Raw genomic sequence first — 530,067 nt, forward strand, 5'->3', positions numbered from 1 at the left:
TAGTGATGCCAAATTCTCTGTGATCGACCTTCCTGTACTTCTGATCAACAACCAGAACTCAGATTCATAGACAGCTGCTTCTCTACCAGAATCAGTGAGCAGATCAGGTGAGGTTTCCCACCCTATTCTTTTCTGTCCCTTCAGTCTCCTAAGAGATAATCAAACCAAGTTGTGAAGACAAATGTAACAATTCCATAAGGGAAGTACAATATAAAAATGAAATATTAGTCTCTCATAATTGTGGACTGAACTCTAGATCTCCAAGGGAAAGAGACCTTTGGAAGTTTTTCCGGATGTCTGCTTCTCCCATCTCTACCAAGGTTCCACTTACTCAGCTTTACTTTTTCTTTCCGAAGGCAATCTTATTTTCAGGTCTCTTCATTCATATCTCCAGTAACATTCCTGGAAACATAACTTCTCCTATGGACAGGTGGAAATCTTGTTCCTTAAGTCTCTCTATTCCCTGATACCCTCTCCTTCTTTGCCAGTTCTGAGTTGTTGGAACCCCTGAACTTCATCAGTGTTATCTTTTGCTTCCCCAGTTTGAAGATGAGCCAGGAACTCTACAACCCCTTTTCCAAGAACAAGATGTATCACCCGGTCAGGATCTCTTTTTTAAAAAATTTTCTCACCCATTTGAGGTATAGATACGCCAGTTCACTTTAGTAAAGATCCTGTTCAGTTAAGCCTATGCATGTTTCTAAGTACATATATTAACTATCATAGAATTTATCAATTAGTGAAGCAGCTGACCCATTTTCTAAAGTCGTTAGGTTCATGTAATTCAACATTAACTTCAAAAGTTTCTGATTCTGCCGGTAATGTTGCCCTGGTGAGGTGAGGTTGCAGTCGGGAGGCGGGTGGCCAGTTTTCCCTTTACAATGCCATATGTGTTGATGGGATGTAGAAATAGGAGTAACGAGTCCCACATATAAAATCAGAAAGTTGTAGGGAGTGCAGGGAAGCAGTCAATAATTTGCCTGGGCAAATACTAGTTGTGTGGAATTACCTCAAAGACTAGGAAACAGGTAAAATGATAGAAAACTTTCGTAGAAAGGACAAGATTCTAATCAGTCTTTAGAAAACCAAATGGTGCAACATGCATGGAAAGGTATAGAAAGGGTTAAAGTGGAGTGAAAAACTGAGCACAGTGAGACTATTAAAATAATCCCGGTGAGATAGCACTAAAATAACTTTCATTCATATTGCCTCCAAGACTACAAATGTCTCTGCTGCATAGAATAATATGAAAATGAATGAATTTTGTAACCAGATTCTGAAAAAAATGACCTAGTAAATGAAATAAAACAGAGTGAGAGATAGGAATTTTGCAAACTGTTAACTTTCTCAAAACATCAAGATACAATATTTTATTCTGTTATATTAAAAAAACCCTGAAATATTTATCTTCATGTTTAGACACCACTTTGGTCTTGAGAGAATATGGTAGGAACATGCTAATCATTTTGCATAAATTTGGTAAATATGTTTTGATTCCTCTCATTTTTCTAATATTAGTGCTATATGAGACTGTAGTACCTGATACACAAGTCTACTACAGTGATGTATTATTGAGCTATAAATTTTAATTTCCATACCTCCATAAATATGATCATTTTATAAAATACCTAATCTTCTGATGCAATCTGAGATAATAAAATTATAATCGAAGTAGCTAATATGTGATATGCATAATCATTTAACTTTAAAGCAAGGAGTTACTCTTGTTCAATTTTACAGATAAGGAGAATGAGGCTTGCAGAAGCTTTGTAAATTTTTTAGTAAGTTGTAGAGCTGATATTTCAAACTGGTTCTGTCTCCAAACATATTGCTAAAGTGTATAAGAAAAAATACATACCAAAATTGTCACTGAAGAAATGTTAATTCTAAGACTCATTCAAAATGTCAGCTTAGTTGTTCTCCAAAGCCAGGACCAACTGTTATTAAAACCATCCATGAGGGGGAGGGAGGCAGAGGTTGCCGTGAGCCGAGATCGCATCACTGCACTCCACCTTGGGCGACAGAGCAGGATGCTGTCTCAGAAAAACAAACAGACGGGAGTGGTGCCTCATGCCTATAATCCAGGCACTTTGGGAGGCCCAGGCGGGCGGATCACCTGAGGTCATGAGTTCGAGACCAGCCTGGCCAACATGGTGAAACCCTGTCTCTACTATAAATAAAAAAATTAGCTAGACATGGTGGCACATGCCTGTAATCCCAGCTACTAGTAGGCTGAGGTAGGAGAATAGCTTGAACCCGAGAGGCGGAGATTGCAGTAAGCCAAAATCGTGCCACTGCACTCCAGCCTGGGCGACAGAGTGAGACTCTGTCAAAAAAAAAAAAAAAAAAAAAAATCCATGAAGCTCTTTTAAAGAATTATGAACAAGAATAGACTTTCTTTAGAGTATATTTGATTTGGTTCTGAAAGATATTTTAGCCAATCGAGAAAGGAACTTGTGTTACACGGTCTCCTGCTGGCAAATGTGTAGCATTGTTGCTTCTTCTTCTTCCAAACTTGCCTTGCGTTTAAATCTGGTGCTCAATAAAACAATAAATTCTTTTGGTAGGATAAGTCAGGAAACTAAGAATTAGAGTTTTCTCTTTAAACTACTCTTTTTTTCAGGTTAATTACTCAACAGCATCAGAAGGTTTTTCTCATTTTTCTCTCCCTTCCTAAGAGCCATTTGTTCTAATTTCTCAAGAGCTGAAGTAACATTGCCTTTCTTTAATGGGAGCTCTAGGAAACACTGAAACGTCAGCAGGCATTTTCCATAATCAACATCCAACTCATAGCTTATGATACCAGGGTCTTCTCATGTACCCCCTCATCCTTACTTGTCAACATCAAAACTTGATTTCAATGGAGTACCTAATTAGCACAAATTCATTAAGGTATAAAGAATATATTATTTGCATTTTAATAGAGGATAAAAGCCTTAGGCCACAAAAAAAGAATCTCAATGATAGAATTTAGGCCTTGAAAAGATGGGGGAACTCTTTGGGAAAGTAAACTCATGATCTCCTCTCATTCCATCTAAAATCACCAACCTATGCAGCCAATTATATATCTCTTAAAAGCAAATGAAATGAGTTTGATTCCAAGGTGCTGACATAGACCATTCTTGCTAAAACGAACTTTGATGACACATAGAACACTAAGCTGTGATAATTATACTTTTAACACCTTAATCCATGTATTCATTAGCCATCCCGATAATTAGAAAAACACTAGAAAATGAGCTTTAGGAGACAGCTGTCTCACTGAATGCTGATAACAGAAACAGAATTTTAATTTCACAAATGAAGAAAAGCATACAAGTTAACTAGCTCAATGATGTACCTTGAATTAGCTTTCCCTCCTTCCCTGTTTCATTCTTTCTAGTACTTCCTTTCTTATTCCTTGCCAGGAAGATAGTTGCATGCGAGGCCGCATCTCTACATCTGAGACAGCTGGTTCCAAGAGTGGTCCTAATAGCAGCAAAAGAACTGGCTACCTGGCCAGGGGCCTGAAACTATGGGTGGAAGTGTGAGAGAGGGCAAAAGTATGATCATCTTGAATCACATATATGAGTTTCAGAGAACATCTACACTGAAAGAGACAATAAATTCACAACATATAATATAAATATATGAATATCAGAAATATTGAACAAACATTCCCACAGAGAGGATCATCCTTTTCCAACTTACCTTAGAGCATCGTTTAGTGGATATACGAAAACATAGCTATCAGCACACCTGACATTTAAACATCTGCAAGTGTTCCCAAAGGGAAATAAATTCCGTTATGAAAATTATGACTGCTCTCTTGTTCTGCTTTGGGCTTTAGTTGTTGTTATGCTTGATGCCAATCATCCAAAAGTTTTAGAGGCATGAAATATGCCTTTCTACACTCACCCATGCACATTCACAATGTTAAAGTACCTTGAATGAGAAAAATACATAAGCAACATAGAATCACATGTGAGAAAATCTGTGCAGGTTACACACATTTAAGATTTTCATAGAAAGAAAATAACTTTATTGGGGTAAGATTAGAAATGAATTTAAAATTGACTTTTTACAAAAAGGAAGAATTTGATATGGCAAGGAGCAAGAGCAAAGTTAATGTTACACAAGAATGGAAATAACATGTGTGGTGGAAAAGAACTGTTGATAATTATTTCATCATTTCTAAGAGACAGGCTGTGTCTGGGTACTTTGCATGTGTTAACTGTCATCCCCAGATTATGCATACCCCTCCTCATTAAATGTCCTACTCTTTGCCCTGATCTCTTACATCTTACTAAATGTCAAGTCTATTCGTATAGGTACTCAGGTAAAAATTCTCGGGACCATCTTTAAAAAAATCGTATGAGCTCTGTTTCAACATATATTCAGAATCCAGCACTTATCACCTCTACTTCCAGCAGCTTAGTCTAAGCTACAATTATAACCCTCCTGGGCCATTCCTATTGTTTCCTACTTGATCCTGCTGCACCTAACCTTGGTCTCCTATTGTTCTTTCCACAAGCAACCAAAGGAACAATTCCTTAAAATCTCAAGGCAAACCATGTTACCTTTCTACAGTAAAATTCTTAAAGACTTCTCTTCCTGATTCAGATTAAAATGAAAAATCCATATTATGGCTTTACAAGGCTTGGCACTTTTCCCTACTACCTTTCTTATGTAATCTCCAACCACTCTCTCTTTGCCAACTCTGATCCAGCCACTTTTGCCTCCTTGCTAATCTTTAAATATTTTTTGTTTGTTTGTTTTTTGAGACAGAGTCTCGCTCTGTCACCCAGGCTGGAGTGCAGTGGCGCGATCTCGGCTCACTGCAAGCTCCGCCTTCCGGGTTCACGCCATTCTCCTGCCTCAGCCTCCCAAGTAGCTGGGACTTACAGGCGCCTGCCACCATAGCCGGCTAATTTTTTTTTTTGGTATTTTTAGTAGAGACGGGGTTTCGTCCTTTTAGCCAGGGTGGTCTCGATCTCCTGACCTTGTGATCCACCAGCCTCGGCCTACCAAAGTGCTGGGATTACAGGCGTGAGCCACCGCACCTGGCCGCCTCCTTGCTAATCTTTAAATATGTTAAGCACACTCCTGCATCAAGACATTTGCACTTACTTTCTGGTCTCTTTTTAAAGACATAACCCTTTTCATATGATAATCATTTGGCTGGTTTCACTTGTTTGGGGTCTCTGTTTAAATATCACCTCCTCAGGAAAATGTTCCATGATAGCCGCATCTAATCTAGCAGACCTGTTTAGTTGCAGTCCCTTTACCTTGCTTATTCTTTTTTACAGCTTGTATCAGTAGCTTGGATGCTACATATGTATTTATCATTTATCTATTTTCATTATTGTTTCAACTCTGTAAGAGTAGGTATTATCTATTTTCTTTATGGGTATATATCTAGGATCTAAAATAGGGCTTGACATATAGTAAGCAGGTTATAATTGTGTAGTGACTATGTGAATTTATCTTTGAAAACCCTGTAAGATATGTTTTAATCCTAATTGTAATAAAATAAAATTGCTGACAGAAATCTTAAATAGCTCTTCCTCCATCAGTAACTAATAAGAATTACAATTCAGGGCTGGGTGCGGTGGCTCAGGCCTGTAATCCCAGCACTTTGGGAGGCCGAGGCAGGTGGATCACAAGGTCAGGAGTTCGAGACCAGCATGGCAAATATGGTGAAACTCTGTCTTTACTTAAAAAAATACAAAAAATAGCCTGGTGTAGTGGCGCACATCTATAATCCAGCTACTCTGGAGGCTGAGGCATGAGAATCGCTTGAACCCAGGAGGCCGAGGCTGCAGTGAGCCGAGATAGAGCTACTGAACTTCAGCCTGGGTGACAGAGTGACACTCTGTCTCAAAAAAAAAAAAAAAAAAAACAATTACAATTCAGATTTATACCTGGGCTCAAAGCCTACATTTCAAATAAGCATTCCATACCCCCTTTCCATGATAGGACTGTAAGAAGCAGAGGTAAAAATGAGCAGAAGATGCATAATAGGAAATAATAAGAGGTAGGTTTGATAGGTTGTATTTTTATACTAAGATGTAACATAAAATCCACTACATTTAAACTCTTCATTTATCTATACTTGACTCAGATATTACAGGAAGCTTATTCTAGCTCATAAATATAAATTTAAAAGGAAATTGAAGATAATTCTTGCTGAGATCTTAAGTGTTATATATTATTATTTTATTACAATAATATAAAATACATTAATATCTTGAACATGTCTTCCATTAAATAACTCCACATATTCAAGTGCTATTTGAAAATTTTTCAGTTTCTGAGAGGAAAAAATGTAGCAATAATAGACTGAGTTATTGCAAAAAAAATTTTTTTTAAATGTTATTTAGGAACTACTATTTGCTAATGGCTATAGCTTAGAAGAGCATGAGTAATAAAATGTGTTAGTTTCCAGAATTATCATGAAACACTTTCAATCAACCTGATGAAGACTGGGGTTATAATCTCAACCTCAGTGTGACACATCACTAGGGATACTGAGTAAAGTCATCTCTAAATATTTAATACTGTATGATACTCCTAAATTGTCCTCCTATAGCTGAGATATGCCATCTGAAAATGCTAGCATGCATGTAAGTGTTAAATCAACAACAAATTATTTATTTTAAATTCTAAATCATGTGTTAGGCAAAGTAATAACTATTAGAAAACTAGAAGCTTGCTTCAGCTACACCAATAACTATTTGCAAAGTATTTGCTGTCAGTTTTTGGATTTGTAAAATAATTTAATTAAATGCCTTCAACTTTTGTTCTGGTCTCATGTGCTACATGCTTACCTAGACTCCAGTGGATATTATTTATTTCCTTGACCTGGCTTTAAAAGCCATTTTTCAATCTCTGAATTTGATCAAAAAGTTTTTTTTTTTCTATTTGTTTCAAGATTAGCTTTGTTTCTCCAAGTACATGATAAGCTTCACTGGGGCTTAAATGTTGTTTTACCCTTCTTTGTAACTTCAAGAACACCAAGTTTAGTAGTTTGTGATCCATTAAAAAATTAAAGATGTAAATATTAGCTTTTCTTAAGTACCACTCTATGAAAAATGTAGTCAAATGGGATTTAATTTAATTAACACCCATGGAAAGAGGCAAAATGTATCCTGATTAGAATACAATAAAGTGATACTGCATATCTTAAAAATGGATATACCAATTGAAAGACAAGGCTTTTAGGGCAAAAAACTATATAATGTGACCATGATTATCCAGAGTAATTACAAATGGTATTATACAGGTTATCTTTTCTGACAAGTAGTTTGGAAGTCATCATTCTCATCTTCATAACAATAAAAAGACTAAACACACTGGAAAACAATAACTTTTCTTAGATCTACCAGAGAACTGAGGTCATAGGACAGCCATCCAAATCTCGAGAGACAAGATAGTCAGATGTTAGCAGCTGGGATCTGCTTACCTAGAACAGAAACTTCTAGAACAATAAACGAATTGAAGCATTTAAATGGTAATTTTCAAAAACTGCTGAAGACTGACTGCAGACTAGCATTAGAATGAGAAACTCCTGCAGATCACTATTTAAGGGGGATGCCCAACACTTTGGTTAGTTTTATCTCCAAGAACCCTAACAGGTTCCTTATTGTGAAGAACCAAGAATACTCTCTTTATCGCACTGGAAGGGGGAAAGGAAGAATAGTCATTGTGAAATATACCCACAGCTTTTTCCACAACAAAATTTTATCTGGGAAAGACGGCTAGGGAGATTTTATCAGAGCCTCATCCCACCTGAGATAAGGGCATTTCTTAGTCTTCAGAACCCTCTAATCTTCCTGCATCATCTTTAGGAGTGGGAAAGCTAAGAAATAGTTGGAAAGGCCAGAGTCCAGAGAAACAGACTCACATAAACACTGAGATATAATTATAAGTTTACAACGTGGTCTCTGTTCCCCATATCTTACCGCATCCACCATGGGAATCAATTATTAACAATGGATTATAACTGAAAGAGCTGTAAGACACAGACTCTATCTAAGAAGGAGTACTTAGGGAAGCATAAAGACATCAGAGAGGACAAAAACAAATACACTTAGGTGTTTTCAATGACTTTGCTATTGTAAGTCGTGCTGTGATAAACATAAAAATGCAGGTATCTTTTTAAAATGATTTATTTTCCTTTGAATAGACACCCAGCAGTGGAATTGCTGGGTCAAACTGTAGTTCAGTTTTTAGTTCTTTGAGGAATCTCCATACTGTTTTCCATGGAGGTGGTAATAATTTACATTCCCACCAATAGTGTATGAGCATTCTCTTTTCCTCACATATATGCCAACATCTGTTGTTTTACTGGCTTTTTAATAAAAGCCATTCTGACTGATGTATTCATAAGATGATATCTCAGTGTGGTTTTCATCTGCATTTCACTGATGATGAGTTATGTTGATAATTTTAAATGCGTTTGTTGGCTGCTTTTGAGAAATGTCTGTTCATAACCTTTGTCCAGTTTTTAATGGGGTTGTTTGATTTTTTCTTCTTGAGTTGAGTTCCCTGTATATTCTAGATATTATTCATTTGTCAGAGTCATAATTTGTAAATATTTTCTCCCATTCTGATGAGTACAATATAAACCCAACCCTCACCACCACACAAGTAATATCCATGTAACAAAGAAATACATATATCCTCAAATCTATAAAAGAAATGCAAAAAAAAAAAAACCCCAAGAAGATTCTTAAAACCTCTGGAATCTACAACTACATCAAATGTTGTATAGCAATTTGGCAATTTCTCAAAGAACTTAAAGCAGAATTACCATTTAGCACAGTAATCCCAATATTGAGTATATACTGTAAGAAATATAAATTGTTCTACCATAAAAACATATGCACACGTGTTCATTGCAGCACTATTCACAATAGCAAAGACATGGAATCAACCTAAATGCCCATCAACAGTAGACTGGATATAAAAATTATGGTAAACATAAAACATGGAATACTATGCAGCCATAAAAAAGAATAAAATCATGTTATTTGCAGCAGCATGGATGGAGCTGGAGGCCATTATCCTAATTCATGAACAGAAAACCAAATATTACATGTTCTCACTTATATGGGGGAGCTAAACATTGAGTACACATGGACCCAAAGAAGGGAGCAATATACACTGGGGCCTACTTTAGGGTGGAGGATGAGAGGAAGATGAGGATAAAAAAACTACCTATCTGGTACTATGCTTATTACCTGAGTGGATAAATAATCTGAATAACAAAACCCCCATATTCTAGACCAGCTCGGTCCAATAAAACATAATGTGAGCCACATGTGAAATTGTTAATTTCCAAGAAGTCACATTTTAAAAAAGTAAAAGTCATAGGTAAAATTAATTTTATTATTATATGTTACCTAATATAATCATTTACATATATTTAACCATAAATTTTATTAATGAAATATTTACATTATTTTTCTCTTAGTAAGTCTTAACATTTAGTGTGCATTTTATACTTAATGCACATTTCAATTCAGATGCTAAATTTTCCTTGGAAACACTTGATCTGTATAAAGATTTCAAGAAATTAGAGTTGAAAAAGTATATTTTTCTAAACAATATATTTATGCTGTTATTCTAAATAGAAGTTTTTCAGTAACTACATTAAATATTGGTTTTTAATTTTATTTAAGTTAAAGTACCTTAAAATTTTAATTTAAGATTAGAAATCTAAAATTAAAATTAAAAATTTTTGTTCCTTAGTTGCTAGACACATTTCAATTGCTTGATATTTAATATATGGCTAGAGGCTGTCATATTGAACAGTTAAATTCTAGAGCTTTCTAGAATATAGAATGAAAACCACTGGGTTAGTCAAAATGCTTCTCAAGACTATCATTCAGGAGGCTACTGCCATGATCGCCAAGAAGCATCCAGCTTAGTATTTGGCATCTGAGTATACTGATAAAATCCTGCTCCTAGACCTACAAGGTGGAATTTCAGACTACAGACCTACTTAATTCAGTGATACAATAACATTCTGAAGGATCTGGGAAGCCAGCTTGCTAGGCAGAATTTCCCTGGCAGCCCTCTCTTTCAACGTGTACTTTGCTTTCAAAATGTCAACATAACGTCACTCTGAGATTTGCTCATCTCACAGATAGCAAAGTCAGCTTTTTAAATTAAGCAGCCTAACCTGGAAGCCATAATAAGTATGAAATAGATTAGGCAGGAGTTATTCCCCAAAGTCTTGTCAATCCACCAGCTTAAAGCAATGCTGATCACTGCTCTAATACTTGCAGGTAGTTGCTGAGGATAGTCAAATAACTCCCAGATGGACTGTTGAAAGGAGGAAGAACTACATCAGTGAAAGCATAATCACAAAGTGAATTATAATTTCAAGCAATGTGGCTTAATTGTGGGTAATAGAGGGTATAGTAATATGAGGTGAAGCAATCAAACAAAATTAATGCAGTCTTAACTTAGGCTACTTGAGTTTCAGAACTGTGAAAAGTAACTCTTCAAGGAGTACTAATTATTGAAAATGGTAGAAGTCTTTGTCAAGGATGGCCTTCAACTGGAATTTCATCTGTCAAAATTCTGAATACTAGACATGGACCCCTGAGGAAAGGAATAGATGGAATTCATTATGTAACACTTCTCTCGCTTTGCTGTTCTTTCCTTTCTTTGTCCTTTCATAACCCTAGAGGGTACAAATGAACACAGCCATGGTGCCTTACCTTAAATTTGTTGTACTTGAGTCCACTCTACCCAGCAGTCTTCCCATAAAGGAAATTTGGTTTGACTGTGTTTTACATAAGTTTATTCCTAATGTGAACAGAAGCTCTATTCAGTAGAATTAGGAACAGTACAGACCAAACACACAAAGAACCAGAATGGATTTCAAAAAATCACGCTGGACGGTTTCTATTTGATTCAACTGCTCTGCTTTACTTATAATTTTCTCCTAGCCAAATTGGACACATATAAAATATCAAGTTCATATACCACCTTACCACGTGAGTTATTTTTTAAATTACAGCATTTAATCATTTCACCCACTTCTCATAAAAAAAAAAAACATATTAAAGCCTCTCAGAATCTTGAGCATCATAGCCAAGGTTCTTCACAGTATGTTCCAAATCTTTCTTTTCATTTATATTTTCCACTGTATTCTTTGTACCTAGGGGATTAAATTCAAAATACATCAGAGCCATTATGTTAAGTTCACTGACTGATAAATATTAACACTAGAAAACTTGGTCTGAAGAGGGTTCCTTGAGGTGCTTGCTGTACCAGGCAGGTTTTTGTTTTCACTGTTAGATATTCCCAATCCTGGAGAGATAGTGAAACCTGAGGAAGCTTCCAGGGTGGACACAGCAAAGGGGCATATTTGAAGGACTAAGGGCTATGATTATTTACCAAGGATAGTCACAGCATTTCAATATTTTAATGCCCAGAATGGCTATATCAGTGTGTACAAACTGAATGTCAGTCCAAATGCACACTGCATTATAAATTTCAGGCTTCTAACTATTCCTCATGCACAGGATCAAGCAAGTAAATATATTTTGAGTCGAATAAAATTAAAATATTCTATGAATTTTTATACCTTTGAATGTTTGCTCATAAGATTTCTTTTATATTCCTCTAGTTTTTCATTATATACCCTCAATTCATTTTTTGTGAATTGGCTGCAACACTAGCTCTGCTCTTCCGCCTTCTCAGAACCTTAACGGTCAGAATTAATGGCTGCCTTCTCCTCAGGAAAATAACAATCAATATATATTCCTAACAGTGGCCACTATAGGAGGACTTTAATTATGGTTGCTTCTAAACTTGTTTAGAATAGGAATTCAAATTTCATCACTTTGTAAATCTGTAATGAAAGCCAAAGGGAGTGCCTTTCCCTATATTGCTCAGTAAATGCCAAATAAAGAAATTTAAGAAGGAGCCATGAATGCTGGATGAGTAGTCATATGGAAAAGGGATACTCATTTGAGTGCTGTAAACACTCTTTTATGTATATGAAGCCCAAAGAGTTTATTCTCTTGGAAGAAGATAAGCAGTTGTGAGCACAAAGGAGGCAAACAAGAACTAGAGCTGCTATTTTAAGGCGAGTGCTATATGCTAGTACAAAACCCCATTTTTACACTTTAATGTTTCAATCTCATATTACTTTAATAAATCACAGTGCTTCACTTTACTTTTAATAGTGGAATAAATATTATAATGACCTTTTTACTGGACAGGAAAAAATATAATTTTTCCACATTGCAACACTGAGTATATTTTTCTCAACTTTCTGCTGAATAGGTCATCCAAGGGCAAGATAAAATAACTTCTTGATACCAAACTTTATTAGTACAATGATGTCAGCTTGCAAGAAAAGTGTCAAGTCTCATTATTCTTTCTTTCTTTCTTTTTTTTTCTGACACAGTCTCGCTCTACTGCCACGCTGGAATGCAGTGGGGTAATCTCGGCTCACTGCAACCACCTCCTCCTTGATTCAAGCGATTCTCCTGCCTCACCCTCCAGAGTAGCTGGGACTAAAGGCCAGCATGCCACCAGGCTCAGCTAACTTTTGAATTTTTAGTAGAGATGGGGTTTCACCATGTTGGCCAGGTTGGTCTCGATCTCTTGACCTCGTGATCCGCCCACCTCGGTTTCCCAGAGTGTTGGGATTACAGGTGTGAGCCACCACACCCGGCCTATTCTTTCTTTTTAAGATGACCTTCCTGTAACTCCCATTTTCCTTTTATATTTTCTCATATATTATGTATAAAGATTCACTGAATACCATAAAAATTATTCCAAAGTTAGAGCAAAATTGCTCTTTTAGCTGTATAAACAGAACATAGCATGCTCACATCCATTACCGGCTTACTTTCCGACTCTCCTTCAAGATATTCACTGCATTAAAAATTAGAACTAACTTTTGAATAAAGTCCATAACAGGCAGTACAGTTTCTGTTCTATCTTGTATATCCTCAGCTTATTTATTTGCCTCTGAGACAGAATAGGGTAATTTGTTAAAAAGTGCTCCATCTTTTCTTTTTCATCGGCTTTTCATTTGTTTCCAAACTTGAGTTTCCTGACTCTGTGCTATAAATGTCTAAAGGAACTGTGAATAATGAATCTCCTATTGCTTTTTTCCATTTTGTAATTTTGACCTTTCATTTCCAAGTAAACCCTTCTAATAAGGACTATTTTAAACTGCATGTGGTTTCCATCAGCACAGGTATTAGAAATGACTTACAGTGTTAGTTCTATTATATAAACCACTGACTTTCCCTTAGGCTTGTGGTAAGTAGATGACTAAGAAATTTATTTTCTTTATCTTTGTCTCTCATTTTCACCTCTGATGTCTACCTACACCAAATGAGAGAAGAAATAATGATCCCTCAAAAAGTTTTCCAACATCTCATTCTATTTTGTCAATCCTTTTATTTCAGTGCAGAGTTTTGTTAATCAAATCATTGTGGAGACTTTTCTAAAGTTGGTACATATATTTGCTTTCGTTTTTAATTCTTATTTTCACCAAGAGTCAGTGAATTCATGACTTGTTTGGTACATTTTTGTAGCTCATTTCACGTATACTTTATATTTTCAATGATATAAATCATTTTTTTTTCCTCTGGGGTGTATACAAAAAAAGTGAGAATGGTTGTGGGAGGGAGTATCTTATAATAATGGGTTTATATTTAGGGAGCAGTGGAGGAAATAAAAGGCTTTTTTATGTTTGACGCAAACTTTTTTCTGCAAGTTAAGCCTTTCTCCTTTTGTTTGTTAAGATAAAAATAATTTACATTATTCTCTAAAGGCATGTGCCAATGTGGAACACATTAAAAGTCTTACTGAAACACATATATTTTCTTACATATTCCATCTCCTATACTTCCCAGGTACTTTATCCTGAAATGTGACACGAAAGTAATATAAAACAGATTTAAAAATTATTTGTAACCAGTTAGTGCACTAAAACAAATAATTACTTTCTAAATCTTGGTCTTGAGATTTATGAACCAGTATAAAATTAATTGATATAGATATGGCTATAATTGCAGATTACAAATCTCAAAAATTTACTATTCCTGACTCTTCCTTATAACCAAATGTAATGCATTATAATCTTTGTTTTTAACCAAAAACCAGAAATTTCAAAAATTATTCTTGCTTAATTTTTTCAGTGGTTTATAATTCAAGTAAGGAAAAAATAATTGTTATGACTAACACAAATTCATTCTGTTGCCGTTTAAGCTTTTGGTTTTTTGCTTGTTATTGAGACACAGAAAATCATCATCCTCTTGTAAGATTCTATTAGATGCTTAGAGAAAATAAAACTACTATCTAAGCCTTTTGTTTGTTTTATTGTTATGGACATGTTCATATTTTGACAGCAATCCCCTGGACACGCTCTCACTCATTTTCTGATTTCAAACTTCCTGAATGCATACTGACTCAGGAATAAAGTCAGATTTTCTTTTCAGAAGATTCGTGAGTGTTTTCTTTTGTTTCTTTCTTGTGTATATGTTTTTGTTTGTTTGTTTTTGTTTTTTTTTTTGGTTTTTATTTTTTTGAGGTTTTACTAGCTGAAGACATCTCATCTCACTGAATTGGTTTATCAGTAAACATATTTTAGTTGTTTTTTCCCCTTTGTTCTCACCCATCTTAACCCTTATACCCTCTCCCCTTACAGCAAATTAAGAAGACATTTAGAGAAATACCTTTTCTTTATGTGAGCGAAGAAAAGGGAACAAATTACAGATAATGTCATATCCTAAAAGCAGTTTTGGTCCAATCAAGATTTTTAGCTGCCAGGTAACATTTAAGGCTCTCTACTTTCAGTATTTAAAAACAAGGTATATCTGATCAGGATCCAGCCCATGGAACATAAACTAATACTGAAATTCAATCTAAAATAGACCTCGGTGTCTTAAATCTCTGTACTATTTTTAAATTTGCCCATGTTACTTAATTTGTCTCAGAGACAAAAAAACTTTCTATGATTTGTCTTTGCACTAAAACTAAAAAATATATAATTTATTCATAATATTCAATTTATAGTGCAAGAATACAAAAACACAGACTATGCCTTTCATTTATGTGACACCAAACAGTTGCATTTTTCAAGTTGACAAGGGAAATTAACATTTTTACCTGCTATGTAAAATGGAAGTGATAAAGTCAAAAAGATAACTTCCATCACTAAATAATTTTGTTTAAAATATAAATTGTCATTAGTCTTTCAACAAATTGGGAAAAACAATATGGAATCCATATTGAGCCCTATCTTTTGTTTTGGTAACATCTATAATCTTTCAAGTATTTCTTGCTGTTTTTTTACACACTAGTTCTTTTCTCATTTGGCAGAGGACAAGTGTTATAGAGCAAGGCACCTTTATTCTGTCACTATAGAGAATGTGTTAGTAAGTGAATGACTGCAATGTAATATAATTCTTCTCCTCAATGAATAAAACAAATAATGTATATAAATATCTGTCAACTGCAAAGTTTATTTAACCAACAAATATTTATTAAGGGTTCGTTATCTAGCAAGCCGTGTGTGTTGCTGCAAGTACAATCTACAAGAAACACTTAGGTTAGAAATATGACTATTGCATGGGATATTTTGGCATGAGAGAATATTTTAATACCTTTTAAATATATTATAATTGTTAATGCTTCATTATGCAAAATCGATGTAAAACACAAATCTGTATAATTTGTAACTAAAAGAAAAGTTTTTTCTTATTATATCGCAACTAAGTATCACAGAATTTTAGGCTAAAAGAGGCCTAGATGCTACTAGCTCTTATGACCTAACACAGTAAAATACCGTATAGAAAAGGTAAACACTACACAACTAATTATTAAAAGAATTGGAGCACAATCTCAGATCTCTTGATTCTCAACCCAATTCTCTTTCAAAAATAAGAAACACAATGCTTTTTTGTAAGCTATTTTATGATACTACATATTATTTCCTGACAACAATTTAAATTATTTACTGAGAATTTCTTTTACATAACTCTCAAAAGTGTAAAATTATTTTATCACCATTACCTTGGGGACAACAAACATCAAAATTTGTGCTAAAATGAAACTTTGAGTTGAGTTCAATGAATATATTGTGTGTTTTTAAGACATACTATCTTTACTAATTTCAATAAATTCAAATTTTACACAAACCTGAAGTGTAAATATACACTTCTGATATTAATGTAGAAGTTTTCAATATGATTTACAAGATAAAGAATACATGAGATGCCCTTTTCATCACTCACTTATTTCTCAACTATGTTGATAAAAGGTTTAGGTGTTATTCTATTTTATAAGCTAAGAGACAATTAGTCATATTTCCTATTTAGTACAAAAGGAAGAGCACTGACCTTACCTCTGCCATGTTCACATTGTATGGTCCAGTTGAGAATCCTGCCTGAGAGTTGGCTGTGTAAACACAGAGCAGCAGAGAAGAGTCACCACACTCCATCATATGAGAAGGCACGTGTCTGCTGGCTGCCTCCCATTTTTCCCTATTTGGGAACAGTCCTCTGTGCTGAGTGGTCTTCCTGCCATATGGGTCAATAAAGTATTTTCAACCAAAGAAATCACTCGGACTCTTCAATAACCATAAAGTAAGTTTCATCTGCTATCAAAATTAAACCATACATATATTTGTTATTTAAAATTAATTTCTACTGGAATTATAAAAAACATTGTTGATAGCATTGTGTATCCAGCAGTCTTTACCTTTTAAGGCCACCTAAGCAAGGAAAAATATCTAAGAATTATATTCTTCATGTAATGAAAAATTAAGTTCCCAATTTCACAAAATTAATTTGTCTCAATACTGAAAGTCTAGATTTGGACGTAAAAATCTGAAATTATTAAAATTATTATACACAAGAAAAGAGCTAATACTAATATTCTGGGACATTTAGGTAAAGCAAAATGTGACTAAAATTTAGGTTAATAAAAGTTAAATTCAAAATAGGATCAGAAGAGCTTGAAACATAATGGCATAATTGAGTGAATTACAAAAAACAAAATGTATCTATTTTCTCAGATACCATTACAGTAATAAAAATGAAACATTACTCCACTGGCAATCACATCTTGATTACTATGTAATGCTAGAAGTTTGATTTGCTCAATTAATCTCATTAAAATTTATGACATAAGTTTCTAAGTACTATCAAGAGATTTAAAATAATTTTTATAAAATATTCACCAAGATGTACATAATATTAACATGTGAAATGTATTAGCTTAATTTAAAAATATACATGTTGTTAAAAGGAAGATAGCCCAGACATGGTGGCTCACGCCTGTAATCCCAGCACTTTGGGAGGCCAGGGAGGGTGGATTGTGAGGTCAGCAGTTCAAGACCAACCTGGCCAATATGGTGAAACCCCATCTCTACTAAAAAATACAAAAATTAGGCAGGTGTGGTGGCGCATACCTGTAATCCCAGCTACTCAGGAGGCTGAGGCAGGAGAATCGCTTGAACCCAGGAAGGAGAGGTTGCAGTGAGCCAAAATCACACCTCTGCACTCCAGCCTGGATGACAGAGTGAGACTGTCTCAAAGGAAAAAAAAGGAAAATAAATATTTTCATTGATGTTATATAATATTCATAAGAAAAGTTTATTATAATAAAGGGAAAATATTAGCTATTAGGATTAATATTATTTAATATTAGGATTTAATTTAATATTATTAAATATTAGGATTTAATTTAATATTATTTAATATTAGGATTAAGATTATTTTATTAACAAGTAATATTAGCTATTATTACTTGTTATTATATTTATTATGATATTATATTATATTACTTGTTATTATATTTATTGTTAATAAATATAAACTAGCAAATTAAGAGAAACATGTATAAGTCAGCAGAACATTTTTTTAGATATATGAAAATAAGGAGCACAGCTCCGCTATAAACATGGACAATGAAGGATCCATCTTGGACCCTGGCTTTAGAGTATCCAGTTCTTACCTTTTCTGACCCTGCCACTCCCTCCTAGGTAAGGAGTCAATGGAGACAATGAGATGTGCCCTTATTAAGCCTTTCACTAACTCTAGGCCATGCTGTGGATTCCAAGACACTAAAATAGCTGCTCAAATTGGCTGAGCTCACGTTAGAGTCTGTGTAAATCTCTTCCTGATTCTGTCTTCTTGAAGGATAATGAAGGTATTTGTATGCCTACCTATATAGGTTGTACCTGACTTTTTTGGAATACACAGGTTCTATCAGATGCAATGGTAGATTGGTAGACAAAAAGAGGAAGGTATAAAATGAATATGGATGGCACAGATATTTTACAATGTATGGCTCTTATCTTCTCTACAAGAAGACAAAATAAGAATCCCTCTCTTTCCCTTGATGGCATTTGCTATCATAATCTGATGAATAGTTTATTAATTGCCTTAATGTATGTATGACCTGCTACTCTTTTCTAAGAACATACTTTCATTTTAACAAAAGTTTCCAAGGTCTAACTCAGAATTGTGTTTATTATGAGAAATAATCTGTAAGGTCAGGTATGTTTCAATAGCCACTCACATGAGACTAAATAATGTTGTCTTTGTAGACACCCAGAAAGCTCTAGGACTACTATCTGCTAGGCTGCAGTGCTTTAACAGTGCAATAGTCTGTGCTCTCTTTCTGCATGCCAGATTCTTTAAAAGACTTAATCTTTTGAGTATCAACGCCCATACGAATTGTTGGGTTTTCATATTAGGTTTTGTCCACAAAATTAAATCCACCTGTATTAGATGTCACCCTTAAAAGTCCTCATATTTTTTGAGTTGATCAAAGAATCATATTAACGAATATTTCCCACTGTTCTAAGTTCTACTGCCTGATGATTGACCACAGTGGGAGTTACATACAATGGCTATCAATTCAAGAGCAATTAATGAGCAGTGAAGCTTATAGAGAAAGCAACATGATCAATAATACCTTTAAAATCTTCTAAATTTTAGGGGAGAAAAAGAATCACTGATGAACAGAGAATGCTTATCCACTTATAAACATTCTCATCACAATAATATGAACGTTTCATGATGCTGGCACAGGAAAAAGTTCTGATTTTATTTTGGAAAGGTTATGTTTATAATCATGTACAATATTTTAGATGATATTTGTTTTATAAGACAAGAGAACATAATAGTCGACCTGTAATGACCAAAAGTAGTTTATATAGTCAAAGTTATCTTCCTTTGGGCCTATTCAGAAGAGTTCCAAGTTCAAGGAGTATTCAATGGCAGAACTTCGATCTTGTCTCATCAACTGAATTTCTATTACAGCTTAACCTGGAAACAAAAAAGGAGAAATGGGAGCTGAAGGTGTAAGTATAGATTGAATTCAATCAAGTTAAAACATTTTAAAAGTGTAAGTATGATGTTTTCCATAAAAATGACTGTAATTTTTGTATATTAATTTAAAGATAATTATCCAGACATATAAATCAGCAATGTCTAAGGCATAAATACTTCAAAATAAAAGATTATTCCAGTGTAGACATATTTCAATACACACTAAGATTCTGTTTATTGATGATAATTTTCAGTAAATCATTAGTATTTTTAAATAAAATCGACTATAATAAAATAAATTCTCTTGACTGTATTTTTATTTCCTATAATATTGAATAAAATAATCTTAAATTCAGGAAAAATATTATTTGAGAGTATTAGAGACTTTTGTATTATGCAATCTAAACCACAAGTGGGGCACAAGTACTCCTTGACTGATATGGCAAACTGTTACAATAATATAAAAGTCCAAATGATGAGAAAACCTTTTAAGATTATCATTCTTCACATCATGAACATGTTCAAGTGTATCCACATTTGGGTCTCTTTTTCAAAGCACCAATTTGGAATTAGGTCAAGTATCTGAAGAATGCTTCTATAGATTATATTAAAATTACCTTAGAAGGAGAATGGTCACAAAAGTCTCCTTTGAGTTATGCAAAGATAAGAAAATATTCATAACCACTGTATTATTTAATAATTACAGAGGATATTATAGCTTCTACAGTGCTTTCATGCTGGTTAAAATACAGCTGAAAAATTACAAATTAAGATAACATAAACAGGATATTATTTTCTCCCTCTTAAATTATTTGCAAACTGTAGTCACAGAGTGTGGTAGGCAGGATTATAAAATGGCCCTGATATTTTTAGCTCCTGATATCCACACCTGTCTGTAATCCCTCCCTCCTGAGTATGGGCAGGACTAACAACTTGTTTTTAACCAATAGAATAGAAAAGAGGAAATGAATTTTGAAGATGTAATTAAGGTCTCTAATCAGTCAAATTTATGTTAAACAAAAAGGAAATTAACTAGCTGGGCCTGACCTAATGAGGTGAGCCTATTAGAGTAGAGATGAAAGAGATACTCCTGCTGTGCATATGTTCATTGCAGCACCATTTACAACAGCAAAGACATGGAATCCATCTAAATGCCCATTAACAGTAGACTGGATAAAGAAAATGTGGAAGTACACACTATAAGATACTACACAGCCATAACAATGAATGAGACCATATTCTTGGCAGCAACATGGATAGAGCTGGAGGCCATGTTCCTAAGTGAACTAGTGCAGGAACAGAAATCCCAATACCACATGTTCTCACTTATAAGTGGGTACTAAACCTTGAGTACACATGGACACAAGGATAGGAACAACAGACACTGGGACCTATGGGAAGGTGGAGGGTGCAAGGAGGATGAGGCTCAAAAAGTTACCTATTGAGTATTATGCTTATTACCTGGATGATGAAATAATCTGCACATCAAATCCCTGTGGTATGCTATTTATGAATACAACAAACCTGCACATGTACCCATGAAAGTAAATGTTAAAAAATTAAAATTTTAAAAAGCCACACAAAGAAAACATGACTGGCAAAAGATCAGACTCTATAGGATTAAAAAATAAAAATAACATATAGTAAGTCAATGCAAAGATATCCACATAAGCAAAATCACACACTCTTTCTCTTTTCTCTCTCTCCCACCCACATGCACATATTTAATGTGCCATGAAAGTCCTCTATGACCACAAATGTTTCTCACATTTGTGATCCTCTTCAGGTTATATGACACATAGGAATTTCAAAGGAAATTCAATTGAGCTCCCAAAGCAATGCTGATATAAAATGCTAACCTACTACAAAGACACACCAGAAAATTAAAGAGTTTTTTGCTTTCAAATGAAAAATACTTTAACATATATTTATATACAGCACATAATATGTATATACCTATATACACATTATGATATGTATTTTAGATTTATATATATAGTAAAGATGCTCAGTTTTGTTTACCTTCATAAGTGGAAAAGAGTAACATTAAGAGCAATTTCAAAACATTTTCCCCATAGCTATTGAAGATTGTGTTTTCCTGATATCATATTTTATGTGAATTACTGAAATTTAGAAGGTTTGCATGCTGCTACAAAAACAAACAAAAATAAGCGCCTCTAAAGAAACCTTGGATCTATTAAATGAAAACTCTTGCTGTTTTTAATTTTTTCAAATTCATAAGAGCAACAATCAAGGGTCAAGAAATAAAAATCTTCTGTGTACAGGCAATGTCTACTTCTGACCACACTTAAAACCTTCCCCAAATTGCTTTAAAAATAGCAGTATTTAATAATTTAAAGATAATCCTTCAATTCAAATTGTTTTATTCTGAGGCAAAAAAATAATTTGTAGAAATGCATTGCAGGTTTCAATCAAATATACTACTTCTAGTGATTTACAAGTGATGGTTAAATATATGTAAATAAAAAAGGGCTAAAATATTTCTACTTTAAATAGCGGGGAGGAAAGCATTCATTCATGTAAGAAATATTTACTGTGTCTGTATGCACTGAAGGGTTACAAACTATGGTGTAATAACTCTGTCCTAATATTTCCCAGTTTGGGAGAGAATAGATACACAAACCAATTATCATAGGCAAGTGTGGAAATCTAAATTAAAATGAATAATAGAGTCATTAGTTTGGACAATTGCAGAATAGTTATAATAAATAATTAATACACATATATATCCACCCCATACACAAATACTCCTATAAATTTATTTTATTTACATATATATACATTTTTGTGTGTGAGTATATATATATACACACACATATACATACATGTAGGAACTCTATATAAAAGGTATAATATATAAGATAAGTATATAAAATAAATCTTGAATAATTGGGGGGTTTGTACCCCATTCTGAATTGGGAAAACAATATAATAAAGTGTGAATTGTCCTTCAGTGAATCTATTTCAAGTAAATTAAAAACAGAATTTTAATGGAAACTGTTTTACATCTTGACAAATATTTCTAAGGGTAGTAATAACTTAAAAAACCCATAAAACTCAAGAATAACCAAAGTTTTTTTATTAAGAAAGTAATAGAAGGTGAAATATTAATTTTAAAAATGAAAACATTTAAAAATACAATAGTTTTGGTGATTGTTTAATAGTAAAAGAGAAAACTAAATAGAAATTCAAGGAGCAAAATTTGTACTACATACAGATTGAGTATGTGCTCAGAGAAACATTTTTTATCAAGGTGCAAAAATAAATTATTCAAAAATACTCTTGGTACTGTAAGTCTTCCAAATTAAAAAAAACTTAAATAACCTACTCATGACATATATCATTAATCAAAAAGAGTACAACAATTAAAAATTAAGAAATAAAATCATGTAATAAATAGGAGAAAATACAAGCAGTTCATCATACTCGTTAAGCATATGGAATATGGAGTTGGACTGCTTGTATTGAAATTGTGGCTCTGCAATTTACATACTACTGTGACTTTGGTGAAATAATTTACTATTTCCATTTCTAGGTTTAGTCATCTGTAAAACATGAACAAAAATAGGGGCTTCATACAGATATTTTGTGAGGTATAGGGGAGTCAACATATTATAAAGAACAGTGTCTGACACATAAGAAGCTTCATATAAATCACACAGAGGTGGTAAACAAATTCTAAGTATTAAATCAGCGGAAAGAAACAAGCGTGAGTAACAAATTTATTTTTTAAAACATGAAGCAGTACTTCAAAAGAGACTATAGATAGAACTCAAAGAGGAATAACAAACAGAAAAATGACTATAACATAAATGTAAAGAATAGCATCCTTGATGTAAATTTGTAAATAGAAAAGAATGGAGCCACAGGGAAAATTAGGCAAAAACAGGTACTTCACCAAATAGTAATATAAATGACTCATCAATTTACAAAGTGTGCTTAAACTAGCCATTTAGAAAATGACAACCACATAAATAACTGTTAGATAAAAATGAAACTTAAAATAGCAACAATAAGAGATTTTTAAAAGTCAAGGCATTTTTACCTCACCCAAGGTACTAGTAAGAATGTTGGCACAATCTCTCTGCATGGCAATTTGACACTTTAAGTAAAGATCTTTAAGTATATTCAAGTTCTTTGACCCAGAAGTTACGTATCTAATATTCTCCATATCACAAATATAAGGACGTATACAAAGATTCACGCAAAAAGACATTTATCAAAGTATTTTATATACAATAGTAAAAATGTTAAAGCAATATGAACGTCAAAAAATAGAAAAATACTCAGTTACGGCATGATATATTCAAACTAAAATTATGTTACAAAAAATATTTTGGGATTTGAGAAAATATCTACAATATCGTATTTTGAGGAAAAATGTTATAATACTACTTAAGTAGTACTACCCTAATATTGTATAAAATAGAAAAGCAGAAAGAGAATATATTCAAATATTGTCAATAGTAGTATCAGTATCATTAGCTTTTACTAATTTAACTTTTTCACTTGTATTTTCTGTTTTTCTATGTTTATTTTGAATGTGTTTAATAATTATACAAATTAAAACACAATTTATGTTTTTAATATGATCTCACTCTCTACTGAGACAAAAAAAAATAAGAATCCCTAAGTGGGCATTTTCAAATTTAATTTTTTCATAGTGATTTCTTTCAAAAAATTAAGGCACTTTCAGTTTGAGTTTTTCTTTGTATGATAACTTGGATTCAGTAACAGACATAAGACATAATTTTAATGTTAAGTTTGAAACTTATCACTTTTACAATTGACTATTGAAATTGGACTTACGATGTACTCACCACCAGTATTACTTATCTTTCACGCAGGCAGCTGGCTCAGTGTCCCTTGTGGTGAAGGCAAGGCTTCAGCACATCTTACATATGCCTCCATGGCAGGATTCACAGCAGCTCTGTTGCACACATTCAACCCTCCACCTCCAAACCAATGGGAGGCAGTGGTTCTTCCCACTGTGCTGTAAGGCATGAGATCTGGCTTCCTTAATACTTCTTGAAAGGTCTGGGAATACAATTGACATAATACATCTTTTCAAGTAGCAGTTTTTACAAGATGAACATTTCTCAAGAAGTTATATAAATTAAAATATTTCAATCACTTTTGAAAGTATTTTTGCACACCTTTCCAGCCAATTTCAAGGCATGTATTAAAAGTCTGTTGAATGTAGTATCTAATTTTCACATGAATTCTTCTAAATACTTACTATAACATGATCAACAAATAAAACTAAGTTCCTACTCTCTCTTAGCCTATAATTCGGGTTCACAGAGGGAGAAAGGCAATTAGAAAAGTAGTAAAAATGCATGTAGCATAATTCTCATTATAAGAGGAACCAACCCAAATGCCCATCAATGATAGACTGGATAAAGAAATGTGACACATATACACCATGGAATACTATGCAGCCATAAAAAAGGATGAGTTCATGTCCTTTGCAGGAACATGGATGAAGCTGGAAACCATCATTCTCAGCCAACTAACACAGGAACAGAAAACCAAACACCACATGTTCTCACTCATAAGTGGGAGTCGAACAATGAGAACACATGGGCACAGGGAAGGGAACACCATACACTGGGGCCTGTTGGGGGTTGGGGGATGGGGGAGGGACAACATTAGGAGAAATACATAATGTAGATGATGGGTTGATGGGTGCAGCAAACCACCATGGCACATGTATACCTATGTGACAAGCCTGCACATTCTGCACATGTACCCCAGTACTTAAAGTATAATTAAAAAAAAAGTTTTAAAAAAGAAAAGCACATCACAATGAAACCTGGTCATGCAAAGTTAGGTAAGACTTGCTGGAAAAAGTGACAAATATACTGAATGCTAAAGGGAAATTAAGATTTTCAGCTGCCTTGGGTTCTGCTTCACACATTTTATTTGGGTCCCATCTTTTCACTAAATGCACATTTTCAAAGTTAACAGTTATCTTCACATTGCCAAATTCAATGGTCAATCTTCATTATCAAATCACATGGTCCTCTTAGTAGGATTTCTCAAAATCGCCATTTCTTCTTGTTGAAACCCATTCTTGTTGACAGAAGTGTTCTACTCATCAGTTGACAGAAGCAAAGTGACAGAAACGTTCCATTTATTCATTGTTTTACCCAACAAGTATTTATACCCATGATTTACCATGTATTTTTCTAAGCACTGGAGATGCATCAGCAAACAAAAGAAGAAGAAAAGAATCCTTTGTCTTATACCATTTGCATTCTATTGGGTGGACATAGAAATTAAAAATAAGTAAGTAAAATGCATCAGTTTTTACTAACATTAAAACAGTTAGGTTTTAAATGTTATGAAGAAAAATAAACCAGGACAGGTATACTGTTAAATGCCAACATGAAAGTGAGGAGCCAATTTTAAATAGATTAGTTAGAACACATCTTACTGGGAAAGTAATATTTGAACAAGCATTTGAGGAAGGTGAGGGACAAAACCATTAAGATCTCTGTGGGAGAGACATTCTAGGCAGAAGAAATCACAAATGTCAAGTTCCAAAGTTAGGAGTATTCCTAACAAACCTCCAGCACAAGCAAAAAATCTAGTAGAGAGAAACAGAGAGGATAAGAAAGAGAATACTAGGAAATAAGGCAAGGGAAGAAACAAGGGGATAAGCCATCTGGGGCAAGTGAAAACAAAAATTTCAATCTGTGAGAGTAAGATCACCAAGAGTTTGAATATAGAAAGAGAAAAAGAGAGGAACAAGGATTGTGACTGAATTAATTCCTTTGTCACTCCCTCCAGAAAGATGGGAGACTGATGGACTGGGGAGATGGGAGGAAAACTGAGAAAGTCCATGTTTCTATTAGCCAATCAAGAATGTAATTCGACAAGAAGAAATGGCAATTTTGAGAAATCATACTAAAAGACACATGTGATTTGATGTGAGGATTGACTGTTGAATTTAGCAACATGAAGATCACTGGTAACTGAAAATACTGCATTTAATGAAAAGGTGGGAACCAACTAAAATGTGTGAAAAAGAACTAGAGATGGCTTTGTGGAGAGGTTTGATATAAGGGGGAACAGGTAACTGGGAAGTAGCTGAAGAGGTAAATGTGTTCAAGTTTGATGGCTAATAACAAAGATTTAGTAAAAAGTAAAAAATGGTGATTAATTAGATCGTGATGATATTTGCTAAAGGAAAGTCCTAAAATAAAGGAAAAGTGATGAGCCCTAATAAACAAGTAGTGTTTTTGACTCAGTATTGAAAAAAATGAATGAGTTATGACCAGGAGATCTAAGTTTCTCTTGGTGGCTAACATGCACAAAAGTTATCTGTACAATAAGGGTAGTAGTGATGGTCCAGAGCAGATAGTAACAGCAAGGAAATAAATGTTGGAAGGTATAAGAGTATATGCAAATCCCTGACTTCCCATTACTGAGAACAGGAAAGGCAGATTCATATGTTCTCTTTAAAGATGTTAACAGTAAGTCCTATTAAATATTTAATGTGTGTACATTCCCAGTGTTCTTCTTTTGTTGTTGAAAGACAAAGACAAATTAGTGATTTCTTTTAAAACACATATCTTAACTGACATGACACTAGCACTTTGTCAGCTGAAGATTTTGGTCCAAAACGTGTTCCTAACTAGTGTGTGTGTGTGTGTGTGTGTGTGTGTGTGTGTGTGTGTATGTAGGAGAGAGAGAGAGAGACAGAGAAAGAGTGAGAGAGAGAGAGGGAGACATATACCTCCTCTGAGGCCTTTAATCTATCATAAAAGAGTTGGTCAGACAGTTGTCTTTTAAGGTTAAGGTTGAACGAACAATGGCAATGACAAAAAAAAAAATCTTAGCTTTTAACCTTTTAGTCCTCTGGAGTCTTATCTCAGGTCAAGGTAACGTCCTTTTTTTTTTTGACAGTGTTTTGTTCTGGAGTGCAGTGGCACAATCTCAGCTCACTGCAGCCTCCGCCTCCCAGGTTCAAGTGATTCTCCTGCCTCAGCCTCCCAAGTAGCTAGTATTACAGACATGTGCCACCATGTCCAGCTAATTTTGTATCTTTAGTAGAGATGGAGTTTCACTATGTTGATCAGGGTGGTCTCCAAATCCTGGCCTCAAATGATCCACCCACCTCAGCCTCTCAAAGTGCTGGGATTGCAGGCATGAGCCACCGCACCCAGCCAGATCAAAGTAAGTTCTATTAAAAGCTTCGAAAATCACTCTTCGTTGGCATAGCTCATTTTCAATAATCTGAATATAGATTCTTATCTTTTACCCTAAAGTATCTTCTTTATATTTTGTTAGCCAGTAAATTACCAGATTGGATTCTCCTCCCAAAAATATTTTAATTAAAAAAACATAACTTAAAAATACTTGTAAGTCCATGAAAGAATATTATTGCTTCTAAAACAGTAAAGGATTGCTTCTGCATCAAGGAAAAGTGCTGTAACAGAGATACAAGGGTATGGTTCACCCTCTTGCCTGAAACAAACAAACAAAAATGAATGAAATAGATGAATGAGTGGTTTTTAAGATATTGGACATCAGGCACCAAGGAACAGGAGCACCTAAAAAAAACAGAAACAAACAAGTGGCCCTATGATTGTCACAGCTTACTACCTTACAAGAGTTTCCAGGGTATGGAATAGAAAGGGAGTACCCGTGTGAAACCAGCGGACCTCTTGAGTTGACAGTCCAGGAAGACCAAGGTGAAGAACCACAGAGAGAAGAACTTACTAGAAAGAAAACTTCAAAGGTCTGCCGTGGGTCCCCCTTAGGTATTCAACAAAATACTTGTCAACAAAGCACTGAATAAACTATGCAAGATCAGGTAAAGAACCATCCAAAAAGGAGTAGAGGAAATGAGAGTTGATGTTACCACAGGGCCAGCCAAACTGAAAAACATCGTAATTCATAGGTCTTTGAATAAAATGTCTTGATTCATTATTAGCACAAAATCAGCTTTAGCCTAAAGGCTGCTCTTTTCCTAACAGATTTTAAAACCCAAGATCTGGGTGATCAAACTGTTGCCAAGTAATTTAGCTGCATCTTAGAAAAACATTTAAATATATTTGTAGCAATATAAAAATGTTCAACCACAAAAAGATAAAATTCAAAATGTATGGCATTGAATCAAAATTAACCAGTTAGCAAAGAAGTAGAGAACAATAAACCAAAATAAGGAGAAAGATTCAATTAATCAAAATAAACCAGAACTGACACAGCTGTTAGAATTATCAGGAAAAGACCTTGTAATAGCTATTAAAATATAATCCATATGTTCAAAAACTAGTAGAAATATTGAACAAATTAAGTAGAGACAAGAAAGTTAGAAAAGAGACTCAAATAGAACCCTGTAAAGATGACAACTACAGCTACTAAAATGAAAAATATACTGAATGGGATTAACCACAGATTAGACATCACAGAAAAAAAATGTAATAAACATGAAGACGGAAAAAAAATCTAAAATTAATATGTGTAAAAATTTTAAACTATAGAGAATATTAAACTGTTGGAAAATTTCAAGATGTGTAAAATACACATGAAAAGAGAAAAGAAACAAAAAGGCATATGAAAAGTTGCTCAGCATCATTGGTCATTAGAGAAATGCAAATCAAAACTACAATGAAATATCATAGCACCCCAATTAAAATGACTTTTATCCAAAAGTCAGACAATAACAATTTCTGGTGAGGATGTGGAGAAAAGGGACCCCTTGTACACTGCTGGTAGGAACCTAGTACAACCACTATGGAGAACAGTTTGGAAGCTACTGAAAAAAACTAAAAATAGAGTTACCATACAATCCAGCAATCCCATTGCTGGTTATATTCCCAAAAGAAAGGAACTCAGTATATCAAAGAGATATCTGCACTCCCATGGTTTTTGCAGCACTGTTCACAATAGCCAAGATTTGGAAGCAACCTGAGTGCCCATCAACAAATGAATGGATAAGGAAAATGTGATATATATACACAACAGAGTACTATTCAGCCATAAAAAAAGAATGAGAGCCTGTCGTTTGCAACAACATGGATAAAACAGAAAGTCATTATGTTAAGCGAAATAAGCTAGGCACAGGAAGACTAACATTGCATGTTCTCACTCATTTGTGGGATCTAAGAATCAAAACAATTGAACTCATGGAGGTAAAGAATAGAAGGTTGGTTGCCAGAGGCTGGGAACGGTAGTGGGAGAGAGGTGGGAATGGGTAATGGATACAAAGAAAATAGTCATAAAGAATGAATAATACCTAGCATTTGGTAGCACAATGGGGGGACTATAGTCAATAATAATTTAATTGAATATTTTATAATAACCAAAATAGAATAATTGGATTATTTGTAACACAAAGGATAAATGCTTCAGAAGATGGATGCCAAATTTTCCCTGTGATTACCATGCATTATATACCTGTACCAAAATATTTTATGTACCCCATAAATATGTACACCTACTATGTGCTCACAAAAATTAAAAATTTTAAAAATTAAAAATCTGATTTATAAAATAAATAAAAATTGTGAAAAGGCCAGGCATGGTGTCTCATGCCTGTAATCCCAGCACTTTGGGAGGCCCAGGAAGACAGATCGCTTGAAGTCAGGAGTTCGAGACCAGCCTTGCCCACATGGCAAAACACCATCTCTACTAAAAATACAAAAATTAGCCCAGTGTGGTGGTTTGTGCCTGTAGTCCCAGCTACTCAGCAGGCTGAGGCAGGAGAGTACCTTGAACCCAGGAGGCAGATGTTGCAGTGAGGAGATATCAGGCCACCACACTCCAGCCTGAGCAACAGAGTGAGACTCCTTCTCAAAAATTAAATTAAATTAAATTAAATTAAAAAATAAGGGAATTAATTGTACCTTTATACACAAAGCATGCAAGTACTTGTATAAACTTCTCCTTGCCTGGTGGTATAAGGTAAACCTCTGAGTGATTTTACACACCAGTTGGAGGATGGGTGGTGTTGGATGAGAGCCACAGATAGGTTCTTTATATCATTCTTTAGGATGTACCACGCATTTTGATGTACATTTCATTTGCCCCTATCAAATACAAATAAGCCCTGTGTATATTCTTCCTTTATTGCTGACGAAGAAATGACTTGGAAATCTTAAATGACTATGTAAGACAGCTACTGAACAGAATTAAGATTTTAAGTCCTCAGATTGACATGGAAGTGGTAGTTTATCCCAAACTCTGTTCTTAAAAAACTTTAAACACTCCATAATGCATCTTATATTTTACCCATAAAGTAGACCTATATCTTGCAACTTACTTACATCTTGATTATTTCCATTCAAAGTTTATTTTACACAACTTAGAGACAACATTTACTTCTCAATTTTTTTTTCCTTTAAATAAATGGAGTCTTATTATGTTGCACAGGCTGGCCTCTAACTCCTGGCTCAAGCAATTTCTGTGCCTCAGCCTCTGAAGTAGCTGGGATTACAAGCATGTGCTCTCTCTACTGGCTCCATCTTCTGTCTATAGATTTATTTCAATGGCTAAGGATTAAAACAGAGGTAATGAAATGGCCTAAATGTAACAAATAAACAGGTTAATAAATCTTAAAGAGTTTTTTCTGGTAAGTGTGAATTGAAGCCAAAAATACCGTAGATAGGAGAAGCTGGTAACAGGGCAGGAAAGTACCACACATTAAGCATGGAATGATGATAAGAAGTGGTAAATCAGAAAAGTTGAAAAAATAGACTTTGTGAGCACAGAATTTGCATTTTATGTTTATTTGCGTGACAGTTGAATTTTTATTGCAATTTGCCTCTTTAATTTTTATGGCATTCAATACTTTGATAATAGAAAACACAAAAAAAAGAGAAGAAAGAGGATAAAGATAGAAGAAATAACTATGAAATCAGACTTTAGTAGTATATGATTATTTTACTTTAAAATAAAATTTGACCATTTTAGGTCACTTGAATTTTGGCACAAATTTTTTTAATTTGCTTGTCTGGAAATTCTGCTAGGAAATTCTGCAAGGATTGTGGTTGAGATTGCATTGAATCTATTGACCTAATTTGGGGGGAATTAACATTCTTCCCTCTATTCTATTTGCTAATCAATGAAGGAGTGTAATTTTATCTTGATTTAGGTCTTTTTAACAACATTTTGTGGTTTTCAAAGTGTTCAAGTCATACACATCATTTGTCATATTTTGACCTATGTATTTCAGATTTTTTAAGTTGTCATAAAGGGTAGTGATTGTTTAATTTAGATTTCCAATTATTTGTTGCTTGTATACATAAATATTATTGATTTTTGCATATTGATCATATAGTCTCCAACCTTCCTATATATACTTGCTATCTCTTGTAGCATTTTTGTAGATTTTGTTTAATTGTCAACGTACGTTATTATGTTATCATAGGATAAAGACGGTTTTTGCTCCTTTTCAATCTGGATGCCTGTTATGTATTTTTCTTGCCTTTTTGTATGACTAAAATAACCATACCATGCTAAATAGAGGAAGTCAGAATGGACATCCTTGCCTTTTTCCTGAAGTCAGGGGAAAAGCATTGTCTCTCATCATTAAATTCCATGTTAGCTGTGCATTTGCATAGGTGCCGAGTGGGGGTTGTGTCCCCCACAAAAGTTGCTGAAGTCTTATCCTAACTGTGAATGTGACCTTATTTGAAAATAGGGCCTTTGCCACTTTTCAAATGAAGACATACGTGTGGCCAAAAATCATGTGAAAAAAAAAGCTCATTATCACTGATCATTAGATAAATGCAAATCAAAACCACAAAGAGATATCATCTCATACTAGCTAGGATGACTATTACTAAAATGTCAAAAAACAACATATGCTGGCGAGGTTATAAAGAAAAAGGAGCACTTTTACATTATTGGTTGGGAGTATAAATTAGTTGAACCATTGTGGAAGACAGTGTGGTGATTATTCAAAGGCCTAGAGGCAGAAATACCATTCAACAGAGCAATCCCATTACTGCATTTACACACAAAGGAATATAAATTGTTCACATGCAAGCATATGTTCATTGCAGCACACTATTCACAAGAGCAAAGATATGGAATCAAGTTAAATGTCCATCAATGATAGACTGGATAAAGAAAATGTGGGACATATACACCATGGAATATTATGCAACCATAAAGAAAGAATGAGATCATGTCCTTTGCAGGTACATAGATGGAGCTGGAGGTCATTATTCTTAGCAAACTAATGCAGAAACAGAAAACCAAATACCACATGTTCTCGCTTTTAAGTGGGAGCTAAATGATGAGACATCGACACAGAGAGGGTAACGACACACACAGGGGCCTATTGGAGGGTGGAGGGACGGAGGAAGGAGAAGATCAGGAAAAATAACTAATGGGTATTAATGGCTTAATACCTGGGTGATGAAATAATCTGTACGACAAACCCCCATGACACAAGTTTATCTGTCTTACAAACTTGCACATGTATCCCTGAACTTAAAAGTTAAAAAAAAAAAAAAAAAGAAAATAGCATCTTTGCAGATGGTCAAGTAGAGATGAGGTTATTAGAGTGGGCCCTAATCCAATATGACTGTGTCCTTATAGGAAGGGGAAATTTAGACACAATGATAGACATGCATAGAGGAAAAACAATCTGAAGACACAGGGAAAACACCATCTATAAGCCAAGGAATGCCTGAGACTATGAGAAGCTAGGAGAGAAGCATAGAACAGACTCTCCCTCACAGCCTTAAGAAGGATCTAACCCTGCTGACAACTTGATTTTTGGAACTGTAGTCTCCAGAACCATCAGACAGTAAGCTATTGTTGTTTTAAGTCACTTAGTTTATGGTACTTGTTATGGCAGATCCAGGAAATTAATGGCATTCATCATCTTGAGGAAGTTCTTTTGTATCTCCAATTTGCTGAGAGATTTATTAAGAATGGATGTTGAAATATGTTGGCGAGGTTGTGGAGAAAAGGGAACATATCCAAAGGAAAATAAATCATTCTACCAAAAACACACATGCACTCATGTTTATCACAGCACTATTCACAATAGCAAAGACCTGGAATCAACCTAGATGCCCATCAACAGTGGATTGGAAATATGGTATGGGCTGGGTGCAATGGCTCACACCTGTAATCCCACCACTTTGGGAGGCTAAGGTGGGTGGATCTCTTGAGCCCAGGAGCTCAAGACGAGACTGGACAAAATGGTGAAGTCTTGTCCCTACTAAAAATACACAAAATTAGCTTGGGCAGTGGCTCCCACCTATAGTTCCAGCTACCTGGGAGGGTGAGGTGGAAGAATCACCTGAGCCTTGGAAATCAAGGCTGCAGTGAGCCTAGCTTGCACCACTGCCCTGCAGCCTGGGCAACAGGAGTGAAACCCTGTCTCAAAAAAAAGAGGAGGAGAAGAAAAGAAGAAAGAAGAAAGAAGAAAGAAGAAGGAGAAGGAGAAGGAGAAGAAGAAGAAGAAGAAGAAGAAGAAGAGGAGGAGGAGGAGGAGGAGGAGGAGGAGAAGAAGAAGAAGAAGAAGAAGAAGAAGAAGAAGAAGAAGAAGAAGAAGAAGAAGAAGAAGAAGAAGAAGAAGAAGAAAGTGATCCCTGTACATCATGGAATACTAGTCAGCCATAAAAAAGGAATGAAATCTGGCCTTTGCAGCAACATGAATGCAGCTGGAGGCCGTTATCCTAAGTGAATGAATACAGGGGTGGAAAACTAAATACTGCATGTTCTCATACACATGTAACAAACCTGTACATACACCCCCAAACCTAAAATGAAAGTAAAACAAAACTTAAAAGAAAAAAATAATAGATTTTGGATTTTGACAAATACCTATTCTCCATCTATTAAATTGAGAATATGGTTTTCTTGGTATTTTGTAAATCCGTTTAATTGCATTGACTGATTTTTAAATGTTAACACAACATTGCAATCCTGAGATCAATGCTACTTGGTCGCGATGTATTTTCCTATTTATATGTTAAATTAAGTTTTCAAAAATTGTGTTGTTAGGTATTTGGCATGTTCTATATTTCTTAATTAGCTCAGTAATGTTGTCAGAACTGCCTGAGAAAATTTGTTCTATCAGATACTCTTTGTTTCTTTTTTTAATATTTGAACTTTTATTTTGGATATGGGGATACATATGCAGATTTGTTACATGATAATATTGCTTGATGCTGAGGCTCAGAGTATGAATCCCATCACCCTGGTAATGAGCATAGTACCTCACAGGGAGTTTTTTAAATCCACCACTCCAACCCTCTAGTAGTCTACAGTGTTTATTGTTCCCATATTTATGTCCATGTGTGTACAATGCTTAGCTCCCACTCATTAGTGAGAATATCTGGTATTTGGTTTTCTGTTTCTTCATTAATTTGCTTAGGATTAAGGCCTCCAGCTCCATCCATGTTGCTGAAAAAGACATTATTTCATTCTTTTATATGGCTGCATAGTATTCTATAGTGTATATATATACCACATTTTCTTTATCCACTCTACCATTGATGGGCACCTGTGTTGATTCCATGCCTTTGCTATTGCAAACAGTGCAGTGTTGAACATGCAAATAAGGATATGTGTCTTTTTGGTAGAATGATTTATTTGGGGGCTTGGTATATACTCAGTAATGGGATTTCCAGGACACACGATAACTCTGTTTTAAGTTTTTTGAGAAATCTCCAAACTGCTTTCTACAGTAGCTAAACTAATTACATTCTCATAAACAGTGTATAAGCATTCCCTTTTCTCCCCAGTCTTGCCCAGCATCTGTTGTTCTTTGACTTTTTAATAATAGCCATTGTGATTGGTGTGAGATGGTATCTCACGGATGTTTTGATTTGCATATCTCCAATGATTAGAGATGCTGAGCATTTTTTTCATGTTTGTTGGCCAATTGCATGTCTTCTTTTGAGAAGTGTCTTTTCCTGTCCTTTGTCCATTTTATAATGGGGTTATTTCTTTTTTGCTTGTTGATTTAAGTTCCCTATAGATTCTGGATATTAGTCCTTTGCCAGATGCATAGTTTGTGAATATTTTTCACATTCTGTAGGTTGTTGGTTTGCTCTGTTGGTAGTTTATTTTGCTCTGCAGAAGTTTTTTTGTTGTTGTTTAATTAGATCCCACTTATCTATTTTCGTTTTTGTTGCAATTACTCTTGGAGACCTAGTCAAATATCCTTGCCAAGGCCAATGTCGAGAAGAGTGGTTCCTAGGTTATCTTGCAGGAATTTTATAGTTTGAGGTCTTACATTGAAATGTTTAATAGATTTTCAATTAATTGTTTATATAGTGAAAGGTAGGGGTTCATTTTCAATTTTCTGCCTATGGCTAGCTAGTTATCCCAGCACCATTTATTGACTAGGGAGTTATTTCTTCATTGTTCGTTTTTGTCAGCCTTGTCAAAGATCAGATTGTTGTAGATGTGTGGCTTCGTTTCTGATTTTTCCATTCCATTCTATTGGTCTATGCATGGGTTTTTGTATCAGTACCAAGCTGTTTTGGTTACTGTGTTTTTATAGTATGGTTTGAAGTTGGGTAGTGGGATGCCTCCAGGTTTGTTCTTTTTGCTTAGTATTGTTTTATCTATTCGGGGGCTCTTTTTTGCTTACATATGAATTTTGGAATAGCTTTTTATTTCTAATTCTGTGAAGAATGACATTGGTAGTTTGATAGGAATAACATTGAATCTGTAAATGCTTTGGGAAGTATGACCATTTTTATTATATTAATTATTCCAATCCATGAGCCTGGAATGATTTTCCATTTATTTGTGTCATCTATGATTTCTTTCATTAGTGTTTTATAGTTCTCTTTATAGAGATCTTTAACCTCATTGGTTATCTGTATTCACGGGTATTTCATTTTATTTGTGGCTATTGTAAGTGGAATTGTGTTTCGATTTCACTCAGCCTTGATATTGTTGGCGTGAAGAAATGCTACTGATTTTTATATAGTTGAAATGTTATTAATGTCTATATACAAGTCAGATATTGCACATTTACAGAATGGATTGTAAGGTTTGTAGATCTGACAGTGCCATCATGGTCCATTCACATGCTGTGATCCTCAATAGAATCATTTAACAAATTCTGATGAAATAACTATGTATTTTACTCTGGCAAAGAATTTTAGTCTCCTTCTGTTTTAAAATGTGTTACTATAATAAATTAACTACATCTATGCAGTCTCATCTACAGATTATTTGAGCTTCCCCGAAGGCTCACAGGCTAGCTCTAATGTCTCTAAGAAAGGCAACCTCAAAACACTGTAGAAAAAGATAACCAGGTACTATTAATGATTGATATTTCAAATAATAGTCCAAGCTTGAAACCTGAGAGCCGACTTAGTCATTTGTCAGACTCTGTCGTGGTCTATTGAGGTTGCCAGGACTCTTTTTAATCCAAAGCATGACTTCATGAAAAGAGAGGCATATCCAAAACCTACCCTTAAAAGAATTAAATACATAGAACTGAATGGACTAGGGAGTAAAAAGTGGTTGTGGTCATTTGTTTCAGTATATTGTTATTACTTTTTAATAGTCTGTTTCTTAATAGGCATAAGAAAAAGCCTCTTTTCTTACTTTAATCTATTTCCAATCCTCAATTTAATAGATGATGCTTTTGCCAACTGAAATTAAATATGTTTAGAATCTGATTCTCATTGATCCATCTGAATTTAGAAACAAATAATTTGCTGAGGACTGTTTATTAAGATTTTACCCCAAAATTTTTCTGTGTAGACTTTTTGAAGTTGAGGTAAAATTCACATAACATAAAATTAACCATTTTAAGTGTACAATTTAATAGAATTATACATTCACATTATTTCTGCAACCACTACTTCTATTCAGTTCCAAAATATTTTATCATTCCCAAAGAAAACTTGTTATACTTTAAGTAGTCATTCACTCTTTCGTCTCCCCCTGCCCAGCCTCTGGCAACCGCAAATCTTTCTGTCTCCATGCATTTACCTATTCTAGAGAGTTCAAATAAATGGAATAATGCAATATATGACTTCTTGTGTGTAGCTTCTTTCACTAAGCATAATAATTTTGAGATTAGTCTATGTTGTAGCATATATTAGTACTTCATTTTTATTACTGAAAATATTCAACTGTATGGCTGTACAATATTTTGTTTATTCATCTATCCATTGATGGAAATTTGAGGTCTTTCCATCTTTTGGTTACTGTGAATAGTGCTGCTATAAGACATTTAATTTTGTATAAACATTACTATTGTTTGCATGACAAAATTTTATATAAAGTAAAAAAGCAGGACAATATGCATATAACCCTTTTAATAGAAATTAATAACATTATTTTTCCCTTACAGAAAGTTCTAAATAAAATAAAATTACATTGCCAAATAATTGCATAAATAAGGCCATGAGAGACTATTATCTGTAGTTGTGCTAAAAGGACACTTTATCTGAAGAGGTATTTAAGTCTATCCCAAGTACTGGGACTGAATATAAAAATGTATGTTACATAGGGGATTTATAGGAGAGAGAAAAAGAATATAGTTTGTGAATGCAATTCTGAACTTGATTGAATGCATGATTGAATAAAGAAATGAATGGAAAAGATATAGTTAGTCTTGATTTGGTGACCTTTAGCTTTACGTGCATGAAGTATATCTGCTATGTTGTATCTGGTAACAGAATATAAAACTGCAAAATAAAAAATAAAAATAAAAGCACTTCAACAAAATTTGTATCAAATAAAAAAAGTATATCCTCACTTCTACTATCCAGCATTTCATTTAGATTAATTTCCAAATAGCTTCACTTCTGATGCCATTTTATTTTTTATAGTGCTTGAAACATCATAGGTGCTAAAGTATTTTTCGCATGACTATTTCATTAAGACTTAGGCTTACATCACTGTTGTATTTAGTGTCCTGTAGTATTTTTTAAATGTTAAAATATATGCTTATGTTTATGAAGACAGTTTAAAAGCTAGCTATAACACTTTAATTTGTGACTGTTCATTTAATCATAACCTGAATGTCGAATGATAACATGTCAATTACTTAGAATAAGATACACAGTGCAAAGACATATTTACTCATGAGAGTCATCATATGATGAAATACTTGTTGCTGTGTACTCTGCAAAACTAAGTTAAAGCAGAAGTTTAAAATGATAAATACAGCTAAAATATAGCACAATTTTATTTTGTTCTTATTATGTCTGTATGTATAACCTATGCAAACTAAAATGCATAGGATATATATGAAAATATTAGTTGCTATCTTGGGGAATTGAATTTGGAGTATTTTTCATTTTGCTTTGCTTATATGATTATATTTTTCTCTAAAAATTCACAAGTATCATCTGCACTTTAAATAAAATATATTTTTATCCTGAGTTATTTTTCCAGACTGCTTTAGTGAAGGACAGACTGGATTGATCATGTATGTAAATAATCAGAGACAACATTCATTGACTTTGTTTTTTACAGACTGTACACAGTGCAGGAAGTTTCCAGTTACTTTTAGTGTATATTGCTCAATCTGTCTTCCAACAATACCCACGAAAGCGGGTTCCACTTTAAATGAAATGTACATGATTTATTTTGGAAAAATTTCAAATAGCTATTACTTTTTATTAGGTTTCTTTTCCCTCTCCACCAAGTATTCGTTTGAGAGGTTTCATTGTACCATATTGCTATATTTTGTCAGAAAGGGAACAAAAGGATTTATCCTTTTAAAAGTTTTTTTGCCCTTTTTAGGTGTTCTTTTGAGAGCAGACTAACAAAGGGAGATTTTTTTCTCCAATGAAGTTCTACAGTAGGAAAAAAAAAAAAAGTGAAACAAAAGACTAGGGGAAAAAACAGAAAACCTATTATCCTGAAAAACATATTTCTGGTTGAAATATTATTGTTTTAATGTCCCTCACATATAAAGAAGTTAGTTGAAGACTCAAAGTCAACTTTTTCTCATAAATTCTTCAGTGAAAGAAAATGGCAAAGTCTCTGTTTGCAGATATTTAGTCAATAATGTACTCTCCCAGTTCTAACAAAAATCATTCAGGTCCAAATTTCAATTGTGTCACTAGCAGGCTGTGCTACTTGGGAAAGTTTAAAAATCCCTCTGTACTTCACCCTCCTCATTTGTAAAATATAGAGATGATAAAAGTATCATGTTAGAGGATCACTGTGGGAATTAAGTCAGATAATAGTGATCCATTATTAATACTCAATACATATTAGCTATCAACACATTATCAATATTATATAACAAAGAATATTACTCTCAATGTTATCGCTGTTCTTATAGGTAGATTAAGGGTTTTTAATTCACTATAATTATTTGACATAAAACTGAGATGGCCTAGATGGTTCTATTATAAAAAGACAGTATCTGTATCAAATTACTTATTGACATGGGTTAGGTTTTCTTTTCCTCCACGACCCCAGACTGCACAGCTTTTATCTACAATCATAGTTAGAAGAGTCATAAAAAAGTTTACTGGGAGAGATGCACTAGAAATAGGGACAAATAAATCTTCAGTATTGGAAATGAGACTTCAAATATTATTCAGCATTTACATAAATAATGTGCACTTAGCAACAGGCATTAAAAGATATTTGACACCTTGTTTGACCATTACTAGTTTATAAGTAACAATTCAAATCTTTATAGATATTGCTTCAGGAGACAAGCTCAATTCAAAAATATTCACTCATTACTATTAAATGTTGTTTTGTAGAGAGACAAGGTCTTGCTCTGCCACCCAGGCTGGAGTGCAAGTGTTATGATCATAGTCCACTCTAACCTATAACTCCTGGATTCAAGTGATCCTCCCATCACAGCCTTCCAAGTAGCTGGGACTACAGGCACACACCACCACGTCAAACTAATTTTTTAATTTTTACTTTTTGTAGAGACAGTGTGTAGACTATTAGATATTCTTAAGCAACTTACTGACAGCCACAAAATTCAGTGCATCCTCTCACTCCTTTGAGACATATATACATCCATCAAATTGTTACACACACACACCTACAAACACATGAAGGTTTTACATATATAGATTGTTCATTTAGGATAAAAAAGAAAAAAAATCATTGAATGGAAGCAGATTTTAAAAATCCCTGGCTTCTAAATTTATAATCTACTTTTCAAAGGGTTATGTTAACTTATTGTCCTAACAACAACTTTGGAGTACAAAAACTTTGTGAAAACTTATATATTCTCATTTGGGAGAAATTTGTTATTTAAAAATTTAAATAGGGCCTGGTGTGGTGGCTCATGCCTATAATCCCAGCACTTTGGGAGGCCAAGGTGGGCAAATCACCTAAGGTTTGGAGTTTGAGACCAGCCTGGTCAACATGGCCAAACCCCATCTCTACTAAAAAATACAAAAATTAGCCAGGCATCATGACAGGCACCTATAGTCCCAACTACTCGGAAGGCTGAGGCAGGGAGAATTGCTTGAACCCGGGAGGCCGAGGTTGCAGTGAGCTGAGATTGCACCACTGCACTCCAGCCTGGGCAACAGAATGAAACTCCATCTCAATCAATCAATCAATCAATAAAATGACATTGCAGTCAATATATAATTGTAATTTGAAGTAATACTGATCATTTTTCTATGGGCATTCAAGTGCCTTTTCTTCTGTTGTTTATCTCGTTTTTATGTCCTGGAGTCAGGGATTTTCTTAGGGATAGTTCTATTCAGCATAAACTGGAATTCTTTGATGCTGACTTTCCTTCCTGAATCTTTTCATGGAAGGTAAACAAAGGATACATGTCTCATAATTTTCTGTTCAATAATAGACTTTGATACTCTAAGCTGTTTGTTTTTTTATTTAAAGCAAAAATGTATGTCAAATATGCATAAACTATAATTCAAGTTAAGTGAGATTTCAATAATCTTATGACTTAACTTATAAATGATTGATATTTTGGTAATCAGACACTAACATTTGAAGCTCCCTGCATACAACTGAAATATTTTCTTTCCTTCTACAGGGGCACATTATACTCTGATTTTAGTGTTTATCATTTATATGCATTCTTTTAGATGTTTCTGTAAACAATTTACAATTCATTTTTCATTTGTAATGTTTATGCATTTATATAAACTATCATCCTATATATATTTTTCTGAAACTTACTTTTTTCACTTAATGTATAGGAGGTGTATCCATATTGCTGCAGTTCTCAGAGTTCTATCATTTTTATTAATGTTTACATTTTCCTTGATTGTATGCAACATTATTTATCCTTTCTCACCTTAATATTTAAGCTGTGTTAGCCAGATGCCGTGGCTCACACCTGTAATCCCAGGACTTTGGGAGGACAAGGAGGGTGAATCACTTCAGGTTGGGAGTTTGAGACCAGCGTGGACAACATGGTGAAACCCTGTCTCTATTAAAAATACAAAAATTATCTGGGCATGGTGGCACGCACTTGTAATCCAAGCTACTCAGGAGGCTGAGGCAGGAGAATTGCTTGAACCTGGGAGGCGAAGGCTGCAGTGAGGCGAGATCATGCCAATGCATTCCAGCACGGGCGACCAAGGGAGACACCATCTCAAAAATGAATAAATAATAAAAATAAGCTGTGTATTTGTCTTCCTTTTTTTCTGCTATTACAGATAATGATTCTGTGGATATTGCTATATACAGTCTCTGAAACATGACTGAATCTTTCTTTAAATATTATATATATATATATATATATATATATATATACACCTATAGAGACAGAATGAGTGCTTCATTGGGCATGCTTTCTTTAACTTCAAAATACCCTCTAAACATCTTTTTACAAGTTTTATTCCCACCAGCTGTATATGATAGTTTTATTATTCTGCATTTTCTTCAACATGTAGTATTTTCAGACTTTTAAAATATTGTTTCTACTACCATATGTGAAATGGTATGTTGAATAAGGTTTATTTGTCAATTCTTTGATTACTCATAAATTTGAGTGTCTTTTCTCAGCCATATTGGCTATTTAGGTTTCCACTTTATTATTTATCCAGGAGCGTATTTAACATCTTTTTAAATTTTCACTGAAGCACTAAGTTACAGAGAAAGGAAACATCAAAAGGAGGTGCCAGTGACAATGATGGCCTTAAACATTCCCATCAACTTGACTAAATTTTAGAGATGTTTCTTCCCGACTGCCCTTTTCATAGAGTATTGACAACTTCTTATTGTAAATTAGTTCTCTATCTCTTTGAAATACTATACAAGTCTTTCTCCCAGCCTGTTGCTAGTTTTAGAACCCAAGAATGTCTTTCTCAAGGACATGGAAGCCATCCCTTTGAAATGTAATCATCAAGAATATGAGTGTCCAGGCCAATGTCATGAAGCTTTTCCTCTATGTTTTCTTCTAGCAGTTTTATAGTTTTAAGTCTTAAATTTAATCCATTTGAGTTGATTTTTGTATATGGTATGAGATAAAGGTCTAATTTCAGAGCTTTAAGGTTTAACTGACCCATTGGATTTTGGACTTGCATGAGGCCTGTAGCCCCTTTGTTTTGGCCAATTTCTCCCATTTGTAATGAGTGTCTTTACCCAATGCCTGCACCCCTATTGTATCCAGGAAGTAATCAACTTGCTTTTGATTTTGCAGGTTTATAGGTGGAAGGGACTTGCCTTTCTCTGATGAGACTTTGGATTGTGGACTTTTGAGTTAATGCTGAAATGAGTTAGGACTTCGGGGGTCTGTTGGGAAGGAATGATTGGTTTTGAAATGTGAGGACATGAGATTTGGGAGGAGCCAGGCTGAAATGGTACGGTTTGGCTCTATCCCTGCCCAAATCTCATCTTGAATTATAGGAATTCCCATGTGTCAAGGGTAGGGTCAGGTGGTGATAATTGAATAATGGGGGTGGTTTCCTTCATACTGGTCTTGTGGCAGTAAATAAGTCTCACAAGATCTGATTATTTGACAAATGGGAGTTCTCTGCAGAGGCTGTCTTGCCTGCCACCATGCAAGACATGGCTTTGCTTCTCATTCACCTTCTGCTATGAATGTGAGGTCTCCCCAGCCATATGGAACTGTGAGTCAATTAAACCTCTTTCCTTTATAAATTACCTAATCTTGGGTATGTCTTTATTAGCAGAATGAGAACAGACTAATATATCAAGTAAAAAGGTTAATAAGAAGAAAGAGAAAGAGAGAGAGAGAAGAGAGATAAGAAGACAGAAAGAGAGAAAGAAAGAAAAAGAAAGAAGAAGAAAGAAAGAAGAAAGAAAAAAGAAAGAAAGAGAAAGAAAAAGAAAAGGGAAGGGGAGGGAAGGGGAAGGGAATGGGGAAAGGGAAGAGAGAAATAAAAGAAAAGAGAGAAAGAAAGAAAGCAAAAGAAGAAAGAAAAAGAAAGAATGAAAGAAAAAGAAAAGAAAGAAGAAAGAAAGAAGGAAAGAGGAAAGAAAGAAAGAGAGAGAGAAAGAAAGAAAGAAAAAGAAAAGAAAGAAAGAAACAGAAAGAAAGGAAAGAGGAAAGAAAGAAGAAAGAGAAGGGAGGGAGGGAGGGAGGAAGGAAGGAAGGAAGGATGGAAGGAAGGAAAGGGCAAGCCCCTGTTTCCCAGTCTCTGTGGGAGGGTGGGAGGCTAACTTTCATAAGCACAATAAACAAACGTAGATAACCTAATCATACTGAGCAACCTCTTGTCTCCCCATATTCTCAAGTACTCTCCCACTAGTTCACTCCAGCACTTAGAAATTCTCCTGCCTTTTGTTTCAGCAGATTTGAGTTCAATCTCTCCACTCTAGTAGTCTTGATCTATATTGCAATAGTCTTGCCTATTTAACTCCATTTAGTGCAGTTTTTCTTTGACACAGATTAAGATACACATTTTCCAAAAGAAATCTGAGAAAGCATACTATAGCTGAAAAATCCCTCATCTACAAGAATAAATGGATGCTATGGGTTGTATAAAATTAATTATAAAATGATTTGAAGATAGCTGCACCATGACTCTTGTTAAGCCTCACTTATAATGTCTGAAACTAGACCAGACTGGAGAGAGTGGCAACAGGCATTGTGGAGAGAGAGGAGGGCTGGAATACAAAGGTGTTTGTGCAAATTTTAGAGGGTGATACACACTATCTTGACCATGGTGATGATTTCACAATTGTAGACATATGTCACACTTCATCAAATTGTACACTTTAAATAAGAGCAATTTATTGTACATTGAGAACATAAAATTAAAAAAATAGAATGAGAAAGAAAATAAGAAAGTGCATAGCTTCAAAGAGACAGAATCACCATGTCAGCTAATCTGGCACTAACATAAGCAGGAAAATAACTAATTGGTTTATGTGTTTGTTTACTTTTGTTCTCCTCATTGTTGCTTTTAGAACTACATAGCTGAAGAAAGTAGAAAGAATAGTTTAGAGAGTGAGGAAAATAGGGTTGCATTGGGTCAAAGAAGATGATGACATTTTAGAACTAAGGGAGGGAAGAGAGAAGTGTGAAAAGGAATTTTGATGAAAGTTTACTAAATTTGGAAACTACAGAATTAATGCAAATGGTGAGGGAGAAATCTGAGCTCTAAGTGTTAGGAAAGCCATTCTTGAAATCAGAAAAACCTTGAATGTGCATTCTTATTGATTTAATAGACATGTAATCTTCAGTCCATTTTTCCTTCTAATCTTCAGTTTCCTACATTATAAAATGATAACTAGCTTTCCAAATTCATAAGACATGTAGAAGAAAAAAATTATGTTTATATGTATATATGTACTGTTATTTTATACAAGACACTGTTATAGAGAGTTTATACATATAGAGTTTATATAGTTTATATATCTATAAACCCTTTAACTGTTATATAAAAACAGTTTTTATATGTAACAGTATAAATATGTTTAGAGCTTACATAGATAAACTCTATAACTGTGTCTTATATAAAATAAGTGTGCAAATGTAGGATTAGTTTTATTATAATCCTCTGTTTTCCCCACTTCTTAAAATCAATCAGAGTATTTTCACCATTGTTTTTATTTATGGCTTTGTAACTGGTTGTTTATGTTCATAAACTGCTTTTATAATGATATAAATACAAATAAAAATATGACTATGAATACATAAAAGGAATGACTTTAAATTATGAAAAACAATTGACATTTAAAGCTTATAAAAGTCCTTTTGTATATTTTAGGAGAAAATATTTTGGATTAAAATATGCTTTAATCTCTCTTTTTTCATAACTCACAGCAAAAGCATATTTTCAGGCAATAGCATCTTGTAAAGTAATTTTATTTTTCTTAGAGATATTTAATGTTTTCATTAATGTCTTCTGAACAAAAATAAGTTTTGAAGTGGTAAAATTATAAATGTATCTTTTTGCACATATTTGGCACCTCAGACAATTGTTTCAGTGCTGCCAACAAAGTCACCTAGTATTTTGAAAGGAAGGTGACTTCTTTGTATGGCATTTTTTATTTTCAGTCATTGTACCACAGTTTTGCCATTACAAAAGTCACTTTCATCTTGACTCGTATAAAGATCCTAACTGTGCACAAGTTTCGTATTCATCAGTATTATTTCCTTACTATTTCATCTTTTAAATAATAAAAATTCAGAATCACAATCAGTAACTTAAAGTTATATTTATTAATTCAGGAATAAATATTTTTGTTTGTATCAATTTATATGTTCAAGAGAGGGGCCTCACATTCAGGAAACACCCATTGTATAAAGGAAAATAGTCTTTTTTGCATATGAAAGGAATAAATATTCAGTTCAGATGTAATTACACACAGATCTATAAGGATAAATAATTGTTGTTTTAAGCTACTTATAAATTATCTTTTCCCTATTCACAATGTTTCTTGACAGCTTTAAATTAAATTTGTGATCCATCTCTAGTACATAAATAGAACTTTATGATATGACTTTATGATATGCATTGACTAAACTCATTTTTGTTGTCATCTTGCTTTCCTATATTGCCTCTCACTTTGTTTTTATCACTGAATTTTGTTCACTGAACTTTATCACTGATCATTTTGGGGTTTTTTAAATAATATTTTTGTGGCAATGGCTAACTGATACATACTCTAGAATGTAAGCTTGCTTGAGTCTCCAAAGCTAAACATACTTCTTTTAAATGTCAGTATTCATGTTTGTAGTTACAGGGAGGAACTTAGGAGTTGGCTTGCCCGAGACTGGATTCTAGATCTACTCTTTACTCTGTGGGCTTTGAATAAGTTAAATAAAATATATGTTTCAATTGTTTCATCCATAAAATTGTACTAATAGAATGGTATTCATAGAACTTCTGTGATGATTAAATTGAAAAATAGACAAAATATTTGTATATCTGGCACCTGTGTTACCTGTCATTATCATTTATTCAATCTTTATTACACATCACTATAATTTTGCCTATTTATGTAACATTATTAAACATTATGTAAAATATACTTACGTAACACAACAAAATTCAGTGATGAAAACGAAGTGAGAGGCAATATAGGAAAGCAAGATGACGACAAAAATGAGTTTAGTAAATTCATATCATAAAGTCATATCATAAAGTCCTATTTGCGAACTAGAGATTGATCACAAATTTAATTTTAAGCTGTCAAGAAACATTGCGAATAAGGAAAAGATAATCTATAAGATCACATACCAATCAGGTAAAAGAAACATGTTACTTAGAATGACAATTATCTTAATAATAAAACTAGTGACATTTCTCTCAAAGATTTTCATAGGAAAGTGTGGTTTCTGAATCCTGGCATATGGTCCTTGACTTCGAAGATACCACAGAACAAAATTTAAAATACCATGAATCCAAAATATTTTATTTATTAAGTGTTACACTTGAACACAGATCAAACAAATCCATCATGACAAACAGATACACCGTCTCAATACTATTTGCAATATATTTTGAAATTATAGTCTTATTAAAAACAAAATTTTAAAATAATAAATTTTATTCACCATATTAAGTATCTATTTTTCATGAATTGTTTATAAATATTATTGAAGACTAGGCTTTAATCATATGGAACCACATGAAAATAATTTAACTTGCATCAACTCTTATCAAATAATTCTATAACAGGAAGAGATTTTAGAACCCATAATTTAGTTAGGGCTTCAGATCAACTCTAAACACACATAGAAAAAAGTCTCTACTTTGAGGACTTTTAAAAAAGTAATGAACTTTACATAATATGAAGCATTCTTCATTTTAAGAACAAATTTTATAGATATATGGGATTGATGTAAACATGTGCTAGCGTGTTTATGAAAGGGAAGTTGTAAATGTTTTGTATGTTTTTAATGAACGTAATTTACTCAAATAAATATCACTGACAACTTTTTTTAAATTTCCAATTTTCTTATATCTATTTAATCTGGAAGTAACGGATTGTCTATAAAACTGTTAAAAGTTATTTTAATTAAGAACTTTCTGAAATAAGAAAAATAAAACATTTAAAGCTCTTATTAGAATAAATAAAATAATGTTTTCTCCGCATGTTAAAAAAGAAAAGAATTTGTCTTGTTGCTGTGTAAAATTCTGATTTTATTCTGCCTCTTCATGAAGCTATTAGATAGTGTGAAAAAGGGTTCTTTATTAGCAGTGTCATGTTTGAGGAAGACAGTATTGTGGCCAGAAAGTGACCACTTGGGTAATTCAAATGGATTCTATAGCTTCCATATATTTTAATTCATTATGATTAAACATACCACAAAATGTCTCAATTTGATAAATTATACAGAAATAACATTTATATATATCATTACAGTTAATCTTTGGTTTTACCCCTCACAATATTCATTTTTTGATTCTTAAATGAATAGCTTTACTTTCTTATTTTACTGGTAAGCCTACAAAATAAGGTTTTTGTAATTAATCATTTTATTTCAATATTGTATATGTGTTATAAAATGCAATTAAGTATTTTTTATACAAGTAAATTAGTAATATCCTGAAAATTAGCATGAGTTCTATTGAGTTATTCTTAGTAATAACCTAGTTATAAAGTTGCTTCATAATATACAAAGCACTACACAAATAAAAATATTATAATGGAAATTTTTGCAGGGTAATTAATAATAAAGTATTATTACAACCCATTTGCAAATAATTAAAAATACCTTCATTATACCTGTAATAAAAACTCATTCTAATGAAGTGAACTAAATAATACATGATTTAAATATAAAATAGTGTTTATTGGGATAAATTTCTTCACTGTTTTATTTACTTTACGGGAACTTCACTTTTCTTAAATAATTTGAGCTTATGTGTAAGTTAAACATAATTAATTATAGTATATTATGTATAATTAATTATAGTGTAATTAATAATACAAATAACAGAGCTGCTGGATATTTTCCATTTTCCATAGTGCCTTTATACCTACTATCTGTCCTTCATTCTGCTCTCTGTAGGCAGACTTGCATAGGCTTTTTCAAAGCATTCACTCCTCCTTGTGTTTTGATTGGGTGTGGGGAACAAAGGATTGGAGTATCAGAGATGGAAGGAGAATCTGGTTAGGTAGTGAACCTAGGAAAAGTACATGCTTCCCACTTGTTGGTTTCCCTAAATTCTGTCCACACCTTGGTAAGCAACTTTTAACATTATCTTCAGTTAAGCAGTTTGAGCATGCTTCTTTCTCCTGCTGGGACCTCAATGGCTACAGAGATCATCAACATTATCAAAGGAAATAGATACTAGTAAGTCTCACTGAGTTAATTACTATACTTTACAAACATAAATGCCTGTAAATCAATTAACTGAACAGATAAAATGGGATATGTGATATAATTTGCTTTATTTCTAATTATTATTATACTTTAAGCTCTGGGATACATGTGCAAAACATGCAGGTTTGTTACATAGGTATACACGTGCCATGGTGGTTTGCTGCACCCATCAACCCGTCATCTACATTAGGTATTTCTTCTAATGCTATCCTTCCCCTTACCCCCTACCCCCCCGACAGGCCCTGGTGTGTGATGTGTCCCTCCCTGTGTCCATGTGTTCTCATTGTTCAGCTCCCACTTATGAGTGAGAATGTGCAGTATTTGGTTTTCTGTTCCTGTGTTAGTTTGCTGAGAATGATGGTTTCTAGCTTCATCCAAGTGCCTGCAAAGGACATGACCTCATCCTTTTTTTGGCTGCATAGTATTCCATGGTGTATATGTGCCACATTTTATTTATCCAGTCTATCATTGATGGGCGTTTGGGTTTGTTCCAAGTCTTTGCTATTGTGAACAGTGCTGCCATAGACATACATTTGCATGTGCCTTTATAGGAGAATGTTTTATATTTCTCTGGGTATTATACCCAGTAATGGGATTGCTGGGTCAAATAGTATTTCTGGTTCTAGATCCTTGAGAAATCGCCACAATGTCTTCCACAATGGTTGAATTAACATACACTCCCACCAACAGTGTAACAGCGTTCCTATTTCTCCACATCCTCTCCACCATCTGTTGTTTCCTGACATTTTAATGATCACCATTCTAACTGGCATGAGATGGTATCTCATTGTGGTTTTGATTTGCAGTTTTCTAATGACCAGTGATGATGAGCTTTTTTTCATATGTTTGTTAACTGCATAAATGTCTTCTTTTGAAAAGTGTCTGTTCATATCCTTCACCACTTTTTGATGCAGTTGTTTGGTTTTTTTCTTGTAGATTTGTTTAAGTTCCTTGTAGATTCTGGATATTAGCCATTTGTCAGATGGATAGATTGCAAAAATTTTCTACCATTCTGTAAGTTGCCTGTTCACTCTCACGATAGTTTCTTTTGCTGTGCAGAAGCTCTTTAGTTTAATTAGATCCCATTTGTCAATTTTGGCTTTTGTTGACCTTGCTTTTGGTGTTTCAGTCATGAGATTTTTGCCCATGTCTTTGTCCTGAATGGTATTGCCTAGGTTTTTTTCTAGGGTTTTTATAGTTTTAGGTCTTACATTTAAGTGTTTAATCCATCTTGAGTTAATTTTTGTGTAAGGTCTAAGGAAGGGGTCCAGTTTCAGTTTTCTGCATATGGATAGCCAGTTTTCCCAACACCATTTATTAAATAGGGAATTTTTTCCCCATTTCTTGCTTTTGTCAGATTTGTCAAAGATCAGATGGCTGTAGATGTGTGGTGTTATTTTTGAGGCCTCTGTTCTGTTCCATTGGTCTATTCTCTTTTGGTATCAGTACCATGCTGTTTTGGTTACTATAGCCTTGTAGTATAGTTTGAAGTCAGGTAGCATGATGTCTCCAGCTTTGTTCTTTTTGCTAGGACTGTCTGGGATATATGGGCTCTTTTTTGGTTCCATATGAAATTTAAAGTAGATTTTTCTAATTCTGTGAAGAAAGTTAATGGTAGCTTAATGGGGATAGCATTGAATCTATAAATTACATTGGGCAGTATGACCATTTTCATGATATTGATTCTTCCAACCCATGAGCATGGAATGTTTTTCCATTTGTTTATGTCCTCTCTTATTTCCTTGAGCAGTGGTTTTAGTTCTCCTTGAAGAGGTCCTTCACATCCCTTGTAAGTTTTATTTCTAGGTATTTTATTCTATTTGTAGCAATTGTGAATGGGAATTCACTCATGATTCGGCTCTCTGTTTGTCTGTTATTGCTATATAGGAATGCTTGTGATTTTTGCCCGTTGATTTTGTATCCTGAGACTTTGCTGAAGTTGATTATCAGCTTAAGGAGATTTGGGGCTGAGATGATGGGGTTTTCTAAATATACAATCGTGTCATCTGCAAACAGGGACAATTTGACTTCCTCTCTTCCTATTTGAATACCCTTTATTTCTTTCTCTTGCCTGATTGCCCTGGCCAGAACTTCCAATACTATCTCGAATAGGAGTCATGAGAGAAGGAATCCTTGTCTATTGTGCCGGTTTTCAAAGGGAATGCTCCCTGCTTTTGCCCATACGGTATGATATTGGCTGTGGGTTTGTCATGAATAGCTCTTATTATTTTGAGATATGTTCCATCAATACCTGGTTTATTGACAGTTTTTAGCATGAAGGGGTGTTGAATTTTATTGAAGGCCTTTTCTGCATCTATTGACATAACCATGTGGCTTTTGTCATTGGTTCTGTTTACGTGATGGATTGCATTTATTGATTTGTTTATGTTGAACCAGCCTTGCATCAGGGATGAAGCTGACTTGATTGTGCTGGAGAAGCTTTGTGATGTGCTTCTGGTATTGGATTGCCTGTATTTTATTGAGGATTTTCACATCTATGTTAATCTGACAGAAGTAGGCTTCAGAAGGTGGGTAATAACAAACTCCTCCAAGCTATAGGAGCAAGTTCTAACCCAATGCAAGGAAACTAAGAACTTTGAAAAAAGGTTAGACAAATTGCTAACTAGAATAACCAGTTTAGAGAAGAACATAAATTACCTGATGGAGCGGAAAAACACAGCACGAGAGCTTCATAAAGCATACACGAGTATCAATAGCCAAATCAATCAAGCAGAAGAAAGAATATCAGAGATTGAAGATCAACTTAATGAAATAAAGTGTGGAAAAAAGATTAGAGAAAAAAGAATGAAAAGGACTATCAATTTTGTTGATCTTTTCAAAAAACCAGCTCCTGGATTCATTGATTTTTTGAAGGGTTTTTTGTGTGTCTATTTCCTTCAGTTCTGCTCTGATCTTAGTTATTTCTTGCCTTCTGCTAGCTTTTGAATGTGTTTGCTCTTGCTTCTCTAGTTCTTTTAATTGTGATGTTAGGGTGTTGATTTTAGGTCTTTCCTGCTTTCTCTTGTGGGCATTTAGTGCTATAAATTTCCCTCTATACACTGCTTTGAATGTGTCCCAGAGATTCTGGTATGTTGTGTCTTTGTTCTCGTTGGTTTCAAAGAACATCTTTATATCTGCCTTCATTTCTTTATGTACCCAGTAGTCATTCAGGAGCAGGTTGTTCAGTTTCCATGTAGTTGAGTGGTGTTGAGTGAGTTTCTTAATCCTTAATTCTAGTTTGATTGCACTGTGTTCTGAGAAACAGTTTGTTATAATTTCTGTTCTTTTACATTTGCTGAGGACTACTTTACTTCTAACTATGTGGTTAATTTTGGAATAAGTGCGGTGTGGTGCTGAGAAGAATGTATATTCTTTTGGTTTGGGGTGGAGAGTTCTGTAGATGTCTATTAGGTTTGCTTGGTGCAGAGCTGAGTTCAATTCCTGGATATCCTTGTTAACTTTCTGCCTCATTGATCTGTCTAATGTTGACAGTGGGGTGTTAAAGTCTCCCATTATTGTTGTGTGGAGTCTAAGTCTCTTTGTAGGTCACTAAGGACTTGCTTTATGAATCTGGATGCTTCTGTATTGGGTGCATATATATTTAGGGTACTTAGCTCTTCTTGTTGAATTGATCCCTTTACCATTATGTAATGGCCTTCTTTGTCTCTTTTGATTTTTGTTGGTTTAAAGTCTGTTTTATCAGAGACTAGGATTGTAACCCCTGCTTTTTGTTTTGTTTTTTTTTGCATTTGCTTGGTAGATCTTGCTCCATCCGCTTATTTTGAGCCTATGTGTGTCTCTGCACGTGAGATGGGTTTCCTGAATACTGCACACTGATGGGTCTTGACTCTTTATCCAATTTGCCAGTCTGTGTCTTTCAGTTGGAGCATTTAGCTTATTTACATTTAAGGTTAATATTGTTATGTGCGAATTTGATCCTGTCATTATGATGTTAGCTGGTTATTTTGCTCATTAGTTGATGCAGTTTCTTCCTCGCCTCGATGGTCTTTACAATTTGGCATGTTTTCGCAATACCCTCCAAAGACTAAACGAGGAAGAAGTTGAATCTCTGAATAGACCAATAACAGGTTCTGAAATTGAGGCAAGAATTAATAGCTTACCAACCAAAAAAAGCCCAGGACCAGATGGATTCACAGCCGAATTCTACCAGAGGTACAAGGAAGAGCTGGTACCATTCCTTCTGAAACTATTCCAATCAATAGAAAAAGAGGGAATCCTCCCTAACTCATTTTATGAGGCCAGCATCATCCTGATACCAATGCCTGGCAGAGACACAACAAAAAAAGAGAATTTTAGACCAATATCCCTGATGAACATCAATGCAAAAATCCTCAATAAAATACTGGCAAACCAAATCCAGCAGCAAATCAAAAAGCTTATCCACCATGATCAAGGGGGCTTCATCCCTGGGATGCAAGGCTGGTTCCACATATGCAAATCAATAAATGTAATCCACCATATAAACAGAACCAATGACAAAAACCATATGATTATCTCAATAGATGCAGAAAAGGCCTTTGACAAAATTCAACAACGCTTCATGCTAAAAACTCTCAATCAGTTAGTTATTGATGGCACGTGTCTCAAAATAATAAGAGCTATCTGTGACAAACCCTCAGCCAATATCATACTGAATGGGCAAAAACTGGAAGCATTCCCTTTGAAAACTGGCACAAGATAGGGATGCCCTCTCTCACCACTCCTATTCAACATAGTGTTGGAAGTTCTGGCCAGGGCAATCAGGCAGGAAAAGGAAATAAAGGGTATTCAATTAGGAAAAGAGGAAGTCAAATTGTCCCTGTTTGCAGATGACATGATTGTATATCCAGAAAACCCCATCATCTCAGCCCAAAATCTCCTTAAGCTGATAAGCAACTTCAGCAAAGTCTCAGGATACAAAATCAATGTGCAAAAATCACAAACATTCTTATACACCAATAACAGAGAAACAGAGAGCCAAATCATGAGTTAACTCCCATTCACAATTGCTTCAAAGAGAATAAAATACCTAGGAATCCAACTTACAAGGGACGTGAAGGACCTCTTCAAGGAGAACTACAAACCACTGCTCAATGAAATAAAAGAGGATACAAACAAATGGAAGAACATTCCATGCTCATGGGTAGGAAGAATCAATATTGTGAAAATGGCCATACTGCCCAAGGTAATTTACAGATTCAATGCCATCCCCATCAAGCTACCAATGACTTTCTTCACAGAATTGGAAAAAACTACTTTAAAGTTCATATGGAACCAAAAAAGAGCCCACATTGCCAAATCAATCCTAAGCCAACAGAACAAAGCTGCAGGCATCATGCTACCTGACTTCAAACTATACTACAAGGCTACAGTAACCAAAACAGCATGGTACTGGTACCAAAACAGAGATATAGATCAATGGAACAGAACAGAGCCCTCAGAAATCATACCACATATCTACAACCATCTGATCTTTGACAAACCTGACAAAAACAAGCAATGGGGATAGGATTCCCTGTTTAATAAATGATGCTGGGAAAACTGGTTAGCCATATGTAGAAAGCTGAAACTGGATCCCTTCCTTACACCTTATACAAAAATTAATTCAAGATGCATTAAAGACTTACATGTTAGGCCTAAAACCATAAAAACCCTAGAAGAAAACCTAGGCAATACCATTCAGGACATAGGCATGGGCAAGGACTTCACGTCTAAAACACCAAAAGCAATGGCAACAAAAGCCAAAATTGACAAATGGGATCTAATTAAACTAAAGAGCTTCTGCACAGCAAAAGAAACTACCATCAGAGTGAACAGGCAGCCTAGAGAATGGGAGAAAATTTTTGCAATCTACTCATCTTACAAAGGGCTAATATCCAGAATCTACAATGAACTCAAACAAATTTACAAGAAAAAACAAACAACCCCATCAAAAAGTGGGCGAAGGATATGAACAGACACTTCTCAAAAGAAGACATTTATGCAGCCAACAGACACATGAAAAAATGCTCATCATCGCTGGCCATCAGAGAAATGCAAATCAAAACCACAATGAGATACCATCTCACGCCATTTAGAATGGCGATCATTAAAAAGTCAGGAAACAACAGGTGCTGGAGAGGATGTGGAGAAATAGCATCACTTTTACACTGTTGGTGGGACTGTAAACTAGTTCAACCATTGTGGAAGTCAGTGTGGCGATTCCTCAGGGATCTAGAACTAGAAATACCATTTGACCCAGCCATCCCATTACTGGGTATATACCCAAAGGATTATAAATCATGCTGCTATAAAGACACATGCACAAGTATGTTTATTGTGGCACTATTCACAATAGCAAAGACTTGGAACCAACCCAAATGTCCAACAATGATAGACTGGATTAAGAAAATGTGGCACATATACACCATGGAATATTATGCAGCCATAAAAAAGGATGAGTTCATGTCCTTTGTAGGGACATGGATGAAGCTGGAAACCATCATTCTCAGCAAACTGTCACAAGGACAAGAAACCAAACACCACATGTTCTCACTCATAGGTGGGAATTGAACAATGAGAACACATGGACACAGGAAGGGGAAAATCACACAATGGGGCCTGTTGTGGGGTGGAGGGAGGGTGGAGGGATAGCAGTAGGAGATATACCTAATGTTAAATGAAGAGTTACTGGGTGCAGCACACAAACAGGGCACATGTATACATATGTAACAAACCTGCACATTGTGCAGATGTACCCTAAAACTTAAAGTATAATAAAAAATTAATTAAAAATAAATAAATAAATAAATAAAAATCAAATTATAAAAAAAAAAGTATTAGAGTGCTCCAAAACACAGGCCTGGCTTGATGACAGAGATTGCTGGTCCATTCTACTTTTAAAATATTCTAATTGTAATAAAGTTTTTTTTGCCATATTTGCCATATTGCCAACATAATATGTTTTATTAGTCCACTTAGTTTGCCATAACAAAATACCATATATTGGGTGTCTTAACCAACAGACATTTATTTTCTCAGAATTCTGGAGGCTAAAAGTTCATGATCGAGGTTAAGGTAAATTCAGATTCTGCTGAAGGCTCTCTTCCTGGCTTTCAAACATCTGCTTACTCATTTTGTCCTCACGTGGCCTTTCCTCAGTGCATAGTCAGTGAAAGAGCACTCTGGTGTCTCTTCCTCTTCTTACACAGACAACAGTCCTACTGGTTACGAATCCCATGCTTATAACCTTATTTAAACTTAATGATTGCCCTAAAAGCCCTATATCTAATATAATTCCATTGGAAGTTAGGAAATCAATATGTAAATGTTGGGAAAACAAAATGCAGTCTCTAACATCTGTCTTCTATATTTCCTAAACATAGTTCCTGGAACCACACAAAGTAAGTTAAATGTCTTATTTAATAACAATCTTTTAAAAATAGATGTCATGATATTCTCCAATCCACCCATCACCAGTCTAGTTCTTGCTGAAATATCTCTAGTTACTTCAATTGTGCCTTTTATTAAAATATCGGATTAAAATAATATACATATTTATTTTAAAAAATTTAGATTAAGGTAAGCTTTTGCCAAAACTAGTTAAGTTATTCTTAATGAGAAAAAGCAACCCACAAACTGTTTTCCTCCACTCTCCTGTGATTTGAGACACCAAAACAAATGCCCCTTTATTAACTAAGAAACACCCTAAGGTTAAGGAAACAAAATTACCTATGGGTCTAAGGTTCAGGTCCTGGCTGGCATGGCACATTTCCAAATTTCTGTGGCTAAACTTTCCAACAACAGGAGCTATCAGCTCTCATTTACAACCCAGACCATTAGAACTCTGATTGAACAACTGACCTACCTTACAAGGATGCCCTTCTGATAAGCCATTGCAGCCAGTTTTAGCCAAATTACAGAGACTGCACAAAAACCTTCTTTGTGTCCTTTAGTCCACCTTCTGACATAGTAAATGTTGCCTCATTTTAATTATAAAACCCCACCTGAAAGTGAACATGAGATGTATGTTACACATATGTTTATCTATTATTGTATGGGCTCAGCTTCCCTCATAAATATGTATAGCTTTTTCCCTAAATATGTTGAATATGTATGACATAGGCCTTGTGAGGCATAAAACCCAACCTATCCCTCCTGTCTTCGAAGAGAGAACACCTCCCCTCTGGTCCATACAGCGAAACCATCTCTCCCCAGTTTGCAAACCTTTATTTCCAATAAAGATCTGCTTTCTATTCGGCCAGTCTGTTTGTCTTTTGGATGACACACAATTAACACAGAAGATTGGCCACGTCTGGTGGCTCATGTCTGTAATCCCAATGCTTTGGGAGGTCAAGGCAGGAGGATTGCTTGAGGCTAGGAGTTTGAGACCAGCCTTGGCAACATAGCAAGACCCTGTCTACACACACACACACACACACACACACACACACAACTTGTCTTGGTGGCATGTGCCTGTAGTACCAGCTTATTCAGGAGGCTGAGGCAAAAGGATCACTTGAGCCAGGAGTTCAAGGCTGCACTGACCATAATTGTATCACTGTACTCCAGCCTGGGCGACAGAGAGAGACCCCATCTCAAAAAAATCCCAGGGGATTTGTGAACAAATGTGTGAATGTTTTCCCACATACACTAAGAAATCAGTTCTGCAGTGGATAGCAGCTGAATATCCTTCACTTCAATTCTGGCACTATCTATCTAGAGATAGTGTCAGATCCCACAGGTTAAAGGCTCAGTCCTACAATACTATTCCCACTTCCAATGCCAATCACAATCCCCATGTTATTGTACCTGTTCTTCTGACCAACCAGCTATTAATTGGGCTTCCCATAACACCCTCCTTGAGTTTGTTTAATTTGCTAAAGTGGCTCACAGAATCTACAAGAAACATTTAAATTTACTGGTTTATTGTGAAAGATACTACAAAGGATACAGATGAAGAGATACATAGGGCAAGAGATACATGTCACCCTCCAGGAAGCTCCACATGTTCAGCTATATGGAAGCTCTCTGAGCTCTGTCCCTTTGGGTTTTTATGGAGGCTTTATTACATAGGCATGAAACTATTGGCGATTGATAATAAACTTAACCCGTAACCCCTCTCCCCTCCACAAAGGTTGGGGATGGGCTGAAAGTTCCAACCTTTGATAATGCTTTGGTCTTTCCTGTGACCAGCCCACATCCAGAAGCTACCTTGGGGAGACCAGCCACCAGTCAACTCATTAATATACAGAAAAACACTTATTACTTTAGATTTTCCAAGGATTTTAGGAGTTGTATACCAGGAGACAGGGAAGAAGATCAAATGTGTATTTCACAATATCACAGTTACCAATTGAAATAGATTGTCAGAAAAGAAAAAAATATGTTAATAAGTAATTTTAATGAAGCTGGAATGTGAGAAGTCATCACCTGAGAATTGTATATTTGCTCATATACCCATAATTTCTGTATCTGAATTTTAATTACATTAATAAAATAAGTAAGCAATGTTTAGTTGTCTGAAGTAGTTGAGAATGTAACATCTCTCATATTCAAAATCACAGTACAAGTATTTGGTATGTATGATAGATTGTGTAATTGTTCACAGTATTCACTGTTCCAACCCCTTCCCTCCAGTAAATCTTAGTTCCTCAGCTGGTTGATGTTAGGCTTGGCCAGGACTTGAGTTGTGCAATGAGATTTGAAGTCCTTTGAGTCAGCAGCTTGAAATCATGGGTCTGGTCTTAACTGGTATTCTCTGTGTCATGAAGGAATTGTTTTTATCTCATTCCTCAATTTGGAAACTATAGAAAGCATTAATTGTTTCACAGCCACCACACTTCACAGGGAGAAAAAAAATCTTTTTATGTGACTTGAAATTTTTGTCACATAATTTTTATTTTACACTTATTAAGATAGTTTTTTTGAATGGACTTAGATATACATTTCTAATCATATATTTCTCTTGAGAGCTACTGCTTTCTGCTCATCTTTACAGCTTCTTATTTGCTTCCACTTACAAACACTGCAAGGAGAAAGGCAGCTCAGGGTACTGAACTCACCTGACTACACATCTCTTCTCCCTGAAATCTTGGCCCCTTAAGCTCCTAGACTGCCTTGGTGGCTCATTGTCACCTTCCGCAAAATTAGGGGAGGGAGCATTTATAGAATTTCTAGCAACTAGTGGTGAGAGAGTTAGTTTAATGTCAGCTAAAACAGTGACCACTCTGACCACATAATTTATTCTTTTAACAAGAAAATTTCTGAGAGTGAAAGGGGACACTATTTATAACACTGGACCACTGGACACTATTTATAACACTTACAACAATAAGCATGAATTGTAACTGTCCCAGACAACCTGGGATATATGGTCACCCTAATCATAGCTCCCTTTTGTACTACTATAAATGCATAAAACGTAGCGAGGGGAAAATCCTCCTTAAACTTACTGATTTTCTGCACCAAATATACCCTTCTTTGCCCTCTTTTGTGATCCTGGAGCTGGATTCTGAAAACCTTTGTCCTCTGTCAGCTGACACCACTGTTAGGTCTTGTCAGTAGAAAGTGCTGGAAACACTGAAGGAAATTCTCTTCTTAGTTTCAGTACTTTCTACTGGCTCCTCAGCTGCCAGTGAGTGGCTTCCCAGTGAGATTTTGCTAGAATTCAGCAGGCAGTTTCCTGCTTGCCATTATTAGCCTGCTGCACCTCAGCAAACTTCCTTGTCATCCGGTGGTCTATGACCAGACCCACACCAATGGGTTCTTAATCTCAGCCTCGGTGGAGAGGGAGAGTTTATTCCTTCTTTGGTTCTCTATGACAGCCCTAGAGTTAGTGGCTGCTCCCTTTATATGTTACTGCTGAATTCTTCAGAGTTCCATTCATGCTTCTTAGCAATTTATCCTTGTTTACCAGTTAATTACCAGTTAACAATTCTTTACATTGGATTTTCCCTGCTCAAATTACTGGTCTGGTTTCTGTTTCCTGACTGGATCCTGGCTGATACATAATAAAAGAAATGTTTTGATCACTACTTACTTCCTTATGAAGTCACACTAAAAAAAATGCACTTACTGTCCATCATTTGATCAAATTCATTTAAAAAAATCTTTTTGCTATGCCCTTCGCAATGATACTGTGATTGAGACTAGGAAGTCTTTTTGTGGCCACCAACTATTCTTTGTGTAGATTGGCATGAATTTAAGCATACTTTTGTTGATTTAAATAGCAATGCCTGTCTTTGCTTCACACACAGCTGGAGCCCATCACAATTACTCCTAACACATCCACTATTCATAAAATTATATTAATTAAATAAGAAATTTATTCTGTAAGAGAGCAAAAAGTGACCAAGCCCATCTTCCTTATGTATGTGGCACACACATAGCAAGTGAAGACCTATCTTCTTCTCAGTAAATTTATGCAATTGGACATGCAAATTTCTGCAAGCATATACACATGGTAGTTATTTTTTTTCATGTGATTGCCATTGATATTAAGGGCATCCAAAGGCATCGTGTGACAAAGGAATTGCATATGGATGCATATGTGTGTTGGATAATTTCATCCTACATATTTAAGGGCGTGTGTGTGTGTGTGTGTGTGTGACTATCTTTGCTACTTCCATTTTGTTCAGTTTGATTTTTCCAAAGTAACTGTCTTTCCCATCACATACATTCTATAAATGTTTCTAATATGGCTTTAATTTTTTTAAATGTTTTTATTTTCTACTCCTGTTAGTTCCCTGAGATTTTCCAAATCACTTTACATTTTGTTATGCTGTCTTAAAAGAAAAAAAACACTGTGTACTTTTAAAACTTTGATAATTATTTAAATTCCTGCTGCTTTTAAAATTGTGTTTCTGGTATTTTACTGTATTACTGTACAGGAGTCATATAGGAGTTCTTTTCAGATTATTATTCATCTTTAAATGGGGCTAAATATTTATTAAAGAATGGTTTAAAAGAGGTAGGGAGAGTAACCTGAAGTAGCTTTCTGTCCTATTGACAGATGATTTCTGCCTAATAAAACTGTTTATTTCCTTACAACTTAGAGTGTCTCTTCTAATTCAAATTATTTCTGCCTAACAAAACTGTTTATTTCCTTATAACTTAGCGTGTATCTCCTAATTCAAGTCCCCATGGCTCGAGAGCCAGTTTAGATGGCATATCAGCATGATTTCTTCTTCAGCTCTACCTTCCCTACTAATCTATGTTATTGACCTAAGACTACATAGAGAACCTGTTCTTTAATCCTATAGCCCACCCACAACTTTTGAAATATGGTCCTAATCAAAGTATCTTCAAATCATGAGCCTTACTTTTGGAGAAATACATTTTTTGTGTTACATACTATGAGGCATGTGTAATTTTCAAACAAATTTTATAGTAGTGTCAAGTATATACCTATTTTTCTCAATGGCATTTCTCTTTCCATTGAATATGGAAGGTCTATGCATTTTCAATATTTTATTCTTCGTAGATTATTATGCAACTTAGAGGGAAGTAGATTTAAGTGTCTTTATTCCACCTTGTTTTAACTGCAGACTTCCATATCATTTGGGATGGAAGGAGTTGGAGGAACAAATTATGCCTTCAAAACATTTCACATAATCCTTCTTAATCAGTATTTTGAAGTGAAAGCTCTTTATTTATGCATTCATTTATTTAAACACTTAATGATGAATTATGATATGTCAGGCTCAGTATTAGGCCCTATAAATAAACACAAATGAGTAAGACAGTTGTCAGTTCCTCAGGATACTCACAGACTAGTGAGGAAGCCAGGCTGCAGAACCGTAAATGTGATTTAAATAGACATATGCACAGATGCTCTACAATCTCAGTGGATTGACTAATTTTGTCTGGGTTGGTATGGAAAGGTTGATTAATGAGGTGCCATTTGGGTTGAATTCTTGAAGGATGAGAAATCATTCACAGGTGGAGGGTGGTAGAGAAGAACTGAAGATGGAGTAAACAGTTCGCAGGCATGATGTTGCAAAAGACCAAGTAATTTTGTAGAACTGCCAATGTTCAGTATGACTAGAGTATAAAGTGCCTGTTAATGAGTAGTGGGACTGGATCCCCTTCCCTCTCCTCGACTCAAGGACTTTGCTGCAGTAACTGGCACCTCTCTGTGTTGCAGCGATTTTTCTTTTGTACTGGATTACTTTCATTAGTTTACAAACAAAGTAAACAAGCCATCAAAATGCTGGCCTAAATAAAAGCCGCAGTATGAACAAACATAGAAAACCCTCTTTTTGGCCACATAAGCCCCTCCCTCTACCACCTATATCTCTTCCTTTAAAAAGAAAAACTATTTGAAAGTGCTGAATATATTTATTTTCACTAATTATCTCTCATTTTTGTTCTTTAAAACTGTGTTAAATGCAAATTGCTTAGAAACAAAAAAATGTGTAACTGATGTATATGATATATATAATAAAAGTAAAAGAACACCTGCATGTATCCATGCCATAGATAAAAATATAGAATCTTAACAATGTCCTTGAAGTCCTGTGTGTTCTCTCCCTAATCCCATCTCTTTCTCCCTAGGAGAGATTCCAGAATTTTCAGCTTATTGCTTCCTTGCTTTTACCTATATCTTTAGCAAAAATTTAACTATAATCAACATACTGCTTACCTTTGAATAAATATAAGCTTCATAAATATTTAATTATATCACATTGGGTTCTATGACATTTTTCTCAGTTTTTTATCCTGGGTGATTCCTATAGCTCTATAATTCATAAACTTTAACTGCTACATACTATCCTACTCTATGTATAATCCACAAATTATTTAACTTCTCACCTACCAATAGAAATTGGAATTATTTCTAGCTTTTTCCTATTATAGGCAATGGCACTAGGGTCATTCTTGCCCATCTCTTTCCAAACACATGTGTTAATTTCTATATGGTGCATGTGCACTTGTTCACCCCTGCCAAAAAATGATAAATGGTTTCAAAAGCATTGTACTCATCTTTACTCCTCTAGTAGTGTGTAAATTGCATTGCTGTATTATATCATTCTGAATATTTAGTATTATCAGAAATGTTTTACAATCTTGTAGCTTAAAAACGTTTCATTATAGATATAATTTCCACTTCTCTATTGTTGAGTTTGACCATATGTCTTATATTTATTGGTTTAATGTGTTTCCTCTTCTGTGATGTGTCAGTTCAAGTGTTTGCCAATTTATCTGTTTGCTAATTTATCTGCATTTGTGTTAATTTCATTAGGTTTTCTAATTTTTCCATTCATGGAACCCTCTCTTGGAAACACTATCTCTACAGGTAACTGTACGGGTCTCCCCTTCTCTCTTAAGTCTCTTAAGTAGAGAGTCAGGAGTCTCTACCTGACTATCTGGCATTCCCTAAAATCAACAGTGCCACACAATCTCCCTTCTCCCAAACACACATTATTTTCTATCGAATTATCATTTGTTTTTTTTTCCTCAAGGCACCTATTGCATAACAGTAGAAAATATATCTGTTATTTATACATTTCTCTAATTGAATGTAAGCTCTACCGTGCCAATGATTTCATTTTTAGTACCGGATCATAATTGCCTAGGAAAAAAACCGGAATATGTTATGTGCTAAGTACTATTCACTGCTGAACGAATAAATGTATTGAACCTAATCATGTGCCTCTATACTTTAACACATCGCATATTCAGCAAATGAACAGGACAAACTTTTAAGAAATATAGTAGTACTCAAAGTAATAGTTTAATGGTGAAAATAGCTGATTTGTCATTTATTACCACAGAATCTTAATTTGCTTCTCCATTGTAGAGGTTACCTATCCACATTGAAACTTGTTCTCTTATATAAAAATAAGGCTAATAATAATATTTCCAAGCTGGCTGAGAATCTTAAATAAGATTCTGTTTGCAGGTGAACCTCTGTAAACTTGCAAGTTTTTGCCTAATGTTGCATTTAATTTAACAAAACTTTTATCAAAAACTCTTAGAAGGTATTTGTTGAAATTACATTAAAGAAGAATTATAATCAGTGTCTTTAGTCTTTTTAAAATATCAAGTAGAATCAAAGACACAGATAAATAAACAATAAGTCTTTAAAAAATTTATCTGCAAATTAGTAGTCATAACATCAAAAAAGGGAGAAAATTTAATCATGATTTGAAAGACAAGGCTACATAAAATGTAATAAAATAAGACAGAACTGTGTTTAATGCTGTATTAATTTGGGAATTGTCTTACAAGAACGTTTAGGACCATTGGCTGGACTGCAGTATTATCAAGGATTTATTTTATAAATCAGAACTCTCTGTCTAATCACACCAAAGTCAACTGTTGAACTACGTAAAGAAATATTTACCAGACTTCTAATAAATGCTAGTGAAAATACTTCAATATTGCAAACCTTTTTCTGTTAGAACAGTAGAACAGTTGTTTCTGTGAACTGGATTGTGCTATTAGTCATTTTGTTTAAGAAAATGGTCTAAAGGAGAACAATGTTTACATGAATTTACGGAATGTTATATAGGCTTATAAAGACTATGTTTAAAATATATACTAAAGATTCTATTAAAGTGCAACCAATTTATATAAATATGTAGGATTTTTCTATTACAATTATTTCCTTAAAAGTAGCTTTTCCAAAAAATATGATTAATTAAACCAAACAAGTATTTCAACTTTAAGGTTTTATTTAAAAATAAAAATGTATACAGTATAACACACTAGATTTTTTTAGTATTTCAGTGTTCATTTTTATGGGTTTTTATTTTTTCAGAACTTTTTTCACCTTAATAGTAAGGTAAAGAATTTTCAAAACGATTTAGAGTTGTTTAATATGTTTCATAAATCACAGGCTTTTATGTTTTTTTTTCTATTCACTATACAGCAAGTGGTTTTAAAACTACAGAAATCTGTTTTAGAGATTATAAATCAGACTGGTAAGCAATGCATTGCTGGTTTATTGTCATTAACTCATATGCTCAGTGTCATTCACCATCTCATCTCATGTTCCTTGGAGAGCTTGAAATCACCTATCATAATAAATCAGAACAACAAACAGAAATTGTGAAGGATTGCACATAGCAGTTCTGCATTACAAATGTCCCACTCTTGCATTTTTTTCCAGCCCATCAAACTAAAAATAGTCAAAACTAAGTTTATCATTTATCCCCCTACTTCCATAAATTTATTTTCCTGACTTCCCTATTTCTGCTGATGGCATTGCTATTCTTCTAATTGTCCATGCTAAAATATATATGGGTATATTATAACTCTTCCTTCTCTTTAGATTTCACATATCGTTGAACATCATCTCTTGTGGACTGAACCTCTATAGAGTAACTCCACTATTATTTTATAACTTCCATCAGCTTCTTATTTAAGTCCCTCCTTACCTATCATTTTGTCTTTTACAAGAGGATTCTGAAAAAGAGCTACAGCATCCACTTGCTGGCCCCATTGATTAATCTTTCCTGGCAGATAACATTCCCAAGGTACAGCCTGATTGTATTATTATACTGCTCACAGAATGCAGGTAAAGCTTTCCCTTACCTCCTAAAAAGTGCACATTATCAACATTTGCTCCTAGTACAGAGACAGAGAGAGAGAGATGGTGAAGTTCTTGTGGGTACTGCTATAGTGTGTTCTAAGATCTAAGAGGGACCCAACGTGGGGCAGAGCCATTTGTCAGCTACCCAACAGGACACAAGAAAACTAGAGAAGACCCACTACCAAGTTTTCTGTGAACATTTTTCTTTTTTGGACTTCTTATCATAAAAACCCCATATTTTACAAGAAATTCTTCACAATGTGAGTCTCTGAGGGAAGCAGGGAATCTGCCCCCTGTGACAGCCTGAGACAGATATTTTTCTCTTTCTACATCCTTCAAGCCAAGGTGAGGGCAAATTGTCCAGGCTCAGACAATTACATGCTACTAGCTAGAAATTTTATTCATGAAGAAAGGTCACAAAGAAGAATGGAAGGAGAGTTTGAATCTATGGTTGCAACAGCAATGTATAGCTGTGTAAAGTAGCAAGCTCACTCTGTAGGTCATCACTATCTGCAGCAGTGGCCTACCCTTCATGGTGGGGGGATTAGCTCAAAGTTCCAGCACAGATTTTACATATTTATTGCAGTCTATTTTAGGCATTAGAAGCACAATGAGGAAATTCATCCATAGGAATGAAGCCTGGATATCATTTTGTAAATACAGTTGGTGATGGCAGACATGCTAGAGTCTGGTTCATTCCAGACATTTTATCTGAAATAAGAAGGCAGAAGCCAGAAGTGAGGTTAGTAACATCAAAATGGGATGCCATGAACAAGGAAATTATCTTAGAATTTTCTTTTTTTCCTCATATAGTTTGCTCGTTAGTTTCCTAGACAGGAAAAAAGTAATCCTGTCTTTAAAGTCACAATAAAAGTAAGTCACATAGGTGAGTGGGCTGGCTGCTCCAAGAGAGTAGTTAGAGGTCGGTGGACAGCAAGAAATGTGTGATGTAGAGATTGACGATTCCAAGGTGAGACTTGGAAATGGTGTTTCTAAAACTTTCTAGCCTCAGGAAAGAGGTTCTTGATATGTCGTTCTTTGTTTTTAGCAGAGAGATTATGCTAGCAGTAAATGGCTGAGTATTAATTTTGAAGAGCTGGAAAGGGGTCTGATATAGGGTACTCTGTAATCTGGCACTTATTCTCCTGCATTTTTTCTTCAGTTTTCTACCTATGCCCTATTCTCCAATAAAATAAGACTTTTTTACACACTGAATACTCTGTACACTTTCTAGATGCTGGCTTTTATTTTATTTTTTAAAATTGATGCTGTACTTTGTTTAGAAATAATTCTTTCTCTGGCTTTGTATACCAAAATTCATCAAAGCCAAGTTGAATGGTAAGTTCTTTCATGAGCTCTGAGATGATCTACCTATCTGTAATTTCTTCCATTACAAAACCTTCTCAGGACTTTGTACTACACTGAATACCACAGCCCTGGTTAAGTGGCAGGCTGAAATCCATTGAGTAGCAAAAATCAGTCAAGCCAGGAAAGAATCCTGGGGTACAGGTTAACACAAGGACTGGCCTCTCCCTGGTAGCAAAAATTCAGAACTACATTCCTTAGCACTGGGCCTGTTAGCCAGATCATTGCACACAGGCTGGGGGAAAGATGGAGCTATAGTTTGGATGTTTACCCCCAAACTTCATATTGAAATCTGATCCCCAATGTTGGAGGCAAGGCCTAGTGGGAGGTGTTTGGGTCATGGATGTGGATTACTTATTAACAGCTTCATGCTGTCCTCATGGTAATGAATGAGTTCTCACCCTATTACTTCCTGAAAGAGTTAACCTGAGAGCTGGTGGTTTAAAAGAGCACCTACCCTCTGTCTCTTGTCTCAACATGTAATTTACACACACTAGTTTCCCTTCACCTTCTGCAATGAGAAGAAGCAGCATTAAAACCTTAGCAGAAGCAGATGCTGGTGTTGTCATGCTTGTACAGCCTGCAGAACCATGAGCCAAATAATGAGCCTTAGCAGCCTTCACCTAGATTTCAGAGGATGAAATCTCTGAAAATGTCTAGAGGTCAAGGCAGAAGTCTGGTCCAGGGGTGGAGCCCTTATGGAAAACTTCTACTTGGGCAATACAGAGGGAAAATGTGGGATTGGAGCCTCCACACTGAGTCCCCACTGAGGAACTGCCTAGTGGAGCTGTGAGAAGAGGTCCACCATCCTCTAGACCCCAAAATGGTGATCCACCAAGAGCTTGCACTGTGCTCCAGGAAAAGATGCAGGCACTCAACACCAGACCATGAAAGCAACCACAGGGGCTGTACCCTGCAGAGCCACAGGTACAGAGCTGCCCAGAGACATGGGAGCCCAGCTCTCACCTCAGTGTGCCCTAGATGTGAGACATGGAGTCAAAGAAGATTATTTTGGAACTTTAAGATTTAACAAATGCCCTGCTGGGTTTCAGAATTGAATGGGGACTATGGCCCATTTGTTTTGGCCAATTTCTCCAATTTTGAGTGAGAACATTTACCCAATATCTGTACCTCCATTGTATCTTGGAAGTCACTAACTTGATTTTGATTTTACAGGGTCATAGGCAGAGGGACTTGCCTTGTCTCTGATGAGACTTTGGACTTGGACTTTTTAGTCAGTGCTGGAATGAATTAAGACTTTGGGGGACTGTTGGGAAGGCATGATTGATTTTGCAATGTGAGAAGGACATGAGATTTGGGAGGGGCCAGGGGCAGAATGATATGGCTTGATTCTGTGTCTCCACCCAAATCTCATCTGGAATTGTAATCCCCATGTGTTGAGGGAGGGACCTGTTGGAAGGTGATTCGATGATAGGGGCAGTTTCCCCCATGCTGTTCTCATAATAGTGAGGAAATTATCATGAGATCTGATGGTTTAAAAGTGGCACTTTCCTGTGCCCACTCTTTGTGAAGGCACCTGCTTCCATGGCACCTTCTGCCATGATTGTAAGTTTCCTGAGGCCTCCCCAGTCATGTGGAAATGTGACTCAATTAAACTTCTTTCCTTTTTAAATTACCCAGTTTCAAGTATTTCTTTAGAGCAGTGTGAGAATGGACTAATACAGAGGTGTTATTACAAAGATACCTGAAAATGTAGAAGTGGCTTTGGAACTGGATAATGGGCAGAAGTTGGAAAAGTGTGGAGGAGCAAGCTAGAAAAGGACTGTATTGCCATGAGTGAAACATTCTGGCAAGGGCACCAAAGAAGACAAAAAGACAAGAGAAATTTTGAAACTTCTTAGAAATTGGTTAAGTGGTTGTGAACAAAATGCTGATGGAATATGTTAGTAAAGACCATCCTGAAGAGGTCTCAGATGGAAATGGGGAACTTACTGGAAATTGAAGCAAATGTCACCCTTGTTATGCTGCAGCAAAGAACTTGGCTACATCGTGTCCATCTGTAGGGCTTTGTGGAAGGCCAAACTTAAGAGTGATGACCTGGGGTATCTGGCAGGAGAAATTACTAATCAGAAAAGTGCTCAAGAAGTGGTGTGGCTGCATTTAATAGCTGAAGATTAGACAAGGGAGAAAAGGGATGATCAAAAGTTAGAAGTAATAATTAAATGGGAAACAGAGCATAAAAATTTGAAAATTTATAGCCTGTCCATGTGGCAGAGAAGGAAAGAGCATTTTCAGGCAAGAAACCTAAGGGTGCTGGGCAGCAGCCACTTACTAGAAAGATAAGCCCAGATAAAAGCATCTAGGTGCTAACAGTCAAGACAATGGGAAAAAGGCCCTGCAGGCATTTCAGAAATCTTTTGAATTGGCTTCTCTTATCACAGACCTGGGATGACAGATGGTTTTGGGGTCAGGTCCAGGGTGCCACTGCCTTGAAACACTTTGAGATGCTGCTTCCTGCATCCAGACCCCTCTGGCTGAAGCATCCAATGCTCAAATGGTCCCAGGTACAGCTCAGGACCTAGCTCGAGAGAGTCCAAGCCATAAGCCTTGGCAGCTTCCACATGGTCATTAAGAGTGCAGATATGCAGATTGCAGGAATAGAGGAGGCTTGGAAACTTCCACCTAGATTTCAAAGGGTATGCTGGAATTCCTGGGTGCACAGGAAGAAGCCTGTCATAGGGGTGGAACCCACACAGAGATTCTACTAAGGCAATGCTGAAATGGGGGTTTGGAACCCGCATGGAAAGTCCCCACTCTGGGCACTGCCTAGTGGATCTATAGGAGCAAGGCAACTGCCCTCCAGACCCTAGAATTATAGAGCCACCAGTAGGTTGCAACTTCAGCCAAAAAAAGCTGCAGGCATTTGACTCTAACCTGTGAGAGCAGCCATGTGAGCTATACCCAACAAATCCACAGAGTGGGGCTGCATGAGGCTTTAGGGGTTCACCCCTTGAACCATATGCCCCAGATGCAAGACATGGAGACAAGGGAGGTCATTTTGGAGCTTTAAGATTTACTGTCTGTCCTACTAGGTTTTGGACTTACATAGGACCTGTTACCCCCTTTTCTTTTGACCTATTTCTCCCTTTTAGAATGGGAATGTATACCCTTTTCCTGTTCCACCCTTGTATCTTGAAAGTAAACAACTTGGTTTTGACTCAGAACTGTGAGGAACTTTCCTTGAGTCTCAGATGAGATTTTGAATTTTTAAACTGATTCTGAAACAAGTTAAGACTTTTAGGGGTTATTGGGATGTAATAGTTGTACTTTGCATGTGAGAAGAACATGAGCCTCGGGGGGGCCAGGTTTTGAGTGCTATAGTGTGGAGGATTGTCCCCAAATCTCATGTTGAAATTGGATACCAGTGTTGAAGGTGGGGCCAAATGGGACATGTTTTGGTCATGAGCGTGGATCCCTCATGAATGGCTTAGTGCTCACTCAAGGTAATGAGTGAGTTTTTTTCTCTATTAGTTCCCAGGAGAGTTACCCAAAGAGCTGGTTGTTAAAAAGTGCCTGGGACTTTCCCTTTCTCTCTTGCTTCCTCTTCCACCACGCTATCTGCACATGTGGGTTCCCTTTCCCCTTTTCTCAGGAGTGGAAGCAGCCTGAAGCCCTCACCAGAAATGGATACTATTAGTTCTGTGCTTCTTGCACAGACTGCAGAATCATAAGCCAAATAAACATATTTTCTTTATAAATTACCCAGCCTCAGGTATTCTTTTATAGCAACACAAACAAACTGAGGCAGAAGGCTTTCGCGCAGTGCAAATGAAGAACCAAGGGGCATCCCAAACTATAAGCAGAACTTCTTTCTTTCTTCATCTCACTAGTAAATGGAAAGTCTTGCCATTCTTCTAGGCCAGGGTCTCTAGTTGAGGAGTCAGAGCTTCAAACACACACACACACACACACACAAAGTTATTGCTTGCACTTCAGTGAAACAAGGTAGACAGGGACTGAGGATACTCTTCTTTTATGGTGTGTTTACTATCTCTTTTTTCTTATAAGTTATAGCTGCAAAAAAGCTTTCTCGTTCCTTTGAGTTTCCTACTATACACAATTCTATAGAGAGTCTCAATAAAATTTTATTGAAAAAATAAACAATTACCACTGTATCAATAAAAAGTTAAAAATGTTATCTAGGTTAGTGTTATCAATGTATATTCAATTCCTCTTTAGCATCAAATAACATAATCTGCAGATAGAAATTATTTCTTCACGTGCATTTAACATTCAGAAAAATATCAACCCCAGTCCTTCTCACCCATGCTATTTTTATCACTTGATGAGTATTTTGATGCACTTTTGTGAGTATATTTAGTAACAGAGTTAGGCTCTTTTCTTAGGTATACACTGATTACGTCAACCCAAAAATCAATGGCATTTGAGTGACTTCCACTGTGTTTCTGTAAAAGACTAAGGATTGGTAATTGTAACACATTTCATACCTTTATGTAATAGAATCCAAAACAATAAAATCATATACTGTGAAAAATGTAGTTAACTCTTCATGAAAAATAATCTTAATGTCTTCAATCAAAATCGCATCTTCATTTTCTTTATGCTTGCATTTGTGGAAAATAAATGAGCCAGTGAATTGCTGTATTCCTAAACTGTATACCTTTAAAAGAGTAACACATTATTATCTGATTGATTTTGTTCCAGGTAATTATGTGGAAATGGTTATCATGAGATATAAAAAGCAAATGGTTTTCTTTTTTGAATCATGTCTGTATCAAAAATGTTTTAAAATTTATAGAAAAGATGCCACAACTATATTATCAATTTATGAAAACTAAAGAAACATTAAAAAGTGAGAATTCTCATGTGATGTTATGATTATTTACAACTGAAATAGTAATTCAACTTTAAAATTAACTATACAGAAAATATTCTGAAATCAAAATTTTCAAAAGATGCTTAATAATATATCAAGAGGGTGACCATATGCTATAATTATTCCATTTATATTTTGGTGCTTACTATAAATAGACTTTAGATGCTTATTGCAGATTATATTTCAAATAATCTACCTTAAAATACTGTCGATTATGAAACTCGTATGCAGCCAAATGCAATTTTTTTTTGAGAGAGAGTCTCACTCTGTTGCCCAGGCTGGAGTACAGTGGCATGATCTCGGCTCACTGCAGCCTCTGCCTCCAGGGTTCCAGCGATTCTCCTGCCTCAGCCTCCAGAGCAACTGGGACCACAGGTGTGTACCACCATGCTCGTCTAATTTTTTGTACCAAATGCAATTTTCTAATTTACATATGCACTCAGCTCTATTTGGGTATATGTAATGGCATTTAAAAAGACTTAATATGACATTCTCTATGTGCTAGGTAATGTGGTAATTGAAAGGATCAATGTTATTTCATTTAATTCTTGCAATAGGCCTGTAAATGAAAAACCTTAATTGCAAAGCAGTTTAATAACTTTCCTAAAGTCAAATAATTTGTACATAATTTGAAATTGTTTTCTGACTAAAAATCACACAATTTTTAAGATACTTCATATTTATACGTACATTATATATACAAAACACATACAAGGAACAATTTAATTTATCCAGCATCAAAGATATTTCCTATAAAATTATTTTGTAGAAATACAATCTAAACTTTTAAGCTTGGAGTGTTATTGAGTTTTACAACTTTTGTGGAAAAGCTTTAACAAATACATTGATTGCTCTTTTACATCTCTATAAATTGTGGATAATAAAATATATGTTTATTTAAATTTTTTATCCTCAGGGTCATCAGTTTTTGTAGACAGCAGTAACTTAAGTCATGTATTTAGAGATATTGACTGTCTGTTTGGCCTTACTCTAGGGGGACTTGGACTATTATGCCTTTTTATTTTAACTTGAATTATTAGATGGCTCAATGGCTATGGCTTTTTGTTGTCAGTGTACCTGCTTGCTGGGATGCTTCATTGTCATGTGTATAACTGATGGCTTGGATTTTTTTATTACACAGAAACATGATTTCACCTGGTATCTTAAAATTGCACATAATATTTATATTAACTAGCTCTGCATTGAGTGTCTAAACTTCTCTTAAATGAAACTATTCTAGTTCAAGGTATGCAAGGCCATTTTCACATTCATTTTAAGTGCTCATTCAATTATTCATTCAAAAATATTTAATGGGCAATTACTATGTGAAAGAAACATTCTCAGGGACTGAGGAGTCAGCAGTGGATAAAAAGAGCAGTGGTCCATGCCCCTAGAAGTTCAAATTCTATTGGGAGAAAGAGACGAAGAAAATATTTTATTAAAAAATAAAACATATTGTGTTTAATACTGACAAATACTATAAAGAAAATTGCATAATAAGGAAGAATAGGAAATTCCAGGGGGACCTGGGATATGCAATTTTAGATGAAGTGATTAGAGAAGGCCAGACTGAAGGATATCTGAATAAAGAGCTGAATAAAGGTATGCTGGAATGAGTGTGTCTTTCCTTAGTTACACTTCTCAGCCCTCTTTTGCTCTGCTGTATATGCAAGGCATTCTGATCTAGACCAGCAGCATCTAGCTAGGTTTGGCTAAAGGAGAGCATTGAAAACTAAGGGGAAGAAAGAAGCCAGAGTGTTCCCTTTTGCCCACCTATGTTTTGGGCAGTGCCTCTAGCATTGTTTTGCCTCTGGCTCTTTTACTGAATGGGGTAACTGTGGTTCCAACATTTTCTTCTTGACCCCAGATCTTACAGTCTGATAATATTGTCTCTTTCTTTTGGCAATGAAAGAAAGAGGTAGATAGCTCCCTACTGTTTTAAATTCATGTGTATTTAGTATTCCCAGCAGGAGATAGCAAATACCATGTGTTAAATCTGCTATTTCCAAATATTTAAAATGCCTGTTTTAAATACTTAAAAATTGTGAATCAATATTTGGAACTTGACTAGTACAGAAGGTGAAAGAGCAAAACTCACATTCATCTAGGTAAAGATCATCATGGACCATGGAAACATCAAGTCTGACAGTCTGGGGGAAACTGCCTGGAGTATTCAGGACACAGTGAAAGGACAGTGTGGCTGCCATCGAGAAGGAAAAATTGAGTCCAGAGATGGTAGTAGATGGGTCAGAGAAATCAGCTAAATCTGACTTCAGCTTTTACTCTAAAAAAGAAGGGAAGTTATTGAAGACTTCTTAACTGAGAAGTGAGTGATCTAACTTTTGTTTTATTGTAACCATTCTTCCTGAAAAGGACAATGAAAGAAGAAATAAGACAGGTTTAGAAGGTATTAAACTTTGATTTTGTATCCAGAGATTTTGCTGAAGTTGCTCATCAGCTTAAGGAGATTTGGGGCTGAGATGATGGGTTTTCGAAGTATCATGTCATGTGCAAACAGGACAATTTGACTTTCTCTCTTCCTATTTGAATACACTTTATTTATTTCTCTTGCCTGATTGCCCTGGACAGAATTTCCGATACTATGTTGAATGGAACTGGTGAGAGAGGCCATTCTTGTCTTGTGCCAGTTTACAAAGGGAATGCTTCCAGTTTTTTCCCATTCAGTATGATATTGGCTGTGGGTTTGTCATATAGCCTTATTATTTTGAGATACATTCCACTGATACCTAGTTTATTGAGAGTTTTTAGCATGAAGGGGTGTTAAATTTTGTCGAAGGCCTTTTCTGCATATATTGAGATAATCTTGTGGTTTTTGTCATTGGTTCTGTTTATGTCATGGATTACATTTATGGATTTGCACATGTTGAACCAGCCTTGCATCCCAGGGATGAAGCCAACTTGATTGAGGTGGATAAGCTTTTTGATGTGCTGCTGGATTCGGTTTGCCAGTATTTTTATTGAGGATTTTCGCATCGATGTTTATCAGGGATATTGGCTTCAAATTTTCTTCTTTTGTTGTGTCTATGCCAGGTTTTGGTATCAGGATGATGCTGACCTCATAAAGTGAGTTAGGGAGGATTCTCTCTTTTTCTATTGTTTGGAAGAGTTTCAGAAGTATTGGTACCAGCTCCTCTTTGCCCCTCTGGTAGGATTCAGCTGTGAATCCATCGGGTCCTGGAATTTTTATGGTTGGTAGGCTATTAAATACTGCCTCAATTTCAGAACTTGTTATTGCTCTATTCAGGGATTCGACGTCTTCCTGGTTTAGACTTGGAAGGGTGTATGTGTCCAGGAATTTATCCATTTCTTGTAGATTTTCTAGTTTATTTGTGTAGAGGTGTTTATAGTATTCTCTGATGGTAGTTTGTATTTCTGTGGGATCGGTGGTGGTATCCCCTTTATCATTTTTTATTGTGTCTATTTGATTATTCTCTCTTTTCTTCTTTATTAGTCTTGCTAGCGGTCTATGAAGTTTGTTGATCTTTTCAAAAAACCAGCTACTGGATTCGTTGATTTTTTGAAGGGTTTTTTGTATCTCTATCTCCTTCAGTTCTGCTCTGATCTTAGTTATTTCTTGCCTTCTGCTAGCTTTTGAAAAATCACAAGCATTCCTACACATCAATAATAGATCAACAGAGAGCCAAATCATGATTGAACTCCCATTCACAATTGCTACAAATAGAATAAAATACCTAGGAATACAACTTACAAGGGATGTGAAGGACCTCTTCAAGGAGAACTACAAACCACTGCTCAAGGAATTAAGAGAGGATACAAACAAATGGAAAAACATTCCATGTTCATGGATAGGAATAATCAATATTGTGAAAATGGCCATACTGCCCAAAGGAATTTATAGATTCAATGCTGGCCCCATTAAGCTATCATTGACTTTCTTCACAGAATTAGAAAAAAGCTACTTTAAATTTCATTTGTAACCAAAAAAGAGCCCACATAGCCAAGACGATCCTAAGCCAAAAGAACAAAGCTGGAGGCATCATGCTACCTGAGTTCAAACTATACTACAAGGCTACAGTAACCAAAACAGCATTGTACTGGTACCAAAACAGATACATAGAGCAAAGAAACAGAACAGAAGCCTCAGAAATAACACCACACATCTACAACCTGATCTTTGACAAACCTGACAAAAACAAGCAATGGGGAAAGGATTCCCTATTTAATAAATAGTGTTGGGAAAACTGTCTAGCCATATACAGAAAACTGAAACTGGACCCCTTCCTTACACCTTATACAAAAATTAACTCAAGTTGGATTAAAGATTTTAACATAAGACCTAAAGCCATAAAAACTCTAGAAGAAAACCTAGGCAATACCATTCAGGACATAGGCATGGGCAAAGATTTCATGACCAAAATACCAAAAGCAATGGCAACAAAAGCCAAAATTGACAAATGGGATCTAATTAAACTAAAGAGCTTCTACACAGCAAAAGAAACTATCATCAGAGTGAACAGTCAACCTAGAGAATGGGAGAAAATGTTTGCAATTTATCCATCTGACAAACAGCTAATATCCAAAATCTACAAAGAACTCAAACAAATTTACAAGAAAAAGACAAAGAACCCCATTAAAAACTGGGCAAAGGATATAAATGAACACTTCTCAAAAGAAGGCATGTATGCGGCCAACAAACATATGAAAAAAATGCTCATCATCACTGGTCATTAGAGAAATGCAAATCAAAACCACAATGAGATGTCGTCTCACACCAGTTAGAATGGTGATCATTAAAATGTTAGGAAACAACAGATGCTGGAGAGGATGTAGAGAAATAGGAAGGCTTTTACATTGTTGGTGGGAGTGTAAATTAGTTCAACCATTGTGGAAGACAGTGTGGCAATTCCTCAAGGATCTAGAACCAGAAATACTATTTGACCCAGCAATCCCATTACTGGGTGTATACCCAAAGGAATATAAATCATTCTAGTATAAAGACACATTCACACGTATGTTTATTGCGGCACTCTTCACAATAGCAAAGACCTGGAACCAACACAAACGCCCATCAATGATAGACTGGATAAAGAAAATGTGGCACATATGCACCACAGAATACTATGCAGCCACAAAAAGGATGAGTTCAAGTCATTTGCAGGGACATGGATGAAGCTGGAAACTATAATTCTCAGCAAACTAACACAAACACAGAAAACTAAACACTGCACAATCTCACTCATACGTGTGAGCTAAACAATGACAACACATGGACACAGGGAGGGGAACATCACACACCGGCACCTATTGGGGGTGGGTGTCTGCGGGAGGGATAGCATTAGGAAAAATACTTAATATAGATGACAGGTTGATAGGTGAAGCAAACCACCATGGCACATGTATACCTATGCAACAAACCTGCATGTTCTGCACATGTACCCCAAAACTTAAAGTATAATAAAAAAATTATGTGATAAAAATGGAAAAAAGGAAGGTTTTAAACTATTTTGGTAAAAAATGATTGTGTCAGGGAAATAATGGTGGTAGTGAGGAGTGCTCAAATCATGGGCAGACTGAGGGCCAAGCCAATGGGATGTGAAGAAGGATTGCATATGTTAAATGAGAATGGGTATGTTAAGTTGCAAAAGCATATTACACATTTATGTTGGGATGTAAGGTATATGAGAATATGAGTTATATGAGCATGAACTCAAGTGAAAAGATCTGCCCTACAGACATAAATTTGGAAATCACATAGAAATAGTATTACGTTGCTGCAAATGTAATTGTGGTTTTCGCCATTACATTTGCACCAACCTAATCTTTTTTAAAGTCATGGAACTTAATGACATCACTGGTGATGACTCTCATTTGTACAGTTTTGAGGTAGCTGAGTTTCTCAATAAATAAAGATTATATCATCTATAGTTTAATAATATAAAAATACATTAATTCCTTTTAAACAAAATTATAGAACCTTACATTTTAAATGTGCTCGTTAAATATTCACAATGAGGAGTCATGCATTTATTCCAAGTATTCTGAACATGTCTTTTAAGCAGTTGTTTGTATTATTTAAGTCTCTGTTATCAATCCAGCTCACATTAAGCAAGGACTTTACAAGATAGGCATGGTGCCAAACAGAGCCCCAGGAAAGCACTATTGGGGCTTGAACACTGCCAGGGCTCACCTTTGTTTCTTGCCTCAGAGTCTCCATGTGTGTCTGCTGTATTTCTCCCTTTCACTGCAGGCCAGCTTTTTCCACATGGCAGAAAGTGTATTTGCCGACACTCTTCACCTTTACATCTATGGTTTCTGTGATTCAGAGAAAAAAACATGTCTCACAAAAGCAAGGAAGAGGCAAAGTGCCAGGGAAAAAAAAAATCTGTATATTCAGCATAGTGTTCAAAAACAATTTAACAGTCTTAAGAAAATATATCTTTTTCAGGTTCTTCATACATTGTTTATACTGAAAATGAAATTATTAGTTTATCATTTAAAACCTGTAATGATAAAAATAATGGAAGCATTAGAAATTTTCTTTTTATCCAATGTTTTAATAATTCTTTGGACTTTTCCCCAGATCTAATAAAGAGTATTAAGATTGGTGTAACAATTCATCTGCTGGGTATTTGATAAATATACAACAATAAGGGTTAGCATTGATGATGTTTAGAAGATAGGGTGATATTCACTTTTCAAGAAAATAGTATTTATTTTGAAGCCCAATGCTCCATGTCACATTTTAAGATTACTTAGACAAGTATAGACAAAAGATGACCTTGAAGCTATGGAATATGATGAATTTACCACAGTACATTGAGATAATACATTATTCAATACTGCATGTGAAAATAGATCTGCAAAATAAGAAAGAGATACATTTCTGTCATTCATTTACTCAATAGGCATTTATTGAGCTGTCTCTTCTGTTCAAAGTATAGCAGTATACCTGTTCTAGAGAAAGAAAAAAAAACTGAAACAATGGCATATTTGTGTAACTCTAAATATTGCAAGGAAAAGGAGGCCAGTGCAATTCATTAATCAATCAGATCTATCCAGAATTACTCCCACCACCACCTCAAATAGTCTAACCCCCAGCATTTCTCATGACAACGAATGCAGAAAACAGACACAGCCTTGTTCCTGGTCTTTCCATAATGGCGATCGATCACACAGAACTCAAAGCCACCTTTATAAAATACAAATCTGATCCAGCCACTCTCCGGGTCTCAACTCTCTAATTATTTCCACTCACCCTTAGAATAAAATACAGAATTCTTACCTTGGTGTACACTATCTGATCTCATGCTCACTCTCAGAATCATCTCATTTTCCTACTACTCTTTCTCCCTCTTCCTATGATCCATTCTTTGGTCATTTTGCTTTTCATTACTATTCCAAGCTTGGGGCAACCTAAAGCGTAGAGACTTGCTCTTCTTTCTCCCTGTAATTCTCTTCCTCCACATATCTGCATGGGTCATTCCTATACAGTATTCAGGTCTCTGTTCAGAGGCCACCTTCTCAAAGCTCATTCTAAACCTTCAAATCCCTATCACTTGGTGTACTTTAATTTTCTTCATACCATACACCTCTAATTGGCAATACAGTGTATACTTATTTAGTTGTTTAATATTTTTATCTAAAACCTATGTATGAATTTCTGGGAAGAAGAGATTTTGACTGTTTGCTCTATTTCAGGGCATAGAAACGCTTGGCACATAGGTGATATACAATAAATTATTCTTTAATTCACTACTTTATTAAATGTACCTATGCATACTTCATGTAAATAGACATGAATCCCACTGACACCACTTTCTAGCTCTGAGACCTTGATCAAATAAGATAACATTCAGTAGCAAAATGATGATAATAATGACATTTATTTTACTTCATATGTAAAGTCCTTATAATATTGCCTAGAACATTTGAATATTTATTGAAGGATATCACGATAATTTTAATTATTATATGTCATTGTTTACATTATAAAAATGTGTTGTTGCATTAATGTAAGGTGAAATGCATGTATATAAAATATGTATAAATATAATGTCCTCATTACCCTATCAGTATTACATTCCAGACAGAAATGATGTTTTATGGGAAGGCAAAAGTCTGTATTACACAAAAGTTTTACATATAATGACCACAGAGCAATTTTTAAAAATACTACTAGATTTATTCTTTTTTTACAAACTGTAGTTCAAATTCCCACCTAAATCTTAGTACATATCAAAAGATAGTTTCATATTTAATTTTAATTTTAACTTTAATTTAATTTTAATTTTAATTCATATTGACTTTCTCTAGTAACAATTATTCTTAAATTGCATAACTCTTCTTTCATCTTTTGCTTATCTTCAACATCCAGAGAAATAAATAAAAATGGACAATATTTAAAATAAAATAAAATAAAGTTAAATGTCAATAAGTTTTCTTTTTAAGTTATCTATGGCAGAATAAATCTAAATGGGATTGACCTATTTTGTGCTTGTTGCCCTTAAGGGAAAAAAGATAAAAGACATTAGAGTGTGTCATGTCAGTGTGTGTCTTCAAATCAGTGCACATCAGTCTAACCTCCCACACCTTTCTATGTACAGTTCTCTAAATGGTAACTTATCTTCCAGTGATGGCTTTTTGCACTGTGTTTGAAGTTCTTTTGACGTGTTACTGTATTATTTCATATGGATCCATCTATGGCATCACATCTATGGAACCACATTAAGAAAAGGTTCTTTTTTCTTCTGCAACAACAACAAAAAAACAGAGTTCAAACATTTATTCACAAGGTTTTGCACTGACCTGGCAATAATACTCAAAGGACTGACTTATTTTGCTTAGACCAATTTTTTCTGGCACACAGACAAATGTTAAAGTGAAACGCTAAAAAATAGTATGAGTATACTGTGAAAAGGCAGCACAAACAACATCCATATCATTGGTCAATAAAATCTTTGCTGCTTTGCTGATGGGAAAATATTTTTAATACTTAAATTTTTTCAAGATTAACAAACATAGCTCATGTCCCAGTATTTCCAGTGTGCAGATTACCAGGCACAGTTATAGTGGTATCAGATATGGATTTCCTTCTCATGAATTTTAGTGAGATATGGACAAGATCTTACAAAAGTTGACACCATCAGGGGAATAATTCATCTTAAAGGATGGAGAAGGATATTACCTATGCCCTGTAATACCTACTAGAGAGCCACCAAGAATGTTGGAAGGATTTCTTATCACTAAACACATCACTAGCTATTTAAACTGAAATAACTATTGCTTTTAAAAAATAGTTATCTTTTTATTTTACCATTTTACTATGTGCCAGATAAGTGACTATCTTCAGTTTGATTTACACATTATATTTAATTGCCTTAACAACAATGTTCAATACTTCCATTTACAATTGTCGAAACTGAAGTTCATGGAGCTTATTTATGTTGCTTATGTGGTGAATAGAATTTATGGTAAGGTGCATCTAGTTCCAAGGCCATGATTTTTATGACTTAAGTGTACTATCTATTGAAATAGCCTAAAATTTAAACTAATTTCTTTGTTGTGTTAATAATTTAAAATAATAATATTTTAAATAAATTAGAATTATTTTCTGAGCATTATATCATCTGCTACTAGTGGGGGATGATTTATAGCAAAAGAGTTAATATTTGGAAGAATAAATATAATAAAACTAAGAATGATTTCATTGTTTTATTGAAACAATTGGAGCCTGTTTCATAAGAAGTCCAAATAGAGTGGGACAGTACAGCATGAACAGACTGACAGCGGCAAAGGTATTATGTGTTCAGGTGGATGAGACAGAACCAGAATTATTAAATGCTCCACACTAGAACCACCTGCTATGAATTGTTAAACTGTACCACTGAAGATTCAACAGAATTGTGAGAATTTCTTAAGTAAGATAGAATATGCAGGAGTCAAATGAAAAATATATAGTCATGCAACCACATAAAACATGTTGATTTATGTTTAATAAAAAAGAAAAATCTACATAAAGATAAATGTCAGAGACAATATTTACAACAATATGAAAAGAAAAACAACGGTTCTCTAACAAAGAGATTCTAAAAATTGCAAAAGAATGAAAAATGACCTAGTAGAAAGACGAGCAAGTTATATTAATAGGCAATTCATCTCACCATTACTCAGAAAAGTGTAAATTAAAATAAGAATGAGATACTATCTGTATCCATCGGATTGGGAAATATGAAATGAGTTGTTAACATTCAACAGAGGAAAGGGTTGAGGAAACAACTGCTGTCACGTGTTACTAGAAGAAATATAAATAGCTTCAACCTCTGGGGAAAATAATCTGGAAGTAGCTATCAAAATTGTATACGCATATAACCTTTAACCCAGGAGTCCTAGTCATCTCTTTTCTTTGTTTCTTTTTACTGTATCATCTTCTGCCACCTAGAGTTCCCAATTTTATCCAAGTTTTCCTACATTTGATCTTTCAACACTGTAGACAACAGGAGAACAACAAGTTGGCTACAGTAATGTATTCAGAAAAATTGATTGTTTGGGGGCTCAGAGGCTGTAGATGATTTTGATTACACAGGCGGTATCATCAGCATGCCTAGGAGATTGTTTTCTACATGGTTTAGTTGTTTCAATGCAGGTGTAGAGAAGGCAGAGAGTTTGCTCACACATGGTATTTGTTTTGGTTTGGGTTGGTTTGATTTGGTTTAGCTTGGTTTCCCCAAGCAGAAATGAAAGGAGAGAAAGGTAAATGTTAATAGTAATGGTAAGAAAAAAATACAAAACAAATTATAGTATGTTAGCTAGAATCAGAGGAAACTAAAGGGAAAAAGATCCCATGAATAGGGAGAGAGTAGTTGGGATTGTGGGCTAAAAGTGCTCCTGAGGTTAAAGGACAAATTGTTGCAATTGTTGACCATGTACAATATAAGAATAAGAGATCATCATGTGTTAATTATTCCATAACTTCATGTTTTCAATGAAACATTATGAAAGGTCTGGGATTGTCATTGACAATCTCTGACCTGGTAATATGCCCTACAGATCTTACTAGCTCACCAGAATGGGGTTTGGAGCACAAAACACCTTCTGTTTCCTGTGTAAAGTTTTCCAATGAGATTTATATAAAGAAGAAAAATAAAGAAAGAAAAATCGAGTTCTGGAGTATGATTATGAAAGTGAGTAGGGCAAGGTGGGCAAAACAATCATTAGAGGAGGGGTGATCAAGAAACCAAATTACCATGCTATTGAAAAGATTATTCACAAAAACATCAAAGTCCCTCAGAACTACAAAATTAGAGCGGGCAAGAAGATTGTGAAGCAAAAGTAAAAGACATCAAGGAATACATGAGTTTATCGAAGAGATCATTAGGCGTCAACAACCAGTAGTAGATGTAAAGCCAAGTAATATAAGCCTTATTAAACAAAGTGTTTTATTCTCAATGAGATGGCGATATCTATCATACATTTGATATTACCTTGGTGGACCAGAGAATATGAGGTCATAAAGTTTTAAGCGCTATTATAGAGAAAAGTGAATGAGTACAGAAATTAAAATATAATCAGCACATAGAATTAAATGATGACTTAGTTAGTGCTTGTTGAGCCTCAACTGATTTTCACTCTGTTCAGATAGCCTCATTGAAATAAGAAGTTACTACAAAATTGCTAGAAACCAAGGGAAAGAATGTGTAATATTTCTCAGAGGATCAGTTTATTTAAAATCTCCAGATACAGGAGATTTTACTTTATCAAGTAAAATCTTGATACAGATTTTGATTAATCCAGATACAGATTTTGATTTGGATATGAACAATGAAGAGTTTCTAGAGAAGTTCCTGCACAGTGCTGGATTGTGGTTGTGGAAAGCTGAAGTAGTCATATTAAGGCCGCTTTGGATAAAAGAATTGTGTTCTTCATTGTGAATATCACAGTGGCAACAAACAAACAAAACAACTATCTTATACTTTCCTATCATTGTACAATAATTACTCCCATCACACCTTGACAAATGAAATTTTAAAAGGGGATTTAGACACCATGTAGTTTAACTTTCTCACAATCCAGAGATTTTCCTAAAATATACCTATAAGTTTCATGTGACCAGTAACAGATTCTTCCTTGTTCGCTGCTATATTCTGATACATGTCAAAGTTCTTAGCACATTGTAGGCACTTAGTACTTATTTGTTGAATGAACACATTTCTAATGATGTTGCCTGTTTCAAGCAAGTCAGCTGCACAAGTGAACACTACCATTCTCCATAACTTGAAAGTGTATTTAGGCATGTTACTCCTATTTTGACTTCCAGAGTAGCTGGGAGTGCACACGGTTGAGGACACATTCATTGATCCTTGCAAAGAAACCTCAGGTAGCTATGTTCTAACTTTCAACCTGGTCCCCTCTCTCATTTGATGCCGAAGAGTGAGTAACTATACAGATAGGGAACTCATTCCCTCTTGATTCAGCCACTTCCACTAGCCTTTATATGAAGGCTAAATCTATTGCCCTTACCCACCTTCAAAATACTGCCAATATTTTTATGTAATAACATATAAAATTCCATTAATATTTTAATTTCCTAGTCAATGATAACCATAATGTCAGCTCCTAAAATTTTGATTCCACATTCTTTTCTTTTCATTCTTGAGATGTTAATATGTTGTATTCCTTTTTTGTTCTTCTGTTTCACCTTAAGCACACAAATTTGTATTCTGTGAGCATTTATTTCAGACTTGTTCCCATGTGTGTTTTAACATTTCATGTTGAAAGCTAAAAGTAAGATGTTCTCAAATTCATAATCCCCTAGAGATCTTTTGTTCTTGCCTGTACTTGATAAAGTAAAACTATGCTATTCAATCTAATTTCTTTCTCTAAAAGTTTTTCTAAGTGGCTATAATATTAATTTAAAGTTTCTTCAATAGATTTGGTCCTAAATAAATCACTGAAAACTCCATGAGTTTTTACTACAAACGACTTCCTCCAGAGAAAAAAGAGTACCATGACTACATTCTCTGTATATATAGCAACAGGCTGAGAACGATTCATGTTTAAAATTCAAGGAGTATGATTGAATTAGAAATATCTATGTTAAAATTTTTTTCAGATGTGGATGTATTGGTTTCCTTTAATCTAATGCTTTTGTTTGTGTTTTTCACCATATATTTCTGTTTTAGAAAAAAAGTCCTTAAAATTAATCTCCAAAAGAAGTTTTTTGTCCACGGTTTATTTCATTTATTAAATGTGGAAAATGCCAACAAACCTCAATAAACTGATATACAAACTGGACCAATATCTAAAACATTTTCTTCTATGTCTACAATTTTAATAACATGTTAGAAAGCAGATAAAAGAATTGAGAAATAATTTGATAACTTAAATGCAAGATTAATGATGATACTAAACAACTAAATATAAATATAGGAACTTGAAGACTATTATCATTCTTGGCTAGTTATTTATTTATGTTATTCACAAATATTTTTTCTTTACTACATGATTCATCATTCAATGAAATACAGTAGAAAGTAAATATGAGTATATACCTATTTGAGTTTCATTTTCATTATGTCCATGAAAATTTAAATGTTTCCTAATATAATTAGTCCTATAACTTATTAATCTAAACATTCTACTTCTATTTTTTCCTATTATATTTCATACTCAAAATACCAACAGTCAGTATGGAAAGGAAGGATTTCCCATACTACAGAGGCAAAAATAAAGATACAGCAGATGAAAAGTTTAACTTCATGCTTTTATCTCCTCTAAGACTAATATTGAACTAATATAATGCAAGATGAAAAGACATATCTTGATGTCTAAATTAATTCAGTATTGCCTAGCAGTTCTTTTCATAAGACTGGTGAAAAATGTTCCCTCTGGTAACTTTAAGTCAGTTTTTTGTAATTAGCATTTACTTGTGTTCTTAAAAATGAAATTGGCTTCTTTTTGTCTGCCAACACCAATTTTCAGCTCAGCAGCTAAAGAATAGGTCTTTTGTGTTAAAGCCAGCAGGTTTGATGTCATGTTGTAATAACTTATGGAAGTTATGTCATTATATTACCCGTGGTAATTAATTTAATTTTGTCTAAATTTAATATTTGTTTATCCATGCATTCAAAATTATATTTGTACTGACTTATGACAAAGATATAAATGTTATGCTGAAAGGCCAAGGATTACTTATTAGAAATAATATTTTCTTTGAAATAAAAAAGCAATCTTTTCTCAATCATTTTTCTAATATACTGTATATCTACGTACAAACTTCCTTCAAAAAATGATAAAAATAAGTTACATGTTAATTTTAAATTTCTATACTATTTATTGACAACATAGCCATCATAAAAAATGCAACTGCATTTATTTCATCTCATTTTACTTCCGTATTTTTAAGATAGGTAAGATAAATACCTATCTTATCTTACATAATAAGATAAACTTGATTTAAATATTCATTCTTTATCTATTTTATTATTAAATCCAGAATATCTGGTTAAGAATACTTATCTTTAACATATTGAGATATTTATCAAGTCATTTACCTTAAAGTTTCACTCAGAAATAAAAAAGAAACTGCAAAATTTTCCAGCTAAATTGTCATCTTTAGAGCATTCAGAATCCCTAAGGAATCAAATTACAAGAACTATCAAGTGTTGTATTTTTGTAGTCACCTCTCTGATAGGCATACAAAACTAACATGAGATGATAACTGCCCTCAGTGTCTAAAATTTAGTTGAGGAGAAAAATCAAAGAAAGTATGAATTAAAACTACACAATTATGACAAAAATAGTTTCATAAAGGACAGTAAATAGGCACAAATTGTCTTGTTTTATTGAATGTTGGGCTTAGTATCTACCTTAGTCTACTAGAGCGGCCATAACAAAATGCCTAACTATGGGTGGTTTAAATAACAGAAATTTATTTCTCACAGTTTTAGAGGCTTGAAAGTACAAGATCAAGTTGCCAGCAAGGTAGCTTTCACTGAGGCCTCTTCTCTTGGCTTGTAGGCAGCTACCATCATGCCACATGACCTCTTCTTTGTGTGCATGTGAATTGCGGGAGACACCTGGGATCTGTTTCTCTTCTTAAAACGACACCAATTCTATGGGATGAAGGCTTTGCCCTTATGACCTCACTTAATCTTAATTACTTCTTTAAATACCTCTCTCCAAACATAGTCAAATTCGGAATTAGGGCTTCAAAATATGAATTGGAAGATGTGGCATAATTCAGCCTATAACAATATCTGAACTTTGACTAATGGAAAAAATCTAAATAAGTCAAAAGAAGAAAAGAAGTATCATCAATAAGGATTAAGAACCATGAAAAGAGTCACATAGGGTAATTATATATTTCCTGAAACCAGATAAATGGCCAGATCTAAAGTATAGAGATGAAAATAAATACTGTAAAATGTTTTCTGAAAGAGTACTGAATATTAAATTGTCTTAAAAATCCAGAAAAAAATATTTCAGAATCTCTCTTCTCTTCCTTTCACACACATATACACATGCACTATCTTCCTTCACCTCTTTATGTGTTACTAATTACAAAACTGTGGGCCTTATATAATAGTCTTTGGAGGCCGGGCGCCATGTCTCACACCTGTAATCCCTGCACTTTGGGAGGCCAAGGTGGGTGGATCACCTGAGGTCCGGAGTTCGAGACCAGCCTGACCAACATGGAGAAATCCCCTCTCTACTAAAAACACAAAATTAGCCGGGCGTGGTGGCGCATGCCTGTAATCCCAGCTACTCCAGAGGCTGAGGCAGGAGAACGGCTTGAACCTGGGAGGTGGAGGTTGCTGTGAGCCGAGATCACGCCACTGCACTCCAGCCTGGGTAACAAGAGCAAAACTCCTTCTCAAAAAAAAAAATAGCCTTTGGAGAATACTAAAATTACATATTGAAATCAGCTGCACAAAGTACTCAGCTAAAGAACGTGACTAAATAAATATTTCAATGTCAGTACTAAATATTCAATAGTTATTAAATGTAGTTGAAAATGGTAATAAGTAGAACTCTGGCTTCTACACAGGCTACTTTAACATGTCATCTCATTATTTGCTGCTATATTAGAAAAGTAGTTCCTATAGAATACTGTTGTACATAGGAATCTTAGGACTTAAAGAACGCCTTGAAAAATTAGATTATTTAGATTTTATCAGATATTAACATCGACACCTAATCAATGTATCTATATTCCTTCTATTATCCATTTGAGGATAAACACTAAAGCTTTGAATTTTATTTCTGAAAAAAAGGAAACATGATCATGATTTAGACAAATATTAAGAACTTAAAATTTCCTATTAATTTATCAACAATGAGTTTCATGTAATTTATATACGTCTACTACAGCTGCTATAACAAAATGGCACAGACTGGGTGAATTAAACAACAGATTTTTAAAAAACAGTTATGGAGACTAGAAGCTTGACATCAAGGTGCTATCAGAGTCAGTTTCTGGTCTCTCTTCCTAGCTTAGAGACAGCCACCTTTTTGTTGTGTCTTTGTGGCAGGCCAGGTCTCCATTAGGAACCAGAGCTCTCGGTCTTTACCAACACTTGCTGTAATTCTGATTAATGTATAAGTTTAACATTAAAGAACTGGAGAAACTAGTGCCTTAGTGCAAAGGGCTGGAAAGTAAAACAAGTCCATTATGACCTCACCTGGGCTTTCTTAGATCCTAAGGTTTTTAAAATAATGAAGACATTCTTGCACATGTTGTACCAGGATTCACTTTAGATGATATTTTAAGTAATTTTTCCAAGCCTCTGAAGTAATTGTCTAAACCCGGGACCCTAGTCAAAGAATAGAGTAAAACACTTTGGCTTTCAGCTTGTAGGTGTACTGAGTATATATAAGCACTGGAAAAAATTTGTAACTTTTAGTTCGTCTGGTGAGTTACTACAAACTTTTCCCTGCAACCAGTTACAGAAATAAACTCCCTTCTTTCCCAGTCTGTCTGCATCTCGTTATTGAACTGAGAGAACAAGCAGCTGGACCACTGTTTGGTCTGTGAACATCTTCACATGTTCTTTCCTCTGTGTGTGTGTGAAGAGATATCTCTGGTGTCTCTGCCTCTTTGTATAAAGATCTCAATACTATCAAATTATAGCCCTGCCCTTATTACCGCATTTGGCCATAGTTACCTTTCTAAAGACTCTATCACCAAATACATTTACATTGGGGGTTACGGCTTCAACAAATAAATTTTTGAGGGGCACAATTCAATCCATAACAATCTATACTTAGTTTCAAAGACAGAAAGGTAAGGTCAGTAAGATAATAGAATTATAGCTTTTTAATGTCATCTTCCTCCCCACAAAAATCATCCATTTTGACAACTACCCTTGGATAAGAGTACCTATGAAGTAGTCTAGGAGTTCAGCAGAGAAGTTCTAGGAGATCATGCAAGCAAACAATCCAAAAACAGATGAATTGAAGGAGTAATAAGAATAGTTTTCCTTTACCCATGTCACAGTTTTACCAAGGTACAGCTCAATGCAAAGAGAGAAACACTTGACTATCAATTTATCCCATGAGGGAAAAAGAGTATAGTGAGGAAGTGTCCAGCTCCCTCAGCCATGCAGATGGTACACAAGCAGGCAAGAGAGATGCTGTCCCTTTCTTTCTTGCCTCAACCAGAAAACTGTGGTGATCAGCACAGCTGAGTGATTTGGAGAGGGTGGAGATAGGGATGAGAGGCTGTGTGCCCTACTGCTTGCTCTGCAAACTCTATCAGGAAGGCTGCCTATGACATACTTAGTTTGCCTCATCTATAGAACCCCTTGAAACTGGCCTATGGGAACCACAAATGCTCCACATGCCTCACCTCCATTCCGCTCCTATGCCGGCCCTCTGAGCTTACCCCTGGATACAGTGAGTGCAAGCATCTCATGCAAACAACCAGCTAAACTCTGCAGGGTTGGGAGAAGGTGTACAAATGAGACTTTCAGAACACAACCGTAGGGAAAATAAACAAGAGGATCTCAGCACCTGGCTTATTTTGCAGGACACAGAGAAAGCCTATAGTCTTAAGAATCTCTCACCTGAATGAAAACAAGAGCTGTGGAGAAGGGATATTCATTAAGAAAAAGTCTGAGAGAACCTCAGAATTCCTAGTCAATTTAATTGATAAGGCTGTTTATCTCCTAAAACTAGGCAATAAAGACTGGAGGAGAAGACTGCATGTTAAATGTAAAATCAGAAAGGCAAAACTTCAAGAAATGAAAAAAAAAAATCAGGAAAACATGATACCACCAAAGAAATACAATGATATTCCACTAACCAACCTTAAATAAAGGCAGATACATGAATTGACAAAGAATTTAAAATAATTGTTTTAAGTAAGCTCAGTGAACTATGAGAGAACATAGACAACTCACTGAAATTTTTAAAAAATGAACAAAACAACTAGTTTAATAAAAAGATAAAATCATGTTAAAAATAAATTATGGAGATGAAAAATACAATGAATGAAATAAAAATGTAATAGAGAGCATAAACAACAAACTTGATCAATCTGAATAGAGAATCTGTGAACTTCAAGATAGGTCATTGGAAACTATCCAGTTGAGGATAAAATTTAAAAAGAGGAATTAAAAGGAATGAGCAAAGGCTGTGGGATTTATAGAACACTGTCAAAAGAGGTACATTCATATTATGAGAGTAACAGAAAGAGAAAAAGGGCAGAAAGATTATTTAAATAAGTAATGGCTGTAAACTTTCCAGATTTGGGGAGAAATACGGACTTCAGGTACATGAAGCTCAAAAGTTGCCAAACAAGTTAAACCCAAAAAATACTTCACTAAGACAAATTAAAATCAAAGTGTCCAAAATAAAAGACAAGGAATGAAGTTTGAAAGTAGCATGAGAAAAGAGGCTTCAAACACCAGTAATTAAGACTATCAGCAGAATTCTCAGCAGAAACATTGTAGGCCAGGAGAAAATGGGATGATACATTCAAATTTCTGAAAGAAAAAACACTGCCAACTGAGAATATTTTATTTGGCAAGGGTATCCTCCACAAATGAAGGGGAGATAAAACTTTTCTATAAAAACAAAAGTTGAGAATGTTCATCACCATTAGACCTGCTATGCCAATAACTGCTGAAAAAAAGAGGTCTCTGAGCTGAAATAAAATGATGCTAACGAGAAGCATGACAAAAAATGAAACTATAAAACTCACTGGTAAAGTTAACAGAGAATTCAGAATATTCTAATTCTGTAGTAGGGATAGTAAGTCAATTATAACTTGGTGTAAAGATTAAAAAAACAAAAATAGTTAAAAATTAATACAACTGTAATAATTTATTAACTGGGATGCTATGTACAAAAATGTAAATTATGACATCAAACAAATGTGGGAGGGGAAAAATGTAGTTTTTTATGCAATAAAAGTAATGTTGTTATCAGGTTAAAATAGACCGCTATAAATGTAAGATGTTTTATGTAAGCCTCATTGTTACCAAAACCTATAGCAGTTACACAAAAATAAAGAGAAAGGAAACAAAGGATACCACTACAAAATATTTTCCAATTATAAAGAAAAAAAGAGAAGAACAAATCTACAAAAAAGCCAAAACACACCTAAAAAATAGCAATAGTAGGTCCTTGCCTGTCCACAATTACTTTAAATGTAATTAGATTACTTTCTACAATCAAAGATATAAAACATGCAAAGCCTATTTGCTGAGCCACTTTAGCCTACTGCATCTTGAGATGCAATTTCGGTTACTTGTTCAAGTCCAATTAAACAAAAAAAATACTCACACAACAAATTACATGATGCAGATTTATTACTAATAGATAGAAAGGAAAGGGGCTGTAGAAGCCTAGGATTCATGGTGAACTAGTCCCCCCTGCTTAGGAAAGCTGCCCAGGATAAATGAAATTTCACCTGCACATGCCCCATCTATACTGCAACTGAGAGACCTGAAAAGTGGCCTACTCTAGGATTTATACCCCAGAGAAATTTGATATGCTGAGTGAAATTGTTGTAGGACATCCTTTACTATGAGGAAAAGGAACAAAACCCAACCTCTTCTGGCCAGTTCTTCCTTATCCCAGGATATTGTATTCTCAGCATATTCTGCAGTTTTTGAGAACTTAAAGCAAGAAAAGGGGAGGGAAGAACTGGATTGGTGCAGGGCTACCAGGAGAACTGAACTGCAGAGTCCTGAATGGATAAATAAAACAAAAACTTACAATATGGTACCTACAAGAGAAATACTTAGAACTTAGGGAAATACATAAACTAATACTGAAGGGATGGAAAAAGACATTCTATGCAAATAAAAACCAAAGAGAGTAGGGATACCTATACTTATACCAGACAGAAGAGACTTTAAGTCTAAAATTGTAAAAAGAGACAAAGAAGATCATTACATAATGATAAAGAAGTCAATTCATCATGAGGCTATAACAATTGTAAATGTATATGCACCTGATATCAGAGTATCTTAATATACGATGCAAATATTAACTGATCAGAAGGCAGCAATAGACAAGAATACCATAACAGTAGAGGATTTCAATTCCTCATTTTCAGCCATGCACAGATTATTGAGACAGAAAATTAATAAGGAAACAGTGGACTTGAGCTACACTTTAGACCAAATGGATTTAACAGATATATACACAACATTCTATACAACAGCAGTAGAATACAGATTATTCTTAATTATACATGGAACATTATCCAAGATAGATAACACAAAATCTTAAATTTAGGACAAATGAAAGTATATCAAGCCTCTTTACTGATTACAATGTTAGTAAGACAGAAAATGTGCAGTTTTCTGGAAACCAATAACAGGTGGAAATGGAAAATTCACATTTGTGAAAATTAAAAGCATACTACTAAATAACAAATGGACCAATAAATAAAGTAAAACAAAATTTAAAAATATCTTGTGACAAAGGAAAATGAAAACAAAACATTCCATAACTTATGGGATGCAGCATAATCCACAATAATAAGGAAAATTATGGTGATAATACCTATGTGAAGAAAGAATAAAGATCTCAAAGACACAAACTAACTTTATGTTTCAAAACACTAAAAAAACCAAACTAAGTAAAAAGGAAGAAAACCACAAAGATCAGATCGGAAATAAATGCGGAAGAGACCAGAAAAAAAATGAGATAAATGCAACAAAGAGTTCTGTTTTCATAATAAATAAATAAAATTGACAAACTTTTACCCAGACTAAGAAAACAAGAGAGAGCATTCAAATAAATAAAATTAGAAATAAGAGAGGGGACATTACAACTGATACCACAGAAATACAAAGGATCATAAAACACTACTCTGAATAATTATAGTCCAACAAATTGAAAAACCTAGAAGAAAGGAACAAATTCCTAGAAATATACAACCTACCAAGACTGAAAAATGAAGAAATAGACAATCTGAACAGACCAATAACAAATAAGGCGATTGAATCTGTAAACAAATTCTCCCATTAAAGCCCAAGACCTGATGGCTTCATCTATGAATTTTACCAAATATTTAAGGAATAATTAATGCCAACACTTCTCAAACTTTTTGAAAAATTGAAGAGGAGAGAATACTCTCCAAACTCATTTTAGGAAACCAGCATTATCCTGATTTAAAAAAAAAGAAAAAGAAAAAAGAGAAAAAGGATAAGAATATCACAAGAAAAGAGAATTACAGGTCAGTATCCCTGAACATATATGCAAAAATCCTCAATGAAATACTAGCAAACCAAATTCAATAGTACATAAAAAGAATTATTCACCATGATCAAGTAGAATTTATCCCTGTGGTACAAGGATGATTCAACTCACCCTTACCACATCTTTTCAACATAGTGTCAGAAGTCATAGTAAGAGAAAGAGATTAAAGGCATCCAAATCAGAAAGAAAGAAGTAAAATTGTCTGTGTTTGCAGATGAGACGACATGATCAGAAACCCTAAGATTTCACAAAAAATACCCTGTTATAACTAATTAAAAAACTCAGTAAATCTGCAGGATACAAAAATCAACATACAAAAATCAATAACATTTCTATACACAAAGAACTATCCAAAAGTTAATGGAGAAAATAGTCCCATGTATAACAACATTTTAAAAACTACTTAGGCATAAATTTAAACAATGAAATGAAAAATCTGTACACTGAAAACTATAAAATATTGATGAAGGAAATTTTTAAAGACAAATAAATGGAAAGCTATTCAGTATTCATGGATCAGAAGACTTCATATTGTCAAAATGTCTGTACTATCCAAAGAGGTCACAGATTCCATGCAATTCCTATCAAATTCCAATGACATATTTTACAGAAATAGAAAAGACAATTCTCAATTTTGTATGGACCCACAAATGACAGAAAGAGCTAAAGTAATCTTGACCAAAATAGACAAAGCTGGAGACATCATACTTCCTGATTTCAAAGTATACTACAAAGCTATAGGAATTAAAGCAGCATGGTACTTCCATAAAAACAGACACATAGATAAATGGAACAGAGTAGAAAGCCCAGAAGTAAGCCCATGCATATATAGTCAATTGGTCTTTGACAAGGGTACCAAGAATATACAATGAGGAAAGGATAATCTCTTCAATAAATATTGTTGGAGAAATTGAATATCTACATGCAAAAAAGTAAAATTGTATCTTTATTTTACATCATTCACAAAAGTCAACATGAAATGGAGTAAACACTTACACATAAGCCTTGGAGCTATGAAACCCTCAGATAAAAACATAAGGAAAACTTAACATTGGTCTTGGCAATAATTTTTCGGATATGACACCAAAAGCACAGGAAAAAATAAACAAGTGGGACTATATCAAACTAAAATGTTTCTGTACAACAAAAGAAAGAATCAGCAAAATCAAAAGCCAACCTATGGAATGGGAGAATGTATTTGCAGATCATATATCTATTATAGGTTAATACTATAATATATGAGAAACAACACAAGTTAATAGCAAGAAACCCTAAAATAACCCAATTTAAAAATGAGGAAAGAACATGAAAAGACATTTTTCTAAAGATGTCATATAAATTGTCAATAGATATGTGAAAATTTTTCAACATTGTTAATCATCAAGGGAGTGCAAATCAAAACCACAATGAGATATTACCTTATACCTGTTTGGATGGCTATTATGAAAAGACTTATTTTGGAAATAATGTGGAGAAAATGGAAACCCTATACATTGTTCATGGGCATGTAAATTGGTGCAGACATTGAGGAAGAAAGACAGTATGAAGGTTTTTCAAATATTTAAAATAGAACTACCATATGGTCCAGCAATCCCATTTCTGGATATATATTAAAAGGAAATTAAATCAATATGTAAAAGAGACATCTGCACTCCCAAGTTCACTGCAGTATTATTCACAATATCCAAGATATGGAACCAACCTAAGTGTCCATCACTGGATGGATGAATAAAGAAAAGTTGGTATATATAGACAATGAAATCCTATTCAGCCTTTTAAAACAAGGAAATCCTATCATTTGTAACACAATGAATGAACCTGGAGGACATTATGTTAAGTGAAATAAGTCAGGTACAGAAAGGCAAATACCACATAATTGCATACGCAGAATCTGAGAAAGGCAAATTCATAGAAGCAGAGGATAGAGTGGTTGTTGCTACAGGAATAGGATAAATTAGGAGATTTTGGTCAAAGGCTAAAAAGTTTCAGTTAGACAGAATCAATATGTTCTGGGAAAAAAAATATTTCAGAGAGAAGATACTCTAATTCTTCATTCTTAAAACTACACCCAAAAGCAAGGCAGAAGAAAATACATAGAAACGCAGAACTCATTTCTTCTGAAATTCAAAAATATCTGTAACGCCTACACAGAAAAATTAGGAAGAGCTATCAGTTGCGATGAACATTGATCAGTCAGTGGAATCCCATCGAGAGTGTCCATCTTCGTTCAATTGCAGTTCTCAGAGTATGCAGCTCTCCCCAAAATAGAGTACATGCCAAGAGGTGAACAACAGACTGTCCTGGCTTGTGAATAACAAGATATGAGCCAAATACCTTACTATATTTTTTATTCAAGGAGAAGATTGTTAAACATCCTACTTTCTAAAAAGCAATTCTACTAGGCACAAACGCATTCACAGAGGAATTCTAAAATACTCCTTTAAGAAACTCATGGCTTTAATCCTATATAAACTGTTCCAAACATTGGGGAAGAAAAAAGAAAGCTTTTATTAATAATGCTAATATGCACTGCTCCAAAAAATAGCCATGGGTAAAAATCACAGCAAAAATACTATTCATGGTACGAATATGAGAACCTTCCAAATATTAGCCCATAGAATCCAGCAGCCAAATCACAAATGAAATTAGAACTTTTTTCAGAAATCTCAGGATGGCTCACTATTTGAAATAGTTTAATATATGTCACTATATTCCCAAGTCATAGGTTGTACATATAATAAAAGCCTATATTGCAAACTTATGGCAATTAAAAATGAAAATGCATTAAATATCTACAAAAATGGAAATGCATTAGAGGTCCATAAGTAGAGTTGTTGTAGCTAAACTATAGCACCTTCATACAATGAAATACTGAGCAGTTAATATAATAAAAATGAAATCTTGAGTGCACTATTACAAGGTATATTGTTGAGTGAAAAAATGCAGAACAGTACATATGTGTGGGTACCCACACATGCATATTATATGCATTTGTGAACAAAATTTAAAAATTAATGAGTATATATGACTGAAATGTATATACTACTTGCAAAAGAATACACAGAAAATTTACAATGTTGGGAAACAGAAAATGAGAAAACTATACTTTTCATTTCCTTTTAACATTTATAGCAATTGCATATATTACCTATTCAAAAATAAATGCAAATTTTGTAAGAAATACAGGTTTTCTTAAAGTGGCATGTAAAAGGGTAAGGCATTTTGGATTCCCAGCCGCTAAGAAACATTAAAAAATTAATAAAAGGACTAGTAAGCATGACCATTTTAAAATCACTCACTCTTTACTACACACAGCCCAAATAAGGCTGCTTCCAAAGAGCCTGTCTTAAATGCCTTACTTTGAAATAATGTACATTTCTTCTATTAGCCATAGCATTTTCTATAATGTACATTTCTTCTATTAGCCATAGTATTTTCTATAATGTACATTTCTTCTATTAGCCATAGCATTTTCTATAAAGTACATTTATTCTATAAGCCATGGCACTTTCTATACTTATACTGTACTTTGTGCCTTATATTATAGTAATTTATCTGCACACTCATTCTCTCACACCTTAGTACCTTTCTCATGCTATCAACTTTTCATAAATTTTTCTTGGGCAGTTATGACAATGAGGATTTTTCAGGAAGTCTTGGGTCAAGCATTATTTCCTCTAGAGACTTCTATTCTAAGTTTTTAGTTTTTTGAGAATTTCTTCTCCATTCTTCTATGAACATCTTTATCTTACTACATATCATAACCCAAATTACTATTTGCAAGTTTATTATCCCCTCTAGGCCATTAACTCTCAGGAAGCATGTTACATGTATAAGATCATTCAATCATGACCACAACCCTCTGATATAGGTACTTTACCCATATCCTGCTGATGAGAAATCTGAAGCCCAAAGATACTAAATAATTTGCCCAATTAAAAATTAATCAAGACTGGATTAGACTCAAAGTTGTCTGATTCTATTGTTGTACTTCACTTCTATGCTATGCTATTACTCAGAAGTTAATATTGATATTAACATCTAGAGTTTTGGTGCTAAGAAATAGCATATAACTTCTGCTTTCAAATAGGAAATCATTGAATGCATTTTCCCTCATGGTGATGATATTCCCTATCTAGTTCTAATTAGACCCACTGGTCACCTTGAGAATGATGATTAGTGTTTCTAATACTAGCCTAAGTTATACGCATATAAGAAGTTGCTTTAAGCTGGTATATTTAGCTTCAAATTAAATAGTTACTGGAAAAAAAGATATAGGGAAACTGTATTTCTTAAATTTTCTGCTATAATTTCCTGAAAGGATAAGAATATAATGGTACAATAAAGTATGATGACTCAGTGTCTCCTTCATTATGCCAATGAAAACACAGTCTAGTATCTTCGTCTTGTCTATTTTAAGGTGAATGTTAAGTTTATACTGAAATGAACTCAAAAGAGATTACATAATCTTCACTTTTTTATGTCACTCATTATATTCTGCAAGTTATATCAGAAGTTAATTCTTTAAAATATTCCAAAACTAGTATTGGTTTTTTCCTATAATCTTAATAACTCATTGTTGGGAACAACCATTTCACTTGTTCAAGAAAATTTAAAAAACATGTAATGTGGTTATGTTTACCTCAAAAGGGGAAGATAAATTAAAAAAGAAAAAGATTCAAAAAGAGGCACAACTTGTTAAATTATTTCCTCTTTGATGACAAGAACCAAGTTTAGGAACTATAATCTCAGAACTTAAACTCTTGTCATCATTTTGAGAAAGGAAAAATAATAATAATATAAACCAGAATTGAAAGTAGTCATTTCTCCTCAAGGAAGCAATTTTTATTCTTTTAATTTGTCAATCAGGTGACAATATGTAGCTTATTAATATAAGAACCAGGGGTTTTATTTCTAGATTTTGATCAGAAGTGTTGATACCACGAAGCTTCTGAATAAAACTAAGTATTTTGCTTCCTTCCTTTGGTTAAATTTGGAGTAAAAAGGTAAGTGGGTATATCAATACATTAATTTTGTGCCACTCTTGGCAATAAAATTAATAAATGACCAAAAACTTCAGTGTGATCATTTTATTCTAAACCTGTAACTTATGTTAAAAACATATTCTGGCTATAAAATAAATTTTCATGTGCCAAGCACCAACAGGAGTTTACCATTTATTGGTGTGCCACCAGGGCATCATTCCAAAAAAGGATTTTCAATCTGTTCTCGCATCACGTAACATGCACAAGTAGCTAAGCTCAAGGCAAAAATGTTGTATGAATGCATGTTTCTGAAAGAGCAGCTGGCTTGGAGTCTTAAAATTCAGCTCAGTATCAAAGGAATAAGTTTAATGCAAGCCCAAGTGGGACTGCTAGCTTATGTCGATTACCAGCTGTCATGGAACCAAACTTCAGGATTGCATACTGCTTCCTGTCCTTAAAAAGATTCACTAGTTTGAAGCAGAACACATGCTTTTGTTTTGCCTTATTTTATTTTGGTACCAAAATTTACTATAATTGGATACTTTATTCAATATGAATACTTCTTGAGTTTTCAGGGAAATAAAACTTTGAAATAGAGTAATAGGATTCTACATTATCACAACTTTGGTGGATCCTTTCAGGGGTACCTTATTTGGGTGACCTATGTGCTATCCTCCCTTGAGTTAAATTTCTAGCTGCACAAGATTTTAAATTTTTCATATTATTAAGCATCTAAAACCGTGCATTTTGAAAACTGAGGTTAATGGGTATCCTCCAAATAATTTATTTGCTTCCAAACTCCAAAGTCAATACATTTACTGCAAGGATCATTATTTTTTACAATATTATATTTTAGATGGTTAGTACAGAATGTAACTAATTTTCATAACATGATGAATACAACCATTACATTCTAGTTTGATATTTTATAAGGGAGTACACTTGGCCTTCTTAATGCTTCTAGGAGTTTAATCCTTAGTACCATCACAGATTAGCATTTACTAAATGTTAAATAAAATATAACCAATGGTTATGTGCTATATATTTCTAAATATGAAAAATGCTTATTATATCATAGAAGGCATCATTTCAAAGTAAAATGTATCATAACTTACCTAATAATCTTGACTCAGAATTTTTTTAATGTCTAGGCAAATCTACATATCAGTACAGAGGAAACAACATGGTTGACATTCTATTGGAGTCACTTAAATTAATTTTACATTTCTGAGGCTATGTTATTAGAACACAATGCCTAAGGTCACAGGGAAAGACCTAATACCATTGTATTTCATGAAGGAATCACTGAATATATTCTCCGAGGAGTACATATGGAACTGCCTCCCTACCCCTCCCCTGTTCCTTGTCTATATACTGGGAGGTCTTTTCTTTGGTAACATCTATGCTCTTTAAAGTTGCTCCCTTGCAGCTGATGACTGACTTTCACAGTCAGTAAGTTCTAACTGGCTTGTTTTATTACTCATTGAGAATAGAGCTCAAGGTTCTATCCTTTCAGATCAATATTTTTGTTTTATGTTTGCTATGTTATTCACAAGTTTCTATAAAAGCTTCTACAAACTACCTGGAATCATTTGCCAGAGAAACATGATAGACTTTGCTTCATATTGTGTGTTTCTTTTTTTAGTTTATACAGGAAAACACACAGGGACTAGAGTAAACCACGGTGATTATAAAATTAGATTCCAAAAGGAGGTCATATATTATCATACACACACACATACACACACGTGTGTATCTAATATATATTATATGTAATAAGTAATTAATGAAGCACACATGGACTGTTTCTACTGGAAATATTTGGTCTATTTAAAAATTCTCACCTTTGTTTATAAAAAATCCTAATGTCTAAAAGCAGATTTTCATTGTATTCATAGCTCCTTAAAGTGTGAATAAATTCATAATGGAGTAGGAGGTCTTTTTTATTAACTTTAAGAATTATTATTCATAATAAAAATCACATGTAAAGATATGCTGCAAACAATTAAGCTAGAGAACATATCTTGACCCTTGATTTTACAACTTTTACTCATAGGCTACAACAAAACTCTGAGAGAGTAATAAAGTTTACAAAAACATTTAATTCAAGAAACTATGCAATACAAATAAGCAAACTCTACAAATTTAGTTAACATAAGAGGTAGAAGCAAAGGTATGTTGCCTTAAAAATTATTAAGAAGCTTAAAAAAGAACCCTAATGATGTCTTAATTCTTAGTTCTATATTTACTCATGATTTGCATGAACCAATATACATGAACACTAATTAATATAAAATATATTTAAAGTACTTTAGATTTTTATTGAATATGTTGCAATCATCTTTATCCATTATTCTTGAAGAAGCTTTGATTTTTTCCTTCATGAAACCATTTATGTAAGAATGCCACACATCTTATACTCATTTAGATAATTGTAATTAGACTATAACCAGTTCTGTAAACACCATTTTCCAAATAAATTGCTTCTACTGAAGCTACCCAATAAATTTTAAATATATCAGAGAAAAAAGTGCTCTGATGTCATTATAGCCAGTTTAAATCCTAGAACTACATAAAGACTTTGTTTAGGCCTTATTTTAATGGATTAGTCCCCAACTTTCTCTTGCTCTAGTCTCCAGGCATCCAATTCATATGTTAATTAGCCATCACTTCTTTAAATGCCTCAAAATTGATCTTTTGGTCATGTGCAAAAGAATAAGTAAATAAAAATTTTTATTTGCTTAGTTTAAATGGAACTAATAAAATTACATTTTAAAATATTTTATGTTTGAATCTATCACCTCAATTCAATTGGAATGTATTTTACTAAACTTCTCTTCTTCCAATAAGCTCAGTCATGCATGGTTAGAAAATCAGCCTCAAAAGTAGATTATACATATCTTACTTTAATAATCTTCAGTATACAGCTTAACATGTGGAATCAGGCTGACATCTCTAAAGTGATAAATCTATAATCTTAGCAACAACTGGAAATCATCAAGGTAGATAACATCCTTTGCAGCTAATTTTGTCATAGATGTCAAATTTTGCAATTGAATTTCCACATTGGGCATAATTATACACCTTGGATGTAAAAACATCAGGAAAATAATACTTAATAATTATTTATTCATGGTTAATATTACTCTAAGTACTGTCAATAAGTCCCAAATTAATGAATTTTAAACACATACAATTGTTCAAAATTTTGTGCTAGTTATAGAAAAATTAAATTAGTAAAGCACTTGATATCGCAAATTAGTCTAAAGAGTTGGGTGCTTATGGTGGACAACAAATAGGTGTCTCTTTTTAATTATGTAAGAGAAATGAAAGTATCTGGAAAAATATGTAATGCAATGGAAAATAAACAAGCACAATGCAAATTAATAGAAGTTAAATTTGTAGCTGTCTATTTAATTTATGCATAAAAGAGTCAGAAAGTAGGCTTCCACTTTCTAGAGATATGATACACCAACAGAATCTTTGATAAATCTTATAAATGTTAATTTTCCCCACAGTGGAACTAGTGTTTCTGATTAGCTAAAGTAAATAGTTATGTGCAAGTACGAGTGGTTCTCAGTGGTAGTACTTTTTCTTTTTCAAACATTATAAAGATTTAAAACACAAACATTGCTCTATACCCTTAGGAAAAAAATTGAAATGAGATTCCAGAATTCAGGTTGTGTTTTAATTTTGCTAATAATTAGCCTTGTGCTATATATCTTAACATTGATTCTATATCAATAAAATGCATAAAATATTAGGGACTTTAAAGGGTATCTTAGAATTTACAACAAGCTGTATTTTTAAGTGAACTTTTTGCACCCAGCTCTCATTAATGTAGAAATCCTTCATCTTGGAAAATCACAGTATAAAAGAAAATCTCCTTTTTTCTTTTTTTTAGTATAATGATGATACTCACATGTTCACAATTACAGAGAAAGAGAGAAAGAGATTACATAAGATGTGGTCCAGTGGGGCAGGGGAAGAATATGTTTTTGTGATTATGTAATGATACTAATATGGCCCAAAGTTATTTTATTTTAAAAATGACTACACTTTTAAAAGTATAAGACATTTTCAAGTCTATTATTTAATATCAGAGATATAACAATCCTGTAAGTGACATAGGTACATTCAATATTATCATAATCTCAATGATCAAGAAATTACATTTGGTTTCTTATGAAAATGCCACACACATAGTAATGTCAGCTAGTGCACCAGATAGGAAACTCTCTGATTCCCACCGTATTGCTAAATTTCCTCCACCATTACAACTGGCACACAGCTTTGGTGGAAAACCTGCCACACACATTTACTGCAGCAAAGAAAAATCTGAATGGGTAGATCATAGTTAGACACCAGTTCACCCTGCCTTAGAGAAAGAGTGTGCTGTCTTAGTTTGAATTACCTCCTCACCCTTTACCTTGTCAAGTTCCATTTTTTTCTTATCATGTCTACCACTAACTTTCAAAAATGAAAAGGATTGCATCTTCTGAACTTCTGCAGTCTACTGGACAAAGTATTCAGCTTACATTTACTATATGGAGACTTACATTGTTATTTAACTTTCTTGTGTTTATTTCTCATTTCACCAACTAAATCTCAAAAACTGGAGGGTTCTATGTTTATAAAATCTGTCACTCTGCCAGTGACCTGACATCTTCTCTGATGAACATCTTTCATAGTATTTCTCATAAAGGTTGTTTCCGCATATTCTGATTCCAAAAGTTTGGAATTTCTGGAGGATCATGATGACTTTCACCCAGATACCCCAGAAGCTAGACAATAAAAAACACTAGTGAGTACTCAGTAAATGTTCAATAAAGGAATGCATATATGTTCAACAAATGTCTATTCTGCATTTTATAATTGAATCAGCCAAGCATTTATTTAATCTAAAAAAATGAAAAACAACTCTTTTAACTGATGTTCTAAAATAAGGTAAGATTAAAATTAGGGACATAAAAAATTAGAAGTTTGTTTTTATTAATTTTGGTGGATTCTATTGAACTTTTGTTGGAAGAGAATACTAATGAATCACTGAGCATAGTTCATTTAGAAAAAATATATATAGAAAGTTGAATTATCAAGCTAAATAAAAATGTTGCATTCGTGATGTTTGTGGATAATCGACAGACCCAACGAAGAATTTGTTTAAAATGTGTTTTAGAGTTAGAGATTAATGATTTTGTGGTCAATTATGACCAACTCTTCTAAGGTCATACAGCACTTTTTCCCAACTCACATGCGAAGAAGAGAAAGAAAAGTCAAACTTATTTATTTATTTTTATATTTTATGTTTTATTTTTATTATACATTAAGTTCTGGGGTACATGTGCAGAATGTGTAGTTTCCTCATACAGTTATACACATGCCGTAGTGGTTTGCTGCACCAATCAACCCGTCACCTACTATCCATCCCCTAGCCCCCTAACCCCAAACAAGCCCTGGTGTGTGATGTTCCCCTCCCTGTGTCTATGTGTTCTCATTGTTCAGCTCCCACTTATGAGTGAGAATATGTGGTGTTTGGTTTTCTGTGTTTGTATTAGTTTGCTGAGAATGATGGTTTCCAGCTTCATCCATGTCCCTGCAGAGGACATGAACGCATCCTTTTTATGGCTGCATAGTATTCCATGGTGTATATGTGCCACATTTTCTTTATCCAGTCTATCATTGATGGGCATTTGGGTTGGTTCCAAGTCTTTGCTATTGTGAACAGTGCTGCAAGAAACTTATGTGTGCATGTGTCTTTACAGTAGAATGATTTATAATCCTTTGGGTATATACCTAGTAATGGGATTGCTGGGTCAAATGGTATTTCTGGTTCTAGATCTTTGAGGAATCGCCACACTGTCTTCCACAATGGTTGAACTAATTTACGCTCCCACCAACAGTGTAAAAGCGTTCCTATTTCTCCACATCCTTTCCAGCATCTGTTGTTTCCTGACTTTTTAATGGTTGCCATTCTAACTGGCCTGAGATGATATCTCACTGTGGTTTTGATTTGCATTTCTCTAATTACCAGTGATGATGAGCATTTTTCATATGTTTCTTGGCCACATAAATGTCTTCTTTTGAGAAGTGTCTGTTCATATCCTTCTCCCACTTTTTGATGGGGTTGTTTTTTTCTTGTAAATTTGTTTAAGTTATTTGTAGATTCTGGATATTAGCCCTTTTGTCAAATGGATAGATTGCAAAAAATTTCTCCCATTCTGTAGGTTGCCAGTTCACTTATTTAAAAATGACTACGTAAATAGTTCTCTCCATTACTATTTATTCTCTCAAGGGAAGCTTAAAGAATAAAGAAGAAGAAAAAACAACACATTGGTCTAGCCACCTCATCAATCCAACAAGCATTGTTGTGGCATTTTAGTGGAGAAGGAAACTTGGGGGAAAAGTAACCCATCAAGGCTATAAGAACGGCTCCCAATTTAACCATCCCTGTCCCTATTTATCCACCTTTATTCACCACCCAAGACCATCCATTATTCTGGAGCACTCACCTATAAAAGTGGTCAAAGCATCAGAAGCAGGCAAGGAGTGAGAACGAAAAGGCATCAAGAAACCGATTTGCTTGAGAAAAGCAGAGATTCTTCCTTTCACAGTTCTCCATGGCTGAGAGGGAAAATGACCAAGAGATCATCTATGTGACTTAGAGACTCCTTCTGGGGAGGTTAAGAGTAGCATGAAGAATTTAAGATGACAACAAGAGTCTAAATTTTTAAAGTTTCAAGTCTAAATTTTTAAAGTTTCAAGGTTTCAACAGAATGTGGATATATTTGAACCTTCAAAGGACAATGTTTAGAAAGGGTAAAACCAGGACACACAAAACATTGGGAATTACCATGACCCCCAAGTGCTTCTGGCTCCAGGTAATAACCATTCATGTGTTTGCTGGATGTTACACAATTTTCCCCTATTACCTGGTACAAAATGACTCATCACCATCACCTCCCAAAAGCTTATTTTCAAACCACGATTTTCCCATTTATTTTGGTCCAATGTAGTCCTATTCTTTATGTCCTACAGACTCACTCCCAACTACCCCTCCGGGTGTTAAAAAAAATGAAGGAATTCCCCTTAGCCTGGACCCCAAAACTCAGAATTAAATAAGAGGAGGGGCTGGAAGCCTCCTGGAGACTAAAACGACTTGAGGCTAAATCTATCTTTCCAGGAGTGGAAAATTTATTCAGATAATGTTTGAGAATTCATATATGCCACAATAGGATAAAAACTGAAAGGTAGAAATCTCACACTTTTCCTTGTACCTCCCTCCCCTACTGCCCAACCAGATTCCAGACTTTATATCAATGTCATTACCATTTCTGTTAAATGGAGGCCTCTTAGGCACTAACCACACTGGCAACTTCATGGTGACATAAGGCACCACAACTTTTCCACTAAAAAGCTGTAGCCTCTTTCTCTCTGGCTGTATTGGCGATCTCCAGTTACTTCAATACTGTAAAGCCTGTGGAAGCATACAAAATAATTTCTTTTTTTTTTTTAAAGAAGGGGTAAGAAAGGTCTCCAGGAGATGGTGAGTTTTATTTTGTCTTGTCTGGATAGAGATTTGATTTGCTCTTAAATGTTCCAGGATGAAGAGAAACTAGGAGAAAGCACAGGATGTAGAGGTCTATTCAACGTAATCTTCTCCCTCGTTTTTATCTTCACCATCAATGGAGAGAGCAGCATACTTGCTTGCAGAACTGAACTTGGAAGCTGCATTTTCCTCAGGTTTCTTTGGCTTAGGTGCAGATCTGGAGTCTTGATCCTTTTTGCCATTTTCCTATCTGACTCCTTCCAGTGGTCTTTATTCCCTCCGTCTCCTGGACCACAGCTAGAGTTCCCAGTTTGGTCTTTTGGGACCTTGATCCCATCTGCTTTATTTTCATCTTTCCTTGCTGGTCCTTCCTCAGATGGTTGACCTGGAGCTACTTTTCCCCCACCACTTGTCAGAGATTGCTGCTCTGTGTCTTAGCTCTTGCAACACAGTAACTAAACTTTCCTGCTTTTATGTGCATTGTTGTAGGGATCAGCTTGGTAGACAGTATTAGCAAAGAAATGACCCCGTGAGCTTGGTTTGCAAGCCCTTCTCCCATCAGTCCTAGATTAGGCCCTGGTCAGCTATGCAGGGGTTTTGGTTTATGCATGCTGCAGCAGTGAGCATAATGAATATAATTTACTGAGTGGACAAAGGTGTGTACCAAGTGAATTTAAATAATTGGTGTGGATTGGCTAGTAGCTAAGAAGTGGGCTTTTAAAGAGATACTGCAGATTAAAAGGTTTATTTTAAAGAAAAACAAAACCATTGATTGTAGATAATGAAAAGCTAGGGTTTGCCCTCTTCGTGTCTACTTTCCTTCCAAATAGTTGTATCCAAAACTGTTTTTCCCTCTCCCCTAACTTGCCCCCTGTTAAAGCAGAAATGGGGATTGATTAATGTCCCGTTCCTGAATACATGTAAAATTTGTACAAAAATATCTTCTATGAAAATGATTTGTCATCTGTAGACTTATTACCTGGGAGATGTCTTGAGATGTAAAAGCTCATCCTTTGGGTTGTGTGTTTTTTGTTTTCTCCAAATAAATCTGATCTTTAAAGTTCAAAAAAAAATGACTATGTATATAAAACTTTAAATTTTAAAAGCCCCAAAATATTTGCAAATCTGCTAGCCCCTTAGTGGTTTCGGTACTTGAATTTCACGTTCTTTCTATAGTAGCCTATAACCCAACATGAATAGAAAAGTTGACTACACATGTTCTCTATCGCTAACAAATGGAAGTTGATTTGCATTTTACTAAAGTAATCCATATAAGTGAGGGGTTTTGTTTTCATTTTAAAATGTCAGACTATGTATTACTTAATGCTTTTCAAAACAAGCATATTATGTTTATCATCTTAAGATATTTAAGAGCTGCAGCCCTGTATTTTATATGATAAAGCCCCTACATAAAAGATAATACTAGACACATTAAAAATATTCATTTTTAGGGATATGTTAATTCAATTGTTGACATTAGACTGATAAAATGAGGTGATGCTGCAAAATTACTTAAAATTCTAACAGGAAAAAATGTTCTCACATAGGCATGCCTAGATATAAAAAAAATTAAGATCAATGAAAATTTCTGCTTGATTTTATATGACATGATAATATTAATAGCTCACATTTAATAAGCACTAACTAATTTCATCACTAAGTTCTTTAAGGTTTATTTAACCCTGGCCTTAACACTTTTAAAAATTGTGATGGTATTTTGATGCTGTTATTTCAAAATAATGTTTATTTGCTCTTTTTTGGCAATGAGCTTTTCCTTTGTCTCTTTCTAGTTTCACTATGATATACCTCCATTTACTGCTTAATACTGTTTCTTTCGCCAGTTCATACTATTCTGTGGGATAACATATTTTCATGGTGTCAAAGTATAAATTTGCATTTTCTTCAACACCGTTGTTTGTTCATCTCCACTTCTTATATGTATCTCAGATGAGCAGTGCTTAGCAGAGATACATATACTTAAGTATATGTAGTATGTATACATATACTTAAGTATATGTAGTAAGTATATCTACATATATTTAGTAGAGATACATAGAGAGTGTAGGAGAGAGGGAAAAAAGGGAGAGAAAACAACTAAATTGAACTTGAATCAAAAGAGCCGCCAAACTGACAGCTCCATTACTGTACAAATTGCACAGATTAATCTTATGGTTAGATTTAAGTTATTCATACTGGAGCAAAATTTCCAGTCAAAGCACTCACAGTTCTGTGAAGCCAGTGTGGCAAAAGTGGCCAAAATGATTAGTGACTTTGTTGTTGATATATTCTCATCCATCTATAAAACAAATATTAAACTTCTTAATTTTTTCATCTATTTTTCTCTGCCACTTTCTTGAATAATGACTAGTAATACCACCACCACATCCTAACACAGACCTTCCACCTACCTGGTATGAGCCCAGCAGACCAATCTATCAAGATGCCTTGTGTATATAAAAGCACAATCAAAAAACATATGCTCAAGGCTGTTGAAATGCTACCATGCACACCTCTCAAGATAATTACAGACATCAGATATTGTTCTACAGTAGTAACTTTCACAATTTATTGCCTTTGAGATTGAATTGTTCATGTTAAAACTCTAACTAATATTTAACTTTGTATACAAAGGACAATAACAACATCCTTTCTTCAAAGTCTCTCAATGACATGACACATTTACATTTAGAATAATATGCAAGCTATTTTGCACAACACTAGAAATACTACTGGTGTTCAAGAGAAATCTAGTAATTTTTTAATATATGGATTTTTGTGAAATTATGAGGATTTAAGATTTTAAGGTTAGATTAACTTTTTTCTTGTGAGTCTCTTTCCCTACTTTTTTTTAAGTATACAATGGATAAATTCCATTTATCCTTCTTATTACAGAGAAACTTGTTGCCTGTGTTACCTAGTTGTGATGGTAAAAATAATAAATACTATATAGCAGTAGATACTGTTTAGTCATATTAAATCATTTAATGAAATATGGCATTAACTTCATGATTGTGGCAGATAAATAACTTATAAGGAAATGCTTAAAGTAGGTAACAGACACTGGTGTGCTTTCAGAAATACTGAACAAGTTAGGACTGATAAACATATCAACATTTGCACAATTATAGAACAGTTACAGAACGAACTTTTTCATATACACACATCTACCTACCACTATATTGGACTGCAGACTACAGAACTTACCACACAACAATGCAGCTAATGCAAAATACAATTTTTAGATATCAGATATCTGAACCAGATGGTTCACCATATTAAGACATAGGTTTAGAGCACAGATGTCCTTGTGCTAGAATCAAAACAGCACAGCTCTCCTCTATGCCTCTAGAAAATGGTGTTAGCCTTCCAGTCAGACAAGATGCTGTGACAAGAGGCTATTTCTGTTGCTAATGGAATGAGGACAGAAGTACTAACTGGAAATCATGTTTCTATTTTTCCTCACCATTCTATTTTGCTTCTCTCTCTTCATCTCCTTCCACTTATACTCTCTTCTTTTTCTCTCCTCCCCAGTACTGTTCATCTAAAAATAATTCTCATATCCCAGAGTTTTATAAGTCTCCGTTTTTTAAAGAAATGTTCTACAGTTTACTGTACTTGGGCAAGAAAAACCTCAAGAGTAGGATTTGAGTAGATTCTTATATAATATTATGATTATCTGATTATATTGATACATGAGGTTAAAAAGCAAAATAACAAAACCACTCAAAGATATCTGGATAAATTCCTCAAAAATGCAGTGAAACATTTGGACAGTCGAAAAATAGCTGCTATCAACAAAAGTCATCCATATACCAGTATAATCCTGTTCAGGACAGTGTAGTCTTGATTCAGCAGAAATAGTATGCAACCTGTGGGTCAAAACAGTCATGCTAAAAATAACAACAGAATGCCCAGGGACAATATAAACCAATGCCAAGAAATACAAGGCTTGCAAAATCATCCAGAAGAGTCTAAAACATGACTATCCTTAACTGCACTGAAGTCCAACATCGAATAATGTCATGATTCCTACATTTGTCTGTTGAGCTTTCCCCAAAGTCATTATTGATCAATTTTAAAAGTTGCCTGTTTATCAAAATAATACCTGCTCATTGTATTTTATGAGCAAAATAATACATGCACATAAAAAAATTGAAATATACAGAGTGTAAAAATCCTTCACTCAGTTTGAATCCAAATCACAGAACCAAAAAGATTTTTAAGAAAAGCCTTCATTAAAAAAAGAAAAAAACTAAAATCAAAAAATTATTATTGTTAACACTTTGACATGTCTTACATATGTACTTAGTTATTTGATACGGGTCTTACTCTGTTGCCGGGACTGGAGTGCAGTAGAGCGATGTCAGCTTACTGCAACTTTGACAACCTGGTCTAAACGATCCTCCCACCTCAGCATCCAGAGTAGCTGGGACCACAGGCATGCCCCACCACACCCAACAAGTTTTACATGTTTTTAAAAATTGTATTAGTTTTTGAAAAAGTGATATTCCTATTGTATTTAACATATGAATCTTGCCTTATATTTGATTGATGGAGTAATTTACTTTTATATTCACCTGTTTGGGGAAATTTAAATGGTTTCTTCTATTTTACCAAAATATTGTTCAAAACATTAAATGGGCATCACTTTTAAATACTGGTTAGTTGATAAATGCTCGTTAGATTTTTATAATTATTACAAAAGTATAGTAAAGGCCTGAACATCACCAAAATATATTGGGTTATCATCCATTAGTAGTAAATGCTAGAGTGTGCTTCCTATATTCCTCACCCCGTTAGATAAGGCACTTATTCCCTGAGTTGCTGGGAGTATCACCTACTATTTGATGATATCAAGACTGTCTTGTGGTTTTGTTTGTTTGTTTGTGTGTTTGTTTCATAAGACAGAGTCTCGGTTTGTCACTCATGCTGGAGTGCAGTGGTGCAATCTCAGCTCACTGCAACCTCCACCTCCCAGGTTCAAGCAATTCTCCCACCTCAGCCTCCCAAGTAGCTGGGACTACAGGTGTGTGCCACCATGCGAGTTAAGTTTTGTACTTTTAGTAGAGACAGGGTTTCGCCATGTTGCCCAGGCTGGTCTTGAACTCCTGACCTCAAGTGATCCACCTGCCTCAGCCTCCCAAAGTGCTGGGATTACACGTGTGAGCCACCATGCCCGGCCTCCCAAGACTTTTTAATTTAATTTACAACTCTGAGGGACATTCTAGCTGTAGAACTTCACATGGAATTGCAGTACAACCTCTGCTGTGCCTGTTCTTTCTTCCTTCCTTCATTCCCTCCATCACAGGTCTTGGTACTGAGAGTACCATCCAATAAATTTCGGGCAAGTCAACCTTATTTCAGAGACAATTTATTGCAATTTTTGCAAAACCCCAAAAACTGCAGGAAATAGTGTCTGTATTATTATTTAGTTGGAATTTGTAAGTTGTTTTGATTTTTTTCTGTTTCAGATTCTTTCTAATTTGATGGTGAGGTCTGTCTTTTGACAGTGGCCATCGCCAAGATAGTCACTTTCTAGGAGAGCCCTTACAGGAGAAAGTTAGGTTTTAGTGGGTCAACCAGGTAAGACACAATAAGGAAGTAAAAACCAAAATGCACGAAACTGAAGAAATTTATTACCCTAGGTTCTCTAGAGGTTAGGGGTGTGGATAAGAAGTTTGGAGACAACAGGGAGCTCAAGCAGCAAATTGGGAGTGGGGACAGAACCTGTGGAACTATGCCTTTATTAAGTTCTGTGGGTATTAGCTCTTAGGCTTTCCCATGGGAGTTGCAGATTGGCTAACTTAAAGAAAACACACTCCATTCAGGACATAGGCATGGGCAAAGACTTCATGTCTAAAACACCAAAAGCAATGGCAACAAAAGCCAAAATTGACAAATGGGATCTAATTAAACTAAAGAGCTTCTGCATAGCAAAAGAAACTATCATCAGAGTGAACAGGCAACCTACAGAATGGGAGAAAATTTTTGCAATCTACTCATCTGACAAAGGGCTAATATCCAGAATCTACAATGAACTCAAACAAATTTACAAGAAAAAAACAAACAACCCCATCAAAAAGTGGGTGAAGGATATGAACAGACACTTCTCAAAAGAAGACATTTATGCAGCCAACAGACACATGAAAAAAATGCTCATCATCACTGGCTGTCAGAGAAATGCAAATCAAAATTACAGTGAGATACCATCTCACACCAGTTAGAATGGCAATCATTAAAAAGTCAGGAAACAACAGGTGCTGGAGAGGATGTGGAGAAATAGCAACACTTTTACACTGTTGGTGTGACTGTAAACTAGTTCAACCATTGTGGAAGACAGTGTGGGAACTCCTCATGGATCTAGAACTAGAAATACCATTTGACCCAGCCATCCCATTACTGGGTATATACCCAAAGGATTATAAATCATGCTGCTATAAAGACACATGCACACATATGTTTATTGCGACACTATTCACAGTAGCAAAGACTTGGAACCAACCCAAACGTCCAACAATGATAGACTGGATTAGGAAAATATGGCACATATACACCATGGAATACTATGCAGTCATAAAAAAGGATGAGTTCATGTCCTTTGTAGGGACATGGATGAAGCTGGAAACCATCATTCTCAGCAAACTATCGCAAGGACAAAAAACCAAACAGCACATGTTCTCACTCATAGGTTGGAACTGAACAATGAGAACACTTGGACATCAGAAGGGGAACATCACACACTGGGGCCTGTTGTCGGGTAGGCAGAGCGGAGAGGGATAGCATTAGGAGATATATCTAATGTAAATGACGAGTTAATGGGTGCAGTACACCAACATGGCACATGTATACATATGTAACAAACCTGCAGGTTGTGCACATGTACCCTAGAACTTAAACTATAATTAAAAAATTTAAAAAAAAATGGAAAAAAAAGAAAAAAAGAAAAAGAAAACACACATAAAGGAGGGAACTTATTTACATGGCTCTAGTGTTGACCACCGGGTTTTATCCTGTTTAACACCTGTGGAGTCTGTTGTGTTTTGAGCCAGTGTGATTAGGATCATTCAGGGCTATATCACAAAAAAAACACTCAGGAAAGAGAACATTTAACTAGGCCCAAAGTGACAGGGTACAACTGGGTTTCAAACAACTTAGGCTTAAAAATGAATGCCAAGGCAGCAATTATATTAAACAAATATATAAAATAAATAATTTATTAATTTATGACCTGTGATTCAACTAGTGATTGTCTATTGCATATCCAAAATTCATTGGAAAAACTATGAATTTCTTAGTTTGTGACATTGTAAATAAAGAAAATATACAGTCTATTCATGACTTTGCATCATATGAATTTTTGTGTTTACCTATTTAATATTCTTTGCCTTTTGACAATAATACAATCATTAGTGTTTCCTGTACATGTTATACAGCTGATTCATAATCACGGTAAAAAGCATCATACATTTCAGTTTTTTATAGCTGTATGTTCAATTATGTTTAAAGTATTTAAAAGTGGAAAAAGACAAATCCTACTTTTAAAAAATGTTAAGAAAAAAATGTTGAATTCTTTGAAGACGCTGAGATGCAGATCTATTTTTCTGTATGAAGGAGTGTGTCTAAAGAAATTAGCAGAATAAGCAGGATGCATATAGCAATTTCATTAACCTAATCACACAATAATCAAAACCTGATATGAGTCAAGGATGACAATGCAAATAAAGTATCACGTATCTTCTTAATAATTTTGACATGAGATGGAATGAAAGGATGAATTAAAAGAAACCCAGTTATCTAAGAAATGTCATTTTTGTTCTAAATGTGAAAGAAATATAATCCACTCAGGAAATTTGTTTTGAATTAACATAATTACTAAGTGAAATCTGATGCATTATCGCACTAGAACAAAAGTTTGGAAAATGTTCACTAGAAAAGCTTTTATTTTATTTATTTTTGTTTAAACAATAGAAATGTATTTTCTCGCCACTCAGGATGCTAGAAAATCCAGATCAAGGTCTTGCAGGATCAGGTTCTGAAGAAGGCTCTCTTCCTGGCTTCATACAGCCACCTTCTCACTGTGTCCTCACATGCCAGAAATCTCTATCTCTCCCTTTCCCCTTTTTTGCTTTTATAATTTCAACTTTTATTTTAGATTCAGGGGGTGCATGTACAGATTTGCTACATGGCAATACTGAGTGATGCTGAGGTTGAGGATATGAAGGATCCCATCACCCAATTAGTAAGCATAGTACCCAACAGTTAGTTTTTCAACCCTTCCTCCCTCTCATCCCTCCCCCTCTAGCAGCCCACTCTTAGAACTGCTATTTAAGACAGTACTGGCAGTCCTAGCCAGAACATTTAGTCAAGATAAAGCAATAAAAGGTGTCCAAATAGGAAAAAAAGAAGTCAAACTATTTCTCTTCACTGATGACATGATTCTACACCTAGAAAGCCCCAAAGACTCTGTCAAAAGCTCCTGGAACTGATAAGCAACTTCAGTAATACCAAAGTCAGTGTACAAAATTCAGTAGCATTTCTATTTACCAATAATGTTCAAGCTGAGACCCAAATCAATAATGCAATCTCCATTAAAATAGCCACAAAAAATAAAATTCCTAGAAATACACCAATCCAAGGAGGTAAAAGATCTTCATAAGAAGAACTACAAAATACTGCTGAAAGAAATCAAAGATGACATAAGCAAATGGAAAAGCATTCTGTGCTCATGGATTGGAAGAATATATGTTGTTAAAATGACCATACTGCCCAAAGTTATCTACAGATTCGATTCTTATTAAACTACCAATTGCATTTTTCGCAGAATTAGAAAGAAAATTATAAAAATCATATGGAACCAAAAAAGAGTCCGAATAACCAAGGCAATCCTAAGCAAAAAGAACAAAGCCAGAGGCATCACATTACCTGACTTCACACTACACTATAAGGCTACAGAACCAAAACCGCATGGTATTGGCACAAAAAGAGAAACATAGACCAGTGGAACAGAATAAAGAACCCAGAAATAAAGCCACACACAAAGCCATCCGATCTATGACAAACTCAATACAAAGAAGAAGTGGCAAAAGTACTCCCTGTTAAATTGATTGTGCTAGTACAGCTGACTAGCCATATGTAGAAGAATGAAACTAGACTCCTACCTTTCACCATAAACAAAAATTAACTCAAGATGGATTAAAGATTTAAATGTATGACCTCAAACTATGAAAATCCTAGAAGAACACCTAGGAAACACCATTCTGGACACTGACCTTGGAAAAGAATTTATGCCTAAGTCCTCAAAAGGAATTGCAACAAAAACAAAAATTGATAAGTGGGACCTAATAAAACTGAAGAATTTCTTCACAGCAAAAGAAACTATCAATAGAGCAAACAGACAACCTACAGAATGGGAGAAAATATTCACAAACTATGCATCCAACAAACTAATTTTATTTTGTTTGGGTATTTACCTAGTAGTGGGATTCCTGGATCATATGATAGTTCTATTTTTAAATTCTTGAGGAACTTTCAAACTGTTTACCATTATGACTGTACTAATTTACATTAACAGTAACAGTGCACAAGAATTCCCTTTCCTCCTTATTCTCACCAACACCTGTTATCTATTTAATAATACTCTAATAGGTGTGAGGTGATATCTCACTGTGATTTTAATTCCCATTATCTTGATGATTAATAATGTTGAGCACCCTTTCATATACCTGTTGGCCACTTGTCTATCTTCTTTTGAGAAATGTCTACTCAGATACTTTGCCTATTTTTTTTTCTTTTTTGAGATGGAGTTTCACTCTCGTTGCCCAGGCTGGAGTGCAATGGCATGATCTTGGCTCACTGCAACCTCCTCCTCCCAGGTTCAAGCGATTCTCGGGCCTCAGCCTCTCGAGTAGCTGGGATTACAGGCATGCACCACCATGCCCAGCTAATTTTGTATTTTTAGTGGAGACAAGCTTTCTCCATGTTAGTCAGGCTGGTCTCGAACTCCCAACTTCAGGTGATCCACCCGCCTTGGCCTCCCAAAGTGCTGGGATTACAGGCGTGAGCCACCACACCTTGCCCCATTTTTATTTATTAATAATTTCAACTTTTATTTTAGATTCAGTGGGTACATGTGCAGATCTGTTACACAGGTATATTTTGTGATGCTGTGGTTTGGAATATGGGTGATCCCATCACCCAGGTAGTGAGCAGAATATCCCATCGATAGTTTTTCAGCCTACACCCTCCCTTCCCTCTCCCTTCTGCTAGTCCCCAGTGTCTATTGTTGTCCTCTTTCTGTCCATGTGTACTTGGTGTTTAGCTCCCACTTATAAATGAGAATGTGTGGTATTTGGTTTTCTGTTCCTGTGTTAATTTGCTTAGAATAATGATCTCTAAGGGCTGCATCCATGTTGCTGCAGGGGACATAACTTTGTTCTTTTTGTGGCTGCATAGTTTTCCATGGGGTGTATGCACCAAATTTTCTTTATTCAGTTCACTGTTGACAGGAACCTAGATTTATTCCATGTCTTTGCTATTGTGAATAGTGCTGCAATGAACATACAAGTGCATGTGTCCTTTTGGTAGAATGATTTATTTTCCTTTGGGTATATATCCAGTAATAGGAGTGCTGGGTCAAATAGTAGCTCTGCTTTAAGTTCTTTTAGAAATTTCCAAACTGCTTTCCACAATGGCTGAACTAATTTACATTCCCACAAACAGTATATAAGTGTTCCCTTTTCTCCATGGCCTTGACAGCATCTGTTGTTTGACTTTTTAATAATCGCCATTCTGACTGGTGTGAGATGTTATCTCATTGTGGTCTTGAAGTGCATTTCTCTGATAATTAGTAATGATGAGCTTTTTTTATGTTTATTGGTTGCTTGTATGTCTTCTTTTCAGATGTGTGTCCATGTCATTTACCCATTTTTAATGGGGTTGCTTTTTTTCTTGTTGATTTGTTTAGGCTTCTTATAGATTCTGGATATTAGACCTTTGTCAGATGCATAGTTTGATGTTTTCTCACATTCTATAGGTTGTCTGTTTACTCTGTTGATTGTTTCTTTTGCTGTGCAGAAGCTCTTAAGTTTAATTAGGTCTCACTTGTTTTTGTGATGTTTCTCAGATGGATAGTTTGAAAATATTGTCTCCCATTTTGTAGGTTTTCTCGTCACTTTGTTGTTTTCTTTGCTGTGAAGAAGATTTTTAATTTCTCTTAATCCCATTTGTCTAATTTTGCTCCTGTTGCGTGTGCTTTTGGGTTCATATTCAAGAAAATCATTGCCCAGATAAATATCATGGAGGTTTTTTCCTATGTTTTCTAGTAAGTTTCACTGTTATGGGTCTTACATTTAAGACATTAAGCCATTTTGAATTTTTTTGTAGATTATGTAAGCGATGCGTATCATTTCATTATTTTACATGTGAATAACTAGTTTTCACAGCATCTTTTATTGAAGAAAATGTCATTTCCCTGTTGCATGTTATTGGCACCTTTGTCAAAAAAAAAATCAGTTGGCTGTATTTATTTTTGAGGTCTCTACTCTGTACCATTGGTCTATGTTCTGTTTTTATACCAGTAACATGCTGTTTTGAGTACTGTAGTTTTGTAATATGTTTTGAAGTCAGGTAATGATGTTTTAGTTTTTTGCTCAATATTACTTTGACTATTCAGGGTATTTTATGGTTCTATACAAATTATAGGACTTTTTATTTCTGTGAAAAAATCAATGGAATTTTGATAGGGATTGCATTGACTCTGTGTATCACTTTGGTTAGCATACACGTTTTAACAATATTAATCCTTCAAATCCATGGATGTACAATTTCTCAATTTTTGTGTGTTTCTTCTTTGATTTTTCATCATTTCAGTGTACAGATCCTTTACCTCTTGGTTTAATTTATTTCCAAGTATTTTATTCTTTCTGGTGCTATTGGAAATGAGGTTATCTTTATTTCTTTATTCTTTTTCAGATAGTTCATTGTTAGTGTATAAAAATGCTACAAATTTCATACGTTGATTTTGTATCCTATAACTTCACTGACCGTTTATTAATTGTAATAGGTTTTGGTGGAGTCTTTAGACTTTCCCACATATAAGACCATGTCTGGTAACGGAGACAATTTAATTTCTTTCTTATCAATTTGAATGCTTTTTATTTATTTCCTTTCTGGCCAAGACTTCCAGTGCTATGTTTAATAAAACTGGTGAGAGTGGACCTCTTTGTCTTGTGCTTGCTTTCAGAGGAGAAGCTTTGAGTATAATGTTACCTTTGTAACAGGTATAATGTGACCTTTATTGTGTTGGGGTATATTCTTTCTATACTTACATTGTTGCAAGTTTTTATCATTAAAGGATGTTGAATTTTGTCAAGTGATTTTTCTGCAACTATTGAGATGATCATACAGTTTTTGTCTTTCATTCTGTTCAGTGGTATACCACATTTATTGATTTACATATGTTGAACCATCCTTGGATGCCAGGGATAAATCTTTCTTTATCATGGTGAATGATTCTCTTAATATGCTATTAAATTCAGTTTGCTAGTCTTTTGATTGAGAATTTCTATAGCTATATTCATAAGGATATTGCCCCTAAATTTTCTTTTCTTTGAGGTTCCTTGTCTGGCTTTGGTATCAGGATAATGCTGGCCTCATAAGATGAGTTTGGAATTATTGCCTCTTTTTTAACTTTTTAAGAGAGTTTGAGAAAGACTGATATGAATTATTTAAATGTTTGATAGAATTCAGCAGTGAAGCCACCAGGTCTTGGGCTTTTCATTGAAGGAAGACATTTTCTTATTCTGATAATTTCATAGATTATGCAAATTGCTTTTCTATCAGATAAGACAACAAAAAATGGTTTGCTTAATTGTTTTGTTTTTGGTTTGTTTGGTTTATATATTTAATATATTACATTATATCATTTAGGAAAACACTTCTTGCTTATTGAAAAACAGGATAGCTTTAGAGATATGGATGTAAGATAGTCCTGCTTTCAATCTTATTTTGACCTATTGCTGACATTGAAAAACTGGAAAAGCATTTACTCCTTACTGAGTAACTGTAAAATATTTTGAGTTTCACTAGAAATAATAATGGGAAATAAATACAGGAACATATGCAAAGTAATGAAATATGTTTTCGTTTTTCAGGGAAAATAGTAGTTTTGTTCTAAGGAAAAAGTATCAGGTTGCTTAAGAATATAAAAGATCACTATGAAAATGAAACTTGAGTTCATATAGGTAGTTGTAGAATGTTTGAGGAAAGAGAATTTTATATGCCTTGGTTTCTTAGTCAGTTTTAGCTGCTGTAACAGAATACCATAGGCTAGGGTGGGGGCTTAAGCAACAAACATTTATTTTCATAGTCTGGAGCCTGGTAAGTCCAAGATCAAGGTGCCTGCAGATTTGTTGTCTGGTGGGGACACTCTTACTGCCTTCTTGCTACATCCTCACATACAGAAGAAAGAGATCGTCTTCCTTTTGTTGCTTCTTGTAAGCATTCAACCCACCATTTCCTCTGGTATTTGTCTGAAGGTGCTGTTCTAAACTTGAGGCCAGAAACTGAATTTTCAATTAAGGATATTCTCAGAGCCATGTATAAAGGATACAACAACAGAGCGTTGACATTTTAAGTAACAGACTCATGAGTACAAGTTTCAGAGCTTAAACCTATAATTGCTTAGACAACTGTCAGGCAATATCACAGGATTCTGAAATTAAACTATCACAAGATCTAGAAGATGAATAATTTCCTCAAGTTCTAATTAATTATAAAAGACTGACTAGGTGGACCAGGTGCTGCGGCTCCCAGCACTTTGGGAGGCCAAGACAAGCATATCACTTGAGGCCAGGACTTCGAGACCAACCTGGCTAACATGGCAAAACCCTGTCTCTATTGAAAATACAAAAATTAGCCAGACATGTTGCTACGCACCTATAACCTCAGCTACTTGTGGGGGTGGGAGGACAGTGGGGACTGAGGCATGAAAATTGCTTGAACCCAGGAGGCGGAGGTTGCAGTGAGCCAAGATTGTGCCACTGCACTCCAGCCTAGGCAACAGAATGAGACTCTGTTTCAAATAAAATAAAAAAGAAATAAATAAAGATTGACTATGTGGATGAAGGAAATTATTTGTAGTTATTTGTTTGTGATAGTGTTGAGGTTGTCCTAATATTCTATTTTTTATTAACATATGTGGAATCATTTTTAATCTGACTCTAATACTCAAGTTGGTAGAATACATTTTCATGAATTAAATGGATCATTTTTAAAATTAGTGTAACTTTCACTGACTCCATTAAACTTGGTAACAATTACTTTATTAATTCTCCTTATTTTTCATGATAATATTATTATTCACATAAGTACAATAAAGATTAATCCTCCTCTGTAGTATGATATAATTTTAAAAAGTGATTATGCAATAATCAAGGCCAACCCTGGAGTGTCATATTTGGTAATACATTAATCTAATAATAATAAGCTCATCATCAATGAAAAAGAATTGCACTTTATACTTGGAGTCAATGCCCATAAATATTTTCAAGACGGTGTGGAACAAAGTTTACAGGTTTCAGTCTCTCAGGTGGTGAGGAAGGTGACTTCCTGACAGGCCAGGAACTTTAGAAAATCTAGTGTAACCTGAGGAGAGAGAAAGCAGCTCAGATCTGGAAAGTGTGGTGGAGAGAATTTCTTTCACTTGACTTTCCAGTCTTGGGGCAGAAAAATATACTGTAGAACTTTTTAAAGTTCATAGTGTGATTTTTAAATGAAATGTCTTGAAATAAGTTAATTATTCTAGCCTCAAAGCTGCTTGACACTTTGTGCTGAAGGAAACATATATAGTCAATTTACACCTCTTGCTATATCTACGTTAATAAACAGACCTAGGCATGAAAAGAATGGCCTTTTTGGCCTCAAGAGTACTCCTTAGAAATTATATATTATCAAAATGAATGTACTGTATAAAAAGTTATTTTAATATGATTTAATTATCAGGGAGATACGAACCTTTTTTTTTAACGATATAAATTAGGCTTTGCAAGCCATACAATCTCACAACTACTCAGTTCTGCTATTGCGACTCTAGATCCACCATCAACAATGTTTAAACTAATGGGTATGGCTGTGTTTAAAAAAAAAAACAAACTTTATTTATGAAAGTAGGCAATTGGCCAGCAGGCATAGTTTGTTGCCCTCTGATATAGGAAAATATGCTTATGTTTATTTCTGATATTTCCTGTTAAGTAACGCCATAAATTCTGTCAATTTACATTTTAACATATATTTTTGTTCAGTATAAAAGTTATAGTTGCCCTGCCTGATAAGACATTAACCATATGTGTATCTGACCTAGCAATCTTATTTTATTGGTTTTTTAATGCATTTTTTGAAAGATGATATAATCCCTGTTCCTCTTATTCACATTTAGACTGCATTTACTGTTTTTTGGTCCTTTCAATAATAAATTGAGTATTTTTGACACAAATTCATTCTAAATCTGTAAAAGAATCATGTTTTTACTTTTGAAAGTTATATCTCAATAATAAAAATTTTATGTGTATATCTTTTGAATCCTAATTCTATTAGATATTTTAGATTCTAAAATTTCAACTTTTCTGTTAGATTTTGGTCATCTTTAATGGCAAAATTTGAGGATTTCTAAACTAGGGCAGCCTCTCACCTCTGAAGAAGACAAAAATTAGAATATTTAAATTATTGAGACCAAAATTTTTCAATACATCAATAGTCAGAGAGCAGTTAAATTGTTTCACAATTCCTTCATCCCTTGTAAAACATACTACTAAATATGTATATTTTATCTGCATTTAAGCTTTTGATTTAAGATGTGATTTTTTTTTCAACTATGAGTAATTCCAAGTCCTAAATTGCTGCGGGCAGCGGAGCGGGGGTTAGCACATCGAGTATAGTAGACAGAGTTTATGCTTAGAGAAGAATCTTTGCAGGCATGGAGGACCACAATTACAAAGAGAGGGATGCTCTAACTTCTTTAATGACTTTTTCTTGTGACAGAGCATTTGAGCCTTTGGCATATCCAGTCAAAACTCTCAAGTCATTCATGACACTGAGAGGCAAAGTTCACTCAGAGTTAAACTTGCGTTTAACTCTGTACAGAATTTCTAAGTGACAAGCATGTCTCTGTCTTTGCCAGATGTGCGGTATTCTTTATGGTCTAGAAACCTATACTTGGATGAAATTTAACCACTCCAACACATGCAATATGTATTAGTGAACTAAAACTTTATGGACTAGTAAGAAAAATCAGAGATTTAGTGAAGTCAAAATCCTGAATCTAATTCATTGATTGGGAATGTAATTCATTGATTGGGAATGTCTTCCTTTTTACAACAGGCTTTTTGTTCTGCCATCTTCCCAGCACTCAGTATAATGGCTTCTATCTTGGTAATTCTTCTGCAACAGTAGAAATTATAGAGACCTTGCTCTATAGTTGTATCCCAGTGGATTGTACTTCACAGTCAAATAATTTTTATATTTGTCAGTCAGAAATTTTAAAAATTAGGTTCATAGGGGAGAAAAGTGGCCTTTCTCAGGTCTTATAGTATCATCTCTATTTTCTTTCTTACCTCCTTCACTGCTTTTTCTACTATAAACTTTATTTAGGGCAGCATATTAAGATTTATGGTGCTGTCAAATGAGGATTTTAAAATTCTCAGCCACACTGTGGCACTAGCTGAAGGCACAAAGAGTTTATCTTCATTAGGTTGTATTTATTCCTTCTCTGCTTGCGGATAGGCTACTTAGAAGAAGCTGGTCTCTTTCTTAGAAGAACTTTTTGAAAGCCACACAAAAAAACAGTCAACACATTTCAAAGTACTGAAATTTCTCTACAGAATTTTCTAAAGCTCTAGCTACAGAGAACTAAAAGTCTGAATACCAAGTGAATTTGCATGAATATGGCAGTATAAATATTTTTCCACTGTATAATACCTATCAGTATCTTCTCAACCAGGGTAATGGAGAATCTTCATACTGTATTTTTTGGCAAATCAACTTAATCCACGGTTTAAGTGTTCACACTTCCAGAAACCAGTTTCAGAATTAGAACTCTTTTTGGCTTCCAGGAAACAAAGTGACATTAGCAAAATGCTATATGGTAGCTTATTTATCTGAAAACTCCAAATAATCAAATCATTTTGCTGTATTTCCCTGTCTTCATTTCTCAGCTCAGAAGTTCTGTTTTGTTGGCTGTACTCTCAGTTAATTTCCCACTCAACAGAAAATGACCACTGAAAATCACAAACTCACATCCCTCTAACAGTGCCAGAGGACAGACTTCTCTTCTTTCCAAATGTTTCCGGGAAGTCCCAGATTTCTGCTTATGATCTGATCCAATCAGCTGGATTTGACATTAAATTCTCTGATTGGCAAATCTTGTACCATGCTCTATCAAAGTAAAAAACCAAGAGTGGAGTAGGGATGATTCCACCAAAGAAAAATCAAGGTTGTTTTACAAGGTGCAAAGAAAAAAAAAGAGAAAAGTGAAGGAGGCGGAGAGAGAGAGAGAAGGAAGGGAGGGAGGGAGGGAGGGAGGCAAGGAAGGAAGGAAGGAGAGAAAGAGAAAGAAAGAAAGAGAATGAAAGAGAACAAAAGAAGAGAAAAGAGGAAGGAAGGAAGGAAGGAAGGAAGGAAGGAAGGAAGGAAGGAAATGTACAAAGAAAAGATGTCAAAGACGTCTATAACTTGTTAAAGCATGTTGAAAAATAGAATAAATTTGACTTGTAGGGAACTTTTGTTGGTAGGCCATGGTGATTTAAGTATGCATAATTTCATTTTTAATATTTGTAACCCATCTATTTAAGAAACCTGTCAGAGTACTGTTAGGCTTATTATTTATATCTTATAGAATATTATTTTTTGTTTCTGAAATAAAGTAAAATTATTTTTGTAATTGTCTTCCTTCATAGATTTTGATAATGAAAACTGTTGTACAAATACCTCCTAAAGTTATTTTAATAATTGAATAAATGACTGAACTCAATTCAAACAGCTGTGTTGTCTCTTCCTATACCCTAGATGCCATTCCTTCTTAAACATATTCTTCCTGAGCACTTTGAGATTGGAGATTAAGCTTCTGTTTAATGTTGTTATTTTATTTATTGTTTTGTTAATATTAGATCTTCAAGAGATAAGTCTCCTTTGTCTTTGTCTTATTGCTTATAATATGATCAAACACACATCATTCTTTTAAAAAATCATCTTATCAAGATTTTAACATAATTTGTTATTTTGTATTCCTGACACTATAAATGTAACTTTTACATGTATATTCTACCTAAGCCATTTTTTCCAGCATTCATGCAAACCTTTTCAAACCTGTGCTCATGTAATATCCCCACATACTTGATTTCTGTTGATCTTCTATATTTTCCTTCTCTTAATTTATCATAAACATTTTTATTTCAATTTTTCAAATCCTTGTTCTCTAAAAGAATTATTTTCAGCTATCTAAAACCATGCTATATTAAATATTTTGCCTTTGTACTAAATTGTGGCACTTATGTCTACCTATGCCTAACAGTCCTTCCTCCAGCTATTGCAAACTCACATAATTTCATGATGTTTGTTGGCTCTCAGCAGTATTCTAGGGAGGCATGATAATGCAATATAAAGTATACTAGTTTAAGACCTTTCTGTCCTTCTTACAGGAATTATTAATAACCTGCATGTTAACTTATTTCAGCCTTAAAGTTTTTATCTATAAAATGGTTATATTGTATCCCCAATAGGGATGTCATGAAGATTAAATGTAATAACCTTCATAGTACTTAGTACAGTACCTGACATTTGGTGGTGCTTAATAGGTGATTGTCTTTTATTACTATTGTTATAATTTATTAGATTTTACTCTTTAATGCCTCCAAAATGGATGGTTTTGGACATTCAGGACCATTTTTCTGATATTAAGCCATTCCTGAGTTTATAAACCATAGATACCATCTCATGCACAGAGAAATGATGCTTATTATGTCTTTCTTCCAGGTTCCTTGAATCTGTTCATGCCTGCAAGTGCTTTCCTTGTTCTATATGACAAAATGTGCCATTTTATAAAATAAATAGAATTTTCTTCTATCTCTCCCTTATTTAAAAAATATAGCTGATATAAAATCTTATAATTACACTTTTATTCTTTTTTCTTATTTTTCTACTCACCAATTTCTGGATTCTAGTTTACCTCTTTCTCTGTTTCCTCATTTCTGTTCTTGTTTTTCATTCCTTTTGGATCATTTATCCCCACAATAAGAAAATATTCCATTCTTGACAAAATTTAAAAAATGGAAAGACATTCTGTGAACACTTTGAATTTATCATCAATGTCAGGAATTGTCACCTCCTATTTTGAGTTTAGTTACTCCTCATTTCTTACCTGGATTACCACAAATGTCCCCTTTTCATTTCCCTGTGTCTTGACCTTTTTCCCTTCTTATTTATTCATCACATGTTCGAGTGTTATTTCTAAAGAACTGGCATGATTATGATACTCTGAAGCTTTAAAATACAACAGTCTCCCAATTGCTATAGATCAAAAATCTATGTCAGTTAATTACATGGGAGGCCCTCTATCATCCTGCTTTATCAACTGCCAAGTAGCAAATATATACCTCCCACAATGAGCCAATCACTATCTCTTATTATCCAGGAGACATTAGTTTATGAATGTTTGTTTATAGAGCTCAAGAATAGAATGACAATGCCTAATTCTCCTGATTGTAGCTGAATGGACCATTGATAACTTGTGATCTCTGGCATACAAAAGATAAATGAGGCCAATGAGATTTCCCCACTGAGAACATAAAATTTGTACATTGAGGAATACATACAGTATATATAGATATAGTAATCCACGGATAATTCAGCCAGGAAGTCGTGTAGGTTCTGCGGCTGGAAAGCCATCAGCTCAGTGTTTACAGATAAAATAAGAGAGGAGGAAGTTAAACAAAAGAGAGAAACAGAAAGATACACAGGCTTGGAAGAAGAAATTTAGCCATCATCGAGGACACTGAGAAAGACAGAAACAGAATGAGACAGAGACCGAGAGAGACAGAGATTAAATGCCTTGATTCCTGACAACTTCTGGATTCCATCTTCATTGAGATTTATGTGCATTTTAAAAATAAGCCTGCGCTTTTTTTTTTTTAAGTTAACTTTAGTTGGTTTTTGCTCTTTTCCATGGTAAAAGCCTTGACATGAACAGATAAGCTATTTTTGGTCATCTGGCAACTTTTTCTCCGCTTAAAAAATTCCTACTTTAATGTAAAAGCCTAACTCAACATTGCCAACTCTATGAATTCATTTTCTACCTTCTTAGGTCAAATTGATTTCTATCCCCAGTATTATCAAAGAGTAGTATTTATTTACCTATCCTATAGGTAATACACAATATCACATTTTACTTATTTATCTTTCAACTCTCCTGGCTTCAGCTTCAGCTTCAGCTTCTACATTTGTAAAAAGTGAATACTAATGGCGTTTCCTCATAGAACTGTGGCTGGGATTAAATAATTTGACATGTCAACCATGATTTAAATAACAAGCACTATAAACTTAAGAGAATTTTAAAGTTGATTTTACTCTGAGCCATGTTTGTAGACAATAGCTCAGGCACACAAGTTCAGAGCAAACCAAGAATGTGCCCCAGAGTGGGCTACATGAAGTATAGTACTTACAGATTTTCACAAAGAAAATGGGGGAAGGAGACAATGAAGCAAAGGTGACATTTCTTACAATTCTGAGTGGAGCTTAGTGACATCACACATAAGATAAAGCAAATAGAGTAAAATCTTAGCAAGTATATAGACATCTTAGTGTATGGAGAGGGATGATTGATTCTATCCTGCTTTTGTGTTTCATCTGATGCGCAAGGTTACAATTGTGTGTCAGTCAAATGTTTAACAGACCACAGCCTTCCACACAAGAGTTCAGATTAGTATAGGCCTAGTTTCTATTATCTTTGTGTTCAACCCACAGTCATCTTGGGCCACTTTTAAAAATGTTTCTTTCAGATTTTCCTTTTCTGATAGACTTACGTAAAACACTTAGAGAGTAGCTTTTGTTATGATTGTGACTCTCCCATCTAGACAATATTAATTCTGGTAGAATTCAGTCACCAGTATATGTTTTCTTGATAAGTAAAGGATAATAAATAAATAATAAATTAACTTTTTGAAACAAGAGTTATTTAAATAGTTCATAATTAAGAAACCCATTTCTATACTAATGGGCTGATAAACAGACATGTAGAAAATAAGCAATATGTACGGTAAAATAAAAAGTTGTAACTAAAATTGATTCGGTTGGAAAAGAATGGCTTCCATAAGTTTTGTCATCAGTAAATTTTTATCCTAAAATGACTAGAAAGAACTCCTTGGTTAAAGCCTTGTTTTACAAATCACATAGCTTATTTTTCATATAGCAAACCCAAGGACAAAATGGGATAGGAAATCTATTTTGAGATGTAAATGTAGAAGCACTTTGAGATATTTAACATGGAACAGTGCTTCAGACATTTATTCAAAAATTCAGCTGTTATTAAATGCCAAGCCAGTTTGTCATAAACCCAAGTGTGACAACCCAAGTGTATGATAAATAAGAAAAAAACAAAGAATGCTATTAGTTGACAAGTGAGTGTATTCTTACTGTGCCTTAAACTTTTGTTTGTATTATTAATGAACTCTGCTATTTCTTCTGTTGCAAATTTGAAAATAAATATGTTGCATTTCAATAGAAAGGAAGTTTAAAGGAAATAAAGCAAACTGATTAACCTGCTACTTTGACTTTAATCAGTTGGGCTAGTCTCATTCAAATCAGAAATTTCCTGGAATAGCAAAATAAACTGAGCTCCTCAAATGTTCTGTAGCTTGCAGAAACTAGATAGAAACTACTTTATTTAAGGTTTAAACTGCATTAATGTCAAAAAATTGTAGATATCAAAGTCAGAGAAGTTCTTTTCCACATCTTATATGCCACAAGCCAGTAGCTATGCTATGTGTTAATTGCCATGTTCGTTAGGAATAGTTTGACTCTTGAGTAGATAAGGCTACAATCTAATTAAAAGAAATACATCTCATTGCAAGTGGCTTTCTAAAGGACTTTTACATAAATATACCTCAGAAAATAAACAGAAATCAGCCAGTATGCATCACGAGATTAAGAAAATGGCCCAGAAAAAAATAGTGCTGTGTTAAGAATGAGAGTAAAAAGAGAATGCTAGATAAAATATTTATCCTTCAGTGAAAACTCATATTTATTTATAACTTAAAATACCAATTTTGTTGTTTAAATTAAAAGATTGTAACAAAATATTACAGAGTGGCTTAAACACCAAAATTGTATTTATTGTCTTATGGTTTTGGAGGTTAGAAGTCCAAAATCAAATGTCTGCCAAGTTTGCTTCCTCTGAAGACTGTGAGAGAAAAATAAGCCTTTCTCCTTGGCTTGTTAGTTGACCATATTTCCCCTGTGTCTCTTTACATCATCTTTCTTCCTTGCATATCTATCTCTGGCTCCAAATTTCCCCTTTTCATAGAGACAACAGTCATATTAGATGAAGGGTTGAATCTATTCCATTATATTCTTATCTTAACTAATTACATCTGCTAATGACCCCAATTTCCAAATAAGGTTATGTTCTGAGGTGTTGAGTGTTAAGACTTCCAACATAGGAATTCTGGGGGAGACACATTTTTGAAAATGGAAATCTAAAAAATATATTTGAATCTCTTATATGTGAAGAGCACACATAACCAAATAAAGAATGGCAGTTGCCAAAGAGATGACAGTTAGAGGCAAAATTAAGAATTTGATTTTGCAATTGCTTAAAGGTGAAGAAACTTGACACATAGTTGGCTACCCACCAGTGACATTTCTAAAATGGAAAAAAGTCTGCTTTTACTTTCTTGGCACCATCTTACTTCAGTGCTTTTCTATTGTGGATTGCAAAAAGAAACGCCATTAACTGGCATTAACCCCATAGCATTACCTGGCCCCCTAACAAATATTTTCTTAGGTCCTGATCTTACCAATAAGGATCAAGGATCATGCAAATCCAGATTTTACTTCCTACCCACATGAAACCCAACCTTTAGATTTTTTAGCTTTATTTTCAATCCCTTATCCATACTTTTTTCTAGCTTCCTTTTTTCCAAATTCTTTAAAATACTGTTTTTTTTTTTTTTTTAAGGAACACAAATTGCTAACTTCTAACTTATACTTTTAAGGGCTTATGATTATACCTCTATTCTCTTTTAAAACTTTTCAAGAAGTCAGATTTTTTCTTTTATTTATTAGTCCCTAAAGTACCCTTAAAGTGTCATAGGTTTTACAACCAAAATAAGGTTATATTGCAAAGGAAGAGCCACTGAAGGGAAATTAATGCCTTTAAATGGCTGCCATAAGTAATTCAAGTAGCTCCTCTCTAGACAGCACAGGAAAACATGTTGCAGTTATAAATTTCAGAAATCAGCCCTTGATTATCTTTCAAAGAAAGAAAAATAAATCCTTTTTTCTTTCTGTGACACATGTGGTTCATCGTATGACACACTCTCATAGGTATATACAGAATATATGGTTACACATACACATACACATTTCCATTCTAACTACTTAGCTCCTAATCACTGCTCTTTAATAAGAAATCTTTCCTAGTTATTTTTCATCTGGAAGACCCCAAAATAAAAGACTATTACAAAAGAACTTCACTGGCCTTCCAACTTTAATCCAATCTCTATGCCATTAATTGTGTTACTCTTTTAAAGTTCTGATCTAGAAAACATATATTCATTCATTCATGTATTCATTCAACAAATAATCTTAGAAATTTATGCCAAGTACTATTCTAGATACAGAAGACAAAACAGTGGGGGAAAAAAATTTCTGTGCTCATGACATTTAGATCTAATTTAGAGGGAAAATGGAATAAATGTAATAATAAATTAACTGTATATTAGAACACAATATCCTCTCTGAAGATAAGTCAGAAATGAATCCTTTATAACTCTCAAGTAGTGGGAGATATTTTAAAAGATGATTGAATTATCAAAAGCCATTAAAAATTTGAGAAATTCAAGTTAAAAAAAAAAAAAGGAAAACTTCCAAATAAGGAAAAAACATTATATAAGATCAAAATACAAATAACTGTGGGTAAAATGTTTACAGTATATATGACTATATGACCTCCCTTTACAAAGTGAAATTGGAACAAAAGCTACAAAACAGAGTATATTAGTCTGTTTTAACACTGCTATTAAAGACATACCTGAGACTGGGCAATTTACAAAACGAAGAGGTTTATTGGACTTACAGTTCCACATGGCTGGGGAGACCTCACAATCATGGCAGAAGGCAAGGGGGAGCACGTCACATCTTACTACATAGATAGCAGCAGGCAAAAGGAGGGCTTGTGTAGGGAAAGTCCCATTTTTAAAGCCATTGGATCTTGTGAGACCCATTCACTCTCAGGAGGACATGGGAAAGATCTGCCCCATGATTCAATCATCTTCCACCAGCTACCTCCCACAACACGTGGGAATTATGAGAGCTACAAAATGAGATTTGGGTGGGGACACAGAGCCAAATGATATCATTCTGCCCCTGGCCACTCCCAAATCTCATATCTTCACATTTCAAAACCAATCATGCCTTCCCAACAGTCTCCCAAAGGCTCAGTTCATTTCAGCATTAACTCAAATCCACAGTCCAGCAGCTCATCTGAGACAAGTCAAGTCACTTGCGTCTATGAGCCTGTAAAATCAAAAGCAAGTTAGTAGCCTCCTAGATACAATGGGGGTACAGGCATTGGGTAAATATAACCATTCCAAATGGGAGAAATTGGCCAAAACAAAGGGGCTACAGGCTCCATGAAAGTCCAAAATCCAGCAGGGCAGTCAAATCTTAAAGCTCGAAATGATCTCCTTTGACTGCATGTTTCACATCCAGGTCATGCTGATGCAAGAGGTGGGTTCCCAAGGTCTTGGATAGCACTGCCCCTATGGCTTTGCAGGGTACAGCCTCCCTCCTAGCTGTTTTCACATGCTGGTGATGAGTGTCTGCAGCTTTTTCAGGCACATGGTGGAAGCTGTCAGTGGATCTGCCATTCTGGGGTCTGGAGTATGGTGGCCCTTTTCTCACGGCTCCACTAGGTGATACCCTAGTAGGGACTTTGTTTGGGGGCTCCAACACCACACTTCCCTTTTGCATTGCCCTAGCAGAGGTTCTCCATGAGTGCCTCGCCCCTGGAGCAAGCTTCTGCCTGGACATCCAGGCGTTTGCATACAGCTTCTGTTTCTAAAAGTGTTAGAAAAACTTCATAGTATTCTAAGATGTTCTAAGGATGAAAATTTGAAAAGAATAAAAGCAAATATATGGGTAATAAAGTTTTCTTCTCCTTTCAAGTTTGTAATACTTAGGGTCTAACATTGATGTGGAGTTCCATATAAATATCTACATAAAGAAAATGTATGCATGTGTGTAGAGAATATGTTTAAGACAACTATATTACAAACAAGAGAAGATAAGGAAACTTAAAAGATGTGAGGTTTCTTGGACTATAAAAAGTTGACACCAGTTGATTTTTGTGTTGATGGAAGTTTTTTATCTTGATGTTGGTGATGGTTATAGAAATTTATATATGTGATTAAATGGCATAAAATTATACACACACAGTACCAATGCCTATTTCCTGCTTTTGATATTGTACTTTTTATACAAGATAAAACCACTGGGGGAAACTAGGTGAAGAACACCTGACACATTCCAACAGGGCAATTTCCTGTAAATCAATAATATTTGAAAATTATTTTTTAAATTAATTAAAATACAAATGTAAAAATTTGCTTAAGAAGATGACTGTGTTTTCACTATGCTAATGCACATAAAAACTTGGCTGTGTTTGAGATAATAGTGCCATTTAGATTTTATGTTTTAATGTATTATGTACAAATGGACATCTGCCTCCTATAAAATATATTAAGCAATAATGAAGTATGTGGTTTCAGACTACCATAAGTAATCAATGGGGAAACTGGGCAAAAGGTAGATGAGCCTGCTCTGTGCTATCTTTACAATTTTCTGTAAGTCAAAATTATATCCAAATAAATTTTATAAATTATGATGCAAATATAAAAATTTGTTTAAAAAGGTGACAGGGTTTTCATTCCCTAAGGCATACATAATTTGTTCCATATTGGAGATAATATTCTTCAGGTTGTGTCATATTTTTTTACACTGTTAACAAGTGAAAAACTGCTTCCTGATTTTTACATTATGCAGAATTGAAGTAGGTGTTTTTAGATTGCAATGGGCAATTCAATATGTGCTTAGTGTTAAAAATTCTGCTTTTGATCCTTATCAATATTGAGTAATTTTGAAAATTTAAAATATTAACAGAGTATATTATTCTTATTAACATTATTCAAAAGAATATTATATTATACCTGATTTATTCTTAACTATTTTCAAATAAACTATGGAATAGTGACATCAACAAGATAGCCAACCTAGAGCCCCCTGGCACTTGTCCCACTGACAAAGACAAAGCAGCAAATACACAACTACATTTTGAAGAAAATAACTAAAAGCAAGTGCTGGAATATATCAATAGAGTGCAGAAACCGCAAATAACACAGAAAGTTAGAATGATCACATAGAGAATAAGAGGAAACACCTTGCCTTTGCCACCTCATCTCCCAGCGGGGATCAGCTTGGAACCAGGAGAGACTTCTCCCTACAGGAATAAAGTAACAAGGGGACCTCAGCAGCCCCCATCTCCACCTTGGACACCTACAGTCCTCACCACTGAAAGTAACTCCTACTGTACTCAGTTACTAAGCTCAGGTGAGGGAGCTACTTGGACTCCACACAGCTGTGATCGCCACAGAGAAGGAGCCAATGCTGCTTGCCCTCCTATGGCCCACACTGCTACTGCACAGTGTCATCTTGGAATCACAATGATTGTTGTACTGTGCCCTGCTCTGGGGGCATGCAGCCAGAATACCCTTCCATTGGTGAGGCTTTGTCACTGTGGCTCTACCCACTCTTGGTGGACTACCCTCCTCTACCCAAGCTACTGCTACATCCTATCCAGAGGGACCCAGTTGCTGGGTAGCTGCTTCATTTGCTCCTTCCAATTGCTGCTGCACTCAGCACTTTGGGGTCTGAGCTGACTCAGCACGCTGCCTTCTGAGAAAATGTTTTCTTGGCCACCCAAGGCAGTCATATGTTCACCCACAGTGCTTAAGCTGAAGTGGTGTTCTGTCTCCCAGGGAATCAATGTTTCGGCCTAGCCAAGCAGAAGCACCTCCCAAGGCTGAGCTAATGGGGCATTCCACATAGCAAGGAAACAGAGAATCAGCTAAGCTTGGATACCTGACCCTCCAGACCAAACTACTGTAGCATCCTGCTTCCCTATAACTGAACTAATTTTTCAGAGTCTGAACTGCTGAAGTGTACTGTCTTCCCAGGTAGTGAAATCATCCCTTCACTGCCCCTGCCCCACAGGGCCATTCTGCCACTCCTGGGTCGTCCATGATTGCATTCTGCTATTCCTGGGTCCATGCTACCACTGTACCCATCTCAGAGAGCTTAGGATACTGCCATGTCATACCATCCTAGGGTCCAGAATCACCACTATGTAGTGTCTTACCCTTTGAAGCATAAGGGGACATTATGCCTTATTGGCTGTGGTACAAAGCGAGGGTGCCCACTAACACCACTTCTATTCAACGTAGTATTAGAAGTACTAGCAAAGTAATCAGACAAGAAAAAGAAAGAAAAGATATGCAAATTGTAAAGGAAGAAGCAAAATTATCTTTATTTGCTAATGACATGATCTTATATGTAGAAAACCCCAAATACTTCACCAAAAACTATTAGAATAAATGAATTCAGTAACACTGCAGAATACAAAATTAACATGCCATAATATGTGCCATTACTATACAAAATAATGACCTAGCAAAAGCATCAATAAGACAATCCCATTTATGATAGAATCGCAAAATAAAATAAAATATTTGAAAATAAATGTAACCAAGGACTTGAAAGACCTGTACACTGAAAACTATAAAATATTGATAAAAGATATTGAAGAAGACACAAATAACTGAAAAGATATTCCATGCTCATAGGTTTGAAGAATTAATACTGTTTAAATGTCCATGCCACTCCAACCAATATTCAGATTCAGGGCAATCCCTATAAAATCTCAATGACATAATTCACAGAAATAAAAAAGTCTTTGTGTGTAAAACCACAAAGAATTTTAAATAGCCAAAGAAATTCTGAGAATTGAAAAAAATTGTTGGAGGTATCACACTTCCTGATTTAAACTTAAATATTACAAAACTACAGTAATCAAAACAGTATGGTATTGGCATAAAAGCAAACACATAGATAAATGTAACACAATAGAGGTCCCAGAAATAAATCTAAACATACGTGGTCAACTAATTTTCAACAAGGGCCCAGAGAGCTTTCAACCAATAAGACACAATGGAGATAGTCTCTTTAATAGCTGGTACTGGGGAAACAATTTCCACATGCAAAAGAATGAAAGTGAACCCTTATCACACACCATTTTGCTTTTATGGTTTCAGCTATTATGTTTAGAATTAAGTGTAATAATTTGGGTCTAAAAGACTTAAATGTAATACCTAAAACCATAAAACTCCTAGGAGAAAACATAGGGAAAAAATTCTTGAAATTGGTTTTGGTGATGATTTTTTATATAACACACCAAAAACTGAGACTACAAAAGCACAGATAAGTAACTGGTACTACATCAAATTAAAAAGCTTCAGCATAGCAAAGGAAAAAAAAAGGCAACCTATGAGTTAGAAAAAAAATTACAAATCACAAATTTGGTAAAGGATTAATCCTCAAAATTTATAAAGAATGCATACAGTGAAACAAAAAGAAAACATATAACCTAATTTAAAAATGGGCAAATAACTTCAATAGATAAATATATTTATCCAAAGGAATAAGAATAGCCAAAAGCTATATCAAAAGGTGCTCAGCATCATCAATCATTAAGGAAATACAAATAAAAGGTATTAGGAAATATTACTTTATACCCATTAGGTTAACTATTATGAAAAAGACAACAGATAGCAAGTGTTGGTGAAGGTGTGGACAAAAGGGAACCTTTGTACGTTGTTGGCAGGAGCATGGATTGGTGCAGTCATTATGGAAAACAGTATGGAGGCTCTCAGATAAACTAAAAAGAGAATTACCATATAACTCAGCAATCCCTCTTCTGGGTATATATTCAAAGGAAATAAAATTACCACCTACTAAAAATATCTGTACTCTAATGTTTATTCACAACATCCAAGATATGGAACAACCTAGGTGTCTGTCAACAGATGACTGGATATTAAAAAAAAAACAACAACTGTGGTACAGTAGGCCCCCTTAGTAATGGGGGATACATTCCAAGACCCTCAGTAGATGCCAAACCAGAACCAGATTGTTTTTAACCAGAAAATGTTTCTTTTCATGTCTTATATGCACAAATTCAATGCCTTTCCCATCTTAACAAAGCCCTGAGGCTATAACCTTTTTGGTTTAAGGTGTGACAATAAAACTAGCACCTTTTTTTCCTTCTTCCCAATTTTATGCATAGACATTTTCTTCTTAAAATACATCTTATAACCTCAGCATATAATTTTTTCTTTCTTATTGATAACTTTTACCTTTTCCCTTAAAGAAAGGACTTTATGGCTTCTCTTTGGCATATTCAAATTGCCAGTATTAGTATTCTTGCACTTTGGGGCTATTACTAAGTAAAATAAAGATTACTTGAACACAAGCACTATGATATAGCAACCTCTATCTGATAACAGAGGTGGCTGCTAAGTGACTAATGAGTGGTAGTGAATACAGTCTGGATACACTGGACAAAAGACTGATTCATGTCCCATGTGAAAAGAAGATAGGCAGTATGAAATTTCATCATGCTACCAAGAAAGGCATGCAATTTAAAATTAAGAATTTTTTATTTGGAGAAGTTTCTATTTATCATTTTCAGACCATGGTTGACCACACGTAACTGAAACTGTGGAAAAACTATTAATAAGTAAGGACTGCTGCAATGGAATATTATTGAACACAATGGAATATTATTCAGCCTTAAGAAAGGAGGAGATCCTGCCATTTGTCACATGTATGTAGTTGGAGGACATTATACTAAGTAAAACAAGCCAGATACAAAAAGTATCGCATGGCTTCACTCACATGTTGAATCAAAAAAAAGGGGGGAAGGGCATACAGAGAGAATAACACAGTATTTACCAGAGGCAGGTCATCAGGGAGAAAATGGGAGATGTAAGTCAAATTATGCAATGTAGCAGATATGTAGTATCAATATGTCTAAAGATCTAATATACAACATGAGGACTATAGTTAATAATAGTGTATTATATCCAGAATTGTCACTAAATGAGTAGATTATATCTGCTTTTGTCATGGGGTGGAAAAAAGAGTAACTATATGAGATGAAGGATGCAATAATTTATTTCACTGTAATAACTATTTTAACTATTTTGATATATAGATAGATAGATAGATATACATATAGATAGATAGACAGACAGACAGATAGATAGAGAAGTTTGGATATTTGTCCCCACTCAAATCTCATGTAGAATTGTAAGTCCTAATGCTGGATCTGAAGCCTGATGGGAGATGTTTAGGTCATGCGGCAGATCTCCCATGGCTTGGTCCTGACTTCATGAGAGTGAGTTGTGCAAGATCTGGTAATTTAAAAGTGGGTAGCATTTCCCCTCCCCATTTGTCTCTCTCTCTCTGTCACTCCTGTTTTTTGCCATGTGAAGTACCTGCTCCTCCTTAACCTTCTGTCATGACTTTAAGCTTCCTGAGGCCTCCCTAGAAACTGAGCAGACGCCAGCACTATGCTTCCTGCAAAGACTGCAGAACCATGAGTCAATTAAACCCTTTTTCTTTATAAATTACCTAGACTCAGGGACTTGTTTATAGCAATCCAAGAATGGCTTACTACCGAAAATTGGTACTGAGGAGTGGGGCATTGCTATAATGATACCTGAAAATATGGAAGCAAATTAGGAACTGTGTAATGGGGAGAGTTTGGAGGAGTTTAGAGGGCCCTAAAGAAGACACAAAGATGTGGGAAAGTTTGGAACTGATAGAAGCAGAAGACAACCACATGCCTAAGCAGATAGGGAAGAATCCCCAGAAAAACTCCAACCTGCCCAGGTCATTGTGCACAGCGGGCTTGCCTAAACATGCCCATGATGAAAAATCTCATCCTTTAACACATGTGCAGCAAGGGAAATACATCAGTGTGGAGTGACTCAGACTAAAGAATCAACTGTGCACTGGGAGAACTGGGTGGAGCCACCAGGAATTTGTGCCTTCTGCTGGCAATGAGTCTGGCCTCTTCAGCTCATGTGTGGGAACCCTGGTATACAATTGTGAGGTGGGAGCCTGTTTTCAGGACCCCTATCTTTTCTGAGAGCTTTCCTTTAGCTTAATAAATTCTACCCTCCTCACCTTCAATGTGTCCACATGCATAATTTTTTTCCTGGTCATGAGACAAGAACCCAGATTTAGCTGAACTAAGAAGCAAAAAATTCTGCATCAGAACTTCTTAAGAGACTGGTTAAATGGTTGTACCAAAATGCTGATAGTGATGCAGACAGTGAGGTCCAAGCTGATGAGGTATGAGATGGAATGAGGAACTCATTGGCAACTGGAACAAAGGTTATGCATGTTATGCCAACAGAGCTTGGCTTCATTCTGTTCATGCCCTAGGGATCTGTGTAGGTTTGAACTTGAGAGTAATACTTGAGGATATCTGGCAGAAGAAATTTCTAAGTGGCAAAACATTCAAGATGTGACCTGGCTGCTTCAAAAAGCCTACACTGAGATCAAAGAAGGATCAAAGAAATGACGTAAAGTTGGAAATTACATTTAAAGAGGAAGCAGAGCCTAAAAATTGGGAAATCTGCAGCCTGGCCATGTAGCAGAGAAAGAAAAAGCTTTTCTGAGAGAGGAATTTAAGCAGGCTGTGGAGCAACAACTTACTAGAGATATACACATAAGTAAAAGGGAGTCAAGTACTAATATCCAAGACAATTGAAGGCATTTCAGAGACCTTTGAGGAAGCCCCTCCCATCACAGGCCCTGAGGCCTAGGAGGACTGAATGGGTTCATTAGCCAGGCCAAAGTCCCTGCTGCCCTATACAGCCTAGGGACACTGCTCCTCACATCCAGGCTATTCCAGCTTCATCTAGGGCTCAAACACGCCCAGGTACAGTTTGGGCTGCCACTTTGGAGAATGCAAGCCATAAACCTTGGTGGCTTCCACATAGCCTTAAGCCTGTAGGTATGCAGAATGCAAGAATGAAGAACACTCGGCAGCCTGCACCTAGATTTCAGAGGATGTATGAGAAAGTCTGGGTGTCTAGTCAGAAGCCTGCTCCAGAGGCATAGCCCTCACAGAGAACCTCTACTTGGGCAGTGCCAAGGGACAATGTAGAATTGAGGCCCCCAGATAGTATCCCCAGTGGGGCACTGCCTAGTAGAGCTATGAGAAATGGGCCACTATCTTCCAGATCCCAGAAGGGTAGAAGCACCAGCAGTTTGCACCCTGTGCATGGAAAAGCCTCAGGCACTCAATAGCCTATGAGAGCTGCTATGGGGAATGAATCCACAAAGCCACAGGGGCAGAATTGCCCAAGGCCTTAGGAGCCCACCCCTGCACCAGTGTGCCCTGAATGTGGGATATAACATCAACGGAGCTTTAAGATTTAATGACTGCCCTGATCTGTTTCAAACTTGCATGAGACCTGTAGCCCCTTTCTTTTGACCACTTTCTCTTTTGGAATAGAAATGTTTACTTAATGCCGATATGCTTATACCTCCATTGTATTTTGGAAGTAACTAATTTGTTTTTAATTTTACAGGCTCATAAGTGGAAGGGACTTGTCTCAGATGACACTTTGGACTTTGGAATTTTGAGTTAATGAGAGAATGAGTTAAGACTTTGGGGGACTCTTGGTAGGGCACGATTGTATTTTGCAATGTGAGAAGCGCATGAGATTTGGGAGAGGCCAGGGGCAGAATGATATAATTTGGATATTTGTAACTGTGCAAATCTCATGTTGAATTGTAATCCCCAAGGCTGGAAGTGGGGCCTTGCTGGAGATGTTTGGGTCATGTGGGCATATCCCTTACAGCTTGGTGCTGACTTCATGACAGTCGGTGAGTTTGCACAAGATCTGGTTGTTAAAATTGTATAGCACCTTTCCACCAATTCTCTCTCTCTTTTTTTTTCTGTCTCACTTGCTCCTTCTTTTACCACATGAAGTGCCTCCTGCCACTTGCTTGCTCCTTTTACCACATCAAGTGCCTGCTGCCCCTTTGCCTTCTACCATGATTGGGACTTTGTAACTTGCTGAGGCCCCTCTAGAAGCTGAGCAGATGCCAGCACCATGCTTCCTGCAAAGCCTGTAAAACCTTGAGCCAATTAAACATCTTTTCTTTATAAATTACCCAGTCTCAGGTATTTCTTTAGTAAAGCAAAAATGGCCCTGACATTATACTGTATACCTTTAATACACACAATAAAAATGCATTTTTTAAAAAAAGAAAATGTTTGTTTGTGTTAGAAATGTAACAGTCTTTTATTGTCCCATGTCTGCTTATGTGTCACTTTCTTTTTTTTTTTTTTTGTGGTTTTCTTTTTTTGTTTTTTTTTTGTTTTTTTTCCCCCCCAACAAGGTCACCTAGGCTGGAGTGCATTGGACCAATCACGGCTCATTGCTACCTCTGCCTCCCAGACTCAAGTGATCCTTCCACCTTATCCTCTTGAGGAGCTGGTACTATAGGCGTGCACCACCATGCCTGGACAGTTTTTGTATTTTTTGTAGTGATGGGGTTTCGCCATGTTGCCCATATTGGTTTCAAACACTTGAGCTAACACGATATGCCACGTAGGCCTCCCAAGATGCTGAGATTACAGGCGTGAGCCACCATGCCCAGCCATCATTTTCTTTATGTGGAAGATTAAGTGATAAAGAGCACTGCAGTTAAAGTATCCTATGAAATCGTTGTCTTAACATCTATCTCATAATTAATTACACTTTGTTTTTTCCACATAGTCAAGGATAATGCCTTTGATCTAATTATCACACTTGTTTTAATAATAGATATAATGCAGTTCTTAATTTATTAAGTTTCTATACTTAATATAGAAAATAGATTGTTATTTTAAATTTTCTATACTTGAAACACACACAAACAGAATAGTGAAAAAAATCAGAAGGGACTTGTGAAATCCACCTCTCAGAGTATTTAGCTGTTATAGCAATTTTTAATCATGTAGCTACAATCTTGCTTCATCTTTTTGCAAACATTTGATAAAAAAAGTGAAGTAACATAAGAATTCCAATGATAATATACATATATTATGAAAATAAGTTTATGATTACTTTCATGATAAAAATTAATGGGTTGTTTGTTTAGTTTCAGATCTTAATGCCAGATATAGTTTAAAGAAAATCTTTCTGGGATATATCCACATGTAGAAGGGGCAAGCCTCTATCGGAAGAAAATTGCCTATAAAATTAAAGAATTCCTCATTCAATCTTGCTCCTCTATGCATCCTGGCATGCTTATTAATATTTCAGCCAAACTCAGAATCCAGGACAGAAAGGAAATAAAATCTGTTGATTAGATATTAGATATCTATTTTAAGGTGATGCTAAAGATTACTTTATCAACTGTCATTTAACTATCTTTAGTTCATCTTATAAAATAATTTAATCAGAGTAATCCTTCACCAAATAAGTTTACATCCAAGATTATATATTTACAGGGAGAAGGATTTTTTATGGTGCTAGAATTCAGACTTCCTGAGATAATATGTTATTGTATTAGAGATACTATAAAAATGAGAAAGACTACTGACTAGACATCTGACAAATGTGCATATGTCTTAACAAAAGGAATGTAAGTGCTAAAATATAATTTTTCTGTTATTGTGGACCCACAAAGAGGTGATGTCTAATTTGCCAGGCATGCCATAATATACCTGCTCACATAATAATAATTAGCAAGTTTAGTAAATCCCTATTTCTAGCAGAAAGTTGTATGTCTCAACAACAAGGATAGCACACATTGTTTTTAATGTTACTTTCAGGAAAAATAAGATTTAGGAGAACCAGAAGGTCAGGATCTTTGCATTTAGATCCACTTCACAACATGCTTCATCGGGAGAGGATCATCTATCTTGAAAGACACATCCCATAAAGGCCATGGTGTGAGGGAAAATGAAGCCATTAGATTTTTGGAATTTAAGTTTTATAGCTGCAGTTTCAATAACACTACCAGAGTTGAATAGGACCCAAGTGTCATATTGAAGAGTCAGCATGAATGACTAATTCCATGTGGTGAGAAAGCTGATGGGCTTCTTACACTGAGCTATCTGAGGAGAGAGGAACCAGTCAACTATGGAGGATTGCTTCATTGTACAACTAGGGAAGTTGAGCTTCTAAAGGACTAAGCACACAGCAACATTTTAAAAGAAATAATACTGTGTGTGAAATTCAGCAGTATTAACTATTGATATTAGTGTCAACTGGAATGAGTCCATGAATGAGACAAGATTTGCAATTAGAAAGGTCCTAAGGATACAGTTGGGTAATGCAAATAATGTCAGATTGGGTAAGTTAAACTTGAAATCATTGCCATGCCCATCTGAGTCACTGCAATGACTCTGTTCATCACAGTCTCCAACCATCTCCTCAGAAGTATACAACAGTCATAGGGAAATCTAGTGATAGGCTAAGCAAGAGAAATACAAATTTAACTTTTTATCACTGTAGGGTACTAGATAATTTCTGATGACTCATGCTGTTTCTATTTTTCTAGATAATCATGGTCAAACAGAGATATAACCACCTCTGTATTTGGAAATGAAAAACAACCACCAACACAAAGAACAAAAATCTCTTTTGAGGGAAATCCCTTTTTCTATAGCTTTCATTAAGGGAAGGATGTTGAGAAGACCTAGTACACTTAAGAGAATAAATCTCAACTTGTAGCTTGACAAAGACAAATGTTCCCTACTTGTTCTGGAACAGGTAAAAGAAATTCCAATGTTATGTTTACTGATTCTTCGCTTTGCTTCCTTTAGAAAAAAAAGAAAAGAAAACCTTAGTGGGAAGTTAAGAGCTGTTTGATTAACTGCTGAGCTAAACCGGAGCGAGCATACTCAGGAGTCTCTCTCTGGGAGGCTCCTCTAACTTGCTGTTCTCCTACTATGCTTGCGCATATTGGCTAATGTCAATTAATCACATAAAGTAGAGACCATGGATTTTGTATAATTTCCCCCCTTTCTCATAAAGGGAACGAATTGTTCCAGACAGAAGGAGACAACATTGCACAGGCAATTCAGCTGAATTGTAACCTGGGGTGGACTTAGTGCTGTCAAGGGGGAAGTTTGGGTTGATGGTTCTTCTGAGCTGCACAGCTCAGTGGTTTTTCTGTTTATAATGTCAGCCTTTTCTTACGCACTGCATTGTGTTAGGGACTTCAGTACAGAAGGAATATGGGGATCTATTTAATAGAAACTCTGTTGGGAAACAGAAAAATGTTCAACCTCCCTAACTTTCTGCATTAACTTTTTGCATAATTCTCCTCTTTTAGTTTGCCATTTGTAAGACTGAAATTAAAAGAGGAAGTATAATATTAGCAAAACAGTCAGTTAAAACATACAAAGACAGTTCTACTAACCTGGTTTTAAAAACCCACTAGCTACTTTTAAAAGCATAAATTCTAATGATCAACTATCACAGAGTAGCAGTCAGGGTTTTAGAGTTCAGCAGTTGCAAATGAACATGAGACAATATTTGTGGTCAAATAAACATGATATAAAGCCAAGGACATACAACTCTAGGCTTTCAGAAAAGACAATTCTCAAGTAACTTAATAGCAATATAAGAACATATTCTAAATAGAGTTCTTTTTAACAGTGTCAAGCGTACGTGCTGAAAGCCGCAGCAACCAGCCTCAATATGATACTCTTTCTCACTACCCACTGGTGTTTTGGAAACTGCTTGAAAATCAAATCTTTAAATATGTAAACCAAACCACATCTAAAATTATTGCCAGACACATGTTTAAAATAAGCTGAACATTTTCCCCCCAAAAGCAAGTTAATTGTATTTTTCTATGTCGGATAGATATTTTGGATCAAATAAGAAATAAAAGCAATACTTCGACAAAATGTTATAAGTGCTATTTTACGTAATTAAACCCAGAATCAAAGTGCAAAATCTATCATGACTGAAATTAAAGTCTTAATGTTCTAAATGATAGCAATGACTGCTATCCCTAGCAGACAATACAGAAATGTCATACAAAAGGAGAAAGAACAGGTCCCAGCATCAGAATCCAAATTGAAAGCAATTTTCTTGCTATAAAATTGAATGGTTTATATTTACATTATTAATGACAAGAAAAAGTAAATCAAAATATAGAAAATATGCTTGCCTCAATATTGCTGCCAATGCTAGTGACTTATATTGTATTTATTTATGTAAATGGTTAAAATATATTTGAAAATTTGTTTTTATAAATTGGCAATTTATGATTACGTTTATTTATGGAGTACAATGTCATGTTACGTTTTATGAATATTATATAGAATAATTAAATGAAGTTAGTTAACATATTTATCACTTCAAATATTAACTTTTTTGTGGTGAGAACATGTGAAATTTACTCAGCATTATTAGAATGTACAATACTCTGTTCTTAACTATATTCACCATACTATGCAATAGAAAATCTGAAAAAAATTTTTCACTTATCTAATTGAGATTTTGTACCCATTGATCATCATCTTTTCATTCCCCTCATACTCACAATCTCTCTAATAACCACTCTACTCCATGCTTCTGTGAGTTTGATGTTTTCATGTTTCATAAATAAATGAGAAAATGTGGTACTGTATTTGTCTTCCTTTGCCTGGTTTATTTTACTTACAATAATATTCTACAGTTATTTTCATATTGTAGCAAATGACAAAATGTCTTTCTTCTTTAAGGCTGAAGAGTATTCCATTGTGGAAATATACTATATTTTCTTTTTTTAATATAATTTTGTGTTTATTTTTAATTTTTTTTAATTTCAGATTCAGGGGGTAGATGTGCAGGTTTGTTACATAGATATATAGCAAAATGGTGAGATTTGGGCTTTTAGTACACAAATCATCCAAATAGTAAATATTGTACCTAATATGTATTTCTTTAACCCTCTCTTGCTTCCCAACCAACGCCTACTGGAGTCTCCATTGTCTATTATTTTCATCTTTGTGTCCATGTGTACATATTGTTTAGCTCTCACTTATAAGAAAGAACACGCAGTATTTGATTTTCCATTTTTCAGTTATTTCACATGGAATAATAGCCTCCAGCTTCATCCATGTTGCTGCAAAGGACATGATTTCCTGTTTTCTTTTATGGCTGGATAGTATTCCATCGTGTATATATACCACATTTTCTTTATCCAGTCATCCAAAGATGAACACTTGGGATAATTTCATGACTTTGCTATCGTTAATAGTGCTGTGATAAACATACAAATGCAGGTGTCTTTTTAAATTATTTCTTTTCCTTTGGGTAGATGCCCAGTAGTGGGATTGCTGGATCAAATGGTGATTCTATTTTTAGTTCTTTGAGAAATCTCCAGGCTGTTTTCTATAGGGGTTGTACTAATTTACATTCCCATCAACAGTGAATAAGCATACCCTTTTCTCTGCACCCTTGTCAACATCTGTGGCTTTTGACTATTTCATAATAGCTGTTCTGACTGGTATAAGGTACTTCGTTGTAGTTTTGATTTGCATTTCTCTAATGATTAGTGATGTTGTATATTTTTTCATGTTTTTTGGCCATTTGCATATCTTCTTTTGAGAAACGTCCGTTCACGTTCTTTGCTCACTTTTGAATGGAATTATTTGGTTTTGTCTTGTTGAATCATTTGAGTTCACTGTAGATTCTGGAGATTAGTGCTCTGCCAAAGGCACAATTTACAAATATTTTCTCCCATTCTGTAGGCTGCCTGTTTACTCTGTTGATTACTTCCTTTACTCTGCAGAAATTTTTGGTTTAATTAAAACCCATTTGTCTATTTTTGCTTTTGTTGCATTTGCTTTAGGGGTCTTAGTCACAAACTCCTTCCCTAGGCCAATGTCCAGAAGAGTTTTCCCCAAGTTTTCTTCTGGGCTTTATATCAGGGCTTACACTGAAGTCTTTAATTCATCTTGAGTTAACTTTTATATATGGCAAGGGATAGGGCTCTAGTCTCATTCAGAGGTGTATGGCTAGCCAATTTTCCTTGCACCATTTATTGAGTAATGCGTTCTTTATCCATTGTTTATTTTTGTCAACTTTGTCAAAGATCAGTTGGTTGTAGGTATGTGACTTTATTTCTGGGTTCTCTATTCTATTTCATTGACCTATATGTCTAGTTTTCTACCAGTGCCACACTTTTTGAGTTGCTATAGTCTTGGGAGTACAGTCTAAAGCTAGGTAATGTGATACCTCTGGCTTTCTTCTTTTGGCTTATGATTGCTTTGTGTTTTGAGTATCTTTTGTGGTTCCATATGAACTTTAACATTTTTTTAATTCTGTGAAGAATTACCTTGGTAACTTGATAGGGATTGTGTTGAGTCTGTAGATTGCTTTGGGCAGTATGTTCATTTTAATAATATTGATTCTTCCAATCCATGAGCATAGGATGCTTTTCCATTTGTTTATGTCATCTGTGATTTTTTTCATCAGTCTTCTGTAGTTCTAGTTAGTTGGCTCACAATTCTGCCAGCTGTTACAGAAAGCATAGCACCAGCATCTGATTGCCTTCGGGTGAGGTCTCAGGGAGCTTTTACTCATGGTGGAAGGCAAAGAAGGAGCAGGCATGTTACATGATGAGAGAGGTAACAAGAGAGTGAAAGAGAAAGAGACAGAAGGGGAAGTGCCACACTCTTTTAAACAATCAGATTTCACATGAACTACAGAGAAAGAACTCATTCATTACCAGGAGGATGGTGCTAAGCCATCCATGAGGAATCCATCCCCATTATCCAAATACTTCCCACCAGGACCCACCACCAGCATTGCAAATCAGATTTCAACATGATATTTGGAGTAGAAAACATCCAAACCATATCAATTGTCTTCCTGATATGCTTTTGGATACACGTTGCAAGTATTGCGTTGAAGTTTTTTTGTCTATGCTAATCAGGGATATTGGCCTATAGTTTTGCTTTTTGGTTGTATGTTTTCCTGATTCTGGATCATGATGATACTAGTTTCATAAACTGAGTTAGGGAGGAATCCCTCCTCATCTTTATTTTTTGGAACAGTATCAGTAAGATTGTGATATTGTTTGGCTGTGTGTCCCCAACCAAATCTCATGTTAAATTTTAATTCCCAGTGTTGGGGGAGGGACCTAATGGGAGGTGACTGCATCATGGGGTAGATTTTCCTTTGCTGTTTTCATGATAATGAGTGAGTTTTCATGAGATCTGAGTTTAAAAGTGTGTGGCACTTCCCCCCCACCTGCTCTCTCATCAAAATGTGAAGATGTTCTTGCTTCCCCTTTGTCCCATTTCTGATTGTGCTTATTTGAATCATTTATCCTTTTTCCTTAATCTCACTACCAACCTATAGATTTTGTTTATCCTTTCAGAGAACCAACTTTTCATTTTGTTGCTCTTTGTATCATTTTTGTGTTTTCAATCTCATTTAGTTCTGTTCTTATCTTTGTTATTTCTTCTGCCACCCTTGGGGTTTTTTTTTCTTGTTTTTCTAGTTCTTTGATTTAAAATGTTAGAATGTTAGTATGAGATAAATTTGTCTCCTTAATGTAGGCACTTATTGTTATACACTTTCCTCTTAGAACTGCTAAAGGTTTTAATATATTGTGTCTATTTTCACTAATTTCAAATTTTTTGTTATTTTTGTCTTAATTTTGTTGTTTACACAAAAATCATCCAGGAGCAAGGTATTTTGTTTCATGCATTTGTGTTTTGACAGTTACTTTTCTAATTTTATTCTACTGTGGTCTAAGAAGATACCTGATACAATTTTTATTTTTTTGAATTTAATAAGACTCAATTTATGGCCAACAATGTGGTCTATTTTGGAGAATGTTCTATGTACAGATAAGAACATTGTATATTATGTGTTTGTTGGGTAGAATGTTCTGTAAATGTCTATTAGGTGCCTGTGGCCTAGAATCCAGTTTAAAGTTTTCTTTGCTGATTTTCGGCCTCAATATTCTGTCTAGTGCTGTAAGTGGTATATTGAAGTTCTCAACCATTACTCTATTGCTATCTCTTTCCTTAGGACCAGTAGTATTTGTTTTATGAATCTGGGTGCTACAATGTTGGGTTCATATATATTTGAAACAGTTATATCTTCTTGTTAAATTGAAACATCATTATTTTATGACCTTGTCTTTTTTTTAGGTTTGTTGGTTTAAAGTACATTTTATCTGATATACACATAGCTACTCCTGTTCATTTTTGCTTTCCATTTGTGTTAAATATCTTTTCTCGCTTTTTTTTTTTTTTTTTTTTTTTGAGTCTGTGGGCATCTTTCCCCATTACGTGGGTCTTTTGTAGGGAGCTAATTGTTGGAACTTGCTTTGTTATCCAATTTGCCAGTTCTTATCTTTTCCATGGAGCATTTAGGCCTTTTACATTCAAGGTGAGTATTGACATGTGAGGTTCCATTCCTGTCATAATGGTGTTAACTTGTTGCTTTGCAGTCTCAATTGCGGAATTGCTTTATAGATTTGTGAGCATTGTGAGCATGCTTTTATGATGGCAAGTATCATTCTTTATTTCCATGTTTAGAAATCCTTTGAGCATTTCTTTTTTTTTTTTTATGGGAAACTGCTCTTTATTTAGACCTTTGGGACAAAATTAACTTTGGTCACATATTAGTTAAAAAAAAAATCCAGTTTTACATATTTCTAAATAGATACAACTAAATGATCAGAGAAATAATTTCTTCTGTAAAAATTGGCCAAATTTTATCAAAAATCTAACATACGATATAATCCAAATTATAAAAAGACTACTTGGGATCATAATATTCCAAATGTATGACAGTTATAACTCCATCTTAACAAGTGTGAAAAGTACTTGCTCTCATGTTGCTTTGGTCCAAAAGAATAGAGCTAACTCAGTAACAGGAAACTAAGTACCCAATCTTTTGCCAAAATTAATTTAGATTGTGACTGGCAGCAGAAATATCCATGATGAACAGCTCTATTATAACAAAGAATAATTAAAGAATACTTTTCATGAACATATCACAGTATCGAATACATTTTTATAAGAGAAAAATATGAAGGAAATGATAAAATAGCTATCACAAACAAAAAGAAGCATTTCCCCCATAAGGTGAATTAGAGGGTTGATGATGCTAATATGAAAGGAAGTGGAGTACTGTATTTATTTTTATCTTATACAACTCTTACTCTTTACAAAAATGGTTATAGTCATGCCCATAAAAGTGTAACCCATGGCATTTGAAAGCAAACACTCTTTGTAATTATTTAAAAGGGCCTTTTTAAAAATTATAATACAAAGGTCTGTGCTCTATAGGCAGTCCTCCACTGTGCATTATAACAATAAGGCTTACTTTTAATACAAAGACTAAGCGTTTGGGAGTTATGAACCACTGGATTTAACAAACAACATTTTATAATTGTTTTTTGCATCTTTTTTGTTTTTGGGATCCTCCACTTCATCAGGGTGCTCAGCAGCTTGGAGTTCTTCAGCAGATTCTTCTTTCTATGGCTCTGAATCACTTTCAGAATCATCTAGACTTTCAGGATCAGGTGAATCATCATCGTCATCATCATCATCTCCAGCCACATCACCTTCTCCATCATAATCTTCTACCTCACTGAAGCCAAGTCCACAATGTCGCCGATATCTTCCTGATAATTTACTGTCCATACTTTGCTGATATTGGGTCTCCAGTTCTACATTAATTTTCTTGTCTTCTTCCCCTGTTTGGAAGTGAGACGTTGATTTGCAATCTCCTATAACAAGATGACCAGTATGTTCTTTCTTTCCTGCACCCATAAGTCTCAAGAACTTTTGTTTTTTCTCTTCATTACCCAAGTCTGCTGCCTCCCAATTGCTAGATCCCAGATCATCATCTGGGGAGGCTGAACACTTCACCCCATGCAGGTGAGACTCTCTGGCAGCACTCATCCTTGTGGGGATCCCGACAAAAAATGCCAAACCCTCTCGCCGCTCTCCCCAGCCACAACACCAGCAGCTTGCAATCCTCCACCGGCCCAAGCAGCACCACTCCAGAACACCTGAGCATTTCTTGTAAGACCAGTCTAGTGTTGATGAATTTCCTTAGAGTTTGTTTATCTGAGAAAGGCTTTATGTCTCCATTTATGATGCTTAGTTTGCTCACTTTTGCTTACCAAGCTTAATTTGGTCATTTTACAAAATCCTATGTTTCTTGAAGGCTTTGTTCATTTTTTGAAATTCTTCTTTATTTTTCTGTAACTGGATAAATTAAAAAACCAATCTTCAAGCTCTGAAATTTTTTCTTCTCCTTGATGGGCTATATTATTAAAACTTTCAACTATATTTTGAACTTCCTTCAGTAAATTTTTCAGTTCCAGAATCCATTTATATATATATTCTTTTTTATATCCTGGATTTTCTAATTTCTTTGTGTTGGTTTTCAATTTTTCTTGGTTCTCACTGAGTTTTTTTACAATCCATATTTTGAATCTTTCTTACAATCCATATATTGAATCTTTGTCATGTTATAATTTTCATGTTGGTTAGGAATAATTGCTAAAAAGCTAGTGTTATCCTTTGAGGGTGTTGGAACACCTGCTTCTTTGCACAGCCAGAGTTTTCATGCTGATTTTTTTTATGTAAAACACCCATCTTATGGCTGCTGCTCAAACGATTGCAAAGCAGAATCTCTTTCCCCAACCCAAAATAGACAACTCTGTGGCTGGTTTGAGCTCCCCTGCAGGAATGTTGCCACTCTGCCCAGAGGGGAGAAAATGAGCTCCACCCTTCATGCAAGCCCAGGCCAGTCGACACACTTTCAGTGGGGAAACAGCTGCTCCAATAGTGCTGAAAAGGCTGTCTCCAAGTACACTTGCACCAACTTTCAGGGGGAGAAGCCGTGGCTGCATCTCCAGTAGTGAATTGGGGGTAGCAGAAGCTCCACATCCATTCCCAGCCACTGTTTCCTCCTGTCTGTTGAGGTGGAACAGCACTTCCCCTCTTCACAGACGAGCACCATGCCCACCTCTCCACTGGAAGGTACACAGCCACTTTCTGGTCACAAGCAAGAGGCTGCCGAGCAGTAGAGAGTGTGTGATCTGGTTTCCTTTGCTTGCAGAGGCTCTTTGGTGGACTTCAATTATCCTTCCCCTAGAGGCAATCTGTGCTGAGGGCTAGAACTCTGAGGATCCCACAGTTCCACAGAGTCCCACTGGTCCCTGTGGTTGCCACATTTCAGAGCAGATTCTATGGAATGTTTGCAGGGGATCTAGTGATGTGGAGAAACAGTGATAAGGTTCTCTGGGCAGGATAGTGGCTCACAATGGGTGCACAACCAGTATGGTGCTCATTGCTTCAGCTTGGGTTTGAGTGGAAAGCCAGCAAACCCACATGAGCTGGTTTCCAGGCGCTCTGCTCTCCAGAAGGTCCCAAATATCTGCCAACAGCAGTGCCTGGGCTTGCAAAGGTAGAGTAGTGCTCCAAAAATTCATTAGTTAACAGCCTGACACAGGGATGAGGGAGAAAATAATCACTCTTGCCTACCTTTTCCATGGAGTTCCAAAGTTCCTTGGGGGTCAGTCTCTAACAAGCTCTTTGCTGCCTTCTTTTTCTGTACCCCCAGCTTCTTCCCATGACTTTTTCAGTAGGTTTTGGCACCCTTCCCTCAGTATTCCACTCAGGCCATGATCATTCACCTGTAAAGTTAGATCTTTTTTTCTGAGTACTCATATCTGACATCTCTAGTTAGCCATCTTGCTTCTGTATTTAAACAGTTTCTGACAATAAGAAAAAGTCCAAGGAATAATAATGTATTTACTTACACATGTTCCTTTTTATTAAGAATTAAATAAGCAGGTTCTTTATTTGACTATAATTTCAGTGGTTGTGTCAATTTATACTTTAATACTTTTTTTACTAATACTTCCAAAAAGTGAATACTCAAAAAACTTAAATGTGGTATAGATGATGGTTGTGATGATGATAATAATATCTTGGATTTTTTAGATAATACTGATAATATTTTCCAGGTTGTAGTCTGATCCAGATATTTCCCCCAAATATCCCAACGTTGGTATTAAGAAATCAATATTTCAAGGAGTTAAATCAATAGTTAAAACTACTGTGAAAATACCACATAATAAAAGGGAGAGATAACGTTTTCTTTTAAATTATCTTGAATTTGTTTATGACAATGTATATTAAAAACCTCAAATTAGTTGGACTTATTTGACCAACCTAACTTCAAAAACACAAAAAGTGTATGTATTGATAATTCCCTAAATTTCAAGGATTTCCAAATATTATTTTTCTTTCTCATTCAGATTTATAACTTTTTAAATGCCATTTTTAAGGCACTGGGTGTTGAAAGCAAAAACCAATTCTAGAATATTTCATTTCAGAAAGCTTTGAAATAAACAGAAAATGTTTTGACTGGCATGGCACAAAGGATGAAATAGAAATTAAACACCTTTATTTGTTCTGCATGCTTCTTTCTCAAAAATCAGCAAGTACCACTGAATAACTCATATGATACCTTATGCTTTATATTTGCTGAATTTTTTGTGCTTCAAATTCACACAAAAACTATAGAAGCTTCAAAATGAGAAGATTCACCACTGTCACCTCTGTCTTCACTGTCTTATTAGGCTGAAAATTATTATTTTAACATAATTTAAAATATTGCATGTTTTACTAATTTAATTGATCTAAAGAAAATAAAATGAATCCACTCTCAAATTCAAATGGCTACTTTGTGTCTCAGGATGTCATTAACATCACAAGAGTGGATCAACATGCGATTATCTTCTAATTTTCAACATTTCACCCTTATAAATAGGAGTACTTACTTACTTTATAGAATTATTTTTAGTTCCAAATTAATATACTATATGTTAGATATACCAGTCTAAGACATTAGAACATTAATATTGGGAGTTCAGGGTAGAGTTTGTGACCTATTGTACTTTCATTTGTTAGAGAAGGTGGCTTATTCTGGAATAAGTATATAATTCCTGTAACTGTGAGAGCTACTTTGAATTCCAGCAATGCCCCTTATTACTACTATGAGTTCAGGTAAATTGATATCACTGAATCCTAGATTCTCCTTTGTATATAGTAATATTAAGAAATAGTTCATGTTTGATGTAAAGATTAAATGCTATACAAACATTTTATCAAAGTTAAGATGCTTTACATTGTAAAAGGCTCTCATGTCACCATTATCACTATAAATGCTGCCAATTAAGTTAGAACAATGTTTTCTAATTGTTTTATTTTATACTTATAAAAATAGTTCTTTTTAAAAATCTTTCTGCCATGGATTTATATTGTATATATTATTATGTTGTATATAAAAGTAATAAAAACAAAACAAATTGGTCCCATTATTCTTAAATCTCCCTAGTGTACCACTCTTCTGAATCATTTTTTACTTGAAAGTGCATTTTCCCCACACTTTCTCTGTGTCATTAAGCAAATCAGAAAAGCAGCATTTCTTATACTGCTCAGGATTTTTTCCCACAAAATCCTGACTCCTATTCCATATTGTTTTCTTTTTATTTTAAAATAAATTCAGACTTAAAATAGAGTTGCAAAAGCAATAAAGAGCATTTCCGTGTAACTTCAACCAGCTTCTCCCAATGCTATTATCTTACATAACCACATATAATTCTCAAAACTGATAAATTAGCAATGGTTCATATTATCAAACTGCAGACTTTATGGAATTATACCAGCTTGCCCATACTCCTCTCTCTCCTGTCTTAGAATCCAATCCAGGAACTCATAATGCATTTACTTACCCTTGTCACTTTAGTGCCCGTCATTTTGTTACAGTCCCTCAGTCTTTCCTTGTCTTTTATGCCCTTGACTCTTTTGAAGAGCAGAGGTAAGGTATTTCACATATTATCTTTTCTCATAGTAGACTGAGGTTATGAGTTATTAGGAAGGATGTGGCATTCATTTTCTATTGCTCCTATGACAAATTACTATGAACTTAATGGTCTAAAACAACAAAAATGTATTAACTCACTGCCCTGTAAGTTAGAAATTTGAATAGACTCAGCTGGTTTCTCTGCCCTGGGTATAACAGACTGAAATTAATGTATTGGCAAGGCTGCCTTCCTTACGTGAAGTTCTGAGAGTCTACTTTCAACTTCATTCAGGTTACTGTCTGAATTCATATCCGGTTTCCTTGCTGACTGTCAGCCATGGTCAATTTCCACTTTTAAGGCAGACTACATTCCTTGGCTGGTACCCTCCTTCCTCCATTTTCAAAGCCACCAAATTGGGAGATCGAGTGCTTTCCATACTTCAAATATCTCTGAAGAGACAGTTAGAAGCTAGCTTTAAAAAATAACATTTTATCTGCAAGGCAAGAGACAAAATGTACTGTATACCAACACTGTACTCTAGCTGGTAAATTGCTTCTCACAGGAGTATGTGTTAGCAATTCTGAAACCATTTTATGTTAACTTAGGACTGAACAGATAAATATATTATAGATAATGGGAGTCAGGTTTTTCCACTGCTGGATAAAGAAAATAGAAATAACCAAGGGGGTAGGGGCTCAAACAAATCCTATGATGCTGGTTTAGAGTCACAGGTATTCTTATGAACTCATATTTATATTAATGCCTATATAGAGATAGATTGGTATAGAAATACATATTAATATGTACGTATATACATGGTAATTATACATATTTTTCAGGTCTGTCTACTAAAAGGACCTAGAAGCAGTGACACACCCATAGCAATAGGTAACACTTAGCACCAGATCTCAGTTTCTAAATACTATTTTTAAGTCTCCACATTTAACAATTTTTTGATCTTGCTATAAATTATCAGTGGAAGGCTTCAAGGTAACAACTGTGACTCATTTCTTTCTCAAATGATCATTGAATGATCTGACACTAAAATGTCAATTGAATTCAACTTTTGTAGCAGTTCAGGGTATATACACTATTGGTGTGGGGACAAAATATCTAAGACTCACTCCATATATATGCAATAATAAAAACTATATCACAATTTCTTCCTGGTCAATTATTGTAAAACACCATCAATTGTATGGTGCACCTATTTTTCAGAGGAGAAAAATGTAAATTAAAAATGTGTAACTTAGAATGGATAAAATATTATGAATACAAAATGCCTGAGATCAATTAGTTAAGTCTGCGTGGATCACAACTTTATCCTTAGTTTCCTCCACTTCCTCAAAGACTGAAAAATCTGACTTCACTGCATATTTAAATGACGCTCCTACTGCAACTTCTTTACCTCACTTCAAATCACTGACAGAAAACCATTATTATAAACAAATTGACACCTGCATAAGTGTGTATGGAAATAAATTCTCCTTTTCCCATCATTTAAAACATTGAAAATGAACATAGAAATGAAGACATATAAATAAACATAAAGAGATAAATTTCAAGATAGAAAAAGTATAATTTTATGAATTGGTAATTCACTATGCTGATATTTTACACACACACACACACACGCAATGCACATACATGACAGTTAAATGAGTGGCTAGATAGATAATGAGAAGTGGGGAGAGAGAGAGAGAGATGTCATTAGAACATACACCACAAATGCATTTAAGCCTTAAATCTATTTTAAACCAAATTATAATTGTTCCCATTCACTTAAGATATCTTTGCTTAAAATCACTATCATTAAATTTCATCTCCATAAAATGGTTTTATTAAAATCTAAATGTTTTTATTTTTATTAGTGAATTTTGAATTTTAACATGTTTTCAGCTTTCAAAACAATGTTGACTTTAGTCCATAATGTTCTCACATTGGATGAAGAGTTAATAGCAGTTTGTGCCACATTTCCTCCACAAATAAATCAAAAGAATGGTTCAGAATGGTAAATCATAACCTAATACAAAAGCACACAGTAATGTCAACTAGAATTAAATGTCACCATGTATGGTTCCTTTCCATTATCAACAAGTGACTACTGAATGAACAAATAATTATGTGGCAATAATTCAGATTCTAGGTAAAAGGACTTTTTGAAAACATTTTTTTAAATTATACTTTTAAGTTTTAGGGTACATGTGCACATTGTGCAGGTTAGTTACATATGTATACATGTGCCATGCTGGTGCGCTGCACCCACTAACTCGTCATCTAGCATTAGGTATATCTCCCAATGCTATCCCTCCCCCCTCCCCCCACCCCACAACAGTCCCCAGAGAGTGATATTCCCCTTCCTGTGTCCATGTGATCTCATTGTTCAGTTCCCACCTATGAGTGAGAATATGCGGTGTTTGGTTTTTTGTTCTTGTGATAGTTTACTGAGAATGATGGTTTCCAATTTCATCCATGTCCCTACAAAGGACATGAACTCATCATTTTTTATGGCTGCATAGTATTCCATGGTGTATATGTGCCACATTTTCTTAATCCAGTCTATCACTGTTGGACATTTGGGTTGGTTCCAAGTCTTTGCTATTGTGAATAATGCCGCAATAAACATATGGGTGCATGTGTCTTTATAGCAGCATGATTTATAGTCCTTTGGGTATATACCCAGTAATGGGATGGCTGGGTCAAATGGTATTTCCAGTTCTAGATCCCTGAGGAATCGCCACACTGACTTCCACAATGGTTGAACTAGTTTACAGTCCCACCAACAGTGTAAAAGTGTTCCTATTTCTCCACATCCTCTCCAGCACCTGTTGTTTCCTGACTTTTTAATGATCGTCATTCTAACTGGTGTGAGATGGTATCTCATTGTGGTTTTGATTTGCATTTCTCTGATGGCCAGTGATGATGAGCATTTTTTCATGTGTTTTCTGGCTACATAAATGTCTTCTTTTGAGAAGTGTCTGTTCATATCCTTTGCCCACTTTTTTATGGGGTTGTTTGTTTTTTTCTTGTAAATTTGTTTGAGTTCATTGTAGATTCTGGATATTAGCCCTTTGTCAGATGAGTAGGTTGCGAAAATGTTCTCCCATTTTGTAGGTTGCCTGTTCACTCTGATGGTAGTTTCTTTTGCTGTGCAGAAGCTCTTTAGTTTAATTAGATCCCATTTGTCAATTTTGGCTTTTGTTGCCATTGCTTTTGGTGTTTTAGACATGAAGTCCTTGCCCATGCCTATGTCCTGAATGGTAATGCCTAGGTTTTCTTCTAGGGTTTTTATGGTTTTAGGTCTAACGTTTAAGTCTTTAATCCATCTTGAATTGATTTTTGTATAAGGTGTAAGGAAGGGATCCACTTTCAGCTTTCTACATATGGCTAGCCAGTTTTCCCAGCACCATTTATTAAATAGGGAATCCTTTCCCCATTGCTTGTTTTTCTCAGGTTTCTCAAAGATCAGATAGTTGTAGATATGCAGCGTTATTTCTGAGGGCTCTGTTCTGTTCCATTGATCTGTATCTCTGTTTTGGTACCAGTACCATGTTGTTTTGGTTACTGTGTAGCCTTGTAGTATAGTTTGAAGTCAGGTAGTGTGATGCCTCCAGCTTTGTTCTTTTGGCTTAGGATTGACTTGGCGATGCGGGCTCTTTTTTGGTTCCATATGAACTTTAAAGTAGTTTTTTCCAATTCTGTGAAGAAAGTCATTGGTAGCTTGATGGGGATGAATAACTATAGAATGAATGTAAAAAGTGATGGCTTATGCTTATATACATACTTTTGAAATTTCATAACTCAACTATTGATCTGCTTATACCACTGTTCCTCTTTCATGTCTACATTACTTGCTTAAAGTCATCTGGAATGCCCATATTGTGGTCCTAGGTATTTTCACTAGAAGAAGTTACTTCTAAATCAAGTAATTTGTCTCTGAGTAGCAAATACCCTTCAGAGTGTTCATAACTGGTAACACATTGGTGGCATATTTATAAGTGTATAAAATATAAGACAAATATTAACAAAAATTATACAATTCTTATCCATACAGAAGCAGTAGAGCACAGAGGAAAGATCATGTATTTTGGCACTAAAAAGCCCCTAGTTATATTTTCACTTTTCACTTTCTAGTCATATGACCTTCATTATGTTATTTAACTTCTCTCTTTCTTAGTTTCCTGATCTATAAAATAAGAAAAATAGTGATATATCATACCATTGTTATGATCATTTATTAAGTTCAGGTATAAAGTTTCTGATACAATAGGTGTCAAGCGGTTGGCACTTTTTTCATTCAAATGATTCAAAATCCATAAAGGAAGAAAGGTTTGTTTACACATTTATATATAATGCATTATAATAAAAGATTAAAATAGTATTAACTTATTCATAGATTACATATATATGTACGTTTTTCATCAAATTCTATGTTATTCTAGTATTTAACTTCTTATGAACTTCTTATGAATAATGCATATTCTAAGTGAATGTTAAAGCTCCCAAAAGACAATTCTTCTACCCCTCTTAACATACTTTCCCTCCGTGGCACCACAGTTTTTCTTATAAAAGTCTTAGAGTCTGGACATACACAGGCAAAAAAAAAAAAAAAAAGAATCTAGAAACAGACTTCATACTCTTTACAAAACTTAATTCAAAATGGATCACAGATCTAAATGTAAAAAAATATATACATAAAAGTCCTAGAAGATAACACAGTTCAAAATTAGATGACCTTGGTTTTGACATTGATTTTTTAAAATATATAACACAATAAGCATAATTCATAAAATAAAGACTATGTATGCTGGACCTCCCTAAAATTAAAAATGTCTTCTACATAAAACACTAACAAGGGAATAAAAAGACAAGTCACAGATTCTAAGAAAATATTTGCAAGAAGATTTATCTAATAAAGGACTATTATCCTAAATATACAAAACTCTCAAACTCAACAATAAGAAAATAAACAACCTGATTTTTAAAATAAGCCAAAGAGTTTAGCAGACACCTCACTGGAAAAGATATATAGAGGCCAAATAAGCATGTAAGAAAGTGCTCCACATCATCTTCTTGATATGTCATCAAAAACTGCAGATTAAAGAACTGAGCTACCACTAGATACCTATTAGAATGATCAAAATCTAGGACACTGAGAACATCAAATGCTGGCAAGGACATAGAGCAACAGAAATTTTCATTCATTGCTGGTGGGAATGCAAGATGACACCACAACTTTAGAAGAAAGTTGGTAGTTTGTTACAAAATTAAACATACTCTTACCATATGAGCCAGAAATTGTGCTCCTTAACATTGACCCAAAGCAATTCAAAATATACGTCCATAAAAAAACCCTACACATAAGTGTTTATAGCAGATTTATTCATAACACCCCAAACTTGGAAGCAACCAAGACGTCCTTCAGTAGGTGCATGGATAAAATACTGTGGCACATTTATACAATGAAATATTATTCAGAGCTAAAAAGAAATGAGCTATCAGGCAATGAAGAGACATGGAGAAACCTGAAATTCATACTGCTATGTGATTGCTATGTGATGGAAGCCAATCTAAAAATGTTACCTATTGTATGATTACAACTATATGACATTCTGGAAAAGCCAAAACTATGTCAAGAATGAAAGGATTATTGGTTACAGGGTTGAGGAGAAGGAGAGGAATCAGTGAAGAACAGATGACTTTCAGGGCAGTGAAACTACTCTGTATGATATCATAATCATGCATATATGTCATCATAAATATGTTAAAACCTACAGACTGTACAACATCAAGAGTGAACCCTTATGTAAATTATGTATGTTAGTTGATAATGATGAGTAAATGGACGTTCATCAATTGTAACTAATGTACAATTCCGGTGGGTGGTGTTGATAATGCAGTAGGCTGTGCATGTCTAGAGGAGGGAGGGATATGGGAAATCTCTGTATTTTCTTCTTAATTGTGTGGCAAATGTAAAAATTCTCTAAGAAGTAGTCTTCATAAACAGTCCTAAAGAGTTTTAAAATTAGAACAAAAACAAAATAACAACAAAAATACTCAATATGTTGCAATTGAAAGAAATGTCTAAGATTAAAATATAAAGATTGTGTAACACCATTTTTCTTTTCTTTTTCTTTTTTTTTTTTTTTTTGCAATCAGGTGACTGATTTTGGCTTAGACAATGTGAAAAATATCCCTTCCTGCCAAACCAGATTGTAATGGCTTTGCTCCACTGCCAATATCATTATATTTCAGGAGAAGCATAACAGGTACAGTTATAATAGATACATAAATGTAGAGAGCCCTCAGATCTCAGACACAGTCATCTTGAACTCAGAAGAACCAACTGGTGAACAACCAAGTGTGGGGTATATTTGAAGTAGATTTTTTTGTCAAGTCTAAACTATGGACAATTTCCTACTAAGAAGCCAATATTTATTTGCAATTTGAAATAAGTCATGGCATGTGGAAGCAACTATTTTAGTGCCAAATTCAGAAGACAGAAGAGATCAGTGAACATAGCAAAACTTTGGCAAGGGATGAAAAAGAAAAAAAAATAAAATAAGTCCTTTAACTATAACTGTCAAATAATTTCACCCATATATACTAAGTCTGAAAAATAAAATAACATTTGCATTTACTCTTATCTATACATACTAAATTGTGTATTGTTTTCATTTTTTCTAAGTTCAGTCATTCTCAAGTTTATTTGTTGCTTTACTTATAAAGTTTGAGATTAAAGTTTACTTAATGCAATTTTTAAATCTACTCTCTGTATGCTAAGCAAAGTGAATCCCAAATGATGTTTAGAGCCAGGATATAAGTTTTTTGGAATGGACAGATCACATAAGTGATAGCTATACACATAAACTCAACTGGTCACATAAAAATCATTTCCATTTTCTTTCATTTTACACCATTCTATTCCATTTACATTTTCTAACCATGTGCATATATTATTTCTATTCTTTTTCTTCAAGTTCGACAGAGGTGCAATCATGGATCATTTTTGTACACACATCTGTAAATCTTATTAAATACTTTGAAAATAGAACACTGTCTCTTACGAGTAATATTTAGAAATAAAAAATTTTAATGTATTTTAATAGTGTATATATTTTCATCATTATATAAATACATATATTAGTTAATATGTCAAAGAAATTGTAATTTATTTCAAAACAGATGCCAAATTTAACCCTATTTATTTAAAATGTTTTGAACTGTTGAAAAGACAAGTTTTATTCAAGAAACAGGTCAGGTAAAAAATCAGTTGCTGTCAGCTGAAAGCCAGTTGAGTGAACTGTTAGTAAACCCTTAAAAGGCACATGAGAAAACTACTTTAGTTATGTATGTGAAAGAGTCCAAGAAGCTAAACTTCAGAGCTAGGAGCAAAGGCCACAAGGCTTACACTAGGAGAAAAACATCTATTTTGCAATGCAGCAGAAAGATACCAAAACCTTTTTGCTTTAGAAATGCTCCTGAGAACCGAGAGGTACACAGCCAACAAATTCTCACATTTTAGTCTGTGATTTCATTTGACACTTTAAATCATTGAGTGTTAGAACTGGAAAGACCTTAGAAAGTATGTCATTCAACCCTCTCATTTTATGTAAAAAGTGCCATGGGGTTTGTAACCAAAACACCTGAGCTAATTTTTCAATCAGTATTTAATGGCGGACTTTCTTTAAGCATGTCATTTTTTACTCTGGACCTCATTTGCACATCTACAATACCGTGATAATTGTATCTACCATGCAGATTTGTAATGATACTTGTATTAGCTCCCCAGTCCCATTACAACAAATTACTGCAAACTTGGTGAATTAAAACAATAAAAATTCATTTTCTTACAATTGTGGAGGTAGAGTTTCAGAAGTCTAAAACGGGTCACACTGGAGGAAAATCAAGGCGCTGGCAGGCCTAAATTCCTTCTGAAGACACGAGGGAGAAATGTGTTTCCTGGCCATCGTCAGCTTCCAGAGACTGCTTGCATTTCTCGGCTTCTAGCACTCTCCTTTCCACTTTCACATTGACTCTCCTACCTCCTCTCCCTTATAGAAATCCCTGTGATTACATTAGTCTCACCTGGATAAACCAGAGTATTCTTATTATCCCAAGATCCCCATCTCAACTAATTAGCAACCTTAATACCACCAGCAGCCTTAATTTCCCCTTTCCACTTAACACAACATATTCACCATTTCTGGGGACTAGTAGGTTGCCATCCTTGGTGATGCGCGGAAGGAGGACAGAGGGGATAATTTTTCTGCCTACCATAACAATTACCCAAGTAATATACGCAAATGCACCCTGTAGATCACAAAGTATTATACGTATGTAAATAATTTCTATTAGAAAGAACAAGAAAATAATGGTTATGGTTTCACGGTTAATTAGCAGCAGAGCTCATCTCAGCCTCAGTTCTCATAATTACCTGACCAGAACCTTATACACCTCAACATGGAGGATCTGATCAGAAGCACATATAAGGAAAACCATAAACTTGGCTTGAATTCACTAACAAGCATCTTGAAGACCTAACTGTTCATTTCAAAATGAACTTTTGACATCTGCCTAGATTTGATGCATAGTTCCACAATTCTTTAATTCTGAGAATTTTAGCAACTTTCATAATTTCTCTGAGTCTCATTTTCCACATATGTAAAATAGCAATAATAGCATAACTTCAGTGGTTTGTTGAAAAAGTAAAATGAGAAAATTCATATGAAGTACTTAGCAAACTGACACACAGCAAATGTGCAAGAGGTGTTAATTGTCTTTTATTTCCTAGATAAATACAACCACCTGCCAGTCACAAAATACCTATGCTAGACACCATGGCACTCTGGGAAATTTGAATTAGACTCATTTTATGGCCTTAAGAAGTTTATAATTCAAGAATAAAATAAGTTAAATGTATTTGTTCAGCTAATTGAAGTATCTTTATATGTAAAGTAGCCTTCTTTGCACTGTCTTCTAACCATTCAAAATCTACAAAGGAGTAAAAGCTGCCAGGACACAGGGAAAGTCTATTAAAGGAAACTCATTGCTGAGCATGACAAATTCCAAAATATTCTCAGGGACATAGAGTGACAATTACATTACCAAATCAAAGGAAACTTCAACTGCTAAAAATTCAATCTTTGTGAATTATATAAGATCACATTTCAAAATATAAAATATATATACATATCCAGAATATAAACTGGATTATGAGTTTATGTTGAAACCCTTCAGGAAAAATCTTGTAGAAGATTCTGAAGGACAAGGGCACAGCAGGATCCTAGAGTGAGTCAGTGACCTACTGGGCAGGCTAAAAATATGACATTTTATGCAGTTATAGGAACTTGATTCTTGAAAGTAAAATCAAGATACTTTGGACTGTAATGTCAGACATCTATTCATTAAGTGAGTTATGCTACTCTGTAACTAACAAAAGTGATTATTAAGTTTTCACCATGGTGTATGAACAAGTGAAGATACATACACTTTTTCATGCAAAAACTTGTATTTTAGTTGTTATCTTTTCTCAAATTCAATACAATTACAAACAAATTCAGAATAAGGAGTTTTAAGAATTTTAACAAGTTGATTCTCAAATTAAACTAGAAAAAAACCTGCTTAAAAATACAAAATAATTTTCTAAATAAAATAAAATTAGGAGTCTTGACTGACAAAATTTGCTATAAAATACAGTAACTAATACATTGTGGCATTGGTACAGGGTTAATATAGAAATTAATCACTAAAATAAAATTCATAAATAGTATTATAATATGCAGTTGATATCCATTGGTATGTTTCTACAGTTTGTAAAATATCTGTATAATTTGGTAAATACCTGTTTCTCAGGTTACCCAAGTGTCTCCTCCAATCCCAGCTCTTCCCAGGGATCCCAAAATAATTCTCCACAATCTTGGATCTAGTAGCCTGTCAAAGAAGAGGCTTATGGAACTTCTTCAGTCCCAAAGTCAGTATCAATTCGGATTGGTCAGTGCATCTACCAATCTGATTGTTAAATATACTGAATATTATATTAATATGTTTATATGCATATATACCTGTACTTGTATGTTTTTAAGTGTCTGTCCATGTAGGCCATTCAAGAATATTACTGAAATAGCTGGATGTGGTGGCTCGTTCCTGTAATCCCAGCTACTCAAAAGGCTGAGGCAGGAGGATAGCTTTACGCCAGGAGTTTGAGACCAGCCTGAGCAACATAGTAAGACCCCCGTCTCTAAAAAAATCTGACAAGTTTTTATAGAAAGAATACTATTAAAGTATAAGAACTCTTTATATATTCTGCTTCAACATTCTTTGTGAGATGTATGCATCGCAAAAACTTCTCCCACTATGTTGCTTGTCTTTTTATTTTTTATGATGTCTTTTGAAGAGCAAAGTTTCCCATTTTGATAAAGTTTAATTTACCATTTTCTATTTTCTAATTCATGCTTTTTCTGATTCAGTTAATCTTTGCATACTCTAATGTCTCAATAATTTTCTCCTCTTTTTGTACTTAAAAATGTTATAGATATAGCTATGACACTTAAGTCTATGGCTATTTTATATCAATTTTTATGTATATTGCTTGCAGTTCTTTTTTTATTTCTTTTGGTTTTTCCAGAAACATAATATGTCATCTACATATAGAGAAAGTAATATCACTTTCTTTACAATTCTGAGTGGTTCTAGTAGTCAAACATTTTAATTATTGCAGCTAATATAAGTTGTCTTATTCCATACACATTCCAATCCCTTCCTCTTTTTCTTACCTACTGTCCAATGGCTAGAAAATGAAAATACTAGATACCTGTGCTGCTAGGTGGGGCAGTGTGAGAGCATTTTCCAGTAAGCCATAAGTAGATGTACATGAGTGTCATGTCTTCTTTTTCCTTCCTTCTTACTGCATGAAATATGTTGTACCTGCAGCAGAGCATTTGTCACTAAGAACAGTGGAACATAAAGACAGAAAGCACTTGGTTCCTTCAGGGAAGTATTAGGTTGTGAGATGGTTTGGCTCTGTCTCCCTATCCAAATCTCATCTTGAATTGTAATCCCCATGTGTCCAGGGAGGGACCTGTAATCCCCACATGTTCTAGGAAGGAAGTGATTGGATTATGTGGGCAGTTTACCCCATGATGTTCTTGTGATAGTGAGTGAATCAAATGAGATATGATGGTTGTAAACATGGCAATTTTTCTGGTGCTCGCACCTCACTTCTCTCACCTGCCACTGTGTAAGACATGCCTGCTTCCCCTTCTGCCATTATTGTAAGTTTCCCGAGGCCTTTCCAGTCATGCAAAACTATGAGTTAATTAAATATCTTTCCTTCAAAATTACCCAGTCTCGAGGGGTATCCTTTGTAGCAGTGTGAGAATGGACTAATACAGGTTGTTATATTGGCCCTGGAATACTCACTTGCAGACTACTGTCATGTAAAACGAAAATGAAACCTCCTATTTGTTTAAGTCCCTATTTAGAGGTTTCTGCAACCCACAGAAGTCTACCCTAATTGATGTGTAGAGGTAGAGAAAAGTATACTTCTACTCCATCCCTTTCTCCACGTGCATTTATGGATTCCTCTATGTGATTACAGTATGGCTACCTTTCTTCGTTTGTATTTTGTAACTCTAGAATAAAAATAATTTCGTTTGGCTTTGTGCTTCACTTACCTGCATAGTCTCTCACAAAACTGTGTGCCTATGGAGGACAAAAATAGAGTGTCTTCACAAAATTTACATTCCCCATGGCCTTTGGGTGAATACTTTTATTTTAGTAGATGCACAAACGTATTTTAATTGAATTAAAGAATAAAGGAAGAAAACATAGTGAAGGAAAAGAGCAGATATGAAAAAGAACGCTTTAGAAAAAGTTTATTTTTGCTCATAATTACAAAAAATCTACTTTTTCTAGGCAACTAAAATAAGAAATAAAAATATCTGGACTATAGCATTTGCTTTTCATCTTATATCAGGAATGTAATAGCTATTTAAAATTCTGTGTATTACTAAGGGATTAGTAACGTTTGCCTCAGCCTAAGGCATCAGCATATTCTAGCATAATATTATTTCTTAGGTAATGTCTTATGTCACAATCACCATTGCCTAATTCAAATAGAATGGTAGTTTAACTTTGTTTTCAGAACAAACGTGATGGAAATACCAAGATTCTTTTCAGCTTGGAATATTTTCTTTTTTTTAGTAGGAAAAATACTGAATTGGGATAAAAAGAGGGACTAGGTAAATCTAACTTTGTAATTTACCGCTTTAGTGCAGGAGATACTAAGGAGGTATCATACTGAACGTAACTTTTTAAATGAACCTCCCTTCTTTCATTTAGTTTTCTGTATAAAATGTAGGTCATGGAGAATTTTGCATGAATCAAGCAACTCTCTCAATAATTCATTAACTTTTTATAACATCCCCATCATTTATTTAAAAACTGTTGCCAAAATTCATTGGGAAAGTTAATTGGATTCATGTCTCCAATTTCTACCTATTTTCAGTTGGTTATCAGTGCTAGAAAGGAAAATTGAGAGGTGACTCCTAAGAGTCTATAAATGACATGAATATTTACGGTTACCTTCCTGTAACTCACCAAAGTATAGACTGACACAGTTACATTTGTCTCCGGAGTAAAAAGGACCCAACATTTAAAGCTCCATCTCCTACAAATTCTCCTTCAAAGATGCATGGCTCATGTGATTATGATGGCTAAAGAGTCCCAAGATCTGCAGTTGGTAAAATGGAGACCTTACAGAGCTGCTAATATAGCTTCAGTAAGAGTCTGAAGGCCTGAGAACTAGGAGAGTTGATGGTATAAGTTTCGGTTGGAGCAAACAGGCTCAAGATCCAAAAAAAGACAGTGTTACAGTTAAAGTCTGAAGGCTGGAGAAGACTAATGCAAGTTGAAGTACTTAGGCAGAAAGAGTTCCCTCTTACTCAGCCCTCTGCTCTCCTCAGATCTTCAATGGATTGCACAAGGCCCACCCACATTAGGGATAGCAATCTGCTTTACTTAGTCTATCCATTCAAATGTTAATCTCATCAAGAAGCACCCTCACATACACACCCAGAATAATGTTTGATGAAATGTCTGGGCAACTTAAGTTAACACATAAATTAACCAGCACAGGGGCCCACTGCCCAACCCCTAAAAAAGAAAAGAAAATCTGAAGACTAGGCTAAATAACTATAGCAACCAAAATTGTATCAACTCTATTAAATAAAAAGTCATCAGTTGTGAGGACGATTAATATAAATAAACCTGTTATTAGTTGTGAGGATGATTAATACAAATAAACTTGTTATTTATAACATTTATGTAAATTCTATACTGTCAAAGAGAAATCTGACCAGATATTTTTGTTAAAAATTCTAGAAAGACTCAACCAATATCAGGGTAGACACTATAATGTGCTTTGACTATACATGAGATATTACTAATTAGCTGAAGCAAGTGATACCAGATTACTAGGTAATAAGAGACAGCTTACTAGCATCCAGGGGACTTTTACAGCCATAAGCAGATGGAGGTGTTTTTAATGTACATTGAATGAAATTGACAGATAAAATGTTTACCTATTCCCTCTTGTTCTTGTTTCTTCTTTACTACTGCACTTGCTTTCCTAAATATTTTCTCCAGTAAACCCTACATACTCTTTGTTAATGTTTCCCTTTATATTTTTAAAATTAAAAACAGCAACTAAATTAAATGAAATTTACTTTAAGCAGAAGACAATATAATGTATGCTGTAGTTTTTTTCAAACTCTAATATAGGCAATATTTCTGAGAAGCAAATCTAGAAACTAAATATTTTATAATTATATAACACTAAAATTATTTATAACAATATATTGTATTTGTTTCTTAAAACGTTAAATATATATGTGAAATATGTGGTATCACTCATCTCCTTTGCATTAAGTCCAGAAATGTCCTAGTTGATGTCTCCAGTTAGTAATACTTTAGTCCATATCCATTGATCAACTTTCATCATATTTCTATTCCCATTCATTCACTAAATAATTCATCCATTTATTCAACAAACATTTACTGAACACCAAGTACAATTTATTAGGCAAAGTGATAATTCCTGAAAATAAACACAGAAATTGAAGACTGTCTATACTCAATGAGTACTCACTACAGTTTTCAAGTAATTGTAACACAGTATATCAATCACTCTGTTATATTCTAATTAATTGAATTATTTGTATAAATTTAAGGGGTACAAGTGTAATTTGTTAAATAGATATATTGTATGGTGGTGAAGTCTGGGCTTTTAGTATAACCATCTGAGAGATATTTTTTAAATTCAATGTAATCACAGATAGGAGATTACATTGAATTTTTCAATGTAATCTTCTTCAAGAGCCTGGAGAAGATTATACAGTTTTCACAGAGATAGTGATAATTGATTTAACTATTTAAGGAGTTCGGAGCATCCCTGTTGTCTTCTAGCATCTATTGAAAAAGAAAAAAATACATCATACATGCATAGTGGTGAAGAGTAAGGCTTGTTCAGACTATAAGAGATATTTATCCAGGAGGATACATAACTGAGGGACTGTGGAAGTTAAACTGCACTAATTAGATTGGTTATTGCAGTGAGTGTTCAGCCGATAGCATATGTAAAAAACAGTTGTGGTGGTGGTAAATATGTATTATACCATTATTATTAGTATTACCATTACTGCTGGATAATAATTATAGCAATGGTAATAGCTATAAATATCACTTTAATAGACACCTCCTTGTTATATACTGTACTACTTTATATTATTATTGATAGCAATAAAATTGTTAGTTTTATATATTAATAAAATACAGCTACTTCTAGATTTATAATGGGATTATATCCCAATAAACCCACAGTTAATTGAAAATATCACTAATTCAAACCATGGTCAGCTGAGACTCTCAAGAATGCCCTAGAGCAGCTAATAAGTAACCCCAAATAGAAGCCTTAAATCCATCAAGTTATGACCACCACATCCTACCACATCCTTCCTGAGAAAGACATCCAATGGTAAGAAATACTTTCCTAGGACTGAGGGCAGAAGAAAAGAAGAATTAAATTGGTACAATTTTTCTCTTTTCTCTTTTGATCCATAATGTCTAAATTAATAGGTCTATTTTCCTTTTTAGATTTTGATATATAAAGAATGGACAATTTTGTCAAGACATCTAAATAGGTTGGGGAAATGCATAGTTGTCTTAAAATAATTAAAATGGTCTTGAATCTATTCTGCAATAGCATTTATAAGCGAACTAATATTTCTAAGTCTCAGTTTCCTCATGTGAGAAATGGGAATGAAACTGTATATACTTCATGGAGTCATTGTGAAGATTAAATGCTATAAACAATTTTTTTTTTGGAAAAAGGTCAACTAGTTAATATTTTCTACTATGTGAGCTGTATAGCCTCAGCCACAGTGACTCAATGCTGCTGTTGTAGCATGAAAGCAGCTACAGACAACATGCAAAGAAATGGAGGTGGCCATGTTTTACTTACAGAAACAAATGACAGAGCAGATGTACACTGCAAGCCATAGTTTGCCGATCCCTGCTAACATGCATGAAAGATGATTACTATAGGGCTTCAAACATGGTACAACACCATGTTGTATTCATGTTATTACTATTGTTGGATCTTAACTTTATAAATTTCTTTAGTTTCAATAATAATAATTAGGAATAATTTAAAGTTCATTCTTTCTTCAACAAATATTTAAAGAGCACCTCTCCTATTTCAGTCACTATGCTAGGCTATTTACATAATACTGTATGTCCTCTGGAGTGGTATATTGAGTGTAGTCCACAAAAGTGGGACTCCCAGATGAGAGAGGAGAGTGGAGAAGGATAGGAAATAAATTTGAAGGGACAGAAGGATGACAATGGCAGACATACATTATTAATTAAAATTAAGATTAATATTTAACATTTTATTTGAATAATAGGATGCTCATTTTCTAAAGCAGAAACTGAGGCCAAAAGAAGTTAAGTGCTGTACAGAAAGTCACACAACTAGCAAGTACAAAAACTATTATTTAAACCAAGGGCTATCAGAAAATAGAGTGCATATCCTTTTTCTTCCGCCATTAGGCCAAGATCTCAGAAATGAACTCAAGAATCTCGGTACTGCATATAATTCTGACTAAGAGGATTAAACTAGAGAAATCACTAGAATTATCTGAGAACCATTGAGGAGGCAGAAAAAGATAGAACCAGTTAACTAAACGTCTCAGAAAGTCTGAGTCTGTACGTCCACTTCCTAAAATGATCCCAAATTACTTGAACTGCCAGAAATTTTATTTTTTTAATTAATTGTTAAAAATTTTCAACAACCTGGGAAACTAAGTATAAAAATAGTTTTAAAATGTACAAATAGTATGATAAATTTTAAAATACTTTTTCAAAACATGGATGAGAGAAACAATTGAAAGAGAGAGGGAATGAAGCAGCAAGATTACAAAACAAGTAGAGAACATCCAAGCAGACAGTTTCACTGAGGGGAATCTTCCCAATCTGGCTTAGCACCTGAGACTCAATTGGCCCCAAGAGCATCAAAACCAGGAGATAAAGCTTGGAGCTACTGTAACTACAAAAAGCATATAAATAAAGTCTATAACTTCAAAATTAGTAAAGGTAAAAAACGTATTAAGGTAAATAAAATCAAAACACCATTAAAATAGAAGAAATTAAGAAAGTAACAAAAAAGAAAAAAATGTATTGTAGACCACACAGAACAAATAAACACAAATTAAGACAATGGTACCTATTCTTTTCATGTACTCATGGAACATTTATTAAATTGGCCACAATCAGGACACTGACGTGCAATGAAATACTTTAAAAGTTAATAATAACAATATGACTAAAAATACTCAATGCATTTATAAATACATATTTTTTAAAACTCACAATTCTAAGTAATCTATAGGTTAAATAAGAAATTATAATTTAAATTAGAAAATACAGAGAATAAAATCTAATGAAATTATACCTAATAAAACCTGAGATACAACAGTAGTGGAGCTTAGAAGTAAAAGTATATAAATTGTAATTGGAATTATAAACACATATATTCAAACTATCAATACATCTGGGTCTCTTTTTTCCCCAAAAAAAGAATGTTCTAAACTTATATTAGGGAAGTATAAGGCTGACTGCCCAATTACCAGTGTTTTGGGGACAAAAGGGAAAAGGCAGGTAGAAATTTGTTCACTCTATTTGACTTCCACTTAACTCCGTGTTTTGAGTTGGGTATCCCCACCCCTACCCCCCAGCCAGCCAATCACATACACACATGCATCTGTTTTTACTGTCCACATTCTGGTCTGTTATCTAGGTTCATTTATAATACACACATAAATAAATTCATCCATATATATCTCCTCATGTATATGTCTATGTGTATTGCTAGGCCTATGAGAAGAATTTCTGGATCGTAGAACATTGTCATATTCACACTTTAGTAGGTAATGCCAACTTATTTTCCCAAGTGGTTAGACAAATTTATACTTCAACTGGCACTATGTGAATGTTACTAGCAATTTGCATCTTCACCAATACTTAGTAGCAACAGAAGACACATGCATATACACACACATTTAATTTTTGCCAATTGGAAGGATATGAGATTGAATTTCATTGTAGTTTCAATTTGCATTTCTCTAAATTCTAATAGCATTATGAATATTTTCATATGTTTACTGACCTTTTGTTTTTCCTCTTCTATTAAATATTTATTGCAGTCTTCTTTTTGGTTTATTATTTATTGGTTCATAGGAGTTCTTTATACATTTGAGATGCTAGTCTTTTATCTGCTACATGTGTTGCAACAGTTTTTCCTAGCTGTGGCTTATCTTTCTTCTTATGAAATGTGTATCTTTTGATAAACAGATGTTCATAAATTTAATTTCATTGATTTTGCCAATTTATCTCCCTTAATGATTTATGACTTTTAATCATACTTTAAAAATCACGCTGTGCCTTAAGATCATTGAAGCCAGTCTATATTTTATTTAAAGGTTTTATAATTTTACGGTGTTAATGTCTAGATGTAAGACCGTAATCTATCCAGAATTTATGATTTTGTACAAGTCAACCATATCATATTTCAGGTTTCTATTTGTATGAAACTGAGTTCTCTATTCTTTTCCTTCTATGTATTTGTTTCTCTCTGTGCCATATCACACTATTATTGGTATATTTATATTGTCTCAATATCTTATAAAGCAAATCCTCTGCTGGATTTTTCTTCAGTGCTGATTTGGGGATTCTTAAGTTGTCCTTTTGAAAAAAAAAAAGGTTCTGCTTGTTCACATAAAGAAATGTGCAGAAATCCTAAGTGTAGAACTGTATGCAAAATAAATATGCTAGTATAACTGGCACCCAAATCAAGAAATAGAACACTCCTAGCATCCCAGAATTCCCAGTCATCATGCCAATATGCAGCTGCTTTCCTGGCTTTTTTTGCTTCAGTTTACTCTTGCCTGTTTTTAAACTTTACATACTTTTACTTCTAAGCTCTACTATTGCTGTATCTCAGGTTTTATGAGGTAGAATTTCATTACTTATGTTGTTCGCCGTGTTTTCAGAGTTCTCCTTTAAAATAGAAATTTAACCAAGCCACTGCTCTTTCAAACTCCCTTGATGGGCTCTTGCTTTACCTACAGTAAAACCCAAAGGGTTTTACAGAAGTCTACATGGGCCCCTAATATGCCTGGGCCCTGTCAGCCTCTCCTATGTCACCTTCTGCCATCATTGCCTTTGCTCTCTTTGCTTTCTTGGTGTTTCTCAAACACACCATTCAGACTTCACTCTGGAGATGAGGATCTTGCTATTCCTGCTGCCTAAGAACGTTCTTCCACCGGGTACCCACACAGCTTGTGGCTTCGTTTTATTGTGCTCTCTGCTCTCACTTTATCTCTTCTGGGAAGTCTTCCCTACCTGTATGTAGTTCATAGTTAGCATCCATTTTCACCTGCTGTCTCTCTCATTCATTCTTCATTATTTAAAAAATTAAAACAAAAGTTAAATAGCCATGGTGAGACAAACTTTGTTTAGGCATTGAGAATATAACATATACAATCAGACCTAAAGGTGAAGGACATGTCAGATGTCAGTTCTGGGATTCAATAGTGACAACAGGAAAACTCCTCCTATAGGTTTATATCTAATGGAAAAGCAACATAAAAGAGATACATACAAGAGGAAAAAGGGCATGAGAATATGTAAAAAGCAAAGTCACCAGAATGTCTCTGCCGTGGCTTGAATCACACTATGCCTGTAATACTTGACCAGTGAGTGATTTAAGGAAGTTCATGCTTACTCCCACAACCCATAAAATGTGTTTGATTAGGTGGCTATCATTGTTGTTTTAATTCTAAACCTGACAAGTAAGATCCCATTTCACTTTTCACAATTGCCAAATTGCTCTCCTAAGATATCTTTTGCAACTATTAAATTAAGCAGTCTTCCATTAGTAAAACTGATTCTCAAGCATAGTTACTCAACAGGGAAGAGGACAGGAAACAGGAAGAAACTTAGCATCATTTTCATTTCCAAGGACAGGTGATCAAAAGTCAATACAACTGAGCTTTTTTTCCCTGCAAACCCTTAAGAAAAAATTAAAAAAGCAAAACAACCTAAGGTTAAATTAAATGCTTCTCTTTTTTGTCTTTTAGAAGTGTATCTTGCATCTACCAGAAAAAAATACCTCAGAACTAAATAATATAATTTAACTAATATGTTTATTTATTTTGTAGAGCAAAAACATATATGAACTATCTAAAAATAAATTCCAAAATAAAGCAAAAGGTAAAAATTGAAAAATCAAAGAAATGTTATATACACACAGTAAAATCAACACAAATTTCATCTGTTATTGCACAGAAATATAAAAGGATTCATGATTTTTCTCATAATCTGTCTTTTAAAAATATTTATGTATTTGTCTAATCTTTGTTAAGCATGTACAATGCAATTACTCCATCACATGTAGATATAATTATTAAGCAGCTTTAAATTAATGCTTATATTTCAAGGTTTCTATTTTCCTCAAAATATGTGTTCATTTTTGGTATTTCTTAACAAATGAATTTGAGGGTGGGTAAGTCTAACAAGACTGGGAGTGGTGTGATATGGTTTGGATTTGTGTCCCTATGCAAATCTCATGTGAAATTGGAGGAGGGGCCTGGTGGGAGGTGATTAGATCATGGGGGCAGATTTCCTCTTTCCTGTTCTCGTGATAGTGAGTGAGTTCTCATGAGATTTGATGGTTTAAAAGTGTGTGGCACGTGCTCCTTCGCGCTCTGTCTCCTGCTGCCATGTAAACAAGGTGACTACTTCCCTTTCGCCTTCCACCAAGATTATAAGTTTCCTGAGGCCTTCCAGTCATGTTTGCTGTTAAGCCTGAAGAACAGTGAGTCATCAATTAAATCTCTTTTCTTCATAAATTACCCAATCTCAGATAGTTCTTTATAGCAGTGTGAAAATGGTCTAATACAAGATGGTTCTCTTACAATGCACAGAAACCAACAGAGAGTCAAGGAAAATGAAGAAACAAGGGGATATGTTCCAAATAAAAGAACAAAATAAATATCCACAAGCCAGCTGTAATGAAATCTAGATAACAAGCAAAAGTGTGCTTTTTTGGTTTTGTTTGTTTGAGTTTTACATAACTTATTTAAATTTGGTTAATCAGGTTAGCTCTTGCTTTTTTTAGTAAAATATTTTATCATATACGAAAATTGTGACTTACACAATTATTTATTTGACAGAGATAAATTTAGCCTAAGAAGTATATATACACATCTCCAAAGCAGTCTTCCACATTAACATGCAAACCAGACAATGCCACATTTCTACTCACTATTCCTCCTTCTAGATTTGTGCAAAGAGCTTGTTCTCGTAAGAACCATGTTATATGGAGATGTTATTAGGAACTAAAGCCACTTAGCATTTCTACGTGAATGATACACCAAACCCTCCAAGGTGTTATTCTCAGTCTTCTAAGGAAGGGTGAATGTTAAAGAAGATAAATGATGGTATATAGACAATAAAATCGTGTCCATTGTCTTCTACCTTTATGATATGTGAAAAAGTTCCAGCAGTTTTTCAGCTTCCTAGACTCAACTTCTCATATGCGTCCATTCAGAGATAAATATATGGGTGTCATGATGATGAAGTATGGAGTGGAACAAAAACCAAAGATGTTAATTGCCTAACTAGATTTTGATTATCCTTTCTGTTCAAGAGAGAGCACTTCATTTCATTATACTTCAGGCAAAGTGCAATGATTTAAAAGCTTTTGCTTTTCATTAATTGACAGATATTAGAAAAGAGAGTGTGCATTTAATAGTATCATTATATTCTCTCTGTTGTATATCTAAGATGTAATCATGGAAAATTTGAAACTAATAACACACTCAAAGTCTTAAAATAACTTGTAATGACAGACAATACTTTCCATTCCTGAATGAGTATAAATGAGGAATACATGCATACACGATGTGCTTTATAATCTCATGCTGTTTCCCTAATCTATCATTAACTCCAATAGCCTTAAGTAAAAGTAAGTCATGATGCTTTTTATGTTGGCATAAAAAGCTTCTCATCCAAATGAAGCATCCCTCCCTCAGATTTAACTATCAGACGAGGGTGCGGTAACTTCTAAATGATGAAAACTGTTAGTGTTTACAACAGTTAAGAACCAAAATCAATAGACACATATTAAGTTGCAACAAATGACTAAGGTAAATTACAATTGTTGCCATATGCTGTGGACTTGGCTTATGCTTAGAGTAAGTACTTAATTGGATCAATAAGAAAAGCTAAAGAATTACAGGTAAATTTGATACATAATTAGTTTTTATCTCGCTTTAATACTCTATAGTAAAAAAAGCAAACTAATTATTTAAAATAGTAAGCAAACCAAAAGTTGGGAGGAAATATCTCTTGTATAGATGTTTGATAAATGTTTTTAAATTTCCATGCCAGAATAAGTTATTAGCATGCTCTACTCATGACCAAGTGATTGAGTTCTGATCTATACATAAAAGCTTAATTGAAAGGTAGGGAGAAAGGCATTGGTGTACAATTCTAGAATCTCCTAGCAAGGCAATTTACATACAAATCATTTGCAGTAAAAGAGATAGTGTTTTGTAGTAAATGAATTCATTTCTTCAACAAAATTAGATCTTAGACTGCACAAAGCCATTTTAACATAATAATATTTAACTTTTCAGTCTTCTATACCGATTAACATTACTCTTTTGATACTTCATGGTTATATAAATCAAAGAATTAAAGAGAAAGGAGAAAAAAAAATCTCCAGTATTTTACCTGCTTTCCTAGAGCCAGGAGTATTCTCTGGCATTCATCATTCCCTACAGTGAGATTCATTAACATAGAAACATGTAATTACTCACAAATGATTGTTAACATATTTTAACCACATATGTGCTGGCATGATGCTAAACGCTACAAAAATATCTCATTTATCACATTAGTCTTTTGAGACAAATAAAATTATCATTCCCACTTTCTAAGTGAGAAAAGTGAGGATTACAGCAATAAAGTAACTTGCCTAAGGTAAAACAGTGTATCAATTGTACTGCAACACTCAAGCTCATCTGATTCAAAAGCATGCCCTTAACTGCTAAGCAAGGGTGATCATATCACATTGGATTTCTGGTGTTCCACTTTGGAAACTAGAAATCAGGTATTTTCAAAATTTGTTTTAATCAATGCATATCACATAGTTCTCATAGTCATTGACATGTATTTTTGGCTTATATTTGTCTCATATATTAGAATAAAAACTGCTTCTGCTCAGGAAGCATATTACTTGTATTTTTACTGACCTCCTTCTTCTACTACCCCTTGTGTTTAGTACATGAAACATAAACTATGTCCAGTGGAAGTTTGCATATAAATTTCCAAACTTTTCAATGATGTATTGATAAGCAATAGTATCAGATGCAGCAATGATTAATGTTAGCCTAAATTAATAACAATATCTCATTTTCCAGAACAGACCATGTACACATGTTTTAATTCTGGACTTCTCAATAGTCTTAAAAACATTCCCTACTTTGGGATGAACATTAATTAATTAATTTTTCTTCCCTGATAATGTGACACTCAAACAAGAAAGCAGTAAGTAGTTATATTATAGTAAATAATGAATTGATCTTCTAAAGTTAAAAACAAAGTGTTCTCAAAATTGGGGATTGCTCATTATATACACAGGATTGAACCTTTTCTCTCCCTTTACAGTCAGAGAATTTAAGAATGAAAACATATTGAAATCTTTGAAATTGTCTAGTCAACTCTAGCTTATAAATGTGAAGAAATTATGACACAGAGAGGTGAATAGCTTTCACAATGCCATATGTTATTAAATTAAGACAGTACTACATATTGTTAAATTAGGTTAAAATTGGATCCAGGACTTCAAACTAGGGTCAACTTTTCAAAGAAATCATACCTTCTACTTGAGAAGAAATATTATAGCAGAAAATGAACAATTACTTCACAAATGCTCATTTGGATGCTTAACCTGCAAAAAATCTTAGCATTTTTTTACTATTCTAGGAGTAGAAATGTTTCCTTTTTGGCCTTAATTAATAGCAAAGGGCTCTGGAATGAGGATATTTGGTATACAATTCCACATTCTTAGGTACACACTTGTAGATGGATCGATAGAAGAATGAGGACGTGGAGCAATAGGAAATCTCATTCATTGCTGTTAAGCATTAAAAAAGGTATAGCAAACTTGGATGATAATTTGGCAATTTCTTCCAAAACTGATCCAGCAGTTGCACTCTTTGGTATTTACCCAAAGAACTTGAAATTTTATGTCCTTATAAAAACCTGCACATAAATATCAGCTTTATTTATAATTGCCAAAACATGGAAGCACCAAGATATCCTTCAGTAGCTGAATGGATAAATAAACTGTGGCACATCCAGACAATGGGGTATTATTCAGTGCTAAAAAGAAATAAGCTAAAAAATCATGGAAAGTCATGGAAGAAACTTAAATGTATATTACTAAACGATAGATGATAGAAGTCAATTTAAAAAGGCTACATACTATATGATTCCAACTATATGACAGTCTAGAAAAGGTAAAACTATGGAGATAGTAAAAGGATTCATGATTTCCAGAGGATAAGTGGAGAGAAGGAAAAATTAGCAGAGCACAGAGGATTTTTAAGGTGATGAATCTATTTTGTGTGACTTTAACAGTAAATACATGTCACTATGCAGTTGCTAAAACTTATAGAATATACAACCCCAAAAATGAACCCTAAGTAAACTGCAGACTTTGGATAATAATGATGTCTCAATGTAGGTTTGTTGATTCTAACAAACGTTCCACTCTGAAGTGGGATGTTGATAGCGGAAATCCAAGCACGTGCAGAAACATGGGATTAATTGGAAATCTCTAACTTCCTCTCAATGTGGCTGTAAACATAAAACTACTCTAAAAATAGTCTATTTTTTTTTAAATTATACTTTTTGGTCTTTTTTCTTGCTTTTTCTTTTTTCTTAGGGTAGTAATTTCTTTTGTTTCCTAACTTTTATTTTTCTTTCCTATTCATGCTTCTTGCCCAAAACTCCTCATGCTAATCTTATCACTTCCCTGCTCTGGCTCCAAGACAGATGACTACTTTTCTGTTAAACACTTTCTCCTAAAGAACTTACTTTAAAATATATGGTTACTTGGCAAACTAGCAAAAGTTATAGGTTCACAACATTTCAAAATATAACAGTATCTCAGTCATAAAATTGCATTTCAAGCTTAAAAACTTAGCTTGTATACAAAATAGTAAAGATGAAAGCACTTTTGTTTTCTTCTTAACAGAGATGTCTTCAGCAAGGATAACCATGCACGTTCTCCCCCTATTTTGTTATCAACTCATTTTAGAGCCATTAACCTTCCCTAAAATACTGAAGAGGCTCCTGCCTGTTTCTCCAGGGCCTCCTGCATGAGGGGACAGGTGGGTTTTTCTGGCTGGTGGGAAGGGGAAAGGCTGCCATCTATTGGTCAGTGTTTTCGGACTGAACAAGACCTAAGGTACTGAGTTAGTTTACACATGTTCTTCCCTGTGCTCTCTGCTCCTTCCCAGTGGCTGGTAAGGGAGGTCCTAGTCCTTCATACCTCTCCTCAAGCTCTCGCCAAGTGTGGATCCCAAAGTTCATGAGGAAAAAAAGTAAGGAGCTCTGTTCCAAGTTGTGTTCTAGAAATTAGGGTTAGTAGTTGTGAAGCCTATATATATAATAATATAGAGAGAGAGATAGTATTATATATATATAAATATATGTTTATATATATTACATATATTTATATTTATATAATGTTTTTTCTTTTTTTTTTTTTTTGTTTTTGTTTTTGAGATAGAGTTTCACTCTTGTTGCCCAGGCTGGAGTGCAATGGCACGATCTCGGCTCACCGCAATCTCTGCCTCCCGGGTTCAAGTGATTCTCCTGCCCCAGCTTCCTGAGTAGCTGGGATTACAGGCATGCGCCACCATGCCCAGCTAATTTTGTATTTTTAGTAGAGACGGGGTTTCTCCATGTTGGTCAGGCTGGAATCGGACTCCCGACCTCAGGTGATCCGCCTGCCTCAGCCTCCCAAAGTGTTGGGATTACAAGTGAGAGCCACCGCACCCAGCCGTGAAGCCTATATTTTTACTCCTGTTCCCTATGTCTAGTTCTCAGTTGGTTCACAGCACAGAAAAAAGAATATGCATCATTAGCATGCACTCAAGCCCCAAAAACATCAAGGGCATTTTCTATTGCTTTTTAAAAGTCAATACAAAATTTTACAGGGTATCTACATGTGCCACCCATACCAAATTTTACACATCTTACCTAAGTGGAAAGAGCAAGGAAAAGTCTGATTTTCAAATTTATAAAACTCTCATTGCTTTCAACATTCCTACACTGTTGCTAGGACTGGCTTCATCTCCAAAGCCATTATTGCATTCCAAAATGTTAACATCGCATATTTAATTGGAAGGAAGAGCAAGCTGACTTAATGCAAGCTTGGCTGGAAGTGACAATCTTAGGTGAGGAGGATCTAGAGAAGAAGCACAGAATAAAAAGGGGACCCTAGAGGAGCTGCTTACTGCATATGCAGTAACTTTTTCCCTGAACTGCTTACTAAAACTAAGTAATATAAAAGTATAAAAATGTCATAGAGGTAACTTATCCCTTCTGTCATCTTCAAATACATGACAAAAAAAAAGCTCAATGTCAAGAGTACAACAGTTGAATCTGTATAAAATTAGAAAGTAAAATAATATATATATTTTGACACAATTGTTCATAGTCCCTTATGTAAGCATGAGGCTTATGAATGAAAATATCACAAGCGCTCTTTAGAACAAGGTGTGATCACAACAAGTGGTCATCTAACTTGAGGGATAAAGTGTTGTTAATGTCTGGCCTTCCTGGATACTTAATTGAACCAAAATAATTTGTGGAGGGAGGCTTATCATTATAGTAAATGAGATGGAGGGGAGCAAGTGAAGCAGAGTTCAAGACAGCAGGAAATAAAAGACATAGAGAACTATCGGACCAGAAAGGGGAATTGAAACAGACCTGATGTAGCACTAATCATTAGTGAGTGAAGTAATGAACTAGGAAGAGATGGGTTTTAGTTATGGCCCACCAAATGGAAATGAGAAATTTCCAGATGTTCCATATGGTCTGTAATTTAAATGCTTTGTGCCTTCAGGTCAGAATTTTCAAGCAGATAACAGATGTAGAAAAGACTCAGGATTTCATGCACACACCATGATGGTTAGCTTTCAAAAATCTCAGGGCTTGCATGTAAACTCCTCAAGTAAGAAGTTGGGGCTTAAAATAAAGCCTGTCAGACCCTAGGCAGAATTCCATCTGAGAAAAAGAGTTGCAGGTTAATAATAGCTTTCTTTTTACATCCCAATTCAAATGGTACAAAACAGTGTTAGGGATTTTAACACGATGGCACCAATTCAAGAGCTATAGGGTTCAAAAGAACATTTCTTGCCAAATGGCCTTTTTGCTAAAGAAAATAATTTGAATGAAAGACCTTGATATTGGGAGATTAATTCTGCATACAACTGAACACAATGCCCAAAACATCAAAATGTCAATTTTATCTTAAAGGAAACAGAAATTTTCCCTATAGTTACAAGTAAATTTTCATCATTTTTTAAAACTCAAAACTAGTGGAATTATTACATTTTTAGAAGCAAAATTTAAGTCACTGAATAAATCTTTGTTAGGTCCTATGTTGTATACCAACAGGATTTAGAAATAAGCCTCTCTCCCACCTAGCATAAAATCAAGTAAAGGAGATAACAAATACACCTAAATAAATAATCAAAAATTCTAGAGTGGCTTGAAATCTACATACTACTAAGTAAATATGGAGATGCTGAGAGTAGAACAATATTTATATATGATCAGAGGAATAAAGGAAGTGTCACAGAAAAAATAATATTCCAACTGAGCCATATGAGTGTATGTGATAAAAGGCCATGTAGTATTTCAAAGCACACGTTTGAGTCCAAGCTCTGCTCTACACTTACCTTGTGACATGAACCAAGTTACTATATCTCTCTAAGCCTCAAGTTCTGAATCTGTACAATGGGAATATAGATTTCCTGAATTGTAGGGTTCTTGCTAGGATAAAAAGAGATAATACATTTAAAAATGCTTCCCTAGTATGTAGGACTCAGCATAAAGGAAACTCTACTTTCCCTCTCCACATGTTACTGCTTTGAACAACATATAGAAACATTTAGTGCTACTACTCTCTTCTCAGAGGAGGATTAGAAGAAAGGCTTTTCCTCTGTTCTTCACTTCTCAATTACTGTTCCCTATAGATTAGGATTTATAGGTAAACATAACATGAAGATAGCTGGTCCAGTGTGCCCCAGGTTTCTCACTTTCTCTCTCTTTCCCTGCTTGCTTTCAATTAATGGCCAGCAGATGAAGCATGTTCTCTTTTTCACCTCTGTTTTTGGGAATCCAGACCCATTACTCACCCTACTACTTCAAGGTGTTTGAGGCAAGGGTGAGGTCCTTCACATTTGCCTTCTGACTCTTAGCTATACGGTTCTGGACTTCTTAGATTTGGGATGGGGAAAGTATTATGAAAGCTCCCTTTAGTTTGGAGCTGGAATGTTAGTCTTCAAACCATTTTGCTGTGTATTTTTCCATAAGGCTCTTTTTTAGTTTTTTTTTTTTTTAATTGGTCTAGAAGCAAATGAAGAGGAAGGGTCATTAATTATTAACCTTCGATTATCTGAATTATCAGGTGATACCTTGGAGAAAGTATAAATAATTATATGGTCATGAGCTCACAAAATGTAGACTCTAAAGTGAAAAGAGCAAGCCATGTATGTTTATGTAATAGAATGGCTCTTCGTAGTGGAATATGGGGGAAATACTGGACTTAGGTGCCTGGCTCCTCTTTCTCTGGAAGGACGAAATACAATGACTTCCTTCTCGCTTTCAGTTTGTTTAAAATATATAATATTAAAATATCCAAATCGTCCTGTTGTAAAATTAAATTTTTGAGGTATCTATATACATGCATACTATGAAAATGCTTATATTTTGTATCAGCAGCTTTGAAGAATGTAAAATCACCAAAAAAACACACTTCAAAGTTGTGCAAGGAATGACTTTTCTATACATTCCTAGGTGCTCATGTCAGCTAACTGCGCCATTTAAAAAATCAGCATGGAAGCCACCTCCACCATCTGTGCAAATAGCACTAAAATACATCATTGTGCTGTGTCCTCTAAGCTCACCTGTGGAGTGTCCGGCTCCTTCACTGAAATACTGATTGCCTATACCTGAGGCAAAAACCCTGGATATCTACTGCATGAATACTCCTTGTCTTCTTGTTAGCAGCTGAGAATGAGTACTCCCTTAAATTTTGTGCCTCAAGCTCAAAGTTTTCCTCACCCTCATCCTGGCCCTGTTTAATCAACTTGTCAAAAAAAAAATGGTTATGAATAAAGTGAAACATTTGTTTTAGCTTTTACTGGTAGTTTTGTTTCCTTTGAGTTGAAACTTTTCTGGGTCAAACTTAATCTTCACCCCCAATTACTGATACTCAGATAGAACTTGCATATTCATACCTTATAGACATCAGGGTCAACAGAAATATTATAGACAGCTAGAACACTTTATTTAGAGTACTCTAAAACAGAAATGGGTCTGTCTTCCATTTATGAATTTTTTTTCACCTTAATGATTTGAAACTATAAACTGCATATATATTCAGAAATTGAGAATGGAAATCTAAATGTTTTTAAATTTACACATGATATGAGGTTTGAGACACTAGGATTGCCTTGACAATTAAATCTGGCTTAAGGTCAAATACTCTAAAATTTGATCATTATTTTTAATAAATTTTCATAAATTTATATATATGTTTCTGTGTGTGTTTATTCAGTAGAGTGGAGGAGAGTGGTATTAGAAAGATGGTGAAATAGGAGTTTCCACCACTCATTCACTCACAGAAGCAAATTTGAACAACTATCACGAGCAAAAATAACTTCACGAGAGCTAAAGAATACAAGTGAGATATTACAGCACCCAAGTGGAACACAGAAATAAGAAAAGATGCATTGAAGAAGGTAGGAAGGATAGTTTCACATTGTTGGCATCACCCCACCCCTAAGCCCGTGCCGCTTAGAGAGAAATGCCCTTTTTGTGGGGGAAAGACAGTAAAGTGAGTGCCTGACTTTGCCCAAGTACCAGGCCCATCCCAGTGAATTCTGGAGCCAGCTGATTCCCATGCTGCAGCCACCAGTTCAACCCCCACAGCTCTAGGCTTCAGTTCCAACTAAGTGCAAGTCTTGCTCCATGGCCCAAGGCTCCAGGTTGGCCCCTGTAGGACCAGGTTCCAACCTACCCCTGAGGACCCATGCCTCAGGCTGATGCCAATGCCAGGCCAGTTTTCGCAGTCCTAGGCTGTAAGCCTGACCCAGTGCCAGACCATCCTTAGGACATCAGACTTCAGCTTGCCCCTTCAGACCTAAGCTTTGGGCTCAACCCAGGCCAGATCAAGCTCCAGACCAGCCCTTGCAGCACCAGATACCAGGTTCATATTCATGGACCTAGTCTATAGGCTGGCTCCCAAGAACCCAGGATCCAGGCCCATACCCATGGACTGAAGCTTTAGGCTTGCTTCTGTGTAACCAGGTGCCAGGCCCACCAGCATAGACCCAAGCTCCAGTATCATTCCAATGGACTCAGGCACCAGGATCATCCTTTCAAATACAAGCACTAGGCATACCCACTCACTGACCCAGGCACTAGGCATCCTGCCCAAGTATTCTGTCAATAAGCCTGCCCTGGTTCTTCTAGAAGGGCTGACTAATGAGAGCTTTCTCTGCCAAGGCCATTCTGTAAATACTGGAAGACATGTCTACTTAGGCAAATGTACAACACAAGGCCACAAGGGACATGAACAATCATGGGAACATGACACCACTAAATAAATGAAATAAAGCACTAGTAACCAGCCCTACAAAAATGGAGATCTATGAACTGCCTGCCAAAAAAATTCAAATGATTATCTGAAAGAAGATAATGACCAATAAGGGAAGACAGACAATTAAAATAAAATCAAAATTTGTTTATGTTCACATAAACAAACTGTGAAGCTTAACAATGAGATAGATATCATAAGAAAGAATTAAATGAAAATTGCGGAGCTGAAGAATACAAAGACTCAACTAAAAAATTCAATAGAGTGATTCAACAGTAGACTTACTCAAGCAGAAAAAAAGACTCAGTGAGCTTGAACACAGGTTATTTAAAATTATGTAGTCAGAGGATCGAATAGAAAACATAAGGAAAAGAGTGAAGAAATCCTATAGGACTTAAGAAACACCATCCAGAGAAGCATTATATGCATTATGAAAGTTTAAGAAGGAGCAGAAAGAGACAAAAGCAGAAAGCTTATTTAAAGAAACAATGATAGAAAACTTTCCAAATCTGGAAAGGAAAATGAATACTCAGTTTGCCCAAATAGATTCAAATAGATCGAGTGCAAAGAGTTCTTCTCCAAAATACAATAATGAAATTCTCAAAAGAAAAAAATAAGGAATTTTGAAAGCAGCAAAAGAAAAGTGAATTATCACTTACAGGGGAACCCCTCGTAGGACTATAAATGGATTTATCAGTCAAAACTTGGTAGGCTAAGACATATTAGTATAATATAGCCAAAGTGCTGAAAGCAAAAAATGCTACCAAGAATAAAATACGTGCCAAAATTGTTTTTCAGAAATGAAGTAGAGATTCAGATATTCCCAAACAAAAGCTTAAGGAATTCATCACCACTAGACTTGTGCTACAGAAAATGCTAAAGGAAGTTACTCAAGTTGAAATGAAGGGATGCCAACTAAACGTAGGAAAACATATGAGAGCATAAAACTCACTGTAAAGAAATGAATATAGTCAAATTCAGAACACACTAACACTGTAATGGTGGTGCATAAGTCAATTTTAACTCTAGCATAAAAGTAAAAAGATCTGGCCGGGCGCGGTGGCTCACGCCTGTAATCCCAGCACTTCGGGAGGCCGAGGCGGGCGGATCCCGAGGTCAGGAGATCGAGACCATCCTGGCTAACACGGTGAAGCCCTGTCTCTACTGAAAATACAAAAAATTAGCCGGGCTCATGGCGGGCGCCTGTAGTCCCAGCTACTCGGGAGGATGAGGCAGGAGAATGGCGTGAACCCGGGAGGTGGAGCTTGCAGTAAGCCGAGATCGCGCCACTGCACTCCAGCCTGGGAGACAGCAAGACTCCGTCTCAAAAAAAGAAAAAAAAAGTAAAAAGACCAAACTATTAAAAACAACTATATCTACAATAATTTGTTAATAGATGCACAATGTAAAAAGATGTTGATTGTGACATCAATAACAAAATGTGTGTGGAATAAGTTAAACTGTAGTGTTTTGTACACAATCAACATTAAGTTATTATCAGCTTAAAATAAATGTTTTAACTAAAAGATACTTCATGTAAACTTCATGATAACCACAAAGAATAAAACCTGTAGTAGATACACAAAAGAGAAAAAGAATCAAAGCATACTTCTATTTAAAAAAATCATCAAATTACAAAGGAATACAGCAAGAGAGGAACAACAACAACAAGAAACTTCAAAACAGTAAGAAAACAATTAGCAAAATGGATGTAGTAAGTCTTTACATCTCAATAATTACTTTAAATACAAATGGATTAAATTCTCTAGTGGAAAGAAATAATAGCTGAATTGATACAAAATAAGACCCAGCATATGCTGCCCGTAAGAAACTCACATTAGTTTGAAGAACACACATGGACTGAAAGTGAAGAACTGAAAAAAAAGTATTCCATCTACATGGTAACCAAAAGAGATCAGGCGGGGTCTATGCTTATGTAGCCAAAGTAAACTTTAAGTCAAAAACTCTCATGAGACAAAGAAGGTCATTATGTAATCATAAGGGGGTCATTTCATCAAGAGGATGTAACTGTTGTAAAAAAAGTGTACTCCCACTGTTGGAGCACCTATATATGTAAGGCTAGTATTAACAGAACTGAAGGGAGAATTAGACAGTAATAAAATAATAGTATGGGACTTTCAGTACCCCATTCTTACAATAAAGAGATCATCCAGACAGAAATTCAGCAAGAAAACAGTGAACTCATGCAACGCTATGGACCGAATGGAGCTAACAGTCATATACAAAATGCTTCATACAAAAGCAATAAATACACATTCTCTTCAAGTACACATGGAATGTTCTCCAGAATAGATCATCAGACCACAAAATAAATGTAAGAAGATTAAAATCATATCAAGTATCTTTTCTAACCACAATTGTTGGAAATTAGAAATCAATGACAGGAGGAAAATTGCAAAGTTATAAATACATCAAAATTAAGCAACATACTTCTACTCAGAATAACTGATGGGTTAAACAAGAAATCAAAAGGGAAATTTAAAAAAAATCTTGAGACAAAAGAAAATAGAAACACGACATACCAAAGCTTATGAAATACAGAAAAAGCAGTTCTAAGAAGAAAGTTAAAGCAATAAACATCTATATCCGACATGTTCACTTATTCTAAGTGAAATACACCAGGCACAGAAAGACAAATACTCCATGATCTCACTTATAAGTGGAATCTTAAAAAAGTCAATCTCCTAGAAGCAGAGAGCAGAATGGTGGTTGCCAAGGTTTTGAAAGAAAGGAAACAGAGAGATGTTGGTCAAAGTGTATAAGGTTTCAGTTATGCAGAATCAGTATTTTCTACGTATCTAATGTACAGCATGGCAATTACGGTTAATAATACTGTATTATATACTTGAAATATGTTAAGTGAGTAGATCTTCAATGTTCTCACTACATAAAAGGTAACTATGTATCCTGAGACTTTGCTGAAGTTGCTTATCAGCTTAAGGAGATTTTGGGCTGAGACAATGGGGTTTTCTAGATATACAATCATGTCGTCTGCAAACAGGGACAATTTGACTTCCTCTTTTCCTAATTGAATACCCTTTATTTCCTTCTCCTGCCTAATTGCCCTGGCCAGAACTTCCAACACTATGTTGAATAGGAGTGGTGAGAGAGGGCATCCCTGTCTTGTGCCAGTTTTCAAAGGGAATGCTTCCAGTTTTTGCCCATTCAGTATGATATTGGCTGTGGGTTTGTCATAGATAGCTCTTATTACCAAAATCACAAGCATTCTTATACACCAACAACAGACAGAGAGCCAAATCATGAGTGAACTCCCATTCACAATTGCTTCAAAGAGAATAAAATACCTAGGAATCCAACTTACAAGGGATGTGAAGGACCTCTTCAAGGAGAACTACAAACCACTGCTCAATGAAATAAAACAGGATACAAACAAATGGAAGAACATTCCATGCTCATGGGTAGGAAGAATCAATATCGTGAAAATGGCCATACTGCCCAAGGTAATTTACAGATTCAATGCCATCCCCATCAAGCTACCAATGACTTTCTTCACAGAATTGGAAAAAACTACTTTAAAGTTCATATGGAACCAAAAAAGAGCCCGCATCGCCAAGTCAATCCTAAGCCAAAAGAACAAAGCTGGAGGCATCACACTACCTGACTTCAAACTATACTACAAGGCTACACAGTAACCAAAACAACATGGTACTGGTACCAAAACAGAGATATAGATCAATGGAACAGAACAGAGCCCTCAGAAATAACGCCGCATATCTACAACTATCTGATCTTTGAGAAACCTGAGAAAAACAAGCAATGGGGAAAGGATTCCCTATTTAATAAATGGTGCTGGGAAAACTGGCTAGCCATATGTAGAAAGCTGAAAGTGGATCCCTTCCTTACACCTTATACAAAAATCAATTCAAGATGGATTAAAGACTTAAACGTTAGACCTAAAACCATAAAAATCCTAGAAGAAAACCTAGGCATTACCATTCAGGACATAGGCATGGGCAAGGACTTCATGTCTAAAACACCAAAAGCAATGGCAACAAAAGCCAAAATTGACAAATGGGATCTAATTAAACTAAAGAGCTTCTGCACAGCAAAAGAAACTACCATCAGAGTGAACAGGCAACCTACAAAATGGGAGAACATTTTCGCAACCTACTCATCTGACAAAGGGCTAATATCCAGAATCTACAATGAACTCAAACAAATTTACAAGAAAAAAACAAACAACCCCATCACAAAGTGGGCGAAGGACATGAACAGACACTTCTCAAAAGAAGACATTTATGCAGCCAAAAAACACATGAATAAATGCTCATCATCACTGGCCATCAGAGAAATGCAAATCAAAACCACAATGAGATACCATCTCACACCAGGTAGAATGGCAATCATTAAAAAGTCAGGAAACAACAGGTGCTGGAGAGGATGTGGAGAAATAGGAACACTTTTACACTGTTGGTGGGACTGTAAACTAGTTCAACCATTGTGGAAGTCAGTGTGGCGATTCCTCATGGATCTAGAACTAGAAATATCATTTGACCCAGCCATCCCATTACTGGGTATATACCCAAAGGACTATAAATCATGCTGCTATAAAGACACATGCACACGTATGTTTATTGTGGCATTATTCATAATAGCAAAGACTTGGAACCAACCCAAATGTCCAACAATGATAGACTGGATCAAGAAAATGTGGCACATATACACCATGGAATACTATGCAGCCATAAAAAATGATGAGTTCATGTCCTTTGTAGGGACATGGATGAAATTGGAAATCATCATTCTCAGTAAACTATCGCAAGAACAAAAAACCAAACACCGCATATTCTCACTCATAGGTGGGAATTGAACAGTGAGATCACATGGACACCGGAAGGGGAATATCACACTCTGGGGACTGTTGTGGGGTGGGGGGAGGGGGGAGGGATAGCATCGGGAGATATACCTAATGCTAGATGACGAGTTAGTGGGTGCAGTGCACCAGCATGGCACATGTATACATATGTAACTAACCTGCACAATGTGCACATGTACCCTAAAACTTAAAGTATAATAAAAAAAAAAGGTAACTATGTGATAATGGATATGTTAATTAGCTTGATAGTGGAAATAATTCACAATGTATACATATGCTAAACATCACATTGTACTCCTTAAATACATACAATTTCTGTCAGTTATACCTCAATAAAGCTGAATAAGGTGTACATTAATCTAGAATAAGCATTTTGTTATGTGCTTTCATAAAGTCGCTCTGCATTTATTAAAAATAGAACCAAGAAAACATTTCTATAATCATGATGGGCAATTAGTGGAGCCAACTGGGATAAAATCATTTCCAGATATGAGTTATATCTGAAATCACTGGCAAAATATTCTGGAAGAGATTGTCCACTTTTTCATGTATTCAAATAGAACCAGACGAATTTTATGCAAAAGATTTTAGAGTTGCCCTAAAATCATTCCTTGTCCTTCTATTCAGATACATGTGCTGATTAAGTACCATAATTTTCCTAACGTGTCTATAACCTTTGTCAAGATTATTGTCAAAGCATGTGTAACTGTATTTAAGCAGCAACAAATAATACCAGTACTTTAAGATTATGCAGAATGAACCAACGTTTCCCCCAACCTTTATCAATATCTAACTATGAAAAAAATACTATTTATGAAGGATATCCTGCAGAAATAAATATAAATTTTCTTATCTGTTCTAAATTTTATTTTGTGTAAAGCCAAAACTATTTGCTTAGGAACCCAACGTATTATGTCTCCTTTAAAAAAATAAATTTTTGCTACCAATTGCTCTTTGGTATTATCCATGAGTTTAAAGCCTACCATGAAAGACCATGTTAAAAAAGTCCTTTTTGTTGTAGTTATTATAGGAATATTATTAAGGATATATTAACCATACTACTTGTTTTTCTGTGAGTAAGGACTGTGGAAAAATCCCTGACTTACACTGATCTAGAGATGTCCAAGAAGAAATCTCCCAGGGATACCGAGGAACAACTCTATATTTTGTTGTAAATCTTTTCATTTAATAAGTATTAATGAAAAGTGCACTTCATTTCATTTTACAATCTGATTTTCACTCCAGATAACTGCTGTGATTGTCTTCCGGGGCTGTTATCAGTGCTAGAGAGAAAAGCCCCTCCTCATTGTGTACAGCACTGCATGGCTGAGTTGAGCTTTTCTATGCACTGTCAACAGAAAGGATTAAAGCAAACTACAAGGAGAAGTAGCATCTCTATCATATGGGTCAGTTTAAATTTGTACTATCAGCTCTAATTATTATGTTGTTTCAGCAAATGTCATCTGCTTTCATTATAATAGTTATAATATATGAATATTGAGTCCTAAGAATTCAAATTCAAGTGAACACCTTTAATTTGATCAAGTGTCATTTCAGAAGCCTCCTTTTTCACTAGTAGGATGAAGGCTTAGGCATTATTGTCACATATTGATAACTGTAATTAAAGCATGATATTTTATTAAAGGTAACAAGACTACTTCATACAACAAAAAATAAATTACAAATAGAATTTGTGAGAAGACATTTAAATAAAATTTTAAAAGTGATAAATTTAGAAAATGTAGTTTAAGTTATAAATTGAATCTGCAAAGAAGCAGCTACAGGACTTCCAACACCCCTATATTCCCCTTTGAGGACCAACCTAGAGAGAGTTGTCCTAAATAAATAGGTAACTCTTTGAAGAGCTCCATGAAGTGGACTTTATTCCACTTTGCTTTTCACACAGACATCCCATATAGAGCCTATGATTAGCTAAAGATGCCTTCAGAGTGGTGTAGTGTTTCAAATCCAATCCCATTAAATTCCAACATATGATACAGATATTCAGCCATTTTAAATCACAACAGTCTTTTTATCTTTAATTTTAAAACTTATAGTTATTTCACACCCAGCATATCAATATGGTATCACAAGCTGGGATGAAAACTTACCTAGGATCTAGAGGGAAATAACCCATATAATTTTGAAAGTTACATTGATGTATTTACTGCTTCCCAATAGTACCCATAAAGTAATTGAACCCTAAACTCTACCAAGATATACTTTTCAGGCTGTCATAAATTCCATTCACACAGGATAGCCAACTCAAGGAGCAGTTCCCTAAACAAAATGATTGTAAAGAACATGGCTGTGCTGCAGCCAAGCAGGCACAGGGCAGCAGGCATAGGCCGAGGTAAACAGCCTGAATGACTCAGCGAGATTGTGGTGCATGCGCACAGTTCCGTTGTCTTATATAATCATAGCCAGGAAGACATAACATAGGGAAGCTTACCACGTGGCTCTCAGCCACTATTGTTTGTGTGATGTATAAATGTAACACTGACACTGTGAAGGAGTTGCTAACTAAGCCATGTTTCATTTACCTGCTCTCTCTCAAGTGTTCTTCCAGCTCCCTGCCCCACGTTTACCCACTCTCCTCGGCCCTCAGCTGGGGCTGGAACCTGACCCTGAGCAAGACAATGATGCACAAATTTGAATCAGTTCACTGTTAGTTTTAGTGTGTGTGTGTGTGTGTGTGTGTGTGTGTGTGTGTGTGTGTTGTGGGGAGGTTAGTTATCAAATATAACTGCTTTCCACTTTACCCTCTGTTCTAAGCTATTTTACTGCTTTTTAAAAAGCACTGGGGTTGGATTTTATATAAATTCAAACCAGCAAAAAACAAAAACGACAAAACAAAGCCGATGTAAGATCAACATGGGAGGATATCACATTCTTTTAAACAAAAAGCGAAGTAATAATTCCACTTCAATTCTATTGTCTTTGTGTTTCTGTTAAATTTTTACTGTGAAGGAGGATGACATTAAATTAGAAACTATACTTTCATACAAATACATTATTATCTGACTTTAATAAAAAATATAAATTTGTCAATTGTTGATATACTATTATACTTGATGTGACTATATATGTTCGATCCACATACTACATAATATATGAATATTAACATTATGGACCAGAAAGTAAAAATGCCTACATTTCCTAACAAGATACTATAGGCTTTGGGTATTTGAAATTTCTCAATGACAAAAACTAAAACATTGGAATGGTGGTTTCCAGAGACTTGGGGGAGAAAAAAACAAAGATATTTTAGTCAAGGGTACAAAATTTCAGATACACAAGATATATAAGTCCTAGAGGTCTACTGTACTATATAGATAAAGTGTGTGTGTGTGTGTGTGTATATATATATATATACACACACCCACATACACTGACTATAGTTAACAATATAATAGTGTATACTTAAAATTTTTCTAAGTTGGTAGATCTTATATTAAGTATTTTTATTGGAAAATGACAATAATAAGAGAATGGGAAGAAACTTTTGGAGGTGATGGGTAGTTTATGGCATAGATTGTGATGATGATGGTTTCGTGGTTGTATACTTATCTCTCAATCATCAAGTTGTATGCATGAATCATGTATAGCATTTTGTATGTCAAAAAAAGAGAAGAAAAAATTAAAAGATGAGGTGAAATCTGCAAAGCACCGTTGAGAAAGTACAAATCACTATGGAAATTCATTCAAGGAAATTATCATATTTGCTTGATGGATTAAGAACTCTTTCATGAAGCGTATATTAGAAATAGGTTCAAATGCTGACAGGCAGATTTGAGAAAGATTTTTTTAGATAAAGTTACTGGCATAAGTAAAAATTCATGTTGGAAAATTTGAAGATATATGGTGAAGAGTTCATATTAGATATACTGGAGTATGGGAAAATCTGGCATACGCTTTTAATTGTAGTTTAGGATAACTTTATCTTGAGTCTTAAACACCAGGGTAGGAAATTTGTACTATTTTCAGGCAGCATCAACAAGCAGTGAATGTTCACTGAAAGTATATTATGAACTAAGGGATGCCATTCTAGTGGCATTATAGAAAAGTGACTCAACAACTATTGAGCAAGACTGGAGGAAAGAAGAATTAATGAAAGACAGCTCAGTTAAGAGACTATTTCAAGTTCTTTAACCTCTCTGCAATTCACATGCCCTTTCTGCTAAAAATAATAGCCTTATAACGTTATGAGTTAAATAATATATGAAAACAAAAGTAAGCATGGAAGAAACAGTAGCTCTCTCTAGTATTATAAATTTTGTAGATTTAGGAAAGTTGTATAAAACTGGAAAACATAATTTCTTTAATAAATATGGAATCATAGTGTTACCTGAGGGTTTTTAAAGGGTAAAATAACATTTGTTAACAACCTTGTCAGCAATGAAGTTCTACACAATATAACATGATATAAAAGTGAATGGTATCAAAAAAAAGAAGAGAAAATAATAAATGAATATATTCATGACCCAACATATATAATTCACAGAGGGTAATCTTTCATCACCATAGTCTATAGTCCTTAAAAAACCATGAGAAGCTTTAGACCCATATTTATTAGTTGCTGCTCAACACTGTGATCGAGGTTTGAAAGAAAACATATCCAAGGAGAGTTATCATCATTTTTCTGAAAACACTGGTGTCCAGGGATACTGGTAAAAATTCCCTGGAAAATCATATTTGCATGGTTACTGTGATACCGTCAATAGGATGCCTCCTGCACTATGAAAGGTGTGTGGCTTCTTTTTGTTTTACATCATTAGTTATTGGTTCATTTAAATCCAAAACCAATGCCTTATTATTTCTACTACATATGCAATATCTAGATAAGCACTGTGATATAATTCACAACCCCATTCCCATTTTTTTTTACAGAAAACATCTTAAAAATTACTATCCCACAAAAACAGTCTTACAAATGTAAAGGTATAAGACATATTACATATGCCTTTTTTAAAAGAGCTAATTTTTTTATGTTCACAAATTTTCCCATCATTACAGGATAAGTAATGAAAAGCATGGTGACCACAAGTAAGTCACTTGCACTACTGATTTGTATAATTAAACAGATGCTGCCAACGCCACCACTAAATCTTTAAGGAATGTTTACAGAAGCCGACAAAAGCATGTCAATAGTGAGAACAACGGAATGTAAAGTATGAATTGCTTTGGGGTATGTGACTAGAAAATTTTTCCCCCAGCCAAAAACAAAAACAAAACAACAACAACAACAACAAAAACTGCAGAAATATTTTAGAGCTAGTAATTAACTTGCTGCTAAAGTTGGCATTGAATCTCCCAACATATCCCTTTCCCTCAGACCTCTAACAAAATCTGTGCATGAGGAATGCTCATTTCCAGCTGGGTAAGACACTGTGCAAATGTAGGATTTCACAGTTCACCAGAAGGATTATATCACTTTCCTTTTTGGAAGAAGTCCAGACTTCATTACGAAGGTGCATCACATTGTTATACTGCAGAAAGCAACATATGGCATTATATCTCTAAACAGCTAAAAATGGACTTTCAGCTAAAAAACTTAGTTGTGAAATAAACAGTACATGTTCAGTATGTGCAAAGTTAGGAGTATAATCTATGAATTATGAACAAATATAGCAATATATAAGTACATTTTTAAACATGCCATTGTAGAAATATAATGCACAATTTATAATTGCTGGATGCTATCATTTTCTTTAATTGGTAAAGGATATTAGAGTTAAAATGTTTTGTAAGTGATCAGTAATATTGCCAAAATTCAGAAGATAAGTAATCAGACACTGGTTTTTAAAAGGTTTGTTGCAACCATAAGCTGAGTTCCATTAAAGAAGATTAAATAAAATCAGACCATCCACACAAACTTGCACTAATGGGAAAAATGAATGGATCATTAGCTGAAACAGTTATTCATATAACATTGTTAACATAAACTGTATTAGCTTTTCATGACAGCTAAATATTATTAAAAGCTAGTCAGTTACACATAGCGACCTATACACTCACAGGATTGATGATTTCTATCTAAAGGGCATGGTTCTGTTTATGACTTTCTTTCAGGTCTCTGCTGCTGGAAATACTGTGTCTATTATTTCACAGTGTACCTAGAGCCACAGTGTGATGCGGCAGCCAAACAGCTGAAAATTTTGCTCTGTACTGGATGGAGATGAAATATGCACAGTAGGAGCATAAAATAGCAGTAGTTTACCGTGAAACTACCAAATTTCCACTTTTCTCTTTAAAGATATGTATAATTGTAAAGTTGGAATTGTGTAGCATTTCTAAATACTGAGAAAAGAAATGCATGCTTATGTCCCATGTTCTCATGCTGGAGAAAAATTTAGCAATATAGTTTCTAAAATCAGGTGTGATTTCCACTTAAAGGCTGTAGTGAATGGTACTAACTTCCCAAGGAATTTAAAAAGTTACTAATGTCATGTATTGGTACCTTCACTTCATTTCATGTGATTTCCTGTAGTATAGTATAATTAATGGCTTGGGTATGAAAGTTGACACTTCTTCACCTTTCTCCCTCATTTATTACACTGAAATATGTAAGCATTTGTTTCCCATAGATATATCTGATGGCATCATCTCTAAATGTGAATAGAAATATTTAGTAATCTGTATATAATTCGATTTCCTTGGACTTTGCATCTCATGACCTCTCACACCATGTATATTGCTAAACTTAACACTAAACAGATCTCTCAATAAATGATTGCAAATAAATGATGATGTCATTAAATATAGGTAGTACATTCTTTACTGTGTGGGGAATGCCTTAATAACTGAATTATTCACATCCAATAAGGTTAGTAGCATTTTGCTTTTACACCCCTTTGGTAAGTTCTTCACCTGCCATATACAGACACATCTGCTAAGCATTTCTTTCAAATCTGAGCGCTCTTCTCTCACACTCCTTTCTAAAAGTTCCATGTCACTGAAAAGAAAACAAATATACAGAAAAATTGGAATAGTATTCCATCATGTCCCCCACACTAGATGCACAATTACTCATAAATATACACAAGTACACACACACATAAATTCTATATGTATACCTTGAATACTTTCCCAAGTAGTCTATGCATCTAATACTGAGTTCCAATTGCTTTGTTCTTTCCTTCAGAATGTAAAAAAACTTGAGAAAACATAGCATAATAACATAGATGGTAAAACCTAGCTAGAAACCTACATTTCTTCACAATGACATTTTAATGAACCAGAAAAAAATTAAAGCAAAGAAAATTTGCTCTTACCCATAATCAGACTAATGACTTTTCCGTATATTGTTTTCAGATCATACAAGGAAGGGCTTGCTATCCTGTGATAATATTTCTTATGCAGGATAGCATAACACCACACAAGCACACAGACTTACACACACACACACACACACACACACACAAACACACAGAGTTTATTAGCTGAATAATGGACTTCAGTTTAATTTACAGTTATGCAATTGGCCAAAGATTTAGTACTCCTAGTGGCTTTTCTTCAACTTTTGTTATGGTGCCGTTTGATTGTATTTATGAATGTGACCTTATATCCTATACCAGCAGAAGAAAGTAAGATAAATTGGACTCTAAAACACACACACAATAGCAGACAGTACTGTTTAAAGATTAATAAGTGATCTCACTATAGCACTTCAACTGCCTATAGCCTAAAACTATCTTTCCTTTGGTACTTTCCAGCCAGTCCCTAAAGGACCAATAAACCAAGAGCACTAGACAGATCTGAACTCACCTATCACAGCTTTGATTATGCTCTTGTGCACTATGTGTTTCTTCTTAAAAGCATCTAATTCACTGCCTGTTCACAGCATCCATTATTTGAAGCAAAGGACACTAGGAGAAGTAAATAAAACTTTTAAAAGACATATTGTAAAGTGAATTCATTCAATTTTCCTTTCTTATGTATCAAAACCCAAAGCCTTGTATTGCTCTTAAGATGTGATTTTCACACCACTTAATTTTTTTTTTGCCAGATATAAAAACTGCACATTTCTAACTGCGTTTCACCTCCTAGCATCTGTGCATTGCACCAAGATGTTCAGACATCTCATCACAAGGCTTCCAAGACATCAGTACCTGGGGGACCCCACTTTGGGTCCTGAGGGCACATACTCTCTTCACAGTGGGAATCCCAGAAGGGAAGAAGCCAATGTAAAGAATTTAGAACTCTGCCCATAGCCTACCTGTTTACCCCTCCACGCTAGGGACTTCATAATCAGAAACACTCCCGCAATGTTTGACCCTCCTTTCCAACCTCTGATCTCCAGATTTCTTCTTGAACAGCATCTGCAAAGCTTCCTGTGACAGAAAATGGCTAAAGAATCTATCCTGTTATTACTTAACATTAGCGTGAGTAATTCATATTATGCAGTTGTAGTATTTTACAATTGTTTGACTAGCTAAAATTTATAAATGCACCCACATGAATATACTTCCATTTGCAAAACTAAATATCAGATACATAACACTAAACACTCCAAACATGAGAAAGTGTCTTTCAGCACTTGTTTCATTTTTTATGCAAAGATATTGAAAAACAGAGTCAGGGCTCATTATCTTTAGCCTGAAGAAAAGGATTGTGTAAAGACCAGATGAAAGCAGACAGCTAAAAATTAGAGTCAAACCAGATAATTCAAAGGAAACAATTTCCTGTGGTGGCTAAATGTCCTAATTTGTCTCTATTGAGGCATTAACCATGAAGTTTTCACATCATTCCTTTTGCATGAGTTTATGCCAGCTATATGAATACAGAAAGGAGAATGGCAATGTCTACTTGTAAGCCTCAAACTGAATTTCTAATTAGTATAGTTATTTCCAATTAATTATTTACATTTTCTTCAACAATAAAGGCAGTGAAGTAATTTGTTATTTAATATTCTTTATATAATTATATTTGGCTATTGAGAGTGTCTTATCTTTTTGTTCTATTTTATGCAATGCTATTTTGAGATCTCCAACACTCTTTAGACCAAACACGGTTTTCCACCAAATGATTTTCATTTTAGTATTTCTTTTCTTTTTTTTTTTTTTTTTTTTTTTGAGACAGTCTCACTCTGTCGCCCAGGATGGAGTGCAATGGCATGACCTCGGTTCACTGCAACTTCTGCCTCCTGAGTTCAAGTGATTCTCCTGCCTCAGCCTCCCGAGTGGTTGGGATTATAGGCATGCACCACCATGTCCGGCTAATTTTTGTATTTTTAGTTAGAGATGGGGTTTCACCATGTTGGCCAGGCTGGTCTTGAACTCCTGACCTTGCAATCCGCTCACAGCCTCCCAAAGTGCTGGGATTACAGGTGTGAGCAACCATGCCCAGCCTCATTTTAGTATTTCTATGACTAGAGAACACAACAGGCAGTATAGCTTAAATAGGTACCTAATAAACAGCTATTGTTACAGAGAATATAATTTACCTTTAGAAATGATGCCTATTAGTAGCAATTACTAGTGACACACAGTCAAGTTGTGTAAAATGATTGTATTGTCTATCAATCAAAACCAGCTATGTTATGACTAAAAATACTCTAATAAACATATTGATGCAGAAATGATGACTTTTGCCTTAACCAATATCTTTAAAGTTACTTTTGTCACTTTTGAACAATTTTTTTTTTTTTGAGATGGAGTCTCTCTATGTCACCTAGGCTGGAGTGTAGTGGCACAATCTCGGCTCACTGCAACCTCCGCCTCCCAGGTTCAAGCGATTCTCCTGCCTCAGCCTCCCGAGTAGCTGGGACTAGAGGTGCGCACTGCCAAGCCCATCTATTTTTGTATTTTTAGTTGAGACAGGGTTTCACCATGTTGGCCAGGATGGTCTTGATCTCCTGACCTCATGATCCGCCTGCCTTGGCCTCCCAAAGTGCTGGGATTACAGGCGTGAGCCACCGTTTATGTCATTCCATTTTATTTCATTTTTATGACCTTATAGTTGGAATAAAAATAAACTGAGAAAAAATAATTTATAATTTGATAGAACTGGAATGAAGCTTTGGAATTAGCACTTTAATCCTTACGAAAGCATTGAGGTGTCTGAAGTACAACACGTATTCAATGCTATCTAATGAAGATATATAACCTGTGGCAAGCAGCAGGAATTCTATTATTACCACTCGTATAAAAAGGAAAGACATTTCACTAGCTGATAACTCCCTAGCGAGTCTTTCAAAGATGACCAAGACCATTTCCTGACATGACTTATCCTGGGGAATTGCAACATCTTCGTAGCTTACATTGTGAGACATATCATGCTCGTTTTGGCAGCACATATATGAAAAAAAAAAAAAGTGAGACATATCAAACAGCCTGCCAAGATTCATTAAATGAGTGGTCCACTATCCATTTTTTCTAACATATATGGAAAGGAATGACATAGTCCAGTTTTTTCCCCTAAATATGTCAGAGGTTGAAAGTTCTACAAATACCACAGGAATAATGACAACAACTTCACCAAAGGCATATTTATTGAGGACACTGGTCATTAAGATACTCTGAGCTATATATGAATTACCATACAACATATTCTTCCCGAACTTATGTCAATGAAAAACTTTTGGTTACACTGAGAATCTTCTTGAGATGGAGTTTCGCTCTGTCACCCAGGCTGGAGTGCAGTGTCACAATCTCCGCTCACTGCAACCTCTGCCTCCCGGGCAGAGGAAACCATATCACTTTTTTTCACTTTGATTACTAGGAAGTACAGAGTCCAAATTAAAGATCAACCTTAAAAACCACCATGACTCTACATTTTCTGTTTATGGCCTTCCCTTTGTTGGACTGATTTTATAATAATTTTTCTTATGATTCTTTTCTATTTCATTATTATTTAATCATATACATTATTTTCACAAGCTGATTTTAATACTTAACTTGGAATATTAAATCGTCTCTACTTAATTTGGAGAACAGATTATTTAAAAATGCATAACAGCAGACTAAAATATCTGAAAGATTGTCAAGTAGAAGGAGAAGCTAATGTATACTGTGCTGTGTAACAGGGGCAAATAGAATTTTAAAGGAGTATGTGCTAGATAGATGTGAGCAAGAATTTTCTAATAATTCTTCAGGTCCCAAATGTAATGGGTTTCCCTGATAAGCTGTGGAATCTTTAACACTGCACAGATTTAATCAGAGGCTAAATAACTATCCATCTGGCATGTTGACAAAAGTTTCTGGATTGGAAAAAAGGTTAAACTAGAAGCCCTCAAAAATCTCTTCCATTCTGCGATTCTATAATTAAATATGCTATACTTAATATGCTATACTTAATGAGCCATTTGTTATCTTCATAGGGTAACTCGTGGCACAAGTTTCCCTGCTGTCTTTCTGCCAGGTCTAGAAATCAAATTAAATTAAATCTATCATCATATAAAACTACGGATAAAGAAAAGTTATGTCATAATGACTTGAAGAGTCTTGAAGTTTGAATATTGACTTAAAAACTTCAGTTTTATTGCCAGCAAGAATTCATAGCCTGTCCATATCACAAAACCAATACTCTAAATATGAGGGATCAAAACAGGAGAAACATTGTGATGCCATGCAAATTAAAGTATGACAAGAGTTTAATAAAATATATTATAATGTTCTAAATATTAAAAAGTAGACAATTCATCATATTACAGATATATATATATATGTTATGCTTTAAGTTCTAGGGTACATGTGCACAACGTGCAGGTTTGTTACATGTGTATACATGTGCCATGTTGGTGTGCTGCACCCAGTAACTTGTCATTTACATTAGGTATACCTCCTAATGCTTTCCCTCCCCCCTCCCCCCACCCCCCCGACAGGCCCACCGCATGTTCTCACTCATAGGTGGGAATTGAACAATATTACAGATATATTTTTAAACTACGTCCTATAATGAGAAACACTGTAAAGATTCCTGTCACCAGAAAGGTATACATATTTGTTTGGGGAGGCACTGAAATTCACTGTAAGCCAGTAAACTAAATTGAAATGGAAATTTAATACCTGCACATATCTATCATTATATTTATATAATATAAGAAAAAGAATCATGAATTTGCTAAATTATTCACTGAAGTGAATCCCCTTAAGTGAATGAACTATCGTATATAAATATTTTAAGTGGACAAACAACTTTACAGGTAAATAAAACAAATTTTTGCTTCCTTTCACATTTGGTAGTCTCAGAAAGGTATACTTATTGTGATTTTTGTTAGAAATAAATTGAAAAAGGTTTGAAAAAGTAATATTACTTAAAGGTACATAACAAAAAGTTAAATAACCAGAGGAAAATACACAATTTCCAAGTATTCAAGCTATTAAAAATTCCAAGATTACACAATTACAAAATGTTAAGCCCTAATGCCAACTGGATTTTGACTAAACAAAGAAAGAATGAATCAAGGATGACTGGGAAAAAGTGAAAACAAATCCAAACTAAAGATCAAGTTGAAGAATGCCAATTGAAACATGTGACTGTTGTTATTAAGGACAGGAATGGCAGACACCGTATATTTTTAAATTTTGCAGTGGATGGTATTTGTTTCTTGGGGAAGTAGTTATGCTCAAACCCAATAGAAGTCTAAAAGAGTCTGGTGGCTATCAGCATCTTTAACTGGTATGAATTCCAACGTCCCTGATTTTTTAAAGTCAAGTGTCTCCTGCCTTAAGCCTACCCCAAAAAGACAGGCTCTGCAGCCCTGCCTAGGAAATGGCCATGATACCTGAACTCATTGCAAACACTGTTCAATAAACGCTTACAAATTACAGCTCTCTTCCCCAAATTTGGCATCTAAATACAAGAACAACAAGATCTTAGAAAAACATCTTAAGGACTGGGACCTTGTACCTACAATTTAAAAAAATATATTGGAACCAGATAGTAACAGCATTTGTAAGATAGCAACATAATAGAGGTTTATAAGCAGATAACATAAAACTCAGTTTCCATTAGAGGTTTATTTTCATTATAAAATATTTTAGACAAAAATGCAAAGAATAAAAAGTAGCACACAGTCTCGTACCTACCAAACAGATTTGGCAAATGTTAACATCTTGCCATGTTTGCTTCTGGTTTATATTGTTTTCTAAGAGTACAATTTAAAAGATGCACACAAAAGCCATCATCCATACCATTCTCTTTCCCATTTCAGCAAGGGGTAGGCAATACCTGAAGTTACTGTTTTTCATGCAAATCAATACAGATATGTTTGTATCACTATGTACTACATATTATAGTTATGTATAGTTATTTAATATATACCTATTTCAAGTGTACTTTAATTATAATATACCATGTATATTGTTCTGAAACTTGTTTTTCTGTTAAGCATTATTATTCTTGGGGTTTTCATTTTGAAATTTGTACCCCTAGTTTATTTCTTTAATTTTTATTTTTTGGAGACAGAGTCTCACTCTGTCACCAGGCTGGAGTGACACAATCTTGGCTCACTGCAACCTCCATCTCCCGGGTTCAAGCGATTCTCCTGCCTCAGCCTCCCCAGTAGCTGAGACTACAAGTGTGCTCCACCATGCCCATCTAATTTCTGTATTTTTAGTAGAGACTGGGTTTCACCATGTTGACCAGGATGGTCTCGATCTCTTGACCTTGTGATCTGCCTGCCTCAGCCTCCCAAAGTGCTGGGATTACAGGTGTGAGCCACTGCTCCCGGCCACTTCTAGTTTATTTATTTTAACTTCTCTATGGTATTCAATTATATGACATCTCCATTGCCCTATTACCTATATATTGTTTGTAACTTTTTACTATGAAAAAATGCTGGTAGAAGAAACAACCTACGGTATTCAAGAAAATATTTGCAAACTATACATCTGATAAGGGGTTAATATAAAAAATATATAAGGATCTCCTGCTACTCAACAGCAAGAAAACAAATAATCTGATTAAAAAATGGACAAAGAATCTGATTAAATATTTCACAAAAGAAGACATACAAATGGCCAACAGGTATATGAAAAAAAATTCAACATCACTAATGATGAGAAAAATGCAAATTATAACCACCTCAGACCTGTTAGAATGGCTACAGTAAAAAAGATAAAAGATGCCAAGTTCTGGTCAGGATGTGGAGAAAAGGGAAACCATGTACATTGTTGATGGAAATGTAAATTAATATAGCCACTATGGAAAACAGCATAGAGATCTCCCAAAACACCAAAAATAGAACTACCATATGATCCAGCAATCTCACTGCTATGTTATATATGCAAAGGAAATGAAGTCACTATCTCAAAATAATATCTGCACACCCATGCTTATTGTAGTATTATCTATAATACCCAAGATATGGAATCAGCCTAAGTGTCTATCACAAAAAAAGAATGAATTTTTAAAGTGTGGTATTTATAAAAATGGAATACTATACAGCCTTAAAAAAGAAAATCCTGTCATTTGCAACAATATGGATGAACCTGGAAGACAATGTGTTAAATGAAATATGCCAAGCACAGAAAGATAAATACTTCATAATGTCACTTATATATGGAAACTAAAATTGGCAAACTCATAGAAGCAGAGCAAAATGGTCATTACCAGAGTTTCGGGAGGATGGAGAAGAGAGGGGAAAGAAAACTGAGATGTTGGTCAAAAGACACAAAATTTCAATTACATATAAGGAAGAAGTTCAAGGAACAAGAGAGCCATTGTACAACATGGTGACTACAGTTAATAACCATGTATTATATTATTGAAAATTACTAAGAGATTAGCTTTAAGTGTTCTTACACCAAAAAAAATAAGTATGTGAGGTAATACATATGTCAATTGGTGTTACTTAGTCATTTCACAATGTACACATATATCAAAACATCATGTTATACACCATACATTCCTTTTAAAATGTGGCAATATTATTCTCTATATTTTCACGTGAACATGAGCTAGAACTCATGTGTATGTGTGTGTGTGTGTGTGTGTGACAGAGAGAGAGAGAGACAGAGAGAAAGAGAAGTGGAGTCACTGAGATACAGATTTGCAAATCTAGCCATTACCAACTTGTTCTTTAAAACAGTTACTGCAATTTAAACTCTACTGATGCTGTAGGAAAGTGTCCTGTTTCCACATTTTTGTAACACTTAATTTTATCAAATATAAATACAAATGCCTTTCATTGTATTTGTATGAGCATTCCTGATTTTGTCTTCTGTGGTTTGCTTGCTTGTGGTCTTTGCACAATTGTGGGAATTCCTACTGTAATAGTCCATGCTCACATGGCAAATAAAGACATACCTGGTACTGGGTAATTCATAAAGGAAAAGAAGTTTACTAGATTCACAGTGCCACATGGCTAGGGAGGCCTCACAATCATGGTGGAAGGTAAATGAGGAGCAAAGTCATGTCTTACATGGCTGCAGGCAAAGAGAGCATGAGCAGGGGACCCCCACTTTACAAAACCATCAGATCTCATGAGACTTATTCACTCTCAAGAGAACAGCATGGGAAAGACCTGCCCCTATGATTCAATTACCTCTTACTGAGTCCCTCCCATGACATGTGGGAATTACGGGAGCTACAATTCAAGATGAGATTTAGGTAGGGACACAGCCAAACTATATCACCTATAAATAGTTTTCCTTTGTGATTCAATCTTTAAAAATATTTCATCCACATCCGTGGTTTGTCTTTTAACTTTGTTTTTGGGATCTTTGGTTATATAGGGAATTTTAATATTAATGAACTTAATGAAATATTTTCTATTATATTTTGTGCTTTTTTGTCTTAAATACTTCCTTATCTTGATAAAAACAGATATATTAAAATTATTCTCTGATAATTTTCACTAAAAATTTTAATATTCAGCTTTTCAAATTTATGACTTTAAGTATTTAGTATAATATACAGATCTAACTTTATCCTTTTCCTACTCACAGTCCCCATCCCTGCTCCTTTTCTTGAATAGGCTATTCATTTCCAAATTATTTAACTGTTTGTTATACCAAGTTCCATATATTATGCTCTCTATTCTGTCACATTATCTCACTTTTCTTCCCTGCACTGTAAAATTCTTAATGTCTATTAAGACTAGCACAAACATTCTTCTTCTCCATCAAAACCCTCTTAACACATATTTTATAGAAGCTCAGTTATACAAGGTGATTTCAAATGGTGTAGGCTCACCGCTACATGGATTTTTTTCAATAAAAGTAACACCACATGTGCCTTATTTTACTGTCTCCCACTCTACCTCTTGCATGTCCTTCATCTCTGCTATCCCCGAGAAAGCAAGACCAACCCCTCCTCTTCCTTTTCATCCTCAGCCTATTCAAAGTGCAGATGATGAGGATGAAGACCTTTATATTGATCCATTTTCATTTAATGAATACTAAATATATTTTTTATTTCTTGTAATTTTCTTTTTTTTTTTTTTTTTTCGAAATGGAGTCTCGCTCTGTTGCCGAGGCTGGAGTGCAGTGGCGTGATCTCAGCTCACTGCAAGCTCCGCCTCCCGGGTTCACGCCATTCTCCTGCCTCAGCCTCCCGAGTAGCTGGAACTAGAGGTGCCCGCCACCATGCTTGGCTAATTTTTTGTATTTTTAGTAGAGACGGGGTTTCACCGTGTTAGCCAGGACGGTCTCGATCGCCTAACTCGTGATCCGCCCGTCTCGGCCTCCCAAAGTGCAGGGATTACAGGCGTGAACCACCGTGCCCAGTCTATTTCTTATAATTTTCTTAATAACATCTCCTTTTCCCAGTAGACTTTATAATTAGAATACAGCATATAGTACATATAACATATAAAATATGTGTTAATCAACTGTTTATGTTTCAGTAGAGCTTCTGGTTAACAGTAGGCTATTAGTAAAGTTTTGGAGGAGTCAAAATTTAGACATGTATTTTCAACTACCTGGGAGTTTAGTGTCCCTAACCCCTGTATTGTTCAAGAGTCAAACGTTAATACTTTTTTATTAAACTTATGATCTCTCTTTCAACAAATTATTCAGATTTTAAAATGTCCTAAGATTTTTCTTTATTTTTTAAGTTTTTCATGATTGATATTTTATTGTATTTCATTGTGGTCTGAGATCACATTCTCTATACCACAAATTCTTTACTATTTTTTGATACTCTTTATGACTGGTATTTGGGCAATTTTGTAATTGCCAAAAATAATTTTACTCTATTTTCTGGATACCAAAGGTCTGATAAAACAAGTTTACTAATTATTTTATCTTCTTTATTCTATTAGTTTAATTTTTATTTTCAGAGAAAAGAGAAACGTTGTTACATCTTCCAATATGATGTTGAATTTATAGGTTTCTCTAATTATAATTTTATATACATACTACATGCATATCTCTTTATAGAGATATACAATGTACACACACATATTTTTTCACACAGACACACATATGTGTAGCTATTGTTTTCACATCTTCAAATTTAAGATTTTCATATAATTAATCCTTGCATAATGGCTCTTACCTTTAATAATCGCCTTTCTCTTTAATATCTCTGTCTCCTAAAAATAATATGGATGTTACACATTTTTTCTTTATTTTGATTAGTATTTGAAATGTGTTTGTTAGTTTTTTATTTCAGGATTTATTTGTTATTTGTTTTAGCTGAGTCTCTTTGTAGTCCACATACAGCTGGGCTTCTACAATGTATATGGGCATTTCTATCCTTTAACAGTCAAGTTTAATTCATTAGTATTTTGTGATATCTGATATCTTATTTGGTGTCTCCTATTTCTGATTTTTAAATTTTTTCTCTTTTTAATTAGTTTTTAATAAAGATGCCATGCAAAGTCAATAAGATGAAAAAATAGGCATTTCAAATGGTACTGGAATGATTGAATATTCACATGCAAAAGCTGGACCCCATCTCACACTATATACAAAAATTAACCCAATATGGAATGGTGACCTAAAAGAGGACTAAAACTATAAAAATCTTAAAAGAAAACAAATGTGTAAATCTTTGTACTTTTGAATTAAACAATGGTTTCTTAGATATGACACTGAAAGCACATACAACAAAAAAGATAAACTGGGCTTCATCAAAATTGAATACATTTGTGCTGCAAAGGTCAGCATCAAGAAAGAGAAAAGACAAACCATAGAATGGGGAATAAATGTTGACAAATCATATGTCTGATAAAAGATTTGTATTGAGAATACATAAAGAACTCATACAAATCAATAACACAAAGACAAATACCCAATTGTAAATGGGCAAAGGATCTGAATAGACATTTCTCCCAATAAAATATGCAAATTACCAAAATGCACATAAAAGAATGCTCAATATTAATAACCACCAGAGAAATGCAAATCAAAACTACGAGATATCACTTTTCATCCAGTAAGACGGATATAATACAAAATACAGATAATAACAAGTGTTGGTGAGGATGTGGACATGTTGGAACCCTTGTGCGTCGTTGATGGGACTGTAAAATGGTGCAGCAGCTTGGGAAAAAAATGTGGCAATTTCTCAAATAATTGAACATAGAATTACCATTTGACCCAAGTTTCCACTTCTATCTATATATCCAAGAGAAATAAAAATGTATATCCATACAAAACTTGTACAAGAATATCCACATTTGCATTACTTATAATAACCAAAAAGTGGAAACAACCAAAATGCTCATGAATTAATGGATAAATAAAATATAGTATAACCAGAACATTATGCATTATTCAGCAATAAAAAGAAATGAAGTACTGACATATGCTGCATGACGGATGAACCTTGAAGCTAAATGAAAAAAGCCAGTAACAAAAGGACACATATTGAGTGATTCAATTTCTATGAAATGTCTACAATAGACAGATATATAGACACAGAAAGTACATTAGTGTGGGAAAGGGATGGGAGCAACTGAGAGCTAAAGACATGGGACTTTTCCTCAATGTAATAAAAATTTTCTAAAATTTATCGTAGCTATGGTTGTTCAACTCCGTGAATTTACTAAAAATCATTCAGTTGTACAGTTTAAATAAGCAAATTATGATATGTAAATTGCATCTTAATAAAACTGTTACCAGGGCAAAAAAATAAAGAAAAGAAAGCAGGGAATGAAAGTAATAGATAAATGGAAAAGAATCCGGTGGAAAAAAGCAATAGTAATCACAGAAATAAGAGCAAAAATTAAGAGGCAGTGTCTTATTGAAAAGTTGATTTGAAAAATAGTTCGTGGGGAATTAAACATTAATATATCTCTTTCATAGAGTTTATGAATAAGTGGTATTGATTGTTACACTTGGATTTTAAAGGATATTTGGAGTTAAAACAAATGTCTTTAAGTAAAATTTTACCTATTATTTTATTTGACTAGATGCTATTAAAAAGTCACTGGAAATGAGGATAAGATTAGGATATATTCAACATATATTTATTGAGCACCTATCATCTGCCAGTCAGTGTTCTAGGCACAACAGTGAACAAAACTTATGAATTATCTCTCATATGGAGCCTATATCCCAGAGAAGAATGACAAACAAAAAAAAAGAATGAATGAATGAATGAATGAAAAAAATGTATGGGTAGTATCTAAGGAAGTAAAAATGTTATCAATGAAAATTCAGCAAATTAAGGTGATGTAAGGAATAGTAAATAAGATATTACTTTACGCAGAGGAGTAAGGTCTTTTTGATAATGAGATAATAGACAAATACCTTACAGAAATGAAGACCTGAGCTAAATGAATTTTCTTTTCTCTTATGCGAAGAAGAGATGAGAGCCTCACAAGCATAAGAAACAAAAATACACTCAAGAAAAGTGGAAGTTGGAAAATTAGTATTGCAGTAATTCACAAGAGAGGATGATAGCTTGGATGGGCGTGCAAAGATTGGAAATGCAATAACATGGTTAGGGCTTAGATATATTTTAAGGCTGAAACCAACAGTTTATGCTGGCATTTGAGTATTTATGGGTCACTGTAGAATTTTGGCCTAAACAATTGTTAGAATAGAGCTACTATTTTTAGATATGAATATAAATGAGGGTTTCAAAGTAAAAATCAATAATTGTTTTGGATATGTTAAGTTTGAGTTGCCTATTCAACTGCAAGTTGAATTTATGTGTTTGAAGTTCAGAGAAGAGTTAATACTAAGGACATGTATTTGAGAGTCATCTACATGTGGATGAGATGTACATGTACATTACTGGATGAGATCAATTAGAAAACTACTGATACAGAAAAGATGTGTGAGGACTGAGTCCGGTGTCTCTTTAGTGCTTAGACGTCTGGTCAATAAAGACAAACCAGAACAAGTACTAAAGGAGAGAATCCAATGACACAGGAGGAGAAACAAGAGTTTTTCTGGAGGTCAGGTAAAGAAATGGTTGCAAGAAACTGATTTATGTCAGTTATGTCAGTTAGTTATGTCGAATGTTACTTATGTCCAGTTACATGAGGTTTAAGATATATCATTAGATTTAGCCACATGGAAACTACTGGTATTCTTGAAACCAGTGGTTTTTGTGCAGGGATAGACATGAAAACCTAGATGGATTAAGGAAAGTGGTAATAGTGAATGTAGGCATTTTGAGGAATTTTGCCATAAAAGTGAGCAAAGAAAAGAGGAATTGGCTGAAAGTGTATGTGAAATATATGTTGAGAAATATGATAGTATACTTGTACAGCAATGGGAATTTCCCAGTAGGAAGAGAATAATTGATGATGGAGGGGAAAGCAGATAACAGTATAGACAAATGAGAATGAAAAGTGAGAATGTGAGTTGTTGTGTGAACTTGATCATATATTTAAATGCCAGCTATCCTCTTATTTTTTTAAAAAAAAAATTAGATTAAACTTCCTTGAATCCTCAAAGTAAAAATGATAGCATAACAACCTTAGAAAGGTTTAAGCTTTCAAAATGTCTTACCTTCATCCCACTTTGCAAAGATTTTCAGCATAAGCTGTTCTCTTTCAACATACTCTATGCTCTTGCCCTCTGGCTTATCTAATCTAAACATGTTTCTGTTAAACTCTACCATAACCCCTAACAGAGAATTGAATGACATTTATTCAAGCCTCAGCACCAGATTAAGATGCCAGAAGTTATGCTAGAAAATGTTACTTTTTTTTTCCTGTGTGCTTTGAAGCCAGATAATTTAGCTTCAGGCAATCAAAGCATATTTCTCTTCAAGGCTGATTTTTCCAAAACCAGCTGTTTGTATTCTAAAGCTGAATCTGTGTGTGAGTCATTAGCACAGTGTTTACAAGTTTGCTTTTTTTCTGTATGGCTTCTGTAAAACTGTATTACGGCTTAAATTTTCTATCTAAACATTTTCCTATATTAATTCCTTCTCTGATGTGGGAATACATGAAGCATGAATTCAATCATCTACCCAATCAGATCTTCCTGTTGTTTAACATTAAATATTTCAAAATGTATCACACCCCCCTTTATTACACTTGAAATTAATAATGCAATATCCAGGAAAACTTACTTTTTCACACAACTAATAATTAGATGGTGAATTTAAACAATGATTGATGAGTTTGGGCACTTCACAGAGTTAGGATTAACTTCAGGGACAAATTATTTTCCTGTACAACATCACTCATGCCACTGCTGTAAGCCACCATCATTAATCCTAGCAATCGATTGTTCCTCTTTTTGATCCCTACCATAAAAATGTTTCATTTAAGACCTCCTAAGTTCTAATTTGAGAATCTAAGAACACACAAAAATATCAATATCAATATCAATAGGATTACTGTCAAAGTTTGGATATTTATTCCACATTGAAGTTACTTTTGTGTATGGTATGAGGAAGGGATCAAACAATCGTGTTCCTTGATCTGAAATCAAAGACCAAATAACTGTTCCCCATGCAGCCAGTATACAATGGAGGTACAGAGACCATATAACTATAATAAAGGCTTTAACTTGGAAAATGGAACAATGGGAAATCTAGCCAATCTAGCAAGGGTTCCAATAGCCACTTGCTGTAACATTCTGAAATGCCTTTGGAAAAATCATTCAAGGATGCCCTACTATAGGATGAAAAATATTATTCAAATAATTCACACTATGTTCCTTGAGAAGAGCTACTTAGTCCATTGTCCTACTTGGTTCTTGGCAGAACCTTAATCTACCTCATGGTTTTACAGTACAAGCCTTTTAAAAACTTCACAGACTTCTTATCTAGTTGAATCCAGCAAATCCCATAACTTTATGTATAGTATTTTCTAGACTTGTTAGATTTTTCTAGTATCTCTGCTTTGTTGTCCCCTTGATACTTTTGTTTCTCGACTTCATTGCAGGTCTCTGCACCATCTCAGGATTTAATGGAAAAACTAGAAATTTAGTCTCTTTTCCTTAAGCTATTTCTTCTAATTAAAAAGATTTATTGGAACCACCTTCTTAGTTGGACCTTTCCACTCAGACACCTTAGTTGATTTAGAGGTTTTAACAAAATGAGCGTATCAGCCATTCCCTTGATTTAAATATTCCCTTGTTGCTAAGGACTAATCCATTTTTATTAGCCAGCGAATCTCACCATTTTATCATTTTACTGCTTGAGGTTAAGAAGCAGATACCTTTTCATCTCTAGAAATCCCCAAATGTCTGATCTTTATCTATTCTCTTTCTTATCAACCTTCAAGATAATGAGAGCAATTTATTTTCTGGGCTTATATCTTCTTGGTAATTTCTTATGAAATGTAGTTAATAGCTAATTAGCACTAACATATAATTTTATTAATATAAAATATGCTATTTTTCCAACTTATTTTCTTAGATTTAAATGCTCATTAAGTACATTGTATGCCTTTCAAATTACTGTAATGTTCAGTCTTTCCAATTACTTCTCCATTGAAAATCATATAATGCCATCATTCCAGTCTCCGGAAACAAAAAACTGAAGCTACTGTAAGTGAGCACTAACATAATAAAAACCTATGATAGCAGTCACTTATGGTAGTTTAGTATTTTTTATGAACTAAAAAAAAATAGGACAGTGCAGGTTATACTATAGTAAAAACAACACTGGGCTGGGTGCGGTGGCTCACACCTGTAATCCCAGCACTTTGGGAGGCTGAGGCGGGTGGATCACCTGAGGTCAGGAGTTTGAAACCAGCCTGGTGAACATAGTGAAACCCTGTCTCTACTAAAATACAAAAATTAGCTGGGTGTGGTGGCAGGTGCCTGTAATCCCAGATACTTGGGAAGCTGAGGCAAGAGAATCACTTGAACCCGGGAGGCGGAGGTCGCAGTGAGCCAAGATCACGCCATTGCACTTCAGCCTGGGTGACAGAGAGAGACTCTGTCTCAAAAAAAACAAAAAACAAAACACAAAAAACACTGAAATCTCTGTAATTTCAAAAAAGTTTATTTCTTACTCAGTTTATATCTTCAATGTGTTCAATGTGGTTCATTAGAAATATTTACTCCACCAGGGACATTGACTAGTGGACATCCTATATATTCTCACATACTTCAACGAGTTCCAAAGAAAGGGAAAAAATTTAGTGAATCACATATTGCTCTAAAAGGCTTCATTAGTCAAAGTAAGTCATATACTGTATTAATCTACTCTCACACTGCTATAAAAAACTGCCCAAGACTGGGTAATCTATAAAGAAAGAGGCTTAATTGACTCACAGTTCCACAAGGCTACAGAGGCCTCTGAAAACTTACAGCCATGGTGGAAGAGGAAGCAAACATGCCCTTCTACACATGGTGGCAGGAAGGAGAAGAATGAGAGCCAAGAGAAGGGGGAAGCCCCTTATAAAACCACCAGATCTTTTGAGAACGTATTCACTATCATGAGAATAGCATGGGGGAAACCACCAACCAATATCATTCTTAGCTCATTAGTTCAACCAAAACATGGCAAACAAACCTTAAAACAGGAACAAAGTAGGAAACTAGGAGACCAAGAAACACATGAAAAGAATAAGGCATCTTGGCCAGGCATCGTGGGTCACGCCTGTAATCCAAGCACTTTGGGAGGCCAAGGCAGGTAGATCATGAGGTCAGAAGTTCAAGACCAGCCTGACCAACACGGTGAAACCCCATCTCTACTAAAAACACAAAATTAGCCACCTGTGGTGGTGCGCACCTGTAGTCCCAGCTACTCGGGAGGCTGAGGCAAGATAATTGCTTGAACCCGGAAGACGGAGGTTGCAGTGAGTTGAGATCACACCACTGCACTCCAGCCTGGGCAACGAAGTGTGACTCCGTCTCAAAAAAAAACAAAAAAAAACAATAAAACATCTTTTGTGATGTAATGGTAAGTTTCTGTAACCCCAAGTCTAGTTTCAATATGTGCCTTTAGAATAGGGACAATTAGCTGGTGGAAAATCAAACACAGATCTGACTATACTCCTGGCATAACCTGACCTTTTGTCATACTGAAGATGAAGCCAGTACATGCAATCATTTAATTTCAATTAAGGTTCACATCACAATTGTCATAGTTTCTCTGGATAGGCTCTGAAGGAGTTACTAAATGAAATTATTGGATTCTGTTTTCAACCAGGGCTGTAGTCCCAAAGTTTAAGTTATGATGAGTATATAAATTCTTTGTAGACCATAGGGTTTTAGTGCATGATTCTCTTTACAAATGATCAACTCCCACATATTGCTATGTAACACACTACCTAAAAGTCAATGGTTTATAACAGTAAGTCTTTTATTATTGCTCAAGAATCTGCAAATCAGCTGAGTGGTCACCTTGGTCTCAATTATATTTGTGCATCAGCAATGGGTCATAGAGGATCTCTACTGATCTTAATTGGCCTTCTCAAGTCTTTGAGGATAGGCTGATTGTTGGCTGGTCCATGATGGCCTCATCTCTCTCAGATGAATCTCTTTCATGCCTCAAGTAGGTACGATCATTCTTATGGTAGAGGGAGAAGTGCAGGTGAACAAGAATTGCTTTCTTGAGACAAAGACTAAGAATTAGTACACATTTAATTCCACTCTATTCTATTGGCCAAAATAAGTCAGAAGGCAAGCCCAAGTTCAAAGAGAATGGAAAAAACTCTATCTCTCTAGTGAGAGGAACTGCAAAATCACACAAAGCATGTAGCTATAAAAAAAGGTGAAAAAACATGGCCATTTTACACTCTATCACCACTTTTAAACTTTAATGCACAGAACATTGCATCAAATGTTTTTCCCTTGTAGGTGTGTTAAATTTCACCTAAGAACAAAAAGGACACTGAAAAATTCCAACTTCATATATTCATGTGGTTTGTTACTTACTTCCAAACAATAATCTCAAGTGGGCTTATCATGATTAATTACTTAAGACCTCACGAAGCCTTTTGATTTTAGAAACCCAGGGACTGCACCTATCATAGTGGAGTGATTGTTTTTGTCAACCAACTGATAAGCGGAGACTCTTTCTTCCTCTTAGGTTGAGATAGCAAAAAAAATCATTATTAATAATTATACATTTTAATTCTCTCACTATAGAATTTAAGTTTATTCAGAATATCAATAAGGAAACATATTAATTTTAAAAGCAAGTTGAGGCCAGGCGCAGTGGCTCACACCTGTAATCCCAGCACTTTGGGAGGCCGAGGTGGGCAGATCGTGAGGTCAGATCTAGACAAGCCTGGCCAATATGGCGAAACCCTGCCTCTAATAAAAGTACAAAAATTAGCCAGGTGTGGTGGTAGGCACCTGTAATCCCAGCTACTCGAGAGGCTGAGGCAGAAGAATCGCTTGAACCCAGGAGGCAGAGGTTGCAGTGACCCAAGATTACGCCATTGCACTCCAACCTGGGTGACAGAGTGAGACTCCATCTGAAAAAAAAAAAAAAAAAAAGCAAGTTGAACCTGGCTTTTGGAGCAAAACCAATGGAATAGTAACATGAAATGAAAGGAAATAAAGTAAGAATTGTGTATATTTGTTCATTAACAAATAATGAAGGGCTTGGGGCCCCAAAGGTACTTAAATAAGGAAGGGAAAGAAGATCACAGAAAAAAATACAATAAAATTATGCTCACAGGGACAATCCATTGCCAAGAAACTATTGAAAAACATTCAAAGCTACAGATAGAGAGTCGATACTAAATGCAATTTGAAACCCTCAGCTTGAAAACAAAGACAGCCAGCTGGTTGGGAAAAAAATTCAGAAAGATTTGAGAAGGAAAACTAAGAAGATTGGTTTAAAATACTTCAAGCAGTATTTGATTGTGTTCATGGTAACACTTTTTGTTGTTTTATTGTTTGTTTGTTTCTGGTAGTTTTGTTTTGTTTTAATTTTTGTGAGAAAACTATATATATATATACATATATATATGTATCTCATGGGGGAATATGGTCAGAAAATTTATGAAGTTAGATCTTTTAAGAATGCACATTAAAGTTGAAACATCCTAAAGCGACTCATGCAGAGCAAAAACAAATGAAATCCTTGTATAAGTTATATTCTATGTAGAATTATCCAAATCAATGGTGACAGGGTTGGTAAGATTTGCATCTTATTGTCTTCATATCTTACCATGGAACACACTTCAGGGGAGAATCTACAGAAACCTAACAGGAAAAGAAATGTCTGAAGTCTAGAGCAAAGGGGAAATAAAGGAAAGCAAGCATTATTACCTAGCCTTTCACATAGTAGAGAAAGAAAAAAGAACACGTTAAAGCGCACATTAAAGCTTTGAAACCCAAATTTCCCTTTTTTAAGTGATTGAAAGCATACAGAATAAAACACTACAGACATATGCCATTGATACAGAGAAAGAAGTGTTGCGCAGAAGTGATTTAACTACTACATGAAATATCATCAGTTATGTACTGATTACCTGAAAATTTTATCATATGAAGAAAAGATCGTAAGAAATACATATTTAAAAAATAAATATTTCTACTCACTTGAACCCTGAAGATATTGTTTTAGAAAAAAACACATTGAGTATGAATTCCAACTGAGACAAAAGATGGACAAAATGTGAGACTCTCCTCAGGGAGTAAAATTAATAGGTCTAAAACTCTCTAGATCAGATGTAATAGCACAGCCGTTGTTTCAAATGGCTAAAAATGCTTTATGAAATGTTAAGATAAAAAATCCTCAAAACTCTTAAGTCCAGTACTCCAATTCTAGCAATCCCATTGCTACTGAAAATTTTTAACTCCTCTATTTCTAGATAAAAAGTATTAATTGACTCAAGCTCTGGCAAAATCTGTAGCTCTGTTGATTCTTAGCTATCCATCTCTAAATGGCCCATAAAATATCACCTTCTATTTTCTCTTTTCCTGGATTTTAATAGTGAAGAAATCTTGGCATTCATAGTGAGGGCAAATTAGAGCTATGATATTTGTGAAGTTAGAAACTCATAGGCAAATGAGGGTTTTCATGATTATTCCTCCTCATTTTCTTCATTTCACCCTCCCAATTTATTCCCATTTCCTCTCCCTCCCCCATTTCTTTCCTCTAGATAACTTGACTTTGTCTATAGTTTTTGACTGGCCAGAGTAATGTGGCTATAAATATTTTGGCATAATTTTGATGGTATTATAACTTGATTGGCTTCTCTTATTTTCAGAATTTCATATGTGAGTATGACTAGTGCATTGATATTCTCTTGTGTCTTCTTTACTAGCTCTTTGGAAAATAAGGTCCCAGGAGAGAGTTGAGGTTGGGTTGATGTAACTTTGCAAGTACAAACTGCACTTGTTCAAAAGGAAGACAGCCCAAGCTACCACTGCTGATAGACATTTATCTCTACCCAGGCAACTGAATGAAATATGTATGTCAGCAAATAAGAAGAAAATTATGACACTGGAAAGGGTAAAACTTCATACTTTATTTTTTGGATGCAATAAAGGATTTTTTTTTACTTCAGTTTATCCATTTGAGCCAATAATGTGCAGAGGTGAATAGTTTTTCTGTTTGAAGAATTCTTACATTGCAGCAGTATATTATAATTTATGACAACATTTACTTGTTGCCTAATCTTAGCTCAGCTATATTGAACAAAGGGCTAAGCGTAATTGAAGGTGGGAAACAAAATAGGCAGTGAAATTTTAGTTGATAATAAAGTATGCTTTGGGGTTAATTTATTAATATTTCATTGTGGCACCATTTCAGCGATTTCTGGAGAACAAAGTGGCATACTCACCCTGGATCCTAGGAAAATATATAAAGAAGCAGTAGCTATTATTGAGGAATTATCTTGATAAAGTAGGACTAAGGTATGCATGGCCTGGGCTTGGATCTGTTCCCCACTGAGGGAGGAAACCAAATATCAATTGTCTCTAGATTTAACTATTAGGTTTGCTGGGATAACAGGACAATAATCAGGAGAGTAGTGGAAAACATGCTTCCAAAGAAAGTAAGAAATTTCTACTGCACTTCAGCAGAGGGAATCATTTTGGATCATTATTTATGATTCCTTCTTGTTCCTCCTTGTCAAAGGAGAAGAGACTAATGCTGGTGGAATGTCCATCTTGCATAAAAGTTGAAGAGGTCTCTGTAAAAATTGAAGAGGTCTTACACAAGACCTAGCTTTTTGGTGCGCGCTCTCTCTCTCTCTCAGAGAGGCTTACCTACTGCAGTGTGTGCTCTCCTCATTGGTCCCTCTTTCATGTGTTAAGAAGTTTCAGGCAGAGATTCCCCATTCTATGGAGAAGGCCTGTAATTTCTCAGTTCCTCAGACTATAACTGAGTGGGTAGATGAGGTAGATTGTATTACTTTTTCATTCACTACCCCTTCATTGCAAAAGCAAGTATCTATGATCAAAGATGCTGTAGTAGACTATATCATTTTGAAACTCGTTACTGCTCCCATCAACCAGATGTATTATACATTCCTACATATTTGTGTCAGTCTCGGCCATGTGACTTGCTATGTCCAAAAAATATGAATGATAATGATAATGCCACTTCTAATACTTCTAAACAGAAGCTTCAAGAGCTATCACATGATGATTATATCTTTTTTTCTCTCTCACTAAAATGAGTCTGATAATGATTCCTACTCCTCATCCTAGATGCTGGAATAAAGAAGACAGGGACCAGAGCCACAGGCTACCCACAGCCAAGCCATAGTTGTCATGTAATATCAGCAATCTTTTATTTTACTAAAACATTAATATTTGGGATGTACTTGTTACTGTAGCATAGCATAGAGAAAGGTGACTAATACAACAAGAGGTAACTATAATTAGGATGCTTCAGTAAAATATCTGGAATGAGTGGCTCTGGCTCTGGGACCAGGCAGGTGACATTCATCCAACTATTATTGGTGACAAGAGATATGAAGATGCATGCTATACAGTGGTAAACATCTGCTGAAACTGTTTTCTATAATAACTGTACCTAATGAGCTTGTGGCTTTAGCTAAAGTTGTAAAACAGAATTCAGTAGTGTGACTTAACTTCCAGGACTGAATTTAATATATATTTTAAAAATCTGTAAGAAATATATGATCTCAGAAAATAAATGGCTAGTTTGCAAACAAATTAAAAAGGAGTTTATAAAATCTAGAATTTCTTTCACCTTCAAGGTTACAATGCAACTGGTTCTCACTTCTACACATTAAAAAAGATAAAACTGAAAAATACAAAGGTCTGCAAAACCTCAACCTGGTGGCAAGACCAAATCAAATAGAGTTACATGAATTTTAAGGCATCCGAACTTGTTAATGCAGCATCCATTAAATCCATTTAATTGGACAAAATATCTTGGAAGACAAAGACTAAAGATTTGACTCTTCCACAGGAGACCTAATAAATTAAAGCTGCCCTTGATTAAATCTAGAGACATTTATTAGGAAGAACTAAGTGTGTAGCATGAGCAATAAGGCTAAATGGTATAAAATAGATAAGAAGTTTGGAATATAATTCAGCCATAAAAAGAAAGTCCTGCCATTTGTGACAACATGCATGAACTTGGAGGGCATTATGCCAAGTGAAATAAGCCAGTTACAGAAAGACAAATACTGCATGACTCCACTTACAGTATCTAAAATAGTCAAATGTATAGAAGCAGACAAGATAGTAATGGTTATCAGGGGCTGAAAACCCATGGGAAGATGGAAAGTTGCTCTAAAATGGGTATAAAGTTTCACTTTTGATAGATTAATAAGTTCTAGATATCTGCTATACAACATAGTACCTATAGTTAACAATATAGTATTGTGCACTTCAAATTTTATTATGAAGGTAGATCTCATATTAAGTGCTTTTAATAGACACACACAAACACAGCATAGGAGTACAAGGAAACTTTGAGAAGTATTGAATGTGTCTGTTACTCTGATTATGGTGATGGTATCACAGGTGTTTGCGTATGTTCAAATGCATCAAATTGTTCACAGCAAATGTGAGGTTCTTTGTATATCACAACAAAGCAAAACAAAAAGTAGCTGACCATGTTTTTGAGAGGGTTGTACTGCTAAAAAAAAAAAAAAAAAAAAAAGGCCATGAATCAGGTTGAAAAAGAAGCAAGCGAGGAGCAGGCACCTAATCAAAGTGTGTTCCACATGTCTGGTATAGAAGGGCGCTCAGGATATTGATGCAAAAGGACTTCAGAATTACTATGGAACAGTGATTGCTGAACTTGGTTGATATGGTTTGGTTCTGTGTCCCCACCAAAATTTCATCTCAAATTGTGATCCCCGTGTGTCAGAGGAGGGATCTGGTGGGAGATGTTTGGATCATGGGGGCAGTTTCCCCCATGCTGTTCTCATGATAGTAGCTGAGTTCTCATGAGATCTGATGGTTCAAACACGTGGCACTTCCCCCTTCACTCTCTCTCTTCTGCCACCACGTAATACATGCCTTGCTTCCCCTTCAGCTTCTGCCATGACGGTAAGTTTCCTGAGGCCTCCCCAGCCTTGTGGAACTGTGAGTCAATTAAATCTCTTTTCTTTATAAATTACCCAGCCTCAGGTTGTTCTTTATAGCAGTGTGAAAGTAGACTAATGCAACGGTATATTCTCCTTTTCTGAATAGCAATGTTTGAGTGTGTTCCATGGTAAGATATGAAGACAATAAGACACAAATCTTACCAACCTTGTCACCATTGATTTGGATAATTCTACATAGAATATAACTTAAACCAGGATTTTATCTGTTTTTGCTCTGCATGAGTCACTTTAGGATGGTTCAAATTTAATATGCATTCTTAAAAGAGCTAACTTCATAAATTTTCTGACCATATTCCCCCATGATATATATGTGTGTGTGTGTGTGTGTGTGTGTGTGTGTGTGTGTGTGTGTATGTTACCCTTCCCTTATTCCATTATATAAATAGATCTTAGGGGAAAAATACATTTATTTTATAGTTAATAACTCCCCAAATAAGCAAAGCCACATCCAGAGCTGATGCAAAGGTAATCACTCACAGACCTTGAACCCAACTCCATGATCGACATTGCACTTGGGGAGAGGGTGAATGTGCTTTTCTTATGAAAGAAAAGCAAATAAATATTTACACCTAAAGTGTGAACTCTTGTCAACTGTATTACTGTAAAAACATCCACAGCTTCTTTCTAAAAGGTAGATTATATATCTCTGTCAAACTGATATCAGGCTTGTCATTGTTTTAGCCAATGAAATATCTGTGGAAGTGACAGATGCTACTTCTAAGAAAAGTTATTTCACAAATCAACCACTCCTTTATTTTTCTGTACCACCAGCCTAATAATATCCTGGATAGCATCTATGCCTTCATTCTGGATCCTGGAATAAAGACATAGTGCAGAGCCTAATATGACCTACAGCCAATGTACAATGTAAACAAGAACTAAACCTTTGTTTTTGTAAGCCTACAGATATTTGAGATAGCTTGTTACCACAATATCACCTAAAAAAGCTAATACAATGACTTGGTTCAGTTAAACATATCAGTACCAATGGTGGCCTCTTGTCTAAGTTGAATTCTGCAATTCACATACCAGTATTCTAATTAACGTAGAAGTCTGGTATCTCAACTGATTGAAAACTTGGAAAACCTTCAAATCCTAACATTATTTGATTGCTTTCTATGTCCCAGACACTCAGATAAGTGCTTTATATATACGGCCTCATTAAAACTCACCAAACTGTATTATTCTCTCTTTTAAAGGATAAAGCATCTGAATTAAAGAGATTATGTAACCATTCCAAAGTCACCCAGATCGTAAGTGTTCTGATTTCAGATCCTACACAGGTAACGATTGTTCTCAAGTACTCAGGATAATCTTTCTCCTCTAATACTTTCTCTTTCTTATTCTCCCCAATACACAATGTCCGGTATGTGAAATTAACCTCTCATTTGAACTATGCTTACAATGATCCTTTATCTAAACCAAATACCAGAACAGGGTCTGACCACAAATTTTGTGCCGAAAGGGCATCTTAAAAATGTATTGTCCCCAAAAGGAGCAACATGAAGCAACAGGCAGTACTAAAGTCTTTTACCCTTCTGCTTGCATTTCTACGATGAAGGCTGTGCTAAGGTAACCTTCCAACCTGAGAGAAAACAAATCCTTCTAAACACATTCAACTGGTTTTCTCTCCTCAGGCTCAGCATCAACCTAAGAAGAGCACCTCCAACAGCTATAACAGCGAAGAAGACAGCAGATGTTTTCTCTTTAGCTAAACTAAAATTGAATACTAAGAAATCACTGTGGTTCTGCTCCCTGCCTTTCCTAAATTGCTCTCTGTGTAACCCTGTGTAATCCAGCAATCCAATACAGTCCTAATATGAAACACAATGCAACTATATTTTATGATTGTCTTTACAATGCAGTTGAAATAGTAGAAAGAATACCAGGCTTGGAATTTGCTCCAGCTATTTTCCTTAAATTTGTCCTTTTAACTTCTGAAGTTTGTCTCTTCATCTGGAAAAGGTGAATGATATCTCACAGATTTGTGCTGTTTAAGCTAAAGCAATTAAATATAAGATAATACATTGATAATGTTTGGCTGTGTCCCCACCTAAATCTCATCTTTACTTGTAGTTCCCCAAATCCCCAGGTGTCGTGGGAGTAACCTGCTGGGAGGTAATTGAATCATAGGGCAGGTCTTTTTGGTGTTCTTCTTGTGATAGTGAATAAGTCTCAAGAGATCTGATGGTTTTACAAAGGGTGGTTCCCCTGCACATGCTCTCTTGCCTGCTGCCATGTAAGACATGGCTTTGCTCCTCCTTCCCGGTCTGCCATGATGGTGAGGCCTCCCCAGCCATGTGGAACTGTAAATCCATTAAACCTCTTTTTCTTTTTTTATGAATTACCCCATCTCTGGTATGTCTTTATTAGCAGCATGAGAACAGACTAATACATACATTGAACAGTTAAGACTAGGTGATGCTACAATAACTGACAACTTCTAAATCTCATCAGCTTCAAACAAAACTTATTTCTTTTTATATGTGCAAAATGTGGTTGGTGAGTGACAGGTGTGGAGACTAATTCACAGTCACTCAGGGTCTAAGGTAGACACTACCATCTTGGAGCTACACCACGGGGTATTTGTGGTCTTCATTTTCACTGTGGCCAGGGAAGAGAGTACTAAAGAGTCTCTCTTAAGAGAGACTTAATTAAATGCCTCAACCAGAAAGTGACAATTTCACTTTCTATCACAGATCATGGCTCCAACTAACTGCTGGATTGCAGTCACTAATAGAAACAAAATCCTCCTATATGCCCAGAACGATATGAGATGGATGAGGGCTAGAAGTCCCATTCATAGCTATTGTTTGTGGCACATATCATCCACAGCAGACATTGTCAGTATATACTCATATTATTTAACAATTTTTTAAATCTTTATACTCAGTTTTACCCTCCACACAATCATAAATTAAAACAAGTTCCAGTGCAGAGGCTTTCCACAAACTATTCCACAAAGTATTAGAGTATGTGAGCCATTTCCAAAATTTTCTGTGGAAACATTGTAAGTCATTTAAGTAATAAGCATAAGCTCATGAAAATATCACAACTGAACATCGAATTAACTGAAAGACAAGAGGAGAAGAGACACACAAAGGCATAGTGGAACCTCTAGGACAGGGTCAAAATAAGAAGACAATAAATTTTGCTAATATTTTAAGATTCTTTGGTTTGAACTTGCTCACTCTATATCACTGTCTGATAACTAATTAGAATTTGTAGTGTGAATTTGGGTTTTATTTGCACTTGCATTTTGAAAACGCAAATGTTTTGTTATAGATAATTGCAATGTTGTAGAAATGTATGTATATTAACTTTAATTACAACTGCTCTGGTAGCTAAATAGCCTGTTTTGCAATTGCTTTACACAGACAGACAGCTAATAAGACCTAAGATGAACCTTAAAATCTGATATTTATGTTTACAAATTAATTTAAGAGTACTCCCTCCAATGTCTGTATACTAAACTAAAATAACCTGGTAGAGTCATTAAGAATATTTTAGGCCTTAAGAGTCTTCTTAACTACTCATAGCACATTTTGATTGAATCATAAAGAAATTTCAAAGGTTGTTATTAGTTACAGTGTGAGGAAAACATATGTTTGTAGAAAGGCATAGTTTGTTCAATAATTTTTAAGGGTATTTGTTAGAATTCTAATATTTTTAAAGGTTCAAGAAAAATTGTTGCCCTTATATTAGGCAATTATAGTAACAAGAATAGATTTGTTACATATAGTATAAGTATTTTGGGGGTAAAAAAGTTTTTGGACCAAGCCAGATGACAGTGATGCAGGAAGAGTATGACCTTTCTATTATGCAGCATATTTGTGCTACGTCTTCCTTACCAAGAAGAAGTATGAACAAAGAATCAGAAATATACCATTATGTTCAGGTTTCAAGAATAGTGCTTCAAGGTGAGAAGAATTTTTTCTATGCATTTTACTAGTAATAAAAGAATCTTAAATCAACCAAGAAAAATATAAAAGGTCTGGAGGGTGACAACAGAAAGAAAAGAAAAGGCTGGAGAACATGAGTTTACTTAACCTCCAGAACAGAGTCAGGACAAACAAAGAACACTTGGTGAAGACAGAGCAAACCCAGACACACGGATATTTAATCAGCTAAAAGCTACAGCAATGTGAAGCTATATAACAACACTGGCCAGCCAAATACAAGGTTAAATGTGTTTCAGGCCTAGAGCTTAGAGCTGTTGCCTATTTCCTGGAAGTTTCAATCTGAATTTTAAAATAAATTTGACATGAAAGCCAGTCAAGTCACTGTATAGACAAGTAAAGTTAGACTTAACTACCCACTTAGGTTTTACACAAATATTTTAAAATTATTTTAAAATAGCTGCTCATTGTTTATAGGTTGTCCATAGGTTGACCGATAATAATAATGTTTTCACAAATGATTTACTTTTACAAAGATTGGATCATGGTTTATACTACATATTTCATGAGAGTAATACAGTCTATCTTATCTCTATTTTGCCTGCAAACAAAAACTTAACATGCAAGCATACATCCTAAAGAAATATTCAGGGTTAGGATGATATGTTCAATCCTAATTTGTAAAGTCAAAAAAAAAGAGTGCTATTGTTTAATTTTATACTATTAGATGTTGTTAGTTTTAGCTGTTCCTCTACTCAGAGGTAATTAAACTACCGCAACTATTCACTTAGAAGCAATTAAATTTGTCTTTACTAATCAATCTCAGACTGTTAATGCAGATTTAATGTACGCAGATAAGGAGGAGGTATAATAGTTGTTTCATATAATATCATTCTCTCCATTAATTTCCTTCTTTATTCCTAGAGTAAATGTTGTAATATGGTACCTGGTCATTTAGGAAATAAACTGGTAATACATTTTGCACTAGTAAGCCAAGGGTCAACCTCCAAACTTTTCTAGGATAAACTTCCTCTATGTTATTTGGAAATAGTGCCATTTGATCATGGCTGAGTTATCCCAATTGGCAGTTTCATTTTAATGAAATGTACTCCCCACTGTTTTCAGCTCTGCCACAGACACCTTTGGCTTTGGTTCTCTTCAACCCTAAGCACTCATTCCATAAAATGTTGCACTGGCCTCCGTTGAAGCATTTGAAGCAGAAAAAAATAACAGAAAACCAAAATCAGTTCTTCAAAATCAAAAGCAGTTCTTTTAAAAGACTGCTCTAAGACTCAAACTCCAAGCTAATTATCAACAACTATCTAAAGCATAAAGGGACTTTGGGATAATTTTCGGTGCCAGTAATCACAAATGACTAAGAATAACTTATTCAGTTAGATCCTTGTGACAGCACATATGCTTGTACATATGCACTGGAAACAGTGTTTTTTTACTCTCAGGTTAAAATCTTGAAAACAGTTATCTAATAAGAATCTTCACGTATCTGTTAAAAAAGAATTCAGATTTCCAAGCCCCTTCCCTGAAGTTTCTTCCCTGTAATTTGTATGCTAATTATTGCTTCTAGTTATTATTAGTGTCCGACAGTTGAGAGATATTTTTCTGAAACAAATGGAAAGATCTTTCTGGAAAAGATTCTAAGGCTCAGTTGAGGCTAGGGAAGGAATCTGATTAGAGCCTGGAGTAATTGTACCTCTACAAAACTAGCATGGGAAAATTAATTGTGAAAAAGGAAGGAAAAAAGGAAGAGGGAAGGAAAAGATAGAGGAAGGCGGAAAAGAAAAGGTGTATTAGGACCCGAGGATATTGTGATTCATGATTTGCTGACAAACTCAGTTTAGGGCTTAATTTTTCTGAAGTGAGATATCTGGAAAAAGATATGGAACCCTGGATTGGTGAGCAAGTCAGTACACTTATTTACTTACAGCCTCTCCCTACTGGCATCCAAATATAAGAAAAAAAAAAAAAACTAGCAATTTGGAAAAGCGAATCCTCAGAAATGTTACCAACTTCAGTATAGAATCTATAGTTTAACCAAAAGGAAGAAAGATAAATCAAGGACTTAGAAATAGAGATTATATATTAAAAGTAAGTTTGAGTCAACATAATTATTTATGTATAACATAAAAATATACAAACATTTAGAATAAAAATCTGATATGATTTCAAATGAAGAGGTAGGGGATGTGTATTTCATTGGCAGGATATAAATAAAAAGTTAATCTAAAAAATATTAGAAAATTAAAAGTTAAAATATTCCTTTTAAATTTTAAGCATAAGTGTAAAAAAGTTAAAAAACTTAAAAGTTAAAATATTCTGTTTAAATTTTAAGTGTAAGGGTAAACAAGAAATAAAGGTAAGGGAAAATTACCTTACAGGAAATAAAAGGAAAGGTATAGATAAGAGAAACAAGAGTAAAAGAAAAAAGGAATAATTGTAAGTAAAGGAAAAAAGAAATAAAATATCTCAAATAGTCTAATAGAATGAAATACTAAAAAAAAAGAATGATAAATAGGGAAGAGAAAATAAGTTTACAGAAATAATCCCAAAAGCATAATCATAAAAAATAATGAGAATGAATTAAACCTTATATTTCTAGGCAGATTCTTTAAGATTCCCCACCTTGTCATGCACCCATTTGCACATACATTCAACATACTTGCATGAAACTCACTTATAATAAAACAATCCCCAAAAAGTGAAAAAAAAAAAAGGAAACACATCTGGAAAGATTCTGGCTAAATATATTTGATTAAAAATAAACTTGCTATCAAAACCTCACGGAAATATGAATAAAGGGATATAAAAACTCCACAAACAAGAAAATAGAATGGCAAAGGACACAATTGCTAATGAAATATGATAATACTGGTAGTTGGAAAGCAAATGGATAAGTGGAGACATTATAAACCACATAAAACATTCTTCAGTTTACAAGAGTCATCCAAGGAAAAATATTGATTCATGTTGTTATGGGAAATGCTCAGGTATGAGAACCAACCAACACTTCTGAAGGCTGTTTTGTAGATGAAGCAGAAAAGAGGCAGACCTTAAAATCAATATAAAAAGTTATTAGGCTCAGATCTCCTTTAAAAGCCAGTTGTAATGTGACTACACCTACAAACTCTGACAGAAACACAAGACTCATTATTTGGATATGTAAAGGCAGAATAACATTTGACCGAAGGAAAGCAGGAATTACTACATGCGATAGTGTTATGCTGTAAATAAATGAAAGTCAACACACAATGCAGAGACCTTCCTTCTCCACTTACCTCTTCCTCAAGCTTCCTCTCCAGTTTGACTCAATAACCCCAGGCAAAAGATTTAACAACTTCTGTTTGGAGAAATGAACCAACCAAAGGGAAAAGACAGTAATACCAGCAGTCATATTCCCAAATAAATTAGCCTATCAGTTAAAAAGTCTTCGATTTCCTTCCAAGCAGTATTTCCTAATTGTTAAACATGAATAGATAATCAAGTAGCACCTCCCATTAGAGAACGATGTTAACAAAGAGAGCAGAAATCAAACCAAAAAAGCAAAAAGGAAAGCAGAGAAACAAGGACAATGAAGGGACTCAAACTTTATGTGTGTGTGTGTGTGTAACTGGTGTGTGTGTGTGTATATATATAAACCGGCAACTTTATATATATATATATATATATATCTGGTAATACGTTTTACACTAGTAAGCCAAGGGTCAACCTCCAAACTTTTCTAGGAAAAACTTCCTCGATGCTATTTGGAAATAGTGCCATTTGATCATGACTGACTTATCCCAATTGGGAGTAATGACATGTACTCCCCACTGCTCTCAGCTCTGCCACAAACACCATATGTGTGTGTGTGTGTGTGTGTGTGTGTGTGTGTATATAAAATTTATTAATATATTTATTTATATATTTTTATATAGTATAAATATATTTATATATTTATTTATATATTACTTATATATATTTGTTATTTATATATTTATATATTTTATTTACATATTTAAAAATATATTTTATATATATTTATATATATATATATAATTACAATGATATATCTGGTGAGAAAAAAAGAGATTAAGTGTCCATTAAATACTTTTAAAGGAAGAATCATTCCAAGAAAAAAGAGTGGCATCTTCCGGTATTCTACCTGGGTGATGTAGTTATTAAGCCAACTTCAGGAAGGAGCCAAACCATGAGGAGGCAAGTGGAGAGAGAAGGTGTCTCCACTATGTGTATTGACTTTCCCATACTGTTCACAGCACAACACTCTGTAATAAAATTACCACATACTCTGTGTTGACATCTAAGTGCCTAGCACAATCCTGTAAAGATAATGGTTACTGTAAACCAAAACTTGAGATTCTCTTACTAGAAAGTCAAATAAATGACTGAATTTACTATAGTTCTGAATAAAGCAAGAAATAGTAACATAAACAAATTATTTATAAATATGGATGTAAATGCCAGAATAAATGTACAAATAAATGAAAGCACTTGAATCTAAAATGTAGGAATTGGGAAATGGAAAAGTAAAGCATGGTAATCTTGTTTATGGAACATGACTCGTTGAGGTTTTGACTTCTTAAACTATGTATATATATCTTTTTAAGTAAAATTTATCTTTTACATAAAATTTAAAATAAAATTTTAAAATTCAAAGATAAGCTTAAAAAAGGAAATTAATCACTTTGCAAACTCAAAGACAGCACACACAAAAAAAGGAGAAGGGAGAAAAGAAAGAAAAAAGGGAAGAAGGGAGGGAAGGAGGGAAGAGGGAAGAAAGGGAAGACAGAAGGAAGTAAAGAAAGGCCAGCTAAATAAATGTTTATTAAAATATTATATGTTATATCTAATATCAGACATAGGGCAAATTTGAGGCAAAGAACAAATAATGCAAAAGTCAATGGGAAATAATCCTTCTAAAAATTTATGAAGATAGTTATTTTGCATTTGAATTTAGTATGCCTATTAATGCAAAGATATTCAATAAGACATTACAGAATTATATATTATATACATAACAGAATTATATTATGTTATAACAGAATTATACATTATAAGGACAATACTGTATGACAAAGTAGGGTTGTTTCAGGAATGCAAGGAATGTTTAATATTGGGAAATAATTATTTATTTATGAATAATTAAAATAACATGATCAAATCATAGCTGTTGACAAAAAGTATCATCATGCCCAATAAAAATTCTTGTCATGGTCATGCAGAGTGGCTCACACCTGCAATCCCAGTACTTTGGAAGGTGGAAGTGGGAAGATCACTTTAACCCAGAAGTTCAAGACCAGCCTGGGCAACATGGCAAAACCTTGTCTTTATAAAAAAGAAAGGAAAGAAAAGAAAACAAAAGAAAAGAAAAGAAGAAAGAAAGAAAAGAAAGAAAGAAAAAGAAAGAAAGAAAGAAAGAAAGAAAGAAAGAAAGAAAGAAAGAAAGAAAGAAAGAAAGAAAAAAAAGAAAGGGAAAGGAAAGGAAAGGAAGCAAGCAAGAAAGAAAGAAATTAGCAAGGATGATGCTGTTCAAAGGTAGTCCTAGCTACAAGGTAGACTGAGGCAGGAAGATCGTTAGAGCCCAGGAGCTCGAAATTACAATGAGCTATGATTGCACCACTGCACTCCAACCTGGGTGACAGAGCAAGACCCTGTCTCTAAAAAATAATGCAAGTCAAAACAAAATCAAACACAATGATTAAGTTGGAACCTCAGAAGTCTTCCTTTTAAAGTCTGGAACAAGACAAGAAAGTCAAAAGCAGTAAAAAGGCATTGGAAAGGAAGCAAAACATTGCCATTATATTTTAGATAATATGATTATATATGTAGAAATCCCAGGTTTAATGTTACAAATAAACATAAAATCTAGTATTTTCATTTTATAAAATTGATGTGTAAGAATGAACAGTTTCTAGTGCACAAACAACAATCAGTTATTATTGGAATTTAGTTCCATATTTATGGAAAAACAAAAATATTGCATACATGGTAATAAGCAGTAAGTCGAAAGTATGGAAAGAGTATAATAAAACACTAATGAGTGACAAAATAAAATATGTTAATAAATGGAAACATGCATCATGATCCTGGATACAAAAGTTCATAAAGTTTTCAATATTTCCTAAACTGACTCCTCAATTTGTTGGGATACCAAATAAAATAAAAGATTAGTAAATGACAAACTGACAATAAATTCAATTGGGAAAAAATTCAAGAATAGTAAAGAAACCCATCAAAATTAAAACTTGATAGTTGGTACCACTTTAAGACATTTGAAAATGTATTATAAAGCTTGAATAATGAAACAGGAATTGAAAATAAATCAAGAGGGTATACATCACTTATTTCAGTTCACAACATTACGAATTTTTAAAACCAAAGAATTTTTTTTTTTAATTATACTTTAAGTTTTAGGGTACACGTGCACATTGTGCAGGTTAGTTACATATGTATACATGTGCCATGCTGGTGCACTACACCCACTAACTCGTCATCTAGCATTAGGTATATCTCCCAATGCTATCCCTCCCCCCTCCCCCCACCCCACAACAGTCCCCAGAGTGTGATATTCCCCTTCCTGTGTCCATGTGATCTCATTGTTCAATTCCCACCTATGAGTGAGAATATGCGGTGTTTGGTTTTGTGTTCTTGCGATAGTTTACTGAGAATGATGATTTCCAATTTCATCCATGTCCCTACAAAGGACATGAACTCATCATTTTTTATGGCTGCATAGTATTCCATGGTGTATATGTGCCACATTTTCTTAATCCAGTCTATCACTGTTGGACATTTGGGTTGGTTATACTTACAAGAATTAAGGTACTCAACTATCCAGAGACAAGAAATGAATCACATTACAAGAATATTTAATTTTCCAGAATTTTATACACAGATTAACAATATTAACCATCATACACCTTTAACCTATCATAATTAACCTTCATATAACTTTTCACATATGTGAAAAACTTACCACAGTTCACTTTCATTTCCCTCTCTTATTCTTGTCCTATTATATTTTACATCAAAATATGTTATAGATCCCCAAATTTATGATTACTTTTGCTTTTAACTACAGATTCCTTTTTTTTTTTTTTTTTGAGACAGAGTCTTGCTCTGTTCCCCAGGCTGGAGTGCAGTGGCATGATCTCTGCTCACTGCAACCTCTGCCTCCTGGGATCAAGTGATTCTCCTGCCTCAGCCTCCCAAGTAGCTGGGATTATAGGCATGTGCCACCATACCTAGCTAATTTTTGTATTTTTAGTAGAGACATGGTTTCACCATGCTGGCCAGGCTGGTCTGGAACTCCTGACCTCAGGTGATCCACCCGTGTTGGCCTCCCAAAGTACTGGGATTATAGGTGTGAGCCACCAGGCACAGCACAATTATCTTTTACAGAGAAAAAAACTAAAAACAAAATCATATATTATTTTTACCCAGTTTATCATTTCCAGAATTCTTAATGTTTTAAGTAAATTTAGATTTTTATCTTGTGTAATTTTTTTAAAGCTTCCTTGTATATTTCTTATAGTTTAGGTGTGCAGACAATTTCCTCAGCTTTGTGTGTGTGTGTGTGTGTGTGTGTGTGTGTGTGTGCATGTCCCTCAATGGTAGCCTATCACCACCTTGTATTCATACAGGGCCCATAGCATGAATGGACTTCTCCAAGTACTCTTGTCAAACCTCAAACATTGACAAGTCTTGCTTACCTGTGCCTCTAAGAAGGGCTTTTCCATGTCTCCTACCTTTTCACCAGTCTTTCTCTTGAATACCTGATAAAAGCCCATAAAAAAATACTAGTGAGTGATTGGATGCATCCCTCTTTCTGGGGTTCTCAGGATTCTAAAATGTCTCAATTTTATAAAATCTACTTTAAATTTGGCTCTATATTATCCAGGTAATGCAATCTAGCCTCTTATAGTCTTAAGGATTTCAAAAATACTAATTTGCCTTCCCACCAACAGTGTGTAAGTGCTCCCTTTTGTCCTTATCCTTGACAACGTCCATTATTTTGTGAATTTTTAATGACAGCAATTCTGAAAGGTATAAGACAGTAGTTTTAATCTGCATTTCTCTGATAATTAGCGGTGGTGAGCATTTTTTCATATGCTTGTTGGTAGTTTGCATGTCTTCTTTTAAAAAATGTCTGTTCATTTTCTTTGCCCACTTTTTAATGGTTATTTGTTCCTTGCTGTTGCTGAGTTGTTTGAGTTCCTCATTAATTCTGGATATTAGTCCCTTGTGGAAAACAGTATGAAGATTTCTCAAAGAATTAAAAAATAGAATTGCCATTCAATCCAGCTATGACACTACTGGGTATCTACCCCCTGAAAAAAATTATGTGCAAAAGATAACCTGCACTCACATGTTTATCGCAACACTATTCACAATAGCAAAGACGTGGACTCAACCTAAGTGTCCAACAATAGATAATCACAGAAAGAAAATATAAAATGTATATACAATAGAATACTACTCAGCCATAAAAATGAATGAAATCACATATTTTGCAGCAACCTGGATGGACCTTGAGGCTTTTATCTTAAGTGAAACAACTGAGACACAGGAAGTCAAATATTGCATATTTTCACTTAGAAGTGGGAACTAAATAAGGTATACACACGGACATAGAGTGTGGAATAATAGACACTGGAGACTTGTAAGGGTGGAAGGGTGCTAGAGGTGTGAGGAACGAGAAATTACTTAATGGGTTCAATGTAACGTTATTCAGGTCATGGTTACACTAGAAGCTCAGACTTCATCACTATGCAATACTCACATAACAAAACTGTACTTGCACCCCTTAAATTTATACAAATGTTAATATTTTTAAACACTTTAAATTCTGTTTAAATTTCTTATTAAATTTAATTAAAATAATCAAATCAGTAAATTTAAACTCCTTATTATGAGAAATAATCTTCCCTACAACATAATAGAGCAAAAATATTTCAATTTTATTTGCTACTCACTGTCACCCTGGAAATATTGTGCCAGACACGTTAATAGAATATCCATAAATTTTTAAACAAATTTATCTTTGGTTGTATTTTTAAGTAGTGAATACTAAAGTTATACAGTTTCCTAACTGTAGTAGACAGAAACCAGCTCAGCTTTAACATATTTGACATGATACATTTTGTATCTGAGGATCCATCTGAGATTACCAGGCCATAATAAATACAAAAATTTTACTTAAATCCAACTGTGTAAAATAAGATGTAAAAGTTAACGAAGTCTTCGGCTGTAAAAAACTACTCCCTCACCCAAAAAAAATAAGTAACTTTTAAACCAGTGGTTATCAAACTGCTTCGTGTTAGAGCTATTTGGGGAGCTTTGAAGATTCCCAATGCATTCTATATAAGTTTAATCATAATCTCTAGGGATAGAACCCTGGCATCTCAGATATTCAAAACTCTTCAGGAATGTTCATTCTGCAGTCAAGTTTAAGGGCCAGTGGCTTAAACAAGATAGGAGGTAATTCTCTGTTATGTAAAAAGCAGTTTGGAGTTTATCTGCAGCTATACACAGTCCTCAGGGACTCAGACTTCTCTTTTTCCACAGTTCTATCTTTAAGAGCCTAGCTTTTATCTTCAAAGTCACTTCAGTGTCAAAAATGACTCTTAAATCTCCAGCGATTATACTCGTGCTTCAGTCAAGCAATAGGAGAAAGTAGGAGAGGAAAAAAAAAAAAAAAAAAAGCTTTGAGCTCCTTCCACTTATGGAACCTTCCCTGAAGTCCTACCTAGCTTATGCTTTTATATAAGTGAGCAGAAGTTGGACATATGAACAAACCTAGCAGCAATGAAAGCTGGGAAACATTTTCTTCTAGCTGGTCACATTACTCAGTTTTCTCTTACAAAACAGATGAATGCTGCACCCAAGAACAGCCTTTTACATACCAGGCTTAACTCACTGCCAAAATGTTTCCATTCATCCTTCACATATTGGAATTATAAAAAATATTTTATATCAGGAAAACTTCTGAACTGATGGGATAGCTGAAATGCCTTTTTTTAAACTATTTTCTTTCTGGCCCAAGTTAATGTTGTATTATATTTTTCCCCAGTTTCTTTATTCCATTGAAATAAGATCCTTTTTAATCCTTATTAAAATGAATGAAGGAAAGATAAATTAATTCTCAAAATTGACAACACGTGGGGTAGAAAGTTAGCAATATATCTGAAGAAATTCATAAGTATAGATATAGACCAAGTATTTTATTATCTTTGATGAGTCGGTCAAGCTCCCAAGTATGCAAGTTGACATTCAAAAGTAAGTTCGTAGGTATTATTAGAAAGGTGTTCATCTGTGTATGTTTCTAGATATAAGTAAGATATTTATTCATCCATCATGAGTTACCTTTCCAAATATTCATCTCTTTTATATTTTTGAGACAATAAAGTTTGAATTCCAGTTTTGTCACTTAGTATCTACACATCTTTTTCATGCAAGAAAACACAACACATTGTTATAAAATTCATATATAACCCTTCCTTCTTATTCTCCCTGCAAACTCATGAAAGCTCTAGTCATTGGCTAAAGAAGAAGCAGTTCAATAACAAGCAAGAGAATAGAAACAGAAAGATTGAATGTTATTCTTTTTTTTTTTCATAAAGTTAAGGGAAAATGGGATTCAATTCCATTTGCACTTAAAAGGACCCTTTAATATTGCTCCATGTAGCATTTTGAATACCTCTAAGTCAGGTAAGTAAAATAAATCTCCCTGTAGGCTAAGATGAAAAAATATTTATTTCATAACTTTGAATTTTTATTAAAATGATGAAAAAATTTTGCACCCATGGACCATACACATTGTTCAAAACTCTTAACACTAAAAACTTTTCATAACTAAATGCTGTTAATAAAATTACATGTTATAATTTGTTAGATAGAAATTTTATCTAAACAATGTATGTGCAAGTCAGATAACATTTTTAGTAAAAAATTATTCAAAGCAATAAACTAAAAAGAATATAATTCTTCCAAATAATATGAACCAAATTACTTTCTAGTAGGCAACACAAGATGCCACATAATTTGTTTTATTACAGAAAAATAAATGTATTTTCCGAGCTTAAGACTGAATTTTTAGAGCAATAGAATTAAAGTGCTAATTAACACATACCTGGCACAGCTTGACTAGGACACAACTTCCAAAATAACTTTTTTGAACTTTTAGAAAATATTATGCAATATCAAAGAAAATCCTGGTCCAGATCAAAGTGAAGACTAATTTAAAAGTTCATTTGAATTTTTAGTTTTTAAATCTAGTCAAAGATACCATATTTTATTGATACTCAATTAAATTAGAATGAAAACTAGGAACCAACAAGTTTGACCCTCATGCCTCTGAATCTAATTGTTTGTTGTAGCCTTCACGAGTTGAAATCTCACATTTGTTGAGACTAACAAAGAAAAACATGAAAGTTGTGTTTTAATATTATAATATTATAGATGCCCTCAAAATGTTATTTAAAATGTTAAAAATATTCTATGAGCAACTTAAAGACATATTTGAAAAATATTTATGTTAATATGCATATCAGCAGTTAGACAAAAGAACCAAAATATATTAACAGTTTACAATCTCAACTCAAAAGATTTCGTTCAAAAACTGGTAAGGAATGGCACTATGCTTGAAATTAACTGTAGCTCTTAGGTATATCTAGCTCTCAGGTATATATACAGATTCTCATAAAATATTTGGGTTCCTGAAGCTTAGGAGTCCTCTTTTGTGATGCAATCCACAGTGTGTGTACAGGTGTCACTGACTCTGTTTATATCACCTTGTGGGAATTGGGGCTCAGAGAATTGGCATAAAAATGTTGATATTCTTGATACTGTTATTGTTTTGATAATGGACCATTCTTTACCTCTGGTTATAGAGTCTTCCACTAGCATCAGTAAAATTGTAGCAGGTTAATTTGCATGGCAAAGTGTCAGACCCATCACAATTCTTGACATCTGGTTCCGTTTAAAAATACGTAATTTAAAAGCTTAGCTATATGTTAGTAGGCTACATTTTAGAAACTTTATATATCATGTGTAGCTTTTTATCATTAGAAGATGTAGAAAATGTATTTAGCTAAAAAAAAATCTCAAATTCAATAATCCAGAGATTTGATGTATTTAGTTTCACATATTTTTGGATTTCTAGTTTTAAATTATAATTTAAGTAATACTACAAGTAATATTTTGGTCTACTGATTTAGACTTATTACTACATGTAAAGTTTTTAAAATTTAGCCTATAACCATAAAACTAAGCTTTATATTATATAAAATGCACCCACAATGGTGATTTCAGAAAATACTATGTGCTCTTTGCAGCCCAATTGAATAATTTTAGAGATTTTATATATATATACATATATATATATAAATAAAACCATCCTGTGGAGACTAGAAACACATACATTAAGCTTACAATTTTATCATAATGACACGAAAGGCCATACAAAATTGAATCATGTTAGAGATTTGCAAAATATAATTCTTACACTTCCCAACTTTGTTTGTTCTTTGAGACAGAGTCTTGCTCTGTCGCCAGGCTGGAGCACAGTGGCGCGATCTCAGCTTATTGCAACCTCTGACTCCCTGGTTCAAGCAACTAATTCTCTTGCCGCAGATTCCCGAGTAGCTAGGATTACAGGCACGCACCACCATGCCCAGATAATTTTTGAATTTTTTTTTTTTTTTGTAGAGTCGGGGTTTCCTTATGTTGGCCAGGATGGTCTCGATCTCCTGACCTCGTGATGTGCCCACCTCTGCCTCCCACAGTGCTCGGATTATAGGCGTGAACCACAACACGCAGCCGAACAAATTTTATTAAGTAAATCAATAAAAATTTATTTCCCTTACATAAGGACCTACAGTTAATAATCAATGTTCTCATAGAGATTTGAATTTTCTCTATATTTACAAATACACAATTGACACTATAGAACAATAATTAATTGCCCTATTTTCTCCTACAGTATGTTTTAAATAGATCGCACATGGCCTAAGAGAGTTAGAGATTGTTCTAATCACACAACTGTACTCTAGAAAGTAACATTACTGCTGAATAAAATAATGCTTGTGTATAAAGAAAAATTTGGAAAATAGCAATCAGAATTGAGTTGCCCTTTCTGGATGTAAAGAAAAAGATACACTAAAAACAGAAAAATGTTTATCACAGGAAAATCTGAAACAAGTATTAACAACTGGGAAATAAATAAAATATCTTCTGTCCTTACCACAAACAAAATAGAACTATCAATTAAATTATACTGAATTTCACATCAGAGAACCAATTTCAGTGAATACCTTCATAGTGATTACAACCTATGTATAAGGAGTGGCTTCATTAGATGATTATATGGCTTTTGTTAGAAATTTTTAAATTAAAGTCTTCGTAATAGGGTGAATTTATGAAAGGCCTCCATGTTTTTCTTGTTTCTATAATTCAGTAGTTAGCAATAAAATAATGTTTTTCCCATTAAGTATTTTTAAAATAATGTTTACTTGTTTCAAAAAATTATGTTTCGAAAAAATATATTGAAAATTATAGGAGCTGGTTTTTTGAAAAGATCAACAAAATTGATAGACCGCTAGCAAGACTAATAAAGAAGAAAACACAAAAGAATCAAATAGACACAATAAAAAAGGATTAAGGGGATATAACCACCGATCCCACAGAAATACAAACTACCATCAGAGACTACTATAAACACCTCTATGCAAATAAACTAGAAAATCTAGAAGAAATGGATAAATTCCTGGACACAAACACCCTCCCAAGACTAAACCAGGAAGAAGTTGAATCCCTGAAGAGACAAATAACAGGCTCTGAAATTGAAGCAACAATTAATAGCCTAGCAACTAAAAAAAGTCCAGGACCAGATGGATTCACAGCCGAATTCTACCAGAGGTACAAGGAGGAGCTGGTACCATTCCTTCTGAAACTATTCCAATCAATAGAAAAAGAGGGAATCCTCCCTAACTCATTTTATGAGGCCAGCATCATCCTGATACCAAAGCCTGGCAGAGACAAAACCAAAAAAGAGAATTTTTGACCAATATCCCTGATGAACATCGATGCAAACATCCTCAATAAAATACTGGCAAACTGAATCCAGCAGCACATCAAAAAGCTTATCCATCATGATCAAGTGGGCTTCATCCCTGGGATGCAAGGCTGGTTCAACATACACAAATCAATAAACGTAATCCAGCATATAAACAGAACCAAAGACAAAAACCACATGATTATCTCAACAGATGCAGAAAAGGCCTTTGAGAAAATTCAACAGCCCTTCATGCTAAAAACTCTCAATCAATTAGGTATTGATGGGATGTATCTCAAAATAATGAGCGCTATTTATGACAAACCCACAGCCAATATCATACTGAATGGGCAAAAACTGGAAGCATTCCCTTTGAAAACTGGCACAAGATAGGGATGCCCTCTCTCACCACTCCTATTCAACATAGTGTTGGAAGTTCTGGCAAGGGCAAACAGGCAGGAGAAAGAAATAAAGGGTATTCAATTAGGAAAAGAGGAAGTCAAATTGTCCCTGTTTGCAGATGACATGATTGTATAATTAGAAAACTCCATCGTCTCAGCCCAAAATCTCCTTAAGCTGATAAGCAACTTCAGCAAAGTCTCGGGATACAAAATCAATGTGCAAAAATCACAAGCATTCTTATACATCAATAACAGACAAACAGAGAGCCAAATCATGAGTGAACTCCCATTCACAATTGCTTCAAAGAGAATAAAATACCTAGGAATCCAACTTACAAGGGATGTGAAGGAGCTCTTCAAGGAGACTACAAACCACTGCTCAATGAAATAAAAGAGGACACAAACAAATGTAAGAACATTCCATGCTCATGGGTAGGAAGAATCAATATCGTGAAAATGGCCATACTGCCCAAGGTAATTTATAGATTCAATGCCATCCCCATCAAGCTACCAATGACTTTCTTTATGGAATTGGAAAAAGCTACTTTGAAGTTCATATGGAACCATAAAACAGCCTGCACTGTGAAGACAATCCTAAGCCAAAAGAACAAAGCTGGAGGCTTCACACTACCTGACTTCAAACTATACCACAAGGCTACAGTAACCAAAACAACATGGTACTGGTACCAAAATAGAGATATAGACCAATGGAACAAAACAGAGCCCTCAGAAATAATACCACATATCTACAACCATCTGATCTTTGACAAACCTGACAAAAACAAGCAATGGGGAAAGGATTCCCTATTTAATAAATGGTGCTGGGAAAACTGGCTAGCCATATGTAGAAAGCTGAAACTGGATCCCTTCCTTACACCTTATACAAAAATTAACTCAAGTTGGATTAAAGACTTACATGTTAGACCTAAAACCATAAAAACCCTAGAAGAAAACCTAGGCAATAACATTCAGGACACAGACATGGGCAAGGACTTCATGTCTAAAACACCAAAAGCAATGGCAACAAAAGCCAAAATTGACAAATGGGATCTAACTAAACTCAAGAGCTTCTGCACAGCAAAAGAAACTATCATCAGAGTGAACAGGCAACCTACAGAATGGGAAAAAATTTGTGCAATCTACTCATCTGACAAAGGGCTAATATCCAAAATCTACAAAGAACTTAAACAAATTTACAAGAAAAAAACAAACAATCCCATCAAAAAGTGGGCGAAGGATATGAGCAGACGCTTCTCAAAAGAAGACATTTATGCAGCCAACAGATACATGAAAAAGTGCTCATCATCACTGGCCATCAGAGTAATGCAAATCAAAACCATAATGAGATACCATCTCACACCAGTTAGAACGGCAATCATTAAAAAGTCAGGAAACAACAGGTGCTGGAGAGGATGTGGAGAAATAGGAACACTTTTACACTGTTGGTGGGACTGTAAACTAGTTCAACCATTGTGGAAGACAGTGTGGTGATTCCTCAAGGATCTAGAACTAGAAATACCATTTGACCCAGCCATCCCATTACTGGGTATATACCCAAAGGATTATAAATATTGCTGCTATGCTGCTATAAAGACACATGCACACGTATGTTTATTGCAGCACTATTCACAATAGCAAAGACTTGGAACCAACCCAAATGTCCATCAATGATTGACTAGATTAAGAAAATGTGGCACATATACACAATGGAATACTATGCAGCCATAAAAAAGGATGAGTTCATGTCCTTTGTAGGGACATGGATGAAGCTGGAAACCATCATTCTCAGCAAACTATTACAAGGACAAAAAACCAAACACCGCATGTTCTCACTCATAAGTGGGAATTGAACAATGAGAACACTCGGACACAGGAAGGGGACCATCACACACCGGGGCCTGTTGTAGGGTGGGGGTATGGGGGAGGGATAGCATTAGGAGATATACCTAATGTAAATGATGAGTTAATGGGTGCCGTACACCAACATGGCACATGTATACATAGGTGACAAACCTGTACGTTGTGCACATGTACCCTAGAACTTAAAGTATAATAAAAAAAAAGAAAATTATATTGACAAGAATTCTGGTAAAGGTAACTTCTAACAGAGTCCCTCCTTGAAACCAACCCTAAGTGAGAAGAGAAGAGAAAGATTGGTGAAAAAGGAATACAGAAGCCAAAAGATGAATGTAGAGAATGTTCTTACTCCATGTCACAAATATTTAAGGAATCCTTCCAGGTACCAAATACATAATTCTAAATAAAAGACTATCCAAGGATTCAATGGGAACCCAGTTAGAGGAATTTCTGGTCATTCCTACTGTACCCCCTTATTTAAGAAAGTGAAATCTAGAAACTCTAGCAAACCAAGGAAAATAAAGTCATTCCTATTTAATACACTTTCTTATGTACCAGATAAAGAAATGAAAATTTAAAATGAGTTCTAGTGGTTTGCTCTAATACTATTTCTTAATAGGAAAATGGGGATGCATAAGTAAGTGGGGAGCAGAATTTCTCAACTATGGATGGTAAAAAGAATTGAAGTCTAGAAATTTGACAGACATTAGAAAGATAGTCTCAATATGCCCATAGCTATTTTCTGCACTAAGAACTAAAAGAGGAAGAGAAGGTTATGCTGATAGGAAAACCCAAGTGGTCACCCAAACCAAAAACCCACAGGAAGTAGTAGCCGTAACGGTTTATTTCACCAATAATTAATAGACAACTTAAAAGAGATGTGACAAAACAAGTGCTCTCAAAACTAGAGAGAGGAGTACCATGGATAAAAATTGAACAGAACCACACTGTGTACATGGAGTAGAAACATGAATGAATGAAACTCTAGCTATTAAACAATGGCTCCTAGTGCATTAGTTAACATAGAGAAAAACTAGGTCAGTATTGAGTTCTACCCAAATCTGGAACTGCCCAGAATCTCAGTTTCTTCCTCAGAACCTCTTGACATTAAATGGTATAATGAAAATATTTACTACAAAACTCCCTTCTTAAGTTCTAAGAAAATAATTCAGATAAATAGAGAGGTATATAAAAATGGGTCTCCACACAAAATGACCTATACTATTTTTAAGCAAAGACCAGCTTGGGCTGAAAAATTGAGAATCAAAAAATAGGAAAGTGGAAGATCATGCAAAACCTTTGAAACAAAAATTAAGGAATAATACCTCTCTTGAGAAATGAGATTAAAAGTATAAATGTGAATACCAGAAAAAGCCTGAATAGTGAATAATGGGAAAGGAGAAAAATGATAAGGAGAGAGTTTAGGACTAAACAGTAGAAGGATGGGAAAGGGGAAAGAATTAGAAAGAGGAGAAGTAAGAAACAAAATAAAACAAAGCATGGGAAAAAAAGAAAGAGAGAAAAAGAAAATATCTCTAGCTTGTGAAAGAAGAGATTCTCATAAATTTGTTTGAGTTCATTGTAGATTCTGGATATTAGTCCTTTGTCAGATGAGTAGGTTGCAAAAATTTTCTCCCATTCTGTAGGTTGCCTGTTCACTCTGATGATGGTTTCTTTTGCTGTGCAGAAGCTCTGTAGTTTAATTAGATCCCATTTGTCAATTTTGGCTTTTGTTGCCATTGCCTTTGGTGTTTTAGACATGAAGTCCTTGCCCAAGCCTATGTCCTGAAAGGTATTGCCTAGGTTTTCTTCTAGGGTTTTTATGGTTTTAGGTCTAACATGTAAGTCTTTAATCCATCTTGAATTAATTTTTGTATAAGGTGTAAGGAAGGGATCCAGTTTCAGCTTTAGAAAAAAACAAAGAACCCCATCAAAAAGTGGGCAAAGGATATGAACAGACACTTCTCAAAAGAAGACATTTATGCAGCCAAAAAACACATGAAAAAATGCTCATCATCACTGGCCATCAGAGAAATGCAAATCAAAACCACAATGAGATACCATCTCACACCAGTTAGAATGGCGATCATTAAAAAGTCAGGAAACAACTAGTGCTGGAGAGGATGTGGAGAAATAGGAAGACTTTTACACTGTTGGTGGGACTGTAAACTAGTTCAACCATTGTGGAAGTTGGTGTGGCGATTCCTCAGGGATCTAGAACTAGAAATACCATTCAACTCAGCCATCCCATTACTGGGTATATACCCAAAGGATTATAAATCATGCTGCTATAAAGACACATGCACACGTATGTTTACTGCGGCACTATTCACAATAGCAAAGACTTGGAACCAACCAAATGTCCAACAATGATAGACTGGATTAAGAAAATGTGGCACATATACACCATGGAATACTATGCAGCCATAAAAAATGATGAGTTCATGTCCTTTGTAGGGACATGGATGAAGCTGGAAACCATCATTCTCAGCAAACTATCACAAGGACAAAAAAACCAAACACCGCACGTTCTCACTCATAGGTGGGAATTGAACAATGAGAACACATGGACACAGGAAGGGGAACATCACACACCAGGGCCTGTTGTGTGGTCGGGGGAGTGGGGAGGGATAGCATTAGGAGATATACCTAATGTAAATGATGAGTTAACGGGTGCAGCATACCAACATGGCACATGTATACATATGTAACAAACCTGCACATTGTGCACATGTACCCTAGAACTTAAAGTGTAATAATAATAAAAAGAAAGAAGAGATTCTTAAGGAAGCAGAATCACAGAGGGGGAAAAAAGCCAACAAACTCTGTGTACCCTAATTTGTTTCCTTAACTTTCAAAAAATTTATTTTATTTTCAATTCACACCTAAAAATTGTGACAGTAAAGGACAACCAAATCTTGTCTTTTTCTTTAAGGACATATTTAGCCTTGGGTTAACTTTCTATTTCTGTTTCCTTGGAAACTTGATAAATTATAATGTCAGCTGTATTACCAGGGAAGGTTTCTTATGGTAAAAATGGCCACTGATTGATAAGTTACATTTGACTTGAAGTATGGATGGTTTAATGGTGAATTGTCTATATGTATTGTGTACAACATGAAGTTTTAATACATATATACACACTGTGGAATAGCTAAATAAAGCTAATTAACATATGTATTACATCGTATGTTTTCTTAACTTTGATTAAAATAAAATAATTTTTACTTTGCGAAAATAAAGTTTAAGTGAAGGAAAACTTGAATTTACATTCAAAAATAGTTTGTGGTGTAAATTTGAAGCAACCTGATAGACTAAGATGCTGAGATTACCCACCTTCTGAAAATAATTAAAATTTCCAGAAAAGAACATCATTTTATAAGATTATCTAGAATTCATTTAAGAAATTAAAAAAATACTCAGTCCAGAAACCAAGCAATTATGGGTATACAGAGAAATAAACCAAAGATGAATTTCAGCTTTTACATTGATGGTTTTGCCAGAAATACAAATTTGTATGCCATTCTCTACATAACACAGGAGATAGAAGAGAAAACCTATGTCCTATTTAAGTGGAGAGTCTACTAGGAGATCTTTGCCTAAAACTTCATGTGATCCTGGAAATAAAGTAGAAGTAGCTCTTCTCCCAGGAAATTGAAAGAATAACCATCTATCTTAAGCTCCAGCTGTAAGTGAAGAGAGAAAAATACATCCTCTAAAAATTTACAGTCACAATTAATCCCCACATGAGTTTATTGCTGTAAAAGTTTATAAAATGAGAACTGAGTTTAAAGTACTCTGGGATGTCTAATATTTAAGGTATTCATCAGAAGAGAAAGCAGTCTTTTCTGAGGAAATCCCTGTTCATCACAGATATCAAAGAATTGCTGAGGTTAAGTTCCTGGTAAAATAAGGACCTAATAAAGAAGTCCCCATGATATGAAATTGAAAACAAAAAACAATACAATAATATTCAGCAAAAATTAACTCCTGAAACTATAAGATTAAAATGTATTAAATAAATATATCAAGTATGTGTCAAAAAATAAAAGTTGTGGTAAAATATTAGTTCAGTACAAGAGTATTTAAGAAAGAATAAAAAAGAGTGCTTCGAAATTACAGATAGATAGATATAACCTGATATATATAAACCTGATATTTTGTCTTAATTTCAATTATTTTTATATCTATTGATATATATCTTCAATTATATTTATAATATACATATATTTATGTCTTCAAATATATATAAATAATTAAGACAGAATATTAGAGTCAAACTTTGAATAGATTAGTCACAGTTAGAAAATTCAGAATCTTTAAAATATACCTGAATAAATTATCTAGAATTATATAGAATACAAAAATAGAGGTTAAAAGAAAAAAATAAGAGAAAGACAAGTGAATGAAACTAGTATAAGTTTAATCAAAGTATTAAAAGAAAGGAGAGGATTGAGCAGAGGAAGTATTATTTTTAAAAAATGGATGACAATTTATAAAAACAGCTTAAGGACAAGTCTTCAAATTTGGAAATCCAAACTTATCACCAAGAATATAAATTTTTTTAAAAAATCTGCATGTGGGGGTAAGGGTATCTGTGTATTTCTGTGTGTGTGTGTGTACAGATATCTTTTTGTGTGTACAGACATATATATACACACACAAATACACCACAAAAAGCTACATCAAATTGAAAATATTAAATAAAGGTTGAGAAAAGAAGATATAAAACTGTAAAGGAAGAGATAATTAGATTGACAGCTGACTTTTAAACAACAATAATGGAGGCAAGAAGCATTGGCAAAAGAGAACATGGAATTATAAGAAATAAATAATTAACTGAAAAGGAAGCAAAAAATATTTAGTTAAATAAAAATATTGCCAAACTAAGTAGCTAAACATAGCTGTATGCTCTTAACAAGAGACATATCAAAAATTATAAGGATACAGAAAGTTTGAAAATAAAAACATTAGAAAATAATATACCAGGAAAGTTTCAACTAAAAGAAATCTGGCATAACTACACTAATATCTGAAAATATATCCTTTAAGGCAAAAAGATTAATAAAGAAAATAAAGTGAGAGTAAAGGACAACCAAATCTCATCTTTTTCGTTAAGGACATATTTAGACTTGGGTTAACTTTCTATTTCTGTTTCCCTGGAAACTTGATAAAGTATACTGTCAGCTGTATTACCAGGCAAGGTTTCTTATGGTAAAAATGGCCATTGATTGATAAATTACATTTGACTTGAAGTATGGATGGCGTAATGGTAAATTTTTGTATAAATTTTACTGGGATTAAGAAAGCTCAGGTAGCTGGTAAAACATTATTTCCAGGTGTGTGAATGTGAGGGGTGTTTTAAAAAGAGATTAGTGGCTGGGCATGGTGGCTCACACCTGTAATCCCAGCACTTTGGGAGACCAAGGTGGACGTATCACCTGAGGTCAGGAGTTTGAGACCAGCCCGGCCAACATGGGGAAACCTCATCTCTACTAAAAATACAAAAATTAGCCAGGTGTGGTGGCATGCCTGTAATACCAGCTACTCGGGAGGCTGAGGCAGAAGAATCACTCGAACCCGGGAGGCAGAGGTTGCAGTGAGCCGAGATCACACCACTGCACTTCAGCCTGGGCCACAGAGCAAGACTCCATCTCAAAAAAAAAAAAAAGAAAAAAAAAACAGAATAGCATAACACTGTAATTGTGGTATGAAAACTACGTTATCCGCATGTATGCATATGTAACAAACCTGCACATTGTGCACATGTACCCTAGAACTTAAAGTAGAATTTAAAAAAAAGAAAACTACTGTCATCCTAAGTAGAAAGACTAAATGATGAACCAATCAAAAATAATAACTACAACTTTTCAAGACATAGAGAGTTCAATAAGATATAAATAGAAACAATAAAAGGTTAAAAAGCCACGGGGGATGAAGTTAAGGTGCAGATTTTATATTAGTTTTCTTTTTGCTTGCTTGTTTATTTATGCAAAGAGTGATAAGCTGTTATCAAGTTTAAATAATTAGTTTTAAGATGGTATTTACAAGCCTCATGGTAACACCAAACCAAAAAATATACGATGAATACACAAAAAATAAAAAGCCAGAAAATAAATAATATCACCAGAAAAAAATCTCCTTCACTAAAGGAAGGCAGGAGGAAAGAAGGAAGAGAAGACCATAAAACAGCCAGAAAACAAATAACAACACAGCAGGAGTAAGTTATTACTTATCAATAATAATATTGAATGTAAATGGACTAAATTCTCCAATCAAAAGACAGAGTGGCTGAATGGATGAAAAAACAACACTCTTTGATTTACTGCATACAAGAAACACTCTTCACTTATGAAGATACACATAGGCTGAAAATAAAGGGATGGAAAAACATATTCCATGCCAACAGAAACCAAAAAAGAGCAGGAGTTGCTATACTTATATAAGAAAAAAGATTTCGGCCAGGTGTGGTGGCTCACGCCTGTAATCCCAGCACTTTGGGAGGCCAAGGCAGGCAGATCACAAGGTCAGGAGATTGAGACCATCCTGGCTAACACGGTGAAACCCTGTCTCTACTAAAAAATACAAAAAATTAGCCAGGCGTGGTGGCAGGTGCCTGTAGTCCCAGCTACTTGGGAGGGTGAGACAGGAGAATGGCGTGAACCCAGGAGGCGGAGCTTGCAGTGAGCCGAGATCGCGCCACTGCACTCCAGCCTGGGCAACAAAGTGAGACTCCATCTCAAAAAGAAAAAAAGAAAAAAGAAAAAAGATTTCTAGACAAAAACTATAGGAAGAGACAAAGAAGATCACTATATAATGATAAAGTGGTCAATTCAGTAAGAGGATATGAACAGACACTTCTCAAAAGAAGACATAGGCATGACAAAGAGGCATATGAAAAAATGCTCAACATCATTAATAATTAGAGAAATGCAAATCAGAACCACAATGAGATACCACCTCAACACTAGTCAGAATGACTATTATTAAAAAGCTCAGAAAAGAACAGATGTTGGCAAGTTGTGGAGAAAAGGGAATGCTTATACACCACTGGTGGGAGTATAAATTAGTTCAGCCAGTGTGGGAAGCAGTTTGGAGATTCCTCTAAGAACTTAAAACAGAATTACCATTTGATCTAGGAATCCCATTATTGGGTATATACCCAAAGGAATGTAAATCATTCTACCACAAAGACACATGTGTATATGTTCATCACAACACTAATCATAATAGCACAGACTTGGAGTCAACCTAAATGCCTATCAACAGTGAACTGGTTAAAGAAAATGTGGTACATATACACTATGGAATACTATGCAGCCTTAAAAAAGAATAAGATAATGTCCTTTGCAGCAACATGGATGGAGCTGGAGGCCATTATCCTAAGTGAATTAATGAAGTAACAGAAAAGCAAATACTACATGTTCTCACTTATACATGGGAGCTAAACATTGAGTACACATGAACACAAAAAAGGGAGCAATAGACATTGAGGCTTACTTGAGAGTGGAGAGTGAGAGGCGGGTGAGGATCTAAAAACTACCTATAGAGTATTATGCTTATTACCTGGGTGCTGAAATAATCTGTACACCAAACCCCCACAGCACACAATTTACCTGTATGACAAATCCTTCCATGTACTCCCTTAACCTAAAACAAAAGTTAGAAAATAATGTGAAAATTAAATAAAAATTAATAAATAGGTAAACTTCGACCTCATTATTACTCTGTAAATGAACTAAAAGTTCTTAAACTACCTTGACATTTAAGTTGCACATTATCCTGGACAAGAAACCTATGTAAATTACTCATCCAAAGACAACAGATGTTTTTGTTTCCTTAAATCTTAGAAAATTATTTTGTCTAAATACATATAATTAAAAAATAAAATTATTTATTCACTGAATTTGTTGGTATGTATGCCACTGTGACAATAAGTGTTATATTTCCATCCTTCCCAGGTGTTATAAAACTGAAAATTAAATATACTCAATACATATGAAACCTTTCCTCACTCAAAAGTTTACAGTGCAGCTTTTTTCCTCTTCTTTACCTTTCCTTCTTGTTTTCTTTCTTCCTATTCATACTTTTTTAAAATATGTTTGACCATATTCTAAATACTACTTTGAATAAAAGCATAATTGCTTTTACTAGAATGTAAATAAAAATTATTGTGGAATTAGGTGTTATATTTATTAAGGAATAAAATAAGCATTTTTCTTTCTAGTGCTTGAAATAATATTGTTTTAATTGTTCCTGAACATTTGTAAATTAGTCTTTATCAGATGTTTTGGCAAACTTGCCAAGCAGAGTGAAGGTTAAAACAGTAACTCAAAAAGTGTTCTTCGTACCACAATTCACACTTCCTGCTTAAAATCTGAGGAATGCTCTCAACTGCGTATTTCATTTAATTAGTAGGTCTGATCAAAGGTAGGTGAATAAGAGTTCAGTGTTTTCTCATAGGTATAGATATATATAAATGGCTTCATTACATACTTATATCTATATTCATGGGTAAATTTTAGAATTACTAAAGTGTTTCCTCTCATTTGAAACAAATACAGGAATTTAGATTATATTTGCCATCAAAATTAATCATCGCATTGTTTTTCAAACCTAAATTTGTACTAAACATTCAGTTACTACTAAATCTATTGAACATCAAGTGATTTCTGATGTTTACTATAAAACTGCTTCTTAATTATTCAGTTTTTCTATTCCCCTACTTGTCAACATTCCATCACATTATCTTCTTCCACATATTTAGTATTGAGAACCTTTAATTAATAAAGTACATTTAATAATTTACAAATTTCTATGAAAAATAAGAAGATTGAACACAGTCATTTTGAATCAAAAAGGTAATCCCAAGGAAAAAAAGTTATGTTGATCATAATAATCCTTAATCACAATGGAAAATAAATATGTAGAAAATCTCAGTTTAGAAAATATTCTTCGGTGCCTCTAAAATGTACTTTTTTGAATAATAAAGTATGTGAATGTAAATGAATTGAGAAAAGTAAAAATCTTGGGAGTATTGTTCTGATGAACTCTGGAAAACTCTTCAGAGCTATAATCCTCCTTTCAAATAAATACTTCTGGAATTTTTCTAAATCTGTTTTTACTCTGTAAATGATCACACAGTTTTGATATAAAATTCCAATGAATATTCAGAATTTGGTATTTATTTGCATGAAAATTCTAAATGCAGAAGATAATGCCACTTGTCTGTAGGCCAACAATAGCTTAAATTTCCTTTATGAAAGAAACACCTGGTAAGTGACCGGGATTAAATACCGGTATAAGAAAAGGGAAAGGATTCTCAAACCTCTAAGAATGGTCTCCAGACAGACACTATCCTGGTAAGCAGTTAACTAATCTCCTTACTACATATGGCCCCCCAATCCCTGACTGTATCTGGCCAATTCCACTGGCCTGCTTCTGTTACCTACCATGTAACAGGGGTCCCACAATAAAGTGCTAAAACATCAGTGGTGTCTAAGACTCATTTTTGACACAAATTGGACCAAAGGGGAAAAGTTATCCCCGGGAAGCTGACTAAGTAGGAATACCCCAAACCCTATTTCTCAATTTTATGCTATCTTCATATTTGCATTTCACATGAGTTTCTTCTAGATATTATACAGTAGGGTCTTGGTTTTGCATTTTTTAAAACCTAGTCTGAAAATCTCTTTTAACTATTTATATAGTTAGGCTTAAATATGTAATTTTGATAGTTATTTTCTAATTTTCATTTCCTATCAGTTTGAGGTCCTTCAACAAGGAAATAAAATGAATTACTCAACATGGATTAAAAACTTAAATACAAGACTGGAAACTATAAAGTTCTAGAAGTAAACTGGGAAAACACTTCAGATCATTGTTCTAGAAAAAGATTTTTATGACTAAGATCTCAAAAGAACAGGTAACAAAAACAAAAATAAACAAGTGGGACTATACTAAACTAAGAACTTTTTGCATAGTAGAGGAAACAACAGAGTGAAGAGACATCCTCTTGAATAGCAGAAAATATTTGTAAAATATGCATCCAATAAGAGACTAATATCCAAAATATACAAGTAACTTAAATAATAGTAGAAAGAAGAAGGAAGGAAGGAAGGAAGGAAGGAAGGAAGGAAGGAAGGAAGGAAAGAAGGGAGGGAGGGAGGGAGAGAGAGAGACGGAGGGAGGGAAGGAAGGAGAGAGAGAAAAGAAGAAAAGGAAAGAAAGAAAAAGAAGAAAGAAAGAGGAAGGAAGGGAGGAAGGAAGGGAGGAAGGAAGGAAGGAAGGAAGGAAGGAAGGAAGGAAGGAAGGAAGGAAGGGAAAAACACAAATAATTCCATTAAAAAGAAGGCAAAGGACATGAATAGACACTTCTCAAAAAACACATCCAAATGTCTAACAGGTGTATAATGCTCAACATCACTAATCATCAGGGAAATGCAAATCACAACCACAATAGGATATCAGCTTACCCCAATTAGAATGGCTATAATTAAAAAGGCAAAAACAATGGATGCTGGTGCAGAGACAAAAAAAGGGAACTCTTATGCACTATGGGCAGCAATGTAAAGTAATACAACTGCTATGAAAAACAAAATTATCTCGAAAAACTAAAAATAGAATTATTATATGATCCAGCGATCCTACTACTATGTATTTATCCAAAGAAAAAGAAATTGGTGTATCAAAGAAATACCTGAATTTGCATGTTTATTGTAGCACTATTCACAAGAGCAAAGATGTGGAATCAACCTAAGTGTTTATCAATGAGTACATCGATAAAAAATATGCTAAAGGTTTTCCAAATGGAAGTACTACAGTTATTAGCACACAAAAAAAGAGAAGATAAAAGCAAATCAAAAAGTGTGCTAAAATTATGGAGTTTAGCTTGTGTCTAATTTAATCTGATTTTAACTTACAAAAAATCAATCTGACAGCAGGGTAGAGAATGCATTGTAGAAAGACAAATCCCAAAAATTAGAGACTAATTTTGAAGCTATTATAGCTCAGGGACAATATGATAGATGGTTTAATTATCAGTAGCTGTAGGGATAGAAAGGAAAGGTTGAATATGATAAACGATATGCAAAAACCTATACAATTTGACTGAATGGGGATAAAAAATGAAGGACAGAGAGGTGTCTACTACAAATAGTATAGGAAAAAGAAAGTTATTGATAGTTTTACCTGAAGAGTAAAAGGACTAGATTTATATTTTTAAAAAGTCTTTCTGAAGAATGCATTTGGGAAAGAGAAGAAACAGGGTAAGGAAACAATTTATGAGACAAATACAATATTTCAAATAAAACTGTTGGGAACCCAAAGTAATATAAATGAAGGAAAGTTGACATATAAATTATATGAATTATTTGCTCAGACTCATCTATTCTACTAAATTCTACATGTGAATTCAACACTTCATGTAATTTACATGGAAATGAATGGCAGTCAGACATCGTTAAGGCATGTATCTTTAATAACTTTAAATAGTTGAAGAAGGATCTGAAAATTTTAGGCATATGTGTGATTTGTATACTGTTCCCCACTTGAAACTAATTACTTTGAAAAGAACCATATATAAAATAAAAAGCAGAATTTCTTATTTTGGGACCATGATTATTTCAGAAATTTTCAAAGTAATAGTTTGTCTCTTAATGCCTAAGAAAAATGTGCTTGACAAGAGCACTTTATTTAGTAAACATGTATTGACCTCCTATTTTATATTACATTCTACATGTTGTACTTGCATACGTATGCATATATATGTATATACTGTTAGGCATATGTGTATGGTTTTATATATGTTTATACATGACACATATATGTGTCACTGTGACTTTGTACCAATAATTATATAAGATAGTGAATTAAATGTTTTGTGAGAATTAGAAAAGCATGCAAAAGTCTGTATATGGTGATACGGTCCAATAGGAAGGTAGCTTCTTAGTTGAGATTTAGAAAATGAACAGGAGATCAATGAATAAATAATTTACTGATAGACACATGTTGGAACAAAGAGCAGATGTAAGAGTACAAATTTTACTAGTTCAAACTGCCAAAATGGTGCATGTAAGAAAATGAAAGGAGAAAGAAGCATAAACTGTGGTTAGCCAGAATTTTGTGATTTAATCTTGTGAGAGTGGGGATATTCTGAGCTTTAAAGAGGGGCATATCATCACATTTCTAGTTCAGACAGAGGCTCAGTAATAATATGATAATAAATTGGAGTATCAGGATTTGTGCCAAAGAGAAGAATATGATCTCTGCACTCATGCTCCCTGGAGAAGGAGCATATATGGGACAAAAAAAAATTATCTTCAGTTATGTTAAATGTTAATATGGAAGGTCCAAGTAAAAGCCGCCTTCAGGCTCAGGCAAAAGGGCCCCATTCTGGGAGCTGCTCTTTAAGGGACTCCATATATCAGAAACAGACATAGAAAATAAATGTGTTAAAGCAACACATAGACACTTCTATCTTTTGGGATCTGGTGTTCAGTACTGGGGGCACAAACTATAGGCCTAAATTTTTGCTCTAATTACTAAATTGGTTTATATCCCAGAAATGGTTTCGTATAATGTATACCAATTACACAAAAGGTGGTTGTGTCTGAATATCACAAAAGTTTGTGACATAGAGCTTAACCAGCTTCAAGTAAAAGCTTAAAGGGCATGGAATATTTTCACCAGCTCTCATCTCACTTTTTTCCTTCTGCCACAAAAACAGCATTTCCCCAAAGGGACTGGGTCCCAGAATGAAGAGACACAGGGAGAGAAGCACCAAAGCAGCAAAGCATTGGTGCTTGACATGGAACATGAGCAAGAAGTAAAGGTTTGTTGGCATAAGATGTTAAAATTAAAGGGCTTATTTGCTATTTCAAAAAAAGCTGGCTAATAAAATTAGAAAGGAATGAAGGCAAAGAGGGAGTGACAGAGAGAGGAATAAAGACAGTGAGTACAGACAACTCTAAAACACTCTTCAATGTGAGAAAGAGAGTTTTAACTGTAAGGAGACTTAGAACAGAAAAAAATATTTTAAGACAGTGGAGAACTGCGTATACCAGAATACTGATCTGATATAAAGGTGCTGTTAAGGAGAAGATATTTAATATACAGGCAGAGAGAGTGAGATTACTGAGAACGTGGGATGAAATGGAGTTCAGAAAAAAAGTGGAAGAGTTCTCCTTCAGTGGACACATTTTCCTTGATAATCTGTGGTCAAGAAGAAATACTGCATGCAGAGAAGTTAGTAAATGGGGAGGCAGGAAGTTGGGGATTATTATTTTCTGTTTAAAGGTAGGGACAATCTGAGGCTGTGAGAAAGCAAGAGGAAAGTGGTCCCAGATTTGAAAGAAGTAGAGGAATATTAAGACAGTGTAATCCCAACTACTCAGGAGGCTGAGACACAAGAATTGTTTTAACCCGGGAGGTTGAGGTTGGAATAAGCTGAGATCATGTCACTGCACTCTGGCCTGGGTGACAGAGACTCTGATTTAAAAAAAAAAAAAGTGAAATAAATAATGAAATCTGGCAACAAATATCTAGAAAAACTTCTGGGTATATTTAAGCATCAAACAAACTTGGAGACAATGATTTATAGAGACAAACATCTCTCACACTTCTAAGGAGTGTTTAGATATCTATGAGCTATACAGAAAAACTAATTAATCCAAAGATTTATCCAGGGTTGGTGCTTTACCAAGCTGATGCAATGGAATTACAATTATACAAAGGTTAGGAGGATATTGGCAAAAGAAGTACTGAAGTAAGAAAAAGGGCACTTAAGATCGAGGAAAGAGGCCGGGCGCAGTGGCCCACGCCTGTAATCCCAGCACTTTGGGAGGCTGAGGCGGGCAGATCACGAGGTCAGGAGATTGAGACCATCCTGGCTAACACGGTGAAACCCCATCTCTACCAAAAATACAAAAAAAAAAAAATTAGCCGGGCGTGGTGGCGGGCAACTGTAATCCCAGCTACTCGGGAGGCTGAGGCAGGAGAATGGCATGAACCCGGGAGGCAGAGCTTGCAGTGAGCCGAGATCGCACCACTGCACTCCAGCCTGAGCAACAGAGCAAGACTCCGTCTCAAAAAAAAACAAAAACAAACAAACAAAAAAAGATTGAGGAAAGAGGTAAGGTCTAAAGATGCTAATAATAGAGAATAAGAAAAAACAGCAAGGGATGGGCATCCTCTATGAGCCCACTAACGAGGGTTATTTTAAGTAATTGGATAAAAGTGGATTATAAAAAATTGTGGTTATATTACATTTAAACAGACAAATATAGCTTAATTCAAAGAAATGGGTTTCTACTGGTGACATTTTCAATGTCTATGTAGAGTACTATATAAGATCCACTCAGAAGTTTCCCATCTATGTCACTCTAGGCAGCACCTTACTCAGCTACTGTGAAAAGTCCACTAGGTTCATGCCCACTGAAAAAAAACCTACTAAAAGAGAATTCCAAACCAATAGGAGCACTCTTTTTCAAAACTGTCTATTGCTATTGATTTTCACTTCTTCCAAACACAGTATAAGTTTTCCTGATGAGAAATAGATTAGCTTGCTTCAATTCTAACTTTGATGAAAAACTGAATAATAGACCAGAAACAAAATAAAAAGTAACTTAGTATGTTTCTGTAATTGATTTTCACTCATATTTCTCTTGACACATTGTCCAGATTAAAAGTAAACAAAGTTTCTTTTGATCACAGGCATGGAATTTCTATAGGAGACAATCACAGGAAACCCACTTGTCCATTCTTTTTGACCTCAAAAATCCAAGAGTCACTGAAATTTAGGACTGTGCTAAATTGGGCTCATATTGAGAAAAACATTTTATAGTTCATTTGCCAGGAAGAAAAACTTTGAGGTTCAAAGATAACCTTCTATCATCTTCCATTCTTTTGAAATAATGTGTGTTTTCCACCTCCATGCACATAACGTTTACCCAATTTTAGTCTGAAAATGTTCAATCTATAGTGAAGCCCTTTTGAGAGGGCAAGGGGAAGAGGTTAAAAAAAGATCTAAGGAACCACAGGAATTTTTTTAAACCAGTCCTGATATCCATCTTTAGTCACTGATGTCTCTGTATTATTCTTTTACATTACCATGGGTTTTAAAATATACAAAGTTAAAAATAAATGGAGTCCTATTTCAAAATCTAGTAAATACTTTGTATATCTAAACTTTAATTATCTTTTATTTATTGGGATGCAATGTACATTACAAAAAGTTTCATCTATAGACTTCATTTTAGCTAATAGCTATAAACTTTGTCTACCATTTATTCTTTTGTTAAAACCACTGGAAAATAGAATCCATCTTTCTTCTTTTATGCTCTCATCTTAAGGCAGTAATGAGCAGGAGAAGGAAGAAAAGGCTTAGAAGTCCTCTTGGTCCATGAAATGATCCTTTTCATAAAAATAAGGTATTTTTTTTTCATCTAAGAGTACCAAGATGTCTTCAATCTGAAGGTTTATAAGATCTTTGGATGCCTGGAGTCCCAAGTTCACTCATAGATGATAGATATATAATAGATGATGGGAGATGGGAGAGACAGTGAAGATATTTTGAAATTCTAAAGCCCTCTGCAACTTTCAGACACCTCTCACCTTCTTAAAGATTTATGTACTCTCTGCTTCTTTGTTTTCACCTCGTAATGGTCTTCACTCCTTTGCTGCATTTCTACAGCTCTTTTTTTTTTGTGAGACAGGGTCTCACTGTCACCCAGGCTGGAGTGCAGTGGCACAATCATGGCTCACTGCAGCCTCAACCTTCCAGGCTCAAATGATCCTCCCACCTCAGCCTCCTAAGTAGCTGGGACTACAACTATGCCTAACTTTTTAATTATTTTTTTTAAGGTGAGGGCTTGCTATGTTGCCCAGGCTGGTATCAAACTCCTGGGCTCAAGTGATCCTCCTGCCTTGGTTTTTCAAAGTGTTGGGATTACAAGCATGAGCCACCAGGCCCAGCCTCTTTTTACAACTCATTATCACAAAATAAACACTATCCTCTTCTTTTGTTCCCATAAAATTAATCAAAGAATGTTTCTATGCTTGACTTTGAGTACCATAAAAGTTACCACCCACCATGTCCTACCAGCCTAACATTACCTCTCTCGGTAGCCTTTTATATTATCCTCTTTTCTCCGTTCCCATGTTTCTCATCATCACCATCTCTCAAGGAAGAAATGCAAATTATTCTTGCTTGACTATGCAAAACAACTGCAATACACATACGACTTGCCCTCTCTTACCCAGGCTAGGAGCTGCAGTTGAGGTAGAGAAGAATCCTTTAAATTGAGAAGCCCATCAATGTGTTTTCTTAAACAAAAGAGCCATCTAACTCCAGTGATTATTTTAACAGTTATTTAGGTGTTTATGGTTTATTTTCAGTGGTCATTTGTTTGTACTCTTACCTAAGCTTTGAAAGTTGGCAGTTTGGTAGGGAAGACTAACTGTGTATAAATATTTGGCAGAGAAAGTAAATGACTGCTGGTACATTGTGACAAAACTGCCTAGAGCTAATTTAAAATACTAAATGCATATAATGATTTGGGATAAGAGGTCTACTATCTTAAAAGCAGAATGTTTAAAAACACATTCTAGGTCAACAAGTGTCTAAAATATCTGGATCAAAAGCAACAAAGAATGCATCATATGACAAGCAATTGAAAATTTTCCAGCTGTTTCAGATTGGTCTCTCTGGATTAACTTCAATTTCAATCTGTTCCACTTTGCCCTAGCCGACCCACATAGTTCAGACCAAATCAGCACTCCTTAACAGTAGGCACTTTAAAAAAGGAAAATAAGCATATTCAGAAGGTACATAGACGAAGGGAAAAAGTAGAAGTAACATCAAGTATTCAGCTTCCTAATATCTCAGGCCTCCTTCTGGGATGGAAGACTTATGTAGGTCCCCCATTCAGACTCAGTGCACATGAATGATTTCCATGGCTCCTTTGGACACACTGCATCTGCATGCATCCCCATTCTTCAATCTCAGCAAAAGCTAAGGAAAAGTATTTAAGTATAAGCGGAGCACTTTGACTAAATGAATACAAACACATCTCTAGCAGCACTAATCTGTGGCCTGAGCTTGGGATTTCTACAGTGCCTCTCCTCTTGATTCATAGCCATTGATGCTAAACAAGATTTCCACTGCTCCCTTTTTATAAAGTGGGAACATATCCCCCATTTGTTTATGCTCTCAAAAAAACTCAGTCAGAATAACAAGGATTAAGCCATTATTGGCTTAACTTCTTTTTCCATAATACCGACTCTCTGATGCTACGACATGCTACAAATTTAGCTTCTTTTTGCCTCCAAGAGAAGAAAACCATATCTAAAGGAGGAGTCCAAACTCAGAATCTCATGTTTAAATACACGTAAACAGATATTCAGTATACACCTGCTATATCAATAACCACATGTTTAGTATGCAGTTTTCTTTGTACTCAGAACCACATTACTTAAAATGCAAATGTTTAGTGTCACATAAGGTGAAACCTCTAAGCGATGCCTTAATGATCAATTTCACCTACTAATCCTGAAATCTTGTTATAATAGCAATAGTGTGTTCTGGCAGTGATATCTATACAGTCAAATGTTCTTTTTACTATTTCAGAATTTTGTTTCTCTAGGCACTAAAAATAGTGCAGAATACATGGGGTTTTCTATGTTGTTTCCCTTGAAATCTTAAATAAGTGTAGCTCTGTTCAAAATTCAAAAACTTCTAGTGAATAGGAGTTGGAATGGAATAAGGACCACCAAAACTGAAAAGACTAAGAACCACCAAGTCTTGCAAATGCATTTAGATTGGATATTGCCCAATTCAATATAGGCTGCCACCCCAACTCTGAAACTGCTTAGTGAAGAACTAGTGTCAGCAACGGTGCCAGGATCTCAATATTGTTCACATACATAATCTCTAGTAAGTTATACCCAGACTATTACTACCCCTTCATATTCTGCATTATGGCAAAAACATTTAGTTTAAATTGATGCAGCATAGCACAGTAAAATTCACATGATAAAACAATTAAGCTTTTTGCTTCTTGGTTACAATAAGCCTCCAGATTCTCATTTGTAAAATGATGAAAATAAGATTATAAATCTCATAGAGGCCTTCTGAGGATTATATGAGCTATTGCCAATAAAGCACTGAATAAACTAAAAGGGCAAATCCTGTAAAAAGTATAAATAGTAGCTACTAATATTATTATTCCTTCAGACTTTTTCATTAAAGTAGTACTAGGTTGAGAACAGTATATAATTTTGAATCAAATGAAATGTCTATATTTTTGATAATAATACTTTCATATTAACATCATCCTAATATCATGTAAGATGACAAATTAGGAAGTCCCCATTTGTATTACCTCATGGCAACAATAATTTGGTAGTCACATATGGACAAAGTGCCTTTGTGGGATCTGGGATGCAGGAAGAAGCTTGCAAAACCCCAGAGGGGTTCAGGACCAAGAAATGTTTTGTAAGGGCTGGCCCATGCCCAAGTAGAAAAGCCATTGACCATGGTCCTAGCTACCAACCCAGAAACAGCTCTCTATTCACTTTGGACTTGCCTAAAACCCCATTTGGCCTTGGTCCTGCTACCAGCATCATCTACCAAGGGATACAGGAAAAGTCACAACTGACCATGTCCCCAGAGGCAGACCCACTGTCCACACTTTGACTGCAGATCTTGAAGCAGAGCTGTAACTTGGCTCCAGCCACTCTCAGAAATAGTCCAAGAGCAATCCTGCCAATCCAAGAATATGGAGAGAGATATGCCCATCTGTGCCAACAGAGACAGGTCTATAGACCTCAGTCTCAGCTGCAGAACCTGAAGCAACCCTGTGATTGATTCAAGCCCCACTCAGTTGTGATCCAGTGTTAGTCCTGACTTCCTATGGATCTGAATAGTGACCAGATGGAAAACCCCACCCCACAGTGATCCAGCAGGAGTCACAGCCATCCACCCACATGGTAAAAGGCCTTCCATTTGTGAACCTTTTAAACCCTAAAGTGAACCCTTGTTCAGGGCTCTAACTGCACTCAGCAGCAATAGAGTAGGCAATGTCAGCCCTAGGACCCAATAAAAGAAGGCCTTTACCTGCCAAAATCATTCTGTAAAACCTGGATAAGGCATTTGCTCCTTCATATGCAGAGAAGCTAATGCAAACCTAAATAGATTACGAAGAATCAGGCAAACATGGCATGACCAAAGGAAACTAATTAAACTTCAGTAACTAAACCAAAAGAAATGGAGATCAAAAGTTACCTGAAAAATAACTCAAAATTATCATCTTTAAAAAGTTCAGTTAGACTTAAGAGAAGACAGAAAGACAACTAAATGGAATCAGAAAAAACAATGAATGAGAATATTAGAAGTTTAATTAAGAAATATAAACCATAAAAAGAACCAAACAGAAATCCTGGAGCTAAAGAGCACAATGACAGAACTGACGAAATTGAACTGATACCTTCAATAGAAAACATGGTCATGCAGAAGACAGAATCTGTGAACTCAAAAATAGGCCATTTTAAATTAGCCAGTATGAAAAGTAAGCAAAATAGAATTAAACAATATAGGGCACAGGACTATCAGACATCATCAAAAGTGGAATATATGCATTATGAATATCCAAAAAGGACAAAAGAAAGGAAAGGAACAAAAAGATTATGGAAGAAATAGTGGCTGAAACTTTCCAAATTTTTGGAGTAATATAAACTTCCAGGTTCATAAAGAACAAAGTACTCCGAGCAAAATCAGCCCAAAGAACACTATCTCCAGGTATATTATAATCAAATTTTCAAAAATCAAAGACAAAGAGAATTTTGCAAGCAGCAAGACATGAGCACCTCTTACATACAAGGGAACCCCATAAAGATATCAATGGATTTTTAAGCAGAAACCTTGCAAGTCAGGAGGGAAGGGGAATGATGTATTCAAAGTACTAAAATCAAAAGCACAGCCACCAAGAATATTATACTTAGTAAATATGCCCTTCAGAAATGAAATAGAAATAAAGACATTCTCAGAAAAACAGAAGCTGAGGGAGTTTATCACCACTCAGCCTGCCTTACAAGAAATGCTAATGTCAGTTTATCAAGCTGAAACAAAAAGATGTTAAATAATAACATGAAAACATATGAAGGTGTAACACTATCTGGTAAAGTTAAATATAGTCAAATCTGAAATATTCTAAAACTGTAATGGTAGTGTGTAAATCACTGTTAAGCCTAGTAGAAAATTAGAAGTTAAAAGTATTAAAAATAATCATAGCTACAATAATTTATTAATGAATGTGCAATACAAAAGAGGTAGTATGAATCATATTAATCCATTTTCACACTGTTATAAAGAAATACCTGAGAATGGGTAATTTTTTTAAAAAACAGGCTTAATTGACTCACACTTCACGTGGCTGGGGAGGCCTCAGGAAACTTACAATCATGACAGAAGGGGAAGCAGGCACCTTCTTCACAAGGCAGCAAGATAGGATGAGCACAAGCGAGGGAAATGCCAGATGCTTAAAAAACCATCAGATCTCATGAGAACTCACTCACTATCATGAGACCAGCATGAGGGAAACATCCCCCATAATCCAATTCCTTCCCAAGGGGTCTTTTTCCAAACACCTGGGGATTACAATTCAAGGTGAGATTTGGGTGGGAACCCAAAGCCAAACCACATCATTCTGCTCCTGGCCCCTCCCAAATCTTACATCCTCAGATTTCAAAACCAATAATGCCATCCTAACAGTCCCCAAAAATCTTAAACCATGTCAGCATTAACTCCAAAGTCCATAGTCCAAAGTCTCATCTGAACAAAGCAAGTTCCTTCTACCTATGACCCTGTAAAATCAAAAACAAGTTAGCTCCTTCCAAGATACAATGGGAATACTGGCATTGGGTAAATACACTCATTCTAAATGGGAGAAATTGGCCAAAACAAAAGGGCTACAGGCTCCATGCAAGTCCAAAATCCAATGGGGCAGTCATTAAATGTTAAAGCTCCAAAATGATCTCCTTTGACTCCCTGTCTCACAACCAGGTCACGCTGATGCAAGAGATGGACTCCCATAGCTTTGGGCAGCTCAAACCCTATGGCTTTGCAGGATACAACCCCCAACCTAGCTGCTTTCACAGACTGGCATTGAGTGTCTGTGGCTTTTCCAGGCTCACAGTGCAAGCTATTGGTGGATCAAGCATTCTAGGGTCTGGAGGATGGTGGCCCTTTTCTCATAGCTTCAATAGACAGTGCCCCAGTGGGGACTCTGGGTGGGGGTTCAAACCCCACATTTGCTTTCCACACTGCCCTATCAGAGGTTCTCCATGGGAGCCCCAACACTGCAGCAGACCTCTGCCTAGACATCCAGGCCTTTCCATACATCCTCTGAAATCTAGGTGGAAGTTCTCAAACCTCAATTTTTGACATCTATGTACTTGCAGGCCCAACACCTCATGAAAGGCCACTAAGGCTTAGAACTTGCACCCTGTGAAGTGATGGCCTAAACTGTACATTGGCCTCTTTTAGCCAGGTCTGGGATGCACAGCACCAAGTCCTGAGATTGCACAAAGCGGCAAGGCCCAGGGCCCAGCCAATGAAACCATTTTTTCCTTCTAGGCCTCTGGGCCTGTGATGGGAGGGGCTGCTGTGAAGACCTCTGACATGCCCTGGAGACATTTTCCCCATTGTCTTGGTGATTAACACTTGGCTCCTCATTACTTATGCAAATTTCTGCAGCAGACTTGAATTTCCAGAAAATGGGATTTTCTTTTCTAGCATCATCAGGCTGAAAATTTTGTAAACTTTTATGCTCTGCTTCCCTTTTTAACATAAGTTCCATCTTCAGTTCTTCTCTTTCGAGTTCAAAGTTCCACAGATCTCTACGGCAGGGGCAAAATGCTACCAGTCTCTTTGCTAAAGCATAGCAAGAGTAACCTTTGCTCTAGTTCCCAGTAAGTTCCTCATCTCCATCTGAGACCACCTCAACCTGGATTTCACTGTCCACATCATTATCAGCATTTTAGTCAAAACCATTCAAAAAGTCTCTAGAAAGTTCCAAACTTTCCCATATCTCCCTGTCTTCTTCTGAGCCCTCCAAATTGTTCCAACTTCTGCACATTACCCAGTTCCAAAGTCACTTCTACATTTTGGGATATCTTTATAGCAGTACCCCACTCTTGGTACCAATTACTGTATTAGTCTGTTTTTACACTGCTCTGAAGAAATACCCAAGACTGGGTAATTTATAAAGAAAAGAGGTGTAATTGACTCACAGTTCCACATGGCTGGGGAGGCTTCAGGAAACTTTCAATTATGGCAGAAGGGGAAGCAGAAACCTCTTTATAAGGCGGCAAGAGAGAGTGTGAATGCAAGCAGGCGAAATGCCAGAAGCTTATAAAAACATCAGATCTCATGAGAACTCATTCACTATCATAAGAACAGCATGGAGGAACTGCCCTCATAATCCAATCACCCTCACCAGTTCTCTCCCTAAACACCTAGGGATTACAATTCAAGATGACATTTGGGTGGGGAACCAAAGCCTAACCATATCAGATATGAATAGCATAAAATGGGTGGGGGTAGTAATCTTGTTAAGTTTTTGTATGTGATTGGTGTTAGTTATTACCTTAAAATATACAGTTACAACTATGTTTTATGTAAGCCTCATGGTAACCACAAAGAAAAAAGTCTGTAGTAGATACACAAAAGATAAAGAAAGATAAATCAAAGCATACCACTAGAAAAAAGTAAACAAATTACAGAGGAATGCAATGAGAATGGAAGAAAGAAACTAAGAAACTATAAAAATGTCAAAAACAATGAACAAATTGGCAATAAAAAGTCCTTACATATCAATGATTACTGTAAATGGAAATGGACTAAATAAGTGGAGTGGACTAAATAAATGAAATATCCACATGCTACAGAATGAAATCAAACTTTTATCTTATGCCATGCACAAAAATTAACTTAAATTATAGACTTACATGTAACATTGGAAACCATAGAACTCCTAGAAGAAAATATACATAAAAAGTTCCATGACATTGGTCTGGGTGATGATTTTTTGAATATGACAACAAGAGCACAGAGAACAAGCAAAAATAAACGTGGGATAAATCAAACTAAAAAACTTTTGCACAAGAAAACAAAATATATTCAACAATATGAAAAGACTCTCCAAAGAGATAAGTGCTGAGGATTTGGAAAAAGAATTCTTTTCCACTGTTGTTGAGAATGTAAAATGATGCAACCACTATGGAAACAATATAGAAGTTAAAATTAAAACTACTGTATTATCCAGTAATCTCACTTTTGGGTATATATATACAAAGAAAATGAAAGCAGTATCTTAGTGATATCTGCACTCCCATGTTCACTGCAGCATTATTCACAATAGCCAAGATATGGAAACAACGTAATTAGCCATTACTGGATTAATGGATAAAGAAGATGTCATATGTATGTATATAATGGAACACTATTCACCCTTTAAAAAGAAAAAAGTTGTCACATAATTCGTGACAACATGCTTGAACTGAAGGACATTATGGTGTGTGAAATATATGTGTATGTGTGTATACGCACAATGGAACATTACTCAGCTACAACTAAATAGATATCCTCCCTTTTGTGATAACATGGATGAAGCTAGAGGATATCATGCTAATGAAATAGGCCAGATGCAGAATGAAACATACTGCATTATTTCACTTATGTGTGGAATCTAAAAATGTCAAACTCACAGAAACAGAGTAGAATAATGGTTGCAAGGAACTGGGGTGCGGTGAAAATGCAGAGACTTTGGTCAAAGCATAAAACTTTCAGTTATAAGATGAATAAGTTCTGGAAATCTAATGCACATAATGATGACTATAGTTGAAAATAATGTATTACATAATTACAATAGGCTAAGACAATAGATATTAAGTGTAGCCACCATCAAAAAGATCAGTATGTGAGGTGATGGATATGTTAATTAGTTTGATTTAGTAAACATTTCATAATACATACATATAACAAATAAGCACATTTTATACCTTAAATGTATACAATATTTACTTGTTGATTATTCCTCAATAAAGCTAAAAAAATCACTCCAAGATCAATGACCTATAGGAATCAATGATATTTTCAGTCTAATACATTTTCCTTTTTGGTATTTCTTCACATGAAATCCTATCTTCCTACAAAAACAACTGCCCACTCATATTAGGTAATCTCTGTTCTAAGAAGGGAGTATTCTTCTTGGTATTTTATTAGGCCACTTATTTCTTATACTAACCATTCAACTGAATTTAATATTTTTTAAAAGGTGAAATATATCTTTGGTACCTGCATGAGCAAAGATCTATGGTGAAGATGGATGTTGTGTGAGTGTATATTTAAGGATAGTCCTAAAAAAACCTAGAGATGTCATACACGTTTCCTGAAAATGTCAACATATTTATGATTATTTCTCATAGGCAAACTTAAAAATATAAGAACAACAGAAAAAGTAAAGACATATTCATAACAACCTAACCCTAAAGTTACAGACAACATTAAAGTGATGGAAGAATCGGATGAAAATTAATGTGATTGCATAATGAAGTCTCCTGTTTTACTTAGTAAACATAAAAATTTATAAATTTCAAAAAAGTTCTAATTACAGAAGAACTAACCTAAATAATAAAGATATGAAAAATACTCAAAACTAATTTCTAAAGGAAAAAACAAATTTAAACAATGAGATATAAATCCATACCAATCAAATCAGCAAAAATTAGAAAGCTAGACAGTATAAATTGTTGTAGAGGGAGTAGGAATATGGATATCTTCGTGTGTACCCATGCTAGTATAAAATATGCAGCAATTCTGGGGAGCAGTCTCATGATACTTAGTGACATTAAGCCTACACACTCTGTGAGAATCAGCAATTGTACTCCTGAGCACATATTCCACAGAAAGTGCCCACAAGTTCAAAAGTGATGATAATTGCAGCACTTCTTTCTGTGACAGGAAGTTGGAGGCAAATTTGAGGGCTATTACTGGGGAACTTTCATAAGAGCATGGTGGATGAACACCAGGGAATACCAGACAGTGATGAAAAGCAATGGGCTAGATGTAAACACCATTTGAATAATTCATAGAAAACTTGTTGCGTAAAGAGTTGTAAGATCACAATGAGATATATAACATACAACCTATAAAAGTATATAAATATAAAATTACATGTATTTTTCAAGAATATACACATATAATAAAAGGATCCAAAATAGCTACATAAGAATGATAACCTTCTCAAAATGGTGGTGGGGTAGATAATATAATAAGAAATAAAGGTAAAAACAATTTATAAATAGGTATTTTTAAAGGCTGTATTAGATTTATTAGATTTCAATTGCTGCATAACTAATCATCACAACTTAGCAACTTAAAATCATGCAAATTCATGATCTCTTAGTTCATGACTGCCAGAAGTCCAAACTCCAATCAGGGCTCAGGGTTTTCTGCTGAAGATTTCACAAGACGAACATCTAGGTGACATCTGAGGCCAGGAGTTCATCTGAGACTTGGTGTCTTCTTCCAAGCTAATGTGGTTATTGGATTAATTTATTTTCTTGTAGCTATAGAATTCAAAAAGACTAACCATCAAGGCCATCAGCAAAGCATCTCTTTGAGGTTTCATTTTTCCATAAAGGGCTAGACTAGGCCCAAACAGGACAATCTCTCTTTTGATTAACTGAAAATCAACTGATTAGTAATCTAATTACAGAAGGGATAGCCTATCGTATTCACTGGTTATGTCCACATTCAAGAAAAGGGAATTAAACCGGGTGATATGGTTTGGCAGTGTCCCCATCCAAATCTCATCTTGAATGTAGTTTCCATAATTCCCATGTGCAGTGAGAGGCACCTGGTGGGAGGTAAATGAATCATGGGAGCAGTTTCCCCCATGCTGTTCTCATGATAGTAAGTTCTCACACAAGATCTGATGGTTTTACAAGGGGCCTCCCTGCTCACTCAGCTCTCATTCTTCTCCTTCCTGCCTTCTTGTGATTAAAGATGTGTTTGCTTCCCCTTCTGCCATGATTGTAACTTTCCTGAGGCCTCCCCAGTCATGCTGAACTGTGAATCAGTTAAACCTCTTTCCTTTGTAAATTACCCCCTCTTGGGTAAGTCTTTATTAGAGGCATGAGAAAGGACTAATACACAGGGCATGTATATCAAAGTTTTATGATATAAAATGTTATGAATGTTCAGTAACAGCTATATCAAGCAGATAAAAATGAGTAAAGGTACAGAATATTTGAATATCATCAGTAATGTTTGATTTAATGAACAGAACTCTGTACCCAACAATTAGAATATGACAAAAGGATTTTTAAAGACATGTAATGCAAATTAGGAATAAAAGAAAAAACTGAAACTTGCATAGCTACATTGACATAGGAAAAAATACATTATAATACAAAAATCTATTGGAGATAAGGCGATCACTGCATAACAATAAGTGTTTTAATTTACTAGAAAGACATAATAATTCCAAACTTGAATGAAACTACAAACAGTTTCTAAATACTCATGACAAAGAAATATTGACAAATCCACCACCATATAGGGATATTTAACCAAATTTTATCTTCAACTGATATATAATGCAACTTACTAAACTCAACAAAAATGTGTAAGATTTAGGAAAAGCATAATATGCTCACTCTAATGGACAAATATTGATCCTGTATTCCTCAATCCGAAAATACACGTTGTTTTAAGGTACTAACAGAATATAAGTAAAAACTTAACTGTTCTGTGCAGAAAAGAAATCTCCATAAGCTTTAAAACACCTGTATAATACAGGATACTATCTCTAACCACAATGTAATTAATTTAGAAAATAATAGCTAAAAGATAACCAAATAAGATACAAGCAAATGCTTGAAAATTTAAAACACACAAAAATAACTCAATGTCAAATAAGGAATCATATTATATAGCACAATTATGGAATGTAACTAAATGAATAATTAGAAGACTATCATTTTAAATGTAGATTTTTTGGAAAGAAAGGAAGATTAAAAACAACTAAGTATAAAACTTAAGCACTTAGAAAGTGAACTTTAAAATAAATTAATCACAGTAGAAGTAATGAAATACTTAACATAATAGCAGAATGAAGTAAAACAGCAGAAATGTAATAAAGAGGATCAACAAATCAAATAGTTGCTTTTTTGAAAGCAAACGGAAACTCCTGGCAAACTTTCTCAAGATGAAAAGAGAGAAAGCACAAAGAAATAATATCAGTGATGAAAGAGGTGGCATAACATTGATATAGCTAAAATTATAATGAGAACGGTATAAATTTTATGTGAAGAAATTGACAAACTCAGATGAATATATAAATCACAGAAAATTATGTTACCAAAACTGATTCAAAAGGATATTTAAAACATGGTCAGGTTTACAATTATGAATAAATAAAATCATTTGCTAAAATTATTTTCACAGATGAAACTCCAGGTCCATAATATTTCAACAAAGTCTATCACATATTCAGAAATGGTTCTAATCTTGAAAATATTATCACAGTAGATAGAAAATATGGAAGCACTTCCAATTTATTTTTCTCATGAAGTTGGTATAAAATTGGTTACAAAATGTCACAGAGATTATTTAAGTAAGGAAAATATCAGAGTGATTTTATTCGTAAGTATAAATGTAAAAATCAATGTTAAAATATTAGCAAACCCCAATAATTTGTATTACCTTGTGATTTAGTTGAGAGTACCTCAGGTATATAAAGTGGAATTAACATTGAATAACATGATTATGTAATTAAAGCATAAAATACTAAAAGAAAATCATATATTTATGTTGACAGGTACAACTAATGGATGTATTCAATGAACTCCAACACATATTCATGATGTTAAAAATATTTTTTAGCAAACTAGAAGTGGATGAGAACTTGCTTAATATGAGAAGGGCTGTTAAACACTTACAGTAAATGTACAGTATTTTTAAAAATATTAATGAAATAATTTCTATTGAAAACAAGAACAAGATACCCACTAATACCACTTTGCTTAGCTCTTTCACTGGAACTATTATTTATTACAGTAAGAAAGTTAAAGAAATAAATTTTATGGTTTGGAAAAGTGCTTTAACCAGTGGTCATTATGATGTATATGCCCAAATTAAAATTGAGAGAAAAGATTAGAATTAATAAGATGTCAATTACTTTAAATATAAATTATCTTAAATAAATTATTTTGATATAAAGCAAATTTACGAGTTATTTGCATTTTTATTTAGTAAGCAGGTAGAAAAGAACTTAGTTTCAAAAAGTTACCATTTGCAATAACAACTATAATACATGAGTCAACAAGGAATAAGTTTTGAAAAGACATGACATGGCTTTTCAAAAATAAGCATTTGTATTGATATACATTAACAAATCTAAGCAAATTGAGAGATATGCCAAGTAGGACAAATTGTTAGTATAAATTGATACTTGGCTTGAAGAATAATCTAAAAAACTCCAAGCAAGATTTCTTGTTTTGTCTTTTCTTCCATCTTTCCTTCCTTCTTCCTCTCTTCTTTTTCCTTTTTTTAATGTTCTTTCCTTTCTTTCTTCCTCTCTCCTTCTTCCCTTCCTTCCTCCTGCCCTTGCTCTTTCTCCTCCATCTTCTTCTTTCTCTCCCTCTCTCTCCTGGTAGAACATGATAAGCTTGAAAAGCTCACACCTAAATACATATTTAAAAATGAAGAATACACTTTCAGTTTTTGGTTCCCCATGTAAGAAGAATAGAAGCTGCCATTCTGTTCTAACAAGTAAAAATCTAGAAGACCAATAAAATTAGCAACTCTTCTGGGATTTTTAAGAGAAATGAGGACACAGAGCAAACCACTGCCCCCAAAATTAGAGAAACAGACAAACAAATGCAGGGAATCATATCTTACCAGAGCAGAGACTAATGAGTAGAAACTGCTGTGAGAACCAGTGCTGGGATAGGAAAATCTGAACTGTAACTGGCACATTGCTTTATGCTAAGTGTGGGCGAGTGCAAGAGTTAAATAAAAATAACTAAAGGGGGACTCAGTCACGGGGGAGGGGCTTCACTTCTGTGAGTTTTATCTCCAGGAGCCTGACCAGGTTCTAACAGTAAATATTGGAAAGCAGTTTTCTCATGCTTCTGCCAGGTTCTATCAGTAAATATTGGAGAGCAGTTCTCCCTTGTTTCTGCCTCAGGGATAGAAAGCAGAACCATTTGGAAATATGCCAGAGCACTCTGTTCTTAATATGGTCTGCCCTCAAGAGAAACTATTTAACCAAAGCCTAAAGTGCTAGGATTTTATCAGATCCTAACTGGCATGGGGAAAGAGAAATACCCAATTCCAGCCCATTCTAGCCACCTAGGTGGGGAAACACTTGTGAAGTTCAAAATACAGAAGCATAGCCTCACTAAAAGACTTGGAATACTATGCAGCCATAAAAAATGATGAGTTCATGTCCTTTGTAGGAACATGGATGAAGCTGGAAACCATCATTCTCAGCAAACTATCTCAAGGACAAAAAACAAAACACCGCATGTTCTCACTCTTAGGTGGGAATTGAACAATGAGAACACATGGACACAGGAAGGGGAGCATCATACACCGGGGACTGTTGTGGGGTGGAGGAACGGGGGAGGGATAGCATTAGGAGATATACCCAATGCTAAATGATGAGTTAATGGATGCAGCACACCAACATGGTGCATGGATACATATGTAACAAACCTGCACGTTGTGCACATGTACCCTAAAACTTAAAGTATAATAATAATAAAATTAAAAAAAAGACTGAGACCCAATCATGAGACTATAGAATGCCTCCTGTCCTCCCTCACATTACACCACATTACTGAAAACCTATTTACCTTTTACCTGGAACATCATGTTGGGCTATCAAAAAAATTACAAGGCATACTAAAAGGCAAAAAGAAACCACACAATTTTAAGGGACAGAGCAAGCACAAAAAACAGATATTGCAGAGATGATGAAATTATTAGACCAGAAATTTAAATCAATGATTGATATGCTAAGTGCTCTAATGGATAAAAGAGGGAGCATGTAAGAAAAGATAGGCAATGTAAGGAGAAAAACAGTAATCCTAAGAAAGAACAGAATTCCAAAAAAAAAAAAAATGCTGAAGATCAGAAACATTGTAAGATAAATGAAGAATGTCTTTGATAGGCTAATTAGTAGATGGAACATATATGAGGAAAGAATCTTTGGGTTACAAACATCCAAACTGAAAAGCAAAAAGAACAGTGATTAAAAAACCAAAACAGAACATCTAAGGACTGTGGAACAATTTTAAAAGATGATATTTGAGCAAAAGGGAAATTAGAGAAGGAGAAGAGAGAGAAGATGGAGCAAAAGAAATATTTGAAACATTTATTGAGATTTTCCCCCAAATTAATATCAGACAGATTCAGGAAAATTCAGAGGATACCAAGCCATATGAATGCCAAACAACACACACGCGCGCGCACACACACACACACACACACACACAAACTACATGTAGGTATATTATTATCAACCTTTTGAAAATCAAAGATACAGAAAAAATTCTGAAAGAAGATAGAGGAAGAAAACCACTGTACTTATAGGAGAGCAATGAAAAGTTAAATCTGACTTCTCAGAAAGCATGGAAGCAACAATAGAGTGGAATGAAATACTTAAAGTGTTGAAAGGGAAAAAAACACCAAAATAGAATTCTGTTTCCTCTAAAATTATGCTTTAAAAGTGAAGGAGAAATAATTACTTTCTTAGGCAAACAAATATCGAGGGAATTTGTTGCCAGCAAATCTCCCTTGCATGAAACATTGAAAGAAGTTTTTTAGGGAGAAGGAAAATAATATAGGTCAGTTACTCATAATTCATATAAAAGAGATTAGTGAAGAGGAATAAGTGATGGTTAAATAACAACTTTTATTTTTCTTATTCTTAACTGAACTAACAGATAACACTTTGTTTAAAATAATAATAGGGCCAGGCACAGTGACTCACGCTTGTAATTCAAGCACTTTGGAGGTTGAGGAGGGAGGATATCTTGAAGCCAGGAGTTTGAGACCAGCCTGAGCAATGTAGTGAGACCCTCATCTCCCCAAGAAAAACCAAAAATTAGCTTGATTTGGTGGCTCACACCAGTAGCCAGGAGTTGGAGGCTGCAGTGAACCATAATCATGCTACTGCACTACAATCTGTGGGACACAGTGAAGCCTGTCTCTAAAATCAAATGAAATCAAATCAAATAATAATAGCAACAATATATTTTATGTAGACTTATGTATCTATCTTTTGTGTGTGTAAATATATATATGTATATATCTCAGCTTATGCACACTTATATATAAATGAAATGAATGAAAACAATAATACATGGGAGAGGATGGGAAAATTAGGATTGTATTGTTATTATAAGGTTTAGTAAGTCTTCATTTAATGTCATTGATAAGTTATTAGAGAATATTAGTTTTAATAAAATGACATATAATGAAATAATTTTTCCCCATTAATGTTATAACAAACTGACGTTGAAGGAAATGATACTATTTGAGGATCTGCTTTTTATATTGTTTCACTTTAAGTCACAGCTTTCAATAACCTATTGACAATATTGAGGACTCACTGTACTCACACTATCCATGAAGTCATATTTGTGTTATTTGAAAGCAGGTTTGGATTAGCTGTAAATGCATATTGGAAACTCTGGGGAAACTACTGAAAAGAGTTTTTTTTAATGTATGACTGATGATATTAAAGGAAAGAAAAAAAGTTATACAAAAAGCTCAATTAAAACCACAAAACGAAGGAAAAAAAAAGAAGGGCAAAAACAAGCACATAGAATAAGGGCAACAGAGGAAAAGCAGCTATAAATATGGTAGCTATTAATCCAACAATATCAATAATCACTTTGAAATCAATAGTCTAAAAGTACCAATTAAAAGAAGTTGTCACATTGGGTCAAAAAACAGGACCCAATTATATGTTGTCTACAAGAAACCCACTTTAAATATGAAGACAAAAATTAAATGTAAACAGTTCACAAAAAAATATACAATGCTAACACTAATCAAAAGAAAGAAGTAGTAGCTACATTGACTTCAGACAAAAAAGATTTCAAAATAAAGAAAGTCTACCAATCTTTGACAAAGGAAAAAAGGCAATAAAATGGAGCAAAGACAGTCTTTTCAACAAATGGTGCTGGAAGGACTGAATGTGCAATGTAAAACAAAATAGAAAAATAATCTAGAATAGACCTTATACCCTTCAAAAAATTAACTCAAAATAAATGATAGATCTAAATGTAAAATTTAAAACTATAAAACTCTTAAAATATAACATGGGAGAAACTCAAGATGAGCTTGGGTATTGCAGTAAGTTTTTAGATAAAACTCTAAAGGTAAAATCCACGAAGGAAATAATTGATAAGCTAGATTTCATTAAAACTGAAAATTTTCCTCTTCATAAAACAAAGTAAAGAGAATGAGAAAACAAGCCAACGATGGGGATAAAAGTATTAGCAAAAGACACATCTGATAAAAGATTGTTATCCAAAATATACACAAACTCTCAAAACTCAACAATAAGAAAATAAACAGCCTGATTAAAAATAGGGTCAAAGACCTTAACAGACACCTCACTAAAGATATACAGATAGCAAATAAGCATACGAAAGAGGTTGCACATAATATGTTTCCGGGTAAGTGCAAGTTAAAACAACGTCATACCACTACAGACCAGTTAGAATGACCAAAATTCAAACTACTAACAATAATCTGAAGCAACAGGAAATCTCATTCACAGCTGATTGGAATGCAAAATAATACAGTCACTTTGGAAGACAGTTTACAAAACTAAACATATTCAATTTTGTTCTTCAGTATTTACTCAAAAGAGCTAAAACCTTTGTCCACACAAAACCCTGCAGGTGAATGGTATAGCAGTTTTATTAATAATTGCTAAAACTTGTAACCAAATGTCCTTCAGTAGAATGGGTAAATTAAGCTGTGGTATATCCAGACAATTGAATATTGTTCAGTATCAAAAATAAATGAACTGTCAAACCACGAAAAGACATGGAGAAATCTTAAATGCATTTTACCAAGTGAAGGAAGCCAATCTGTAAAAACTACAAACTATGTAATTTCAAATACATGGCATTCTGGAAAACGGAAAACTATGGAGACAGTAAAAAGTTCAGTGGTTGCCAGAGGTTGAGTTGGAGGGTGAGAGGATGAATAAGTTGAAAAACAGGGAAATTTTAGGGCAATGAAAAACTTTGTACAGTACTATAATGGTGGATACATGTCACATATATTTGTCCAAATCCATAGAATGTATACCACCAAGAGTGAATTCTACTGTAAATTATAAACTTTGGGTGATTATGATGTATTAATATAGTTTTGTCACTTGTAACAAATGTACTACTCTGGTAGAGGATGTTGATTATGCAGGAGGCTCTGCATTTACAGTGCCAAAGGGAATATAGGAAGTCTCCATATCTTGCTCTCAATATTTCCATAATATGGACCTAAAACTGCAAATTAAGTAGTCTCTTTTTTACACTCCCAACAACAGTGAAAAAGCATCCCTATTTCTCCACATCCTCTCCAGTATCTGTTGTTTCCTGACTTTTTAATGATCACCATTCTAACTGGTGTGAGATGGTATCTCATTGTGGTTTTGATTTGCATCTCTCTAATGACCAGTAATGATGAGCTTTTTTTGATATGTTTTTTGGCCACATATATGTCTTCTTTTGAGAAGTGTCTGTTCATATCCTTCGCCCACTTTTTGATGGGGTTGTTTGTTTTCTTCTTGTAGATTTGTTTAAGTTCCTTATAGATTCCGGATATTAGCCCTTTGTAAGATGGATAGATTGCAAAAATTTTCTTCCATTCTGTAGTCTGCCTGTTCACTCTGATGATAGTTTCTTGTTTCTTTTGCTGTGCAGAAGTTCTTTAGCTTAATTAGATCCCATTTGTCAATTTTGGCTTTCATTGCCATTGCTTTTGGTGTTTTAGTCATGAATTCTTTGCCCATGCCTATGTCCTGAATGGTATTGTCTAGGTTTTCTTCTAGTATTATTTACATTTAAGTCATTAGTCTAGGTCTTACATTTAAGTCATTAATCCATGTTGAGTTAATTTTTGTATAAGGTGTAAGGAAGGGGTCCAGTTTCAATTTTATGCATGTGGCTAGCCAGTTTTCCCAACACCATTTATTAAACAGGGAATCCTTTCCCCATTGCTTGTTTTTGTCAGGTTTGTCAAAGAACAGACAGTTGTAGATGTGTGGCATTATTTCTGAGGCCTCTGTTCTATTCCGTTGGTCTATATATCTGTTTTGGTACCAGTGTCATGCTGTTTTGGTTACTGTAGCCTTGTAGTATAGTTTGAAGTCAGGTAGTGTGATGCCTCCCGCTTTGTTCTTTTTGCTTAGGATTGCCTTGGTTATACGGGCTCCTTTTTGGTTCCATATGAAATTTAAAGGAGGTTTTCTAATTCTGTGAAGAAAGTCAATGGTAGCTTGATGGGGACAGCATTGAATCTATAAATTACATTGGGCAGTATGGCCATTTTCACGATATTGATTCTTACTATCCATGAGCATGGAATGTTTTTCCATTTGTTTGTGTCCTCTTTTATTTCGTTGAGCAGTGGTTGGTAGTTCTCCTTGAAGAGGTCCTTCACATCCCTTATAAGTTGGATTCCTAGGTATTTTATTCTCTTTGTAGCAATTGTGAATGGCAGTTCACTCATTTTTTGGCTCTCTGTTTGTATATTATTGGTGTATAGGAATGCTTGTGATTTTTGCACATTGATTTTGTATCCTGAGATGAAGTTGCTTATCAGCTTAAGGAGATTTGGGGCTGAGACAATGGGGTTTTCTAAATATGCAATCATGTCATCTGTAAACAGAAACAATTTCACTTCCTCTCTTCCTATTTGAATACCCTTTATATCTTTCTCTTGCCTGATTGCCCTGGTCAGAACTTCCAATACTATGTTGAATAGGAGTGGTGAGAGAGGGCATCCTTGTCTTGTGCTGGTTTTCAAAGGGAATGCTTCCAGCTTTTGTCATTCAGTATGATAGACAGTGTGGCAATTCCTTAACAATCTAGAGCCAGAAATACAATTTGACCCAGCAATCCCATTACTGGGTATATACCCAAAGATTATAAATCATGCTGCTATAAAGACATATGCACACATATGTTTATTGCGGCACTATTCACAATAGCAAAGACTTGGAACCAACCCAAATGCCTATCCATGATAGACTGGATAAAGAAAATGTGGCACATATACACCATGGAATACTATGCAGCCATAAAAAAGGATGAGTTCATGTCCTTTGCAGGGACATGGATGAAGCTGGAAACCATCATTCTCAGAAAACTAACACAGGAACAGATAACCAAACACTGCATCTTCTCACTAATAAGTGGGAGTTGAACAATGAGAATACATGGACAAAGGGAGGGGAACATCACATACTGGGGCCTGTCAGTGGGTGCGGAGCTAGGGGAGGGATAGCATTAGGACAAATATCTAATGTAGATCACAGGTTGATGGGTGCGGCAAACCACCATGGCACGTGTATACCTATGTAACAAAGCTGCACATTCTGCACATGTATCCCAGAACTTAAAGTATAATTTAAAAAAAAGGAACATGTGCTTCTTAGAATCAGTTAATTATAAAACTCTTACCTGAGGAGAAGTCATGGAATTAGAAATCCCAAGCCATTTGATTTCAGGAGATTGGGTATATGAATTAACAAATCCCAATACCAATGTATAAGAGCTCTGAGAAGTTCCAGTGATGGAGTTTGTTTATTTCCATTATCATTATATGTTTTGGATCTTAGATTAAAGGAATATTATGGATAATTATAGAGATCTGTCAAAGTTTTAGCATAAGCAATTTTGAAAGGATGCCAAATATTAAAATATTATAAATTTAATGTGTTTAATGTGTATTTATATTTAAAGTGTCTTGCAGATGATGGAAATCAGTAGGATTAACTTTTCAATCTGGAATAAAATTCCTTAAAGCCTCAACATTTTTGCAGCACTTGAATCAATAAATGTTTCACTTTTGTGCATTTGTGAACAGAACATTTTAGTTTTGTGGGGCTGATGGTAAAAAATTGGAAGCCAAGATTCCAGAATTAATGCAAGCTGATCTCCAAGGCAAAATATACTTGTGACATTTCAAAAGGCAAAAAAAGAGTCTCTTTTTTTTTTAAGTGAAGAGTAAATAATGGTGAAGATACTCATAAAGAAGAAGGATTACATAGTGAGATAAGGGGTACAAATTATACTCAACCAAATATTAAGAGCCATTTTATATTACTATGATGTCATATTGGCATAAGAGTAAATGAGGTAGGCCAAAGAAACAGAGCAAAGTTCCCGAAGCAGAAACACACACACACACACACACACACACACACACACACACAGCCACACACACCTCCCCAAGGTCCCAAATATCACTGAGGAACATTAAAAGTACCATTAGTTCTAAAGTGCTTAGTTTTAAGAAAATCAACAAGATATAATATTAATGTTCCGATCTTGCTCTTTTCACATCTCTGACTAGCCAGAAAACCCATTATGCAATACCGTTTAATTGCCATAGATTCATACTTAAATCATATCTCTTTCCACATGAACTAACCAGCCAAATGTATCATCCTCAGCGCCATATTTCTGCCCATTTGGAGGATTTCCCTTCCCTCCTAGACTAGCCTTAAGAAGAGCTAAAGTGAACTGGCCATAGGCTCCCAGTTTGCACCAGTATTACCATGCAGAGCCATCAATACATAAGATTCACACTTTCTTCCTCCTCTATTAACTAATTAACAGTATTTCTCATTCCCTTCCCCTTGAATCTAGCTTATAATAGAAGTGATGCTACATGACTTCCAAGGCCAAGTCAGAGGTCAGAAGTCTTGAAACTTCCATCTTTGGCCCTTGGAATATTCATTCTTTATAACTTCCTCTTAGGACACTGCCTTTCAAAACCCACTTGCCAGGCTGCTTGAAGTCCAAGACACACGAAAAATCCTGTGTAGGTATGTGCCCATCTGAGCTCCCAGTGGGTAACCAACATCAATTGTCAACCATGTGAATGAGCCATCTTGAATGTCCAACCTAGTCAGGCTTTCAAATGATTGAATTCCCAACCAAAATTTGAATGTAGCCTTTTGAGAAGCTTCAAGCCAGAATCACGCATTTGAACCCTTCTCAAATTCCTGACCTCCAAAATCATGAACAAAATAAAATGGTTGTTGCTGCAAGCTGCTAAGTAATAGGTACTCTGTTGTGCAGTAACAGATAATAAGAGACAGATGTAATTAGTGTTACATTATCAGATGTTGTCTGAGATGTCATCACTCTCAAGTTATCTCCAGATTATATTTTGATAGAAAGCAGAAAAGTTGATACAGCCATGAGGCAGGAAATAAATATATACTTTTGTTACTGTCATGTGAGGAAAAAGTGATTCTAATTTTATAATTAGATGAAAAAGTACTTTCTAGTTTTATATCAGTGGCTATTCTTGTTTGCCAGTGGAGATAACACACTGGAAATGTACCTATAATTAGCAAAACCACCTGGTTACATTTGTCATAATCTTCAGTATTAGTTCTCAAAATGTGGCCCCTAGATGACTTCAGATGTGGAAAGACTTAATATACAAAAAGCACATATCATAACCTATTTAATATATCAGTCATTGTTAAAAATATTACACCTTTCATAAAATAAAATCATTTAAAAGTGAAGTCACGCAAAAGGAGATACATATGACTCAGCAATACATATGACTTAAGATTACTATTTAGAATATACAATCTCTTTCAAAGTAATAAAGAGATTTGAGAATATAAAATCTCTTTCAAACTAATAAAAAAACAAAGAATCTAAACTACTTCTCCCTGGCAAATAAATGGTCAAAAGCCATAAATAAACATGTCATAGATTGAGATACATGGAGAAGAAATGAATATTTGAAAAGATGATCAATCCTTTTAACAATTAGGAGAATGAACATTAAAAACCACAAACACCTTTTTAAACTCCCCAGGATAAGAAAAAATTAAAAGCGTGGCAAGAAGTATTGACAAGAATGCAGATAACAAGAAAGTTTATAAACTGCCAGTGGAAGTGAAAGTCAGTACAATCACCACTTTCATAAATAATTTGTAATTACCTTGTAAGTTTGAATATGTAACCACCCCAACCCCTCCACAACACATCAATTCTACACCAATAAAGCAAGAAATCCCAGGCATATAGACACCGACGTCATATGTGAGAATTTAATGGCAACATCGTTTGAAAGAAAAATAACAACTACAAAAATGAAAACAAGTCAATGTCCGTGGTCTTGAGCCTAGCTACATTAATCAAAGGTTATTCATACAAAAGAATGTTATGTTCCCCGGCATGGTGGCTCATGCCTGTAATCCCAGCATTTAGGAAGGCAGAGGCAGGAGGATAGCTAGAGCCCAGGAGTTTAAGACTTCTCTGGGCAATATAGTGAGACTCTGTTCGCCACAAAAAGACAAAAAATGATTATTATGTAGCCTTACAAATGGGCAAACTAGGCCGGGGTGGTGGCTTACGCCTGTAATCCCAGCACTTTGGGGGGCCAAGGCAAGAGGATCCCAAGAGGTCAGAAGTTCAAAACCAGTCTGACCAACATGGTGAAACCCCCTCTCTACTAAAAACAAAATTAGCTGAGCATGGTGGCGGGCGCCTGTAATCCCAGCTACTCAGGAGGCTGAGGCAGGAGAATCACTTGAATCCAGGAGGTGGAGGTTGCAGTGAGCTGAGATCGTGCCATTTCACTCCAGCCTGGGCAAGAGTGAAACTCCATCTCAAACAAAAAAAAAAAAATTAAAAAGGGCAAACTATAGCTATACATCAAACATGGATAAATGTCAAAAATATAACTTTGAAGAAAAAGTAACTCTTGTAAAAATATATGCCATAGAACATAATTTACATAAATTTTAAGCACGTAGCATATAAAGTTTAGGGAGATATAGGATTAATTATTTGAAATTGATGTTTTTGTAGGTGAAAAAGATGAGTATTGACAATTTATTATGGTTCAATATCACAAATAAATGTGGTAAAATTATTTAAAAAGTCAATGAAGTGATTAATAACAACATTTAGTATTTAGTCATATACCTGATATGGTTAAGTTGATGAAGCAATCAATAAAATACAATTCTCAAAATCTATTCACATGCAGCATTCATTTTAATAGAGAAACCATAAGCAAATTAATGTCTTGTGATCAATAACCTATGGAAAAACAGAAGTGAGGTAGATAAGGAATATTTGATGGTCTTGGAGAAGGTGAGGTAGCTATTTGATAAACAGGTCACAGAAGTTCTCTCTGCTCAGGTAAAATATAAGAAGAAATCTGATGGAAAAAAAGAAGGGAGCCCATGACTCTCTCACTGTCCAGTGTTATTGGCATAAGGAAAGGCAAGGGCAAATGCTTTTAAAAGGGGTGCACGTGGATCATTGCAGGAATGGCAAAAATGCCTATATACCTACGGAGCAGAGTAGGTTGGTAGCAGGGTAGGGAAAGTGATAGAAATGAGGTTAGAGAAGAAGTCAGGAGTAAGATCATGTAGGGCCCTATAGGTCATCTTGTCATTTAGTCTGAGTTAGATGGAAAGTTGCTGGTGAGTTTTGAGTAGAGAAATGATGTTATCAGTTTTACATTTTATGAGGATCACTCAGGATACAATATGGAGATGAGATTGCAGGAGAAAAAGATAGGTAGATAAAAAACCAATTAGGAAACAACTGCAATAATCCAGGCAAGAAAAAATAATGGCATGGAATTAAGGTAGTAGCTCTGGAAGTAGTGAGAATTGATTTGGGATCTAATTTTGAAGGTAAAATTGGAAAATTTCCTGATAAATTGAATGAAGATTGTGAGAAAAAGAGAAGAGTCAAAGGTGACTCCAAGCTGTTTGGCCTAAGCATCTGGAACACTAGGGGGCAAAGTGAAAGGTGGAAGTTGGGCAGTGGTGAATAAAAATAAGATTTTGGGTTTGGTTATACGAACTTTGAATCAGCTATCAGCCATTTCCATGGATAAGTAAGTAGGAAATTGGATGCAGAAGTATAGTGTTAAAAATTATTGACTGGCAATTCAAATATGGAAATCTTCAATATAATGATGATTTTTTAAATGCTAAGGGTGGGTTAGACCATTTAGTAAGTGATTGCAGACAGAGAAGAAAGGACTGAGGACTAAGACTCATGACACTTCAGTGCTTAGTGGTCTGGAAGAGAAGCAGCAGCCAGTAAGGTTTAGAAGGAGCAGCACTAAGGTAAAAAGAAGCCAAGAAAAAGTGGTGCTCCTGAAGCTAAGTGATACAAAATTTCAAGAAAGAGGGACATACCTCTGGTGGGGAAGGTGGTTATGGGATCACAAGATCATGAGGAGTAGCTTTATTGATATTGGTGCTGTTTTATTTGATAGTCTGGGTGGTTTTGAATGGTAATCAATTTATTATTTATTATGGCATATATTCTTATTTTGTTATGTAGTAAATATTACACAATCGAAAATGAAAATAAGTTAAAAATTCATTGCCAAAGAAAAACATCATAGCATAGAAGAAAAAAGAGAAATTATTTTCATGTGTGTTTATAGAAAATAATTCACCAATGAAGGAAATGGAAAAAAGAAGAAACATACGTTGTAAAATGTAAAATGAGGGAGGAGACATGCAGTTCTCTTGTTAACAGTTCCCTTGTTTACAGCTCTAGAAGCTGTGTAACAGACATGCTACCAAATATTTATTACTACTACTTAACCCAAGAGAAATTGGTAATTTGTGAACAGTGTACATTTGGCAAAAAGTTACATATTGTATCTTTTGGAAAATCGTATGTTAAGCCATATATAAATAACTAAATTTTCTAGAATTTTTGTTGTGAAACATGCTGAAAATATTTACAACAAAAGCTGCTATGTTAATAGGAAAACAACAATAAAAAAGAAGCCCTTCAGGTATATTCATTTATCTTATAAATGCGCTATAGGAAAAAATATATAATTTCCTCTTTAAAAAAGTCATTTTGAAAACTTTCCACCTTCAGAAAGAATAATTCATTAGAAACATTTCCAAAGTTGTGTTTTCCTTTGTATTAACATAGCAAGAGTCTATAAAAATTTATCTTGTGCCTTGAAAACTGCTTTCACAATGAGAGAACGAACTAGACTTCTAGATATTATTTCTACGCCTGAGTCCATATTTAAAAATGATAAGAATCGGTTATTTTTCCTGACGCATACTTGGAAAAAGGGTCATGACAGGGAGTAAGGGAGAGAGAAGGGAGAGCATCAAAGGTATATGTCACATGGCAAGCAGCTCAACAATAAGACTGTTTACTCATTCATTACCGAAGATAAAATCATAGTAGCAGCCAGCAGAAACTCTATACTTCTTTCTCCATCTTCTTCTTCTCTCTCTCTCTGAACTATAGCTTTTTCTATTTTTCTTCTTAAAAAAATATAACAAAGCTGCCTTACTAGTGATGTAGAATTGATCTCCATGTAATGTTAGAGATTGTTTTCTCAAGTTCTATTTAAATGTATGCCAAGGGAATCATTGCAGAAGAAAGCAGGGAAGTTTCCTGCAGCATGTATTGCTAGCTACCAGCCGAGTGCAGGAGGTAGAGTGAGACTCACCTTTTGAAATAATTTTCTTTATTAAAACTGCTAGAGATGGAAAAGAGACATTTACTAACACCTGTAGATATTATATTAGCCTGGTTATATATACCTCAATCTGCAAGAACAATTCTTTGGATCATTTCAAAACCTATGTTGATTTAGTTATATAAAATGTCAGACTAATAATTTAACGTCACTATGGCAAAAAAAGTTCTTTAGTTTTTTTGAGTCACATTAGTAACCCATAAAAGGTTATGAAGTATTATAAAATATTGTAATGAAGCAACTCTTTTTTGCCCAGTGACATATATGCTTACAATTGGAAAACATTATTACTTAGTTAAGTTTCTCCCACTCTTCTGTTTAAATGTCTCATTTCCCATGGAGACTTTAATAATACATATTATGGGGCAAAGTTATTTTTGTCATAAATGAGTATTTTTCTATCTATGCTTCGATTATATCAAGATTAAGCATTTCTATCTTTTTAAAATAATTTATCCAGTACCACGTAGCCATCAATTTTTCAACTAAAATGTCATTTTCTAAATTGACTTCTTTCTTTAGCATTCATGATTGTTTAGAGAAATAAAACATTATTATTATTATTTTTATCTGAGACCAGGTATTACATCACTAATTATTATATACATTTATAAAGCAGCCTGCCTACACCTATCCAGAAGATTACAGCCTCAAAAGTTTATACAAATGTAGCTGAATACAAGTGAAACTGATAGACAAGTGAATAAATATAAATGTGGCTTGTTTTACCATCTTAGGCAAGAGTGTTAACACCCTGGGAGGAAATGCTGATAAATGAATTAACTCAGGCCCTATTTGCAATTCTATAGTGAACATTTGTCATGTGATTGTCTTCTGAAAGATTAATATCTGCTGGTGAATTTTAAGGAGCTTGAATTTTTTAAGTATTCTAGGACAGATATAATTAAATATGTTATAATCATTTGTTTAGTGCTTGCCTGCCAGACAACAGGAGAAATGAAATGCCTGCTTTTGTCACTCCTGAGCACTCAACACATAGTGTTGAATGAATGAATAAATAAATAATTGAATTATTGTGTATAATAATGTCTGGTTTAAGTCAACATTTCCACCACTGATAATATAGTATTCAATATCAAGAGCTTCTTCTACAGAATAGAATGATACACAACTTTAAGTCACATATTTGTTTTATAAGAGGATTCAATCAGGTAATTCAGAATATGTTTATATAATTTTTTAAATTATCCTCAAAATTAAAACATGAAAGCAAAGCCATTTGAGGGAAAACTTGAAGATCCCCAAAGAATACAAGTATAGACTCTCAGAAGTCAGATAACTACAATGTAAAATACACAAGAAAAGATATAGTTCACAGCTACCATTATTGAAATTGAAGGCAATAATAAGCCAGTAAGGGCTTCTTTCTTCAAAAAATTAAAAGCAGAACCACCATGTGATCCAGTGATCCTACTTCAGGGTATATACACAGTAGAAATGAAATCAGTATCTCAAAGAGATAGCTGAGTTCCCATGTTCATTGCAACATTTTTTTACAATAACCAAGGTTTGAAAACAACTTAAGTGTACCGAAAGAAAGAATGATATTAAAACAAGCTTACTTTTATCAGAAAAAAATGATTCTTATTTTAATGCAGATGCATGTCCTTTCACCATAAAACTGTTTGAACTAATAAGTTTCAGTAAAGTTGGAGAATACAAAATCAACTTACAAAAATCAGTAACATTTCTACATACTAACAACTATATGAAAAAGAAATTAGGAAAACAATCCTATTTCCATTAGGATAATAAATGAAATACTCAGGAGTAAATTTAGTCAAGGAAATTAAAGCTCTGCAAACTAAAAACTATAAAACATTGATGAAAGAAATTGAAAATTACACAAATAAATGGAAATATATGCTGTGTTCATTGATTAGAAGAATTAATATTGCTAAAATGTTCATCCTACTACAGATTCAATGCAATTCCTGTCAAAATTCAATGTTATTCTTCAGAGAAAATTTTTGTAATCCTAAAATTTATACAAATCAATAAAAGACCTTGAATAGCCAAAGCAATCTAGATCAAAAAGAACAAAGCTGGAGTCATCACACTGCCAGATTTCAACATCTATTACAAAGCTATAGCAATCAAAACAGCATGATTCTGGCATAACGATAGACACATTAGCCAATGGAGTAAAACCAAGAGCCCAGAAATAATACACACATCTTCTGTCAACTGATTTTTGGCAAAGGTGTCAAGAACACACAATAGATAAAAACCAGTATCTTCCATAAATAGTGTTGGGAAAATTGGATATTACAGGTAGAATAAAAATGAATGCTTATCTTACCCCGATAGAATAATCAACTCAAAATGGATTAAATACTTTAATATAAGAGCTGAAACTGTAAAACTACTAGAAGAAAACAAAAGGGAAATATTGGTCTTGCCGGTGATTTCTTGGATAAAATCCCCAAAACACAGGCAACAAAAGCAAAAATAGACGAATGGGATTACATCAAACTGAAAAGCTTCTGCACAGCAAAGGAAACAATCAAGAGTGAAGAGAGCACACAGATTGAGAGAAAATATTTGCAAATTATACACTGGATAAAGGATCAATATCCAAAATATACAAAGAACTATTCAATAATAAGAAAACAACCTTATTTAAAAATGGGCAAAGGACTTGAATAGGCTTTTCTCAAAAGAAGACACACAAATAGGCAACAGATATATGAAGAAATGTTCAGCATCCCTAACCATCAGAAAAATGCAAATTAAAACTCTATGAGATGTAACTTCACACCTGTAAGATTGGCTACTAGCAAAAAAAGAAAGACAAGTGTTGACAAGGATGTGTAGAAAGGGAAGCCTTATACACTGTTGGTATTATTTTGAATTAGTATAGCTATTTTGGAAAGTTGTATGAAGATTCTTCAAAAATCTAAAAAGAACTACCATATGATCCAGTGATCCACTTCTGCATATATGCCCAAAGGAATTGAAATCAGTATTTGGAAGAGATACCTGCACTCTTATATTCATTGCAGCGTTATTCACAATAGCCAAGATATAAAAACAACTTAAGTAACCATCAAGAAATGAATAAAGAAAAACATGGTATGTATACACAATACAATATTATTCAGCCTTAAAAAACAGAAAATTCTGTCATTTGCCATTTGCCATTTGCCATTGGTGAACCTAGAGAATGAAATAAGCCAGCACAAAGAGACAAATACCATATGTGGTATTTGTCATACCACATATTTCACGTACTTATATGTGAAATCTAAAAAAGTCAACTCATAGAAATAGAGAGTATAATGGTGGTTACCAGAAGTTGTGACGGAGGAAGGACAGACAGGGAAAAGGGCAACACTGGTCAATAGGTACAAAGTTTCAGTTAGGATAAATAAGTTCTGGTGCTCTATTGCACTCACTGTGACTATAAGCTAAAACAACAGGACTTGCTATTGGTTTGGAGGTAAAGATCAAGGAAAGAGTGAGGACAAGCCTGACTTCTTGATTTTTGTCTTGATAAACTGGGTGAATTGTGATAGAAAAAAAAGTGGAAACCAGCTTTGAAAGACATTGGATATCAAGAGTTTTATTTAGATATCTAAATGAGGGATAACTATTAGACATTGAAGAGGCACTGGCAGATGGACACTTAAATTAACATGTATGTAGAAATGTCAATATAACAAAGAGCTGTTTTGTAAGATAGTTTTACTGTTTTTTCCATTGAGTGTGAAGTAAGCATTTGACTTTTTTTTAAATGAACATTTGATGTGCTATTTGAATATGATTGCTTCAGTTACGTTCAACTTTCTATTGGTGTGTTTGACAAGACAAGGATAATTTTGACAATTTATTTTACAATAAGTTATGAGATGGATAAATTCTTTCAAATTTGATTGATCTATCAGGAAACAAAAGGCTTATACTTTTTTTCATCTCAGTGGTAATTACTGCTAATTTGTACTTTTATATTGCTAAAAAGATCTTATATTTAATTCTAGATAATTCAACTCAATAATACATACATATATGTTCTATCAGTATATAGCAAGAATATGCAAAATTAAAAATTAGACGATACTTTTTTAATTAAATTAATTATAAAATAAATAATTGCATTCTATCACAGAAACAATAAATAGTCAGATATTTTGAGAACTGTAAACAGAGATCTAAATTTTTTAGTTTAACTAATTGTGAGAAATTTTTCATTGCTAATTATACTTAACAACTATTATTAACTTTAAGAATAAGACAAATCTAATGTTTATTGGGTGTCTACAGTGCTCCAGGTACTATTAATACTAAGTGGACATAAGGCACAATTCTTTCATGCTATAATGGATTTCAGTTGAATAGGAAGATATACATTGACAAATAACCCCATAAATAATTATTTTTCATTGTAATTAAAATCTTTCTATGGCAGAAAAATACAGAATGCTAATCCAGTTTTGGAGGTAGAGAGTGTGTGATTTCTCTTCCCCTTTCCTTTAACAGCTGGGATTTTAGCAATGAATAAGGGTTAGAGGTGGTATGAGTAAGTCTCCCTGTCCAAATTATACATGGCCTTGTGGGATATTTGTTTCTGCTCCTGTTACTTTCTTTGAAAAAAAAAATAATAAAAGAAAGATAGAAAGAGATTCTATCTTAAGCCCTCATTCCTCCACGGAAAGCAATAATTCAAAGAATATTAAATAACAGAATAGGACAGAAAGCTAAAGATCTTCCTCAGAAAGTTTTAACTGTATTAGTTTCCTGCAGTTGTCCTCACAAAAGTACCATAAACTAACTGGTTTAAACAACAGAAATTTATTGTCTTACAGTTCTGGAGGCTAGAAGTTCAAGATCAAGGTGTGAGAGGGTTTGTTCCTTCTGAAAGCCATGAAAGATAATATGTTTCTGTCTCTCTTCTAGCTACTGGTGGTTTACTAGCAATCTTTATCATTTCCTAACTTTTGCTGCATCATCCTGATTTTGGCCTTCATCTTTACATGGCATTCTCCTGTGTCTGTGTTCAAATTTCCCCTTTTTATAACAACAGTCATGTTGGATTAGAGGCCCATCCTATTCCAGTATGACCTCATCTCAACTTATTACATCTGCAACATTATTTTCAATAAGGTCACACTCTGAGGTACCCTCTCTGTGTTTTCTTCCGTAAGCTATCACCCCTTGGATTTTGACACCACTAGATACTTAATTCTTGCTAAAGTCTGAGCCCATTTCAACTACAGACCCTTTCACCAGTATGCTAGGCCTATAAAGTCACTAAAAGTATTTTTTGTAGATTCCTCCAAATTCTTTGTCAATCCATCACTCAAGGCCTCTCTGGGTAGATAGGTGGGATACAGGGTGGAATTAATCCAGATTTATTCTAAGTATTACTCAAAGTATTTTTATTCCTTCCCTGTCAATAGGGATCACCAAATCAAATTTAAATGAGTGCAGTGGACTAGAATAGGGTCTCTATAGAGAGTGATGGGCCTATAGCAATTTGAAGCACACCTGTTTCATCTTAAGCAGACAACAGCAAATTGCTGCCACACAGGAATATGAGCTCAGTGTTGCCAAGTCTTAATAAAAGAGGGTGAAAATAAAAGTTTTAATGTAAGCTTGTTGGCACATAAATCAACTGCTTTAAAAACACTGCAGAGGCCAAAATTATGAGGGCCAAATAAAACATGTCAATAGGCCAGATCCAGACTGCAGGCTGCCAGATTGCAACCTCTGTTCTGCATGATGTGCAGGGATTACTAGCCAATTCATGTGTTTCTATGGGCCAAATATGAATAGGGGTTTCTAATCATTCGACCCAGAAACCATTGGAATCACAGCTGTAGCTCGCACTAATCCATTAAATTCAGAATCTCAAAAAAGTGTGGCCGTATCAATAAATAAAGCGTAATTACAATTTTGTTATATCTTCCTTTCTTATACCCTCTAAATCAGTTTCCTCAATCTTTTTCTGATTTTTGATTAATCAAATTGGCAAATTCTTGAAATTTACCTGTTTATAAACTTCATTCCCTCCTCTGGCTGCACTTTAATGTCCTGGCAATACAGAGTTTGGATTCTGCCCACTAACAAGCAACAGCATGGGCATGAAGGAAAATGCTAGCTTTCTTGTGGTAGCGAGGGAGAGTTTTCTCTAGCAAACAACATGCCAACAGGGAGTTTCAGATGACTTCCTATCTGGCAGCCTCCATGTCCAGGTTCTCTATACCCTTCCAGACATTTTTTTTCAAATTGTTTCTATCAGTTATTGGTTAGTTTCCTAACCTTCACACAATTAACCTGATGAGGTTATGAATTCAATTGATATGATAATTTAGCAATATGCACAATCAATAACTAACTAGTGACTTCAGCAGTTCTGCTAGAAAAAGAAAAATGCCTTTCAGCAGAATCAGAAAGTCCCTGGGTTTCATTCCATGATACAAAGTGACTAATTTTGAGCTTATTATCCTCTTACTTTCAATTGTCCAATACTATCAGAAGCAATCGCCATACACAGGGGCCCTGGAATTCACATTCTATGGCAGCAGCTGCTTAGATTCTAGGGCTTCATCCTCACGGGTCCAGGTTACATTTCGCCTAATGGAGTGTTAGTTTCCCTTCCTAGTATATAAATTGGGATCTCATTGTCTCAGAATGATAACCAAGTCTCATTTCCAAGATAAAATTGCAGCCAGCTAATTCACCCTTGGAAAGCAATTTTTGTATTTGTTAGGCTTCCTTGGTTGCAAGCAACAGTAGCCAAATTAGTTTAATGCTGATAGAGACAAAAGAATTTTAGATGGATGTTAGTTTTGAAAGTATAACTCAAGTGATCAAAAAATGTAAACACCTTTATTTTGCTAAATTTAACTTTAACAAAGAATTTTTATCTAAGATCTCCAAAGCACAGGCAACAAAAACAAAAATTTAAAAAATGAGATTATATCAAGCTAAAAACTTTTTTGCACAGAAAATGAAATACTCAACAAAATGAAGAGACAATCTACAGATGGGATAAAATATTTGCAAACTATCAATGTAACAATGATTAAAACAAAAATAATCTAATTTAAAATGGGCAAAAGATCTGAATAGACATCTCTCAAAAAAAGACATACAAATGGCAAACAGGTTTATGGAAAATGTTCAACATCACTAATCATAAGGAAAATACAAATAAACACCACAATGAGATATCATTTCATCCCTGTCATCTCATCTCAGTTAGAATGCCTACTATCAAAAAGACAAAAACATAACAAATGCTGATGAGGATGCAGAGAAAGGGGAATCCTCATACACTGTTGGTAGGAATATAAAGTAGTACAGCCATTATGAAAAACAATATGGAGTTTTCTCAAAAACTACAAATAGAACTACACTATGATATAGCAATCCCACATCTGGCTATATATTCAAGAGAAATAAAATCAATGTATAGAAGAGATATTTGCACTCCCTTGTTTACTGTAGCACTATACACAATAGCCAAGATATAGAATCAATGGATGAATGAATAAAGAAAATGTAGCACATATACACAGTGGAATACTATTCAGCCATAAAAAATGAAATTTTGTCATTCACAGGAACATGGATGGAACTAGCAGACACCATGTCAAGTGAAATAAGCCAATAACAATATGCTAAACATTGCATTTCCTCAAGTTTTAAAAAGAAGATCTCATAGGAATTAAAAGTAAAACACAGGATACTAGAGGATGGGAAATGTAAGGAGAAGAAGAGGATAAGGAGAGATTTGTCATAAAATACAAAATTACAGCTAAAAATGAAACTGGCCTAACTGTCCCACAGAACTGATGTTTACTGTATTTTTTCTTTAGGATAAATACAGAAATTGACCCTCCAGGTCTCAAAGCTTGAAACTTCCTTTTGTCTTATCTGAGTTCCTTCCTCAGGAAAACACCCGCAGGCCTCCCAGATAGTATCAAGAAACTGAAACTCACCAGATCACTGCATCCAGTGAGATGCCAGACACCTTATCCATCATGATTCCTGTTTACCAACTCCTCTTTATCCTTCTTTAATTCCTGTTTTCCAACACATGGTTACATTTCTTCCCTACCATATAAACCCCTAATTTAGCCAGTGGAGGAGACAGATTTGAGACTGATCTTCTGTTCTTCTCAGCTTCTGCATCCAAATAAAGCCCTTTCCCTGCCAATATTTGTTTCAGTGATTGGCTTTCTGTGCAGTGAGCATCAAGATCTAGACCAAACCTCTGACATTTTGGTAACATACAGAATGAACAGATTCTAGTGTCTCTATCACTCTAGTATGACTATAGTTAACAACAATATAGTTTCAAATAGCTAGGAGCATACTAAATGTAACTGATACAAAAATATGATAAATGTTTGAGATGATGAATATGCTAATTACCCTGATCTGATTTCTATACCTCATATTTATTGAAACATCACAGTGTACCCCACAAATATGTATAATTTTTACATGCCATTTTTAAAAATAAGATTAAAAATAGTCATTTTTAAAAGGGCTTATTTTAATACCTAGTCCATATGATTATGAGTTGATGTTTATGTAAATATCTTGCAAATTCTAACGTAGTATGTAAATAAAAAAAGAAACTGGACTATGTAAACAATGGAAGATTATACAGCTGATGCAGGACTTGTCTTCTCGATCACTTTGCACGCCAGGGACCCCCGGTGGCAATGCTCCACCCGGGCCTCATTCAGCCACACTGGTGTGCCCCAGCTGGCCTGTGTTATAGCTGGTACCCATGTTCGGCAGTTCCCAAGCTCTTGTACTGCGCCCATGAAAAATGACGATATGCTGGACATTGAAGTATGAGGAGGGTGGAGAGGAATTTTATTGAGCAACGGAACAGCTCTCTGCAGAGAGGGGACAAAGAGGGTGGTTTCCCTATCCAAAGGTGGGAAAGTCCCCTATTTGGTTGGGTCCTGGGCCTTTTATGGACTCAGAATGGGGAGTGTATGCTGATTGGTTTGTGAGTATGCAAGAAAGGCTAAAGCACAGACAAAGGTGAGCATGACAGTATAGAAAAACCAATTAGGGAAGAGTAGGTGTATGTAAAATAGGTGAAGGGTGGGGACCAATTAGAGAAAGTGCACCAAACGGGAAGACAAGTCCTCAATCCGGTCCGAGAATTTACCTTGTAGCTTAGCTTTCAGTCTTTAAACTGTCTTCAGCTTGGAGGTGGGGTTTCACCGGGGACCCACCCCTATCTGCCTAGGCATTTGGCTGCCTCCTGCTACTCTCACAGCCATGAAAAAGGATAAAATCCTGTCACTTGCAGCCACATGGATGGAAATGGAGGTCATTATGTTAAGTGAAATAAGCCCATCACGGAAAGACAAATATCTCATGTTTTCATTCATATGTAGGAGCTAAATAAGTGGATCTCCACTTAGAAAGGAATGTTGGTTTTACCATAGGCTTGGAAGGGAAGGACAAAGCGGGGATGAAGCAAAATTGGTTAAGGGGTACAAAAACACAGTTACATGGAAGGAATAAGTTCCAATATTCAATAGTACAGTAGGAAAATTATAGTTCATAATAATGTATATTTTAAAGTAGCTAGAAGAGAAAAATTATAAGACAACACAACAGAAAGAAATGATAAACACTTGAGTGATAGATATTGCAATTACTCAAACTTGGTCATACCACATTGTATACAGGTATCAAAATATCACATGTACCCTGAAAATATGTACAAATATTCTACATCAATAAAAAATAAATAAAAAGTTAAATTAAAAAGTTATCTTCTTTGTTAAGTAGTCAGTACAATTCAAAGGACTCTTCCTGTGTCTTTCTGCTGTTCTCCAGGCTTGAAACATTGTAACTTCAGGGCAGGGTGTATAAACATGTGATTGTCCTCAGATTTTCAGTGGCCTCCAATTACGATGTAGCTTGTTCTGCCTGGTTTTAAGTTGCTTGTGGTGGCAGTCACTTGTTGATATCCATAGTACCTGCCAAGCTCTAATTTGTGATATTTATATATTATGGTCATTCAACTTCAAATCCCAGTTTCTTCTTGTCTAAATTCTGCAGATGTTCAAAGGAATAGATCCCTTACTAATTCTAACTTTCTGTCACATCACCTCAGAATCTTCTTGTAAGGTGTCACTTCTAATTTCAGCCATCAGTGGAGTAGACAGTTTCATGTGGGCTTTAACTCACGTTATGCCTTCAGCACTCCATTGCAAAGACACAATACCCCATGTTACACTTTTGCTCCCAGGACCTTCTCCAATGCTGTGATAGCCAAACTGGCCTGAATATATGTATAGCTCAGAAGGGAACTAACGCTCTCAGGAGTAACTCTTAACCAATGAGGGATGGGAGCCAATGACTAAAATATTTCTGCCTCCTACACTTGGAAAAAAAGTTCTAGAAGACATTCTCTAAGCTTCTCAGGAGGTTGTGGCAAAATAAAGTCCCCTTTGCCCACAATGGAAATTTCAACAATACACTCTTATACTGACTTTTCGACTGTCCTGTTTCACTCTCCTCAGTTCCTCCTTCTGCTCCCAAGGATCATCTTGCAAATGAATAAATGACATACAAGTTCTTATCATAACTTCTGTTTCTGGAAAACTCAAGATAAGATAGTCCTCATCTCAGACAACTCTCCAACTGGAGAAATGGGGACAATTTTTCGTAACATACTGTCTCTATTCTGTAGCTCGCACTAAAACTTCATAAACATATTTTCAAGTTTGTTTTCTACTATGTAAAGATATCCCTGGAAATTCAGAGAAAAAGAAAAACTTTTCTCATTCTTATAGTACCTCATTCTTGCAACGAAAAATCAGGTTTCATGACCTTTGCAATCTTATGAGATTTAAAAATTTGTCTATCGAACATTAAAGCTGAACATTGACTTCTTTGCTTGCAGTTGTTTTGCCCTCTCCCTGAAGCAACACTAGCTTCCATTCCAGTGGACAGAGCTCCACAAGGTAAAAGATTTTTTAACTACCAAAAGCATTATCTTGACATATTTTATATTGAATTTAATTACAAAGAGAAAGTTCAGATTCTGTATAATTTAGATTAAAGTAGGATGAGGAGCAGTTAGAAAGTAAGAGTGAAACCAGAAGTCTGGGCTACCATTTCAATCAGCTTGGGAAGGAAGATAGTAGTAGATGGACAGGGTTATGGGCACATACGTGTTTTATTTATTTTGTATTTTATTGTATATTTGTTTGTTTCCATTATTCATCTCTTCTAGGTGCTGAATATATAGTAGTAAAAAATATAGTTAAAATAACCGCTGTTCATATGGAGTATGGCTAAACATGTAGGCATCCACCAAATATTCAGGCTCTGTGTTGCCATTCAAGGGTAGCTACCCAGTAAGAATTTCATTCACATCTTACCAGGTATTACCATTAGAATTTGAATGGAGGTAAAGGTGGTTATTTCTGTACTGTGGCCTTTAAGAAACAGGAATGATGCCTGGAATAACTTTAGTAGCTACAGTTAGAAGGTAGCAGAGCCTTAGTCAGCCTGGGTCACTATGTGGAGCATGACGCCCTCCCAAACCACTGATCATAAAAATTACTGAACATCTATGTGAGCCAAAAATAAACCATATTATGTTAGCCTACTCAAATGTAAGGGTCTGGTTGTTTCAACCACTACTGAGAATTATATTTGGTGGGAGGGACAGACAAAAACAAGATAAATAACTAAAACATGTATTTTGTTATGAACAGAGCAAAGGCCATCGCAGGCAGAAAGAATATCAGGTGCAAAAGTCTCGGCTACAAGCATACTAGATTGTTGGAGGAAGAGATAAAGGGCCATCATGGCTGGGGCAGAAATTAGAGACGATGAAGATGTCGGTATAATTTGTAATGGGAACAAATAATGTAGGGTCCTGTAGACCATTGCGAGTAGCTGGACTGTTATTCAGAATGGAATGAATATTTGTAATATTTTGAGTGTAATTTGCCTTGTGTTTCACCACACTTCCTCTAGCTTCTTCTTCACTGGTTGAGAATATGTTGAGAGTAAATACAGAGAGACCAGTTCAGAGACCTCAGGTGAGAGATAACTGTGACTTTGATAAAGGTGTGATGGCACTGGAGGTGTGGCAAGAATTTGTATCCTAGATACATTTAGCCTAAAATATGAGGTATGAGAGCGAAGGAAGAGCTAAAGAAGGCTCCAAGATTTTATCCTGAAAAACTGGAAGGATACATTTGCCATTCACTGCATTACAGAACACTGTGAGGGGCACAGGTTTGAGCTGTGGGGCATAAAAGAAGCTCAGTTTAGGGTATGTTATGTTTATATTCATAATAAATATCTAAGTGGAGGGAGCAAGTAGGCAGGTGGTTTTGTTAGTCTAGAGTTCAAAGAAGAAATTTGTGCTGGAGGCATTCATATAGGAATTGTCAGCTTATATTTAAAGCTCTGACAGTTATGAAAATCTAAAGGAAATGAATTTAGAGAGAGTGAGAAGTCTAAGTCGTAAGCTCTCAGCAATCCTACTTCAAAGGTCAGGGAGATAAGAAGAAATCAGCAAAGGAGAACGTGGAGAAGAAACCAAAGAGTTAGTAAGAAAACCAGACCAGTGTCACATCTTAGGAGCCAAGTGAAGAAGGTGGCTCAAAGAAAAGGGTGATTACCTATAGCAAATGTTTCTGGAATATCAAAATATCACAACTGAGAAATAATCACTGAGTTTAATAATGCTGGTTGGTGATCTTCATACAAGAAATTTTGATAAGAGACAAGGAGAGAAAGAAATTTGAAACAGGGTAGATGACACTTGCAAGTTTTTCTATAAAGGGAGGACAGAAATAGAGCAATAGTTGAAGGTGGAAATGGGCTAAGAGGAGAGTGGTTTTAAGATGGAAAAGTATAATAGTATGCTTTTATAAGGATAGATATATGCAGTAGAAGAAAATTAACTTTTTAGTATTTATAACATATATCGAATATTAATGTATATTTGCAATTGAAATAAACTCACATGTAGTATGTTTGTTAATAAGAAGACTTAGGAGGACTATATTGAAGATAAAAGAGAAAAAAGGAGTGCATGATAGTTTAATATTTCCGAAAAGTCAAGGGAGTATCTAATTGAGATCAGGGAAGGAGACATAATTCCTCCATGTTAACAAGAGAAAGGTCTGAAAGGGTGACTGATAGTAGATTCATAACTAGGGAGATGGGTAGAAAAATATGGTAGGTAATGTCTAACGGCTTCTATTATCTCTCTGAGGTGAGATACGAAATCATCAACTTGAATGCAGAAAGCTGAAACTGGACCCCTTCCTTACACCTTATACAAAAATTAACCCAAGATGGATTAAAGACTTAAATGTAAGACATAAAACAATAAAAACCCTAGCGAAAACCTAGGCAATACCATTCAGGACAGAGGCATGGGCAAGGACTTCATGTCTAAAACACCAAAAGCAATGGCAACAAAAGCCAAAATTGACAAATGGGATCTAATTAAACTAAAGAGCTTCTGCACTGCAAAAGAAACTATCATCAGATTGTACAGGCAACCTACACAATGGGAGAAAATTTTTGCAATCTATCCAACTGACAAGGAGCTAATATCCAGAATCTACAAAGAACTTAAACAAATTTACAAGAAAAAAACAACCCCATCACAAAGTTGGCGAAGGATATGAACAGACATTTCTCAAAAGAAGACATTTATGCAGCCAACAAACATATGTAAAAATGCTCATCATCACTGGTCATTAGAGAAACGCAAATCAAAACCACAATGAGATAACATCTCACGCCATTTAGAATAGCGATCATTAAAAAGTCAGGAAACAACAGATGCTGGAGAGGATGTGGAGAAATAGGAACACTTTTACACTGTTGGTGGGAGCATAAATTAGTTCAACCATTGTGGAAGACAGTGTGGCAATTCCTCAAGGATCTAGAACCAGAAATACCATTTGACCCAGCAATCCCGATACTGGGTATATGCCCAAAGGATTATAGTTCATTCTACTATAAAAACACATGCACACATATGTTTATTGTGGCACTGTTCACAATAGCAAAGACTTGGAAACAACCCAAATGCCCATCAATGATAGACTAGATAAAGAAAATGTGGCACATATACACCATGGAATACTATGCAGCCATAAAAAAGGATAAGTTCATGTCCTTTGCAAGGACATGGATGAAGCTGGAAACCATCATTCTCAGCAAACTAAGACAGGAAAAGAAAACCAAACACCACATGTTCTCACTCATAAGTGAACAAAAATGAAATTGCCAAAGCCATAACAATTCTGTGTAAAATGTGTGAAAGTTGAGCAGTGTTTTTTTTTTTTTTTCTTGGAGCTACTGTTGTATACTTTGCAAACTTTTTTTTCTTGGGAGAAGAAGATTAGCAAAATCTGAATTTATCCCAGTGTTCTTCAGGTGTGCAATTCTTTTCTGGTGTCAAAACTTCATACCCTTTCCTGCCTTTCTGAATGCCCATGTGGCAGGCTGGTTCTAAAAGAGTTCCCAATAATTCCCACCTTCTGATATTCACACTCTGGTGCAATTTCCTCCTCTTGTATATGGGTTGCCCCTAGTGACTAGCTTCTAATTAATAGAATACGGCAAAAGTGATGGGATGTTACTTCTGAATAAGGTTAGAAGAAATTCTGTTTTCTATCCCTTCCTTGCTCTCCCTTGCTTCTCGCTCTCTGGCTACTTTAATGAAGCTAGCTGCCATGTTTGGAGTTGCTTTATGGAGAGACCCATGTGACAAGGAACTGAGATCCTTAGACTCTCAGTCCACAGAGAACTGAATCGTACCGATACCCACCAAGTAATCTTGGAAGCAAATTATTCATCAGTTGAACTTTGAGATGACTACTGCTTCAGTGGACACTTTGATTGCAACCTTGGGAAAATCTCTAATTTCTGACCCACAAGTATTGTGAGACAACAAATATATGTTTTTTTTTAACAGTTATATCTTGTGGAAATTGGTTAAACAGCAATAGATAACTACTATACCCTTATATTTCCATTCCTGCTTTAGGTTCCTTGCAAATTTTACAGCTTTTTTGAAATACTGACCTCAGATTTTCACGTTTCTTCTTTCTTTTTTTAACTTTTATTTTAAGTTCAGGGATATATGTGCAGGTTTGTTACATAGCTAAACTTGTGTCATGGGGGTTTGTTGTACAGATTGTTCCCTCACCCAGGTATTAGGCCTAGTACCCATTAGTTATTTTTCCCGATCCTCTCCCTCCTCCCAACCTCTACCCTCCAAAAGGCCCTAGTATGTATTGTTCCCCTGTATCTGTCCATGTGCTCTCATTATTCAGCTCTTCCTTGTTTTCATTCAAGTTTCAGTCAAAATGTCATCTCTCCAGGGAGAACTTGCTTGACCACTCTTCTTTAGCAGTGCCCTCTTTGATAGTCTCTGTCACATCATGCTGTATTATTTTCATGAAAGTGCTTATTATCTGAAGTTATTTTTTATTTTATTTTATTTTATTTTATTTTTTTGAGAAGGAGTCACGCTCTGTCACCCAGGCTGGAGTGCAGTGGCGCAATCTCAGCTCACTGCAAGCTCTGCCTCCGGGGTTCACGCCATTCTCCTGCCTCAGCATCCCGAGTAGCTGGGACTACAGGCGCCCGCCAGCACGCCCGGCTAATTTTTTGTATTTTTAGTAGAGACAGGGTTTCACCGTGTTAGCCAGGATGGTCTCAATCTCCTGACCTCGTGATTCACCTGCCTCAGCCTCCCCAAGTGCTGGGATTACAGGCGTGAGCCACCGTGCCCGGCTCATTATCTGAAGTTATCTTAATTTACTTGTTTGTTTTTTTATTATCTGTCTTCCCCTAGTTAAAATGTAAACCTCATAAGAGTCCAAACCTTGTCTTTCTGGTTCACAGTTAGTTCCCCAATGCCTAGAAAAGCACCTGACACCTAATTACTAGTACTTACTAATTATTGGTAAAATGAATGAATGAATGAACTTTACTTTGCATTTTCTAAGTTCTTGTTATTGTCCTTTCCTAAAGTAAAAAGAAGTGGCTTAGGGCAAAAACATTTGCTTTTTCTCTTTATCTCTACCTACAGAAGAATTCTTTCTCAAATATGTTTAACCTGCTGCTAATCTTCCTTCTTACAGCTGGCTCACTATTAACTTTTCCATGTCCAAAGGTCTTCATGAGCAATATTCTCACCATTTTTATTTTGCACAAAATGAGGTAAAAACAAAAAAAAATGATTTTGACATATATTACATTTTCAAACTTGTGTTTTTCTGTATTTTGATACTATGTTCATCCATATTTTCATACAGCAACATATTATCTGCATTATTAAAATTTTCTTTGTTATGTTTATGCAAAAAGTGTTGGCTTCCTGAGTGAAGTTTGAAATTTAAAAAAATTAAGAATATTAAAAATATTAATTATTAATACTTTGTTTTCCCTAGACTGTTTCTTAAAAAGTTATATATATATACATATATATATATATATTTAAGAGGTAATAGAATTTTCTTCTTCATCATTTTTAATACCAGTTCTCACTCTGTCATTTGTCCTAAAAAAAAATCTTTGATTAGATTAAATATAGCTTTAGTTTAGTGAAATCAGGTTAACTCAAAGGCTAAAGGTTGGCCTGCCCATATTTTAATCAAAAGGCAAGCTAAACTCATTTAGAATTCTACTACAACAGAAAACTTCAGTCGGCTAAATTCTAGATAATCAGCTTTGGACAGATTATTTAGCTTTATTGCGCCTACGTTTTCTGGTATATGAAATGGGAAGATAAAAATAGTAATATATTAATTCCTTCAAAGGAAAGATGAGAAATGATACATGTGTCAGCATTTTGTACACTATAAAATACTGTGCATTTTAGAAAACTTTATTTTAAAAGTATTTCATACAAAGAATGGTAAGTAAAATGAATAAGTGATATGCTTCTGAAATTTTACAAGATTTTGAATATCACTACTCATTTCTTTCCTACCTAGAAAAATGAGAACATGCTGACCTAGTTTTCTTCAATTTACAATATTCTTAAATGTTAAGTCAATTCTTTTATATCTTTACCTCATTTTTTATACTGTGGAGTGACCACAAACAAACAGTAATTTGGAAGTCAAAAATTCTTAGAAGATGTATTAGTTTATGAAATCATAGTGAAATAAAAAATCACAGAAGAGTTAACCTGAGAAGAAAGCTACAGAAAATACGATATGTATTGGAAGAAAGAAACATTAAAATGAGCTCATTTTTATAAGAAAATGGTTCTTATTTTATAACAGATGCATGTCCTTTCACAATTACAGAAGCTGAAATATAACTATAATCTACAACCATAAGGTAAGATTTCCATCTTTATGTGACATGACAAATGTACCAAGCCAAGACTTTCCCATAAACAAAATTGCTTTCTCCGACTCAAACTTTAATGCAAGGTATCAATCATGTGGTGGATTTTATTACTCAGAATTTAGCTTTGTTTCTTGACAGATTGCTTGCATTCAGCTTGAAGTACAATTGTATATCATCCCTATTATATACACATATGAATTTGTGAACCCTTTTTTATTTTAAAAAGAGTATTATAAATGGGAAGAAATACCTGGTGAGGTAGAATGAGTTAGACATTGACGATTTTAACTCAATGGTATGGTTTTGATAACACGTCATTATTTATCCACAGTAGGTCTGAGGCTGCAGGATTTATATAATATATCAGGGGATAGCAATGTCTCATGGCTCTATAAAGAATCCCTTTATTTTGACATCTTTTCTTTCTCTTTCATATGTTTCTATTTGTAAAACCATGCTCATTTTGAATAAAAAGGCAGTAACTATACCAAGACAATGCACTGACTAGACAATACATTTATAGGATGCATATTCATAGAGCAAGACCACCAAAAGTACATTTAAAAAAAATAAATCTACTATTACATATACAGATAATTGCAGGTAGTGAAAACAACACATGCTATTTGTGGTCAGGAGTTCTTACACTCTATAAGTAGTTTTAGTTTAAAAGGGGCTATAATGACCTATATCATTCACAGTCTACCATGAATTTATTATTCTTTGGGCACACAAATAAATAACAATACATATTAAAATGAGGAGATAGAGCTATGAAATGAAGCATTCACACCTAAAGTTGCCATACAATTTTCAGTCTACTTCTAGGTAGGAAAGGTGTAAAGAATCTCTAGTGCTGTCCTGTCCAGAGGGCCACATTGGGAATTGTATTTGCTGACGTCATGGCAGATACGCAATCCTACTAAATTCCAGCTGCTCGTGAATAAGCAGAATACTTTAAAAACCTTTTAACCTATCTGTGATGAAAAATACATGCTGGTTTAAACTCCTTTAGAACTTTAAATTAGCCACTGCAGCACACTGGGCTGCATGGCCCAGTAGTCCTAAAACTATCAAATGTTAAGAAGAAAATAAGCTCTGGGATTCCCCTGACGCCCTTCAAAAAAACAAAAAAAAAAACAAAAAACCTTAACCAAGTCCATTTAGATGGCTTTCCTTCTTAGCAAAACATTTAACTTTCAGGACTGCCTTAGCTGTCATACTGTTGGGTATGATTTTTGTTATTGAAAGTAAAGGATAAAAGCCTGATCCCAATGCAATCAAATTTAACTTGGCATAACTGACTAAGAACCATATTCAAATGCTTAGAAGTGGAGATACTTTTAGATAACTCATTTCTATGTAATCCCTACTTAAATGTGCTTATACAGATGAGTCCTATCTCCACGGCTTTGCTTTTAACAATGCTAAAATGAAATAAAAGAGCTGCTAAATACATTTCATTATTGTTTTGAGAAGTCTGGTTTAAATACTTGAGTTGTGAGGCATCATGGGCTCAGTGTCTGCATGATCAAGTGTTCAGCTTTCTTAAGGCTGAGTCTCATCAAGCTTAACTTTCAGCTGTGTGGAAATCTGGCTATAAAGGGTAGGTCTAGATTCCTGACAACTGCTTTCTTTCTCCTGCTCTGAGTAAAAGTCAAGAAACTGTTCTCTCATCTAATTGATAAGAAATATATTTCTCATGGTAATGTCATAATCCTTTAAAATCCCGATCTTCATGAGAAATGAGTATATGCCCTGTTATTAGTGGCCACAGGATGAAGCTTCCATAGCAAGCTTATATCCCCAAGTTCATTTTTGGAAGCCATTCTCATTATTAACTGTTCTTGATCACATATGTTGTTATATAATTTAACCAGAACACTATTAGTGGCCATTCACCAAGGACTAGAATTAGCACATGGTCTCATAAGATTACCTGGGGTAATATATGATTTTCTTAGTATTGAACACAGAATCAATATCTGTCATATACGAAGAGTTTAATAAACATAAGGTATTGGATGTGTAGGCAATAATTTCATGAGTATTTTAACATATATTCAATATCAAATAAATCCACTGTTTATTTAGTTTTTATGAAGACTACAAATAATATCCTTAGCATTTTATTTATTATTGTGTTAAATATCATTAAGCCAGTTTTATGTATTATTTCAGCAAATGTATAAAATACTTAACAGTGCCTGGCATTCAGAAGGAAATCAATAGTAATACTTATCACTATCTGCCTGCGTTACACATGTCCCTTTGTAAACTAACCTGCTTAGCTCTACTGTGAGTCAATTATACTCCAAGCTGCATAAAGACACCAGTGAAGACCCCCTCTATGTACAGCAGGAACGCTTACCAATAGTACATGTGATTAGATGTAACCTGTAATAATGTGTGTTTGGTTTAAGTTTCTACATAGGACACATTTGTGTAGAACTATTCTTGTTGAGGTACAATAGAATTATTAATAATAGTAAGTTAGTGCTGTTACTTCCACTTTCTAGATGAGGAAACTGAGGGTTTAACTTGCCGAAGATCAAGCAAATAACAAGTGGCATAATGAATTTCAAGCTAACACTCCCTGACACTCTAACCCCGGAACTTACTACCATTTTGCTTAAAAAGCAGAAAGCTTTTTTAAGCAGCGGTATAATTTGAAGGGCAAGTGAAAGTTTCCAGGCCCTAGAATAAGTTCCAAAGATTTTACTATTTTTAGAAATAAAATTCAGAAAGCAATAAAATATTTATAATTTTCAAAGGTGTCCTATCTCAAGGCAAATTCCTGATGAAAAGTATTTCTGGAATAGTATCAGAGAAGGTAAATGACGCTTCTCCCCACTCCATACCAGGCCCATAGAAAATATCCACAATAAACCGTCACATACTTCCACTGAGCCTAAATGTTGCCTTAGTCCCTCTGTTAATACTGTGGTCCCGGCAGCACTTCCAACAGTGTGAACAAGCACACAGGTGAAAACTTTTCTCATCCTATTTTAGGTCCTCTCATTTCTGTTAATAGACTGGAAAAGATTATTGACATTATTTGTTGTAGGTTCACTATTTCCCAGGCGCTATGCCAAATACTGGGACTATAACCACAGCAGACATAGTACCTGCCCTCAAGGAACTTCCAAGCCATGAAGAAAGAAGACTGAAAAAAAAAAAAACCTACCATTACAATGCTGCTAAAATAGTAATATTGAAAAAGCATAGATGTATATACAGAGTAAAGAAGAAAATCAGATCTCAGAATGTAAGTGGTTGTAGGGAACAATTCCAAAGGAGAGTGATATTTGAGCTAATTTTAAAAATATAGACCAAAGTTAATTGAAGAAAAATTATGAGAGATAGATAGGTCCTCCTAGGCCAAGAAAACAGCATACAGTAGGTCGATTAAGAATATCGGACAATACGTAAGACTGGGAAGGTAAACAAAGCTAGGTTATGGTTGTTTGACTTGCTATAGTCTGTCTTTTATCTTAAAGAGGTGTGGAGACATTTCAGCTTTTTAAACAGTTACATGACAGAATCACCTATGCTTTATAAAGTTCCTAAGTATGCTACAATAGATCCATTGGAAGGGAGCAGTGTTTGGGTAGGGGACTTTTCTGAGGCTGAACCTGCAATAGTCCAAGTGAAAAATTATGAAAACCTGAATTAAGGAAATCAAAGTGAAAATGGAGAGGAGAGGAATGATTAGGGAGATACTGAGGAAGCAGAATTTATGGGACTTTGAGATTAAATGGAGATGGTAAAATGTGGAAATGGGAGGAATCTAGGGGGAAGCCTAGATCTCTAGTTTGAGTAAATCAATGCATGATGATTCAATTTAATAAAAGAGGGAACACAAGAGAAGGTAGGGTTTTGAATGGAAGGTGATGAACTCAGTTTAGGATGGCTTAAGTTTGACACGACCATAGAGTTTTCATATAAAGTTGCACGATTTGCAGTTCAAAATAAAGATCTGAAGCACAGAAGACAGTAGATCTGATATCTACGTAATAATTTAAAAACAAGGGCACAGATAAACTCATCCAAGAAAAGCATGTTGAACCAATGAAAGCTCTGATTTGAGATTGTAGGAGACAGTGTAACATAGTTACGACAGTGAGCACGACAACCAGATTCCCAAGGTTCAGGTCCTTGTTCCAACACTTATCATGTGTTGAGAGAATTTCTTAACCTCTCTATGTAAAACATGGGTAATAATAGCACCTGCAAGATAAGGTTATTTTGGAATGTTAATATATGCAAAGGCTTAGAACATGTTCTATCACACTGTACATGCGTAATAAATATTAGCTATTGCAATGATGAGGTTGATTGTTGATGATGACACAACAAATTATACAGCTTTTCTTCACTCTAGAGATCTTTGAGTTTAGAAGATAAATAAAAACGGCCAGGCGCTGTGGCTCACACCTGTAATCCCAGCACTTTGGGAAGCCGAGGCGGGCGGATCACGAGGTCAGGAGATCGAGACCATCCTCGCTAACACGGTAAAAGCCCGTCTCTACTAAAAATACAAAAAATTAGCCGGGCGCGTTGGCGGGCGCCTGTGGTCCCAGCTACTCCGGAGGCTGAGGCAGGAGAATGGCGTGAATCCGGGAGGCGGAGCTTGCATTAAGCCCAGATCGCGCCACTGCACTCCAGCCTGGGCAAAAGAGTGAGACTCCGTCTCAAAAAAAAAAAAAAGAAGATAAATAAAAACACACAACTAAAAGAAATGCTGAGTGAGTGCTAGAATGGATGGAGATATTGGTAACATAGTAGCAATAACATACCTCAAGTTGGACAATGGCAATCTTCGGTACCAAAAAGAGGCACCAGTGTGGAAGCCCAAGAAAGATGTTAGCAAAGATAAATGATTTGTTTAAGGCCAACTCTGCCCATAAACTTCATTTCTTATGTAGTACAAAGGACACAGTCCAAAATGAAAAAAAAAAAAACATTTTTAAAAGCATGATGCCTTAAATATATGACAGGCTGTGGAAGGTGGATTCAGCAGTTTTTTATTATGGCTCTAATTGATCAAACCAAGGATACTAGGTAGAAGTCATAGGAGACAGACACACAAGACAGAGCACCTAAAATCAAACCTACCCACACAGGTAGAATAGGCAGTCTTAGAGGTAATAAATAAAAGTACCTTTTCATAATAGGTGTTCAAGCAAAGATTAAGCTGTGCTTATCAAGTATACAATAAAAATGATTCAAACATCATTTTTGAAGGTCTGACTAGATGATATTTTATGGCCTTTTCCTATTCTAAGATTATGTGATAGCTAAAATAATTGAAACACTTTATATCTCTAATATGCATGGAACAGTTTGGGGTTATTAGGGGATACTGTTACCCCCTAGTATCGTCACTAATTTTTTATTGCACTTCCAACTATAAAGGGAAGCTGAAGAACCCTCTGGGTCCTCATAGGAGACCTTATAAATGGAGCCTGTCCCTTCTCTTTCAAAACAGATGAAATCCCCACTAGTATTTTTAGCAAGACTTGGAGGCATATTCTATCGACTCCTTTCCTTCAGCATGGACTGATTTTCTCTAATCTGGATTTACTATATCCTCAAGTTTTCTACTTAAGATAGCTGGCCAGATTTATGCTACTTCTGATTTTGTTGTTTTTTTAAGCAAATATCTGGCTTCATTTTCCCCTGTGTCACACAAAACTCATAGTACCCTAGATAATTAAAGGAAAGTCTAGGGCACATCTATATTTTTACATTATTTCCACTATTCAAAGAGACTCCCCAACTTAAATAAGCACTCAATTAATCACCTGTAGATATAGATAGAACTAACATATACCTTTAAAGTGAGGTTATTAAGTGATTAAAGTCAAACTATATATAATATCTAGCATATTTATGTTAAGTAAAAGTAATGGTAATATCACTTTTAGTGATGAAAGTGACACTTATGCATTATTTTAGGGATAAAAGAAATAAGCACAAGTTACCAAAAAACATAAGATAACCAGATTCCAAAGGTTGTTCTCATTTAAAAATATGCACACTGTTTATAAACATTTTATAAATGCTTATACATAAGCACAAAGAAAAAAGTAAGTCCTCCATTCTAACTAGAAATAACCACTAAAAATAAGTGTTTTCCAAAATATTTTTCAACAAGTTTTTAATGCCTGTATTCCATTAATTTTGTTTTCTTTTTAATCACAAATAATGCCACTATTAATATCCCTTTAGATATCTGTATTAAATTTCTATTGATGTGTAACAAATTACCACATATTTAACAGACCTATTTGTTTTCTCACATTTCTGTAGGTCAGAAGCCCAGGCAGAAGAGCATGGCTCGGTCCTCTGCTCAGAGTCTCACCAGGATACATCGAAGTATTTTTCTGGGTCTGCAAACTTATAGGAGGCTCAGGATTCTCTCCCAAAATCAATAGTTGTTGGCAGAATTCATTTTCTTGTGACTGTAGGATTGAGTTTCTTGTTTTCACACTGGTTGTTGGCCAGGGGCAGCCCTTAGCTATTAGAGGCTATCCACAATTTCTTGCCATGTGGCCACCTTCATAGGCCCTCTGACAACACGGTTATGTGCTGCTTCAAGGCCAGCAGGGGAATATGACACTTCAAATCAAGAAGGTCCCAGCCCCTTTTAAGAGATCATCTGATTAAGTCAGGCCCACCAGAGCTAATTTATATTTTGATTAACTCAGAATCAACTAATTTAATCATGAAGTAAAATCCATCCTATTCATAGGTTCTGCTCACACTCAAGGAAAGGAGGTAATAAAGGGCCTCAATATCAGGGACTGAGATTTAGGAAGCCATCTCAGTATTTGGTTTACCACAAAATCCTGCTATATAATTTTTTCCAGATTGTTAACCAATTCGTCCATTGAGTTTTGGGGTTTTTTGTTTTTTGTTTGTTTGTTTGTTTGTTTTGAGACAGAGTTTCACTCTTATTGCCCAGGCTGGAATGCAATGGCATGATCTCGGCTCACCGCAACCTCCACCTCCTGGGTTAAAGCGATTCTCCTGCCTCAGCCTCCCAAGTAGCTGGGATTACAGGTGTGTGCCACCATGTCCAGCTAATTTTGTATTTTTAGTAGAGACGGGGTTTCTCCATGTTGTTTAGGCTGGTATCGAAGTCCTGACCTCAGGTGATCCACCTGCCTCAGCCTCCCAAAAAGTGGGATTACAGGCATGAACAACCATGCCCAGCCGTCCACTGAGTTTTAAGTAATCTATTACCCATGTATTCAAAATTCCAAATCTGATTCATTAAATATCTGCCAAGCACACATGAGTACACACACATATGAACCTGGGCCCATTTATGGACTTTCTGTTCTTTTTAATTAATCTCCATAGGTCTTCATTTACTACATCATAATATACACTTACAATATTGAGTCTTCTTTCTTGAGCAATGAATAGCTCACAAATTTTCCAGCTCTTTTTCACTTACATCCCACAGTAAAATTTTGCACTTGTTTTACATAAATGTTGCTAGTTGTTGTTAAGATATTTTACAAATAAATAGGTTTTTAAAATTTTACTGTGATTTTTTTTCTTTGTTTGTTTGAGACAGTGTCTCATTCTGTCACCCAGGCTAGAGTGCAGTCACGCAACTGTAAGTGGATCTTTACTGGTCATGCCTTTTGACTGATAGTTTCTCATATATGAAAAAATTAATTTTAAAAATATCCCATAACATTTCTAAATTGATATTTTTAATAAACTTTAGTTAATTTCCTCAAGTTTTACAGGTAGACAAAAAAATAGTTGTAAAGATTAATAATATTCAAATAGATATATCTTTTATCTTTGTTCATTGTCTTATTTCATTGGTTAAAAATCCACAATAAGGTGAAAATTGGAGCAATAGCAGCATTCTAGTTTGTCCTAATTATGAGACAAATGCCTAGAGTGTTTCAATAGTAAATCTCAGTTTGGTTATTGGTTTTAGATAAATCATAGAGAACCAAAAGCAAAGAGCAGAAACAGATGTTGTATTTTATTACTTATTTATTATATAAATCAATATTACCTTACTTTTTAAATTTCTCCATGACTTTTTAATATGCTACAAGTTCTAGCATTGTACCATTTTTTTAGTTTTGATAAACTTTATTTGGTCATTGCCATATATAAATTTTTAAATGTAAGTTGCATTCCATTTACTGTCTTCTTTTTGAGACAGAGTCTCGCTCTGTCGCCCAGGCTGGAGTGCAGCGGCACGATCTTTGGTCACTACAAGCTCCACCTCCTGGGTTCACACCATTCTCCTGCCTCAGCCTCCCTGAGAAGCTGGGACTACAGGTGCCCGCCACCACACCTGGCTAAATTTTGTATTTTTAGTAGAGACGGGGTTTCACCACGTTAGCCAGGATGGTCTCGATCTCCTGACCTCATGATCCGCCCGCTTCGGCCTCCAAAAGTGCTGGGATTACAGGCATGAGCCACCGTGCCCAGCCTCCATTTACTTATTTTGTACAGGGATCAGGGAAAGAAGTGAGGTCAGGGGAGCATACAATGACATTATATTTGGCTACTTTTTTATCAGGATTATGCTGGTCTCATACATATTTTTGAAAGTTTTACATCTGTTTCTATGTCATGGAACAGTTTAAAAAGTATGGTACTTAACTATTCTTAGAAGGATTATAAAAATTTTCCCATTTAACTAGCTGAACCTAGTGCTTTTTTGGAAGAAGATTTTAGTATTTTTTTATGGCTATGGTATTTTAATTGTCATTTTATAAGATTACTTTTGATTCATTGTTGGTAATTTTCATTCCTCTAAAAAAGCATCTATTTTTATAAAGTTTCCCACAACATTTACTTACAAATAATAAAATTCCTATCTTTGCTTATATTTCATTTTCATTCCAATTGTTATATTTGTATTTTCTCTTTCTAACTTATTTACTTTATGCAGGGGTGATGTGAGGAATTTCAAATAAAGAACTTTGATTTTGTAATATATTCTTAAAACATTCATTTAACTCAAACACAAACACTCAATAATCATGTGCAATTGAACACATCCATGAATATTCTGACAGTTTCTCTCATTTTGTCAGAAATATATTCCAGGAAGAAACTTTCTTTGTTTCTTGAATGTGTTTTCCACTTGACCAGTAGCATCTTTTAATAATTCTAGTGGTTTGGCTCCATTTACTCATTAAATAGGAAGTCTAACCATGTACCTTTCTGCTTACTTGAGCTTACTCAGCTGTAAATCCCTAGCAAGTCCCCAACATCGTGTGGTTTCTTTGCTAATCCATGCATGCTTTCTCACCTGTAAATCAGAAGCTACTGTGTGGTTACAAGTTATCCTCCTGTTACTTTACATAGCTTGTTCACAAGAGGATTTAATTCCTCCTCTCTATAACTTCTGCCTTTAGTCTAATTTCTTCTGTCCTGTCTGTAGCAAATATGTTTTTACATCTATTTACACTGGTAGTTTTTCTGAGTGTCCAGTATTGATGCAGATAATCCCATTTCAATATTTATTAGTCAATTTAATGGGAATTCTTGCAGTAAAAATCTGAGCTGACTTTGTCATCTTACTTACAGGTTCAGGAATTAAGAATATAAATATACATGATGTAGCCACCTTAAAATATTTTCTATCATAACCCCAAATTCGTCATATTTTAATGATTTAATAATTTAAGATATAAGCAATCATGTGACACATAACAGATTTCCCATTTTAAATACTTTAAATGCCAATATTGTATAATATTTGGGTCAGTTACTTTGTCAGACATATAATTTCACAGATATTGTTAAGGCACATTCTCCACATCTAGTTCCGCTCTGGCCAGAAGAAACCACTATATTGAAAGGGATATATATATACATATGTATATACACATATACATATATATACACACATATATATACATATACACATATATACACATATATACATATACACACATATATACATATATACATATATGTACATATACACATATATATACATATATACATATATGTACATATACACATATATATGTATATGTGTATATACATATATATATCTCCATCCTATATGTTTTCATATTTTACATGAAATATGAACATCACTCCCCTACTACTCTCTGTATTTTCTGCTAATGTCTCCAGTTGGGAAAATCCAATTGGAAATCAGAGGACTTAGCAACTCATTGATGTAATCCACCAGTGTCTATGTAAAATATCCACCCCATATATGGTTTCATATTTTACATAGACATATAAACAATAAACAATACATGCTATTTTGTATATTTAAGATTTGAGTAATAATAAAATCCTTAACGTCTTTTCCTTTTTTTGTTGTTTTTAGAGATAGTCGCACTCATGTGGAACTATCGTGCAGTGGCACGATCATAGCTCACCACAGCTTCAAACTCCTGGGCTCGAGCACTCCTCCCACCTGAGCTTCCCAAAAAGCTAGGACTTCAGGCATGTACCACCACACCTGGCTTAAAATTCTTAACTTGATCATCATCCTGCAAATTAATTTCTTCAACCAATATTATTTCATTAAGATTTATTTGGATGGTACAGGTAGATACTATATCAGTCCATAAAGTTACAATTTGTATATTCACTTCCCCTTTGATGAACTTGTTTTTCCTACTTTTTCGATGGAAAACAATGTTTCTTTATGAATAAACACAAAATTCTTCTGAGGAATATACCAGGAGTTGAATTTTGGATTATTGTGGACATACCAACTTTGCTTTCAAAACAGAAGCCTCTATTTATATTCCAACTAACAGATTTGTAATTATTTCTCCACATTTTCACCAAAACTTTGATTAATCAAACTTTTCAGTTTTGTTCATTTGAATGGTGTAAAACAACATTTAAGCAGTTTGAATTTTCATTTATTTAAATGCTAATAATTTCTGTTAATTTTTATGCTCAAAAATTTTCATTTGCTGTCCAGTCATTCTCCACCCTTATCCACCCTTGCTCTATACCCTGTTGTCAGAGCCATATGGACTACATCAATTTATTTCTAAGTCCTTTGATTTCCAATTGGCTTTTCCCAACTGGAGACAGACATTAGCAGAAAATACAGAGAGCAGTAGGGAATTGACGTTAGATATCTCCCTGCTGGCTGCCATGGGTTGGTTGTGTCTCCCTACCAGAATCTATCGCTCCTGTCAGACTGGCTGTCTTATCCTCGTCTCTCTCCTCATACCTTCATATTTCTCTCTTCTGCTGCTGACTCTGTGGAACTAGTCTATTCCTCATTGGCTTCCTGAATCTTGCCCTTACATTTCTAAAGCGTCCTTGTATTAAATCTCTTCAAATTCTCCTTGTAAGTATGCCATATGATTCCTGCTGAACCTTGATTAATACAATATTCTGCAGTCAATTTTCCACTGTACATTTTCTCTTATCAATTTATAAAAGTTATTCTCATACTCTATCAATCTTTAGTCAGTTATATTAATTACAAATGCTCAACATGCAGCTTGCTTTGAACTTCAGGAGATCTCTTGTAGTATGAGAAGATATAGATATAATTTAAGGTTGTGAAATACATTAAATAGTTGCCCCTTGTTTAAGAAATTATTTTCTACCCCAATTTTCTAAAAAGATTCTGCTATAATTATTTTTAGAGTTATGGGTTTGCTTCTCTAAATAGATCTTCAGTTTATTTTGTGTATGGAAAAAAACAAATATTTTTGTTTTCTGCCTGGTTAACCAATTCAGTAACATTTATGGAATGAACCATCCCTTTCCAGTGCTCCATGGGGATCAGCTAAACTCTTGCCCTTCTGATAGTTATCATTTCACTGTTTTTGCCCTAATTAGATTGAATCATTTTTCTATTTATTGCAATCAAAACAGTCTTGATAATGTTAACCATATGATATGCTTTAAAATGAGGATTAAGTGAAGACAGAAGGGCCCAACAAATTAGTAAAAATAAATAAAGTATGTGATTGATTAAGGCCTTAGTAATCTCCAGGAAATCAAAGATTCAGTTAAGTAGAGAAACAGTAGTAAAAGTGGTAGTCAAATTGGACACTATATTATTAGGTGAGATCTCGGCTCGCCACAACCTCCACCTCTCAGGCTCAAGGGATCCTCCCACCTCAAGTGTGTGCTATCATGCCCGGTTAATTTTTGTATTTTTTTGTAGAGATTGGGTTTTGCCATGTTGCCAAGGCTGGCCTCAAACTCCTGGGCTCAAGCCATCCACCTGCCTCTGCCTCCCAAAATATTGAGACTACAGGCTGGAGCCACTGCATCTGACCAACAACAATTCTAAATAATGACAATATACAATACGTAGTCTTAGGGTTGTGTAGTTGAAATATCATGAAGGTGAAGGTTAGTGGAATTGAGGAGGACAAGAAACTTAAGGCAAAGTATTCATAAACATCCATATACTGATGTTGACCTTACTCAGGAATATATCAGAAATAGCTAGCTATATTTATCTCATCATATAAAAACACACTTAAACTCTATTCCATGCCAATTTTCCAAGTAATAAATATGATAAAAGATACACATTTTCAAAAATCAATGTGTATCCATGCCACTTTTCTAATTAATAAACATGATAAAAGAGATACATTTTCAATAATCAATATGTTTATTAAAACCCACTAACGTCTTCAAAGTTATTTCAGATATAAAGATGGAAGGATGGATACTAAGATGAGAGGATGGATACTAACCAAAAAACATATTTTAGATCTGATAAAGATGAAGGAAGAAGAAATAAAATTTCCAATGCAGTAATAAGTAGCATTTAATGAGTATTTATCTGCTTTATTTATGTGTGCTGTACCTTACTTATGTTAGTTCATTCAATACAGTAGGATGTAGAGCAAGGAATCAAACCCTGAATGAATAGACCACTAAAACACATGTCTCTGATACATTCCCTACATACTTACTTTCATCTGCAATAAAAATTTTACAGAATAAGCCAAATACAATGTTTTGATAAATGAAAACTTCAGTTACTAAAACATATTTTGTTATTGCCTTACAAACTTATTTTATTCAGTAGCATATCAGAACAAATTGTAGCATTACCATACATATTTACAACTTTTTTTTCTGATTACAGCTCTATTGAACTTCTCTCTAATTAATTAAAAATCTCATAAGGAGATAACCTTTACTTTGACACAACATCTTTCAAAATATATTTCTGAAACTCCATTTATTATATGTTCTAAAATATCAACTTAGAAAAGCTTAGACTAGAAATAAAAGGGCTGAATTAATTAGTCAACAATGATTAATTAGACATTTATCTATAGTAAGATTTCAAATCTCTTCATTCCCTTGGCTCAATGCCACATATGTTTATTTAATGAGATCTCTATCTTCTATGAAGTTATGAAGGGTTAAAAATTCTGGCATTTAGATGGATACATTTATTCTGATAATAGTTGGCAATGATAGTATATTCTGTATAATTTGAGTAGAAAATACACTTATTTCTGTTCTAAAATACATTTTAAGAAGTTTAGGTATCTGAACTAAATTATGTCAGTTAGCTGATCTTTTAAGTAAATAAATTTGTTAAGTTTAAATAGATAAATTTGTAGCATTTTTTCTGTGAGTCAGCCTAATTTAGGGCATAAAAATATCTTCCAAGAGTATGTTAGATTCCTTTGACTTGATTTAAAATAACTTTTGCATAGATGATGAAATTTCTAATTATATAAACAATCATTAACTGAGGCATAGAAAAACTGTGTGCATAAAGATTGTTGTGGTGGCTGTTGGCTATTTAAAATCACATCTGCTAGCATTATTTGGTTAAGATTTTTCATGTTCTGCTTAAGCATTTACAGATTTCCCGAGTGAATTCTCCTCTAAATATTTAGGTTTAAGGAAGAATTTTCCCTAGACATATTAAGTGGTTGGTTTCTAAGTTAATTTTCATTTCTTAATCAGTTTCTGCTTACATATTTTGACTTTACCATGTCCATTTATATTATTCCTTTATCTTCAATGGTGTGGGGACATAACATGAAATCAAGAACTGTGGCAAATTTAATTAATTGTATTTCAGACTGTGAATATAGATAGATATAAAATAAAAGGACGATCATAACTTAAGTTAGTCTTCTATTTAACTTTGTTGAATGAATATGGTGTAACTGCTTTAACTGCTTTTCTGTTTGAGTTGTTAAATCTTCTGACATTTTAATTTATGCATAAGTGCTTTTGGTTACTAGAGTTGCCTTAACAATTACCAAAACTTGCTGGCTTAAAAAATAAATGGAATTTTGGCCTGGCACAGTGGCTTATGCCTGTAATCCCAGCACTTTGGGAGGCCAAGGTGGGCGATCACTGGAAGGCAAGAATTCGAGACCAGCCTGGCCAAAATGGTGAAACCCCGTCTTTACTAAGAATACAAAAATTATCTGCGGCATGGTGGTGCACACTGTAGTTGTAACTACTCTGGAGGCTGAAGCAGGAGGATCGCTTGAACCCAGGAGGTGGAGGTTGCAATGAGCCCAGATGGCGTCACTACGCTCCAGCCTGGGTGACAGAGTGAGACTCTGTCTCCAAATAAATAAATAAATAAATAAATAAATAAATAAATAAATACATAAATAAATAAATAAATAAGAGGCCGGGTGCAGTGGCTCACATCTATAATCCCAGCACTTTGGGAAGCCAAGGCTGGCAGATCATAAGGTCAGGAGATTGAGACCATCCTGGCTAACGTGATGTAACGCCTTCTCTACTAAAAATACAAAAAATTAGGCGGGCGTGGTGGCATGCACCTGTAGTCCCAGCTACCCAGGAGGCTGAGGCAAGAGAATCGCTTGATCCCAGGAGGTGGAGGTTGCAGTAAGCCGAGATTGTGCCACTGCACTCCAGCTTGGGCCACAGAGAGAGCCTCCATCTCAAAAAAAGAATTTAAAAAAAAGAGAAAGAAAAAATAAATAAATGGAATTTTATCCTCTCACAGTTCTGGAGGCCAGAAGTCCAAAGTCAAAGTATTGGCAGGATTGGTTGTTTCTTAAGGCTCTGAGAGAGAATCTGTTCCGCAACTGTCTCCTAGCTTCTGATTGTTACGGGCAATCTTTGGCAGTCTGTGCTTGTAGACAAATCGCTCCAGTCTCTGCCTCTGTCTTTGCATGGCTTTATACCACATTTATAGCACAGAAAGACACATTTGATTGGATTTAGGGCCCACCTGGGTAATTTAGAATGCTCTCATCCTTAACTTAATTATAAATGGTAAAAAAAAAAAAAAAAAAAAAAAAAAAAAAAATTCAAATAAAGTCAAATTCACAGGTACTGGGAATTAGGATTTGGACATATCTTCTTGGGGACCACAATTCATCCTACTACAATAAGTTTCATTACAAATTATTTTAAAGTAATTGTTCAAATGAAATCAGATACCTGACATCAATTACATTATTATGCATTACAAAACCATTTTCATTCGGTTTCTTTTCTCTGTGAATGTTATGGATCAAAAAACAAATTAATTTGTCCTTACCAATATTTTTATAGTCACATTCAAAGTATTTGTTTCAGATATTTTTGAGTAACGTTTTGCTGGTTGATCACCACATAAGCTATTTTTAAATTAATTTTATTACCATGTTAATCTGATCAAAATAATCATCCCAGAGTAATATCTTCTGTAACAAGCAGAGAACATGATTATAACTGCATTCTTTTTCATAAGTCAATAAAACATTAATGTAGCATTTGGTTGATTTTCAGTGAACATTTATCTCCATGCAGAGTTGAATTATCATCATAACTCTCTATTCAATCAATAGTATACACTTTTGACATCAATTAATTTCATTAGTAATTTCCTGATTCCTGGATATAGAATTTGTAACTCTTTGTAATTAGTTCACTCAACACATCCATGAGAATAATAAATATATCCCTATTATAAACTGACCAAAGAGTGATGAGATAATTAATTTTAAAAAAACTAGCAAGTGGCAATTAAATAACAAATTGATACAGCTTTAAAGTCGAACTCCTAAAAGAAAATCGGGTTACCTTTTGTATGCTCTATAGATAGGCATCAATTTCCTTGGGCTTGAAATGTAATGTTCAGTGTTCCCAAGGGCACAGTGTTAATTAAGTCAAGTAGAGGACTTTGGGGAAGCAAGTGGTAACTTACAGATCTAATAAACCATATAATTAAAGGAAGGCATGAGGAAAATAAACTTACTGCTCAGTCTGCAAGACATTTATTTGAAAATTTTACAGGCTAGTGAGCATGGATGGATGGAATCCATTTTGTGTGTGTATGTGTATTTCTTGCTTCATTATGTTTCTATTACTGTTAACACTATATTCACTGCTTTCAGTCATTAGAACAAAACAAATAGTTAAAAAGTAAAGAATTCAACCAACAATTTATCCACACAAAACTAGGAAAATTTGACTGATCTCTGTTTTTAATAAAATTGACAAAAAGATTGGCTGTTTTGCCATCAACTAGTCAAAACTGTTTAAATTTCTAATTTATTCTCAAGGTAAAACCACACATTGGCTTTAGGCATCAATATAGCTTTTACTGATGTAAGTGTTTGCATTTATTGTTATTGTGAAGACTAAAAAGGGATGAGAACCACTTATATCCCAGGATTTCCTGATTGAAATGTACATTACCAGGTGTTTTCACTTTTGTTGCTTCTTTTAAGACCCCCAAAAAGTTTTTATGGCATTAACTATTACAATTTATTAAACATAACTAAATAATAGTCCAGGAGAAAACCCCAGAGAGATATTTATAAAGTTAAGGGCTTCTATTATTTTAACAGAATAAATTTAATGCATTAGTTAGCAATATAATTAGTTTGAAAACAATAAATATGAATGCAGTAATGCGAGTTCATGGCTTTTAAAGCAGATCCACTTTCTTGAAAAAAATATTTTAAAATATAATTGTTTCAGCTATATGTTAAAATGAAACAGCAGAGTGCCTCTGGCTCTCTGAACTCTAATCATCTTGGCTTCTGTGAAAAGATAATTGAATTTCTTATCTAAATATTGAATATTCCTCACCAACTAACTGAAAGTCAAAATTCTTTTCTGGATAAAGCTTTAAATTATCAGGTATGATCCTGGGTTAATTATAGGGCTAATATATATTATATGTTAAAATAATTTTCAGATCATCTTGGTTACTTTTCAAAGTATGAGTGTGAAAATCCGTATTTCAAAATCAAGAATGACGGAAAAGCTAGTATTTAAATTAGAATTGACTGCTTCTCAACATCTAGCTGAGTTTCACCAAATGTTTACTGTCTGTCACCAGATTATTTAATTTTGAGTATTTACATACTAAAATTGTTATTTAAGAATTTTAAATGAGAATGTTTGTATTTTATAATTTTTGATACCCCATAAATTTATATTTCCAGATGTGAAAATAAATGAAGACCATCCAAATGACAATAAGCTAAGGCTATTTATTCAGAGCTTGCTATAGCCAGAGAATCAGTCACTATAACCTGCGTGTTGCAGAGATTCAAAAGCAGTTGGAAGGAGTGCAGTACAAAAGCTAGAGAAATTGGAAGGCTTCGGGTATGCTCTGACTGGAGCTTGTCGGCATAGGAAAGCTGAAGCCTGGCTAAGTAGAAGTAGGGCATCCTATGTTGGTTATGGAGTAGTCTTTTGTTTTCTCTAGTTAGTCCTAAATTAGAAACAGGGCAAAAATTAGGGATGCTGGTAGTTATTGACCAAGTTTTGACCATACACAGCTGATTGCTACAGAGGTTATGGTTTTTGGCTTCCAGGTCTGATTGCCACAGAGGTTGTGAGTCAGAGTTCTGTTTTTATTTATGACCTGGTCATTGTCCATTTACATATTCAGTCTCTCACAGATATATACATATTTCATTATAAAATTAATACTGTAAGGTCAATCTAATATTAATCTGTAGTGAAAGTTGCTCTTTGATTTATTAAAACTTTGCAATATTTATTTATATTTCATCCATAAATTAAAAATGAGGTATGGATTTTCTCTTAAATTAGGTCAAATTCTTCAAATAGAATTCAAATATCTTCCTCCAATAACTTACAAAATAAAAAGTCCTAGTATTCAAAGACAAGTTGCTACTAATCAATCAAAAAATATTAAATATTTAAAACATGGTTCAGAAAATTTTCACCCAAAATATGATGCTAGCTTTATTGCCCCAAATCAGTCATTCTTTGTATCTCTAGGTTGTCTCTGTTTATTAACTCACATGTCTAAGACAGGATTTTTCATTTTCTCCTCTGACTCCACATTGGTCCAATGATCCTTATGAAATCACTGATGCCCCCGGACCCAGCCCTCTCCAGCAGCTCCTCCTACTACCACAATTCTAGTTTCAGCAGAAAATGCATATGTACTTTCTAAAGCTCTAAACATTCTACTGGTTTAGTCTTCCAGTATTTATTGCTTATAGATATTCTATTATATACTTACATTCAGCTCCTCACCAATAAAAACGACAAATTTTAGATCATTTATGAGCAGGACTAAAATTGTTTATGTTAGAATTAATCACTGAAATTTCAAAGTATTACAAATCAGTAAATACAGCAAAGAAAAAGGGTGGTGAAAAGTACATATTAATATCAGTCACATTTCAAAAGTGTACACTGAAAGCAGGAGAAAAACAATGGTAATACCTTCTAAATTAAATATTGGCAAAAAAAATTTCTTAACATAAAATTAAATGAAAAATAAAGTAAGCTAAAGAAAAATGGAGAGCATATTTCTATTTTTTCCATTCATAAACTTGTATTCTACTTATATCAGTTTATTACACATTCTTAACAATGATTAAAATTGTTCATGAAAATTTCATAAGACATTAAACAAAATAGCTATCATCTCAAATTATTTCCCTATTAACTGTTTTTACAGCACATTTATGTTAGGTAAGTATTTTTAAAAATCACAAAAGCAAAATACCTTTAAAAGTTGAACACATGAGTTTTTTCTTTTACTGCTGTACTTGATATACATGAAGTAATGGATATCAAGCAATTCATTTTACAGCATCTTTATTTGTACATTTGTTGTTAGGTTGCTTAAAATATTTAAATATAAATATATAAGAGTGGCAAAAATAAGGCTGGACATGGTGGCTCACGCCTGTAATACCAGCACTTCGGCAGGCCAAGGCAGGCAGATCACTTGAGGTCAGGAGTTTGAAACCAGCCTGGTCAACATGTTGAAACCCCATCTCTACTAAAAATACAGAAATTAGCCAGGCGTGGTGGTGGGCGCCTTTAATCCCAGTTACTGGGAAAGCTGAGGCAGGAGAATGGCTCGAACCTGGAGGCAGAGGTTGCAGTGAGCCGAGATTGCGCCATTGCACTCCAGCCTAAGTGACAGAGCAAGACTCTGTCTCAAAAAAACAAACAAACAAAAAAACAAAAGAAAGAAAAAAAGAAAGCAAACAACAGATAACTTTACAAAGAATAGGAATCATTTCTGCCCTTCTCTAGAGGAAATTGAGTGACAGCTTTGTATAAAGGAACATTTCCGAAGCTATAGTCCAAGGTGTACACATTGAAACTGCATTCCACCCATTCATATGTTCAGGATATTATGCCTATGGGGTACCTATTTCTACAACAACCTTGTAAATACTCCCACTGACAGGGCTCAGAACACTCCCAAAGTACAGTGTCTTGGCATGCTGAACTGAAAAAAGGGGCTCAGAAGTAAAATCTTTCTGACCTTCTCCTGCTCTTCTTTCTCCTGGTCCCCTTTCTTCACCAACTCAGGCCATGGAGCCTGAAATTTCTCCTCCCCAAGGCAGGTCAAAGACACCAGAAATCCTCTCCCCCAAAGCCAAAGATAAAAAGTAAAAATATTATTCTAGCCTTTTCTTGCCTTTCTGTGTGAGAGCTAGCCATACAGAAATTCCCTGACCTACCTTGTCTGTTAGTAGGTCATAAGGCCCTTATTCCAGAAGGAGTCTTGTCTTATATCCAGAAGGAAGAAATGCCACACATAGAAGCACAAGAAAAATATAAACACGCAGGCCTGGCTGTGTTTCTCCATTCAGTCTATTAGCATTAAATCAGTCCCTTTTTGACAAATTACATTTTTGCATGACTGTCTACGCTTTGTCGCATCTAAGAATTAAAATGGACAGTTTTTCCTTGAGTCTTTGCATCTTCAATTTGAAGCCTCTCATGTCTTGCAAAACTTTGATTAAATATTTTATGCTTTTCTCCTATTAATCTGTCTTTGTTTTCTTTCAGACCTAGCCAGGAACCCTAAAAGGGTTATGGAAACTTTTCTTTCCTTACAGTTTGCACAACTACAACTAAACCTGGAACAAATTATCCTTTAATCCGTTATTAGGACACACCAATATATAGGTGCTTTCCTTTGCCTAGACACAGAGGCAGTTATAACAGAGGTCCTTGTGAGGCCACAATTTAGCAAAATACTATGTCAAACATTTATAGCTTATATGAAAATTTCACATCCCCATATTGGCCACCTAAAGATGAAAACATATAACTCCCTAAATCTTAATTGGCCCTATTCTAATGTAAAACATAAAAACCATATAGGAAAAAACAGAAATTCAAATAGAAGTAACCTATACCTTTTTAAAAAAATTATATTCAGGACATATGGATGACAAATGGTCCACTGTGTTTTAGAATGAAGTAGACAAATTTGAGAAGTCAGTTAATTTTCACCTTCTTCTCCTGCTTCAGCTTCATCTCCTTGGGTATCTGATGTGTAAAATGTTAAGTAGTTTCTCAGTAGTTGCATTATTAGCATGCTATCTTTATATGACTCTTAATGTATTGAGTCCAACAATGGCTTCATCAAAAGCTGTCTTTGCAAGACAGCAGGCTTTCTCCAGCAAGTTCAGATTCTCACAATACAACACAGAGAGCTTATAGCCCAGACCCAATCTGATAGGATGTGTTGATTGCAATTCCTTTTTCTGATTTCAAAAGCTTCTTGATGTGCTTGTTGTGACTGATCCACAATCCCTTTCTTATCATCACTAGCGGCAACCTGAGCCAAATAACAAAAGTAGACTCCTTTTGCTTTTAATAGATTTTGCTCTGTGCTTGTGAAGCTTTGGGGATCAAGAACTCTTCCAAAAGGGACAGTACATCATTTACAGATAGCTCTTAGCTCACTTTGCATTTTCTCTCTGTATTCTCAAGCCATCTGCTGTTTTTCTCAGCAGCTTCTGTCATTTGCCCAATACTTGAGACGAAGCTCCAAGATGACCTACAGGCTCCTGTAACATTTTTATAAGCAACTAAAAGAAGATTCCTCTCCTAATAAAAAAAAAATTCAGTTCCTTGCTTAGTTACAGACATCATGCAGTCTTTCGTGACAACATATTGCTCAGCCCATTTGGCCTTCTGCACCGGGATATTTTTACCCATGACTGAATGTTCTGTGTCAGAAGTGGTTGGCGGTAGACGAATGGGGGCTCGGCAATCTTTGGATGGTGAGAGTCGCAAGGCTCAAACTCTGTCCCTAGATCTTGCTGCTCACACGGTCTGTGTTTCTATTTTCAATTTGTGGCAAAATGTATAAGAAAGTGCTATGAAAGGAATATTACTTGTATTATTTCCTCATCACTAAGTTCTTTATAGCAGTTTCTTTTCCCTTGTGGAAGAGAGTTCCAAACAGAGCCTATGAATCCCTGAAGAAATTTTAGCTCAGGAAATGATTTAAAAACAAAATCCAAATCCAATAGCCAAACTGACTTATGTTTACCTTTAGAAGTTTTATAGTTCTAGACTTTACACTGAAGCCTATGATGTGTTTTGTGTTCATTTTTACATGGTTCAAAGCACCTGAGTATGGATCAGATCTCATGTTTTTTGTCTTGTTCTGTTTTGTTTTGTTTTTGGCATATAGATATCCAATTATTCCAGAACCATTTCTTGAAAATGACAATTCTTTCTCCAGTGAATTGCTTTTGTACCTTTGTCAAAAATCAGTATTTTGTGTATGAGAGTGTATTTATAGATTCCCTCTTCTGTTCCCTTGAGTAATTTGTCTCTCTTGATGCCATTCTTCTTGATAATTCAAGCTTTATAATAAGCCTTGAAATCAGGTAGTGTTTGCCATACAACTTTTTCTCCTTTTTTAAGTTTCTTTAAAAATTTGTGACTTGCATTTAGTTCCTTAGTATTTCTATAAGAATTTTAGAATTAGCTTGCCAATTTCTACAAAAGAAAAAGAAGTCTCATGCTAGGATATTGATTGTGAATCTATAATTTGGTGAAAATCTACATCATAATATTTATCCTTCTGGCTCATGAACATGAGACATAAATCCATTTATTTATAGTTTAATTTCTCTAACATTTTCTAGTTTTAATGTTTATATCTTACACATTGTCAGATTTATCTCTAAGTATTTAATAATTTTAGTGCTATAATAAGTGACATCATTTTTAATTTCAATTTGTGAATATTTGTTGGTAGTATATTAAAATACAATTAATTTTATGACTTGATCTGGTTCCTGCAACCCAATAAACTTACTTACTAGTTCTAGTACAAAGCTCAATAGAAGTAGTAAGAGAGTGATTTGTTTCTGATCATAGGGGAAAAGCACTATCTTTCATCAGTATGTACAATGTTAGCAACAGGATTTTTGTAAATGTCCTCAATTAAATTGCATGAATTATTTCTATTCCTGGTTTGCTGAGAGTTTGGGTGAAATGGAGGTTGGATTTTGTCAATTGCATTTTTATGTATCTACTGGGATGATCATTTTTTTTCTTTTATGCCTTTCTAATATGGTGAATTATATTAATTAGTTTTCAATGTAAAGACCTTTTATTCTGGATAAGTTTCATTTGGTCATGATATGTCCCACTGTATTGCTGGATTTGGTTTGCTAAAATTTTATTGACTCTTTTGCATCTATGTTTTTGGAAAGTATTATGCAGTTGTTTCTTGTTCTTATAAAGTCTTTCTAAATTTGGTATTATGATAATATTGTCCTCATCAAATAAAATGTAGAATATTCAATCCTCTTCAGTTTTCCAGGGAAAATTCTGTAGAATGGGTATGATTTCCTCTTTAAAAGTTTAGTATAATTTCTTGATGTTTACTTTGTGTTAATACTTTTGAATGCAAATTAAATTCCTTAATAGCTATAAAACATTTGAGGTTATTTTTCTTGACTGAGTAAATAATTCATCTATTTCCTCTAAGTAGTCAAATTTATTAGTATAAAATTGCTTATAATATTCCCAAATTATACTTTTAATAGCTATAGAATCTTCTATGATGTCATCTCTTTTATTTCTAATTTGTAATTTGTGTTTTCTATCTTTTTTCCTAGTCAGTCTGGTAAAAGATTGGTTTTCTCAAAGAACCACCATTGATTACAGTATTTTGTTCTGTCTTGTATTTGTTTCAGGCACCTCACTCAGCCCATGTTAATCCATCATGGCCAGAGGCAGAGGGCTCAATATCTGTGTTTTCATAATTGATTTAAATTCTTCCTTGATAAAGTCAGGAAATAAATTATCACACATTCAACACATTCAAACACACACACACACACACACACACACACACACACACACACACGTAAACAAACAAAACCCAAATAAGTATTCTCACTGTGGAATGTCCATTTTCTCTGCCCAGCTTAAGCCTCTAATGCTAACTTCTATTAACCCTGGGCCTCTATATGTAACTTGACCTCTCCATTTCAACCTAATAGCACATTCACTCACCTCACTTTTCATTTGCCCTTAACATGTATTAATAGGTGTCCTTCACTCTAGGCTATTGATTAAGCCATCAGTATTTGTCATACCCCTCATGTCTTTGTGATTTCCCAAAGTCAATGTCTCCTCTACCTGCCCTATACCACTTGCCTCATAGTCTGGCCCAAATAAATCTATCTTGACAGTAAGGATTTTCATAATATTAACAAAATACTGTAATATTAGAAAATTCTTTCATTCTAAGGAGAGTACATATAATAACCTGGGGGCAAGGGGTGCAGAAAATGGGGGTATGAGAAGACAACCTTAGAGGTCAAAACGCATAAGTGGTATATTTCAACTGTCAATATCATTTACGTTTTTTATTGTCTGTAGATTCTACTAGTAATATAATTTTCATTTTGGTATAATTTATTTTTACTTGACAAATAATAGTTGTGCACATTTATACTAGCATAATTTTTAAATGTCATGCCTCTTTTGAAAAAGTTCTGTGATGTTATTAAAATCAAAAGAAGAACATGATTATGCTCATGATTCATATTCTCTGCAGGAATATTGACTTTGAAATATGAGCTTTTACAAAATTGTTAACATATTGCTTGATCCTCAATTAGTACATTCATGTTTTACTTGTAAGATTTTTTAAAAAATAATACATGTTTTTAAAAATATCATACCTCAAATACATCACATAAAATCATAAATGGGTTTTAATAACTTTCTGACTGTTATACCTTAAAACTCATTATGAAGTGTTTATTTTTTAAAAGCTATAGGACTACATCTTACCTTTTTAATTGAAAAATCAGTAAAATTGCAATGAAACAATAATTAATAAAAAAGTCTCATAGGGGAAACATTTCTAAGGGAAAAAAAAAACACCACATTGAGTGATGCTACTCTCACCATCCTTCCTTCATTGTTGCCCCAGTATCATCATAAATGTTAACATTAATCTTCCTCCCCATTTTCCATTTTTCTACTCCTTTCTCCAGGTATGCCCTCCCTGCACTACTTTACGTTTAATGAGTGCCTAGGGAAGTATATTCTCCAGTAGCGATAACACCTGAATTGAGTCCCTATCACAAGAAAGTCTTCTCACTCTGAATTGCCAGGAAAAAAAAAAGTCTTCTAATCCCTTCAGAATGATTAGTGGAGGTACACCTTCTAAAGGGCTATTTTGGGTATGTCTTTCAGCCAAGGTTTTGACTAAACTCCACAATCTAAATGTGTAAAAGAGTAACACTTAACAACATGAAGTCAAATCAAAAAGCAAAACTAGGTAAGAAATATCTAAAGTAAACAGTGATACACAGTTTTATTTCTAATGTTTTTCTTATGCGGGTTGATCTAGTTTAATTTAAGACAAGTAAAATGGCAATTATATGATCTTAATTTAAAAGTATCTTTCTTTAGAGGAACTTAAATGAGTTGTTACATGTAATTCCATTAAGACTGTAGCTACGTAATCTTTAAGTAAAGAACAATTTTATATTTCCAAACATGTATGACAAAAAATACAAATTACGACATTTTCAAAGACAGGAGCTATGAGCAATATTGATACATCTGCAGTCCTATAACCTTGCTAAAATAGAAAAATTGACTCAATGGGAAAATAAATAAGCTAAATCTATTTCAGACTCTGACCCCAAAGAAAGTCCCTTGATCAACCTAGATAAGCATTTCCTTCCCTGTAATATGAGAAGAGTGCATCAAGACTAATTTTCCCAGCAACAAATCCAAATTGACAATAATTAAATGATTTTCAATCTGGGTCAAAATGGAAGCTGCAAAGCAATGTTAGTGATAATAAGCACACATGCATATGTATATATCCACACACATGCACACTTGCATATACCAGGTCACACCATGCATGTTTAATGCCTTGTAGTTGTCAAAGGTAGCATGGGATATGGCTACCCTCTGCTCACTGTTTTTATTTTTTGAATTTTTTTTTATTAGTCCATTCTTGTGTTGCTATAAAGAAATTCCTGAGACTGGGTAATTTATTTTTTAAAAAAGTTTAATTGGCTCATGAATCTTCTGGTTTTACAGGATGCATGGTGCTGGTATCTGCTGAGCTTCTGGGGAATCCTCAGGAAGCTTACAATCATGGGAGAAGGTGAAGGTGGGTGGAGCAAGCATATCACGTGGTGAAAGCAGGAGTAAGAACGAGAGTTGGGCGAGAGGTGCCACACACTTTAAATGACCAGATCTCAGGATAATTCACTCATTTTTGCAAAAACAGCACCAACCCATCAGGGTCCATTACCATGGTCCAAATACCTCCTACCAGGCCCTATCTCCAGCATTAGGGATTGCAATTTGACATGATATTTGGGCAGCAACAAATATCCAGACTTTATCATTCCATCCCTGGCTCCTCCCAAATCTCACGTCCCTGCAAAATACAATCATACCTTCCCAACAGTCCCCCAAAGACTTAACTCATCCCAGCAGTAACTCAAAAGTTCAAAGTCTCATCTGAGACAAGGCAAGTCACTTCCACCTATAAGCCTATGAAGTAAAAAACAAGTTAGTTATTTCTAAGATGCAATTGGGGTATAGGCACTGAGTAAACATTCCCATTCCAAAAGGGAGAAATCAGTCAAAAGAAAGGGGTTACAGTCCTTATGAAAGTGTGAAACTCAGCAGGGCAGTCATTGAATCTGAAAGCTCCAAAATAATCTCTTTTGACTCCATGTCCCACATCCAGGGGACACTGGTGCAAGGGTTGGGCTCCCAAGACCTTGAGCAGCTCCGTCCCTGTGGCTTTGCAGGGTTTAGCCCCCACGGCTGCTCTCACAGGTTGAAATTGAGTGCCTGTAGCTTTTCCACACTGTGGGTGCAAGCTGCTGGATCTACCATTGTCGGGTCTGCAGAATGGTGGCTCCCTTTTCACAACTCCATTAGGCAATGCCCTGGTGGGGACTCTTTGTGGGGGCTCCAACCCCACATTTCCCCCTATACTGTCCTAGCAGAGGGCTCCGCCCCTGCTGCAGGCTTCTCATACAGCCTCTGAAACCTAGGCAGAGGCTGTCAAGCATTCTTCACTCTTGGATTCTGTGTGCCTGCAGGCTTAACACCACATGGAAGCCACCAAGGCTTACGACTTGCACTCTCTGGAGCTGGAGCAGCCACTAGAGCTGTAGCTAAGCCCATTTGGGCCTTGGCTAAAGCCAGAATGGCCAAAATGCAGGGAGCAGTGTCCCCAAGCTGCTCAGGGTAGTGGGGCCTGACTCATAAAACCATTCAGTCCTCCTAGACATCAGGGCCTGTGACGGAAGGGGCTGCCATAACGATTTCTGAAATGCCTTCAAAATATTTTTCCCATTGTCTCTACTATTAACACTTAACTCCTTTTCAGTTACGCAAATATCTCTAGCAAGTGGTTGCTCTGCAGCCTGCTTGGATTCCTCCCCCCAAAAAAGCTTTTTATTTCTCTGCCACATGGCTAGACATTAAATTTTCCAAACTTTTATGCTCTGCTTCCTATTTATATCTAAATTCAATCTTTAAGTCATTTATTTGCCTCATCTGAGCATAGGTTGTAAAAAGCAGCTGGCCACCTCTTGAATGCTTTGCTGCTTAGTAATTTCTTCTGTCAGATATCCTAAATCATCACTTTGAAGTTCAAACTTCCACAGATCCCTAAGGCATCAACAGAATGCAAACAAGTTATTTGCTAAGGCATAACATGTGTGACCTTTGCTTCAGTTTCCAATAAATTCCTCATTTCCATCTGAGACCTCAGCAGCCTGGACTTCACTGTTAATATCACTATTAGCATTTTAGTCACAACTATTGAACCAGTCTCTACAAAGTTCCAAACTTTCCCTCATCTTCCTATCTTCTTCTCGGCCCTCTAAACTCTTCCAACCTCTGCTCATTATGCAGTTCCAAAGCTGCTCTCATATTTTCAGCTATCTTTACAATAATACCCCACTCTTGGTACCAATTTTTCATATTATTCTGTTCTTACATTGCCATAAAGAAATATCTGAGACTGGGTAATTTATAAAGAGGTTTAATTGGCTCATGCTTCTGCAGGTTTTACAGGATGCATGGTGTTGGCTTCTGCTCAGCTTCTGGAGAGGCCTCAAGAAGCTTACAATCATGGCAGAAGGTGAAGGGGGAGCAATAGCATCACATGGCAAAAGCAGGAGCAAGTTGAGAGGAGAAGTGTCACACGCTTTTAAATGACCAGATCTCATGAGAACTCATTCATTATCACAAAGACACCACTCAGCCATGAGGGATCCACCCCCATGATCCAAACACCTCTCACCAGGCCCTATCTCCAGCATTGGGAATTATAATTCAACATGAGATTTGGGCAGGGACAAACATCCAAACTATATCAGTTTTAATTTACAAACATTAAATTCACTTTTTTGGTGTAGAGGTCTATGAGTTTCGATGAATGCAAGTAATGTAATAACCACCATAGTCAAGATATAGAATAGTTCTGTCAGCTGAAGAAAATTGTCCCATGCTGCCTTATAGTCACATACCCCAATTGAGAATACCCACATACCCACTGATATTTTCTGTTTGTAGTTTTACCTTTTCCCAAAATGGTATGTGTGTGTGTGTCTGTGTGTGTGTCTATGTGTGTGAAGAGAGAATTGTTATAAACACACACACACAGACACACAGATCGAGAATATCCCACAATATGTAGCCTGTTGTGGTTGACTCATTTCACTTGACATAATTGATTTGAGATCCACCATGTTATTGGTACATATCAATAGTTCATTATTTTTATTTCTGAGTAGTATCTTACTGTATGGATGTACCATACTTAGTTTATTCATTTACATAGTGAAGAATATCAGGTTGTTTCCAGTTTGGGGCAATTATGAGTAAAGCTGCTATAAACATTCAAGGTTTTCTTGCACACAGAAGCTTTCATTTCTCTTTGGCAACACCCAAGGGCAGATTTCTAGATGATGTGGTACAAATATATATAACTTCTGCCTGTTTTCCAAGGTAGTTGTATCATTTTGCATTCCCACTAGCTATGAATGAGAGTTTCACTTGTGCCACAACTTCACCAGGTATTGCTATTGTCAGTTTTTTATTGTTTTGTCTTATTTTGCTTTAACTATTTTAATTTGTGTGTAGTTGTATCTCATTGTGATTTTAATTTTTATTCTCCTAATGACTAACTATGTTGAGCACCTTTTGATGTGTTTTATATCTTCTTTGGTGAAATGTCTATTCAAAATTTTGCCCATGTTTTAATTAGGTGGTTTGTTTTCTTATTTTTTTTTTGAGCTTCATGTGTTTTATATATCCTATATAAAAATATCCTATATAATGATGTGTTTATTTATCATTCTTATATCTTCTTTGGTGAAATGTCTATTCAAAATTTTGCCCGTGTTTTAATTGGGTGGTTTGTTTTCTTATTTTTTTTTTTGAGCTTCATGTGTTTTATATATCCTATGTCCACTTCTGAATGTAATTATAACAGATGTGAAATCTCTATTCATCATAGTATCCATAAACTCTTACACATGGGTTAAGTGGCTTGTAACAAGGCTTTTGTGGCAAAAAAAATTATGTCTTCGACCTAATTATGCTCTTTTTCTGTTGGTATATCTTTCTAGATGTTTACCAATGTCTATTGAAAATGTACATTCCTATTGACATACCAATGGCCTTTCTTAGTTAGAGCTATGTATAAAGAACTAAGTACAGGAATATGACTTCAAACATTGACGCAAATGCCAGAAATTGGGAACCACTTAAAATTTCAAATACAGGGGATTGAGTAAATTGATTATGGTGCAACCATATCAAGGAATACAATGAAGGTATTGAACCTGGTGTATTAGAACTGGATTTATTGACTTAGGATAATGTTACTGGTTATTGATTTTCTCAAATTGTTATTTGATAATAGGTATTAACAAAATTAATGCATAGGTTGATGTATTTTTAAATAAAAATATATGCAAATCTATTCATTCAATGAATATTTACTAAGTATTGACAGTTTTCCAGGAATTGTGCTACGCACTGGGAGTACAAAGATAAGCAATTATATAATTACATCTTATAAACACATTAATAAAGTCAAAATTTGAAGGATACAAAGAAAATAATGAACTGGCAAAATATGGCTCTAAAATGTCAGTAAATCAATTTATGCTTTTCCTTAGAGGCACCTAGAGATAAATAATGGCCAAATTATAGTATAGTGTTTAAATGTGTGCACTGGGAGCAGCTGGTTCCGGAGCCACTCAGAAACACAGTTTCAAGTCCTAGTTATGTTGGTTTCTACCTATGCATATTGGGGCAAATCATTTAACCTCATATATTACAATTACTATGTGAATTAAAAATATATTCCAAGTAAGGCAACATAAGGTCTTTACATGGTAAGTACAAAATAAATGTTAGCTATTATTATTATTACCCTTATACAAGTAAATTTTTAAATGGTAAATTCCATCCAAGCCTCCTAATAGTAAACAAGTTAATAAAAAAGGAACTAAGTAGCAGTGTCATTGACCATATGTGCATCTATATGGACTCTGACTTCTAAGCATTTATTTGATTTTAAAAATATATATGTATTTTCATGTTATTTATTGTTAGTTAAAATGAATATTTTGTAAGGATAGTGAGGGTGTGAAGAACATTGAGACATTTCCTCATTTATATTATCTACCTTTTTATGAGTAGATTCATACCAAATTTAGCTAATAAAGATATATACTTCAAAATTGAAGCAGTAATATTGCTACCCCTAAAGTAAAATACTTTGGCTCGCAAACAATAGGAAGGTTGAAAAGTACTTTGAAATTTCATGGTGGCTAATAGCTATAATTAAGGGGTCAGTAATGACCACAATTGTGTGTGGATAATATAAGGAAATGAGTGACTCATTCTAATTCTTAATGATACTGAAAAGAAAAGGTTATATAGAGGCAGATTTGTTAGCATTTCCATTACATTTCAAATCTGTCCATGAAAGATAAGTGCAGCTGCTGCATAGAGAATTAAAAGATAAAAAAGTCTTGGGCTCTATAAAACTTAAGATAAAGATGTTATCCCTGAGGTCTCCCCTCAGTGCATATGTGTTTTGCATCTGAAATTAGCATTGGTAGTTGATTTTACATAAATGAGCTATATTGTAGTGTTTGAGTAAGGGAATCCTTTAAACAGCATAGGAAGGCAGAAAGTAATAAAGAAGACAAAGGGGGATAATCACAAGGATTTGTAGAACATGCTTTCATTGCCTGCTGGTCAGCTGAGTGATTTTGCACTGCTTTTTGTGTTGCTATGTTGTTAAACTTATTCGACTTGAAGAAGATAAATATCCACAAGACAAAAAGTTCTTCAAATATCTTGCTAAAATTATTAGATTATGTGATATACAACAACTGTGAAAAGATTTGTACTATTCCCCTTTTCTATACCCCTTTAAATTTATTTTTACTTTAGGGAAAAAAAAGAGTCATTAATGTCACATCAGAGAAACCGTTTCAAAATTCTATCCCCTATGGTCCTTCAATCCCACTCTCTATAGCTCAGGAGGAAACGAGGTTATCTGTTTCTGAAAGCAACAGGAAGCAGCCAAATGCCTAGGCAGATAGGGGCAGATCCCCGCTGAAACCCACCTTCAAGCCAAAAACAGCCTGAAGGCTGAAAGACTGGACTACTGGTACGATGAAACCCACAACTGAGAATGAGAACTTCTCTTCCTCTTTGCCCCACTGTTTCCCAATTGATTCTTTCTGAATAATGTCTTTTAACCAATGAATGTTGTTTTTTCCAATACTACCGACAGTCTTTCCCTCCCCGATTCTAAGCCCATAAAAAGCCCCAGACTCAGCCATATTGAGGGGATTTTCCTGCCTTCAGGTGGGGGGACCCCTCCCACACCGCTGCCATATCCCCTTTCCACTGAAAGCTGTTTTATCATTCAATAAAACTCCCTGCCTTGCTTACTCTTCAATGTCAGCACATCGTCATTCTTCTTGGGTATGGGACAGGAACTGGGGAAACAGTGCATAAGCCAGACTTGGCCTGGGCAGACTGAGTGGGCAGGCCATCTCCTGCAGCATGCAGCTATGGTCAAGCAAAGCCCGGATGAGGCATCACCAGCTGGAGATCCCCAGCTTGCAAAGTGACCAAGAAGAAAATCCTGTGTCATGTCATTCCAGCAAGTCAACAGCTCTCTTAGTTGAGCTAACAGATTATAGTCTTAAGTAAATTAGACAAAGAAAACAGTTGTATGTCTTGATTCTGAGATTCTTTTTAAAATACATTTTATTGTGTATATTTGAGATTTACAACATGATGTATGGGGTACATATAGATAAATGGTTACTATAGTGAAGCAGATCAACATATTCATCACTTTACATAATTACTTCTCTGAGACAAAATCAGCTAAAATCTACTTATTTAACAAAAATATCTAATACAATAGAATTGCATCTCATGTGACACATTAGATCTCTGATTTATCCTACATACTTTGTATTCGTTGACATACATCTCCCCATTGTCTCTCCTTTTACCACTTACCTGCAGTAACCACTGTTTGATTCTCTATGTCTGTGTATTTTATATATATGTTTTATATTCCTCATATAACTGAGATCATGCAATGTTTTTCTTTCTGTGTGTGGGTTATTTTACTTAGCAGAATGTCCTCCAGGTCCATCCATGTTGTGGCAAGGATCTCCTTCTTATTTAAGGCTAAATAATATTCCTAATAATTAAACCTGAATATGTGTTGTCCCTATAGACTTTCTACTTTTAAATCTCTCTGAGTGTAGCTTCTTCAAATACAGTTAGGTTTTCAAAAGTGTTTATGATATTAATTGCAAACTTTTAAAAGATAGAGGCTGTTTATGTTTTTATATCCTCTTGATCTAATACAATGCCATCTACATAGTCAGTGCCCAAAAAATATGTAAGGAAAGGGAAGAGAAAGAAGACGAAGAATTTCTACCGTGAAATAATGACAGGGTAGCTGGAGCATCCCGCTGAACTTTGAACTGCTTCTGCTTAAGGAATTTTAAAAGTTAAATTGCACTTGCTGCTTTAATTTAGCCATGAATATAAATTTCTTTGAAATATTATAAAACATCATACCAAAGCCAGTATGTAGTTTCAGGGAATATTTATATTGTGTGGCAGTGCTGCCATTCATATATTTATTCCTAAGGATGACATTTATTAAAATCATTATTTCTCTTTTTATAAAAAATAAAGTTTTTAGGTATTTTTCTGAATATAAAAATTATACATGCTTAGTTTAGCTTTTGGAAAATGTCAAAAATCTATTTTAAATGTATATTAAAAGGAAGTATAAAAGTAAATAAGCTTACCAATAACCCCACTTCTCAATAATAATCATTTTATATTTTGATGTATTTCCTTACTGACATTTTTTATTTTCATAATTTTTTTCATAATGGAGATCTTCCAGATAATTTTATAACTTGGCTTTTTACTTGATATTCTACCTAATTGCCTTAAGGCTGTTTGTAAAAGATGGTAATAATTTACATTCCCACTAAAAGCAAATGTGAGAAATCTTATCACACACTTAAGTTCATAAAATATAATAAAGTTCTTAATTTTTGCTAATTTGATAGAAATAAAAGATATATATTTTGTAATATTTCTATTTTTTCATTTTCAGGGCATTTTTATTGCTCTACTTTAGCTTGAAGAGGCCTAGTGTTTTTTTTAAACCACTCCCAAAAGGCAAAAAAGCTTTCAGAGATTCAAACATTAAAAAAATAAAAATTCAGTATCATTTATTACATTTTTTTCCAGCAGAAGACTGCTTATTTTGATCCTACAATGTAGTATAAACTGGAATGGAAATGACTCTAAAAGTAAAATTTCTAATAATCCATATGTATTGTGTTTCCATTATCCTATCTTTTAAAGAAAGCTTCTGAACATTCTAGATGAATATATAGGGTGACTTCCTGCTGATATATGTCTCAATACAAAGGATAGCATAATCAAAGATATTGGCAATAAAGAGCTCAGTGTAAGATGGGTCAAGTTGGCGCATGATGTATAATAAAATTCACTACTATTCAGAAGGGCAGGCTATCAGGCAGATCAAGGAACCTAAATCACAGAACTTTCAAGTCACCCCGCTCAGGAATGACAGGAACCAAAATGCTAGTTTCATAGGTTAAAATTCCACCTATTTACTTTCATTTGTCTTAAAGACTATAGCATTTGGAAATCAAAGTAAAAATAGAGTAAACAAAAATTAGAAAATTATATAATCATAACTGGTCACAATGCTAATAGATTAATAGTTTTAATTAATTTTAAACAGCAGATGAAGGTACTGAAAAATGCTGACTTCCAAAGAATGAGAAACCTATAATAGTCCTACTGCTTATGTGTTTTGTAGGCAATAATGAAATGCAATGAAGAAAGTATTCCTAATATGTAGGAGACACAATAGAAAGCGTAAGTAATTATTTGATTAAGAACCTCGCAATTAACTAACTTATTTAAAAATGCATAGTCAATAAATATCAAATAGTATATGATATATACTTAAATGCCAAATTTTATCATCCACATTTCAAATATCCTAAGAATTACAGAAGGAATACTCAGGGAATACTAAAGTGGTCACAGAAAACTTACATCGCATAATACACAAATTCCTTAATATCAAAATTCAATGAGTATAATGGAACAAAAATATAAAATTTTCAATAATTTTCAAATGAATGAAAGTAGGATAATTTAATTGTAAAATGGTAGAGAACTTTTTGCCCACTATTAGACTTATATCTGCTTAGGATAAATTGCCATCAACCTGGTTGTAATTCCCAAATGAACTTTACCCCAGATTTTCTTTGCTCACGTTGTTTTTAAAAAGTGTATTGTAAAAATTACATATCTTGGGCAGGACACGGTGGCTCACGCCTGTAATCCCAGCACTTTGGGACGCCAAGGCAGGTGGATTGCCTGACCTCAGGAGTTCAAGACCAGCCTGGGCAACACGGTGAAACCATGCCTGTGCTAAAATACAAAAAAATTAGCCGGGCGTGGTGGCATGCACCTGTAATCCCAGCTATTTGGGAGGCTGAGGCAGGAGAATAGCTTGAGCCCGGAGATGGAGGCTGCAGTGAGCGGAGATCGTGCCATTGCACTCTAGCCTGGGTGACAGAGCAAGACTCCGTCTCAAAAATAAATAAATAAATAAATAATAAATAATAAATAAAAATAAAAATTACATATCTTTCTTTCACTCAGATAATTTACTACAGAAAATCATGAAGTATAGCTTTTTTAAAAGTATCTCGAAATATACTACCATATGCTAAAAGACTATGAATATGGAAGGATCAGTAAAATATTGATTGTGTTAAGAGCATGGAAATTGTAACAGCAAATTAATCTTGGTGTGAGATATTAAATATTTGCCTGCAATTATTTACCCTAAAATTGTTTTATAAACCACTCGATTGACAGTTGTTATCTCTTCTCTACTTATCTCTTCTGTATATGACTGTTAACTGAACACTCCATATTTTTGCCATTGTCTTATTTTTCATCAACTTAAAATGTTTTATTGAGGTAGCTAGCATCAACGACAAAAGAATAAAGTTATCTATAAAAGTTACACAGTGTACAGCTGATTTTAGGTAGAATATCAGTCCTTGGGAAATATGTTCAGAGATTTGTTTATTGTTCTCTACACTGTGGTTTAGTTATCATTAATCATTTCATGATTTCTAAATTTAGCATCCCAGAAATAGGCGTTAGTGAAATATAAAAAATGTTTTAAAAATTAAAGGTATTTTGAAACCTTCAGCCACAGGCTATATTTTAGTAAAACAACAATAATAAAAAGACCTATAGGTCCTTTCTTGCCTTTTCCTCTCCCATCTACCTTAACTTTCGAGCTCTTATTCTTGCAATAGCTAGCAAGGGAGAAGCAAGAATAAAAGGAATTTATTTTCCTTTCTAAGTTCTCCTACTTATATCTATTATCCCTGAAGTAAGAGAGCTCAAGAATTCAAACATTAAGGCAACAATCTAATCTTCTCACTTTACTTACAGCCAGTTATTTAGTCCATTGCTTCTGAACCCATTATTTAATCCATTTGGTTGCAAACCTGTAATGTCATATAAACATGTAGAAACAATTGTAGATTAAAGTTAAAAATAAAAAAGATAATTTTCTTTTCTACTATTTTTGCTTGATATTAACTTACTCTAGATAAATATGTTGGTAGACAAGCTGAGAATATAGATGAAATCATGGTTTACATTCCTATTTTTATACATCCCTTATTCATGATCTGTATTTTAAATTTCAGACAAAATCTAGTAGTACTTTGCATTTTCCTAAGTCTGCATAAGGAAACACACTCCACCCTAATTTTCTCAACTGCATGCCCCCCAAAACTAACTGGAGGAAAAATTTTGTCAGCCCCCTTAAGGGTGTAAGAACTTTTCTTCTGATGGCATGACTAGTAACTCTCTAATTGTCATGTTCAAGAACAATTATTTAACTTAGGCAAAGTTGGTGTTTATTTTATGGAATGAGTAGTCTCATGTCATCTTACAAATTTGGAAATTCTCTTTGAGACCACTGACTAAATTACAGGTAATAACTGTACCATAATCATTCAAAATCTCTTTCTTTTGATTCCTAACTACACGTGGAAAAAATAAATAAATCAAAACTCATATAAATTTTGATATTTAGGAGAAGAGATAGACTCATTAAAAATAAAAATTACTGAATTTGTATTTTTCATAAGATCTAGACAACAAATAAAACTTAGTAACATGTACAGTTGTGCCATATGAAATTACTAATATTCAACTGTTTTCAACCTATGGAAAAAAATTCATATCTTTCAACCTAAAATACTAGTAATTATTGCTCTTAAATAGAGGATTCTTGTCCTTAATGCCAACTAAAGGGGCAGGGAACTATTAATTAATAATAGCTACATTGTATATTGTACCACTATTACTAGCAATTATTAATAGCTACTTTATATTTAGAACTTAAGCTTCAAGTTTTCAAAGAGAAACAGAGGTGTCACTAAGTTTAAATGTCTCCCCAAAAATTGATTATTGAAACTGTCCCTTTACTGGTTCCTTAAGGCCTGGTCTTGACTCATGACCCCTACAATATGCTCCAACAGGTGCTATATTTTCTTATCATTATGACTTTGTATTGCTCTTACCACTTTGTATTACTAATGCATGGTTAACTGCAAACTCTCTGAGGACTTGTCCCAGGCCTATCATTCCTAATTTCTAGCATTTTCTCAAATAGCATTAAGTGCTGAATTATTTTGGGGGTCAGGATAAATTGACTGGAACTTGAAAAGTAATTGTATTGTCCTGGATTATTTTTATTTTATTATTATGAAGATAATTCATTCATCTCAGAATAATGAGTTTCATTATTCTGAAAGAATGCAATCTAGGTTTCAACTAATACCATTTAAAATTAATATAGATCATTGTGACATCTTGGATTCAATGAAATATTGCAAATAAGAGGGGAAATTTTTATTGTGATAAAATGAAATCCCTACGTCCTTTTAGTAACTTGAAGTCATAGGATCTGTTTATGTCATATCAGAACAATTCTTAGTTCTTTGGAAGCATGCAGACTCTGTCATAGCTTTGTGGTAAGCAAATGGTGCTCTGTCTTTGCAAACAGTGGGGAAACCCTATATTATGAGGATGGAAGCCAAGTATTTACTTAATGCTTTATTTCCATATCATATTCTTGTCTTAAAAGATCTTTTCTGTTGGACCATATCATTAACATTGTCTTATCTGCTAGATAACTTCCATGAGACTGGTAAAAAAATGAGCCAGAAAATTCAAATGGAAATTTTCTTCAAGAGTGATAACTCCCTGGAGTTATGCGCCTTCTTGCTTACTCTGGCATAAATGGCCTTGATTGCTTTTTTTCTACTAAAGGGCATAACAAAATGCTCCTTTCTCTGAATATAAAAAGGACTATATAAATGAAAAATTTGAAAGAGCAAAACCATCTTCTCTAAAAATATCACTACTGTAATATTACCATTTCTAGTTTTTATTGGGTTCATGGAAAGCCCTGCTGTGTTTTGTGAAAAGAGTTATCAACCCAATGTTGTCATCTGTGGAATGAGTATATGGGACCAGATGCTTCTAAACTACTAGTTCAGAATTTTCTTAATTCTGGGTTTCCAAATATCTGGTGGATGTCACAGAGACAAAAATGGCTAAATTCTTGACTGAATGTTTTAGTTTTTAAATGTTTGCCATCATGCAATCAACTCAAAAGCATGAGAAAATATGGTAAAAGTGATGGCTTGGAGTCAACAGCCTTTGAATTGATAATGTATAGTTTTTTAAAATAATGTATGGATATGTTTTATTTTTATCTTTTGTGGGTACACAGTAGGTATATATATTTATGGGGTACATGAGATGTTTTAATAAATGTATGGCTTTTTCCTGAGAAAATTCACATTTTACTAAAGAAAAAGGAGCTCCAATTTAGAAATCAGAAGCCCTAGATTGGTTTTCCACCTCTCATACTTGCTAGCTTTGTAAATTAAACAAGACTTTTAACCACTATGAGTCTCAGTTTCTTCACCTATACTTTAGTGATCACTCTCAATTCAAAAGTGTAAATACAATGTTATGATACCTAATTTGGTTAGGCTTTGTGTCCCCACCCAAAATATCATCTTGAATTGCAATTCCCATAATCTCCATAATCCCCATGTGTCAAGGGAAAGACCAGGTGGAGGTAATGGAATCATGGGGGTGGTTTCCCCCATGCCGTTCTTGTGACAGTGAGTCAGCTTTCATGACATCTGATGGTTGTATAAGTGTTCAGTAGTTCCTCCTACATTCATTCTCCTTCCTGCTGCCTTGTGAAGAAGGTACCTTGCTTCCCCTTCACTTTTCACCATGATTGTAAGTTTTCTGAGGCCTCCCCAGCCATGCAGAACTGTGAGTCAATTAAACCTCTTTCCTTTCTAGATTACCCAGTCCCAGGCAGTTCCTTACAGCAATGTGAAAATGGACTAATACAATACCTGTAATATTGTTATCTGCATTACTAATGTATTATGTTACTTGTTTTCTGTTATTTGTGTTGGAGCTCAGAAAATTATATCCTAAAACATGGCACGCTGAACACTTTAGAAATAAAGGAAGCTGGAAGGCCTTAGAAGCTGCCTCAAAATCAATGACCTTCTCTTGTCTCTCCCTGCCTCCCAAATACAGGGAGGAGCTCTTTCTGGAATTTCCATATCTGAATGATGAAACTTTTTTCCAAAAGAAATGCAATTGTTTTAAACCCTTTCCCTAGGAAAGACTGACCACTGAATAAGAGAAGGAAATAGGAGAAAAGAGACTAATAATGGTCATCATGCCCAGACAGACATTTCATCTATTCTTCTGCGGGCAGCTCCAAGAGATTACATAAGAGACTATATCTGCATAATAAGAGAACCATTGTTCATAGTGCAGTTCTGCCCCTTTCATTCTTGTAACTTGTGGATCCCTATCAGTTTCCAAAGAGGATCCTTTACAAACCATTCTCTGTTTATTGGGCTGATTCATTTCCCCTAGAAAACATTTACTAACCCTCAAAATTGCCCACATTTCTCCATCTCCCTCTCCCCTGTGAAGAGGCTGCTAATTAAGCTTCAGCCATCTGGCCTTTCTTTATCTCATATTTTATACAACTCCCATGTTTATGCACATTAATAAATTTATATACCTTTTTTCCTGTTAATCTGTCTGTTGTAAGTTCACTTCAGCAGACGTGAACCTTTAGAGGGTGAGGCAAAATAGTCTTCACTCCTACATCTTTCTTGTGTCCATTATTTGCTGCATTATTAATATAAATGTTACTTGCAAATATTGATGTAAATAAAAGCATTATTATTTTGAACTATCTGCCTCTACTAGACAAAAGTCAAAGCAATTAACCTCTGATCAGAGGATAAAATATAAGTAAAATTTGTAAAGCTGGATTATGCGTCTATGATCTTTTCTATGATCATTATGTTATTGCAGCTTTCTGCTGGTGATATTGTGATTATAACAAGAAATATATATTTTGGTTTTTGTCACAGGTTGCTAACACAGAGCTCCTAATCCCTTGGAATTTTCCAGTTGATAGGAGCATTTTTGTTATAATGAGGTGACTTTTGGTGGGCTCCTGGGTAGGGGCTGCCCACCAGAAAGATAAAGCCATGATTAGAAGCTTAAAAGTTTCAGCTCCATCTTCCATTCCCATCATCCAGGAAGGGGAGAGAGGCTGAATATTGAGTTAATAATCAATCATGCCTACATGATGAAGGCTCCATAAAAGTTCCTGAACTACCAGACAAAAGAGATTCCTGGTTGTTTTAACATGGGAAGTGCTGGAAAGGTGGCACACCCAGAGAGGGTGTGGAATCTCCATGCCCCTTCCCACTAACCTTGCTCTGTATACTTCTTCAACTGGCTCTTCATCTGTATGATTTGTAATATTCTTTCTAGGAAACTGGCTAATTTAAGTGTTTCTCTCAGTTCTGTCAGCCATTCATAGGCCTGTGGAAAGGGTCATGGGCACCAACAATTTATACCCAGTCAATGAGAGTAATTAAGGTCCCAACTTGTGATTGCAACCCCCAAAGAAAAGTGGGGGCAGTCTTGTAGGACTGAGCCCTTAATTTGTGGGATCTGACTCTTAACTACAGGTGAATGGTAAAAGGATTGAATTAAATTGTGGACATTCAGTTGGTATCAGAGTAGCAGTGTGGGAAGAAGTCCACATATTTTGGGGACCAGAAGTGCTATACTGAGAGTATAGAAGGGGAAACAACTTGGTTTTTCCCCGGTAACAGCCACTGCAAAAACATGCCAAATTGTAAAGACCATCGAGGCTAGGAAGAAACTGCATCAACTAATGAGCAAAATAACCAGCTAACATCATAATGACAGGATCAAATTCACACATAACAATATTAACCATAAATATAAATGGGCTAAATGCTCCAATTAAAAGACACAGACTGGCAAATTGGATAAAGAGTCAAGACCCATCAGTGTGCTGTATTCAGGAAAACCATCTCACATGCAGACACACATAGGCTCAAAATAAAGGGATGGAGGAAGATCTACCAAGCAAATGGAAAACAAAAAAAAGCAGGGGTTACAATCCTAGTCTCAGATAAAACAGACTTTAAACCAACAAAGATCAAAAGAGACAAAGAAGGCCATTACATAATGGTAAAGGGATCAACTCAACAAGAAGAACTAACTATCCTAAATATATATGCACCCAATACAGGAGCACCCAGATTCAAAAAGCAAGTCCTTAGAGACCTGGAACGTGACTTAGACTCCTACACAATAATAATGGGAGACTTCAACACTCCACTGGCAACATAAGACAGATCAACAAGACAGAAAGTTAATAAGGATATCCAGGAATTGAACTCAGCTCTGCACCAAGCAGACCTAATACACATCTACAGAACTCTCCACCCCAAATCAACAGAATATACAATCTTCTCAGCACCACACCGCATTTATTCCAAAATTGACCACATGGTTGGAAGTAAAGCACTCCTCAGCAAATGTAAAAGAAAAGAAAGCATAATGAACTGTCTCTCAGACCACAGTGCAATCAAACTAGAACTCAGGATTAAGAAACTCACTCAAAACCACTCAACTACATGGAAACTGAACAACCTGCTCCTGAATGACTACTGGGTACATAACGAAATGAAGGCAGAAATAAAGATGTTCTTTGAAACCAACGAGAACAAAGACACAACATACCAGAATCTCTGGGACACATTCAAAGCAGTGTGTAGAGGGAAATTTACAGCACTAAATGCCCACTAGAGAAAGCAGGAAATATCTAAAATGGACACCCTAACATCACAATTAAAAGAACTAGAGAAGCAAGAGCAAACACATTCAAAAGCTAGCAGAAAGCAAGAAATAATTAAGATCAGAGCAGAACTGAAGGAGATAGAGACATAAAAAACCCTTCAAAAAATCAATGAATCCAGGAGCTGGTTTTTGGAAAAGATCAACAAAATTGATAGACCGATAGCAAGACTAATAAAGAAGAAAAGAAAGAAAAATCAAATAGATGCAATAAAACATGATAAAGGGGATATCACTACCGATCCCACAGAAATACAAACTACCATCAGAGAATACTATAAACACCTCTAAGCAAATAAACTAGAAAATCTAGAAGAAATGGATAAATTCCTCGACATATACACCCTCCCAAGACTAAACCAGGAAGAAGTTGACTCTCTGAACAGACCAATAACAGGATCTAAAATTGAGGCAATAATTAATAGCTTACCAACCAAAAAAAGTCCAGGACAAGATGGATTCACAGCCGAATTCTACCAGAGGTACAAGGAGGAGCTGGTACCATTCCTTCTGAAACTATTCCAATCAATAGAAAAAGAGGGAATCCTCCCTAACTCATTTTATGAGGCCAGCATCATCCTGATACCAAAGCCTGGCAGAGACACAACAAAAAAAAGAGAATTTTAGACCAATATCCCTGATGAACATCGATGCAAAAATCCTCAATAAAATACTGGCAAACTGAATCCAGCAGCACATCAAAAAGCTTATCCACCATGATCAAGTGGGCTTCAACCCTGGGATTCAAGGCTGGTTCAACATATACAAATCAATAAATGTAATCCAGCATATAAACAGACCCAACGACAAAAACCATATGATTTTCTCAATGGATGCACAAAAGGCCTTTGATAAAATTCAACAATGCTTCAGGCTAAAAACTCTCAATCAATTAGGTATTGATGGGATGTATCTCAAAATAATAAGAGCTATCTATGACAAACCCACAGCCAATATCATACTGAATGGGCAAAAACTGGAAGCATTCCCTTTGAAAACTGGCACAAGACAGGGATGCCCTCTCTCACCACTCCTATTCAACATAGTGTTGGAAGTTCTAGCCAGGGCAATCAGGCAGGAGAAGGAAATAAAGGGCATTCAATTAGGAAAAGAGGAAGTCAAATTGTCCCTGTTTGCAGATGACATGATTGTATATCTAGAAATCCCCATCATCTCAGCCCAAAATCTCCTTAAGCTGATAAGCAACTTCAGCAAAGTCTCAGGATACAAAATCAATGTGCAAAAATCACAAGCATTCTTATACACCAATAACAGACAAACAGAGAACCAAATCATGAGTGAACTCCCATTCACAATTGCTTCAAAGAGAATAAAATACCTAGGAATCCAACTTACAAGGGATGTGAAGGACCTCTTCAAGGAGAAATACAAGCCACTGCTCAATGAAATAAAAGAGGATACAAACAAATGGAAGAAAATTCCATGCTCATGGTTAGGAAGAATCAATATCATGAAAAGGGCCATACTGCCCAAGGTAATTTATAGATTCAATGTCATTCCCATCAAGCTACCAATGACTTTCTTCACAGAATTGGAAAAAACTACTTTAAAGTTCATATGGAACCAAAAAAAAGCCCGCATTGCCAAGTCAATCCTAAGCCAAAAGAACAAAGCTGGAGGCATCACACTACCTGACTTCAAACTATACTACAAGGCTACAGTAACCAAAACAGCATGGTACTGGTACCAAAACAGAGATATAGATCAATGGAACAGAACAGTGCCCTCAGAAATAATGCCACATATCTACAACCATCTGATCTTTGACAAACCTGACAAACACAAGAAATGGGGAAACGATTCCCTATTTAATTAATGGTGCTGCGAAAACTGGCTAGCCATAGGTAGAAAGCTGAAACTGGATCCCTTCCTTACACCTTATACAAAAATTAATTCAAGATGAATTAAAGACTTACATGTTAGACCTAAAACCATAAAAACCCTAGAAGAAAACCTAGGCAATACCATTCAGGACATAGGCATGGGCAAGGACTTCATGTCTAAAACACCAAAAGCAATGGCAACAAAAGCCAAAATTGACAAATGGGATCTAATTAAACTAAAGAGCTTCAGCACAGCAAAAGAAACTACCATCAGAGTGAACAGGCAACCTACAGAATGGGAGAAAATTTGTGTAATCTACTCATCTGACAAAGGGCTAATATCCAGAATCTACAATGAACTCAAACAAATTTACAAGAAAAAAAAAAAAAACCCAATCAAAAAGTGAGCGAAGGATATGAACAGACATTTCTCAAAAGAAGACATTTATGCAGCCAAAAGACACATGAAAAAGTGCTCATCATCACTGGCCATCAGAGAAATGCAAATCAAAACCACAACGAGATACCATCTCACACCAGTTAAAATGGTGATCATTAAAAAGTCAGGAAACAACAGGTGCTGGAGAGGATGTGGAGAAATAGGAACACTTTTACACTGTTGGGGTGGGACTGTAAACTAGTTCAACCATTGTGGAAGTCAGTGTGGCAATTCCTCAGGGATCTAGAACTAGAAATACCATTTGACCCAGCCATCCCATTACTGGGTATATACCCAAAGGATTATAAATCATGCTGCTATAAAGACACATGCACATGTATGTTTATTGTGGCACTATTCACAATAGCAAAGACTTGGAACCAACTCATATGTCCCACAATAATAGACTGGATTAAGAAAATGTGGCACATATACACCATGGAATACTATGCAGCCATAAAAAATGATGAGTTCATGTCCTTTGTAGGGACATGGATGAAGCTGGAAACCATCATTCTCAGCAAACTATCACAAGGATAAAAAGTCAAACACCGCATGTTCTCACTCATAGGTGGGAATTGAACAATGAGAACAGATGGACACAGGAAGGGGAACATCACGCACTGGGGCCTGTTGTGGGGTGGGGGACGGGGGAAGGACAGCATTAGGAGATATACCTAATGTCCAATGAGGAGATACTGGGTGCAGCACACCAAGATGGCACATGTATACATATGTAACAAACCTGCACATTGTGCACATGTGCCCTAGAACTTAAAGTATAATACAAAAAAAAAAAAAACTTGGTTTTTCCCTACTATACATGCCCATGCATGATGCTATGCCAAACCACATGCTAGCCTCCAGGAGAGGGTACTATGAAGACCTTCAATATTACCTCATTAAAGAAAAATCATAAAGAACAAAACACTGACTCCAAATGAATGCCATGGACTTTCTAAAACATATTTTCTCCTATTTAAGTGAGTGTTAAGAAAAAAATAGTGCAAATTTTACTATTACATTAATATGTCTCTTAACAAAGTTTATTAACATATGAAGGAAATATGTCACTAGAAATAATTTTTAAGCATATCTGCAAATATGTCTTTTCACAGAAATATTTTCTTCTCCCTGTGTTCTTGCACCTCCTTTTTTTTTCCTAGTTCATGAGCTTCTTGTAATCCACCCTAGGAAAATCTAATTTCAAAGCTTTACTTCCTAAAAATAATAAAAACAGGAAATCAGCAGCTGTTCAATTCTCCTGAGTTAATTTTCCAACTATTCCTTCAATATGACACTTAAATCTTATTACAATATTCCTCCAAACATTATATTTCCTGCAGTGAATAATATACATAAGAAATTCTAATGCACAAAGAGAAAGGCAGAAATGAAAAACAGCTTATTGATACAGAAGATGGATATTTTGGTAGTAGCATCACATAGAGTTTCTCATCAGCAGTGAACATCTGCTTCCATTCATTATGATTTTATTTTGCAAATTCCAGTGGCCATATGACAGCATTGCCATATATTGGAAATGCAAGAGTAGGAGCAGAAAGGGGGTGATCTTTTTTTCCCCCATCATAAGGGGCGTGGCACTCCTATAACAAAAGACAGGTTAACAATAAAAAGGCACAATATATATTTTTAAAACAAAGTTCTACATGACATGGGAGCCCTCAGAATAAAGACCCAAAGATACAGGAAAAGCTATCTATTTTTATGCCTAGGTTCAATGAAGAATGGACAAGTGGGCAGACTTGTGATTGGACAAGAAGGGCACGCCCTAACGGAAACAGGCTGAGTGGTGAAACCCAGCAATGCTGTCTGTTGAGATTCTTCTTGGCCTCTCTATGCAGTATTTTCTTTCTCCCTGTATAAGGCATGACCCTATCTGGAATACAGGAATGGGGGTGTTATGGCCTACTATCAAACAAAGTAGGCCGGAAAATTTATTTATGGCCAGTTCTTACCCAAAAAGGCAGAGGTGGGTTAGAGCAACATTTTTAGGTTTTAAGGCTCACTTTGAGGGAGGGGATGCTGGTTTCTATAATTAGCTTTAGGGAAGAAGCATGCTTGTTTCTAAGACCTGTGCGGAGGAAAGTAAGGGGTAAAAGAAAGGAGAGCAGGAGAAGGTCAGAAAGAAACTGGGTTTTGTTACTGTTGTGTTTTGTTGTTGTTGTTGTTTTAGAGCTTTTTTGAGACAGAGTCTTGCTCTGTTGTCCAGGCGGGAGTGCAGTGGCGCAATCTCAGCTCACTGAAACCTCCACCTCCTGGGTTCAAGTGATTCTCCTGCCTCAGCCACCTGAGTAGCTGGTATTACAGGTATGTGCCATCACGCCCACTAATTTTTGTTTTCTTAATAGAGATTGGGTTTTGCCATATTCGCCAGGCTGGTCTCAAACTCCTGACTTCAAGTGATCCACCCACCTCAACCAACCAAAGTGCTGGGATTACAGGGTTGAGCCACCACATCCAGCCCAAAAGAAACTGTGTTTTTAGGCTGCTTCTGAGTCCTTCACTTTGGGGTACTGTTTTCTAAGTCTCAACATAAATGTTCAAGAAAAATTCTGTAATACTTTCTATAAAAATACAGTACCACTACCCTATTCACAGTTTCACTTTGTGCAGTTTCAGTTATCTGTGGTCAACTGCAATCCAAAAATATTGAATGAAAAATACCGGAAATAAGTAATTCATAAATTATAAATTGTGTGCCATTCTGAGTATTGTAATAAAATCTCACACCATCCAACTCTGAGTCATCCGTTTGTTTGGTGTATGCATGAGTCACCCCTTTGGTGTATGCATGAGTCACCTCTTTGTCTGGTGTATGCATGCTGAACACGCACTGCCCACACGTTAGTCACTTGGTGGACCTCTCAGTTATCAGATTGACTGTTGGGGTATTACAGTGTTTGTATTCAAGAACCCTTATTTTACTTAATAATAGCCCCAAAGCACAAGAATAGTGATCCTGGCATATTGTTTTAATTGTTCCATTTTATTACTAGTTATTGTTGTAAATCTCTTACTGTTGCAGGACTTTCTCCTTAGTTCATCTAAACGTGGAGTCCTTGTCACACAGCCATGAAATATTAGGCTCGCAGACAGTTTGAAGGGTAAGAAAAATGATATTTATTGGGTAAAAGCAAAAGAGGGGTGGGGGAAAACAGGCAGAGTCTGCAAAGCCAGAGTCCTGCTAGTGCCCTTCCCGCCTCTCAGACTGAATCCCAAGTACCACCCAAGAAGAAGAGGGGCCAGGCTCCTCCCCACTGTAAATGGCGCAAACTTCCCAAGGCTCCACCAGTGTACAGTCCTCCCAGTGTGCAGGTTGGTTGGAGGTTCTACCAGGGAGCCCTTCTCACCTGGCTGTCTCATTACTGTGCCTATCTTGTAAATTAAGCTTTATCACAGGTACATATGTGTAGGGAAAAAACATAGTGTACATATTATTTGGTACTATCCTTTGTTTCAGAAAGCCACTGGGAGTCTCAGTCCTGTGGATAAGGGGGGACTACTGTAAAAGTCAAGAAATAATTTAAAATATTATATGTTAAAAACAAACAATAAATGAACAATAGGGGCCCAGATTTAAGTACAACACCATTGTATATGATACATGATTTCCTTACAATAAACTTGATTACCCAGTATTTTATTTAATGATAGAATAGCAAATAATTAGTAAAATAATTTTAGCTTCTGAGAGGATATAAAACTATCTAAGTTTATTCCATTCACAAAAAGTAAAATTAATACAAGAAAGAATCTTATATTTCCTAAAAGGGTTTCCAAAGTTATATCTTCTATGTCTGAAACAATGTTGGGCATTACTTAAGGAACTTACTTGATAACTATGTATTTTTAAATCTGAAACAATTTACCTGAAGTGGTTACATAATATTGACTGTCAATTTTTTGAAGATTTTGTTTAATACTTTATTGCAGAGTACGTTGGTAGTACCATAGAAGATCAGATAATATAAATTACTCATTTTTCAATGATTCTATCAGAGAATATTAAATCCGGATCTTCCCACATTCTCCCTACCTGTACCTCCCATTACAGTCAATCCACAGTAGTCACTATTCACCTAACACCTCCCATGTGTTTCTATCTCTGTTCCCTGTTTCACGTGATTTCTCTCTGGCTTAAATGTTCCTGTTATGGTTTGAATGGATATGTCCCTCCAAAATTCATATGCTGGAACCTAATACTCTTTTAGGAAGTGATTAAGTACAAATGTTCCATTCTCATAAATAAGGTTAGTGCCTTTATAAAAGAATTTGAAACGAATGCCCTAGTCCCTCTTCTCTTTTTGCCCTTTCTGCTATATAAGGACACAGTATTTATTCCCTCCAGAGGATGCAGCAATAAGGCACCATCTTGGAAGCAGTGTCCTCATGGTTGGCCATGGCTGCAGCATGACCATTTCACCTTCAGCTCATATCCACATTACAGGCCGGAAGAGGGGGCAAGGGCTGAGAAGTGTGTTCACCATGTGTGCCCCTTTTCAAAACATTCTTCTGGGGGCCCACTGGGCAAATTTGTCTTCCTTATCATTGGTCATACTGGATCACGTGGCCACTCCTGGCCACAAGGCAGTCTAGGGGAGACTTACCAGATGCTGAATCTGCTGTCGCCTTGATCTTGGACTTCCCAACCTCCAGAACTATGAAAAATAACTTGTATTACTTATAAATTATCCAGTCTCTGGTATTTTCTTTAGCAGAACAAATAAACTAAGATAGTTTCCTATCTCTTTTATGACTGTTGAAAGTCTTCTCTGTCATCTAAAGACATCTCAATAATCACTTTAACAAGGAGTCTTCTTAGATTTCCTCTCCTCCCCAGTTTTAACCTTATATAATCCTTCTCTTTCTCTCTCTCTCTTTTTTTTTTTTTTTTGAGACAGAGTCTTGCTCTGTCACCCAAGCTGGAGTGCAGTGGTGCGAACTCAGCTCACTGCAAGCTCCGCCTCCCAGGTTCACGCCATTCTCCTGCCTCAGCCTCCCGAGTAGCTGGGACTACAGGTGCTCGCCACCACGCCCGGCTGATTTTTTGTATTTTTAGTAGAGACGGGGTTTCACTGTGGTCTCAATCTCCTGACCTCCTGATCCACCCACCTCGGCCTCCCAAAGTGATGGGATTACAGGCATGAGCCACTGTACCTGGCCTATAATCCTTCTCTTGTTGGAACTTTCACATCACTTGAAATTTTTTAAGGCACTTATATGTTTACGTTCAAATTGTGCTATGGTTCATTGTGCATCATTCTTATATCCATTCCCCATTACATTCATTACAGATTTGCCCTGTTACTCAACATTTAATCTTCTCTGTATAGACTATGTGCCTTCTTCTGGAGCAAGAAAGAGAATATAGCATTCTCCTATCCTCATGAAATTTATCTTAAAGCATGACCCATTCATTTTCCTTACCCTTCATATCTTGCACAGTATTTTACATATTTTGGTCATAAAAGTACTTGTAATTATTTGGTCATACACAAGGAAGTGATATTGTATATATTTTTGTCATATAAATATTTGTAATATTTGGAATTAATTTATTATAATGAGTATCAATAACATACAAAAATAATAAATATTGATAATTTTGTATGCTATGCAAAACTATTCATACATGATAAGAAGTCAATGCTTCCTCTAAAAACTGATACAGTAAAAGCAATTACTTATTTCCTTAATTTGGGATGCTACCTAACATAAAGAAAAATGAAATATTACAGAGGCTTATTTAAAAAAATAGTTTTTACATGAATGTCCCATCCTAGAGGCAAGATCAAACTTAATTAACATCAGTAGAGATTCCTTAAACACATCAAATTTTATAAAGCACCTTCTGGGTGACGTTATCTGCTATTACACAAAACAGAAGGGGAGTAAACTAAATTCAAGTCTAATCATAGAAGCACCAGCAATTAAAACTGTTTTCAAATAATTTACAAATACATGTACTGCATAAATTCATTTTTGCACACAATACACAGCATTAGAATTATAAGAAAGACAAAGTGTGTGGCAAAGTTAGAGGATAATTGCAATTGTTTGTGATAATTGCAATTGTTGTATGCAAATTTCTCTATATAACTTGCATATGATCATATACATGGGATTTATTTCAGCAGTCTCCTAAAAACTCAAGTTTACTTCTTTTTCTTTTGGCAATTAGATTATCTCCCATGTGTAGGCCAAAGAAATCATGAATATTAATAGATAGGTGTGTCCAAAAAATTGCTTCACCAATGTGATGAAAGATACTTTTGCATTTGCATCCATACAGGCCATTATTTCCCCACTAAACAGAAAGATGAAAATAATATCAAGTTTCTTATATATCATCATTATCATCATCACCATCAGCATCAAGCTATTGAGAAAATATTTTTAAGGTTCTTTACATTTCCTGAATAAAACTTATAAAGAGATATTTCTACCCTATAATTTGAATGTACCTCTCAGTCAAATCTTAGGATCTTTTGCTCAAACTGCAGCTATGTTTATATCAGGTAGTAACAGAAATCCACCCTCTCACCAAGAAAAACACGTTTCTACGTACAACTGCCACTTGGTTATAGACAAAGTGTTAGCCATAATCCACTGTTTTAAACTAACATATGTAAATAAATGGAAAGATAGTAAGCGACTGTACTGATTTATTGAAATTTTATTTTTTGTAGAATAGTGTTTCCATAAATAAAACTAGAAACTAGAACAGCATTTTTCAAACCAAATAAATTCTACTACCCATTACACAAAAACAAAGAATTACTAGGAAAGGTCTATTCACTATATTTTCAATGAAAAGGATTGTCCTGAAAATCATATCCAGGAGTTTCTGGTACACAATAGATTAGAGTCTGTTCAGACTGTGTGTGTGTGTGTGTGTGTGTGTGTGTGTGTGTGGTGGGTGTGTGGGTGTGTACCACTCATGCACAAACATGGTGACAAAGTATCTTTTACCTTTTCCTGCTACTGATTAGTCTTATGTTGGATGATTTTGCCCTGACATGGTTCCTCTAATAGTGCTATAGATCTTGCTACAAAGTTTTGAATCAGGATTAGCACATATTTTCTGGAAAGAGCCAGATAGTAAATATTTTAGGATTTGTGGGCCATTTATGTTATCTGTTGTATATTCTTCCATTTTTTTATTTTCTGTAGAGATGGGGTTTTGCCATCTTGGCCAGGCTGGTCTTGAAATCCTGACCTTGCGATCCACCCACCTCAGCCTCCCAAAGTGCTGGGATTACAGGCGTGAGCCACTGCACCTGGCCATTTTTTAAACACTTTAGACAGATCAACGAGACAGAAAGTTAACAAGGATACCCAGGAATTGAACTCAGCTCTGCACCAAGCAGACCTAATACACATCTACAGAACTCTACACCCCATATCAAGAGAATATACATTTTTTTCAGCACCACACCACACCTATTCCAAAATTGACCACATAGTTGGAAGTAAAGCTCTCCTCAGCAAATGTAAAAGATCAGAAATTATAACAAACTGTCTCTCAGACCACAGTGCAATCAAACTGGAACTCAGGATTAAGAAACTCACTCAAAACCACTCAACTACATGGAAACTGAACAACCTGCTCCTGAATGACTACTGGGTACATAACGAAATGAAGGCAGAAATAAAGATGTTCTTTGAAACCAACGAGAACAAAGACACAACATACCAGAATCTCTGGGACACATTCAAAGCAGTGTGTAGAGGGAAATTTATAGCACCAAATGCCCACGAGAGAAACCAGGAAAGATCCAAAATTGACACCCTGACATCACAATTAAAAGAACTAGAAAAGCAAGAGCACACACATTCAAAAGCTAGCAGAAGGCAAGAAATAACTAAAATCATAGCAGAACTGAAGGAAATAGAGACACAAAAAACCCTTCAAAAAATTAATGAATCCAGGAGCTGGTTTTTTGAAAGGATCAATAAAATTGATAGACCGCTAGCAAGACTAATAAAGAAGAAAAGAGAGAAGAACCGAATAGACGCAATAAAAAATGATAAAGGGGATATCACTACCGATCCCACAGAAATACAAACTACTATCAGAGAATATTATAAACACCTCTACGCAAATAAACTAGAAAATCTAGAAGAAATGGATAAATTCCTCGACACATACACTCTCCCAAGTCTAAACCAGGAAGAAGTTGACTCTCTGAATAGACCAATAACAGGCGCTGAAATTGTGGCAATAATCAATAGTTTACCAACCAAAAAGAGTCCAGGACCAGATGGATTCACAGCCGAATTCTACCAGAGGTACAAGGAAGAGCTGGTACCATTCCTTCTGAAACTATTCCATTCAATAGAAAAAGAGGGAATCCTCCCTAACTCATTTTATGAGGCCAGCATCATCCTGATACCAAAGCCGGGCAGAGACACAATAAAAAAAGAGAATTTTAGACCAATATCCTTGATGAATATTGATGCAAAAATCCTCAATAAAATACTGGCAAACCGAATCCAGCAGCACATCAAAAAGCTTATCCACCATGATCAAGTGGGCTTCATCCCTGGGATGCAAGGCTGGTTCAATATATGCAAATCAATAAATGCAATCCAGCATATAAACAGAACCAAAGACAAAAACCACATGATTATCTCAATAGATTCAGAAAAGGCCTTTGATAAAATTCAACAACCCTCCATGCTAAAAACTCTCAATAAATTAGGTATTGATGGGATGTATCTCAAAATAATAAGAGCTATCTATGACAAACCCACAGCCAATATCATACTGAATGGGCAAAAACTGGAAGCATTCCCTTTGAAAACTGGCACAAGACAGGGATGCCCTCTCTCACCACTCCTATTCAACATAGTGTTGGAAGTTCTGGCCAGGGCAATTAGGCAAGAGAAGGAAATAAAGGGTATTCAATTAGGAAAAGAGGAAGTCAAATTGTCCCTGTTTGCAGATGACATGATTGTATATCTAGAAAACCCCATTGTCTCAGCCCAAAATCTCCTTAAGCTGATAAGCAACTTCAGCAAAGTCTCAGGATACAAAATCAACGTACAAAAATCACAAGCATTCTTATACACCAATAAGAGACAAACAGAGAGCCAAATCATGAGTGAACTCCCATTCACAATTGCTTCAAAGAGAATAAAATACCTAGGAATCCAACTTACAAGGGACATGAAGGACCTCTTCAAGGAGAACTACAAACCACTGCTCAATGAAATAAAAGAGGATACAAACAAATGGAAGAACATTCCATGCTCATGGGTAGGAAGAATCAATATCGTGAAAATGGCCATACTGCCCAAGGTAATTTATAGATTCAATGTCATCCCCATCAAGCTACCAATGACTATCTTCACAGAATTGGAAAAAACTACTTTAAAGTTCATATGGAACCAAAAAATAGCCCGCATTGCCAAGTCAATCCTAAGCCAAAAGAACAAAGCAGGAGGCATCACGCTACCTGACTTCAAACTATACTACAAGGCTACAGTAACCAAAACAGCACGGTACTAGTACCAAAACAGAGATATAGATCAATGGAACAGAACAGAGCCCTCAGAAATAACGCCACATATCTACAACTATCTGATCTTTGACAAACCTGACAAAAACAAGCAATGGGGAAAGGATTCCCTGTTTAATAAATGGTGCTGGGAAAACTGGCTAGCCATATGTAGAAAGCTGAAACTGGATCCCTTCCTTATACCTTATACAAAAATTAATTCAAGATGGATTAAAGACTTAAATGTTAGACCTAAAACCATAAAAACCCTAGAAGAAAACCTAGGCATTACCATTCAGGACATAGGCATGGGCAAGGACTTCATGTCTAAAACACCAAAAGCAACGGCAACAAAAGACAAAATTGACAAATGGGATCTAATTAAACTAAAGAGCTTCTGCACAGCAAAAGAAACTACCATCAGAGTGAACAGGCAACCTACAAAATGGGAGAAAATTTTCGCAACCTACTCATCTGACAAAGGGCTAATATCCAGAATCTACAATGAACTCCAACAAATTTACAAGAAAAAAACAAACAACCCCATCACAAAGTGGGCGAAGGACATGAACAGATACTTCTCAAAAGAAGACATTTATGCAGCCAAAAAACACATGAAAAAATGCTCACCGTCACTGGCCATCAGAAAAATGCAAATCAAAACCACAATGAGATACCATCTCGCACCAGTTAGAATGGCGATCATTAAAAAGTCAGCAAACAACAGGTGCTGGAGAGGATGTGGAGAAATAGGAACACTTTTACACTGTTGGTGGAACTGTAAACTAGTTCAACCATTGTGGAAGTCAGTGTGGCGATTCCTCAGGGATCTAGAACTAGAAATACCATTTGACCCAGCCATCCCTTTACTGGGTATATACCCAAATGACTATAAATCATGCTGCTATAAAGACACATGCACACGTATGTTTATTGCGGCACTATTCACAATAGCAAAGACTTGGAACCAACCCAAATGTCCAAAAATGATAGACTGGATTAAGAAAATGTGGCACATATACACCATGGAATACTATGCAGCCATAAAAAATGATGAGTTCATGTCCTTTGTAGGGACATGGATGAAATTGGAAATCATCATTGTCAGTAAACTATCATGAGAACAAAAAACCAAACACCGCATATTCTCACTCATAGGTGGGAATTGAACAATGAGAACACATGGACACAGGAAGGGGAACATCACACTCTGGGGACTGTTGTGGGGTGGGGGGAGGGGGAAGGGATAGCTTTAGGAGATATACCTAATGCTAAATGATGAGTTAATGGGTGCAGCACACCAGCATGGCACATGTATACATATGTAACTAACCTACACATTGTGCACATGTACCCAAAAACTTAAAGTATAATAATAATACAATAAAAAAAATAAAAAAATAACAAAATGTAAAAAACATCCTTAGCTCCTGGGACTTTTAAAAACAGGACACAGACTAAATTTGATCCATGGGCATAGTTTGCCAACCCCTGCTTTCAATTATCAATAGCCATGTTGCAAGTTATTTAGTAGGTTTCAGTAAATGTTTACCAAATACAAAACCTCAGTTCTTAGGGTTTGGAAATGGAATGTAATCAGTATACTTGGTGTTGCCTTAGGAGGAGCTTCCAAATTCTGCTTCTTACATGAGCTCCACTTTAGATGGTACTTATCCCATCACTTTTGAGCTGCTCCACTCTGCTCAAAAAGTTCAAACCATGGAGATTTTAAAAGTTCACTAGCTCTCTGCTCTCTCTCTCTCTCTCTCTCTCCCCCCCCCCATCTCTACCTCTCTCTCTCTCACATACACAATGCACACATACACAAAACACAAGCACACCCTTTTCTGCATCAGATAGATACAAAGCAGCTGAATGGAGATTTTCTTCTACACCTGAGGAAAAAGAACATTCTTAATTTGGTTACACTTTTAAGCTATGTCTTTCTAAGTGTATCACTCCTGCCTGAAGGCAATCTATCTTATTTGCTTTCTTCTGTTCAGATTTCTTGGATAGCTATGAATTTTTCTACTTAATCCAATAAATATTTATCAAGCACCTAATATGACCACAGTAAGCTTCCCAATTTTAATGTGGATACAAGTCATCCTAGGATATGGTTAAAGTGCAGACTTTGATTCATCGGGTTTGAGTTGAGGTCTGAGACTCCACATGTCTAAGGAGTGCTACGTGATGCTGATGCTGAGGATTTTGTCAACCATATTTTGAGAAGCAAGATAGTGAAGAATGCATGTGAGTATAGGGTTAGTTACAATCCAGTAGTGGTGAGTACTATTTGAGGAAAATCTACTTTGGAAGCAAATAAACTTGAACAGAATACAGATGTTAAAATTCAGGAAAAAATTCCTAGAGGGTATATGAACAAAACAGCCCCTTAGGGAGAGGAAGGGTTATGCAGATTAAGCACGCAAGGAAAGGAGAAATGGGAAGAAAGCTGGAATTCCTGGCAGAAGGGGATACTGCAAAGCAGATGTTAAGTGGCTATTAGAAAAATGTATGAAACACCAGGACAGTGGGTAATCTAGAAGATAAAGAAAGGAGTATTTAAAGACAGAATGAACAACAGTAGTTCAGTTTAGAAATGAGTTTTATAGTGTCTGTTAGATTTAACAGCAAAGACGTATTTGGTGATATAGTGAAAATAATTTTAGTAGTTACATGGATGAAAAAGGCAGAGTATAGCAAGTTGAAGAATGTTTGGGAGTAAGGAAAGTAGGGCCTGTTATTTTGTGCGTTTTTGATGTAAGATATTTCAGTCTGTTTAAATCCGTTTGGAAAGAAGGAAGTAGGGAGAAATTGAAGACACAAGGAAGGGGGGAAATAATCAGTGCAATATGCACCCTGAGAAAGAAAGAGATGAAATCTGGAGCCAAACTGGGAAGATTATCTCAGGAAGTTCCTAGGTATAGTTCATTGTAACAGAAGGGAAGAAATAAAAAATGAAAGACTTAGCCAAGTCTGTATGTTTGTTGGTAGAAAGTTGGAGGGTTTCCTACCTGTGCTTCCTATGATCACTGGAAATTAAGAAGTACATTTATATTCTGAGGGAAAAGACAATAAGACCAGGAGTTTCTAAAACATGAAAAAGGTTGTCCATATGGAAAATGGAAAAGAAATGTAGCTGACAGAACAGTGAAGGATTTATTTCATGAGTATGCATCCCGACTGTTTTGTGTTTTTATGATAGAAGAGACCATGGATTGACGGTGATAGCCATCTTAGACTCTTTCCACACTAGCAGGAATCATGTCTCCCTTCGCCAAGACAGAACTTCTAAGCTCAGCCAGGTCCTAGTTTTCTGGATGAATTTCATCCCACCTCCCCTGTTTTAAGTCCCAAGCCTGTTTTTTGGGACTGGACTCTCAGGTTATTGGTACAGATCTATCGTTAATTCAGAGATATTCAAAGATATACTCCATGAGACTTATTTTCTGTGTCCTCTCACTTCCCTATGGTTACTCAATTCCCTACACACACACACTTATTTGTCTAGGCTCAAAACTCTCCATTTACGTATCTTGCTTACAGTTCTTACAAACAGGGCTGCACTAAATGTCTCCTAGAGGAATTTCTAACAGTCATACACCTAAAGATATTAAATATTCCCAAATGTCCTTGACACTTTGATAAGGTCCTACTTCTCCTTATGTGCAGAATCCACATATTTCCATTTATTCACTGATGATTGATTAGTGCAGTCTCTAACCATCACCCCCAACTTTAGAAGAATTACAGAAAATCTTATTTTCTTTATAATATCCATCTTTGATTCAAGACCAAGTTTGACAAAGATTTAATAAAATCAGTCAAAGATATATGAGTGACCTCTCTTTCTGAGTAAAAATCTGCAGCTTGATTCCTATTCACAAATGCTGTTATAAGGCTTTACATAGGATAAAGAATTTCTAGTAGAGAATCATCTGGAAGAAATTAATTGATGGAATAATCATATTTCCTCTCCCTGTATTAGTGGAAAGAAGTATGGTAGGGCAAAGGGAGTGAGGTGGGGTGTTCAATACAATTTAACATCCAAACTGTTTTAGGAAAGCAATATGATATATCTGTTATGAATGTGGTTTCTGGTGGCATCACCCTGACTGATTCTATGATTTAGGCAAATTAACCTAAGCCTCAGTTTGGTCCTCTGTAAAGTGAGAATATTAATAATGCCTACCTCATATGGGTTGTTGCCAGGACTAAATGGCACATTCTATATACAGCAGCCTGGAATCAGTCTGCCCTGGTGTAGATGTGTATTTTATCAATGATATTTATAATTTCCCAAGCACTTGGTGATAAGATAACAGACTGACTTTAACTTTATTCTATAATTAGTTTTAAACTCTCTACAAACAAATCACTACCCTGTTGCTTGCCTCCTGGGGAAGACTACTCTGTTATATTTTAATAAAATGGGTTGTTGTTATATTTTAACAAAATGCATATCAAATTCTGAAGTTACATTTATCAAAGAATTAAGATAATAAATAAGGTTAATGACATCACATTTTAAGTATACATTTGTGAAAATTTACTATGTTTTATATTGTTAATTTACTTTACTTAATATTGAGTTGACTTAGGCCAGAAAAAAATGTGCTACATTACAGTGGAATTGAGAGTGCTGATATCCTGCAGTAGAGTTATGCGCTAATTTCTTGAAGACCCAGTTAACTCATCAATATGGATCAGCTTCAATGCTACCTGTTAGCAATTAAAATCCCCTCACATTTTACAAAAGTTCCATAAAATTTCTGGACACTTCTTTTTTCTCCATATATATTTCACATCTAGGCATTTCCTGAGTTCTAGGACACATAGATATCCAAAGCAAACAGTAAACCCAGGCACAAGCTTCTCATTTCTACTCTTTTTGCCCAGCAAAGGAAGACAGAGCATCCCCCTTCAGAATATGAAATCATGATTCAGGATGTGTTGAGTCCTAACCCTTTGCTTCCCAAGATGGGCTTCCGCACACAGTAAAACATGCTTAAACCAAACCTGAAAGGAAATCCATCTATTTCTCTCTCCCTCTCCCCTCCAAGTCCCCTGCAACCCTTCCCTTCCTTCCTTTCTCTCTTCTTCCTTCTCCCTTCCTCCCTTTCCTCCCTTTCTTTCTTCCTCTCTCCTCATTTTCTCTTCTTCTTCTTCCCCATCCCTCCCTCTTTCCATTACTCTCATTTCATTCATACACATACTCACACATACCCATTGCTTCTGCTAAAAATAAATTTTTCTAGCAAACCTCCAAGTTTAACACCTAAAACATGAGAATGTTTCTCTAAAGTAACTTGTAGATAGCTGTGCTTTGCTTTACATTTTTTAACATGTGTTTTCCTGACCTATGTATTGTTTTGGAAATCTATAATTAGTAAAACATAAACCTACTATTTTTATTTTCCATCTGCCAGATGCCAAGTTGTCTCTAGAGTCCCTCAAAGAACAGAATCCAACATGGCTCTTTTCATTTGCATTCTTGTTTACAAGAGTGGGTGACAATGACAGCTGAAATAAATAGCCACAGCTTAGAGAAAATGATTTTGTTTCTTAATTGTTAGTGGGCTGTGATCAGGAAAAGCCCAGGAATGAAACAGAAGCCAGCTTCAAAAAAATGATGATTCTTTTCATTTTTAATTCTATTTCTTTTAATTTTTCTGAATCTACTCTTCTTTTAATTTTTCAGAATCAACTATGATGAATTTTAACAGTATTATCTTTAATTACTGAAGCAACTTCACCTGAACTTAGGCTATTCTTAGGCTATCATTGAGATCACTCTGAAGTTGAATAGATTCTTCCAACAATTAGCACTGTTTTTAGTAAAGAAGGTAGTCAAAAAGGATAACTTGAAAAAATATGTTCTTTATAAGAGTTATTAATGGGACAAGGATGTAACTTTGAAATACATAGAGAGGTGATGGGAATTTAAGAAAGAAATGACGTAATTTTTGAATTTGGTAAGCCTATATAGTACAGTGAGTTGGCTAACAATTGAATTTCTCTATCTACCCCACCTACCTGGAATGCCCTTCTACTTATCACTTAGGACAAGAATATTATGAAGAAAAATAAATTATTTTAAAAACCAATTCCATCAGTCAAAGACAATATTATTAGAGTCCTAATCTAATGTATTCTCTGGTTAAAATAATTCTGCCTTCTACCTGTCCTAATCCTTTTAGATGGGCTGCTGGGTGGCAGCAAGGGGTGGGAAAATAATCGAGACAAGTCATCACAAATAATAACATAAGCCATTCCCAAAAGCCACCACCTTCCTGTGGTGGTTTCTTCAGAAGCCTCCAGGTATGCAATACCCAAAAATTAATGAACTCACACATTCAATACAATGTCTTTTATTTATAAGGTGTTTTTATTTATATACCAATCTTCTATTATTCATGTATAGCCCTTGTACCTCATTCTTTTCTCACAATAAAAGGTCCTTCCACACTCCCCCTTTAACTATCCTCTAATGTGTGAGCCAGTTGGAACATTAGTTACTCCACCCCTAATTACAACTTACATTATTTGCTTATAAATTGGCTCATTATAATATCATAAACAGGAGAAGGAAATCCCACATCTGGGGTAAAGAGCAAAGTTCCCCAAGTCAATCTCAGGTAGCCTGTTTCTTCATTTGGTTAAGCTCCCACCATGCTCTTGGATTTCTTCATTCTTATAATGGCAAGTTTACAACACTACACATTCAAGAAATATTTATTGAATGCTCACTAGGATCAGGCACTGTTGCAGATTCTTTGGATACTGCATTGATCAAGAGAGTAAAAACTATGACATCCCTTAAGAAGCTTGCATTCTTTTGGAAGAAGACAGATACCAAATACCAAAAATAATAAATGAGGAAATTATTTAGTATGATAGAAGTAATAAATGCTATAAAAGATAAAAAGCATGCATTGGTAAGGTGGATAAAAAAGAGATGGAATGGCAGAGCATTTGCATTTCACAAGAAGATTCTGATCAGTATTCACCAAAAAAAATGACATTAGAAGGAAGGTATGTCCTATGTTTACCCCTAGTCTTTACTATTGCTCATAATGGTACACCTCAAAAATCACCAAATAAACATGTACAAATGCTCTTTGACTTACAATGGGGTTATGTGCCAATAAGTCTATTGTAAATTGAAAATATCATAAATCAAAAATGTGTTTAATACACTAACCTGTCAAACATCAGACTTTAGCTTAGCCTACCTTAAATGCGCTTAAAACACTTACATTAGCCTACAGTTGGGCAAAATCATCTGGCAACACAGTACACTTCAGAGTATAATTTGTTTGCCCTCGTGATCAATCACTGACTAACTGGGACCTGCAACTCGGCTTGCTATCCAACATTGCAAAACAGTGTCCTACCACATATTGCTGGCCCAGAAAAAGATCAAAAAGATTTTAAAAAGTATGGTTTCTACTGAATGTGTATCACTCTTGTACCATCATAAAGTTGAAAATTGTAAATCAAACTGTTGTAAGTCGTAAGTGGGGATTGTCTGTATATTCTCTATTGGCTAAAAATAATAAATTTCTCACTTTTAATACAATAGGTTTCACTCTCATCTACTGTATTAGTTCATTTTCACACTGCTATAAAGAACTGCCTGAGACTGGGTAATTTATAAAAGAGAGAGTTTTAATTAACTCACAGTTCTGCATGGCTGCAGAGGGCTCAGAAAACTTAGAATCATGGCGGAAGGTGAAGGGGAAGCAAGGCACCTTCAACACAAGGCAGCAGGAAGGAGAATGAATGCAGAAGGAACTACCAAACACTTATAAAACCATCAGATCTCATGAGAACTCACTCACTATCACAAGAACAGCACGGGGAAATTGCCCACATGATTCAGTTACCTCCACCTGGTCTCTCCCTTGACATTAGGGATTATGGGAATTATGGAGATTACAATTCAAGATGATGTTTACATGGGGACACAGCCAAACCATATCATTTACTCTTCTACAAAAGCAGACAATTTTAGCACCTAGGTGGTCTACTTCTGAAACAGAAATTCATTAGTTACAGAATTATCTCTACAACCTGTCCTTACAACACACACATCATTACCATGTCATATGTAAAATAGAATAACCTTCTTTGTTTCTTCTAAGAATAAGTTAAATGCAAGGGCTTTAAAGCAGACCTATGCCATACACCAATGATTCTCAACTTTAGCCTGCATTAGAATTACCAGGAGGACTTATTAAAATACAGATGGCTGGGTATCTACCCAAGAGTGTCTGATTCAATAGATCTCAGGTGGAGACTGAGAATTTGCATTTCTAGTAAGTTTCTGGGAGATGCTGATCAGAACATAATGAGAACGACTGCTTTGCATCAATCTTTGTAAGATTATGACTTTCCAACTCAACTTTAAATGCCAAATGAAACTAACATTTTAAGCTCTAATTCCATGTAACTGAAGGCAAATGATATTATTTAATATTTACTACTTTACTGTTATTTTAATCTTTTCTTTCTACCATACACAAAAGAGGAGAGGAAATTATGTTTATTCTAACTCTACTATATGTCAGATATAATACAATCTACCAAACCAAATGAAACAAAATCTTTCTTTCAGAACCCCCAAAAACACCCTATTTGCCTGAAGATTGCATCACATTCCTAAACTTACTGTGTGTATTTCAAAGATGCTTATGGTCACTCAAGTAGGTTAGCTATAAACCCCCAAAAAAATTCACACTCTGCCTCACTGTTCTCATCAACTGTAGAAAATCCTTTATTTGTTTCATAAGAAGTCAAAACACCCTAAATAAGTATAAATTGTGAGTTTATGGATAGGAAAGGCCACAATAACTCCTTCCCAAGCATGAAAGACCCTGATCTCAAATCTTAGTCTCTAAAGAATCTGGTGTTTCATAAAAAAACAAAATCATACCCCTAATTGATGGCTGAATTCAAATGACTAGAAGCAACAAGTTGTTCAGCATTGCTTTCAGAAACCCAGTGAAATGAAGCAAAGATAGCGGCTTATGTTTTGAACAAGCTGTGAGATTGTCTCAGCTCATTTTTGTGGAACTGAAGCCTTGTCTATAAAGGTGTCTTAGGGAGAAGTGAAGCACCATGCCTATCACCACGGAAATAAGCTTTATGTGCTGTATTTGTCAAGGTCTGCTGGATATATGAGGAAAATAGCAGCAGTGACAGAGAAAATGCTTTTACCTCTTTCTAAATGAATATGGCAGATGTTGACCAGGAATAACTAAAGATTCTTCTTTCTTGGTAAAATGAGCATGTGTACTTTATAAAGACATATTCTCCAAGATATGCTTATTAAAATATGTAATTAATCATCCTCTTTAAATCTCACAAACAGAAAATATTAGAGCCAAGGCCAAAGATCTGTGTCAAAAAGCATAGCAATTCCATCTGTTGGTTAAATAAAATTATAAAGTATTCTCTGCATTCTACTGCTGTGTAACCTGGATTTTCCTAAGTACATCTGGATGTTTAAAAAGTGATCATTTTAAGAGTCATGACTGGATTACATTGATCTTGCTATTCGACTGCTTGAATTGTTCAATTCAAGATTCAAAAAATCTTGAATTACCTCAGAGACATTAGGAATGCTCTTACCTGTATCTGTGAACTGTTCCTACTGTTATCACTTGAATCTGCCATTTTTCTCCTCTTCCACTCTGTCTGCTTCAATGACAGCTTACTTTTTGGTACTTCAGCTAAAGCCTCTGCCACTGGTTAGCTGCATGAAATCACTTTAACTCTGTCTATAGTGCCCATGCTAGTAAAGTTTAGGCTTAAACTGAATCCCTTAGTATATGTAAAATTACTTTTGTAAATGTAAAGATTGTATATAGCTGACACCACAAATGAGGGCTTGCCTGATGCATTTTGCCACTTCATTTAAAAGGCATAAAATGAGAGTTATTATACGCTGAGAAAGAAGCAGCTAACCAGATGCTAATTTAGCACAAGGATTCTGGGAAATTATTGCCCTAACTATAAGTGTTTGCCCTCTTCCCTTTTCACTGGATGCTAATTACCAGTGAATTTCCCTGAGTTTTGCATTTTGCAGCTGTTACATTTAGCAGGCAGAAAGAGACTGGAGGGTGAGGCAAAGACTGAGGTGAACAGGAAAGAGAGAGGAGCCTGTAGCTAACTCCCTTGTGTACTGTATTTGATAACATCTGAGGATCAAAGTAGAAGATCTGGGGAATCTGCTCCTGAAAAGATGAAGTGGCTCTTTCCCACCATTCCTACATCAGAGGCTATAGCTCTAGACTCTGTAGCTAAGAAGGCTGGTGAACTACGTAGTTTGTACAGGGACTGATAACCTGCCACCTCCTAGAGGCAAAGACCATTAGGTCTGCCTCCCAAGAATCAAATATTCAGCCAAGACATCCTTCACCCAGCAGGGAGAATCAAACATACTTGCATATTTGCAACATTGTACAAATATGCCAGGAACCATTTTAGAGAACATTTAAGAAAGGATTCTAACCAAACAACAATGAATCCAATTACAGACCTAAAAAAATGGGCAGGTAGAGACTTCTAGTTACAGCTTCCACATGGAAAGAGCTCCTCACTCTCATCTTTACCTTAAGAAAAAAGCTACACAGACTGGAAGCCAATGATGTTTTTTGGAGCCATAGAAGAAGAAATGAAGTGACAGGACAAAATAGCACACTGAAAATTTGAGAGACAAGTGAATACAGAGAATCAGTCAAAGTCAGCTTACCAGAAGCGGAAGTTGCTATAAACTACTAGGAGCACTTAAAAGGTAACATTGAGAACAAGAACACATGGACATAGGAAGGGGAACATCACACTCTGGGGACTGTCGTGGGGTGGGGGACGGGGGAGGGATAGCATTAGGAGATATACCTAATTGTAAATGATGAGTTAATGGGTGCAGCACACCAGCATGGCACATGTATACATATGTAACTAACCTGCACATTGTGCACATGTACCCTAAAACTTAAAGTATAATAATAATAAAAGAAAAGAAAAAAAAATTCCCACAAAGGGATACCTACAATATAACTTTAATTAAAAAGTTTTGTTTACACACTTAAAAAAAAAAAAAGGTAACATTGATGAATCACTGGAGACAACGTGTGGACTAAAGTGAGAATGAGAAACTTATAGGGGTTACAGTTTTGGGAGATACCCACACTTTCATGGGTTTTTCTTCCAGGAACTCCACCAGGTTCTCATGGTGAAGAGACAAGAAAAACACTCCTGTCTCTGACAGGAGGTTGGAAAAATTTACCATTTTTTAGTACCCACAGAGTATTTTCCATAACAAAGGCCAATACTCCAAATAAAAAGGACTTTACCAGAGCCTTTTCTGATGTAAGAGAAGTGAAATTACCCAATTCCAATTCTCTACAATCTCTTTCAGAAAACAGAATCAGAGGAAGTACCTCCTAACCCATTCTATAAGGCCAGAACTATCCTATTACCAAAATTATATAGACAACAGAAGAAAGCCAATCTCTCATGAACATAGACACAAGAACCCTCCACAGTATACTGACAAACTAAATCCAGCAATGTATAATAAGAATTTTGCTCCACAACCAAATGGGGATTTATTACAGGTACGGAAGGTTGATTGTGCAATTGAAAATCAGTTAATCTACCACATTAACAGAGTAAAGAAGAAAAAGCATTTGAAAAAACCTAACACCCATTCATGATGAAAATTCTTAAGCCAGGAATAGAGAGCACCTTCTTCACCTTGATAAGAACATCTGCAAAATAGGTATAGCTGACATTATACTTAATGGTAAGAAACTGGATACTTGCCCTCTAAGATGCAAAACAAGGGAAGCATGTCTCTTCTCATCACTCCTAGTCAACATCTTACTAGAAGTCTTAGTATAAGAAGAAATGTTCTACATACGGGGAAGAGAGAAATGAAATGGTTTAGTTTACAGATGGTACGACTGCCCATACAGAAAATTTCAGAGAATCAACAAAACAACTCCTGATATGAATAAGTGATTATAGAAAGGTAGCAGAATAGAAGGTTAAAAGCAAGTCAGTTGATTTCTGTATGGTAGCAATAAGCAATTTGAACGTGAAATTATAAACACAATGCCATTTATGTTATCACCAAAAAAAAAAACCAGGTATAAATCTAACAAACTATGTACAAGATCAACACGAGGAAAGCTACATAACTCTGATTAAATAAATTTTAAAAGATAGAAATAAGTGGGATCTATAGGAAGATTCAATAGTGTTAAGATGTCATTTCTTCTCAACTTGATCTAGAGAGTCAACATAATTCCCCAAAATTCCAAAAAATTATTTTTTGGATATCAGCAATATGATTCTACAGTTTAAACAAAAAGGCAAAAGACCCAGAATAGCCCACACAATACTGAAGAAAAATAAAGTTGGGGGACGAACTCTACCTGACTTTAAGACTCACTATATCAACAGAGTGTGGTATTGACAAAACAATACATGAATAGATTAATGGAACAGAAGAGAAAGCCCAGATATAGACCCAAACAAATAAAAACTTTTGCTATCCAAAATACACTGTTAAGAATATCAGAAGACAAGCCACAGACTTGGAGAACATCTTTTCAAAATACATATCTGATATAAAACTGGTAACCAAACGATTTTATAAGCACTTAAAATTCAAACATAAGAAAACAAATAACCAAATTTTTTAAATGGGCAAAAGATCTGAACATATACCTCGCCAATTGAGACATACAGCTCCTGAAAAGATGCTATCTTCATTTTTCATCAGATAATTATAAACTAAAACAACAAAATAGCACTACACACCCACACCCATAGGAGAAACCCATGTTGCCTATCCAATTGGAAATGTTTTTAAAAGCAGAAAGCACAGGGGAAAAACTTCAGGACATTTGTTTGGGCAAAGATTTCTTGAGTAAGACCTAAAAAGCATAGGCAACAAAAGCAAAAATTTACAAATGGGATTACTTCATGCCAAAAAGCTTCTGCACAGCAACCAACAAAGTGAAAAGACAACCCACATAATTGAAGAAGATATTTGCAAACTATCCATCTGACCAGGTAATAATAACCAGAATAGGTAAGGAGCTCAGACATCAATAGCAAGAGAACAAATAATCTGATTTTTAAATGGACAAAAAAATCTGAATAGACATTTCTTAAAAGAAGACATACAAATGGCCAACAGGTACATGGAAAAATGCACAACATCACTGATTATCATAGAAATGCAAATTAAAACCACAGTGAGATGTCAATTCACTCAAGTTAAAATGGCTTTTATCAAAAAGACAGGAAATAACAGATGCTGGTGAATATGTGGAGAAAAGGGAAACTTTGTATGCTATTAGTGGAAATGTAAAATAGTACAGCCATTATGGAAAGCAGTATGGAAGGTCCTCAAAAAACTAAAAACAGACCTACCATATGAACTAGCAATTCCACTACTGGGTATATATCCAAAAGAAAAGAAAAGAAATATATCAAAGAGATATCTGCATGCCCATGTTTATTGCAGCACTATTCACAATACCCAATATATGGAATCAATCTAAGTGCTCATCAGCAAATGAATGGATTTTTTTAATGTGTTATAAATACACAATGGAATATTATTTGGCCATAAAAAGAATGAAATCTCATCATTTGCAGCAACATGGATCAACTGAAGGCCATTATGTTAAGTGAAACAAGCCAAGCACAGAAAGACAAATATCACATGTTCTCATTCACATGTGGGAGCTAAAAAAGTGGATCTCATGAAGATAGAGAGTACATTGGTGGTTACCAGAGGCTAGAAAAGGTGGGATGAAGGGAGATAAAGAGAGGTTGATTAATGGGTACAAATATACATTTAGATAAAAGAAATAAGACCTAGTGTTTAATAGATCAGTGAAGTGACTATAATTAATTTTAATTAATTGTGCATTTCAATATAGGTAGAAGAGAATAATTCAAATGTTCCTAAAGATAAATATTTAAGGTGATGGATATCCCAAGTACCCTGATTTAGTTATGTGAATGTATCAAATTATCACATGTACCCTGAAAATATGTACATCTAATATGTATCAACAAAATGAGTATATTAAATATAATGGTAAAAGCAGAGAACAAGTTTAACCAAGAGACAGCAGATGGCTCCTCTGATACCAACAGCATGTCCCCTGGTTAAATTGTAAAGATCAGTGATCCAGGGAGACCCAGAAAGTGTAGATCCCTGTGAGTGAATGACTAACCAACATAACATTACTCCTAACTATACCCCTGGTGTTTCCTTAGTAGGGAAGAGTATTTTTAGGACCTATGGAGAAAAGAGGTTGGCACAGGGTGAGGAAATGCATGAAAACAGGAAGGGTTCCCTTATAAGCCCCCAGGATAGTGGGGAGTTTTATTATCTTGGAGATGAGGGAGATAGACCAGCCTCCAATATTTCTATTGCAGCCACTGAGGCAGCTGACCACTTTTACTTTAAAACCCATTGTTTGCAGCATTTTACACCATGGGCTGAGATATAGCAGTGCCTAAACAAGAACTTGGGTCCCTTTGAGATTACTGTCATCAGCATCTCAGGAAATATTTGAGGTATAGATTTTTTTGTTTGCATGATGAAGGAGCAATGTTTGTATCATTGAAAACAAGTACTTTTAGTACAGCATAGCTCCCACACTAGAATCACTGTTCTTCAAATAAAAATTTTAAATGTTTTATGTGTTGACTTATAATGCTGGGCAGTCATTTCTCTTACTTTCTTGAACTGGATGCCTGGTGGACTTTGGTATACATTCTACCATCAGGGAGATTTTCTCAGAGAACATAAATATAAACTGAAATATCACCACTGTGGCTGTAGCTACTTGAGACAGCTTGCTGTGTTAGGATAATTTTGTGAGTACCTGGGTGTCATGGGAAAACTTCAAACAATGTTTTTGTCTAGTAGAAAACAAACATGTGCAAACAATTCTACTATAACTCACTAGATCCTTGTTTGAAAGCTCCACTTGTAATGGAACCACTATAAAAAACACGGATACCCAAAGAAGAAATTTTTTGACACACAGAGGAGTCACTGATAACCCACAAAACTTGCACTATTTTCCAATTTTCCTATCTGTTCAACCCAAACCTCTACAGGGCTAGTTGGTCGGTCTGATTTTGATAATTTACAAAGGGCACTCTACTGTATTTTCCTCTGCCTTGATTAATCTACAAGACCTCTATCAGGTAAATGGAACACGAGTAATTCAAGGACTTTTTAAGTGATACAAATATTAGGTAGAACAGTAAAATATTATATTGTATGTCAATTTTCATTTGACCATAGCAGATGGAAAAACAAGTTGCATTGCTTAGATCAGTAACACTTGGATGGAAACAATCTTGAATGCTGACTTGGCCTCAAATAGATCTATAGCTGTCTTCTATCCACAGAGATCACTATAATGACAAAGCAGCAATTCCTAATGCCTTTCTGAAAAAGGACAGTCTGGCTTATCCCTAAGGGGTAATGAAAGAAATTTACTGGTTGGGTAGCAACTCATCCAACCTTATAAAATATGTTAGGGGTTGAGGGATACTTAATAACCCTGTCTCCTTTTGTATTTCAAACACACACAAACCATTCTAGCCTTTCTTAGACTCTTTAGAGTAGTGACTCACAGTACAACTCATTTTTATGTAAGATTTGTCATTCATAAACTCTCCCAGCTTTTCCATAGCAACCTCACCACTCCACCAAAAAAATGCAGATTTTTTGTTATTGATTTGTTCATATTCCTTGGCTATTAACTCTAACCACTGTATAGTAATGGCTTTCAATTTTAAATGAAGGTATTTATGTCTGCATTAGGAAATCCTATCACTATACTGAATAGTACGTAGATTTTAAAAACAGCCCTGCTGACACAGGTTCTGCCACTGCATGACAATTTTCCTTCAGTTATTTTATTCTGTGAAGTACTTTTAGTACAGCATAGCTCCCATATTAGAGTTATTATTCTTCAAATAAAAATTTAAAATGTTAAAGATATTAGCATTATTAAAAATCATTTTACTCATTCATTCCTTCAGTAAATATTTGTTGAGAATTTAACATACGTCAATGTTCTTGATGTTAAAGCAGTGGAAAAAAAAAAAGTCCCTACTCTCCTGGGACTTACATGAGGGAGGAGATGGACAATAAACAAATCAACATGTAACATGTCAGGTGGTGATGAGTAATATGAACAAGGTCTAGGTAAGTGAGAAAAGAGTATTGTGACAGATTTGGAAGGGATGAAAACATCTAGGCTTTTATTTTAGACAAGGTATTGTCTTAGTCACTTTGTACTGCTATAACAAAGTAGTATAGACAGGGTGGCCAGCACACAAAAGAAATTCCTCACAGTTCTGGAGATAGAAAATTCAGATTAGGGTGCCAGCATGGTTTTGTGTTCTGGTTAGGACCCTCATCCAGGTTGCATACTGCTGGCTTCTCATTGTATCCTAATGTGGTGGAAAGAAGTCCAGAGAGCTCTCTAGGGACTCTTTTATAGGGGCACTAATCTGATTCATGAAAGCTCCACCCTTATACCTAGCCACCTCCCAAAGACTCCGCCTCCTAATACCATTACATTGAGATAAAGATTTCAACAAATGAATTCTGGAGGGATACAAACATTCAGTCTATTGTGAGTAATGAAGAAAGACCCTAATGAATTGATGACATTTGAGCAAATGTCCAAAGGAGATGAGAGAGCAGGCCATGTGGACAGAGAAAGAGAAAGAAGAAGATGGATCAGAGAAGTTGCCAGCAGGAGACAACACCTGTAGGCCCTATAGGCAATAGTAATAGTATTGGATTTTATTTTGAGCAAATAGGAAAGTCGTTAGAAATTTTGAGCAGAGGAGTAACTTGACTGACAAGATGTTTCAAGAATCACCACGGCTATGGAAGAAGCTTATACTGTAGTGGGGGCTGAGATGGAAAGGGAGAAACCAGTTGGGAAACTTTAGAAACAATAATCATTCAAATGGAATATAACTAGTATTTAGGAAGCAATTAATAAGAATGTATTATTTATCTTAACAAAATTTAATTTACAGATTTTGCAGTGCAAATATTCTGTGAAGTGCACTTGTGATTCACAGAAAAAGAAAGGTCATGTAATTGAGTACGTCCACTAAGTTGCTCTAAATTGAAAAGTAAATTATTATTTCCAATTTTTCTTAAAATGCTATTACATCAAAAGGGCAAATAAGTAACAAAAGCTACAAATCAAATCAAATCACTATTAGAAAGGCCATGCTTATGCAACCTCTCATCTCACAATGCACAAACAGCCGCCAGCTCCAGTAGAATTACCTCCTTATCATTTGCCAGATTAAAAAAAATCATTCCCGTGGTTGTGATTTGACTTGTTATTCTTTCTGCAATGTATCTCTAACTCTGTTTCGCTAATTAATGCCCACAACTTCATTCAAATCCCTCTGTAAGGCTCATTTTCATCAGTACACTTTCTGTGATTAATGTCACCACATGCTGAGCATACCCCCTACTTTGCAAGTATAAGTACTAAGGAAAATGCAATTTATACAACATTATACATTAGGTGAGAGGCAGCAGAGTTGAGCCAAAAAAAAAAAAAAAACAACTGTAGGCTGCAAAATCAGAATTCAGAATCTTAATCTACCTCAATTGTGGAAACTTATGCAAGATGTCTAACCCTTCTAACTTCCTTTCCTTGTTTATACAGTAGACAATGGGAATAATAATGCTTACACCATATGTCTGTTGTGAAAATCATTTAGATGAGAGTAATTGCTATCATGTATGAGGCACTTATTATAGAATCTGGCTCCAGAGATCATACCTTTAATCATTACCCAGTACGGTCTGTTTGATATCATTTATAAGACACCTAGTCCAGTGTTTGATATTTAGACCTTAAAGCAAATAATAGTTGTATTTTCAGTTTTGTTCTTCCCTGATATCATTTTCTTCCAAAAAAAAATTGACATCTTTCTTCTGCAAAAAAGGGAGTCTCAGGCCCACAGAGAGAAGAGGAACTTCCTCTGGCCATTTATTTCTGGTGGGGCTCCCAGTTAATTCCCTTGTAGGTGATACCAAGCTTATCTGATGTTGGAGATTTTTTCATTTGATCTGAGGGCTGGCAGGGAGGAGGAGCATACCCGGGCTGCCTTCTGTTGCCAGTTAGGTGATCTGGAAACACCAGATCTGGATTCCATTTTCTACTGGGTGGTTGGAGGCAGGATACAAGACATCCTGCCTCTGTGCTAGTCCTCAAATCCAGAGGTCCCAAACCAGCTTGCCGCCTTCTCAACATCTTTCAGAGTTATCTTTGCATTGATTCTTGCACCATTTCAAGGTTTACAGTTGTGCTTAGGAGGGGAGGAGCAGGGGAAAAAACAGGCCTAATGCCATCCTGTCAGCACTGGAGGAAGTTCCACCATTGCTTTAAATAACTACTTAACTACTTTCATATTTTTGAGAGGAAGAATGCAATAATATGACTTCAGAATAAATAAATAATGGAAGAATTTCAAAACAGCACGAGGCTTTGCTTTGAACTATCCAATATTCTTGAGACTGCAAATTGTATAGGAATAGGGAAGAGTTTCTCTCATGAGTTTTCTTCCAATCACGTTTCTCTCATGAGTTTTCTTCCAATCAGAAAAAAAATATGAGACTTTCTTGTGGATTTCAACATATCTAATCATATACCTGTTGGCAATCTAGAAGAGAAGAAATAGACAAAAAATTCATAAAGAACTTATGTACATAGTATGTTCAGCTCAATTTTTATTTTATACAAAAATTTTGAAATAAAATTTACTTTCATGTACAAATTCACATTATATTTTATAGTTTATAAATGCAGCTAACATAAATCATTGTCTAAATTACTCTGTCATGTTATTTTGCTTAAATGTTTTCAATATAGTGAAGTTTTTCAATTTTTTTTTTAAAAGAGAACAGATATCAAATATAATTGAGCATTCCGATGCTCTCAGGGACATACTCTGCCTGTCTAGTCAGTGGCCCTGGCATTATTCAGTAACTATTACTGACCATAGATGTCCATCATCATATCTAAGATATGTTCTAAAATATACTATTTGGTCAGATATTCACTGTTCTGAATTAATCAGGGGCCTAAATATTAGGTACTTGGTTATTGTAGCTTTTGAAGCAAACTTTACATCAAACTTAACTGAACTATACAAATAGTGGTTAGCTTCTAGTCTTTCAGGCTGAGTAAGATTCTGTATCTCTAATACAGTTTACTGAGTTTCAAGCACTTTTATAGACCCTAGAGATAAAGCAGTAAAGAAAACAAAGACCCATCTCTCAATGAGTTTACATGTTATTAAGGGAAAGGCAAATAGTGAACAGGTAAACATACCAGTTGTTAGTTATTGAAAAGGATAAGGTGAGGGGACAGAGTATGACTGGAGAATGTAATATTTCATATTTTATATGCTCAGGAAAGACTTGTTTGAGAAGAGAATTTCTGTGTGAACTAAACAATTATGAGAGAGAGAAAAATTCCAGAGAAAATAAATTCAAAGTCATGAGGGGAGAATGTGTACTGCTTTCACACCATCATAAAGTTGCAAAAATTGTGAGTTGAACAATCCTAAGTCAGGGCCAATCTGTACTTCATACAATATGTACTATATGTATACTTTACTTTCTTAGCTATGCATATGATATGTAAAACGCACACACAGGGACGCACATATAACAGTATACTTAAATAGGAACTTATTCAAAATGCAACAAAAATAACACTCTGAGGACTTTTATATAGAACTAATGATTTGCTTGCATTGAGGTGCCCTCTAGGGAACTGCAGGCTGCAGATTCACAAAACAACCAAATTCTGAGACCACAGTCAGAAAGAACACCTTATTGACTTGAGATAAGGCATCAATATATAATGGATTGAACTAGCCATGAGAAAGAGTGATACACCCGTCTAGCCAATACATAAAAGGAAACTCTTCTAGAAATGAATGCTAAGGAAAAAATCAAAGATGCAAATAATAGATATTTTAAAAGAGACACTCATAGCATTATCTATAATATTAAAAATTTGGGAAGAATCTAAATGTCCATTAATAGGATATGGTGAATTATGATATCTCCATGTAGTGTAATAATATGCATCAATTAAAAAACAATTCTATAATAATATTTATTGCCATAGCAAACTACAATACAATTAAAATTTAGCATATAAAATGGCATGGTCAACATATTACCATTTTTGTAAGAAGAACAATATGTAAGAAAATATTTTCAATTGTTATGTGTCTGATATTATTTTCATTTTTAGGTTTTTGTTTTCCTGTGTTCCTGTATCCATCTTAGGCCTTCATTGTAATGGAGAAAAAATAAGTTGATAAATGGCATTTTTAAAAGATGCATTACATTTCAAGAAATTATTTGTGATTTTTTTCTAATGAAAATAGAGTATATTTCTTAAGGATAAAAAATAAGTTTCTCTTTTAAATGGTATCCAATATCTAAACTTTAACTAGTATTAAGTTAAAAATGACATAATATTCTATTTGTCAAGAAGATGTTTTCATAACAGAAAGATAGCAGTTTGTATAAAGCTGGAAAAAAAAGAGAGCCAGAGATGACCATGTTATCAGAGTCTCCCTAGGCCTATGCAGAAGGCCACTGACTGAGAAACCTTTGTGTTTCAAGCAATAGGAAAGTGTACAATGTGGGAAGAAGGTCATCAGCCTCCACATCAGCCAGTCCAGATTAAATATCCTGAAGAACTACACAAGTCCCTTTGCTCACCAAGCATACTTCCGATTAATCATTTGATTGCAGTAGTATCTTGATAAAAGAAAGCATGGGCCTATGAGATAAGAGAGCACTAATGTCCCTTGGAAAGCACTGCTCTTCCACAGTGTCCACAACTGCCCCAGTCATAAATGTGAAAGCTGACATACATTTATAAATCATTTTCTTTTAAGGTATTTTTTTCTGTTTGTTTTTGTTTTTGTTTTTTCCTTTTTGGTACCATGAAGCTATTCTCCCTGTTCTGATAAGTAAACAGGAAAGAAAGAGTTTCCAAAGCAGAGGAATTAACCACCTGAGGTATCATTACCAAGTTATACATATGTCAATAACTTTAATTTGGAAAGCCAGCCTTCTGGACTTTTTTACCAATGCCTCTAGACATTTCTACTAAAACAAAGACCACAGCTCAACTTACGAACCTCTGACATTTAATATTTTTCCCAAGGCCTAAATTATCCTGCTTGCTACTTGATGGGACTAGCAACAAGAACTATAAATGTTGTATAGTTCCAGCTAGAATAATTTTTCATAAATTCATGGTTAGATAAAAATATAGAGAGGATATTTCTTAAGACTCCATGGTTGAGTGTCTTGGTATGATGGTATATGGAAGAGCAGATAATAAGCTATGTACACAGGGTTTTCCCTATTGCATGTCATCATGAACCTCCTTATCCCTGTTGATAAAACAAACCAAGGCTATATTAATGCTTGAGATAATGTCTTTGTTCATATTGTGCTACTATAACAGAATACCACAGGACTGGGTGATTTGTATTGAACAGAATCTTATTGGCTTATGGTTCTGGGGGCTGGTTAGTCCAAAATCACGTGACCAGCATCTGGGTAGGGCCTTTTTGCTGTGTTATCCCATGGAGGAAAGGCAAAGAAAGGGTAAGAGAGAACAAGAGATTGAACTTGCAGTCTCATACCCTTTTATAATCAGCATTAATCCATTAGAGAGGGTGAGCCCTCATGGTCCTAAACACCTTCCATGAGGCCCCACTTTCCAATACTGTTGCATTGAGAATTACATTTTCAATGCATGCTTTACGGGGGACATGTTTAAACCATAGGATTTAGTATGTATGTTTGGGACTAAATGTATACCAAATTAAAGAGGTCTCAGATGTTTTGATTTCTAGGATTGCCATATCTTCTCTTAATAACTAAACACATTAATCCCACACCTCCACTTCCAATGTTGGAGAAAGGAGACCATTAAGAAGCTAGGTTTGTCTTGATGGACACCAGCTAAGAGAGAATAAAGTGGTACCTTACTAAGGGATGTTCTATAGTCAGGAGTAAGTTCTTTACAAATCCCATCTTTACTTGATCAGATGATACTCTTACTCAGCATTCATATCTTCCCATTAAAACCATGAAACTGAAAATCAACAGTTTCTCCCATTCTGTATCACTGCTATTATTACATCTTTTAGTATTAATATTCATATTAACTCTTTCAATTATTAAATATTTGCTATGCAGAAGCTTTTTAGCTTTATGTAGTCCTACTTGTTTATATTTGTGCTTTTGGTGTCATATCAAAAAAAACCATTCCCTGGATCAATGTCAAGAAGCTTTTCTCATGTTTTCTCTAGTAATGTTATAGTTTAAGGTCTTATATTTAAGTCTTTAATCTACTTACAGTTGATTTTTTCCATATAGTATGTATGAATTAAGTATCTAATTTGATTCTTCTGTAGGTGGATATACAGTTTTCCAGGACTGTGTTTTTTTAAAGACTGTCCTTTCCACCATTATGTGTTTTTGGCATGTTTGTCAAAAATCAATTGTCTATAAATGTGTTTCTGGGCTTTCTATCCTGCTCATTGGTTGACATGTCTGTTCTTATGCTAGTACCATGCTGCTTTGATTACAGAGCTTTATAATATATTTTTAAATCAGGTACCATGATGGTTCTGGCTTTGTTCTGTTTCCTCAAGGTGGCTTTGGTATTTGAGAATCACTGCTTTAGGCAATAAATCAGGAATATCAGTTAAGCTACACATACTAGAAACTCAACAAACAGTAGCTTAATCCAATGGGATAGATTTTTGACAAATAACATGAAGTATGGAGGAAGGCAGTCCAAGATAGGTGTAACAGCACAAAAAAGTCATTAAGGCCCTAAGTCCTACGTAGCTTCCTGATCCACAATTCTTATTGTGTAGTGTTCACCTTTATGCTAACATAATGACTGCATGCCAGTTGAGTCTTTTTCTTTTATCAGTGAAACTATAACTTTTCCCAGGAACCCACTCATTAGACTATATTTACATCACAGAACTATGTTTCATATCTATAATTAGCTGCAAAGACTCTCGAGAAATCACATCTTCTAGCTGGTTATTTTGTTGACTTTTGCAAAGACTGGGTTCTGGTAGTGAGAAAGTTTGAGTAGGCAACTAGCATATTTTCTTTAACCTGGAATAATTTCTTTCTCTTGTATGGCAATAAGAAAACAAAGTTGCACATTGATATGGTTTGGCTCTGTGTCCCCATGTTCCCACCCAAATCTCATCTTGTAGCTCCCAAAATTCCCATGTGTTACGGGAGGGACTGGTGGGAAATGACTGAATCATGGCAGTGGGTCTTTCCCTTGCTATTCTTGTGATAGTGAATGGGCCTCATGAGATCTGATGGTTTTAAAAATGGAAGTTTCTCTGCACTAGCTCTCTCTTTGCCTGCTGCTATCCACATAAGATGTGATTTGCTCCTCCTTGCCCCAGCCATGTGGAACTGTAAGTCCATTAAACGTCTTTTTTTTTTAATAAATTGCTCAGTCTCAGGTATGCCTTTATTAGCAGTGTGAAAATGAATTAACATAGTAAATTGGTACCAGGAGTGGGGTGCTGCTTAAAAGATACCTGAAAATGTGGAAGCAACTCTGGAATTGGGTAATAGGCAGAGGTTGAAACAGTTAGGAGGGCTCAGAAGAAGACAAGAAAATATGGGAAAGTTTGGAACTTCCTAGAGGCTTATTGAATGGCTTTGACAAAAATGCTGATAGTGATATGAACAATAAGATCCAGGCTGAAGTGGTTTCAGATGGATATGAGAAACTTGTTGGAAACTGGAGCAAAAGTAACTCTTGTTATGTTTTAGCAAACAGACTGGTGGCATTTTGCCCCTGCCCTAAAGATCTGTGAAACTTAGATTGATTTAGGGTGTCTGGTGGAAGAAATTTCTAAGCAGCAAAGCATTCAAGAGGTGACTTGAGTGCTGTTAAAGGCATTCAGTTTCAAAAGAGAAACAGAGCATACAAGTTTGGAAAATTTGCAGCCTGACAATGCAATAAAAAACAAAATCCCATTTTCTGAGAATACAAGCTGGCTGCATATATTTGCATAAATAAAGAGGAGCCAAATATTAATCACTAAGACAATGGAGAAAATGTCTCCAGAGCATGTCAGACACCTTTGCAGCAGCCCCTCCCATCACAGGCCTGGAGGCCTAGGAGAAGAAAGTGGTCTCATGGGCCATGCCCCAGTGTCCTTCTGCTGTGTGCAGCCAAGGACTTGGTGTCCTGCATCCCAGGTGCTCCAGCCATGGCTGAAAGGGGCCAATGTAGAGCTTGGGCTGTGGCTTCAGAGGGTGCAAGCCTCAAGCCTTGGCAGCTTCCATGTGGTGTTGAGCCTGCACATGCACAGAAGTCAAAAATTCTGAACCTCCACCTGGATTTCAGAAGATGTATGGAAATGCCTGTATGCCCAGGCAGAGGTTTGCTGTAGGGGTGGGGTCCTCATAGAGAACCTCTTCTAGGTCAGTGCAGAAGGGAAATGTGGAGTCGGAGCCCCCACACAGGTTCCCTACTGGGGCACCACCTAGTGGAACTGTGAGAAAAGGGCCACTGTCCTGCAGACCCCAGAATGGCAGATCCACTGACAGCTTCCACTGTGCCCCCAGAAAAGCCACACTCAATGCCAGCCCATGAAAGCAGCCAGGATGGAGGCCATACCCTGCAAAGCCACAGAGGCAGAGCTGCCCAAGACTATGGGAACCTACCTCTTATATCAGCATGATCTGAATGTGAGACATGGAGTCAAAGAAGATCATTTTGAAGCTTTAAGATTTGACTGCCCCACTGTATTTTGGACTTGCATGGGACCTGTAGCCCCTTTGTTTTGGCCAATTTGTCCCATTTGGAATGGCTGTATTTATGCAACACGTGTACCCCAATTGTACCTAGGAAATAACTAACTTGCTTTTGATTTTACAGGCTCATAGGCTGAAGGGACTTGCCTTGTCTTGGATAACACTTTGGACTGTGGACTTTTGAGTTAATGCTGTAATGAGACTTTGGGAGACTGTTGGGAAGGCATGATTGGTTTTGAAATGTGAAGATATGAGATTTGAGAGGGGCCAGGGGCAAAATGATATTGTTTGGCTCTGGATCCCCACCCAAATCTCATCTTGTAGCTCAGACAAGGATAAGGCTGTGGAGAGTCAGAAACTATGGCAAGGACTTTAAAGGTATTCTAACTGCAGTAAGAAACTATTGAAGGGAAACTTTCTCAAATAATTTATTCATAGAATAAAATGAGAGTAGTCTAACATGAATTATAAAAGTAATCACATGTGAGTTATTTAATGAGTTATTTACTGCTATATAATAAACTTCCCCAAAACTTAGTGGCTGGAAACAACATTTGTTATCTTACAGTTTCTTTGGGTCAGATATCTGAGTGTGTCTTAATTGAGTCTTCTGGCTCAGAATCTTTCCCAAGACTAAAATCAAGGGGCCTAGTAACAACAGTCAACTCAAGACTCACCCAGAGAACAGCAAACTCCTAAGCTTTGTTGTAAGCATGTGCTGCTAGGCCTACCCTAGGATTAGTCATGTCCAAAATTTGTACGCTTTTAGGAAGGGTTTCATTCCTCATGAGCTATTTTGACTAAAAGACTCAATTCCTCACTGGCTGTTGGCTATAGGACTCTCTCAGTTACTTGCCACATGGGCCTCTCCATAGAGCAGCTCACAGCATTCAGATGGCTTCACCAGAGTGCGCAAGCAAGACAGAACCTTAGCAAGATATAAGCTAGAGTCTTTTGTAATCTTATGTCAGAAATGGCATCCTTAAACTTGTGATGTTTTCTACTGATTATAAGTAAATACAGAATAGATTCAGAATGTACTCAAAAGGAGAGCACTTCACAAGGGCCTCAATACCAGAAAGTGGGTGTCATTGGTATCTATCTTGGAGGCCTGCTACCACAGACCCTAAATTGGCTTTCATTTATTAGTGATTAAATTCATTAAAGTCATTAAAATCATTCTTTTAATGATCGGCTCAAGAAACTCAATTACAAACTCAATATTCTTCCTCTGTTTAAAAATCATAACTAAAATTGTCCATCTTCAGTCGTCAATCCAATGATCAATTCCAGTTGCAAAATATTCTTTTAAATGGAAATCATCAAAATGTTCATGCTATACTTAACCTTAAACTTTGCAATGTCTTTCATGAAATTGCATACATTGTATTTGAAATGTTTAGGATATTTTAACTTTCTGTTTACTGAAATCCATGAAATACTTGGGACATTTTCCTATACTACTTCTGTTAATGTTACTTGCTTTCTTCATCCTGTGATCATAGAAATTAATGATTCACTATTTATAGAAACTTTCACATATTGCAAAGCTTTTTAAAATCTGTATTGAAGGATGTAGGTCATGTTATGTGAGTTTCAGAGTGACTTCCAGGCAAGCCTTTGAAAACCACCCACTTAGGTACTTCAGGTTGAATTTTAATTGTCAACTTCTCTGACTTTCAAAGGTAGCTCCCTTAACTTTCAGTAGAAGCTTTCTTGACATCTACTCCATGATCTCTTCCAATAATCCTGTAAACCCAAACCAGAATATATAGAGTGGCTTCTGTTTTCTTGACTGAACATAACTAAAACAATGCATGCTATACCTCTCTGCAATCCCAGAGGACCAATTGGAAGCAAATTTGAAGTCCAACATCTTCATCAACTCATTCCCTCTTTTCATTTCACCAGAAGCTTTCTGACCTTGAATTAATGAGAATAGTGATGCTGTATCACTATAAACATTTTTAAATTTCAAATTGGATCTTATTTAAATTTATCTCTTATTTATGATTTGTTATTTTCATTTTACAAATAGAAGAATTGAAATGCCACACAGTTACATGAATGACCAAGATTTCATTACTAGGAAGGAGCAGAACAACAATTTGAACTCAGGTCTACTTATCTCAAGGCCAGGATTTTCCACTCCCATACCATTGTGAATACTATAAAGGCATACACATACATGGTGTGCTCAGTGATGTTTTCAAATAATGACGATTATAGACCCAAAGTCCAGATGAAAACCAGACTCCTTACCATGGACATATAAAGCCCTCTAAAATCTGGCTCCTCCCTGTATCTCTAGCCTTACTTCTTGCCATTCCCCACCTGTCTCTTAAGTTTTAACCACACAGAACTGCTTTAAAGTCACATTTTCATGCATTTGCTTCCTATGCCATCTCTACCTACAACACCTTACTTCTTGCTTTTCATTCCACCTTCCTTCCATTATCATCCTATCAAGAGCAAGTACTGACTGTTCACGACTCAATCTAGAAGTTACAGGCACCATGATGGCTTTTTTGCTTCCCCGTTTCCCACTTCTATTACATTTGTATCCATGTGATATCATATATTTAAATATACTTTTAGATCACCTATAATGTTTAAATTGCATTTAATTATTTGGACTGTACATACTATAACTTACGATGAACAGAGTGCTTCCACATGTTATGTCAATTAATTCTTAAAGGATGCTTACATCACCTTCATACATAGGGACTGCACCATAATTCTCTGTCTCCAGCATTATGACTGAAATAAAGTACTTTTTAAATGAATATTTACTGATTACATAAGGAGTAAATTAAGTAGTATAAAATAGCTACATAGTGCATTTGCGGAAAAAAACACGTCATTGAAAAACACAACAAAATCACTAACATTATTTTCACCTGATAACTTTACTCACCACACTGAGTAAAGCAATTGTCCCACTTTCCTTCACCTGCATAGCACTTTATAAGTCTAAGTGGAAAAAATAAGTAAATTCAGATGTAGGGAGGAAGGTCTATTTATTTAATTAAAGAATGATGCTAAAGCAGGTCTAATTTTTCTGCCTCAATTGACGACAACTTTGGATATTTATGAGCACTGTTGTATAACGTAAAGAACATTAAACTCTGAGCCTTAAAACTTAGATTTATTGCTTCTTTGCCACTAATCAGCTAAGTTAAATTGAAAAACTCATTTAACCCCTCTGGCTTCAATTTTCTCTCATATAAAATGAAGACCAGAGTATTTCTGAAATCATTTGCAATGCTTAAAGAGCTCATACATTTTTACATCTTCATCTTTTGATTAACATGATTATATAAAATCACTTTCATCTACGACTTAATGAAAATCGCCAGCAAGATATGGGATCTACAATGTTCCTGGGGCCTAGTAGCTTAAAGAATATTATTTTTCTATTCAACTTTCCAGGAACAGGTCACATTTGAATACAAAGCTATTATGTATAATTGAAAGTTATTTCTTTAGCTTAGGTTTTCAAAGAATAATCTTTGGAAAATTGCATTTGGCAAGAGTGACATCTACTTTTATCCTTTATACTTTATTTTATGAGGAACTTTCTCAGGCAAGCATAGGCACACACTGTCACGGTGATTATTTACAAGCATCATAAAATTGCTGAGTGCCTAGAATGTATAAACCCCTAATGCTAAGTCTTACAGGGAACCAAAGGAGTACAGCTCTTTCTGCTCTCATGAAACAAGTAATCTCTTTCACTGAGTGTTTTTATTCTAATTGACATATTAAACTTAGCCAAATCATAATCCATGTAAATTGTTAAGAAGATTGAAATGATTGGGGGCAGGTCATACCTTGACAAAAAATACACATATACATATAACTTCCCTCTGGCATTATAACTGTCTGATTTGTGTATTCTGTATTATACTTCCCACTCAGTAGAATGTATACAGTATACAGTAACAGATGGTATTTGAAGTCATGGATGAAGATAAGATTGTCTGGGGATATATATAGGTAGAGAAAGAGATGGGGGGAAAAAAGAACAAGAGAAGCCATTCTAGAATCCCGAGATTCATGAAATAACCTCAGTGAAGGGAGCCTGTGAAGGTACCTTCAAAAAAATATTCAGAATGGTAGGAAGAAAAGCAGGACAGAGTGGTGACACGGAAGTTATGGAAGAAAGAAAGTATTAAGAGTGGCTAGCTAGTGTTACAGAAAGGAAAAGACAGAAAATACTTTAAATAGACTATTTGATTAAAAACTTATCAGTGCCTCTAGGAAGAACTGCCTCAAGAAGGAAGCAGAATCAAACCTCAAATTAAAGTGGGTTGAGGTTTGAAAGGGTAATGAAAAAACAGAAACAAGAAGTATGGAACACTGTAACTGTAACTTTGTTTCAAATAGCTAGAAGAAAGATATTGAATATTCCCAACACAAAGAAATGATAAATGTTTGAGATGATGGATATGCTAATCACCCTGATCTAATTACCCTGATCACTTATACAAAATATGTACCAAAACATCACTCGCCATGTACCCCATGAATATGTACGGTTATTACTTGTCAATTTTAAAAGAGAAAAAAATGTTTAGTAAATATACGAATAAGTATTAAAGAAATGGCTAAGTAGAAAAATAAATAAACAAATGCACAATAAGCTGTAGCATTTTTGGAAGGCCTTAATTCTCAGTCAGGGAAACCAATATAGAGATAAATGACAGCCTTGCTTCCTATGCTACTCTAAAGAGAAGAGCTAGGATTCAGAACAAAAAGAGCACTGGTTGAGATTAAGCATTTTGACATTTAGAGAGGCATGCTTCAGGCTTTCTTCAGAAGTACAAGAACCATAGACAAGAGGGAGTCTAAAGGCCATATTAGAAAGTATCTTTTAAAGAACTGATTTCTTCATCAAGAAATCCTGTAATGTTTTCAAGGTGATTAGCTTTAGGTCATTTTAGTAGGCCCAACAATTATAAACAAATTATCTTGGAATGATACTTCAAATTATATATTTGCAAAAATGTGCTTTTTAAAGATATTGAATTTAATTCATTTTAGGAGAATGTTTGCTTTGGGATGATGCAATAAATGCCACTGTTGGGTTTGTTGCTTGACATGCACATCTGAAAAAATGGTATAAGTATCTAAATTATTTGAATTATTTGTGAGAAGTTTACATTTAATATCCACAAATACCTTGGAGATCCTGTGTGTTTAGCTCCAGACAATTTCAATAATGCAAATATTGCAACAAAATGAGTCATATGAATTTGGCCTCTCAGTGCATATAGAATTTATGTTTATATTGCAGCTTATTAGTTTATTGAGTGTGCAATAGCATTATGTCTAAGAAAACAATGTACATACCTTCATTAAAAATACGTTATTGCTAAAAAATGTTAATAATCATCTAAGCCGTGAGCGAGTTGTAATCTTTTTTGCTGGTGGAGGGTCTTGCCTCAGTGTTGATGGCTGTTAACTGATTAGGATTGTGCTGCTGAAGGTTGGGGTAGCTATGGCAATTTCTTAAAATATGACAATGAAGTTTGACACATAAATTGACTATGCCTTTCAGGAAAGATTACACTGCAGCATAAGATACCTTTTGATAGCATCTTACCCACAGAAGAACTTCTTTCAAAATTGGAGTCAATCCTCTCAAACCTTGCCACTACTTTATCAATTAAATTTATATAATATTCTAAATTCTTTGTTGTTTTAACAGTGTTAACCAGGAGTAGATTTCAGCTCAAGAAATCCTTTTCTTTGTTCATCCCTAAGAAGTAACTCCTCATCTGTTAAATTTTTGTCGTGAGATTTCAGCAATTCAGTCACATCTTCAGGCCCCACTTCTAATTCTAGTTCTCATGCTGTATCTACCACATCTGCACTTACTTCCTCCAGTGAAGTCTTGAACCCCTCAAAGTCATCTATGAAGCTTGGAATTAACTTCTTCCAAACTCCTATTCACGTTGATATTTTGACCTCCTCCTCTTGCTAAGCACAAATGTTCTTAATGGCATCTAGAACGGTAACTCCTTTCCAGAAAGTTTTCAGTTTACATTGCCCAGATTCATCAGAGCAATCACTATCTATGACAGTAATAGTTTTATAGAATGTATTTCTTAAATAATAAGACTAGAAAGTTGAAATTACCCCTTGGTCCATGGATGTTGTGTTTGCAAGCATGAAAACAACATAGACCTTTTGGTACATGTCCATCAGATCTCTTGGGTAACTAGGTCCATTGTCAATTAACAGTAATATTTTGAAAGGGGTCTTTTCTGAGCAGTAAGTCTTCACAGTGGGCTTAAAATATTCAGTAAACTATGCTGTAAACAGATGTGCTGTCATCGAAGCTTTGTTGTTTCATTTATAGAGCACAGGCAAAGTAGATTTAGCATCATTCTTAAGGTCCCTAGGTTTTCTGGAATGGTCAATGTGCACTGACTTCAACTTAAAGTCACCAGCTGCATTAGGTTTTAATAGGAGAGTCAGCCTGTCCTTTAAAGTTTTGAAGCCAGGCATCGGCTTCTCCTCTTTAGCTATGAAAGTCCTAGAAGCAACCCCTTTCTAATAGAAGGCTTGTTTCATCTACATTGAAAATATGTTTTTTTAGCGTAGCCACCTTCATCAATTATCTTAGCTAGATCTTCTGGACAACTTGCATCTTCTACATCAGCACTTGCTGGTTCACCTTGCACTTTTTTATGTTACAGAGATGGCTTCTTTCATTAAACCCAATGAACCAACCTCTGTTAGCTTCAAACTTTTCTTCTGTACTTTTTTCACTGTTGTCAGCCTTCATAGAATTAAAGAGAGATGCAGCTTTAGTTTAAAGGAAGGTTTTGGCTTTGTTGATCTTCTGTACAGACCACTAAAACTTTCTCTGTATCAGTAATAAAGCTGTTTTGCTTATCATTTGTGTATTCTGGAGTACCACTTTGAATTTCCTTCAAGAACTTTTCATTTGCTTTCACAATATGGCTGTTTGGCATAAAAGGCCTGCCTATTTTGGCTTTTTATTTGCCTTCTTCACTAAGATTAATCACATTTAATTTTTGATTGAAAGTGAGAAACATGTAATTTTTTATTCCACTTGAACTGTTAGAGGCCATTGTAGGGTTATGCATTGGCCTAATTTCAATATTGTTTTGTCTCAGAGAATAGGAAGGCCCGAGGACAGGGAGAGAGATGAGAGAATGACTGGATCATGGATCAGTCAGAACATACACATTCATTGGTTAAGTTTGCTGTCTTATACGGGCATGGTTCATGAAGCCTCAAATAATTACAATAGTAACATTAATAATCAATGATCATAGATCACCATAACTGATGTAATAATAATTAAGAAAATTGAAATATTACAAGAATTACACAATGTAAAGAGAGGCACAAAGTGAACACGTGATTCTGGAAAAATGTCACCAGTATACTTGCTGGACACAGAGTTGCTGCAAACCTTCAAGTTGTCCAAAATGCAATATCTGCAAAGTGCAACAAAATGAAGCAGAGTAAAACGAGGTATGCCTGGATACAAAATTGAGTAGCTCCCCATGAAGCCTAGGATATAGCCTCAGTGCTATGTGAAAAGGCATCAGTTGCTATAATAAAAGCTTCAGCTACAATAATAAAAGCTCTGAAGGAAATGGGCTTGGTCTTCTAGCCACAGGAGTCTGTCACTGAAGAGCTACAGCCCGAGGGGCCACCATCACCCGAGATAAAAGCAAGTAACCAAATAACTGGTGTCTTGGAGCATCAGACAACTCGGATTGTCACTCTCTCTTCTTTCGCTGTTGCACAGATGTCATTCAGGTGGCAGAAATGTGTTGTGGGTTATGTTAAAACCCTTGCCCATATCTCCTGAGGGTCTGAGCCTTCCATGTTGGGGGTGCCAACATAGAGTGTGTGCCCTGAGGTCTGCCTTTTCAAATGAGCATCGTTTTATTCAATGCCACAACACAGAGAAATAGATTTATGAGGGTTCATACACAGAAGATTCATGCCTCCATTTTTCCTTACCTTTGAAAAAACAAACTCTAAAACACCAGTTTATCAAGATGACAATAGATTAAACACGATGCAGACAGTGGTAATAATTACCCCCTTTACTAAATGCCTCAAGTGCCAGGAGAGTTACATTGATCCATTCAACAGTCGACACTACATAATTAAGAGGACAATACAGAACATATTACATCATTCAGGGCATATTAGTATGAATAAAGAAGTGGAAGCTCAGAGAGACTAAGTTGCCAGAATACAAGTTTAGGTAAGTGTCAATACAATGTTGACATGGTTTGGCTGTGTCCACACCCAAATCTCATCTTGTAGTTCTCATAATGCCTCCATGTTGTGGAAGGGACCCAGTGGAAGGTAATTCAATCATGAGGGTGGTTACCCTCATGCAGCTCTCATGATAGTGAGTTCTCACGAGATCTGATGGTTTTATAAGGAGCTTCCTACTTTGCTCAGCACTTCTCCTTCCTGCTGCCATGTGAAGAAGGATGTGTTTGTTTCCCCTTCCACCATGATTGTAAGTTTCCTGAGGTCTCCCCAGCCATGCTGAACCATGAGTCAATTAAACCTTTCCTTTATGAATTACCCAGTCTTGGGTATGTCTTTATTAGCAACATGAGAATGGACTAATACAAATGTTCACACTCAAATCTGGCTGACTCTAAGCCTGAGCTCTTCCCACACAACAAACCATCAGAGTTCTCATTAACACTTCATCAAGCAGGAGCAAACCAGCAACTCTAAATTAAGTGGAATACTAAGAAAAAAAAATAAAAGTCAGGTAGTTCAGTCTGGAATACTCTACAGAACTCACAAAAATAGACTCTCATATGAAGCTTCCTTTAAAGTTTCAGATGGCTGTTTTAAAAGGAAAAATAAGAGAAGAAGGCAGGAAGAGTATAAATACAAGAAACATAAATAGACTAGATGGCAGAAATAGACCACATATTATAGAGTTTAGGTTATAATAAAAAAAAATAAGAAATTCACATGGAAAAGGGATAGTCAACATTTAACAGGTGCTACTGAGAGAGTAAATTGTCTTGGAAAGAGGAAGAGAGGGAGAGGGAATTAGATTCCTACCTCATATTAACTGAATAAATAGTAAAAATAAGTTTCTAAGTTTGATAGAGAAGAAAATACAGAACACAATCTGTTCTAGGGTGAAGAAAAATTTTGTAAGTCACAAAGAAATCAGGAAGGAAAAGATTAGTAGATATGACTGGATAAAACCTGTATATTAAAAATCAGAAAAAATAAACATGAAGAATTATAATCATATAAAGTATTGGAATTACTAAAGTGTATAGTTTAAAACAATATGCAAATATAAAATAATACAAAGGATATGAAAATCTTATAAAGAAAAATGAAGATTGCCAAAAGCACTTGAAAAAATTTAGTCTAATTAGGAATCAGCTAAAAGCTACTTTTAAGAATGCAGTACTATGTTTTAGCTATAATAATTGCAAAGATTCACAAATATGAATAAAACTAGTATAGGGGACTGTGCAGTGAAATGGAGTTTCCTTCAAAGTTTGTGGCTTCATTAGAGTTCTCCAGAACTAGTAGGATATATGTATATATGAAAGGGAGTTTATTATGGAGAATTAGCTCACATGATCACAAGGTGAAGTCCCATGATAGGCCATCTGCAAGCTGAGGAAGAAAGAAGCTGGTGGTGGCTCAGTCCGAGTCCCAAAGCCTCAAAAGCAGGGAAGCCAACAGTGCAGTCTTCTGTCTGTGGCCAAAGGCCCTAGAGCCCCTGGCAAAGCACTGGTGTAAGTCCAAGAGTCCAAAGGCCCAAGAACCTGGAGTCTGAGGTCCAAGGCCAGGAGGAATGGAATGAAGCATCCAGCATGGGAGAAAAGAAGGAACCCAGAAGGCTCAACATGCTAGTTTATCCCACTTTCTTCCACCTGGTTTGCTCTAGCTGCAGTGGCAGCCAATTGGATGGTGCCCACCCACACTGAGGCTGGGTTTTCCTCTCCCAGTCCATCAACTCAAATGTCAATTTCCTCTGGTAACACACTCACAGACACACTGAGAGACAATACCAGCTATCTAGGCATCCTTCGATCCAATCAAGTGACACCTAATATTAACCAACACAGTGGTTAATTAATACTGTCATTGAAAAAACTAAACTATATATCAAAAACCTGAAAATTATTGTACATATTGAGTCATAAATTTCACTTTTAGGAATTCATACTAAGGGAAAAAATGGTAGATGTGCACAAGCACATGTTAAAATGCTTCATCATAAAGGTATTTATAATAAAGTATATAAAGACCTGGATATTAAATAACAATAGTATTGTTCTACAAATTTTGGTGTGTCTATACAAGTGGTATATTGTACAGTCATTTATCAATATTATAATTATGTTTTTTCAAAAATAATATTCTAAATATTTCTCAGTTAAGAACTTCCTAAAATGAAGCAGAAAATCCTTCAAATTTTTTTGCAGTAAGGTTTGCAAAATGGTTTTTTTGAGGAGGGAGGAGCAATACATATGAAAATATTAGAACTAAGCAAAAGGAAGCTTTTACTAGTTCTTAGTCCCATTGTGATATAAAGCAGCAGTCCCCAACCTTTTTGGCACCAGGGAGCAGTTTTGGTAGCAGAGAGATGGGGGGGTGCGTTAGATTCTCATAAGGAGTGCACAACCCAGATCGCTCGCATGCACAGTTCACAGTAGGGTCTCGGCTCCTATGGGAATCTAATGCTCCTGCAGATCTGACGGGAGGTGGAGCTCAGGTGGTAATGCTCACTGGGCTGCCTCTCACCTCCTGATGTGTGGCCTGGTTCCCAAAAAGCCGTAGACTAAGGGTCCATGGCCAGGGGATTGGGGACCCCTGCCTTAAAGGATGGGGCCTTCATACAAAACATAAGCTTATAGAATGTAGAAAAAAAAAGAGAAAGAACTTAAATGTAGCCTACCAAGACCCAGTAGCAAAGAAAAGGATGCCTAGCTGAAGAGGAGAGATAAAGAGTTACAGTTTGTCATCATTAGACAAAGTATGTGGTACATACAGACAACTGAGCCTGAATAATGGATCCATCCCTACGGTTTGCTGATCCTAGAGGAAGCTGAGTCCATTTGTGTCTGGCAAGAGTGGTAGCAGTACTTGCATTAACCACTCTCAACCAGGTGTCAAGAGGCTGCAAGGGCAGCATGTGTCCCCTTGCCCTCACTGTCCAGGAGAGACAGCCAAGGACCTTTGCATTTGACTGGCTGGTTAAAGTCCTCTCTCTGGCTGACTGTGGCCAGCCAAAAAGAGGCAAGAAGCTGAATCATGTTGAGCATAACTACACAACTCGGTACTTCAGTCTGGCTGCCCAATTTTTCAATTAAACCATGTGATATTGCCAGTGTGGGACCACACTGACCTACAAAAATGGAAATTTCATATGGTTGAAACTATATATCAAAGTTGGTTATAAACTCAGACTCTGTACTCCCCCAGTAAAAATAAGACAACTGTTTCTTTAAAGAATATGGTCAAATTTGAATCCAATTTAGATTTTAAGCACAGCAACTCTTTTATTAAAAAAAATTGATCAGCCAAGCTCTCATTACAAGCTTGAACAACTTTAGAGAAATATCTTATGACCAAAAAGAAAAAAGAAAAAGGATTTTCTCTTCGGGCACAAGTCTCTAGAGAACCTGTTGCAGGTACCTCTACCAAACAAAGGGGAACACTTAGAGAAGTTACCAAGCTAAGACTACCTCCCTCCTGGGGAGCGTTTGTCTAGGCAATACCAACATTTGCCCTCTGGCTTTCTTTTCTCTACACCTCCATTGCTAACAAAGAGCACTTCAATTGAGGTAGTAATTTTTTAGTTATTTTGATTCATTTGAAGATTTACTATATTGTCCTTTTGCTCTGGAAAACTGTCCTTTGTTTTAAGACTATGTGTATATCTGTACTCTGATGTATTGATTTTGCAGTTAAACAGTGAAGATGATCTTATTTTCAGATTCTCAGAGGATTCATCAGCAGAGTCCTCTTGCCAAGTAATAATAAAAGTAACACACTACTTACTGAGTGCTTACTGGTGCCAGGACTATATGCAGGGCCCTGTTGTACATGTGTTAGCGCATTTATTCTCATCAGTATTCCAACTAGGAGAGGCAGGACTCAAAACCAAGAAGTGTGGTTTTAGACTTCCTTAACTACCAGTTGTTTACTTTTCTTAATCATTTTTATACTAGCCTATAAGAGAAGAAAACAAAGTCTATACATTTAGTTTGTTATAAAAAATACATTTAAATTTACATAAGCAGGTGATATGGTTTGGCTGTGTCCCCACTCAAATCTCATCTTGAATTGTAACTCTCATAATTCCCATGTGTCATGGGAGGAACCCAGTGGAAGGTGATTGAATTATGAGGGGCCGGTCTTTCCTGCTCTGTTCTCATGATAGTGAATGAGTCTCACGAGAGCTGATGGTTTTTAAAAGGGGAGTTTCCCTGCACAAGCTCTCTTCTCTTGTCTGCTACCATGCAAAATGTGTCTTTCACTTTCCACCATGACTGTGAGGCCTGCCCAGCCATGTGGAACTGTAAGCCCAATAAATCTCTTTCTTTTATAAATTGCCTAGTCTCAGGTATGTGTTTATCAGCAGCATGAAAACAAACTAATACAGTAGGAAAAGTTATTTTTAATGGTTGTTTTATTCCTTGTTTATTATCTGTTTCTCCCTACTCCAAGTGACCAAAGCAGTCAATGTCTCTGCCCTCAAAAAAAGTTGGGAGAGACAGATAATAAACACTGGGGGCAGAAACTTTGACTGCTTTGGTCACTGCTGCATCTTTGGTGTCTGGAATAGGCATAGGAAACATTCATTAAACACAATACCTTTTTTTGGTCCCTTATTTTCTATTTTATTTCTTTTCAGGAAAAAAAAGGGCTATGATTTGCACAATAAATTATATGGTCAAGACCAACCTATCTATAAATATGTATTAAATAAATGATATGAAAAAATATTTGATCTTTTAATGTTTTTATATAATTACATGGTATGCACTATCTACCCAGATACCATCAATTCCAACGGAAGCTAGGAAAAAGAAACCAAAAAGCACCTGAAGACTAAGATCCTAGGACTGAACCCTAGGACAAAATAAATTGTCCAAATAAATTGGACAAAGTTCACAAAAAATAAGCCAGCAAGAGGCAGTCCAGGAAACCTCCCCATCCCTCCTCATGTTTTAGATATTGATGGAGGCCTCTGATGCTGCCTGAAGAATACTATTTATTCCCCTGAAGTCAGTATATCACTAAACACCACAGGTGAACTATGGTGGCTGAATGCTACAAGATCAGTTGTGGATGGTAGGATCTCACAAAATTAGAAATTTGTAAAATAAAGAAAATACACATCAAATTACAGGCAAAGAGAAAAGAGTATTTAAAATGCCCTGGTCAGTAAAATAAAGAGAAAGAATCTATCTAAATGGCTGCCAACATAAATAACATGAGGAAGAAGATTCAGTTACATTCATTGGCAGATAAGTTAAGGTACTAGTTTAATTCAGTGGGATGAAGTTCTCCACTAAAATTAAAATAGACATGATCTCTCCAGTTTACAAGTCAGGTAACAGAGCCCCATTGCCCACATGATTATAATTAGAAAAGCATCACGCAAATGAAAGAAACCTTCGCAAGATGTTTACAAAGAAATTTGGAAAGATTTAAGAGATTAGTAAGATCAGAGGTGATGGTTTGGACCTTGTAAATAATTTTGGGGGGTTGCATATAATTTAATAAACCTCATGCTGGTATTTTTCTAAGTGACACAGTGATACAGATACAGTGATAATTTCATTCACTGACTTCACTAGCTAGAAAAAGTAAACTAAATGTTTCATGTGGTCAATATCACATAATTGGAAATCCCAGGACTGGTAGAGCTCATTCTCTTGTTCTGGTGGTTTTGGGTATTGGCTACAAAAATTGAAGAAAACTGGAAGAGCCTGATGCCTTGATATGTCTTCCTAGTCATCAAGAGAGTTTCAGCTAACCAGAAAAGGTGTGCAAGTGTCAGCAAGCTTCAACCTGCTGGTGAAATCAATCCTGCCATTTGCTTTTGTAAATAAAGTTTTACTGAAACACAGCCACATTCATTTGTTTACATATTATCTATGCTGCTTTCACACTACAAGCACAGAGTTGAGTGACTTTGTGAACATGGCCTATAAAACCAAAAATATTTACTACCTGGTCATTTACAGAAAAAGTTTGCTGATCCCCTGGAAAAAAAAAAAGAAGACAAGAGATTATAAATGCCTATCATCACATACTTAAGACAGTCTCTTTCAAAAGTCTGAGTCACTTTTTGATGATATAATATTTTGAGAGATATTTTTAATTTTCCACAACTCCAGACCCAGGCACCATCCTTGCTCATGTATGCTAAGTGGTATCTAATGATCTGAAATAGTCACTCCACCTAATAACCACTGGAGAAAATCTATCTCATCTCAGAATAAAGTTTCATAAGCACAGTGATCACTCTGTTTAGTATTCCATCAAACTGTTGAATTTTATAGGACTCTCATAAAACTTTAATGTTCTTCCAGTACTGTAATCAGATGAACAAAGCCATATTTTAACACAAAACACTTTTGATTTTATGACATATTACGATTTTTAAAACATATGTTCAACCTACAATCTGAAAGCAACAGGATGGTACAGAGTGGATAGTTGTAGTTAATCTGTCATAAACTACATTATTCTTTTTAAATCTGAATAAAATTTCAACAACAAAGATAGTTTATGTTCAACCATTAATGTGAGCAGGCACTATGAGTCAACTATAATGTATTAAACAAATCACAGCTGTAAACTATTTATTAAGTAATCTATTTTATGCCATGTTTATCTCTGTTACTCATCAAAACATCTTTACCACTTAAAATGGTATTTCATTTTCTTTTATTTGAATAACTATATGCACAGATTTATAGTTTCACAATTTTTCATTTCTGCCATGGAAGAAGAAAGACTTTTTAATATTACTAGATTGTTCAAGCAAATAAAACATTTAAAATATGAGAAATCTTGCATTTTTTATAATGAAGCAAATGTCAATTCCAAATAGCTTCCTCAAAGAACAATCGAGAAACAAAAAAAGAAATTACTTTCCTTTATTCAAACATTCTAGTGTAACAAATGAATGACAAGAACAAGGCCTTGTCCTTGTACACCATGCAGCATATGCAGGTTTTCTATAAAACAGTTCATTAGAACAACATTCTAAAAGGGGTGGATAAAAATAATGTTACTTTTCTCTGGTTTGCCAGAAATGACTTATATAAATGGAAAGGATGTATTCAATAATTATCCTAAAAAAAAACCTGGAAGGGTTTTGTTGACAAGGTTGACTAAGACCTTATACATTTTTTTCTATAAAATAAGCAACAATTCTTTATATATAATATGTGGTGGAAAGAGGGAAAATTTAAACGATGAAACTTGTTTTAATGCATTGTGACTCAAATAACAGTCTTGGCTGCTTGAGTCCAGATTCTTGGGGCCTCTGACTGTGCTTCCTCTTCTGAGTATCCTATGCAGGTTTTCTATTTCTATAGTTTCTACATAAAGCTTTTGATCTCACTCCCCCCTGACTTAGGTTGTCCATGGCTGTTCTTATTACTAGCTCTTTTTTATTCTGTACATGTTTTCTTCCATTATAAGGAAATAAATGTTTTTCTAATTGGGGTCTTGGATCTTCTTGATTTCTTCTACTACAGAGTGATATTGATATACTGTGCAATTCAATTAAGCATTTTTGAGCTGCTAAGATCATAGACAGGAGGGTCTGCTGCTTAATTATCTTGACTCAGGAATGTGAGGGCTGTATCTGTACCCCAACAGTTCACATGAATAGACTAAAGAATAAAACTAAACCATTTTATTAGAGGGGTTTTGTTTTTTAAATTAAACCCTCTCTGGTAGGGAGAGTGAAGAACTCCAAATAAATCTTATTTCTCTAAAATAACATTTTAAATGGGACTAGAAATACACTGTCTTAAAGGAACTCTAAAGAAAAGTATTTTTTAAAGACAGTAGAAATCCACTTTTCTCTAGTGTGCTTTTTATACAATATATTCCTAGTTTCTATTGCAGCAAGTCTAGCTGTGCCAATACTTAATTTTGAATGTCTTCTTTCATCAAGTAGCTCATTATAATCTTTCAATTTTTCAGATTTTGGTATAGTAAAACCAGCACCTCTATTAGTCAGGAATTCAACATGATTAAATGAGGAAATTTTAATGAAGAGACTATAGCGGGTTGAATGTTCCCCCCATCCACCCAAATATTCTCACCTGAAACCTCAGAATATGATCTTATTTAGAATAAGAGTTTTTGCAAATGTAATCAAAGTGAGACTCTCAAGATTAGATCAGCCACATTTGGTTCTAAATTCAACAAATAGGTGTCCTTATAAGGAACAGAAAAGGAGAATACGCACATAGAAGGGAAGGCCATGTAAAGATAAAGACAGGTGTTGGGGTGATGTATCCATAAGCCAAGGAACTAGGACTCCTGACATTCACCCGAATCGCAGGGAGAGGCATGGAACAGACTCTTCCTCCTACTCTCCAGAATAAACCAACGCTGCCAAGCAACACCTTTATTTTGGGCTTCTGGGCTCCAAGACTGTGAAATAATTTCTGTTGTTTTAAGCTACCAACTTTGTGGTAATTTGTTTTGGTAGTCCTAGGAAACTAATACAGATAATATTTATCAGGGTGTAGCAGAGAAAAGAAAAACTATCTAGAGATGGAGAAGTACCCAGTTTAGTAAAACAAAAGTAGAGATCGTTACCATCCCCATGTCTGAAAAATCAAAGGAAGGAGAAGTTACCACAACCAGAGAAAAGCTGTAGCTGCAGAAGAGAGCTATCTACAGAAGCTGTGGCCTTAAACAAATAAAAGCACCCACTGGCAGCCTATGACACAGCAGGAAGAAAATGAGAGAAATAACCCTGACTTCTCCCTTCTGCACCCTGATCTACTAATGACTCTCATTGGTCAAATCAAGGAACACAAGAGAGCAAGGGAAAAGCTGTCCCCAAGGGCACAGGCAAGATGGAGAATGTAAGAGTGTAGTTTTAGAAGGCCTAATGAAGAATATATGATGACATACAATATGAGCAAATATTTCTATCCAATGTTTATATCTAAGAATAAGAAGGAATAAAGTTATAAAATACAATAGATTTTAAAACTGCCGAATGTTTTAATTCATGGGAAATAATGGCTTCTATAGATTTCTATCAAAGACTATAGATTGCTGAAAATTATCCAACTACAATATAAGGCATTCATGTGATCAATCCGAAGAAATAATGTTTCCTCTATAAACAACTAAAACACATTTTCATGCAGCATAGATTTTGGTTTTCAAGTGTAAAACTAACATTACATTGCAAATAATATAAAGAAATTAAGTTTTGTTAAAGTACTTACAGTGTCAAAGAAATGATTAGTGTTGCTTAGAAGTTTGGATAGTTGTGCATTTTCAAGTTGTTTTGACAACTTCATCATTTTCACTATGCTGAAAATCCTTTTCTTTTTTTTTTTTTTTTTTGAGACGGAGTCTCGCTGTCGCCTAGGCTGGAGTGCAGTGGCGCAATCTCGGCTCACTGCAGGCCCCGCCCCCTGGGGTTCACGCCATTCTCCTGCCTCAGCCTCCCGAGTAGCTGGGACTACAGGCGCCTGCCACCTCGCCCGGCTAATTTTTTGTATTTTTAGTAGAGACGGGGTTTCACCGTGTTAGCCAGGATGGTCTCGATCTCCTGACCTCGTGATCCGCCCGCCTCGGCCTCCCAAAGTGCTGGGATTACAGGCGTGAGCCACCGCGCCCGGCCTGAAAATCCTTTTCTTACTGGCAATTTATTTCATTTCAAAAGTTGTGGATAAAATATTCCCTTTTATAACCAAGCTACGTTGAGTCCATTTCTAATTACCGATGCATACTCACCTGTTTAGCTGGTATGTTATTTACAATCATTAAATACTCCAGGAGAGTAGTGATATTACCTGGTTCATTAAGTCAGTCCAAACTTCACAGTGCTCATTTTGTCCTCAGGTTAATAGCTAGGATTCTAAGTCAGACTTTAAAATATGTCTGCCAGAATGATGTCACTCTATTTTGAAACTTCATTTTAGCATTTTTAGTCAATTATAACCATTGTTTCTACAATCATCTGATATGATGACTTGAAACAACAAGAAGTGTGGCTAGGCAAATGTCCTATCAATTTTTTCCCAGTACTTGCCATTTCTAAGTGTAAAAACTTCCCCAGCAACACAGAGAGGTTAGAGAGTCCAAATAATGAGAGCTGTGAATAACTGGGGAAGAACTACAAAGATTTTTCCCCAGATAGCCTCTCAGCTGCAGGTCTCTGCTGAGGCAGAGCTCAGGTGAAGAAAGAGAATGTTTTATATAAGGAGTTTTGTCAGTCACAATCAGGAATTACCGTCCCTAGGCCACTATCAAGAAGGAAGAACTAAAAAGAGAAAAAGAATGAAGATCAATGTTTCCAGCAGAGAACATACTGCAGAGACTGACTTCCTGCCATACTAGATCTTGAACAGTCTATTCCAAAAAGAAAAAAAGAGATTTCATCAAGCCAGCAAGAAGAGACGACACATCAGTGAGCACTCGTCCTTTTGGTTCATTTATCTTAGCTGAAAGATGTTTCCAATGAGAAAGAAAAATCTACATGAAAGCTTAAAGTAAGAAGAGTAAATTAATTTTGGAAATAAGCAACTAACATATAAACATTAGGCTTCCCTAAAACTTAGCAAGGAATAAATATCCATTAATATATTTCTGAGAGTGACATAGAGTAAATCATAATGAAGGCAGAGAGAAGACCCGGATTTATGCTCATTCCTGCTCCAGCTACACACCACTCCAGGGTCTCCAAGAATCAAGAACATGCTTCTGCTCCTGGCCCATTACCTGTACAATGGTTATGAATATAAGATACTTCAAGCCAAAAACTATGGACATAAATAATCATATTCTCAATTTCAACTCACAACAGAAGTTGAGCAGCAGGTGCACATTCAATAAGAAAACATTTCATTGTTTGTATTTTCTGTCCCTCAGAGAAAAGTTGACAATATACCAGAGGCTTATGAATCAATACTATGTGCAATAAGGCAAAATGTAAAGGAAATGGTGTTAAAAAAACTAAAAAGCAATCCAGGAGACCACCATGAATACAAAGACTTTTAGGATTCAGCAGGAGCACCCCTGGCAGAACTAGTCAACTTTAAATATGCTGCATTTCCAAGTCAGAGTATCCTCGGCAGAAAGATAATTATAAATCAGAAGGTTCTGGAGAAAGCCAAGAACTATTCTGGGGGTCTGCTGGTATGCATGATTACGAAACAGACTTAAGGCACTATTCCATGTCCAGTGGTAATTGAATGCCCATTCTGTTTTCCTCCATTCTAAGAAACAGTTGAACTAATCTCCAATTTATTAGTTACTAAGTAGTCTTTCTAACTCATTCTATTGTGGCTGTTTGTTTTTTTACCATTTTTGTTGCAGTAAAAAGTGAGTACAAATACTAAAAATGTTAACTAATACATAAGTCAGAAACTTAATGTTATAAGAATATGTAAGACACAGTTTAAACTTGGATAGGTAAGATTTGGGAACACTCCTGTAAAATCAGTAGCTAATGATCACACCAACTTTAAAACCAAATTAATGTGAAAATTCTAGTTGCTTACTGTTTTAATGGTTCTGTTCCAGAAGTTTTGTTCAACTTGGTCTTATACAATTCAAAAAATTATATGTATTAACCAAGGCCTTCAAATAAACATGAATTTTCTGAATGCCAAACAAGTAATTATTTCAGTTTTCAGTGTCCTGCTATATTAACTTCAAAGACTATAAGCCAATCTTGTTCTTACAACTTAGCATTGTTTTTCTTTTTTTAAGAAAATGATTTTTTAAATAATCAAGTTTAACTTAAGTTAAATACACCTGTGCTATACTATAATTCTATTTTTTTATTTTAGGATGTAATTCAGTATTTTTCACATCAGAACAAGTAACCTCACGATTCACTTTTATAACATAAAAATTGGCATGAGATTCAAACCTATTGTACAAACCATGATTATCAATTTTGATTAGTATTACTGCATTTTTCACTAAAGCATCAAAAAAGTCTTGTTTTACTTGAATTAGCATTAAACCAGGCAGTTAACCATTGTATATCTGATCCTACATTTGCATTGTATGAAAAGAGCATGACATCAGTAGACTGATAAGTTATGGATGGATAATATAATACCTAAAGCAAACACTAAAAGATTATACAAAGAGATACACACAAAACATTACAGATAAGTAGAAAGTGAAATTTTAAAAAATGTTTAAGTATGCCACAGGAAGACAGAAAAATGATAGAGAACAAAAGAGGATAAACAGAAAAAAATTATAAACTTGAGCCAAAACATATCAAAAATTACATTAAATGCAAATTGTCAAAATATACCAGTTAAAAGAAAGTATCAGGGTAGATTTTTTATATGACTCATTGATGTGCTGTCCACAAGACATTCACCTCAAATATAATGATATAAGCACATTAAAACTTAAAAATAGAAAAAATACACCAATCAAAAGAGTTTAAAAGACATATGAACATTTTTTTCAGTGGGCCATGTTAAACTATAGTGTCTAGGGATCTACACTTATTTGGTAAAACTAGAAAGAAATTCAAGGAAGTGATTGCTTTAAATGTCAAGATAGTGGTTGAGCTTGAAATGGGGCACTAGGTGGCAGAGGGGCTATTGTGATGGTGGCTCTATTCCTTTCTGCTATCAATTTCTGCTTCTTCCCTGGATGGTGGTTATAAGAGTGTTCATTTTATAATAGTTTATTTGGTTTTAATTTTCATGTGATTTTCTGTATTTGTTTTAAAATAAAAAGGTCAGTTTTCTTAAAAGAAAAAGAAATATAGGCTAAATAATAATCTTATAATCAAAAGAAAATGCAAAAGATCAGGACTTTAAAAGTATAAGAATCACAGTGACTCAAGGAATTATGACACTTGAGTGACACATTTTTTCACCATGCACCCCATGATTAATAATCTTCAACTGTTTTCTATTATAAGATTTTATGACTCAGATTTACATTTCTGGAAGGTAGGTTCTGATTGTCTTATCTTAGGTAAAACAACAAGTCTTTTTCCAGCAGGCTAGAGGACACTTTGATTAGCAGTTACAGTAAGATTGCACAAAATGAGATATGGGTACTTCCCTAGAGAAATCATGTTTTTCTTACAAGAATAAAAGAAAATAGAAATGAACTCCATAGTATCTTATAAATTGCAGAAATTAAGTGTGAGTAAAATATTACCCAGTCTTGCAAGATTTGTAATCTAAGTTGTTAAAATCTATTGATAGCAAAATTCTTTGCGTCATCTTAATAATATCAAGGACTGTTAGAATGCCTAAAGCTATTTTATATTTATCTTCTAAACTCTTGCATTTTAAACTGAAAAACTACTAACCCTAGAACTATAGCAGTGTATCAGGGGAAACAAGACTAGACAAGTGGTTGCATTTTTCTAGATTTCTCCTACCAGCAGAATAAAGATATGATTGAGATTTATTTGGAAATTGACTCCATTCTAAATCTTATGGAATGGGGAAGGTTGAGGGATAGATAAAAGTCTTTGAGTACAAAATATTATCCATAATATTACTTCAATGTAAATCCCCACATAAAATATTAAACAAAAACCTATCTAATATCCCTGGAATAAAATCACAAGTTATAATACTTCTATTAAAATATAGACATGAATATGTCTTCCAAACCAACCAGTAGTATACTTTCTCCACTCTTGTTTATTTTTAAATAAGAAGGGAAATGAAACTGCATCTTAGGAATTTTAATATAAAACATGTATTCACTACGAAACTCATTGGCAAAAGTTGTTCAAAATTCTCTTTCAAAAACCACTTGGCAAATAAAACTCTTATCTGCTCTTCTCACAAAAGAAACTAAATTTCTGTTCTCTCCTGCCCTTTGAAAACAGATAATTGAATGAGAGATTCATAATGGAATTCTTTTGCAGTGTGCCTAAATATTTGGCATCAGGCCAAATTGAAAGAGCTCTAAGGACTTTTAAACTGAAAAATTAACCTTAAGTTGAAAACAGGTGACTTTTGAAATGTTTAAAACTTCCTGAGGTGCTTAATATCATTCTATTCTCAATAAGTCAATTTTCCAAATATTAAAGAAACTTTAGAATTCTAGAGTAGTCCTAAATTCATGCTGCATGAAGAGAAAAAGGGCAAGCTAAAAATCCTTTTCATGGTTAAACTATCTGATATGTCAGGACATCAAAGATCTATCTAACAGCCCTAAGGGAGAAGTGGTTAAGTTGAAAATACAAGCTCCATCTAATAAAACCAAAGGAAATAAAAAAAGAAAAGAAAAGACATTCTGAAGAAAGAGAAGCTGTGACCTGCCAGTCACTCAACAGAAACTACTGACTACTTAGCCAGCAAAAAATGGAGTCTGACTCAGAGAAAATGTGATCCTATTAGCTTGACTGTCAGAAGAGGTGATGAAGCGCCTAGAAAAAGAAAATAATTTAATGCATTTAATTGGGAATAAAACTTATCAGCCAGTGTTCTAAAGTAATAATATAGGCTACAAGACAGTATGTCCATCCATGAATGGATTGAGCTTTCAATGACACTCATGGAAATATCTGTACATCTGCCAAGTCATGTTTGCATATAAGGAAGAGAAATTTCAAATTGACTCTAAAAATGGACTTGTAAAGAGATATAGATCTATCATAATCCTAGAAAAATCTGAACATTCTAGGCATCTGATTGACAAAGCTCAGCCTATGGATTGATTTCTTTGGGGCCAAGTATCTACCCATAGTCCAATAAGCTTTGGCCAGTGGTAGACAGATTCATGTGGTAGAAACGGTACAAAGGCAGGAAGAAAGCAAAGTTGGAGTGGATTGATCAGAAGTGGAATGAAAAAGACTGTTATGATCTGCTTATCTAGTACATTAAACCCTCTATTCTTGCCTTTCAAATATACTGCTCCAAATACTCAATAATTTTCTCCCCTAATATGATCTAATGGCTACATTTGTAAGTAAAAAGACACTCTTCCCTCTGAATAGAATAGAACATAACAGATCACAGTGAATGGAACTTTATAAGGGTTAGCATTGTTTCTGGAAACTTGTTTCTGCTTACACATACACACACCCCATACAAATGTGTGTGCTAAAGCCAAGGTAAAATGTGCTTATTATACATCAATTTCTGCAATTTCTTTTCATCAGTTTTGGTGCACCAGCTGCAGGCAGAAGGGAACTCCCGCACCATTTTTACAAAATGTGTTTCCTTTTGCTCCATAAGCCAAGTATTTGGGGACCTGAGTTTATCTGTCATGCTGTAATTTACCCAGTGCTCCAAAAGGAACAATTCAACCTTACCATTCTTGTATTTTCCATCCCTTTAACTACTCTATAATAGCAAAAATGCAAGCATCAAAAGCCTGACCCTCCAGTTGGCACATGATCCTGATAAATCATCAGATCATAGTTTATCCATAAAGAGTGTTAGCTTTGCATTTTCAGATAAGAAGAGATGTTTCCTTATCCTTTCTCCCAATAAAATCCAATAATAAATCCAAACATTGGATCTTCTCTATGTCCCTTACTCCCCATGATTATTCTCTGCCTTAGTCTCTCTTCACAGAAAGATATGAGTTTCTTAGCAGCCTTGAGCAAACAGAACAACCAACCCTTAGTAAGAATGGAGCCTGAAAGGCTGCAGAGAAATCGAATCAGGATTTTGTGCACTTTCTCTTAAGAGACAGATTTAATGTTTAATATTCAATGTTTAACAAATTCTAAATTTTGAGTAGTGGTTAAAAAAAGAGGATTATCAGAAATTAGTATTAGTCATTCCAGTGCCAAATACAATTAAGCAAGACCATAAAATCCAAAACTGAAATCAGTGATCATTTCCCTCAGGAAATTTTAACCACAAATTTCCCTATGTCTTAGCAAGCAGGGACTAACAGATATTATCAGAAACACAAAGGATATAGTATTTATAGTCATTGCATGCCTCTATCATAGCACTTAACCATATTATAAAGAAATTCTCTATGTACATATTAGTAACTCCCACTAGACTGTAAATTCCTTTGGGCCTTATTCATCTTTGTTTAATAGAACACCAAGTATGTATTAGGTGCTCTGTACTGTCATTTATTCTAAATACTAAATAGCATATTCACTCTTAGGTAATCTATTTGCTGTACTTATAAGTCTTTGAACTAAAGAATTCTTTCAGATACCATTATAACTACATGCCTGAAACAGGTGGACCACAATTGACAATTCAATTAAGATTCTGATGCCCACAGAAGACAAACTAAATAAGAACACTCCTATAGAATGCCTATCGCACACATCTTAAACTCCTTAGATTGACTCACACAAGTATAATAGCACCACTAATCATGTTTCATCTTCCAAAGTTCAGAAGTCTATGATCTCCAAAGCAGCACATCACAGTTAAGAGGCAGAAAAAGAAAAAACTAGGTTCTAGTTCTAATGCCTTCACTTTTCAGCTGAGATAAAAACTTGACCCTCATTCAGTTTCTTCATTTATAATAAATTAGGTATAATTAAAGTTTATTATCATAGAATAAAATAATGTTTCATGCATGTAGCACAGTATCTAACACATAGTAAACAATCAGTTTATAGTTTTTATCAGTATTATTACCACCACTATTAAAAGAGAAGAAAAGGAAACAGAAGAAAAGTACCCATGTTATATTTTAAAATAGGTTAAGCAGTTTTTAAAGAACAGTCCATGACTTTAGTAACTCTACAAAAATCTTGTTGGCATTTCATTAGAAAAGTCTGTAGTTATCAACATACACTATTATGAAATTATTGGTATGAGAAAAATTGTTGCTACAAGTACTTTCTTTTCAGATTCAGTAGCAACTCATATACTGATTATAGAGTGATATTTTCTTTAAAAAAACATACAATTAGCTATTTTCTTTTTTTTTTTTTTGAGATGCTGTTTTCTAATTAAACCTTTTATTAAGTCTAAAACCATGTTTTTGAAAAGTGAAGTTGTGAAACATTTATATCCAAATTGCCACAGTGACCAGAAGGCTAGTACAATAGTTTTAGAAATTATATACAGGATTTGGAGCTCTCCAATAGACCACCAAATTATGAGAAATTCTACAGATATAAGATTCTTCCCTGTACTCACAATCTTGAAACAAATAAACCTCAATTTCTTTTTGAATTCAAGGGATAAACAAACATATTTTAAGGAAGGCAATAAAATGGAAACTGAAATAGTTCTAGGAAAAAAAGCTAAATATGAGCAAAGGTTATGAATAGGTATGTCACAAAATCTTGCAAATGGTCAATTAGCTCATGAAAAGACATGAAACTCACTTGATATGGTTTGGATTTGTATCCCTGCCTAGATCTCATGGGAAATTGTAATCCCCAATAATGGAGGAGAGGCCTGGTGGGAGGTGATTAGATCCTCATAGGGACAGACATCCCCTTTGCTGTTTTTGTGATAGTGAGTGAGTTCTCACAAGACCTGGTTGTTTAAAAGTGTGCAGCACTTCCCACTTCACCCTCTGCCTCCTGTTCTGGCCGTGTAAGATGTGCCTTCTTCCTTTTCACCTTCTGCCATGATTTTAAGTTTCCTGAGGCCTCGCCAGACATGCCTCCTGTACAATGTTCCACAATGTGAGCCAATTAAACCTCTTTTCTTTATAAATTACACAGTCTCAGATATTTATAGCAATGCAATATGGCCCAACTGTCCCATAGAAGTGATGTTTATGGTTTCTTTTGAATAAATGTAGAAATTGACTCTACCAGTCTTAAAACTTGAGAAAGTTACATTTTTCTTATCTGAATTCCTTTCTCAGGAAATCAACCATCAAACTTCTTAGATACTATCAAGAAAGTGAAACTTACCACATCACCACATCTGGGCAATGAGATGCCAGACCCTTCACTAATCATGATTGCCTAACTGACTTCCTGTTCCTGCTTCCCTTCCTGCTTCCTGTTGACCAACTCCTCTTCCTTACCTCTAAGGAAGGGGTCAGAGGACTTGGTTTTTCCCATACATTATTACATTTCTTCCCTGCTGAATAAATCTCTAATTTTAGTCAGAGAGATAGATTTGAGACTGATTTCCCATCTGCTTGACTGCAGCACCCGAATAAAACCTTTTTCCCTGGCAATACTCATTGTCTCAGTGACTGGCTTTCTGTTGGGCAAGCAGCAAGACCTAGAGCTAACTCTTGCTGTTTGGGTAACATATAATATCATTAATAATCAGGTAAATACAAATGAAAACTGCAATAAAATATTACTACACACACACTACAATGGTTAAAATTAAAGCTAACACCACCAAATGTTGGTGATGATCTGGAGTAACTGAAATTTTCATACATAATTGGTAGGAAAGTAAAATGATTCAAGCACTTGGGAAAAGGTCTAGAAATTTTTTTACAAAAGTGGACATATATCTACCATATGAACTACTAATTCCAATGCTGGGTATCTACCCAATAAAAATGGTTTTTATAAAGGTTGAAAAAAAAAAAAAACCTTATTCAGGAATGCTCATAATAACTGTATTCATGATATCAAAAGATAGAAACAGCCCAGATATCCATCAATATGCAAAAGAATAAACAAATTGTTAGATATTTATACAATGGAATACTAATGATAAAAATAAACAATTTTTTAATACACATAAAATATACGTGAATCTCATAACATTATGCTGTGTAAATGAAGCCTTACCCAAAAGAGTACACACTGTATGATTTCATTTATACTACATTCCATAACAAGCAAAATTATTCTATGGTGAAAAAAAATTATAGCAATTATTAGTTTGCCAAGAGGTAGGGTGGAGTATTAGTCCATTTTCATGCTGCTGATAAAGACATACCCAAGATTGGGCAATTTACAAAAGAAATAGGTTTTTGGACTTACATTCCCACGTGGCTGAGGAGGCTTCACAATCATGGTGGAGGGTAAAAGGCACATCTCACATAGCAGCAGACAGGAGAAGAGAGTTTGTGCAGGGAAACTCCCATTCTTAAAACCATCAGATCTCATGAGACTTATTCACTATCACAAGAACAGCATGGGAAAGACCCATCTCCGTGGTTCAACTATCTCCCACCAGGTCCATCCCACAACACATGGGAATTATGGGAGATACAAGATGAGATTCAGGTGGGGACAGAGGGCCAAACAATATCATTCTGCCCATGGCCCCTCCCAAATCTCACGTCTTCACATTTCAAAATCAATCCTGCTTTCCCAATGGTCCCCCAATGTTTTAACTCATTTCAGCATTAACTCAAAAGCTACAGTCCAAAGTGTCATCTGAGACAAGGCAAGTCCCTTCTACCCTTAACTCATTTCAGCATTAACTCAAAAGCCATAGTCCAAAGTGTCATCTGAGACAAGGCAAGTCCCTTCCACCCTTAACTCATTTCAGCATTAACTCAAAAGCCATAGTCCAAAGTGTCATCTGAGACAAGGCAAGTCCCTTCTGCCTGTAAGCCTGTAAAATAAAAAGCAAGTTAGTTACTTTTCCTAAATACAATGGGGGCACAGGCATTAGGTAAATACAGCTATTCCAAATGGGAGAAATTGGCCAAAACAAAGGGGCTACAAGCCCCATGCACGTCTGAAATCAAGCAGGGCAGTCAAATCTTAAAGCTCCAAAATTATCTCCTTTGATTCCATGTCTCATATCCAGGTTACGATGATGCAAGAAGTGGATTTCCATGGTCTTGCGCAGCTCCTCCCCTGTGGCTTTGCAGGGTACAGCCTCCCTCCTGGCTACTTTCATTGGCTGGCATTGAATGTCTGTGGATTTTCTAGGCACATGGTGCAAGCTGTCAGTGAATCTACCATTCTGGGTTCTGGAGGATGGTGGCCCTCTTCTCACAGCTCCACTTAGGTGGTACCCCAGCAAGGACTCTGTGTGGGGGATCTGACCCCACATTTCCCTTCTGCAATGCCCTAGAAGAGGTTCTCTATGAGGGCTCCACCCCTGCAACAAACTTCTGCCTGGGCATCCAGGCACTTCCATATATCTTCTGAAATCTAGGAGGAGGTTCCCAAACCCCAATTCTTGGCTTCTGTGCATTCATAGGCTCAACACCACATGGAAGCTTCCAAGGCTTGGGGCTTGCATCCTCTGAAGCAACAGCCTTAGCTTATCTTGGCCCCTTTTAGCCATGGCTGGAGCAAGTGGGACACAGGACACCAAGTCCCTAGGCTGTACACAGCAGGGGGGTCCTGGACCTGGCCCATAAAACCATTTTTTCCTCCTAAATCTCTGGGTCTGTGATGGGAGAGGCTGCTGTTAAGACCTATGACATGCCCTGGAGACATTTTCCCCATTACCTTGGTGATTAACATTCCACTCCTTGTTACTTATGCAAATTTCTGCAGCCAGCTTGAATTTCTCCTCAGAAAATGGAATTTTCTTTTCTATTGCATTATCAGGCTGTAAATTCTCCAAACTTTTATGCTCTGTTTTCCTTTTAAAACTGAATGCCTTTAACAGCACACAAGTCACCTCTTGAATGCTTTGCTGCTTAGAAATTTCTTCCACCAGATGCCCTAAATCACCTCCCTCAAGTTCAAAGTTCCAAAAATCTCTAAGGCACGGGCAAAATGCCACCAGTCTCTTAGCTAAAGCATAACAAGAGTCACCTTTGCTCCCGTTCCCAACCAGTTCCTCATCTCCATCTGAGACCAGGTCAGCCTGGATTTCATTGTCCATATTATTGTCAGCATTGTGGTCTAAGCCATTGAACAAGTCTCTAGGGATTTCCAAACTTTCCCATATTTTCCTGCCTTCTTCTGAGCCTTCCAAACTGTTCCAACCTCTGCCTATTACCCAGTTCTAAAGTCGCATCCACATTTTAGGGTATCTTTTCAGCAGCACCCCACTCTACTGGTAATGATTTACTGTACTAGTTTGTTTTCATGCTGCTGATAAAGACATACTTGAGACTGGGCAATTTACAAAAGAAAGAGGTTTATCGGACTCACAGTTTCATATGGCTGGGGAGGCCTCACAGTCATGGTGGAGGGCAAAAGGCACATCTCACATGGCAGCAGACAAGTGAAGAGGGCTTGTGCAGGGAAACTTCCATTTTTAAAACCACCATATCTCGTGAGACTTACTATCATGAGAACAGCATGGAAATACCCATCCCCGTGATTCAATTATCTCCCACTGGGTCCCTCCCACAACACGTGGGAATGATGGGAGCTACAAGATGAGGTTTGGTTGGACATACAGCCAAACCATATCAGGCGGAATTGACTGGGAAAAGGGATAAGGAATCTGTCTGGGATAAAAGTAATGTTTTATATCTTGTTAGGGGTTTTGATTACACAAGCATACATATTTGTCACAACTTTGTTGATATGCAATTAAGACTTGTGCATATTTCATGTAACTTTGCATCAAAAGAAAAATTATAAACAAATAATGAACTCTATTTCATTATATGCATGCTGAAATATTTAGGAAAAACTGTAATGTTGCAATTTCCTTTTAAATGTACCCCAAAATAAGATGGATTGGTGGAAGTTTACAGTGATAGGTGGGTAAATATGCAATAAAGCAAATATTGGTAAAGTACTGATGAAAGAATCTTTGTGGTGAGAGTACAAGTCTTCCCAATAACATTTTTTAAGCTTGCTAAATGATTGACATATTTCATGGTAAAATATTGGCAAAAAAGATACTGCTTAAAGTTTAAATTTCATTCTTTTTTCTAGTAAAAATCAAATGTCAAATTGCTTGTTGTTGGCAGCAATTCACCATAAATGCACACTCACTATAACTTTACACTAATATATAATCTTAAAAGAAAAGTAAAAGATATTTTATTTACAAATTACACCTGATCACTAATATATCATACTTGTTATGGTCAATGAAAGTAATATGTAAGTCAACAGAAGAGAAAAAACACCTTTTTTCCAATACTGAAAAGCTTTCAAATATCAACTCAACTTTCCCTTTGCCAGTACATGTTGGACTTTGTCCAATATAATTATATACAGTCTACAGGCAGATTCAAAATACTTTAAAATTATTATCATAGTTTAAAACTAAATTATAACAATTACAAAAACGTGATTCTTAAAATTTTGTCTTACAGACAAAACATAAAGATGTTTTCCTCATACAGTATAAGGATCTACATAACAACTTCATGATTATAAAAATTAGTAAGCACTGACAAAACTATTTTTTTAATGTGGCAAAATTTTGCCTTGATGTTGCATTGGCATTATAATTGTGTATTTACATGCTCATAAACTCCTATGGTGGTGTTGCACGACTTATCCTTAGTTCAGCTAAAGATGGGGTTCTTTGTCCCATAGCCACAAAAATTCAGGCTCGCAGACAATTTGGTGAGTGAGACAAGGTTTTATTGGGTGAAAAGGAAGAAAAGTGTGAAACAGGAACTCTCACTAGGCCAGAGTTCCTGCTAGAGTGCTTCCCTCTCACCATTCAAATCCCAAGTTCCTCACAGGAACAGGAGGTGCCAGACTCCTCCCTGCTGAAAATGTTGTGAAAGTTGTAATGCTCCACCTCAGTGGGCAGGCTGGCTGGAGTTTCTCTGGGGAACCCCTCCCATCTGGCTGTCTCATCCCTCCCTCTAAGGAAGTACATCTAACTGCCATTAGATTAGGATACAGATGAAGACCGATCTTAACTGCTTCCTGCTGACAGGGTGCAGTTTTGGGAAAATGGCAGTCAGAGCTTCCCCAGAGTCCTATTTAAGGAGCCACCATCAGAGGCTCCGGTTGCATGACTGTTTGGAGTTTGATGGCCTGAAGGCAAGAAGATAAGCCGGGTTACTAGAAAACATGTATCAAAACAAAACAAGCCAAGGTGTAAAGACAGCTCAAAAATTCTGAGGCCTTTTACCAGTTTACACAGGGAAAGGGAGGCCAAAAGCCCGACTGGTAAAAAAAAAAAAAAACTTTACCCTTTTGCTGCTGTGTTGGGCTTCTGGATTCCCTTCACCTGAGCTCAATCCTAAGCCAACCAGTTTAAGGTTTAGAAAATTAACTCTTTCCAGATTGAAGGATGCATCTGAGGGGAGTACCTCATAGTATGAAGACATAATTACCTATTAATGAAGAGAGAATTGAGAAGGAGAAAGGAAAAAGGTGTTCTTTCAAGGAAGTCCCAGGGGTTCAGGATGCATTTGAAAGGGGTACAGACTGAAGATGAATGGCTGCCCATCTAGAAAAAGGGGAGCAGGCATCCCTGGTTCCCGTCTCTTTCTAGCAGATACCCGGAGTACGTGAGGGAGAGAGGGAAGAGCATCCTCTTTCCTTTTTCCATTCTTGCATGCCCGAGTTCCAGCAACCTTGGCAGGCACTGCCATGGGTATTAAAGTGGCTTGCACCCATGAAGCAGGGGGGCCTAGAGAAAAGGAATTACCCACTCTCACCTATGTCTCTTTTCCACCTACTGTCAGTAGCCTTGGAGTTCCCTTTACCTCATTTATGCCATGGATATTAACGTGGCCTTTATCAATGAAACAGGAAGCTTGGGGTTGGCTTAATTGGCATGAATCAGCCACGCTCATCTGTGCTGTGCTTTTTAACCTCTATTGTCATTTGCCTCTGGACCCCTCAGTACAGTTTTCCTTCCTAGGGCTTTGACCCCGAAGCTTGGAATTGATTTTGGGACAAAAATGTGTCTCGGGTGTTGCATGGACTCCTTATCATAAACCAAACGCTAAGGTGAAACTGTGGAACTAAGGTGAAACTGTGGAACTGAGTCCTCCTCCAAAAAGGGAGAGGAAAGGATGTCTTGTGACACACCCAAATAAGTGGTGGCTATAGTTATGCTTGCTAAGATTTGGGTGCATGGTGCTTGGCTTTGGTTAGCTCCCTTGGCCTTACTTTTCCAAAAGGAAACCTCTGAGTGATGGGCATCCTATTCATTCCCATCACCTAACAGGATTTACAGGATAATTGCTCAGAGCTAGAATACTGATCAGAATTTCTACATTACCTATCCCTCCTATTCTTTCTGAGCTGCAGCCAGGGATTGCTGGTTGGTTCACAGAAGCAAGCAGGGTTAGTCTAAAATGTAGGCAAAAAACTTAAAAACAACTAGTGAGTTTAGAATTTAATGACAAATATATTGTTATACCCGAGCAAGTTAGAAAAACACCACACTTTGAGACGAATTAAGAGTCCTTTATTAGCCGGCGACCAAGAGACAGCTAACGCTCAAAGTTCTCTCGGCCCCGAAGAAGGGGCTAGATTTTCTTTTATACATTGGTTTAGAAAGGGGAGGGGGGTCTAGTTAAAACAATTTTACAGAAATAAAATAGGCAAAAAGTTAAAAGGATAAATGGTTACAGGAAAGTAAACAGTTCCAGGTGCAGGGGCTTTAAGACTATTACAAGGTGATAGACTCGGGGTTTTGGGCGTTATCAATCAGATGAATTCCTGGGAATTTCGGATATAGCTTGCCACAGTATCTTATCAGTTAATTGCATTCTTGGATGTGCTGGGAGTCAGCTTGCACAGGTTAAGTCCTTGAGGAAGGGGCTGTCAGTGAAAGAGCCAAGATGGAGTCTGTCTGGATCTCTTAGCTAAGAGAGAGTCAATTCAGGTGGAAACAAGGCTAGGTGATTAAAGGAAAAGGGGGAGTCTAAAAACAGGGTTAGTAAAAACAAGGTTGGGCATTACAATATGACAAGTTTTGAAACATGATTTCTCTCTCTCCAGTCCTCATGTTTGTTTAAAAAAACAAATCATCATGGGGCTGAATGGGTTTTTTTGCAAAATAGACGTTAGTCTCATAAAGTGCAGCAAGAATAATGATTTCTACATAGACCTTTTGGATTGATTGGCTTGTTGGAAGTTTGCTCCATAAGGAATCTCAGATAAGACCTTTTAAAGCCTAGCCCAGCCATGGTTTATCCTCAAATACTTGTGAGTTGGGTGATCCTCTCCTCTTAAGGTCCCAGGATAAACTTGGAGCTCCTGGACCTGTTAGAAAGTGACATTCTTTACTGACCACAGATCAGGAACCCTGTACAGGGACTGCATAGACAAGGGTATGAGGCCAGTTTCTCCCATGGGGCTTTTATCAGCTCTGCAAGTTGAGATTGACTCCTTAAAGGGGAGCATACCCTTTCAGTCAAAGCCTTGGTAAAACAACCACTTTCTCCAATTGTGTCCTGTTCCAAAAGACAATGGATTCTTATTGCACTGATGCAAACAACAATATTGTCATAGTAGTACTCACAGATAGTTTCCAAATTCTAGAGGAACCAGGCAGAGAGAAACAAACATGCTCCAAATCTTGAACACAGGAGTATACCTACTTAATTATTAAAGTCCATAAATAGTTCAAAGTTTCCTTGACTCCAAAAAACAAAACATGGATCAGCAATTTTCCAAGCAAAGGTTAAAAAGATTTGCTTCAGTTTCCTGAGTTCAATTCATTTAGTTAACTCTTGTTTTGCTTGATATTCATGAGCATTTCAGCTCTTCATGAGTCTTGTACATTTTCCGTTATTCCAATGTTACAATCTCTAAAGTTATCAGAAGGCTGTATTTAAGAGTATCTCTTAAACTTCTACAGGTCATTATAAACCATCTTTTAGGAAGGATTAAAATAAGAAAACAATTGTCTGTGAATAGGAAAATGTCCAGGTTAGTTACAGTTAGAAACACAACTGACAAAGAAGTTTGGTTATCTCCATGGTTTATCATAACAAAATAAAAACCTTAATTATGATTGGTAGCATATACTTAGACATTAGAATTTTAGAAATCCCATACAATTCTGCAACACATATTAGCATTATTCACCAGGATATAACCTAAAGGAGATTGAGCATCATTTTGACAACTTCATGTACCTAAATATGTCAAATAATCCTGTTTACCTCTATTTTCTGGACATTCCAGGGGCCCTCTGGACTATCCAAAAAGCCACGTGTCAGGAAAGACAGTTTTGAAACTGAAGTTTAATTTTAGGAAGGCTGTTAAATGTTCAAGGTTTAAAATACTTGATATTATGAAATAGAATTCCAGATTACCATAAGTTATTTATTTTGCCAAAAATTATGGCTCAGAAATTTAAAGAAGCAAAAACCTTTTATAACCCCTTACAAATTTTGCCAAAGAGCAGATTAGTGCCTTAGGAAAACCTTGCTATGGTTTTATTTCAATACTAAATTTACAGAAAAACCATATAATACCCTTTTTCGAATTTAGTCAGTATGTTCACACAGAGAACCTCTTCTGCAAGACTTCTTTGAACCTTTAGCTTTTTCCTAATTTAACTCATAACAATCCTTTAACTGGAGGCAAAAGTTTACATTTCCATGCCTTCTTATAACTTTTATTAAAAAACACATTTTACTGTTCTTACACACTCTGCATGTAAATATATTTCTAGTAGTTCCAATTAACTCCTAGCAATTTTGAACTTTAAGGTAAAACTTGGTAAGTTGCTTTAATTGTGTGCTAACTGCAGCCAAGGTTTGCCTTATTAGTTAACGAGTGGTTAGTTCCATATGTCCCCAGGCCTCACCACTTATGAAGCCAGCAAGTCGAATAGTTCTCAAAACCCAAAAAGCAGTTTGTAACCTCAAAACACTTAGCAAACCTTGCACCTGACCTGCATTTCACCAGTAGTCTTTAGCGCTCTCTTTATTTCTTAAAGTCATCAACTGAAAGTTTCCACAGCTTTTAACTTCCCTTTAAAAAATATTAGATCCAAGTGCATGTCTTTCTTTAGGCCAAATTAACTAAAGCTCTTTTGACAGAGATTACACACAGTACACACACACACAGGCAGAAGAAAACCCAGTTGCTAGGTGGGGCCCTTTAAGAGACAGGGCTAGGAAAACTTGCAGATATCAAACCAGAAAGAAATTTATTCCCTAAGGCAGGATTCCTAAACAAAGCCTTGCCAAGCAGTTACAGGCCATGCCCCCAGTGTGTAAAACAACATGGAGGCTTGCAGCACAAACCATACAGACATGCAAAGCTCATGGGATAGGCCACAGCCCAAGACTAGCCCCACAAACCCTTTTTCACAATTAAAGCTTTACAGAAAATATAAACAGTGATAGCTGGGGGGCCTGGCATAGCAAAACATCTTCTAAAAGGAAAAAAACAAAACTTGCTTAAAAACTGCTGATGGGGTGGAGAAGAGGAAAGGAAAAAAACAGTTTAAAAATGCCTAGAGAAGAACCTCTTACTCTTATGCAAGTGGTTCCTTCACCAGGGAGACTAGTTCAATTACTGCCCAGTGGAGTAAAACCGCTTGGCAGGGGAAGGGGAAGGCTCCTGCAAAAGCAGGTGGCTGGGACTGCCAGCCTGCTGTGCCAGATCCTTGGGCCATGTATCCCAGCCCCGGCATGGAGGGGAGAGCCGTGAGGAGCTGCTGCTTGCCAGTGCAGCCCGAAAAAGGAAGGAAAAGACCATAAGGATGAAAAGGCTCAGAAGGGAGAGGGAAAAAGAATTGTTGGTTTGCATCTCACTCACCACTTCTCGAGCCCCCACGTTGCGCACCAAAAATGTTGAGGACTTTTCCTTAGTTGAGTTAAAGACGGGGTTCTTTGTCCCACTGAGAGGTGACAGCGTGCTGGCAGTCCTCACAGCCCTCGCTTGCTCTCAGCGCCTCCTCTGCCTGGGCTCCCACTTTGGCGGCACTTGAGGAGCCCTTCAGCCCACCGCTGCACTGTGGGAGCCCCTTTCTGGGCTGTCCAAGGCCGGAGCCCACTCCCCCAGCTTGCAGGGAGGTGTGCAGGGAGAGGCGCCAGCGGGAACCGGGGCTGCGTGCGGCGCTTGCGGGTCAGCTGGAGTTCCGGGTGGGCGTGGGCTTGGCGGGCCCTGCACTCGGAGCAGCTGGCAGGCCCTGCCGGCCCTGGGCAATGAGGGGCTTAGCACCCCGGCCAGCGGCTGCAGAGGGTGTACTGGGTTCCCCAGCAGTGCCAGCCCACCGGCGCTGCGCTCGATTTCTCGCCAGGCCTTAGCTGCCTTCCCGTGAGGCAGGGCTTGGGACCTGCAGCCCGCCATGCCTGAGCCTTCCACCCCCTCCGTGGGCTCCTGTGCCGCCCAAGCCTCCTCGACGAACGCCACCCCCTGCTCCACGGCGCCCAGTCCCATTGACCACCCAAGGGCTGAGGAGTGCGGGCTCACTGCGTGGGACTGGCAGGCAGCTCCACCTGCGCCCCGGTTGGGGATCCACTGGGTGAAGCCAGCCGGCCTCCTGAGTCTGGTGGGGGCCTTGGAGAACCTTTATGTCTAGCTCAGGGATTGTAAATACACCAATCGGCACTCTGTCTCTAGCTCAAGGTTTGTAAACACACCAATCAGCACCCTGTGTCTAGCTCAGGGTTTGTGAGTGCACCAGTGGACACTGTTTCTAGCTACTCTGGTGGGGCCTTGGAGAACCTTTGCCTCATACTCTGTATCTAACTAATCTGGTGGGGAGGTGGAAAACCTTTGTGTCTAGCTCAGGGATTATAAACGCATCAACCAGCGCCCTGTCAAAACAGACCACTCGGCTCTACCAATCAGCAGGACCTGGGTGGGGCCAGATAAGAGAATAAAAGCAGGCTGCCCTAGCCAGCAGTGGCAACCCCCTCGGGTCCCCTTCCACATTGTGGAAGCTTTGTTCTTTCACTCTTTGGGTCCACACTGCTTTTATGAGCTGTAACACTCACCGCAAAAGTCTGCAGCTTCACTCCTGAGCCAGCGAGACCACGAGCCCACCGGGAGGAACGAACAACTCCAGACGCGCCGCCTTAAGAGCTGTAACACTCACCGTGAAGGTCTGCAGCTTCACTCCTGAGCCAGCGAGAACCACGAACCCACCAGAAGGAAGAAACTCCGAACACATCGGAACATCAGAAGGAACAAACTCCAGACGCGCCACCTTAAGAGCTATAACACTCACCGCAAGGGTCCGCGGCTTCATTCTTGAAGTCAGCGAGACCAAGAACCCACCAATTCCGGACACACCATGGCCACGAAAATTCAGGCTCATAAACAATTTGAATGGTGAGTGAGACAGAGCTTTATTGGATGAAAAGGAAGAAAAAGGGGAAACAGGGACTCTTGCTAGGCCAGAGTTCCTGCTAAAGCACTTCCTGCCCGCATTCAAATCCTAGGTTCACACAGGAAGAGGAGGCGCCAGGCTCCTCCCTGCTGCAAATGTCTTGAACTTCCCAAGGCACCACCCCAGTGGGCAGGCTGGTTGGTGTCTCTCCAGGGACCCCCTTCCCACCAGGCTGTCTCAGTGGGAGCAGAATTTTCTTTTATTATTGGTCAGTTCCAGTTCCAGATTATAAAATCAATAACTGAAATTGGAAGGATCTGCCTCCCACATCAAGAAAATACCATAGAGAATTATACCTTACAATGAAGAATATCAGATTATTATACACAGTGAAAATTATTTATGGATAAGTTCACAATTTACATCAGAAAGATTTAATGTGATGAATCATTTTAGGAGGGATATCTTTTCAGCTTTTTGCTTCTTACTCAGGTATTCAAAGAGACCAGCTGAGAAACTTATGTGATAATTGGACATCTTTTTTCAATAACATGTGATTTCAAATTCTGAGTAGCTCCTCCTTGCCCAGATATTTCAAAGGTTGAGGCTTAAATATGACCCATATATTAATCAGCTTTGCTGAAGTAACAAGCAACAACCCCCAAATCCCAGTGGCTTATAAAATTATTTTTCACTCACATTGCCCCTAAATTATGAATTGGTTGTGGTTCTGCTAGATGGGACTTCTAATTCCTGAATCAAAGCAGGACTAGCTCCTCTTTTAGATATGCCACAGGGAAGAGTGAGAGAGCTGGCCAAAAACGTGTGCTGCCTTTTAAAGCTTCTGCTTCAGAAGCTCTGGCATATCACATCTACTCATATGCAACACACAGAGAGAACTAAAGGACTCAAATGTGAAAGTCTTGAGGCCAATATATAATCAAAGGAATAGGCAGCCAATAGTTTTTAAAGAAAAAACAAATTTTCTGGGTTTAGGGGAGAAATCTAATATAGAAAAAGAACTGCCATGAAAGAAATTTCTCTTTTTCTGATTTTCCTGTTATATCTCTGCTAGGATGCCAATACTATAAGAAAAAATAAAATATTATTGCCCCATAACATAGAATAGAAAGCAAAACATCAATAGGAGGAGTAAAAACCAAAAAAAAAGTGAAAATAAATAAATAAAAGGAGACAGTGTTACAAGACAGAAGGTAAGTATACAAGAAAAACAAGCTGCAGGAGACAGTACATGTATGGAAGAAATGTCATTTTCTCAAGCCTTAGAGATCTCCACTAAACTAAGCTCTTTGAAGAATAGGCCAAAACTTTGATGAAAATGAGCTCAATTAACAGAAGAATGGTGTAGACTGTATTGCATAGTAAGAAACTCCAGCCCTGTTACATGCAAAATCAAAATTTTAGATTAAAAAAAAGATCAGAGAAAGGCAGTCAAAGAAAAAAATGAGTTCTTGAAATACACCTCACATAAAAATCACTGACTTTCAAAACTCCTCTCAGAAATCTATAAGAAGATATCAATTATTCTGTTAACTGAAATAATTCAGTTATATATTTTAAAATATATGTGTTAAGTACTACTGTTTTTCTTTTTCTTTTTTTTTTTTAATGTAGAGATGGGCTCTTGCTATGTTGCCCAGGCTGGTCTTGAACTCCTAGTCTCAAGGAATCCTCTGGCCTTGACTTCCTAAAGTGCTAGGATTACAAGTGTGGACCAGGGCATCCAGCCTGCTCTTTTAAATAAAGATTTTAATGCCAATAATAAAATTCTACTCTATATTTGAAGCTGAATTTGCAGCTTATCAATAAAAGAATTAAAATATAATAACTAATAAAAATGGGAGAGAGAGAGAGAGAGATTGAAAGAATGAAATGTTAAAAGAGTAAGTGAGCCCCCTTCATTATCAATTTTAGAAAATCTGTAAATACTGCTTAAATTGACAATCAAGAAATAAAGTGTAACTATATTATTTAGTGTTATAGACATAACCACCAAAAGAACTTAAAATACCATAAGTTGCTACTTCTGAGGAAGGGACTGATGGTGAGAGAAAGTAAGGAATCTAAAAATACTTTAACTTTTTATTAAATAATTTAACATTCTTATTTTATGCCATTTTGGTCGTTTACATTCTTATTTCTACACACATGTATTACTTTTCAAATAAGAAAGCATTAATTGGCACACCAGATTGGCCACAGCCCAAGACTAGCCCCACAAACCCTTTTTCACAATTAAAGCTTTACAGAAAATATAAACAGTGACAGTTGGGGGGCCTGGCATAGCAAAACATCTTCTAAAAGGAAAAAAACAAAACTTGCTTAAAAACTGCTGATGGGGTGGAGAAGAGGAAAGGAAAAAAACAGTTTAAAAATGCCTAGGGAAGAACCTCTTACTCTTATGCAAGTGGTTCCTCCACCAGGGAGACTAGTTCAATTACTGCCCAGTGGAGTAAAACCCCTTGGCAGGGGAAGGGGAAGGCTCCTGCAAAAGCAGGTGGTTGGGACTGCCAGCCTGCTGTGCCAGATCCTTGAGCCATGCATCCCATGCCTCTAATTGGAGGCATGAAATTTTATGATGATATTTGAACAGAATGAATGTGTGTGTCTCAAATTGGAGCAAAAATACTTCTCAGTACCTTAGACAACATCCCTTAGACAAGATACCAAAACACAATCTGAGTTTGAGCCCAGTAAATTTAAAAAAAAAACCCTAATATCCTAATGCTTTCTCTAGTCAGAAATTAAAGTTCTGTACTTTTGTAAATTTTTCCTTTTCTTCTTGGCTGACGGGAAAGTTAGAGCAAAGATCAGTGCCCCAGTTCTATCAACTCATGTTGGGTGTCTGTTCACCTCATTCCCTCTGCTATGGTTTAGATGATATCTGTTCATTCTATTTCTAACTCTCTTATTTTGTATTATGCGTAATCTCATAAGCCACTTCAATTTTTTTTGAAAAACAGGAAGGATGTAAATTCTAAACAAAAAAGATAGAACAAAATATTTTGAAATTTTAGAAACTTTTAAGAAACTCTCTAATGAACTAAATGTAGCTGTTTTAGTTAAAAATTTGTAAAATACAGGAATTTTATATTAAAAACACAAAATGAAAAAGTAGCAGTGCTCATGTGCAATTATATAATCATTAATAAATTATAAATAATTTAATAGATACATAATTATAGATTATATAATAGATATATAGATTATAAATAAATAAACAGCAAAATAAATATAGTGTTTTCAAATACTTTTTCAAAGTCACAACAGAAAAGGCCTATACATTAATTATTTTAAAAAACAAATTAGGTTAAAATTTACTAATTCTCTCACTTCATATATGTATATACACACACATATATACACAAGCACTTCTTTTCTTCACTTATTTTCTTCATTTGCCAGAGGCAATTTTTAAATGGAATTAACTATACTTGGGTTTATCTCTTTGTCATGCACACCATTAATAGCCTCACTACTGAAATAAGTTAGTTCTTTATTATTCCCTAAGGCAACAAGAGGCTGTAATTATTTTGTGAATCATTTTGTCTTTAATTAATTTGTGTTGTCTCTTAACATTAAAATTTAGTAGCGATAAGGTTGAATTGGAGTTTCTGTTTATAGGTTTTGTAAGCAGAGCTATTGACTCACAATTTTCTGATTAATTAAATGAAATATTATTAGGTAATGATTCACATGCTGGAAAAAATAAAGTTCTGTCCAAATATAACTGCTACTCTTTAAAAGTATATTGCAATTTATTATTATTGTCATTTTTCAGAAATGATAAGCTTTGATTCTCATTCACTATGTTATCTTTAAAAATAGATCAGCTGACCTTAAGAAAAATTCATCATTATTCAACACCTCTTTGGCTAGAACGATTTTAGTCCTATTCAGGCAAGCTCAGAAAGCACTTCCACTGCAGGAAATTGAAACCTTAGCTTGTGTTTAAACTCAAAAACTAAATCACCCTTGTAGTAAGCATTCCAGTCTTTCCCCAATTAGTCACACAAACAATTGTATAAAAATCAACCAGTCTATGCAATGATATAATTTCATAATTTATCAAAATGATAAAATGACCAGAACTAAATCAACTATACATAAGGTCATTTTTAGCTAATGTAGATTCATACTATTATAAGTATTAATCTATTAAAAATAATGCAACCAAGGATATTCATAAATGTATATATTATTTACATTACCTTCAAATGTAAAACTTAGTTCTTAAAAATTCAGATATAGGCCGGGCGCAGTGGCTCACACCTGTAATCCCAACACTTTGGGAGGCCAAGGCGGGTAGGTCACCTGAGGTCAGGAGTTCAACACAAGCCTGACCAACAAGGTGAAACCTGATCTCTACTAAAAATACAAAAATTAGCTGGGCATGGTGGCGGCACCTGTAGTCCCAGCTACTCGGGAGGCTGAGACAGGATAATTGCTTGAACCTGGGAGGCGAAGGTTTCAGTGAGCCAAGATTGCGCCATTGCAATCCAGGCTGGGCGATGGGGCAAGACCCCGTCTCAAAAAAAAAAAGAAGAAGAAAAAATATCAGATTACTAGAAATTAAAGAATATGTAAGTAAAACAATAAAATTTATTATTTTATACCATTCTATTGTTTTCCTATCAAAAGTATATAATATAATATATTTAAAAATCCAATGAATATTTTTAATTAACAGGATGATTGATAGTTGTTTTGAGTCTCTCTGCAACATCTAACAAATCAGTCACCAATTGCTGCAGAAGTCCATGGTAGGAACTCAACATTTGCAACTTACCAATTACTCCTTGGCATCCTCCTAGGCCTCTCCTTCTAGCTGGGGCTACCAACCTACAACCTTCTAGTTCAACTCCAACCCAGTATCTTGAACCAATTCTGATCTTAAGCAGAATAAGGCCTATCCTAACATTCTGAAATTTAGTATAAGATTATTGGTGCCATTTATTTTGCAACTCAGAATTGTTTTAGGCTGTTCCTTATAACCCAGAATTTTAGTCTTGATTACCCTGCATGGTTTCCTGTGTTTCTGTACATTTACTCTTTGATTTGGTTAACTAGGACACTATTGATTTGATTTAGATTCTACTCCTAGTTACTGACTCTCCACCATACACCCAGTCTAGGCTCCTTTGCTCAGACTCCTCTAAGAGGGAAGAATTAGATAATAAGGAAAGCAGACAAATGAGATATTTTATCCATTATTGATAGATTCACAAAGATATCCATCCCAGGTCCTTTGCCCATCTTTCTCTTAGCAGCGAGGATTGTATAGTAAAGGAAGGAGACCTATGAATAATTTTTCATCACTCTTATTAGACTCCCAAAGATCCATGACCTTGAGTGGAAACAAGGCACTTGTTAGGTAAGCAGCATCTAGGCAGCTGCTTAGTGAGTACATTCCAAAACAGTATCTTGTTTCCTCCTGGTCATCATGTGCAAAGCAAGTCTAATTAGGTGATATAGTACTTTAGGCAGACTGTATTACCTAATGATAACAACAATAGTTCCCATTCTACATCCCCTTGTGCAATATGAACTTGGTACTCCCCCATTGAGAAGTAGAATCTATTTCTCTACCTCTTTGGGTCTGATCAGGCCCTCTGCTACTTTGGCCAATAGAATACAATGAGAGTGATACTGCTCCAGTTTCACCATAGCCCTTAATTGGTCTAAAAGGGTCCAATTTGTGTATCTTGAAAGTCAGCTACTGTGTTAGCAGTGTGAGTACCTCGTAACACCATGCAACAAGAAGCCCAAGCCATGTGGAGAGGCCAGGAAGATGAGATACAATGTGGAAAGAGAGAGGCCAAGAAGCACCAAAGCACTAGATATGTGCATGAGAAACCTACCTTGGATGGTCCACACAAGAAAAAGGAGTTTGCAGATGACTCTAGTTCTAGCTGCTATCTGGGTGTGACAATGAGCAACACCCTGAGAACTTACCACCTAAGCCCAGGCAATCCACAGAATCATGGGATATAGTAATGTCATTGTTTTAGGTTACTATGGGGGATGTTGTTACATAGATAACCAGAACTGTGCTATTCATATATTCAAGGTTTTATAAAGTCTTACTCTTCATTGCCAAGGCTTCATTGAATATTTATAGGTTAAAATATTTGAAATTACAATTTCCCAAATAATGTTCTAAATATAAAGCCACTGAGCAATATGTAGATGGACAGTCATCAAAAGATGATTTGGAAAAATGACATAGAACAATAAATTTTAGTGGCTCTCCACCTTCTTCAGCTGGAATACATCTGAGGGATACAGCACATTACTATCAATTGCATCAATTGCTATCAACAACAACAGGAGTTTTAGTTTAAAAAGACCCAAAGACTATTTACTGTCAGATCCTTCAGTTAATCATCATGAAAATATTAAATAAAAAATAACCATATTCACACTTTCTTGTCCATAGTGAAGAGTGCTTGGTGAGTTTAAAGAGAGACTTTTTAGTGATACTCATTTATATAATTTCTTAACAAGACGATGGTCATCTTTAAACCAAACTTTATTTTCAGACGTTTGACTAGCTCTACCCATCATGAAATGTAGTTTGTGAAATTGTGATGTTCACAATCCCAAATCCACTTCTTTCCAGCTGCATGACCTTGGATAAGTTCTTTAATCTCTTTGTGCTTTAGTTTCGTCATCTGAAAAAAAAAGGAATAATAATAGTATCTACCCCCTAAAGTGGTAAGGAGGATTAAGTCAGTTAATAATGCATAATAACAGTTTCTGGAAGTAGTAAGCATCATATAAATGTTAGCTTAATTATTTTTTATCTCATTCATTACATTAGGAACACCTGATTGTAGAATGGCCATAACAAATCCTGGTATCAAATGGATTTCACTAGACAAATAGCCTAAATTCTCCTTAGAGTTAGATAAATGGAAAATACTTATTAAATAGGATTCTAAGTAGTGATTACTCCTATCACTCTTTTGATCAGTCTTATCAAAAGCAAGCAGAGCACTTTAATTCCAACTTATTGTGTAACTTTTAAGGAAGATACCCTAACCCAGAAATGTCAAATCGAGCTGACTGAATGAATTAGTACATTGCCTCATCCAAAATGAACACCATGATCCCAGCTAACTTGATGAGGAGTTTTAGCTGGACTTTCAGATTCTTTTAAAGGGGAGTAAAGCTGTTCATTGAAATGTACTTTGCCTGGTCAAATATTTGATGCAGTAAAAAGCAGTCATAAAAGCTGAAACTAAGACTCAGATCCCATGCCAATCATTCTAAAAAAGCAAGCACCAAAGACTGTTTCCTAGAATTTTACCATTTTTTAAAGAGAATATCATACAGATGCTATATTTGTAGTTTATGCTTCACGATTCAGTGCTTTTTCCTGCTAACTATTGAAGCTGAGAAGCTCAACATTCACACACACACACACACACACATACGCACACAAATAATACTAACAATGACAGAATCGAAAGTTCTTTATCCAACATCCATTCTTCCCTTCAGCCTTAGTAATTGAATTACAGTTTAAAAAACAGCAAATATGTATGATAAACATTTATTTTCATTTAAAATGTATAAGCAAAGACTACTTATTCTACTCTCTTTTGATGTAGTGCCAAAGTCTTTTCTTTGAATGTCTCCATCGATTGCAATTCTCCACTGTCTTTCTTTCATAAATCACTCTCATAATTCATCTTCTACAATGTCCAGTTTCAGTGTCTTTGAAGAGAAAAGAAGACATTTGTTAGGGAATTAATGCATATCCTTTCATAGTTTGACAATTTTTTTTCCAGGCTTTCACAATTTCCTCCCCACATCTAATTTGGCAATATTTTTAAAAAATAAAATTTGCCTTCATTGTGTATTTCCAAAGAATAAACTTTATTTTCATTTCAACTACTTTACTTTTTACTAACTTGAATACTGTGGGTTTAGATAATATTTGTAAAATCACATAATTCTATCAGAATGTCTGAAATACACAGGTTTGGGAACAAATATAACTGGATCTTACCAAGCCAAAAAAAAAAAAAGTACTGAATAAGTGGGAATAAAAGTGAGCAGTCACATTTGAGATGAGCCTCATAATTGTCAGGATTCAGCATGCACATTCATCATCAGAATATCTGATAGACATAATGCAGAGTTTAGGTTTATCTCTTAGTTTTGTGCAAAAGTAACTGCAGTTTTTGACTTTACATTATGGCAAAAACTGCAATTATTTTTGCACCGAACAAGTAGCAATGATTAAGTAGAAGTTGCATATGAGAGATTTCACCCCTAAAGATATTTTATGGATTTTTCAAAAAATATTCCCTACCCTCTTCTTAATCATAGAAAATATTTTTAAAATATGTATATTTCTAAAGCAGACTATCTTACTGTTTTTGATGTTGGTGTTTATAAAGAATAACAAACCCTTGAGACATATTCACATGTCTTTATTCCTAGGAGGATAATCAGCTATTAGTCACTGTTATGGGTTAAATTGTAACCCTCAAAAAGTCATATGTTGAATTTCTAATCCCAGTACCTCAGAATGTGACCTAATTTGGAAAAAAGATCATTGCAGGTATAATTAGTTAAGATGAGTTCTTAGTAGAGTAGGGTAGGCCCTGAATCCAGTATTACTGGTGTCCTCATAAAATGGGGAAACTTGAAAATAGACACACATCCAGGAAGAATACCATGTGAACATAAAGGAAGAGATAGAGGTGATGCACCTACAAGCCAAGGAATGCAAAGATTTCCATCAAACACTGGAATCCTGTTGTTTCAGCCACTCAGTTTGTGGTACTTGGTTACAGCAGTCCTAACAAACTAATACAGTCCATCTTTAGATCAATTTATCCTTAGCTTACAGTCATATTAAGCTTAAATCTGACTTCATCTGGTTTCTATTTATGTCCTTCTCTGCAGCTTCTTACAATTTGTCAGGTCTTCTCTTTTCTAGGTAGGTAGCCTCTTGACTTGAAAATGTTTCTTCATATCATATTATTTCGCTATCCTGATCTCTCTTCTAATGCATTCCTAAAAATACAGTCTTATGCATAAAATTAAAAATAGCATGTGACCTGCCTAATGCAAAGTAAGGCAAAGAATAAATCACCTATCTTCCAAACATGATTTTTTTGTAATGACACAGCCCAAGGTGCAATCATGGCAGCACATTAAACTGCTTACCCTCATTGAACAAAAATCTTAGTTTCCACACATGCTTTTTCTAAGCCATGTCTCTTCTGTATTCTTTGTTGGAGCTGATTTTTTTGATCCAATGATAAAACTTTAATGTTTAATCCCGAGAAACTTCATTTTGCTGCTCTGCCACATCATTCTAGCACATCAAGTTTAGCTTAGAACCTGATTCATTTAGTTAAGTCATTAGGAAAAAAAAGTTGACGTACAGGGAAAGGATAGATTCCCTAAGCCACATTACCAGAAACTTTCTCCAAGCCAAGTTTATCTGTTACGTAGCAATCTGGGATATACCTTATCAGTCAGTTTCCAAGAAATGTAGCTGTGCTAACACCAAGTACATATCTCTTCAAAAGTTTAAAGAAAGGTTATATTACTTTAATAAATACAAATAAATTATATCTCTATCCTTCCCCTGATCTACCAGCCTAACAATTCTGTCAAAAAAAGGACATGAAGCTAATTCAGCATCACTTGTTTTTGGAGAAACCAGGCTGAGTCTTAGTGATCTCTGCTAAGTAATGTAACACATTTCTTCATTTCTTAAGAAATTGACTTCCAAATTTAGCTGAAATCACATTAGAATTCATTATATGACTTTTTCTTCATAAATCTAAATGAACTGCAAAGTTTAACATTTCAATATAATCATGATAAAATTAAATCTTAGTTCATTTTAGAAAGTTAACTTGAAATTGCCTAAAGAATGAATAGAGTGCATTTTTCAATGAAAAATGTTTCTAGCTTGCAGTAATGCAGCTTTTTCAGTCATATAAATAGAAGCTACCAAATATGCTTTTGAAAAAATACGATTTATTTCAGAATTGAATTACTGACTTAGAACTTCAGTGCTGTCTTCTTTACAGACATTTAGCGTACTTTATCCTAATCTTACTTCTAATCTTTCATTTATACTTTTTCCTTTGATTCATTCCCTCAGCTCCTTCTAGGACTTTGTTTAAAATATCTCCTGCCCCCTCCCTTTAAAATGCACACTCTATCATTTCCCATCCCCTTCCTTTATTTCCTTTATCACACTTATCCCTTGGCATTATTGATATTCATATATTTTCCATCTCACTTGCTAGAATTTAAACTACACAAGAATAGGAAGTTTATCTGTTGCTTTAACAGCCACATACCCAGGTTGAGAACAGTACCCAGCACATAGTTACTTCTCAACAAATACTTGTTGGAGGAGTGAATGAAGCAATAAAGAGAAGTACCAATTATACTATTAAGTAAACATTTCGCAACCAGAATACTAAGAGACGAATGTAGGCAAGAGGTGGTAACTGAAAACACCAAGTCACAGTTGAGATAAAACTCACCTATACATGCTACAGATTTAATTAAACATAATATTGTATAATTAAAATTACATCTAATATTTTAGATACATGTTTACTCTTTTAGAATTATAACCCACAACTATAAAATAATAGTTCAACAACTCTAAATATCACATAAATTTCCTAATAAAATGCAGCCAAAATGTCACTATGTTTGTAAAAATAACTTTATTTTCCCACTCAATATATAATTTCCTTCTTTAATTCAAATATTCAAATAACCTGATGAGGGAAGAAGCATAGTCTCTGCTGCCCATTCTCGCTATCTGTTTTCCCATTTACCCCTTATTCCCACTCTCATCACCCCATCTTCACTATGCCGGAATTCACTCCCTTCTATACGTCTTTATTGTCTATGCTATGAATAATTATCTTTTAAAATCAGAAAAAGAAAGCAATTACTTAAATGAGTAGTTATTTAAATAAATGTCTGTTTTGTTTTGTTTTGTTTTGTTTTTTTGAGACGGAGTCTCGCTCTGTTGCCCAGGCTGGAGTGCAGTGTCACGATCTCGGCTCACTGCAAGCTCCGCCTCCCGGCTTCATGCCATTCTCCTGCCTCCGCTTTCAAGTAGCTGGGACTACAGGTGCCCGCCACCACGCCCAGCTAATTTTTCGTATTTTTTTTTTTTAATAGAGATGGGATTTCACCGTGGTAGCCAGGATGATCTTGATCTCCTGACCTCGTGATCCGCCCACCTCAGCCTCCCAAAGTGCTGGGATTACAGGCGTGAGCCACCACACCTGGCCAAATGTCTGATTTTTGTTTGGTTTCAGTTTACAACATTTTTCTTTGCTTGTATTATTATCACTGTTTTTAATATTGATTAGAAACAAATAGTGCCTTGAACAGTAGATATTTGACTACCATTCTGCTACTGAAATGGCCTCCCAGTGTCCAATGGTTCATTTAAAATAGAAGAAAATGTAGTTCTACTAAAGATTTCCATAAAATTATTTATAAAAAATTTAGGATGTCTTCAATGAAATGTGTGAAAATATACAGAATTTACTTTAATGCAGTGCTTAAATTGAACCAGTCAGCCAAACTGACTTCTAAATAAGCAGCTGATGGATATATATATAGAGAGAGATAGATATGTAGATATATAAATACATAATTTATTAATCAAATGATTGCAGTGTTAAGTAAACAACTAGTACTTTGCAATGTAAAAGCACATTACAGTTTACAAAATATGCCTACATGGCTTCAATTCCAGTATAAGTTACTATGTCACTAAATGCCACTTTTGGAATCCAAATTTATCCACAATTTCCCCAACCTTTGCATTAGCAAAGCAGCTCTTACAACATTGGCCCTCAAAGAGCCTCATCTGCCACAAATAAATCAGCTCTTCAAGACAACAGAGCAATATGACTGAGCCACAGCTAGTATCATACTGAATGAAGAAAAACCGAAAGCCTTTCCTCTGAGATCTGGAACAAGACAAGTATGCCCACTTTTACCACTGGTACTGAACATAGAACTGGAAGTCCTAAGTAGGGAAATCATACAGGAGGAAAAAATGAAGGACATCAAAATTCAAAAAGAAGAATTCAAGTTATAGTTGCTTGCAAATGATATGATTTATATTTGGAAAAACCTAAAGACTCCACAAGAAAACTATTAGAACTGATAAATTCAGTAAATTTGCAGGATACAAAATCAACATACAAATATCAGTAGCATTTCTATATGCCAACAGTGAACAATCTACAAAAGAAATCATGAAAGTAATCCCATTAACAATAGCTACAAATAAAATGAAACTCCTAGGAAGAAACTTAATCAAAGAAATAAAGATGCCACAATGAAAACTATAAAACATTGATGCAAGAAATTGGAGAAAACACAAAAAAAGTAAAGATATTCCATCTTCATGAATTGGAAGACTGAATATTGTTAAAATGTCCATGCTACCCAAAGCAGTCTACAGATTCAATGTAATTATTGTCAAAATACCAATGACATTCTTCACAGAAATAGAAAAAAAATTTCTAAAATTTATATGGAACTGCAAAAGACTGAGAATAGCCAAAGTTATCCTGAGCAGAAAGAACAAAACTGGAGGAATCACATTATCTGATAATATGGTTTCGCTCTGTGTCCCCACTCACATCTCATCTTGAATTGTAATCCCCATAATCGCCACATGTCCAGGGAGAGACCTGGTGGAAACGACTGGATCATAGGGGCAGTTATCTCGATGCTGTCTTCATGATAGTGAATTCTTATGAGATCTGATGGTTTTATAAGTGTTTGACAGTTCCTCCTTCACATACTCTTTCTTGCCTGCCACCATGTAAGATGTGCCTGCTTCCCCTTCTTCCATGATTGTAAGTTTCCTGAGGCCTCCCCGGCCATGCAGAACTCTGAGTCAATTAAACCTCTTTTCTTTATAAATTACCCAGTCTCGGGCACTTCTTTATAGCTGTCTGAGAATGGACTAATACACCTGACTTCAAAGTATACTACAGAGCTAGAGTAACCAAAACGGCATAGTAATGGCATAAAAACAGACAGATAGACCAATGGAACAGAATAGGGAACCCAGAAATAAATCCATACATCTACAGTGAACTCACTTTTGACAAAGGTGCCAAGAGCATACATTACAAAAAGGATGGTCTCTTCAATAAATGGTGCTGAGAAAACTGGAGATCCATATGCAAATTAATAACATTAATCCCTAGACCCCTATCTCTCATCATTTACAAAAGTCAAATCACAATGAACTGAAGACGTAAATCTGAGACCTCAAACTATGAAACTAATGAAAGAGAACAATGGGGGAATTCTCAGGGCCATTGGTTTGGGCAAAGATTTATTGAATAACACCCCACAAGCAAAGGCAAATAAAGCAAAAATGGACAAATTAGATCACACACAGTTAAAAATCTTATGCACAGCAAAGGAAACAATCCACAAAGTTAAGAGACAATCCACAGAATGGATGAAAATATTTACAAACTATCCATCTGAAAGGGAGTAATAACAAGAATATATAAGGAGTTCAAACAACTGTACAGGAAAAAATCTAATAATCTAAAAATCTGATAATCATTAAAATAGGCAAAAGATATGAATAGATATTTCTCAAAAAAAGACATATGAATGGCCAACAGGTATATGAAAAGATTCTCAACATCACTGATCAGAGAAATACAAATCAAAACTACAATGTGATATCATCTCACCCTTGTTAAAGTGGCTTTTATCCAAAGGACAGGCAATAATGAATGCCTATTGTTTGGATAAAAGGGTGTGGAGAAAAGGCAACCCTCATACACTGTTGGTGGAGATGTAAATTAGTACAGGCATTATGTAGAACAGTATAGAGTTTCCTCAAAAAACTAACAATAGAACTATAGTATGACAGCAATCTCACTTCTAGGTATATACCCAAAAGAAAGGAAATCAGTATATTGAAGTTATATGTGAACTTATGTGTTTATTACAGCACTATTCACAATGGCCAAGATTTGGTAGCAACCTAAGTGTCCATAAGCAAACTAGCGGATACAGAAAATATGGATACATATACCCAATGGAGTACTATTCAACTATAGAAAAGAATAAGATCCTGTCATTTGCAATAACATGGATGGAGGTCATTATGTTAAGTGAAATAAGCCAGGCACAGAAAGACAAACTTAGCATGTTCTCACTTATTTGTGGAAGGTAAAAATTAAAACAATTAAACTCATGGAGATAGAGAATAGAAGAATGGTTACTGGAGACTGGGAAGGGCAGCAGAGGTGTGGGGGACAGTGAGGATAGTTAATGGGTACAAAAATATAGTTAGAGAGAATGAACAAGGTCTAGTATTTGATAACACAACAGAGTGACTACAATCAACAATAACTTATTGTATGTTTTTAAATAGCTAAAAGAATATAATTGGAATGTTTGCAACTTTAATATAAATGCTTGAGGTCATGTATATCCCATTTACCCTGATGTGATTATGCACTGTATGCCTGTATCAAAATATTTAGTATACCCCATAAATATATAAATATACCTGCAACGTACCCATATTTTTTTTAAAAAAAGAAAGACAACAGAGCACTCACATTCTTTGCTCATTTGTATTTCATGGAAAAGGGAGATGAAGGGAAGTCTATGTCATGTGGAAAAAGTGATATAAGGTCCAGGTAATGAAGGTGATCAACTGACTGCAATGAGATAAAAATTGACCCCTGCCCCACTTCTAGTTCCTTCTCTGCCCATTTTGACTGGGAACTTAAGATATTGGCTGGTACTTGCATTTTTGATAATTCAAGGACACCAGTTGTTCATGAACCCCACTTTAAAAAACATGGCGATAAAATGGTATTGAAGAGTGACTAACTGCATTATAACCAGAGAAGATAGAGGGATGTGAATATACAAATGCCTTCACCCACAAATTTTTAAATTAATTTTATATAAAGTCATAACTCTTTTTAAAACACAGGAATCAAGTTCACATTTTCCATGCTGCAGAAAGGATTAAACATGTAGGACAGTTTATAGCTATTTATTGCCTCCTGAACATCAGCTTGATTGATGTTAGTATATTAACCCAGGTAAGCAAGTTTTAAAGCAAGGAAAAAAAAATGGTTTTGCTATTGTCTATTTTACTCAACCACAGCAGAAAAGAGAGGGAAAAATTATTAGTATTGCAAAGTGCTGAGGAGAAAACATATTTACCCATCTATAAACCCTTTTTCAAGGTTTTTGGGTTTTTTTTTATTTTAAAACAGCATTATTGATCAGGTTGTACTAACTTTGCCTTTTGGAAACTTATTTAAAAAAAGACATTTCAGTTGCCATGATCTAAAGTAATGTTTACCACTATGGTTTACATTTAACATATTGTAGTAGTTATTTTTTAAATTATTTTATTTTGTCATGTAGAGATACTGTGTGTTTTTTTTTATTTGAACTGGTTAGCTCTATAAATTCCTCACTTAAGCTTTCCAAATGGACCATTCTTTTTAAAAAGCCTATAAACAAATAAATAACATAAGAAGAATAAAATAATGAGCTCAAAGTGAAATAAGGAAATAAATATTACAGAAGGTTGGAGTAGAGCACCAGTGAAATAAAAGTGTAAATTTCAGTTTCCCAGCCTAATAAAAAATTAGTATAAATGCCTATTTTATTGATCTTTAAGACTCTAAAATACTCTAGAGGAAACTGAATCCAAATTTTATTCCAAAAGTAAAAATAATAAATAGTTAGTAAAAAATTTACCAAACATGATAGTAGAATCTCTCATTTCTATTTTTGGGAAGAGGAAAAGTTTATGGTTCATTTTAATTTTACATTGTTTCCTATCAATATGTATCTCATTTTTTTTGGAAATGATTTGGATTCTATGGATATGTTGTCATGAATGAGACTTTTCTTGATGGAAAATGAAGTCATCATGTTAGAAGAGTCCCTTTGAGGAAATCAGTTATCTCCTTACTTGCAAGTGGCATACATTTTCTAGATTTTCTTAAAAGTTAGGCTTAAATATTTCCGGAAATAGATATTTCACCCTAGCAACCACCTCCCTTGCAATCAGTGCTGCAAAAGGGAAGAACAGAGTCTTTATAGTCAAAGAGATCTGAGTGGCTGGAAGGAAAAAATATTCCAACAGGAAACAAAAGTGAAACATGTAGGAAGAGATAGGATTGAAAGAAACGAAGGTAAAGGAAAGAAGAGAGAGAGAGAGAATAGAAAAAGATATGTGTTGTTATGAAATTAACAAAATCTAATTTTAATATTTATTTATATTTACGTTTTTCCCAAAAGCTTTACTAGGGCCAGAATACTTAGAACTATCAATGCCTATTAAATTTTTAGGAAAAAATAACCTATTGAGATTATTACTGGCATTTCAAATAAAACTAGACTTACATTTCATTCATATTTAAAAAGTAATGTAAACTTTTATAAAATATGTACCACTCTGTTTTAGAACTCAACAGCTTATGGATGAAGAAATGGTTTATCACATGATTTTCTTGGAGAAGGATAAGCCAAACCTTAATGCCTTATTAAAGTGATTTTCTTAACTAATTTAATTGCTGCACAGTAACTTTTTAATCTCTCACATCAGAAATTATCCACAAATCCAGTAATATAGGAATCTGCCAGTCAATTTTTACTATATTTTGACAATTTTCTCTTTTAGAAATGTGACAATAAAACTACAACCTATAAGGAAGACTGCTTCTAGTAGCATATTTTACCTACACTGGGTAAATTATTGCCTTTCCAGTAGAGAGAGAATGAAAAATCCTTTTGCTTAAAATATCACCTGCAGTCATTCAACCTTGCAAAATCCCTTCCTGAATGAGATGTATTTATTCAGGTTTTCACTGTAGTGAATTGAGTCAGGATTAAGAGTTCTACAGAAATTTCAATGACACAAAAAGGCATGGTTCCTTATCCTTGTAGAATCATGCAGTGACATGTAGTGGTGTTAGTTGTAGGACCTTGTAAACTTAATTTCTAAAATTGGTGAAGTGCTGGTTTTGTGTCCAGTGTGCTTAGGGCATAATAATAGGCTGTCTTCACCTTTCAAGAACTCTGAGCCTTTCACATTTTAGTTGTGAATGTGTAAGTGTACTTGTGCATGAAGGCTAACTACACTGCATGTCTTTATAAAAAGAGAAGCAGAAGCCAAGTAGAAAATCATTTAAATTTATTTCCTGGAGACACAGTAGGGCAGCATATAATGCCTAAAAGCTCTCCTGTCTTCTATGCTGTTGTATCACATTAAATAAATTTTAGGAGCTGACGAAGGCTTTTCAGTGCCAATCAACAATCAGAGAAAGAGGCGTTGCTATTGACAACTGGGAAAGTTGTGGTGCTGAATTGCAGAAGCTGTCTTTTAAAGGGTTCCAGCCGTCATCATCACATCAGTGAAGCATATTAATCTGCTCCACATTGCTTGAAAAGGTGTAGGTAATTACCTTCTCTACTCCACAATGTTTTCACAGAAATCTTTCATGAGATGATATTGTTTAGTGGGAAACAACAGCTAACTTTTCCAACTAGGGGGGAGAAAGGATATATATGGCTCATAAAAAGCTGACATCCTTTTAGTTAGTGGTTTCCAGAATTTGAATAATCACCAAATATGTAACTCATGTGCCTTATGCAGTATACAACCTGAACAACCATACTTGCCAGCCCTAGAGACTAACTTAAGTTGTTATGATTACTGTTGTTGTTATTATTATTTAACAATAGGAGGCAATTTTTAAAAAATATGTTACAATTTCATAAAGACAATTTGGCCATGAACACCCAAAATAGGAAGTACATAATCTCAGAATGAAACACAGACTTACTTTTAAATTAAATAATTTTAGATTCAAGAAAAACTCACTGCATTACCCTTATAGCACATTGTCATTACATGACAAACTAGTAAAAGAAAGTTCTTATTATCTTTCATAAATTCGAGTTTGGAAAATAAAATTTGCTTTTAATTATTATTTTATAGAAAGCAAAAAGGCCTTTTAACATTTGGTGAAAATCAAGATTTATCATTTCTGTAGCATGTGGCTATGTCCCTAAAAGAGTGACTTAACCTGCGGCTGCCAAAATCAGTGACAGATTTTGACACAAGCTGTGAAAGAAGCATCTGTGTGACTAATGGCCTGGCTCATACATTCACTTGGTGGCCAGGTGCCAGTATTTTATCTGGATGGTTTGCTTCAGACTCAGATGATTCTACTTTAATAACTCCTGAATGAGACTCTGAAAACAAAGTAATTCCTGTGGATTATATATCCTTATCATCTCCAGAATGTATCTCCTTCTCACTCATCCCATTGACAAATGCTTCTCTTTTCAATTCCCCAGAAAGACTCTTCCCTTAGTGGAGGCCCAGAAGAAATAAAAAGTGGGTCACCAGAGGTGGAATGTCTGAGCCCCAGACAGACAATGACAAAAGAGTGAGACATGATAATATGACCTGGATTTCTATGAAATGTCATTTAAGCGTGGATTTAACTGTGGACCCAAAGCATTATGCTCTACAAATGGAGTGAGTTCATCTTCTTTTTCCAGGAACTACTGTCCTTCCAGACTCGACTGATCAGCTTTCCTTTGAAGATTTTCCTTATCTTTCTCCATCCAACTCGGAACAAAGGGTAAATCAGGTAAAATCAAACAAGGTGAAGCCAGGCATGTAATTAGCTCTCAAAATATATGTTGTAAACTCCTGCATGCTTTCCAGAAATGGTTTACAACTTTAGTTTTATACTTGCTAGCAAATAAAGGCATTGGCAGGATCAGTAATGGTTCAGTGTCTACATGCTTATAAATATACAAGTTGCAAAGAAGAACACGCTCATGGCTGGTACTCACATGAGAGAGAAGTTTCTCCTGTGGGCCCTCTTAAAGAAAAAAGTGTGTAATATAGTGAAGAATCATTAAATGACAGTCTCACAGTAAACACAGTGGCTTTCAAAAATCTGTTTCTTCTAACATCACTCAGCATAAGCTTATGGCAAAATGCCACTCCACAATTTAGTAAGCACATTCCCACAGGAACCAGAACAGTGTTACAGAATTTTTGCTTGCCTGGCTTAGACACGATAGATTTAAGAGGAGCTAGGTGAATGGACAGACACCACGTCCTTCAGGCAATCTTTCATAAATATTGTTTCTCCCAGCTGAGCTTCTGAAAAATGTTGAATGGCAGTGAGTTGAAGATTATATTCTCTGACAAGTACCTGGAGTGAAGCTATTCTGTTTTTCCGGTTAAGTGCAAAGCCATATGTTTTAACAGCTCCTCAACCCAGAGGCCGGATTGACATTTTCTTATGAAAGTTGACAAGTCTGACAAGAACAAATGCTTGAAGAGAAAGCCACTCCATCTGCACATAGAGATAAACAAGGGAGTACCTACGGGAAGGGCCAAGATTCTTTTCAAAAAGCAATTACTCTCCTGCTCACAAAAAAAGGAATCATCAGAGTGCCGAAGATCGTTGCCATATGATAAGAGCATAATAATTTTAAGCTAGATTAATTTTAACGTTTTAACAAAATACCATGCCCATTTGCCAAAAAACAAATTTTGTTTCACCCTACTATTGCCATCTGTGTCCAAAAATATTTTATATCAATTTGTTCCAAAGAGAGGAGAGTGTTCCTCAAACAAACAAAAAAATAGATTTTTTGTCAATTCTTCTAATGAGTGGGGCATTCATCATGATAAGGAAGTGAAGACCAGAAAAATGGCTGACTGTCTTCTTATACATGCTTGCTTAGGTTGCATATTACCCTTCTGAGAGAATCCCACCATTCCTCTCTCTTTTTCTTCTAAGTCTTTCTCCCATACACCTGAGGTAGGAGGATCTGAGAGAGTTCTGGCTAGTATCGTTGCCACCATAAAAATCCTGGTACAGGCAGATTAAGCTGGCTCTTCTCTTGCTTTAAGAAAAATATATTTTACTCTTCCTACTGTCACTATAAAGGGGCCAAAGGAGCTATCCATTTGTCAAGTCTAAGTCATCAAGTTCAACCAGGGATTTGGAACAAAAGCCTTTGCTGGGGGGCTGGCCCTTTACATACTTATTGCCCACAGAGCCTTAAAGACAATATATAGAGATATACCTGGGAAAATACAATCATAATAGTGTTTGGCAGTGGTGAATAGTGAAATAACAGTGCCTAGGACTTGTAACCCCTTGGGAAAAGGCAAACTTACAAAAAATGTATCAAGAAATAAAGTAATATAATTATCTATAATTTGAATGGAGTAAACAACTGTCCTCAGTAAGAATGAAGTGATGCCCTGATTTCAATAATGGACAGAACATTCAGACAGAAAATCAATAAGGAAACAATGAACTTGAACACCACTGTAGACCAAATGAGCCTAACAGACATACGAAACATTCTACCCAGCATAAGCAGAATACACATTATTCTCAAGCGCATATGGAATATTCTCCAGGACAGACCACAAAACAAGTCCTAACAATTTTAAGTAAATATACTTTAAGAGATTGAAATTATATCAACATATTTTCCAACCACAATAATATTAAACTAGCACGTAATAACATCAGGAAAATTATAAAATTTACAAATACCTGGAAATTACACATTACACACCTAAACAACAAATAGGTCAAAGAAGAAAACAAAAAGAAAATCTGAAAAGATCCTGAAATAAATGGAAATAAAAATACAGCATACTATTACTTACTTAATAAAAGCAGTTTTAAGAGAGTTTATAGCAATAAACAAAAAACAAACAAAAAAACTATAGTTAGATACCACTTCACACTGTTATGATGACTGTTATCAAAACCAAACAAAGATAATAAAGGTTGGGGAGAATGTGAAGAAATTGAAGCACTTTTATACAGTTAGTGGGCATGTTAAATGGTGCAGCAGCTATTTAGTGCAGTATGGAGGTTCCTCAAAACATTAAAAATAAATCTATCATATGATCCAGCCATTCCACTTCTGGGTATATATTCAAAAGAATTGAAATCAGGATCTCAAAGAGATACCTACACATCCATGTTCATTGCAGCATTATTCATAATAGCCAAAATATGAAAACCACCCCAAGTGGACATGGACAGAAGAATGGAAAAAGAAAATGTGGTATATGTATACAATGGAAACTTATTCAGTCTTTAAAAAGACAGAAATCTTGCCATTTACAACAACCTGGATAAACCTGGTGGCTATTACCCTAAGGGAAATAAGCCAGGCATGGAAGGACAAATAGTCCATGATTCCACTTCTGAGTTATCTGTAACAGTCAAACTCATAGAAGCAGAGAATACAATAGTGGTTGGCAGGGGCTAGGAAGTGGAGAAAACGAGGTGTTCATTAGATATAAAGTTACACTTATGCCAGATAAATAAGTTCTAGAGTTCTTCTGTATTACGTATTGCCTGTAGTTAATAAGATGGTATTGTGCACCTCAAAATTTGTTGAGTGTAGATTTCTTATTAAATATTCTTAACACACGCACATGCACACACACACACACAAGGGACGTAAGGAAACTGAGAGGTGTTGAATATGTCTATTACCTTGATTATGGTGGTGGTATCAGGAGTACTTTCATATATCCATACCTATTAAAGTATACACATTAAATATGTGCAGTTCTCTGTATATCAATCATACCTCAATAAAGCTGTTTTTAAAATGAAGGAATGGAACAGAGATTAAATCCCATCAGAGGAGATCTACTCAGACCGTTGATAAAGTTTATCTAATTTCTCTATACCTCAATAAAGCTGTTTTTAAAAATGAAGGAATGGAACAGAGATTAAATCCCATCAGATGGGCTCTACTCAAACAGTTGATAAAGTTTCTCTAATTGGCAAGACTATTAGGATTTATGAAAGCTTGGTCAGAAAAACTTTCACTGAGGTTATGTTTAGCTTGGGGTTTTAATTACTTATGCAATATGAAGTATTATGAAGACATAACCAGAAAAGAAGCCGGGGTATATAAAGTCTGACACCATTCAATTTGGTTGGAAAAGTAGGGGGTAGGGAAGTTTCCTATTTTTTACAAATAAATTAATTTTAGAATCTCCCCCAGTAGACCCACAAACAGAAAAGCCATGTTCTAGAATTTGTCTACAGTACCAGTTTCATCAGCTAAACTCAGGTCTTACCACATAAATTTATCATACCAAAGTATTAGAAGAAAAGAGAATTTATAACAAAAGAAGAAGATGTTTATACATATATAACTTACCACTTCTGAAAAGATGCACTAAAAAATGGTACCGCTAATGGAAACTAGGAAACTCTGGCTAATGATGCTTAATTTTAGTGGTTTAATTTTTGGCAATATTTAGTATTTATAGCATGCAAATATGACCTCCAATATTATTTGAGATTTTACAACAGGAATTAAATTTGAGGCTAAAAATTTTGGTTCCTCCGTCTAATTTTAATTTCACAAATGACCACACTAATCAAACCAGAGTTGAGTGGGGTTTTGTGCATGGTTGTTATTGTTTGTGGTTCTTATTTTGATACACGACCTTTATCAATTTAGAGATTAGGATGCCACATTTCAAATTTCCTTCGCCACAGTATGGAAAGAATTAGTTTACCTTTATTGACAGTCTGTCAATAAAGAGGGAAATAAAAGTCTACTCTTCATAGGGGCCGGACGCGGTGGCTCACGCCTGTAATCCCAGCACTTTGGGGGGCCAAGGCGGGCGGATCACGAGGTCAGGAGATGGAGACCATCCTGGCTAACACGGTGAAACCCCGTCTCTACCAAAAAAAAAAAATACAAAAAATTAGCCGGGCATGGTGGCAGGCGCCTATAGTCCCAGCTACTCGGGAGGCTGAGGCAGGAGAATGGCGTGAACCTGGGAGGTGGAGCTTGCAGTGAGCTGAGATCTCGCCACTGCACTCCAGCCTGGGCGACAGAGCGAAACTCCGTCTCAAAAATAAAAAATAAAAAATAAAAAAATCTACTCTTCACAATACCCAAGACAGTTTAAAAATTCCTCCCTGGTCTCCAACTCTCTACCTTTGGGAACACTACCTAAAGTCTTCAATAGAGATTTTCTCAATGTCTCCTTGGGAACACAAAGTACGTTCAGTTTGGTGGTATATGCAAAATGAAACATGTAGGAAAAAGTCTGTTTATTGACGGGGAAGATTACAACCCATGGGCTGGGCTGGGGAAATAGTAAGCCCCTCCCATGCTACCTCCCTTTATTTTTACATGAAGCCACACACTGTAGGATGAAAAAAAAAAAGAAAGAACTTTTACATGGATCATACCATCACAGCTGAGTGAGGCGAGGTCAAAAATCAACAGGCAAGGTCAAAATCCCAGATTTTTTTTTTTTTACTTCTGTTTAGCATATTTATGATTTAGATCTAGAAATCTCTGAACTTGCTTGGAATAATTGACTGATGTGACAAAGTGAATCCACACACAAGGCTCTACATTATAGATCAGTCTTCTCTACATCAAAAGAAAACCCCCAAATTTACATACTTTATAAATAAATGTGTGTATATGCATATCTCTATATGTGTGTGTATTACAACATATTTTGTCTGCCTTTAAATTTGGTCATAATCATATCAAAATGTTCATTCTATCCTTGTTTTTCACTTTCCATAGGATTAAGTTATTCATCTTTTCTTCGTCTTATCTCATTTTCTAAGTTACTAGAAAATTTGATCCATGGGTAAAATTTTAAAAGACAGGGAAATAGCTGCAAATTTCTATAAGCACTAGAATAATTTGCAGTCACTTTGTCAGTGATAGATCAGTTGTAGTCAGTTACCTCATGCTAAGGCATAAGGTAGGCTGTGTTAAACTGGGCTGTGGAATATGCACAATACCTGAGTTTCCAACTGTGGTTCCACTCGTTTCTTTACCATTCAAGAAACAAGGTGCAATGCAAGTAAGGAAGAGTGACTTTACAGAGTAAACATGACATCTGCTTATTTGAAGACTTCAGAATTAAGTTCACATCAAAACTATGTAGAACTTCCCTCCCTGCAAAGACTATTGCGTACCATTCCTTTCCTGGCTCTTGGCATGCTATTGGCACGTTACATTTTAGAAACTCCAAAAAAATAGATTTTAAGCATCTGCCATGTACATTTAACTTTTTACTTGAGTTTACTGACTATGAGAAACAGCATGTAGAAATAAGTTATACTACAGAATATGTTGTTTATATACCATGCAATGCAAGAGAGTAATTTCTATGTTTCAAAAGTAGTTCATGTTACTGGAAGAACATAATGACATGTTGTCCTAAGAGCATCTCCATTTAACTAAGATGTGATAAGAAAATCACCTTATAATGTGTGCCTACTGCTAACTGGAATACTCATCATTTAATGCCCACCACTAGCTTGAAAGAAGGAATTTTACTCACTGTAAGAGTCAACCTATCCATTCTTCATTCAATTATTCTCTATAATTATTACAAGGCATCCATAAAAATTAAAGTGCTTCTAAGTCACTAAAAAAATGCATGTTATGATGAACTTCTTGGAAAATTCATTAAGTAAAGGATAGAATTAAATTTACTAAAAGATTGTTTCATATATTATAAATATAAGTAGCCAAAGTGGTATTAATCAGAATATTTGTTTCCTTTAAGAGTTATGTCACGTATAAAAATGTGGTAAGAGAAAGGTTTTCTTTTCTCACCAGAACTAAAAATACTCTAAAATGTTTTGTCAATTAAGTATCAGCACATAATCAGCCAGAGGTCAGGTATCTCTAAATCCACATAGAAGCACAGAATTGGAAGAATTTATCTCAGTGCATCAGCTTTGCTTTTCCTAATGCTCTCAAGAAGGAAAAATTGTATCTTCTTTAAAAATAATATTAGAAAATAATCCAAACATAAATTAGTTATGGGAATTAATAAACATAGATTAGTTACAGGGATTACCCCTGGTGATAAAGTAGCATAGATGGAAGCAAAGAAATGAGGTAGGAAGGTTGCCCCCAAAAGAGACTTACTCTTCATCACTGTCACTTGGATTTTTTTATTAGATGTACTTTTGTATTACTTGTATAACTGAAAGTAAACTTAATTGGGAAATATTAAATGAGCATATACAGATACATGTATGAAGGAAAGAAAGATGGGAGAAGGAGAAAAGTGTGAACGTGTACTTCAGGCAAAGACCCAGGATGAAAGAATAGGGCAGAATTCTTAATGAGAATTATGTGATGATGTTACAGCAATTTTTAATAAAATCCATAACACCATTATACATTTATCCAAATAGAGAAATAAAATACAAAAGACAATCTTGTCTAAATGTGGTCACTTTTCTCAAATAACCTTTCTGGACAGGTGTTCAGCTTCCTTTTATTTTCTCTTCCAAGTTTTTAATTACCCCCCCACTTTAATATCTCTCCTAATCTACGGAATCTTTTAAAAATCTTATTCTTCATTATCCCTAATGAGTAATCACTCTATAGCCATGTGGATCAGCCTATACTATTTATCTCACACTTAATTATAAGTTTATGTGTCTCCTCCAATGTTAATGATTGTAAAAGAAATAGACCCCTAGGACTCAGCTCCCATTGTAACTGGTGTATTATGCAGGAATAAGGAACAACTTTCTAACCAGGTTGCTTAGATAAGGCTTCAGATTTCACATATCAATTTAATGTGGACAACTTTCATCTCTTGGAATGCTTAATAAAGATTTTATAGGTGCCTTTTAACTAAGACTTAAATTTAATAAGTTTTTTGGAGTTAGGACCATTCGCCTCTGGCATAAAGAGCAAGTGATCTTTTTTGTTTACAGATATAACATCCCACTTCTAAATCTTATTTCTAAATTGTTTATTGGTCAGATTCAGAGGTATTAACTATAAAGGACAATTTTGCTCATTTGGAAAACATTTTGAAGGTTATTTTAATTAACGGATAACTGTATCCATAATAAAATAAGGAAAAGTGTTTTTTATTGGTGTATCCTTGGAGACACATTTAAATGCTCTATAGATTTAGGAATACAAAGAATCCAGAATATTCATGTCATTCTCTCCTGAAATCATAAAGCTCCATATAATTTGCATGATGCATTCTAGCAATAAAACATTTAACATTTACTAAGTATTTAATATATGCCAGGCACTGAGCCATGGAGGAGGGATTCCAAAAAGCAAATTACAACCATAAGAATTCTTCCAAGTGGATTTTAGGTAAAATCAGCAGAGGGCATGAGCTTTCTAACCTCCCAGGCTAGAAAGAATTAGCCTAGAAGAAAATATGAATCTTGGGATTTACCTTACCATTTGTCCATGGCAGCCCTTCTGGCTGACACAGATATTTTTGTTAGCTAGTCTACCGCTTTTATCTCCTTTCCATTCATTTCTCTTTAACATAGAAAGATTATATTGAGCCTCTAATAGACCCTAAAAATAAACAAACAAAACAGTTTCACGATGTTTCTGTACTGCTAAATGTTGCTCTCATATCACTTAATCTTATTATATTTTACACTTTGAAAAGAAAAACCACCTTCATTAAATCCTTTTAGGACCAAATAAGAGTATAAATGAAATAAATATTGTGAATTTGTAATCACTGTTGTTTTCCAAGTCTTGTACTTCTCTCTTTGCAGTTGTTATATCTAAAAGTTTTGGGTGTTCAGTGTTCTGCAGGATTACACAAATTAAAATAGAATTAATAGTATAAGAATAAGAGAAATCAGGCAGAGTAAGACGGCCAAATAGAAGCCTACACCAATCATCCCCTCCCCCACAAGAACACCAAATTGAACTAGTATGCACACAATTAGAGCACCTTCATAAGAACCAAAGATCAGGTGAGTGATCACAGAGCCTAGTTTTAACTTCATGTCACTGAAAGAGGCACTGAAGAGAGTAGAAAAGACAGTCTTGAATTGCTGATGCCACCCCTCCCCCATCCTACAGCAGTGGGCCCCATGGAGTGTAGAGATAAACTGTGCACTTAGGGAAGGGAGAGCACAGTGATTGTGAGACTTTGCATTGGAACTCAGTGCTACCCTGTCACAGCAGAAAGAAATATCAGGCAGAACTCAGTCAATGCCCATGGAGGTTGCATTGAGACCAGTCCTACACAGAGAGGAATCACTGATCTCAGTGGTCAGAACCTAAGTTCTGGCAATCCTCATCACTGCAAGCTAAAATGCTCTAGGTTCTAAGTAAACTTAAAAAGGCAGTCTAGGCCAAAAGGACAGCAGTTCCTTGGCAAGTACTGGTACTGTGCTGATCTCAAAGCCAGTATACTTGTGGGGCATGTGACCTGTAAGACACAAGCTGGGGCAGCCAAGGTAGTGCTTAGTGCCACCCCTTCCCTAACCTCAGGCAGTGCAGCTCCCAACTCTGGGCTAGACTCCTTCTTTCTGCTTGATGAGAGGACAGAAAAGAGTAATGAGAACTTTGTCTTACAACTTAAATATCAACTCAGCAACAATAGGATAGGGCACCAAGCAGAGTTTTGAAGCCCGTATTCCAGGCCCTAGCTCCCAGATGACATTTGTAGACACTCTCTGGGCCAGAAGAGAACCCATTGCCTCAAAGGGAAGGGCCCAGTTCTGACATAATTTATTACTTGCTGACTGAAGAAACTTTGTCTGTGAATAATCACAGCAGTAGCCAGGTAGTACTTGCTGTGGGCCCTGTGTGAGCTGGTTCATCCTCTCCCAGCTCCAGGAAGCTCAGCACAGAGAGAGAGAGAGAGATAGAGAGAGAGAGACAGAGACAGAGAGACAGAGAGAGACTCTGTTTGAGAGAAAGTAGTTGAAGACAAAAAGAGACTCTGCCTGGTAATCAAGAGAATTCTTCCAGATTTTATACAAGACCTCAAGGGCAGACATCTGTGAGTCTGTAAGAACCACAGCATTACTGGGCTTGTGGTGCCTGCTAATACAAATATGGCTGCAGTGACAAAAACTTAGATTATAACACCCAAGCCCCTTTGAATAACTGGAAAGCATTGCCAGGAACAATGAGTACAGTCAAACCCAGCTGTGAATACTACAATAAATACTTAACTCTTCAATGCCCAGACAGTGGTCAAACATCCACAAGCATCAAGTCAATCTAGGAAAACATGACCTTACCAAAAAAACTAATAAGGCACCAGTGACCAATCCTGGAGAGAAAGAGATATGAGGTCTTTCAGAGAATTCAGAATATTTAAAATAGCTGTTTTGAGGAAATTCAATGAAATTCAAGATAACAGAGAAGGAATTCAGAATCCTATCTGATATATTTAACAAAAAGATTGAAATAATTAAAAAGAATCAAGCAGGAATTCTAGTGCTGAAAAGTTTAAGTGACATACTGAAGAATGCAACAGATTCTCTTAAAAGTAGAATGGATAAAGCAGAAAGAATTACTGAGCTTAAAGACAGGCTGTTTGAAAATAAACAATCAGAAGAGACAAAAGAAAAAAAGAATAAAAAACAATGAAGTATTCCTACAGAATCTAGAAAATAGTCTCAAAGGGGCAAATCTTAGAGTTATTGGTCTTAAAGAGGAGGTAGAGAGAAAGAGAGAGTGGTAGAATATTTATTCAAAGGGATAATTAAAGAGCACTTCCCAAACATAGAGAAAGATCTCAATATTCAAGTACAAGGTTATAGAACATCAAGTAGATTTAACCCAGAGAAGATTACCTCAAGATATTTAATAATCAAACTGCCAAAGGTCAAGGATTAAAAAAGGATATTAAAAGCAGCAAGAGAAAAGAAACAAAAATATAATTGAGTTCTAATATATCTGGCAGCAGACTTCTCACTGGAAACCGTTCAGACTATGACATACTTAAATTGCTAAAAGAAAAAACTTTTATCCTAGAATAATATATCCAAGGAAAGTATTCTTCAAACATAAAGCACAAATAAAAACTTCCCCAAAACAAACAAACAAACAAACAAACAAGTGAAGGAGTTCATCAACACCAGACCTGTCCTACAAGAAATGCTAAAGGGAGTTCTTAAATCTGAAAGAAAAAGACATTACGAGCAACAATAAAATATCTGGAGGCCAGGTGTGGCAGCTCAAATCTGTCATCCCAGCACTTTGGGAGGCCGAGGTGGGTGGATTGCTGGAGCTCAGGAATTTGAGACCAGCCTTAGTAACATGGTGAAACCCCATCTCTACTAAAAATACATATATTACCCAGGTGTGGTGGCACACACCTGTGGTCCCAGCTACTGGGGAGGCTGAGGTGGGGGGATCACTTGAGCTCAGGGAGGTTAAGGCTGCAGTGAGCAGTAATCATGCCACTGCACTCCAGCCTGGGCAACACAGTGAGATCCTGTCTCAAAAAAAAATTATCTTGAGGTACAAAACTCACTGGAAATAGTAATTACACAGACAATCATAGAATATTGTAACACTGTAATTGTGATACGTATACTACTCTTATCCTGGGTAGAAAAACTAAATGATGAACTGATCCAAAATAATATGTAGAAGTTCGGTTAGGGTGGTGGGAAAAGTTGAAAGAAAAAAAGTTATAGGGAAAGATGCAAATCTTCTTGGAAGGCCAGGAGGTTTTGCAAAAGCTTCAGGAGAGGATTATGGCTGAAGGCAGCCAAGTTCTCTCATCTGGGGGCTGAGAGCAAAGGGCAGATAACAAAGGAATGTGAAGGAACTTATCTAGATAAATCTGTTTACTTATGTCTCCAGAAACCAACCTTTAATCATTTGTGCACAGGACTGCTCTCTACTCAGTGGGTCGACAATGTTTATTACCCACAAATTGTGTTTGCTCCAAGTCTTTGTCATTAAATCTGTACTAAATAAATGCAACCATCACTGGCTTAGGGGGACTGCTAACTCTCTTCGGCCCCTAGTGCCAGCAGTCCCCTAGCCCGCTCTTTCACTGAATATCTGTGTCTGAGTACTCCTCTCATCCGTTGCTCAGCCAGAGTCTACAGGACAGACTCAGCGGCAGCCAAGTGAGTGTCACCGTGTGAGGAACGCTGCAACAGATCACAATAGAACCCTCAAAAATGAAGGTGAAGAGACTGCACAGTCAGTAAGTCATTGATGCCCGCTTGGGATTTCTATGTTTGAGGGAATTGTTCAGGCTAGGGTTTCATCAAGGGACAACAGTTATCAGCTCAACAGCAACAGTATATAAAAGTATTGAAACAGCTGCTTAAAGCTAGCGGAGCCTCGGTTTTGCAGGCTCAACTAAGGGACCTAAAGCAAACTGTTGTTTCCCATAACCCATGGTTTCCAAAAGAAGGTACACTAGACATAGAGCTCTGGGAACAAGTGGGGAGAAATCTTAAACAACATCATGTGCAAGGGCAATGGGTCCCAGTAACATCTTCGATGTTATGGGCTTTCGTTAGGGCTGCTTTGGTCTCACTCTACACAGAAGAGCCTAAAAAGGTAAGGGAGGAGGAATTGTCACCTACTTTACCACCACCTCCTTCTCCCTCAGCCCCGCCATTAAGAGGGAAAAATAACCAAGTGGAAATGGAGGTTTTGTCTGAGCCCTCTCAAATAAATTGGAAAAAAGACAATGGATATGCTACAACTATGGGACCCTGTCTTAGGCAAGTGGCATTAGAAGAAGAGCTCTTAGCCTGCCCAGTAAATGCAAGACTGACAAGCCAATCAGGTGTATGAACCCATTTCTTTTGATGCTTATAAAGAGATAAGAAAAAGCATTAGAGAAAACGGAGCCACTAGCTCATTTACGAAAGGGTTAATTGAGGTAACTCTGCAGACCTCTTTCTAATTTTGGCCACTGTTATTATCCCTCCTCTACCTCTGATACGGCTCTCTCAAGATCCAATTTGGGTAGAACAGTGGCCTTTAAAGGGAAAGAAATTGCAAAAAGCCCATGAATTAGCTGAAGAGTAATTAAAAGCTGGCCATGTAGAACCACCAAACAGCCCTTGGAATTCACCCATTTTTGTCATTCCCAAAAGATCTGGCAAATGGAGGCTTTTGAATGACCTATGGGCTATCAATGCTAATTTGCAACCAATAGGGCCCCTTCAACAGGGCCTCCCTTCCCCCATGGCGATTCCTCAAGATTGGCCTGTAGTCATTATTGACTTAACTATTCTCCTTGCAGAACATGACAGAGAAAAAATTTGCATTTACAATACCAGCTATCAATAATGAAAGGCCAGCTCAATGATTTCACTGGAAAGTACTTCCTCAAGGGATGCTGAACAGTCCTACCATGTGTCAGTATCATGTAAATCAGGCTTTGCTCCCCAGTAGAGAAGAATTTCCTAATTGCAAGATTATTCATTTTATGGATGATATTTTACTAGCACCCCCAACAGAGCCAGTACTTTTAAGTTTATATGCCTCTGTCGTAATGAATACACAGTTAAGAGGTTTAATCATAGCACCTGAAAAAGTACCATTGTCCTCTCCTTGGAAATATCTTAGATACATACTAACATATCTCTAGACATGCAAATAGCACTCTCTGATTACACAGGCCATATAGAGCATGCTCTTCCTGCTGACAAACTAGTTCAGTTCTTATGTCATACTCCTGTAGTTGCGCCTACAAAAGTAGTTCACTCCCCCATACCTAACACTTTAACACTTTTTACTGATGGCTCTGGTAAAAATGGAAAAGTGGCTGTTTGGTGGAGACCACATAATTCCCTCACTTGTTCTGGATTTACTAGTCCTCAGAGAGCTGAAGTTGGAGCCTTAATATTGGCCATGGATACCTTTTCTGCTCAGCCTATCAATATTGTTAGTGTTCTGCTTGCTCTGTTTATTTATTGCAGAACCTTGAAACAGCCCACCCTGTGTGCACTTATTCTTCTATTTCAGCAATTGCTGGATCAATGTACACATCCTATTTTTATCAAACATATTTAGCCCACAGCTCACTGCCTGGCACTTTGGCTTATGGCAATGAACAGGAAGACCTGCAAGTTATGACGTCACTGCTTGACCAAGTCACTCAATCTCATCAATTTTTCCACCAAAATTGGAGGAACTTAACTAAACAATTTCAACTTACCCAAAGACTAGCTAAATAAATTATCCTGCAATGCCCAGATTGCCAGTTCACAGGCACATCCCTTCCTTCAACAGGTGTTAACCCTACAGGACTACAGCCTAATCAGTTATGGCAAACAGATGTTACACACATCCCTGAATTTGTAAAACTAAGATATGTAACATGTATCTGTTGATACCAAGTCTCACCTAATTAGCGCACATGCTCTTCCTGGCGAGTCCACCTGACAGCCACTTTTCTATTTTTACCAGAGCTTTATTAACCTTTTTAAATTCCCTCATTCTACCTGCAACTGGTACCTGCTACACTCTATTGGGACCATCTTCTAAATCCGCCTTTCTTCCGCACTGCTACCTCAGTAGGCACCACCTTCCTAGCCTCTAATAATGTAATTGCTTGGCTGGAAGGGGTTAACATACCCCCAGTGGGGTTCCTTAGTAATGGCACACATTGAACTGAGGTGCCAAGTAACACTCCTTGATTGGAAAAGAATGTTACTGATTATACTCATGTTTGTCTTATGTTATTTACTAATTCTAGGATGCAAAGCCAGAATACAAACAGTGACTGCAACGCCAGACAAACCTGTTGTTGCACACATCTGTACTCTTCTATCAACAAAACCTGATGCAAAAAAACAGAAAAGGGGGAGATGTAGGAGTTTGGTTAGGGTGGTGGGAAAAGTTGTAAGAAAAAAAGCTATAGGAAAAGATGCAAACCTTCTTGGAAGGCCAGGAGGTTTTGCAAAAGCTTCAGGAGAGGATTATGGCTGAAGGCAGCCAAATTCTCTTATCTGGGGGCTGAGAACAAAGGGCAGATAACAAGGGAATGTAAAGGAACTTATCTAGATATATCTGTTTACTTATGTGTCCAGAAACCAACCTTTGATCATTTGTGCACAGAACTTTTACTCTGGGGGTCGACAATGTTTATTATCTACAAATTGTGTTTGCTCCAAGACTTTGTCACTAAATTTGTACTAAATAAATGCGAGCATTGCCAGCTTAGGGGGACTGCTAACTCTTTTTGGCCCCTAGTTCCGGCAGTCCCCTAGCCCGCTCTTTCACTGGATATCTGTGTCTGAGTACTCCTCTCAACCATCACTCGGCCAGAGTCTGCAGGACAGACTTGGCAGCAATAATAACCACAACTTTTCAAGATATAGACAGTACAATAAGATATAAACAGAAACAATAAAAAGTTAAAAATCAGCCAAGCACAGTGGCTCACACATGTAATCCCAGCACTTTGGGAGGCTGAGGCAGGCAGATTACGAGGTCAGGAGTTCAAGACCAGCCTGGCCAACACAGTGAAACCCCATCTCTACTAAAAATACAAAAACTAGCTGGGCATGGTGGCACACACTTGTATTCCCAGCTACTCAGGAGGCTGAGGCAGGAGAATCACTTGAATCTGGGAGATGGAGGTTGCAGTGAGCCGAGATCACACCACTGCACTCCAGCTTGGGCAATAGAGTGAGGCTTCATCTCAAAAAAAAAAAAAAAAAGTTAAAAAGCAATGGGATAAATTTGTAAGTAGAGTTTTTATAAGTTTTCTCTGTGCTTCTTTGTTAATTAGTTTGTTTCTGCAATCTAGGCTAAGTTGTCATCAGATGAAAAGAATGAATTATAAGGTATTACTTGCAAACCTCATGGTAACCACAAATTGAAAAAATATACAACAGATACACAAAAAATAATAGTGAATAAATTAAAACACACCACCAGAGTAAATTCCCTTTACTAAAAGGAAGACAGGAAGGAAGGAAAGAAGTAATAGTAGACCACAAAACAACCAGAAAACAAACAAAATGGCAGAAGTAAGTCTTATCAATAATAACACTGAAGGTACATGGACTAACCTCTCCAATAAAAAAACATAGAGTGGTTGAATAAATAAGTTAAAAAAGAACCAACAATTTATAAGGAAATGCATAGACTAAAAGTAAGGGGATGGAAAAAAATATTCAATGCAAATGGAAACCAAAAAAGAAAAGATGTAGCTATACTTACATCAGAAAAAAAGCGATTTCAGACAAAAACTACAAAAAGAGACAAGGAAGGTCACTATAATGACAAAAAGGTAAATTCAACAAGAGGATAAAATAGTTTTAAATATATATACCCCCAACACTGGAGCACCCAGATATGTAAACAAAATATTAATAGAACTAAAAGGAGAGATACACCATAATACAGTAATAGCTGGAGTCATCAACATCTTTCTTTCAGCATTGGACAGATCATCCATACAGAACATCAACAAAGAAACATTGAATTTAATCTGCACTATAGACCAAATGGACCTCATAGGTTTTTTATAGACTATTTCATCATCCAACAGCTGCCAAATACACATTCTTGTCCTCAGCACAGGGAGTATTCTCAAGATTAGACCATATGTTGGGCCACAAAACTAATCTGTAAGATTTCCAAAAAAATGAAATCATATCAAGTATTTTCTCTGACCACAATGGAATAAAATTAGAAATCAATCGCAAGAGGAATCTTGGAAACTGTATATATACATGGATATTAAACAATATGCTTCAGAATGACCAGTGGGTCAATAAAGAAATTAAGAAGGAAATTTAAATGTTTTAAAACAAATAATAATGGGAACACAATATGTCAAAACTTGTGGAATACAGTGAAAGCAGTACTAAGAGGAAAGTTTAGATCTACAATGGCCTATATCAAAACAGTAGAAAAACTTTAAATAAACTACCTAACAATCTTAAAGAACTAGAAAAGCAAGAGCAAGCCAACCCTAAAATGATTAGAAGAAATTATAAAGACCAGAGTAGAAATAAATGAAATACAAATGAAGAAAAATACACATGATCAATAAAATAAAAAGTAGTTTTTGAAAAGTTAAACAAAATTGACATATTTTTAGCCAGGCTAAGAAAAAAAAGATAGATGCCTAAAATAAATGAAATTTGAGATAAAAAGAGGAGACATTACAACTGATACCACAGAAATTCAAAGCATAATTAGAGGCTACTATGAGCAACAATATGTCAATAAATTGGAAAATGTAGAAGAAATAAATACATTTCTAGACACATACAACCTATCAAGATTGAACTATGAAGAAATTCAAAATATGAATAGGCAAATAGCAAGAAATAAGATCAAGGCCATAATAAAAAGCCACCTGGTAAAAAAAAAAAAAAAGGCTGGGAAATGATGGCTTCACTGCTGATTTCTACCAAACATTTACAGAATTAATACCAATCCTACCTACATTATTCCAAAAAATAGAGGAGGAGGGAATACCTCCAAAACTCATTCTACAAGCCCAGTATTATCCAGATACTAAAATAAAAGGCACATCAAAAAACAAAAATTACAACCCAATATCCCTGATGAATATTGATGCAAAAATCCTCAACAAAATACTAGCAAACTGAATTCAACAACACATTTAAAAGATCATTCATTATTACCAAGAGGGATTTATCCTAGGGTGCAAGGATGGTTCAACATAAGCAAAGCAATATGATACATCATATCAACAGAATGAAGCACAAAAATATATGATCACGACAAATGATATTGAAAAAGCATTTGATAAAATTCAACATCCCTTCATGATAAAAATCTTCAAACAACTGAGTATAGAAGGAATGTATCTGTATTAGTCCATTTTCATAATGCTATAAAGAACTGCCCAAGACAGTGTAATGCATAAAGAGGTATAATTGACTCAATTTCCACATGACTGAGGAGGCCTCAGGAAACTTACAATCATGGTGGAAGGAAAAGCAAACATGTCCTTCTTGAAATGGTTGAAGGAGACAGAAGTGCCAAGCAAAGGGGAAAAAGCCCCTTATAAAACCATCAGATAATATGAGAACTCACTCACTATCATGAGAATATGGGGGGGAACTGCCTTCAATGATTCAATTATCTTCCACCAGTTCCCTCCCATGACATATAGGAATTATGGAAATTAGAATTGAAGATGAAATTTGGGTGGGGACACAGTCAAACCACATCATCCCAACCTGGCCCTTCCCAAATCTCATGTCCTCACATTTCAAAACACAACTATGCCTTTCCAATAGTTCCCCAAAGTCTTAGCTCATTCCAGCACTAACTTAAAAGACCAAGTCCAAAGTCTCATCTGAGACAAGGCAAGTCCCTTCTGCCTATGAGCCTGTAAAATCAAAAGCAAGTTAGTTACTTCCTAGACACAACGGAGGATGCAGGAATTAGATAAATATACCCATTTCAAATGAGAGAAATTGGCCAAAATGAAGGGGCTACAGGCCTCATGCAAAATCAAAATCCATCGGGCAGTCATTAAACCATAACAAAATTATCTCCTTTGACTCCATGTCTCACACCCAGGTCACACCAATGCAAGAAGTGAGCTCCCATGGTCTTGGGCAGCTCCACTCCTCTAACTTTTCAGGGTACAGCCCCCTTCCAGGCTGCATTCATGGCTGGCGTTGAGTGTCTGTGACTTTTCCAGGCACACGGTGCAAGCTGTTGGTGGATCTACTATTCTGGGGTCTGGAAGATGGTGGCCCTCTCCTCACAGCTGCACCAGGTAGTGCCCTAGTGAAGACTCTGTGTGGGGGCTCCAACCCCATATTTCCCTGCTGCACTGCCCTAGCAGAGGTTCTCCACAAGGGTCCCACCCCTGCAGCAAACTTCTGCCTGTACATCCATACATTTCCATATATCCTCTGAAATCTAGGCTGAGGTTCCCAAACCTCAATTTTTTACTTCCGTGCACCTGCAGGCTCAAAACCACGTGGAAGCCGCCAAAGCCTGGGGCTTGCACCCTCTGAAGCCATGGCCCGAGCTGTACCTTGCCCCCTTTTAGCCATGACTGGAGTGGCTGGGATGCAGAGCACCAAGTCCCTTGGCTCACACAGCAGAGGGGGGCCTGGGTCTGGCCCAGGAAACAAATTTTTCCTACTAGGCCTCCAGGTCTTGATGGGAGGGGCTGTTTGAAGGTTTCTGACATGTCCTGGAGACATTTTCCCCATTGTCTTGGTGATTAACATTTGGCTCCTTGTTACTTACACAAATTTCCACAGTCATTTTGAATTTCTCCCCAGAAAATAGTTTTTTCTTTCCTATTGCATCATCAGGCTGCAAATTTTCCAAACTTTTATGCTCTGTTACCTCTTGAATGCTTTGTTGCTTAGAAATTTCTTCCACCAGATATCCTAAATCATCTATCTCAAGTTCAAATTTCCATAGATCTCTAGGGCAGGGGCAAAAAGCTGCCAGTCTCTTTGCTAAAGCATAGCAAGAGTCACCTTTACTCCAGTTCCCAACAGTTTCTCCATCTGAGACTACTTCAGCCTGGACTTCATTGTCCATATCACTATCAGCATTTTGGTCAAAGCCATTCAACAAGTCTCTAGGAAGTTCCAGGCCTTTCCACATCTTCCTGTATTCTGAGCCCTCCAAGTTTCTAGAAAGTTTCAAACTTTCCCACATTTCCTATCTTCTTCTGAGCCCTCCAAACTGTTCCAACCTCTGCCTGTTACGAGTTCCAAAGTCACTTCCATATATTTGGGTATTCTTACAGCAGCACCCCACTCTCAATACCAATTTGCTGTATAAGTCTGTTCTCACATTGATATATAGAACTGCCTGAGACTGGGTAATTTATAAAGGAAATAAGTTTAATTGACTCACAGTTCTGCATAGTGTGGAAGGCCTCAGGAAACTTATAATCATGGCAGAAGGGGAAGGAAACACATCCTTCTTCACATGGCAACTGGAGACATAAGTGCTGAGCAAAGAGGGAAAAGCCCTTCATCAAACCATCAGATCTCATGAGAACTCGCTCACTATCATGAGAACACCATGGGGGAAATTTCCTGCCACCAGCTTCTTCCCTCAACACGTGGGGATTACGGAAACTACAAAATGAGATTTGGGTGGGTACACAGCCAAACTATATCAAAACTTCAGCACAATAAAAGCCATATAGAACAGACTCACAGCTAGTATCACATTGAATGTAGAAAAACTGAAAGCCTTTCCTCTAAAATCTGAAATATGACAAGGATGCTCACTTTCATCCTTGGTATGCAACACTATACTGGAAGTCCTAGCTAGAGCAATCAGACAAGAGAAAGAAATAAAGGGCACCCAAATTAAAAGGAGAGGTCAAATTATCCTTGTTGGCAGATGATCTTTTATTTGGAAAATCTTAAAGACTGCGCCAAAAAAACCTATTAGACCTGATAGATTTAGTAAAGTTGCAGGATACAAAATCAACATGCAAATATCAGTAGTATTTCCTATGTCAACTGAACAATGTGAAAAAGTAATCAAGAAAGTAATCTCATTTATAACAACTACAAAGACAATAAAGTACCTAAGAATCACCATAAGCAAAGAAATAAAAGATCTCTACAATGAAAACTAAAACATTCATGAAAGAAACTGAAGATGACACACAAAAAATAGAAATCTAACTCCATGTTCATGGATTAGAAGAGTCAATATTGTTGATATGTCCATAGTATGCAAAACAATCTACAGATTCAGTGTAACTCCTATTAAAATACTGGTGACATTCATCATAGAAGTAAAAAAAAATCTAAAATGTATATGGAACAATAAAAGACCGAGAATAGCCAAAGCTGTAAGGATAAAACTAGAGGAATCACATTACCTGACTTCAGATTATACTATAGAGCCATAGTAACCAAACAACACGATACTGGCATAAAAACAGACATGTAGACTGATGGAACAGAATAGAGAACCAAGAAATAAATCATTCATTCATAGTAAACAAATTTTTGACAAAGGTGCCAAAGACATATATTGGGGAAAGGACAGTCTTCTCAACAAATGGAGCTGAGTAAACTGAATATTCATTTGCAAAAGAATAACACTAGACCCCTATCTCCCACCATATGCAAAAATCAAATCAAAATGGACTAAAGATGTAAATCTAAGACCTCAAACTATGAAACTACTAAAAGAGAACATTAGAGAAACTCTCCTGGACACAGGTCTGGCCAAAGATTTCTTAAGTCACACTCCACAAGCACAGGCAAACAAAGAAAAAATGGACAAGTGTTATCATGTCAAGTTAAAAAGTTTCTGAATAGCAAAGGAAACAATCAACAAAGTGAAGAAATAATCCACAGAATAGGAGAAATTATTTGCAAACTATCTGACAAGGGATTAATAACCACAATATGTAAGGAACTCAACTCTATGGGAAAAAAATCAAACAGATTATTAAATGGGCCAAAGATCTGAATAGACATTTTTCAAAAGAACTAATACAGATGGCAAACAGGCATATGAAAAGGAGCTCAACACCATTGATCATCAGAGAAATGCAAATCAAACCACAATGAGATATCATCTCACCCCAGTTAAAATGGGTTCTATCCAAAAGACAGTCAATAACAAATGCTAGTGAGGATGTGGAGAAAAGAGAACCCTCGTAATACTGTTGGTGGGAATGTAAATTTCTGCAACCACTATAGAGAAGAGTATGGAGGTTCCTCAACAAACTGAAAATAGAACTACCTATGATCCAGCAATCCCATTGCTAGGTATATACCCAAAGGGAAGGAAATCAATATATCAAAGAGATATCTGTAATCTCATATTTATTGCAGCACTATTCACAATAGCCAAGATTTGGAAGCAACCTACGTGTTCAACAACAAAGAAATGATGAAGAAAATGTGGTACATACACACAATGGAGTATTATTCAGGCATAGGAAAGCATGAAAACCTATCATATGCAACAACATGAAGGGAGCTGGAGGACATTATGTTAAGTGAAACAAGCCAGGCACAGAAAGACAAACTTCATGTTCTCACTTGTTTTTGGAAGCTAAAAATTAAAAACAATTGAACTTGGAAATTGAGAGTAGAAGGATGGTTTTCAAAGGCTGGGAAGTATAGTTGTGTGGTCTGGGAGTGGGGAGGACTGGAGATGGTTAGTGGGTACAAAAATATATTTAAATGGAATGAATAAATTCTAGTATTTGATAGCATAACAGGGTGACTACAGTGAACAATAATTTCTTGTACATTATAAAATATCTAAAAGAGTATAATTGGATTGATCATGACACAAAGAGGATAAATGCTTGAGGTGATGAATACCTCATTTACACTCATGCAATTATTATGCATTGTATACCATATCTAGCTGTCTCATGTTCCCAATAAACATGTACACCTACTATGTAACCACAAAAATTAAAAATTAAAAAAAATTAAAGTTAATAAAAAATCAATGTATTTAAGAAAAGACTAACAGAAACCAAATTTAGCAGAGTCTAGTAATGAATCAAGATACAGAACAGTGAAAGTGAATCTCCAAACAGATTTCATTTCCTTCCTAGCCATGAAAGTCTTTTTTAATAAAGATTAGTGTTTGGTTGCAGCTGTAGTTTGGCAGCTTAAAATTTCTCTCTTCCTGAATTTTGCAATTTACATAGGAACCTTCTTTCAGAAAATATTGTCAGTGGAATTGAATGGACATTAATTTTCAATTAAACTAACATGAATTTCCACTTGTCTATTGACAGTTTTCTAGCAAATAGAAGATTCCAGAGTGGGGAAAAAACTTTTTCAAGTTTATTACTGACAAAACCATCAATGTCAGTTATGGCCCAGAAAATCCAATTTAGGATTTGTCTGAAAGGAAGATACTGTCTCCTCCTCAGAAAAAGGTGAGCCCCGTGGTGTAATTCATGATGCATACCAATGGCTGAAGCAAAAATACATATGAATAATGCACTGTGTGCTGCCATCCATCGCAGGAAAATCTCTTAATTGAAAGGGGCCACAAGGTTTTATAGGGACCGTTAAGCCAATCTATTTTTAGCTGAGTAACTCTTCATCTGCCCATGCTAGGAAATTACAGCCTTGACATTAATTATGGCTATGGAAGTGTTACCTGAAAAATTAATTTTATGCTGTGCAAACAGTTAGGTAGAAAATCCATGAAGAAAGTGCCACTGATAAGACAAGTAGTTCCTCTAGAGTCCAATGAGACCATCTGTGCCTTTTCCTGAGCTTTTTCCTTTGGTTACATTTGAGCTGCTACATCCACTAGTGGAAAATGTTCTTATTTCAAAAAGGAACACCAGGGAAGAATGAAATAAAGTATTTTTACCTTGCGACTGTCCTTATTAGTATGTATGCCCAAATGCATCAAACTAATGAGGCAGTGTCATTATATGGAAAAGCTGTATTGGGTGTTCTGAAAGTTTTAGCACATTGGAAGGATAAAACAAAATAAAAGCTATTAAACACATGTGGTCATAAAGTAATAATGAAGATAGTCACACAATATGTTGACTTCACTAATAACTACTGCATGTAGTGTAAAGGGTAGAATTTTAAGATATTCAATTTTTCCCCAAAAGCATAAAGTACCGAAAGCTATATTCCAAACACAGTACATGGTATAGAAACTTTTTACAATACAAATTGTGGTTCCAGCACATTTAAGTTCTCCATTTTTATTTAAAAGAGGGCAAAATAAATATGAATTTCAATATTACCTGTATGATGCTTAATTCATTTGCTTAATCTAAAGGTTAAAATAAATAATATCACCATTTTGCACATTTAAGTAAAAATCTACTGAAAAATAACAAACGTTGGAGAAAATAAAACAAAAATCCTTAATCTTTATCCTCAGAATATGATGGTAGTAAAATTAAACATATTAAATCATACCATGAGCATTCTAAAATTAAGCAGAAAAGACAATTGTATAATTAGAAATGGGAAACAAGAAACATTTAAATCCTTCTTGGCATTGTAGCTTAATATATTCCATTATTAGTTGAGTTTTTAAATTGAAATAATCATACAATCCCTTCTGGTCCCTGTAAACACAGCCTACCTAGTATAACATTAGACACAGCTCAGTAAAATCTCAACACCAAAACTCTCCAAATCTACCAAACATGTGGGAATAAGAACAGTATCTTTTCATTCCACAGGCTTGAAATTTTATAGAGTTTCACCCTTAATCACAGAGGATTGGAAGCCTCTTTCAGTGGAACTTTCCCTGATATAGATAGAATATGCTGAGGGTTATTTCTCCAGAAACTGTGTCTATATCTACTATCTGAATATTTAAGGAACAAAATACCCATTTCCAACCTATGCAATACAATGTACTACTTCAGATCCTCTAAATATGCTAATCTCCAGCTTTATCATGATGTCTCTAGTTTTTTTCCTAAAAGTTCAGCATGGGCAGGTCTAGACAAAACTGTGAAGTTGGTAATTTATTGATAGTTCCTGCACCTAAATTCCTCTTTTGTATCTCACTTTCACTTTCCACTACTACCCTACCCAACTCCCTCTAAACCTTTGAACCCTCATACTCTTCCCTGAATGTGAGAATTGTCTTATCACAGATTTTATATCACAGTTTGTTAACTTATTCAATATTGATCAAGCACTTACTAACAGAGCAGGAGCATTGCCATCTTGGACAAGCCCCTCATTCTAAAGTTCACATTAATAAAAAACCACCTAAATCCAAAGGGCATCAGTGTAATGGCTAAGGTCAGCATAACCATAAACCACAAATAACATCTCCAACCAGACACATTCCAAACTCCTCCCCAACCAGACATGCTGGCCCCTAGATAAGCCCCTCCAGCTGGGAAGATGCTAGCCTCGAGATAACCCCTCTTAGGACCCGAAAGATGTCTGCCCCAGATAACCTCCCCTCCTCCCAGAGAGATTCCAACCCCACTATAAACTTCTTTACACACATAAACATTCCAAGCTTATGATAAACCCCCCCTCACCCTAAAATCAATATATACTCTTAGTCTGTAAGAGAAAGCACTCCTGACCTCAATCGGCCAGGAGCACCTCTCAGGTTTTAACTAAAGAAAACCTGTCTTTGACTGCCAAGCCACGTTTCGTGTTTCTTTCTTTTTTTTTTTTTTAGTTCATCAAAGAGTGTTTATTTAACATTTTCTTTTTTTTTTTTAATTATACTTTAAGTTTTAGGGTACATGTGCACAACGTGCAGGTTTGTTACATATATATACATGTGCCATGTTGGTGTGCTGCACCCATTAACTTGTCATTTAACATTAGGTATATCTCCTAATGCTATCCCTCCCCCTCCGCCCACCCCATAACAGGCCCCGGTGTGCGATGTTCCCCTTCCTGTGTCCATGTGTTCTTATTGTTCAATTCCCACCTATGAGTGAGAACATGTGGCGTTTGGTTTTTTGTCCTTGCGATAGTTTGCTGAGAATGATGGTTTCCAGCTTCAGCCATGTCCCACAAAGGACATGAACTCATCCTTTTTTATGGCTGCATAGTATTCCATGGTGTACATGTGCCACATTTTCTTAACCCGAAGGATTATAAATCATGCTGCTATAAAGACAGATGCACATGTATGTTTACTGTGGCACTATTCACAATAGCAAAGACTTGGAACCAACCCAAATGTCCAACAATGATAGACTGGATTAAGAAAATGTGGCACGTTTCGTGTTTCTTACCTCTTTCTTTAACTCTTACATTTGGTGCCAAAACCTGGGACGAGTGCTGGGGGCAGAGGCTCCCTTGCAACCCGGGAAGCAGTGGGCAATGGCCGCTCATCCTAAGTTCACTCCTGGATCCTGAGGGTCTCTGGCCACCTGCCCTGTCTTTTCTCTCACTTCACTTTTCCCTCATCCTCCCTTTCTCTCTCTCTCTCTCTCTCTCTTTTTCTCTCTCTCTCCATCGTGCAGCTGCAGTCCAAGAGGTCCTTTGCTGATTCCAACTGGAACATCCAACATCGGACACTAATCCAGCTGACTGGTAAGATCTGCCCTCCCCTGGTTTTCTCACAGTACCCGGGAAGTCAGGTCCACTGTCCACGTCCTCGGAGGACCAGCGAGACTAAGCTAAAAGAAGTCTTGGGGATGCCCAGTGTTCTTCTCAGTTTGACCATCCTCTTTAGAAAGAGGATTCTGGGTCTCTGTCTTTTGTCTGGGGATGCCTAGAACAAAAACAGACACCCTGGGCTGCTTCTCACGAATCCACATGGATGCTAAAAAATCCCACATTCCTATACCCTCTCCACTGTGCTGTCTCCTTCATGACCTCACCAAACTTGGCTTAAGTGTTTAGTCTTTTACTGTAACACGGCCTGGCACCAAAACACATTAGATAATGACAGCCAATGGCCTGAAAATGGCACCTTTAACTTGCAAATTCTCAGGAATTGAACAACTTTATAACCAGGAATGGAAAATGGCAAGAGGTTCTCTATATTCAGGCCTTCTTCTACTTTTACCTTAAATATCAACCCTCCCTGTGTCAAGCTTGCACCTCTCACAAAATCTTTCTTCTTAATAAAAACCCTCCCCAGGTCTCTCCTTCCTCCAAAACTCCTTTTGACCCTGCAGATAAACCCCCTCTGTATTCTTATCCCCCTGCATCCACTCCTTACCAATCCAAATCCTCCGCCCTGGTGGCCCCTCCTGCTTCCAAGCATTCAGCCCCAAACCCCACTCCTCCTCCTTCTCCACCTGTTACCCATTCAAAAACCACCTCTGCCATTCATTCACTAGGACTGAAATCAGGCTGGAATACAGAGGTGAGGTCAATACTCTGAGGACTGACTCAGCTGCAGAGAAAAGTATGTGAACCCAGAAAATCTGAGACAGGTCTCAGTTAATTTAGAAAGTTTATTTTTCCAAGGTTGAGGACGCACCCATAACGCAGCCTCAGGAAGTCCTGACGACATGTGCCCAAGGTAGCTGGGGCACAGCTTGGCTTTATACATTTTATACATTTTAGGAAGACATGAGACAATATATGTAAGAAGTACATTGGTTCAGTCTGGAAAGGTGGGACAACTTGAAACAAAGGCAGGAAGACTGGAAACAGGGAGGTAGCTTCTAGGGCACAGATGGGTGAGACACAAGTGGCTGCATTCTTTTGAGTTTCTGATTAGCCATTCCAAAGGAGAAAGAGACATGAACATGAGCAATGCGTTTAACCCCAGCCACTTCCCAGAGAGGGAGAATGGTTCTACTTGGATGTTATAGCATTTATGGTCCTGATAAGAACAAGAAGGCAGGCCAAATTTAGAAGATTTGAGGAAGGTTTGTTTACAAAGTGACTATTTACAAAGTTGTAGGGAGGGGATGGGGGATCGAGGGTAGTTAGTACAATGACTCTGGGTCAGCAGCAACAGAGCCGTTAAGACCTGCAGGTCCAAAACAGTAAGGGGAAGAGGCAGTTACTAAAAACTGGAAGGAGAGAATCATATAGATGAGGCCACCAGGAGAATAGTGGTAACATGTGCTCGGGTAAGTAATACAGAGAACCTGAGAAAAAAATAGGACCGTGAGGAAGCCAGGAGAATAGATCTAAAAACCTCACTTTCCTTCCCTCTCCCATCTGTGCGCTCCCCATTGACTGAACATAATCGGGAGCCAAAGGGCATAGAGATCTACCAATGAAATGAACATAGATCAGTCTATTGGAGAATAGGGTAAAGGAGAAGAGTAGAAGAGGATTCTGGAAAACAAAGAGAAGTTATTCACTGATGTGTAATAGGTATCTCAAAATGAACATTTCTATTACTATCACACAAGTCTTTAAGTAAAAAAAAAAAAATAACATCTCTGAAATTCAATATTTGCCTGAAAAAATGCTTCATCTTTAGTCTTCCTCTCTCACAGGATGGTGACTCCATCTTTCCAGTTGCTTAGGCCAAAATTCTTAGGGCCATTCTTGATGCCTGTATTTTTCGTAAACTTAATCCAATCGTCAGGAAATCCTGTGGTCTCTATGTTCAGAATGTATCTGGAATGCTACCACTTCCCAGCACCTTTGCAAAACCATTACCTCCTGAGACTGAATTTCTGCAACAACAACAGAAAAGTAATATTGTACAAAACTTTTTGTCTCTAATTTTCCAAAACACCTGATGACTTATCTATGTAGGCATATAAATGTGATCCCTAGTTTCAATACTTACGGTAAAAATTACGTGCAATTCTGCCTTTTGTATGGGATTCCTGCACCAATCTATTACATATCCTTTTTTTAAACACACACGTAGAATTAATACAAGCGAGAGACTGAAAACTGCCCTCAATTACATACTTAAAGGTTCACATAAAGATTTGAAAAGGTCCAGAGAAATTACATGTCTGCCTCAGCAAGTTCATAATAGCAAATGAGGAATTGGGGCAGATTACTAAAAATAAATTTAAATAATCCTCTTTTGTAAACCATACTAAGCTTTGCCTGTTTAAGTCAATTTTGGCAAAGAAATTCCGACTATCACAGTGAAAATATGTGAATTTATTTTGAAACTGTTCCAACCCCAGAAAATGCCAAGATAATTAACAAGTTTACAAACTTTAGAAAAGGTACCACGTTTTCAAAAACAATACGGTAAACGTAACAAAAATCCTTTCCACCTTACTGCTTGTCTATTTTTGGAAAGCAAGTTGCTGTAACTCTTAACACAAATTTAAGTGAAATAATCAGTTAATTTCTTCATAAGAAACAGTTATCACTTCAACTGCACATTAAATTGGAGGTGTGTAAAATAAAGACAAAATTAATATTATTCAGAAAAAAATCAACAGCCTATATATGTTTGGTGTATTACATTAAATATAAACTTAGCAGCTTTATGTATACTTATTAAGCTTTTAAACACATACTTAAGCTGAAACTGAAGTTAAGAAAGGAAATGGCCTTTAAAATCGAGCTACCAAAATCAGTCCTCCTTGGGCTTTAAAACAGAAAATAAAAATACTACATTATAGGAAGGTGCAGGTATGTCAACTAGTGGCAGGCCAGGTCTCACTAATGCAGGCCTCCATTACAACTGTTTCAGCACTGACTGAGTAGTTAGATTAAATGTTAACAGCTGATAGAGCCAGTGCCCTCATACAAAGGCTGGAATGTAACAAAAGCCCACCAAGAGTTTGGCTTTGGCCTTTCCTGGGCCTTGAAACACGACAAGATAACAAAGGAATTCTTAATAGAACTCGTTTAGGATTAAAAAAATTTTATTGGTGATCTGAAGGAATTCCCCAGACCTCCACAAACAAGCTTTATTGGGGACTGAAGGAACTCCCCAAACCTCCATGATTTAGAAGGAGACAAGATAAGGGTAATCACCCCTGGCGCCTGGACCCATCTAGATTAAGTAAACTTACTGGGGCTCCAGAGGAAGGTCTTCAGGACTCAGATCTTAGTTACAGATTAAAAGAAGTTAATCACTTATGTCTTTAGATTAATGCACACTTACATGTAGACATGAAGCTTAGAAGATATACAAGCTCTGGAATTTGTAATTTTGAGTTGGTCTGCTAATAATTTCCAGGCCTTCTCCCTGTAACCAGTTACAGAAATGAAAACCTCCCTTCTTTCCCAGTTCATCTGCATCTCGTTATTGGGCTGTGAGAATAAGCAGCCTGACCCTCGGTTTGGTCCGGGAACAAACTTACGTCTTCACTATGATACATCAAACTCCTTTTGCACCCATGCATTCATTAACAGTGATATGATAGCTCCTTTCTTGTCAACTATCTGTTTTCTATTCAAAATTCATCAAATTTAATTGATTTAAAAGAAATGTACAAAATAAAAACAGGTTGATCCTTCACGTTTATGACTGCAATTTTAGGGCTGACTTACAGTAAGATTATTGCTCTCTCCCTAGGCTCTCTGGAAATTTAGTTAAATAATTAGCAGTTTATTTAAGTTACATATGAACTTATTACTATAAAAATATTAAAAATAATAAGCTTTATTAATTGCCTGTTATTTCTCTGCCATAATGCAAACCAATTTAAATACATTAGCCACTTAATAGCTATAACAACCCAGTGAGGTAGATATTAATACCCGCATTTATGTCAAAAGGACTTTAAATTGGAGTTATCTACCAACAGGCTATTTGAGAAAAGTGTTGGTTATGTTCATGAGGGCATGGTTAAAATAATGATTTATTAACTAAGAATTTCTGTTACACTTCTTTCTGCAAAGAAACTACTTGCCCAAGGGGTATACACTATTTCTAAGTGAATGACAGAATGGTGAAATGTCCACATTTTAACAAGTGAGCCATAACTGACAGATGCTCTGAGAAAGAGCAAGTTCAGAAGAGTGTGGTGTTCTCAGTCTCCTCAGGGAGTGATGCCTCCACTCGGAATTCTAATTTCAGTTTCTGTTACTAAGGAAGAAGAGCAAAACCTGACAGCACAGCCATGGAGGAGAATGAAGGAGAAACAGGGCTGCGAATTCTTAATTAACGGGGATGTTCAGGGATGCCAATGTGAGCTTTATAAGAGCACTGTGGAAGGTTGCGTTTAGAATAGATACAGAAGCTACTCACTGCTATCACTAACTTCGGGAGGTAAAATGGCAGTTTCCAAAGTTCTACTCAGTGGTGAGAAGGGAAATTATTTTCTCTGGATCTATCTCCCTGAAAACACTTTCATACTGCTAAATGACTTGGTTAATAGCATGGCTCAGAGGTTCCAAAACTCAGTTTCTGAAACTAATTCAAAATGTGCACTCAAGAAATGAAAAGAAACAATCATAAGCAAAAATACTAAAGTCCTAATGATTTCAACTAATGTTACATTCCCAGAAGAATCAGGGAGCTTCCTAAATATTTCAGGAAAAGTAAAAGTAATGTAGGGTCTCCTTTTCTCTAAGAAAAAATGTTTAATAATTTAGTGACATTTTCATTTTATTATTCATCCATGGAAACATATTGAAAATTTTAACAGTGCTAGGCACTGTGTTAGGCACAAGAGCTCCTAAAAAACAAAGGCATATCTCTGAAATTAAAGATATCATAGCCTATTTGGAATGAATACCAAAACGTCCTATGGTTTTGTAAGGTTAGCCAAAGAAGCCAGAAGGCTTTACAATAATGATTTAAGGAGGTAAGCAGCACATGTAATCAACAGTGTTATGACTCTCTCAAGATGTACACAAACTGGAACAAGCATAAAATATCAATACTTAAAGAGAACAATCAAATTTTTAAAAATATACACCAAGATATATTTTCACAAATAACATTTTTTGTAAGGTGGATAAAAATTGCTGGAGACTAGTTTGCAGTCACAGTTGTCCTCAAAGTTTTGATGACTTGTCAAAGATCAGTCTTGGTCAGTGTAATTGTGATATGTTAACATTATTGGGGCAAGTAAACAATTATGGTAATTGCCGGGATAGATATACGATCAAGCTGCGATGAGAGCCTTAGTCCATTTGGCTTACTCACTGCTATAAAAAAAATTCCTATATACAAACTGGATGGCTTATGCACAACAGAATTTTTTTTCTCAGAGTTCTAGGAGGCTGGAAAGTCCAAGATCAATGAGCAGCAGATGTGGTGTCTGATGAGAGCCTGCTTTCTTGTTCATAGATGGTGCCTTCACATTGTGTCCTCACAGGGTGGAAGGGGCTAGCAAGCCCCCTTGGGCCTTTTTTTATAAGGGTATTAATCTCATTTATGAGGACTCTACCCTCATGACCTAATCACTTTCCAAAAGTCCACCTCTTAATACCATCACCTTTGGGGTTATGCTTTCAACATACAAATAAATTTCTGGGGAGACAAACATTCAGACCATAGCAGAGGGAAAAGAAGAAACTCTACAACTAGGAGTATAAATAATGAGGAGACTATCAGTAGCTGAAAGTTAAAATGCCTTGCTGTATATCAGAACTGTTCAAAAGAGGAATCATTAATCCTGCTGTACAGGGATCCATTAGAGCTCAAGAGATGTTAAGGCAGAGGCCAACTGTCAACACATTGTAGAAAAATTCTAAAACATGAAACTAGGAAATAATCAAGACTTTCCAAATGGATCTAATCCAGAATTTCCAATTCTGGTTTCCAGGCTTCAGTACAGACTTGCCCACAAAGGATGTAAAACTCTCCATCATGGAACAATCTATACTGGGACAGCTGGGCCCTATATCATCACATACCAGGCAGCTCCATGGCAGTCATCAAGGTGACCTTCCCTTTTGTAACATGACTTTCCTAAAGATGAGAATTTTCATCATCCTCATAAACTCTGCATACTTTTCCAGCCACATTAATTTTAGATGCATCCTAACAATTGTTCTTTACTCTTCAATACTGATGTCTGGCACAGTTGGCAATTTCTTTCCTACTGTTCGCCCTATCACAAGTTTTCTTTAATCACAACCTAAACCTTTTGTTTTTCAGAAAGTCATCCCAATTTATTACATTTATTCATGGCCTCCCACAGCAAATACTGACCACAAAGATGTGAAATCCTAAAAGTGTGGACAGGGACATGCTTTTATCTTCAAAATCAAAAGTAGAAGAGGGAGATCTTTTTCCAAGCCTGCCTGCTCATCTTTAATGGTAATAAAACATCATTTATCAAGTGGTCTCTCTATGCCTAATACCCTTCTATACACTTTACAGGAATAACCTCATTTAATCTGCTCCACTGAGTGTGAGTCAAATGCTGTCAATATTTCCTTTTGACATAGGAAACAGAAAGGCAAATGACTTGCCTGCAACTGTCCATCTATGTAACAGAGCAAGGGTTTAAACCTAGGCAATGTGGATTTAAAGACTTAACCATTACTCTATTCTCTCTCCAGTATATGACAGTTCTTACTATTATGATCCCTATGGGCACATAAACAAGGTAATTTATTCATTAACTAGCTCTGTTTATAGGAAATAAATCAGAGAAGATGGAGGAGAGGAAGGACTAGTTGCTAGATTAGCAATGATAATCCCATAAATTAGATGCTAGAGCCAGTCCAGACATGGATCTACTTGGAGAGAGAATGAAAAACACATAAAGTAGATCCACTCTGATGCCACAGATTTAAGAGAACTAAGCAGAATAACTGTAATCCCAAAGAGACTGACAGAGAATAATAACTAAGCAGATAAGATACGTGGATTCTTTCTGATGTGAAGATGGCATGGGAGAGAGAGCGAAGCCCTCCACATGTGAACGATGACCACCTTTTAAAACTACACAAAAATAAACTGCTAATGCTTTCACAGCAGTATATTTTGTCTACACTATTATTATGACCTACTTATATAATGTAACATGGATGCTGTTCTACTCTATTAATATCCACCCATCTATCATTGTTCCCAAATTTTATAACTAGCAAAAATTTACATATAACTAACATAAAAAATTTGAGGAGAGTCCATGTTTTGTCCTTTCCTTTTATCTCCCAAAATCTCCTGGAACAGCACCTTGGCAATAATAAGCATTGAATATGCTGAAGTTAAATCTATTAAAAATGTAGATACCTTTCATGGGAGGAAATATTTTCCCAGAACTTTTGGAAGAAATTAGATGAAACAGGGAATGGAAAAGTTTATTTTAATTAAATCAGAAAAATGGCATACAGCAAAGAAATGAAAGATATTAATAATTCTAAAAATATTAAGAGAAAGTTTTAGAAAGGAAAAGTATCATCATGAAATAGGAAATGAATCAGAGAGTGCAAAATTTATTTCAGATGGATACAAAAGAGATGGATCTTTAAAATGCAAAGTTGCTTTAGAAACAAAATGACTTTTTATAAAGCTTCTAATATTTTATTTTTTTATGTATTGTATTGTATTGTATTGTATTGTATTGTATTGTATTGTATTGTATTGTATTTTTGAGATGGAGTCTCACTCTGTCACCCAGGCTGGAATTCAGTAGCACGATCTCAGCTCACTGCAACCTCTGCCTCCAAGGTTCAAGTGATTCTCCTGCCTCACCCTCCCGAGTAGCTGGAATTACAGGCATGCACCACCATGCCGGGCTTTTTGTATTTTTAGTAGAGACAGGGTTTTGCCATGTTAGCTAGGCTGGTCTCCAAGTCCTGACCCCAGGTGATCCGCCCACCTCGGCCTCCCAAATTGCTGTAATTACAGGCGTGAGCCACTGCACCTGGCCTAAAGCTTCTAATATTTAACCCCTGGCACAAAATCAAACTGGAGGCTGGCTTTAGGGAGAGGATATCTCTTGGCATCTATGCTGTTGTATTTTAACATTTTTAGAGCTACCTGTTGTATCATGCACCTGTCTGCTCTCAAGTGATTTACTAAAATCAAGAGTTTGTGTGTATTTTCTAGCTGCCTGAACTTAGCCTTCTCTTCTCAAAAGATTTGAGAGAGAGGAGAGAGAGCTCTTCATTCCCATTCCACGCCCCATACCCTCAACAATGATTGCTTTCTCAATTTCATCCTACAAATTTGAAAGTAGCCAATGTAACTAGCATGATACAGTGTTAGCAGTCTGTTCTCTGAAGAGAAAAATTGCCTAGCCAGATAAGTTGGCAATACTTGGTTGGCTTTTGTTCCATCATCACATGATAATTACACCATGTATCTCTAAGAGCTTACTTTGCAAAATGAACTTCTTATCATTGCACAGCAAGCATAGGCTACCAATTGAGAGAAAACAAGACTTTTCTGGAAAACAGTGACACTTCCCTTGCTTTGAAAGGAAATGGAGGATATGGGAAATAATTACAAGTAAAATTACAAGTAGAGTATGGATTATTTATATCCTTACAGAGAAAATATAGGCCCACCCCACCCTTCTTAAAATTATTATTAGCATTTGTTAAGTAAGGATATATATCAAGCTAAAAAACTATGTTACAAATTATTTTCAAATGACTTTTTAAAAATCAAAACATCGTGATACCAATGCTTATATTTTAAAAGGACAGTTTGAAACTATTTCAGGGCTCATCTTAGGAAATTGCTGTTTCTAGTTTATGAATCGTAAAGGCTGACCAAACATATGGCCCACAAGGACCAGCAGAGTTCCAAAGTGTGGGATTTATTGATTTAAAGAAGGAATTTGCAAATGCCTGTAAAAGACCAGAGAATCTCTCAATGATTACTACAACTATACTAGTTAACATTTCTGAAAAAGAATGTATTTTAGGCTTTATAGGTCATAAATTCTCTGTTGCAAGTACTGAACTCTGCCACTATAGCACAAAAGCAGCCATAGATAATACATAAACAAATGGGTGTGCCTGTGTTTCAAGTAAAGTTTTATCACAAAAATAGATGGTGAGTCAAGTGTGGCTCATGGATTATAGTTTGCTGATCTCTGATTTAGAGTCACAAAGACAGCTGACAGAAATTGGACATCAATATCACCATACATGGCAACAGAGAGGATATTCCCTCTGAAAATAATAAAGGGAAAAAAAGTGGCACATAGAGTTTCTAAGCTGAAGTTAATATATAAGTGGTATCCTTGGTACATTTCTTAGATTTTACTTAATGCTATCTGGATAGGCAATAGTTAAATGATTTATTAAAGGTCAAAGTAATTTATTTATATGAAATGCCATCACCACAACAAAAATTCAATAGGCATGGTATTTGCATATAACGCCACTCACTAAAAAATATTTGGAGGGAGGGGGATCCTGGGAGGAATCTCTCAATGATTACTACCACCATAACATTTCTGTAAAAGAAAAATTTGTTTTTATTTATTATAAGGACATAACCAATTATGTAATATAAGCTAAACTATTTAACATAGTCCCATCAGTCTTCTAAGCAACATAACAAAACCAAAAGTGTGTATGTGTATACATATATATATATATATATATATATATATATATATATATATACCCCTATCCACACACACACATATTCTTTGTAACAAAGCAACCAATTACAATGATGCTGCTAATGATGATGATAGTGATGAAGGTCCTAACCATGTAGTTATCAGTAAGAGTACTTTCCTACCACATTTTGGGAATTATGCTAGACCATTTTACACAATTATTTCTAATCACTGGTATTTCTATGAAGTAGGCACTATCACCCCAACTTACACAGACAAGGAAATGCCAACTCTAGGTTACAAATAATAATAAGTTAACCAGGCATGGTAGCATGCACTTGTGGTCCCAGCTGCTCAGGAGACTGAAATAGAAGGATCCTTGAGTCTGGGAGGTTAAGGCTGCAGTGAGTCATGATTGTGCTACTAAACTCCAGTCTGATTGACAGAGCAAGACTCTGTCTCAAAAGAAAAAAAAAAAATACTAAACATAAAAAGATGCAGAAAAATGTAACATGTAAGTAAAAGAAAACAAGTCAATAGAAATAGACCTAGGAATGACAGAGCTTATGGAATTAGTAGACAAAAGGTTTTGAAAAGCTATCACAAATATGTTCAGAATTTTTTTTAATGTGAAGATAATGAGGAGACAAAGGGAAGATTAAAAAAAGACATCTAGAGATGAAAACCATAATTTTGAAATTTAAAAACTACTGCATTTGCTTGACAACAGATTGTATACTGCACATAAAAGATAAACACAAAACACTGCTGAAAGAAATTACATATGACACAAATGGAAAAACATTCCACACTCATGGATTGAAAGAATCAATATCATTATAATGGCCATACTTCCAAAGCAACCTACTTATTCAAAGCTATCCCAATCAAACTACCAATGGCCTTTTTCACAGAACTGGAAAAACTATGCTAAAATTCATATGGAACAAAAATAAGTACAAGTAGCCAAGGAAATCCTAAGCAAAAAGAACAAAGCTGGAGGCATCACATTACATATATATATATATATATATATATATATATATATATATATATATATATATAAACTTCAAACTATGCTAATGAAGCTACAGTAACCAAAACAGTATGGTACTGGTATAAAAAGATACATACCAATGGAACAGAATGGAGAACCTAGAAACAAAGCCACACACCTACAATCATCTGATCTTCAAGAAAGTTGACAAAATAAGCAAAGAGGAAAGGACTCTGTATTCAATAAATGGTGCTGGGATAGCTGGCTAGCCATATGCAGAATAAAGCTGGACCTCTACCTTTCACCATATACAAAAATTAACTCAAGATGGATTACACAATTAAATGTAAGACCTCAAATTATAGGAATCCTAGAAGAAAACCTAGGAAACATCATTCTGGATGTCAGCGTTGGGAAAGAATTTATGACTAAGTCTTCAAAAGCAATTGCAACAAAAACAAAAATTGACAAAAGGGACCTAACTAAACTAAAGGACTTCTTCACAGAAATAAAAACTATTAACAGAGTAAACATATAAGCTACAGAACAGGAGAAAATATTTGCAAACTATGAATCCAACAAAAAACTAATACCCATAATCTATAAGGAACTTAAACAACTCAGCAAGCAAAAGTCAAACAACCCCATTAAAAAGTGGGCAAAGGACATGAAAAGACACTTCTCAGAAAAAGACATATGAGCAGCCAACAAACCTGAGAAAATGCTCAATGTTACTCATTGTTAGAGCAATGCAAATCAAACCCACACTGAGATACTATCTCATGTCAGTCAGAAAGGCTTTTGTTAAAAAGTCAAAAAATAATAGATGCCGGTGAGGCTGCAGAGAAAAAGGAACACTTATACACTATTGATGGGAATGTAAATCAGTTCAGCCAGTGTGGAAATCAGTTTGAAGATTTCTCATAGAACTTAAAACAACTACCATTTGACTCAGCAATTCCATTACTGGGTATATACCCAAAAGAAAATAAATCACTCTACAAAAAAAATACATGCATTCATGTATTAGTCAGGGTTCTCTAGAGGGACAGAACTAAAAGTGTGTATATATATGTATACATATATATATAAGTATACATATATATATGCCCTTTTATATATATATATATATATATATATATATATATATATATATATATATATGCCCCTATATATATATAGGGGAGTTTATGGCTGTCATATGTAATATATAGATATATTTTATATATATAAAGAGGAGTTTATTATTAACTTACATGATCACAAGATCTTACAATAGGCTGCCTGCAAGCTTGAGGAGCAAGGAGAGCCAGTCCGAGTCTCAAAACTGAAGAACTTGAAATATGATGTTCTAGTTATAACAAAATCATGCCCTTTACAGCAACATGAATGCAATTAGGGGTCCTCACAACTAGTCAAGGTTCTCCTACCGAAAAAGACATTGGTAGTTTGATTGTGATAGCATTGAATCAGTAGGTTGCTTTGGGAAGTATGCCCATTTTAATGATATTGAGTCTTTCAATCCATTATCCTAAGTGACTTAATGGAGGAACAGAAAAACAAATACTGCATGTTCTCACTTAGAAGTGGGAGCTAAACATTGGGTACACATGTGCATAAAGATGGAAGCAACAGACACAGGGACTACTGGAAGCGGGAGGGAAGGAGGAGTGCAGGGACTGCAAAACTAACTATTGAGTACTATATAGTACTCACTGCTTGGGTGATGGAATCATTTATACCTCAAACCTGAGTATCATGCAATAAACCCATGTAACAAACCTGCACATATACCCTCTAAATCTAAAATAAAAGTTGATATTATAGTACTCTAATGTACACTCATGACAATCCTAAGGCATAAGTGATTATAAATAAAAATAAATAAACATGAAAGCAATAAAAAATAAAATACATAAGCCCTAAAAAAAACCCTATAAACCCACAGACCCTCAAATATCAGCAAACCTCAAGCTGGATAAAGAGACAATCTTAAGGAGCCAGAGAAAAAAAGACACTTTAAATACAGGGAATAAATATAAGAATTTATTTAAACAATATAAGTTGGAAGAAAATAGAATAACACCTTTCATACACTAAAGGAAAAAAAGTTGGTAAGCCAGTTTAAAAAATAAAAACTCTGGAAATTAAGGCAAATAAAGATATTTTTAAACAAATAAAGACAGAGAATTCATTGCCACCACACCTGCACCATAATTAATGTTAAAGAAAGTTCTTCTGGCTGGTGGAAAATTATACCAGATAGAAATTTAAATGTGCACAAGGAATAAAGAGTGCTGAAAGTGGTAAGTATGTGAGTAAATATAAGATATATTACTCATTTTAAAATTTACTTAAGTGATAACTGTTTAAAGAAAAATCTATAAATTTTGTTTATAACTTGTGTAGAAATAAAACACTTGATAATAATAGCACAAAGGACAGGAGGTAAGAATGAAAACATACTGTTCTTATACTATGAAGTGCTAAAATATGTGAAAAGTTAATATTACATTATGATAACTTAAAGATGTATATTGTAACCCTATAGAAACTACTAAAACAAATAAGTATAGCTAATAGACCAACAGTTGCTATAAAATAAAGTAGTAGAAGATACTGAATCCAAGAGAAAGCAGGATAATATGGGGGAAAGGAGATAATGTTGGACAAATCAAAGCTACTGGCAAGATCAAAACTTTATCCCCACTATTTTGATCATCCAATTAAATGTAAATGGTCTAAACACCCCAATTTAAAAAGCAGACTGTCAGGCTGTGGAACAAAGCAGGACCAACAAACTACATGCTATCTACAAAACAAACAAACAAAAAACCCATACAAACACACACATTTTTAAAATAAGCAAATAATAAGGTCTAATGATATTAAACAGTCACCTCCAGAAACCCTAAAACCAACGAAAGGACCCCATCCTTAATACTCTGTTCCTCTAAAACCACCCCTGCAACCAAAATCTGTATTAGTCAAGGTTCTCTAGAGAGGGTTATCTAGTTCTCTAGTTCTCTAGTCAGGGTTCTCATAATTAGTCTGTGTAAAGTAAATTTGAACATTCATTTTACAAATGAAGATATACAACTGGCCAATAAGCCATGAAAATATACTCAACATCATTAGTCACCAGGAAAATGTAAATTAAAACAATAATGAAATAACAGTACACACTTATTTTAAAAGACTGACAATACCAATTGATAGAACTAAAATTCTGATACATTGCTAAGTAGAATGTAAAATAGTAGTATAACCACTGTAGAAAACAGTTTGCCAGTTTCTTAATCATGTTGAAAATATACAAACCATATGACCTAGCACTTTCATTCTAAATATTTCCCCGAGAAAAATGAAAATCTATTCCCATAGAAATACCTTAGCACTAGGCCTGGCACGGTGGCTCAAGCCTGTAATCCCAGCACTTTGCGGGGCCGAGGCAGGCAGATCACGAGGTCAGGAGATCGAGACCATCCTGGCTAACACAGTGAAACCCCGTCTCTACTAAAAATACAAAAAATTAGCCGGGCGTGGTGGCGGGCGCCTGTGGTCCCAGCTACTGGGGAGGTTGAGGCAGGAGAATGGCGTGAACCCGGGAGGCGGAGCTTGCAGTGAGCCAAGATCGCACCACTGCACTCCAGCCTGAGCGATAGAGCAAGACTCCGTCTCCAAAAAAAAAAAGAAAGAAAGACCTCAGCACTAATGTTTGTAGCAGCTTTATTAATAATAGCCTAAAATTATAAGCAACCCAAATTATCATCAGCAGGTAAATAAATTAGCAAACTATCGTATATTGCTACAATGGAATATCACTCCATAAATAAAAAATAAAAATCTACACACTACTGATACTTACAAAAATATGGAAGAATCTTAAAACATACTTAATGAAAAAGCTATATACAAAAGGTTACATACTGTATTATTTCAGACAGGCAGTGTGATTTATAGTGACAGCTGATTTGCAGTTGCCTAGGGTTGGGTAGGGAGTGAAGATCAAAGCAAAGGAGCATGAGGAAACTTACTGAACTGATGAAGCTGTTATACCTCTTGATTACAGTGGTGGTTGTAAGGGTACAGTTGTTCCCTTTTATTCACAGTTTTCTCTTCTGCAGTTTCAGTTATCTACACCAACTGCTTTCTGAAAATGTTTAAGAATGTATAAGATATTTTGAGAGACATAAACCATGTAATATAGTATATTGTTATAATTGTTCTTTTTTAAGTTATTGTTAACCTCTCACTGTGGCTAATTTATAAATTAAACTTTATCATAGTAAGTATGTATAGGGAAAAATATAGTATTTATATGGTTTGGTTATATCTGCACTTTCAGGCATACACTGGGGGTCTTGGAACATATTTCCTGTGGGTGAGGGAGGAGTACTGCATACTTTCATTAAAACTAATCTACTGCACACTTAAATATCTTGGCTGTATGCAAATTATAGTAATAAAGTTGATTTTAAGAGAAAAAAACAGATACCATTATTATAGAAATCCATCTGCTTGCTAAATATACACAACCTTGGAAAAGTTTTGTATTACTGTAAGTACCCTCTTATGTAGTGTTATGTAAAATAGGTCCAATAATAACGCCTAATTCTTATATTCTCCCTTTACCAGTTGTTAGTTCTCATCATGGTTATACTTTGTACTTTTTGATGAATGCAAGACAGGTGGAAGTAATTGCCAAATTCATAAAAAGCTGATACACATCCTAACCATCCCCCACTTCAGAGCTTTTTTTTTGAGACACAGTCTTGCTCTGTCACCAGGCTGGAGTGCAATGGCATGATCTTGGCTCACTGCAACCTCTGCCTCCTGGGTTCAAGTGATTATCCTGCCTCAGCCTCCTGAGTAGCTAGGATTGCAGGCATGCGCCACCACACCCAGCTAATTTTGTATTTTTAGTAGAGACAGGGTTTCACAATGTTGGTCAGGCTGGTCTTGAACTCCCGACCTCAGGTGATCCACCCACTTCAGCCTCCCAAAGTGCTGGGATTACAGGCATAAGCCACCACACCCAGCCTAGAGCTGTTAACCGTAGGGATCTCATACTAATAATAAGATCCAAAAAAGTAATGTAATGTATGATGGGACCCAATATTAGACAATAGAAATAGATTGGGGACCGATATCAAGATAACTTTTCAAAAAATTTAAAAATAACTTACATGCTTTCCAAAATAAGCAAGTTTTTTTTCAAATGCTAATAAGAAATTTAATATATAAATTCTATTTTAAAGCCAGATTTTCAGGAATGATTAGTACAGAGAAAATGCATATACGTAAAGTAACTAAAAAGATTCCCTATAGGTTACATTAAATTATGGATTTATAAGTTATTAATTAAAAAATTTGAATATTTAACTATGAAATTATGAGAAGGAAATGAAGTCAGGTGACACTAAGGAAAATAAGGCTTCAGTCAGCCTATATTTGAGTTCTTCATAAAAGCAAAGTGAGGAATAGAAGAGAGACAAAATGTAGATGAAAAATTCAAAACAAAAAAGAGACATTTTAAGCTGGGCATGGTGGCTCACAACTGTAATTCCAGCCCTTTGGGAGGCCAAGGCAGGAGTCACTTGAGGCTAGTTCAAGACCAACCTGGACAGCATAGTAGGACCCCATCTCTACAAATATTTAAAAACTAAAAAATTATCTGGGCATGATGGCACACAAGGCTAGTCCCACATAATTGGGACACTGAGGCAGGAGGATCACTTGAGCCCAGGGTGTCCAGGCTGCAGTGAGCCATGATGATGTCACTGTACTACAGCCTGGGTGACAGAGTGAGACACTGACTCAAAAAAAAGAGAGAGAGAGAGACATTTTTGTCCTAATTTTGCACTTGGTCTAAATGATTTGGACGGCCCATCTCTCTTATCTCATGTCTCTTTTATACCACTGCAGGAAGTATTCATACAAAAAACAATAATAGTAAGTCATCCTTCCAAGTATACCATGAGTCTAGACTTCAATTTTCCTGTGATCTCTGATTCCCTGCTGCTGACAATGGCCACATCCCAAAGTCCTGTTTCATCCACAATAGGAGGGCTTAAGTTGCATCGCTTTGTTTTCAGAAACTGCAGTGCCTTTGTAGAAGCAACTAACACAGAAAAATTAAGTAGAAGTTCAAGGTTACAGAAAAAATAGGTGGGTGCTCTGGAAAAAAAATGCTGATCCATTAATAACTGAGAACAAAACACTGCAGGTAAAAGAGAAATCTTTGTTAAACACCCCAGGTCAAAAAACTAGCTTCCTTAAAAATAACAGAAAATTACATTTGTGTTTGCTCTTAAGTGATCTTTCTTGTACCTAGATCTTATTTATTTTGCACTATGAATCTTTTTGGAATTCATTTATTTGACACAATTATGAAGCCATTTGCTAAACATTTCAATTTTAGGCACTGTACTAGACATAGGTAAGAAAAAAATGAATATGAAACTGTGGCTTCTGTGGCTTTTGTGGCTTTTGCCATTGAGAAGCTAGAAATAACCATTGGCAGCCCTGCTTACCCAGTGCAAATTCCACATGCTAACATTATCAGTATGACTTAGGAACACTGAAATTAGTCTTTTCAGTTTACAAGATTTGGGAGCTGCCAGAATACCCCGTTACACCTAAGGCTGGTGACTGTGAAAGAGCACAAAACGCATTGCACATGGGTAGGAATTAGGAATAATTAAGGTGCCTTTTCAGACCCTAGCAGGAAACATTGATACGACCTTAAGGATAAATACCCACCAACTCCTGCTGACATACAAAAAAGCACAATATGTTTTAGGCAAGGCATCAGCAGTCAGCTATTGTTACAGGCACATACTCCTAAATTAGGTATTCAATCTCGTCTGCCTATTAAGCTAAGTTGCAGTTCATTCACAAGGACTCAAATATGGAAGTATGGAGTCCTTCTCAGGCCGTATTTAGTTTGCTTTAACAGTGGATTCAAAGATTTTCTGATTGGAAATTGTCTGAAAAAGTTAAATTATTATCTAAAGACCTGATTCAATAGAAAGGAGTGTCTGGGTTAAGACCATGGGTTGTGGGCTGGGTGCGGTGGCTCACGTCTGTAATCCCAGCATTTTGGGAGGCTGAGGTGGGCAGATCACCTGAGGTTAAGAGTTCGAGATCAGCCTGGCCAACATGGTGAAACCCCGTCTCTACTAAAAATACAAAAATTGGCTGGGCGTGGTGGCAGACACCTGTAATCCCAGCTACTCAGGAGGCTGAGGCAGGGAAGCGGAAGTTGCAGTGAGCCAAGATCGTGCCATTGCACTCCAACCTGGGTGACAAGAGTGCAACTCTGTCTCAAAACAAAGAAAAAAAATAGATAAGGGATTGTAGAGACCAAAGTCTTTATTATAAAGTCTTACAGGTGGCTGCCCTTAGAGGCAAGAGATACCAAAAGTTTCCTATTCTGACCTTTAAAAAGTGTTAGACTCTCAGCTAATCTCTTTGGGATCAGAAAAAGACCTGGGAAGGGGATTCTCTACAAAGCATAAATATCCCCCACAAGAGAGTTTTGTGAGGCCATTTCAAAATATGTCAAAGAAATAAATTTTAGGGTAAAATACTTTGATTTATTTCAGGGCCTGCTATCTGTCATGTGATGCTATACTACAGTCAGATTGGAATTTTTTATCTTCTTACTACAAACAGTCAGTTTTGTCAGTCTAAAGATCCGTTTTAATGTTAGTGCTGGTTGGTTGTGTCTGAATTCCAAAGGGAGGAGAGTATAATGAGGCATGTCCAACCCCCTTCCCATCATGGCCTGAAATACTTTTTCAGATTTCTTGGGAATCCCATTGGCCAAGAGAGGAGTCCATTCAGTCTGTTGGAGGGCTTAGAAATTGATTTTTGGTTTGCAGAAGAATGGAGAGAAGCTGAGTTCTCAGTTAAAGGAGGGGATGGAAGGCGTTGGGGAGTGTGTGACAGGAAATACAAAGATAGGCTTCTGGATAAGTTAATACATGCAGCAAGTTAAGAGTAACTACTACTCATGTTGTAGAAAATCAGGAGGGCAAGGGAGACCTCAGGGTATAGCAGGAGAATCTTTTATTGAGTGCACTCCAGCCCAGCTGACTCAACGTCCAAAAAACTGGGCCCAGAACAAAATCAAGGTTTTGCTTATATACCTACTCCTAAGTGGCGCAAATGCGAATGTACAGAGGCAAGACAAAGGCCGTTAATCAAACTAAGACAAGCTTATAACTCAGGTTTAGTATACTCATTACTATGCAGCCCAAATGGTCGTTATCTGGTTAGTTCAAAGGAGTTTCACAAAGACTCATCTTGCGACCCCTACCACGGTGCCTAGCTGGCTACAAGCTAGAACTGCTCAGGCTATACTGCTTAGATCAAGAAGCAGGAACCTACAATCATTAACTATAGGAAAAACAGAAACTCATAAAACTTACAGAGCAAGGAGCAAGGTATAGTTTACATAGCAGAGGGGATGGGATTCAAGGGGGAAGTTTACTTACACTAAAGGAGAGATAGGAACACTTATCTCTTCACATCCTTATGTTGAGGGAGTGTTGGGAGAGTCTTCAGAGCACGTTCCTCTGAGCTGTGGCTCTTAGATAACGTTATCGAAACTTTGCCTGTTACTGCCTTTGAAATGAATCAGCCTAACACAGGTAGCTTGTTTTTTTCTCTTTTTTAATCTCTATTTTCTTTCTTTCTTTAATTTTTTTCCCTTTTTTCCCTCCTCACTTATTAAATATTTATGACACTGCTGGAAATGCAAAATGCTTGCTCCTCAGTGCCGTGAAGGAATAGCACTTGAATGTAAATTTAATTCTCTCAGCAAGGCAATTTTTACTTCTATAGAAGGGTGTGACTCACAAATGGGGTAATGGCGAGAACACACCTGGACAGGGGAAGGGAAGGAGCTCTTATTCCTGACGCAGGTAGCCCCTACTGCTGTGTTGTTCCCCTACTGGCTAGGGCTGGACTGCACAGTCTTAGCTAATTCCGACTGGCTATTTTAAAGAGGGCAGGGGTATAAGCCAGAGTGGTGGGGTAAGTGGTTTGGAGGGAAGGATGGTTAGGAACAGGTAACTAGAGGTGACTTAGGTTAGAGCAGGTGACCAGGAGTAACTTGGGTCAAAGCAGGTGACTGGGATGAGTCAGGATGGGGCAGGTGACCGGGGTGACTTAGGTCAAAGCAGGTGACCGGGATGAGTCAGGACAGAGCAGGTAACCAGGGAACAGATGTGAACTACTGATTAGGACTGGCAGGAAAGTTGTTTACTGAAACTGGAAGCAAGGGAAGTAAGAGAACCAGGAAGTTAAACTTTAAAATGGGGAATCAAAGAGTAAGAGAGCTGAACATACTGACATACTGATTCTTTGAAGAGAAACTTGAGATTCATTATATTTAACTGTCATGCGCATCCATGTGAAGAGACCACCAAATAGGCTTTGTGTGAGCAATAAAGCTTTTTAATCACCTGGCTGCAGGCAGGCTGAGTCCGAAAAGAAAGTCAGCAAAGGGTGGTGGGATTATCGTTAGTTCTTATAGGTATGGGATAGGTGGTGGAGTTAGGAGCAATTTTTTCATGGGCAGGGGCTGGATCTTACAAAGTACATTCTCAAGGGCAGGGAGAATATTACAAAGTACCTTCTAAAGGGCGGGGCAGAATATTACAAAGTACCTTCTTAAGGGCGGGGCAGAATATTACAAAGTACCTTCTTAAGGGCGGGGGAGGATATTACAAAGTACTTTCTCAAGGGTAGGGAGGGTGTATCATGTAAAGTACATTCACAAGGGCAGGGGAATATCACAAAGTACATTATCACATTATCACAAGGGCCTGGAGGGTGTATTGTCACAAAGTCAATTGACAGTTAGGGTGGGGCAGGAACAAATCACAGTGGTGGAATGTCATCAGTTAAGGCAGGAACTGGCTATTTTCACTTCTTTGGTGGACCTACAGTTGCTTCAGGCCATCTGGATGTATACGTGCAGGTCACAGGGGATATGATGTCTTAGCTTGGGCTCAGAGGCCTGACATTAAAGACACTGTGTTTGCTGAGTGTTATATACTCAATACATCCCCTGAGGAAGCCACTATTAATTATTACTATTGTCAAAGAAACAAAGCTTCTATCATGTTTGGATTTGAATCCACTGGAAATACTTTATGTTGTTATTGCTATTGCTCGCTGAAGGCCCTCAGGGAAACTCAGGTTGGAGCCCATTCTGCTTACCCAAGGCTGGTAAGTTCATTTACAGCTCAAAGGAAGAAATGTCATCTCCTAAACCAAATCTATTTGATAAATTAAATGAAAATATAAGGCTTCCCAGTGCTTGCCTATGAAGGTTAAGTTCCAGAAAAATTAAACAGGGAATTTTAAATGTCTTAAGAAGAATTTGTCTTGTCTTCTTAAAAAGGAAGCACCTGCATTCCTTCTCAGGGTTATATCAAGAGACGGAGTCCATATATATTTAAAGTTAAGTATGGCCTTTTCCCCACATGTCTGCTCTTACGGGAGTAATCATCTTTGATTGTGTACCCCTGTGATATTTAAAATACCTGTTTGGTCTGCATCCATGTTTCCTGGTATACAACTTTAAAAATCCTTGGAATTTCCAAAGTGCTATCTTTTTGCATGCTAATGTTGGCTGATAGCTTCAGGGTGGGGATGATCACCTGAGACAAAGGCATAATTAAAGTGTTGGGACTTTCAGCCCCAACCCCCAGACTCCTGAGAAAGGTAAGGACTGAAGGTCAAGCTGATCAGCAATGGCCAATGGTTTAATTATTTAGGCCTACTTAGTGAAGTCTCTATAAAAACCCAAGAGGACACAGTTCAAAGAGCTTCTGGATAGGTGAACATATGGAGGTTTCTGGAGGAGGGTAGGCCCAGGGAGGACATGGAAGCTCTGTGCCCCTTTTCACATACTTCATCCTATGAGTCTCTTCATCTGTATCCTTTGTAATATCCTTGACAATAAATGATAAACCTAAGTGTTCCCTGATTTTTGTGAGCCAATCCAGCAAATTAAAACCCCAAATTGAAGACCATCAATCAGAAGTTCCAGGCCAGGCATGGTGGCTCACACCTGTAATCCTAGCACTTTGGGAGGCCAAGGCAGGTGGATTTCCTGAGCTCAGGAGTTCAAGACCAGCATGGGCAACATGGTGAAACCTCATCTCAACTAAAATACAAAAAATTAAACGGGTGTGGCAGCATACACCTGTAGTCCCAGCTACTCGGGAGGCTGAGGCAGGAGAATTGTTGAACCCAGGAGGTGGAGGTTGCAGTGAGCCATGATCATGCCACTACACTCCAGCCTGGGTGGCAGAGTGAGACTCCGTCTCTAAAAGAAAAAGAAGTTCCAGAGGCCAGAGGCCTGGACTTGTGACTGATGTCTAAAGGGCAGTCCTGGGGACTGAGCCCTCAACCTGTGGGATCTGACACTATTTCCATGTAGATAGTGTTGAAACTGACTTGGAGGACACCCAGTTAGTGTCTGTTGTAGAATTAGTTACTAGCTTGATGGTGGGGAAAAAACCACATATTTGGTCACAAAAGTCTTCTTCTGTGTTGATGCTTATTGTTATGGTGGCGTGACAGGAGAAGAAAAGCAAGGATTGTGAGTTTTTCTGAAACTACCTGTGATCACAGAATATAATTTTTTTTCCACCCCTTGTTCCACTCCTTGTGGGATGGGGAGCACAGGTGAGCAGGTGCAGGAGTGAGGGCAAGCACTTTTGGGCTCTGGCAGGGGCAAAACTCCGTGTGTGCCCTGCAGCAGCATCTAGTGGGTTGCTCACGACCCCTGAAGCCCCAGAAGGAGTGTTACAGTGACTCTTTCGCTTTTCTGTCCACAGACAGTTTAAGTGTTAACAGCTCAGTGGAGGGTTAGTGTGACAGCCTTTTGCACCTGCACTTGTGGCACCCAAGTTCTTGTGCAGTGTCCAGGAGGAATGAGGTCGCGTGAATAAACTGAAGATGGTAAACACAGGGGATTTTATTGCTGATGAGAGTGGCTCTCAATGGGAAGAACAGAGCAGGAAGGTAATCTTCCTCTGGAGTCTGGCCATTCCTGGACTCCTCTCTGAAGCTGCACCAGACTCATCTCTGAAGCTGCACTGTCAAGCTGCCCCTCTGAAGTCAAACTGCTTCCCTCCAATGTCCAACCATAGTTTCTGTCATCCAGCTGCTTCTCCTCTCTCCTGGCTGAGTTCTGGGATTTTTATAGGCACATGATGGGGGCAGAGTGGGCTATGGGTGGTATCAGAAAAGACAACATTCAAGCAGGAAAACAGGGATGTACCTTCTCACTTTGGGCCGCAGTATCAGGCTTTTTGGCTTGAGGGTGGGGCCCTTGTCCGGGACCAGCCCTATTGTGCCCAGAATTTCCCTGCCTCCTGTCTCTATCATTATCTCATCAGCACATTATTTGTATTTCCAAAATTATTTCCTCCTAAACCTTATTCATTAGCATTATTTGTGAAATGTGGTTTCTTTTCTTTTTAGCCAACACTGAATCAAGTTTTCTGTTTCATAAATTCTATTTTCTCAGCACATTACATATGAAAAAATTGAAGCACAGAGAAGGTGAATATACCAAAATTCACACATATGTTAACTACCAGGTTAGAACTGCAACCGAGACCTGAGTTCCAAGTGATTCCCTGTCCCATTATATGACTCTGCCTCCCTCAAGGGCTGGTAGAACAGCTGAAGCAATGGGAAGTTTAATGTGAGAAAGAAGTGCAAAAGAGTCAATAGGCTGGATACGTTTCTACACGGGAGCTGGCTGTTCAATTCCAAGCTTTGGAACACAGGATATGCTAAAGACTCCAAGTTTGTTTCTGTACCTAGAAGGTACATGAAAAGTTTCAGCAGCTCCGCAAAAATATCTGGCATGAGAAAGCTGTGCCACTATGACTCATCTGAATAATGAAAGCCCATTAACAGTATAGTCAGGGCGCCATCTGGCAAGGTGAGGAAATGATCAAGAATAAATATATTGAGTGTCCGTCAGAGGCAGCATTGTGTACTTGTTAGGAAAGCAGATCTTGAAATCAAACTACCTGGGTAAGAATTCATTCTTCACATCATTGTATTCTTGTGACCCTGAGAAAATTATCTAATATCTCTCTGCTTCAAATTATTTACAAGTAAAATAAGAAGAAGAATAGTATCTACCTCACAGCTTTGTGTGAGGATAAGTTAATATATCTAAATTGTTAATAAACCTGCTTACTATTTAGCGAGCCCTCAGTGTGAGTTATTCTTATCATCAATGAGGAAAATGAAACTAGAGATTCATCTACTTTCTATTCTGCTTTTACCATCTTAGACTATCATGCTTGAGGCACTGTAAATGGGTACATTGAATAATCAATAAAGTAGTTAGCAAAAAGGAGTGGTTTTAAAAATGCACAGATGCTATATAGCAGGTAAGATAAGTATGGAAAGGCAGATGCCCACAACCAACATCTTTACTCAAAGCCTGGAAAACCTGACAGGTAATCTACTTAACTTTAAAAAAAAAAAAAACAAAAAAACAGGCAAATTCTGAATGTATTTCCATAACGGATTAGGGTCAGAATGGTTCAGTGGTCACACAGGTACTTATGCTGAGCAAGCTGAATACTTGGATTCAAGGCAGCAAGACTCATCCAGTGTAGACTGATGGCATTGAGGCCACTGAGAATCACTCAGACTCATTTAGGATATGCTTAGTTCAATGCACATTTGGTATATTTCCCACCAAGCTTTTACTGGCGTTATTTAGGGTACCACACCCTGAATTTCTTTAGAAAACGACACCCAACTGATTCTCAATCTATCTGGTTCCAGTGGTGATCCAACCTCAAAAAGGGGCAGAAACCCATGCCCTACTAGTTCTTTAGTTCAAGGTTAGACATGTACCCAGGTTGTTCCAATCAGAATGAAGGCCAGGATTTGATCAGAATACTCAGAAAAAGACACTTTCACTTCTATGGGATTCTAACCCAGGAAAATGTAGGTTTAAAACTTCTGTGTGACAACTTTCTTCTCCCACCCCTGAAGACTAAGAATGAAACCAACAGGGAAAAAGATAAGAAATAAAGAGGAGAATAAAATCTTGATCACATTGTTTGAGCCTATAACCAGGCCACACTTAAAATGAAACTATCCTCTGGATTTTCAAGTTATATAAGACAATAAATCCCCCATATTTTTAAAATCAGTTAGTTAGTATTCTGTCTTGTGCAACAGAAAGAATCTTAGCTGATACACTTAGGAACTGAAAGGGAAGACTTAGATGAAGACTGATTTCTGTAGCTGGCAAAAACTGGAATAGAAAAGTCATGGAGTGACATCAGTGAAATGCCAACTAGAGTTACCTGGCTCTCCCCACCTCAACAAAAAGGGACCAAAACAATAAAAAAAAAAAACAACAACTATATTTTGAGTGGAGTGACTAATCAAGTACCCTAGAGAACACCAAGGAGTGGTAAAAACCCTGTGGACCACAGACAATTAGGATACCACCATAGAGAGGGGTGCAAGCTACCCTGCCACTTTACAATGTCTCCCCCACCAGGATAAGCTCGGAGATGGAGGGATTTCTTCTTACAGGAAAAAGAAAAGTTGAACCAGGAGCCCCATTATCATCACAGATGCTGGTGGTCCTTTCTATAGAAGAATCCCCTAGCCCTCACAGGACCCAAACTCACTTTGGAGAGTTGCTAGAAGTTGGCACAGCTGCATTGCTCTGGAATAGGAACCCACATTGTGAATCCCCCACTCTTGTGATGTAAACTGTACTACATAGCACCATCTTAACACCAGACCAACTGCTAGAATGTGTTCTGCCCTGGGGGCCAGAACACACTGCCTTTATCCATTGCCTAGGTCCCAACATCATTCTTTCATGTTCACATGCATGCCTGAAACACTATGACCCTGGGTACTAGCAGTATAGGCTGGACAAAATGATTAAAACCCAAGTGTTTGAAACCATATGGCAACCAGCTCCTCTGGGAAATAAGCAGACTTGAACAACAGGGACACCACCAAACTACCAGCCAGGTTACTGCTCCCACATGTGCCCCCGTCAGGCAGCCAGGCAGTTTACAGTACATGTGAGAGCCTGTGGACAGCTTAACAGCCACTTCAGCAGAGCCCTGCTTTGCCAGAGGGTCCATCACTAACAATGGCCTGACACATCTGTGCCCACACTGACAGCCAGTCTGTTGGTAATCCAGCTCTGGGAGAGACTGCCACACTGCTGGCCGACCAACCATGCCTGCATGTGTCTGGCCCTGCAACCAGCTTGGCAGCCCTTCCCCCAGCAAAAATGCACCCTGGCTGTCACAAACTCCCACAGCTAAGGCACCAAGGCTAACACAAATATCGGCCGATGAGAAATATAGTTGAAGAAACTACACAGAGACCACACTACTGAGTCCACACAGACACAAAGCCAAGGCACCATACCCAACTGACACCCAGGATCTTCTACGGAAAAAAAAAAATGTTCCCCCTACAAAACCATTCCATAAAATTGGAAAAAGCAACCTGTTCCACTAGATGTGTAGATATCAGTAGATATGAGAAACAAACAAACAAAAAACTCCAGGAAACAGGACGCCCCCAAAAGAACACAATAATTCATGAGTAGTAAAACCCCCACAAAGGATATTTACAAAATGCCTGAAAAGAAATTCAAAATAATTATCTTCATGAAACTTAGCAAGACACAAGAGAATACTGACAAACAATTCAATGAAATCAGAAAAGCAATTCATGATATGAATGAGAAATTCAATAGAAAGAAATAAGAAAAAAAGAAAACAAAAATATTAGAGCTGAGGAATTCAAAAAGTAAATTAAAAATACAGTAATACAATTAAGACCTTCAACAACAGACTAGATCAAGCAGAAAAAAAGAATTTCTGAATTTGAAGACAGCTCTTTTGAAATAACCCAGTCAGAGGGAAAACAGAAATAAGAATAAAAAAGAATAAAGAAAGCTTATGGGACTTTGGGAACACCATTTACAAACATATGTTCACAATATAGGAGTTCCAGGGGAAGAGAGATGAAAAAAAGGCACAGAAAACTTATTTAATAAAATAATAGCTTAAAACTTCCTAATCTTGTAATAGATATGAATATCTAGATCTCAGAAACCCAAAAGTCCTCAGTTAGACTCAACCCTTTCCAAGGCACATAATAATTAAACTTTCAAAAATAGAGAATTCCAAATGCTGCAAGACAAAAGTGTTAAGTTACATATAAGGGAATTGTCATTAGACTATCAGAACATTTCTCAGCAGAAGACTTACAAGCCAGGAGAGAATGGGATGACATATTCAAAGTGCTGAAAGACATAATCGTCAACTAATAATACCATATTCAGCAAAACCATCTTTCCAAAATAAGAAGAAAATAAAGGCCTTCACAGATAAGCAAAAGCTGAAGGAATTCATCACCACTAGACTGGCCTTATAAGAAATGCTTAAGGGGCCAGGCATTGTGGCTCATGCTTATAATTCCAGGACTTCGGGAGGCCAAGGTGGAAGGATTGCTGAAAACCAGGAGTTCAAGACCAGTGTGGAAAACAGAGTGAGACCCTGTATCTACAAACAATAATAATAATAATCTGGGCATGGTAGCATATGGCTGCAGTTTCAGCTACTCATTAGGCAGAGGTGGAAGGATTGCCTGAGTCCAGGAGGTCGAGCCTACAATAAGCCATGATCACACACTACTGCACTCCACTGTACACTCCTGGGTGGCACAGTGAGATCCTGTCTCAAAAAGAGAGACAGAAAAAAAGAAAGAATGAAATGCTTAAGGGAGTTCTACAACTGTAAGCAAAACAACAATAATTACTATCATGAAAACATGTGAAGGTATAAAACTCACCAGTAGAGGAAAATTCATATTCAAACTCAGAATACTACAGTACTGTAATGATGCTTTATAAATCTTCCAATTTACTAGTATGAAAGGCTAAAGACACAATATTAAAAAAATAGCTAGCAGATAAAAATGTAAATTTTAAAATTTTAGGGCAACAAAAATATAAACTGTGGGGCAGAGGAAAAAATTCTAAAGTATTTTCATGCAACCAAAGTCAAGTTGTTATCAGTGTAAAATAGCCTATTATAATTACAAGACTATGTTAGTCCATGGTAACTACAAATAAAAAAAATTATAACTGATGCACAAATCAGAAAGAGAAAGAAAACAAAGTGTAGCATCACAGAAAACCTATAAACCAGAGGTAAACAATGAGAGAGAGAAAAGAACAAAGGATTTTAAAACAACCAGAAAACAATAAAGTTGGAGAAGTCTTTACCTACCAATATGTTTCTAAATGAAAATGAATTAAATTCACCAATTAGAGGAGCCAGGCACGGTGGCTCATGCTTGTAATCCCAGCACTTTGGGAGGCCGAGAGGGGTGGATCACGAGGTCAGGAGGTCGAGACCAGCCTGGCCAACACTGCGAAACCCTGTCCCTACTAAAAATACAAAAATTAGCTGGGCGTGGTGGCAGGCACCCATAATCCCAGCTACTTGGGAGGCTGAGGCAAGAGAATCGCTTGAACCCGGGAGGCGGAGGTTGCAGTGAGCTGAGATTGCACCACTGCACTCCAGCCTGGGCAACAGAGCTAGAATCCATCTCAAAAAAAAAAAAAAAAAAAAACAGTGGCTAAATAAATTTTTTAAATGCCCAACTACATGCTGCCTACAAGAGACTCACCTCATTCTTAAAAACAAACAGTGAAAGTGAAGAGATGGAAAAAAGACATTCGTCATACATGAAAACCAAAACTAAGCAGGAGTGACCATAACAGATAAAATGAATTTTAACTAAAATACTGTAAAAAGAGGCAAAGTCACTTCATAATTATATAAGGATTTATTTAATAAGAGGATATAACAAATGCAAATATATATGCACCCAACACTGGAGCATGCAAATATGTAAAGCAAATATTCTTAGTACTGCAAATGTAAGGTATTAGGTTCAGCTTAGTGCCTCAGAACTGTTTTTTCCCTAGCTGAAGCATATGCCAGTCCATTTAAATAATGGACAGATCATCCAGACAGAAAATCAACAAAGAAAGACTGGACTTACACTGCACCATAGATCAAAGGGACCTAACAGACATTTACAGAACATTCCATCCAACAGCTACAGAATACACATTCTTCTCAACTTCACATGTAATGTCCTCCCATATAGATCATATGTTAGGTCAGGAAACACTCTTAACAAATTAAGAAGACAGAGATCATCTCTGATATGATTTGGCTCTGTGTCCCAACCCACATCTCATCTCAAATTGTAATCCCCATGTGTCGGGGTAGGGGGCTGGTGGAAGGTGACCGACTCATGGAAGTGGACTTCCCCCTTGCTGTTCTCATGACAGTGAGTTCTCATGAGATCTGGTTGTTTGAATGTGTGTGGCACTTCCCCCTTCACACTCTCTCATTCTCTGCTGCCACCACGTGAAGAAGCTCCCTGCTTCCTCTCCACCTTCCACCATGACTATAAGTTTCCTGAGGCCTCTCAGTCATGCTTCTCATTAAGCCTGTGGAACTGAGTCAATTAAACTTCTTTTCTTTATAAATTACCCAGTCTCAGGTAGTAGTTCTTTTATAGCAGTGTGAAAACGGACTAACACAATTTCTTCTTTTCTGAGTAAAACCACGTACATCTGGAAATCAACAAGATAAATTTCAAAAACTTTGCAAATACATTAAAATTGAACAGCATGCTCCTTAATAAGCAATGGGTCAATACAGGAATTATAAGAGAAATTTAAAACTTCCTAGAGAAGTGAAATGAAAACACAACATACCAAAACTTACAAGACACAGCAAATTCAGTTGTAAAAAGAAAGTTTATACCAATAAATGCCTACATATAAAAAAATTATAGTAAAAAAACCTAAAGATGCACTTCAAGGAACTAGAAAAACAAGAACAAACTAAGCCCAAATGGTAAAAGGAAATAAATAATGAAGCTCAGAGAAGACAAAAACAAAATAGAGACTTAAAAATTCAAAAGATCAATGAAATAAAGAGTTGGTTTTTGGAAAGATAAAAAGAATAAATTTTTATCTAGGTGAAAAAAAAGAAGGTGCAAAGAAATAAAATCAGAGATGAAAAGGAGACATTAGAACTGATATGACAGAAATACAAAGGATCATAAGATACTGTTATGAAAAACTATACACAAACAAATTTGATAACGTAGAAGAAATGAGTTAATTCCTGGACACATACAGCCTACCAAAATTAAATTATGAAGAAATAGAAAATATGCACAGACTAATAACAAGTAAGGAGATTGAATCAGTAATAAAAAGTCACCCTTCAGACAAAAGCCCTGGACCTGATGTCTTTACTGCTAAATTCTTCAGAACCTGTAAAGAACCCAGCAATTCTCCTCACACTATTTCAGAAAACTGAAGAGGAGGAAATTATTCCAAACTCACTTTACAAGAATAGCATTACCCTGATTCCAAAACCAGACAAAGACATAACAAAGAAACAAAACTACAGGTGAATATCCTTGATAAAACATAAATGCAAAAATTCTCAGCAAGATATTAACAAACCATATTTAATAGCACATTAAAAAGATCATTCATATGATAAAGTGGGATTCATCCCAGGGAGTCAAGGATGGTTCACCATACACAGATCAATAAGTGTTATATATTACCTTAACAGAAAGAAAGGCAAAAACCATGTGATCATTGCAACAGATGCAGAAAAAGTGTGTGACAAAATTCAACAACCCCAACAACACTTCATGATAAAAACTCTCAACAAACTGGGTATAGAAGAAATATACCTCAACACAATAGGACCATATTTGACAAACCCACAGCCAATACCATACTGAACGTAGAAAAATTGAAAACTTTAAGATTAGAAACAAAACAAGGATGCCCACATTGCTATTCAACATCGTACTGGAAGTCCTAGACAGAGCAATTGGGCAAAAGAAGGAAATAAAAGAAACAAACTGTACATCAGAAAAGGGGTAAGTTTCCAAAATATATAAAGAATTTAAACAGTTCAACAGCCAAAAAGAAAACTCATTAAAAAATGGTTGAAATACTTTATGAGACATTTCTCCAAAGAAGACATACTAATGGCCAACAGCTGTATGAAAAAAATGCTCAATATCACTAATCATTAGGAAAACACAAATCAAAACTACAATTAGATAATCACGAATCACTGGGATGTTGTCACATAGTACATTCTTGTTTAATTATGCATAATCAAGTTTTCCTTTATTTTATTATAGTGTAGTTTAATATCTCATTTATGGATACTTATAAGAAGAAATTTTTTTCTAATCTCCCCAAAGCCTTGCAGTGATAGCACTGAGGGAAGCCGGTAGACCTAGAGGCCACTACCAAGTTCCCCTCCATGTGATTTGTTGAATTCCAGGTGGGTGCTCTAACTTTTGGACCATACTCTGAGATTGGCATCTTACAAGGCCAAGATGGTAGTGCCTGTCTTTGTGCCTGATATAGACTTTGGTTTTGCTATTTTATATCAATTATTTTAGACAATTAAATATTGCAAGATATGTAATCTGTCCGAAATCTTTTCTTTTTTTTTCTTCTTTTTTTTTTTTTTTGAGATGGAGTCTTGCTCTGTTGCCCAGGCTGGAGTGCAGTGGCGTGATCTCTACTCACAGCAACCTCCGCCTCCCGGGTTCAAGCGATTCTCCTGCCTCAGCCTCCCAAGTAGCTGGGATTACAGGCATGCGCCACCATGCCCAGCTAATTTTTGTATTTTTAGTAGAGACGGGGTTTCACTGTGTTGGCCAGGCTTGTCTCAAACTCCTGACCTCAGGTGATCTGCCTGCCTTGCCTCCCAAAGTGCTGGGATTACAGGCGTGAGCCACCACGCCCAGCCTGCAATCTTTATATGCCATAGGATGTTATATTCACAAGACTATTGTATTTGATAATAATTTATGATTCTGAAATTTCTAAATCAACACAGCTAAAAGAATCAAAATGCAACCTTGTCCAGAGATAGGAGGCAGTTCCAAATTTGAAAAATCCTCAAAAAGTAGACAAATGTGCTTCTCAGTCTGAAATTTAGATAAGACATATTGAGGCAGGCAAATAGGGTCTTCAGGCAGGGAACATAAGGCCAATTCACACTTCAGATATGACAGGAAAATATCTTCTCCATAGGGTGTAGGCCAAGTAACTAACTTTGTAACTTTAGTTCATCCTCATTTACATTTACTGCATATCCCAAGTAACCAATGGAATCCTCTGGAGGGTACTTAATCTCCCCAAAATTCTGTAACAGGGCCCTTGAGCCCCTATGCTTGAGCCCGCTCCCACATTGTGGAGTGTACTTTCATTTTCAATAAATCTCTTCGTTCCTTCCTTGCTTTGTTTGTGTGTTTTGTCCAATTCTTTGTTTAAGATGCCAAGAACCTGGACACCCTTCACTGGAGACAATATGATGTGCAGAGTTTGAAAGTCAGCATATTAGCTTTTATTGAAGCATGGGATCGCCTAGAGAAAGCTTTAAGGAGAGATCAAAATGATCACCTTATGTTGGGTTCCCTAGAAACAGTGTCCGAGATGTAAATTTTTGTTCAAGTTATTTATTGAAGGAGTGCTGTCAGGAGATGGGGAGTGAGGAAAAGTAATGCAGGAAAAAAAGCTATGCAAGTATGTGGTCTTAGACAAAGCCTAGCTCCATGAGGATCTCTGAATCTGCAAGATATTACAGAGTCGGCCCCACCTTAAGCAAGGAGGCCAACCTTTTAGAGCCCCTCTCCCATCAGAGAAGTGTTAGCTGCAGGCTGCACTGGGAAGGAAGCAGGTCATGGCTCCCAGGGGAGGTGGCTCCTTATTCAGACAAATATTTAGAGAATATTTGCTCAGTTGTGAGGCATTGGCAGCAAACATCAACAGCAGCTGTTGAATTGAGTGCACTGGCAGTTAAAGAGGACCTGGATAGAGCATGAACTGTATCCACAACAAAAATTTTAAAATAAACTTTGGAGAATTCAAATGGAAAAACATCATATGAATGAGGGACACCAATGTCCACCATATGAATGAGGGATGCCAAGAAGTCTAAGAAAGATGACAATAATGAAAGAGAATGGTATTAGTAGCCATCCATAATAGGTGTTTCTGACCATTGCAACAGAAACGACAAAACTGAAAATAGAGCAAGGTGGAGTAGTTACAAACAGTGTGGTCAATTTATTGTCAGATATATAAATAGAATACAGAAGTCTCCATTTATCCACAGGGGATACATTCCAAGACCACCAGTGGATGCCTGAAAACTCAGTACCAAACCCTCTATATGCTGTGTTTTTTCTTAAACATACCTATCTATGATAGAGTTTAGTTAGTAAATTAGGTAAACTAAGACATTAACAACAATAACTAATAATAAAATAGAATGGTTTAGTAAAATAAACACTGTAAGAATTAAAGAAAGAGGAGAGAAACACGAAGGGTGGCTTTTTAGTCAACAGGGACAGGATTATTTTAAATCAACCTGAGAGGGGCGGCTAGCCGAGTTAGATCAGAGCCACACTCTTACAGATTAAGAGTTTTTAAGGATTCAGGGTGGGAGAGTTTAGCAGAGGCTTGGACTGCTTCTGTGTCTCTTTGTTGTGCTTATCTGGGAGGGAGAGTTGTGTGTCTGTTCCCACACATCTTTCTGCAGCTGCAGGCATATCCCTCAGTCTGCTTTTGGCCTCCCCATCTTAGTGCACCTGAAGGGAAAGGAATGTGCTTATTAAGGCCCACTGTTTTACTTGGGCCCATTGTATGAGGGTGAAGTTTGGCAGTTACCCAAGAGACTTTCCCCCAACCTCCCTCTGTGCCCCAGCTGTCTCATCTGTGTTTTACTGTCTGCTCTTTCTGGCTGTTTGTAATAAGAGAAGTGATTTCCTTGAAATGCATGACGCTAGAAAGGGAGCTGGAACTTAAATAGGCAGTGTTTGTCCAAGGTGATGGTGCTCCTGGTCTGTCGAACACAAGCACTGTAATATCACAGCAGTCAATTTGATAACTGAGAAGGCTACTAAGAGACTAATGGATGTTTAGCATACACAGCATGGATATGCTGGACAAAAAGATGATTCATGTCTCAGGCAGACAGAATGAGACGTGAAATTTCAACATACTACTCAGAATGGCATACGACTTAAAATTTATTATTTATTTCTGGAATTTTCCACTTAACATTTTCAGATCATGGTTGACCATGGGTAACCATAACCAGGAAAAGCAAAATCATGGATAAGGAGAGACTACTTTCCTTTTTTAAGATTACATATCTTGCAATATTTAATTGTCTAAAATAATTGATATAAAATAGCAAAACCAAAGTCTATATCAGGCACAAAGACAGGCACTACCATCTTGGCCTTGTAAGATGCCAATCTCAGAGTATGGTCCAAAAATTAGAGCACCTACCTGGAATTCAACAAATCACATGGAGGGGAACTTGGTAGTGGCCTCTAGGTCTACCGGCTTCCCTCAGTGCTATCTCTGCAAGGCTTTGGGGAGATTAGAAAAAAATTTCTTCTTATAAGTATCTATAAATGAGATATTAAACTACACTATAATAAAATAAAGGAAAACTTGATTATGCATAATTAAACAAGAACGTACTATGTGACAACATCCCAGTGATTTGTGATTATCTAACCTTGAAATAAGTCATAAGTATTTGTGTTTAGAATGTAATACTTTATTACATGAACTAGATAAAGAAAGGTACTGATTGAAAATTAAGGCTTTCAATTTCCAGTTTTACTAAATGTTGTTTCCTTATTAAGATTACAGCCATTGAGCCAATAATAATTATTAACCTTTAGTTATTTAAGGAGGTCTTGGGACTTACGCACATAGTATCTTACCAAGTAGAATTCATGGAATATAATCAGAACACATTATGCTTTTGCCTCGAATGCCCTCTAAATGTATTATCTGGGGGTAGTTTTCCTCTCCCTTTGGCAAAAACTCAGTCAGGTCCCACAGTTTCCTCAGTGCTTGTTGATTACACAGCCCTAAACTGATTTCCCACACTCTTGATCCAGCAGATATTTACAGCTGGTTTTATCTGATGCGGTGAATTTTGGAGTTCCTCAGAGATGTCCAGCAATAGTGTTGACTCTCACATGCAGCTCCTTGACCCAAACAAATTCACTCCTTCCCAGTGGTTTTTTACTACTTCCTAAGTCTCTATAAATTTTGCAGTCACTTCTGTCTTCTCTTGAATGTCCCATAGATCACCCTAGCCCTACTTAAGCTCCCTTGATCCTGACCCACTCCAGTCTAGGATAACCTTTCCTTGGATGTGGCCTTCACAACCTGTAGGTGTGTAGTCTGAGCCCAATGTCCCCTTCAGCCCATTTGTCAGCAGATATCCAAATTAAGCTTCCTGAATCCCCCCTCTCTTGCTTAAAAATGAAGGAAGACATGACCCATGGGAAGAGAGTTACTGTGCAATTTTTAAAAATCCACTCTATTTTAATTTTTTTGTAGAGATGGGAGTCTCACGCTGTTGCCCAGGCTGGTCTTGCTTAAACTTCCTACAGCATCATCTGTTTCATGACCGACATTGGTGTTTGATATATGGGTGTCTCTTTTAAAACCTCCAATTTAGCATCCTTTTATATTTTAAAAAAATGAGAATTAAGCCCTGTATCTTATATAAATGCTTTGGAAGTTGCAACAGTGAGAACACCCCAATATTAATAAACTAAAGTAGAGGAGAGGATGATAGAAGCACAGGGATGAACCTTGGTGACAAGAAACAACCATGTAATGGTTCGCAGGAGAACCATGAAATCCTTTTAGCTCCATTCCATCTGTGCAGGAGAACTCTTAGAATGTGTGAGTAACCTGTCTCACAGCCTGGAGACAGGGGAGCTAGCGGGCATAGGGAGCTGTCCACTAACTAGAAAGTCAGCTTTCTTCTACTTCTCTGTCCACTATCTCTTATAGAGGCCCCCTTTCTTTTTTTTTTTTTTTTCAAAAATATATTTGCATTAGGTACTAAATTTGGTTCACTACTGTAGGTGGGTTAGGGAAGACTGGCTCAGAGGTTACCCAAAAGAACATTTTTAGCCTCATTAAACTTAATATTTAAGGAGAATCACTTTCTCACTTGAAGTATTCTGGTAATTATTTTAACTCTCTTTTTTTTATTGTTACCAGTATGAAACTATCCTAAGTCAACTAGAAATAAAGAAATCTGTGATGGAAATATATCCAATCTTAATAAAATTTGGATAATTAGCCTATAGGATTGAGCCAATATACTTCCCCCAAATGAACTAACTTTTGCATTCAACCGCAACACTTAAGATTTCTTTATAATTCACGTTTCCTTGTTTTTAAAACTCAACAATATACTCAAAACTTCACAGATTATAAACCAAGAGGCTGAGCTAATGTTTTATATTCTTTCATTGGTGCAAAAGACTATCATGGGGACCTATAAGGATATGAAATTTTTCTTCCAAAGTAATGACCTTATATTGCACCAGATAGCTAAAATACCACACTCATACATTTCATATTGCATCAAACTCCATATATACTTAAAGTTTTTCACTTTCTTCTAGAATAGTTATGAACAAATAAAATCATTCTGAGTAGAAATAATTTAGTCCTCACTAGTCTATTTTTACACTTGTCACTTTAAAGAAATTTTAAAAAGGAAAAATCTAATCAATCTAATGCAAGAGAAGATTATAGTATTTACCAAAAATGCCTTCTCCATTTACTAGTAAGCTTATGGAAGAAATGGTTGGTCATTTCTGTATCACCTGGTCAGACCCTAAACTTTTAACATGTGATAAATTCCAGCCGTTTTAAAGGCTTAGATGAAAAACAGCCTTTTTTCAGGCAAATTTAAATGTTCCCACCCAAAATAATTATGTTCTATTATAGAAATCAATAATCAAACTTGTCTCCAGTGTGAATTACATAAAAATTATCTTTGAAGTATTAACAAAATAATTTCATTGAGGTAGCAATAACCAATTTCACTTTTTTCCACAACTGTCAAAACTGTAACATAAACACATAAACGTTTTATACATTTTTTTAAGTTACCTTTTACATAATGGAAAAAGTAATAAAAGTAGAGCTCAAGTTTCAAGAAGAAAAGTTTTGTAGGAAAGGATTAGGCAGGGTGATGAGAGACACCCAGGGAAACTAGAAAAATGAAAGAACAGGAATAGAATTTTTAAATTTTTATTGATGTTCTTACAAGGCTTACAGCTGAATGAAGTTAAGCATTCTGCATTTCAATTATTTTTATAGCAGTAAGAAGAATGTAGAAAACAGTTACACATTCATCTTAACTTGTTGTCAGCCTACTGAGAGCAGTCTTCAGAGATTCTCCTCCAATACCACCTAGCTTCATTTTTCTGGCCTCTACACTCACATCAGTATTCCAAAAAGCCTGTATATCTAAAATCAGAAAAGTTTATCATTTCTAGGTGTCTATATATTTACTCTATAGTAATACTTATCAAACGTTAAAGTGCATAAATCTCATCGTGTAAATGTGTTTAAAATACAGTCTAGCATATAGATTATCACCATAACCATCTCTAAAGATTCTAAATCAATTAATCTAAATTTTAATAGAAGTATAACTTGTTCAAGGTTTGAACCACACTAGAGAAACACTGATCTAATTTTGGGTTCACATTCAAATTATTTAAGAGCTTTTAATATTATGACAACTACAATCAACTTTAACCTGTTACATCTTGGAGGATTTGATATAAGAATCAAATTAAATACACAGAAATAGCTAGATGATAGGTGGATGGATGGATACATACATACATACATACATACATACATACATACATACAATGAGAAGTGGGAACAAGAGATGAGGAGAGAATAAGGGGAGATGAAAATAAGTTTTTTTTAAAAAAAAGGTAGCTAAGACTAAGTCTGCAAAATGCAAAACAACAATTTTAATTAAGTTTTACACTTAATTCATTGGTTGTTTAGCAATGTGTAGACACTTCCTTTAGCTACTTTAGAACCAGAACATAGTTTTGAGGGTTCTGTCTCTCTCTCTCTCTCTCTCTCTCTCTCTCTTTTTTTTTTTTGAGACGGAGTTTCGCTCTTGCTGCCCAGGCTGGAATACAATGGCACGATCTTGGCTCACTGCAACCTCCCCTTCCCAGGTTCAAGCAATTCTCCGCCTCAGCCTCCCGAGCAGTTGGGATTACAGGCACCCGCCACCACACCCGGCTAATTTTTGTATTTTTAATGGAGATGGGGTTTTGCCATGTTGGCTAGGCTGCTATTGAACTCCTGACCTCAGGTGGTCCGCCCACCTTGGCCTCCCAAAGTGCTGGGATTACAGGCGTGAACCACCGTGCCCAACCCTCTGTCTCTTTTTTAGTCCTTCTGCATCTTCATGTCTCACTCATAACCAGATTCTCTCTCTCTCTGCTCAGCTTTCTTATCCTTTTGTGATTTCTTTCACTCTTCCCATTTTCTTAGTCACTTTATCAATTTACTATTTTACTGTCTCTTGTTCCTATGTTCACCTTTATTATGGGTGGTCTCCTATATATGGTTGAAAGTACTTCTGCTATTATTATGTCTTCCCCATGCCTTCTGGCCCCACTCTTGAAATCTTAGAACTCCTATCTTTTAGGTTAAGAATTGCCTTATTCACCAACTTCTCTTTTAAAATCTATGTGCTTCTGGAAGAGATATATACTTCTGAAAGATCAAGTCACTATCAGCTGGAGACCCTTTATTTCTGTCAGTCATGAACCACTAGGCTTAAATGGCTTTGGACTTCTAACTGACATGGACAAAAGATGTCTCAGCCTTCCTTAAAATCTGCAGACATCTCACAATATGTACATACACACATTGCAACTTATTTTTCCATCTTCACTTAATTGCTTTGGACACAATTTTGATCACTAGGAATAGCAAATTTTAACATTAAAACATTTTACTAGACTTACAGAGTCAGAAAAATTAAAGAAATAAACTAAAAAGATCAACAATCCATCCTTGAACTTCCTCCCCACCCCCATATTTCATAAAAAGAATTAAGCAATCTCTCAAAAATACAGTCTTAAAATACATGTACACATACATACACTCACACACTCAGGCTAGGGTCATTAATAGTCACATATGCCTATATCTTCACCTCTTTTCTTGTCTAAAAATGTTCCACAACCTGCATTAATTGCCCAATCTAGCACTGCATTAGGCAATGATCATTGTTGAGAAATCTTTCCCATTATCAACTAAAAATTTCTTATAGTTTTTTTCCTTTTATTATGCCCATGGTGAGGGTGAATAGCTAATCATTATCCTTTAACATTTTTCCATACTCTGTGCTTAAAGACAAAGGTTATACCTATCTTTATTTGCCCTTTTATAATGTATTAAACACTTCAGCAGAGGTCCTGCTAAGGATTTTTATTGTCTCTCCTTCCTCACAACCACCCACAACTAGAATCATTATTAAAGCTCATTTTCATATACTGCTTATATTATCAAGAGATGCCTTCAGCATTTTAAAAATATTTTTAACACTCAGCACTTAAGAAATAGCATTCTTCAATATAAATGAAAAGAGAAAATGATTAAAGCTTAAATTCACTAGGCACTCAATAAATGTTTATTGAATTTAGCTGAAATGTCATATTTTTCTATTTTTAATATTCATTATGATTTATTTTCTATTTTCATTTATTATGAGAAAACTTTCCATATTCCAAAAGATTAATTATATTTAATTTCTTCTCCCTTGAATAATTCTTTATTCCCCTGCTATTATGTGTAATATTTCAAAGTAAAGTATTCTTACTACAAGTCTCCTGTCTTCATGTGTCTTTTTCTTGCAACAAATAAACATATTAAATTTCTTCTCTTCTTACTAGTAATTCTTGCCACCTACCTGACTTACAGGAATATTTTGAAGATTGATGGGGCTATCAATAAAACACCTGAAATTCCTTGATGTTGTTTAAAAAAAAAAACAGGAGTGTATAAGGGAAGACAGTAATGCTGTATTTGGGGGAGTGTTTGTTTTTCTAAACATCCTACAGTAATTCCTTAGAGGATCCTTCTCTCCCCTTTGTCCTTGTAATAAAATTATGAGTAAACATGAACTTGATAGAATATGGATCCCCTTAATAAGAGCTCATTCATTTCTATTTGTTACAGAAGATAGGTTCACCATTGTCCATTCAAATAACAACTAAATGGGGCATGACCAGACCAACAGATTTCAAATTAAGATATAGCAGTTTAATAGTATATCGCAGCAGTTGGCTTCTTTATAGCCTATCAACTAACAGAAGAATGCTCTCTCTTAAAAATCAAGAACTATAAGGTTCCACTGTCAGGAAATTAAAGATTTTCAGGTAAATTCTTTACTGCTCTCTTTGTTAATTCTCCTCTCATAGTATTAATCTGTTACAACGGGTACATCTCTGTCATTTTGCATGAGTGGCATAGACTAAACCTGACACCAGAAAACCTGGGTACAAATCCCTTTCCACCACTTACCAGTTAAGTAACCTTGGCAAGTGTTTGTAAATCTAAATTGCCACGAAGGGATAGAATATTTTCTCTCACCAATTTATAAAGTTTTTGAGAGAATGGAATTAGAAGATGTCTGTGAAGGCACGGAATAAATTTTTGATTGCTGTTTTGTATAAGACATTACGATGCCAGCCTACCTAGCTTTTTGGCACTCTACCCCTCAGTTCTATCAGTTGTGAACAGAATTGTGATTCTATTCAATCACATCATAATTCTCACATAAGAAACAAGTAGGAATAAATCATTGGCACATTTAATCATGTCTTCTTATTTACTCAGAGCTGATCTACATGTCAATGTAAAGAGACTGTGATTTTACAAGGGGCTTAAAACATCTCTCAGTATTTTGCGTGCTCCTTCCAACTTCCTGACCAACAGTCCTGTCTGTACCCTTACCCAGCCCTGGCCTTTCCACCTGGAATAGCTTTCCTCTTGTGCTTATTGGAATGATACTAACCTTTGAAAGTCCAGCTTAAAAGTCACCTCCATTAAATAGCCTTCACTCTCTCAATCAGAAGTATTTTTAATCTATTTTTGTTATTCTAGCACCTACTTTTATAGTCCATGTACTTCAGACTCCTCTCTAAGACTATGACCAAAGTGAGTCATAATATTTATCATATTTAGTAATATTTATTTATCACTAAATATTAGTACCAAATAGAGGAAGTTTAACATGAAATTTACTAAACAAATATCTGTTACTTTTACTCATGTCTCACACAAAATTACGAAATTAGTCTTTCATTTGTTTTTCCCACATATGATGCACAAAAATATCTGTAAATATACAATTTTACATCACCTATGACTCTAATTTAAATGTCTCAGTCCTAAACTCAAAGCCTTACATTTCTATTCACTTCCCCCTCCATCTTTCCTTTTTTTAAAAATTTTATTATTATACTTAAAGTTTTAGGGTACATGTGCACAATGTGCAGGTTTGTTACATATGTATACATGTGCCATGTTGGTGTGCTGCACCCATTAACTCGTCATTTAGCATTAGGTATATCTCCTAATGCTATCCCTCCACCCTACCCCCACCCCACAACAGTCCCTGGTGTGTGATGATCCCCTTCCTGTGTCCATGTGTTCTCATTGTTCAGTTCCCACCTATGAGGGAGAACATGCAGTGTTTGGTTTTTTGTCCTTGCGATAGTTTGCTGAGAATAATGGTTTCCAGCTTCATCCATGTCCCTACAAAGGACATGAACTCATCATTTTTTATGGCTGCATAGTATTCCATGGTGTATATGTGCCACATTCTCTTAATCCAGTCTATCACTGTTGGACATTTGGGTTGGTTCCAAGTCTTTGCTATTGTGAATAATGCTGCAATAAACATACGTGTGCATGTGTCTTTTTAGCAGCATGAATTATAATCCTTTGGGTATATACCCAGTAATGGGATGGCTGGGTCAAATGGTATTTCTAGTTCTACATCCCTGAGGAATCGCCACACTGACTTCCACAATGGTTGAACTAGTTTACAGTCCCAACAACAATGTAAAAGTGTTCCTATTTCTCCACATCCTCTCCAGCACCTGTTGTTTCCTGACTTTTTAATGATCGCCATTCTAACTGGTGTGAGATGGTATCTCACTGTGGTTTTGATTTGCATTTCTCTGATGGCCAGTGATGATGAGCATTTTTTCCTGTGTTTTCTGGCTGCATAAATGTCTTCTTTTGAGAAGTGTCTGTTCATATCCTTCACCCACTTTTTGATGGGGTTGTTTTTTTCTTGTAAATTTTTTTGAGTTCACTGTAGATTCTGGATATTAGCCCTTTGTCAGATGAGTAGGTTGCAAAACTTTTCGCCCATTCTCTAGGTTGCCTGTTCACTCTGATGGTAGTTTCTTTTGCTGTGCAGAAGCTCTTTAATTTAATTGGATCCCATTTGTCAATTTTGGGTTTTGTTGCCATTGCTTTTGGTGTTTTAGACATGAAGTCCTTGCCCATGCCTGTGTCCTGAATGGTATTGTCTAGCTTTTCTTCTTGGGTTTTTATGGTTTTAGTCTAACATGTAAGACTTTAATCCATCATGAATTGATTTTTGTATAAGGTGTAAGGAAGGGATCCAGTTTCAGCTTTCTACATATGGCTAGCCAGTTTTCCCAGCACCATTTATTAAATAGGGAATCCTTTCCCCATTGCTTATTTTTGTCAGGTTTGTCAAAGATCAGATGGTTGTAGATATGCGGCATTATTTCTGAGGGCTCTGTTCTGTTCCATTGGTCTATATCTCTGTTTTGGTACCAGTACCATGCTGTTTTGGTTACTGTAGCCTTATAGTGTAGTTTGAAGTGAGGTAGCATGATGCCTCCGGCTTTGTTCTTTTGGCTTAGGATTGACTTGGCAATGTGGGCTCTTTTTTGGTTCCATATGAACTTTAAAGTAGTTTTTTCCAATTCTGTGAAGAAAGTCATTGGTAGCTTGATGGAGATGGCATTGAATCTATAAATTACCTTGGGCAGTATGGCCATTTTCACGATATTGATTCTTCCTACCCATGAGCATGGAATGTTCTTCCATTTGTTTGTATCCTCTTTTATTTCATTGAGCAGTGGTTTGTAGTTCTCCTTGAAAAGGTCCTTCACATACCTTGTAAGTTGGATTCCTAGGTATTTTATTCTCTTTGAAGCAATTGTGAATGGGAGTTCACTCATGATTTGGCTCTCTGTTTGGCTGTTATTGGTGTATAAGAATGCTTGTGATTTTTGCACATTGATTTTGTATCCTGAGACTTTGCTGAAGTTGCTTATCAGCTTAAGGAGATTTTGGGCTGAGACGATGGGGTTTTCTAGATATACAATCATGTCATCTGCAAACAGGGACAATTTGACTTCCTCTTTTACTTATTGAATACACTTTATTTCCTTCTCCTGCCTGATTGCCCTGGCCAGAGCTTCCAACACTATGTTGAATAGGAGTAGTGAGAGAGGGCATCCCCGTCTTGTGCCAGTTTTCAAAGGGAATGCTTCCAGTATGATATTGGCTGTGGGTGTGTCATAGATAGCTCTTATTATTTTGAGATACGTCCCATCAATACCTAATTGATTGAGAGTTTTTAGCATGAAGGGTTGTTGAATTTTGTCAAAGGCCTTTTCTGCATCTATTGAGATAATCATGTGGTTTTTGTCTTTGGTTCTGTGCATATGCTGGATTACATTTATTAATTTGTGTATGTTGAACCAGCCTTGCATCCCAGAGATGAAGCCCACTTGATCATGGTGGATAAGCTTTTTGATGTGTTGCTGGATTCAGTTTGCCAGTATTTTATTGAGGATTTTTGCATCCATGTTCATCCAGGATATTGGTCTAAAATTCTCTTTTTTTTGTTGTGTCTCTGCCAGGCTTTGGTATCAGCATGATGCTGGCCTCATAAAATGAGTTAGGGAGGATTCCCTCTTTTTCTATTGATTGGAATAGTTTCAGAAGGAATGATACCAGCTCCTCCTTGTACCTCTGGTGGAATTTGGCTGTGAATCCATCTGGTCCTGGACTTTTTTTTGGTTGGTAAGCTATTAATTATTGCCTCAATTTCAGAGCCTGTTATTGGTCTACTCAGAGATTCAGCTTCTTCCTGATTCAGTCTTGGGAGGGTGTATGTGTCCAGGAATTTATCCATTTCTTCTAGATTTTCTAGTTTATTTGCATAGAGGTGTTTATAGTATTCTCTGATGGTAGTTTGTATTTCTGTGGGATCAGTGGTGATAACCCCTTCATAATCTTTTATTGCATCTATTTGATTCTTCTCTCTTTTCTTCTTTATTAGTCTTGCTAGCGGTCTATCAATTTTGTTGATCTTTTCAAAAAACCAGCTCCTGGATTCATTGATTTTTTAAAAGGGTTTTTTGTGTCTCTATTTCCTTCAGTTCTGCTCTGATCTTCATTATTTCTCGCCTTCTGCTAGCTTTTGAATTTGTTTACTCTTGCTTCTCCAGTTATTTTAATTGTGATGTTAGGGTGTCCATTTTAGATCTTTCCTGCTTTCTCTGTGGCATTCAGTGCTATAAATTTCCCTCTATAAACTGCTTTGAATGTGTCCCAGAGATTCTGGTATGTTGTGTCTTTGTTCTCGTTGGTTTCAAAGAACATCTTTATTTCTGTCTTCATTTCGTTATGTACCCGGTAGTCATTCAGGAGCCAGTTGTTCAGTTTCCATGCAGTTGAGTGGTTTTGAGTGAGTTTCGTAATGCTGAGTTCTAGTTTGATTGCACTGTGGTCTGAGAGACAGTTTCTTATAATTTCTGTTCTTTTACATTTGCTGAGGAGTGCTTTACTTTCAACTATGTGGTCAATTTTGGAATAAGTGCAACGTGGTGCTGAGAAGAATATATATTCTGTTGATTTGGGGTGGAGAGTTCTCTAGGTGTCTATTAGGTCTGCTTGGTGCAGAGTTGAGTTCAAGTCCTGGATATCCTTGTTAATCTTCTGTCTCATTGATCTCATATTGATACAGGGGTGTTTAAGTCTCCCATTATTATTGTGTGGGAGTCTAAGTCTCTTTGTAGGTCACTAAGGACTTGCTTTATGAATCTGGGTACTCCTGTATTGGGTGCATATATATTTAGGATAGTTCGTTTTTCTTGTTGAATTGATCACTTTACCATTATATAATGGCCTTCTTTGTCTCTTTTGATCTTTGTTGGTTTAAAGTCTGTTTTATCCGAGACTAGGATTGCAACCCCTGCCTTTTCTTGTTTTCCATTTGCTTGGTAGATCTTCCTCCATCCCTTTATTTTGAGCCTATGTGTGTCTCTGCACGTGAGATGAGTTTCCTGAATACAGCACACTGATGGGTCTTGAGTCTTTATCCAATTTGCCAGTCTGTGTCTTTTAATTGGAGCATTTAGCCCATTTACCTTTAAGGTTAATATTGTTATGTGTGAATTTGATCCTGTCATTATGAAGTTAGCTGGTTATTTTGCTCATTAGTTGATGCAGTTTCTTCCTAGCCTCCATGGTCTTTACAATTTGGAATGTTTTTGCAGTGGCTGGTACCGGTTGTTCCTTTCCATGTTTAGTGCTTCCTTCAGGAGCTCTTTTAGGGCAGGCCCGGTGGTGACAAAATCTCCCAGCATTTGCTTGTCTGTAAAGTATTTTATTTCTCCTTCACTTATGAAGCTTAGTTTGGCTGGATATGAAATTCTGGGTTGAAAATTCTTTTCTTTAAGAATGTTGAATATTGGCCCCCACTCGCTTCTGGCTTGTAGAGTTGCTGCCGAGAGATCAGCTGTTAGTCTGATGGGCTTCCCTTTGTGGGTAAGCCGACCTTTCTCTCTGGCTGCCCTTAACATTTTTTCCTTCATTTCAACTTTGGTGAATCTGACAATTATGTGTCTTGGAGTTGCTCTTCTCGAGGAGTATCTTTGTGGCATTCTTTATATTTCCTGAATTTGAATGTTGGCCTGCCTTGCTAGATTGGGGAAGTTCTGCTGGATAATATCCTGCAGAGTGTTTTCCAACTTGGTTCCATTCTCCCCGTCACTTTCAGGTACACCAATCAGACATAGATTTGGTCTTTTCACACAGTCCCATATTTCTTGGAGGCTTTGTTTGTTTCTTTTCGCTAAACTTCTCTTCTTGCTTCATTTCATTCATTTTGTGTTCCATCGCTGATACCCCTTCTTCCAGTTGATCGCATCGGCTCCTGAGGCTTCTGCATTTGTCACGTAGTTCTTGTGCCGTGGTGTTCAGCTCCATCAGGTCCTTTAAGGACTTCTCTGCATTGGTTATTCTAGTTAGCCATTCGTCTAATTTTTTTTCAAGGTTTTTAACTTCTTTGCCATTGGTTCGATCTTCCTCCTTTAGCTCGGAGTAGTTTGATCTTCTGAAGCCTTCTTTTCTCAACTCATCAAAGTCATTCTCTGTCCAGCTTTGTTCCATTGCTGGTGAGGAGCTGTGTTCCTTTGGAGGAGGAGAGGCACTCTGATTTTTAGAGTTTCCAGTTTTTCTGCTCTGTTTTTTCCCCATCTTTGTGGTTTTATCTACCTTTGGTCTTTGATGATGGTGATGTACAGATGGGTTTTTGGTGTGGATGTCCTTTCTGTTTGTTAGTTTTCCTTCTAACCGTCAGGACCCTCAGCTGCAGGTCTGTTGGAGTTTGCTGGAGGTCCACTCCAGACCCTGTTTGCCTGGGTATCAGCAGTGGTGGCTGCAGAAAAGCGGATATTGGTGAACCGCAAATGCTGCTGCCTGATCATTCCTCTGGAAGTTTTTTCTCAGAGGAGTACCCGGCTGTGTGAGGTGTCAGTCCGCCCCTACTGGGGGGTGCCTCCCAGTTAGGCTACTTGGAGGTCAGGGACCCACTTGAGGCGGCAGTCTGCCCGTTCTCAGATCTCAAGCTGCATGCTGGGAGAACCACTACTCTCTTCAAAGCTCAGTTGGAAACGCAGAAATCACCCGTCTTCTGCGTCACTCACACTGGGAGCTGTAGACTGGAGCTGTTCCTGTTCAGCCATCTTCCATCTTTCTTAATTTCCTGTATATCATGTACCCAGTGTTCCTTCTCCTTAGCATCCTGGTGTTTTAAATTGCTATCTCCATTTTCCTATATTCTTTGTCCTTATAGAATAGTCTATTTTATTAATTATTTACAATCTAGTATAAAAGTTAGCTCTTCCAAAAGACCTCACCTGATTAACCCTTTCATATAGATCTTTTATAAACTCTAAGCTCTCAGACACCAGGACAGTTTCCTTATAAAGTGAAAAAGAGCATATGACTTCATATTAGAAATGCATTAGGATAAATGGCCTAAAAGCATAATTGCCTTAAGGCAACTTATCAGTACCCTTCAGGGTTTGTTTCTACAGCATGAAACCAACAACAGCAGAGAATAATTTTTAACAGTATATACGGACAAATATTTTTCATCCTTACATTTTTGTGTGCATAAATAGCATTTCTTGAGATCAGAGCATTTTGCACTATCCCAAGGTTTACACTATGAAGATAAAATGTACAAGTAATTCCTGCTTATTTATCATATCTTTCTGGAAATTATTTTGTGAATAAGATTTTCAAGAGTGAATCAAAGTTGCCCATTGAAAGACTACCTTACCAATAGTGAACCTGACAAAGACTCCAGCATCAAATAAATCATAGATATAACTAACAGTACTTTGAAGACATAGTAAGAAGTTTAAAGTTTTTTAACATTAAAATAATATTTTAATTTAAACAATAAAATATAATTCATGTTCTATAAAATTATTTAAAATCTCTAAATAATACTCTAATCATTAAGGATTCTAAATGACATGGAAAATGTTTCTGAAAAACTGAATCTACTCTGCTGGATATAATATATTTAACAGTTATGTTTCAAGAAATTTGGCGGGTGGCTCCCATGCAGGGACAATGGCTAAGCCTTGGGCCTGGCAACACATTCCCTCCATGCTAAATAGCAAAAGGCCCTTAATTTGAACTCTGTTATGAGATCTATAATCTGTAGGTCAGATGGTGAAATGCAAAGATGAAAAGGCAAATGTTGTTCTTTCCAAATAGAAAAGAATACAGACTTTCCTATTTCCACCTGGGTGTACATTCTACCTTGTAGCTGTGCAAATGTAAGTAAGCTCTTTAAACTCTAAACTCTTGTCTCCATAGCTGCAAATTGAAAACAATTATACTTAATAATAACTAAATGAATATCAAAAATTAAATGAAATAAAGTGCATAATGTGCTTAGCAAGTATCAAGTATATGTAGTAAATATTCAGTAAAATCACTATTATGATATCATTATCATTATCATCACATAGGGTACACTCGCCCACTGACACAGTGTAGATTACCTAATACATGTAGTCCATTCCTACCTCACACCTAGAAGAACAATTAAGTGCTCTCCTCAATACTAGGGATATGATCTAATAGACTCACACTGGTCTCAAGAGACAAAGGGCCTGATGAGCTAACAGCAGAAGGAATGCTGACTCTCATAAATTTTGACAGATATTTTTCATATGAATTGACAGAAAACCTCCTTTAGTTACTGAGGAGTAATTTAAGCTATGTATCACTGGCCAACCACTATAATTAAAGTTAGATATCCTGAGTAAGATTTTTTTATGGCCTAATGATCAATTAATTATTTCTGCATGGGAAATTTTCCAAACTACGATAGTCTCAAAGATGCTCTAAGGGTTTAAACTATGAGGATTCAGTCTTTAATTTGTTCAAGTGTTGGAGCCAACACAAAAATGAGTCTAGTTTTAGGAATGTTTTACTTTGCCTACGGTTGGAACTATAGACTGCTATCTCTTCAATACAGAGTCTTACACTCCTTTATTTTAATAAAAGTATGAGAACTTTATCCTGTACTTGGTAAATATTTAAGACCTATGAATCTTCCCACCATCACTAACATAGAATAACAATACTGAAAGATTTGCCAGAAATTACCCAGGGTACCTCTCTGCTGCATCCTGAGAGGCCCGTGTAGAGCATGGCCTGCTGCATGCATGGTACAATTCTGCCGCTCTCTTGTTCCTCTGTGTTTATCCAATCAATCCAGACTATATTGTCTAGGCCTTCCTAGACAATAAAAGAATCACTTTTTAAAAATTGTGCTTTTGTTTAATGACGTATCCTATATTGAAAAATGCTATAAAAATGTTGTAAGAAAATCTTGTTGCATACTGTTTCATTCTGTCTCCCTTGCAACAACTATGGGGGAACTTCCTTTAGACTTCAAGGCCACGGCCTCCCCTCGAGCTGGTATATGTTATCATATGGACAATTTGAATCTTGCAACTTGTCCTGATTCCCTCTTGGTTTTGGCTCATTAGGAAATTCAAAATTGATGTGGTGTCCCACCTTCAGACACTGTGAGAATTTTATAGCACATATCTCTAGTTCTCTCTCTTATAGCCCCATTTTATTATTCTTCCTTATTTTCCTTTCACCTTGTCTTTTATATTTTTTCAGTCATTATGGCTTATGCAGTATACTTGTGCTTGTCTCTTTAGAACTTAGGAGAGGTATTTGTAAGAGTGTCATGATGTCTTTAAAAAAAGAAAAAAAGGCTCTCCAGGGAAATGTTTCCCAGATTCTCAAATGTATTTGCCAATGAACCTCCTCTAACAGTACAGAACCATTGACCCCAATTCCTGCACCAATTCTTACCAAGCTAAACATATCACTGGTCTACCTGGATTTACATTGCGAATGAGTGCTAGGTTCTCTTATGGTATGTACAGCTTGTAAGCTTTTTCTTCATCATCATTTTTACCACCAAGCCCTTGCCACTCCTATCAGGCTACCGCTGGGTGGCATTCTGCCTTGAATGGACAGATCATCTAAATAAAAAAACGTCATTACCTATCTTATTTCAACCACCTGAATATTTTCTGTTGCTTGGCTAGTACCAGCCAGATTTCAAGTAGCTATCAGGATGTTACCATAGATAACACAATACACACCTGGTCTTGCTGCACACATTACGCATTGTGCATTGAACTACCCTGTGCCTTGTGACAAATGGCTTGTAAAGGCCAATTAATTTTCTCAGCACCTATCTTATCTGGTTCCTGCTTTATCCTTCTACACAGGAATCAAATCCCCGCACAACTGGCACTAAAAACCTCTACCACCACCAAAATTCAGAAACATGAAATTGACCACCCAAGCGCTCCATTCAGAGATTATAACTGACATTTTAAAAACAGCCTATAGTTCCCTTATGTCAACACTAGATAGAGATTGGATTCCTGGACTGAATACAAAGATGACCTTTGTTAGAAAACTGAAAACAAAATGTAAAAAGCAACGAAGCAGAAGTGGATTGCTCCTATATATTCATATCTATGAAATGTATCCATATTTTCATATACGGTATAAATACATAGTTATAATTTTAAGGGCCCATCCTAATGTCAACAGTAAAGAGAAAGAATAGTAAGTTCATAATATTTCTTTTATTGTGTTTCCAAAGCTGTTGAGTAAGTTATAATGCCATAATTCTGGCAGAATTGTCTATTTTATATAAAATTTTTAAGATTTCCCCACAAAGAGCCAGGTTCATACAACATATTAATGTAATAAAAATGTCTCCTAGAAATAGGAGTGCTTTTTAAAGATACTACTAATCCACAAAAATTACTCAACATTTCATTTTCAGCCATAAAACATATTTACACATACTTATACAATACTAACTATGGAATTTAACCCAACAGTTTCCAATTACTTACATTAAGAGACACAAGAAATCACTACAAACTAAAACTAGCCCAATCCTTGAAGATAATTCTTAAAGTGTGGTCTACAGACCACCTGTTTCAGAGCTACCTAGGAAGTCTGCTTAGAGTGCAAATTCATGGGACATAGTCAGACTTCTAGAATTAGAATTTCTGGGGTTGGAACCCTGGAATCTGATTTCTTTTTAAGTAAGTTCCCTTGATTCTTGAGTGCAGTAAAGTTGAAGAATCACAGCACATGGAGAAGGCAAGTGAAATAAAAAAGTCAGACTTGTAGTGAGAGTCCTTGTAACAGGCACTGCATAGCACACAAGGAGTGCAACAAGTTACTGTAGTCCACATAGGCAGCTGGCAAAATGAGGTAGGGTATCCACAACTGCATCAATGCAACTGGGTTTGAAGCTTCACTACATGCTAGCTATGTGAATTACAAGGTTTTTCTTTTAACTCAATGACTTCTGCATTTGTAAAACAAGAATAATAATCTAACTTAGGTGTGGTTGTAAGGATTAAACAATTTAACACACATAAAGCACTTAGAGCAGTGATCTGGGAGAATATCACATAGGAAAGAATCATTCTAAAATGACTATGTCATTACCTATCAATACTACACTGCTAGAGGTAAGTAACCATAATTATCCATATTCTGGGCTATTAAAGCAAAACTGTGAGATGAAGTTCATCTTCGTATCGTCCCCTTCCTTTTGGATATCTTCCATTCTTAGTATAAAGATCTGCCCTTCCTAACCTATACACTGTGTTTGTTCTCACCCGCCCACAATGGTGGTTGTTACAATTTTACCCCACTGGAAATCATCTGTTGTATATTACATCATCTTATGACTTTGTGTTTCAATAATGGAGCTAAAATGATGTACTACGTTTTTAGAGGGACCGTTGCCAGGTATACATATCTAACGGATGTTTGAGGAGACTAATCCTTTCCCCCATAGTTTTCTAATGAACTAAAGAGTGTAATGGTGAAAAGTAAAGGAAGGTGAAAAAGATATTTCAGAGTAAGCATATCTCTTAGCAACCATCCACGAACCAGGCATTTCATACCTGCAAATAAAACCTTGCAAAGAACAGTACACCAAGAGAAAAGCTACTTATACCAGATTAATTTTACCATGAAGAGTTTATCTTTTATCAGCTTTCCCACTCTCATTCAACTCAGGGATTAGGCATACTTTTCCTTTCCTCCTGAATTTCACTCCTTCACTCTGAGTACATGATATTAAGAGTTACCAAGTAACATATATTTCACCTTTCCTGCTCTGCAACCTTAGAAGCTACCTGTGCTGCTCCCAGCTATTCCTCTTTTCCTTGAACCTCAGGGTAAAACATCTTCCTCCTTTTGAAAGTTGTTTCCACTTAGACTCTGAGTCCGATGTATTTTGATCTAACTTGGAGCTTTTTAAATTTAATTCCTTCTCTCTCTTCCTTGTCTTCAGATGACTCCTTCCCCTTATGCTATGTTCAATCTTAAAAATTCCCTTGATTTTTCAACGATTCATACCTTCTTTCCCACAGCTTTCCTTACCGTCTATCAGATTTTCAAATTCCCAACATCCTGTTTTTGCTTTTATCATTCTACACACACACACACACACACACACACACACACACACACACACACAAACCCCATGACACTTAAACTTGATTGGCAATGGCCACCACTGACTTTCACATTGCCAAACCCAACTGACTGAAAATTCCAGCATTTGACACTGTTCACTAGTGTTTCCTTCTAAAAACATTGTTCTCCCTTGACTTCTCTAACATCATCCAAAAATAAAGATATTTATTTCCCATCTCTTTTACTAGATCTTTTGACTCTGCTCATCCTTAAAATGTTTGTGCCCACCTGTCTTTTCACCTTACAATTCTTCCTTAATGTTTAAATTTAGTCTCATAAATTTACATCTATAAATGTATGACTCTCAAATCAGCACCTCTAGCATCAGTACTTCTGAACTCCACAACCAAATATCTAGTAACCTACTGTAATTTCTACCTTGATATCTTTTGTCCTGTGGGTCATATCTTGATAAAAGAAATTATCTATGTAATCACTCATGCCAGAAATCGGGGAATTATTTTTGAACCCTCATAATTCATCACTTCCCATGTCTCATCAGAGCACTAGGTCTCATCAGTACAAAGCCTGTACACTAGGTCTTGTCAGTACAAAGCCAGTACACTAGGTTTTGTCAGTACAAAGTCAGTATAAAGCACTCTCTACTTTATTGCCTTCCCGCCATCTGCGTGTGCTACCACTGCCTTCATAGGAAGCACATTGTCTCTTCACTTAGGACAGACAAGTTAAAAAAAATTTAAGGTAGCATGATAACTTTCATACAACTATAAAATAAACATGTGTCATAGATTTTATTTAACTAATTAATGAATGAGGGAGCAAGTAAGATGTTACAATGAGTTCAAAGGAGAAGTTAAAGTACCACACTTACATAGGTTGATAAGGGATGCTGAGAAGAATTTACCAATATATTCAAGCCTGGCTTTTTCCACAGTAGGGAGGAAAATTAATTTTCCATTCTCCAGACAATTCATTTGCACATCTATGGACAAGAGTCATTTGCATCGACATGATCTGCAATTTACAGAATTTTAAATAGCTGAAAGACAATGAAAGATGCAAAATCCATAGAATCAAATAACTCAGAAGGGTGTGCTCTGTCCTTTAGACAACATATATTTCGATTGAAGACACCTAGTACAGTTTTTTGTCTACTTCAAAGTCACAACTTTTTCTGAAAGACTTTCTCATCGTTTGTAAAACTAAAGTCTAATAAAATCTCTCCCCCGTCTCCCTACCAACACAAAATATCTAGCCTAGCTCTAACTGGCCATTCTGATCTCCTGTCTCACCACCCCACCCCACCCCACTTCACCCCCACTTTATATCAGTTAGAGAAATAACAAAATGCTCATTCTTTCCCTAATACACTTTGCTGTTTTATACTCATTTTATTTCACATGCCAGATTTTTCCTGGAATGTACTTTTGTCCAACTAATAAAGCCTCATTATTGTATCTTTTATGAATTTTTTTATTTTTAATTTTTATGGGTATATAGTATGTGTATATATTTGTGGAGTGCATGAGATGCTTTGATACAGGCATGTGGCCAGGCACGGTGGTTCACGCTTATAATCCCAGCACTTTGGGAGGCCAAGGTAGGCTGATCACCTGAGGTCAGGCATTCGAGACCAGTCTATCCAACATGGCAAAACCCCATCTCTACTAAAAATACAAAAAAAATTAGCCAGGTGTGGTGGCGGGTGCCTGTAATCCCAGCTACTTGGGAGGGGGAACAATATACAGGCAGGCAATGTGAGATGAGCACATCAAGGAGAATGGGGTATCCATCCCCTCAAGCATTTATCCTTCGTGTTACAAACAATCCAGTTATACTCTTTTAGTTTATTTTAAAATGTACAATTAAATTATTATTGACTATAGTCACACTGTGCCATCAAATATTAGGTCTTACTCATTCTATTTTTTGCACCCATTAACCATCCCCACCACTCCCCCAAGTCCCCATTCCCCTGCCCAGCTTCTAGTAATGATCCTTCTACACTCTTTACTCATGTGTTCAATTGTTTTGACTTTTAGATTCCACAAGTAAGTGAGAATACATGATATTTGTCTTTTGTGCCTGGCTTATTTCACTTAACACAATGATCTCCAGTTCCATCTATGTTGTTGCAAATGACAGGATCTCATTCTTTTTTATGGATGAATAGTACTCCATTGTGTATAAATACCAGATTTTCTTTATCCATTCATCTGTTGATGTTCACTTAGGTAGTCTCCAAATCATGGCTATTGTGAACAGTGCTGCAATAAACATGGGGGTACAGATATCTCTTCAATATACTCATTTCCTTTCTTTTGGGTATATACCTAGCAGTGGGATTGCTGGATCATACAGTAGCTCAATTTTTAGTTTTTTGAGGAACCGCCAAACTGTTTTCCATAGTGGTTATACTAATTTGCATTTCCACAAAAAGTGTACACGGGTTCTCTTTTCTCCACATCTCACCAACATTTGTTATTGCCTGACTTTTAGTTATAAGCCATTTTAACTGGGGTGAGAGGCTATCTCATTTTAATTTTGATTTGCATTTCTCTGATGATCAATTATGTTGGGCACCTTTTCATATGCCTGTTTGCCATTTGTGGTTTGAAAACTGACTATTCACATCTTTTGCCCATTTTTTGATAAGATTATTAATTGTTTTCCTATGGAGTTGTTTGAGCCCTTTGTATATTCTGACTATTAGTCCCTTGTCAAATGGGGTCAAATGGGTAGTTTGCAAATATTTTCTCCGATTCTGTGGATTGTCTTCTCACTTTGTTGATTGTTTTCATTTCTATGCAGAAGGTTTTTAACTTGAGATGATCCCTTTTGTCCATTTTGCTTTGGTCGTCTTCACTGGTGTGATATTAGTCAAGAAAGTTTTGCCCAGACCAATGTTCTAGAGAGTTTCCCCAATGTTTTCTTGTAGTAGTTTAATAGTTTGAGGTCTTAGATTTAAGTATTTAATCCATTTTGATTTGATTTTTGCATATGGTGAGAGAGAGCGGTCTAGTTTAATTCTTTTGTATATGGCTATCCAGTTTTCCCAGCACCATTTATTGAAGAGACTGTCTTTTCTCCAGTGTATGTTCTTGGCAACTTTGTTGAAAATAAGTTCACTGTAGGTGTGTGGACTTTTGTTTCTTGGTTCTCTCTTCTGTTTCATTGGTCTGTGTGTCTGTTTTTATGCCAGTACCGTGCTATTTTGGTTACTACCACTCTGTAGTATAATTTAAAGTCAGGTAATGTGAATCCTCTGGTTTTGTTCTTTTCACTTAAGATAGTTTTGGCTAGTCTAGTTCTGTTGTGGTTCCACATAAATTTTATAATTTTTTTCTATTTCTGTGAAGAATATCATTGGTATTTAGATAGCGATTGGATTGAATCGGTAGATTGCTTTGGGTAGTGTGAACATTTTAACAATGTCGATTTTTCCAATTCATGAACATGGAATATCTTTCCATTTCCTGGTGTCTTCTTCAATCTGACTACTTACAAAGCCAAGTTCAGAGGCCATATTTTTCAGGAAGACTCCAGTCTCTCCAAATAATCATTTCCTAACAATGCCAATTATTCACTTTCATATCTTACTTTTCTAACAGACTGAGAGCTGCCTAGGGACAGAGACTGAAAAGGTTTATTGTATGGTGAGTAACAACAGAGACTTTACAATCAGATCTGGATTCAAATTCTGAATCCATCACCTACTAGTTGAGTGGCACGGGCAAGTTACTTAATCTCAATTTGCCTAAATTTCTTCCCCTGGAAGTGAAAGCATTATTGTTCAGAATATTGGTTTGAATTGGAACAACTGTTTGAATGTCTTTCACTCTTTACAATTACTCTCCTCCAAGGCAAAACACTTATCCTCGTTCCCTCAATTTCTTAATCTGTAAAACGCAGTTGATAATAATACCTCACAGAGTTCCTAAGATACAATATATGTAAAGCAGTGTGGTGATTAACCTTATGTGTCAACTTGGCTAGGCCGTAGTACCTAGATATTTTGTTAAACACCAGTCTACCTATTACTATGCAATCTGTCTTTGGATAAAATTAACATTTAAATCAGTAGCCTTTTAGTGAAAGCAGATTACCCTCCATGGCAAGAGTGGCCACATCCAATCAATTCAAGACCAGAAGAGCAAAAGATTTAATCCTCCTGCTTCCCCCACAGAGGAAGAGGGATTTCTGCCTTTGGACTTGAGCTGTAATGTCAACTCTTTTCTAGGTCTCCAGCCTGCTTCTTTCTCTGCAGATTTCAGACTTGCCAATTTCCATGACCTCATAAGCCAATTTTTAAAAATAAATTTCCCTCTCCCTCTCTTTCTCTAACTCTATCTTAATACACACACATACATGCACACACACACTGTCATCCTTCAATATCCATGAGGAATTGATTTCAGGACCTCTCACAGATACCAAAATCTGCAAGTACTCAAGTCTCTGATATTAAATGATACAGCATTCATATAACCTATGCATATCTTCTTGTATACTTTAAATCATCTCTATATTACTTATAATGCCTTAAAAATGTAAATGCTGTGTAAATCATTGTTATGCTTTATTGTTTAGGAAATGACAAAAAAAACTACGCATGTTCAGTATAGACACAATTTTTTAAAAAATATTTTCAGTGTGAGGTTGGTTGAATGCATGGATGCAGAATCCATGTAGGGCCAACTACACACATACACACACACACACACACACACACACCCACATAGGACCAACTACATACACACACACACACACATACATTCAGTTGGTTGTTTATCTAAATAACTATTTTATACAATCAGTCATGCAATATCTAGTGCATTGGAAGCACTTAATACATGTAATTTTTATTATTTGAGCTTTCCAGAATAAATGAATTAATGTATACAAAACACAGCACGTCTGGAACATGAGTCAATAGATATTATATATTCATAGTTCTTTATCATTTTTTATTTCCAGGGCCTAAAATAGTACTTAGTATAATTAATTATTGGAAGTTTGTTCACTGAGCAAATAGATGAATGAAAAAAATAAAATAGGCAAAATACAACAGTCACTTTTTTAAAGCTCACATATATAGTATATATTTTCGTGTTTATTATATGGCATTTAATGTTAAATACTAAAGGTTTGTGTATTAGTCCATTCTCACACTGCTATAAAGATACTACTTGAGACTGTAATTTATAAAGAAAGGAGGTTTAATTGATTCACAGTTCTGCATGGCTGGGAGGCCTCAGGAAACTTACAATCTTGGTGGAAGGGGAAGCAGGCACATCTTACATGGCAGCAGGAGAGAGACAAGAGAGTAAGAGAGAGCAGGAAAAATTACCACTTATAAACCATCAGATCTCGTGAGAATTCACTCACTATTACTAAAACAGCATGGTGGAAATCGCTGTTCCAATCACTTCCCTCCCTCAACACATGGGGATTACACTTCAAGATGAGATTTGTGTGGGGACACAGAGCCAAATCATATCAGTTTTATTCAGCATATTCTCCCTGTGGAGTATAAGAAACTCAAAGAGATGAAGTGCTTGCAGAGAGGTCAAAAGGTCGATTGTACTTTGTAAAGAGGACTGGGCTGGGGTTAGAAATAAGCTAGGCAAGTACATTTTATTTTAATTATTTTTTTATTGTAGATTCCAGGGGTACATGTGCAGGTTTTTTTACGTGGTTATATTGCATAATGCTGGAGTTTGGGCTTCCAGTGAACCCATCCCCCAAATAGTGAACAATGTAACCCATAGGTACTTTTTCAATACCTCTTGCCCCTCTCATCCCCTTTATGGATTTCCCAGTGTCTATTATTTCCATCTTTATGTCCACATATACCCATTGTTTAGCTCCCACTAATAAATGAGAACATGTGGTATTTGATTTTGTTTCTGAATAAAAAATATTTATATATTGGCTCTAACTCCATCCATATTTCTGTGAATGACATGAATTGAATAAAAATACATGAATATTAATGAAAGATTTTATTTTCTGTGTCCATGCAGTATTCCATGGCGTATATATACACCACATTCTCCTTATCCAATCCATCACTGATGGATACTTAACTTGATTCCATGACTCCACTATTGTGAACAGCCCTGTAATAAATATGCAAGTGCAGGTGTCTTTTTGTAAAATTATTTATTTTCCTTTGGGTATATATAGTGGATTGCTGGGTCAAGTGGCAGTTCTATTTTTAGTTCTTTGAGAAACTTTCATACTGTTTTACACAGGGATTGAACTAACTTACATTCCCTCCAAAAGTGTGTACGTGCTCCCTTTTCTCCATATCCTCGCCAATATCCGTTTATTTTTTGACTTTTTAATAATAGCCATTCTGACTGATGTGGGATGGTATCTTATGATGTTAATTTACATTTATCTAATAATTAGCGATTTTTTTCATACATTTGTTGGCCACCTGTATGTCTTTTTTGAGAAGTATTTGTTCATGTACTTTGCCCATTTGTAATGAGGTTATTTGTTTTGTTCTTGGTTTTTTTATGTTCTTTATAGCCTCTGGATATTAGTTCTTTGTTAGATGCATAGTTTGCAAATATTTTCTCCCATTCTGCAGGTTGTCTGTTTATTCTGTTGTTTATTTTGCTGTATGGAAGCTCTTTAGTTTAATTAAGCCCCATTTGTTATTTTTGTTTTTGTTGTATTTGCTTTTGAGGTCTTAGTCATAAATTATTTGCCTAGGACACTGTGTAGAATTTTGCCTAGGTTTTCTTCTAGGATTATAGTTTCAGGTCTTACATTTAAGTCCTTAATCCACGTTGAGTTATTTTTTGTATATAGTGAAAGGTAGGGATCTCATTTTGATCTTCTGCTTGTGGCTAGTCACTTTTCCCAGCACTGTTCATTGAATAGGGTATCCATTCCCCATTGTTTATTTTTTGTCAATTTTGTCAAAGATCAGTTGGTTGTAACTATGGCTTTATTTCTGGGTTCTCTACCCTGTTACATTGATCTATGTGTCCATTTTTGTATCAATATCATGTTGCTTTGGTTACTATGGCCTTGTAGTATATATAGTTTGAAGTCAGATAATGTCATGCCTCCAGCTTTATTATTTTTGCTTAGGATCGCTTTGGGCATTCAGGCTATTTTTCAATTCCATATGAATTTTACAATTGTTTTTTCTAATTTTGTCAAAAATGATATGGTAATTTGATAGGAATTGTATGCAATCTGTAGATTTGGGCAGTATAGTTCATTTTAATGATATTGATTCTCCCTACCCATGAACATGGGAGGTTTTTCCAATTATTTTTGTCATGTACGATGTCTTTCAACTGTGTTTTGTAGTTCTTCTTGTAGAGGTCTTTCACCTCCCTGGTTAAATGTATTCCAATGTAGATCTGCCAATTTCTTCTTCTAGCCATGGCCCTCTGTTACGCAGGAAGTATATAGTTCTTTTGGGATATGCTTGATCTCAACATTGGTAACCTCCGTGTTCTATATCTCCTTATATTAATATCAATTATTCCCAATCCTTACACTATCTACCTCTTAATTTAAGTTCTTCACCATTTGTAGATACTTGCTCCCTAAAGAGAACTCTCAGGTTATCTGCTTCACCGATACTGTGGTTCCGAAATCTGAGTGAATCCGAGAATCACCTAGAACCACTTGCTAAAAATAAAATTTCTTGAGTTCCATGTCTGGAGATTCTATATTTTCAATAAATACTCAAGATAATTCCAATGGATCTGATCCTAGAACTAGAATTTTAAAACTACTTCTAAGGGAAAGATTCTACTTTGACTACTTTTTCATTTTGTCACTGATATTGTTAGCTATATATTTATTTCCACTCTTTTTTCTTACTGGTGATAGACAAGTAAACTTCAGATAAGTTCTGCAATTTGAGTTACAAAGCCCAAGTTTTCTGGTTGTAAAATTATAATACATATGTCTTCAGGAGCCCAAACACATTTTTCTCTGAAATGTTTCCGTGTTGAAACAACTGCAGGACATTGAAAAAGGCATCAAAGAAAACTAGCTAAAAATCTGCGTGAGATTTCTTTTTTTCAACTTAATACAGAAAAGCTATCTGCCCATTAAACTTTGTGAATGTATTAAAACTATCTGAGTCACTCAATAGCTACTAGAACTGATAGCCCAGAAAATTTTTAATAATTTTAACTACAAACTGCACAAGAAGATAGCAATCAGTTTAAGTGGGATAGCAGAGGAGGACAATGGTCTTGGAAAATGACATGAATTTTGGTCTGACAAGTAATAGACAAAGTTTGTTTCTGTGTAAACATTAAGACCAAGTTTTTTGTTGTTGTTGTTTTTTCAGACGAAGTCTCACTCTGTTGCCTAAGCTGAAGTGCAGTGGCGCGATCTCTACTCACTGCAACCTCCGCCTCCCGGGATCAAGCGATTCTCCTGCCTTAGCCCCCCGAGTAGCTGGGACTGCAGACATGCGCCACTATCCCTGGCTAATTTTTGTATTTTTAGTAGAGATGGAGTTTTATTATGTTGGCCAGGTTAGTCTTGAACTCCTGACCTCGTGATTTGCCCACCTCGGCCTCCCAAAGTGCTGGGATTACAGGAATGAACCACCGTGCCCGGCCAGGACCAAGTTTTAAAATAGAAAGTCATGAGTGATTCTCTAAGTCACAATAACTTTAGATTCAGAAGGAATGTGCTGTAATAGTGATGTAAACTAGGATAATTACCCTAACGCTATTGTGTCCAAGATTCAGTGGAGGCATAGAAACACATCTTTAGCAGTTAAGTAGTCAGTAAGATTGTGCTGCTTTGTGAAGGTACCATCATGACCCAAATTTTATTCAGTCTCTGAGAAGACAAAACCAGTCTGTCCAATGACAAATACAATCACAAACCAAAACTATGTAGGCCTGGGCACTAGCCAAAACAAATTTTCTGATTCGCCATATGGACATTCATTTTAGGCACATAAACAAAATGCTTCTCAAATGCCTTTATCATGTCAGGCTAACAGAAGCCTTTCTAAGCATCTATTGAGTCCCAACAAATCACTGGCAATATTTTCCAAAGGCTGGTCATGTGTTCTCAGCTGATTCCAGGGTCTTGTGAATAATGCCTTTCATGATGTTTGTACAGCTTTGAGATCAAAAGAATCCATGGAACTTAAAAAGCTAGGTTCAAATTCTGGCTCATCTGTTACTAGCTGTGTGATTTCGATCATGGGTACTTATGATAATTTAAAGTTTTATGTTAAATTTAAATATTTTAAAACTATGATGAATATAATTTATGTGAAACATTGGTCTTGAAAAATGGAAAACTGGTGTGACAACTCATTGTAATAATGGGAGACATTTTACCACTATTTAAATACAAAAGCTGATTTAAGTTTAAATTTTAAAAAAATAGTAATAATAATGCTAGTTGAGCATGTATAATCTGAAAATGTAATATCTGAAATGCTTCAAAATCTGAAACCTTTTGAGTAGTGACATGACACCACAAGTGGAAATTTCTACATATGACCTCATGTGAGGGATCACATTTAAAATACAGTCAAAACTTCTTTCATGCACAAAATTATTAAAAATATTATATCAAATTACCTTCAGGCTATGTATATAAGGTGCATATAAAATGTAAATGAATTGACTGTTTAGACTTGGATCTCATCGTCAAGATATCTCATTATTTATATGCAAATATTGCAAAATCTGAAAAAAACCTGAAAAAAATCTGAAACCCAAAACACTTCTTGTCCTAAGCATTTCAGATAAAGGATATTCAACTTGTACAACACATGAGATAAGATTGTTATACTTGCGGCCTCTAATACTATGGCTTATCTTATAAGTAGATGTAGGATTTCAAGAATAGTATGTGTGGAAATATCTGAAGCATAATGGATTCTTAAAAATTACATACATATGTATCATACTTAGGCTCTATAAATAAGTTTGTATTGCTCAAATCTGCAGTAAAGAATTCAACCTTGCCCAAAGAAAGGCCTGGCTTTTGCCTTCAATTTTTGGGATGTAATGTATGTCATAACTGAGAGAAGTATCTTTGCTTGGGGTAGGGGCTGGCCACACCCTGAATTTTACACCCTAAAATATGGTTGTCTTTGGAGTGTGAAATTTGGGTCATGCATCTGTCAACCTGGCAACTGAAATCAAACACAAGGGCAATGAATAAATCAGTCATGCCTATGTAATGAAGCCCTAGTAAAAACTCTGCACACTAAGGCTTGGGTGGGCTTCCCTGGTTAACAGTACTCTGTGCATATGGTCACACATCAATGCTAAGAGAGTAACACATCCTGAAGACACCAGAGGTTTCACATCTATAACTGTCCCAGACTTTGCCCTATTTGTCTCTTCCTTTGGCTGAATTTGATTTGTGTCCTTTATCTGTAATAACCCATAATCATGAGTATAATAGCTTTCAATGAGTTCTGTGAGTAATTCTGGTGAATTCAAAACTGAGGGTGGTTTTGGGAGTTCCCCAGAGATGCAATTGGTGTCAGAAGTAAGGACAGTCTTGGGGACTGTATCCTTAAAGCTCACATTTTGCTAACTCTGAGTAAAATGATATTGTATCATTTAAGTTCATGTAAATGACAACCCTCGACACAAACTTTACCATTTGTTGTAAAGCCTTAAACAAAGATAAAATAAGTGAATTACTGAACATTTCTTAAACATTACTATTCTACCAATTATACATTTTTATTATAAGTTAACCAATAAAAAGATAAACCTCTAATAACAATCTTTGGTTGGCTGAAGATATGTTTATTTAATTGTGTCTGAAGGCCATTCCCATAGGATCAATCCAAATATTCAAGTTTTTGCATAATTAAAAAAGAGTTAAGCCAACAGCAAAATTTTGTCTTTCTATAGAATCATGATGAATTAGTCAAAGTTGCCATATCCAGGCCACAGTCTGTGACACCTCGCACAATTTTTATATTCAGGAAACTACATCCTATCTACTTCTTTTCTGTATTTGGAAAGCATTTATATCCCACCAAGTCAAGCTTCACAGTCTATATAATGTCCTGGAACTATCTAGAGGGGTAACAAGCTAAAAGACCAGATGATTACTACAGTTTTTTTTTTTTTATTTTCGGTACAAAGATTGTTGAAGTTTTATTAAATTACAATCAATGCTGTAGCATTTCTCTAGAGTAGTGGTACTCAAATGAGTGTGGTTTTTCCCCCAAGGACATTTGGCAAATCTAGAGATATTTTTGGTTGTAAAAATTAGGTGGTGGGTTCTACTGTCATCCAGTGGATAGAGGCCTGAGATGCCACTAAACATTTACAATGCACCAGATCACCCCTCCACAACGAAGAATTGTCCAGCCCCAAATGTCAGTAATGCTAGGTTTGAGAAACCTTGCTCTTAAGATAAGTCTTAGTTTCAAACTGAACTTTCATCGCCAAGATTAGTACAAAGGAATTTTATCATGGTTCTTTCTGAATATATCACTCTTCCCTTATTTAAAGGGGGCAATTTTATCTACAGACCCAAATCAAATATTCTTCCTTATTTTAAATAAAATTCTGAAGTATTTAAGCTTCACAGGGGCTACACATCAGTATCTGCTGAGAAAATTGAAACTAGATTTCTTGGCTCGGGCTCAGTGGCTCTCGCCTGTAACCCCAACACTTTGGGAGGCCAATGCAGGTGGATTATATATATATATATATATATATATATATATATATGCAGCCAAATTTGGCCCATCAAATCCCAGAGGAGCTGGGACCATTAATTTTTTGGTTACAAAAATAAATTGAAGTCTGATAGGACTCCACAGGATAAAATGCTTGACCTCTCCTCTTTGGAGGTATTGTCCCTGGTTCTGTTATAAATGTACTTTATACAGAGAAGTGTCATCAGTAACTTTTCCTTCTTATGGATATTGTCAGGAGAATATTTAGCCACTACTTTGGATTCTATAACTAGAATTGTATATATTAACATAATGGTCAGTAAAGACAATTAAGAAAATCAGACAAGGGCTCATGACATGCTCAACTCTGCCAGTGTTGAAGCCCTTCAAAAAGAATTCCCAAGTGAGCTTATTAGACATGGGTGCAATAACTCAGCCTTGAAGTATACTTCTGCTAATATTTCTTACTCAAGCACTTCAGACACAGCTCAGTACTGATGAGTATCTAGACAGCTCACTTGTGTCAGGCTTCCTACCATCTGATTAAGATCCTATAAATGAGTCATATTTCATAAGCAGTGGCCATATCCAGTACTGGGCAGCCATAGAAAATAAACTAATCATCCAGAGGCCAGCTGTTCCATAAAGCTATAAGAAGCAGACAGTACTCATTGAAAACTACTGCTGTTGATCTTCAGTATATGGTCAACTGCAGACACACAATATCAGCTTGAAAAGAATATGAGCTATCATCTAATTCAGCCACCAGATGTTCAAATATTCACTACATGAACCAGCTCAGTGGTCCCAGTTCTGGCTATGTGGCAGATTTTGTTTTTGTTTTGTTTTTATTTTTAAAGATTTACCTTATTTTTAATTGATGAATAATTTTGCATCTTTATGGAGCACAAGGTAATATTTTGGTACATGCATGCATTGTGAAATGATCAAATCAGACTAATTTACATATCTATTATCTCAAATACGTATGATTTATTTCTGGTGAGAACATTTAAAATCTATTTTTTAGCCATTTTTAAATATAGAATACATTATTATTAACTATAGTCACCATGCTGTGTAATCACCTGAACCTATTCCACCTAACTGAAACTTTGTACCTTTTGATACACATTCTCCAGCCTCACCAGCTCTGCTGCACTAAAAATCTCCAGAGGTGGTAGAATATCTAGCTTAAGGCTGCACTTTCTATCTTTAGGCAGCTTTTTAAAATGCCTCATTATATAGTCATAAAATGGTTCTGCACAATTTCCAATCATTGGTAGATGTTCAATCACCTGAGGCCTGTTCTGTTTTCCTTTCTCTCAACCAAATGTTGCCAATCTTTCCACTATTCAATATGTGACATAATATTGAGTCAAGTTCTTAACATCTTCTTGGTCTCCCATGAATGTTTTCTAGTTAGAGTATTATAGCCCAGAAGAAATGAACATTCTAGTACAGAGTGGGGCAGGATAGGCACCTCCCTCACACTTCTATTAGCACAACCCAGCTGTTCCATTTAGTTATCACATTGACCTTACCTTAGCTACAGCTGAATGTCTCTTTGCAATCATTTTACATTTTCTTCTTTCCCATTTCACAATGCACACTAGTCAAAGTCTTTAACATTCTATTTAAGTCCCACCTCCAATCCCTTTCTCTTAGCTGAGGGCACGGTTTTCACAATCTGTGGAGAAAATACATGTATCCCAATCCACCAAATTAAAATACCCTATCCTAATCCACCCAGTTAACATCTGAGCACCACAATGAGTATCAAATTACAAAATCAGAAACACACATATGAGAGACCTTACCTAACAGCAAGTTTTATTAACAATGTCAAGCACATAAGCAATCAAGAGGCACAGACAAAGGGAGAAATCAAGAACATCCTGCGTGATTTCTCAGGTCCTTTCTTTCCACATTGGACAGGAGTCATCTGGCCGAGAAGAATAGATGAGGTCTCTAAGTGAGGCTTGGTGGTCACTTTCCACATTTGGGGGAATATGATTACAAACCATTTCTATTTTATGCCCTCAGAGAGTTGTAGAACATATGCGATAGTTTTCATGCCTTACAAATCCGTAAACTATAGATGTATTTATTATAAGTAATCTGAAGTCAGAGACAACCTGTAAAGGACATTCCACAGGTAAGAACTCTTCTCCTAACAAATGTTAGTCTATTTACCCAAAATATAGTTACCATGTTTACATGGAGATTTGACTGGCTCAAGAGCCTTCTTTGCTTTCCCTCAAAAGCATCACTCTTGGTAATCAGGGCAGAAATGAATCATAGGTCTACAGCTTTAACTCTATCCTCCCCAAAATCTATACTTTTCCATATTTGTTCTTGTCATAAGGGAAGAAGTCCTGCTTTACACTAATCAGGTGCTCTGAATACAATTCCCTCAGCTATTCGCCTTCATTATACCTTCTGATATAATTTTGTTTTCATTTTTATTATGTGCTCTTTCTCTTTTACTGTGCCCTCTGATATAGCTTTAATGTATTCCTACCTACAAACATATTTTCCTTACCATATAAATATATTAATTATCTCTCGCTTAAAAATGATTCCTTAATGGTTATTATTCCAGAGACATCTAACATCTCTCTGTCTTTACTATTACAACTAAAATTGTTGATACTTGCTTAGACCTAAATGTGACTGTTATCCCTAATATGGAACATTTATTTATGTGTTACTTAAACCACAGAAGACATTTTTAACTGCCTACTGAATACAGTCATCCCTCAGTATCCTTGGGAGATTGGTTCCAGAACCCCATGGAAATGAAAATCCATGAATGCTCAAGTCCCTCAAATAAAATGGTGTAGTATTTGCATATAACCTAAGCACATCCTCCCCTATACTTTAAGTCATCTCTAAATTACTTACACCTAACACAATGTAATGCTATGTAATAGCTGTTCTACTCTGTTTTTTACTTGTATTATTTTTATTGACAATGAGTACATGTCAAAGGAGGTGGCCACTTGATTCAAGGGAGTTCTCATAGAGAAGATACTGGCTGAACTAAGAGTTGAAGGATAAATGGGATCACATAAGTTGGAGATAATGTTGACAAAAGCATTTAAAATAAGAAAAATAAGACTTTTAGTTCTAACAAGATTTCTCTCTGTTTTACCATGCTAAGTACAACGATAAACACTGGAAATAAAATGAGACAACCAAAAGATAACTTTGAAAGGTAGAGAGTGAAAGGCAAACTGGTTAGCCACCCCAGGACTAAAGGAAAAACACAGTGGCAGAGCATCTCTTACCCCCACCCAACTGAAGAAGGTGATGTGATGCAAGCCCAATGTTTCCCAACTTCCCACATAGCAACAGAAGGCAGCCCAGGTAGGGTCCTTCCTCCCCTGGATGGAAAAAGAGTTCTACCCACAAGACCAGGCAAGTCCTGCAGGCCCCACCCCAGCCCCAGCAGTGCAGATCAATCAGAAGCCCCAGTGATAATGAGGAGCCAGAGGAAGCATTCTCTGTCCAATCTACACACACACATTTCCCTACCTAGAAACAGTACTGAAACTGACAAGGGGGAATCCTGCTACAGAATTGGCTAGCCCAGAAGCCTCTTTGTCCCCAGAGGCCTCCTCACACAATAAGAGACATAGGGTGGATGTACCCATATGGGAAGCTTCTTCTTTTTGGTGGAAATGAAACTTCCCTCCCCAGCTTATAGGTTCCAGGCAGCCTGACCAAGGGATGCTCCTTCTGCCCCGTCAGATGGCACTAGTAGGAAACAGTAGGAGTCTCAGGTAAATTAAGCAGACCAAAATAACACCACAAAGGCTCTGATAATTAAATTTTCATTGGAACCACTGTCCACAAAAGATGGCCAAGACCTGTCTGCTAAAACTAAGCATGTCTGCTAAAATCAAAAATTTAAATAGGACCCAGTGTGTCCTAACATACTAATAGCAAAATGTCCAGGATACAAATGACTAAAAGACAATGAACAAAGAAGAGGCCTGGGAGTATGAAAACCATTGTCAAGTACAGCAAGAATAGAAAAAGGATATCACAAGAAAGAAAGTATCCAGGTAATAATAATGAGAGCTAAAGCCACATTTGTTGCTGATAGTGTACTAGACACTGTTCTAGGAACTTAAAATGAATGAACTCTTCTGTTAAAACCATTCTATTGATTAGGTATTCTCTTATTATTTCTGTTTTTGCATGGATAAACTGAGGCATAGGGAGGTTAATTAACTTGAACTAGCCAAACAGCTCATAAGTGATGGAATCAGGATTTACAAACTTTCAGTCATACTCTCAGCTTCCACTCTATACTTAGAGTGACATAAAGTAGGATAGAGTAGATTGTGAATGGCCATGACTGTCTTTTTAAGGGATCTAGATTGTATTTTGTAGGCAAATGACTACATGAGCAAATCTGTGTGTTAAAAAAAAATAACTCTGGAAATAACAAAAAGGATTAATTAGAAGAAGAAACACTAAAATAGAAAAAGCAGATAATGGCCATAAGTAAGCAAAGAAAAGGATATTAAGAATCTAAACTAAACAAGTAACAATATCACTGAGGAGAGGCTATTAACAGGGATAAAACAAAACTTTAACAGGAAGACATACTAACTCTAAACATTTATACAGCTAATATCAAAGGTTCAAGACACCTGAAGCAAAAACTGATAGAACTTCAAGGTGAAATAGATGAATACATATTATAGTCAAGAATTTTTTTTTTTTTTTTTGAGACGGAGTCTCGCTCTGTTGCCCAGGCTGGAGTGCAGTGGCACGATCTCGGCTCACTGCAACCTGCGCCTCCTGGGTTCAGGCCATTCTCCTGCCTCAGCCTCCCGAGCAGCTGGGACTACAGGCGCCTGCCACCATGCCCGGCTAATTTTTTGTGTGTGTGTATTTTTAATAGAGATGGGGTTTTACCATGTTAGCCAGGATGGTCTCGATCTCCTGACCTTATGATCTGCCCGCCTCAGCCTCCCAAAGTGCTGGGATTACAGGCATGAGCCACCGTGCCCGGCCTATAGTCAAGGATTTCAACACACCTCTCTCAATGATCTATAGAGCAGGTGGATAGAAGTCAGTAATGATATAGAAGAACTGAACAACCCTATCAACCAATTGTTGATTCTAAAGTTGATATTTATAAAACCTTTCAACCAAAACCAGCAGAATATTTTAGAACACAGAGCACTTACCAAGAGAGGTCACGAGTTAAACCATAAAACAAGTCTCAATAAGTTAAAAAGGTACAAATTAGACAAGTATTTTATGACAAAGAAGTAATTAAATGGAAAACTAATAGCAAAAAGAAATATAGAAAACCCCAAAATATTCTGGAATAAAATATACCCTCTTAAGTAACACATCTGTCAAAGAATAAATCAAACACACAATTACCAACTCTTAACTGAATGAAAATGAAAATACAAAGAATTGGAATGTGTAGAATACAAATAAAACATGCCCAAAGAAAAATTAAGACCTATATTAGAAAAGAAGTAAATATTAAATTATTAACCACAGATTTACCTGAAGAAATTATAAAAAGAGGACATAAGTAGAAGTAAGTAGAAAAATAGAAATAATAAAGAGTGGAAGTTAATCAATAAGGGAAAAAATAAATAGCAAGACCAATAAAACCAAAAGCCAGTTCTTTGACAAGATCAATAAAACTAGTAAATTTCAACCCATACTAATTTGGGAAGAAAGAGAGACAGAAAGGCAGAGACAGAGAAAATAGAAGTTACCAATATTTATCCATATAAGATATGAATAATTATACCATAACTAGAAATAAAACATCATTACAGATCCTATAGACGTAAGAAGGATAAAAGGAAATAACAAACAACACAAAAACCCTATTTTTATTAAAGAAATCAAATTTTTAGTTAAAAATTCCCCCAGAAATAAAACTCCAGGCCAAGATGGCTTCCCTGCTGAATTCTGTAAAATATTTAGCAGAGAACACATACCAATTCTGCATAATACCTATCAGAAAAATAAAGCAGAGGAAACACTTCTCACTTCATCATGTGAGACCAGCATTATATTGATACCCAAACTAGACAAAGACATTCAAAGGAAAAGAAAAAACTATAGATCTATTCCTCATGAACATAGTTGTAAAAATTACTAACAAAATTTTAGCCCAATTAAATCCCCAAATATATAAAACAAATAGCGCATTATGACTGTATTAGTTTGTTTTCACACTGCTGATAAAGCATACCCAAGACTGGGAAGAAAAAAAAGATCTAATTGAACTTACAGTTCCACATGGCTGAGGAGGTCTCAGAATCATGGTGGGAGGAGAAAGAAACTTCTTACATGGCAGCGGCAAGAGAAAAATGAGGAAGAAGCAAAAGCAGAAACCCTTGATAAACCCATCAGATTTCATGAGAATTAATTCACTATCATTAGAATAGCACGGGAAAGACCAGCCCCCATGATTCAATTACCTCTCCCTGCATCCCTCCCACAACACGTGGGAATTCTGGGAGATACAATTCAAGTTGAGATTTGGGTGGGGACACAGCCAAACCATATCCATGACCAAGTAGGAATTTTCCAGGGAATGAAAGGTTGTTTTAACATTTGAAAATCAATCAACAAAATTCACTGTATTAACAGACCAAAAATGGAAACCATATGGTGATCTTAATAGATCCATAAAAAGCATTTGCCAAAATTCTACATTCATTTCGAATGAAAAAACTCTCAGCTAAGTAGAAATAGAAGGAAATTTCCTCAACCAGAGGAAAAAGGCATCTATGAAAAACTTACAGCTAACATCATACTTAAAAAGTCCTAATGATTTCCCCCAAGATCAGGAACAAGGCAAACTGTTTGCTCTCACCACTTGTATTAAGAGTTCTAGCCAGTACAATAAGACAAGGGAAAGTATTTAAATAAGAAAGGAAAAATTAAAACATGTATTTGCAGGTGATATGATTGTCTATATAGAAAATTCTGAGTAATCGGCCTGGCTCGGTGGCTCATGCCTGTAATCCCAGCACTTTGGGAGGTAGAGGCGGACAGATCACAAGGTCAGAAGTTCGAGACCAGCCTGACCAAGATGGTGAAACCCTGTCTCTACTAAAATTATGAAAATTAGCCAGGCATGGTGGCACACACCTGTAATCCCAGCTACTTGGGAGGCTGAGGCAGAGGAATCGCTTGAACCCGGGAAGGGGAGGTTGCAGTGAGCCGAGATCATGCCATTGCACTCCAGCCTGGGCAACAAGAGCAAAACTCCGTCTTAAAAAAAAAAAATTAAAAATTAAAAGAAAATTCTGAGTAATCTACAAAAAAAGCCACAAGAGCTAATAAATGAGATTGGGAAAATCTCAGTATTCAAAGCCAATACAAAAAGTCAATTGTATTTCTATATGATAGCAACAAAAAATTGGAAGGTAAAATTTAAAAAAATTTAATAGCATCAAAAAAATAGAATGCCTAATAAATTTTATAAAATCAAAAGCTACAAGTCACCTCAGAGAAACTAAAGAAAGCCTAAATAAATGTGGATATATATTAATAAGTGTATTCATGAATCAGAAAATTTGTTATTAGTAGGATATCATTTCTTTCCAAGTTGGTCTTTAGATTCAGTGCAATCCCAGCAAGCGGTTTTGTGGAAATAAACTAATTCAAAAATTTGCACGAAAGTACAAAAGACCTAGAATGGTTAAAACAACTTTTAAAAAGAAGAAAAATATTGGAAAACTAACACTACCTGATT

General features: G+C 35.6%; 2 long non-coding RNA genes and 3 pseudogenes across 5 annotated transcripts, besides 5 other annotated features; all 5 read right to left on the bottom strand.

The window, feature by feature from the left end:
• Window positions 1-19,050: 19,050 nt before the first annotated feature.
• LINC02307 (long intergenic non-protein coding RNA 2307) lies at window positions 19,051-414,580 on the bottom strand. Its single transcript, NR_187192.1, has 4 exons — window positions 414,413-414,580; window positions 77,902-78,026; window positions 24,146-24,362; window positions 19,051-19,301 (listed from the first exon to the last, which is right to left on the bottom strand). It is a non-coding gene; the product is annotated as a long intergenic non-protein coding RNA 2307 (long non-coding RNA).
• Window positions 105,855-106,401, bottom strand: EIF4BP1 (eukaryotic translation initiation factor 4B pseudogene 1; annotated as a pseudogene).
• C11orf58P1 (C11orf58 pseudogene 1) lies at window positions 147,937-149,388 on the bottom strand (annotated as a pseudogene).
• Window positions 232,802-233,002: a silencer, noted in NCBI's record as "peak2140 fragment used in MPRA reporter construct". NCBI's record gives its function as "represses an SCP1 promoter by STARR-seq MPRAs in K562 erythroleukemia cells {active_cell/tissue: K562}" and the evidence as "EXISTENCE:reporter gene assay evidence [ECO:0000049][PMID:32103011]".
• Window positions 319,119-320,292, bottom strand: YWHAZP1 (tyrosine 3-monooxygenase/tryptophan 5-monooxygenase activation protein zeta pseudogene 1; annotated as a pseudogene).
• Window positions 344,818-346,017: an enhancer, noted in NCBI's record as "P300/CBP strongly-dependent group 1 enhancer chr14:44785502-44786701 (GRCh37/hg19 assembly coordinates)". NCBI's record gives its function as "activates an origin of replication core promoter dependent on BRD2, BRD4, P300/CBP, MED14 and CDK7 cofactors, with strong dependence on P300/CBP, by STARR-seq in HCT116 cells {active_cell/tissue: HCT116}" and the evidence as "EXISTENCE:reporter gene assay evidence [ECO:0000049][PMID:35650434]".
• Window positions 414,581-421,049: 6,469 nt separating the features above from the next.
• On the bottom strand, window positions 421,050-510,405 carry LINC02277 (long intergenic non-protein coding RNA 2277). 4 transcript variants are annotated; one of them, XR_001750743.3, is made up of 3 exons: window positions 509,636-510,405; window positions 507,248-507,370; window positions 421,050-422,257 (listed from the first exon to the last, which is right to left on the bottom strand). It is a non-coding gene; the product is annotated as a long intergenic non-protein coding RNA 2277 (long non-coding RNA). The 4 variants fall into 4 exon arrangements; XR_001750744.3 differs by lacking the exon at window positions 509,636-510,405 and adding an exon at window positions 509,029-509,622 and having other exon boundaries at window positions 507,248-507,366; XR_002957611.2 differs by lacking the exon at window positions 509,636-510,405 and adding an exon at window positions 509,029-509,622 and having other exon boundaries at window positions 507,239-507,370.
• Window positions 467,602-467,802: a silencer, noted in NCBI's record as "peak2143 fragment used in MPRA reporter construct". NCBI's record gives its function as "represses an SCP1 promoter by STARR-seq MPRAs in K562 erythroleukemia cells {active_cell/tissue: K562}" and the evidence as "EXISTENCE:reporter gene assay evidence [ECO:0000049][PMID:32103011]".
• Window positions 477,525-477,819: an enhancer, noted in NCBI's record as "tiled region #10127; K562 Activating non-DNase unmatched - State 9:DNaseU". NCBI's record gives its function as "activates a minimal TATA promoter and a strong SV40 promoter by Sharpr-MPRA in K562 cells {active_cell/tissue: K562}" and the evidence as "EXISTENCE:reporter gene assay evidence [ECO:0000049][PMID:27701403]".
• Window positions 478,912-479,112: a silencer, noted in NCBI's record as "peak2144 fragment used in MPRA reporter construct". NCBI's record gives its function as "represses an SCP1 promoter by STARR-seq MPRAs in K562 erythroleukemia cells {active_cell/tissue: K562}" and the evidence as "EXISTENCE:reporter gene assay evidence [ECO:0000049][PMID:32103011]".
• Window positions 510,406-530,067: the final 19,662 nt, after the last annotated feature.

The sequence above is a fragment of the Homo sapiens genome, chromosome 14, assembly GCF_000001405.40.
Source record: "Homo sapiens chromosome 14, GRCh38.p14 Primary Assembly".
Taxonomy (NCBI): Eukaryota; Metazoa; Chordata; class Mammalia; order Primates; family Hominidae; genus Homo; species Homo sapiens.